At 47.2% G+C, this 487,587-nt stretch overlaps 45 protein-coding genes and 3 long non-coding RNA genes across 85 annotated transcripts; 21 read left to right on the forward strand and 27 right to left on the reverse strand.

Moving 5' to 3' along the window:
- The first annotated feature begins 307 nt into the window (after window positions 1–307).
- On the forward strand, window positions 308–6,998 carry LOC127589577 (uncharacterized). Its single transcript, XM_052048791.1, has 3 exons — window positions 308–603; window positions 4,625–4,717; window positions 4,821–6,998. The coding sequence occupies exon 3, from the start codon at window positions 5,050–5,052 to the stop codon at window positions 6,763–6,765; it is 1,716 nt and encodes a 571-aa protein (XP_051904751.1). The 5' UTR covers window positions 308–603; window positions 4,625–4,717; window positions 4,821–5,049; the 3' UTR covers window positions 6,766–6,998.
- Window positions 6,999–17,608: 10,610 nt separating this feature from the next.
- On the forward strand, window positions 17,609–18,719 carry LOC127589614 (uncharacterized). Its single transcript, XR_007959451.1, has 2 exons — window positions 17,609–17,943; window positions 18,064–18,719. It is a non-coding gene; the product is annotated as an uncharacterized LOC127589614 (long non-coding RNA).
- A 1,248-nt stretch (window positions 18,720–19,967) lies between these two features.
- LOC127589570 (ral guanine nucleotide dissociation stimulator-like 1) lies at window positions 19,968–30,688 on the reverse strand. Its single transcript, XM_052048781.1, has 16 exons — window positions 30,365–30,688; window positions 28,102–28,385; window positions 27,769–27,813; window positions 27,398–27,597; window positions 27,200–27,339; window positions 26,812–27,027; window positions 26,636–26,739; window positions 26,229–26,313; window positions 24,173–24,259; window positions 24,038–24,070; window positions 23,842–23,963; window positions 23,526–23,615; window positions 23,326–23,455; window positions 22,517–22,840; window positions 22,215–22,329; window positions 19,968–21,243 (listed from the first exon to the last, which is right to left on the reverse strand). Exons 1-16 carry the CDS (start codon window positions 30,386–30,388, stop codon window positions 21,104–21,106), a joined length of 2,139 nt encoding a protein of 712 aa, XP_051904741.1. The 5' UTR covers window positions 30,389–30,688; the 3' UTR covers window positions 19,968–21,103.
- Window positions 30,689–33,675: 2,987 nt separating this feature from the next.
- On the reverse strand, window positions 33,676–47,927 carry LOC127589567 (choline transporter-like protein 2). Of its 4 annotated transcripts, none has more exons than XM_052048779.1 (22): window positions 47,739–47,926; window positions 42,608–42,656; window positions 42,436–42,509; window positions 42,267–42,351; window positions 41,272–41,356; window positions 41,039–41,152; window positions 40,883–40,943; window positions 40,459–40,582; window positions 40,272–40,355; window positions 40,074–40,186; window positions 38,755–38,886; window positions 38,328–38,427; window positions 38,130–38,222; window positions 37,962–38,046; window positions 37,500–37,762; window positions 37,327–37,421; window positions 36,508–36,611; window positions 36,367–36,440; window positions 36,206–36,276; window positions 35,973–36,061; window positions 35,730–35,814; window positions 33,676–34,363 (listed from the first exon to the last, which is right to left on the reverse strand). In XM_052048779.1, exons 1-22 carry the CDS (start codon window positions 47,764–47,766, stop codon window positions 34,257–34,259), a joined length of 2,115 nt encoding a protein of 704 aa, XP_051904739.1. In that variant the 5' UTR covers window positions 47,767–47,926; the 3' UTR covers window positions 33,676–34,256. The 4 variants fall into 4 exon arrangements, with proteins under 4 accessions (XP_051904739.1, XP_051904738.1, XP_051904737.1 ...); XM_052048778.1 differs by lacking the exon at window positions 47,739–47,926 and adding an exon at window positions 44,129–44,458; XM_052048777.1 differs by lacking the exon at window positions 33,676–34,363 and adding an exon at window positions 34,501–35,246 and having other exon boundaries at window positions 47,739–47,927.
- On the forward strand, window positions 46,279–47,600 carry LOC127589613 (uncharacterized). Its single transcript, XR_007959450.1, has 3 exons — window positions 46,279–46,329; window positions 47,110–47,197; window positions 47,273–47,600. It is a non-coding gene; the product is annotated as an uncharacterized LOC127589613 (long non-coding RNA).
- Window positions 47,928–49,177: 1,250 nt separating the features above from the next.
- On the forward strand, window positions 49,178–54,027 carry LOC127589585 (glutaryl-CoA dehydrogenase, mitochondrial-like). Of its 2 annotated transcripts, none has more exons than XM_052048806.1 (12): window positions 49,178–49,347; window positions 49,827–49,944; window positions 50,410–50,433; window positions 50,525–50,665; window positions 50,930–50,992; window positions 51,196–51,366; window positions 51,509–51,638; window positions 52,463–52,679; window positions 52,822–52,925; window positions 53,006–53,131; window positions 53,305–53,465; window positions 53,567–54,027. In XM_052048806.1, exons 2-12 carry the CDS (start codon window positions 49,845–49,847, stop codon window positions 53,638–53,640), a joined length of 1,311 nt encoding a protein of 436 aa, XP_051904766.1. In that variant the 5' UTR covers window positions 49,178–49,347; window positions 49,827–49,844; the 3' UTR covers window positions 53,641–54,027. The 2 variants fall into 2 exon arrangements, with proteins under 2 accessions (XP_051904766.1, XP_051904767.1); XM_052048807.1 differs by lacking the exon at window positions 49,178–49,347 and adding an exon at window positions 49,402–49,443.
- A 2,929-nt stretch (window positions 54,028–56,956) lies between these two features.
- On the reverse strand, window positions 56,957–62,429 carry farsa (phenylalanyl-tRNA synthetase subunit alpha). Its single transcript, XM_052048794.1, has 13 exons — window positions 62,243–62,429; window positions 61,348–61,485; window positions 61,025–61,123; window positions 60,791–60,909; window positions 60,456–60,548; window positions 59,930–60,058; window positions 59,136–59,251; window positions 58,930–59,014; window positions 58,638–58,737; window positions 57,840–58,008; window positions 57,676–57,753; window positions 57,356–57,470; window positions 56,957–57,146 (listed from the first exon to the last, which is right to left on the reverse strand). The coding sequence occupies exons 1-13, from the start codon at window positions 62,387–62,389 to the stop codon at window positions 57,041–57,043; spliced, it is 1,494 nt and encodes a 497-aa protein (XP_051904754.1). The 5' UTR covers window positions 62,390–62,429; the 3' UTR covers window positions 56,957–57,040.
- A 526-nt stretch (window positions 62,430–62,955) lies between these two features.
- Window positions 62,956–72,426, reverse strand: ilf3b (interleukin enhancer binding factor 3b). 2 transcript variants are annotated; one of them, XM_052048772.1, is made up of 18 exons: window positions 72,267–72,426; window positions 71,359–71,402; window positions 71,066–71,277; window positions 70,810–70,984; window positions 70,564–70,711; window positions 68,941–69,032; window positions 67,891–67,986; window positions 67,571–67,682; window positions 67,383–67,480; window positions 67,204–67,312; window positions 66,979–67,092; window positions 66,585–66,790; window positions 66,180–66,359; window positions 65,749–66,030; window positions 65,532–65,652; window positions 65,392–65,436; window positions 63,821–64,231; window positions 62,956–63,734 (listed from the first exon to the last, which is right to left on the reverse strand). In XM_052048772.1, exons 2-18 carry the CDS (start codon window positions 71,359–71,361, stop codon window positions 63,613–63,615), a joined length of 2,526 nt encoding a protein of 841 aa, XP_051904732.1. In that variant the 5' UTR covers window positions 71,362–71,402; window positions 72,267–72,426; the 3' UTR covers window positions 62,956–63,612. The 2 variants fall into 2 exon arrangements, with proteins under 2 accessions (XP_051904732.1, XP_051904733.1); XM_052048773.1 differs by lacking the exons at window positions 62,956–63,734; window positions 63,821–64,231 and adding an exon at window positions 64,889–64,967.
- Window positions 72,427–72,906: 480 nt separating this feature from the next.
- Window positions 72,907–76,332, reverse strand: LOC127589591 (prostaglandin E2 receptor EP1 subtype-like). The gene is made up of 3 exons (XM_052048814.1): window positions 75,923–76,332; window positions 73,947–74,873; window positions 72,907–73,720 (listed from the first exon to the last, which is right to left on the reverse strand). Exons 2-3 carry the CDS (start codon window positions 74,823–74,825, stop codon window positions 73,445–73,447), a joined length of 1,155 nt encoding a protein of 384 aa, XP_051904774.1. The 5' UTR covers window positions 74,826–74,873; window positions 75,923–76,332; the 3' UTR covers window positions 72,907–73,444.
- Window positions 76,333–86,149: 9,817 nt separating this feature from the next.
- On the reverse strand, window positions 86,150–104,803 carry wizb (WIZ zinc finger b). 5 transcript variants are annotated; one of them, XM_052048754.1, is made up of 18 exons: window positions 104,501–104,803; window positions 103,782–103,954; window positions 102,274–102,457; window positions 101,966–102,041; window positions 100,884–101,032; window positions 99,515–100,810; window positions 99,024–99,449; window positions 98,487–98,900; window positions 94,813–94,938; window positions 94,046–94,561; window positions 93,664–93,959; window positions 93,528–93,570; window positions 92,968–93,450; window positions 92,357–92,893; window positions 92,043–92,254; window positions 90,947–91,256; window positions 90,132–90,297; window positions 86,150–89,799 (listed from the first exon to the last, which is right to left on the reverse strand). In XM_052048754.1, the coding sequence occupies exons 2-18, from the start codon at window positions 103,890–103,892 to the stop codon at window positions 89,475–89,477; spliced, it is 5,670 nt and encodes a 1,889-aa protein (XP_051904714.1). In that variant the 5' UTR covers window positions 103,893–103,954; window positions 104,501–104,803; the 3' UTR covers window positions 86,150–89,474. The 5 variants fall into 5 exon arrangements, with proteins under 5 accessions (XP_051904714.1, XP_051904712.1, XP_051904713.1 ...); XM_052048752.1 differs by having other exon boundaries at window positions 93,528–93,959; window positions 103,782–103,949; XM_052048753.1 differs by having other exon boundaries at window positions 92,989–93,450; window positions 93,528–93,959.
- Window positions 104,804–105,337: 534 nt separating this feature from the next.
- Window positions 105,338–107,921, forward strand: trappc5 (trafficking protein particle complex subunit 5). The gene is made up of 3 exons (XM_052048835.1): window positions 105,338–105,645; window positions 106,320–106,592; window positions 106,786–107,921. The coding sequence occupies exons 1-3, from the start codon at window positions 105,592–105,594 to the stop codon at window positions 107,080–107,082; spliced, it is 624 nt and encodes a 207-aa protein (XP_051904795.1). The 5' UTR covers window positions 105,338–105,591; the 3' UTR covers window positions 107,083–107,921.
- A 646-nt stretch (window positions 107,922–108,567) lies between these two features.
- On the forward strand, window positions 108,568–115,266 carry LOC127589575 (mucolipin-1-like). 3 transcript variants are annotated; one of them, XM_052048787.1, is made up of 13 exons: window positions 108,568–108,818; window positions 109,460–109,692; window positions 109,967–110,128; window positions 110,846–111,002; window positions 111,379–111,460; window positions 111,550–111,646; window positions 111,931–112,030; window positions 112,127–112,233; window positions 113,194–113,343; window positions 113,449–113,781; window positions 113,901–114,107; window positions 114,207–114,337; window positions 114,556–115,266. In XM_052048787.1, coding segments are annotated over exons 1-13 (1,797 nt in total). In that variant the 5' UTR covers window positions 108,568–108,781; the 3' UTR covers window positions 114,557–115,266. The 3 variants fall into 3 exon arrangements, with proteins under 3 accessions (XP_051904747.1, XP_051904746.1, XP_051904748.1); XM_052048788.1 differs by lacking the exon at window positions 114,556–115,266 and having other exon boundaries at window positions 108,570–108,818; window positions 113,449–113,550; window positions 113,659–113,781; window positions 114,207–114,341; XM_052048786.1 differs by lacking the exon at window positions 114,556–115,266 and having other exon boundaries at window positions 114,207–114,341.
- Window positions 115,267–119,787: 4,521 nt separating this feature from the next.
- prr36b (proline rich 36b) lies at window positions 119,788–139,545 on the forward strand. 2 transcript variants are annotated; one of them, XM_052048763.1, is made up of 6 exons: window positions 119,788–120,104; window positions 124,362–124,561; window positions 129,279–129,951; window positions 130,251–130,329; window positions 134,063–134,283; window positions 134,886–139,545. In XM_052048763.1, exons 3-6 carry the CDS (start codon window positions 129,348–129,350, stop codon window positions 138,554–138,556), a joined length of 4,575 nt encoding a protein of 1,524 aa, XP_051904723.1. In that variant the 5' UTR covers window positions 119,788–120,104; window positions 124,362–124,561; window positions 129,279–129,347; the 3' UTR covers window positions 138,557–139,545. The 2 variants fall into 2 exon arrangements, with proteins under 2 accessions (XP_051904723.1, XP_051904722.1); XM_052048762.1 differs by lacking the exon at window positions 124,362–124,561.
- A 7,433-nt stretch (window positions 139,546–146,978) lies between these two features.
- On the forward strand, window positions 146,979–163,589 carry pkn1b (protein kinase N1b). Of its 3 annotated transcripts, none has more exons than XM_052048770.1 (22): window positions 146,979–147,392; window positions 154,726–155,026; window positions 155,322–155,467; window positions 155,551–155,671; window positions 156,251–156,399; window positions 156,474–156,687; window positions 156,913–157,107; window positions 157,405–157,514; window positions 157,665–157,808; window positions 157,980–158,055; window positions 158,145–158,286; window positions 158,523–158,597; window positions 159,371–159,454; window positions 159,812–159,884; window positions 160,433–160,524; window positions 160,630–160,806; window positions 161,119–161,181; window positions 161,268–161,344; window positions 161,450–161,592; window positions 162,362–162,469; window positions 162,615–162,695; window positions 162,766–163,589. In XM_052048770.1, exons 1-22 carry the CDS (start codon window positions 147,372–147,374, stop codon window positions 162,967–162,969), a joined length of 2,796 nt encoding a protein of 931 aa, XP_051904730.1. In that variant the 5' UTR covers window positions 146,979–147,371; the 3' UTR covers window positions 162,970–163,589. The 3 variants fall into 3 exon arrangements, with proteins under 3 accessions (XP_051904730.1, XP_051904729.1, XP_051904728.1); XM_052048769.1 differs by lacking the exon at window positions 146,979–147,392 and adding an exon at window positions 153,612–154,065 and having other exon boundaries at window positions 158,523–158,598; window positions 159,375–159,454; XM_052048768.1 differs by lacking the exon at window positions 146,979–147,392 and adding an exon at window positions 153,612–154,065.
- A 104-nt stretch (window positions 163,590–163,693) lies between these two features.
- On the forward strand, window positions 163,694–169,902 carry engl (endoglin, like). Its single transcript, XM_052049881.1, has 15 exons — window positions 163,694–164,333; window positions 164,429–164,623; window positions 164,718–164,890; window positions 165,144–165,287; window positions 165,419–165,593; window positions 166,165–166,336; window positions 166,445–166,589; window positions 166,809–167,001; window positions 167,317–167,474; window positions 167,641–167,796; window positions 168,160–168,243; window positions 168,628–168,789; window positions 168,887–169,384; window positions 169,523–169,670; window positions 169,742–169,902. Exons 2-15 carry the CDS (start codon window positions 164,542–164,544, stop codon window positions 169,900–169,902), a joined length of 2,451 nt encoding a protein of 816 aa, XP_051905841.1. The 5' UTR covers window positions 163,694–164,333; window positions 164,429–164,541.
- Window positions 169,903–171,433: 1,531 nt separating this feature from the next.
- Window positions 171,434–173,232, reverse strand: LOC127589596 (zinc finger protein Gfi-1-like). Of its 2 annotated transcripts, XM_052048821.1 has the most exons (5): window positions 172,804–173,232; window positions 172,548–172,720; window positions 172,009–172,137; window positions 171,767–171,937; window positions 171,434–171,685 (listed from the first exon to the last, which is right to left on the reverse strand). In XM_052048821.1, the coding sequence occupies exons 1-5, from the start codon at window positions 173,030–173,032 to the stop codon at window positions 171,494–171,496; spliced, it is 894 nt and encodes a 297-aa protein (XP_051904781.1). In that variant the 5' UTR covers window positions 173,033–173,232; the 3' UTR covers window positions 171,434–171,493. The 2 variants fall into 2 exon arrangements, with proteins under 2 accessions (XP_051904781.1, XP_051904780.1); XM_052048820.1 differs by having other exon boundaries at window positions 171,434–171,937.
- A 1,281-nt stretch (window positions 173,233–174,513) lies between these two features.
- On the forward strand, window positions 174,514–175,740 carry LOC127589615 (uncharacterized). The gene is made up of 2 exons (XR_007959453.1): window positions 174,514–174,808; window positions 174,986–175,740. It is a non-coding gene; the product is annotated as an uncharacterized LOC127589615 (long non-coding RNA).
- Window positions 175,741–176,460: 720 nt separating this feature from the next.
- On the forward strand, window positions 176,461–181,372 carry mcm5 (minichromosome maintenance complex component 5). The gene is made up of 16 exons (XM_052048780.1): window positions 176,461–176,754; window positions 177,294–177,420; window positions 177,514–177,642; window positions 177,729–177,901; window positions 177,989–178,147; window positions 178,266–178,435; window positions 178,539–178,710; window positions 178,790–178,901; window positions 179,251–179,394; window positions 179,605–179,670; window positions 179,795–179,971; window positions 180,059–180,171; window positions 180,258–180,386; window positions 180,505–180,647; window positions 180,726–180,853; window positions 181,070–181,372. The coding sequence occupies exons 1-16, from the start codon at window positions 176,585–176,587 to the stop codon at window positions 181,169–181,171; spliced, it is 2,214 nt and encodes a 737-aa protein (XP_051904740.1). The 5' UTR covers window positions 176,461–176,584; the 3' UTR covers window positions 181,172–181,372.
- Window positions 181,373–181,653: 281 nt separating this feature from the next.
- On the reverse strand, window positions 181,654–183,377 carry hmox1a (heme oxygenase 1a). The gene is made up of 6 exons (XM_052048829.1): window positions 183,220–183,377; window positions 183,091–183,140; window positions 182,904–183,015; window positions 182,483–182,698; window positions 182,122–182,394; window positions 181,654–182,003 (listed from the first exon to the last, which is right to left on the reverse strand). Exons 2-6 carry the CDS (start codon window positions 183,138–183,140, stop codon window positions 181,854–181,856), a joined length of 801 nt encoding a protein of 266 aa, XP_051904789.1. The 5' UTR covers window positions 183,220–183,377; the 3' UTR covers window positions 181,654–181,853.
- Window positions 183,378–184,027: 650 nt separating this feature from the next.
- foxred2 (FAD-dependent oxidoreductase domain containing 2) lies at window positions 184,028–188,835 on the forward strand. The gene is made up of 10 exons (XM_052048784.1): window positions 184,028–184,197; window positions 184,985–185,202; window positions 185,280–185,585; window positions 185,671–185,922; window positions 186,106–186,420; window positions 186,680–186,846; window positions 186,957–187,122; window positions 187,342–187,568; window positions 187,682–187,852; window positions 188,044–188,835. Exons 2-10 carry the CDS (start codon window positions 184,988–184,990, stop codon window positions 188,271–188,273), a joined length of 2,049 nt encoding a protein of 682 aa, XP_051904744.1. The 5' UTR covers window positions 184,028–184,197; window positions 184,985–184,987; the 3' UTR covers window positions 188,274–188,835.
- Window positions 188,836–189,036: 201 nt separating this feature from the next.
- Window positions 189,037–192,713, forward strand: ankrd54 (ankyrin repeat domain 54). The gene is made up of 8 exons (XM_052048823.1): window positions 189,037–189,651; window positions 190,055–190,102; window positions 190,200–190,298; window positions 190,435–190,506; window positions 190,720–190,767; window positions 190,962–191,086; window positions 191,331–191,438; window positions 191,557–192,713. Exons 1-8 carry the CDS (start codon window positions 189,294–189,296, stop codon window positions 191,629–191,631), a joined length of 933 nt encoding a protein of 310 aa, XP_051904783.1. The 5' UTR covers window positions 189,037–189,293; the 3' UTR covers window positions 191,632–192,713.
- A 115-nt stretch (window positions 192,714–192,828) lies between these two features.
- hmgxb4a (HMG box domain containing 4a) lies at window positions 192,829–197,304 on the forward strand. 2 transcript variants are annotated; one of them, XM_052048789.1, is made up of 13 exons: window positions 192,829–192,932; window positions 193,505–193,606; window positions 193,681–193,829; window positions 193,926–194,001; window positions 194,136–194,726; window positions 194,927–195,130; window positions 195,238–195,407; window positions 195,484–195,565; window positions 195,642–195,706; window positions 196,121–196,217; window positions 196,326–196,480; window positions 196,604–196,726; window positions 196,826–197,304. In XM_052048789.1, the coding sequence occupies exons 2-13, from the start codon at window positions 193,570–193,572 to the stop codon at window positions 196,868–196,870; spliced, it is 1,794 nt and encodes a 597-aa protein (XP_051904749.1). In that variant the 5' UTR covers window positions 192,829–192,932; window positions 193,505–193,569; the 3' UTR covers window positions 196,871–197,304. The 2 variants fall into 2 exon arrangements, with proteins under 2 accessions (XP_051904749.1, XP_051904750.1); XM_052048790.1 differs by having other exon boundaries at window positions 193,693–193,829.
- A 545-nt stretch (window positions 197,305–197,849) lies between these two features.
- On the forward strand, window positions 197,850–199,953 carry si:dkeyp-69e1.8 (uncharacterized protein LOC100001340 homolog). Its single transcript, XM_052048818.1, has 3 exons — window positions 197,850–198,013; window positions 198,235–198,383; window positions 198,903–199,953. Exons 1-3 carry the CDS (start codon window positions 197,989–197,991, stop codon window positions 199,758–199,760), a joined length of 1,032 nt encoding a protein of 343 aa, XP_051904778.1. The 5' UTR covers window positions 197,850–197,988; the 3' UTR covers window positions 199,761–199,953.
- A 19,658-nt stretch (window positions 199,954–219,611) lies between these two features.
- Window positions 219,612–221,363, reverse strand: foxd7 (forkhead box D7). The gene has a single exon (XM_052048822.1). The coding sequence runs from the start codon at window positions 220,767–220,769 to the stop codon at window positions 219,810–219,812; it is 960 nt and encodes a 319-aa protein (XP_051904782.1). The 5' UTR covers window positions 220,770–221,363; the 3' UTR covers window positions 219,612–219,809.
- A 22,384-nt stretch (window positions 221,364–243,747) lies between these two features.
- On the forward strand, window positions 243,748–247,444 carry s1pr5a (sphingosine-1-phosphate receptor 5a). The gene is made up of 2 exons (XM_052048809.1): window positions 243,748–243,986; window positions 244,602–247,444. The coding sequence occupies exon 2, from the start codon at window positions 244,847–244,849 to the stop codon at window positions 246,050–246,052; it is 1,206 nt and encodes a 401-aa protein (XP_051904769.1). The 5' UTR covers window positions 243,748–243,986; window positions 244,602–244,846; the 3' UTR covers window positions 246,053–247,444.
- A 485-nt stretch (window positions 247,445–247,929) lies between these two features.
- Window positions 247,930–250,140, reverse strand: spc24 (SPC24 component of NDC80 kinetochore complex). Its single transcript, XM_052048836.1, has 6 exons — window positions 250,041–250,140; window positions 249,325–249,494; window positions 248,946–249,087; window positions 248,669–248,773; window positions 248,460–248,536; window positions 247,930–248,386 (listed from the first exon to the last, which is right to left on the reverse strand). The coding sequence occupies exons 2-6, from the start codon at window positions 249,482–249,484 to the stop codon at window positions 248,280–248,282; spliced, it is 591 nt and encodes a 196-aa protein (XP_051904796.1). The 5' UTR covers window positions 249,485–249,494; window positions 250,041–250,140; the 3' UTR covers window positions 247,930–248,279.
- Window positions 250,141–250,654: 514 nt separating this feature from the next.
- Window positions 250,655–256,620, reverse strand: kri1 (KRI1 homolog). The gene is made up of 18 exons (XM_052048775.1): window positions 256,435–256,620; window positions 256,232–256,308; window positions 256,051–256,150; window positions 255,846–255,945; window positions 255,655–255,712; window positions 255,534–255,583; window positions 255,310–255,412; window positions 254,943–255,020; window positions 254,424–254,542; window positions 254,101–254,329; window positions 253,850–254,020; window positions 253,507–253,582; window positions 253,219–253,325; window positions 252,774–252,924; window positions 252,567–252,697; window positions 252,018–252,082; window positions 251,342–251,437; window positions 250,655–251,258 (listed from the first exon to the last, which is right to left on the reverse strand). Exons 1-18 carry the CDS (start codon window positions 256,517–256,519, stop codon window positions 250,769–250,771), a joined length of 2,286 nt encoding a protein of 761 aa, XP_051904735.1. The 5' UTR covers window positions 256,520–256,620; the 3' UTR covers window positions 250,655–250,768.
- Window positions 256,621–258,997: 2,377 nt separating this feature from the next.
- Window positions 258,998–268,476, reverse strand: ldlra (low density lipoprotein receptor a). Its single transcript, XM_052048771.1, has 18 exons — window positions 268,240–268,476; window positions 265,689–265,817; window positions 265,086–265,208; window positions 264,591–264,971; window positions 264,373–264,495; window positions 264,168–264,290; window positions 263,937–264,056; window positions 263,724–263,849; window positions 263,445–263,616; window positions 262,507–262,734; window positions 262,305–262,423; window positions 262,074–262,213; window positions 261,514–261,655; window positions 261,107–261,250; window positions 260,763–261,010; window positions 260,517–260,595; window positions 260,273–260,436; window positions 258,998–260,147 (listed from the first exon to the last, which is right to left on the reverse strand). Exons 1-18 carry the CDS (start codon window positions 268,292–268,294, stop codon window positions 260,091–260,093), a joined length of 2,673 nt encoding a protein of 890 aa, XP_051904731.1. The 5' UTR covers window positions 268,295–268,476; the 3' UTR covers window positions 258,998–260,090.
- Window positions 268,477–269,678: 1,202 nt separating this feature from the next.
- smarca4a (SWI/SNF related, matrix associated, actin dependent regulator of chromatin, subfamily a, member 4a) lies at window positions 269,679–286,100 on the reverse strand. 4 transcript variants are annotated; one of them, XM_052048761.1, is made up of 34 exons: window positions 285,965–286,100; window positions 284,015–284,278; window positions 283,487–283,619; window positions 282,237–282,689; window positions 281,932–282,030; window positions 281,150–281,405; window positions 280,900–281,026; window positions 280,605–280,778; window positions 280,220–280,393; window positions 279,956–280,123; window positions 279,818–279,868; window positions 279,413–279,543; window positions 279,225–279,288; window positions 279,029–279,138; window positions 278,564–278,711; window positions 278,315–278,478; window positions 277,828–277,894; window positions 277,595–277,705; window positions 277,271–277,513; window positions 276,930–277,043; window positions 276,569–276,676; window positions 276,367–276,453; window positions 276,209–276,255; window positions 275,934–276,100; window positions 275,592–275,755; window positions 275,002–275,229; window positions 274,392–274,469; window positions 274,085–274,303; window positions 273,736–273,998; window positions 273,555–273,660; window positions 273,379–273,480; window positions 273,110–273,242; window positions 272,888–273,027; window positions 269,679–270,390 (listed from the first exon to the last, which is right to left on the reverse strand). In XM_052048761.1, exons 2-34 carry the CDS (start codon window positions 284,234–284,236, stop codon window positions 270,358–270,360), a joined length of 4,884 nt encoding a protein of 1,627 aa, XP_051904721.1. In that variant the 5' UTR covers window positions 284,237–284,278; window positions 285,965–286,100; the 3' UTR covers window positions 269,679–270,357. The 4 variants fall into 4 exon arrangements, with proteins under 4 accessions (XP_051904721.1, XP_051904720.1, XP_051904719.1 ...); XM_052048760.1 differs by having other exon boundaries at window positions 273,555–273,663; XM_052048759.1 differs by having other exon boundaries at window positions 274,963–275,229.
- Window positions 284,562–486,597, forward strand: ntn1b (netrin 1b). The gene is made up of 8 exons (XM_052048785.1): window positions 284,562–284,573; window positions 458,341–458,512; window positions 458,595–459,637; window positions 469,807–469,995; window positions 473,113–473,262; window positions 475,460–475,513; window positions 479,032–479,106; window positions 484,305–486,597. The coding sequence occupies exons 3-8, from the start codon at window positions 458,623–458,625 to the stop codon at window positions 484,625–484,627; spliced, it is 1,806 nt and encodes a 601-aa protein (XP_051904745.1). The 5' UTR covers window positions 284,562–284,573; window positions 458,341–458,512; window positions 458,595–458,622; the 3' UTR covers window positions 484,628–486,597.
- LOC127589583 (cysteine protease atg4da-like) lies at window positions 286,238–290,761 on the reverse strand. Of its 2 annotated transcripts, none has more exons than XM_052048803.1 (11): window positions 290,616–290,761; window positions 289,738–289,984; window positions 289,562–289,645; window positions 289,286–289,426; window positions 288,648–288,948; window positions 288,487–288,551; window positions 288,229–288,377; window positions 287,949–288,027; window positions 287,790–287,866; window positions 287,399–287,518; window positions 286,238–287,285 (listed from the first exon to the last, which is right to left on the reverse strand). In XM_052048803.1, the coding sequence occupies exons 2-11, from the start codon at window positions 289,925–289,927 to the stop codon at window positions 287,112–287,114; spliced, it is 1,380 nt and encodes a 459-aa protein (XP_051904763.1). In that variant the 5' UTR covers window positions 289,928–289,984; window positions 290,616–290,761; the 3' UTR covers window positions 286,238–287,111. The 2 variants fall into 2 exon arrangements, with proteins under 2 accessions (XP_051904763.1, XP_051904762.1); XM_052048802.1 differs by having other exon boundaries at window positions 289,286–289,459.
- On the reverse strand, window positions 292,778–312,658 carry LOC127589556 (microtubule-associated serine/threonine-protein kinase 1-like). Of its 2 annotated transcripts, none has more exons than XM_052048757.1 (27): window positions 311,943–312,658; window positions 308,385–308,413; window positions 304,822–304,916; window positions 304,272–304,347; window positions 303,420–303,492; window positions 302,320–302,480; window positions 302,109–302,184; window positions 301,825–302,034; window positions 300,816–300,917; window positions 300,404–300,536; window positions 299,914–299,981; window positions 299,541–299,617; window positions 299,238–299,446; window positions 298,979–299,117; window positions 298,747–298,879; window positions 298,362–298,527; window positions 298,130–298,231; window positions 297,726–297,848; window positions 297,527–297,636; window positions 297,271–297,431; window positions 296,864–297,123; window positions 296,604–296,786; window positions 296,303–296,532; window positions 295,491–295,613; window positions 295,284–295,417; window positions 294,996–295,186; window positions 292,778–294,750 (listed from the first exon to the last, which is right to left on the reverse strand). In XM_052048757.1, the coding sequence occupies exons 1-27, from the start codon at window positions 311,979–311,981 to the stop codon at window positions 293,096–293,098; spliced, it is 5,058 nt and encodes a 1,685-aa protein (XP_051904717.1). In that variant the 5' UTR covers window positions 311,982–312,658; the 3' UTR covers window positions 292,778–293,095. The 2 variants fall into 2 exon arrangements, with proteins under 2 accessions (XP_051904717.1, XP_051904716.1); XM_052048756.1 differs by having other exon boundaries at window positions 308,385–308,416.
- rtbdn (retbindin) lies at window positions 317,381–320,035 on the forward strand. Its single transcript, XM_052048828.1, has 6 exons — window positions 317,381–317,562; window positions 318,360–318,521; window positions 318,629–318,728; window positions 318,872–319,000; window positions 319,146–319,242; window positions 319,413–320,035. Exons 2-6 carry the CDS (start codon window positions 318,362–318,364, stop codon window positions 319,752–319,754), a joined length of 828 nt encoding a protein of 275 aa, XP_051904788.1. The 5' UTR covers window positions 317,381–317,562; window positions 318,360–318,361; the 3' UTR covers window positions 319,755–320,035.
- junbb (JunB proto-oncogene, AP-1 transcription factor subunit b) lies at window positions 322,635–324,371 on the reverse strand. Its single transcript, XM_052048819.1, has one exon. It carries the CDS (start codon window positions 324,075–324,077, stop codon window positions 323,091–323,093), a length of 987 nt encoding a protein of 328 aa, XP_051904779.1. The 5' UTR covers window positions 324,078–324,371; the 3' UTR covers window positions 322,635–323,090.
- Window positions 352,948–363,336, forward strand: LOC127589571 (protein Hook homolog 2-like). 2 transcript variants are annotated; one of them, XM_052048783.1, is made up of 23 exons: window positions 352,948–353,194; window positions 353,980–354,062; window positions 354,421–354,493; window positions 354,577–354,627; window positions 354,818–354,950; window positions 355,187–355,254; window positions 355,491–355,556; window positions 355,629–355,709; window positions 356,665–356,831; window positions 356,967–357,107; window positions 357,854–358,055; window positions 358,196–358,306; window positions 358,620–358,707; window positions 359,024–359,090; window positions 359,219–359,356; window positions 359,897–359,984; window positions 360,468–360,473; window positions 360,647–360,681; window positions 360,765–360,847; window positions 360,959–361,062; window positions 361,399–361,506; window positions 361,663–361,734; window positions 361,816–363,336. In XM_052048783.1, the coding sequence occupies exons 1-23, from the start codon at window positions 353,150–353,152 to the stop codon at window positions 361,942–361,944; spliced, it is 2,139 nt and encodes a 712-aa protein (XP_051904743.1). In that variant the 5' UTR covers window positions 352,948–353,149; the 3' UTR covers window positions 361,945–363,336. The 2 variants fall into 2 exon arrangements, with proteins under 2 accessions (XP_051904743.1, XP_051904742.1); XM_052048782.1 differs by lacking the exon at window positions 360,468–360,473 and having other exon boundaries at window positions 352,949–353,194.
- On the forward strand, window positions 363,639–365,596 carry trir (telomerase RNA component interacting RNase). Its single transcript, XM_052048840.1, has 3 exons — window positions 363,639–364,367; window positions 364,811–364,882; window positions 365,283–365,596. The coding sequence occupies exons 1-3, from the start codon at window positions 364,104–364,106 to the stop codon at window positions 365,388–365,390; spliced, it is 444 nt and encodes a 147-aa protein (XP_051904800.1). The 5' UTR covers window positions 363,639–364,103; the 3' UTR covers window positions 365,391–365,596.
- ubn2b (ubinuclein 2b) lies at window positions 365,708–373,872 on the reverse strand. Of its 4 annotated transcripts, none has more exons than XM_052048765.1 (17): window positions 373,184–373,872; window positions 372,697–372,828; window positions 372,129–372,230; window positions 371,826–371,951; window positions 371,645–371,748; window positions 371,013–371,499; window positions 370,849–370,919; window positions 370,349–370,478; window positions 369,968–370,074; window positions 369,725–369,835; window positions 369,261–369,401; window positions 369,093–369,143; window positions 368,974–369,016; window positions 367,336–368,733; window positions 367,052–367,250; window positions 366,436–366,501; window positions 365,708–366,248 (listed from the first exon to the last, which is right to left on the reverse strand). In XM_052048765.1, exons 1-17 carry the CDS (start codon window positions 373,496–373,498, stop codon window positions 366,202–366,204), a joined length of 3,630 nt encoding a protein of 1,209 aa, XP_051904725.1. In that variant the 5' UTR covers window positions 373,499–373,872; the 3' UTR covers window positions 365,708–366,201. The 4 variants fall into 4 exon arrangements, with proteins under 4 accessions (XP_051904725.1, XP_051904724.1, XP_051904726.1 ...); XM_052048764.1 differs by having other exon boundaries at window positions 371,645–371,751; window positions 373,184–373,869; XM_052048766.1 differs by having other exon boundaries at window positions 367,052–367,237; window positions 367,332–368,733; window positions 371,645–371,751; window positions 373,184–373,858.
- On the reverse strand, window positions 374,555–376,870 carry rpsa (ribosomal protein SA). Its single transcript, XM_052048824.1, has 8 exons — window positions 376,703–376,870; window positions 376,071–376,242; window positions 375,865–375,983; window positions 375,351–375,596; window positions 375,148–375,276; window positions 374,910–375,069; window positions 374,779–374,817; window positions 374,555–374,697 (listed from the first exon to the last, which is right to left on the reverse strand). Exons 2-8 carry the CDS (start codon window positions 376,201–376,203, stop codon window positions 374,603–374,605), a joined length of 921 nt encoding a protein of 306 aa, XP_051904784.1. The 5' UTR covers window positions 376,204–376,242; window positions 376,703–376,870; the 3' UTR covers window positions 374,555–374,602.
- Window positions 377,872–381,542, reverse strand: LOC127589601 (mitochondrial glycine transporter A-like). Of its 3 annotated transcripts, none has more exons than XM_052048827.1 (8): window positions 381,330–381,542; window positions 380,444–380,544; window positions 380,117–380,241; window positions 379,923–380,007; window positions 379,661–379,840; window positions 379,385–379,553; window positions 378,974–379,134; window positions 377,872–378,392 (listed from the first exon to the last, which is right to left on the reverse strand). In XM_052048827.1, the coding sequence occupies exons 2-8, from the start codon at window positions 380,456–380,458 to the stop codon at window positions 378,270–378,272; spliced, it is 858 nt and encodes a 285-aa protein (XP_051904787.1). In that variant the 5' UTR covers window positions 380,459–380,544; window positions 381,330–381,542; the 3' UTR covers window positions 377,872–378,269. The 3 variants fall into 3 exon arrangements, with proteins under 3 accessions (XP_051904787.1, XP_051904786.1, XP_051904785.1); XM_052048826.1 differs by having other exon boundaries at window positions 380,444–380,612; XM_052048825.1 differs by having other exon boundaries at window positions 380,444–380,675; window positions 381,312–381,542.
- On the reverse strand, window positions 382,378–404,990 carry LOC127589553 (myosin-9-like). Of its 2 annotated transcripts, XM_052048749.1 has the most exons (41): window positions 404,686–404,990; window positions 397,759–398,090; window positions 396,487–396,643; window positions 395,945–395,972; window positions 395,724–395,817; window positions 395,275–395,295; window positions 394,077–394,169; window positions 393,941–394,004; window positions 393,719–393,817; window positions 393,438–393,581; window positions 393,257–393,352; window positions 392,823–393,094; window positions 392,586–392,759; window positions 392,331–392,504; window positions 392,080–392,194; window positions 390,527–390,714; window positions 390,331–390,452; window positions 390,178–390,247; window positions 389,933–390,093; window positions 389,716–389,824; window positions 389,496–389,627; window positions 389,190–389,396; window positions 388,953–389,090; window positions 388,747–388,870; window positions 388,485–388,656; window positions 388,087–388,299; window positions 387,655–387,799; window positions 387,354–387,560; window positions 387,065–387,169; window positions 386,803–386,955; window positions 386,344–386,592; window positions 386,049–386,261; window positions 385,749–385,961; window positions 385,499–385,660; window positions 385,281–385,409; window positions 385,108–385,196; window positions 384,889–385,012; window positions 384,601–384,809; window positions 384,413–384,521; window positions 384,114–384,286; window positions 382,378–383,822 (listed from the first exon to the last, which is right to left on the reverse strand). In XM_052048749.1, the coding sequence occupies exons 2-41, from the start codon at window positions 398,083–398,085 to the stop codon at window positions 383,714–383,716; spliced, it is 5,883 nt and encodes a 1,960-aa protein (XP_051904709.1). In that variant the 5' UTR covers window positions 398,086–398,090; window positions 404,686–404,990; the 3' UTR covers window positions 382,378–383,713. The 2 variants fall into 2 exon arrangements, with proteins under 2 accessions (XP_051904709.1, XP_051904710.1); XM_052048750.1 differs by lacking the exon at window positions 395,275–395,295.
- Window positions 410,705–412,760, reverse strand: txn2 (thioredoxin 2). The gene is made up of 4 exons (XM_052048839.1): window positions 412,625–412,760; window positions 411,504–411,781; window positions 411,090–411,213; window positions 410,705–410,848 (listed from the first exon to the last, which is right to left on the reverse strand). The coding sequence occupies exons 2-4, from the start codon at window positions 411,779–411,781 to the stop codon at window positions 410,732–410,734; spliced, it is 519 nt and encodes a 172-aa protein (XP_051904799.1). The 5' UTR covers window positions 412,625–412,760; the 3' UTR covers window positions 410,705–410,731.
- On the forward strand, window positions 416,328–421,022 carry si:ch211-106h11.3 (CCN family member 1). Its single transcript, XM_052048813.1, has 5 exons — window positions 416,328–416,564; window positions 417,616–417,832; window positions 418,392–418,817; window positions 419,299–419,465; window positions 420,667–421,022. The coding sequence occupies exons 1-5, from the start codon at window positions 416,514–416,516 to the stop codon at window positions 420,970–420,972; spliced, it is 1,167 nt and encodes a 388-aa protein (XP_051904773.1). The 5' UTR covers window positions 416,328–416,513; the 3' UTR covers window positions 420,973–421,022.
- On the reverse strand, window positions 423,958–428,073 carry LOC127589586 (ATP-dependent RNA helicase DDX39A). Its single transcript, XM_052048808.1, has 10 exons — window positions 427,966–428,073; window positions 427,043–427,259; window positions 426,814–426,941; window positions 426,422–426,698; window positions 426,234–426,352; window positions 426,018–426,149; window positions 425,705–425,814; window positions 425,380–425,524; window positions 424,566–424,713; window positions 423,958–424,186 (listed from the first exon to the last, which is right to left on the reverse strand). The coding sequence occupies exons 2-10, from the start codon at window positions 427,248–427,250 to the stop codon at window positions 424,170–424,172; spliced, it is 1,284 nt and encodes a 427-aa protein (XP_051904768.1). The 5' UTR covers window positions 427,251–427,259; window positions 427,966–428,073; the 3' UTR covers window positions 423,958–424,169.
- gcat (glycine C-acetyltransferase) lies at window positions 428,646–432,409 on the reverse strand. 2 transcript variants are annotated; one of them, XM_052048804.1, is made up of 9 exons: window positions 432,140–432,409; window positions 431,418–431,548; window positions 431,049–431,150; window positions 430,825–430,971; window positions 430,365–430,519; window positions 430,029–430,111; window positions 429,316–429,487; window positions 429,076–429,197; window positions 428,646–428,969 (listed from the first exon to the last, which is right to left on the reverse strand). In XM_052048804.1, the coding sequence occupies exons 1-9, from the start codon at window positions 432,357–432,359 to the stop codon at window positions 428,818–428,820; spliced, it is 1,284 nt and encodes a 427-aa protein (XP_051904764.1). In that variant the 5' UTR covers window positions 432,360–432,409; the 3' UTR covers window positions 428,646–428,817. The 2 variants fall into 2 exon arrangements, with proteins under 2 accessions (XP_051904764.1, XP_051904765.1); XM_052048805.1 differs by lacking the exon at window positions 432,140–432,409 and adding an exon at window positions 431,750–432,107.
- tom1 (target of myb1 membrane trafficking protein) lies at window positions 433,355–438,796 on the reverse strand. Of its 7 annotated transcripts, none has more exons than XM_052048796.1 (16): window positions 438,621–438,796; window positions 437,589–437,673; window positions 437,428–437,506; window positions 437,191–437,340; window positions 436,964–437,098; window positions 436,735–436,869; window positions 436,468–436,584; window positions 436,139–436,269; window positions 435,930–435,972; window positions 435,728–435,851; window positions 435,519–435,588; window positions 435,332–435,416; window positions 434,785–434,850; window positions 434,346–434,408; window positions 434,111–434,150; window positions 433,355–434,002 (listed from the first exon to the last, which is right to left on the reverse strand). In XM_052048796.1, exons 1-16 carry the CDS (start codon window positions 438,670–438,672, stop codon window positions 433,908–433,910), a joined length of 1,470 nt encoding a protein of 489 aa, XP_051904756.1. In that variant the 5' UTR covers window positions 438,673–438,796; the 3' UTR covers window positions 433,355–433,907. The 7 variants fall into 7 exon arrangements, with proteins under 7 accessions (XP_051904756.1, XP_051904755.1, XP_051904757.1 ...); XM_052048795.1 differs by having other exon boundaries at window positions 436,139–436,272; window positions 438,621–438,795; XM_052048797.1 differs by having other exon boundaries at window positions 435,332–435,401; window positions 436,139–436,272; window positions 438,621–438,794.
- On the reverse strand, window positions 441,356–446,341 carry LOC127589609 (bMERB domain-containing protein 1-like). Of its 2 annotated transcripts, none has more exons than XM_052048838.1 (6): window positions 445,886–446,341; window positions 444,422–444,536; window positions 444,093–444,166; window positions 442,860–442,974; window positions 441,997–442,067; window positions 441,356–441,896 (listed from the first exon to the last, which is right to left on the reverse strand). In XM_052048838.1, exons 1-6 carry the CDS (start codon window positions 445,908–445,910, stop codon window positions 441,778–441,780), a joined length of 519 nt encoding a protein of 172 aa, XP_051904798.1. In that variant the 5' UTR covers window positions 445,911–446,341; the 3' UTR covers window positions 441,356–441,777. The 2 variants fall into 2 exon arrangements, with proteins under 2 accessions (XP_051904798.1, XP_051904797.1); XM_052048837.1 differs by having other exon boundaries at window positions 444,422–444,539.
- On the reverse strand, window positions 447,582–450,202 carry mfsd6l (major facilitator superfamily domain containing 6-like). Of its 2 annotated transcripts, none has more exons than XM_052048792.1 (2): window positions 450,098–450,202; window positions 447,582–449,466 (listed from the first exon to the last, which is right to left on the reverse strand). In XM_052048792.1, the coding sequence occupies exon 2, from the start codon at window positions 449,423–449,425 to the stop codon at window positions 447,740–447,742; it is 1,686 nt and encodes a 561-aa protein (XP_051904752.1). In that variant the 5' UTR covers window positions 449,426–449,466; window positions 450,098–450,202; the 3' UTR covers window positions 447,582–447,739. The 2 variants fall into 2 exon arrangements, with proteins under 2 accessions (XP_051904752.1, XP_051904753.1); XM_052048793.1 differs by lacking the exon at window positions 450,098–450,202 and adding an exon at window positions 449,858–450,057.
- Window positions 450,476–458,343, reverse strand: LOC127589565 (phosphoinositide 3-kinase regulatory subunit 5-like). Its single transcript, XM_052048774.1, has 17 exons — window positions 457,292–458,343; window positions 456,636–456,736; window positions 456,480–456,548; window positions 456,254–456,392; window positions 456,019–456,088; window positions 455,747–455,924; window positions 455,495–455,663; window positions 455,070–455,138; window positions 454,235–454,980; window positions 454,006–454,128; window positions 452,570–452,701; window positions 452,279–452,372; window positions 452,119–452,195; window positions 451,639–451,732; window positions 451,469–451,551; window positions 451,270–451,388; window positions 450,476–451,024 (listed from the first exon to the last, which is right to left on the reverse strand). Exons 1-17 carry the CDS (start codon window positions 457,389–457,391, stop codon window positions 450,880–450,882), a joined length of 2,508 nt encoding a protein of 835 aa, XP_051904734.1. The 5' UTR covers window positions 457,392–458,343; the 3' UTR covers window positions 450,476–450,879.
- Window positions 486,598–487,587: the final 990 nt, after the last annotated feature.

Below are 487,587 nucleotides of genomic sequence, written 5' to 3' on the forward strand. Positions count from 1 at the left end.
GGGGTTTTCGCAGCTGGTTCTTGCTGGAGTCACCCGAAGTCATGTTTGGAAGGGTTGTTCAAAACAAACACTTTTGCGGCTGCGTCTTGCGCGCGCGTCGGCATCCATTGCCGCAATCGCTCCGCCTTTTCTGATTCGCGGCCCGATTTGACATCCTCAGTCAGTCCTGGACCGACAGCGTTTGACGTCCGTAGCCGCGCCCCCTCCATCATCCCGGCCCCGCCCCCCTCCGGTTCCCTTCTGCAATGGGATTCGAAGGCGCGGGGTAGAAGGGGAGGGGGCGGAACTCGGAGAGAAACAAAAAACGTGACTAGGCACCCAAAGCGTCCTGTTATGCAACAACTGACCTACTAACATACATTTAGACGCCGAGAGAGAAGGGCAAAATTGGGAGAGGGAGGAATCGGAGCAAACATGACACGAGCAAGCCACTGAGATCGACATCCACTGTGCTCGCGCGCCTCCTTTGAGAACGCGCACTGAACGGAGAAGCTGGAGTTGTTTGGCAAAATTGGCGGAGGGCCGAGCGTTTTGGACGATGAGACGACATCAGACAACACGCCGATCGGTGCCCGCTGTGGATTCTGTCGCGCAAGCCACTGAGTGAGTTTGTTGGCGATTTTCGGTTATTTTCTCGAGCTCAACGACTGGTTCGTCACATTAAAAGGGACCTTGGGAGCAATTCTGGTGGTCAACGATGTGAGGGTCTTCACGTGAGAGAAAAGACCGGACGACAACATTATTTTACAATAAGTCCGTCATTCATCATTTGGATCCTTGATCAGCTCCGTTTCGTCTCTACACTCGCATCCACAGCACACGTGGTTTGGTAGCGTGCATATAATTACACGACTATTCCGGGAATAACATGAATACATTATTATTATTATTATTATTGTCGCCGTTATTATCGCAATTATCACAATGACCGCGATTATTATTAGCATGCTTGCGATCATCATTCCACCCTTCACTCTTGCTCTCCTTCAAGATGTGTTGGATGTTGGCGACCTATTTGGACGAGTTGTGGGTTAGTAGGCTAGTCGGCGCAGACGAGCGGAGCGCCGGGCTCGGCGGACACACTTTTGCGCGTCACGTGTAGCCGCTTCGCTTCTTTGGAAAGGTTAACGCGGCTGTGCGCTCCTCCGGCTTAACCCTTCAGTCCCCGCCCAAGAAGCCGCAAAACACAAACCGAGAAGAGGCGAAGTCAGACGCGATCGAGCCGCGAGGTGCCTCGTGGTGACGTCAGGATCGTGATATTTCTCATTAAAACGGGAGCCCCCCTCCCTCGCCCCCTTCATTATATAGACAGATAGAAGACTGGTGGGGTTAACCGGCGTTGGGTGACTGCAACTGCTGCAAGGTGAGGTGGGGAACATGTGGATCAAATGTGGGTCAGACGAGGGTCATTGATCACATTGAGCACATTTGCAGCGTTTATTTGCGTAGTGATTGTTGATTTTGGATGCGTTGTAGCCCAACTCGGGATCCAGCTAAATATGCACGAGTGTGATTTGAAGACAGTACAACAAAGAAGGCACGCCGCCGGTCCAAGTACAACCACGACCACTCATGATGGGCAAACAACAACTATACTGTTTCATTCCGTTTTAAGATTAAAAATGGAGTCGAACAGATTAAAAACAGTGGGCAAAGCTATTACGTGAGCTCATCGATCCAAACCAATTTCTAGAAATCGGGTTATTACGCAATCAGGGGAAACCGTCGGTGTGTGGCGTGTGGGGCGGCGTACAGCGGGTCTCCGCGCCGGCTATAAATGTAGGTCACAACACTCCCTGTGGGAGGTGAGGCACAAAAACCAAAGGCCTGGTCGTGCACCGCTGTCACAAGTCCAAACTTTGACTAAAAGTCGACTGTAAGGACACTGAACCCCATTTTGGACGTTGTTTAGTTATTCACGTTATGAGAAGAGGCCACTTCACAAAGTATGAGACAAGTGGATTGTCTGGTTTTCGGGGGCACATGTGAGATGATAACATGTGTGGCGCTTTGTTATTGCGTTGCGGTTGTTGCTGCAAGCGCAGGCGAATTACAGCGTTTAGTAGGCCAAGGGAGCACATGTGAGCGGCCAAACACATGGACTGAGTCACTCGGCTTTTTCTTTTTTTTTTTTTTTTTCCTTTTCCAGTGAGAGAGGCCTGATACGGCCGCGTGTTCTTGGAACAAGGATCCAGTTTCGATAGGGCTCCACCTTGCTGGCAGGCTTTTTCTTGAGCCCCCGCCCCCATCCCTCCATGTTTTTTTTTTAAGTGGACAAAGTCTGCACCCAGATTTGGAATTCACACCGACCCCACTTGTGGCATCACCCCCACAACTTTACGTCACGTGCCATATAGCGACCCCCCCCCCCCCCCTCCTTAGGACGAAGGGGACTGTTTCATCATTCCCCTTCTTTTGAGCCATGTGCCTTTTATTTTTGGGCCGGCTCCTATTTCCTGAAATGCTCGGCGGCAACACGTGTCGGGGGGGGGAACGAACTCAATACACTGTTTCCAGTGAGCGATGCCACATTTAGAGTCTTGCAGTTTTAGGGCTCGGTGGTTTGCGTTGAACGAGCGCAACTTGGATGTTTTTATCATTCCACAAGTGCCAGAGAGAGAGTCGGCGATGACACGTGACGTGTTCGAGAAATTTCAAGGAGCGATCTAGGTCACGGCCACGTACAGTACTTAGATCAGGAGATCAGGTTTGCCTGCTGGAGCCTAATCTCTCTTGATAGAGTTGAGTCATAAATGCCAGTTACTCATGCGAGTTAAATTGCTGCATTCATTTGCCAGGTCAAAAAAGTTAAAAAAAAAAAAAAAAAAGAAAAAGGGCGAGTGAGAGAAAAGCAAAGGAGGAGCGTGAGCTGCAACTCAGACGAGTAACCAACGGGGCTCACCTAATAAGGGCGATGGGGGGGGGGTGCTGATGAATCATCTGCTTTTGATCACGTCACCCTATGTTGATTGTTGGGGCTTTGACATCGGATGTGACCCCCCCACATACTTTTTGTCAATGGTGACACGTTCCTTGCGTCAATGCAATCTCTACGTTGTTGCAGTCACTCCCGGTATCAAGCGGCCATCTCATCCTTTGTTGCACTTTGATTCATTTCTTTGTCTGCTTCCTCCTCTCCACCATGCTGCAATTTTACACATTCTCTCTCTCTTTTTTTTTTTTTTTCTCATGTCTCCCATCCCGTTTTTGTCTTTTGATCTCCGGCTGCTCTCTCAGTGGTTGCATCTCGCTGCAGTTCTGCTGACCTAGATTCTGTACAGTGGAGGCAAAACGGACTTTCTGGGTCAGTGGGGCAACCTGTGCGAAACGTGTTTCTTTTCCCAAATCGGCCTCACCGAGCACATAACCGGTTTTGTCCTCGTCCGGCTTTGAAGTTGAACAATGATTCTTTGAAACGGCAGAAAATATGCCCAAGCGCATGATGTTAACGTTTCGGCACGTTGTATACTTGTAGCGTTACATCATCACGGGGTCGCTTTATTTGGGGGAAAATGACAATATAAGAGATACATACTGTACGTTTAGTTCGTATCATGCCACTGCTTTTAAGACGGTCTAATAGGAAAACAATGTCACCGAGAAGAGCAGATGTGGATTAATACCTACGGCGGCCCTTAAACTTGATCGGGTGTTACACGAATACTCCTTCCCGTCGACTTAAGTCAACACATGTGCAAAAGTTCATCGTTCACCGATTTCCCCTCCGCGGACGGACGGGCAGCTTGGTCTTTTGTGTTTCATCTGTGACGCAGACGTCATGAAAACACAGACCGCCTTCATGTTGTAGCAAATGTGATCAAGCGTTGTCAGACCTGCTTCCGACCCTCATTCTTTCTTTCAAAGGGGCCCTTGACCTATATTTATCAATAATTCCCAGCTCACTTCCCCCCCCCCCAAACACACACACACACACTTAGGCCTGAACATGTCATGCCTCTGTCTCATTTTTTTCCTTGACCTGCACTGGCTGGTTGCCTTTGTCTGCCTTATCTGCTCTCCCCGCATCACTGATTCGTCACGGAGTTGTTTTGGTGAAGAATGCTGCCACATTCCTCTGAGGCTGAATGCACAGGGGGTGGTATGGGGGAGAGGGGGGGGCTGTTTTCAAAAGTGTTTACACATGGGGGAATTCTCACTGGAAAAGGCAAGCGGGGCTGCTCCTGCCTCATCCACAAAGACCCCCCCGGAACGACCTTTGACCCACTTATACCTTGAATTTGAACGTCCAGCCTCTGATGCAGTGCTTTGCCGCCGGCATATCCCAAAAAGCTCACGTGAGTGACGAGATAAAAACGGGACCCTAAGCCTCGCGGTGAACCCGGTGACCACATGACATCATCGGCTAAGGGTTAAGGGTCATCGGTTTGCCGACATTGCGGATCAATAGCGGAGCACAGAGGTCAGACGGTATCGTTAGACCTCCTCTGGTTGGTTGCCATGGGACCCGACATGCAAAATGCTAACATGGCTTTTGTCACCGCGCGCACGCAACGGAAAAAACGGGGACGGGGGATCGAAGACGATCTCATTTTGGCTCTTGGATGCAAATCTGTCAGCGGTTGCGCAAAATGATCGTGTCTTTTGTTTGTTTTGATGTCTTCAGCTTTTAATCTCGACGCCGACGAGAGAGATCAGAGAAGGCGGGAAAACGAGCAAGAGGCGCCAAGAGGCTGACGGACTCGCGTGCAGATCTGGGGTAGGTACGACGTTTCCCGATTTACTCAATTCTGGAAAACAAAAGAAAAAAAAACACGATCCACCTGCAAGTAAATAACACATTTTCTTGGATTCAATTCCAGCTTCAGCGTCTCAGTCAGGAATTGGAGCTCGAGTAGCAACAAGTCGATCAATGAGGCGGCGAGCTGCTCTTTTTGGCTCATTTGGACACTTGATCCGCCTCCGGTCTGAGCCGCACTTCCAGTAACTTGACCCGTCGAGATCTTCGAAAGGGTCGAGCGACGTCCCCTTTATCTGCGACCCGTTGTTTTGGTTCAGTCTCCCGTTCAAACTGGATCCTACCGGACAAGAATGGAAAATCTGACTTCAGTCCTCCAAAACTCCGGAAGTAGCATCACCTGCCTGGAGACCTTCGCCGGCTATGAGGAGTCCATGCCGTCTCTCCAAGGGACGCCGCCTCGCATAGGCCGGATCCTCAAACCCAAAGGCAACATGAGCTGCAGGCGAAAACGCGAATTCATTTCCGATGAGAAGAAAGACGCCTCCTACTGGGAGAAACGCCGCAAGAACAACGAGGCGGCCAAGCGCTCGCGCGAGAAGCGGCGTCTCAACGACATGGTCTTGGAGAACCGGGTCATCGCGCTGAACGACGAAAACGTCAGGCTCAAGACGGAGCTGCTGCAGTTGAAGCTGCGCTTCGGCCTGATAAGCACCGCCTCGTACATCGAAAAGAGCCAACAGATCGAGGGAAGCGACGGCGCGGGAAACGGAGGCTCCTCCTCCTCGTCGTCCTCTCAGTACTACTCCAGCGGCTACTCCAGCGGCTCGCAGGTGATGATGAACTCGGATTCCTCCGAAACCGAGCAGTGCGGCCTCGGCGAGGGCCACAGGCAGATGGCCAAGTACTCGCCCCGCGGTTCCCTGTCCGACCTGTCGGACGGCTCCTCCAGAGACAGCCCGGAGCCCGTTCCCTTTGAGATCAAGCAAGAAGGCGACGGGCTGGAGATGGACATCGCCGACGGCACCGCCAGCACCCAGATCATGTTCAACATCCATCCGGGTCTGGCCTCGGTTCCCACTCATCACCAGCTCCGGCAGAATTCGCAGGAGACGGAGGCGGCCTATCAGGAGCAGCATCGTCACCAGCAACCACCCCGCCAGGAGTCCGTTTCCTCCGTCGGCGGCCAGGTGGCCCCTCATCCGCCGGCCGCCCAGAGGAGCGTCATTCTCTTTTGTCCCGTCGACAGCTTGACACGGAGCCAAGATAGCGACGCAGGCCGACGGCCGCGGGCCTTCGCGGAGACCTGCGCCGAGCCTCTCGCTGAGGGGATGAAACAGCCCGGGAGGAAAACGCCGGACTCGGCCCTGTACGAGCTCTCGGGCAGCCTCCATGAAGACGGACAAGGACGAGGCTACACGACTTGCCCGTCTCCCCAGCAGGGCTCTCGTTTGCCCAGAGAGTTTATCCACAAACACGTGGAGGAAGTCATCCAATGCCGTCTGTACGGCCAGCAGCCTCCTCCTTCGTACCTCAGCCCCCAAGACGAGGAACCGCCCATTCTGAGCTTTGAGGGCGACTTCCCCAACGATGCTTTTTACCAAGGCCGATCAAGCTCCTCGGGCAAAGACACGTCATCCAGCGACGGAGATCCGCGGAGCTCCGACAAGGAGGCCTCCACGGACGAGGACGAGTCCCCGTCCTCGTCCTGCTCCGACAACTACAACGGCCGACTTCTCAACGGCGTCCGCGAGCCCGCCTCGCCTCAACACTCATCGCAGAGCCGGGACCCCCGCGGGGAGGTCAAGGCCACGGCGTTGCCCCACAAACTCAGGCTCAAACATCGGGCCATGAGCTCCGGAGGGCCTTGCGAGTCCCCGACGACGCCCCCCTCGGCCACGCCGCCCCCGCTCCCCCAGCACCCGTACTTATCCCTCTCGCCGCAACGGAGCGTTCACAGAGAGAACCCGTCCGAGGCCGTGAAATCGGTATTGGAAGGAGGGGACGGCGCGAGGAAACATCAGGGCAAAAAGGAGACGGCTGGACGACGGAATAAGAGACGAGATTAGGTGACTTTGGACACGGCGAAGCATCCACCATTTTCTTTCTCCTCTCCGTAATGCCTTCTTCGCCTCCGATCAGCCCTCCGATGCCCTCGGCGCCTATTTTACACCCCCTAACCTCAAAAGTCACCCAAAAGGCCGGACTTTGTGACTTGCAGGACTGTATCATACTTGTATATGTTGTACAGATGTGTCATTTCGTACATTCTCTCCATACCAACAGAAGCACTTTTTTTTTTTTTTAAAACAAAAATGAGATGAGAGGGGGAATGGAACTCCGCCCTTTTCTCTTCAGCTGCCATTCGTTTCACAAATGTAAAACAATCGATCTCTGTCAATTGGCCGCATAGCTGACTGCAGACCAGCGCGCGGGGGGGGCTGTTTTTTCTGCCTTCATTCAAACGCAAGACGAGCATCCTCTCGGGGGGGACGTTCCCTTGACCAAAGAAACCGTCAGCCCCCTTGGATACAAAAATTTGAGTTCCATGCCTCTTCCCAGACCCTACCTCGATGATCCCTATTCTCTCCCCGAGTTTGCAAAAGATCAGCATCACCTTTATTTTCTCAGCACTTATTTTGTACAGGACTGTGATATATGAATATATGTATCTATTCTAAATCTCTATTTTACCATAAATTGAATACAAAAACGACAAAGGATTTGGAAACGAGCGTCCCTCGAGGAATCAGAATGAAACGACCGTACAATGATAAACTCTTGATTGTTAAGCTTTCACATAATCACATTTTAATGAGCCGTTTACACCGGAAAAAAAATTAAGGGGGGGGGGGGGTGGTGTCCGGTTTGGAGAGCCAGCAGCACTGAATGGAGAACGTTTTTTTTTTCTTCGCCTACAACCAGCCTTGAAATATGTGTTGGATCTCACTAACCGCAGTCTTATGGATTAGCGCATTAGCAAGCGTGTATCTGTTGTCACTGGCCCAATGTATTTATTTCCCTCCCCTCCGCTTGCCCGACACTGTATAAAAAAAAAAGCCCACATGAACATAGACATAAGTTGTACAGATAAGAAGGAAGCGAGATCCACCGCGGTCTCGACTTGGAACTGTGATGTCGGCGTTTGACGCGTGGGGGGTTCGAGTCGACGACGTGCCGAGTTGTACAAACGCGCTAACTGTGCTCCCATCGTCACCAAAGCAGCTGTAATGAGCAACCATGAACATCGGGGTTACAACTTGGCCAAAGAACGGGTTGCCTCATCCAAATTTCGATGAACGCAATTTCCGTGAGCCACCCGCCTCCGATATCCGGTTCTCAATGTAGCGCTAGCGCTCGAGTGAGTATGCGTGTAGCCTGCGCGGGGTCCAAGTGAAACGGAAGTATATGTACCATGTGTGGCTTTTTGACACTCGTGTATAAATGTAAAGTTCCCTCACCCCTTGAACAAGGCTGCCATGTTTATCTCATCGGTTTTGTATCTTTTTTTTTTCTCCGCACACTCTTCCTTTTGACATGAAACATGGACGGAACAACACTAATGGAGATGGGAGCATTTCAAGATGGAAAAAGGAATATTAAAAAAAAAAAAGAAGAAGAAGAAGGTTAAACCAATCGAATGTCTTAACGTTATTTTTATTTTGTTCCATTCGTAAAAAAACATTTCTATTATCTCTGGAAAAATCTCCAAAACGACAGCTGTAAAGCCATCCTTCACCCGAGATGATGAATGAGAAATATAATCGTGGTGACCGTTGTGCAGAGAAATAAAAAGGCTTGTGTTGGTACCGAGTGGCACTTTGCGTTTTCTGTTATCGCGATTAGCCGTTTTCCTCTTTCCGATCAGCGCTAACCCCCGAATGACTTGAACAGGTCCCCCCCCCCCCCCCCCCAAAAAAAAAACATTTTGAGTAGTCGTAACTTGGAGCGGAGCAGGTGACAAGCAAAACAACTGAAGAGGGGGAGTCATGCCGGTGGGATGTGCGCAAAGATGGGCAGCGCCCGAGTGAGCCTCTTGGCTCCAGGCTGCCAACGTCCAAATGCAGAACCCCCCCCCCCCCCCCCCCCACTCACCCCAACTTAAAAATAAAGATATTTCTTGTTATGATCACTCACATACAGGATTGAATGTATCATCTTGAAGAATAGGAGATTATTGATATTCAAGAGTTGATGCGTTCATCCATCGTTGACATGAATAGAATGAAAGAAGACAAACCCAAGTAGCTAAAGTTTTTTTACCCCCCCCCCCCTTCAATATGTTCTCACTTTTTCATGTGCCAAAACAAAGTCAGGATGATGGCAAAAAAAAGGGAGGGGCTGCTGAGGGAAGAAGGAAGAGAGAGCAGAATCCAGAAAGGTGGGTGGGGGAGTGCCCACTACCTCCATCTAAGCATGCAAACAAAGCACCTTTTGGAGGCTGACGCATCAGTGCCCTTCACGGTGCTTCCGGTCACATTCGACAAAGCGCAGGTGCGCACGCAAACGTATGCACGGCTATGTAAAAAAAAAAAAAAAACGGATCTGATCCCGGTGACATTTTCGGCGTGGAGCGAGATTTTGTCGCATCCTCCGCTTTCCCGACTCGAGATGAACCGCGCAGGAGCTCGCACAAACAGGTCAGGAGGAAAGTAGGTCAGTGTGCGCGCAAAGGGAGAAGAGAGGTGAGGACGAGTTCGTGAGAGAGCGCGCGCTGGACAAATGCTCGAGGACGCAGGTTGGGGGGCCCATCCCCCCCCCCTGCGTCATTCACATCGACGTCCTGCGGCAGAGATGCTCCTGGTCAACGGAGCAGAAAACGTGAATCTCACGTTACCTGCACCGGAACAGGGAGCGCTGTGGCCCACATATAACCATTGCCCCCCCACCCTCCACCGTAACACGCCCCGTGTTGCTACCAACTTCACACCCACTCACTCTGCCTCTCTCGGGTGAGGCATGCACACGCTCTCACATGGACACGTGAGAGCGCAGGAGCCCTCGTTGACCTGCAGCCTCGAACTTCTTTTGAAAGTGATGTAAGAGGAACCTGCGTGTCTTATGAAATCATACCCCCCCCTCCACACCCCCACTCACCCACCCACAACAAAAGTGTGCTAACATATTATGAAAGACGTTTAAAAACGTCTTTGGGTGTGAAAGAGTTCATAGTGTGCTCTTCGGTACCTGAAATTATTAGATTCGAGAAAACGTGTTTGTCACAGATTAGCATCAGCTAACAAGTGAATCGGTGTTTGTTTCCGATAGTCGGCAAGACACACTCTACTCTGCCCTCCACAATAAAACAGGACACACACACACACATACACACACACACACACACACACACACACACACACACCCGATGTTTTTTTTCCCCTCGAAAGATGAGAAGAAGCCGCCAAAGACATGCATGGATCAGCAGTAGCAGACAGTCAAGATTATTTGAATGACTGGTGGCGGAGGCCTAGAGGGCACAAAGAGCCAGTGGGAAACATGGAGTGCGAACAAAGAGACGACTGTGTCTTTCAACCCCCGTGGGCTTCCTTCCTCTTAGGCCACAAGACCATTGGCTAACTGCAGCCTTCAGGGGAGGGAGGGGGGGGGGGGGAACAACACATCAATTTGCTAAGCGTGCAGCTCCATCCCAACACTGACTCGCACAGACACACCTGCACACCCCCCCCCCCCCGTCCCCCAACAATGGCAAATGGATGGCACCACCATGTGACACACTTCTAAGGAGGACATGTCAGGACACAAGCTAGGAAAGGAGTCCTGCGAAGGCCACAACGCATGCATTGTCTCTCTGGTATTTTTTTTTGGGGGGGGGGGCTTCACTCAAAGTCAAGAACGAGCAGATAACGTCAATAAATCATCCACCTGTGCATCCATATTCAACCGTATTCTTTATCCTCCTCGGTGATACAGTCCGTTAATGGAGTCCATCCCAGCTCGTTTCAGGCAAAAGCCGATCGACACGCTGGCCTGATCGGTTGTCAATAATCATAGTAAGAAATCAATGTTTGGGAGGGGGGGGGGGGGTTCCAGTCTCCAATCACAGGACCCATACTGTAAATCGGGGGTGTCCAGATGTTTTCGTTTGAGGGCCGCCTGCAGAAAAATGGCCCGCACTTTACGATTGAAATGCGATAAAAGCCAGTCAAGAAAGCAAGCAGACCGTCTTTGTTTTGTCTCCTTCACGTCATGAGGCAAATAGGTGAAGTTTTTGGGGGTGGCCAACTGCCCTCAAGCTCACGGAGTAGAACCGGCTCTGCACCCGGCGGCAGCCCAATCTCCACATTCACAAGCAAAAAGAAAAAGAACAAACTGTCGTCAGGTGACCATTTTTCACTTGCTTGAGGATCCTGAATGTGACGTCTTCATAAATCAGAGGAAGAAATGATTTAAAAACCGAATTCTCTCGATTCTCGACAGTGTTTTGAAGATAAGCCGTGTTCTTCTTTTCATCAGAAATGGTTTATTTGTATCTTCTAATATAGAGAAAAGTTCGACAGTCCACCCTCCCATCTCACTCTGCCCACATTCACCTTTTTTTTTAAACTAACTTCATGGCACATGTCAAATGTCATTTTGAGGGGTAGGGGGGCACAGTGTTCGTGCTAAATCTTGCCTTTTTTTTTTTAACGGTGTGATTTGTTCAACTTGGCAACATCTACTGGAGTGAATACTTCCAGCGGAGACGGGAGAGACTCGTTGTGTAGGTTGGAAGGCATGTTGAAGACATTACACAATCGCATTGCCGCTGCCCTGAACTTGAAGTTGAGTAACATCGCTGCTTGTGTTAGCCTGAGATGAGGGCTGGGCGAGGGTGGAATGTTTGTTTTGATTCCAATCGGGTCCTCGGAAAGTGTAACGTGCGTGAATGAGTGTGTCTGCGACTTGCCAGTGTTTTTGTTTTCAATTCCTCATCCGCGGCTGAAAATGAGGTCAGCGGTCACGTGTGGCGCGTTTTTAGCCGGAGCGGAGACACGAAAGACATCTCGCAAAGATGTTTTGAAAAGCGGTCGTTCGTTTGGCTGACGGCGCCATGGAAAAAAGGGCCTCAATCGCTCGAGCCTCGTCACCTTTTCGAGGGAAAGACGCACCGTTCCGTGGAAAAGGACTTGATTTCCCCGAGCTCTGTGGAAATGCCATTGGCTCACGTGGCTCTTAGTGTTGACTTTGGAAGCGCTCCAGCCGCAGCGACCTTGTGGAAAGTGGCAGTCGTACGTCTTATTGGTGCATACAGTGCGCGGGGGGGCTATCGATAAGGTGTTAAGAATGCGGCGGGTGCGGCGGGCCAAACGTATCAACGAGCAACGCTTGCGTCGCGATGACGTGTCGGTTTGAAAATCACCGCTCGCAAATTTTTTTTTTCGCAAATCTGTCCCTAGCCACAGTCACCGTTTCAAACATGTTTGCTTGGCGACATTTTTTTTTTTTTAATGGATTTCTCCGATTAATTTGTTGCTATGGGATATCCGAAGAGCGATTCTGGAGTTTGTCGGGCACTTTGTGACAAATTTTCTTTGCAGCTGAACACTCAGGATGCCTGTGAAGCTACGACAGTCGTTTCGTTGTCGTGCCTGCAAATTAACGACGCTAATCGCAACATTTCACATTGCGACAGTCTGTGAGCTGTCACGTGGCACCAAATCAAGCGCGCTGGAAGTTGCGGGCAAAAATGTAGGTCAGCTCCTCCCAATTTCTTCAGTAAGGCCCCAGATTTTGGATTTCAGTTGTCCACAGTCACTTTTACCCCCCCCCCCCACCCTCGATCAAACAGCTGTTTGTGGGGTCACAGGGAGAGGGGGGGGGGTGTGATGGGCGTTCCTCATTGAGGCCAAACAAGGCTGCAACCATGGAGGCCAAATGTTCAAATATGCCCCCCTCCACCCCCTAATGGGGCTACATCCCCTGGAATACCTCCTCCCCTTCCATTTTCTTTTTTTTTCCTCCACGCTGATGTACTTTAGAGGAAATGTGCTGCGAGCTCCAAGAATCCTGACCATATACAGAGCCGGCCGGATGACAAAAGAGCAGACTCGACGGCGGTCACGTGTCCCGCGTGGCTTCCATTCCGACAGCCCGACGGCAGGAATGTCATGTCGCGCCAGCCGTTTTCAATCAACAGGTTGTGTTTTCGCCAGTGTTAGCGTAGCGTCGTTACAGAAACAAGGGGGCCTTTTAAGGAGGCGTTAACAAAAAAAAAAGGGGGGGGGGTGTGGGGGGGATTGGGGCGTGGTCGGCAATCTAAGAGACATGAAATGAGCAGAAACACAGGGAGGAATCAATGATGGCATGAGTTTTATTTTCTCCCCAGACTGGAATGTAAAGGCTGATAGGAAGCGGGTTGGGGGGGCGGGGGGGGGGGGCGCTGGCAGCAGCTGAGTGCGCGACTGTGGGCGGGTGGATGACTACAGCCTTCCATTGTGGAGGGAGGGCACTTGGGCCTGGGTCACATGTTGGCCCAAATGCACTTTCTAACCAGTGATGTTGTGGTTTTCGCGATTTTTTTTTATTTTTTATTTTTGTCACCGCAGATGAATGCATGAATATTTGTCATGTGTGAAGGTTATTTGGTGGCTATTTTTGGGGGGCATATGTGAAAGGTTTTTCAGGTAAGGTTTTTGTATGTGAGGGATTCTTGTTGGAGTGAGTGAGAGGTATTTTAGTCAATATTTTGGTGGGGGGGGGGGGGGGGAGTTTTGATGGTGAACGTGAGATGGTGTTTCTATTTATACGCAGTTTTGGGCCTACATGGCAGTTGACGTCATCAAACCTGCGTGATCTGTTGCACCGGCACCTTTTGATTGAACCCGTGAAAGGATAAGAAAGACGCTGACCGTAAAACAAAAGGTTGCGCCCATCATCACGGCGCCAGGGGAATTCTCACCAACAGTCGGTGTCCAAAGATGCGAGGACATTCTTTTCTTTTCTAGATCAAATAAACCCGCCATGCAACTTCGGGAGCCAATAAACCGTTGAGAACATTTGTGGCAAAGGCTAATTTGTTGCCAGTGTATCGAGGTAAAGTCACAAAACGCCAACTCACTACTTTTGGACCTAACCGGATACATAAGTGACCCTGATATTCAAGAGTACTTGTTATTCTATTTTATTTGGACATAAATAGGACGCTTGAGTCACCAGCGAAAGAAGTTCCATGGAGCCCACGCGTCGAAACGCAGCATTAGGATTTTTAATTGAAGAAGTTAAATGCAACCGTGGGCAGCCCGGTAGTCCAGTGGTTAGCACGTGGGCTTCACAGTGCAGAGGTACCGGGTTCGATTCCAGCTCCGGCCTCCCTGTGTGGAGTTTGCATGTTCTCCCCGGGCCTGCGTGGCTTTTCTCCGGGTGCTCCGGTTTCCTCCCACATTCCAAAAATATGCATGGCAGGCTGATTGAACACTCTAAATTGTCCCTAGGTGTGAGTGTGAGTGCGAATGGTTGTTCGTTTCTGTGTGCCCTGCGATTGGCTGGCAACCGATTCAGGGTGTCCCCCGCCTACTGCCCAGAGACGGCTGGAATGGGCTCCAGCACCCCCCGCGACCCTAGTGAGGATCAAGCGGTACGGAAGATGAATGAATGAATGAATGAATGCAACCGTTTTTGTCCATCTCAGCGGGCGGCCATTTTGACACCTGCAGTCGACCGAAAATGACATCGTAGTTGCCGTTCCGAGAAGGTGCTTAAGTCAGCATAGCACCACGTTTCCCTTGAGCAACAGGGAGACAGAAACTGAACTTGCTGCAACTTGACCAACAACGCTCTCTCACACACACACACACACACACACACAATGTTATGATCCCCGACGCTTCTGGGAAAGAAACACGGAACGCGCGTGTGCTTTTGTGCCATGTGAGTCGCTGGTTAAGTAGGTCAGTCAGTAAGTCAGGAGTGGCAGCAAAGCAGTGCACAAACACAGGCTAACTCCATTACCTCATACTATGGATTAGTGTCAACAGGCCCTTCCATCTGTTTCGAACAGGCCCGCTTCAAGTGACTGTAAGCGGAGCGGCCTCCGGACTTGGGTTCTGGTCCGTTTAGGCCCGGACATTGTCATTCACAAAGCACTCCGCGAGCCAGACCTTCTATTTGCTCACAAAGAGACGCACGTGCGGTGAAGTGCGGGGCTGTGAAAGAGAACACAAAAGCCCAGATACTATATTGCGTTTTATGAATGGCAAAGGGGGGGGGATACTCCGGTTTTGCCTTTCACTGCGCCTCGCTGTCACAGACAGATCAACAAAGATTTCTTTGTAAGTTATCAATGAGAAATTTTGGACGAACGAAGTGACGAGAGATGATTTGCCTCTTGGTGATAATGTCACGGCCCCCCTCGCGGGGGGAATCGGCCACGCGCACGGACGTGTGACAAAGTGCGTCTATAGTGGGCCAGTAAGACCACACCCGTGTTGAGATTGTAGCGCAAACAGCCGCTATACAAAAAGGCGGACTTGGCGTTGTTTACGCAGGGGCCACAATATGGAGGAAAATACGGTCATGACTGTACTGGGCCCATATTTGTCATGTGGGCCCCCCCCCCTGCCCCCCTCACATGTTGCAGCTTCAGATCCGATCCCAACTAGCTTTCAGCTAGCTATCCTTGATGCACTGGAGTTGAAAGCATATTTGTGCGCGCATCCGAAACAACCCTCTAAGTGGCACACAAAATATGAAACTGGAGCAGACGGAAAAAGGATTTCTCAGTAATGCCCCCCCCCTCCCCTGCCACACACACACACACACGGCCCCTCCTCCCGCTCGCCACTCAATCCTTCCTCCTCTAATCCAAACACCTGAAGGGGGAGGAAGGAGGGGGGAGCTGCAGGCCCCATGTGAGTTGTTGCTCACATGCAGTCGGAGCACAACGTGTTACTGTAACACCTTCCCTCGGCCCCAAATTGACGGTTACATAAAGCGCGGCGTCACAGACGGGAGGGGGGGGGGGCGCAACACTGGAAATGGAGCATTTACAAACCGCGCCTGTTGTTCGCGTTTGCCGTGTTAATATAAAGTGATCTTTAATGTTGTTGGACGGATGGGGAAGGGCGGGGGGTGGGGAGGGCTGACCCTATGTTATCTTTTTATTGGGAAGAAACTTAACCAGCGTAGCTTACGAACAGATGCACATTGGTTACCGCGGCTACAAGGAAATTTTACTTCATTGAAGGTGAACTTTACAATGAGCCTTTTTGTACTCGTTTAATAAGCCAATAAAGATGATTCCGATTCTCTTTTTAAGGGGCCATGTTGTGTTAAATTGACTTTTTTCATGAATTGCTCGCCCATCAAATGTGAAATTCCACAATGAAGTCTCCGAGGCGCTTAGCATAAGTCCGTAAGATGGCAGTTCATGGACTGATGCATCAGTGTACGTGTCATAATACCTTCTGCACGCCGTGGCGCTGAACCGTGATTGGACCGTCTCGGCTTGGCAAAAATCCTCCGTTTTCCACAAGGAAGCACCGTCGCGTCAAACCCAAAAGGCAAGCACAGGTACAAGGGTTAGCAAAGACGGATAGCATGAGGGAACACGGTTAAGTTTTGGATTTATGCCCAGAGCGCGTGCCGCGTTTCGATCCAGAAAGTTTGACGAAAACAAGGCTAAGGCAGATAAACACCCACGCATTCGATGCACGCCCGTCATAAGAGGTGACTTGAAGTCGGGATTTTGCTCACAAGGACTTGGGAAAAACTAGTCTCTCAACACTCGCTCATGACCACAAAAAAAAAAAAAACAAGGAGATACTCGAATGGTTGAATCTTCATTGAAACGTGTTGAAAAGGAGCCATTTGAGGGCATAGGGCTCGTTTAATTATTGGAAAACTACTAACGAGGTCGTGTGAGCCTGTCAGCAATTCTCCATTTTTTCTGTGACCTCCTTCCAGTTTCTCAGCCGTAAACCTTTCGAGGAAGCGCTCCTCGAAGGAACTTGTGGCTTTCCATCGGTTACTAATCAGTCATCTTTTTTAATTTTTGAAATCTTCAGCTCAACCCATAAAATAATCGGGTTGAGCTCGGGCAAAACTTCAACATCTAAAAAGAGTTCTAAAACCGAGGCGGCCGCAGTGACGAGTGAAAGGAACAAAGTGAACCTGCGTGGGATAAAAATAAATCGCATTGTTGAATGTTGACTGGAAACAAGGTTAAAAAAAAAAGAGAGAGAAATGCTATGAGGAAGCACTAGAATATATTATCGCTAACATTGTTTGCGCAGCAGGAGGCAGAGCCAAGGTGGGTTCTGCGTAAAAGCCGGGGGGGGGGGGGTGCTCCAGAGGAAGGGTGAAGCGCAGCACGTGAAGGCTGGGAGTGTGTTGTCGAAGAGCCATGTGCTGAGGCCAAGCGTGTGAGTGACACAGGCCGTTTACGTCACGCTATGACTCACGCTGGGGGAGGCTCACTCTTTCACTTGCCACACACACACACACACACAGAGTATAAATTCAACCTTAAAGATAATATGTGCAATCCTGCCTACTTGTCTAAAATAAGTTGACAAGTTCAGTGCTTAACTCTTTTAAAAAAAAAAAAAACGTATGCAGGCACACACGCATCAGTTTGAATGTACACACAAATGTCCAATTTCATCATTAAGGTGGGGACTCACTTACACCCCTTCCTGCCAATACCCAGTTGTGGGTTCCGAATCGCACGGGTGCAACCATTCATGTTCCTACACAAGTGTGAGGTTTGCGTGCGTGTCTGCTGAGGGAACGCGATTCAAATTCAAGCCCTGTTTAATTTTTCATTGTGTGCGAGGAGTACACGTGCATGTGTTTGAACAGCGGCGTGACCTTCAGCTTCCTCTTCTAGGAATGGGGAAGAAGGTTGCGTTTATCAATTGTGTGCAGATGCAAACAGAGCGCCGACCTGGTTTCAAGGCACATTCTGCAGCCGGCGGGCGCGAGGGAAACGTATAGGCGGGATTCAAAACAAAGCATTAAAAAAAACGTACAACACCAACAACACACACACACACAGGAACTCATCTGGCCGTTGACGGTAAAAAGAGCCGAAGAGGTGAAGTGGAGGCCAGCTGAATGTCTTCAGTTTTACAAGAGTGGAAAGAGATGTGACAATAGCGTTGCCCAACGCATTGCAGGTGGCGTCGTTACGAGGACAAGGGTGACGCAGCAAACAGCTACCCCGCAACCAAGAACTCCCAACTCGGACGCCGTCTTGCCCCTGCATGACATCCACTTACGTGCAAACAAAAGTCCAAGGCGGAACTCGGGTATAATCTTACAAGACTATCCTATTGAGTTAATAAGGCACAAAGGACCAGGTGGGAAGTTGTTTTGAGAATGCACACAACGTAAACTCACAGATCCCTGACTTTTGATGACATTTTCAGGTCGGCAGAGGTGAGCAGCATTGATTTTACTGACAAGCCAAACGCCATGTCTCATTAATCATCAGAGACCTGCGTGAGGGATTTCCTTGACAAATCCAGATAAGACCCATCAAGTTTTGTCTATGGGGCACACTACACCGAAGGTAAAGAGGGCGTCGCGGATGCAACCGCTAGTTTGCACAAATGGCTGAACCTCACATACATAAATAATACATGAGTGCAGTGTTCTGTTTCTCCGGAGGAAATGCTGACCTGGGCACCCCAATCGAATAACACCCACATGTGGAAAACTCTGTTCCGCTGCTGAGTAGAAAGGAAAAAAAAAAGTAATACCAGAGCATACTATGGGACGGAAGTTTATTGCGTTCACTTTTGTCATATTTTTTGTTGCTGTTGTTTTTCAAAGTATTTTTTTGGATCGGTTTTTCAGAAGTAACAAATAACCCAAGCAGCAAGATTTTTGCCCAGAGAAAACCCACACAAGCAAACTCCACACAGGAAGCCCAGATTGGAACACTTAAATGAACTGAGATCCGGAAGGCAGACAAGCTAATGACTCAGCTACCACACCACTTGTATCTGAAGTATTTTTTTTCTCTACTTTGACCTTTCACCCCTGTATGACATGCGGTAGCCCAACTGGCATACCAGAAGGGGGGGAAAAACCAAACATTTGGTCCTACGGGTAAGGTTGCAAGACAGTGGATGACACATCTCTATTTAGCACAGAAGTTAAGTTTCATTGCGTGTTTTTAGGCCGTAGGTGGCACTTGCGATGGAAAATGGTTAAATATAAAGACCGTCCTCCTAGTTATGTGCCAAATTGTCTTACGAGAGAGCACAACCAGCGAGGGCTTGCCGTATACGTTCGAGTCCATCCAAACAAAAGCAACTTCATATTTGTGCGCATAGCTAAAGTGATGCCTTCCTAAACGTAGGGACGCATCAGCTAACGTTGAATTGCGTTTCCACATCACAAAGGCGCCCGAGTTGGAGCGGTGACTGCAACCAAGATGCATTCCGCCTCCTGGCGGCGACTCGATAGCAGTACAGCCGCTTCCCACTAGTTTGCAAGTGGGTCAAATGCAACCTTTTACCACCACCTAGTGGCCGTTTTTCTTAAAGGGAGTCTTGTGCAGTACTTTCCACTGTCATTATTCTGTATTTTGTATCCAAACGAAACCTTAATAGGTTGGTATATCTATAAAGGGCTTTTAAAACGTAACCGAGAGCCCCAAAACTTGATGTAACTTGAATGTATCGCCCCTCAGGGTTCTCAATAGAAGAGGAAGGTAGCAGAGGCAGATGTAAATGCATTTATTTATGTTTTTCCCACAATTCGTACTATTAAAACAAGCTACACGAAAGGATAGAAGTTTGCAAATGGTGGTTCAGCCTAAATCCTCGTACAGCCACTCAGAAATAAAACACCATTTTAAAATGGATTGAACATTCTCACCTCATCAATAGTCAACACGTTCGGGGGGTTCTGTGCTGCTACAGGCTATTACAGACGTTTGCTTTATTCAAATTCTTTCATCTCTTGGCTACAGATGATCAATTTGCAATCGGGACAACAACCATTTCTCGCGCATTTCAATCGGGACGACCAGAAAACTCCTTGGACGTCAGCCGGCTGCATACCTGGCGAGAACAAACGCTAGTTTGAGGAAATCTCGCGGGATTTGGTAAAGTAGGCTAGCACCTGTATGCTCCCTGTGGGGGATCCTGGGTCCTAGTGTCCCACAGGTTACACCTAACCATTTCGTCCATTTGGTACGAATTGTTCACAGACGCGGAGATTTGTGTTTGATCCAATTTGTTTGTGTGTGCAAACCAAATGTACTTGTAATAGCTGGGGGGGGGGGGGGGGGGGTCTTTCTGGCAAAAGAGAAAGAAGCAACTTTTTGACACTCAGATTAATCCTTTAATTAGCAGTTTAACGAACTGATAAGAGCACATGACGAAAGCATCAAACCCGTTTTAAGAACTTTCATAACTGACCAAAGGCCATTTGGGGTGGATGTTCAAGAGTTAACTAAAAGATTACAAAGTAAAAATTACACAGCATAGATTGCAGGTTTTTTGGAAACATTTTTTCTTGTTTTACAGAGTTGACATGGTCTTGTATTGTGAAAAATGTTTTTGAATTCAAACTGTATCAAATAGTGTTTCTTTGTACCACTTCTGTTATGTCACACTTGTGAGCGAGCACCGTGACCCATCTCACTGGGTGTTTACTGTCAGCGTCAAGCAAAGTTATTGAAATGAGAACATGTACGAGTTGTCTTCCAGCATGAGGCAACATATGTGAGCAGCAGCTTCATTCAGGGGACACATTACTGAACCACTTACATTAAATATTTTTTAAACAATCTGTGAAAGATTTTAAATCATCTCAACATCATTAGAAAACCGTAACATTTAATATTAGGTGTCGGGTTTTAAATTGGCTACCAGTGAAAGTACGCAGACAACGTGAATCCACAGCAATCAGAATGGGACTGACGTGAACAACAGTGAGATTAAAACACCAACCAAGGAAAGAGAAGAGACAAAACACGGAAAAAAATGTTCCTCTCCAAAGTCTCTCTTGCTGTCACGGTTACCAGGCTGCGGAATGCAAACCTTCCGGCCAGGGGGCGGGCGGGGGGGGCTGTCATCCAAATGTGCCGAATGTCTCTGCAACAGCAGGTGCAGTGAAACTGGCCAAGGAACATGGTGCTGCCGGGTCAATACAGTACACCGCCACCCACTTGCCAGCTGGCTCAGGCGCGGTGGCATGAGCGCAACTCGCCTCCAGAGGATCACAAAACTTCACACATTTCTTCAGACATCTGAACCCCACACAGCACATCAGGTATTTGAAACCGGAGTCCCCACTGCAGTGAGAATTATTCATAAAGTGCCTCTCCCTGCCCCCATCTTTGCTACCGTCAGAGCTTCTTCACATGTTCTCGTCTTTGTTACCAGCAAAAGAGGATCAAGAAACTTTTCTCTTTTGCAACTGTTAAGAGTTCCCCAAGTCGCTTTTGTGGTCCTATTTTGTGTAGCGTCCAAGACTTGACGTGGCTCTCAGTGGTTTCTTGTGGCCTTTTTGCAGGCGACGCAGGACAAAATCAAAGTTTGCCGTGGTGCACATGGCGTAGAAGACGTTGGCTTTGTCTGGTATGAGCAACTCTGCAGACAGACGAAGAATACGTCATAACGAGTTACTGACGGACAAAATGTGGCGATGACAAGCACCGGACGCTTCATATGGTACAACGGTGCAGTCGCAAAACTTCCAATACATGTGGGAGACAATCGGAGTACCCGGAGAAAACCCACGCGGGCCCGGGGAGACCATGCAAACTATACACAGGAACGCTGGAGCCGGGATCGAACCCACAACCTCTGCACTTATTGCACTAGATTGTTGAGACTGTCTTAAAAGGGAAGTCAAGCCAAAAATTTTGCTGACAATAATATGTTCCATGCAACAGCCAATCCCGGTTCAGCTTCGGAAACCAGGTGAGCCATAATTGGCCGTTACCGGAGCAACTATGCCAGGTATGTCCAAAGTCCGGCCCGCGGGCCACATGCGGCCCGCGGTCGAATTTCATCCGGCCCTCGGCCCCCGTCATAAAATCAGTAGGTTGGGCGCAATGGAACACGTGTTGCATTGACTGAGGTCTCGTCGACTGGTGAGTGATGTTTCATAGAGTACTGCTTCCCTCTAGTGGCTAAACGAGTAATAGCATTCACTAAATGAGTAATAGCATTTAGACACTAGAGGGCATCACTCACGAGTTAACAAGACATCGCTCCGTGTTTATATTGACTGATAGGTCATATTTCAAATTCCTGTTTCAAAGGAACCAAAAGAAATTCTGAAGATTGTTGAAATTAAAATAAAAATGGAAACGTGAAACAGACTGGCTTACTCAAATTTGTTGAACAATATTGTTGTTCAATGTAAAGAATGTCAGCCAAGGTCAGCCCCCCGACATTTTACCACATAAAATCTGGCCCCTTTGGCAAAAAGTTTGGACACCCCTGAACTATGCGGTCATTTTCAGTCAACAAAATGAAGCAAAACGCAGAGAAGAGAACATTACTATGACGAACATTTTTCAGTTGACTCTGAAATAGCAGTTTGGTGTTCTGACCTCTCTCCTGCGAGATGACCTGAGCCAGAGTGAAATCCTGCCAGTTTAAGTGATCCAGGTGATGTTTGTCTAAAACCCGCTGAATCACATGTGCCGTTTTGTCCTGGCTGGTCAACTATGGAAACACACGCAACAAAAAGTTCAATGGAAGACTGTCCTGACTCCTCACGTGGACGTGAAATGTCAACCATGGACACCCCCCCCCCCCTCCATTATACATATTCGGGATTTCACATAAGCATATTCACATTCACTGGTGGGGGAACGCTCCGTGAATCATTGTGAAGCTTCCGAAAACTCACCAAGACACTTTTGTACATGTTGCCAGTGTTGTGGCCCAGATCCACGCTGACCCTCACGATGCAGGAATCGGCGCTTTGGCGGTTGTAGACGGGCAGAGAGGTCATGGACACGGAACGTTTGTGCTGGGGGGCCGCCAAGGGCCGAGTAGTCACACGGGAAGCCGCCGAGGAGCAGAGGGAGTCCGAGGACGAGCCCGAGGGAGTTTGGCAGTCCGGAGACGAGGCCGTCGAGGAGCACGGAGAGGACGATGAAGAGGAGGAGGAGGAGGAGGAGGAAGATGAAGAGAAGACCTCGGACACATTGCCGCTAGAACTGTGGAAGGACTGAGCAAAGTTTCACGCGTTATTAGACACTTGTCTAGACCTTCTTCAAAACAAAAGACACAAGTAACAGCAAGAGGAGCGCCGTCAAAATAATAGTCAAGGAAAATCGTTTTGACTTCAAAATGTGTCCCGTGAAACCAAGACGCCAAGGACAAAATAGAATTGCAACTCGGCTAATGTAAACAAATTGGAACCTGACCCAACGGATATGCGAGAGCAGCTCCGGGCAGGATATGCCCCTGGGGGGGCCGCATTGGGCCCGCCCCCGGTCTCACAGTAACCGTGAAGTCAAATGTCAAATATACTCTACGCTTCTTTGATTTTCAAAGTTGTGCTTTGATTTAACATTGAATAATTCACACGACGCTGGTCACTTCATTAGGTACACCCAAGATTTCCAGTAACTAAGAATTGTGATTGTTTGCCCACAGAACTTGAACGATATCACGTTTATTTTCTCTTGAGAAAAAGAGTGCGCTTTTTACCTGCAGTCTGATGGAACAGGCCGAGTTTGGAGAGGAAAGATCTTCCAACTCAGAACCGCTGGATCCCGAAGATGAAACGCTGATCTGGTCTGCCGGCAGCTTTTTGGATCCGTCGCCCATCGTCAAGAGACTGAGGAAAAAAAATTTTTTATGCCATCGTAAAGGGCTCGGCGGGCCTCATACTTTTGCATGATACTCACGAGGAAAGTTTCTTAGTGAGCGTTCTGTGGCTCCAAGTGGTTGGCGAACACACATCCGCCGGAGGCTCCAACTGTCTTGAAAGTTCATGACTGTAAAAAAAAAACAAAACCAAAAATATATATATATATATATATATATATATATATATATATATTTTTTTTTTTCAACAGTTGGAGCCATAAACATTTTCCACAACTTGTCGGCAAATGACGACATGCAGATTCATGACGAGCAGCCGCACAAGCCTCTCCTCTCGCGAGCGACGGCGTCGCTGATGCAATTTGCTGCGGAAAAACAAAATGTCTTCCGTTGTACCTTTCTTGGTCGCTGAGCAGTTTCTGTCCCCGCATCCAGGCAGCAATCGTGGGGTGATGAGGCAGGTGGAACTGAGTACAGGACGCTTGCAGATCACGGATTTGTGACAGAACCTCAAATTCCTGCAGGAACAGACGTCTTTCAGAGAAAAAAAAAAAAAAAAGACTCCTCGAACAAGAAAAGAAAAGAAACTCACCCTCCTCCTCTTCTCAAAGTTGATGAGTCCAGCCTGTCGAAACATTCATCATATGAATAAAACAAACGTGTACGACTTCCTTCATTTGAGGCAGTGCAAAAAAAAAAAAAAAAAAAATGTCGGGGATACACATACCTCCACGGTGTCCGGCAGGGCCGTGTCGAGCATGGTGAGGACGGTCAGGTAGGTGCCCAGGTAAGGCACCGCTCCGCCCGACGTATTCTGCATGGAAACAAACGCCGCTTTAAATTGGACCGCGCGTGTCCTACTTTCATTCAAGGTTTATTGCTCGGCGCGCCGGCTCGTGTTTCAGCCCCCCCCCCCCCCTCCCGGAGCCCGCGGAGATGACTCATAAAGCACTCTGCTGGAGTCTATGATTACCCCCGGCCGTTCATCCTGCCGGAATTGCGGCCGCATGAAACTTGTTTAGCGCATGGCGGGGGGGCCAAAGATAGTTTGGGGTCGAGGCAGCACACGCAGATGTCAAATCATCGAGCAGCATCGTAGCAGAGGATGCGTCATCTTGAAAGCTGGTGAGCGCATCCTGTAGTGCATGATTTAATCGACATTTCCAAAAAACTCTAAATCGGGCGTGTCCAAAGTCCGGCCCGCGGGCCAAATCCGGCCCGCGGTCGAATTTCATCCGGCCCTCGGCCCCCGTCATAAAATCAGTGCCGTCTGGCCCGCAGTTTGGGCGCAATGGAACACGTGTTGCATTGACTGAGGTCTCGTCGACTGGTGAGTGATGTTTCATAGAGTACTGCTTCCCTCTAGTGGCTAAATGAGTAATAGCATTCACTAAATGAGTAATAGCATTTAGACACTAGGGGGCATCACTCACGAGTTAACAAGACATCACTCCGTATTTATATCGACTGATATGTCATATTTCAAATTCCTGTTTCAAATGAACCAAAAGAAATTCTGAAGATTGTTGAAATTAAAATAAAAATGGAAATGTGAAACAGATTGGCTTACTAAAATTTGTTGAACAATATTGTTGTTCAATGTAAAGAATGTCAGCCAAGGTCGGCCCCCCCGACATTTTCCCACATAAAATCTGGCCCCATTGGCAAAAAGTTTGGACACCCCTGCTCTAAATGGTCTAAGTAGTTCTCGCTCCCTCCCCCCGGGGCTTTGATGTCTGCATATGAAAGCTTTGGGATATTTTGGGAGAAACATTAGGAGGTGACTGGGGAGCCACTTGAATTTGAGGTCGACAAACCGAGCCGTTAGTCGATGCTTGCAACGTACGAGCCAAGGAGAAAATTCCGCTTGACAGCGTCAGCGCTCGGCTGCAAACGCGAGAGAAGAGCTTTTTGGTACACATTAACCTCGAGAGGACGTTTCGTTGTTTTTTTCCACTGGGGAGGAAGTCCGAGTTGAACATTTTCATTGCGGCGCATAAGTGGGAGTGCGCAACAGTGACCTCGGTGATCTCCACACGTCCGAGGCCACTTGGATTGCCTGAAGGAGACGACAGGGGACAAAACGAGCCAAACGCTCCAATTTTTTTCCCGCCCAGTCGATATTTTCCATCAACGCAAACTGAAAATGTGACTTTTCATCATAACTAGAAGTGAATAATCAATCTTTACCAAGTGCCAGCCATTCATTTGCCATACGGCACCACCTGCAGGTGGCTCCGTTGTACTGAATGCACATTGTGCGTTTTTTTTTTTTTTTTTTCAAGGAATGCGAGTGCCAAAACTCTACGGATTTACTCGGGTGAACATTAACTTTATAAAAATGTCGGCAGGTCACAAAGGTTGTTCCCGTCGAACAATAGCAGGGCAGTGTCACAATATTGAGCGTGCTGACAAGAACATTTCACTATGTGCAGTTTTTGTAGTCGTGCCAATATGAAGTGTTTGCGACGCGATTCATCAGCTCTCGCCCGCTCCTACGATCCGCTTGAATTCTCATTATTCGTACTATTTACTTGCCGCTGTGTTGTTTTTTTTTTTTTAACCCTGTCGTGGAATAACTTTAACTCATTCACTCCCAAAGACGTTTTTAAACGTCTTTTCAGACTTGGTCCAGAATTGGCTAGTACTGACTTAACTAATAAGGGCTTAAACGATATGAGGGGTGTGGGGGGCGGGGGGCAAATGCCAATTCAGATGACGGGATGTAATTTGTTTGTGAGAAAGGGTGAATTTGTTTGTGGTTTTTCCATTTTAGGTCTCACCTCCACCAGGAGCTCCCTGTTGGCCAGAAGACCGTTTTCATCAGGAAAGGTTTCACAGAGGTTATCAAACGTAGCCATGCTGTCCCTGCAGAAACAACGAGATGGGTGGGGCGGGGGAGAGGGGGGGGTGTCATGGTCCATTTCATGATGAGCTAGAGTTCAGAGCACACGGGCGTTATGTCAGCGAGAAAACGCGATTAAGGTTTGGCTTTTATGATCCGTGGCGTTTTACGAGCGCGGCGCAACGCTGTAGAATGTGACCCACATCCAAGCGCGTTTGCTGACGGTTGCCCTTGATGACGGTTCACTGCCTTTTGTTAAAAGACAATTACGGTGGAGAGCGTGACATAAAAGATAGGGCCTGCGGATGGTTGCCTTTCGGGGGGGAATGGAACATGGACTTTTACCTGCTAACCGCAGCCCAGGTCTTTCTCAGTCTGTAGACCGCATTGGACTGAAGGGCGGACAGAATGGCCTTGACGGAGGAAAAGTTCTTCAAACGCTGACAGTCCTGCAGACGAATACAAATGCTCTCCGCCGGCCGTACTTTGGAGATGGCGCGGGAAGCATCGGCGGCACTCACGAGCGCCACGCGGATCCACTTCTCCACCATCTGAGCTCGTTGCGCTGGCGTCGCGCCTGAGGCGGGGCGGCGTAGCAGGGATACGATGACCAGGTTGGTCACGCGGTTAAACTGCGCCACGGTGGCCCTGATGGTGGGGGACATGTTCTCCTTCTTGTCTCTCTGTGACCAGATGCAGCCCAAACACTGGTAAGGAGCCACTTTGGAAAATAAAGCCTGGGAAGCAAAGACGAAAGCCTTTAGGAATCGACATAAAAACGGCAAGCGTGCTTTGAAAGTCCTCAAAAGGTGGATGCAAATGTGGCAAAGGTCTTTTGATTGCACACTTTTCGGAGAGAAGCGGCGTTTTGCTGCAATCGACAAATGGTGATGCTCTCCGCGCACTTACAGAGTCCACGCGGGTGAGTTCCTCTGCGATGGCTCTTGCTGAGAAATCCCCAATGTCACCTTCATCTTGGGAGTGTTCACATCCTGAATCCTCGTCACCTGAAAGTCGCTCCTGCGCTTGGCTCACACGGGTCGCAGATTCTGCCGAATTAGAAGGCGCATTAAAAAAAAAAAAAGATGGACTAAGATGGAGGCGCACCTTCATTCCGGAACCTGCGAAGCAATTTTTCAGTTTGCCCGGCCAGCGAACAGAAGTTGGGCTGACGGTGGAGTCGCTCGTGCACGGCGGAGCTGATCCTCAGGTGATCCAAAAGAAGTTGCAGCCCGGAGTGCAGCGGAGGATCCCTCAAGTCCTCGCTGTATTCATCCAACCAGGTCTGGACGAAGGCCAACAGAGGACTGGGGAGGCAGGCGGAGGGAAAAATCATGAGCGCCTTCACATTGCGTAAGACTGAAAGGCTAATGCTAACGTGCATTTGTGAAAAAATAGAACGTTTGCCAAATTGTGGCAAAGGAGCTTCCGACCTGATGCCAACGATATGCAAAAAAAAACTAAAGACATCCACCTACCCCGGGTTACATTCGCCGTTTTCAAATTCTGCTGCTGCAGCGTCTCTGCGGGAGGACACGAGGGAAGACAAATTGTATTGTATTGTATTGTAAAAAATATAATTGCATATATTTTTTTCCTAATCCTGCACTTGAATCCTAATCAATAACACTCTCAGCCTCCCGGGACACAATCATTGTTGTTTTGTGAGCCTTTGCGTCGCGGGCACTTTGGCAGGCATCGCGTTGACTTCATTTTGCCTAAAACTGGCAACACTGTGTCATTGGGTATCGATGTATCATGAGACATAAGTGGACGGCAAAATAAAAAAAATTTTAAAAAAGTGATTGTACCTTTGGAAGATGAGCTCCAAGAGCTTAGCCGTGCTGGTGAAGGTTCTGTAAGTGGAGAGGAAGATCCTGCCGTAGTCCTGTTCCGGACAGTCGGCATCCAGGAGGTGATTGACGAGCATTTGCAGACGCGCGGCCTTCAGACGCCGCACTTTGTTGGTGCGGTACTGGACAAACGCGCCCGATGGATTGGTGCCGCAGGGCGAGGAGGGGACGGGGACGCGGTGCAGCGTGATCCCGTAAACGGCACCGTCCTCCGATTCTTCACCCCACTCCTGCACCGGGTTCTGTGGATCGCGGTCTTTTGTGAGATATCATTGACTGCCACGGATTGCTGCCATCTTAGCGATAATAATATCACAAAGACACACAAACGCTACGACAACACAACGTTTTAGAACTGGACGACACGGGGGGGGGGGGGGGGTCGATCATGATATCGTCCATTTTATATCACGATAAACCACAATAGATTTTCTGGTATTCTCTTAACAAATTGATGATTGTGCATTTTCTGCATGATGATTTTAAAATCCTGTCCTGTTTGTTCCTTTTAGGGATGGAATTTTTTTGGGGAAAAAAATCTGATTCTGTTATTTATTGACAAAATACACGACACAATAATCGATGATTAAAGTTGGTGGTGCGTTGTAGATCGATTTCATATCGGCTTTCGAGACAAGGCAAGTGCTCGAGTGTTGATTCCAAAGTTCGGAATTGGCAAGAATCATTTGGAGGTGGAAGCAAATGTTTATGGACAAATACCGGATTAGTCAAATTTCTGGCATCTCATAACACAAAGAAAAAGAACACCAAAATAATGTCGAAATGTCAGTGGGATACAATACGGTGCAAATGTCTTTGGCCAAAATTAAATACGCACTTTCAGAAAAGCGTACAAATCAGAAAAAGAAGACATCATGATTGTAGAGAAGGTTTTCAGCATTTTCATCTCATAGTTTATGAACAATCCCAATAAGTCGTGAGCGCGATTCTTCGGCACGTCCTCCGCCATAAGCGCAAGACCCAAAGCGCTGACATTTTTCATCCTGAATAGAGATTGACGACGGAAACAGCCGACGGTGAGGCGCCAATTGGGAACTACTCTTTTGGATTCATCAAATAAAGCGCTTATTTACGTGATGGCACTCTTAGCTTATAATTTCATGTGAACAACTACCATGTCTTGTATGTCTTTACCTTCTCATTATGTGGCTGGAATAAAAAAAAAAAAAAGGCCCTTGAGACAAGACACCACAACTCGAAAATACAAGATGTATGACAGAGAAACATACTTGGGGGCAAGTTGCATCATCTGAGGTTTTCACCTTTCGCAGGGGGTGCCAATTAATCGCGAAAAGTGAGGGATTGCTCAATCGCCACGCAAAAACTGACAAAAAGTTGAGAAGAAATGCTCTCTCTCTTTCTCACGCACAGAAGCAGCCATTGTGTGTTGTAGAAACTATTGTCGTTGTTTGGCTGCCAAACACATGAAACATTGTGCGCCATTTGTACCCACCGTCAGATATCACCAAGCACAACCGTACGTCAAAATGGAAATGAAATGCGATACATTAACTGGAATAAGCAATCATTGCGGCCACTGTCTCGCACGCCGGGCATTCCCATCATCATTTCGCCAAAAAGGGGCTCATTTACAGACTTCAAGCAGTTTGCACCTTTTGCATGGCCAAAGAAGATGCATATGCATATGGGGTGTGTTGAAAAAGTTCCTAAAGTGAACCGATTTTCAACCCAAACGTTTGTGCGTTCCCCTTCAACGTGGGACAGACAATCAACCAAAACATCTCCAAAGTGATCCTGTGACACTTGAGGATTTGTGGCGGGACAACTCGAGCGTTCCACAGTTTCTGGCTGGGAAGAACATTGCCACACTTGCAGTCACCTGACCTGGCCCCGTGTGATTTCTTTTCCCCCCCAGAAGGTCAATGAGAGTCATCAGGAGGAACCGTTTTGAAGAGGTGGATGACATCAAGACGGCCATGAGGATGAAGCTGAAGAGGGCGTCGAAAGAATGCTTCCAAGAGCGTTTGAAGGAGTGACAGAAAACTGGGAAAGTGTGCTTCACTCGGGAGTGGGCTGAGAGGGCTTACTTTTAGGGTGAAACTTGACGTTTGGGTTTGAAATATGTCAAATACACCCAGCTCACTGATTCCTATTAGCAATGTAACAAGTGGCCGCCATCTTCAAACCTGATCTCAACACATCAAATGCTAACTCCATGACAATAAACAACATATCTTACCATTGTCAGCTCCCATCTTCCCATCTCGCTTCGTTTCTTACGGGGAACGACTTTCCATCTTCTCTGGACTTGAAATTAACTTCCAGTTGGCGAGACGGTCCCTTTTAGGGCTGCATGTCGGTTGCAGTCAAACTTGCACAAATTGCCGGACGGATTTACATTACCGCGTTTGATTAAACTTATAAATACAGTACGTTAGTGAATAGTTGGAAAGTGTCGCCTACATTATACGGACGAATATAAGAAAAAGCCAAGTGGGGGCGCTTTTGGTGTGCCTGGCACAGAGACCGTCCTGAAGAAACTGGGAACACAGATTGGTAACACCGGTGCCACCCGCTGCTTTTTTATACAGTGGGAGGGGCCAAAATGGTGGAGAGGCGGGGCGCGCCCCGCTCGCCAGCCAATCGTTTCCGCTTGTCAGCTTCCGGTTACACCTACTCCCTAATCACAGCACTCAAGTAGTGTACTTTTTAAATGCCGTTTAGTGGACTTTATACAAGTTTGCACATAAGTTTGGTGTGGTTCTCAAATGAGTACCAGAAGTATTTTGTTTGGTACTCGTTTTGTTCCACACCCCCTTTCCCCGCCCTGCAAAACCCCCTGGTTCAACTCGGAGAAAACCAGCGCTTTTACTACCAACCACCGCTGTAAACCAGCACACTATTATTTTGTCCATTTTTTGTTTGGTGTTGGGAAGCAGCACAGGATGGTCAATACGTGAACTGTCATTTCCTTCAGTCTCAGTTTACCTTAATCAAAAAGGAACATTTCATTATGGAAAAAAAGTACAGCGCTTCCTGATTTCAACACGTTAGTTATAGATTACATTTTCAAAGAGTTCTATCAATGTTTCTCCTCCACGTTGTTCACTCTGAGCGGACATGAAGCACCCAGACAGGTTTACGATGCCGCATACTGATCATTGCTTCAACTTGGAAGTCAGAGGTTACACGAGCGACGGCTACACAAGACAGGCCTGCCATTTTGAGCGTCAACTCAAAACAGAGCACATTTTATTTCATCTTGGAAACTACTGACAAGTAACTAAATGAACCACATTCTAACTTGACATGGCCCAACTTTCTAATGAAGACCATGTTTGTGTCCTGCGTTTTTAGGAAACAAAATCAACACATGACTATTATATCACAATATGTTTTTGAACGCTATCTCTCAGAGATAATGAACACCATGCGCTCAACTGCCGAGCTCGGTTTTTTAGTTTAGTCTGTCCTAAAGAGTTCATTGTGAATCCACGGTAAACCATCGACATTTCGTCAGAGTTTGGGACACGAGCCGTCCCGACGTGGACTCGTTCGAGTCGCTGTTTTGATGACCTGTGAATTGATTTCAGACGCGATGACTTGACAGACGTGTTTTTTGTTGATTAGATTTTTTTTTGTTTGCTAAAAGATAAGACACAAAAGAGATCAGATGTTGGTTCTTAATAATGTACATTAGAGTTAAAAATAGGTCATAAATATGGTTTTCAAGTCAATGCTATTGATAAACAGGAAATGGGTGTTGGTATGGTTTGAATCAAAAATAAGTTACAAACAATACATGGTATGAATATGGTTTTATAAACCGATCCAACTGTTTTTTTTAATCCGTTTCTCCTCACGAGGGTCGCGGGGCGTGCAGGTGCCCATCACAAGGTGTCTTCGGGCAGTTCGCCCTGAACTGGTTGCCAGACAATCGCAGGGCACGCATAAGCAAACAACCGTGATTATATAATCGATGATTATAAGTTATAAGTTGTGTTCTGTAGAGATGTGCACGACTTGACTTGAAAGTTGAGACTTGAAATTTACTTGAGACTTGTGACTGGGTTTTGCATTTGTGGATTTGTGGAATTCAAAGCCCTCAGAGAACGATCTGCACAGAGGTTGCACTGTTGTCAAGGAATGCAGACAAACATTTCTTTATCGACACAAGAGGCCAGATAGGCGACTTGTTACACAGTATTTGCAATCATATGACTCGGTGTCAAATCATGCATCGTCGGGGGCGTCCATAAAGGCTTTCTAAAACGTTTGCTGCAATCGCAACATAAAACACGAGGTTCAAGGAAGAAAATGCCTTTCATATGTCAAATGAATATCGAGATCTTTGAGACCAATTATAGCAATTCGATTTCTGAAGATTCGGAAGTTCAAAGTGTAAAGACTTCTGGGAGCATTCCACTTTGTAGTTTGGAGTCCCTTGAAATAAAAAAAAATATTTTGCACTTCAATTGATCATCATACGACCTACTGAAAGGAGAACGTAAACATCCTTCACCCTTAAGAAGAACATCCATAAATTCTTTTCTGTGATGTTTTGCCGAGACGACAGATGGGATGGCGAACGCAGAAACAGTCGTCAACGGTTTGACCAGAATGACCGATAGTCCACCAATGTTGCATGCGTTTCCCCTGAAATTTATGGCACTTGAAACGGAGATCTCATCGCCTTCACGATTGACCTTTGATATTTCAATATTTGGCGTGGATACATAATCACTCGTCTCTCACGCACGTGCTGTTTCTCATCAAGGGCCCCGCTGCGGCTGCTCGGGTGTTCTCCATGGAGACCGGAGTGCGCGCCAACCCCCGACTGGCCGGCAGGCTTTATTAATCACTCGAGAGCGATGACGCACAATTGCTGAATAAACAACCTTTTGTGAGGCGCCTCCTGAATTATCAGTAGGAGTGCCGATCCAAATGAAGTTGTATATCTTGCAGCACACATCCCGCTCGTAAATGGTTGAGGACCTGAGATGACCTCGACAATGTTCAGTATGAGACTATGCTTCTGCAAATGTGAAAATATTTGAAGGCTTTTTAGCATCTTAACCAGTCATGCCAATAATTATGGCGGGCTGTGTGCGTTTTTTTAATTTACTGCCATAGAAAGGGAAGGCAAACAAACGTCCGCGTGCATTCTCGGTCATCAACCAGCTAAAAGCAAACAAAGTTGGAAAGGCAACACCTCGGCATCACTGGGAATTTGCGAGCCCGATTGCAGGTGCCGTATAATACCGAGACATTCTGAAACACGGCCGCCGTTATTTTGGCGTTTCATGGAAATTGCTTTTGAGCAGGTTGCCATGATTTCAGCAACTTTTGTTGAACGTCGGACAAAGTTCAACAAAAGTGATTTGAGGACCGAAACTAAATCCTTAAGGACTGTTGAGTGGACTACAATGAAAGCAGTTATCATGCTGCGCACCATCGCTAAGGGTTCGAACGCGTGCCGTCTTCTGTGCTTGTCAATATTTACGGCCCGCGTGTCAACTTTCTCGTATACAGTACTGACGACTACAGATATGAAATATACAAAACGTGTTTACTTTTATTTCCAAAAAAATATTTGCAATTCGAACCATACACAAAAATGGTCATTAAAAAGTGACATTAAACGCAGTACAAAATATAGCTTCAGCCCATCAGATGTGACACGCAGTGCGTACGCAGCCTCACGTTGGTCAGACAATGGCTTTGGAGTTTAAAACAACCCCCCCCCCCAAAAAAAAACCACACACACACACAACAAACCATGCACGATTATACATTTCAACAAAAAAAAAAAGCTTTAAATCTTACCTTCATGTAAATACACATGCACTGGGGCTTTATTTGCCCCCCAAAAAGTACGAATATGGATGTTTATTGCACTGCAAATATACAAGATAAGCTTAGACGTTAAAGTCCGGAAAGCCGCATAATAAATAAATATGTGATGTACTGCACGTCTCTGAATTCCTTAAACGCAAATCCTCTTTGAGACTGATCGTGGAAACATCCAAATGTGGTTATCACCTCAGGCTTCCGAGAAGCTTTCTTGTGCTCTGTGATGATTAGATCTGCTAGCGATCGCGCCACATGAACGCGAGCAGGGAGGAGACGCGCTACTGAGCCGCCGCGTTCTTGTTCTTCTTGTTCAGGACTTTGCGGAGGCTCTCGGGCATGAGGTACGGCCTCTCGGGACTGCCATCGTTCCTCTCAAGATCCTCCACTAAAGAGAGAAAAAGAGGAACAAAAACAAAAAAAGTTCACTTTGACGTGATTAGCATTGTTTGACTTGGGCTTTATCATTAAAAAAAAGTCTCCAAGTCTACTTGAAAAGATCACATTTGAGCTTCGAATCCCGAATCTCGTTTCCATGAGTTGCGTTTTATTATATCAAGTACATTGAGCAAACATGTCAAAAGTTGGGATGCGTCGCCGTCCAAACTAGGCAAGACTCGCAGTAAAAACGGAAGGCAAGGCAAATCATGCTTCTAGGTCATTCGGTGTTAGCGCACATCAATTACTTTCGAGCTTCTAACTCTCAATTTTTTTACATTCTAAGATGCATTCAGATGATCAGTCAATTCGAAAAAGTAGGCACATAAGTGGTGTCAATCAAATGGCTACTGGCCGGCAGCACAAATACATTACAGCCAAATCACAAGCCCCGCCCCCCTAAACTTTTTCCATTGCGTTTAACACTGCGGGAAAACGGTAAGACATTTCACACATGTCGTTTGGAGACGTGTCAACAGTACCGGTATTCAGCTGTCTTAAGATGAAGACTTGGGTGCTCATTAAACTTCCCTGTTTTGGATACTTGCCACTTCTGAGCATGCCTGCGAGACGTAAGGCTAAAAAAAAACCCACAAAAAAAAACCAACCATCTCCTTCGTTTCAAAATCAAAGCTAAGTGTCCTTGTCCAAATTCCTGTCTATGAACGATGCGGCCTCCTCCTTAAAGTGTTTCTCTCCACCGAGTTCTTCATCCGGAAGCGGAGCAGAAGACGGTGGACCTTCCGCCTTGTTCTTCCAGAGAATCTCACGGAGAGTTGCGGACATGTAATAAGGCCTCACGGTGGAACCATCGTTCCGCTCCAGGTCTTCACCTTCATTTGCGTGTCAATGTGTGCCACGCGTTCATGAATTGGGTGAGACGTTGAGTTATGAAGTCGAGGTGAGAGGAAAAGGGGTTAAAATTGGCAGGGAGGAAAAGAGGATGGGAGTGCGTTGAGGAGGAGGGGAAGAGACAAAAAGAGAAAGTCAAATAGCAGACAAGCAAGCAAGCAAGCAAAAAGTCACCACAAATCCCTTGTTTGGAAAAATACTTTTTGTTTTTTTTTGTGGGGAAGACTTAGTAAGCCACAGAATGAAATGGTAGTTTCATTAATTGCGTTGTTTTTAACACACCCATTTAGCATGCGGACAGTCCCACACCAAAAGCAAAGCAATAGCTCCCAAGGACCAAGTTCTGGTCAAGGTGAACGTCTCAAAAGCATTTGGTTTTCTGTTCAAGATGTAGTAGTTGCAAAACTTTTTTTGTGCGTTTCATGCAGCACATGATAAGGGACCGGTGAGGAGGTTCTACTCACAGAAGCAGAGGAAAAGTGTGTCCACGCACATGGCGTACACACTGAAGAATCCGTGGGCAATGAGATAGGAGCCAACCACCACAGTCTAGTAAGGACACAAGCATCATTTATTAAAATTAAATAAAATAAAAAAATCAGCAATAATAGACAACATTGTGAGAAAGCTCCGGCTTCATAATGTGATGATTATGTAATGATCAAGTGTTTATTTTTTATTTTTTGTTTCTAAAATTGACGACTCACCAGGATTGGCACCCAGTAGTAGTGGAGATGCGGGGCGGTGTTCTCAAAGGCCTTCACTCTCCCAGAGAAGAAGAAAAAGGCAAAGACCCCTGGAGCAGGACACAAGCAAGTTTAGCACTCCAACCGCCGGAAGTGTGTCACAAGATCAAAGAGCTCCGATTTGGGGGAGGTTAAATTAAAAGCGATGCAATTGGCGTGTGTATTTGCAGAGCCTCAGGATGACAAACACTCACCCACGAGTCCAACGACGAGCAGTTTGCCCAAAAACAAAAGGAAATCTGTCACTTTGTCCAGCACCGCCACCCTAAAGAAATACAGTTTGGTATTTTTAGAATCACAAACGACTTTGAACTCGATTTAAAAATAGAAGAACAAAAAAAAAAAAAGGATGCACCTTATCATATTCCTCATGAGCAGGAAGAAGGCGTCTCTGGCAGACGTGCAGAAGTTTTTGCCGTATATCGCCACCTAGTGGCCAAATGTGGGAAACGCGCGTTTTATTCGAAAGCCGTTTGGACCAATCCGCACAACTCACCATAATGTAGGCGTTTCTGTTTAAGAACTTGATGCATTTCTCCAAGCACCAAAAGCAGCACTTGAGACAGCACATGAGGAATCTGGTACACTTATTGTGGGCTCCTGGAAGGGAAAATAAGAGTCCGGTCTCAAGCTGTGCCAAGAACATGGTGGAATGTGGGTCTTTTCTCCTTTCGTGCATATTGACAGTGCCATGCAATCGCCTTGTTTTTTTGTTGTTGTTGACGCAGAGTCAAACCTCAAAATGAATTCATTTTGCTCCCAATTGGTGGGAAAGACGCACAGATGCACTATGGGTCGTAACCGAAAGAACGAGATCCCGGATACAAGCGGCCGAAATGAGTTTTCTCCGCAGGGTGTTCGGGCTCTCCCTTAGAGATAAGGTGAGAAGCTCGGTCATCCGGGAGGGGCTCAGAGTCGAGCCGCTTCTCCTCCACATCGAGAGGAGCCAGAAGAGGTGGCTTGGGCATCTGATTCGGATGCCTCCTGAGCGCCTCCCCGGTGAGGTGTTCCGGGCATGTCCCACTGGGAGGAGACCCCGGGGAAGACCCAGGACACGCTGGAGAGACTATGTCACCCAGCTGACCTGGGAACGCCTCGGGATCCCCCGGGGAGAGATGGACGAAGTAGCTAGGGAGAGGGAGGTCTGGGCTTCCCTGCTAAAGCTGTTGCCCCCGCGACCTGGCCCCGGATAAGCGGTAGATGATGGATGGATGGATGGATGGATGCACAGTGAACAAAAATCAATGTGATGCGCCCCAGTGCACTTCTCCGGTCTACGTCGTACTAAAATGTCGACAACAAGTGAGCGACCGACCTTTAAGTTTATGGTCCAGATACTCCAGCAGAACTCGAATGATCTGAATGATTGAAAGGATGAGGGAGCCAAACGCCAGGGTTCCTGTGTGATACCTAAAACAATACAAAAGTTATGCAAGCCGCAGGTGGTCAAAGTCAAGCAAAGGAAAAAAAAAACACACACACACACACCTGAGAGATCTGCCAAGAGAAGAAAATATGGGGAAGGAAGGCATGTCGTCTGGCTTGACAAAAGCCCAGTAGTAAGAGGCAAAGGCCCCCGCCAAAGTCATCTGCCCCAGCGCCGTGACAAAGTTGGCACACCAAAAGAAGAGAAAGACGTTGTAGAACTGCAAGCCAATCAGGTATTTGTGGTAAACCGTCTCGCCGCCGTAGAAGGCAAAAAGGCACTCCGAGTCCGGGCACTGCGCCTTCATGGCTGTGGTCGTGTAGTTCTGCGCACACACAAGCATCCAATCAAACATGTTTGGATTCATTGATCCACGTAAAAAAAAGATGAAGTTGCAACATTTTACAAGCGAGCTGACGATAAGACGGGGGAAAAAAAAGCGAGATGCTTGAAAACTTCATTCTCAAATTCACACACACACACACAGGGAAAAAATAAATACGATAAATAAATCAACAACTCACAGCTGGATCGCAGGTTTTCCTCGAGTGCTCGCACGCGCTGTCGTTGAACACTTTGTAGATCGGTTCGTTGGAAGTAGACAGGAAACTGAACAGTTCAGGCAAAGACAACCATTGCGAAGAGGATTAATTGTTAGGCCAATGGAGGAGGGGGGGGGATAAAAAGGATACACAGCGGTGGTGGCCCAGTAGGCGATGACGATAGCCAGCAGCAGAAAAGTGAACAGCGGGTAGAGGAGAGAACACATCACATGTCCAATGGCCCTGCGAACGAACACGACATGATCATCGCTTGGACTCTCTCAGCCCGAGATGATGATGAACTTGAGCTTTATAGGCTGGCAGCGCTTCAAAAGGCTTATGGCCTACTTGCTGGCTTCTTTGATGAGCGCGATGGCAATTAAAATCCTTTTCCTGAGGAAGATGAGTAGAAGGATGATGATCACTTCCACTATGGCGAGAATGATCACTGAAAGGAAGAAAAAGAAGAGCGCAGGTGAGAAATGGCAGGATTGGAGGCCGCCCGCCGCGGCGGCGGATTTCGGCTCTCCGAGGTCCCCTTTGAAATGGTAAACGTGGCAATCGTGTGACATAATACAATGCGGAGTCTCTGCTGCCGCATAATTAAGAGCCTGGCCCTTGACGACGGCCGTCTCCTGAAAATAGAAGGCGCCCGCTGGCAAGAGCTTATGGCGCGTACACTAAACCAAATGGGAGAGGGCTTGGATGAATGAAAGAGCCCCCCACCCCCCCACCCCGCACCACACCTGTCTGGCACACTTCTTGCTGAACTTACTGAAGGCCAGCCAGGTCTGTCGGATCTGAAGGTAGACTGTGAAATCTGTCTGAAAGCCAAGATCCTGCAGGGTCACGTCAGCTCCAGGCGTATCTTTGAGGGCGGCGTACTCCATGTAGCAGTGGAAGATGCCTGAAATACATACACGGCGTCTCAAAGAACCAAAATCAAGCACCTTTGTGGTCATTTTTGATTGACATTTTCTTTTTCAGGATTTTTTTCAAACATTCATAATTAAAAAAATTTTTTTTTTAAAGTCCGCACAAATCAGTGTTGTTTACTATGCGTGCTAGTGTGTGCGCGCACTCTGCTCAAGCGTGGAAGGTCCACTTGGGGCACGTGCACGCAGGTGAGTGTTTGTGTGTTGCTGAGAGAAAGGGAGAGTTATAAGAACAAAAGCAGGTCTCTCCATCCTTAATTGTCTAAAGAACCTTAATTGACGAATCATAAACACGTCTACTGTACACCTGAGGGATCGCTGGCCTGTGTGTGTGTGTGTTAGTGCGCTCTGATCAAGCGCAAAGGCCCACGTGGGGCAATTTTTTTATATTCTTGTTCTTGATTTTACTGCTTGGTGCTTTCTACCGCCTTTACTACCGATTTGTCTTACTGTTTATTGTGTATGTTAAATCGCTCCATGTATGCAGCGATGGCTGTTTGAAAGTGCTCCAGAAATACTCTTGACTTGATATTCATTCATTCATTCATTCATCTTCCGAGCCGCTTGATCCTCACTAGGGTCGCGGGGGGGTGCTGGAGCCTATCCCGGCTGTCTTCGGGCAGTAGGCGGGGGACACCCTGAATCGGTTGTCCAGCCAATCGCAGGGCACACAGAGACGAACAACCATTCGCACTCACACTCACACCTAGGGACAATTTAGAGTGTTCAATCAGCCTGCCACGCATGTTTTTGGAATGTGGGAGGAAACCGGAGCACCCGGAGAAAACCCACGCAGGCCTGGGGAGAACATGCAAACTCCACACAGGGAGGCCGGAGCTGGAATCGAACCCGGTACCTCTGCACTGTGAAGCCCACGTGCTAACCACTGGACTAACGGGCCGCCGACTTGATATACAGTATATGTTAATTGGTCGCTACTTCATGGATTCTCGCTTATCGCCGGTGGTTTTGGTGGGAGGAGCGTCTGACCAGACTGACTGGCCATCACCGGACGGGCGGACTGGGCCGGTCTGAAATAATAATGAGTGATGTTCTTTCTCCCCACTGTCATTTTGTTACTGTATCAACACAATCGCGCGTCTGTCTGTATGGAGTCGATTCATCAACGGATGGGGATGAACGGTCTGTGAAGACTTACCGTATCCGATGACTATTATCACCAAGGCTACCATGATCCAGACCATGATGCCTGCCAGGAAGCGCAGGAGAACGATGAAGATCAGGCTGAGGACCGTGGCAAGAACCAAACCTCTGGAGAGAAGAGTGACCACGTTGAGCAGGAAAGGGAAAGAAGCCAACCAATCGGCGCTTTGCGCAATTTTCAAAGGCGTCTTACATCAGGATCCAGTACCAAGACTGCGTGTAATCCTCAAAGATTTTCATCACCACCTGGCGAGCTTCAATAACCACGGTAGCATTCCTGGAAGGGGGGGGGTGCAGATTATTGGAATAATTTAAAGCGGAAGATCATATTTTTGAGCGTATATATTTCAGCAAAGGATGGCGGATTCTCCAGCACTCACTTCACGCCGTCGACAAGATCCTTGGCGTCTCTCATCTTTCCAGTTCCATCGTCAAAGTGAGAGCTGTTTCCTACCGTTATCATTCCTCCTTTTTTACCCAAAGCTGGGAAGCACCTACGGGTGACTGAAACAAAATTGAACGGGGTGAGGGGGGGAGAATAAATTAAGTTTGTCACATACTTATGCAAAAACGCATGACATCATTCATGTACGCATTTTCATGAGAATGAGTCAAGCGAGAACCTGCAACTTCACACGGCAATGCATTTGGCAATACCGCCACCAGATTTGCAAAGTTTGAGGAAGTGATCCATAAAGTGGGGGGGGGAATATCCACTTTCAATATTTCTGATACATGCGACTGGGAAAATGTTTTCAGAAGAAAAAAAAAATGTGCCAAAAGATGCACACAGAGTCAACTCACAAGGCTTGCTGGGGGTCAGCATGGCAGGACAGAGACCCAACTTGAGGATTTCGGTGACAGCCTGTAACGATGTTCAAAGTGGTCAGGCAGTGCGGGAGGGGGGGGGGGGGGGGGAGATGCGCATGAAACAGAGATGAGCACAAGTTAAACCCCCACCATGGAGTTGGTCACGCCTTCCTTGCAGAAGGACTTGTAGTAGTCAAAGTCTTTTCTGTTGCTGTAAGCTTTGATCAACGTCATGAACTTCTCGGGGCACTTCTCCACACACATCTAAGAGGAGGAAAGAAGAGCGGCGGCGTCCGGTGAAAACACTGGGGGCTCAAAAGTATAAACGCGAGCGTGTTTACTGACAAAAGCGGCGGAGTGGCACAACAAATCGAGAAACAAACCTGTGTGGTGGGACACTGGAACTCCAGCAGCACCATGGGGCTGGCACACTTCATAATGTTGAAGTAGAACAACAGCGGCTTCTTCCTGAGAAAGGCGCAGCAAAATTATGCACGCAAATTTGCGATGCTGTCGTACCGCTAAATCAGGCATGTCCAAAGTCCGGCCCGCGGGCCAAATCCGGCCCGCGGTCGAATTTCATCCGGCCCTCGGCCCCTGTCATAAAATCAGTGCCGTCTGGCCCGCAGGTTGGGCGCAATGGAACACGTGTTGCATTGACTGAGGTCTCGTCGACTGGTGAGTGATGTTTCATAGAGTACTGCTTCCCTCTAGTGGCTAAATGAGTAATAGCATTCACTAAATGAGTAATAGCATTTAGACACTAGGGGGCATCACTCACGAGTTAACAAGACATCACTCCGTGTTTATATTGACTGATATGTCATATTTCAAATTCCTGTTTCAAATGAACCAAAAGAAATTCTGAAGATTGTTGAAATTCAAATAAAAATGGAAATGTGAAACAGACTGGCTTACTAAAATTTCTTGAACAATATTGTTGTTCAATGTAAAGAATGTCAGCCAAGGTCGGCCCCCCCCGACATTTTACCACATAAAATCTGGCCCCCTTGGCAAAAAGTTTGGACACCCCTGCGCTAAATGAAAACAAATTGTCAACGCTCTCTTTTGATTTGAGCAGAATCGTACGCTCCCTCATGTGGATCGACATCGAAACATAATTTCCACAACGCAACGCTATAAAAAGGAAGGCTTGCGGTTGTCAGACCGCAACGATGTGATCTGCGGCCGTTTTGAGCCGTCTCACAAAAGGCGGCCATTTTGCCAGAGTCGCTCAGGGGCGGGGGGGTCAGGACCAGTCAGCGCTCACCTGTTTTCCCGAGTGCGCTCATGTGACAATTGGCAAGAGGGGTGTGATCGCGCGTTGCCTCAGCCTAGGCTGTCATGATAACTTGGATGCGGGGGGGGGGGGACTCACTCGAGAGGGGTTCCGGCCTGCCCGCAGAACTGGCCTCGGCTGTCCGTGGGATAGATCACCTTCCTGGGGTCACCCTGCGACCAAGCTGAATAAAAAAAAAAAACACATCGCCACCTTATACGTTTGACTTCACGGGGGGGAAAAATCTGCCAGGCTGCCTTTTCCTTACCGAGTATTCCCACTCCGATATAACATAAAATGGCGATAATGAAGAGGATGCAGCACACAATGTCCGTGCAGCCCCTGGAGACAAAAAGCATATTTGAGAGGATTTTGGGAAACAAAACAAAACAAAACGATTCATCCAACTTGTGAGAAAAACCTCATCGTTCCCCTCTCACCTCTTCTGGAGTGGGCCTTTGAATGTGGGGTCATACTTGCGGGGCTCGCCTGTTTAACAGAGGGGGGGACTTTATTCAACAATGTCACCAAAAACTCCTTGGAATCAAATTCACACGCAAAAAAAAAAAAAAAAAAAAGGAAACCAATTCAGGGTGGGCGCAGCAGTACGCTCCAGCTTTTCCTCCATGCCCCCCCCCCCCCCACCAAAGGCAGACAACATGCTTGGCAACCCAGAAAATTCCTCCTTGGTGACTCACTGGCATGAGCCAAAGCAGAGATACAATCGCTTCATCCTTTTTGTCCGAATGCGTTTTAGGAGTTGACTCCAAAGTCAAGCGCGTTACAATCGCGCGTACGAGATGTGCCGAAGGCACGCATGACTGTTTCGAAGTCATTCATTCATTCATTCATCTTCCGAACCGCTTGATCCTCACTAGGGTCGCGGGGGGTGCTGGAGCCCATCCCAGCTGTCTCCGGGCAGTGGACGGGGGACACCCTGAATCGGTTGCCAGCCAATCGCAGGGCACACAGAGACGAACAACCATTCGCACCCACACTCACACCTCGGGACAATTTAGAGCGTCCAATCAGCCTGCCACGCATGTTTTTGGAATGTTGGAGGAAACCGGAGCACCCGGAGAAAAGCCACGCAGGCCCAGGGAAGAACATGCAAACTCCACACAGGGAGGCCGGAGCTGGAATCGAACCCGGTACCTCTGCACTGTGAAGCCCACGTGCTAACCACTGGACTACCGGGCCGAAGTGCTCTTGACAAAAGGTTTCGGCTGTTTACATTTGCCAATTGCCCGAGATTGAACGAAACCGGATTCAACAACGGCGCCAATTTGCCAATCCAATTTCAAAATCACGACCCAAGTTCAAGGAGAAGACTATTTTTGACACGTCTCGGTTTCATATTTGCCAACAGAGGAGGCGGGGTTTTAACCGGCGCATGAAGAGAACTGCATTTGTGGCAAGGCGATGAGATCAGAACATCTTGAAAACGAGAGTTGATTGATATTTCGGACTGCCGTCGAGACAAGCGACAGCAGCCTTTGCATCTCAATTGCGGATGCTTTTAAGGGGGACGAAGCATTTACGTGGAGCGGCTCTTAAGAGAAACCACTTCCTGAAACATTGCGAGTGCTTCTTGTCGTCAGCGCATGCGAGCATGTCACAGTTTTGCTTTCAGACGAAACTCTTCAAAGTTCCGAGCAGCCTAGGTTGGACCCAATCCGCAGCTCTCGGTACAGTTTGAAAGCGGTTTTGAAATGGTAGCGTTGAGTTCGTCGGTGGTGGAACATGAAGTTGTTCCAAGTGAAAGAAAGCAAAACAAAAGGGTGAGGCTCTCCCTTCCTCCTGTTCACACCTGGATAATCAGCGGCAAGGCCGTAACACAAAGCGGACATGTCGTTAGGCCCGACCCCACCGTTGAAGCACTGCCACACAATTCGTTTTCAAAGACAGACAGACGGAAAAACATGCTGGGAAGAGAAGGCAAAACGCCAGCCGGAAGTTACCATGTTTTCCATAATATTGGCCTTCCTCTGGCATCTTGAAATTCCTTCCTGAGGCTAATGTTGAAATGTGCAGACAAGCCCTTGTGACTTTCCCTTCCAAGGACGCTTATCTGTCGCTTTCTTTCCACGGGTGTCGTTCCTTTCAGAAAGGCGAGGACGGGTAAGGCCCCCGCGTGGGTTGAAACCAGTCTAACCTGTCCTCGTTAGCCTGGGCCCGTCGACAGCGCGCTACCTTCCTCTCGCCCCCCTTTCCCTTCCCCACCTTGTTTATCCTGAAACAAGTGTCTTTTCTCAATCAGTGTGCCACCTGTGCCTACCTCGAAAAAAAAAGAGCTCTCTCTCTCTCTCTCTCTCTGTCTCTCTCGCCCTCTCTCTCACTGGCTTCCTGTCGTTGGCCTCCAGAGATCAGAGGAGGCGAGTCAAACTCATCTGCGCAAAGTCTGGGAGGGACACGAGAGAAGCGTGCCCGTGCGAAAGAAGGGGTGGAAACTTTTGGTGCAGAAAAGCAGCAACGGAAAAAGAACAAGTTGAGCCGACGCGATGTGATGAGAAACACATGTTTTCTGAAAAACAGGGCAAATGGGGACTCCGCTGGTAGTTGGCGTCCTTTGGAGAATGGACTAAAAAGTAGTCCGTTTACTTTGCTTTGGAACATTTGGACACGCTCCTATGTTAAAATCTCAGTGTTTTGATATGCGTCTTTATTTGTGGGATATTGTGGAGCCCAATATCTGTAATCAGCCGTCAAGTCGACGGCGGATGAATTTGCGATTTGAACAAAGAGCCCACAGTGTGACTAAATGCCCAAATGCATGTTTAGAACAGACGATGACATCACGGAACATGACTGTATTCGTTTTGTTTTGGTGAGCAATTGACCGGCACATGGATGGACCGGTTCAAAAATGGCCTTCGCTGCAGCGCCAACCCCACTCATGGAGCACCATAGTCCTGAATCAAATAAAAACAATAAAAGAAAAAAAAAATAAGGGTTCGATTGGCATGTGTAAAGGCACATTTAAGGGGATGCAGAGTGGCGGCTCTGATAACAGTTTTAATCTGCTAAAAGGCGCTCCACGGGAAGCTAATCCATTTCCACATTTTGAAGCTAAACATCTTGTAAAGAAGTATAAAGTGTGGACTCAAGACCAATGGGAACAAAAAAAAAAACATGTGGTTCAGATCTTAGTGCCAACTGTGCCTGCCTGCCTGCATGGGCCGGGTCATGATCTATCTATAGTTCTCAATGTAAAGCATACCCCGCTATCTAAAATTAAGCTTTGCCTGACTAGCCTGTACTCGTTTTTATAATTGGGTGCACATTCTTCTCTCTAGTTATCTTTGGGTCCAGTGTTGGCTGGCCAGGGGTCAAAATGTCTGGTCCCTTTGACCAGAATAAGACATTAAAGTGTTGTCTAGGATAGATGGACTGAACATCTCAAGTCGTCTTCCTATCTTATCGTCAATGTCTCGTAAAATCAATCAAATTCCAAGAAAAGTCAAATCTGTCCAACTGTATTTTGAAAGTCATATCAAGAAGAGATACGGCCTGTTGGAAAAAACAAAACAAAACAAACTACTCGTACTTGAACATGTAAATTACTGACCTTAACAGCGTATATTTGTCATGCTTAGCCAGAAACTCAGTTAGCAAAGTCGCGTGATCCTGTCTGGGTTGTTAAGACGAGGACCCGGCGGGTTAGAATGGAAACAGGTGGCTACACCTCTGGAGACATCCTTGGTTGTTTGTGATCAGTGGGTAAAAAACAAAAAAAACAAAAAAAAGATGATACCAAAGAGTCAAAGAATTAAGCGCAAATCTGCTGCACGTGAAAGCTTTTAACAAACGGTCAGGAAGAATTTGAATCATGTTTCAAAGCACTCTTCTAAATATGGCTTCTAATTACAGCTCATGTCTTCGAAGCAGCGCATGGCTGCTTCAGTTCCTGACATTATGGTGTGTGTGTGTTTTACAACTGAAATGACTCCATCATGTGAAGCCCGGAACCAATAAACGGCTTTCCTCAGTGGCAAGTTCCGGATTTGCATCTCTATTAGACCGCATCATGTTTCCATCTTATAGAGCTCGCTTTGTAATGTCTTTGTTACATCTCAGTGTTCTATGTTCAGAACTTCATAGTGAAAACTCAAAAGCTCAGCCACTGGCATGCGAGCAAGCGTTGCTGAATACACTTGACAAGGTTTGTATGGTATCTTTTCACTTTAAGCGCAGACCAAAACAATCCTTGTAACGTTCAAAACAAACTCAAGACGCACTCTAACCCCAACCGGCCGCCATAACGATGCAACCGCAGCGTAAAACGATGAGCTTGCTAAGCTACCAAACCACATTTTTGGAAGAAATGAAATGAGAAATGAAACTGAGAGAAGTCGACCAAGTTTAGAAACCAATCAAGCGAGTCGCACCAGAGAACGTGACCTTTAAGCATGAAGGCGCCCTTGTTTTTCATTTGTTCTTTGAATTTGTAGACAAATACATATTTTTAGATCGGATGGGGTGTAGCAGGGAAACAAAACCGGATGATGCATATCAGCGAATTGTTCCAAAATGCTGTTAACACAACCCATATCCAAACTGAGGACTTGGAAACTACAGGTTTCCCTAGTTATTGCGTACTATGAAAATAAGATAAGATATCCTTTATTCGTCCCACACTGGGGAAATTTACAGTGTCAATGTAATCATCAGTCATCACAGCGGGCACGCATCGTGTTGCAACATGTGACTTTAGAAGATGAATCGAAACAATGACTCTTCCCAGGAATTTGCAGCCAAGTCACCGTTGACAATTATGTCACTCCCCAATGTGTCAGTGAGCACAAATAACGCATATCTGAATCCTTGATACAACCCTGTGTATTTATTTTCGTCATTAAATAAAACATTAAACGATTGTGGGCATATATTATGTAAAAATAAAAAAAACACGACACAACATGAATCTCTTACTTTTTTGCAGCTATGTGGTACCACACAGCCCTGGAGTGGAAGGTATAATTACAGCAGAACAACACAAGAACTGGAACAAAGGCGCAGGGAACAGCTCGGTGGGGGGAAATGTAAAAATTATCCCATTGTTGAAGCTATTTTTTTTAATAAACTGTGCTGCACTCTTTCCAAAGCTAGACGGCAGCTAAGTTGCCTGCCATACCAATGTGAGGAATGTGGCAGCAACTGGACAAGCGAAAGGATATTGTTTTAGGACACCGAGCCGGCGCCCCACAACACGGATGGGAACACCACCAGCTCAATTTAAAACTCTCTATTCTTGCATTTGATTGTGAACGATGTGTATGTACTGTTAAAGAGTAGTAGCTAAGTTCCAAGCCTGGAAGTGTTTTTTACTATCATTGTATTTATACAAACGCAGGATGGCACGAGTGAAAGTGGTCCGACGTTGCCAGCTAGCTCGTAGAAGTAATAATCAAACACATGGCATGAAATTCCATTAAACGCGTAGATTTAATTACCTTGTTTTTAAGAATAACGCAATTGAAGGGTGGCTATGTTTGGAGGAGCTGATGTAAAGTGGTTTTCCTGCTGGCGAATGCGGAACATCTAAGCAGCGCATAAAAATAATGAAGTTACCGTATTTGGTTTTCTCTTCCAGTTCCATGGTATCTGGATGTTTCTCTTCACACAATACGGCTCATAGACGACGACTTGAGTGTATTTCCAGCCTTGGGAGTGGTTATTGTCACGGACCTCTGTTCATTTGAACACAGGGTAAAAGTCCGCTCCAAAATCTTGACTGCCCTACTACCGTTTACAGGGGTAGTTCTCCGAGAAGAATGCTGACCAATCACAACACAGTGTGAGCTTGATTGGCGTGACACTCGGCCAATAAATAACAGAAATCGGGACCTAATGTTGTTTTGCTTCTTCCTAACAGTACCGTTAAGTGGCAGAAGCAGAAATGGATGGAGCTACTGTTCCATGGCTGTCATTTCCCCCCTTATTCTCGTTCACGTTCTTAATAATTCCTATTTGATGTCATCACAATCGCGCATGGCGAAACGGCGGTTGAGCATCACCAGAAATGAGATGTATTTTAATTGTAGATGCTCAGAAATCAGCTGTAATCTGACACCAAAAATGGCCACACCCTCAAAGGGGTGACAAAGCTTGTATTTTATTGACCCATAAAGCACCAAGCAACATTAATTATACATACAAACTATTCATTTGTAATGTAGACGCAGGACTACCATTGCCTGCCTTTACTCGTCTGTACTATTGAGTCACGACAGCTTGCAGAGGGAGAAGAGCTATGCAGTTGCCCAATTTCAACAGCTTTGTGACAACCACAGTGAATACAATTTAAAATTGTGAGTGTAATGTATTATGAGCAGTGAGTTGGTAAAAGATTAGCAGCTAACTGGTGAGTAGTCCAGGGTGTATCCCATTGCTTCCTCAATGGTCGCGAGGATGGGCTGCAACTCACCCTTGACATGAAAGATGAGAAGCAGTGGAAAATCAAGGGATGGACAGTTCAAAAAACAACTGTGATCTTTCAAGTGTTACATTTTGTTACATTATAGAGTCTACAATGTAACACTTGAAGGATCACTGTTGTTTTTGTCTATAATATAGACCATGTAAAGTAAATTGAGACGTAAAATGTCACGTGTTCCATAAAGCAATTGGTTACAGCTGCAGCTGTTGTGAAAACCGCTTCAGACTGCCACTAAATTGGGTCATTATACTCCTAAAATTTGAGGAAGTGCAAGTAGTTTTCTATTTTTGTGCCTGTATGACCAGCAAATATGCTGATTTTCCCAAAATGTTTCGAATCATATCTGTTGTTGACATACAGTGTGCGTCCCTGAAATTTCAGGTCATGGGTCACTGTGCTTCGAGTAAAAAAAAACGAAATCTGTCACAGACTTTCCTTTCCTGTTAGTATCACGCCCCTGCTAATAGACCAACCACGATAAGCTGTTGGCATTGACGTGGCAAAGCTCATATAACGGATGCACCAAAAACACTTTTTTCATTATTATTTGTCAGTCACGCATTATTGGAGGATTCTTAAACCCAACACCAAAGCAGCGAGCTCATTTTATGAAAAAAAAGACTTGTAAACAAGTTTAGCCTCGACAATATGTGACGTCTGTGCGTGATGACGTCACTCGTCGCGCTGTCAAACCAAGACCGAAAAGTGGATTAAGGACAAACGATTTTCTTCTAAAGACAGGTATATTAATACAAAACCGAAGTCACTGCATATTTTACTTAGCTTTTAGACAACTAAGAATACAAACAGTATGCGTCTCTCTTGTTGACAACCAAGGTAGGAGCTAGCGTCGTTAGCCGCTTGCAACAATCTCAGTACAGTACGCTAGCCGTGTTAGCCGAACTTTTTCAATTCAATTGTATTTATAGAGGACTTTCGAACAGCCATTGCTGCATACAAAGTCCTGTACATGGAACAATTTAACATATACAATAAACAGTAAAACAATTCGGTAACAACGTGTTTCATTTGGACGTTCCATTTAATAATATGGTTATAATGGCATCTGGCTGCACCAGTCTTGTAATTATCAATGTATTTATTATTCACCCGTAGCCTTGATCGACACAGCTAACCGGGGTGTAAACACACATTTCATAATGCACCTTGGAGTTCTTTTGCTTGTTTCATATCACAGACTAATTATTCCAACTTCCTAGATTTTGAATCACTATATCATGGCACTAAGGAACGCGTGTCGCCTCTTGGCTCAACCTCAGCGATGTGCCCTCCTTTCTTTCGCTCGAGCTCAAGGGACTGCAGTACCTGTTAGGAGGGGTAAGTCATCGTCGAGATAGTAAACACTATGCACACACTGTTCACCAGGGAACTTGCTGTACCGACAAACAAATATGCACCCTCACTTTCACACATATGGACAATTTGCTACCCTAACATTCATCTTTTTCTGGAATTTAGAAGAAAAACACAGTGGCCAGAGGAGAAACACACAGGCACCCACACCAGAACCCTGATCTTGTGGGTCAGATGTGAATGTCGCTGATACAACAGTACAGTGGCCGCAATAACTGCCAATATAGAGAAAAAGTCGAGGCCCAAGCGATAACGAAAAACGAAATTTGCAAAATGATAAGAAGAAACCATTTAAGTGTGTTTTTTTCCCTTTATTATGTAGAGAAAGTTTGACTTGAACAATGTGTCTGTGTACCAGTATCTGCATTCTTTCTCAACCACCATACCAGTAACTTTTTTGGGGTGATTTCTTTTTTTCCTCACATGCAGAGAAGATTGAAAAGACCAAAGCAAGTACGTGGAAACATTTTTGGATTTTTTTTTTTGTAGATGGGATAAAAATATATGTTGTAACAATTGGTGAATTCCTTTTAAATGCTAACAGCTAAAGTCCAGTTCAACTGGCGCGATGCTCTGGACCTGGAGGGGCTGCTGACGGAGGAGGAGGTCATGATCAGAGACTCTTTTAGAACCTACTGCCAAGACAAACTGATGCCACGCATCATTTTAGCAAACAGAAATGAAGGTAAAACACAGGCACTATGTAGTCCTTGAGTGTTTTATATCTCAGTGACGAACTCTATGATAGTCATTGCCATGAGATGGACTCGTTATCTTCATTTGACCAAGACATCTCTGTTTTATAATTCGTTTATCTTCTGGTGTATTTAGTTGAACTGGAATTTTGGACTTGGTCAAATATAGAATCGTGAACACGCACACACACAGTGATATATACAGTATCTTTTGCAGTGTAAAACATACACCACATGTGTGATTTTTCTCTCAGTGTTCCACAGAGAAATAGTGTCCGAGATGGGGGAGATGGGCGTCCTTGGTCCAACCATCAAAGGTTAGAGTGAATACACAATCTCCTTTTGCGGACGTGAACATAAGAGACCCGCACACTTGCTCAGTGAAGCATTTTACTTTTTTGTCGGGCAGCCATTCTCAAAAATACGAAAACGTTGCCCGACATGAACCGAATCTGATTTGATTCCATTTGAATCTGTTAAATCAGCATGATTTGTTTCCTATCCCATCCACGATGGAAAGGTTACGGCTGTGCGGGGACAAGCTACGTGGCCTACGGTCTGATCGCCCGAGAAGTCGAAAGCGTGGACAGCGGCTACCGTTCGGTCATGAGCGTGCAGTCGTCGCTGGTCATGCATCCCATCAATGCGTATGGCACCGAGGAGCAGAAGCAGAAGTATCTGCCCAAGCTGGGTAAGACCAAGTAGAGTAATAAGCAACAAATTAGCTGCAAGATGAAGAATTACTGGTTCTCGCTATCGAGGAATTAGCCCATCTATGCTGCTGCACGCTGAATCGACATTGACAAAAATGCTGCCCGTTTTTCCATGTTGAGCTCGTGGAGAGATCCTAGGTTGCTTTGGCCTGACGGAGCCAAACCATGGCAGCGACCCGAGCAGCATGGAGACCAGAGCGAAGTACAACCCGTCCAGCCGCACCTACTCCCTCACTGGCTCCAAGACGTGGTGAGTGCTAGCTACCACAATGTGGAGATCAAACTAGAGAGATTTTTTTGGAGCAAATATGCCTGTGGCATAGTGCAGTATCTCAATATTTCAGGGCGTGCGGCTTGTAAAAGACTCAACTTTGGTCATCCAGAGACTTTGAAGTGACTGTTTACTTTTGAAAATCATGAAACAAGTAATCACAGGAAGTGCTCCAAGCAGAAAAGCCTGAGACGGGTTGTGCCAAGTTCAAAGTCTAAACTGGTCTTGTGACCGTAAAATTCCATTTGTATGAAACATTGTATCATGTCTGATCTTTTTGCCTGCTTTAAATTAACAACGAGAAGTCACCCCTGCCGTTGTTGAATAGTCTAATGCTACCAAATATCCACTTGGTGGCAGCATTTACACGTGAATTCGTGTCTGAAACTGCGACGGTTTCATGAAATGACGCAGTAACAGACGTTATCCATTTGTCACACGTTACCTACTCATGTGTAATACCTGTACATAAGTGGGTCTAAAATATACATATTCACGTCAGTGTTTATGTACATTTACCTCGCATTCAATTCGATTTTGCATTCCAATCTCGATGGAGGCTCTTTTTCGTGCGGTGATGGCATGCTTCTCACCGTGCTTGACTGAGTTTTCCTCCGTTACTGCACCTTCTTCACACAAAAAAAAGGTCAGCGATGTGTCAGCGACACGAATGAGGACACTTGCAGTTCATCTTCAAATCAAAATCGGCATTCTTTTACCTGGTGGCTAATGAGGGTGGATACAAGATATGTTGATGGAAGCCAACGTGCATTAGTGTCATTCTAAGCTGCTCCCATCTTCAGGATCACCAACTCCCCGGTGGCGGACATCGCGGTGGTGTGGGCAAAATGCGATGACGGGAAGATTCGCGGCTTCATCCTGGAGCGAGGCATGAAAGGCTTCTCCACTCCCAAGATCGAGGGCAAGTTCTCCCTGAGAGCGTCCGCCACTGGCATGATCGTCATGGATGAGGTGGAGGTTCCGGAGGAGAACCTGCTTCCCAACGCGTCTGGCCTCGGGGTGAGTCGAGGGATCCCGTTCTTGTACCGCCTCGCTAAGACACGAGTTCGCAATGGTCGCCACCTGGAGCCCCTGCTTTCCTCTTGTTGTAAAGTCCTGACCCACCCGAATATTTGACGTGAATTTGCGCCAATGCTTCCAGGGTCCATTTGGCTGCTTGAACAACGCTCGTTACGGCATTGCGTGGGGGGCCCTGGGGGCCGCAGAGTTCTGTTTCCACGCAGCTCGTCAGTACACGCTTGACAGGTCAGAGGAGTCTTTTCTCATGTCTAGTTTTGCCAATTCAGGTGCCGCCGCCATCACTGTGTTCTCGTTCTCTCATCCAGGATCCAGTTTGGCGTGCCGCTCGCACGCAATCAGCTCATGCAGAAAAAGATGGCCGACATGTTGACGGAGATCACCATCGGCCTGCAGTCCTGTCTGCAGTTGGGAAGACTCATCGATGAGAAAAAGTAAGAACAATTGGGGACAGGCTGAGCGGTGGAGCGAGTTGCCAAGCTGTGAAGCTCCGGTTCAAGAACCCCTGGACTAATTTGGGAATTATTTTGGGATGCATTTAATGGTCACACTTTGAATTGAATACTTTCGAGCACGACTGAACCAAGCATGCCGGTCTGTCGAGCAGGGCTGCCCCCGAGATGATCTCCATGCTGAAGAGGAACAGCTGCGGCAAAGCCCTGGACATTGCCCGACAGGCCAGAGACATGCTGGGAGGAAACGGCATCGCAGACGAGTACCACGTCATCCGCCACGTCATGAACCTGGAAGCCGTCAACACATATGAAGGTGTGTACTTGGGGATCGTTTCAGAGCGGTTGGAAACAATCGACGGCGGGATACTAATGGGCGGCTGATAAATGAAAGACGACCGTCTTCCCCACCCTCAGGTACGCATGATATCCACGCGTTGATCTTGGGCCGAGCCATCACCGGGCTGCAGTCCTTCACCGTGGACAAATAAGACGCCAATTCCGATTGCCGCCAAATGGGAGTCTGCTTACTGTACGCATCACTTCTGTAATATGACTGTGTGGACGACGGAGATATTTTTGAAATTTGAGTGACCGCTTGTTTTCCTCTGATTTTTGTTTGCACAAAATGACCGCACCAGGAGGCTTTCATGTCGACATCAGATTTGCTTTACGTTACTGATCGGAGACGCGGTAATTGAGCTCTCCAATTAGCAACTTCTGAAGTAGAACCGTGATCAATGGTTCTCCAAGACATGATTGATGATGATGATGCAGCATTTCACTGGTTCCCCCCCCCCCGAGATGATCGTGACTGTACGGTTTGCTCAAGGTCAAGTTTGCCGCAGCGATTTTCAATAAAAAAGTATTTTGTGGTTCATATTTGTCAAATGTCACCTTGTGTGTATTTTGTTGTACGAGGACATGACAAAAGACCCTCAAGCAGTTGTGTTTTCAATACGTGCTTCATTTGAGGGTCTTTATGCAAAAGCCATTTCATACATTTGCACATGTAGAGGCGTGGCATCACTTTTCACAAGTTCAGGCCCTCCTGTGGAGTTTTCTCCGGGTAATCCTGCTTCCTCCCACTTTTTTTTTTAGATTAATTAAAGGTTCTAAATGGTGCCGAGCAGCTGTAGTTTAGCCCCCCAGCCCCATCCCAAAAAAAAGGAATGCTGCTCAGTGGTTCTTGGAGGGAATTGCTCAAAAAGCAGCACTCGGAAGAACCTTGCGCGCATGAGACGACGCCTGAATAGTTCCCAAGCCAGCGGCTCGTGGCTAACTCGAGGGAATTAAGGGCGACATAAGGCCGTGCTGAGCAGGGGGCGTGTTGACGACACGACGACAGAGCTGATCATTCACCGTCTCCGCTGGCTGAGAAACCGTCAACCTGCAGCTCCCCGGGGGACATGCATGGAGTTGCCGTTGCGACAGAATGCGTTTTTGTTTTTTTTGTCTCGTCAGATCGCGACAGCTCTTTTGTCCTTGCGGATTCCGCTTCATGAACAGCAACTTGAAATATTCTGGGGGACTTCACATGGAACTTTTATCGGCGTTTGAGTGACAAAGCCATCAGACTAGAAACATCTTCTTCCCACAACCATGAGCAGATATAATTTCCCCATGTGGAACTCCACGGACGACGCCAACGCCTCCCCGTTTTCCTTGGAGGAGCCCCTGTTCAAGCAGTACAAGCCTGTGACCAAGGAGCTGATCCCCCTGCCCAAGGCGCTGCTCTACCTGCTCATGGCGGCTCTGGTGGTGGTCGGCGTGGCGTACGCCATTATCGGACATCTCATTAAGGATCTGGCCATGGATATCGCAGGTATGTTACCTATTCAAACCACTATGACCAGAATTTCGCAAATCTCTACTAATTGGGGGGGGGGGGGGGTGTCTCCTGAGAAGCGATGGTTTTACACATCAATGTTTCGTTGTTTTAATAACTTTGCTAGTTTTGTTACTGTGCAGGGCGGCCCGGTAGTCCAGTGGTTAGCACGTGGGCTTCACAGTGCAGAGGTACCGGGTTCGATTCCAGCTCCGGCCTCCCTGTGTGGAGTTTGCATGTTCTCCCCGGGCCTGCGTGGGTTTTCTCCGGGTGCTCCGGTTTCCTCCCACATTCCAAAAATATGCATGGCAGGCTGATTGAACACTCCAAATTGTCCCTAAGTGTGAGTGCAAATGGTTGTTTGTCTTTGTGTGCCCTGCGATTGGCTGGCAACCGATTCAGGGTGTCCCCCGCCTACTCCCCGGAGACGGCTGGAATGGGCTCCAGCACCCCCCGCGACCCTAGTGAGGATCAAGCGGTACGGAAGATGAATGAATGAATGAATGAATGTTACTGTGCACCTGGAGACGACTTACATTGACATAAAAAAAAAATCAAGACACATTTGTCACTGAACAGAAATGACAATGAATGACTAAAACTTGAGAATTTAAATATTCTCAAAACAACGATCTGCATTTGTCTTTACGTACAGCACGAGTGCCATGCCCTCTTCCACTTGATGTACTCTAACTGATATGAACTCGTGATCTCTAATGTTCAGATTGCATGTTGGGCCCACTTGGCAATGAGGACAAGGACCAGGACCACAACTCACAAGGCCTGGCCACCCACCCGCCACCACACCCGTTTGCCCACAACGCCTTCCACGTGTGGGACCAGGACGACGTGGTCATCCCTCTGCCACTGGACGACGGTCCCGAGACCAGCCCGCTGTTGCTGGCCACCATTCCCTACATGCCCTCTTTCTTCCCGCTCCTCCACAGTCCGACGAGTCAGAACTCTCCCGCGTTCCAAGAACAGGGAGATCAGAATGCGCATTGAGGATGATGATTGTGGCAAGCCTCGGGAAGACGCTGAGCCACTTTACACAAAGCCTCGTATATGCACACCGGGAGATCAGACGGCACGTGCGCTTGTCTTTTAAATCTGCAAAGGTTTCTGGGAATAATGCGATGCTCAAGATTTGGCAAGGACTTGGGGGGGGGGGGGGAACATGAGCAGAGAGACAGTCAAGGAGAGGAAAAGGACAAAAAGGATTAGAGAAGATCATCAGATCATTTCTGTGTGCCTGAGTTTCCAAGAGAAGAGGTTGAAAATGGCACACAGTATGGGTTCAAATTAAGATAAGATAAGATAAGATATCCTTTTTAATTGTCCGCCATTTCATGTCTTTGTACAGTCCAACCTCGTTTCAACGCCCCCAGTTTACGTTTTCACAGCAACAATGTTCACAATTCACATCCTTCATTTTCCATTTGTAACTTTGTGAGTAGTGTATTGAGGTTAATATTGTCGGCGTCATATTTTACGAGTCCCCGCACTTTGTTTGTTACTCTACTGGCCAGACTTGAACGTATATCGCGCCGACCGCAGAAGTCGGTCCGCCCGTCAGCCAGGCGGCCATTCAAACTTTTAAAGCGATCAGTTGGCCGTCGTACATACTTGACTACGATGCTATTTCAAGTCGCTGGGGGATTAACCGTAAGACTTAAGGAGTTCCAGGGAGTCCACTTGTACACAACAAGACTTAATCCCGGAGCCCGCACGGAAAACACTTTGGAGGTTTCCCCGAAGCACAAACCGATACGAACAAAAGAATTGGGACGGCAACTATTATGAACAAGAGATGCGCTCCACACTGGGAAGGCTTGCTACAAGATTTTGGTGCGTTTGGACAATGTTTATTATTCAAAAGGAACCTGCACAGTTGAGTTGAGTCTGGCAACGTGGAATGCCGTCGGTTCCGAGACTTTTGCATTCTCGTGCAGACACAAAAGCCTGTCACCCGATTTTAAAAATTGCCATCAAAATAGAATTGTATTCCGTTGCGGCAACAGTGACAAAGTGAGTCCAAAATGGAAAAGAGGTCAGTACCAAACTCAGGAGTCCAGTCGACAAATGGGGCTGTCGTAAACCATCTGCAGGTTGACCTTGTGTCCCACCAGCTCTCTGATGTTGTTGATGCCGTATTTAATCATGGTGGGTCTGCGGGACAAACGAGAAGGCTGAGTGAGCAAGAGTTCGCGGAAGAAGAGGGGGGAGTCACCAAATATGGATTGCGAGGAGACTCCCCCCCCCCCCACCCCCACCGCCCATGATCATCAGCAATTGTACCAAATCATTCTCAATCCCTCTTGAGGTTACAATTAAGAAAACAAACATGTCAGCAACGAATGCTTCATGGATCCGTTTACCTTTCCAAAGACAGCCCCCACGCAATAACGGACACGTCCTCGGGGAGACCCATCGGCAGCAGCATCTCTGGTCTGAAGACACCAGAGTTCCCCACTTCCACCCACTTTTTTAGTCCTGTACGTGCGGAGAAACATCATATGGCAGCCATCGGCCGGAGTACCATTTCTTCACATAAATAAGCAGCAATGCTCTCTTTTGGTTTACTCAACATAAATTAAATTTTTTTTTTTTTAAACTACGACAACTCAAAATATCGCTGCCGTGCTCATTTTTTTCGGAGCAGCGGTGATAGTTGGCCAAGAGATGGAAGGAGGAATACCTTCATGGTAACTGAACACCTCCATGCTGGGCTCTGTGTAGGGGTTGTAGGCAGGCTTGAAACGTAGCTTTGTAATTCCTAAAAAAAAATAAAATATGAAAGAGTGTGAGAAAATTCTGCATTTTTTTTTGGGCTCCATTTGTCCTCCATCTGTACATTCAAACCTAGTTTGGTGAAGAACTGATGCAGGACACCCATGAGGTCCCCCAGGGTGAGCCCGTAGTCGGCCACCACACCCTCGATTTGGTGGAACTCAGCCAGGTGGGTTGCGTCTAATGTCTCATTCCTGAAGACCCGGTCGATGGAGAAGTATTTGACGGGGGTGAACTTCTCCTGGTGAAGAACAGGCACAGTGAGTCCTACATGTCACGACATTGGCCATGTGAGCCAAGAGCATGGCCGAGATGCTACTTATGGACTCTGTACTTGTCAGTGCTTTCCAGGAAGTGTTTTGAGCCTGGAGGAGTGCAAGGGTTGCCCCAGTTTAGCTGCCAAGAGCTTTAGCGAGGTCAGTCGGACGCATGGCATGGGATGCCCGCAGATTAAAGTCTGGCTGCACTGGAGCAAAGGCCGTCTCTAAATTTGTGTCACACAGAAATGTGCAGACACCCTATAAAAAGTTCTCCAAGGGGGGAGCCAACCCCAAAATGTCCTTTACCATACGATCTATACAGCCCTACTCGTCTAAACACAGCATTGCGATCAATATCGCGTTTCGCGGCAAAATCCACCGGTTATGAGCCGGAAGCCATTTTGCTACTTGGCGTCAACTGAAAATGACATCACAGTTGCTGGGGGCGTTGGTATCGACCAATCCTGGCTCACCTGACGTCTGAAGCTGAGCCACTGGTCATTACCGGCGCCCTTGAGCAGCTGTGATGTCATTTTCAGTCGATAGCCAGCGGCAAAATGGCCGCCGACTTTCAAAGCGTTTTTTGGCTGCCTTGCACGTGGCAACTTACTTGTTGTGCAAGTTTATACAGCATGCGTGCGCTGACTGCTGTAGTGTGCGTGCGGAGGATATTCTTCTGGGCCTCCTCAATCTTCCAGTCGCATTTGTACCTGAGGGTTAGCAAAAGTTCTCCGTGGGGATACAACTATATATATTTTTTAAATTCACTTTCTTGACAGAAAACATTTACACATGGCATGCATGTGTTTTCAATCATTTAAGATGGTTCCTGTCACTCAGGAATGTCTTATTTGGAACACTAAAATGCTTATCTTACGGACGTCACGTAGCGATTATCTCACCCTTGCGAACCAAAGCCGCCCCCCGAGTGGACCCTCTTCACTCTCTCCAAGTAGTCCTGCGGTAAGTCGAGGGCGAGAGCAGGGTCTGAAAGTTCGGGAGTACAAATTAGCCTTGATGCAAAAATGAAGTGTGAAAGTTGACTTGCGGGAGGGAATATCCGAAACACGGGGGGGGGGGGGGGGGGTGGGGGGGGGGGGTGTCGCACCGGACAGGAAGAAGGTGTCATGCTGGTCTCGGGCCGGGTGCTGCTGCGGCTGAAAAAGGGAGTCAAAGTTCCAGAAAGAGCTCTCGATGAAGTTGTTGGTTGGCATCTCGGTGAAACTGGAGACAAAAAGGTGTTGGACATGCCAGCGTTTGAGACGTCATCTCACATTCGCTTAACTCAGGGGTGTCCAAACTTTTTGCCAAGGGGGCCAGATTTTATGTGGTAAAATGTCGGGGGGCCGACCTTGGCTGACATTCTTTACATTGAACAACAATATTGTTCAACAAATTTTAGTAAGCCAGTCTGTTTCACATTTCCATTTTTATTTTAATTTCAACAATCTGAAGAATTTCTTTTGGTTCATTTGAAACAGGAATTTGAAATATGACTTATCAGTCGGTATAAACACGGAGTGATGTCTTGTTAACTCGTGAGTGATCCCCCTCTAGTGTCTAAATGCTATTACTCATTTAGCCACTAGAGGGAAGCAGTACTCTATGAAACATCACTCACCAGTCTACGAGACCTCAGTCAATGCAACACGTGTTCCATTGCGCCCAACCTGCGGGCCAGACGGCACTGATTTTATGACGGGGGCCGAGGGCCGGATGAAATTCGACCGCGGGCCGGACTTTGGGCCTGGCTTAACTCATTAAATCCCAATGACGTGTCAATGCTTTTAAGGGGTGGGGTCGGGCAATCTTCCACCATGACTCGGGAGAGGAATTGACGAACGTATCAAGGAGGTAGCGAAGGCGCCTATGTGAAAACGAAATCAAGATGGCGGAACTCACCCCATCTCCAAGAAGATCTGTCTGAACTGCGTTCGCACTTTCATCAGCGGATGCAGGTGGCCGCAGTCCGGGGCCACGCCCATCGCATCAAAGTTGTACGGTTTGAAATTCTTCTCTTTCCAACTGCCGCTGCGATGCGAAAACGGGCGTCAGGTTAAGAAATTGGGCAACCGTCGACACGTTAGCATATGCTTTGAGGAACAAAAACACGCAACGCGTCGTCTTTATCACAACTAAGTCTGAAACATTTGGCACAATTTTACGACAACGTAGAGATTGTGGGTTGCGCAGGCTACCGTAATGTTGTTGTATATGACGCTTAATTTAGATCGCCGATTTATGAACAGACTATAAATCCATTAAGCTCATTTCAGCCTTTGAAGCGTCCTCCCTTTCAGACAAAGCCGCCATCTTGGAAAGAGGCGTTCATTTCTCCGCGTCCTCTGTCGGAAAGCCCGCACACCGTCACCGGACGGACAGATGAGACAAAAACGAAAGTTTTGCTCACAACAGAATCCCGACTTACGTGGCAATCATCTCAGGTGTGAGCTCCGTCTCCTGTTTGGTGACGGTGGTGCTGAAGGAGTTGCCTTTCGTGATCCAGTAGGACTTCACCGTCCTGAACACAGGGATACAACCAAATCTATTTCGTCTCAACTCACAACTTAAGAGTTGTGATACGCACTCGAGTGGACAAAAACGCATTTATCCTACTACAAATTATTTTTTTCAAATATTTCATATGTGACATTTGAAATATAAAAGAGGTTCTCGAATTTAAGAACTCAATCAGCACCAAGTGTATCCTCATGCAGACTTTGTCTTCCGCTGGCACACGAAAATATTCCATCCACAACTTACACCTCAGTGAGAAGTTTTCGCTTTTTCAGCTCATTCTTTTCTTTCTCGTCCAAGTTGGAAGAGAAGCCTTTCTGGACAAGCAGAAGCTTTTCTCGCACCTGGTCATCGATGTTCTCCACCTGTGGACCAAAAAATAAAAAATAAAACAAATTAAGACATCTTGTCAGACAGATGAGTGTCAAACATGGAAAAGCTGCTGTGCGCAATTATATTCCCTGTAAAAGACGTACATACAGTTCTGAATATCCTCGGCCCGCCTTCATGCCCTTTGTCCAAACGGATCCACTTGTTGGACATGGCCTTGCTGAAGCCAATCTTTCCAAAGGACACTTTCTACACGCATAGAAAGAAAAAATGTTCACACTGGGAAATATCACTGCACATTTTTGCACTTTTCAACCGCGGACTATTTAAAGGGGAACTCAAGTCAACATATTTTCTTTATGTCTTCACAGTTTAGATTAGTGGGAGAACAGAGAATCTAATATTGGAAAGGTTCCCCCCCCCCTTGAGAAGCTAAATAAACAATTATAAGAGTTAGCCTCTGTCAGCCTTACCATGAGGTCACTTTGGGTCAGACCCTCGAGCGGGATGGCGTCGAAGACCCGAGCTTCCTGGCTGCCTTGCTCAGCGATCTCCTTGCCCTCCTCTGTCAGTTCCCAGTGTTTAGAGGAGCGGAGCTCAGCTGAGATTATCTGAGGGCCAGACAACATATAATCTGTTTTTTTCTAATTTATTGGGAGATTTCGGTTAAGTAGCAGGGGTCGCGGCAGCCAATCATCCTCTTCTGTTACTCCATCTTCTGCTCCAACTCCAGCAAGTGATGGTTTCTGCAAGTCTTTCCTCCCCATATAAGATAAGATATCCTTTATTCGTCCCACACTGGGACCATCCCCTCTTAGGTATTCCCCTTTGCTTACAACCTGGCAGTGCCTTTTCCAGGACCCTTGTTCCACTACCACTGCACAGGTTGAAATAATCTCAAACCGGCTTCTCTAGCTTTGAGGAAAGCATTCGGACGGTAGCATTAGAAGAATAGATATCATTAGACCATCAAAAGTGCAAGAATGTTGACAGTCTTGTCATGTTAAATTATGATATTTATTACACACTCAGCTTTTTGATGAATCAATATCAGTTTATCTTCCTTACGAGGACGTGATGTTCCTCTTGAGGATTACAATTTTATCTCGTTTTCTCATTACTAGTGCTGCTGCTACGACTACTTCTACTACTATGTAGGGTTAAAAAAGACTGCATTTACAATAAATGGTTAGGTGCCTGTATACTTTTTTTAAGGCGGTATAAAAATATAAGCCATAATACACAGAGCACATGAAACTAGTCAGACAACTCTCGCATCTCTCGTCTTTACTCTCATTGCATCAGTCACATTGCAAATGTTGACGTGACAGCATGACTTCCGCTGCAATTCAAGCCACGAAAACTCACTTCGCCGAGACACTGTAGACTCTTCACAGCGCCCACGATGACCTGGTGGTCCACTCCGAGGCTGCAAGCCACATTTAGGCTTTCCACGCCGTCTTGCGCCTTCTCAATACGCTGAAGTAGCGTCTCCAACACACGCGCGTCCGCCATAGCCGGTCGCCACTGAGCTCTAAAGGAACCGGAAATGACGTCACAGCGAGTACAGTAGATGTTGGAAGGTGTTCATTGTAAAGTGATCACCTTGCAAAATATTTTGTTATCTGTTTAACTTATAAAGTTAGAGGAAAGTAAGTAGATCGTAGACGAGTAAACAATTCATTGAAAGTGTGGGGTTTTTTTTGGGGCTATCACCGGTTAAACGGAAAGCTGAATCATCTAGAACAGGGGTCTCAAACTCAGGTCTGGAGGGTCGCTGTCCTGCATGTTTTCCAAGTCTCCCTGTTGCAACACACCTGATTCAAATTATCAGATCATCAGCAAGCTCTGCAGAAGCCTGACGTTGAACCTGTTCATTTGAATCAGGTGTGTTGCAACAGAGACCTGAAAAACGTGCAGGACAGCGGCCCTCCAGGACCTGTATTTGAGACCCCTGATCTAGAATCTTAACACTAAAAGCAGTGGTGTGTGAGTCTATACAAGTGTACACACAAACACACACACTTAACGTCTGGCGCTCAGACTTGTGGATTGTATTCGTCTTCAAAAAACAAATCTCGTCAATAAGCATTTGTATTTATTTTTGACATTTGTTTTAGAGTGGCCTCAGTGATCTTGTAAATTACCTATCTAGGTTCACAATTTACAACTGACATTTTTTCTCAAAACCTACTTTACAAGAATCTTTGTAAATCCCACCAAAAGTGGTTATATCAAAACTTAACATAAACAACCAATTTTTTTTCCCAATACAAAGACACAGTTACATACATTGACAAGAAAAAATATCCACAAAATCAAAAGCGACTTAAAGAACAAACGTGTGTATTTTCCATCCAACTCCTCAAAATATAACACTAGTAACATTAAAAAAGGCAAAAAATAAAAGCAAGTGTATCTACAAGTTTGGGTAAGTTACATGCAAAGTTGTCATGGAACATAAAAGCAAAGTTTGCGCCACACGTGAGGGCTGTAGCATGAATTTTTTTTCTCTGTGATTTTATAAATTAAAAAAAAAGTATTGAGATTATCAACCCTTCGAAACAGACCACCAAACATAGCTACAACACAGACTGAACATATGCACATAGTCAACATAGAGGAAGGAGGAAATTGAGCAAAGGTGAGCCATCAATCAATCACATTCTTCTTCGGAGGTTAGAGGTAAAGATGCAGCGGACGATGGCGAGCTGATGTTCCACACGAGCAACTCAGTCTTATCTATACTGGTAATTTCCGCTGGTATCTCCCTTGTTGTAGCTTCCAGGACTGTGGTAGGTGTTGAAACCGTGGTTTTCTCCGGCACCCTGCGAGTTGTAATTGGACTGGCTGTTGAAACCTTCCCAGGGAAAAGCGCAACAGGTCAACTCAAATACAAAAAAAAATAATAATAAATAAAAAGTATTGGTCGTTAATTTTCCTCACCATCATAACTGTAATCCTGGTTTCCTCCAGCACCACCAGTCACCTGACTCGGGTAGGCGGTGCTGTAAGGGTATCCACTTGCACCTCCCTGGTGAAAATTCTTCTTTGTCTGACCATAGCCCTGGCCATATTGGTTGTAGTTGCCGTGTCCGGAAGCATTGCTGGCCTGGTAGCTCCCTGAAGATGCACTGTTCGTACCTGAGACACCCTGAAAAGATGACTTCCCGCCCCTTGTCGGGGGTTTCTTTTTGGGCATTTTAGCAGCAGTGGTGGTATTATATGCTCCATCACCATCATAGTATGAGCCATATGAGCTTTGTGCCGATCCCAGAGCTGAACTGGCCAGAGAACCGCATGAAGGGCCGCCTGACAGCCCGCCACCTGCATTTGCACCACCATTGTTGTAGTAATCTGAGAAATAACAGCACGGCAGAGTTTTTAATCATGCAGCTGGCAACATACAGAAATTAAATCACACCATGTAAAAATACAGAAATGAAGGACAAAACCATTTTTTTTAAAAACATGTATTTTGTATCTGGAAACATTTATGGTAAAACCACTCTTGCAAAAGGAACATCGTGGATTCAGTACACTCATGACTTAACTGTCCTCGAAAGACCACATTTATTTCTCCTTCCAAGTGTTATCAGTGTGGATGTCAGAAATGAGCGTGCACTATTTAAAACTGTTCTTTTGTGTTGTGGAGTCAGCAATAGGGAAACAGAAATTAAAGGCTGCCAGTGCCTTAAATGAAATGTGTTGTTCATCTCCCACAGTGCTACACTGTATTATGAAGCCCTTTGTCCAATCACACACACACAAAAAAAGGGGGGCAGGGGCCATCTTCTAAAATAAATCCACCATGTTGACATCCAGGTATCTGATACATCCATGCAAGCATGTATGCAGAGGCAGCTCATCTTGCCCAGGCTGCAAGTGGCCTGGCAAAATACGGTTATCGTTGTTACAATTCCAGGGTTGCGGTCGTGGAGTTGAAGGGAGTTTCTGGACGCAGCCGGAGGGAACACAACTGTGAATTTTTATCTTCTCAACTATATTTTTGCCTTTTTGTTTTTGTTTTTTTTACTGAGGAGGATCTATTTCTGAAAATCTTGGTAGCCATAGATGTCTGAGACAAAGTCACCTAAAGAGCGAGACAAGGCAGAGAAGGGGGGAAATATCAAAATTAGTTTTGCATATTGGGAATTTGCTCTGCCTCAAAAGCAGCAGTCAATTGGATTCATTGGACCAAATTGCATTCAAAGTGACTGATTGCAGTTTTTTTTTCAAGATTTCCCTCCTCCTGTCACTCTCAGGAAGGCCAGTCCACAGAACGAGCTGCCAAAAATGAGAGGGTTTTTTTTGGGGGGGGGGGGGGCTCCAAATATCAAATTAAGACCCGTGGCTTGAAACTTTAAAATTCAAAAACCACTGATTTGGGATTCTCAAAAAAAAGTTCACCGCAGACTGGTAAGATTTCTGCTGATACTTTGATTTCTCACATGGTAACAGTGACAATTGAAAAACAAGAAAAGAAAAAGACAGGAACATAAGATAGGAATACTTACTGTATCCAGACATTGAGTTGCTGCCATAACCATATGTCCCGAAGCCTGTCGAACAACAGATCATGAGTCAATTTGGTCCAACGAGGGGGACAAAATAATATTACGAATAAAAATATATATTTTTTAAATATGTTAATTACCCCCGCCAGGGCCCCCTCCGTTATTGTACCCCCTGCCCCTTCCACGACCTCTTCCTCTGCCTCTGGCCCTGGGCATAGCGACATCGCCAGGAGGTCCCATCATGCCATAGCCTTCGTTGTTCTGAGAGAGAGATCATCAACAAGATTTCAATTTGCACCGATGGCCAAAGAGTGCTTCAAGGATGGAGATCAACATTCTTTTTCTCCGAGTGCTCACCATTGGGGGCCCCTTTTTCTTTTTAGCCACTTCGGTCACAGAGCCCTCGGGAAAGAGCTGCTCCAAAGCCGCCAGTGCTGCGTACGCCTTGGCCACTTTCTTGTTGGATCCAGTCCCCTCGAACTTCTGCCCATCGATCTCGACCTCCATGACGAAGCGCTTGTCATGGCTGCCGCCGGTCTCCGAGATGAGCTCGTATTTTAGGCCGCGGCGCTTCTCGTTCAGCTCCATGACTGGGTTCTTGCCGTGTTTGGTTAGGATCGGTCCCTGTTGGCGGGTGGTCTGAGATGAAAGGGATGGGGTCATTTGGTGAGAACAGAACGTGCATCTTAATTACCGTTTCATGCAGAGATAAATAAATACATAAATACATGGGGGGCGGGGGTGGAAACATGTGTGTGCACCACCACATTTGTACATGAGGTCTTTACCTCCGCAGCATCGGTGGAATGTGTGCCGACTGGTCCTGTGAGCACAGGAGGAACTTCAACGGCTGTAATGACTGGTTTTACATCTGGCACTGTGACGGGAACTGGGATTTCTTCAGTTTTCACAGGCTCTGGAGGAGTTTTGATTTCCACTCCCGTGGGTAAGCCCATGTCTTGCAGTGCCTAAAGTAGACGAAAAACAAGGTAGTGCACTTTAGGACAAAAAAAGAATTCAGTGGAGCTTGGAGTGGCACTTTCCATTTTTCACATTTAAAATAGTCATAGATGGAATTTCCTGGTGTAAACAATTTGCAAACAGGTGATTTTTTTTCTCCCCAAACAGGAACACGATTCATAAAAGGCTCACGTCAATTTACCCTAAAACAAGCATGTCCCGAGCCAACTCACCTTGACGGCCACATGCAGCTTGGCGGTCCGTTTGGACGGGCCCGAAGCTTCAAAAGTCTTGCCATCAACTTCTACAGCCATAGTGAAGACGGGCACATGAACGGGGCCGGTCTGGGATATCAGTTTGTAATGGAGACCCGGCTTCAGCTGGTTGAGTCGCATCAACGCATTCATAGCCTGGGGTGGCTCGGACTTATCCTCTGCAGCTGGTGGGCATAAATACAATGACAGATTTCTTGTAAAACATGTCCGTAAAGACTCAAGTGACAGCATGTTGAAAAGTTCAAACAAGGAGAATACCAACGTGTAGTTTTATTCAAATCGACTCACGACTGCAAAATAAATTCCGAGAAAACTTAGACGACATCACGGAGATGTAGTCAAGGCCACTTACATTTCTTTTGCAGTTTTTTCTTTTTCTTATTGGGACTCTTGTCTTCAATTCCCTCCTCTTCCTCGATGGGCCGTTTCATCGGCGGGGCGTATGCGGAACTGGGCGGGATTTGCACTGCTCACATAATTGTGGAGGTGTGAGGGGGGTGGGATCGACATGGTATTGCACTCTGATTACAAAACGAACAAAAGAATCCTCTTACTCTTGGGGATTTAGATTGTTTACCGATATAATCGATTGGAGGTCCCGGAGTTTTCTTGGGTATCTTGGAAGGAAGCGGATCCATTCCAAGCACTTTGTGAAGCTGTCCAAAGGCCGACAGCCTTAAGGCATGCTAGCAACACAAGGGAAGGTCAACTCTTCCGTGGGGCGAAGATGCTCGTCCCGCAGGGCAATCAACTTACTTGTGCGCTCAACGTGATGTCTTCTCTCTGCTGGGAGTTCAAGTGACATATCGCATCTGTGGGCTCCTTCTCACATGGATCGGCGATTCCAGCTCCATCTGCAGGACACGAGAAACCGCATGGAACCGCCTTTGCCGGATTGAAAACAAGCCGAGTGGTACAATCGGGTTGTGTCAACACTAACGTACCTGGCATCAGGATTCCTGAAGCCAGACATTCCAAGACTCGACGCAGTGCTTCTCCTGCCATCATGGGGCGGTTTCCGGTGCCAATGGCTTTCTCGCAGATCAGCTCGAGTGGCTACAAATCATACGAGAGGACAATTTTTAACCATATCTAGTAACATCATACCCGTTAAAAAAACTGTCAACACCGCTCAGAATCAGCCTCAAACTAATCCTAAAGGGCATTACAGGGAAACCCATTTGATTGACAACAACCGCCTTCAATGTAAAACCACAACTTGCAGGGGAAAACAAGAGTACAACAAATGGAGAACACCACTCACCCAGCCACTGAGTGGAGTCCATTTTGGGATGCGGACACACAAGTCCCTTAGAACCCGAATGACGATAACACAGGAGCGCAATCCGTTGGCTCTGGCCTGAGGACACAATAGCGGAGGGGGGCGGGGGGTGACAAGCAAATTGAGTCAAATGGGAGTGATGACAGATGGAATAAAATAAAAAAAGCCATTTTATATATATTGAAATTAGGTTTTAAAAATGAAGCCGCACAGGCTATGACACCTCGGCGTATTCATTGTGGAAATATTTTAAGTTGAAATGACTCAGGTTTGAGTGATAAGTCAACTGACAATGGGACTAAGAGCACTGTGATCCAAGCATAAAACGTTCAAATCACGATCAGGCGTCAACAAACATGGCTTCAACATAAAAAAAATTAAAATAATCCAAGCTTTCAATGAGACCCGCGAGTGAACCACATTAATGGAAAGATTGCATGTTGTCATTTGGGTCATGTTATCATCAGTGGAAGTTGGTGGGGAAAACACACACACACACACACACTAGAACACCACTCAAGGTGCAATATTCCTGATGGATTTGTAGCAGACTGCAACATAAACAGAGCAGGGGTAGATGAAGCTAGCTACAACGGCTGCAGTAACGAAGCGCTGATTTGTTAAAATAACCAAAAGACTAGACAATAGCATCATATTCTACACTCAAACAAAAAACGCTTTCGACTTGCACGTCTACTAACCTTAAGATGGGAATGATTGGAATATTGCACCTGAATACCCGGTTAGTTGTATTTTGGCCGACGTGAGCGTGGCTTTGAAGAGAAATGAATGCTGACAAATAAACAGCTTGCGAGCTTAAAAAGAGAACTGAAATAACCTTGCAGCCGAACAAGGAACTAACTTGAGAGCATTGTGATGGCAGAGGTTTCAAGTAATCACGACAAAAGTGATTAAGCATTATAATATAAGAGCCATTCGAGATAAATACAAAGGTCAAATGAAAGACAGAAAGACATCAATCAAACTTGAAACGACTTCTGTTTTAGAGACAAATAAAGACAAGATCCAAACCTGAAACCACTTAGCGTGGCGAAGAGACGCCAAGGCAGTTATGCATTTCTGCCTGTCCAGAGCATCCGGGGGATCGTTGACTGATAGCGTTTCTATTGGCAGGTGGAATAAGAAGACAAGGTACAGTTTGACCAAGGGGAGTTCTGTCATCCGGCCGGGGGAACACAGGCAGCTTTCCCAAACCACAGGGAGAAGAGGTAAGGGGAGGGGGGGTCTCCTCCGCTGGAGAACCACCAAATGCTAGGAACCTCCCATTTCGTATGGCGTTGCATGTTACCGCAGGGACAAAATCCACTTCAAATCAACTGGCACCATTAACGTGATTAAAGTTGCCATTTGGAAATGTAAACGTGTTTGCGGAGGTTGCATCTCCATGGTCGCATCAGTGTTGCGCTTTTGTTCCCCCCCCCACCCCCTTGAGATTGACAGGAGGTAGAGCCCCTCCCCTTTGCCTCAATACCGGGTACGCTGCACTTTGCCCCTTCCGAGACAGAGAGCGGCCAGTTGGTCAAAGGTCCAGCGTCCCTAAAATTGACAAACTAGAAGGCTTGACAAAGAGAATCAGAATTGGAACCACAGGTACATGTTATCAGGTACACAAAAGGTGGGTATCAAAACAAGTCTGCACTGCAGCAAAACTGATGGCTTGCAAAGACCCAAACTGGGGGGTCCCCATCAGCACAGGGTTGCAGATCAGGCCATGGTTTAGCACCTCGCAAATTCTTCATCCTCATTTCCACCAAGCAGTGACGATTCATTCCGTACGGTGTGCAATTTTACCGTTTTCATTTCAAGCATGAGTTCTGCTATTTTTGTTTTGGTGGTTTTTTTAAAACTAAAAATATCGGTAAGACTACCGTTAATGCACCGGATTGATAAGCAGCATCGTAAAGTGTGGTTAATGATAAAAGCTGATCGATATCCATCCCTATTTCAAGCTTGATCAGAGTTTAGCTAATCCGAACCGCACTAAAGTGAAAATGACCGCTTGGTGGAAACGTGGCATTATTTGACGTTTAATTAAGGCTATGGAGAGATTTACCAACGAACGCTTGCCGCTGCCTAACTGCAATTGAAAATTCTGTAAAGTATTGGGGGCTGGGGGGCATCAATATTGAATATGGGTTTTCTTGTCCTTATCTGCAACCTGCGGAGAAAAACTACAGTCAAAAGCCCACCGCTGGGTTAGCCAAGCAAGGACACTTTCACGATACCTTGTGCTACTCATTTTTGCTGCAATGCAAACCGTTCATCAATGATAAAAACACATGCAAACAAAGTGGTCTCTTTTGTGTTGGTTGAAATTCTCAGTAAGCCTTCATTTCTCGAGTGACCTTGATCATAATGAGGGAAGACAAATTCTTGTCTTCAGCACACAGGAAAGCTACCTGCCCTATACTGTATATTGGGCCATCAAAAATGTATAATTACATCACATGGAACTATGAGAGTGTCTACAGAGCTATAAGTATAGCGCAGTTTCATTATGTGACAGTGGATTCTTGTCCCCTAGCTCCATTGAAGGCCCAATAAACAATATCTATCCTGTCTGCATGGCCTCCCGACTGGAGGTGTAGGGGTGCCATAAAAAGAAAAGACAAACGCAGTCTTTTTGGGCCTTACCACCGGCAGCAGCCCTCTCCATCTCCTCACGAACTAACGGGGACGTCAAATGAATGGTGAGGGTGAGTGGGGGCTCCTTTGTGTTCTTGATGACGATGCAGGCCTTTTTGATGTCTTGACTCACGTCATACTGATCTTCGGTGACAACCTGCAGGAGGAGGATGAAATAGTTATGAAACACGTCTGCCATAAAAGGGCGTTTATTATTTCTGTATGTTGTGCGAACAAATTGAGCTCTGCTCCCACCTTCAGTTGCGCATCCAAGTTGTCAGCCACTTTCTTTAACAAAGTGTTGGTTGGCTTCTCCCTGCAGAGGAGCACCAGCTCAAGGTCCAGATCTCCCTTCAAGAGAAGGCCCTTGGCCACAAGGCCTACTCTCATCACGCCGCGAAGGGTGCGTGTGACTTGTTCTTTGTGCTCACTGCAACGTGAAAAAGATGAGCGTAAGTAGAGGCAAGAACTGTTCAGATTTTTTGTTTCAATTAAATCAGAGAACACTCACCTCTCTTTATCAGCATCTACACCATCACCATCACATTTCTCTTGTTTATCCAGCCAGTCTGAGACTGCCTTGAGCGCTCGTTCTGTGTGGGATACCATGTTTTGCACATTCTCCAGTTCCTCCTGAGAAGGGTAGATGGCAGAATGCCTGGCCATGACATGGCGGTCATCATGCAAGAAAACACGTAAGGAACGATGTCGTAATGGAGGGGCCTGCGAGTGAAAAGGAGCAGAGGTGTGGTTATGTACAAGACAAAGTTGTGAGTCATTTCAGGAATCTGAATCTGCGATTACCATCCTAGTTTCAGACACGAATTTAGGAGTGCTGGGTACGTTGTCTGCAGAGAGCGGGAAAACACAAAACGTCAACAGTATTCTTCAACAACATGTTGTTGCGAAATTCGCTTATTAAATGCATCGGTGAACCGTGTGGAACTTTTGTTGAGCAAGGAAACTGTAGTTCATAGTGATGTCAAAAAAGTTCGATGAGGCTGATCTTAAGCCGTTTCTAAAAAAAAACACTCGCGCATAACACCGGTTATTGTTGCCAATTCAAGCCACAAACCGCGTGGCATAAGGTGCACGGGAGACAAATTAATGTTGTCCCCATACAATCATATGTACAATTTCTGGATTTTAAATATTGTAATCGACTACCCGACATTGCACTCAGCGGTAACAAACCCTTGTTACAACCCACAGTGGCTGAATCGTGTAACAATACATCGAGCACATTTACACGTTATTGCGTTTCGCGTACGACGGAAAATAAAACATTTGAAGGAGCGTGGATAAAGACCAACTTCATTTTGCGTTTAAAAAAGGAGACGCCATTTTAATTCAGCCACAGTGATGGCGGAGGCCGCTAACGTTCGGCCGCTAAGGTTCGGTCGCCCACCCTCAGAACACAACTCGCTCTCTTCGATGTTCTCAGAGTCACAACGGTAACGAACATGTACACCGAGGGAATCGTTCTGACGTAAACGCGCAGACGTAGTTATTCTCATGAAGACATCAAAAACCGGACATGCACGAGAAAATGGCACCCAAACATACGATTCTTCAATGAGCATGCTAGCTTAGCTTGATCGACGCGGGACTTTGATTTCGCGAGAGAACCTGTTCAATCGGAGGACGACATTACAGTGTTCATCAGGTGTTTCAAATGGTATGCAAACGTTTACATTTCTCATCTTACTCACCTCGGTACAAGATAGTTTCCTCTGCACACAAGTCTGTTGCAGCAGGAAGATCGTCGTCGATTTGGTCACACCCACTATTTTTTTTTGATTGGGTTGTTGGTTTTCTCCGGCCAATGGGAAAAATAAAACGCTTTCATGTGCCTGTGGCGTCATGTTCGAACCGCTTACGTCATTATTACGCGTCGAGAATGCGTAGCGTCAGTCTTTTTTTCTGGTAAACCGACAAAATATTGAATGACTTATTATACGTCAACGTACACACTACGCATAATTTTTTTAGACTAAACGTAAACAAAAACAGGAAATCACTATTACATAACTAAAGTAAACATGATTATTAATTTTGAAGATGCAAAGTCCAGGTAACTCGAAATGGAGTCCATACGAGAAATTGTGCAGTGACAATTTCTCCGCCTATTTCATCCGTAATTTCATTGTTATTGGAGGCTGAAGTACAAGATGGGCTGTGGCATTTCTTTTTCACTTGGTGGTGGGCTGGATCTGCACTTTTGTGAAGATCCTCACCCAAATTCAATGGGCTTTTCTTACCAAATGTTTACCCGCTCCCAATTGTATCTGTCTCATTGTATACTGGCACAAAAATACTCACCCGTTCCTTTGAAACTCAAATTCTTACGAGTCCAATAAATATTCATTTTTATTTCATCCTGTCAATTTTAAGAATTTCACAAGACAAGCATAAACGCATTCATGCCACTGTCGTACACCAAACAAACATACATTTTTCCCCCACACATTCACGTCTTCAAAATGAGGTAAAATTAAAGTGTTTTGCTTTTGTCGTTGAGCATTTCATTTAACATGTTTACAATTCACATTATTTTCATATTATCATTTTCATTCAGACTTTGTGGAGTAGTCTTCTCATTTGTGACACATGGTCTACTTCAACAAATAATCTTGAATTTGATTTTGTTCTCACAGAGGACAAGCGCCAACGCAAACATGTTGATTTTACATTCACAAAGTAGAAAAAAAAACCCTGTCCAGTTTGTTACAGATTAGGTCCTTTTTCACCTTAGCGGGCTAAAACAAACAAAAACAAGCATGCATCATGAGTTGTTTTCTTTTTTTAAGCCATTTGGAGTATCAAGCCTTAACCAAGACGAACAGGCCAAGGGTTGATGTTAAATAGCAGATGGCACGATGTCACTCTCTTAAACCTTAACATTGTTTTTTTCGGAGTTCTGAAAGGAGCTGACATCCCAGCGGAAAGAGCGAAGCATGCTTCCCCTCAAACTGGCTTGCCTCTTAGTAATCCTGTAGATCTTCTTGAGGATGGCACGCCGCAGCAAGATGTAGACCCACGGGTCCAGGATTTGGTTACACGTAGCCATCCTGACACCCATTACCATTAAGGCCCTGTAAGTGTCCCTGTCGGGGGGGGCGAGGGAGCCGCTGTAGGACCGGGTGGCTGACATCAGTCCAACGACCTACAGACAATTTATGACACAATTTGAGGCCCGTATGGTGCCATCTAATACGGATATTACTAATATTGTTAGCCTTATTAGCAATGTGAGTAAATTGAGACTGTATCTAGAACTTTTATAATAATATATGTATATATTTTTTTAAATAGTACAAAATATCTCCCTAGGTTCACTAAAGGTCGAGAATCACAGAATTTTCCACTCTTCAGATGTGGCTGCAACTCACCAGCAGAGGGCTCCAGCAGATGCACGAGGCGACCATGATGCCGAGCAGCTGGACGACCATCTCGGTGTCGTGGGACCGGGCCGAGGTGCGCTGGGAGCTGGACTTCTTCCTTAGCCTTGCTCTGACGAGGGTGATCCCGCTGATGGTGTTACACACTAAGGCTATGGCAAGTGAGCTTATTGCCAGTCCAGAGAACAGTGTCACAAAGGCCAGATCTGAGGCTCCGGTGCCCTCCATCACCCTGATGAAGCACCACGTGCCCGGGTACTGATAAGTGTAGGCTCCCAACTTGAAAAAGGGCAGCAGGGCGACACTTAATGCCAACAGCCAGATGAGAGCTAATGTCATCTTCGTCCGTGCGTTTGTGACCAAACGAGCGTGCAGCAGAGGCCTGGAGACGCCCAAGCATCGCTCAGCGGCCATAGCGCAGCCGAGGAAGAGGGGGCACAGGCCGAAGAACACCATGCAACACCCCAAAAACAGACACTGGACATCTGGATCAGTTAGGAGATCTCCTCGAGAGGTAGAGGGTGGGTCAGCCAGGTTGGCAATCCCTTCCGAGTATCTTCTTAGCACCAAGGCCCCGTTGATGACGTGGCCAGCCAGATCAGTCGCCACCAAAGAGCTGGCAAAGAGAAGAAAGGTGGCCTTCGACCTGCGCCGAAAGCGGGCGTAGGCTTTGGCAAGAATAATAAGCGCCACAATGTTGAACACAATTCCAAGCGTCATGGTGATGCCGGCAGCTGTCGGATTAATTTGCGGCCGGGTGGAATTACGGAACACGGGTCCCACTTCTTGCTTATGCACAATCGCGCTGTCATTCGAGGGGGGCGGAGAGGCAAAAATGCCCGAGGCGTTGTGACGCTGCATTGCCAACATTTGTCCCGATCTTCAGGTCTGATGTCGTTCTTTAAGGCTGAGAAGGTTCTGAGGGGAAAAAGACAGCATTAGCACGCTGAAAGGATTCATAGGGGAGCGCTCGGCAGAGCGGAACCCTTCACCAAGGTTCAACTGGTGGCAAATGTGAGCTTGCTGTGTCGTTGTGTGTGAGGTGTGCCGAAAAACATTGCGGCAAGTGGCAGTTTCTTATAATCTGCATTGTGTGCTCTGACAAGAACAAAGAGTTAAATGACAAAGGCAAAACAAAACACAATTTCCTTGATTTTCTGCTTGAGGCAAATGACATTGGGCTTATGCGGGAAGGATTCGCCTGTTTTCATTTTGGAGGCGGGTGGTCACTCTATCATAAAAAATGACATTAATTGTCCACTTCCAAATTTGGACCACAATGAATATTTTTTTTTTCCGTTTTTGTCCTGATAACTAAATAACTCACATTGTTGGTACAAAACCCGAATGCCAGTCAATGCAGTAGCTGTTGCCTCAATGACTCGATGCTTGGCAGAAGTAATAAAAGGGGATATCAAAACACCAAGCTCCACTTTGTCTCCCATTATGCCAACAATGTTGTCATCTGAACATGTTCTGACAGTTTAAGTAGTTCCCCCCCCCCCTCTACAAATATAGTTGCAGACCGATTTTCCATTGATGTCATGAATGGGAGCAGATCAAAACAAGGCAGGAATGTGTGAGGCCAACAAGATTTGCCAGTAAATGAGAATAAAGTGCAATTAAATGCATCGCCACAGCCGAGTCATGCTCATCAAGACACACACATTCTTTTTTAAGGACATATGTGGAGACTCGGTTGTCAGAGATTTTTTTTTTTTAACTGAGGGAGTTATATCTGTATGTTTGTAGGTACTTTATTATGTCCCCTTTTCCAATAGATTTGAAGTGAAGCCTTCTAATTAAACATTTTTTGACACTCACACACATAATTTTTTTTTTAATTGTAACACAATTGTCTTTTTCAGGGTGACATTAATTGTCTGACACTGGTAGCGCATGTTGTGAGACAATAAATTTTATACCCTTGATGGATAATATTGAAAAAGGTGACAAAGTGATCTTACCTTTATTACAGTGGGAAATCCATAAAATCCCAGATTGCATTCACTTTGACAGGGATTCATTGTCGTTATCCCAAATGGAAATACTGTATCCAGGTTTCGGAGCTTTCCAAAGATCTTCTTTGGTAATTCCTCACATTGTGGCTCCGTGCAGATTCCTGTTGGAGCAAGCAGCCTTCCCGTGACATTGCACAAGCGCGACCTGTTTTGTCGGACTGGTAGGCTGGCTGCTTTTATTTGCGGGAGCTGCAAAAGCCAGCATCACCTCTGGGTGTCTCACTTGGGAGGAAAAACAAATGACGTCCTTGCAGGAGAGACAAGACTTGTTGGAGCACACACACTCCCACTCCTATAATAGGCATGAAATTGGCACCAAAAAAAAAGGACAGATTTTTACTCTCAGTTGTCAAGTTAAACAGTAAGTAAAGGACAAAGTATTGTACAACAATCAAATCTCAAGCATTTTGGTTGCAACCTTTTCAGGAGTTGATCATTCACCCAAGGTTATCTGGATTCAGCTCTCTCGTACTCCTTAAAAAAAAGGACAAATGGATAGACTTCACGTGGTATAAATAGGTCGGAGTATCTTTAGCTGAACCCGCATCAAATACTTGCTTTTACGATGACGGTCTTTGCCAAAGACAACTGCTGATAATTCTGAGGAAGAAAATTACCCCCTTTGCTGTCTGTTCTAACTGAACAACCGCAACAGTTTGATGAACAGATTCTTATCCACGCGAGCTGGTACATTTTCCACTTCCATTGCCGGTATTTCTACATTGGTCCGCGGTGACCAGAATTCTGATTAACGATCAACTTCCCACAAAGGTCGGTCAGACCACAGTTGAAGCTGATGCTGAGGACATCAGGATCTAATGTGCTCATAAAGGAGACATTTGTGAGAAATATTGCACATGAATTTTTTTTTTGGACAACTTGGAACGCTATAAATCCAATTCTGATCACAGTACCGTGAGCACAGAATAAAATGATAGGATACGATAGAGAGAAAAGGTATAAGGAAAGAAGCAGGCTTTTTTGGACACTGATATGAAATAGGCCCCTCAATTCATCTTTATTTTTAATTACCGGTAATCTGTCTAATACAGTGGGGCGGGGGGCCGGGGTATTTTTCGTTCACAAACACAGAAAATTGGGCTGACCGTGCAAGTGATTTTAGCTTGTCTGTGTATATCTGTTGCTGTACACACAGACAAAAAAAGAAAAACCCGCATGCCGATACATATTATAATCGACCAAAATATTAAAACGACCATATGGATTTTCTGACCCTCGTGAAGCTATAATAGCTCATACCGGGTTCACTTGAAAACCTGCAACGCTTGCCGAGGGCCAAAACCAACATGGTAACCTCATAGTTGTCGGTATTACTTTTAACGCATTTAGAAAAAGCATCTTGCCGTGTTTCAGTACATTGCTGTGTGTAGATATGGTATGCAGTCATTGAAATTACACGTGGAGTGGAGGGCGTTCCCCTCCAGAGGCGCACCTGTCGCGACAACCGTACCGACAACCCTCTGTCGTATTTTTCTATTTCTTAACTCAACTGTATTCATAGAGGAAGACAACAATCTAACCTTGTAAAGAAGCGAGATAGACAAGTGATCACGATCAATCCAAAACAACAGATGCGTGTTTGTGGTTAGGGGGAAAAAAAAAACATGCAATCGAAGTCGAGGAAACTAAAACGAGATTACTTGCATCTTTTATCATCAATGTTGATCGCGGCTTCACCCACCGCTGTGGTTTCCTGCACGTACATGGCGTGCCATGTACTGAGAAGACTACAGATGAAGAGTCTTGATGAGGCGCACGGGGAGTTGATTTCAACACTCGGGGATCTTCACATGGACCTTGAAAGGACACGTTGACCGCAGCTTCGTGAGAATTTACAGCGCACAACATCAACACAGACCTCACAAAACACACTCGGGACAGTTGGTCCAGCTGGAGGATGTTTCTGTTGTCGCTCTGCGGGACGCGTCTCTCGGTGATGACCCTGTTTTCATTGAATCCTTTGAAAACTGGACTTCCGCCAATCTACTTTCAAGTAGCTTCACAAGTCGCCTTTGGAATCAGCAGGGGGACTTTTCAATGCCGGAAGAAGCTCTACAATCGTTTTGGAGGAATTGCACCAAAGCATCTGAACCTTGAGCACTTTGAAGATATTTTATCCATGTCCGTCTTTGGAGAGCGACACGGCTACAATTTAGGACAGATTCTTTCACGGTGTCCGTCACTCAACTCTGCACATTGAAGGTCTTGTCCACAGTGTACAAGTCGCTTTTTGCTGCAGCTCAGCTGTGACGGCAAGTGAGGTCAAAAGGTACAGAAAATGGATGGATGTGTCTTTCTGACATGACCAAGTATGGTGTGTCACACACAGGGGGGGGGAATCCCACTAAAAAACCCTAACAGATTCATGTGACCTGCGGTCTGCTTTCCATCACTCATACTGACTTTGCTGATATAATCTCCACTTGTCCAGGATCAGCATTTGCTCACATTATCATTCCGGTCTTTCACTTCATGCGGCTAACGGCTCAATTGGGGAGACACGTTCTCGTCCAGTTGCGACACAGTAAGTCCAACGAAAAACACATTTGGCTACCGTCGACTCCAACCAACCAACCAACGCGCGGCCGTTTGACGGACGACAGCACGCTTCAGACATCTTTTCCTTATTTACGCTCAAGATTGAGAACAGATTTGATGTCTTTGCATTTCAAGCCAATTTCAAAGTGAAATGCCGTTAAAGTCGCCCGCGGGTGAAAACAAAACAAGAATTATTTTTGGGGAGGGTGAATAAGAACACTTCATTCCCAAGATGAAGCCATTTGGGTCAAGACCCGCCAACATTTATCCAGCACTGGCCAGGAAAGGCTTTTGCACAGAAATGCACATATAGTAGCAGATCCACAGGATCAGCAGCCCGTATCTTGTTTATACCGAGAGTTGTTTGGAACGAGCACAGAAACGGTGTCATCATCATATTTAGTGCCGAGTCGGGACAGAGAGGTGCTTGTTTGCTGTTTGCACCCACGGTAGGCTCCAAAACAAAACATGAGGCGAGAAGATGAGTCAATTCCAACTGCATTTCTCAATATTTATATTTCATGTATAATGTGTATAGATGAGTGTATACACACACACACACACCGGCCAAAATGTCCTCACTTCGTCAAAATGTCCTCACTCTGTTGGTTAAAAACTCATGCCGGTCCTCACAATGTCGTAAGTACAAGAACACCTATACACACGTTGTATAAACTGATCCGCTGAAGCTATTTGAAAAAAAAAAATTCTAAAGACAAATTAAATAACTTGGCCTTGAGAGGTCATTTGGGAAAAAAAATCGCGTCTGCCCTTCAAATATGAGAAGCTAATCCATTCCTTCGAAAAAACCCTTCACGTATTCAGAGGACACGTACTTGACGTCTGAAAGTGACGACGAGGCCAAGAGCACCCAAAAGTGGTTCAGAGACAAAAACACGATGACGACAACGGTCATTCGGCGCGCAGACGAAGGGGAGAAGCTTTTTCCTCCTGCGCCAAGTGAGAGTTGCTGTCCAGAGCTTTGCTCCCATTTTCCTCTCTCTCACCACCTGAACTCAGAATCAGAATCCTCTTTATTGGACAAGTATGTAGAACACGCAAGGAATTTGTCTCCGGAAGTACGGGGCTACTCAAGTCAAGAAGGCCCCGGAAAGAGCAGATGAAAGTGAAAACGTATTTTGATGACATGACCTAAAAGTCAGTTGTGGCGCCAGCAATATGAAGTCAGACTTGGATTTGGCTCGCAGACACGCAGGAAACTTCAAATACAAGAATTCTCCCTTCATGGCCCTTCAAGTCTCCGGTTGGAAATGCTGAGGTGCAGTCGCTTGTTCAGCAAACAATTTGGGACAAATTGTGGACATTTTGGCAAATAAACCGAGAGCAGGGTGACTCTTACAAATTTCGGGTGAGGATTCGATGATTTCTCCGTCTTATGCTGATTCATGATTCAAACAAGTTTATTGTTGTTGTGGTTGGAATGAATGTCAAAACAGAGCGTTTAGGTGAATTTTTTTTTTTATGGGGACCCCAGAGAGATAATTTGACAAACCGCCTTGGATACAGAAACAAAAACAAACATGGACGAGTGCATTCCTCAGTCTGATAAGATCACTTTTGAGTTCTTTTTACCTCTTTTGGCGAGCTCTCAAGTTTGAATTTGAGTGATGAAAAATATCTCCTTGTAAATATGAGACTTGGAAATTGATGGTGTCAGTCAATACATACTAGCGGTACATTTGATTGAGAAGCATGTACAGTCCATGCACCATTTTAGTTTGTACATTTGAAAATAAAGTAAGAATCGACATCATAATAATAATAATAATTAAATGATGTGAAGGAAAATTGTAAATAGTACTGCGATTTATCCATTTTGTGTTCATATTGCATTTAATTGAAAGATGTTTGTTGTTTTTTTTTCTCTTTCTTCTTTCCACATACATTCTTGCTGCTGGAGACTGTAAATTTCCCCAGTGTGGGACGAATAAAGGATATCTTATCTTATCTTATCTTAGAGTCGTCACTTTGAACCATCGAGTCACCACTTTGTCGGAGCAACCTTCGCTTAGCCCTTGACACTTTATAAAATTGGTGGCCCTGTCGTGACGCTCGTTGTGCGAGTGAGCTGCGAGGGGGGGGGGGTCTGGGGGCACCTTCAGGTCGAATAATATTTGTCTTAAACCAAGGGGGAGCAAAACAGACGATGAAAAGCGTCATTGTCTGAGAGCGTTCAGAATTGCGCCCAAGTCCTCGGTGTCCCGTTGACTTCAACTCGGTTTACTTTCCGCAACGTGGAACAAGACGTCAGTCAGTCGGGAACTCGCTTCCAAGATGTGCGGGCAGATAAACAAGGGAGGGTCAGAGTTGGAGTAATCGCTCAACACATCTTTTTTCTTCGCTCTCTTTTGGGCTTGACAAGCGTGCAGACAAAATCGCACTGCTTCAGCTTCAGCATTTGGGCAGAGAAGTTACACTTACATAGCACATGGCTTGAAATGCCGAAAAGCTTTTCACCCCGTGGAGGAATGATGATGGGAACGAATCCAAAATGAGGCAGTAGGTCAAAGGTCGAATCTGTTGTGTCTGAGTTCGACATTCTGCTACTGTGTGAAAACAAACTTATGGCAATCAAAAGCATCCGTGACGGATCCATTAGGTGATGTCATGTGCTATTCCAGGCCAGCCTTTCCGCCGTATGAGGAGGGGGAGGAGCCTCGGCAACCCACAGGAAGTCAACAGGCAGCTAAATACACTTCATGCGGTCTTACAATGCAGTTGGCAAGAGCAACAACAAAAAAAATATTTCTCTATCCTTTAGAAGCTCGAATGACCTCACCCTGATGTCCAAAAGAGGCCTTTGCGCAAATCAGAGAAGGAGGTGTAATGCGGGAAGCAAAGATAGAAAGTTCAAGATGAATCATTTGGCTGCGTGAATAAACGTCCATATGTGGACACGGGTCTTAATCTTTCAACTATTTGTTTTCTAACTGAGGACGTCAGATCCCCTAACAGGGATAATAATCCTCACAGAGTTGATTCCAATGATTGATGATTGACTGTTATGTTAAGTATAATCGATGCTATGCTAAGTTGCCTAGCAGATGCTAACAGCACGTTATATTATTATTATGATTATTATTATGAATGGTGCAGGGGCTCTTGAATTAACGTCGACGCAAGCAACATTTGGAAACTTCACAATGACGTAGCTCCTATTTGGCTCTTTGGCGGTGGAAAACCAAACACCTTCTTCACAAGAACTTGTTACGCACCAACTAAAGCACGAGCACAGGTTTTTTTTTTGTTTTGTTTTTCTTTTGCATGCTTGTAAATCTTTTCTAGTTCTGTCGCGGGCCCTTACAACACACACACCACTTCGTTTTCCCTTCTGGATACACTCACAACATTCCATTTGTTTCACCCTTCTCATCGCTTAACGAAGTGATCAATATGAAAAAAAAACCTCTCAGCACGACACCGATTGAAAACTGAACTACATCCACAATGCTAAATATATGGTTCAATTAATTTAGCAGGGAAGTGGGAAGCATTTTGAGTGTGTGTGAAAATGTCCGGCTTATTTCTTTCCTTGAAATTGACTTTGGTAAGATAAGATTTCCTACAAATTTCTTCTTAGTAACTGTCAAATTCAGCTCGTCGATGACAGCGTTGGCGGTCTTTGCGCATTCCTCACGCGACAGCGAACATGTGCAGTGACTCAGAGTTCCAAGCAAGCCGTTGAAACGTTGCAGCCGGTCGTGGGAATGAGTGACATTTACCGCCATTAGAGCCATTAAAAAGTTGGCGAGCAGGCACTAATGCGTTTCCGCCTACAGGAATCAAGATCCCCGGGATCGTTAACGGCGGTCAATCAGGACCGCGGCCAAATGCTGACCACACCAACAACCTTTGCTTAAATGTTCCACCTGAAACCGGCGCTGCGAGCTAACACGGCACAACTCCTTTCGTATTGAAGTCGATTTTTTTTTTCAGGTATCTGTAGTTGAGGATGTATTTTTCAGAACGTGAAGCAGGAGCATCCTTCCCAATCTACCGTCTATTCTTAATGCATTTATGGAGTCACTCCGCTCGGTCCATTAGATGCAACAGCTCAATGGTTTCATGTGAGCCGTTCTTCTCTGAGAGCAAAGTTTATTGGGCTCCAATTATGAAGATCATCGACAATTAATCTGATATTTTATTCGATTTGACTTGTCATGGGGCGGTTATACTGCAATGTTAGGATTCAAATGAAATCTATACAAAAGAAAAAAAAACAGTTTCCGTGTCAGGATGCATGGCTGCCGTGTCATGTATACGGACAAATCGCTGATGCAAGGTAACAGGCAGGACAGCGGCCCTCCGCCACCGACTTTGGACACCCCTGTTCTAGTGTATTCTTTCTCTTATCTTGGAAGAACACGGAAACATGTAAATACTGTCATTTTAAAATGGGACGGATTTCACGTAAGGATGGAACATTTCCTGTCCCGTCTTACTTTCTGATTGGAAAGTGTGTACGGCTTCCATTTTCAGCCCACTCGCATGCTGCTGGAGCCTGCGAATGATAAACGAGGTCCCCGGAGCTTTCACATTAATATCACAGTTGGATCCTTTGGCCATTTCTGTTCAGTGTCTCAGTCCTTCTTGACTCAGAGGGGAAAGCAGGCGATACGGATAGACAAACGATAAGGCCGACGTGCGCGGGAAACACAAAAAATAAACTTCTTCAGAAGTGAAGCCTCCCTTTAATTCCACACCGACTGCTCCGGATTTGGAAAAGGAGACGATTCGCGATGATTTAAAGGGAACTACGCTATAGTTCTCGTCAAACACAACACTCTTTTTTTTCCCCCAGTAAAGACCACCTGTGATCTGTGTGACCAACAGGAATCCGGCACGGAGCAATAATCCCCGTTTTAGAGATTGGCTCAAAAGTTCTTCTTGGGTGGTTTGCTTGTAAAACTTTTTAAACAAACAATAGCTTTAATTGGGAGGGGTCACGTGACAGCGGCCGATCTAAACTTCAAGGAATAGGAAACACTTCCTGCTTTGCTTCTTATCCAAATTTGCAGCTTCCAAGCACCAATATCAAGAAGGAAATCGGATTGCATCAAGATGAAGGACATTTTGGAAGGTCCTGGGGTACGTATAACCTGATATCGATAAGCGGATCGAAATAGTGCACTGTGACGCACACTTGAGTGATTAGGCCGAATTATTTGGGGGATTTTGAATGACGTGCGGGACAAAGAGAGGGTCAAAAAGTGAGATGGGGGCAACCATGATGTTTTGTTTTTTTTGCTTCAACCCGTGTTGGGCCTTTTAAGCTTCCATTTTTTTATTATGCCACCCTCAAACGAACAAATTTGGACACCCCCCGTGTTAGATTGTGTAACAATGTCCTTCTAGAAAAACGACAATAAAGATGAAAAAAGAAAAGCCAACAATCAATGTAATACGTCACCTCTAGTACAACTTCTCCCAGAGAGCTCCAATCATCGACGGCCACCAAATTGCTTTCCTGAAGGTCTCACGCAATAAGAATTGATCTCGCAGGAGCGACGCGAGCCTTTGGATAAAGGCAGCCGATGTCATTAAATAGGAGGTCAAGTCATGAAGATGGGTCGGGGTCACGTCCGCTCGGCTCCTCGCTGAGCCATTGAGTAAACGGCTTTAAATGATGCCCCTCGGAGCGTGGGGCGATCGATATTCTGAGTAATAACGGTGCATCACGTTACGCTGCGCCTTGCGTAAGGCCCTCTTACGGATGAGCCGATTGCATTCTCTCAATTCTCGGGAGGGTTTTCGGCTCTTTCAGCTAAGAGGTTTGGTTTACCAACATCAATAGAGTTTTCCAGACGAGAAGCAAACAACAGACGGTTATGGATTGTCACCAAAAAAAAAACAAAAACAAAACACTGCCGATATTGTATGTCAACTGACAGCTGAAGTGTTCCTCCAGAAGAAATGTCTCGCAACAAACGAGTCACTGATTGCATTTTGGAAATGCGATTTCTATTATTACACAAGTACGCGTTTGTGCTATGATATCATTTGGAATGCAAAAAATATAGCTATTAATAACAACAGCAATGTTTTTTTTTGGGTGGGGAGGTTGCATCTGAAACCCCCCCAAAAAGAATACTGTCCTCTAAATGTAAAACTGAGCAGTCATGATCATAATATCAAAAAGGAACATATCGCCTTTGCGGAAAAAATAAAATAAAAATGTAAATACCTCCAGGAGATGTGATTTTTCCCAAGTAGTTTGTCATGAAAGCGTTTGGCGCGGTTGAAACACGGAATGTGGTCGGAAGCGCGCTACCTTAAAATTTTTTTTTTTTTTTTAAATCCCACCCTTTCAGTTTGAGCTGCCAAAAAGCTTGCTGTTATTTCTATAAATAGAAATCGGCGCGCGTCTGCCACCATTTAATGGCCTCTGATTAACCCCAAACAAAGATGTTGCGGTTGGCCTTTCATGATTTTCATGTTTTGGCTTCAAAATCAAAGCCTGAAGGTACATGTTGTTGCATGTCCTAAACAGCCAGCGCTTCCTTGAAGTTGCCTCACTGTCGCCGTCGGCATCGTCGCTCTCTCGACAGCCTCCCAGACTACTTTTCTTCTCACATTTTCAACTTTTTTTTTTTAGGTGAATGTGTCATATTACTTCCACTTCAGGGCGACTGTTTTCTTTGATCGAAAGTAGATTTAATGCTTTGGACTTGTGTTTGTTGCTTTTCCCTGTCCGATACCTTTGAACAATCTAAGCTCTTTGCAGATCATGGCTTGTGCTGTAAAATGTGACTATTAATAATAAAAATTAAAAAAAATATTAAAAAAGCCCGCTAGAACATTTGAACTCGATTTGGGGTCAATCAGGGGAGCTTCGGATGTTGGCAGGTGCGTGCCGAATCCCATTTAAAAGAGTTTGAATGTAATTAATGACTACTGAACACAGCCAGTCATAAGGTGGTGCACCTCAGCCCCACCGATTAATTGTACATTATACACATTTACACATTACAACATAAGACAAAGACATTCAAACACTCCCCACTCACAAAAACAAAACTTTGTCCTAAAAAGCTGCACATTTTTCTCACTTTTATAAATCTAAACAAATACTAAAGGACAAATGAATGTGAAACAATCAAAGATTTTTTTTCTTTCATTCATTTTTTCTTTTTGGTGTAAGCACCAAATGTTTGCCAAATGTCTCAAACAGAGTTGACCCCCCCCCAACCGAATGATCTCCTAGGTCACATTAATGGTGGCAAAATGATTTATTTTAGCACAATCATCTGGCATTTGGCCAAGGGTGTGTAGACTTTTTTTAATATCAACTGTACACAACCAAGTGCCAGCCAACACAAGAGCTGTGCCTTAAATTTGCTAAATGAATGTCAAAGTGTGATTATTTGGAAGTATTGTGGCCGTTGATATGACGCCTTCCATATTTATCTGTAATGTTCCTTCCCCGGAGTGATAATGTACCATTCCTCTGCCCTACACACAAGTTGAAAAGTTGCAATAGAACACAGACAATATTCTGCCGCCCCCTAGTGTCCCACAGAGCCCCCCCACCCCAGCTCCCTGCCCCTAAAAACATTTGATTCAAAGACGTGCTATGAAAAAGTCCAACATTCATTTTCTGAAACGGAAATCACATTTATTGTTTGGTTCTGGAGTTGATTCACCTAAAACTGTACAGAACAGCTCTTTTCTCTCCCAAACATCTTTTTGTCTGCTGCTGTCATATCCACCGTATTATAGCGCGTGTGCAACACACACACACAGACACACAACAACAACACACACACACAACAATCCACACGCGCACGCATACACGCACACACACACTTTTTTAAGGGGGAACACTAAGGCTCATTAAGTGACGCAAGAGTGCAAAGTAGTCCCGTTGAAAAGCTTCCGAGGCTGCTTTGATCCACTGTCAACTCGCCTTCAATCACCCAAGTTCCGTCGCAACATTCTGAGCAGCGCCAAAAGTGTCCGCGACTTGGCGATGAAAAATGTAGAAATGTTCTAATATTCACTTTGCAGGACTGCAAGTACAGAAAATGCACAGAGAAATAAAATACATAGAATCAGGTTGAAATTAAATCACAATAAAGGAATTCAGATCACTTCTTGTTTTTTCCAACTACGTGGCTAATATACTGAACAAAAAGAAAAAAAAACCCCGAAACGCAACACTTGTTTTTGCTCATCTTTTTCACGATCTGAGATCTTTTGCTATGTGGGCAAAAGGCTCGTTTCGCTCACTATGGGTCGCAAATGGATTTCAACGTGTCGGTGAGAACTTGTACTTTGCCAAAGTGAGCCACACGCACATCCAGAACCTGGCCAACACATAAACTCATAAAAACAGGACCAAAGCTAAGTCGAACGCAACATTTTGCTGAGCTTAATTGACTCGAGAATTGTCCTTTTCTTTGCTTTGGTGTATTGTTTCATAGTCTTTTATCTCGGACGCCAATTTGCTAGCTAACAGCCTTGCATTGCACTGACGGAGGCTCGTTCATTCAAAGCATATCTAAGAAGCACAAGGACACAACAGTTTCTCGCGACGTTGCTTTTCACTTTGACGAGCTCCCGCTTGTATTAAAAGCGTATCGGTCAAGATTGGCCTCGGTGTGCGTTTTATTCCATGAAATCCTTGGATGGCGTCATAAACAAACGACGACGGTAAGGTTGGCTCACTGCAAGTATCAAGCACTTGAGCGCTACAAAAGATTATTTCGTTTTGTTTTTTTTTTAACGATACCTGGAGCGAAATTGATCTTTTGCACACGTCGAAAAAGTCTACGATCGATGGGGGGCAAAAACAAAAGTGTTGCGTTCACATTTGTGTAGAACTGCTAAGAGCTCCTACTAATGTCGACAGCTACATGGAGTTATATAGTGTGCGTCTATATTCCGTACACAGGGGAGGGGGGAACGTTGAAAGCAAACGGTCGTGTCAGCCTAGTTTACGCTTCGGTTTTGCGTCGATATGAACGCACCGAAGAACCGCTGAAGGAGCGCAGCCCCAGCGTTGCGCCATTTTCTGTTTGGACCGCCAGCCGAGAGTCCTCCAGAGCCCCCCGGCTTGGAATGACGTTTGGTTTCTGTTCATTTTTTTTTGCCCGGAATTGTCTCCTGTTCACGCCAATAATCCCCATGGCGGGCGTCTCACTCGGAGGCCGCGTGCTGTCCTTGCGACGAAAAAGCGCAAGGCCGCTCGTAAAGTAGGATTGCGGGCCGCCGCTGCTCAGTCCATTATTCGGCGAGTAGCCAACGCTCGCTCCATCATCAGGTCCAACGTAAACAGCTTTTACAGAGGCAAGGCGAGGAAGTAAACAGACTCTTTGGCACACCCAGACGCCAATGCACATCCTGCACGTCCCGATCCCGCGACGTAAGTCACAAAGATGTCCTATCGAGCCTCTTTTTTTTTTTTTTCTCCCTTCTTTCGAAACTAAAGCACATTTGTACAAATGTATGTACACCAACCGGCCACTGCATTCTAACCAGCCGCATGATCTAAAGAGAGCCAACGCAAAAAAAAAAAAAAAAGTTTCTATTGAAACATCAGGATGGCGTGAGGTTACCAATATATTTATTATTGCAATTGTAGTTGGTCGTCAACAACTGTACTACACGGTAACTGCGTTTTTCCGAATATTTGGGTAACCCTCGGTGCGCTACATGAGAGTCAACGTATTCCAAACAGCGCTCCTCGTTCCAATTTGCTTTGACAACTACCACCGCAAGATTTACAAAGAGAGAGAGAGTGTCGTTCCAGACCAAGCGGGACACCAAGCGTCATTGCAAAGGCAAGAATCTTTGATGTCTTGGATCTCAGTAGATTGTGCAAAGTGTCCTGCGCCTCACGACAAATGCAAAAAAGTGCACAGTTGACCAAACAATCCAACGTTCTACTTAAGTCGTATCATGAGCTAGCTTACCACATTCAGGTGCATCGGAAATAAATAATTTTTTGGGTTATGTTTTAAAAATTAAAAAAAAAAAAAAAAAAAAAGGCAGGATGCCGATGGTAACACTGTGCATGGAAGGTTAATTGTAAAAACATCAATGTCCTTTTTTTTTGTTTGTTTTTGAAGGCCCCGAAATCAACAGAGGGATAATTAAAAAAAAAAAAAAAAAAAAAATCTGCACAGCAGCAGTGGAATATCAGTGGTATCACACGGGGCAAGTTTTCGATTGCTAAACGTGTAGAAATAAAAGGAATGAAACAAGTGCTTTATGCTACATTCAAGCAACATTGATATTTGGGGGGGGGGGGGTCGGTATTCGATTAATTCCCCTTTTTTGGGGGGGGTGTGCTTCCACTTGTTGCTCCTTACACCAGTCACAATTTCATCCAATCCAATCCTTTTCATAAGTGCTCAGTGTCTTATGTCCAAAGTGCCGTGTTCTGTTTTTTTTTTTTTTTAACACTAAGTGTCGACGTGTGTTTAAAGTCTCCGTCGCAAGACTGCCTGCGGGAAGGAAATCTCTTCCGGTTTCAGTCAGGACCAATGCCGCCAGGCACGCTCTCATGGAGAACGTGCTGGGAGAAATGGGGGACGGACCGGAGCGTGATGGGAGGGGGTGCTAAAGCCTTTCAGCCCCCCCCCCCCTCCCGATAAACAGGTGCCGGGGGTACGGCAATGGTCCACGTCAACATTCAATAAAAACAAGGCGGAACAATAGTTCACCTCCGCGGATCACCTTGGCCGCAATCGGCCTTCGGTCGAGAGGGCTTCGTTCCCATGGTAACAAGACTTTGTTTCAAAAAGCTGCTTCAAAAAGGTGCTTGGGGCACTGCGAGGCTCTTTGGCCTTCACCAATTGTTGAAAGGGAGCGATTCTCTTGACGGGGAAGAGACAGATGGACTGGAAGGAATGAAATGGCAGGAAAGGAAAGAAAAGAGGGCAAGCAAGGCCTAGCGAGGCGGAGAGGGAGGAGCTTACACCACCTGGGCGGGCAGGGCAACAACGGGAGCCGGGCGGAGCGATTCCTCCGAGATTTTGACGAGTTCCGCCGGAGGCTCGGGCGAGCGGCCGTCGGCGGCGACGGAGCGAGTCACGGCGAGGGAGGTGAGGGAGGTGGTTGAGGAGGTGCCGGGGGCCGAAGCCTGCCGGACGGCGGTCGGCGTGTCCGTCGCGACCTGAACGCCGTCCGCTTTGGCTTCGACGGGCCGGCTGTAGTTCATCTTGAGGATGTGTTGCTGGAGGTGCCTGATCCAGTCCTCTTGCACCGAGAGCGGACCGTGAAACTCCACCTCGCAGAATCTGATGGGGGGGGGGGGATAGCGGTGACAACCGCGACGGCTCAACGGGCCGGCTAATTTCAGCCAATCGCTAATAAATCGACATCGCGTCTTACGCGCGGCTCCTGTGGAGCAAAAGTTTGGGATTTTTCAATGTAGTTTGACTTTTTTTTTAATGTCGTTTTTGTAGATGGGGTTTGTTCGGTTTCATGAATTATGATTTATCAAATATATTTTGCGTTAGCTCGCTTAACAAAAAATTTCAAGCAGGAGGCGGAGCCAAAATCTCCCCAATGCCTGCCGCGACGGCTTGAAGCCTCGGCGATAAGATTCCACGACAAAGACTTGACTCACCGGCACTTCAGGGTGTAGAACTTGCCCGCCAGCTTGACCAGGGGGTAGGCGGGTGGCTTTGGCACTAAAGCGGGGACTGTGCTTGTGCGCGGGGGCTTTGCCGGGCCGCTGTCCCTCTCGGTTCCCTCGATGCAAGACGGGTGCTTCGGCGGCCGACGTTCGAAACCTTCCGAGAGGGGGGATAATGATCGATCATTCATTCATTCATTCATTCATCTTCCGAGCCGCTTGATCCTCACTAGGGTCGCGGGGGGTGCTGGAGCCTATCCCAGCTGTCTTCGGGCAGTGGGCGGGGGACACCCCGAAACGGTTGCCAGCCAATCGCAGGGCACACAGAGACGAACAACCATTCGCACTCACACCCACACCTAGGGACAATTTAGAGCGTCCAATCAGCCTGCCATGCATGTTTTTTGGAATGTGGGAGGAAACCGGAGCACCCGGAGAAAACCCACGCAGGCCCGGGGAGAACATGCAAACTTCACACAGGGAGGCCGGAGCTGGAATCGAACCCGGTACCTCTGCACTGTGAAGCCGACGTGCTAACCGCTGGACTACCGGGCCGCCCGGATAATGATCATGATTATGGTTATTTCTTATTATTGTGAGATGATCAATTCTTTTCTTACGTCACGGCGACAACAGTTGTACAGTAACGTGCCGTTTTGAAGATGTTTGATGAATGGCGGCGTCAAGCTTCGAGGTCATTAGACCTTACATTCGATCCAATTGACAAGTGCCACAGACTTGCAGCCAAAAAAAAGGGGACCACGCGCTCAAAGGCACAATGGAAATGGAATCAAACCCTTCCGTACCTCTGGGTAGGCGAACATTGAGTTCGCTGCGAGCCACCTGCGCTTGAAGTGGAAGGCTACCGACAAGCTGCGAGGGTCTGGGACCGCCGCTGGGAGGCCTGACGTGAGAAGCCCGAAGGTCGGGACCCGCTTGGTCTTCCCGAGCCTTGTGGGGGCCCGGGACCAGCTCGCGGCTCAGCGGGCGCACCAGGTTCACCGCCAAAGCCGAAGACCATTGGGAGGATGATGAAGAGGAGGAAGAGGAGGCCTTATGCGAGAAGGGGGGGCTATGATCGGAATCCGTGGACGCGGGGAGCGGGGAGCTGCTCTTCTGCAAGGCAACCAGGGAAAAAGTCAGTCCTTCGGCGGTTTATGGACAAGACACAGTGACCCCCCCCCCCCCCACACACACACACATTTTGGTGAAATAAAAACTATGTTGGCCAAAGGTAAACAACACAGCCAGCTTCCTTTCTTTTTTTTTTTTTTTGGATCTAAAAAAAGAAGCAGGCGCGCAAACTATTTTTAGCAGCCAAAACAACCCCAGGCCACGAGATTGACAATCGATGTTCAAACGATTGATTTTTTTATCGGAGGACGAGGGGGCCCCTCATCCGAAAAAAAAATTCGGGTTCAAATACTTGTGCGTATTCCTTCATTCCGTTGGCCGAACTGATTTCTCATTGTTGCCGTGAGAGTGACAATTCCGTTTTCTTCCATTCATGTCAGTTCTGTCGGAAACAATGTGCCGATTCCTGCGCAATCTATCGGAAACGCAAATGACACCCGCAAGGTCATCCAACATCACAGCTCGGGGCGAAATGTGCGAGAGTGACGCAAATGCACCGAGAAACTTAAATCAGAAGGGAATAAAAAACATTTTTTTCAATGGGCAACAAACGATAATTCATCTGAAGATGAAACCAAAGCGGCGAGGCCGCCCTGGTTGCTATGGCAACTATTGAGTCAATAGCTGACTGGCGCTGGCGCGGCGACGCCCGCGAGACGTAAAGACCCCCGAATCTCGTCATCGAAGCCGATGGGCGACGCGTCTCGAGTGAAACCCGTCAAACCGCCAGCTGTCGGGGTGGGGGGGGGGGGGGGTGCCTCCACTTACTCTCTTGGAGGCGGGGCGGTTACTCTGCATGTAGCTCCGGTGCATTTCCAACACCTTCTGCGGCCTGCTGCGAATCCAGGCGCTCAGCGTCTCGATGGGGGAGCCGTTGACGCACCACTCGGTCACGCCAAACTGCCGCAGGTGGGCTCGCGCGTGGCTGGCCAGCGCCTTGCGGTTCTCAAAGTAGAAGCCGCACAGCTCGCAGCTCGGATCTGATGACACAGAAGAAGAGGACGGGGGGGTCCTTGACGCTTCGCAACGAGTCGCCGCCGCTGGCGGTTTTGAAAAGCGGGATGCAAAATTGGATCACTCACCCTTCCGGGCGTACTTGTCGGGGGAAGGCTTTTTTTTCAAAGGGAAGTCGCGCGGCAGCGGCGAGAACGTCTGGCGTAGATGCGACGCCGCCCGGGAAGGGTCCGGCGACTCGGATTCTTCGGGTTGTTTTCCTAGCGGGGAGATCCTGACGATCTTCGGTAAGCCGGGGGTGTCGAAGGGGCCTTGCTTGGAAAGCCTGGACCCCGACGAAGGCGCACTAAGGGGGGGTGGATAGAGCTTGGCCGACTGGTAGCCGGATATAAACAACCCCCCTGAAGTTTTGGTTGCGTTGGCCCACGAGGGACTTTTCACCCCCTCCTTCGTCTCCCCCTCGGACCGAGAGGAGGCGCTTAAGCCCCTCTTGTGCATAAAGACCCTCAGGGTGTCGATGGGCGACCCGTTGACCGTCCACTCGGTAATGCCCATTTGGCGCAGGTGCGATCGGGCGTGGCTGGAGAGGCCTTTTCGGTTCTCAAAATACTCGCCGCAGAATTCGCAGCGAATATCTCTTGTCGGCTCCGCCTCTCGAGACGTAGCTGCACAGAGCGAGAGAGAGTAAGAGTGTGTTCGGTATGAACCTTTGCAAAACGCTTCCGTGATAAAAACGTACCCAGGTTGAGAGGGAACGCACCGTCGGGGGGGACGCCGCGCCAGCCGCAGCGGAGCGAATCGGCGGAAAGGCCGCCGGCTTCCGGGGTCGTGACCTCCAGCTGCACGGGTTCAGGCTTCAGCTTGAGAATCAGCCCGCTCGAGGACATCAGTGGAGCCGAATTCGATTTGGAAGCGTGCGGCGGCGGCGGCGAGGCGAAGGGGTGTCGGCTAAGGACGGTGGACGGTGAGGAGCGGGTCGAGAGCGGGGAAGCGGGGGACCCGGGAGAAGACGGAGGCGGGGTTTTGCCAGACTTGAAAGGACGTGCGCAAGGCAAGCCCCGTCTGGAGATGATTTCCCTCAGCGTGTCGATGGGCGACCCGTTGACCGACCACTCGGTAATGCCCATTTGCCGCAAGTGGGAGCGGGCGTGGCTGGACAGCCCTTTACGGTTCTCAAAATATTCCCCGCAGAATTCGCAGCCTATTTCCTTTGCGGGCTCACCTGAGGGAAAAAAGAAGATGGCGTCGGCTCATGGATTCGTGCAACGGAAAACAAAAAAAAACAAAAAAAAGACTCACTGTGTGGGAGGCTCACGATGTCGCCGCCGCCCAGGCGGAAGACCTGCACGGAAGATGATTTCAGACGCTTGGGAGGCGGGCCGAAGGATGACGGAGAGGTAGCTTTGGAGGTGGTCCCGCCTCCCGCCGTCGTCACCTTATACAGTACGGATGGAGAGGAGGAAGGCAGCGTGGCCTTCTTTGGGGGGGAAAGCGTGCCGGGAACGCTTTGCCGGGATTCCCCGTCCGGCTGCAATTCGCCGGCTTTGTGCTTGAAGTCCTCCGAGTCCATCAGCTGATTGAGGAGGGCGATGGGCGAGCCTTTGGATTCCGAGTACTCCACGCCGAAGTGGCGCAAGTGAGCCCTGGCGTGGCTGGACAAGCCTTTGCGAGTCTCAAACCAGGCACCGCACAGCTGGCAAACGATGTCCTTGCTAGGCTCCACTTCCAGGGCTGCGCGTTGGGAAAAAAACGCAACGTCAATCGCGAAACCGCCTTCGGGGGGGGGGGGGGGGGGGTTGACTGGTCAATCAACTTACCGAGGTTGAGAGGAGCGTCGTTTTCATGCGGGGCCCAGATGGGTTTGGATGGTGAGATGGCGGCAGAGGTCAAGAGGTTAGGGGTCAAGCCTTTCGCGACCCCGGTCTTGTGCTCGGCGAAGCGCAAGGGCGAAGACGCCGGCAGCAAAGAGGAAATCGGCGCTTTCCTCACCACCGAAGTCGGAGAGCTCGCGGGAGAAGGCGCGAGCGCCGAACGGGAAGCGGATGGCGTCGCTTGCGCTGCTTCGGGCAAAACGGAAAGTGGCATGGCGTCGCGGTCCGAGTCTTCGCCTTCCTCGTGACCTTTGTCCTCGGGGGTCTCCGAGTCGAGCAGAGAGGAACTCTTGGCCGAGTGAGGCTCGGGCTCACGGGAGCTTATTTGGCCGTCCGGGTGACGCTCCTTGGCGGTTTGACAGAACAGGTCGATGGATGCCTGCAAGTGAGAGCTGGCGTGGTCGGACATCTGCCGCCTGCTCTCAAATTGAGCGCCGCACAATTCACACTTGAAGTCAGCAACTGCAAGAGAGAGCGCGGCGTCCGTCAGTTACCCCAGCGAGCGAAAAAAAAAAAAAAAACAAAGAGCGTTGAATCCTCTCGCTCCAGGTCTAACTTTGCAATTTTAGAATTCGGACAGCAATAGTAGCGATATCAAATGTTGCCAAATTGATATTTTGTGCAAAATAAACTGTCGGCTTTGGATGACCTTCAAAAACATACTTGTACCCTTTTGGGCCGTTCTTGCAACATAAAAAGTGTTTCTGTGGCACCTTTGGTGCATTCATCTTCGCCTGCTGAGAGGCAATCCTGGTCCACGTTGCGCAGGCGTGTTTTCTTCGGGCTGGAGCCGACAGCCAAGTGCTCAGGCTCAACTTCTTCTTCGGCCTCTCCGTCACCTGCAATAGAACACAATCCTCAAAGTCGACATTTTTGTCGATTTCTGGTGCATTCTGAGGTATGCCAGCATTTGCAAAGATCTGAAAGTGCAGTGAAGAGGACATCTATGGGACTGCATGCAGTTTTATTCTTCTTGTTCAACATCAAGGTGCTGGGGCTGATCAAAAAGCTGCTCGATCCTGGCCGACAGCCCCGCCGAGCCAGCGACATATGAAGCAAAAACAGGAAGTCGTCATCGCGCAAAAGAAAAGCAGTCACACAACACCAGGCATGCTTGAAGAGAACCAATGTTCTGCTCAATCACGAGACCGAGTGGCTCGGCGATTTTCGTAATTATATGACAAGTAATGTGAAAAGAATGAACCTAATTACACCTTTGGCACTGGTTGTTTATTGTCTATCAATTTTAATAACAGTGCTTGATTTATTTGAGGGCAGCGCCGTGTGGTTGACACACCCACGTCGTAATTCCATACCTGTCAACTTTTTGGAGCGCCAACCTGTATAAACTACCCATAAAAATCCTTATAAAGACCAAAAAAATCCTTAGAATAAAGCATTTAATAACGGCAGAAAAAAAACCACGAAATTTTCAATGATATTTATTGTTGATCTCCATAATACAATGTCTGGTTAATGTCTAATCATCGTTCTACTTAGTGGCATTACTGTGCCAACCTGTATAAACTACCAAAGAAATCCTTATGAAGACCAAAAAAATCCTTATAACAAAGCATTTAATAACGGCAGGAAAAAAACCCACGAAATTTTCAATGATATTTATTGTAGATCTCCATAATACAACGTCTGCTTAATGTCTAATCATCATTCTACTTAGATGAGAGTTCAGAGTTGCATTCCTGCCTTACTTTTTGCACCAACTCCAAATGATTTGGAAACCCGGAAATTTTCAGAATCCGTATGATTTGTGCGATACGGCCATATACGTAAGCTTCACCACAAAATCCGTATGAACTATGGCTAAACCGTATGAGTTGACAGGTATGTAATTCTGAGGTGAGGTGATTTCCCGCCTGCATGGTTCGGTTCGTCGAAGAATCGAAATTGTCCTTCGGTGTGAATGTGAACGGTTGTTTGTCTTGGCTCTACTGATCTTTGCCGGACATTTCTGCTGCATGTTGGCTTTGTTGTTGTCGTCAAATAAATGATGACTGTGAAGTATGTGATGCGTCATTATTCAACTGTCTTAGAACCTGATAGGGACCCCAAAAAAGTCCTGATACTAGAGATAAAACGCCGTATTTTGATGGTGACGACAATATAATTCCAGTGTGTGTAAAGTGCACGAATGAATGATACCACGGGAAGAAAACAAAGCGCAACCTTGGCAGCGCATTTTTTTTTTTTAAATCGCAGCTCACAATGACATTTCATGCATAGACATCACGCAGTGACAAAAAAAACGGTGCAAAAAGCAAAGCCGATAGCCGAAATATGGACGGTCTCCTGCAGTTGGGCATTTTCTGCGACAAAAGGGGGGGAATCAAAAGAGACGTGGAGACAGACAAAGCTTTTGGTCTGGTGGGCGGGCCGCTCATCCCTCGACTGTAATGGAGCGGCGATGTGACACCTCGGGGTGCTAGACGAACCCGTTTACCTTCCGGCGCGGAGCAAAGTCAACCTCTCGGTCCGCTCCGGATCGCCTCAACTAAAGTCAAAACTTCCACCGGGGCTCGCGGTCCGAGTAAGATCCCGCATAAGGTTTGTTGAGTGCACTCAAGTTAACATCGTGACGTCGGTGCGATCGCTCCGGGATCCAAGATGCTTCCACGCAATGGAATGGCAAGCACACCCCTCTTCAGAAAATCAAAGCCAAGTAAAATGGCGAGGATTGTGATTTAGGTCTGATCGATAAAGACTGAGCGTATCCGACTGTGAGCGACGACCCATCAGCGATCGCAATCGGTCCTCGTAATTAGTCACGCCCGTAAGTAATGACCCGATTTAACGCGCTTTGGCGTGCGCGTTACCTGCGAGGGAGACGCGCATTTTATTTAGCCGACACTTATAATGGCTCGGGGCTGCCCGCGACGCGACTCGAGATGCGGCCCGGGTCGCGCCGCCACGCACCGCCGCCGCGGGGAACCGAGACCACGCGCGGAGTCGACAGCCGGCCGCTACTCACCGGTCCGCGACCGCGGCGCATCGGAGCCGGACGGCTTTTCCGCTATTGTTTGGGTCCGCGGGGAGGTGGAAGCAGCCATTTTGGCCCCATATGCACCGCTCAAGCTAAGGCGTGACCAATCGAGAGGAGGCGGAGGTTGCGACGAACGCACCGAGTCGAGTGCCACAACCAACGGGCATCGGGAGGCTGACTTTCTCACCGCACTCCTTCGGTCTCCCTCACCTTCTCTGCCCATACTCGCGCGCGCGCGCGCGCTTTGGACAGACACCCCCGTTTTGATTCAGCATTCAAAGTGTCACATTTCCCACTGCTTCATTCATCAGTCATTCAAATCCTTCGATAGGATCCATTTTCAGCATGACGTCTCTGATCCACTGGAGAAAGGACACTTTGATCCTCTCCTCTTTCATCTAGAACTGCTTCAGACAACAAAGTGTATGCAGAAAATTGGTGAAGATTGAACGACTGTCTGTGTCCTATGTGTTGTCTTGTGTTATTTTTGTTATTTTGACTTCAAAATGGCGCCGCGAAAGTGGCTGCCTTTCCAGCAGCTCCTTTATTTTGTTGTTCTACTTCTTACTTTCATAACTTTGCTGCTGTGAATTGGGAATTTCTCCATTGTGAGACTAATAAAGGTTTTTCTTATCTTATCTTATGCTTATGTTCCAATATTGCACTTTTGACACCCCCCGCCCCCCACATCCAGTCACTATGGCTCCAATCTGTGCGATTTTTTTGCATTTAGGCTGGCTGTATTCGTATTTGCCACATATCCAATTTTAATCCGATTCTTATACATATTTCGAAAAGAAAACCGGTCAGCTTGGCTGTCAAGAGGCCAAGGGCAAACTATGAAGGAACGGCGGTCAAAACTGGTTGTTTAGGACAAGTTGCAGCCACGTCCCGTCTTCCTTGGATTAGCGCACTGTGGGTTAAGGTGCCAACACCCGAAGCCTTATCTTCCAAAGGAAGAAGAAAAAAAAAAACACCCCCTTGATATTTCCAACAACGCTCCAATGAAACCAAGGTTGAACTTTTTATCTCTAATTCCAAAAGATATGTTGAGCGCAAACAAAACACTTCATATCGCCAAAGGAACATAAGCACGAGCGAAGCGCGGTGGTGACGGCGGCGGGCTTTCTCTTCAGCTCAAAGCGGGGCCTTCTTCGTGTGGGCGGGAATAATCAACGGTTCCAAATATCAATCGGTGATAGAAGAAAACTCAGGATTCTACTAACACAAAACAAGAAAAACCCCATAAAAGTCTACGAGAAGAGCTCAACATTTTTCTTATCCAATTAAAGGTTTTCTTTAATCGACCACTTGGAGGCGCTGCTCCGAAGATTTGCTCATCGACCGACCGCACTTTGGCCTACAACGAATTCAAACCATCAAACATACCTTCTTTGACAGCATCCTCCGCTTTCAAAGGTCCAGCAGGTCCAGACGAGAAAGAAACAGGAGAAAGGGCATCCATCTTCGTCTCGCTCATCTCACCCTCCAGCTTGACCTCAATGACCCCATCCTCGTCGTCCTCATCATCTTCTTCTTCTTCTTCTTCTTCTTCTTCTTCATCATCCTCTTCTTGAACAGAGACGGGGCTGCGCGGGGGAGCTGTGGGGATGACGAGGTCCGGTCTGCTGGAGAACAATTTTCGCAAGATGTGGATCGGCGAGACGGTAACATCCCAGTTGGTGATGCCAAAGTCTCGCAGGTGCGCCCGGGCGTGGCTCGACAGGCCGGCGCGGGTGTCAAAGCCGGCGCTGCAGAACTCGCAGTGCATCACGCTGAACGTGGATGGATCAAAATTAGCCACTGCGGAGTGAAAAAAAGACAAAGAATTGTAGGAAGTCTCTTATTTCGGTTCCGGACCCAGACCAAAAAAACGGTCTGGGTGACTTTCAGAATTGACGGTCACATTTTAACAAAGACGCTGACCTTTTTTCTTTTTCTTCTGATAGGAAAAGCGCTTCTCGATAGCATTGACCTCCGCCGGGGATATGAAGTGGCGCACGTCGTAGCTGACCCCCACCCGGTTCAGGTGACCCCTCACGTGATTGGCCAGGCCGATGCCGTTATGGAATCGATCGGGGCAGTAGGGGCATTTCCTCTCCACGCTCCTCAGAGAGCCCGAGAGCTCATCGATGTCATCTTCCGCATCTTCAGAGATGTCCCCGGACAGGAAACGTCGCCAGCCTTCGTCATTGTCGTCGCTCTCAATTTCGACAGGGGGCGCTGTAATCCTGTTGCTTCTCCTTAAAACAAAAGCCCTTGTGTCAGTCTCCCCTTCCGGCTCATCCTTCTCCTTCAAACTAGTCCTCATCTCGGGAGACACGGCGGCGCTTCGCTGCTCCGGAGACTCATCTGTATAAAAAGAGAACATAAAACGGGTACGTTTCAGGCTGGAAATATGTCGCGCGGTGCCTCACCTGGCTCAGATGGCGCTCTCGTGCGTCCTTTCGCCACAACCTCCTCAGGGTGGATCTCGGGGCTCTCATGCCGGTCTCCCTCACAGCCGGGAAACTCGTCTTCATTTGTCCTGGCTCTCCGACCGAACCTCCTGTTCTTATGACATCCGAGGACCAGCCGGGTGGCCGCAACATTCTCGGAGGCGCTAATTCCCTGGCGGCCTTTGGTTTGACACGAGCTGGGCGGGGCTACAGCGATGGAGTCGGAGTCCAATATGGAGTTTGAAACGGGCTCATAAGACCAACGAGATTCCCCCGGCGCTCCGTCGCGAATGGAATCCGGTCCGGAGCGGGCCCGTTTCCGCTGTCTCTTTGTTCCGGCTTGAGATGAACACGATGGGGGGTCGGGGGAAGAGGAGCTGGACTTGAAAAGTAACGGTTTTCTCATGTGGGTCTTGGTGTGATTGGCCAGCGCCTGGGAGGTTCTTGTGCTGAAGTTACAATGGGTGCAAACAAAGCGGCGGCGGTACAAAACAGTCCGGGGCTGGAACGCGGCTCCTAAAGAACCCGCAGGACTTTGAGCTGCGTTTGATTGAGGAGGACGGGTGTCCGACACCTCGCCGGGAACCGGACCCGGACTCGTATTTTGCGTCATGGCCTCAGACTGCGCTCTTTCTTTTGCCTTCTCGTTTTCATTCAGTTTCTCGATTTCCGCCAGGATCTTGGCACGCGACTCCTGGTGCCTTTTCTGATGCTCGGCTAACCCGCCAGAATCGGGGAGGTCCCATCCGCACTCGGTACACTCAAAATGTTGGGAGCCTTCTTGACTCGTTTGCCGGTGCTCAATCACGTGCTCCTTCAGGTGGACCCGCTTGTTGAAGTATATGCTACATTCCACGCAGGTGAAAATATCTGCGCCGCCGCGCTCCAAACGGCAGTCTTTGCGCTCGTCTCCTTTTCCTTCGCCGTCTCCGATCACGATTGGCTCTTCCGCCGACCCCTTCCCCGAATCATCGATATGGTACGATCCTCCACTTTGACTCGGAGGTGCCGCCAATTTGGCATGTATCGATCGTCGGGGACTCCCGCCCGCTCGCGTGGCGGCCTCGGGGGATGTGTGCTGTAAGGTGGCGCTGAAGGGCCCGAGCGGGACTCTCTTCTGCCTGCAGTTCTGGAAGCGAGTAGCGTCAGGGTCAGAGTCTCCCACGAAGACGTGTACATCCCTCTCAAGATCCTTGACGTCGTTTCCCTCTTCCTCATCCCCCATTTGGCAAGCATCCTTTGGTTTGATTCTACCGAGGAGGACCTCACCTCCTACTGTGAAGCAAAAGTTGCGAATGAGAACGTCTTTTCGAAACGACTATTTTTGCTCGGCCACGCGGGTACTTACATTCCGTTGGGCCGAGCTGAGATGTATTTGGTTCTTCTGTTCTTGTGCTTTCTTGATTTTCCTCGCGCAACTCCCCAGAGACGCACAGACCAGACTCTTGCTCCGAGTGCTGCAATTTTTCTGCTTTTTTGTCGTCCTCGCCATCAACTCTGGACAGCGCCCAAAAAAAGAAAAAAAAAGATATCCATACATATATCAAGATATTTGATGTAAAAATACTGCTACATGTGCAGTACACTGTATATGCATAGAGAATACACACAAATTGTACATTATATATATAAATATACGGGGCGGCCCGGTAGTCCAGTGGTTAGCACGTGGGCTTCACAGTGCAGAGGTACCGGGTTCGATTCCAGCTCCGGCCTCCCTGTGTGGAGTTTGCATGTTCTCCCCGGGCCTGCGTGGGTTTTCTCCGGGTGCTCCGGTTTCCTCCCACATTCCAAAAACATGCGTGGCAGGCTGATTGAACATTCTAAATTGTCCCGAGGTGTGAGTGTGAGTGTGAATGGTTGTTCGTTTCTGTGTGCCCTGTGATTGGCTGGCAACCAATTAGGGCGTCCCCCGCCTACTGCCCGGAGACAGCTGGGATAGGCTCCATCACCCCCCCGCGACCCTAGTGAGGATCAAGCGGTTAGGAAGATGAATGAATGAATATACTGTATAAATATACACACAAACAATACTGTATACTAGATACAAAGTCACACGAATGCTTTACATGCATGACTCCAATAAAGGAGTCGCTTTTCGGTACAAACAGCGGAAGCGTTGGATGTCATTGAAGTCATGCCACCAAAATTCCGCCTTTGGGACGTACCAAGTGAGTCAAGACAACGCGTATATAAACTTCTTCTGTTTTGTTGCGTCAAAGGCAACGTCGCTGCCCAGACGAGCATTCATACGTGGCAGCAGATGCCGATTTCGGGAAGTCGGTTGGCCGTGAACATCACGAAGGCTTCGTGCGGAACTTTCACTTTCTGCTCTGATGGGGCCGTTTTGCAAAATCTTTGCATTAAAAATCAAATTTTAAAAAATAGGCTTTAGTTTGTAAGAGTACACCACAGCACCACCTTCCTCACCTGGCTCCAGAGGAAGGAGATCCTGGGCTGTGAGCAGCCAGACCTTGAGGGTTAGAAAAATGCCGCCGCTCCTCCTCTGACATAGAACAGCACACACAAACCACAGAAACAATCACTTCACAGCCAAACAGTGAAAAATCGACAGTCAAAAACGACATTGTCGTCAAAGCGGATTACACAGAGAGAACCGAGAGACTTCTCCAAACAGACGGAATCACATTTAAAACGATAAGACGACGACAATGACTGAATTTGCTCGGCTTGACTAGCACGTTTCAAAACTTAAAATATGCAAAGCGATGCGTTACCATCTCGGGTTTCTTTCTCGTCCCAGCTCAGGGAGGAGGAAAAGGCCGAGGACCCGAATCTCCTCTGTGCTGGGTCTGCGCTGTGCTCAGAGCGCTCGGTCTGCTCGGGAGGCGCATCCCCATCGTGACCTTGTGAGCCTTCAGTCGACGTCGGGGCGTCGCTCACGTCGGAAGAACGTGAAGACTAGTGGCAAGAATTACAAAAAAAAAAACATTTTTATAATGCTCACCGTATTAGAGTTAAGAATGGAAACCAAAAAAAAAAGTGCATTTTTCAGATGTCGATTGTGATTGTTGTGACTGACTGGCAAACAGCCCAGGGTGTGAGCCACCTTTGACTCCAAGTTAGTTGGGATGAACGGGGGTAGGCGGTATAGAAAACGGATGGATTACATCAAAAATGTAATATGTAAAAAAAAAAAAAAAAAGTCACACATTTCATCATTTTCTCAACATCTGTGCCGAGGGGCGCAACCAGTTTTCTACTAGTGTCACTGAAAAAATATATATTTGTTGAATTGACTCCATTTTATGGGCGGCCCAGTAGTCCAGTGGTTAGCACGTGGGCTTCACAGTGCAGAGGTACCGGGTTCGATTCCAGCTCCGGCCTCCCTGTGTGGAGTTTGCATGTTCTCGCCGGGCCTGCGTGGGTTTTCTACGGGTGCTCCGGTTTCCTCCCACATTCCAAAAACATGCATGGCAGGCTGATTGAACACTCTAAATTGTCCCTAGGTGTGAGTGTGAGTGCGAATGGTTGTTTGTCTGTGTGTGCCCTGCGATTGGCTGGCAACCGATTCAGGGTGTCCCCCGCCTACTGCCCGGAGACAGCTGGGATAGGCTCCAACACCCCCCGCGACCCTAGTGAGGATCAAGCGGTTAGGAAGATGAATGAATGAATGACTCCATTTTATGATTGCATGAAAATAAAAATCATCAAGTAGACTGTATATATATATCCACTTAAAATGTATCAGGATCTTTATTTTGTGCAGTCAATGGACAAAATACAAAATAAAATGGAGTAAATTCAACAAAGCGGTTTTTTTTCCCAGTCTATAGGAATATTTTTTTTTTCCACTGGGCTATGGGGTAGAAAAGATCGTGCTTTAGAGGTTCCGTCAAGCAACTAAAAAATATGTCACCCAACAAGGAACAGTAATGCTCTGTTGATCCACGGCGCCAATGCTAACGTCTTCACCAATAGTCCAACAGCACGTTTGTTGTTTTTAGTACTCGTCGACTACTGTCAATAGAAACAGGTTTGGAACCGGGGCAGAAGTAACTCATCTGTAACACATCTGAACTCCTGTGAGGCAGATGTGCTACCCACTAGTTGACCATGCTACCCAAATGTTATTCGGGTATTGTTGCAACAGCTCCTATTGTCTTTCAGGAAACATTCATAATAAAATCACATGATATTGATTTTGTATGTGTGATTCATAACATCGCAGATGACATTTCCTCCACCTTAAACGACAGCAGTGATGGTGACGTGAAGGCTTTACCTGCTGTAAGGTGCAGTTAAGGAAGGCCGGGGTGACTGGATTTTGTGCGGAGTTCAAAGGTGGGGGCACATCGCTGGTCCCTGGGGTCTGGGGTTGCCCTTCCGGCTCCATTGTCCCCTCCCAGAGAACAGTGTGGAGAACAGAACAGCCTACATTGTGCACCCCCTCCTTGTCTTGTGAAAACATCCAAAGAGGGGTGGGGGGTGGGGGGTGGAGAATGCGATAAGTTAGGTTTTCTGCTTTCTACATTCATCCATTCATTGCTCAACGCCGATTGCATACATCTGCATGACAAAACTGCAGTCGGTGTGTTCAAACGGCGATGTCACACAACGCAAACGATTGCGGAGTTGCAGAATGTTCATGTTTTAGCTGTCCTCAGTAGATCCCCCACCGGCTGCAGCTGTATAGGCCCGTCTGACCCATTTTCACGATACGTCTGCTCTTTTAAACGAGAGACAAGGTGCCCGAATGCTTACAGAAAGATGTGGCGTTTATTTCCAGGCCCGCGTCCTTTCTGTGCCTTTTAGGTCAGTGAGGAAATAACCGAGACGTTCAAAAGGTGCAGCGGCTGGGGCTTGCGTTAGCCCACTGGAAGTACGTGGCCGGTGTTGTTGATCGGTCATTGTCAGGTCAGTCTAAGCTCGGCGATGCGATGCACGGTGCCTTTTAAAAGCACGAAGTCACATCGGCAACAATTTCACCCGGAAAATACTCACTGATGTCGCCTTGGTGTGCGGATCCAGGGGAAGGAGTCGCAGCCTAAGCTTCGCTCGTCATAGTTGAGGACCGAGCAAGAAGCTTGACGCCCCGGAGACGATGCTCGCTACAAGCCCCCACCCCGGCTGCTTACATGGGCGAATGTGCTCTTTAAGTGGTACACGAAACTCTTTGGTGATGTTTTGCATGGCTCCCTGACAGGCATTCGGCACAGGACTCCATGTTATTAGATTTGCAGGCACGCCACGGCGGCGGCGGCGGCGGCGTACGTAACGTCGACTGGGAGGTGACAAGAAGTTGAAGTCGCCCTGCAGCAGCAAGTTTATTTTCACTTTGAAAGGTTTTTACTCGGACATTCCGCGTACGACAATGATTACTGGATGCGTATTTTGTAAATCCACCTTTGAAAAAAATATATATGTATATAACGTGTAATAATAGTGGTTTAGTGTGTCTAGTAAGGTAGTTTATACACCTAAGTGGATACATTACAAATGTCATTGACATTGAAGATTAGAATCTCCATTTAGATTGTAGTTCAGTGCAATTGTAGATGTTATAATTTGTCAGTTGGCATTGGTTTGGTTTACTTAGACGCTGTTAAAAAAAGGCTCACTTGTATTTTAGTCAATGGAAATCTAATAGCAGGTGTATCCAGTTTTAAAATTTGACACCATCATTAAATACATTTAATATTGGAACGTAATGCTCAATGAAGAAGTTTGAATTAGTCCTTTAGCGTACCCTAGTGGCCGTCCCGGAATTGGGTTTGTTATCAAGGACTGTAAAATTATTGAATTAGGCTAATTCACGCTCACGCTTTTAGTATTTAATAAAACTGGCTTTCGATAATGCAACATGATATATAGTATTCTTATCGTCACTTTACTGCCATCCATTTTTAAAATTAATATGCGTCGTTTGGTTCTGGTTTATACAGTCGAATGGGGCCTCCATTCAAACGTCACCGTATACTTTGTGTTTGGATGGATTTGGTGGAGTGTTGTTCAGTAATGTACGATATTTGTTTTGATGCTTCAGTCTTAATCCGGAACTGTAGGTGGCGGTATAAAGTTTATCATTGCCTGAAATGTCACGTGACAAGCGGGACGAAGAAGGCAGCTTCCACAGCCAGCATAATACGGTTAGTTTGGCTTACAAACTATTGCTCAAATACATTGACACATTCACTTTCACCTCCACCACATACAGTCAAGTATGAGTAAATAACATACATTTGGGTTTCCACTCCCGCAAAAAAATGGTTATGCCTTTTCTTCTTATGAAACGAACGCTAGCTAGTTAGCTAACACCCAGCTGGTAGCGTTCTACTGAACTATTACAATATAACTATATGTATAAAACGCAGCTAATGTGTTATGGAAAATCGAAGTAAAACCGCAGTGGGATGGACATTATTATAACGCGAAAGGATTCTCAAATAATCACATTTTTACCCCAAGCTAAATTTTAATTTCTCATTATTGTATTTCGTAACAGTAGCGTTCAAACGTTAATGACAGTGATGAAACCTGAAAATGATCCAAAGCATCTCACCATTGTGAGGCTTCAAACGGGATCGCGGATCGGTATAGAAGGGGGATGTCTTTGAAAATTGCAGGGTTAAAAAAAAACCCTCCCTCAAACATTGCACAATTGTAAGAGTGGTGAGGTCAAATTACGTTCACCTATAAATGTTCATCTTCAAATTTCACCTGATTTTTTTTCTGAGCAGTGTTTGTGTTTAAAATAACATTTTCCATTTAGACATTGCAGATCCTTATAACATAATCCTAACCATAAATCTGTGTTTCTCAGAAAATGGACACCCGGTTCACTCGAGGGAAATCTACCATCTTGGAGCGCCCCTTGACTAGACCCAAGACCGAAGTCAGCGTCAGTGCGTTTGCATTACTGTTCTCAGAGATGGTCCAGTACTGTCAGAGTCGAGTGTACTCAGTTTCGGAACTTCAGACACGTCTGGCTGACATGGGCCAGAGTGTTGGAGCTGGCATGCTGGATGTGCTGGTGCTGAGGGAGAAGAATGGCAAGAGGGAAACAAAAGTGCTCAACATGCTGCTCTTCATCAAGGTTTGTACCTTCAAACAATTCCAAAACTTGCGTGATGGGAAGCAACCAAGTGCACATCTAAGTACATTTTTTTTCTGCTGTCTTTACGTCACTTGAATATTTTTCTGCTGACTTCTACTCCTTAAAACTTAAAAATCTGAATTATGTTTTTGAGAGTGCATTGAAGTTTATTTGTGCACTCTTTTCATTGTAGGTGAATGTATGGAAGTCTTTGTTTGGGAAAGAGGCTGACAAACTGGAGCAGGCCAATGATGATGACAAGACTTACTACATCATCGAAAAGGAGCCCCTCATCAATGCTTACATCTCTGTGCCCAAAGAGAACAGTAGCTTAAACTGTGCTGCCTTCACCGCTGGCATCGTGGAGGCCATCCTCACACACAGTGGCTTCCCCGCCAAGGTCACTGCCCACTGGCACAAGGGCACCACGCTTATGATCAAGTTTAACGAGTCGGTCATAGTCCGGGACAAGGCTTTAGATGGCAGATAAGGACAGCAGGAGAAAACCAGGGAGGGTGTTTATGTTTATCAATGCAGGATAACCACAAACAAATGAATTCTGCACAGTCTGGCAGTTACTTCTTTATTTCGGAGTAACTGCGAGATTAATTCCCGTTTTACTTTGTGACTGTACAAGAGACTGTGTAGCCTGTTTCCCACTGGTCATCTAAGATGACATTTTCCCAGCTCGCCGTCCCATGTGTTGAGGTGCCAATGTTGGACGCGAGTTGAAGCGGACCAGAGTTTTTGTATCGGAGGCGTAACTGAGGTGGAACACTGCTCGCTAGCCACCAGAGCTTGAACCTTTAATGCCGGCAACTCATTGTGTACACGTCTTTGTTGGAAGCACCCGCTGTTGTCACAACCGATGTATACAACATGGGTATGGAATGACACCCACCGCATGTCCTGTTTCAACCAGTTTTGCCTGAGACGCACAGGCTAATAAACCCCCCGGCTCTACGGTTTCGCCTGATTCGCTGATTTAGACAGAGTGCAACGTGAAAATGGCTTGGAGGGTGCACGGACAACATCATAAACAGAAAATATGCATTTTGGTTTTCTAAGTCTTCATCATGTCCTATTGTACATTATGAAGTAGCACTTAATGGGGGAAATTCCGCTTTGTACCATATACGATTACTCTTGTTTCTATTGTTTCAACACTGTGTTGTATTTGTCAATATTATGTAAATATGTGGAGGTATTTCATTGAAGCAGCGTATTTACTGTACAGTACTTGATGAAGGCCCTGTCCAATCGCTTACGGCTCACACAATTAAATACAATATTCCTCTTGAAGAAAGTAAAGACAGGTGTTGTCATCGAGCTCCTCTCCTTCAAATCATTCCATTTTGATGGCAAATGTGCTTCTCCTTAGAATATATCAACAGAACGTGTGAAAATGCGGTCGCCTAAATGAGAAGATGAGACGAAGGCATGACCTCATGTCTCTTTACTCTCCACGCAAAACAAACTATTGACACAGCAAGCAACTCAGATCTTCATCCTTTCAAGTCTATAATCCCTCTGAACCGAGAAACGTGTCTAAAAAAAATGACCTCGGCGGTTTGAATCATTCGCCATCTTCTGACGCCACGCTTACTTTTACCGAGCTACGAGGAAGACCTGTTGTTTCAACACGGACATGGCTCCGTTGTTGACACACCACGAAACGTTTGTTAAAAGCGCGGATACGAGATGAACTGCGGTCATCCCCATCATGAGTTGAGTCATTTCTGCGATGCAATTACAGACGAGAGACAATGAGAGCAGGCTCTGAAAGGAATACTTTTATAGTGCCAGATTTGTGTGAATTATGTTTAATAATTTTGAGTGTGTTGAAAGCATGTCAGGTAGATATTTCATGTTGAAGATCTCCATAACATGCTAAAAATACCGGATGATACATATTTTCCTTTGTGTGGGCATGAGACAACGTACGCATTGCGTCATCGCCGGTGCTATTGACAGCAGTCACGTGACGAAGTCACGTGGCATACAGGAAGTTGAGCGATGTTTCCCATTCTAGCGCTTGTCCGTACATTGCGACGCGCAGCCGCATAATGACTCTCCTTTGTTTACACGAGACCCGAAAAATAGAAATTATGAAAACGATTACCCGCCTGGTGAAGTTACTGAGGTAATATCCAGCCTTTTGTTTCCCGTGTGACCGTCCAAACGTCCCCATGGCATCATCGAGGTGCGCTCAGGAGCTTTCTTCAGGTTGGTTGAAAACAACGTCCTCTTCTGCTTGCATTCAATTAGGGATATCGATGCTTTCTGAAATGGGACTATATTTCACATGTTTGTTACTGTTTATTGAGCAAGTCATTATTTGCACGGGTAAATCCATTCATTTTTTTCAATGTATTCGGTAACGTGGGGTGCAAAAGGATCATGAATCGAGATGTTTCTCTTGCAAAACACTCATCGAGAGTATGAAGGAACATACGTGTTTTTGTCCACGTGAAGAGACCTAGATGATTTGATGGTCACCCAAAAATGTGTGGAAAAATATTGGCATGGCACCCAATCAGTAAAGCTTTCTTTTGGATTAGTGACTGCAGAAACTCAATAGGAGGCAGGAACAAACCAGAACATTGACAGAAACTGAACTGACAACTTTCGAGAAGCGTGACTGACATGGCAAGCCAAACTAATGACCCATTATTCTAGCACAATACTGGCACAGGATCCAGAACATTAATTCCAATTGAGTTACAGCAGAGTAGTGAAACTATAAACAAAGCACAACAGAAATCTTCCCTCATAAATTTAGTTTGAAATGTGATCTCTTAAGGACTATAACATTGCTCAATATCCTGGTAAGAATAAGGATGTCATTTCTTTCTCTTCTGTCACAGAGAAGGACAGGCTCCTCTCATCCATGAGTCTCAGTTATGGGTCTCAGGACCTTCTTGGGGTTACATCAACGAGCTCTGATCTCCACCAGCAACTGGAAGAGGAAGAGGAAGAAGCCCTGAGGAGGAAGCTCAAATATTTCTTCATGAGCCCTTGTGACAAGTACCATGCCAAGGGACGCAAACCATTCAAGTTGGGCCTACAACTGCTCAAAATCATCATTGTCACAGTGCAGGTAAAGCAATAAAAAAAATCTTTAAATCCTCCCTACAAACCCCTGGAAGTGACCACCGGATGATTACTCTCATATGTAGTTATTATTCTTTTTGGGGGGGGTCACGTCGGGGGCTGCTGAAAAAAATGGACGCCGGGCCGCAAATGGCCCGCTGGGCGTAGTTTGGACACCCCTTGGATTAGAACAGATTGAACACTGCAGTATGTGTCCATATTCCGCACCGTAGATTTCACCCTTTTGTTCAGTATTTTACTGCTCTCTCCCTGTCTCTCAGTTGGTGCTGTTTGGGCTGAGCAACCAGATGGTTGTGACCTTTAAAGAGGAAAACACGGCGGCATTCAAACATCTCTTCCTGAAAGATTACCAGGACGACACTCCTCAGGCTGTTCACGTGCAGAAAGAGCTGCACAGCCACATCGACTTTGCCGTCGAGCAGGTAGCGTATCAAGTTAGTCACTACACTGCTTTGGCCACTCCATCGAAAAGCCACCCCTCCCACCCCCAAAATGTGAAGTTCTGATTGTATCCTTCTTTCTTTAATTAGACAATTGAGACAAATATATAGCGACCTGTTTGAAGGGTTTAAAACAGGGGTGTCCAAACTTTTTGCCAAGGGGGCCAGATTTTATGTGGTAAAATGTCGGGGGCCGACCTTGGCTGACATTCTTTACATTGAACAACAATATTGTTCAACAAATTTTAGTAAGCCAGTCTGTTTCACATTTCCATTTTTATTTGAATTTCAACAATCTTCAGAATTTCTTTTGGTTCATTTGAAAGAGGAATTTGAAATATGACATATCAGTCAATATAAACACGGAGTGATGTCTTGTTAACTCGTGAGTGATGCCCTCTAGTGTCTAAATGCTATGACTCATTTAGTGAATGCTATTACTCATTTAGCCACTAGAGGGAAGCAGTACTCTATGAAACATCACTCACCAGTCTACGAGACCTCAGTCAATGCAACACGTGTTCCATTGCGCCCAACCTGCGGGCCAGACGGCACTGATTTTATGACAGGGGCCGAGGGCCGGATGAAATTCAACCGCGGGCCGGATTTGGCCCGCGGGCCGGATTTTGGACATGCCTGGTTTAAAATGAACATTTGCGTTTGCAATGTTGACACTTGTCATTTCCCTGCCCCTTTTAGTATCTAGCTCTGCCTCAGATCTCACTGGGAAAATATGCCTACGTGCAAGGCGTGGGCTTCAACGGAAGTGCACTCTCACTCTGCCAGAGGCACTACAAGAGGGGCACCATCGTCCCCGTCAATGACACTTTTGACATCGATCCTCATGTTGTCACCGGTAGGATGGCCGTCATTGTTCTTAGTTTATACTTCAACATATCGTGTGTGTGTGTGTGCCCGTCCACCATCCATTTGTCAGCATCCGGCGAAATGACCAAAAATAATACGAATGTTTTTGGTTTTGTGTCCACCTTTGAGTCAATATTTCATGCACTATTAAATCCTGCTGCTCATCCGGCAGACAAAGAGCTTGTGATTGGCTGACAAATCCCGTGAAGTGCACTCAAAATGCTCAGTCGGTACTCTCTGCTTTGAAGGAAGTGGAAAAGTGGATATTATATGTCACCTGATGTGCAAACAGAAACCGTTTGGAGTATTTCCGCGCGTGATGATATTTTGTTCCCCTACGTCTGCTTTCTGCTTCCTTTTTCCAGACTGCATCGGACTGGATCCGCCGAGCTTCGGTTCCGCTCCTGGAAAGAGTGACTACAAAAACTTCACTCTCAATTTTTACAAGTTAGATTTCTATACCGGCGCAATCAAAGCTTAACGCGTCTCGTAATGGACGTTGGCGTCTCAATGATGATGTGTTTATTGACCTCCAGGCTGATCAATGTAACGATTGACTTCCAGCTGAAGGCCATCAACATTCAGACCATCATCAATAATGAGATACCAAACTGCTACACCTTTGCTATCACGGTGAGCTATTTGTCTTCTTTTGAACCAAATGTGTGGCCTTTCTCACAGACTGCGCGATTCAAAAGAAATGTTCATGCTAGCTTTAGCATTTAAGCGAGATTCATGATCACAACCGAATGGAAAAATGTGATCACGAAAACCCGGATAGGATAACGGTGGAGTCCTATTTCTGTTTCATGTGTTCAATATGTGATATGGTACATGAAGTTTGGCTTTTGGTAATATTGAAACACAGAGAGTTTAGTACTGTATTATTATTGGAGTGTTTTTGAATGCGCTGCTAGATTCTCATGGATAACCGAGCTCACAGCGGCAAAATGAAGATCAGTTTACAGAACCGGGCCTCCATAAAGGAATGTAAGGACCCCAACGTTTCCGGACATGGTGAGTACCTTCAAGTAAAGGAAAATTTTTTTTCCCCCCATCTTGAACCTCCTCAAAAATCCTTTGGCCCACATTATTTCTCTCGGCACCTGTCAGCGGAGAACTACGCCCGAGAGTTCTTTGACGTGTTGGTTGCCCTGGTTTGTCTGCTTTCTCTGCTTCTGTGTGGCCGCTCCATCCTCAGAGGTGTCCTTCTGCAACACGTAAGAAACCAAAACCTTTGCGTCTCTTTGTCTCATTATATTTTGGAGACATTCAAACAGGTCGAGGACACTGTTGACTTCTGTCAAGAGTCGACGCACCTTCGTCAATGGAGAGAAAATGATGCATCGCATCTGCGTTTTGTGTTAATTGAGTCGAGGCCAGGCTAGCTCTTTATTTTAGGCCACCAGTCTCGAACGCCGGTCTTAAGATGGGCAGCGATTTGAAATTGGACCGGCAAATTGGTGCCGTTGTGAAATCAAGTTTCTCTCATCTTTGGCAGCAGTTGAGTTGAGAAGGCCAGTTTAGAGATTTGAACTGATAAATACATCTGTAGGCAGCTCGGGAGTCCAGTGGTTAGCACGTCGGCTTCACAGTGCAGAGGTACCGGGTTCGATTCCAGCTCCGGCCTCCCTGTGTGGAGTTTGCATGTTCTCCCCGGGCTTGCGTGGGTTTTCTCCGGGTGCTCCGGTTTCCTCCCACGTTCCAAAAACATGCGTGGCAGGCCTAAATTGTCCCTAGGTGTGAGTGTGAGTGCGAATGGTTGTTCGTCTCTGTGTGCCCTGCGATTGGCTGGCAACCGATTCAGGGTGTCCCCCGCCTACTGCCCGGAGATAGGCTCCAGCACGCTCTGCGACCCGAGTGAGGATAAAGCGGCTCGGATGAATGAATGAATGAAATACATCTGTGAGACAAACAAATGCGGTTTCTTGGTGCGCGGTGTTTATTCAGTCATATCCCCGAACAAGCAAACCTCAGAGGTAGAATAACAGCACCGCGTTTACCCTGGAAAAAAAACAAAAGTGAACTAGCCATGTATCTTTTTTTTTTTTTTTTTTTTTTGTATCGGTCTATCACGTGAAAACGTTTAAGGTTGTAATTTGACCAAAATGTTGAAATGCTCAGATTTCTGAATGCTAACGCTAGTCAGCGTGTCCACTATACAAACATTATCTTGTCAGGAATACGCCCAGTTTTTCCAGACCAGACTTGGCCGCGGCGTAAGCTGGGGAGACCGACTGGAGTTTGTCAACGGCTGGTATATTCTGCTCATTGTCAGCGACATGTTTACCATCATCGGCAGCTTCATCAAAATTGGAATTGAATCCAAGGTCGGAATACATTCGCACGTCCTTTTATCGCTATTGTGACCCCGCTTCTTCGTCGTCTTGATTAATACTCATTCGTTCGTGACTTGTGTCTCCGTTTTGATGAAGAATTTGTCATCGTACGATTCGTGCGCAATCCTGCTGGGAACGTCCACGCTGTTGGTGTGGGTGGGAGTCATTCGTTATCTCAGCTTCTTTCAGAAATACAACGTAAGGACACGTTCACACCCCCAAAACGTCACTCGCCACGCGTTTTGCCGTATCTCTCCACCTGAAGGAATAGGAATCCTTTCCTCCCTTTTCTGTTTTTCACCCCAGATCTTGATTGTGACGCTCAGAGCCGCCTTCCCTAATGTCATCCGCTTCTGTTGCTGTGCGGCGGCCATATATTTGGGATACTGCTTCTGCGGGTGGATTGTCCTGGGGCCGTATCATACCAAGGTAGCTAGCGTAACGCTACACGCGCGCACGCCGTGAAACATTCTGTCTTGAAGCACATGTCAGAATATTCGTAATTGAAGCGCGTTTCCTTTTTACGAACGTCTCCTCCGCATGAGCAGTTTCGCTCCTTGCCCATGGTATCGGAGTGCCTCTTTTCTCTGATCAACGGAGACGACATGTTTGTGACCTTCGCTGAGATGGAGCAGACCGGCACGCTGGTGTGGATCTTCAGCCAGGTCTACCTTTACACCTTCATCTCCCTCTTCATCTACATGGTGTTGTCGCTCTTCATCGCGCTCATCACCGGAGCCTACGACACCATTATGGTAACGGTCGAGTCAATTCCCGAGACAAAACGGTTCAGGCGACGCGAATCAAAGATCAAAATGTGGCAGCCGAAAGAGGATTTCCTTTATTTTCAACAGGCCCAAACGCAGGAACAGGTACGGGTCAGCGATCTTCACACGTTCATCGCCGAGTGCACAGACACGCCCAGCTCTGGCAAGTTCCGCGGTCCCGAGGGGTCGTCGTGCTCCTTTTTCTGCTGCTGCGATTGGTAAGGAAGGGGGGGGGGGGGGGGGGGGGGAGACTTGTTTTTTTTTTTTTTCATCGGAATGTGTGTGTCCAGATCTCTGATTTGAAGTGCTAATCACGTCCCTTTTTTAATTTAGACTTGAGAAGTTAGCTTCGATTCAGGGCCAATTGTTGATTCAGTGAACTGCACCGTATCTTGGCCGCGTTTCCACCTGACTTGAGCCGCACTCCTTTTTGCAGAATTCTGAGCAGGGAGGATGATGATGATGATGATGATGATGATGATGATGACGCCTGTGCAGAGAAGCGACTGACCTTGAACCACGCTGTCCTCTGTCCCGCTGATGTTCAGATGTCGCACTCCATATCCCGCTGTTACAGTAGCACTTTCAAACACAGAAACTCGGGCCGATTTGGCTTTTGTTCTGCGGGAATAATTCCTCGCCAGCTAGCTTTTCGTCACCGATGAACTAAAGCTGTTATTTTATCTTTCCTTTTACACTCGTTTTAAGATTTTGTTTTCGGTGTCTTCTAAATCTTATTATATGTACACGCACGTAGAATATACTGTCCATCGTGTACTGTATGTTAAATGCCTTCTGTAACATTTACAGTCAAGGCTGTTGCTTCATGTTCTCTTCCACCGCCCCCCACCCCCCCTCTTTGTTCTTGTTCTCCCTTGGCTGAAAATTTTTGATGGCTGCACGCGCAAGGACGAGCCCTGCAGCCAGCCGCTGATTCATCAATATGTATGAACTGTAAAAAGACTGCACACCAGTGCACAGAGCCTTTCTGACTATTTGCTTCCAAAGTGCTGTGTGCAGGTGGTGAATCCCCTGCAGGAAAAGACAACTGTCAGATTCCCCCCCCCCCCCCCCCACCCCTTCCAATGGACATTTTGCTAAGCCTAACATTTTAGACTAGGTTCATGTGATTTTTATTTTTTTAAAATATGGGAGTCCTGCAATGTCTGTAGGCTGCCATTGTAGCCGTTTGAGAAAGGCTAATTGCTCATTTTATCTGATTTGAGGGCATATGTACAAATCGCTCGTTCTTAAGCCGTTGTCAAAGGGAACCATTTTTGAAGCTGGCTTAAATGAAATGCTAATGTCATTACAGTTTGCCGCGTGAAGGGCACCGTTCAATGAATACGGTCGCTCTCTACCGAGAAGGTAAAAGGGAAATGAATGAATTTTCCTCTCTCTTGAGTCCCTTTAGAGTCACGCCACTTTGGAGTTGTGAAACTTTATGTGCACTCATTTGTACTTTAGGATGACTGATGGACAGTTTGACATGCTAAAATACCTCTCATAGGAACGAAGGAGCGCACTGGGTTACGTAGCATTGTTTACAGTTGGTAATGCATGCCTTCCGACGCCTCGAGGAACTTCATTTAATGCTACTTGAATATACGGGTGAAACGTGTAGTCGGGTGCTTCTCTGCTCTGTGAAGAAGGCCTTTGTACAGTTCATCTGTGGCATTGTTTATATTTATTGAATTTTCTTTTTAAAGATGTTGGCTTCCACGCATCGGGGAATTAAATGAACCTCGGTGAAAAAGGATACAGAATAGTCTCACGGTGTCAAGTTCTTGTTTCTACGTGTGGTATTTTCGACTCCTGACTTAGTGTCAGCGGTTGTTTAAAAAAAAAAAAAAGAAGGCATTGGATCACTTGTGTGTTGGACCAAGGTTGCAATTGTGTCTGTCTCGGATGTCATGAAAATGGATTCTTCACACTGCATGTTTTCATGCGGGAAAATTGAGAACCTGGAAATTATTTGTGGCATGGGGCCAGTTAGTGTTCCGTGCTTGAATAAGCGAGGGGGCGCCCCCTATAGGTACGATAAGTAATTGCATTTTGGTATATTTTCATATATTGATCTTGGTACCTGGGCGGCCCGGTAGTCCAGTGGTTAGCACGTGGGCTTCACAGTGCAGAGGTACCGGGTTCGATTCCAGCTCCGGCCTCCCTGTGTGGAGTTTGCATGTTCTCCCCGGGCCTGCGTGGGTTTTCTCCGGGTGCTCCGGTTTCCTCCCACATTCCAAAAACATGCGTGGCAGGCTGATTGGACGCTCTAAATTGTCGCCAGGTGTGATTGTGAGTGCGAATGGTTGTTCGTCTCTGTGTGCCCTGCGATTGGCTGGCAACCGATTCAGGGTGTCCCCCGCCTACTGCCCGAAGACAGCTGGGATAGGCTCCAGCACCCCCCCCCCCCCCCCGCTACCCTAGTGAGGATCAAGCGGCTCGGAAGATGAATGAATGAATGAATGAAAGGATCTTGGTACCCAATCGAAGAGGTCGAGCAGATTTTTTTTTTTTGCTTGAGCTACACTGCCACCCTCCTTAATGGCTACCAGGCCCTTTTTGTTTTGTCAGTGTGTGCCACCACTAGAGGGAGCATGCTGGCTCAGTCTGGAGCAGGCAGCCAGCCAGTCACTCATTAGACATGTAATAGATCAAGAAACTAAAGGGATGAGACATTAAGAAGAGCTTCCTGCCCGTGTAAAACACAAATGCTTGCATTAGATGTCTGCGCGCTGTACGGACATACCATTTGCTCTTCATCTACGTGACTGTTTTTCCTATGCCATTATCATCAACTACCCCTGAGGTTGTGCTGCAGCCAAAGAAAATTGCATCTCAGCGAAGACGCAAATCACCAATGGATGAAATTGAAAGAGTTATAGGCGATACAGTATGGCGCGCACTCACTCCTTGGAGTGCAGCCCAGTGGCGTGGCTGTCCAACTTCCTCAGTACACGCATGCATTATTTAAAAGATGAAGCACTTACAATCAGGTAGACGGGAACCGGCCAACCTGCTCTGGACAGCCTCAATGTCCCTAAGAGGAAAGCCTCAGTTGGGTTAAATGCTGCTATGGCAACCGAGACACAGATTCAAGAGAGGCTGTGCATTGTACTGTACTTAATTATGATAGCTCGTTAGATATAAAGCATCTGCATGGTCAATTACAGTACTATGCCTCGACAAAGACCCGCAAGGCAGGATTATCTTTTGTCGTGGCGGAATTTTTTTTGATGCCGTTTTGCATTGGAACGTAACAAGATGTTTAGGTGTATCGACTCTACCGTTCGTCGAAACATTTTGCCCGTCATCACGTAGAAGGATTTGCCACGCCGGCACCGTTTGCTCTTTGGGGAGTTGATGATGTGAAGCTGCAGCTGCGTACACTAATCTGCCCATTTTCTATCACGCATTCCATTTGGAGCATGATACTCATCACATAGCGATAAAGGCATCACCTTGCCAAATAAGAACACTTGAAAAGAGAGCGACTACGGCAAAAGATGTCCATGTGCGACGTGAAGACTGTGTCGAATGACTTGTGAGTTGTTTCCTTCTGTGCTTTGGTCGACTTTGGCAGTGGAGATGACGCCTTTTTGCTGTTTTCTTTCAGCCTGCAGGTGCTCTAGTGCAGGAAGCAATATGACAATCCTTGTAAATAACATCCCCCCGCCCCCATGCGTTTGCCAGATAGCCTCTTTGTGTTGTTGTTCAGCAGCTGGACAGTACATGGTCAGGTCAAAACAACGAGATAAATAACACGGAAGCTATGGAGTCGGGTACACAGCCCGGCCTTTTCCTGTCTCCATTGCTGCATGCAACTGCTTGTGAGGGGGGGTGGGGGGGGGGACAACTTCCCCTCTTTGTTGGGCTTCTGTGGGCCATGCCAATACGTCCCATCAGCATCAAGCAACCGTGCATTCGGAGCTTCCCGGAATCCCCACCCTCTTCAGGGTTTCCTTTGCCTCTCTATAAGCACCCCTTCCCGTGTACGATATGATCAGCTGTTTTCCAAAAAGCCATAGGATGTCATTTGAATGGGTCCATTCATTGTTAAAAGCAAGTTAAGCGTAGCTAAACAGCAGATACTGCCCAAAAGCTTTCTAATTGCTATGATGCACTCGCCTCGAACATGATGGAGAGTAGTCTGAGGTTCACGGACAGCCGAAGAACCGAAAGAAAACATTGCATGAACATCTATAAAGGACTTTCAGAGAGCCCAACAAAGTGTCAGAAATTAGCTTCACACGTTGGAAGCTTCGCAGTTGATCACGCTGAAAAAGAATAGAATTGCAAATTGATGTGTAGACGAGGCGCGGGACACCGGTTTCTGCTGTACTTTGGTAACCGAGCGTGCCTTCTTTGTGACGTGATGATGGAGCGTATTCTTGCACATCCTGTTCATCATCTCAAAATGTCAGAGTTTGGTACAGCTTCAGAGTAAAACTTCTCATTCTGGACACAAAAGCATGGCCGCCCATCCATAGTAGAGAAGGACACAAAAGCCTGGCTCATCCCGCCTGGCTGGGAGCTGAGCAACAGCACAGCAGACAGTCAGACAGGCGGCATGCCCGCCCGGTCTATGATGAAAAGCCCCATTTTGATGAAGAAACAAAAGCGTGTCAGCTGTGAAACAAAGCCCGCCAGTGTCTAATTATACACAAGTTGACCAAAACACGGGTGCTCCTTCTATTGATTTTGCCACCACTAATACCGCTCTGTTTGCTTTGGCTGATTGGGTCAACAGGTGTTCCACGTTTCGAGTCGGGGATGCCACGTTACCTTCAATTTCCACACAAAATGGATTTATTGCACTTACATATGAAGATTTGGCGAGTTTTATCATTCCCATTCCTTATATGGGAAAAAGACGAGGAAGACTCGAAATATAATACATGCCACAAACAGGTTTATAGACAGATAACAATCTTGCAATGCAGCGTGAAAGGCGTGGGTGTTTGTCTCTGGTCTCTGTGCATGCGGGCGTGCGTGTGTGGGTGTGTGCACGCATTCATCCGTGAAGAAAGGAAGAAAAGGTTTTGGAGAGAAAGGGGATCTTGGGGGGCCTAGAAGGAGGGAACAAACTAAGAGAAACTCTGGCAAGAGATAGGGTGACTTGCGAGAGATGACATCATCTGCAATTTGAATAATCCCTCAGATAGGGAGGTGATTGGCTGTGTTTAGAAAAAGCAGTTGTCCCCCTGCTATTCGCTATTCACGCCTTTCAATTTCGGCGTGGCGCGCTGTCTGTTGAATGATGCCTTCAGGGGATATTCGTAATATTCTCTTCTCGGTGGGTTGTCATTATCTTGTTGCAATCCTTTACATTACATCAGTTGTTTTCAATTGTGAAATCAAACAAGTGAGTGCCATTTTGATTGACTCGATGCAAATTGTTACTAAAAATAAACTAACAACGACAGCAACAAAAAAAACCCACTTTCGTCAGACTGTATTCTGAGAACGTGGAGCATAATTCCACGGTGCCTTTCAATGTGTATATGTAACACAACAATAAATGGGTGCAGCTGCTGGTAAAGAAAAGAAATGTTTAATCTATGACTAGAACAAGCCGCGTCTTTCGCTCGTCGTTTGGTGAATTGTCAGTTTTCCGACGTTCAAGTAGCATTTGAAGGCATTCCTCGCCTTCGCCTGTCCATCCATCGCTTCAGCGGTCTGTGAGCGTGTGTGTGTGTGCGCGCGCGCGCTTAATGAAGCGTCACTCGGTGTCTTTCTTCCTCCCAGCGAACACAAGCATCACTTGGGAGAAAAAAAACGGCGCTTGAGACCAAGAAGTTTCTTATTTAGAATCTCGACTTGAAGTCATAGCCTCCGCTCTACGAGTCTTCCCTTTTCCCCGCCTGCGCCTCATCTTCACTTTCTCTTTGAGGACCCGGCGCGATCGAGGACCCAGTCGGCGCGAACCGGCTAACACAGGGCGTAGCTGGGGAGGATTTTGCTAGCTCGCCGCTGCACTGACCGGTAAGCGCGACATTGAAATTGAGCAAACACACTAGCGTAGATTCGTTTCTCGTTTGGCTCATTGACGTCGATTTTAACCAGACATCGCTTACTTGAACGCCCTTTCGGCTCTAAGAACGGGCGTCTCGCATTATTGTCTTTGCCGTCGGTAAAAGCCCGCTACTCAACAGTTTGTCTGAATCGTGACATGTCATGATGAAAATGTCAGTATTTTTCTTGATGAATATGTATTCCTACGTGTGTCTATATGCTATTCATAGGCTAGTTTACATTCGGAATGGATGGAAACCGGTCGGTGGGGCGGTGGCAGGCAGCGTGGAAGCTGGAATAGCCCGCCACCGCACCGGTGAAAGTATGCTAAATCAGATGTACGGTCTAGCTTTTGCCAAATGATCAGCCTTTTTTTAGATTGTGTGCTCTTACATTCCACATCAAGATTTATCGGTGTTTTTCCATTCACCCCCGCTTCCTCATCTCCCCCTTCCCCATGTGGCGGATGCCCATTGTTCTGGGGGTGCTGGGTGAGTACGGAGAAATGTTCGTGTGTCATTTCGAGAGGGAAATGACAATCCTGTTTTTTTTACGGCAAAAATAAAAATCAACTTTTTACGCGCATTCGCTCAAGGGCACTTAAAGCCCGGTCGATGAATAATTCACCTTGGAGACACTTGTTAAGGGCTGAAATGTATCCAAGAAAGGGGTGGCTAGCACTTATTAGGCTGGCATGTTATCAGGGCTGATTAATGTCACCCCGAAAAGTGATCAGCTATTGTGCTTGAGGAGTTATGGCTGTCGGGGCTGAGAGCTGCTCCTTAACACACTCACTTGGTGAGTGAGCGCAACAAGGCACATTACACCCCCCCACTCCCCCAACCTGAACAATGGGGCGGAGAGATGGCTGCCTTACCAAAAGCATTTAACAACAGGCAATCATCAGAAAATATTACTGACCATTCCATAATGCTGTCATTTTCCCTTTGAGGTGATGGAGACGTTTAGTGGCCACAATGGGCGTGGATGGCTGTTGGTGTGATGTTGAGGTATTGGCATCAATCAAAGTAAAAGGCATCTTAGCTTGACTAATAAAAGCACTTTCAAGGTTCAGCCACAAAGGGCTTGGAGACACTCCACGACTCTTAAATCGGAGGTGGGAAACGACATCGTCTTGTCCGCCCCCATGGATGAGAGAACGGCTGACTCACAGTGTTGGTCGGTGGCGTGGCAGGGAAATGGAGGACGGAGAAGGCAGGGCACACAGACCGCAGCCTAATGCAATCACATGGAATTGAATGAAGATGCCCTTAGAAGCCATGCTTTACGTTTATTAGATTCTTTCATTTGGTTTGGGGGGGATAAATGGGTTCAAAAGGATCAAATTGGATTGAAAAGAAAATACCGGTAATATAAATATTCCCACCTAAACCTGTAAACAACAGTCTGACCAGCGACGACTGTCTGTCCTAGAGACCTGGCTTTTGTGAATTTTTCCGCCATGATTTGAGATTCAACTGATTCGCGTTACGGAACAAATTCAATTTGTATCTCGTCAAATGACATCTTTTTGGCCAAGGATATTTTATGACTTCCTTCGTGTAGTTCAGACTTGATTGTAGTAATTGTATAGCTCCTCCGGTATCGCCGGTGTATGTTTACCAGCCTGCGTCGCTGCTTCCCTTGTCACCAACAGATGTGCAGTTGTGCACCCTGTTGAGAAGAATTGTAACAGGGTTGAAAGAGTCTGTAATTGTAAGGAGGGGAAAATAAGCCCCCCCGGTGACACTCAAATGGGCGTAGGCCTTCAGCGCAGTTGAACAGTCCTCATTTGCGTAGGCAGCAAAATGTACAACTTTGTAGATATCTATGCAGATACCAATATTGGCGGAAAAATGAACAAAAAATGTCATAAAGTGGAGAAATAAAAATTCACGTCGCTGCAAATTCATCTGGGTTGGATCGCACTCAAAATAGAAGGGGGCGGGGGGAAGTTTCATGAAAATCTGTGCAAATTCTGCTTAGTACCTACAAGAAACGAATAAATAATTGAAAGATTTTACAGAGGTTAGTGAGGTGACTTGACAAAATGATAAAGGGCAAATTAAAAAAATGAATGATGTCCAAAAAAACCCGACACGGGCCATTATTTTTAGCTCAATAACGATCTTGTCATTTTCGTAAAGAAGCTTGTGTTTTTGGGGCGTTTGGAATTTAATGAGCCGTTTTGCTCCCAGCTGGCCTCTCAAGCCAAGAGGGGAGATGTTTGTTCTTTGTCGCATTAATAGACTTGTGAGTCAGCCCGCCCTTTGCCTCAGGACTGGTGTTGGCTGAATGTGTGACTCACAATGAAATCCCCCCGCAGTTCTCGAAATCTCAATTGTGACAAGGGCAAGCCTGTGCCTCTGGTCGTCCGTCTTTTTTTTTCATCCAGAACTCGTGATCCCTGCCCTGGGCGTCGTCAAATGTTATGCTGGAGCTCCGAGTTTAGCCACGGTAACAACAACGGCAACAAAGCCGGAGCTTCAGCAAGACGATGATTCAATGGGCGGAAATGTCTGATTCTCCCAAACTGTTTCTGACGGGCTACGCCAAACCGGCAGCTGCAATAATTCGCTACGTTTGGATATTCTGAATGCCATTCGTGGGTGGACGACGGGCAACAATCCCTTTTTTTCTGTCACATTTGGCTGCTATGAATACATAAATGAAAAATAATGCCACAAGAGTTGCAGGAAGTTTGTCAGTTGATGACGTTCCACCGGCTCTTGCGCACATTGCTATCTCCGTTGTCAAGTCGCCGGTCTGGTCGAGCGGCTATCGTGCCGCGTTTATGTCCGATGTTTTTGACCCGACTGCTTGCAACGGCATGTGGCTCGGTCCAAGAGTAGTTTAGAGATGAATCGTTGCAAGCTGAACACGCGGTCGCTTTCGTCGAGAGTTGTCCTCCCTCTGGTGAGCGCGGTGTGTCTGGTCGACTCTTCACGTTGTTTGTCTTCCCCCCGCAAAGGATCAGATTCCATCTGGAACGTGTCTTGTTCCATTTCAAACGGGTCATAATCCTCTTATGGACACAGTTGTTCCACTTAGACTTGGCCCGGTGTGCGTCCGTGTGCTGTGCAAAAAGGCAGAGTGCCGAAGCCTCATGGGTGCATTTCTGCCACCCTGTCCAGATGCTTTGGTCTTACCTCTTCCGTCGTACGTGTGTGTGTGTGTGTGTGTGGGAGAGATTCTGTTCTATCTTGTGTCAGCGATCCAAGCCACCAGCTGGTCCCGGGCTTGGCTGATCTCATTTACCCCCAGAGAGAAGCCTGTTTGTGGGCAGACAGCCCATTATGGAGCTGATCCACAAGCTCTTCAAGTTACAAATTAGCCCGGGTTTTGCCTGTTGCTGGATTCTCTCGATACAATGCGCCGACTTAAAAAGTGTCCCTGCCATTTTCCTTATCTCCAAGGGGAAAGGTTAAAAGCATCAGAGGAACACCTGCCCACTAATGCACTTTGTCTACGGAGCTGCTGGCCAGACTCCCCCACCCGCTTTCTCTCGTGGGATTCAATATCCACACCGTTAAGCTCTGAACTGTCCCTGAAAGTCTCGGTAGGCGGCGGGCGCCGGCCAGGCTGTAATCGGGGCCGACGTGGCCGCAGCCTCGTTTGTGGCCGCTCGCCGGGGACTGTGTCTCGCTCGAGCCTCTTTTGTTGAGCGTCTGACTGAGCCCGAACCTCTCGGCCACCGCGGCATTGTGTTATTTCTGGGCCACGGCGAGTTCACAACTATCAAAACGTGTCCCCCCCCCCCCTTACGTCATCCGTGTCCCCATCGGCACTCTTTACCCCTTTTGCCCCGGCACTGTTTTGAGGATAGTTGAGGGCGACTGTACAAGATCGGCATCTCTCTTTGTCCGGGGGTTAACGCGCTCTGTCGTGTGTTAATCTGCCCGTCCCCTAGGGGGCGCACATCTCTCTTTCAGTGCGACGGCAACAAGGGAATAACTGCGTTTGACAGGTTGGATTGTTTATCCAGGAGACTCCGTTCAAAATCTACCCGCCAAACATAATGAGCGACATTTGCTAGATATATGTACGAACATCTTCCAAATGTGTCGATTTGACGTCGCGCGACATCTCACCTTATCGAAAAGCATTCAAGGGCATCTTGGGAGTGAAAGTCCAGTGAGTCCTGAGGATTAGCACCAGCCTTTCTAATCGCTCCAACCGTATCTGTGAACCAGGGTGCCTGTCACGCAACCTGCTGCTCTCTTTCAGACGTTTGAAGTAAACAAGGAGACGCCACGCCGCTTGTTGTTCCTCACGGCGATGCTTTTGAGCTCATCCAAGGTCTCCGCACTTTCCCAGACTGTGAACGTACTGCAAAGTGATTGACCGTCCATGACTTCAGTTGGCGGTGACAATTAGGGCAGGAGACTTGCAACCGTGTTTCTTCTGAACTCGCCAGTCTGTGCAAGGTTAGTGTGTGTTTCATTTTTTTTTGATGTGGAGTTTAGGTATAATTTGCCATGCGATGTCATGTAATGGGGACGAGGGGGGGTGGGGGGGATCTCGTCCTGAAGCTCTCTGCTCGCTCAGCCCTCCTACTGACAATTCGGAGCAGCCTGCTTTGTTTGGAATGTGTGTGAGGGACAGAGGCGGTTTCCTGACCTCAAGTCGGGGGTGTTTGGAGAATGTTTATGCTCTGATAAGTGTTCCGTTGATGCAGGCAGCTCAGTATCTTTCATGCTCGCCATTTCGCCACAACCGATCCTTCCACGGATCTATTTTTTGGAAGATTGTCGTAAAAGTCGTCACGCATAGTGCACCTTTAGTGAGTTTATTAACCGGCATAGGTAGTTGGCCGCGTCTGCGGTTGTGTTTGGCTGGCAATTGAATGGACAATCTCCGGCCCCATGCCAGGATGTGGCGTCTCGATTCTGACATTCACCCCCCTTATCCGCCCCCCCTGCGAGGGGCTGAATCCGACTTTGTTGCACTCCCCTCAAAGAGGAATGACTTTCCTTGTAAAGAGACAGTGCAGACGCACAGAGCCGCACACACGGGTGAGGCCTCTTGAATCAGCCTCTTGGCCCGTTTGCGTTTTTTTGCTCTAAGCAAGCCAACAGTCTATTATTCATGACACTGTGAAAAGTCGGAACGGGCAACAAAGCTTCAAAATTTCAAGCACATTTGCCGTGACGATCTTTTTGACAATACGCAAAATAATTTTTGAACCATATATTTGTGACGGGTGCTTCGAAACGTCTGCGCTTTTATTGCACGCGATATTGATTTTCCCAATCGAAATGTAAACAAAGTGCAAATGTGGTGTCGATTTCGCAATATTTCAACACCCGAGAAAATACGGCGGTAAATTCATACACGCTGCGATAGGGCACGCCGCCGGTTGGGAAGTGTTCTGATTCACATTTTGAATGATTCGGAAAGTGTGTGATATATATATTGTGAGCATTTAAAATTCCAAATACGATCAAACTGGAAGTAAAAACACAAATGACACAAATAGTGCATTTGTTGCGCAGACGTTTGCTACGGCTTTGCTTTACAAACGCGACCATTGTTGTGTCATGCTTTTAAACAGGTCAGACATGAAACGCCGCAGCTGAGCATCTTGTGTTGGCTGAGCGCGAGATAAAAACACATCAATTACAGGGTCAAAGGTCACCAAACGCTCATTAACCATGTCCCCCCACCCCAAAACAGACCTCAGCACGCATGTTCCCGCTGGCCGTCTTATTGATGAAACCTTTTTCATTGGGTCATTGTCCGAAATAATTCCATCAAGCTTTAACAGTGGATGTAAATAATCAGCACATGGTGGTTTTTTTGGTGTGTGTGATATAAAAAAAATTGGGAAGGTTAAACTTAAAAACTTTTACCCACCAATCTTATCGCGCTATGAAAGTGACTCATGCCCTGTGCGCCATGTTTTTTTTAAGAGAGAGGAAGAGAGAGGAAAAGTGTCCGCAGGTTTGCGGACACTTTTCATCTCCGCGATACATTGAGCAAAAAGCCGCATCAGCAACATCACGTACTTTCTTTTGCATCTTTTCTGCCATCTTGCCGACGCCACCCCCACCGTTGCTTCTTCCTTCCCCCACAATCCCTCTCTTTGATGACTATTTGGAGTAGGCCCCGGGGATAGAAGGCGGCCCACAGAATGCATTTGTGTGCGTGTACACAGTTGTGCGTTGTGAAAGGCAGGGTTGGATTTCTACTCACACAATTCATACTTGCCCACGGACGGCCGGTTGGACAAAGTGAGGCGACGAGAGGGCTCGTGCTTTGTTTTCGCCTTTTTTTTTTTACCCCGAGGAAGCATCTCTCCACTTTCCGACCTGCAAAGTTTAAGTGCAGATGCGGGCGGATACGTGCTGCAGTCGGAGAGCAAAATGGATGCAACTCTCGCTCACAAAAAGTCAACCTCGGCTTGCGTTCAGATTTGGCCAGCCTTTTACAATTCGCTCAAAGCATCCATGCTGTCTTTCTCGTAAAACATGCCTCGTTGGTCCTTTTCTCACATAAGTCGGGCATGTCGAGCGAAGGTGATTCAATATGCTGATGACCTGATTATTCAACAACTGTGTGTTTGTGTCTAGACATCCAGAAAAGCTTCGGTCCCTATGCAGAGCTGGATGGCTTCCAGTTATTGACGGTGCCTACTGAAGCACTCTACACACACACACACACACACACACACACACACACGTGTTTTGTTGATGACCCAGCGCAGGTATTAGGAAGGGATGATCTCGCCTTGCGTTGCTGCCTTGCTCACGATTAGCTTAGGTTGAGCGCTAACTAAGTGCAGCCATGACGACGTAAGTAAACATCGGGTGCCCTGAAAATACAAAACCAAAATCACTACCCGAAGGTGTCGAAACGATCATTCCCACGCTTGCAATTCCAGTTCTATTCAAATCTGGAATGACATTTTTGGGTTTGGTTCTTCAGCATTTGGGTGGGTGGCTTTCCGTGTCTGTGGCTCATCGTTGAGGCTCGCCAGAAATTTATTGTGGGAGGCTATTCGGAGGCCCCGCGCGAGTATTTATGACAAGGCCGCGCACACCCGGGCAAAATGACTGCAGAAGCAATTCTGAAGAAATAAGACGACTTGAGAGGAGAAGGCGACGTTTTATTCTTTACTGCTCCGTGTTTTCTTCTGCTTTTCTCTCGCCAAAACAGGGAAGAAAACAATTTAGGAAGTCGTCACTCCAGATATTATTGCACGTGAGTCATTTGTGAGCGCGCATGCGCACGTGTGGTCAGGATAATGCAACCGTTGACAGGAGCTGCCGAGGTGCCTGGTTTCACGACTCGGAATTCCAATCGCAGACAGACTTTTTTTTTTTTTTTTTTTTTAAATCAAGTTTCATCCAGAAGGCCACGCTGAGATTCCAAACCAGACTGTGAGCAAGATTTGCTTGCCCGTTTCCAAGCTTCCTCAGTTCACAGTCGGAAATGAGTCGTTCGTTTGGAAGCATATCATGAGCACATCTCGTCTCACTTCTGAACCTTCGACTTGGACTTTCCGTTGAAGTTGGAATGTTTTGCAAAACACAAGTAAAAGCAGAATAGAATGACTTGCAAATTCTTTTCAACCTAGATTCAATTGTCTCAACTACAAAGACGAGACATTTCATGTATGAACTTGTGAATGTTATACATTTATGGATTTTTATCAGCGCGGCGTTTATGATGGTAGCGGTGAGGGGGGGTGTGGGGGGGGAGTGACTGATGTGACTTTCACAAGCAGTGATGGCTCATCTGTCTCACAGAAGTGTTGTGACTTGTCAATCTGTGTGTGAATCCAGATTCCCCCCCCCCCGCGAAATCAGTCGGTTGTTCATAAATATTTAGTTTTACTTCAACTGTTTCCCGTTGTGGCTCTTCGTCTGGTGCTTGGATTTGGTTTTTAGCTCCGATCCAAGCGATCTTGGTGGGGAGAGTCTGTCCAATTTTATTTTCTCTTAAGTTCCATTTCCTCACACCAGCTGATTTGTAACCTTCCCATTCAAATTTATTGCTTTGACGGCATTGAAAATGCCCCCGCGATGAAGGGCTGGGCACATGGAACTTCTCTCGCAGACATCCCCTTTCTTATTTCTCAACTTCTCAGGTTGTGATTGAAGTGGAGATGACTTTGCACGCTGTAGTTGGGATTCCGTTTTTTTTTTTTTTTTTCCCCCCTCTCCCCTTCTGACCTTGCTCAGCTGCTGCGGCCATCTGTGCAAAGCCAAAATGGGTGGTGTGAGAAGGCTTGTTGTGGTGGTGGCGGCGGGGGTGGTCAGGAAAATGGGGTAGGAGGCAAAATGCAAAATGTAAAAGTGAAGTTTGCTACACGAGTCTGCTAATTACATGGTACTTAGTTTGGAACGTGCGTAAGGGGCGACTGACGAAGGACAGAGAGAAAAAAGTATGAGGCACCGGGATGATGATGATGATGTGACGCTTTCCCGAAATAGGACGCTGACTTTGAACCACGCAAGTTGAGGTCAGTGGAAAGTAGGATGACGAAACATGTCTGGATTTTAGAGTTAGGCTAACAAATACCATCCCGTCATGAGCTCTTTCTTTCTTTTTTTTTCCTCCTCTTTGTTTCTCTTTCCCACCCGCCTCTTTGTTCCCATGCTCCCCAGGCCAAACATCCTCCTGGGGTTGGCCTCAGCTTTTGCCTTCATGGTTGCCTCACGACCAAAAGCCAAGTCCGCGTCCCCCGTTTGGAAATGTTTCCTGCTCGCCTTCCCACCTCGTGACTTCCGTTCCCTCAGAGCGCAACCCACCCCAGTGTATAGCGGCTCATGAAACGAAATGAAAAACAGTCGTGACATTGATGCTGACAATATATGACAGCTTTTATCACAGACGCTTGCCCTTTATCTGCCCTCATATGCTTCACATCCTGTCGCTTGTCCTCAGTTGTTCGCGCGACTCCCGATTTATTGGCCCACTTACGCTCAGCGCAGACTTTTCTTACCCCATCATTTTGTGTGGACAAGCATTATTGGCTGATATAAAGTGTGAATTGTTGGCGAGAAATGGGCTACTCTTCGTGGACGAAGCGTGCATTACAGCTATGAGTGCGCCAGAGCTTCGTCTTCTTCTTTTAAGCTAGTCTGGTCTTGCTGTTTTTAAACTAACCCCCTCCCACCACCCTGTTTGTCTCTGCAGACTGAGACCTGCGTCCAGATCTTGGGCAATCCGATTAGACCTGGACAGACCACTTCTCTAGAAGAGGAGATGAAACCAGATGGGGTTATTACTGCAGCACTGGAGCCAATGGAAACTTTAGAATCGAATCCAGTCAATGAGTTATGCCCGGTCACGGGGCAGCAGCCCAGTCAGGGAGCGGCGGAGGAAGCGGCCCAGCGACCCAAAGATGCGGTTCCGCCCGGGCCGGAAAAGCCCAAGGAATCCTCATCTGCCAAGACCAGTAACAAAATCTCGGGGGACCCCAAAGCCAAGACCGCGACCAAGACCGCGCAGAAAACAAAACCCAGCGCGACCAACGTGACGAAGAGCGCACCCGGCTCGCGGCTCAGCACGACCTCGGCTGGCCGCCTATCCAATGGCTTGTCCAAGCCTCAGAGCAACGGCGTGACAAAGAAGACCGCGCCTGCCCTTGAGAAAAAGAGCACTCCGACCTCCGCGGCACCCAAGAAACCAACGGCCGGCGTCCCGGCCCCTCGGAACACGGCCAAAGTAACCGAAAGAAAAACGGCATCGTCTGCCACTCAAGGTGCAAAGTCTGCCGTGGGAGCCGCGGCCATTAAGAAGGCGACGACGTCCGCAACGGTGAACGGCGTTAAAACCGGCGCGGCCGCCGCTGCGAAAAAGCCCCCAGGTTGGTAAAAACCTCACACGTGAAACCATTTTCCGTCAAGATGTAGAATACGGCTGACGTTTTTTTGCACAACGGGCTGCAAATGGAAAATGCGACGCATTCACACACACACGAGATGGATTCAGTACACAAATTAGGCATGCAAGAGTGAGCGCCGCATTTGCCCTTAATCCTGATGACAGATGAAAAGAAATGTGTCTGACCTACATCGCGTACTGTACCGTACATTGTTCTTCACCCTCCTCATAATCTCTCCTCTGTTGTCACCTTCCCATTTTCGCTACGTTCCTGCGCTACAGCTCCGAAGCCTGCCACCGCAACTTCCACAAAGTCCACCACTGCACTCAAGACCGATAAGCCTCCCCTTTCCAAGACCAGGTCGGTATGACGTGATATGAATGTCAGCTAAAAGCCGCATAGACGGTCTATATAGGTGAGCTCTTGCTCCTGCCTGATTTAAAGTGGCACAAACACCGGGTTTCTTTTTCTTGATGGAAGTGGGGCTCGGGTGATCTATCTCTGAGTGTCTTCTGTATAGACGTGCAGCTCAAGCCTTCATGGTGGGAGCCGAATGTCACTGCCCAGCATATGCTCATCAGCCAGTGTGCTACTCTGTCATGTAACGGAATGAAAGGGAGATGGGAGTGCAGCGACATGTGTTACGTGCGCAGGAGTCTGCTTTCCCCGCAGATACCGCACAGCGAAGCCAAACAAAAAATGGCAGCGTACATGCCTGGCTCAGTGCGTCGTATCCCGGTTTTCGTGCATATTGGATGGAGAGGGAGCCAAAGAAGTCACCGGTGGAGGAAAGCGGCGGTTCCGATGTACCGTACGTGTGGCTGAGAAAAATACGAGCCTCTGAGTACATTCAAGGATACAACAAGGGCATTGCCTCGATCTCGAACGTAAGGGGCGGGCAACCCGGGCCCAAGTTGGTTTCAGTCCTGCTTTTATTTTGCTGCCATCCGCTCGGCCGCCCGTGCTCTCATTAGTCAGGGTCGTTTTTTTCTCATTGATGGTCCCTCTGGGATAGTAAATGTTTGCAGCCAATTTAATTGAGCCCATCTAACAAATTGCCGCCGATGTCATGGTCTGACAGTAAATGCGTGCGGTCGTCAGCTTACTTGGGCCCCGACGCCGTAAATCAGCGGTCCTGCTTTGGGTGCGGCCGATGACTGAGCAAGGCGGCGTTGGGTTGCCCGGATTTGAACCAGGGCCAACCGCAGACCTTATTAGCAAATGGGGAGAGTGGTAAGCGATGGGAGGGGGAAATGGAAAAGAGCGTTGTGGGGGTGGGGGGGGGGGTTCATTCTCATGACCAATATGAGACCTTTTTCCCCCGCTGTCGGTCCGTTCAAATCAACCTTTTCAATTTTTGGCGCCGCTGCTCATGAAGAAAGCCAATCGCGGTTCTTACTTACATTTGACCGTGAACTCTTTGACCCGAACCGCGTGAGATTGTCTCAAGCCTAATAGCTCCGGCAGGGATTAGTTTAGCTTTGCGACTTACCAAGTGCTGTTGGGCCAACAAGAGGACAACACATCGCAACAAGTTTAAGGACATCTTGTTGAATAATGCACTCACTCCTTTTATCTTTTGTTGTCATGCTAATGTATGGCACGGCTTGCATGTCGGCTTGTTTGTGCCCTTCGGGCGGGGAGGGGGGGGGGCACTCCTGTTGTCAACGGCGGCGGCGCGCTCGCAATGTTTACCAGCGTGACCGAGTTTAACCACCCGTCGCCATTGTTTCGTCAGGACACCTGCAGAGAAATGGAAGCGGAGGGAAAACAACAGTCATGATCTCATTTGGAGGGCCGGGATCATTTTGACAATAAAATCCCCAAAGTGCCCTCATTCGCATGATTGCATCTTGCGCGAAGCTTCAGGGTGAAGATCCCGCCTCGATATTTCTGCTTCCAAATGATCATCGATTCATTTCTTTTTAATATGACAGCAATGTTGTTAGGAGCCGCGGGTTTTGTCCGTTGCCTTCGCCGCGGGGAAAATGTCTGCGCGCTCGCTTCGCTCCTTTTGATGCGGAATTCCTTTCTTCAAATCTTAAACTAGCTGGTGGCCGAAGGGGGAACAAATCAGCCCCCAGCGGGCGGCCGTGTTCTCCCACAGCTCACCTTTTTTTTTTTTTTCTTTTCAGCTGCAATAATTGAGTACATTTGTATTTGCGACAGAGCTAGCGTTCTCATTACTCCTCAAGCAAACTTCTTGCTTGCTTCTCGCGGTGTGCCCGTAGCAACCGGCCGCATGAGTCATCTGATTTTGCATCTGCGGTGCCTTTGTGGGATCCCAGTTTAACATTTACTCAAGCTCGAATGCACTGTGGTGAAAATGAAGGAAGCAAAGTAACAGCTGTTCTTTTTTTTTTTTGAATTTCATATACTGAGGCCGAGTGACCTCCTTTCAGAACGACGTCAGGCCTTCTGTGTCATTCAGCTGAAAGCAAGCGTGATCACAGAACGAATGGGAGCCTAAAATCGTGAAATGATCAATGGAGCTCCGTTTTCCGTTGCCAAACATTGGGGAAACATAATCGCAAAATAGATTTCGGTCGGAAATACTGTCACAGATTTTTCAGCTTGTGCTCAATGCTCCGTTTCATTCGCAGGAACAAGGCACAGAGATAACGTCATCAGTGGAATATTTCCCCCGTCCACACGCCTGCTCTTATTTCTCTTTCAGTCAACTGGTTCTTCTCCAGCGTTCTCGAAAGTGGCCGTGCCATTTCAGATGATCCCTTTTCCTTTGAGGAGCCAGTCGATCATGAGCACTGGCCTTGAATATTCTGCCTGCAAAAATCCCTCATCAGGCGTCGAAATAGCTGATTTGTATTGCCAATCAATGACTTTATTTGAGGGAGTAAAGCGCTGCGGCGATTTTGCAAGTGAATGCCGGGGACCTGAAACAAGGCTTTTAGACTTCCGGATGGGTCTTATTTTTTTGCAAGGGTCTGATGTTGGCCTGCTTTTCGACTTTTTAAACCACCCCAAATAAAACACGAACGGCACGGCAAACTCATCTCATTGAAAATTCAAATACATTTGAAAGAGTTTATATCATTGAGTATCCGTTTTTTTTTTCTTGTCGCAACGATTTAGTGAGGGGGGGGGGGGGGAAATCAGCGTGTAAATTTCAAAACACAACATTGTGCTTCTACTACATCCCGGTTTCGGGACTGCCGATTGATTCCGGTCTTATTTCGTGTCTCCAAAACCTTGTTCCAGTGCACAGTGCTTGCACTGAGAAGTTTTTCCATTTCATTTATTTATTTCCGAATCCATTCACTATGAAAGATTAACGTGGCCCCAGCCATCTTCCTTTTTTCCCCACTGTTCTCGTTCTGTCAGCGGTAACTCAAGTCTTAATTTAGAAAGCGGCGGTTAGTGTAGCATGTACCCATGACGACGGCGCACCATCGCCTTGTCAGGGCGACTCGATGTAGGTTACTTTGCTCAGACCCGGCACGCAGTCCGCTTCGGGGCCAAGCAGGCAAGCCAAGCATGCAGGCTGATGCGTAACTGCCTCACGTGTCACTTCAACATGGGATGAATATCCTGTCCAGAGACCGAGGGGAGGGTAGATGCCTCTCTGGGGTACATCGTCATTCACTTCCTGTCCCACTTAATGATTCCTCACGAACTTGTAGTTGAGAGAGAAGAGAGGAGAGTATTTACAAAATGCCTAAGTGAGCTCGATGCACTGAACTGAGTTGAGAAGGAGACGAGGAGGTTTATTTACTTCTGTAAGTCCCGCAGAGAGTAGTTTTCGGGTTAAGATCAATTTCCTTAAACTGCTTACGCAAGGATTGGGGCTGATGCCACATCTGTGTCGGATAAGGTCATTTTACGGTCGCCGCTAAATCAACGCTAATCTAATCAAACTAATTATAGTCTAGCCATCGCCTCTGAGGTGGAAAGTTTTTACCATTGTTGTTTTCTGGAATTGCACTTTTCCTATTTTCACAGTTTCTTCAGCGTTCCCGTTTCACTTGCAGTGAAACATCGTTAAAGATTCCCTTCTGACCCCAGTCTGAAACACATTGGATCCATGTTCCTCACCTCTATGCTACTTACATATTTCACTTTTTTTTTTCTGCAGACCCTCAACCGGCACAACCGCATCCCGTCCTACCACAGGCTCAACTCGACCGCCCTCCACCATCGCAACCAAGAGCCCCGCCGCCACATCCAAACCAGCCACCCCGAAAACCTCCGCTACCGGTGCCAACAGTGTTGCAACCAAATCGGCCTCATCTACTCCCTCTGCTGTCAAAACTCCTGCATCTCAAACATCTCGAAACACAACCCCTGCAAAAAAAGGTACGCTGCACTCAAAAGTACAATCTGTAAACTGCATCCGCTTTGAACCAGTTCAGAGCACGTAGGCTTCAGCACCCCATGACCTGGTACAAGAAAAGGGATGGATTTTTTTTCTTCCCTATTTGTTGTTCCTTTTTATGTGGTGGTATTTTCATTATACATATATATATTATATTGTATTATTGTAATATTATCTGTGGGGGGCGGCCCGGTAGACCAATGGTTAGCACGTGGGCTTCACAGTGCAGAGGTACCGGGTTCGATTCCAGCTCCGGCCTCCCTGTGTGGAGTTTGCATGTTCTCCCCGGGCCTGCGTGGGTTTTCTCCGGGTGCTCCGGTTTCCTCCCACGTTCCAAAAATATGCATGGCAGGCTGATTGAACACTCTAAATTGTCCCTAGGTGTGAGTGTGAATGTGAATGGTTGTTCGTCTCTGTGTGCCCTGCGATTGGCTGGCAACCGATTCAGGGTGTCCCCCGCCTACTGCCCGGAGACAGCTGGGATAGGCTCCAGCACCCCCCCGCGACCCTAGTGAGGATCAAGCGATTAGGAAGATGAATGAATGAATGAATTATCTGTGGGTTGTTTTTTTTTCCCCACTAGATGTTACCAAATCTGCCACCCCGGCAGCCAAAAAGTCTGCAGACTCTCCACTCAGCCGACCCTCTGCAACTCTGAAATCAACAAGATCCGAGGCGCCTAAACCAGCTTCAAAATCGGACAGTCTAGCCAAAAAGCCATCTGTAAGTAAAGTTGCAGACGCAAAGGCACCGAACCGTTCCAAAACACAAGAGAATAAGTCCACACCTTCCAAGGATGTCGCCAAGACACCGGCCTCCAAAACCGTGGCGAGCAAGAATACTAGCGCCAAGAAGACTGTGGGCAGCAGCACCCCAACGCCTGTGAAACGTGGACCCAAAGCAGAAGAAGCTGCTGAAACTGGAGGGGAAATTGCTGCTGCTGTTGCTGCTGCTGCAGCAATAGCGAGTGCGGCAGCTACCATTGTAGGGTCAAATGAGTCCCAATCACCTGCAGAGGTGGCCTTGGTGGCATCTCAAAGCGCAACTGCAGAGCAAATGCCTCCTACGATCCCGTCAGCCTTTGCGGTACAAGGGATCATTTCAGAGCCCACTCTGGAGCCGTCAACAGAACAAGCATATGAACAAACACCGGAAATTCAACAAGAAAAAATACCAGAACCAAGGCAAGAACCCATACGAGAAACTGCAGGAGAACCCATGAGAGAGCCATCACCAGAGCCCATACCAGAGCCAACACCAGAATTTATCAGAGAACCCACACCAGAATTTATACGAGAACCCTCTCCGGTGCCTGTCAGAGAACAAACACCAGAGATGGTATTGCAACCTACACCAGAATTTATACGAGAACCTACACCGGAACCTATTCTACAACCATCAGCAGAATCCATTCGAGAACCTACACCACAGCCTGTCCGAGAACTAACGCCAGAATCCCAACGAGAACAATCACCAGAACCTCTCAGAGACTCGTCACCGGAGCCTATGGGAGAGTTTACACCGGATGCTGTTCGAGAACCAACACCAGAACATGCGCTCGAGATCACACCACAGCCCCTCCGAGCGCTCACACCAGAACCCGAACGAGATTCAAGTCCAGAACTTCTGCAAGAAATAACTTCAGATCCCACTCCAGAGCCGTCACCAGAACAAGCAAGTGCACTAACACCAGAAATTCAACAAGAAATCGAACCGGAAACGAGGCGGGAAGCCACCCCGGAACCCTTGCGAGAACCGACGCCGGAAGTCCTTCAGGATCTCCCACCGGAACCAGTACAAGATGCAAACGTTGAAAGCCTTCTTGAATCAGAACCCGAGCCCCTGCGAGAGTTGACACCAGAGCCTGTGGAAGAACAACCTCAGCTTCATGCATGCCAAATGTCTCCCGAGGTCCCTGAGGAAACATTCCGTCAGCCCACAGAGGAGCCACGCCAGGGAGCCGCGTTCAGTCACGATTTTCAACAGCCAGCACAAAATGACCCTTTCAAATTTGATCAGTCTGCAAGTGACTCGGTTCCTTCCCTAGGAACTACAGTCATGTCTCCTCCCTGTTCGCCACCGGTCCCTGTTTCTCAGATCAGAGAATTTCAGGATCCCTCCGATCTGCTGAGCATGCACATCCGACCGGATGTGGACCAGACCCTGGAGCCACGTGATATTGACCCCCAGGTGCCTCACGGTATGATGAGCTTCCCGACGGGGGAGCGCAATGACCAGGACGATGAATGGCAGACGAGGAGAGATGAAGAAGATGAGGAAGAGAATCTGATGACTTCCGCTGCTCCTTCCGCAGAGGCCTTCTATGCGATGGCGCAGCCTCCGTTTTTGGGTGCCTCGACCGTGGAGGATTTTACTTCCGGGCACACGCCGTCGCCCCATGAAAAGGAAGTTGCGGCGGGAAAGGCGGATGAAGAAATAAATGAAGACGAGGAGGATGAAGATGAAGAAGATGAGGAGCAGAGGAGGTTGGGCCATCATCTCTCCTCCATGATCACTGATACGAGCACGTCTCAGCCCTCGGAGGAGTTCCAGATCAGACCTTCGGCTTTCGGCGCGTCTGCCGGCTGGCACTGCGACGACTTGCTGTCGGGGATGGACTCGGAGGATGTCAGCAGTTGCACCAGCAGCCGACAGCAGGGCATTTCCGACTTCAGCAGCACCCAGCACACGGCCATACTGGAAGGTACTCAGAGCTCGGACGCCTTGATCGACTCCAGCCTCCGTGGCTCCGAAGGTGACGGTAACTTCATGGGCTCTCCCAATGTGGAAACCTTAGCCAATGAAGAAGACGACGAAGAGGACGAACGTGTGGATGACATGGATTTAAGTTCGGAGAGAGCGGAGGAACATCATCACGTGTTCCGGCAGCGAGAACAAGATGAGGACGAAGAGGATGAAGATGTCGAAATGCACAGTGACGGAGTCGCGGAAAGCTGCGAGAACGCAGAAGACGACGACTTTCACCAGGAGGCGCGTTTAGACAACCTCAATCGCGGCCATTCGCCATCCGTTCTCCCACCTACCACCTCCTGGGGTCAGACCAACCCTTTTTCCGATACCTGGGCTCAGCCTCAGCCGGCTTCCTTGCGCTCCGTCTCCTCCCCCAGCCCGATCTCGGATCACGGCGCGGGAGAGTCCGAAAGCCCCACGCAGTCCCCTGCCCGAACCGGTTGGGACAGCAGCAGCTCCCCTTTTTTGGCTCCTCTCTCGGGGCAAGACTCTGAGCGACAGCGGTCCCTACATGGGCCGGACGCCTCCGTCCCTGAAGATACTCCAAATACGCTTGCTCCCGCCGCTGTCGGCCTGTCCCAGTCTAGCGGTCTGAGTGGCACAGCACCGGCCGCCCGCAGCGGCAGCGAGACGAGCACGCCGGAAGAACTACGGGACTACGACAGCAGTTCGGGGGTGGAATCCCGCTCGGACAAACAGCACACTCCGGTTCCTGCGTCACTCCAGCCTGACCTGGAGCAGGATCTGGGGATTCACCTGGAGAAAGGCGACGGAGAAGAGGAAGAGGCGGAGACGCTGCCGGCCGATGAGGTCCTGGGAACGGGACCCCCAACCGCTCCGGCATCCGCCCCGTCGTCGCCTACTACCTCCGTCGATGAGGCCAGCGACACAGAGGGGGAGATGCAGATGAATGAAGCCGATGCGCCCGCGACCGCGGATGAAAGCGCTGCATTCGAAAGCCCGACCCTGACGTGCAATTTGTCCGCTCTGGATGAGGATGAGGAGGTCAGAGAAACGGCAGCAGGAGAGGGTGAGGAGGACGAAGGCGAGACCACCCCCCAGTCGGCAAATTCCGTGGCGTCCTACGGCTTCGACTGCACCACGTCCAACTCGAACGCCCACTCCACGGCCGAGAGCTGCGGAAAGAGCCCCGGCATCTTCTCCCTGGAAAATGAGGAGCAGCTACCGGAGGAGGCCAAGGACCCGTCACTCATCAAGGAGCTGACCTCGCCGCCTCCCGCCGCCGCCGCCCAGGCCGAGGACCTCCTGGGCCGACCTGTGGACCTGATGCCCTTGAATTTTCCGGAAGATAAGCAGCCCGGTCTGGATGAGCGCCACTACATGCTCGGGGGTGAGCTGACCGCACAGCACCTCCAGGAGGTGGATCCGTTGGAGGCAAGTCTCCACCGCGGGCCTGTGGAATCCGCAAATACGGATGAGAACCAGCCATCCTACTACTCCACCATATGTGATAAGACTGATTATCTGGAAGGTAATGTATAAGCCCCTCGCAAGTACTCCCCCGCCCCTGCCCCTGGAATGCACCTTTTCCCCGCAACCTTCCCCCCCTTTACCTAGTGTTTGTCTTCGCTCCAGTTGGGTTAGATAGCTTAGAAGAAAACAAAAGGAGAGCAAGATATTAGGAAGATGAAAATGTTGACTGTAGCGATTTTGAAATGAAGGCTCCTTCACTGTTACGGCCACGCTTTTAAGTCTACGGCTGCAACTTAGCCAATGTGCAAGAACTAAGATCATTTTCTAGTCGAATGTTCGGTTGAAGGGTACGGACGCATTGATCCAACGTGACTGAACTTTTAAACGAAAACGACAACAAAAACAGAAGGAACCAATGGGACTGTATTTATCCTGCTGTTTTTACCTATCAAATGTCAATGTTTTTGTTTTTTTGTTTGTTTCCGTCTACCCCGAACCTCCCGATTTTGTGTATATACCCTCAGCGTTCAGCAGCACCGTAGTGATATTTGCGTGCGCCGCGCTCTTTAAGATTTGGTTTTTTTGTTCCGTCCATATCAAGGCTAGTTTATTAACGCTTTTTACAGATGTGTCAAGGTAGGTATGGAAGTCGTAGATTGCCGTTGATTAAGGTTGACCTTTTTAACCGTGTCCGGTTCTTTTGTTTGCATAGATTGCTGACGCGTAGAACACGCAGTTGCCGACAGTATTTCTGGCTTTGGATTTTCAGTGGCTCGATGACAAACCGCAGCTAGCGCATCCGTCGTGTCACCGAAAAGGCGAACTAGTCTGTTGTTTATGATTCGACCCTGAATTGCTCATCATCTCTCTCGCAGCTTCACACCCATAGTGGACGCTTGGTTAACTCTTCCAACGATATATTGCATGTTTACCTAGCAAAAAAGACCGTGTAACACTATCTGATACCGTTCAAGGAATTCTGCTCTCAATCTCTTCATAAATTAATAGTTCACACGAGGTTGTCTTTCAAAATTCCATTAAAACATCATTGCAAGGCATTGTTCCCGTTTCTTTTTTTTTTTTTTTTTTTTTCCTCTGTCTTCCAGCAAATGACGACCCTTGTGTTTCAGTCACTGCGTATTTGTTTGTCAGCACGTTATTTATTTTCCCATGGCACAAACAGGAAGTGATGCAAAATGGAATTTTGTCAAATGAAAGAATGCAGAGGTTACCCTTCCTCCAAGCATGTTCATGCCTTTTTGACATGACCTGTCAACGCCGACATCACATTCAGACCTCATCTCTGGCGGGGTGGCGCTCACTCGTTAGGTGCTCTGTGGAGCTTTCCAAACGGGTTGGCAACGTGGACAATTTTGCCACCTTCTGGTTCAACGTACTTTTTCCGTGGGGCAAGTCACTGGCGGGGTTGCTTTTGGTTTGATAGTCGCACGCAAAAGCTCCTCTTTTGGGCACCAGCTGGACACTAGATTTTGTTATTCGGCAAAACTATTCCGCCCTCAGCTTTTTGAAGATCCAAACTCCAAGAAAACCACTCTCATGACTGATTTAATGGCCTCAGTAAAAATCTTTTTTTTTTTTTTCCATGGAACAGAAACATTTGGTACTCTTGGAGTGCAATTTTAAAAAAACTAAATAAAAGAAAGAAAAATTGCAAAACAGGAAATAGGCTTGGCACGGTTTGTCCACGTTTAGAAAAGAACAAAAATGAAAAAAAAAATTTTAAAAAAAAGATCCACATCCTCACAGCAAGGACACGTCGTCTTCATGCTTTTGTGTCGTTAGCTCGCACCAAGAAATTTCCCCCCCTGGCGCAAGCCCACACGGATGCCTCTGAAAGTTGCTGTCGCCATTCATGCCTTTTCCCGTGCCTTGCGCACTCCCGCCCCCGACACTCCGGAGCCATTTGTAAACTGACATAGAGAGCATGTGCCTACTGTCTACTGTCTACTGTACCCGTGTACCTGTGTACCCGTGTCCTGTCCTAGTCAAGCCTCTGCGTCCGCTTCTGAGTCTTAGTAAGCCGCTGGTGAAAACAAATCAGGGAGACGATCACTGGCCAGTCGGTAAACTGGAGCCATCGGGTTTTACCGAGGTGCCTTTTAGCAACACGATGGCATTTTTTTTTTTAAACAAGAATCAACTCGCTGAAAATTGCGGTATTTTTGAGGTACTATATTTGACCTTGGCGGCCCGGTAGTCCAGTGGTTAGCACGTGGGCTTCACAGTGCAGAGGTACCGGGTTCGATTCCAGCTCCGGCCTCCCTGTGTGGAGTTTGCATGTTCTCCCCGGGCCTGCGTGGGTTTTCTCCGGGTGCTCCGGTTTCCTCCCACATTCCAAAAACGTGCGTGGCAGGCTGATTGAACACTCTAAATTGTCCTTAGGTGTGAGTGTGAGTGCGAATGGTTGTTTGTTTCTGTGTGCCCTGCGATTGGTTGGCAACCGATTCAGGGTGTCCCCCGCCTACTGCCTGAAGACGGCTGGGATGGGCTCCAGAACCCCCTGCGACCCTAGTGAGGATCAAGCGGTACGGAAGATGAATGAATGAATGAATATATTTGACCTGCACATGATTGTAAATATGCCGAAAATGACTCGAGCACGACTTTCACCGATGCTCATCACCATTCGATATTTTTAAAAGTACACATTTCCATTGCTGGCTGATTTTGTCTCCCCTCTTGTGTATTGCGTCGCGTGTGCAGGGAATGACTGCTGCGCCGTGTGATAACGAAGACTGAGACAAGTGCCGGCATTTCCGTTGGCTGCCCACGTTATCATGCGGCCGCAGTCACTCCTGCCTGTCAAGTCGTGTCAAACGCCAAAATGCCCTGCAAATATTCATGCGATTTATGATTATTATTATTATTGGGCTTTGATACCTTTTTACTGTCCACAGTCTCGGTTGCTACCGTTTTATTTATCTATTTTTTTTTACAGGGTGTTAAATTCACCAAATTCATCCCGAGGCTTTCTTTTGTCCACTGCGCAATAAAACATTATGCTCAAAGCAAGTAGACGACAATAAACGCGGAAATACTTTTTGGTTGATATGTTGCGTTTGGACGGGTTACCGGCGCACCCGCGGTCTTGAATGTGACTTTCCTTTGAGTTGGTTGCACCTTCACCCCGTCAGATTTCTCCTGAACCCACCACCTCCTTGTCCTTGTGGTTGTGCCACCCGTTCAATTTCTGCATGCATCTGACGGATGCGCAAAGTGACACTGAATGTCTCACAGGAGACGAGAAGAGAGATGAAGCGGACGACCGGCCGCGTACGCGCTCCCTGGAAGACCGCCGCAACCGGAACCATTCCGCCGCGCTTCCCGTAGCCAACGGTCACTATCTGGCACTGGTTCCGGGCAACAGGAGGCCCATCGACCCATCCGTGGCGGCGCAGTTTGCCCAAATCGAACAACCTTTAACCGGCTACGATGACGCGTGCGCTTTGCGTGGGGAGCAATTGCGGAGGCTGCGGCAGCACCAGGAGAAGCTTCGGGAAATGCAGCATCGCCAGGAACAGGAGAGGCAGAAGAGGCAGTGGTTGGAGGAGGAGCGGCTGCGGCTTGAGCAGCAGAAGCAGTTGGAGAAGCAGCGGAGGGAACTTCTCCAACTGCAGCTCCAACAGCAGCAGCAGGAGCACCGCCAGCGCAGGCAGGTCCTGCAGTGGCAACTGGAGCTGGAGCAGCAGTACCGCATGCAGCAGAAGCAGATCCAGCAGCAGCAGCAGCAGCTGAGAAGGAGCCCGACCGGAGTCACGCTCTCGCCCTCTTCGGGTTTGTGCACCATCTACGAAGCCATGGAAACCAGCGACGAGGACGAGGACGCCGGCGTTGAGCAGAACGGGAACGCGCAAGGGAGGCGGAGGATGCGAGACCACCAGAGGCAGCTGTGTCCGTTGCCTGCGCACCAAGCCGAGTGGAACCAAAAGGTGGACATTGTTCAGCAGCTGATCAACCAAACGCTGATGTTGTCCGGAAACGGAGGCTGTCCGCCTCTCCTCCTCCTACCCGTGGGGACAGGTGGAACCTTGAATCGCCTGGACAGCAGCCAGTGGCCCAAACTGCTGCGGCAGTTCAGTCCTCCCGCTGCTACCGTCACATCGGTCAGCAGCTACTCCCCGGATGACCAGGGGGCCTCCTCACCTGGAGACTGGACTGTGGTGGAGGTGGAGACTCAGCACTAGTCACCCAACAAACAAGGACGCGTAAGACAAAAGAAAAGTTTGCTCTTTTGCAACATACTCATTGGGAAGTTAGGTGGCGAGATTTCAGACGCTCTTATCACAATCCGTTCAAATCACGGTGAACAAATCCATTTTTTCCCCCCCTTAAACCAACAAGCATTTCACAATATAATATAAAATGTAAATTATAAAAGCAGACGAAAGTTGTCCCCGTTTGCAGCTGCAAAAAGTCAACGTCAGGAGAACATAGGCGGGCCTGAAATAAAATACTTCATTCGTCTGTCAACAAAATAATATACCACCATCTAGTAGTTGACAGTGGAATTACACCCAAAATAAGACAGTGACTGTACAAAATAAGAGTGACAGTGCGCACAAAAAAAGGAAAATGGCAGGTTCGCGACCCCAAAAATAAACATGGGGCGATTTACTGCAGCATACTTGGCATGTGTCGGCTTATTGTGGTTGCACAAAATATATACAGAACTAGATCTGGGGCGCGGGGGGGGGGGGACAAACTAAATGGTCAACTCAGTATAATAATTAAGCAATGAGATATGGAATCGTACATAACGTTCAAGAAATGTTTTCCTCTCCGAGTGGCTGATCTGAAATCGGCGAGACGAGCTGCCGATAAAATGCGACGGCAACATTAGCTATCGTCATGATTACGATCAGATGACACACCCGACGTGTTTAAATAATGTCTTTCAAGTTTCTGAACTTTCATTTGCGGTTTGGGTCACGGCATGTTTAGCTCCTGCCCATGTGTTTATCCGGTTACAATTGAACCTTTGTCTTGTTGTTTTTTTTAATATAATAGTCGACGCAGCCTGAGCATTGACAATTTTGATCAGGAATCGGTCATATGAGCGCAAGGATTTATATTTAGCACCCTTTTATTTTAGATTGCGCAGCCCTTATCCAGCCACGCGTATCACGGCCTGTTAAGTAGGACCAGAGCGCGCTTCCTTGCTCGACTCGTCTTCAATTCAAAGCAACCGCTTTGTGTTTACAATGATGTGGCACGGGAACAACACTCCTCCTGCGAGTGCGTGGTTGCGTACATGCCTCTTAAGCGATGACAAATTGCACTTGTTTTACTTTCATTTGCATGCGAGTTCAAGTGTCCGTACAGGTAAGTGTCCGTTGTGTTTATTGATGTTTGTGGTGGGCCACCAAACCCTCAAAAAAATACAGTGCTATGAAACAGACCATTGTATTCATCAAATAGGATTATTTCCAGTCTGGAAAAAGCTTTGGGCACACTCAACAGAACGCAGTCACTGAATGTTGCTGTGACTTCATCGGACAACCGGGATTTCACGCACCCATCAGTCAGGGAGGACTGAAGCGGGCGTGGGAGAGAAGAAGGCCCTCCTTGTCTCTGTCGTTGAGAGAGGAGGGGACTGCAATGGGCGGCCGAGGGCCTTGCGAGGGTGTTGGGAGACGGGGCGGGGGCGTTCCGGGGTGCAGTTGTTGTCATCCCTCGCAAATTCCAAAGCCGTCGCCTCATTTCCCGGGTCGGCCAGCATTCAGGGAGTCGCCAAGGTTACCGATGATGTCATGCTGAGGGAAGAAGGCTTTATTTGGGATGAGACAATGCACCGTTTTGGGCAGGCAGCTGGTGAGCTTGGGAGGGGGGAATCTTTAATCCCGAAAGGACATTATGCTCAGACGTTATTTATTTTTCTAAATGTATGCTGTTCGTGTATTTCACTGTGTGTACTTCAATGTGCAGGCTAGATCGCATATTTTATTATACGTAATATCAGTTAGTCATAATACATTATGATACAGTTGGTGTAAAAAAAATAATAATTCCATGCACCCCTGTTCAAATGCCATGCTTTTGTTAAATGTCAAAACTTTTTCCACCGTTAATGTGTCTATTGATTTTTTTTTCTATTTAATTTTACAGGTTAGAGGTCACATTAACGGAGGTAATAATATTAAAAATATTTATCTTGAGCATCTTTTTTTTTATATTACAGAAACAGGGGCGTGTAGACATTTATCAACCATTTTCAGGTCGGAAGGTAGGCTGAACCTGATAGTACATATGATATAAACAACAGCGCCATCTAAAGGTTGGGCAAGACATTCACCGAATGCAAATTTGTACTTCGTAATTGTTGTGGCGTACTTGATGCAGTATCGATGTAATGGACTGCTCATTGAGGAGTTTGATGAATCCTACTTGATATGACTTTTCAAAGCAGCATGTCCAAAATATAGGTTGTAGTTTTCTACACAATTTAACAATTTATACAGCAAGTATCTATACAAGTTATACAATAAGGAAGCCGCATTTTTTTATATCTGCCATTATGTATGGCGTCTTAAATGCACAATAAACCCTACTCGATAGTTTTATAAATCATTTTCTACGTGGGTAACACAAAATATCTTCTGTAAAATAAGATTTCTAAGACAATCAGTAAATGTTGCTGATTGATTCATCCAAAGTTTGAACCAAAACATTCCAACTCCGACGAGTGATGGAGCACAGGCATGTCCAGCTCCGGGTCTGGAGGGCCGCTGTCCTGCCTGTTTTCCAGCTCTCACGACTGCAACACACCTGATTCGGATGATCAGCTTCATCAGGCAGCTCTGAAACAGCATTAGAACGTCCCTGATGATTTGAAGCCGGTGTGTTGCTCTTGGGAGAGCTGGAAAACGGGCAGGACAGCAGCCCTGGAGGACCGACTTTGGACACTCCTGATGCAGCACAACCAACATAAATAATGCATGTTTCATTTAAATTATACGGTTTATAGTGCCTCAATTTCCCTGTTTTTTCTTGACATGTTTAGTGTCTTTGTGATGTTGATGTATTCGCGTGAAACGTCACTGTTGAAAGTGAAAATTATGTTTTATGTGCAATTTCGATTTTATTTTTTAAACCGCACAACTACTTCCGGTGTTCCATTTGCCACCTCGCTTTTATGTGCAAAACTGAGAAGACCTTTGTTCCTATCATGAATAAAGTGGGGTGATATCTGTCAAATGTTTAATGCACTCCAAACTTATTAAATATAAATCGTGCTTTTTACATTCAAGAATGTGGATGTGAGCGTGAATGGGTGTTTTTGCCAATCTGTACCGCAATTGTTTGGCAACCAATCCAGGGTGAGCCTTGGCTCTTGCCCAAAATCAGCTGGGACAGATTTGAGGACAAGCAGTATAGAAAATGGATCGCTAGATTCGAGCCGACCCTACACACCGATGCCAGCCCATGACTATTAAATCAGGTACATCAGGTACAGACATTAAATCATTTCGTCATGCCCATATTCGATTGACACTGTCAGAATGACCCGAAAGTGGAACCGCATTGCATCGTACATTGTGCTGTATGTTTCCTCAAATGCTATTTGAAACGTAAACCTTTAGCACGACGCAGAACTGTTCCACACCACTGACACTACAACCACATTCGAAGTCATTGTCCAATAGCGCCAAATATGATGGCCAATGAATGTATTCAACGATGAAGCATACAGCTGCTAGCGCCTTGCTGTGGTTTCCGCTTGTCAATGTCAACAGGTCCGGATGAAGCACACTCGAGTGCTGGACTGCATCAAGCTTTCATTAATAGCTTTGGCTATCGCGCGTGGGAATGTGCTACACTTTCAAAATAAGACATCCTTTGGCCTAATAAACAAGGAATGAGGCATTTTTTAATTTCCTTGCCGTTGGTTTGAGTCAATCTGGGATGACTTTCAGGCGAGAGGTGAGCTACACCCTGGACTGGTCGCCAGCCATTCTCACTTCTTTAAAATAATGGTAATGTCTTTCTTCACAACTTATTAAAGGTACAGTAAACCCTAAATCTTGACTGTGATCCTATTATTAAAGCTACTAAGGTTGTGTACAATGTGTCATAGCAGATTACTGTACAATGAGGGCCATCGGCGTCAAACACATATTGGTTTCACACACCACTAGAACCATTTGTGGAGTTTAAGGATCTTTTTGTAAACATTCATCTTTACTTTTTAGTTTTGTACTCAAATTACAACCTGTACTTTTGTTTTTACTTTTCAGAAGGGGTTGAAATCGTACTTCTGCTTTTACCAGTATATATACATTTTACAATGGCACTATTTTTGTACACTACAGTACTTCTACTCAAGTAGGTGAGGACTTTTCAACGGCTGCTCCTTAGCATCGACACACATGGACCGTCCTAGCCGTATTTTGAAAGGTCAAACCGGAAGTGCTGTTTTCCTTTCCCTCCTTTAAGTGACTTGATGCCCGTTTCGCCCTCCCCAGGGCTCCCGTCTTGTTAGGAGCGCGCTGACGGTGGCGACATCGTCCCGGCGACGGTCGCGAAGTGGAGCGGAGCGTGGCGGTAACTCCGGCGGCAACCCCTTCCGCGTCCGACCCGCAGAGGATGAGCGGCCAGCCGCCTCAACGAGCCTCGCTCACACCAGCCCAGGACGCCGTGCAACTGCGCGATGCGGCTCGGGGTGCGACGAGGAGGCGAGCGTCTTCTCTCTCCTCTCCGCTCAAAGCATCTCCCGGCCGGGTTCACGTTGACACTTTCTCCGAGTAGTTTTTCGTCACCGTTGTCGACCACGGCGCACCCGACGTTCGGCCCCTTTCTCGGGAAGTGCACCATGATCTGATCTTGAAAGCGAAGCGGGCGGTTAATAGGAGTCACCTGGAAGCACATGATGGCCAACGAGCTGCAAGTAAGTTCATGACTTTCTGACGCCTTTGTTGCACGTATGCAAAACACTTTCGCGTGCATGTTTACGACATGAACCGATTACTTAGCGTTTGACGTTCTTTAGAATGAATATCTTGAAATTGGAGAAGGGGGGGAAACCTTGGACTCCCACAATGCCTGCCGTGAGTCATTGGAAGGTGTCGTGCAGTCGTTCCCGTGTGTCAGGTTACAGTTCTCCCGGTGTCAATCCAACGCAGGATGGGGTACAGGGAAATGATCAAGGTCAGCTGTGGTTCTGGCCCATCCAGGCAGCGCACCCAGGCACATTCCGACTGTTTGGGGAATTCTCTCAATCCCGTCCTGTCATTTGGGTGAGCGGCTTTCCAATTTGGGCTGAGACATCCCTAATTTCACTATTGTCCATTTTGGTGTAGCTTATATGTACCGGAGTGCGTTCATGGTATCATCTAAATGTGGGTCGGGTCCCGTGGAGGTCACCCAATGTCTTGGCCGTTGTTTGCAACACATGAACTTCTCACACAGGCCGAGACCAGAAGTGCAGCGCGACTCTTTTCTCTCGGTTTGATTTGCTCGCGGCCTGTTTATCTTTTTTGGCCCTCCTCCTCCTCCTCCGTCAGACGACTTGAGGGGTGTAAATGGAGCCCGGCGGTGGTGCGCCCAGCTGATAATGTAACGTTGGCTTTGGGGAAGCTGCCGTCTGCAGGCTCCCTCATGAATTGTTTATTTCTTTTGGGGTTTGGAGCGTAAGAGCACGGGGAGAGCGAATCCCGCCGCTCGCCGCCCGGCTCTTTCCCGGGTGGAGAGGAGCGGCCAAATGACTTTTGTATCGATCATCCGGCAGGAGGGAGGCGGCGGCTTCTTCCATTTTCTTTAATGTCCTCGGAGGGCTCCTTCGTCCGACTCGGCTGATCGTCTCCCTTGTGTTGTGAGACGGCGCTCGCGACCTCGTCTCTCCTTCTGCCGCAAGAAGATTTGACAAATTCCGTTCGGTACCAAACGGCAAGACTGACTTCAACGGGCTGTAAATAGTGTTGGTGCTCCTTCACAGTCAACAGTCATTTTGACACGTGCGTGTGTGCGGTTTACACGCCTCACAACCAACCTGTGAGGGGAGTCCAAACTGGTAGACCAAAGGACCTCGGTTCAAATGAGCTCCGCTTAAGGGACCATCTTTAAGCCGAGGTCTGCAAACGTGATTTTAGGCCATTAGGGTGGTCTGAAAACACAATCTCTCCGTCACCATTTTTGACCGTACTTGATCTTTTTATTGGAAACGGCACACGCCCCTCCCGTCGCGGACCTGTGCCCGAATAGAAAAGTATCTGTCGCAGAGTCCGGCTCGAGATGACCTTTGAGGTTGGCCGATGATAGCCCGTGGTGTGACCGGAGTAAGTAGAAGCTCGCCCGGAGAGACACCGAGTATGATTGACCCGCTTGCGGTTACCCCCCCCCCCCCCCCGATGCATTTGAGATGAGTTCTCCCGCGACCGTTCGGGGGTCATGCGATCTATTCTGTTTGTTGTGCTACAATAGCGCTGTCGGCTCGAAGAGGAGTGCAGACCCGAGGCTCAATCCTTGACGACGTTGGGGGCCAAAACGGCATTGGGGGGGGGGGGTATTCTAGCCTGTTGGCAAGGCTCGGATATTCACTATATCTATATAATAGTCGGGCGGCCCGGTAGTCCAGTGGTTAGCACGTGGGCTTCACAGTGCAGAGGTACCGGGTTCGATTCCAGCTGCGGCCTCCCTGTGTGGAGTTTGCATGTTCTCCCCGGGCCTGCGTGGCTTTTCTCCGGGTGCTCCGGTTTCCTCCCACATTCCAAAAACATGCGTGGCAGGCTGATTGGACGCTCTAAATTGTCCCGAGGTGTGAGTGTGAGTGCGAATGGTTGTTTGTTTCTGTGTGCCCTGCGATTGGCTGGCAACCGGTTCAGGGTGTCCCCCGCCTACTGCCCGAAGACAGCTGGGATCGGCTCCAGCACCCCCCGCGACCCTAGTGAGGATCAAGCGGCCCGGAAGATGAATGAATGAATATATAATAGTCGCAGCGTAGCACAAATGTAACCTAAACTTCCGCCATTGTTGTCATGCGCCATTTTTGGAGACGGTGGAGGAGGAGCCGGGCGCCATTTTGTGTGTGTGTGTGCTTTAATCCACCAACAAACAATGCTTGGGGAAACTTTGAGAGGAGTAACTTAACCCTTATATTATGTTGAAAAAAAATCACATTGATTTTGTTGTGGGTCATTTTGACCCGCACTGTAAAAATCCACACAAAATAGTCAAAAAACAGGTTACACCAGTAACAACTTTGTTTAAGATGATGTAAACATTCAGATAAGAGACAGACAACAGATTTTTAATCCCAAAAGTATATTTAAGAACTGTTTAGTTAAAGTTTTTCCATGTCACGCTTCTTTTTTTCATTTAACTTTTTCTGAGATTTTCAGTGTTTTATAATAATAATAATAATAATAATAATAATACATTTTATTTGTGGGCGCCTTTCTAGAAACTCAAGGACACCTTACAACAAGCAGTTAAAATCACGAGTACAATGTTAAAAAACTACATCAAATAAGATAAGAAAAAATACAACAAAATAAATAAATAAAACAATGGCTTTATGGTCTGAGTGAATAGGCTTGTCGAAACAGATGTGTTTTGAGGCGGGATTTGAAATGAGTTAATGAGGCTGTATTACGAAGGTCAGCGGGGAGTGAGTTCCATAGCTGGGGAGCAGAGCGACTGAAGGCTCTATTTCCCATGGTGACGAGGCGAGCAGGGGGGACAGAGAGGAGGACAGAGGTGGAGGAACGAAGAGAGCGGACAGGCGTAGGAATATGGATGAGGTCAGATAGGTATGGAGGGGCTAGGTCATGAATGGATTTGAATGTGAGTAGCAGGATTTTATATTGAATGCGGTGTAAAATGGGAAGCCAGTGGAGATGTTGGAGGACAGGAGTAATATGGTTTATGTATGGCGTGAGTGTGATAATGCGGGCGGCTGAATTTTGGACCAGCTGAAGCTTATGGAGGGTTTTTTGAGGGAGACCAAACAGAAGGGAATTACAGTAATCGAGTCGCGAGGTGACGAGGGTGTGTACAAGTATAGCAGTGGACTGAGGAGTGAGAGAAGAGCGGAGCCGGTGGATGTTTCGAAGATGATAATATGCAGAACGAGTGATGTGGTTGATATGTGAGGTGAAGGAGAGGGTGCTATCAAGGATGACACCCAGACTCTTGACCTGAGGGGAGGGGGAGATGGAAGAGCTTTCGAAGGTAATGGAGAAATTGTTTATTTTGTTTAGATTGGATTTAGTGCCAATAAGGAGGAATCTACAAAGTAATCTATAAAGTAATACTTTATCTACAAAGTATTGCCCTGGCAGTTGTATGTGTGCTGTCAGATTGTCAAATCCCCTTTTGGTGGAATTGTAATCCAGGATCATTTGTGGCTTCATGTCTTCTCTTGTGTTCAGAGATGCATCAGTTTGCATTGTGCCCATTACAAGAACATTTTTGTTTTTCTTTGTGCAATATGACACAACTGCTGCTTTCTCAGTGAAAACAAATACTGAGGAATGCAGAGGTCTGCCCTGCATCTTCAGAATTTCACCGGGAATTTTTATCTTATTATTTCTTCTGACTGTTGCCAACATAGTCAGCTTTCTCCCCTGAACTTCATCTCCAAGGCCGTAATATTGTAAAGAAGTGACTTTGCAATCCTTCACTCATCTTCAGAACCACACGCATCATCTGAATCTTCTCAGATGCTCCTCCAGGTAGCTTTCCAGTATGCACTTGCATATTCCATACAAAACTGGATATTGCATCACAGGCTGCCCACATTTTGATGCCATACGTGCCAGAAAGATTCTGTGTCTCTGAAATGTCTTCCTCTGCATCACTATCCCAGTTCAAACTCTGTGATGAAGCTTATTCAGCTGTAAATTTTCTGGAGAATCATTTTTGTATGTTGGTCATAGAAATGACATGAGAAGAGTGACGAGTCAAATGAGAGAAAGTTCCTGCTCTACACATACCTGGCTGGGTATCTGGAAGTCACTGAGCAGTCAAAACAAAGTACTGTTCATCAATTAGACATGTTTCTTTTGGATCTGAAAAGCTACTTACCCATATTAAAGTATCTGGGTCAAAATGACCCCAACATCATATTTGTATGCAAACTGTGCACAGACATCCCACTACACATCAGAGTGTCCAGATTTTACACACCAGTTCATGACCCTAGATGAGGAAAAGTCACTAAATTTCATGAAGAAAAAGAAAGGATATCCACTGTTTTGGTCACCACAAAAATTGAAACGGGTCAAATTGACCCTTATCATAATATAAGGGTTAAGGCGGATAGACGGCATTCAATGAATAGGATACGGTGTTGTCTGCACAGGGAAAGTCCAGACGGGAGCAAGTCCGACACCGTTTGTGGTTGTTTGGACTCCTTTGATAACATCTTTTAGGCTGCTGCCGTGCGCTTCATTCGGACTGTGTGAGTGTTTATAGTTAGCACCTTCCCGATACCTACCTGGCAATTTAGCAGTCGATTTCGATTCCACCCCTCAGCCGCAGTCCTGAGCTGTGTCGGTCATGACGCAAAGAAGGCCTTCCCATATACCAGGGGTGTCCAGACTCTCTCTGGGTCTGGACACCCCCGTTTGTTTTTTCCCTCTTGTCTGTCTTTCGAAACGTTTTATAGGGATCGCCTCTGTCAGGTTGAAGCGATGGTTCTGTTGTTGCCTGGATACAGTAAAAACCCTTTCAAATGATATTTGCTTACAAATCTGTGATGGAGCGGGAACAAAAAGCTGCGATTTCCATTTAGCTCAGGGGTGGGCAATTATTTTTTTGCATAGGGCCACATGAGAACCAGAAAATATTATGGAGGGCCGGATCAAAAGGGTGAACTCAATTCGACATAATATTAATTGGATTTCTTGATTTGAAAAGCAGTATTTTGCATTTCTTGGCACGTTTTTCCGACTTTAAGAGTACGTTATTCCGTCGTATCGAACGGGATTTGCTTGACTTGGCGCTACTGCCGGGCTCCCGTATCGTCTCCCCCTTGCTCCCAATGCTCTGCAACTTCAAGTAACTGTGCCACCTAGAATCATTACAAGTCCAAATGAAATGAATGCAGTCATTGACGTCGAACCTTAATTGTGTGCCAAGCTTCGGCGGGCCGGATTAAAAAGACAAACGGGCCAGATTTGGCCCGCGGGCCGCAGTTTGCCCACCTCTGAAGCTTGACTGCAGTGTCTTTTGCACTTAAGATTTCTCCGACCCCTTCCCCCAGGTTAAGCATGTGCACTCGAGAACTTTTCCCAGAGAGGATTTTTGGCGGGCTTATTGCGCCCAAACAGAGGAACTTTTTGTTGCAGCCGAGTTCACGATGGACAAAGCCGGCAGCACCAACGTAAGCGTTTGCTGAAGTCTTCTGTACAAAGATGCCGCTCAGGTTGCTGTTGGCGTACATGCGCATCATTCAAACACACGCGAGCGCTTTTTCACTCGAATGCATGTGAGGCGCATGGCGGCATAGCGCGCCCTTTCAGCCAAAGTTGCACAACATGAAAAATCAAAAGGAGATTGCGCAACCTCATTTCTTCGGCAATAAGAGGGGATTGTAGGGGTTAGCGGGCAACCCGTGCAGTCCAAGGTACATTGTGTAAGCTCATTCCTAGTGGACCAGAGAGCAAATCATAATTCCAGCTTGCCAGGGTTATGTTTGTTTGCTTATGCATCCGTGAGCCACATGCACACAGCAACTGTAGGGTTTTTTTTGTTGTTTTTTTTTGTTTTTTTCCTTTACTTAGCTTGGCTCAGTTGTCAGCAGGCCACCGGCAGAATTGTGGCCACTCACGGTGCACCTATTTTTGGCAACTATTGATGCCTGCAAAAAAACAAAAAACAAAAAACAAACGCTGAAATGTCAAGTCCTTGGACTGACTTGGATTCAAAGGTCAGCAAAAAGGTTTTGGCCTTTTTACCCTTTCTGGGGTTTCCACGTTTTACACGGCTCTGCTCATGAATGTGAGTAAATGGCGTGTTCTGTGCAGATCACTTACGAATGTAGCAGCAAGACGACTTCATTAAAAAAAAAAAAATGATCTCATGAATTTTTTTTTTGTACTGGAGTACATTTTTTTTAGAGATGGGAACAATTGGTTTAATATGAGCGCAACAGATCAAACAATGCTGCCTCTCTGCTTTGGGTCGTAACAGGAAGCTGGCTGGCTGCGAGCTCTCCCACTTGCACAACCACCGGTGCTTGCATATACTCAAATGTGTGTGTGTGTGTGTGTGTGTGTGTGTGCAGCAAATGCATGACTCCTCCATGAGCAGAACAGGAAGCGACCAAGTCTGCACTGTTCTCTCTCTCTCTCTCTCGTCTCCTCCAGCTTGTTCACTTGCTCTGGAGTTGGACAGGCTTTTGAGCGTAAATCCAGTCTGGATTTTGAGAGGCTCGTATTAGTGGCGTAGGCCGCGTGAGTGTTGGGTGGGGAAGTGAGTGAGGAGAGGGGGGTGGGGGGGCGGGGGGTGAGTAAAGCCAGAGGCCAAACATGGCTAGCGAGGATGCAATAGAGGACCATATGAGGGATCAACCTGCGGATGACCTCGTACACGGCGAGCAGAGTGACGCAGAGCATTCGGTAGGCGACTCTTCAGCTCAAATCAACATGGCCGCCTTGGCGTCGAGCGTGGCCTTGGCTTTTCTGCTGCTTCCTCTTTCACATTTTGGAAATCTGAATCACTCGTGTTACTCTTGTCGCCGCTCTGCCGCTCACCTTTGTTTCGGCCCCTTCTGTGGAAGTCGCATTGTGACGAGCAAGAGTTGGGTGGCCGCATGGCAGACACTCAATGACCTCAACATTTGCCACACTTGCGCAACACACGGTGGCTCCATCAGATTTCGACAAAAAGTCCCGTTCGGATTGTCATTTGTGTGCAACTTGCCACGAACGTTTTGGAGGTTTTCTTCCGAGACCGTCCCGTTGAAACATTTGGAGCCGTTACCAGCCAATTCTGGACAAAGTCTGAAAAGACGTATAAAAACGTCTTTGGGAGTGAGTGAGTTCAATGCATTCTCGGCGGGGGGGGGGGAGGGGGGTCTGCGTCACTGTCAGGTCGATTGGCGGGGTCGCCGCGGGGTCATCGTGCTCCACCCAAAGGAAGACTCGCAGTGATCAGCTTGACCACACAAGCCCACGCGTGGCGCGCCGACTCGCCGTCGCTTTCCAGTGACGGCGTCGCTTGTGGTTGGGTTGCGTTGGTGAAACGGAGTCAGGTTGGGCCCGCGTTTCTGATTTCAGAGCGATCCGGGCGGGCCGTCGGTACTGCGGCAACTCGGCTTGGACCAGAACTCGGACCTCTCGGACTCGGGCGTGCAGCGACGCCTGGATGAGCACCGGGAGAGGATCCGCAGGGAGATCCGCAAAGAGCTGAAGATCAAAGAGGGAGCCGAGAACCTCCGGCGTGCCACCACCGTCAAGAGAAATGCCCAGCAGGTGGACTCGCAGCTGCGCAGTTCCAAACGCAAGCTGGAGTGCCTCCGCGCTCAGCTGCAGGAGCTCGATGCGCTCATTGTGGTCAAGAGTCACAACGAGAACCAAGGTACGCGTTCTGCTAGTGGGGGGGGGTTCGTAACTCAACGGCCGTTCAATCAGCGGCGCGTCTTGTCCGAAAAATGCCACGATTTTTGAATTTTTCAATTTTTTTCAAATTTCAAGCCAAGTGTCTGAGGTCACTCACTAAGCCACGCCCCCTTGTTGTCATTTTGTCTTCTGGTGGTGAGCCTTAGCCAAAGCAGCCGCCGTCTTGGGCTCAGGAGGTTGCGTTTATGTTCAAAAAAGCCACTCGACAATGCGCATCGGCTGACCCTAACCCCGCTCTACCGCTCCTCTTCCAGATGCCGCCACGTCTCCGGGCTCGCTCAGTCGCCCGTCTGCCAACCAGCAGCGCATTGCTGCGTTGGAGCGTCAGCTAAACATCGAGTTGAAGGTCAAACAGGGGGCAGAAAACATGATCCCCATTTATGCCAACGGCGCTACCAAGGTGCTTCCACCAGCGAATCCGCCCTTCGTTTTCTCCGCATGGCGCCTTTCTTCGTATTTTTAAAAAAATTAATTTTCTTGCAGGACAAGAAGCTTCTCCAGACGGCCCAGCAGATGCTGCAGGACAGCAAGACCAAGATTGACATCATCCGCATGCAGATCCGAAAGGCCATGCAGGCCACGGAGCAATCGGAGGACAGCCAATGTATGCCCTCGTTTATTTATTTAGTATTATTATTTTTTATTTTTTTTCATCCTCGCTCGAATTTCGGGTGCCCACCTGTCACGCTGCATATTTCATGATGCCGGCAGTCACCGATCGATTCTTTCTTCAGAAGCTCACGGCGCCCGCTCAAACGCACCCCGCACATCGACGCCACGTGCACGCGCGCTGTCCATTACAGCCCTGCTTCGAGACTTATTGATGTTCCTGCCCCCCCCCCCCCTGGTCCCCCCCCACCCCACTCCCTTGATGTTGGCCAACAACTAAGAGCTCGGCCTCATTTAGTTAGCAGAGGTTAGAGACAAAGAAGGTTGGCTCCGGCCGGACAACGGGGAGTCAGGATGGGGGGGGGGGGGAGGCGGAGTCACAACGACACCACTTCAAGGGGCCGCGTGTGTTCACGAGCTCGATCGATGTTGGCGTTTTCATACGCGCACGTGCTCGCACTTCCTTCCTCGCCGCGAGGATGGCAAGGAGTATGTCGCACTTAATTCGTCACGGAAACGAATGAAGTCATGTCATTGGTTTTGCAAACGCGCGTGCGCGGCGCGCGCATGCTAGGTAAAGCCGACCCGTGCGGGGTGGAGTTGCGCGTGGAGGAGCTGTGGCATCATTACCGCGTGGAGCACGCCATGGCGGAAGGAGCGAAGAACATGCTGCGATTGCTGGGCGCCGCGGGCAAGGTCCAAGACAAAAAGGCCATAGCGGAGGTCAGCGTCGAAGCGACGCCAAGCCAGGTGCCGCTCGGTCCGCCGTCAACGCTTGCTCTGTCCCGCCCCCGCAGGCGCAATGCGGTCTGAGTGAGTCGTCGCAGCGTCTGGACCTGCTCAGGTGCTCTCTGGAGCAGCGGCTGCTGGAGCTCCCGGAGGACCACCCCAAGGCTTGTCTGATCAAGGAGGAGCTAGCGTTGGCTTCCTCTTCGGCGTTTAGCAGCCGCCAAAGCACACCTTATGTCCACAACCAGTACAGCACCCTGAGTAAACCGTCGCCTCTCACAGGTAGACACCGAGGGCCCCCGATGAGCGCTTGTCATGAGATTATTGAGCAAATCGGGATTTCGGATCGTTTTTTGGAATAGTACGGTCTGCAAAAGGGGCAGGAGGGGGAAAAAAAGAGGGGGGAAGCGGTAGCAAAACAGGCCAAAATGAATTAAAAAAAACCAAACAGACTGCCTTCCCCTGTTCGACATTGCCACCTCATTGATACGTGACCTCGTTGTGCAGGAACTCTTCAAGTTCATCTTCTGGGATGCGTAGGGCTGCCAGAAGTGGTCCCAGGCCGAAGCAGAGGGACCCCCGCGCTCCTTCCCGCTTACTCTCCGGGAGATGGACGCTCCTCCTTCAAACTGAGCGGCCTCTACAGCCGCAGCAGCAGCAGCATGAGCCTCAAGATCCCCGGCAAGAACGATGAGCTATCCGGTACGTTATCTTATTTGATCGTAGAAGTGGGGGGGGGGGGGGGGGTTGGAACTGAAGTTGAAAACGAGTAGTGTAAAAATGCTTTTCAAATGGGAAAAAAAACAACAAACTCGGGTGCACCTCAGACCAGAAAATAGGTGGACAGGATTGGTCCTGGTTGCAGGCAAATCAGGTCCTCGCGCTCGCTGCAAACCCATCGAGTGCAGTCGCGATCAAATCGACTTGAAGAAACTTTTGTTTCATGTCGATAACTTGAGAAGAATCAAACGACGTCTCTCGTTTGTGTGCGCACGAAAGCGGAAGTGAGTGCCGTGCTGAAGCTGGAGAACACGGTTGTGGGTCAGACCGCTTGGAGAACGTTTGGGGATCAGACGTGGGACCAAAGCTTCACCGTGGAGCTGGAGAGGGTGAGAGTCCGAAAACGCAAAATCTTCCCGGTATGCCGCTTGTGCGCAACGTCTGCGCCAATTCCGGAGTTGTTAATGAGGAGCAATTTGCTTTGCCGGGAGTTCTATCGAAGAGGGAGCTTGCATTGTTTTTGTTTTCTGTGGGACTAGTCCAGGGAGTTGGAGATCGCCGTGTACTGGCGAGATTACCGCTCCCTGTGCGCTCTCAAGTACCTGAAGCTGGAAGAGTTTTTGGATAACCAAAGGCACCGAGTCAAGCTTGATCTGGAGCCGCAGGGCCTGCTCCTGGCGGAGGTAGTCACGCGCACAATTCACTCATTCACTCCCAAAGACGGTTTTAAACGTCTTTTCAGACTTGGTCCAGAATCGCTTGGTACCGAATGAGTTAACAGACATCATGGATATGGCCAAAAGGAGACATTTTTTGGGGGGGGGCGTGACAATGTTTGACCTTTTGGGTTACAGGTCACCTTTTTCAATCCGGTCATCGAGAAAGGACGAAGACTCCAGAGACAAAAGAACGTCTTTTCCAAACAGCACGGTACGCTTCAGAGGGTCAAACTTTGCTAAGCGTACCTAAAAAAAAACTGCATCCGGTCTCTCTTTTGCAATCGACGTGCTCCGTCTCAGGTAAAGCCTTCCTGCGCGCCCGCCAGATGAACGTGGACATCGGCACGTGGGTTCGCCTGCTGCGCAACGCCATCCCCAGCGGAAGCAACCCGCCCGCGTACGCGGCCGCTTTCTCCGGCGACGCTCTCTCGCGCGGCTCCGGGTAAGCTCATCTGTCCCGCGACGCTAACATTCATTCGAAATTAGCCTGCGTTGTTTTGCGATTCGCCGATCTCGAAAGTCCAATTTGTTGAACGTTCCAAGTCCGTATCAAGTGCGAATGCTTTCGGATGAACCGTTCAATGTTTCACCTTTGAATCGATGAATTTCAAATGTTTTTTCACCTTTCTTCAGCGGAAAACGCTAAAACTCCGCCATTTGGCGCCGTTGTGTTTGCAGAGAAATTTCTGTCGAAAAACTAAATCTGGACACAGAATCTCCCCTCAAAGGCCACATGGGAGACTTTTCCACCGCGGTGAGTGAGTACGAACGCCCCCCACCCCCACCCTGTCTTCACATTATGTTCTCCTCTCTCGGGTCCGAAACATTTGGCGACGGAAGCTGAAGAGCCGTCCGGCGAGAACGCAAAATTGTGAGGAATTAGAGAAAAAGAACAAAGGCCAAATTCCAAATTGGTGGACAGTTGGGAGGGGCTTTAAATTGGATGGAGGGGGGGGCTTTGATGCCAGGAAGGCCAAAGCTGCGACACTTGACTGGTCTGATGAATGCGAATTTTTCCAACTGCAAACAGTAACTTAAAAAAAAAAAAACAGGTCACAGATTTCGATGAGCAGAGGGAGAGTTGGAGCGGGAAAAGGCTTGCGGCAGATGGCATGTTCATCAGAGGTCGGAGTATTAAGGGATTCATTACTGAATTTTTGAGAGAACTAGTTAGCGTGGAGGGACGAGGGGAGGAGCCTGGCTGAGGGGAGGAGCCAGCCGGCCGCGTACATCGCAGTGCAAGTGGATGCGAGATGAGCGTTGGCGTGTTTATCAGCCTCCTGCAGTGCTTGTCGCAGATGTCGGATCGGGGACGTCCAAATTGTTTTCTCCCGAGGGTCGCACAAAGAGCACCTTTGATTTGCCTCACGTTCTAAAAGCGGCCCATCGCTATCGGGAAAGATGGGATGCGCCATGTCAATTGTTGGTTTTTGAAAAAGCCCCCCCGTTGTCAAATCATCTGCCGTGTATGTGCATTTTGTTCCCGTTGTCTCCTGTCCTCTTCACTCCGTGGCGCTCCCATCGCGGCAGACGGCGGTCATCGAGCCCCCTTCCGTGCCGGATGTTCCTGACCGCCCGGCCAGATCGCAGGCTCGGAACTCCTTGCCCAGGTGCCAAAAAACACACGCGCTCTCCGTCGACGTCCCCATCAACCCTTTGCACTTCCTTTTGCAATATGGTCGACGCCGCATGACACCAGAACCCCCCCACCCACCACCTCCCACGCCCCCGCTGCACACAATATGTCTCCTGAATCAACATAAATTGTCTTTCTTACAAATTCCAGCATGCTAAAATGGTATTTCTTTTCCACGCCATTTTGAAATTGTGGATATTGCAAACTGCTCTGCCCCCATTTAGATCATTCATGGATGTGTTTGGAGTATGACAGAAAATGCATCATATGCGCTGCGTTACATGCCCAACATATAATCTGCGTGTAATCTCTCTCTCTCTCCCTCTCTCAGAGCAAGCAGAGGCCCCGTTTGCTTGCAGGATTTCAAGCTGATGGCGGTGCTGGGCAGGGGGCACTTTGGCAAGGTATTAACGTGCCGTGCAAGGTTTCGTTCCATGATGGACAGACGCCCTTAAGCTCTTTTCAAAACTATCAATCAGATTTTTTTTTTTTTTTTTTTGCTGGTGCTGAATAGCAAAACATTTGAAATATGAGACCAAAGCAAATGACATATATTGGCCTGAGTTTGTGCTGCCCCCTTGTGGTCATTTGTCAATTGACCTCCGAGTGCGAATGACTGCTCGTAGTTTGCTGGCGCTGCGATGAAATGATGGCTTGATTTTCCAAAACGTCGATTGAATGTTTTGATCATCAATTAGTTGTTGAGTCATCAATTGCTCGTAATGTTCAATATCAGTGAAGACCGCTTCACGAGCATGCGAAACCGCCTCCCCTCAGACAGACGCTTGGGTGACCTTTGACATTTTGAACATTAGAACCAAAAGTCCACCCCTTGACTTTTCGTGAAGCCATCAATCATTTACGCATCGATCCAATTTTGGCGACGACTGCCAATTCATATTTTCTCAGCTCTGAATGTACTTTTTTTGGGGGGGGGGGGGGGGTTCTGCAGGTGTTGTTGTCGGAATACAAGCAGACAGGCGACCTGTACGCCATCAAAGCCCTGAAGAAAGGAGACATCATCACGCGGGACGAAGTGGAAAGGTAAAGACCGACCACCCCCCCCCCTCTCTGTCGCCATGTGGTCTAATATCCGTCCCGCCTGGAGTCTCACCTTCGGTCCGTCTCCCCCCGCTTGTCTCGCTTCAGCCTGATGTGCGAGAAGCGCATCTTTGAAACGGTCAACGGCTCCCGGCATCCCTTCCTGGTCAACCTGTTTGCGTGTTTCCAGACGCCAGAACACGTGTGTTTTGTCATGGAGTACACCGCCGGAGGAGACCTCATGATGCACATCCATACCGACGTCTTTTCAGAGCCGCGCGCCGTGTGAGTTCAATCGGTCACCCGCAATGCGATGTAACATGGCAAACGCAACCGTCTAACCGTCTACAACAACCAATCAACAAATGGCCATCCAAACGATCCCTTTTTTTTTTTTAAGGCATTTCAGTGTAGCATGATCTGCTCGTTTTGTTTTGTGTGTTCTGGGAAATACGGTGGGATGGAACAACATCGATACAAAAATAAGACACCAGAGTTGAGATTTGACACGTTGCTTGCTGAGTTCAGGCAATAAAAAAAAAAATTTAAAGTGACGAAGCTGCGCCTTGGTTGAAATTTGTCCACCTTGACCGTCAGGTTCTACTCTGCTTGCGTTGTCTTGGGTCTGCAGTTTCTTCACGACCAGAAGATTGTTTATCGGTGAGTCTCGTTCTTCCCAAAAGACAGCGAAACATGCGTTCGCTTGATATGAACTGCTTTTTATTTTTATTTTTTTTCCTTCTCAGAGATCTCAAGTTGGACAACCTGCTGCTTGACGTTGATGGTTATGTCAAAATTGCCGACTTCGGTCTGTGTAAAGAAGGTGAATCCTTCCGGCATCCACCCCTTACTATACACATTCGATTTTTTTTTTTGGGGAGGGGGTATTACTTGTAACCAAATGCCCCCCCTCCTACCCCATACGCAGGCATGGGTTATGGGGACAGGACCAGCACCTTTTGCGGGACGCCTGAGTTTTTGGCCCCAGAAGTACTGACGGACACGTCGTACACGCGAGCGGTCGACTGGTGGGGCCTCGGGGTGCTCGTCTACGAGATGTTGGTCGGAGAGGTGAGAGGCGGCTCGGAACGCTCGCCGCCTTTTCAAATCACTCTCTCGGGGCAAAAGTATTTGGTTCTGCGGGTGACTGTTGTTTGTTGGAGATGCACTGCGAAGGTGTCAAAAAGGAGTTTGTGTGAATAATTAAAGAAACGAGAAACGATAACACGGGTCACGTTGGCATCTTTGAAGGAGAGACATTGCCAGTTGTTTGATTCTTTTTTTTTTCGCGTCACAATCTTGTTGAAAGCACTCAGTTCTCATTGTGCGTGGTTGTTTCCATGACAACCAGGACTGACGCAACAGCATTGAAAGGAAACTCGGAAGATTCATTGTTGTCGACTTTGGCACTCCCCGAAAGTGACCGGGGGGAGGGGGGAGGGGGGGGGTTGTTGATGGTTATTTGAAACGTCTGACGACACCCTCCGCCACATGAGACGTTCGCCTTTTCGCAGACTGCAAAGTGACGCTTGCGTGAATCTGCTACCATTTATTTCTTGATTTAAAAAAAATTTTTTTTTTAGGGGACCCCGCCAAATAAAAAGCGAAAAACATTGCGGTTAATTGTAAATTGAGGGACGCCGAGCTCTTGCATGGCCGCAAATTACATTTGAATTTGAACAGTTGCACTGCCCCTGCGACCCTAGTGGGTTGGGAAGATGAATGAATGAATGAATGAATGAATGAATGGAAAAAGTTTGCAGCGCTCTATAGTCCAGAGAAGACGGCAACAAGCTCACGTGATTCCAAAGTCAAATAACGCGCACGCCTTCTTTTTCAGTCCCCCTTCCCAGGTGACGATGAGGAGGAGGTTTTTGACAGCATCGTGAATGACGAAGTGCGCTACCCGCGCTTTCTCTCCAATGAGGCCATCGGCATTATGAGACGGGTAAGCTTTGGACTCCCCAGCTTCTCGTCATCAATTTGGGGTCCGGATAGGCGGCGATCGGCACGATTATGGAAAATGGAGGATGCGTATATGTTGATCATGTGATATTGTTTGTTGAATTTTTCTTTTTTGTCTGCGCCGCAAGCTCCTGAGAAGGAATCCTGAGAGGAGGCTGGGCTCCGGAGAAAAAGATGCGGAGGATGTGAAAAAACAGCCTTTCTTCAGAGTGAGTCGCAAGTACAAATGCAAATGGTTCTTTTCAAACGACGTTCTCTGACGACGCCGTCGCCGTTTAGGAGATGGACTGGGAGGCTCTCCTTCTTCGGAAAGTCTCGCCGCCTTTTGTGCCGTCCATCAAGGGAAAAGAGGACGTCAGCAACTTTGATGTGGAGTTTACAGCCGAGGCGCCGACCCTCACGCCGCCGCGCGAGCGACGCAGCCTTTCCCGAAAGGAGCAGGACTATTTTAAGGATTTTGACTACGCGTCTGACCTCTGCTAGGGTCCACAGAGTAGCGGACGGCCACTGCCGGCCTCGGACTCGAGGAGGTGAGGAGGGATGGGATGGTTAGCTGCAGGAACTCGTGAGATGAACAACTGCTTTGCATCCGTGTGTGAACGGGGGGGGGGGGGGGGGGGGGGACTGTGACCTGCTGACCTTTTGGACAATCTGGAGGGGCTTTTCGCGGAAATCGTTCATGATCATCCAGATGATGTAGCGATGGAGTTGACACGGTCCCGCTGTGTGCAGTGTCTGGAGTCGCCATCATTGTCGGCAAAATGCTCAACGAGCCAAAAAGTATCAATCGGAAGGAAGCTGGTTATCCTCACGACAGGTTGTGGTCTCGCATTTTGTGTTTTTATCGAGGCTGTGTCTCAGACTGACTCGCGCTCGGCCAGTCATGAATGTAACGCCATCGCCGTCGATCATGCGCTGCTTCAAAATGAACACTGGGGGGCGCCAAATGAGCGAAAGTCAGTTTACTGTCAAGTCGAATTGTTTTTTTGTTGAGTGTGTAAAAAAAAAAATAGAGGCATTTGTAATACTTTGTCTTATCCTGCTGTAAAAGATGTGTTGTCAACGTTGTTTGAGTTTCATTAAATTACTTTCATCCACTTTCACATCGTAATCTCCGTATTTGAAGATTGCAAGGCGCTGATTTTCGTCCCGACAGCTTCACACTCGGCTGCAAAGCGCTCGAGGGAAGGTTGGAGATCACAAAAAGCAGAGCCCGGATCAAATCTCCGTGATCAAGTGCGGATGACGTAGGAGGTGTCATGCATGCCAATAAGACACCGGAAATGGCGTGACGGCATACAGATTTGCCTCGGTTGGCCATATTGAAGGAAAGGGCGGGCCAGATCTGACCTTTGGGCCTTGAGTTTGATGCCTAGGAACCATCAGATAAGTATATTTTAGTGAAACTGGCGCAAAGTCCTCAATGCATGATGGCAACTTGACAAAGGATGGATAGAGAATGAATTGAACAATTCAACAAAAATGCTACGCATGTATTTCTTGAATTGAAATGTCTTATTTCATGGTCAGCGAAGCATTCAAAATATCTGCGTGTGCGCGTCGCCGCCCCCTTCCTCGACCGTAGATGCCCACAGTGTCCCCTCGTACTCCCCTCACAGATATTTCCCACAAGTAGCACCTCGGCTGCAAAGATGCATTGAAGCGGCCCACAGGTGAGTGTTGTCGCCGGTGCAGGATTTGGAGGGTGCGTGTGAGTGCGTGCTTGTGTGTTTAGGAAGCGAGTGAGCGAGTGAGTGGGCTGGGTGGGGACGTCACGAGCTGTGGACACCAGTCTTTGCAAAAACGAGCGAGGCAGCAGCTGCAGCGGCTCCGTCCGTGCCAGGTGAGTTCAGCTTTTGGGTCATGACTAGAAAGTAGCTTGGGTGGAATTGAAAAAAATAATCACAAAACTTGTGTGCTATTGCTACCGATAGGTTTGAAGTGGAAATAAATGAAGTGACTGCAAGGCTGTTTGGAAGGTCATTCCGAGAATATGTTTGGACTCCTCATGATGAATGTTTGAGGGCAGTCTTTTCGTGATCTAAAACTTGACGCATGAGGTACGCGATGCCTTCGTTGGCAGCAATGAGATGGACTGTTTTTTATGCATTGCTGCTCTTCTTGAGGAGACAGGCAGGTACGTTGCCTTTCGACGGGCTTATTTTCATCCCCCAAGTATGCACGCGGCATTTCAACACCTCCTCTAATGGATCCGCCCGTCACCCCCACAGCGTCCGGTAAAGAGAAACAGTGTTCTGTGGCTCCAGTGGGGGCGCTCCACCCAGTTGAGGCCCTGCTGGAGAAGTTTGAGGCGGGCCCGGGCTGTGCCGCCAGAGAGAGTGGGAACAAGGAGACGCATGTCATCGCGGTGGGGAGAGGAACCGGCGGCACGGGTGACAACATGGTGATTAGCACGCATCGTACACGGGTAGAACTTGGTACGAAAGTCACAATGGCATCAAAGGGACCCACATCCCAAAATCCTTCAAAAAAAAAAACATTCCTTCTACTCCAAAGTGATGCAACACTGTCATCTACAGGGATATTTTAGTCATTACAATAGGTTTATAAATCTGAATATCTCAGACGATCTTGCATGCCTCCCTTTTGAAAAATGTCCTTCAGCAATATAGAACTGCGGCCCTTTTCCTTCACAGGTCACAATATTATTGAAGCCGTTGTCTCTAAGTCTGAGCAAGTCAGCGTCGAGAAAAATTTACTTACTCCTCAGCTCCAAGCAACCAATCAGCTGGAGGCTGGAAGCTGAGAGACTGCCCCCTGATCTCCCTGTCATCGTCAAGGCAAGTGCAGCCGAGCTCAAGATGTTTCCGTTCCAAACACCTGCACTCTGTGTTTTTTTTCTTGTATAAGGAAGCGTGTACAACCACATTGATGACATTCACTTAATTGTGTCTTCGGCTCCTTCTTTTAGGTGTCCTCAAACTCCAGCGTACAGTCCCAAACTCTAAGTTTGCTCGTCCGGCCACTTCAGTGGCTCCCTTTCCGCCCGCGTGCGCTATACCGTTGGGCTCTGAAACACCACGGTAACCTGTCGTCTTTGACACACGTTACCCATGGAAACCGAGTCTATGTCCGTCTTGGAGAGGGTGAGCCACTGCCGGAACAACCGTTGAATTCTGCTGTCAAATTGGGCATCCAAAAAAAGAGAAAAGCCACACACAAATGTATAATTGCCGAAAGAACTACCGTTAGCTTATGCTAACATTCACTGGAAACCGCCGTGGACATGCTAACCATTAGCATCAATAGGTGTACTTTTGAACCTGCTCATCGTTAACGGCTAGTTTTTTTTTAAACCTTTATTGAACAAGTCAGAATACAATTCTCAGAAAACAAAACGAACGTGCTACCAATACATACATATTACAAACGTTTAAACAAAAAAGAAGAAAAATAATAATAATTTTTAAAAAAAGAAAAGAATGAAGCCAGCAGCATCTTACGGAGTCGCTTACGGCCGTTGTCAAACTTCTTCTTCATGTGTGACTGCATGACTAAATTATACTGCCCCCCAGTGGCCAAGGTGGCGCATCAGAAGGAGTGGTGGCGCTTGTGGTAACGCAAAGTTATTTGGAAATCTTGTAATGACGCAAAAGAAGTTTTAAATACAGCACATTCAGCGAAATCCATCTTTTTTTTCCCATCTGCCCTTTGCAGATCTGACTCAGCCTCCTGTCTGCCAGCTGAAGTCAATGTTCGTCTCCAACAACTACATGACTTCGGACCTGCAACCGCAGGAAGTGCACGGCTGCGGCCGTTCGGCAGCAAGTCGAAACGACCCCGAGGTTCACGTCATCAAACTCCATTCCGCAGGCTCGGGACTCTGCGGGTGAGTCTTCTCCATCGGATGCCGCCGTCAAGTTCTTCCTTGCGTTCCCCAAAACGGGAGGATGCGCCGTGTGATGCCACCGAGCGCATTTCAAGATGTCTGCTCCAGCTCACTGCAGGTGGAGGTGATCGTCTCCCTGGTGGCCCCGTCGGCCAATTCTTGGAGGCGAAAGGTGGTGCTGATTCTGAGCAGTTCGGTGCCGGTCAACTGGGCCATCGTTGCTCACGACGTCCGGGGTCATATCTTGATTCACGTGAGGGTGCAATTTCTCAATTTGATTTTATTCCAAGGGAAGATGGAAAATGCTTCTTCTCCATTTTTTTGCCTTGGAACTGTGATGAGTGCTCAGCTAATTTTATCCACCCGAATCAAATCGAATCTCTTTTTTGAATGACATCCTATGAGGCCCGCTGGTGCTTTTTCAACAGCTCGCCATTTTGCGCACATGTGTGTGTGTGTATCTTTTGTGCAGTCTTCTAACAGTGTTTCCCCTCCCTACCCTCCTGAGCCTGAACTGAGTCTGACGACCACACTCATCCCTGACCTGTCCACCATACCGGACCTGCTTGCGTGGGCCAAAAAGAACGGCTACCGCAACGTGACCTCTTACACCGAAGCCGATCAGGCCAATCGCTTTGTCATCCAGCTGGTCGAGACCAAGGCAGGTCAGGACTGCGTTTTTTTTTTTTTTTCCATTTTCCATTCCATTTATCCTCACAAGGGCCACGGGTATGCCTGACCCAAAGTATGCGCTTGCATGCTTTTCTTGGGGAGCTCCGGCATTTCAAAAGCATTTTAGGTTCTTTGAAGACTATCGGCGAAAATGATGCAAAATTTTCCACTTTGCATCATTTTACAAGCCTTACCGTGTCACTTCCGACCCCAAATGATCCAAGCTCCAAATTCCTGATTCCGCAACCGGTTTGTATGTTGCATTGTACGCATGTGCATATTTACTCGTGTTTTGGATACGGTTGTAGCGATGAAGGCCATTGCCGAGAGGCCCGCGTGGGCTGAGGAGCGCCAGCTGAGAGAGTGGCTCACTGGCGGAGGGAGAGCCCGCCGGGGCCGAGACGGTTTCGCAGTGCAGTGTGAAGACGGACGCCTCAGCGTGGCAGTGGACCAACGCATCCTACAGGTCTTCCGTGCAAAGCTTCTCACAGTGGGCCCTGCGAGCGTTCCCCTTGGGGGTCTGCGAAATGCAGTCCTTTGCATCGTTTGACGAATTGAACGGACGTACTCCTTGGCTTCTTTATTTTGTACTGAAGCGCCAAAAAAAAAAATGCGACCTTTAATTCTTTCAGAGTTTGCCTGTGCCTGTTTGGGCTGTAACGTTGCGAGACCCGACATGCCAGGCTCAGTCCAACGGGAGTCATTTCCTGTTAGTGTTCCCTGTCATTTCCTGTGGGACTGAGGGACAACTCCTGGGACAGACTCGAGGGGTGCAGTACAAAAACACGGTGAGGTTCACAAAACACGCAGATGAGGAAATGATTGCAATCCACCATTTACAGGGCCCCTTAATCGACCCCGAATAAAGTTCAGCTGTTCTAACAGAATTTTACGACCTTTTTCGTAGACGCTTGGCAACCTTGCGCTATCTCTGACGAGTAACATCAAGGGTGGAAAAAAGTTTTGAAATGATTTCGATTGGTTTAAATAAATGTTTAAAACGTTGCCATTTGAACAGGGGTGTGTTGACTTTTCATTTCCTCCATATTTGCCGGCGGCGTCTCGACGCGACGGCACTATGTCGCGATGGCAGCCGTCGTTGGCTCGTATCGTGCAAGCTTATTGCTCTCCTCTCATCATTTCTTGTTTAGGTGATTTTATGGAAAGAGCAGCCTGCCACCGCGCTGTCAAACAATGAGACTGATTGGATCTCCAGAAGTTCACTCGGAGTCCACGTAAGAAAAGCGCAGATTGAGATTTTTGGTTAGGCAATAGGGAGCACTGAAGTGGACGCACACCTACCAGATCAGGAGCAAGCATCTTTTGACACTACATTTAGCACTAAAATGCAAGAAGAATGCAATGCTCAAAAACACCAATTTTATTTCTTTTTTATAAATAAATAATTTACTTTATATATATGTAATAACATAATTATAATTTATAGAATTTAATATATAATTTAATCATGTAATAAGTAATTTTGTTTTTAATATAATTTTGATGGAGTCCAAGAAGTGCGTCTGTCTGTCTTCTTTTGCTAGTTCAGCTGTTTGGACATGGCGGCCAGCGCGCCTCAACTCGTTCCTGGCGATGATGATGATGTCGATCCTTCTCAGGCGCCCTGGGTTCCGGTTCCTGATCCTGGACCGTTGCACTTTTCCTCACCCAGACTCAAATCGGGGCCTTTGCTTCTCCTGAAGCTTTTCGTCACGGAGAGCTACAAACGGCGACGCGTTGGACCCTGCGTCATCGCTGCTGACCAGCGTGTTTATGTCGAGGTGTCTCGTTTGAGTTTCCATTTTCTTTTTGTAGTTTTTTCTCCAAAATGTAACAAATGTTTCTACATCATCATCCATTTTTTTTTTTCCACTGCAGATTTCTGCCAAGGGGGCCTCCATCGACATCGCCGAGGTGAAGTCATGTGTCGTCTCCCCTCTGTCAGACCCCAAAAGCTCTCCGTTCTGGGCTGTCATACGCAACAACTGTCTCGCCGACCCCTCGCTTACCTTTCCGCGTGCAAAAGTGGAGCGGGAGACCGAAGATGCTGATGAGCAGGAGGAAGAGCCGGAAGACGGACTCGATGATAAAAAAGGTTCCGAGGAGATCAGCGATGAGGATGACGGCATCTCCGTTGACAAGAAAGGCAAGGGGAGAGAAGACCACCCCTCGCGGAAGGACGCAGTGATAAGGCCGCTACGATTTAGTTTCGTCCTGCGACCGGTTTACAACGTCTCCATGCAGTTTCTCCACTGCAGCCTTCGCCTCTGCGTGTCCGACAAGACGACAAGGGAGCCCACAAAGAAGAGAGTCGGAAAAGAATGTCCGGATGGTAAACGTATCCCTCCGCTTTTGTCGAGGACCCTCGGACAGCAGGTACGCAACAACCAGATATGACGCCAAATCATTTGTGGATCAAAGCGCATTTAGTGAAACATCCATTTGCCTGTTGTTCTATTTTTTTTGGCTTGTCAATGATGAATACGGATTTCTTCTTGGCTCCCCAAACCGCAGTGCGAGATTCGAAACCTGTCCCGGCCCATGGTGGTCACTCAGCCGGTGAGCTCGCTGGCGCGTAAAGCGCCGAAGACTTCCACGGTCCTACGAACCAAGAGACTGAGTGTCTCTCCTCAGGCCATTCCTGCCTCACCACAACAAAGAAGTGAGTGCGTCTTTGAGCACATATCGAGCCGGCAATTCTTCATTTTAAAGCCTAACCGAGGACATCCGTAGGTTCTTCATTGCAGACGGGTCCGCTGATTGGAATCGCCTTGGCAGCCTTTGTATTGGGGGTCGGTTTGATGGCGGGGCTGTGGTACGTCTGCAGTCCCACAGGTAATGCCATCAACACAACTGCCACATGTGTAATCAGCAGCAGGCCAGACAATGAGTAATAAGTAAAATATGAAAAAAAAAAACGTTATTGAATTTTGGGGATTGGAAACAAACTGACAATATCTCATCTCAGTGGTGTTGAAAAAAAAATGGCAAAGAAACACAAAGTCGCCACACGTGATTTGCACTTTGCGGGCCACATCAATAATGTCAGCGGCCAGATCTGGCCCCCGGGGCCATGTGTTTTGACACCCGTGCTTCATACAGTTATTATGATTCAGGTCGATTGCAACATGGATGCATCTGTGTATATTCTATTTACTAAATGGGCCAGAGTACCAAACAGATTGTCAAAACTTTGCCATCAACGGTTACAGAAAATGTGTCACCATTGGTGAGCACCTGCAAAGTGTGAAGAACGTTTTTTTTTTGCAGCTGTTGTTGAATCAGTTTTTCCTCCAACAGAGGGAAGACATGGTAGGCTGAGATGAGTTCAGACAAAATACTCTGAAATTGCTGCCAAGGCAGAGCGTGACCAACATCCCTCCTGCTCATTCCGGACTTGTATAAATCCAGACTAGGTTTTTACAGCTGCTGCCTATTTAAAACTGGAGGTGTAACCACGCGGGATGATGTCTTTGCATCCTCAGAAAACGAACTGGAGGCCAAATCAAAGATGGCCTCCACCACCACCATTTTCCAATATCTGTGTTCAAGCGGGGAATAGCCGTGACTTTTAGCTATAGTCACGAGAAGATCTCTGGTTGCAGACTGGCTCGTGTTGAGGTGCTACCAAACTGCCATTCAGAGCATCCTGTGTCACCAAAGTGTGGCTTCGCTGTTTCGCGGATTGTTTTTTTTTGGGCAGCCATTTTCTTTTTACACACAGTGCCTTAAGTTCCGCTCCTGATTGTCGAAGGGCTGAACAGTCTCCACGCCTCGTCTCTGTACAGCTTGTCAAATTTACGTTTGCAACAAAAACAGGTTTTGATGGTTGGTTTAATTCAATATTGTACTATAAACAATATCGTATTGTGTCATTATCGTAAAAAAATAAAGCTGAGTGGAACTGTCGCAATTCCATCTTCATGGTTATACACTATTCATGAATGTGTGTAGGTTATTCTGCCCCCTGCTGTTATATTTGAGGGTTGCATTGAGTGGTGAATGCGAAGCCACGTCATTTTGAGCAAAGAGACGCAAGCGTAAGCTGCATTCGGCAAGGGGCTGCGATTTATTCTAATACTCCTAAATTCCCGTTTAGAAGGCTAAACGGTATGTGGCAATGACTAATGTGTGTGGGGGTCGGGGGGGGGGGGGTTTGCTGTTGAGATGTATTTAGGGATGTTGTACTTCATAGTTTTTCACCCCAAAATGGTGTTCATCAGCGACGGCCGTGTGGACAATAAAGGCTGTTGAACATTGGTCGACTCGTCGAGTCTTTCTAAACCATTACGAGCAGTCACGCTGACTACTTTACGGATTGATCGCGGATTCTTTTTTGGGACGCAACCGCAGCGATAAACGAGGGTTCACTGTACGTAAGCTTTATTGAAAACAAAATGAAATGAAAAGAACAACTGCATTTATTTATTTATTCTCGCTAAAACTTCCATAATCAGTCTTCTGCGTGGCACAGGTGCGAGGCAGTCAGTTTTGCGCGTATATGCTTCCATAGCCACACGGAGCCTCTTGGTGTCGCTGTAGGTCGACCCTGCGTTGGAAGTTGCGGCGACAGCGCGGGCAGCTGAACGGTCGGTGGCCGTCGTGTTTGCGAGTGTGAGTGATGAGGTTGGAGCTTTGGCTGAATCCTCGGCCGCACACCTTACACACGTGCGGTTTCTCACCTGAGCCCAGAAAAAGAGGGCGGGGCCCACTCAATTGGATATCCGACAGCCGTTGGCGACAACTACCGCACCGCACCTCACCTGTGTGGACGAACGTGTGTTTCTTCATGTCTGACTTCTGGTGGAACCTTTTGCCACAGTACTGGCACGGGTACGGCCTCGTGTCGGAGTGGATGAGCAGATGCGTGGACAGCGTCGACGAGCGCTTGAACATTTTTCCACATACCTTGCAGCCGAAGCTCCGTGCCTGTTTTGGGCGAGGGAACGCGTCACTTGTAACTTGACCGTTGACCATTCAAGGTGATCCGGGGACATTACCTTGGTTCTGCCGAAGCTGTCGATTGCGGCGAAAGTCATCGAGGACATGTCGGGGGCTTGGGACCTCATCAATGGGACAGGAAAGCCGGCGCCGACGTGAGCTCGCAGATCGTCGGACCGCGAAAGAGACTGAAGGATAAAGACGGGTCGTCGTGAATCAGGGGCTCAATGAGCATTTTCACCTTGAGTGCTTGCTTCTTCGGTACCGATTTAAGTGAATGGCGAGCAAATAACGGAAACTCGCGTACACGCGTCGGCACGGATCGCGCGAATGATATAATCGATGATGATTTAACAAGGGAGGAAACGTCAATATTGAGACTTGTTTCTGCAAACGTCTGCAAGCGCTCAAATTTTTCAACATCGCCAAAATACGAGAGGCGCCCGCTGAGTGCGAAATACGGCGCGATGCAGTTCAACGGCAACTTTCCTCAAAAGCGCTTCCTGACCTCGCTGGTTTCGAATTGAACGTTTAGCCGTGCGCGATCGGTGCGCTAGTTGTTTCTTTTCCGACTGTCACTGAATGGGAGGCAAAGTACCTTTTCGCAGAGCGGACAGTGGCTGAGTGGAGTTCCGAGGTCCGTATGCGATGCGCGACACAGGAGCGTGAAGACCAGCCGTTCCAGTTCTCGCTCTCTGTCCGACGTCTGGTGTCTTTCCGCTGACCGAGCAGAGTCCCGCACGCCGTGAGTATTCCTCTCGCCGGAGTTTGCTGGAGGAAGAAACCGCAAGTTGTTCTTTGAATGCAATTCACGAACGTCTCGACCGCGATAGAAAACCGATCCTTGGAGTTACCAGACGCGCAGGCCTCCTTTGGAAGACAGCGTTGACTCTGAAAAGACGTTCCCTCCCACGGGGGATCGCCCTCAGACGGGGACTCCTTCGGGAAATCGGCCCGCACGTCATCTTCGGTGTCCGCCGGCTGAACTCGATCAGCGTGAGATCGATCCCGCCGTCTGAAGAAGTCCTTGGGCGCACCAGCGGGGTGATTCCTTTTACCCCTCACAAGAAACGACCGCGGCATGGCACGATCGATCTGCACAAGTCAGGCGAGTCATCATCCGAGCGATCGTTAAAACACCTGCCGGCGCGCGTTCGTTTGAAATGCCAAAGTTTGAGGTTTCCAACGCAGCAGCCCCGCCACCTGCGCAAAACCTTCTCGACGACTTCCACAATCGCTGTGAACTGACGACAGCCTATTTGGACAGCCGGCAAAACGGCAAAGCTCATATTTGATAACGATTCTTGACGTGCGCAAATGGTCTTGTTGTCATTTGCAGTAGTGTACAACTGCCGTCAATCTTTAGATTATTTAAAAGCTTTTTGTTTTTTGTTTGTTTCCGGCAATGCCGTCTTATGAATAGCCAACAGTCAAAAATTGTTCCATGCCACTCATAGTTTTGCTCCCCTGCAAAAATGACGACAATAAAAAGAATAACTCTCTGCCGATGTGATTCTGACCGTAATGAAAACAAACTTTTACTGATGAAATGTAACACGACACAAATATTTCTGACATGATATCATTTATCAAGTCAAGTCAAGAGTATTTCTCGAGCACTTTCAAACAGCCATCGCTGCATACAAAGTGGAGCGATTTAACATGCACAATAAACAGTAAGACAAATCGGTAATAAAGGCGGTAGAAAGCACCAAGCAGTAAAATCAAGAACAAATCTAAGTCATGCTGAGTCGAACGCCAAATTCATCATCGTCTAACTCGGCAAAGCTTTGATATGAAAGTTATTTTCCGAATATATGCCCACCTATCACGGTAATATCATGTCGATAATCTTGATATTTCATAATGATGCCACAATCAGAAATGTATGAATATTCCAAACAAATTGAAATATCAGGTTGCAGTACAGAAAAAAAATTTTTTCTGTGGCAAAGTGCTGTCCTTACCTCTGACGCGCGCAGACGAATGTCAGTAACGTCCTCTTTTCTCCTACCCGAGGCACATCTGCTGGTGACACGCCAAAGGTTTGAACGCATCTTGAAAAGTTACAGGGTGAGAGAAACACCCTTGTTCCAAAACACCAAACAAAAATGGTTGCACGACGCGTCAACGACATTTTCCCCCTTCGCTTAGTCTTGGCAATGTTGCCACATTTGGATTTTCAAGTAGCACATTATGGGGGTGTGGGGGGACGGCGTCCATTTGTGAATTCACGTTAGGATAAAACGGATGGCCTTGAGTCACCTTATGATGCGGACGCACAAACTGTGGCTTGAACATCCCACCATCAAATTGAGTAATGAGATGAAAAAGCTCTGCACAGGTGAAGACGGGCTGGGGGGGGTGGGGGGGTTCTCATCCGTGGTACAATTTGGTCATGAATACAAAACTCAAGCTAATCTGGAAGCGTTCTGGGACATATTTTTTTTTTCTCATTGGGTTGCTGACTGGCAAAGTCGTATCACGTCAAATCTATGACTTCACTACCAGACTGTCATTTAAAAGTCTCAAAATAAAACAAACTCTGAATTCATTCAAACTCTGAATTCATTCAATCTTGACAAGTGAACCGTTTCTGTCCCCGGACTGATATCGAATCATTGAGGGCCAACTACAAGAAACCAAAACGGTCTTTCTAAGCATTATGGACTTTTTTTTCCTTTTTCTTTTTTGTACACATCTTCTGCGAGCAGGATAAGAAAGCGCTCGTCTGCCTTGATGTGCATGGAGAGAGGCACGTCGCAGGCCTGTGGTCGGTGTGGTGGGGGGCTCGTGAGTCTCTCCGAGGGGCTGGTTGGGGGAGCAGGCGAGAGGTGTGCAGGGAAGTGAGACGGGCTGGTGGGTTTGGTGGGTTTATGCCTCACTGGGGTTGGAGTGGGGGGTGAGGGGGGGGGGTTCAAATCTTGTGTTCTTCTTATGGTTGTGGCAAGCTGTCTTTCTAAGAACCAGAAAGATGGAGAGGATGGAAGAGAAAGAAACATGCCTACCATGACAGTATGTTGCTTTGTTTCACAGGCTGACTTTTTTTGGAGTGTTCCATCAACCTGCCATGCATGTTTTTGGAGAGGAAACCGGAATACCCGAAAAAAAAAAAAAAAAAAACACGCGGGCGCGGGGACATTCTGCAAACTCCACACAGGAAGGCCAAAGGCGGAATCGAACCCTGCGCTCTGCGTTGTGAGGCAGACATGCTAACCAGTCGTCCACCCGATTAATCTACGCTTAAACTCTAATGCGGCGTTACGCAACATTGTGATTCAAATTCAAATCTGGCTTCCTGTACCTTCTTATTTTCTGTCCAGGAGCTCCAACGCGTGCGTGACACCCGCTTTTGCTTAGTTAGATGCATCTGAATAGCTCAAATATTCAAGTTTGTATTTTACAGTCATGTGAAACCAAAACATTAAATGCATAAGTCTCTGTATTAAAATTGTGATCATTTTGATGGGGGGTCGGGGGGTTCCTCATGATAATTTCTTGAGAAAGTGAGTTCTGTTGTTTTTTTTTTTTTTTGTGAGGTGAAAGCTATAATGACCAAAGTAAGAACCATGAAAATGCGGGTGGTGGCCCTCTGTGGTTTCAGTTGCGGGACTGGTGTCAAAAAGTGTGATGCCACTTTCCCACAGCCGACAGCTTCTTTATCTCTCTCGAACACCAACACGCTACAGTTCTCGCACATTTGCAACTTTCTTCCACTTTGCCTTGTGATGATGGTTTATTTCAAGTCACGATGGCACAGTTGGCAACTTGATATTTTGGATTCAAAGAAATCGTCATTACGATAAGCGATAAACGACTGTGATGGTAAAACAGGATGTATAAACGACCCACAATATATTTCGAGCCATGGGAACGACAGGGTGTACGAGCTCTCAATATCACACGGTCACACACTCTGCCGGTGCCTCCCACTGAACAGGAAACAGAAATATTGCCGATACATTTTCTCTCACGGATGATGTCATTTTACAGTTTTAACAGATCTACACACACACACACACACACACAGGGAGAAATATGCAGATTATAACAGTTGAGATGGTTTCCATCAAATGATTTCAAAAGAATGTACGTTACATTATGTACTATGCGAAATAGTACAGTTGTACGTTACATTATGTACTATGCGAAATAGTACATACATTCAGTACATACCGTACGTGCTCTATTTGGACACTCAATTAGGTACATTTGTATAACCGCGAGACCAGTGGCTTAAAGTTTGAGTTGTTGGATGACTGTGTTTAAAATTATACATACATCTCTTCTCAAATTTGATAATGGATTTAGGGGTTTCAATTTGGGATTGAAAACTGCGTGCACACGACCTTCCCGGAAGGTTTGTCTCTCTTTTTCGCGCCACGCGCTGCTCCAGGCACCACCTCCGCAGTGATGTCACATCCGTATCAGCAAACTGACCAATAAAGTCAGGTCGAATTTCTTGTCAGCCAATGAGAGGCAAGAAAGACCGCTTCCTGTGCGATCGACTCGCGGGAAAACAGACAGGAAGAAGTTGAGTTTTGCCGCGAAAAGAGTGACCGGAACCATTGTTTGCAGAACTTTGACGGTCGTGCGATTTTTTTGTCTTAATTCGCAACCCGCGCTGCTTGAATCATGTCTGGCTTTGACGATCCTGGAATCTACTACAGCGACAGCTTCGGAGCGGGAGAACAAGGCCCAGATGAAGGTGGACAGAAGCGGATTCAGATCAAGAAACGATTCCGTGAATTTCTCCGACAGTTTAGAGTGGGAACCGACCGAACTGGCTTCACATATAAATACAGGTAGGTGGTCCACAATCGCATGAGTTCAATTCCACGTTTAAAGAGTGGATTGCAAAAAGTTCCGATGCTAGTTCCACACGAGGAGTATTTTTCAAAGGAAACGGTGATGTATGTTGAGACAAATGAACAGATGTGTCTAAGTACTCTCTACACAAATAGAAGTCCAGCTACTTACATTAAAAATAAAATTAAACTGAAATGAAAAAAAAACTCGCAGTAGATTACATTCATAATACAAACTACGAAATATATTTAAGTACACAATTAAACGTATTTTTATTGTTAGTCGCATGCAATGCCTGTTTTGATAACAAAAGGGGAAAAAATATCTTGAATAAAGCCAAAGATGGGGAATATCTTCGAGTTGAAGTTAAAAAATATTTACGGTATGTGCTCATCCCAGAGATTGAATCGGGTAAGGAACCATTCATTGCAATTCCTTACTGAATGATCTCCACTTGAATGAAACCTTACTGTCGCTTACTTTGTTACGGCTTTGTTGATCTTTTTTGAGCTCTTATTGTTTGTCTGCATTTTAGAGATGAGTTGAAAAGACACTACACCCTCGGGGAGTACTGCGTTGAGGTGGAGATGGAGGACCTTGCCAGCTTTGACGAGGATCTGTCCGATTGTCTGTACAAGCTTCCTTCAGACAATCTGCCTCTGGTAAAATGCCGTAATCAAACCTCGGCTATGTGGCTATAATGGGATGGATATGTATCGCGATTTTAATCTGTTAAAAATGACCGCAACGAACAGTTGGAGGAGGCCGCTAAGGAGGTCGCCGATGAGGTGACACGTCCACGTCCGGTCGGAGAAGAGACCGTGCAAGACATTCAAGTCATGCTGAAGAGCGACGCACATCACGCCTCTCTCCGCAGCCTTAAGGTCAAACAAATGCAAGCCAACCTTCTGGTTTGATTTCTTAAGGCGACTCTGTGGTTATTTCAACCGGTCAATTCTTTCCTTTGCAGTCCGAGCAGGTGTCTCGTCTGGTGAAAGTACATGGCATCATCATCTCGGCGACACCCGTGAAGGCCAAGGCCACCAAGGTGTGTCTGCAGTGTCGAAGCTGTCGTCACGTCATCAACAACATCTCTGTGCCTCCGGGCCTGCAGGGCTACGCTCTTCCTCGCAAGTGCAGCAAGTAAGTATGACTCGGGTGGGGGGGGGGATAACAACGGGCACACGCCGACGGTTTTATAAACGACTTGTCCACGTTCTCTTTCCACAGCACAAATAGCACCGCGAGACTGAAGTGCCCCATGGACCCCTATTTTATCATCCCGGATCGCTGCGTTTGCGTTGACTTTCAAACACTGCGACTGCAGGAGTCTCCGGATGCCGTACCGCACGGAGAAATGCCTCGGCACCTTCAGCTCTACTGTGACAGGTTAAATATGTTCTACCTCAATCTGGCAAAAAAGACATTTGAAGCATAGCATAGCGTTTTAATTGAATAGAATGATGTCAAAGTCACGGGGCAAACTCACAGTCCTTCCTTTTGCCAGATACCTGTGCGACCGGGTGGTCCCAGGGAACCGAGTGACCATCATGGGCATCTACTCTATCAAGAAGATGGCCGCTGTGAAGGCCAAAGGCAGAGAGAAGAGTGCCGGAGTGGGAATTCGTGCATCCTACCTGAGAGTGATCGGCATCCAAGTTGACACAGAAGGGGCAGGTAAAAAAAAAAAAGAAGAAGAGAGAGAGACACACAAATCTGAACCTGACCACTTTTGCTCTACAGGCCACAGCACAATGCTAAAGTGTTCTGTCCCCGGCAGGTCGTGGCGCTACTGGATCGGTGTCGCCACAGGAAGAGGAGGAGCTGCGGACGCTGGCTGCTTCTCCTGATGTTTACACCTCGCTGGCTCGCTCCGTTGCTCCCTCAATCTACGGCAGCGATGACCTCAAAAAGGCCATCACCTGTCTGTTGTTTGGAGGCTCGAGAAAGAGGTGAAATGACAAAAGGCGAGCAGAGCGCTTGGCATTTGTCGCTCACCCCGGCTTATAGGTGTTCATATCCTTTTTCTAGGCTGCCCGATGGTCTCACTCGTAGGGGAGACATCAACCTGCTCATGCTTGGAGATCCTGGTACCGCCAAGTCTCAGTTGCTCAAGTTTGTGGAGAGAAGCTCGCCCATTGGGGTAACGTTTTTTTTTTCTCTCAAAATTAACCCCGCCACTAGTAGTGGAAAAAATTATGAGACTCTGCCCCACCCAAAATGCTTGTACAGTATTTGTCACTTGCAATAGTTGAAAATAAAAATCCCTTCTTTTATTGAGGGTTTTGTCGCCCCCTTGTGGCGTTGAATATGTGAGTTTTTCAACAACTGACAGAATAGGCTGCAAAAAAAAAACATGAATAGGTGAATTTGCGATTGACAAGGCGAAGGATAACTGCACTCACGTTTGTACTGCATAATCATCAGCCCACATTTCCAAACCTCATGAATTAAATCGAGCGATTGTCAGCTCTTGTTTTGCGCACCTTCAGGTTTACACCTCAGGGAAAGGGAGCAGTGCCGCTGGTCTGACCGCCTCCGTTTTGAGGGACCCGGCTACGCGTGGCTTCATCATGGAGGGTGGCGCTATGGTTCTGGCTGATGGCGGCGTTGTCTGTATTGATGAGTTTGACAAGGTACGGTTCGTTAATGGGGCAAATAGCGTCTTTATGAAAAGCAAGTACTACTGTATATCCACAAACCCAATTCTTGCCCCATCGAAGCTACTCGGCGCATATAGGCAAAAAAAAAACGTTTAAAAAATGTTGCGCAACATCTGTAAGATTCAAGAGCAAAATCTTAATTGAGAATTTTAAAACAAACCCAAATTTGTCTTATTTTTGCAGATGCGAGAAGATGACAGAGTTGCCATCCACGAGGCCATGGAGCAGCAGACCATCTCCATCGCCAAGGTGATAGCTTGATTCGACTGAAGGCTAATACTTAGCACAAGATGGATTCCAGCTGCGGCGCTCTGCTGATGACGACGCGCCTCTCGCAAGTTAACGCTTGACCAAAATCGTCCGCTCTTGCCAGGCTGGCATCACCACCACTCTGAACTCTCGCTGCTCAGTGCTGGCCGCTGCCAATTCCGTGTTTGGCCGCTGGGATGACACCAAGGGGGAGGACAACATTGACTTCATGCCCACCATCTTGTCCCGATTCGACATGATCTTCATCATTAAAGACTTGCACGACCAGCAGAGGGACATGGTAATGGATGAGCCTTGTGTGTTTTCCTCGACGGTCGCATCCTTAAGTTTCCGGTTTGTCATTTTTTGCCCTCTTGATATTTTGCAGACACTGGCCCGTCACGTTATGAACGTTCATCTGAGTGCCCAGACGCAAACGGAAGGTGTTGAGGGTGAGATTCCGCTGGCCACCTTTAAGAAGTACATCGCCTTTGCCAGAGCGTAAGTCTCGCTTTCGCTTTCTTTCGTCATGACGGACATACTTTCCGCAAATAGGAATCGTTTTCGATCTGAAATTGCTCTTGCAGGAAATGTGGCCCTCGTCTGTCTGCCGCCGCGGCCGAGAAGTTGAAAAACAGATACGTGCTGATGAGGAGCGGCGCAAGGCAGCACGAGAGGGAAACGGACAAAAGAGCCTCCATCCCAATCACTGTCAGGTACTTAATCTCGGGTGCCATACAAATGTTGTATGTTTAAAAAGATGTTTCTGGAGCTGGTCCGCTTAATTTTGGCTGCCTTCAACGTCATTTTTTTTTGGTCTGGGCTATATTCCAGGCAACTGGAGGCTGTTGTGCGCATCGCCGAGTCGTTGGCCAAAATGAAACTGCAGGCCGTCGCCGGAGAAGAAGAAGTGGATGAGGCGCTGCGACTTTTCCAAGTTTCGACGCTGGATGCCGCGCTCTCGGGCAGCCTCTCGGGTGTGTTTTGAGTCACTACGTCATACCAGTTTTGCCTTGGTGTTTTTTTTATAAACATGATTCCATTCTGACACACAGGAGTGGAAGGTTTCACCACTCAAGAGGACCAGGAGATGCTTTCCCGCATTGAGAAGCAATTAAAGAGGCGCTTCGCCATCGGCTCCCAAGTGTCTGAGCACAGCATCATCCAAGACTTTGCCAAACAGGTCAGTCGGAAGGTGGAAAAGGACGCACACAAACACCCCGATGGCAAAGACTATCATCGCCTCCAGAGTGTATTTATCTTATTTTGTGCTTTGAATCGTCACAAAGCTGTAAATATTATCCTGAACTGATTTTTTTTAAATATATGTGAGAAGCATTTCAAATGTTTTTTTTGTCTTTTTTTTTTTTGGGGTGGTTCATTGTGATCCGCCATGCAGAAATATCCCGACCACGCCATCTACAAAGTTCTCCACCTGATGTTGCGGAGGGGTGAGCTTCAGCACCGTATGCAGAGAAAAGTCCTCTACAGAGTCAAATAGATGATTGTGCCACATCGAGTGCATGTTGATGTAAGTGCTTCCCCACATTTGCCTCTCATCATCATTTTGTTCAACTTTGGAGTCAAAGATGAAAATGTTTTTCCCCCCAACATGGATGTTTTTGTTGAACAAAAAAGAGGCGTTTGCCCCCGTAAAGAATTGAAATTCTGAAAATCATCAATAAAATGTTATCATAGCAAATTATTGTTGGATTTTTCGGAAGCAAACTGATTAACTGTATGTTGAATTGTAATTTGCCTTTTCGTACATTAAAGGGAAAAACTACCGATAGCGACGTGTATAAAGTTGGCGGGTCCGCCCCACAGTGCAGAGGTGCGGGGTTCGATTCTGGCATGATCATCTTTCCAAGCAAAATGGCTCCAAATGTCAAGTGTTCCACGTTTGGTGATTAGAGTTGAGCTCTGGAGTTTCCCCTCGGGGGGGTTGTGACGAGTGTCAAGCAGAAAAAAAACAGATGAATGTACTATCAACAAATCTGTTTCCTCTTTTAATGTTTGTTTCAACAAATACATCCGTATACTCTGGAATTAAAACAAAAAAGGACATACAGTCGTTGTTGTTCAATCAAATACAAGTGCGGACATTTTTAATAGCCATGGATCCAGTTGTCTTTTGTTTTTTATTAGTAAAGTGCTCTGGGTGCTTGCGGCGCTGGGTAAGACTACAAGAGATACATTCCCGTTCCAATCGTAGCCAACGTGACGCACAGTCCCACGGTGAAAGGCGTGAGCGGAGGAAATGGCAAAGCGGCGCGGTTGATCTTCGACGCTTCGGTTGCGACACACAAAAGCTTCTGCAAGTCATCAAAAACCTGTCGGGGAAACAAAACGCGTCAGCAGATTTACTCAAAACACTCTGCGTCGGTTCCTCTAAGGGTCCTTCTTGACATTGCCCCCCCCCCAACGAAACTCTTGGGATGAAATAGTCACCTGGGTGTTGAACTCAAATGCCCGAACCGCCTCCTCCAGCACAGCCGCCCTCTCCGCCTCGGTCAGCTCGATGGCGTTCATGCGACTCCTGTACAGCTGCTTGAAGCGATTAGCGCTGGTCACGCCCGGGAATGAGAAAAAGGAAAGCCCCTCCTTTCCTGTCAGTCGCAGGGATTTCTGGGTAATTTTTCCCAGCACTTGACCTCCTGACAGATCGCCAAGATATCGAGTGTAAGCGTGGGCCACCAGCAGCACCGGATTCTTTTGACCAATCTGCAGAAGAGAACGTGGCGTTGGGCAATTTGCCTCGTTGCAAATCCGTCGTGGGACCGACCGGCCGGCCGTTGCGTTTTGCGTTCACCTCTCGTAGCCTCTGCGTGTATCTGTGGGTGGCAGCCGGAACAATCACCTTCCCGCTCCAATCCGGGCCGAAAAAATGCTCCAAGTCGCTCTCCAGGTATTCCAGGCGAGCAAGTTCCTGTGGGAAGTAGATCGGTGCGACCGCCGGATGGCAACAATTCTTATCCAGTTCCTCTTCTAGCACCTTGTAGATCTCATGGAGGGAACACAGCAGGAGCTGACGGAGGCATCAGATGCTTGAATTTCACGTTGAGGTGAATAATAAATCTGGGTATCTCGTTTTGGATACATTTTTTTAGCAATGTGCATTCAGAGTTCTTTTTTTTTATGGCTCAAGAAACACTTACCGGTAACTAATATTTGTGGTCGTAGCCAAATCATACCGATGTATTATTAACTGAAGGAATTTGTGTGGAACCGACCTTGTACTGCGGCAGTGTGATCTGTCCCCTTTGGTAACTGAGCATCAGCTCGGTATTTTCAGCTCTCACGTGGTTTTCCTTTGTGGCTTCTTTAATCTGCTCGGACAAATCACTGTTGACGGCACAATCAATGATTTTAACTGCGTTCAGGACGGTGATGGCAATTTTCTTTTTCTGAGTGTCATACCTGCCCTCTTCCCACGTGTCATATTTCCTTGCACTTTTCTTGGTCTCCATCTACACGGGCGAGTACGCGTTTAATCAAATACAGCTCTACACCAACTATGATTCTATGAATAAATATACAGCATCTTACCTTATCGATGTCGGTGCTGCTCGAGGGACTTTAGAATCGAGGCTCTGACACTCGTTGCTTAGTGGGTTCCCCTTTGGCCTCACCGAGCCATCGCGTCTCATTTATACACGGGCATAATGTGCGGAAGGTGCTGAGACAGATGGGAAGTGCTACTGATGACTCGCATGACTCTGCTCGCTTGCGACATAACGTGACGTTGCAGATGTGAGGAGAAAAAATGACAAACCATGACACGGTAGAATTTCTCAGTTTTGGTTTTGGGATTTCAGCTGAACAAACAGGCCCCGTGGAGTGACCTTTGGAGAGCAACATGCTCAAAGCTAAAAGGGGGCACAAGGAACCCGAGTTTGAAACACTTCACAGCAGACTTCACAGTTGTTGTTGAAGTGATCATCAAATAGCTGCTGTCCAATAACAATGATGCAATGTATTATTTTTCGTTCACATTTTTATTCGCAAAATAACATTATTTTCTGTGATGAATATAAAATGTATCAAATGTAACCGTGCACAAATTGATTATTAGCTTAGAATTGTTTCAGAGTCCCTCCCTCGAAACGCCAAAGCGCCCGAGAAGACTTCAGCAGGCTCAAGCAATCCTTGATACTGGATCAGCGCTGGTCCCGCCCGTTTTTCCCGTCCACACTTTTTGAAAGGAAAATATAACAAATGCAATTATTTCATGGTACATGGGGGATGCTTGCTGACGAAATTACACGAACGCCCAATAAAGAAAGACGCATTGTTTTGGATTGATATTTGTGGAATGAAGGCTCTTCTAACCACGCCTCTTTGGGCGGGCAGACGCCCCCTGGTGGACAACATGGGCGGTGCTTGACGATTTTCAGGAGCGAGCACGTTCTCCCGCATTCATCCAGCGGTTGAAAAACAAAATACGGAATCATGTAGACATTCTCATAGGTTTTGATTCCCTCCCCACCGCCGATGTCACGTTCAAGGGATCGACTGCTCTAGAAGGTAATGCGGATTCGCTGTCCTTTTTGCTCGACCATTCGGTTCCGCTGCTTCAGCGGGAGATGGTAGTCGCTGTATCCGCGAGAGAGTGACATAACAGCGGCTGGAGAGTTCAAGGAGAGCCGGCGGATTCCTGTCCCGTTTCTCATGCGTATTATTGCACCTTGTACAATTTTAGACCGCTTCCTTCTCAATTTGCTCTGCCGCTGGGCTCAATGCAATAATCACCGAATACAGACTTTGTACTGAAATGTCCTGCAGTTCAGGATTCCTGGATAGTTTCTCATAAGGGCCCTCATGCCCAGGCATGCTAGGAATAAAACACAACGTTGCTACGAACTCTTTTGGAGATGGGCATCTTGCCATTGTTGACAGTCTTTTGTACCGGGCTGAAGTTACACTTGCTAATGGTGTGTCAGAATCAATTCGTGTTGTGTTAAAAAATAAATGAAGGAATTCAGAGGGTAATTTGGGTCACCATAGGAGTAACGAAACTATGGCCTGGGGATTATTTGTGGCCCGTTGTCCATTTTTAAGTACCCCTCTGCACATCCTGAAGTCCACATTTGACACAGCCCATGTTGTTTGCCAACACTTTATGACTTACTTTCTAGGCACTTATAAATAAAATGTATTATTATTATTATTACATTTGGTGGCCAGATAGGAGAAGAGAAGAAATGTTTTTTTTGCGAGGGTCTGTCGTGATATTATTGTATTGAGACGTTTGGGTATTATGCCATCCTGACTCAATGGTGTCATTCACACTTTTAAACCTCTTGGTCAACAGGTAATGGATTCCTGCCTTCTATGTTTGATCTTCTCCCTCGTCGCCGGTGTGACCGAATGCATTGAAGATGATCACCGGGTTAATGGCACTCACCATCATGACTATTGCATCCTTGGCGCCGGGCCTGCCGGACTGCAGATGGGCTACTTCCTCTCCAAAGCCAAAAGAGACCACATCATCTTGGAGAGAAACTCTGGACCTGGCAGTTTTTTTCACAAGTGGGTGGAGAAATCTTTGTCTCCTGATGTGTGTTGAAATGCATATCGTATTGAGCCTTTCTAATTTTCATGTCAAGATATCCCCGGCACAGAAAGCTCATCAGCATCAATAAGATCCACACCGGACGGCAGAACCGGGAGTTTAATCTTCGCCATGATTGGAACTCGTTGTTGAGTGATAAACCAGAGCTCCTGTTCCGGCAAGTCAGCGGGGACTTTTACCCGCCGGCTGATGCCTTCCCACGCTACCTGTCCATGTATGAGATGGAGCTGGGGCTGAGGGTCCAGTATAGTGTGGATATTCGAAGGATCAGGGCAGTGGTGGCATCCAGCGGAAGACGTTACGTCCTAACTGATCAACGTGCAAAGGAATACACGTGCAGGTGGGTTTACTTTTCACTGCCCTTGAAGGTCAAACTTTGCAAACAAAATAAACATAAGGCGGCGTTGCGCTTCTTTCCGTCTCAGCGTCCTTCTGGTTGCCACCGGTTTGTGGGTTCCTCAGGAGGTGGACTTTGTTGGTTCTGACCTGGTCGAGGGCTACGAATCCATCTCCACAAACTCTGAGGACTACAAGAACCAGGCTGTGCTGATTCTGGGCAAAGGGAACTCGGCTTTTGAAACGGCCCAGAGCATTTTGGGACATGCGAGTCGGGTTCACATGGTCAGTCGCAGTCCCGTTCGACTGGCCTGGCAAACGCATTACGTTGGAGATCTCAGGTACAATTAGGGATTTTTTTTTTTTACTCTAACTCGTGTAATTATTTGGAGTACTGCTTCTTACTTTAATTGAGTTCTGATTGTAAAGTGCTCTACGCTTCGGCTACGCTTGCCACCTCGGATAATGAATCTTTTTCTATCTGCCTCTTGTAACATGACCCGATATTTTGTTTGTGTTCTCAGAGCTGTGAATAATGAACTCCTAGACACATATCAGCTGAAGTCTCTCGATGGCTTGTTGGAAGCCAGCCTGGAGCGCATCGTGATCGTTCAACAAAAGGAAGACGACAGGAGGAAATCAAGCAAAGTCAACGAGAAGAAAGGACAGTTGTTTGTGACGATAAATAAGTACGTGCGAAACCAGTCGGGGAATAACAAATCCGATGTGACAGCTGAAGATCTGCTCGGGTATCACATTGACAATTTCTCCATGAGGAAACCTTACGATCGTGTGATCCGATGTCTTGGCTTCCGATTCAACTTCAGCATATTTGACAGGTACAAGTAATATACAGTTATTATTATGAGCATTTTTTTTGTATAGAACATATTTGACACTGCTATGTCTATTTTTTTTTACTGTGATTTAGCTTTCTTTGCGGACAAAAAAAGTTCATCCCTCTCAATCAATTTTAGCAAATGACATTTTTATTTGAATGTTCAGTTATGGGCCCGATGGGATCAATTATGTTGATGAGAAATTGATCGTTTGTTCTCTGCGACTTTACTGTGTCTCAAAATACAAACATCTCCACAGCTCTGCCTGTCCACCCAAGAGTAAAAATGCCAAAGGGAGGTTTCCACGGGTCACAGCCTGGTATGAAGGTCACGGCACTCCTGGTTTGTTTGTACTGGGAGCAGCCGCTCACTCCAGAGACTATCGCAAATCAGCCGGCGGTTTCGTTCATGGATTTCGCTACACAGGTTAGCATTCAGAAGCTATTGCTTCGCTAATTTGTTCGATGTTGACGGCTAATACTGTCGTACACTTGGCAACGTGAACTAGCGTTTACGTCATTCTGGTTGTGTTTCAGTGCGAGCTGTGCATCATTTGCTTGAGCAACGTTACCACAGAACACCGTGGCCAACGACACGATTGTCCACAACGCAGCTGCTCTCTGCCATTTTGAAGCGGGTGGGCGAGGCATCTGGGCCCTACCAGATGTTTGAGATACTAGGAGATGTGATATTGCTGAGAGGGTAAGTTGTATTTTAAGGTTTAATGGAATCCGCCACTGGTCATTTCAGTTTCTGCAGTTTGAGGTAGCCCAGGCATTAGAGTGGAAGATTTACTGCCTAATTCTGTAGTAGACAACACCGTGTTTCAACACTTGTTGATATGTTTCAACACTGTATTGCCCTTTTTTGTTAATGCCACCTTTTGTTTTGTTTTTCCTCTCTCTTTAAAATGACCGAAAGGTCTAATTGCCAGTATGTGGAGGAATTCCCACTGCAGGCCTTGCCTCAGTTCTCTTCTCTCTCGGGTCATGAGGTGTCCGAGCATGGACTGTTGATTCTAGTGATGCAATATGGGAAAAAGAAGATTGACTATTTGGGAGCAGGCAGGGCAGTCACGGACTGGAGCAAAGCTTGGAAATCCAACTTTCTACACCCAGTTTTATACTACTATGAAACACTTCCCACCGGTGAGTAAGACTCGGTGGCCATCAGGGCGGTGGTCCTTTCTTTGGTTCTGCTATTTAACAGGCAACATGTTGCATGGGAGTTGACTGGAAAATATACCCCTGTTGTACTCAAGATGAAGAGATGAAACGCCGTCCCCATGGGTGGCCTTTACCAAGGCCTAAGGCTATTCATCACATGGTTGAAGACTTCCTAACTGAGTGGGATGGCCCCATATCTCACATCCAGCCTTTGCGACGCTTCCTGGAACACTGCGTCAACACTGACCTTAGAGCCTTCTATGCAGGTAAAGCAGTCGAACCCGTCTGAACTTAACTGGGGTAGAAACATAGCGATAACCTTTAATTTGACCCCAATGTGCTCTGAAGATGCTCCAGGCCAACAATCTTATCAGCTGCTCAATATTTACAATCCTGTGGTCAAACCTTGCGGTCCAGATTGTGTCGCTCACTGTTGTTCTTTTCTTCCATCTTTCAGAATCATGTTTCCGCTTATCGCTCACCCACCGCATGCCTCCACTGTTCTGTCGCCAGGGATACTTGAAGCAGCAAGGCATTGCCCAGAAAAATAAAGGGATGCATTTTCATTTCACTCGCCCTGCGTCTGGTGAGCAGCATGCAGACGCATCAAGCGCCAGTGCTGCATTTCCTAACTACCTTGCGCAGGCTGGAGCCTCCGTGTCTTCAGGCCTAAAACTTGACTTATGACTGTTTCACTACCTCCACCTCATAAAAATCCAGATAACTTGGATTAGTTTTATCCCACGTGGTTGCTGGCCTTCATAAAACCAGGACCAACTCCATGATTACGCAAATGCTAAGAGTTGGCAAGGAATCAACACTGCGATGTATTAACCGAGGAAACAGCTCACCAAGCTTCAACTTTTTATTTTTATTTTTTTGTCAGTTACTTTCTAGTTCAACTGGGTACTAGACTGGATTTCTGGTTTGAGGTACTAGACTCTTCATTGTGAGAATTCTCATCACCTGTGGTGTGCTGTGTCGGTCATTTCCAAATGTTTGACACAGACACAATTGTCTCCGAGGGGAGAGGACCTGACCGTTGCAAATTCATGTGTTCGTCACAAAGTACAGTATGTTCACTACCTCTACAAGTATTTATAAATAAAAAAGGGAGCGGGGTACGTCGATATAACGTATTTGAAAGCATCACGAGTGAGTGCGGGTATTACTTCTTAAACGCAGTATGAACAGCACATTACATGATGTCATTTCACATCGAAATGTAAAATAAACGTGTTAAAAACAAGTAGAAATCGTTCGCACTATTCACATGACCCACAACCAGCTTTTAAATAGACGCAAGTCCGCACGCATTGCAGGAGTATCGGTGTGATGGGCTCATTATTTGCCTGTCCTCATTGGACGAGAACGAATGAACAAGATGGAAGGTGATTGGTTGGGGTTTGTCTCGTGGAGTTGTGGCTGTCCAATAGGCGTGCTTTATACTACTTTAGTGTGAAACGGAAAACGCGAAACAGGAGACATTTTGGTGTTGTGACGGGAATGCATTTGCTACTGAAATACTTTTCCAGTGAAGGAAACGTAGTGATGAGGAGTTAGTTTAATGTGTTGAACGACCGTAATATGGTACTTGTCCTCGGAGTAAATGAGACATCCACGTTTATGGCGACACTATTTTTACTCACGCAGCGATGTGCTAACAAGTGTAAACACGGCTTCCACATGTCATGAAAATAAGTAAGTATGGACGGGTGGGGCTCAGTCGTTGCGCCAGATAATGACCCTTCAAGCTCCGAGGGGGAATACATAGTCGAACCAGGTCCCGAACATGAGGCGACAGAAGGAGCACATCGGGGCGTCGTGGAGAGGATGGACGACGGGGCCACCGACGTCGGATTCGGATTAAGTGGGATAGGAGAAAGCAAAATGTTGTTGGGACAGAGAGACGACAGAGAACTTCGGTACTTGCACTTATTGTGGGAACCAGGACGAGCGGAGACTGCACCTGATGGCGGAAACAACAGGCTGGGGAAGATGACTGGAAGCAGGACTAGGAGGTGTCACCGAGCCACAAGGAACCCGATTGGGAAAGATGTGTATGGTACGACACTGTTTATATGAATAGTTGAGGCTGGCTATCTCTATAATTAGTTTAATCACAGCCAACCCTGGGGAAAAAAAGGACAACATTGGGCATGGTTCTAAATCAAATCAGTCAACAGTTATGCAATCTAATCTCAGATAATTAGCGAATGAAATGGCAACTACGTGTTACTAAAAATGTAAGTGGTTGCTGATAAAAATATAACGTATGCAGAATGAATTTTCAGTGAGGGACCCCTAAATTGCACCATGAGGCTGTAATGTGCATGTGAAAGGTTTCTCATATGTGCATCGAATTTAGATGGATTCTTTGTGCTTTGCCGTTCTGCAACGGGAGGTCAATACACCTGTCAAAAAGCAGAGTATTGAAATCCGTTGTACTCTGAATCTTTTCTTCACAGCCGTAAAGAGACTGAGGGACGCAGCAAACGGCAATGACATCGATACCGGTACGAATGAATATGAACGCGATGCATTAAAAACAACAACAAGATGAAAATTGATACAGAACAAGCTGGTTTGATCCGTAACGTTGTGTTATTCCAGTTCGGAAGCTCCTGCAGGAGGACATAGACCCATGTGCAGCAGATGACAAGGGAAGGACAGCCTTACATTTTTCTTCCTGCAATGGCAATGAAAGCATCGGTAAGTAAAATATGGCAACTTATTTGAAGCTATTGTTAGATTTCAATAATTTAGGATTTTTTTTCCCCATTCATTATTTAGATTAAAAGGACATAACTTCTAAATAATCAAGAAATGTCCCTGTTTCTGTCTGCAGTGCAATTACTGCTGAGCTACGGTGCTGACCCCAACCAACGTGACAGTCTGGGTAACACCCCACTCCATCTGGGTAAGAGAGAATAGGGACCTATTTCCCCACCTCTCGCTCAGCCTCAGCTGAGATCGGATCCAGCTGACCTCCAAACCTGATGAGATTAAGCAGTGTAGAATGGATGGACGATTGTTTTTTTTTAAAATATCGAATACAAAACAATGCTGTGGTCCATTTTTAAGCCTTCCATTTTCTGTTGCTTCATGCTCATTTTAACCTGTTTGTCTGCAGCGGCCTGTACAAACCATGTGCCTGTCATCACCACATTGCTAAGAGGAGGTAAGACAGTAGGACTCGTTCTATTAATGCTGTCCACCTTTTTCATTGATGATGTCATTTCTCTATATTTTTTAATTCTTCACGTATCCGTTGAACTTGTGTGTTTGAAACTTAAATTTGGTGGTTTTGATCTGGTGTTACTGAATATCAATGGGGTAACTGACAATTGTTGCCAACTGGTGTTTTCTGCAAAGGATCCCGCGTGGATGCACTTGATCGAGCAGGCCGGACTCCTCTGCATCTTGCACGCTCCAAACTTAACATTCTGCAGGATGGGGATTCTCGCAGTTTAGAAACCCTGAGAGGGGAAGTCACACAGGTAGAGAACATATAGTCTTGGTTCTTTCCAACATTTCTTTTTGTCAGAGAAGGCAGGTCAATGTCTCAGTCAAACCCCAAATGGACAAACTGCAAACATTTAAGATGAGATGGGGAGCTCTTTTGTGCTTGATTAGCTTACCTCTCGGGTATTTGAACTGGAATAAAGAATCTGAGTTGTCCAAACTTGAATTGATGTACTGGCGACGATGACGATTTATGCATGTGTTATTTTTGCCACTCAGATTATCCAAATGCTGAGAGAATATCTAAACCTAATGGGCCAAAGTGAAGCCAAAGAGAGACTGGAGCACATTTCCTCCCAGCTGCAACGCATGCGAACCAAAGAGGAAGTAAGACGTACATCCTAATAACATTACATATCATTGCATTTATAACATGTCATACAATTCCATCAATCAAATATCGTTGTTGTTTTTTTTTTTAAATCACATTGTCTCTTCTTTTTAGGTGGATGAGGTGACTGATTTACTAGCCAGCTTTACTTCACTCAGCCTTCAGAAACAGAATTTGGGAGGAAGGTAGAGGATAAAGAAACCGGATTCCCTGCTCCCTTTTCAAAGCAAGTCTCCGTTCCTCCATCTTGAACACTCATTGATGCCGCTGTTCAGTACCACTGTCGTGATTGTCAGTCAGAGATCCTACAAATCTGATGCAGATTTTTGTAACAAATTATTTGATGGAGGCAGGGGCACTTTCTTGGGACTACACTTTGAGTAATTTTATTTAATTTGTTTTTTTTAATGACCGAAGTCTGTGAACATCTGGGAGAAGGTAGTAGGTTCAAGAATCTGGAGTCTTGGGAAAATTATGATTCAAATGAACTTCAGAAAAGAATGTGTACTGCCTGTCAAAAAATTAGATATACTGTATATTCTTGTGTGTTTGAACAGTCTCAAAGCAGTCCATGTGCTGAATATATTTATTGGTCTTTGTGAAACAGTCTGACTGATGGCAAGCCTTATAAATTATCCAGCTACATTTCTTCGCCATCTGTCTTAGTCGTTCAAAACATTCCTCCCATTTTTATAGTTCATAAGCATCTTCACTGTGTTCGTCCAATCGTGTCTTGTTTTGGGGTATGAGGAAAAAAAGAAACTTGAGAATTGATACATTCATTTAAAGATGGTGTTGATCAAAGCTACCTCTATTGTGCCAAAAAGTAACAATTATTCATTTGCGGTTGGTGACAGTAAATTGCAGAAATGTTTTGATGGGATAGGACTTACCGCATTAAATCCCTGATTATTGGATCCATGTAATTCCAAGTGCATTTTATTTATTTGCCTTCAGCCAAACTGGACTTAACTATTCGACCTTAAAAGGCATCACAGAACACAACAGGCTGGACGGCAATGCACAACTTGAACACACACATCTGGTGGGGTATGATGCGTCTGTCTGTGCCTGCGTATCTTCGTCTTACTATTAGTCACGGTCTATATTTCTAAATGCGTAACCATTCTTACTCTTTCTCTTTTGGCTTCTTCATCAGCAGGATATTTTCCATTTGTATTGCATGTTAACGTTTAACTCGTGTAAAAAGTACAGTACTGCCAAAATGTATTTGTTTGATCAAATAAATGGACTCGCCTATGTGATTATAAGTGACTTTTGTATTTCATTCAATCAATTCCTGCTCATGTACATGTACAGTATTTATTAATTTTTTAAAAAGTATATTCGTGAACGTCCAATGATGTCATCCTGTTCCACCAAAGGCGATTGGCTGTAGAACACAAGCCCCGCCCCGGCACTCCGGCGTATTGTTGTTCGCCGGAATAAAGATGGCGACCTGGCCCGCGTAATTTGGAGACTCACTTGAGGTAATTCATTTTGACACAGAGACTTTCTCAGACCTTCTGCTAGTTTCGGAAACGGACACGAGGCCAATGTCGAAGGCGAAGCAATGAGAACAGTTGAATGCACGTGTGCATGATTGGAATCGTCGTTAAATGGACAGCGGCCTCGCTGTGTTGAAAGCACCGGGCTGTCGTGAGACGATCGTCCAGGAAAGACGAGCCCCCTCGCGGCATGGAGCGTTTCAGGGCCGGAAAGGCCAACGAAGCCGGGTGGTCAAGTTAATGGGAGAGGGGGTGTGTTTGTGGATCGTTACGAAAAGTAGGCGGGAAATCTTCAAGTTGTCACGATTTGTACTCTTTCATTGGTGAGAACGTGGTATCCTTCAAAACAACGCCAACTCGTCTCTTTTAGAATGCACGCCGGTGTTTGGCGGACTGTAAAATATAAGATCTATTAATGCAATTCATTATGTTTGCAACGTTGTGGGTGATGCAACGAAGTCGATAATAACACATATATTACACTTTGCGTTGTTGGTACCGGGCTCTACTTATTGAAACATGATCCTCTGACTTGCTTTTCGAATTCTATTTAGGCAGGTCCCCATCCTGTCTTCATGCTGCCTGGAACATCTTTGACGAGGAAATATACTGAGTGGCAATGGCTTTTGAAGAGATCAGGAACAAAGGAGAAATGGGTAATGACTCTTTTACATATGCAGAAAGATCCCATTAAAAAAGTGTTGATGTGAATATGTTTTGGAAATACCAGTTTCTGATTTAGACATTGGGATGGAGGGAGAGAGAGGTCTTGTCGCCGGTCGTAGCCAAAGGGAGAAGAGAAGGTCATACAAAGATCTTCTACGAGAGGAGGAGGAGATTGCAGCTCAGGTTCGCAAGTCTTCCAAAAAACGCCCAAAGGTGAATTTTTGTTCTACTTTACAGAGCTTGTGACCTATTTGATGAATGGTCCAGTACACTTTATTAACTTTTATGTTCTGTGTCATTTCCCATTAGGATTCAGAGCTCTTCATGCTGGGAGGTGACCCGCACAAAAAGAAGAAGAAATACAGTGATGACTACTATTACCGGGGTTAGTTCCAGTTGAGGAAGCACCAACTAATTGAGACATGTTACCTGTCAGAGTGGGCTCGATATTTGAGCGGGGGGGGGGGGGGGGGGGGGCAATATCTTCATATTGTTGACCTTTTGTGACTTTCTTATCAGAGCACGAAGGCCACCCCATCCACAAAAAGAAGCACAAATCACTCGAGCGCTCCCCGACGCTCTCTTCCCCTTCATCGTCCCACCCGGCAGATACAGCGATGGGTCTTCTGCAAGCCATCACCTCTCCCCTGGCCACGGGATCCGACCCCGGTTCCAATTTACACAAAAAGCCCTCCTATCCCTCCTTGTCCTCGCATTCCTCAAAAGACCGCAAGCGTGAGGGCGGCAGCGGCGGAAGCAAAGGCAGCCACTCGTTTTCCCATTCCCGCCCCATGTCGTCATCGTCGTCGTCGTCGTCGTCTTCCACCAAGAAGCACTCCTCGTCTTCCTCAAAGTCATCACTGTTCCACGGCGGCTCCATCAAAGAGGAGCCTTTAACATTACGGGAGGCCGACGGGCTGAAAATGAAAGTGATTATGTCACCGGAGAAGGAGGAAAACGAGGGCATCCCGATCACTCACCACTCATCCAAAGCGGGTGGAAAGAAAGAGCGGGATCGAGAGCGAACGCTGGTGTCCAAATCACCCAAGAAGAAGCTGCAGCACAGCCGAGATCCTCTTCCAGTCGTGGGGAAAGAGGTGGAAGTGGAAGGTAATTGCGCCTTCATTCTAAAAGACCGCCGCTCTATGGTCGCCGACACATAATTTGCCAGCATCAAGTTAACCTGGCACAATTAACTCAGATCCGTTTTTTTTTATTTTTTTTTTTTTACGAAAGGTTTGCATCTCTATGGATGCCATGCAAATGACTCCATTTGTAACTCAACATTCCGCGTTGTGCTTTGCGTCAAGGTCACTACGGAGGCGGGATGGGCGACGACAGCTCATCGTCGGGAGCCGAGCTGGAGGCCGGCGAGCTGGTGATCGACGATTCCTACACGCACCAGTCAAAAAAGAAGAAGAAGAGCAAGAAAAGCAAGAAGAAAAAGGACAAAGAGAAAGACAGGGCCAAGGATAAGAGTGGCAAGGACAAAAAGCACAGCAAAGGCTTTGGAGGTGCTGTAAAAAAAAAAAAAAAACTGTTTTCCTTCATGTCCGTTTCCCGACGTTGACTCCGCGTGACCCGAACTGGCGCATTTTAATCCCCGATTGTCGTTCTTCAGATTCATCGAAGGGCTACGGCACCTCCCATCCCACCGTCTCTCATAGCGCCGTGGGGCCGATGTATGCGATGGGCACGCCGGTCCACCAACAAGGCGGTGACGGGGCGATGGAGAAGAAGAAGAAGAAAGAGGAGAAAGATCGGGAGAAGCACGACAAGGATAAAGAGAAGGTCCGCCTGTGCAACTCACTTGAGAAAAAAAAAAAGCAAGTCACGTGAAACCCGCTCGCTTCTTGTGTTCCTTCAGCCCAAGAAGAAGAGTGCGTCGGCATACCAGGTGTTTTGCAAGGAGTACAGAGTCAACATAACGGCCGAGCAGCCGGGACTCGGTACGCCATTTGTCAAAAACGGTCCACCGATGCGTATGTTAAAAGTAAGAATGTGGGTGTGTTTCCCCCCCGACAGTTTTCGGTGAACTAAGCAAAAAGTTGGGAGAGGTCTGGAAGAGGATGCCGGAAAAAGACAAACTGGCGAGTAGTTCTTTTCATTTTTCTTGATTTTTATCCGATAGCGTTCTAGCCAGCGTTATCGGGGCGCGTTTTGGAATGTCATTTCCACAATCTGAAGGAATGGGTCGACGAATTTGTCGTTGGCATATGAGGGGAAAAAAATGCTTTCCGTGACGCTTGTTGGGAAAGAGAGAGATGCACCCGGCTGACTTTGACGAACGGGAAGGGGTTCATTTGTCGCTACGAACAAAACATTATTGCGCAATGCCTTAAAACCCAAGTTTCGTCTGCCTTGGCAATGATTTGCCTGACTTTGTCAGTGGTTTTGGTCAAAGACCACTTAGTGGGTGCCAGTAATATTGACCGCAAGTCTAATGCCGAAAAGATGGAGCGACTCTTTGCGTCCTCACGGTTTCACGTCTTGCCCCGCTGCAGTTTTGGAGGCAGAAAGCGCAGTACCTGCAGCACAAACAGAACAAGGCCGAAGCGACCACAGTCAAACACAAAAGCTCAACTGAAAGCAAAAGCAAAGGTGCGTGTCTACGGTATCACTTAACTCTCAACCCTGCCCTGGAAATTGGGGGTGGAGCTTGGGGGGGGGGGGGGTTGTCAGTCTCATGAACATATGTTGTTTGCTTAGCCAAAGCTGGTGTGGTGTCACCCAACCGAGCACCGGCCACCGTGTCCCTTTCCCCCGCACGGGTGCCCGATGTGGATCCCATCGACGCAGCTGCTCACCTGCAGCTGCTCGGAGAGTCCTTATCCCTGATTGGCCACCGGCTCCAGGAAACAGAGGTGGGTTGCCACGCCAACAGCCATCTTGTAGCAGTGTGTACATTTCTTGAAGGTGCCAAAGTGCAAGTGACTATTAGTCTTGTGCGTGTGTGTGCGTTTTTTTTATTTTATTTTTTTTTTTAGGGCATGGTGGCAGTGTCTGGGAGCTTGTCAGTGCTTCTTGATTCCATCTTGTGCGCCCTGGGGCCTCTGACTTGTCTCACTGCTCAAATCCCACAGTTAAATGGATGTCCCCGAAATGTGCTGGTATAACATTAGAATACTAATATTTTTTTTTGGGGGGGGGGGTGATTTGGGTGTTATGCATTTTCTAACAAGGGTGTCTTTTTTTTTTTTGCTTGTCAGTCGAACACGTTGGACAACATTGCCTACATCATGCCTGGTCTGTGAGTGAAGGACGTCAAAAACGCTCAAAGAACTTTGCTGTGACAAGTCAAGGCCCTGAGCAGGGAGGGGGGGGCCTCTTTGGACTTCGTAGTTATGTTATAATTTGGCAAGTCTGAAAATATTTGTAGTCTCGACGCGTTTTAAAATGGTATGTTTCTAGACTTGATGAATTATAGTCATGTGTCCATTGATAGACTTTTAAAAGAAATATTTTATTGTTGATAGTTTCACCGTCTGATTTCATTGTTGTTGTACAGTACGGCTTTTTATAAATGTTCTCGATGCTGAATGCGTGTTTGTGTACAGTAATGTTTTTGCACATGTCTGTATTTTTTTATGGTTTGTTCAGGAGCATCTGCAACCTTGTAGTCGTCTTCAACATTAGGAAAATATATTTAACATTTCATTCTTTAATAGAGTAAAGAAGAAAAAAATAATCCCCACTCTTGGCTGTTTTGTACCTGCGTTTGATCTCTTGCTCCGTCCTGCCCTCCGTGAACAAACCCCCCCCAAGATACTTAAAGTTCTCCAATTGGAGGGAAGATCTCATCTCCGACCCGGCCGGCGAGGGCACTCCACTCCACTCTTCTCCGACTGAGGAGCAAAGCCATCGATGGGGAATATCTTGCTTTTCCAACCCCGTTTCATCATCATCATCATCATCATCATCATCATCATCATCATCACTAATGGATCACATTCCACCATGTCTTTTGTGGCCTCTGCTTTTCTTCTGTCTTGAAGGTCTCAGATCAGTTAAGATTGTTGTCACTTCATCCGCAGAAGTCGAAAAAGTGCTCGCTCAATCGGACCAAGTAGTCAAAAGTGCATCTTATCTGTTTTCAAAGTCGGGGGGTAAAAGTGACAAACAAATGGTCAGTAAATGAAATGCTCATGTAAAGTACAGCAATCTGAAAAATCCACTTTAGGAGAGTAACCCTGAATTATTTTGTCCCTGGCGACTTCCCACTAACCGAGTCCCCGTATCAGCAGCCACCGTAGTCGGCGCTGCGCCCCCACGCTGCAACCCAGTCGAGCGTCAGAAGGCGAGTCATCGTGCAGGAACGAGGAAACGCCCTCCACCCCGATTTCTCGCCAAATACGACAGCGAACCGGTCGTCATGTCTGCTTCTGGTGATCAAACAGGTCGGTTTGCTTCGGCGACGAACAAAAAACATGACATTGGATGCTAGAAAAGTTTGGATAATGCCTTAAAAATAAACGCAATGGGCGCTGGTGACGCGGATAGAATTTTCACAACTATATATACTGCATCGACATGTATTTTGCCCGTAATAAAATCGGAGTGGTTATTTTTTTTCATCACATGTATGCAACGCCCAACGTGCATCTCGCTTGCTGCGCAGAGTTGAGGCTGGTCGTGCTGGGCCGCAGCTCGACCGGAGGGCGGTCAGCGGTTTGCGACATCCTGGGCCTGCAAGACCACCGTCAGGGAAAAGAAGAAATTTCCACAGAGGAGTGCAGGAAAGACAGAATAGAAGCCGCCGGCAGACAGGTACGACCAAGACACATTTGCAGACTTTAGTTGGACTGGACAGTCTCTCCTTTGTAAGAAGCCTGACAGTTGCTGTTACGCAGATTTTGGGTCATTTCGGAAATTGAAGGACATTTTACGTCCCGCCTATCCAATTTTAAATAATCCACACTCAAAATAGCAAACCATGCAGTTTCTGAATTAAAAAACCCTTGACATTTTTCTAACATACCAAAAAAGTGAGGAGAACCCCCTAAAATGCAACCGGAGTACCCGGAGAAAACCCACGCAGGCACGGTGAGCACAAGGAAGGCTGGAGCCGGAATCGAACTCTGCACCTCTACACTGTGAAGCGGACGTGCCAACAGGCCATGTAACAACCACACCAGTGAAGACATTGTTACATTCACATCTCTGTGAGAGTGTCAACTAACTGCAATCATTGTACCCACAATACTCCCCCCCCCCACCCCGAAAAAAAAGCACATCAAAACAACAATGACCTTGGTCCCGTCCTCCTTGACTTTGTTTTAACTTCAGGTACTGGTTGTCTCCAGTCCCGATTGGTTCAGTTCAGACTGCAACCCAGAGGACAGAAGAAGACACATCTCCTCCTTGATGACTTTGTCCAGCCTGGGACCGCATGCCTTCTTGTTGTGCGTGCCTGTGAACCAGCCGGCGGATGGCGAAAGCAAAGCGCTCGATGTCCTGGAGAATCTGTTAGGCCCCTCGGTGGTCAGCGCAAACACCATCATCCTCTTCACCAACATGGACGAGCTCGAGGAGGACGAGAACCTGGAGGATTACCTCGGCACGTGGCGCAAGGACCTCCGTACGCTCCTGGAAAGATGCGGCGGTCGATATCACACCCTGGAGATCCGGGCCGGAAAACCGGAGGAGAGCGAAGCCGTTGAGGAGCTGCTCCAGAAAATTGAGCGGGTGGTCAAAGAGAGCGAGGATCAGTACTTTAGCTGCCCTCTGTATCAGGAAGTTAGTGAACAAGTGAGGAAGAAGCAGCTGGAAATCGTGAGACGCAGGAGGGAAGAAGAAGCACACGCTGACCCTTCTTCAATCGCACACTCGGAGGTGACTGATGACGACATGGAAGCAGTCCTGGAAGAGGCCGAAAGAAGCATCGGAGTCCTGAATTTGGACTTGGATCATGTTTTTTACTCTTCCAGGATCTCGCCTGCCTCTCCCGCCGCCTCTTCTCTCCGAGTTTTGTGGGAGAAACTGGTGGGATGGTTGAAGTGGCTGCCCACTCTGGTGAGAAGGGAGGCCTTGCTTGGAGCTCTGGTCGGGCTCTTTGTTGGTGGGCCCGTTGGAGGCATTGTGGGGGCCACCGTGGGCTCAGTTGCGACAGAAGTGGGCAGGAGGAAAGCGCAGAAAGCAAAATAATCCTGATCGTACGAGTTGGACGCTGCGTCTTTTGTGTCTTTTCGTTTGCACTTTAGAATCTCTTCAGTGTGCCGCTAAGCTAACCGGCTCACGTGACCTGCTGCAGTGTGGAAAGCAGCTTCTCAATAACACACCACATGTCATTGCTTCTTTAGCGGTGATGAAAGCAATTAATAAAAGCAGTTTACTTTGCCGTGTTCGAGTTGAAAGCTCACAAACCAAAAATGGAAACGTTTTGTTTTTTTGAGACCTCGAGAACTCCATCACAATGAATAACTGTGATTCAAATGCGATCATATCGTTGGCAGACGGCAGTTTGATCGCCAAAGACGATTCGGAATTCGTCGCCTGAGGTTTGAATGTCGCGTCCTCTCTTTTCCGGAGCTGTGACGTCACAGAAGACAAACAAATTAGTGGCTACTGTGGCGTGTGGTCGTGTGTTCGGCCGCTCCGCAACGTGCTTCGGCGCTTCAACAGATACGTGACCAGTGGCTGCAAAAGTCAATCGGCAGGGACGAAAGTGTGCTCGCGCTGATCATTTTCAACCGGCGTTGCTTGAGCAAACATTTGGCAGCGCGCCCCCCCCCCCCCCCCCCCCCCCCCCCAAGCCAACGAGGTTTCCTTCGGCAAACGGCGACTTCCACACTCGAACAGCGGCAGGAAGACCCCCCCGGTCGTCGTCGTGCATCCGAGAAGCGGCACAGACAAGAGGTGAGCAGTTCATGGCGTGCACCGACGACACCTGAAAATGGCGACGATGAATTTGTTTGTTTTATTGTTTATTGAACATAAAACATATACAGTAATAATTTGACAGAAAATAAGGTAGATAAAAAAAGTAAAAAGAAATAAATCAGTCTTCATTCAACACAGTTATTATGTAAAGTAAAAAGTTATTATGTAAGTAAAAAACTTATCTAGTCCTACCCCGTTATGTGTTTATATCTACTAAATCATTTTTATATCAATCAGAAAAGAAAAAGTAAGAAGAAGTCTCCATTAAGGCTCATACTTTACCCTTAACCGTGATATTTTCGCAACTTTTGGTTTGTATCGGGATTATATACATCCTCACACTGGCACTCTTGCACCGACGACACGTGAAAATGGCGACGATGAATTGCGCAAATGAAATGCAAAGAAACAAAACTACCGTCGTGCAATGTTTGCCGATTGTTTCTGCACGGTAAGGCCTTTCTTTTCATTTAATTGCATTCAACTTTGTTGAGCATCGAGTTAATTTTCCGAATATCTTTTTTTAGACATGTTGGCAGATAAAAATGATTTTTTTATGACTTCTGAAATGAGTCTGAAACGAGTCTTAATAATAATTCCAATGCGCTCCGCTCACAATCCTCCACGCGGTGGCGACATCCTCTTTTCCAAAGTCTCGAAAACGCTCGCTGGCCAAAATACAGTCGGAGTCGTGCGCAGTCTAAAAAAAACCTCAAAACGCAAGATCTCTACAACGTAAATAAACGACTTTGGATTGCAGCCTTTAGAGAAACGATGTGCTTATATTGTTGTATACTGAGAGTGTCATCTGTTTCTGATGCAGTATTTATATTTGCTGATTTGCTTTAATAAGGTCAGCAAAAACCTATTCGGAACACCGTCGCATTCTGGTGAAGACCTTATGAATTGCTCATTTCTCCGTTTTCAACAACGCTTGTCCTCTTTAGGGTAGCGGATAAATTGGAGGGTGGGTTACATGAGACCGTTTGCCAACTATTCATATTTGTATTAACATGTAAACCAGGGATGGGCAACTGGCAGCAGTGTCAAGGGGATTGGGTTAAAATACATTATTATTATAATTATTATTAATGATTTGAACCGCTTTATCGTCACACGGGACGCAGGGAGTTGCCGTAGCCTCTCCCAGCTGGCTTTGGGCAGTAGGCGGGGGACACCCTGAACTGGTTGCCAGGCCACACGTAGGCCTACGACCATTTGCGCTCACAATCACACCGAGGGACATGCGTAGTACTTCAATAATATCCACATTTTGAATGAGTTTATTTTTGTCAAATAATTTACAACATTAGTTCTTGCATGTATAATGTTGGTTTCTTGTGCAGCAGTTTTATGCAATCCTTGAGTTTGGATTTTTATGCAGGACATCCATAGTACATCACTTATATTCCTTTTTTTTAATTTGTGAGAAAAAAATACAAAATGAGTTCTTGCACTTTGAGCCATTTCAAAATATTGAAGACTATTGTAACGTTTGACAAAATATTTTTGTCTTTCATCCTGCATTTGTCCAAATAGTTCATTTCAACGCATAGCGGCACGCTCGGAACAAATGAGACGTCAAGTCGTTGACTGGGCCGTTGTCCCTTGCAGCCACCAGTTGCTATTGAGTAAATCTGTCTGTTCTTATTTTTTTTTCTCGCCAAGTCACCCGAATAAGCCATCATAGAAAAAAAAAAAAAACGGCCACTACCCGGCAAGCTACACACTGAGCTGCCTGCTTCCCCATCGTGGAGCGCGCCTGGCCGATTAGATGGCATCCGGACTTGGCCCAACATTTTTTCATTCTGTCTTTTTGTCTCTTTCATCCTGATTCTCTTTTTTTTTCTCTTTATAGTCTTTCTTTCTTGATTGTTTTTATGGAAACAGAAAGAATGTACCAGTAACCTGACCCACATTACAGACAGGCTTCCGGCCTTCGCGTTGTATCACCCAAAACGGGTGTGGATGCAGTTTTTCTTGCTAAACCGCATCTAAAGTTCCTTCTGAGCAACACAAGTGCACTTGAATGTTTGATTTTATTGCTCAGCAGTTTTGTGCTGACCTTGAATGGAAATTTTGATGCGAGAGAGCCCCAAGTTCCGAGTGTGCAAGCGCCACATGAGCAAATGAGGCGTAATTGGTTGTCACCTGAGCCCTGAGCAACTGCGAGGTCATTTTTAATCGTCAGCAAGTGGCAAACAGCCCCCCTCCCCCCCGGCCCTCCCCTTGAGATGAAACAATTCGTATTGCACGAACACAATATGAATCAGGAGGCCGTGTTTGTAGAGTCGGCGACGCATGTTTACCGTTAGCAGGAAATCAGCGGCGGGTGAACGGTGTCTAAAGATGGCTGCGGCGGCGGAGGGATTTACGCTCGATACTTTCCACCGAGAACTACTGATGCAATGGGAAGCGTCTGTGCCAGACGTTCCTCCTGACACAATGGCAGGTTCTGACTTCTACAATGATGTAATTGATACTCTGCTAAAACCATCAGCCGTGGCCCATCCTTACATCTCTCGTTCCCGTTCGGTCGGAGGCTCTTCCCCGGGAACGGCTAGGCGTTTCCGAATGCGGGTGGTCCGGCCTTGTGGGAGGAAGGGAGCGAGGGAGAGTGAGGGAGAATTAGCCCTGCTCTCATGTTTCCCAAAGAGAGAGGGAGGGAAGAGAGGGAGGGTTGGGGGGGGAGAAAAAAAATCTGACATGAGGAAGAGAGAGTTGAGTTAGAAGGAGCGAGAGAGTCAAAGCTTTGCGACTCCACATCTGTCTTCCAGATGTGACCGCCGCAGTTGTCTGAAACTGGCGGCGATGGTGGTGGCGGCGGGGAGTTAAAAAGTAGAGGAAAATTGGTGCTAAACAGTTTTTTATTGTCGGGGATTACGCATGCAGAAGAGCGGACAGCGTGCGGGATCGTCGCTCGGCATACGTCGCCGTTGTCTTCATGAAACGGCAAATGGAAGAGCACGCCAAAGCCCTCGGAGCCAGTGTATATAGTAGAACACCTGTCCAAATATACTCCGTCTTAGAGGACGCGCAGCAGGCATATAAGACGGGGAGGGGGGTGGGGGGGGGCATTATGACATGAATGTACGAACTTATCAATATTTGGGTTATGCTTGAAGATAAATAATGGCACGTCTGATCACGTGTTGCGTTCACATTTCAACGTCCCCGTTTTCGCGACATTCATTTTCCAATTGCCGATTTTGCTCAGTCGTCGAGCGGCCTTTCTTATTTTTTTTTTTCCACATGAATGTATTTGACTTAAGTACAGAGTGGGACTAGTTTTGCCACCTCTGGGGAGCAGACATGGTGGTCAGCGTTGATGCTCAAAGATCAGACTTCATAGAAAAAAAAGGGGGGGCGTGGGGAGGACACGGAGAGTTGATTTGTGTCCGTGTGAATACGCAAAAAGCAAAATCTTGAACAAACACGAGAGGGAATCGCCCAGTGAGCCATCGTTAACACACCGGCTGGAAGTTTTGCTCCTCTCCCTCGGTGCGTAAATGTTGTTGGAAGGGTCCTTTGCGGTCCCTCGTTGGATTTAGGGGGGGGGCCAGGCAGTCCGTCACGTGAGAGTCGTCGGAGGCGGCGATATTTTTCTGTTATCATCGCACCCTACGGCCTCGCAAAGACGGCGAGCCAAAGGAAAACAAACAAGACGACACACTTTTTCCTGCCGCTCGCTCTCCCGGCTGCTGATTTACGCCGAAATAACACGCGATGATTCAACGCTGGCACACGAGGTTCGCTCAAAGTCGACGATCCGCCGCTCCAAGGAAAACATTCCAAATGGTTTACTCATACAGTAAATACGTTTGCTTAACAAATCTCATAACTTCACTTTAGCGCTGGAAGGATAAAGTGTCATCATAATCGTAATGACGAGGCCGCAATAACACGAGATAAAGCCGCGCCGTCCTTTGAGATTCAACACAAAGAGCCCCCCCCCCTCAACAAAGGTAATAATGCGCAGATGTGTCAACGGAACAATATATTTCTTAGCGGGGGGATGGGGGGGGGGTTGTTTGCGGTAAGAATGGTAGCGGTCAAGCTCAGCAGCCCAAAATATCGTTTGAGAAATGCCCCCATCGACATAACGCGCCGCAGGCCTCACGAAACCGATGCACAGCTACGCGGCGAAATCTCTTCCAAAAAAAATCAACCGTCACTCGGCAAGCTGTATGCCACTCGCACTTTTCCTCATCTCAAGACGTGCTTAATTATTAGTCTTCACGTTGTGGTCATAAATCACTTCCGTTGATGGATTCTTGATCATCCACCGAGCCCGGTAGAAAAGTGATCCTGAGCATTTTTCAGTTTGTACGGATTGTTTTTTAACGCAACATCGGATGAATGCAAATCGTATATCTCATTAAAAAAAAAAAATCCCCAAAACAGTATTTATCGTTGAATTTCAAAACGAGACGGCACCCTATATGGGGAAAAAAAAAACACTTTGAAAACCAGAACTGACCGGCGCCACCTGCGTCCGAAAAGGGACGTTGATCCTCGCGAGTGAGCGTTTGGACATTTGGGGCTAGCTGCAAGTGTGTCGCTCTCCTTCCTCTCTCTGGGTGTGCTCACTCCGAGCCCTCTCATCTTTTTCCCATTAGTGCTCTTTTTATGTTCCTTCCGAGCGTGTGTGTGTGTGTGTGTGCGCACATGTCCAGCTAAACTTAATTTAGTATTTCTTTAATTGAAAGTTATTAAAAACTCCCAATAACGTATAATTCCTCCTCTTCCTGTATATGTATTTTTATTTTACAGAATGACGCGCGTTGTTTTTCAGGTTGGCTGGCCCGGCAACCTTTGAGCTCTTTATTGGTCGAACCACAGTGGTGGTGGTGGTGGGGGGGTGGGTGGGGGTAGTTATACAAGAAGTGCATTTTCGTGTACAATGATGCCGCCGTGCTAGAAATCGCTTTCAAGCTAGCGTTGAGACTTCAAATTCGGATGGTAGTCAAGAGCAATTTTCCGAACTCGCGGGGGGTGCCGGAGCCCATCCCAGCCGTCTCCGGGCAGTAGGCGGGGGACACCCTGAATCGGTTGCCAGCCAATCGCAGGGCACACAGAAACGAACAACCACTCGCACTCACACTCACACCTCGGGACAATTTAGAGTGTTCAATCAGCCTGCCATGCATATTTTTGGAATGTGGGAGGAAACCGGAGCACCCGGAGAAAAGCCACGCAGGCCCGGGGAGAACATGCAAACTCCACACAGGGAGGCCGGAGCCGGGATCGAACCCACGACCTCTGCACTGTGAAGCCCACGTGCTAACCACTGGTCTACCGGGCCGCCTCAATAGCAATTATTGAATACAATTCTAAAATGTCTCATTGGCTGCTTGAGGGGCCTTTGCAAATTGTGTTGCCGTATGTAGCAAAATAATCCTTACAGTTTGTGAGCACCATTTGCCGTGAATATTTTGGGATGATGACCAATTCTGAGCTCAATTGTGAACAAATCATTTCATGCAGTAGAACCCCCCCTCCCTCCCACCTCCCAATAATTTACATATGTTTAATGGTGCAAATTTTGTTGTGGAGCGCCACTGCAGGGGTCTGCGTGTCTGCCGGCAGCTATGATGACCCTGAAAATGCTTGATAAAAAGCAATCTCCCGGTCTCGATCTTTTATCACCGTTTCGATCCGTGCAGACGGCATCGTTTGTCTGCCCGAGAGGGATTCCGAATCCTCTGGTGGGTGTTTGATCGCAAAGGCCCGAGATAAGATGCATCCGCTGTGAGACATCTCTGAATGTTCTACTGACGTATTTGTCCTTCTTGATTTCCCGCCGCTGGCCCAAAGCTTGTCGTTTATTTTATTTTATTTTTTTCGTAATCCGGCCAGAGGCTTCGAGGAGTCTGATGATGATGTTTGTGTCGGCGGTGTGAGAAGACAACTTACTGTACTTGCGGAGCGGAGAGCCGTTGAGGAATCATGTGGTCCGCATAAAGCGATGTGCTGTTGCTTGTAAGTGGGTGCGAGGATGGGGGGGGGGTGTGGGGGGGGGGGGGGGGGCGAGCCTTTTGAAGCCGTGAGAGTCCTCTTCTCTGTAAAGGATACCAGTGTGCGGTTAAGTCGCAGGCTTGTCCTCAGCGCACGCACACATGCTACCCTTCAGGAGTATTACCGGGCTTTGAGGGGATGTGATTGTATTATTCCTGTTGTAACACTCGCTTAATTCGAGGCACATTTGACCCTCGCCTATGTACCCCCCCCCCCCCCCCCCCCCCCGCGCTCACCACATGAATGCGGGCGCCGCGTTCGCCTGCGCCGCGCACGTCAACTGTCACTCCGCTTCATGCGCCGTCATGTAACCGATGCGGGGCTCTTGCCAATGTCGTAGGAAATCGGAGGGGGCTTAATTGAGAGCCGCGGGGGAACGCCGCTGGAGACGGCCCAGACGTGTCTCGCGTAGATCCCGCGTCAACCTGGAATTGTTTTCGCCAAGCCGCAATCCCGCTCGTCCGGCGCCGGCAAAAGACCGAGATCTGAGCCGCGCCGCCACACGGGGTCGTCTTGAAACGGGAGCCGATCGGGAGGCGCTTTACGGTTTCGCTCTGACCGCCAAAGCCCGAGCGCCTCGAAACAAGACCGGTAGCCGTCCGGCTCTCATCGCGGCAACACGAGCGCCCGCTCTCTGCCAAACGCGTCATCGCCATTCGTCATATCTCCTCAAACCCGAAGCGCAGGCTCCACTCGCACTCGACCTTGAGCTAACGAGCTTTGCCGGCAAATCCGTTCCGAGGACGGCCCGCGGCAGACGAGCAGATTGCAGGGGAAGCGGCGCTTGCGGTGGGGCTTGACTTTGGGGGTCCAGCGAAGGAAACGCCAGGCCCTTCCTTGGGTGCCGCCGGGATCCCCCGTGGCTCCCGCCGCCTACGCAAACCCTTCAATCTGCGATGGAAATGAAAGACGGTCTGGCGGACAGGGGATGGGCCTCGGATTTGTTTTGCGGTCCCTTTGAAAGCCTCGGAGCCTTGCGGCGGGGAGGAAAAGGGAAACGCGACCAGAGGGATACGATGAAGTCAATGTGGGAATGATCAAACGTTTTTTTTTTGTTTTGTTTTGGTGCTATTGCATACTTTTTCGGGAGGGGTGAGGGGGGGTCAAATATTATATCTGTCAAATAAATGGAATTGCCACTGTGCTCAAAGTCGTCAATGTCGAGAAGAAAAATGGCAGATGTTTCCGGGCACTCTTGCGGACGTCGCACGAATGCTGATCAAAGCGCATGTCCGATCCCTCCCGTGACATGTTCGTACACAAATGTGTTTCAGTTTGTGCATGGTTTGCGCCCAGGCGTGAGGACCAGAGGGGGGAGGGAGGGCGTGGGGGGGGGGGGCACAAGTGTGTTACAGACAAATCGTGAGAGAAGCCGGCGCATTGCGGTGGCTTTCATGTGCGCTTGGAGCCTGATCCTCTGCAATAGATATGAGGTGGAAAAAAAAAGGGGGGGGGGGGGGAGAGAGATCATGGGACAAATGTCTCATCCAACCACTACGGCGGAAGAGCGCACGGGCCTGGCGCGGTCGGCTCTCTAATTCGGAAATGGCTTGCACACGCACTCCTCCGTGGACGCAAACGATTGAGATGCCAATCACAAAGAAGCGATGGAGTGGAAAGAAGGCGCTCCGACAGCCGCCCGGCCCATTAAAAGGAAACAAAACAGCCCCCCCCCCCTTGCCACATCTGAATCTTGTCCTGCTCTCTTTTTCGCAAGAAACTGAAGTTGATCAGATTCGTTCACCAATCTGCTGCCCATATGTCCGACGCCACTCTCGGATGGAGAACTCCGGCGCGTACTTTGGACTCGCGTGTACGGTTGAGCCTCCGCCGTTTAAAGCCCCCGCTCGTCGCGATTGAAGCCGTTTGGTACGCATTGCAAGTTGTAAAACAATTTCCAAAGAGGCCTGGTTTAAGTGGTGAGGGCCGTGAGTACCCTCCAGTGGCTCTACCGGTAAAACCTTAAACCATGAAAAAAAAAAAATGGCGATTGCGAAAATTGGCTTCCCTGCAGTTCACAACAAAGAAATAAGAGTTGAAAGAATGTGGTGTCCCCCAACTTGCAGATATAAGGAACGACAACGACAAGAACTTGCTTAGTTAGTTGTGCGAGCTAACATCATTCCTATAAATGTCACTCACTTATTTACAAGATATTCCCCAAAAACATGCATGACATGTTACTTACAGTGTAATTAACCGACATCAGCTGGATCGGATCCACGTCACCTGCGACCCGAACGACGGCGAAAAAAAAAAATCCCGATACAAAACCTCTGGCCAAAATATTTTGTCATTGCAGCAAATTGGAGTCGTTCAGCAACGCGGAAGAGGTTGCGGTCAAACTTTGAAGCTTCCGCAGTGCATCATTTATTTTGTGCTCTTTTTTTTTTTTCCCCCCAAGATGACTTCATTTTGCAGCCCCCATGCCAGACCTCGCTCACAGCCAACATGCGAATCCATCGTCGATCATCACTGAAATATCACAGGCTCACAAGCACCCGGGATTTGAAAAACCGTTGCGCGGATTCACACGAGTCCAACTAATAATTAACGGATGCGATGACTCAACGTGTTTTTTTTTTTTTTCTGAGGAGACCGTCATGTTGATTTAACGAGGAAGCTTAAGACGACGGCCGCGCTGCGCCGTTGCATGTCGATCGTGACCATGACACATTAAGTATTAAGACCTCCACCCTTACTTGCTCTCTGTTGGAGCAGGGTGGTCCAGCTCCGTCTTAAGTGTGTGTGTGTGTGTGTGTGTGTGTGTGTGTGTGCGTGCGTGTGTGTGTGTGTACTGTCACGGCACCATTTCACCCTTAGAAAGTTTCTCCATACTAAATGTGCGACACGCATAAGTCGATCGCAGACACCACAAGGATGCCATTGACACTGACTTCCATCCCTTCCAAACTCTCACAACCCCCCCCCCCCCCCCGCCCCACCACCCCTTTCTTGGCCTTCATCACCCTCCCACGTTGTCCAGGCTGCGGCGGCCCTGGCCACAGGGGCCGAGAATGCGGTTCAGGTGCAGGACTCTGCTGTTTCCAATTATCAGGGTATAAATTAGCGTAGCGCTCCCCTGTCTTCTCTCCAAACATTGCTGTCTCTTCATCCTTGTCGACCCTCCTGCGTTCCACTCCGGCGTCGACCTCCCCTTCATTATCGTGGTGATACGTGCATTTTTTTTGGGGGGGGGGGGCTTTATGGCTCTGGCTGCTAACCCCGCGCAACTCTCCAAACGCTGCGTTCGGCTCCGTCGATGTCCGTCGGGTAGAAAACTCTCAAGTCTCGAGGCGCATCCTTGTGGAACGCCGCCTCTGGCTTTACGCTTCGTCTGGTCACTTGTAAGACGGGAGTGAAAATGCAGCAACGGCGTTTACAGATGAGATTTCAGCGGGATTCACTTACAAGCGGAGTCACTGTTTTGTTGCCCCCCCCCCCCCCTTGTTTGTGCGTGTTTTCCTCCACAGGTCACTCTGTAAAAGAGTGAGCTATTTTTCCAGGGTGGAGAGATCAGCGGCAATGTAGCCAAGTAGGACCTGAGGTCACCCTGGCACTGAAAGTTCACATCTGTCCAAATAAATCCTCCACTGTGCCCAAAGCAGTAAAAACACTCGCGCTCAAGCACTGTCCACCCACACAACCCGAAACGCAAGAAACGCTGCCGTGTGACGGCTTGACTGAAGATGACCTAATTAAGGCAATTTCAACACCGCTCTATTTGTATTCCTCAAAAAAAAATTGTTTTTTGATTATTCCAAATTAACGTTGCGTGCAGTTAAAACTGATCCGAATGTATAAACCGCTGCAGGGAACAATTTGGGAAAATGCATGGCTAGTTCATAAAAAAACAAACAAAATCAATATGAAAACCATTTTAAATGAATTGGAACGTTGGGGGGGGGGGGGGGGAGTAAATCTAAAACCACTTCATTGTGATAATTCCATCCATCGAATATAAAATGAGTATTCTAAGAGATAAATGCCGTCATTATAAATCCCCGTGGATTTATAATGATAAATTATAATAAATTATAATAAACAAACAAACCACAATATCAAATGTAAATGGTTCCGTTAAAAAAAAAAAAAAAAAGTATGGAAACGTGACTCAAACCCTTTAGAGCAGTGTCAGCGAGAACCAAACGTGTTGAAATATTTCTACCTTTTATCGAGTTTGAGGACCAAAGTTAAACTATTTTTTTTTAAAAAAAGGTAAAATGAAATAGTTGATTTCAATTTTAATCTCTGTAATGCCCTTCTGCACACCTAACAAAAAAAAAAAAACAGGACGTGAATAGCACCAAGATAATATTTCACCTTGCACCCCCCCATCCCCCCGCACCCTCCCCCAACACATTCCTGACTTTGGCACCTGTCATTGGCGTGTTTTTTATTTGGCCTTTTTTACAAGCTTGAGGCCGCCGTTGCAAAGGACACGCCACACGCGGGAGAGAAATTTACAGAGCGTGTCCTCCCCAGGCCGCGCGGCGTTCGCGGGGATCAAGTACTCCCAGGGTACCGTGCGTGGGAACGCATCTCTATTACCTCCAGCACCTCTGATGGGAGCCCCACCAGAGCTGCCGCCACCTTTTTACCGAGGTCTCCACCTCAGAGTGCCCTCGGAGCGGCGCTTTATGGCTCCCTGTTGGAAACCTCAAAGGAGAGAGGGGGGGGGGTTCAAAATCACGTTTTTTTTTTTTTTTTTGAAAGTCGGCTTCAACAAGGACGGGTGACGGAGGCGCTTGAAACGCCAGCTGCAACATTAGCCCAAATGTTGCTGCGTTTACTGCAGCCTCTGACCTTGGGCTGCCTGGAACTTGTTAGAGACGAGCTAAAAAGCTCCAGCCTCCACCCCGAGCCCCTTCCTCTGCAGGAGTCCCGAAGACAAACACGCGCCTTTCACTTCTTCCCTCCATTCAGCCCCCCGCACCCGCTTCACCACCCTTCGCACTCCTCTCCGTGGCTTCCTCCCTCCATCCAGATGTTTGGCCCGACAGCAGCAGCAGCAGCAGCAGCCAGCGGACGCAAACGACTCGAGGCCATGCAGTCGAGATCTCCAGCCTGGACTGGAATGCTGACCCCTCCATCCATCTCCATCGGCGGAGATGCGTTTGTTTGACTTGAGATGCGATGGTGTTGTTTCTTCCCCGCACCTGCGTCTTCCTCTGAACTATTCCCCCCCCCCCGCCCCCACCACCTCAAGGCCTCTCTCCTATTTTGACCCTCGGGACTCTCGCTGATCGATTGCTTTAGTTTGGAGTCGTACCAATCCTGCCGCCGCGACTCATGTTTTCCGTTCTCCTGTAGTGTTGCTTTACGGCCAAAAGGTTGAGGGGAAGGTCTTTTTCAAGCGAGGCATTTTAATCCGGTCGACTCGTGAAGTGAAACAGGCTCGATCTTTGCCCGCTATCCACCGTCACTCGCGCTGTGATTGACTGCCGGGCCGCGGGGAGAATCGCGTGGCTGTCGGAGGCGACGCTTGAAGAATTCCCATCGAATAATCAAGCGCCCCCGGGCCGGGTGTCGCGCGATGCTAATCCCTGCTTTTTGAATACATGCTGCAGCGAAGCCGCTCTCCCGAGTCCTACCCGGCAACGTAGCCGTTAGCCCGTTAGCCGTCGGTTGCGTCCTCATCGGCCTTCCTTTTCAAAGACGGCGGGCTGGAAGCCCCCCCTCAAGATGTTCCAGAGAACTGACAACAAGCATGTTTATTTACTGACTTCATTTGACATACGGGGGCAGGGGCGGGGAAAAGCCCTTTACGGCTCCCTCGAGTGATGGCGGTTCATGTCGAACTGTTCATCGCTCGCGGATGTTCTTTCGCTTAAAAGAAGAAAAAAAACAAAAAACAAAACAGTTCTTGAATATTTAAACACTCGGGTAATGATGTGCTGCGGTACGAGTGAAAAAACATGTGGCACCAAAACACTTTCGACTGATCCCCCCTCACCCCCCCTAAAAAAAAAAAGAATGAGCACCTCTTAAGGTCTTCATGTTGACAGCAATCACTCAACGCGCAACCTCCTCCGCCCGGAGAGAATAAACTTCCAGATGCTCTGCAACACATTTTTAGTTTGTTTTGGTGCATTTAATCAACAGGAAAAAAAAAATGCCGACTAGATGACCTTAAACAGGTCAATTTACATTTGACAGGTGGACGATAATTGTGTGCTTTGGTATTCATTCATTCATTCATCTTCCTAACCGCTTGATCCTCACTAGGGTCGCGGGGGGTGCTGGAGCCTATCCCAGCCGTCTCCGGGCAGTAGGCGGGGGACACCCTGAATCGGTTGCCAGCCAATCGCAGGGCACACAGAGACGAACAACCATTCGCGCTCACACTCACACCTCGGGACAATTTAGAGTGTTCAATCAGCCTGCCATGCATGTTTTTGGAATGTGGGAGGAAACCGGAGCACCCGGAGAAAACCCACGCAGGCCCGGGGAGAACATGCAAACTCCACACAGGGAGGCTGGAGCTGGAATCGAACCTGGTACCTCTGCACTGTGAAGCCCACGTGCTAACCACTGGATACCGGGCCGCCTGCTTTGGTATTCTTTGGCTTTTTTTTTGTGATCCTCGCCTCAGAAAACATTTTTATGAACGGCCTTAATATATCCATTCACACATCCGATCTTCAATCCGCTTCTCCTGCCGGGGGGTCTCGGGCGTCCAGCAGCCTCTTTTCCATCCGTCTTTGAGCAGCAGGCGGCGTACGCCCACAAACTGCTTGCTAGCCGCTCGCAGGGCACACAAACAAACGTTCACAATCACACCTTCAGTCAATTTAGTTCAGTTAACCTACCATGTGCGCCCCCCCCCACACACATTTTCTCAAGTAGTGGCCATTTGGTGTTTATTTAAATGGGCACAACTCATCTGGCTGTTGATTTATTTGAACGGAGGCCTTCAACCGAGGAAATGTGTGTCGAGTTGCGGAAAGAGACTTGAAGCGGCTCGCGACATCAACTATGAAGTGCGAGCGCTGGAGACCATTCAGCTCCCACAAGGCGCAATCGACAACTCGCCGCTGGGAGCCTGAATCATACAGTCGTGATGACAAAAAAAAATGGATCCTTTTACTTTTCCGAACGCCGGACTTGCGTACGATTTGCTCACGCACCAGCTTTGTGTCATTCATTCACAAATGTTCCATTCAGGAGGCAATCCGAACGCGGATTAAGCGATGCGATATTTTGGCTGGGATCGTCCGATGAGATGCGAGATGATAAAACCACTTGCGCTGACTGCAGGCTGTCAATCCTTTTCATTCCGAGGCCGGTCAAGTTTTGTGCACGCCTTCCGGTGCTTTTGGCTAATTGAATTTGGGCCCGCCGCCTCTCCGGCCTCTCTGCGCGTCGTTATTCCGGCTGGCTTGCGCAGCACGCCTTCAACACAGCAGCTTTTTCAAATTTGAGGCTAGCGTCGCTCGGCCAAAAGCCACAAATTACCCCCCTCTAGCAGCAGAGAATTAGGAACAATTTTGCGTTGGCTATAAAAAAATAAAAAAAAGTGGGGGGGCAGAGTGAGGGGAAAATATAGCTTCCATCAAGGGACCACCAAGAGAGGCGACACGGCATGAAGAGGCCGCCTGTTTGGGTGGCAGGGCGGTGCCTTCCATCAATCCTATCGTATCGCATCGACGTGGAGCGGCGCGAGCGTCGTCAAACACTCCAATTTGTGGATTTATGTTGCCGTTGCTGGGTGCTGGGACTCGTGCTCGCTTCACAGACCGCCCCCCACACCCCCTCCTCAGTATGCATTTCCGTTGCGACTTGGTTACAGCATAGCCGCAAGTGACATGAGGTGACAATCTGGAATTTCATTCGGTCTTTCAACCTTGGGGGGCGGCGGGGGCGGGGGGGTGGGGGGGGGGTGGCAATCAAGATTTCCCTCCACGCCGCGGTTGGTCCTTCAATCTGAACATTCGCTCATTTTCTTGTTCCTTACAAAGCCTGAGGTTTGGCAAGGCCACCTCATCGACGGAAGCGCCATTGAGCCGATCCGTGTTTTTCCCATTCGGCCGCGCCTTCAGCTGCGCCGCTATTAAAGCCGCCGCGGCGTACGTTGTTGGCGTGGGGGTGGGGGGCGGGGGGGGGGCGAATGTGGCAGTGGCGAGATAATGTGCAGACACGGAGAGAGAAAGGGGAAATTTTGTTGTGAAATGGCAGTTTTCGAATAACCCCTCCAACACCCCCCCCCCCCCCCCCCCCCCCCCCCCCGATCTCCGTGACCATGACTAATGCGGCAGGTAGACCACTCCGTCTTCCTTTTGAGATCGGTCAGACGCCGGCCGGGGTTGGCGACTCCCATTAGGGCGTCCGCGGGCGGCCATCGCAAACACTGTAGCGGTGGCGGCGTGGTTGTGCTCTGACCTCTCTCTGACACGTGTTGATTGTGCTTCCTGCTCCGCTTTTGATTAAATGACGGAGCTGAACTCTTTGTTTGTGGGGCTAATGGCTCCCATTTAGAGAACAAAGTGGTGGTTGAGGGGGGGGGGGGGCCGCGGTGCGGGTGACATCATGCTACCGCTGCCTTTGATCAGGTGAAGGTCGGGAGGCAAATGGTCCTTCCTTGCCTGCCGTCGCTGGAAAGGCTTTTCGGGCCTGCCGGCACCGAGGAAGCGCTTGTCGACGGATGAAACGTAACCCGGAAAACTTTATTCGTTTGGATTTTTACGACCCGAGCGGTTTGAGGCAGTGATCCCAAAGTGCGGCGCCGGTGGGACGGCCATCTTCACTTTCGGCTTCGTCTTGAGTCGGTAAAGAATCGGGCTTCCTTTGGTTGTGATCGGGCCAGTGGCTCCAGGAATTTTTTTTTTTTTTCACTTTAAAGAAGTCCAAAGTTGATTTTTGCACAATCTTTATTATCGTCGTCCATCTGCACCGTCAACTCGCTTCTTGATATCTACGCCGCACTTTTTGCTTTTTTCGACTTTATTGTGAGTCTAAAAGTAAAAAAATGAATAAGATCATCATCATCATCATCAGGACACGCCTTTCGATTCCAAAGAAGGCGCCGGTTTGAAGTCTCGCGTTGCTACAACAACAGCAGTCAATAGTCACGGCAGCGCCGCTTTTGAGTTTTCCGCAGGAGATTGGAGCGTTTCTAAAGAAGACGATCTACGCGCGGTACAACCTTGAATGCAGTTTGTGTTTACTGGAGCGACGCATTTCCTTTGTTGGATTGGCTCGCACGCGCAAACCGCAGGTTGAGGCTCGGAATATAATGTCTAAAAGAGCTTTAGTTGGAAATGATTGAATTAGACTGCCGAGCAAGTATTTCAAGATGTCGCCGACAAACGATTCTTTTCCAATGAAGTGCGTCTTTGCATTTCACCAGACCGTTGACTTGCTTTTTTTTGCTTAACTCTTTGCTTGTCGTTTTTTTCCCCCGCACACTTGCTTCCTTTATTGGCTTTTATTGTCCCCGCCGAGCCCGCTCTCAGATCTCCCCCCTCCCCCCCCCCCTCTCTCCCTCCACTCTCGAGTTGCTCCCACTCCCTCTGAGCGCGTGGCTGAGGTGTGAGATCATTCTCCTTCTGGGTGGCTTTCCTGTTATATGTCACTGTCATGTGGTGGCACTGACACTTGAAGGGGTGGGGGGCGGGGGGGGGGTCCCTTTTCCAAAAACACACCGCACGCCGCTTCGCCAGCCCGAGCACAATCAATTCCCGGGCACGAGGCTGCGTCGGGGTACCCCGGCAGAATCGTGTGTTTTAATGGACTTGGCACATTGCTGAAAGAAGGAGAGCAGAGAAGGGGGCGGGGGGGGGGCGGGGTGGGGGGGGGAGTGGGATTCTAATTGAATAACTCCTCAGAGAATGGCTCAAGCGATTTTCCTCTGGCAACTGGGAGTCGTGTGGAAGTCGAGCTTGCATCTGCCCCCGCGGAAACGCGAAGGATTTGTTGACGGTCACTGCAAAGCCTCAACACTCCTTTTGCATTCACCAAATTCTGATTGGACCGACCGACTTGACGAAACACGAAACCAAATGTCAATGTGGCGGCGGCGGCTCGACACATTTCAACCCCTCTGAAACAATACAGGCACAATGTTTTTCTTACGCTGGGCCCAAAACTGCAGGGGAAATCCCACAATGCATCACGCCCCCCCCCCCCCCCTCGGCTCAAAAAATGTGGAAGCGTCGAAGAGGGAAGCCGCCGGCGGCGGTGGCGGCGGCGAATGCTCCGCCAATGAGTTTATTTTGTCTGTTTGGCTTGGCAAAGGCGGCGGCCTGGCATGGCCGCGCTGCTCGCCGTGAATGGGACTGCGCCGACTCGCTCGTCTTTCGCGAACGGGCCTGCACGTCAGAAATGTGAGCCTTCACGTGGAAGCGTGCTCGTGCCGCCATCTGACTTCTTCTTCTTCTTGTTATTATTCGAAAATAATCCGATTTGATCACAAGTGTTATTGAAACAACCCCCCCCCCCCCCCGATGAGTCTGAATTATGCCAAAGGCAATTGCTGTTGCTTTGACGCCATCTAACAAGCCATGCCGTGACCATGCTCCATAAGCCAAAAGCTGAGCTGCACTGTTTTTGTTGACACACGAGGCAACCATAATAATCTTAACATCAAATGACATACGTTTTTGGTTATTAACATCGGTACGGCTGTTTCTTGTAAAACTGTTCAGCGTTCATGGATCACATAAAATGACTTTACGGTGCCACGTCTGGTTTGAGTTTGACGTCTGGTTCTCTGTCCTATAATAATAATATGATATATGGTGTTAATGTCTAATTGCGTTGTACGCCTCCAGAGACAGACCTTGATAATAACATAAAATGAACATGCCATAAATTCTTCTTCTATTGTAACGCGGTCTTATTTTCCGACATATCTTCCTCGACAGCAGATTACACTGACAAGTGGCCACCCAATAAAAACTAGGGCCAACCCGTAGTGCTCTTGGAGTTGTTTCTAATATAATAATCTAATATTTAGTTGACTGAGTAGCCTCTAATAAAAGTCTCTCAACACGGCTAGCGACAAGTCCCACCAGAAAGCTTTCTTTCCCCCCACTACAAAAAAAAGAAAAATAATTAAACATCATTCTCTCTGAAGTTGTAAACCATCTCAAACTACGGTCAAATGAATCACTTGTTTATTAGGGTTCATGCATCTCTTGGTCATAGCTACAATGGCAGCACACCTAAGATCAAAACTATTTAAAACACCGTGACATGCTCTCCCCCCCCCCCTCAACAAAAAGAAAAGAAAGACAACGTCTCAATGCAAATATGTTTGGACCCTACTCCTGACACGCACGCACACACGCACAAGGCTCGTGTGTCGCGCTTGCTTATTTTATCAGGTGCGGCGGGCTTTCTCCTTCCCTCCCCTCCCCGACAACATGACTCCCATTCCCCTCCCCAGCTGCCTATCAGTCATCGCGACGGTGTTCGAGTCGCCTCTTTCTCTTTTCATCTCATCGTTGCTGGGGGGAAAAAAAAGCAATTTCGTCTTTGACTCGCTGGTGTTCCGATCAGCTGATCACTTGAGCGGTCCCCGACGCCTGATGATGACGTTGTGTTGAACGACGTTGCTTCCGGGGTTCGTGTTTGACAAGTTGGGGTTCTGACTAGAAATACAGCAAAATCCTAATTGAGACCTTCGAAACAATATTTGGCGTTGGATTTATGAGGCCTTAAAGTTGTAATCAGCAACATTTGGGCGACAGAAGTGGTTGATGTTAATCTAATAACGGATGCAAACTAACCACAGTTCTTCATTGGCTGTCAGGCATTCGTAGGCCTCATAGAGTATTAGATATTTGGAAATGACGTAAAGAAAGAAATCCCACAAGCATTAAAAAGATTGGATTAACCCTCAATTTCAAATAGTGGTGGAAAACAGCAGCGCTGGCAGAGATATGGGGCCTCGTAAAAGAAAAAAAATATCCCTTTGGGCCCCTGCCACGTAAAATTCGGAATCGGAATTTTTCGAATCGCTACCGAGTTCAATGCAAAAAAATAAATGGATAAACGGGGGATTGAACAGGAAATGAGAATAGAAGAATCTTCTTTTGTTCAAAATTCCCCATCGGGTATTAATCTTCTCTTATTTGTTGCGGCTCCTCACAGTATTCCAAATTCTGCTTAATTTGTTTCTACACGTCTGATGTCAAGTGTGAATAATTTGCCCTGTCCACGAGGTTCTGGTGACGATCCGTCTAAACTGTCGAGCATTAAATAAATATTCCAGTGCTCCAGAATCTCTGTTTATTTGCCTGTCGTGTTCAGCGTAACTCTGCACGATGCATGGACTTATCTCGACTAAAATAATAAATGACCTCATCAGAATGTACACAATACCTGCGTGTACACACGAGAAGAAAATGTGCGATTATTTACATGGAACGCACTTTCTCATTTGAGAATGTGTCCCTTGGTTGAATGCTGCCGCGTTCCACCAAATGACGAGATTGATATTTCGTTTTTGATTGCATTATACGTTGTATAAAATTATGGAGCAGTTTTATAGTTGTTGCTTTATTGCTGTTTGTGTCTAATTTCTATTTGATTTGGTTACGTTTTCATATGAAATGAGGGATCAAGGCAACAATTGTGCGTTTATAAAAAAAAAATGTACCTCATTGAATCCTGCACTCATCATTGCTTTTTACAAAGCGCCGTTTTTGACGGTAACTGTCCGTTGACATCATTAAAAAATTTGCATGATCACAAAAGAGCAAAACCTTGAACTCTTTTACGTACGTTCGAGATGCTTTTTTGTGCTCTGCCGTGCCGATCGTTACGGATGAAATTCTGTTTTCATCTGTGAAGCAACTTTTTTAATCATCGTGTGCGTGTTGCTAAACCCCGAGAGCTCAGACGTCGAAATGATCTTTATTTAACCTTTCAAGCACAGCTTCGTTTCAGTTTTAACACTTTTGTTAGTTGTCTTAATGTTCACATCTCACATGCGTTGATTAAGTTTTTAACGTCTGCCCCCCCCCCCATGCATCATTTCATCCCTGTGGCCCAATTCGTTAATTTTGTTGACAGTAGAACACATTTAAAGGTGATTCCTTGCAAAAAAAAAGACAATAAATAAATAAATAAAAGAGAATTCGCTGTTTGGGTTCCTTTTTTATTTATTTCCAGGAAAACCTGTCGTTTAGACATTCGATTGATCACCGTTTAAGAAATGAAGACTGTATCATGTATGTACAAGCGTAAAAAAATAAAACATTTTATGATGGAAACGGCCTTTTTTAATTTTTATTATTATTTTTTTTACCTGAGAAAAAGTAAACGGTCCGTAAGCGCAGCCGACGCGGTTTATTCATTGTCACGGTCGCCGACGCGTTTGGCGGCCAGCTGACTGTGCAACTTGTGATACTCCTGCTGTAAGGTGACCAAGTGAGGCGAGGAGGACACGGCCGGGTGGAAAAGCGCCGGGGATGCGAAAGCTGCTGCGGGCGTCATCGGGGCGGAGTAGGCGGTGCAGTGCGCCGCCGAGAAGGCTTCCATGCCCGGCTGCGACTGCAGGAAGGCCTTGGCTGTGACGGCGCTCCGGGAGAAGAAGCTGGAAAGAGCCGGTAGGATGCTGCTGACCGGCGGGATGGCCGCGCGGTGATGATGGTGGTGGTGGTGGTGATGTTGTTGCATGTAGGGGTACAGCTCCAGGGCGGGGAGCTGCAGGGCGGGCGTCCCCAGCCCGTAGTGTCCGTGGGGGAAGGCGTGCGGGGCGCCGGGCTCCGCGCGGTGGTGCTGGTGCTGGTGCTCCTTGTAGCGGAAATGTTGCCGCTTGAAGCGCTTCCTCCTGCGCAAAAAGCTGCCGTTCTCGAACATGTCGGAGGAGTTGGGGTCCAGGGTCCAGTAGTTGCCCTTGCCGGGGTTCCCGGGCTCTCTGGGCATCTTGATGAAGCAGTCGTTGAGGGACAAGTTGTGGCGGATCGAGTTCTGCCAAGCGGGGAACTTCTCGCGGTAATAAGCGAAGCGGTGGCTGATGAAGTCGCAGATCTCGCTGAGGGTCAGGCGCTTTTTCGGACTCTGCAGGATGGCCATGGTGATGAGGGCGATGTACGAGTACGGGGGCTTCACCGACACGGGACCTTTGGTTTTAGCGGGGCTCGCTTGCGGAGGGCTGCACGAGTCCGAGTCCCGCTCCTCCCCGGGAGGTGTCGCGGCGTCCGCGGCGCCGCGCTCCACCTCGAGGGGCTCCCCCGCGTTATCTCGGAGTCCTTCTCCCACCACGTCGATTACGAGATCCTCCATGATATCCGAGCCCAATGTCATAGTAAATGTCCACCCGCAAACAGATGGCAACCGAGTGACCGCTCCTGGGGGAGGTTGGGGGGGGGGGGGGTAGAAAAAAAAACCAACCTACTCGAGAGGTCCAATTTTTACGCACGACTCATCTCCATTCACAAAAAGGAGCGCCCGAAAAGGAGAGCACGGCCATCACCGGCTGTGATCTCGTCGAAAAAACCACCAACTCCCAAATTATTCCAAACGTTTAGCTTCCGAAAGCAGAGCGTAAAGGTGCGCAAATATGCGTGCGCCCTCTGAAGGTGTCCGGCATCATCTGTAGTCTGCTGGTTCTCCGACGCGTAGGTCGAGCGGTGGAGATGATGTCACGCTTCAGCCCGAGAAAAAAACGATTCTGACCAATGAAAAGGGCGCGATGGGAAAACAAGGATTGCCTGGACCAGTGAAAAAAAAAAAAAAAACACTCTCATCAGTTGTCCATCCTCGCCAAGTGGATGTTCGCGTCACTGGTCCATTCAGAAAAACAGCCCAAAGCAAGAATGGGTTTATTTTTTCAATCCCGTAGTGGCATCAAAAACACATTTTGTTTTCGTGCATCGCCCCCCCCCCCTCCCCCCAACCCCAGCCTTAATCACGTTCTTCCTAAACCGACTTGGGACAATTCGTGTCTTATGGTTCCAATATGGTGTTAAGATGCTGTTTAATATTTTCGCTTCCCCGAACTTAAATTAAAATACCGACTAAAAAAAATCATGCACGTGAATTATATAATGCTGTATAAATGAGGCTCCAGTACATTTTTTTTCAGCATTTGCATCGCCATGGTTTTCACGAGGCAATATAAAAACGGTTACGTGGAAGTGATCAGAAAAAGAAATATTGTTTAAAAAAACGTTACATTTGCATCTGTAAACAAGTAGCGCCTCGTCGGTACGCGAACTTTCCGTCTTGCTTGGTTTTAATCACCTAAAAGCTGAATTTCAAAAGCTACAAACGTCATTTGATATCACGCCGTGTTTGAAGTGAACGAGAAATTTCTTCCGTTTGATTTTCACTGCGTGGGATTTGAAGGCTTGCGAATTTTTTTTTTTTTTTTTGACGCAACAGCGTCAAAAAATTGAGAGAAAAGTGGGAGATTTGCACCAACTCTGACATGAAAGGGCGCCCGGGAGAGGAGGACGCTTTTTTGGGGGCTGTTGTTAGGAGGCCTCTGGTTGTTTGGATTGAATGTTGGAAGCCCTTTGTTGGGGATTCTCACATTTCCTGCCTCTAATCGTATTAATACTCCAGGGTAAAAAAAAAAAAAAAAAAAAGCCACCGGGTCCGGACTGGGTGGGCTATTTGAGACCAGTAAAGCTGTAGATGATTTCCAAAATTCATCACGCATGTCTGCAGATTGGAAACAGACCCCCGAGACTGCAGTTTTCGACTTTGAATAAGGAAAAGCAGCGGACCCCCCCCAAACAAAAAAATCCGATGCATCGGTGCGCATCCCCAACAACGTGACACCAAAATTGCCAATGTCACTTTGCCCTCCTTATTTCATCCTGATCGTTTTCCACTTCATTTCTCAATGAAATTGATTTTTTTTAACCCCCCCCCCCCCCCCCACCGTATTCAACATCTGCAGTGTTGCGTGCCGGCGTAACACGATTTGGCCCGGCACGAAGGTCGCACTGGATGAGAAGGAAGCTCGGCTTCACCGCGGGGATCGCGGACAGCAAAAACGTGATGGATGCTTTATGGGCCACTTCGCTTGAAATGTTTTTCTTACCTCGGTGAAAACTTTGAGTCCGTCCGCGACATTTTGGTCAGTGGGAAAAAAAAGAGCGCATACATCATCCTAGGTCAGACGTTGAAGTGCAAAGATCTTGGTCTTTTCACACACACACACACACATACACACGGTCCCCCGTCCAATCTTTGCGGTTCTCCGGGTAATGCTGGATCAAGCACAGTGTGATCACATCACTGTTAAAAATCTAAAAAAAATGGGGCTAATGTCTCACTTTCTCCCCGTGGGCATCTTCTGTCCTTTCAGCATCAATTGGACATCCAAATCCAATCTTCAACATCAAATCGATATTAAATGAATGTCACGTGCCCGCTGGGCTCGATCGAATTCTGAAACCAATTTTAATTTTTTTTTGCAAATCCTTCACACCGATGACGTTTACTTTGAATTTAAATCTCCAATAACTCCTCATTTTGGCCGATCGGTCGCCTTCCGTCAATCTTTTGAACCGCCGCGCTTCCTGGCAAACAAAAACAGTGACACCTATTGGCGAAAAATAAAAAAAGGCTGCAGTCTCTTTTGGAGCCGTTATGGCACCGAACAAAACAAAAACTTAATAACATACAGACATGAAAAGATCTTTGTAGTCATGTTTTATTCTGAACAGATGAAGTAGAACACGGCGCCCCCCCTCCCCGCAAGTTTCACCTCATTGAGCTTCAATTCCAGTGATGACGATGATGGTGATGAAGATGCTCGAAGAAAAATTTCAGCCGCGAAACACGACCGGAGAGCGCCGTTTCTCTCTGCGGCATAACAATTGTATTTTGCAAAACACAGCCGTGGCTTTCAAAGCCTCGAACTTTAGGCCTTTTCAAATTTACCCCTTGAACGTGTCCTCGTGTCAACAACTGACATTTATTCCATTGAGCCGTTTCGGTAAAATGATTAATTAACGACGATGAAGATATCTTTGGGCAGCACGGTGGTCAACTAGCGCATCGGCCTCACATTCTGGCTCCGGCCCTCCTGTCTGGAGTTTGCATGTTCTCCCCGGGCCTGCGTGGGTTTTCTCCAGGTACTCCGGTTTCCTCCCGCATTCCAAAATCATGCATGGCAGGCTGATTGAACACTCCAAATTTGTCCCTCGGTGTGAGAGTGAGCGGGGTTGTTTGCTTGTCTCTGTGTGCCCTGCGATTGGCTGGCGACCGGTTCAGGGTGTCCCGGGCGTACTGCCCGGACACGGCTGGGATGGGCTCCAGCACGCCCGCGATCCTCATGAGGATTAAGCGGATTAGAAAATGGATGGATGGGCCAGTGACGGGCAGAACAAATGTTCTTCCAGTAACGGAAGAACATTTTCACTTGGTGGTGTGCCGTGATAGATTTTTTTCTAAATATACATGATGTTTTTTTTTCTCGGATATAATGTGCAACAAAGCTGTCTGTCTGAATGTGTCGGACTGAGCGTTTTTATATTTGTTAGGAAAGGAGTTTTCCATTGCAAGTGTGTTTTTTTTTCTTCTTGCCGTTGGATGTGTCTCGGGTGGATGCTCAAGATTGACTGACAGTCTTCTGGATATTCGCTAGAGGGCGCTCTAAGACCTGAAAATGTAGTCTTGTTTTTTTTTCTTCTGATGTTGACACACACGCACACACACACGCACACGCATTTTCACACGCGCACTTTCAATTGTTTTGAGCCAACGGTTACTAAACGCGCCATTTTTTCCCCTCTTGTGTCTACACTTGAGAATTTGTAAACATATCATCAAATGAACATTTCCAGCAAATTGGGGAAGTTTAGACTCGGCTGGATGATGATTCATGATACAAAACCTCGGTTATGTTATTTCCTGGACATAAACAAGGCCAATGAATAATAAATAATAGAATGTTGGACCTTTCACAGCAATCGCCACCCATGCGGGACACATGAGGTCACGACTAAAACTTTCCATTTGGTGTTTTCTGGTCACCGTAGCCCCAGATGGTTCATTTTTCCTCCCGGCGTCATTTTTTGACAGGAAGGGCATGATGCGGCGATTTTATTTTGTCATGTACTTGCTGCGTTTGAACGATACAAAAAAATGAACATAGTCTCACGCGCACGCACCAATTTTTGTCCAGGTGTAACATTTGCTCCAGCTGTTGGCGCGACATGGAGAAAAAAAAAAAAGGAGGAATAAATCATTCCCTTGACATCTGACGCCAAGTGTTGTGGGCACATGTTTGACCCTCACCTCTTGGACCAACTGGTGCCCTGAATACACTGAGGTCGTGACCCCCGCCGTCTCTGGTGTGTATTTAGAGGTCGGACCGCTCCTCTCGGAGACGGGTTTTCTCTCACCGCGGCCTCCCTCGTGATCCATCATGGCTCCGTGAGCACAAGAGGGAGTCAGGCAGAAATCGTTAATTTTTTTTCTTGAGACCTGAAAACCATTTTTTCACGCGGGCACCACTTTGGACGAGTGCTTAGCGCCGCTCTTTTAGGGTCCACAGGTCGTGGATTTTGAATTTGGCCTTCCCGCGCCAACTTTGTATCATTTTCCCCCATGCGAATCGAAGCCACGCAAAGGCGGAGATTCAACCTTAGTGGAGGTCAAAGTTGATCCTGAGCTTAATGGCGGCAATTAGTCGACTCCTTTGAATTCTTCAAGCGGACATTTGCACGGGTACAGCACACGATTTAAAGCGAGCTCGCGGCCCCTTTACGTTGACTTTGATGTCAAAAAGTTTATGACGTCAAAATCGATGAATGGAACTTCTCACACACACACACACACACACACTTGGTGGCAGCAGGCCAGCTGATCCTCGTAACGCGTTCAGCTGTGACGTTGAACACATTTCGCACGTGATCCCCTGTGGACAAGGGCAACGCTGACGGCGACATTCCTCCACACAAAAACATACCACGGCAAAGCCACCTGCTCTTTCCTTTTCCAATTCTGCGCCGGCTCCGTTGTCCGAGAGCCAACTGCCGTCCTCGTAGCCAGAATTAAACCGAGGAAACCTGCAGATGGCAACCGGGTCGCTTGAATTAGACGGTGGGGTGGGAATTGTGTCTTCAAAGCTGCAACACTGGTTTTTCTCGGTGATGTCTAGACTTTCATTCATTCATTCATCTTCCTAACCGCTTGATCCTCACTAGGGGTGGTGCTGGAGCCCATCCCAGCCGTCTCCGGGCAGTAGGCGGGGGACACCCTCAATCGGTCGCCAGCCAATCGCAGGGCACACATAGACGAACAACCATCCACGCTCACACTCACACCTAGGGACAATTTAGAGTGTTCAATCAGCCTGCCATGCATATTTTTGGAATGTGGGAGGAAACCGGAGCACCCGGAGAAAACCCACGCAGGCCCGGGGAGAACATGCAAACTCCACACAGGGATGCCTGAGCTGGAATCGAACCCGGTACCTCTGCACTGTGAAGCCGACGTGCTCACCACTGGACTACCGGGCCGCCCATGTCTCGACTTCTTTTTTTTAAAATTTGGGTGTACTGCGGCCGTTTCCTCCCCATAGGCACCGCGAGATGACGTTTGAGACCAGCTTTAATGCTGCTCTGCGGTGAATTTACGACAACCCTAATGTACTCTCGTCAAAGTTGCTTTTACAGAAGAAGGTTGCATCGTGACACTCAAACAGACACGAGCGCGTACGGTTGTCAAGCCCGCTTTGAACGCGGTAAAAAAAAATAAAAATAAAATCCGAAAACCGTAGTAGCCACAAATCTGCATTCATGTAATGCACAAAGCAATCGGGAATTTGCTTTCTGCCCCGTATATATCATATAATATCTTGTAGCCTATCTGTTTTCAACATCTTTAGTATTAAAGGAGGGCGGCCCGGTAGTCCAGTGGTTAGCACGTCGGCTTCACAGTGCAGAGGTACCGGGTTCGATTCCAGCTCCGGCCTCCCTGTGTGCAGTTTGCATGTTCTCCCCGGGCCTGCGTGGGTTTTCTCCGGGTGCTCCGGTTTCCTCCCACATTCCAAAAACATGCGTGGCAGGCTGATTGAACACTCTAAATTGTCCCTCGGTATGAGTGTGAGGGTGAATGGTTGTTTGTCTCTGTGTGCCCTGCGATTGGCTGGCAACCGATTCAGGGTGTCCCCCGCCTACTGCCCGGAGACGGCTGGGATGGGCTCCAGCACCCCGTGCGACCCTAGTGAGGATCAAGCGGTACGGAAGATGAATGAATGAATGAATAGTATTAAAGGTTCCAGCAAATCAAAACGCCTCACTCTTAAATATAGAGTACATTGTCAAACATTTACACAGGATTTCCCGTGTCGCCGTGTCATGCATCGAAAAAGCCGCAAATCATTTCGAGTGAGAAAGAAAAGCAGCGGGTACGTGCGCGTTGGGGTGCTTCGCGTGTCATCGTGGTGACGTTAGCCGGTGGTGCAAACTTTTAAAAACCCGCCAGACATGAAAAGCATGGCCTCTTTCACGACCGCCCCGCCCGAGGCCACGCGTCGAGCCGTCGTTCACACTCAAAACGTCACCTCCGTCAGATACTGCGGCAAAAAAAAAAAAAGCAAAACAGGTTCTAACGCGTTGGCACGTTGGCTCAGCGTCGATACCTCGGGGCCAATTTTCAACCGTCATTTGCACAATGAACAAACGTGGCCAGTCAGCGCGGCCTATTGAAAGGAGGCTTTCGCGAAATAATGCTTGGCTATTGACGCCTGTGTGGGAAAATGATGAACTCAAGTCATGCAAAGGACCGAAAAGGCATTCCAGCGATGAGTCGTACGAGTACGGGGCAACGATGTCGCCGCTTATTGTTATCTATTTGACTTGGCGAGCGCAGCCAAGAACAACATCGGTGAAAGGAAAGAACCTTTGGGTGTCTTTCCCAGCTGTGAAAGCATCTGCTGCGCAAACAGTTTCACTATTTTCCTTCCAGATCCGCTCGATTAAAATCGAGTTAACCTCGTTCACCAGTCCAAATACTGCAACGGATAAAATGACAAGCGCCCCCCCCACCCCTTGAGCGCCTCAGGATGGAGATCATTTCAACGGCACCCGTCCAAAGACGTCGTCATGGTTTGCAGCTATAGAAGCGCAAAATTGAGTTGGATGTTTTTTTGATCAATAATGCCTGGAAACCTGGAAAATTGATTTTGGGTGGGGGGGGGGGGATTTTTTTCATGGTGGGAGGCCATTCAGTTTTTTTTTTTCAGACCTTTGTCGCAGCGGCCCATTTTATGTGCGCGCCATGCCGATGTGTGCCGGGGTGTGACATTTTAATCCCTCGGTGTACGGGGATTGGCAACCTTATCCGGCACATGTGATGGCAGGACAATGAAGACATTGAACGGCGTGCCGATCCGTTCGAAATGGGCCCGCCTTCGACTGGCTTTTGACACGATGCCGGCCGGCGCCGATGCTGCGTTCGCGTCGTTTGACGACTTCACGTTTGTTGACTATTACCGAGCCGCAAAGAAATGGAGCTTCCTGCCGCTTTCTGCGCTTGGCAGCGATTCTTTCTTTTGTGAAAACCGCGATTATGTATTTATTTATGTGACAAAGGCCAGAAGTTCTTACTTTCTTTCTTCTTTTGTAGTTTGGGATTTAATGTGAGGAGTCAGGGCGGCCCGGTAGACCAGTGGTTAGCACGTGGGCTTCACAGTGCAGAGGTACCGGGTTCGATTCCAGCTCCGGCCTCCCTGTGTGGAGTTTGCATGTTCTCCCCGGGCCTGCGTGGGTTTTCTCCGGGTGCTCCGGTTTCCTCCCACATTCCAAAAACATGCGTGGCAGGCTGATTGAACACTCTAAATTGTCCCTAGGTGTGAATGTGAGCGTGGTTGGTTGTTCGTCTCTGTGTGCCCTGCGATTGGCTGGCAACCGATTTAGGGTGTCCCCCGCCAACTGCCCGAAGACAGCTGGGATAGGCTCCAGTACCCCCCGCGACCCTAGTGAGGATCAAGCGGTTAGGAAGATGAATGTGAGGAGTCATGTGAGAGGAAACCTCCAAGTTCAAAAACCCCCCCAAATGTATTTTAAATGCGAACGACTGTAAGTCACCGAGGTCAAGCCAATCGGTTTTGCTCGGACCGCACGTATGTGACGTTTCAATCTCGCCGCTCAATTAAAAGTCGTCAGTTTGTCATTCACGGGACTCAAATTCTCGCAACTTTGCAGGAATCTGTGCGTCTGTGTTGCGTCAGGCGTTGACTCTGAAGCCACGCGTCCATTGATGTGGACTCAAAAATGGATACGGGCTTTCAAACGGTGAGCTAACAGTTGCGTTAACAATCGTAATTGTTTTACAAGGGGATACATTTCTGTAAAACAACAACAAAAAAGTACAATCTATTGCCTAAGACAATAATGTCTTCGGACTTGCTTGAGAATGGCACCGATGTGACCCGGTGACCCAACTCTGGATTCGACATGTGGACTAAATCCCGGAGCAGCCAGGGCGATCGTTCAACCAGAACAGAAGACCGTGAATGAAAGTAAGCTACTTATGCGGACCGCTTGACTAACACAACTAATCAAAGAGAAAAAGCAAAAGGTTGCGGCAGTCTAACGTCGACCAGGGAAGTGGATTTGAGCACAGACAGATGACCAAGACAGACGGCGGTGATATCAAACGATTGGACCTAAATGACTCCAGACCTGAACGAAAATGGAAACGAAACAAAGCATGCAGAGTCCTTCAAAATTCTTTCAATCAGAGTCTAGTACGAAAGGAGGGTGGGTCCGTGACCTCCCTCCTACGCGCGACCACGGCAGAGGGAGGTGCCCCCTTTGAAACCAACCCCCGAAGCATCTGTGCAGAAGATGCCGGATTCACAGCCCCCAACCGCCCATCAAGCTCAATATGACAAATCTCCCAGGCCGCGACGCTTGACGCTTCTTCTCCATGACGTCGCAAACATCACGTGATAGCGAGCCCCCGGGACATCTGAACGTTCAGCGTTTTTGCAAAGAAGAGTTAGAGAGCCAATGTTCCCAAGCGGTGATGTCTTGGGAAACAAAAGCTCTGAAAAACAAAGGGGAACCGAGATAGACCCAGTGTGGCACCCCTTTTTTTTTTTTTTTTTTTTTTCCATGCATGCCACCCGACATGAAAACCACACAGCCCGGCGGCCCGCCTTGCGTCTGTATTACATCTTTTGAGAACGCTTTTCCGAACACGGAAATGACGGCGTCGCTACTAGCGGTGTGCTTAGCTCACCCCACTTCTGTAAACACAAGAGAGCTTTTTAAATCGCGGCGTGGCTACGACGCGCCGTCATTGCAGCTTTGAAGATTTCTCGTGTTCGTTACGGACGGTGACTTTCTTTGCACACATAAGTCGCCGTATACTTTCAAAAGTTGAAGAATTCGACTACTCGCTCTCAACGTTGACGTCGTACACTTGCAGCGGCCTTGCATCTCCACCATGGCACATTCGATCGGTATTACGAGTTTGTGCTAGCGTTTGGAGTCAAGTTGACAAAGATCCATCTGGCAGGTTTTCAAATTTAAGTGCCGTTCTGACCTGTGCTCCTCGAGTCTTCTGAGTGCGGGGTGGGGTGGGGGGGGGGTCGGCTTTCCCTTAGGACAATGTGAGGATGTGAGTTTTCGATGACAAGTTGCGATAACGGTCCCTGCGTACGGGAGGGGTCTGCATGAGCCTTCCCCCTTTTTCCGAAGGATGTCGCCAACGTCGTTTCGGATCATTTGACCTTTTTCAAAGTGCGGAGTGGAGATCATCTAGAAAACGCCAGCTCACTATTTGATTGAAGAATCCACGCGGGGGACGCTAGTGGCATTACTGCGTGCCTCAGACTGCAATGGAGACTTGGAGCGTCGTTACTATCCCGGCTGGACGGGAAACCTTCACGATGTTTAACATTTACCACCAAATGACGTGACTCGTTTGCCATCACGACGACAGTAAGATCATTTGGGGGTAATCCATCCCTCGTCCGCAGGGCTGAGCGGCACTTCCAGTACGTACCTGCCCTTTTTCCTGCCTAATCGCGGGAAATCGGCTCATCGGCGGCCCATGTGTTTCCTGAAGTGCTTTTTAGTGATGCGCGCACACACACAGATCTTCCTGGGGGAGTTTTATCTGCTCCCAAAGTCCGCATCAAGGCCAGTCAGTGACTGTCTTTGGAACAATGGGCTCAGAAATCTCACTCTCTGCTTAACTCCGAACCCCCCCCCCCCAAAAAAAAACCCAGGTAGTCATTTAGATATCTCTATCAGTCTGTCTAGACATGCAGGGCATGTCACCGGTATCAGCGGCTGAAACAATGCAGCGCTAATTGTGAGTCGAGGCTTTGAGCTTATCAACAAACACACAAGGAACCGAGCATTGTGTCGTGAAGGCGGATTTCGAGGCCAGCGGCTTGCTCGTGTTTTATAGCCGAACCGTGCGTCTTCCGCATTCGTTTATTGAGAATAAAGCAGCAATTAAACTTGATATCATCTGTTAGTAGAGAGCCTCATGCAGATCATTTCTTAAGGTACACGCCAAGCTCCGGCAAGGGGGGCTGGAGCAAGTCTGTTCCGCTTCAGGCAGGTAGACCGCAACGGCGCAGAATTGAAAAGAGCATAAGAGGAGCCGCTTCGATTGGCTGTGAGTCAAGTCGGCTGTGTTCGGTCCCACAACGGCGCAAACCCCCATTCCTAGCCACAGCCGTCAGCGGAAAGTGCCAAAAGAAAGAAAATTGCAGCCATGTGCTCGGTTGGACTTTTTAATATTTGTACGATCACGTGAAACTGTTTCGACCGTTAAAAACTTGCCAGCAGTGATCTTGTAGACAAGATACTCAACAATCTTAACACACGTATATGTTTATGCTCATCATGGTTGACTTTGGCTAATCATACATCCATCCATCCATTTTCCGAACCGCTTGATACTCACTAGGGTCGCGGGGGGTGCTGGAGCCTATCCCAGCTGTCTCTGGGCAGTAGGCGGGGGACACCCTGAAAAGGTTGCCAGCCAATCGCAGGACACACAGAGACGAACAACCAACCACGCTCACATTCACACCTTGGGACAATTTAGAGTGTCCAATCAGCCTGCCACGCATGTTTTTGGAATGTGGGAGGAAACCGGAGCACCCGGAGAAAACCCACGCAGGCCCGGGGAGAACATGCAAACTCCAAACAGGGAGGCCGGAGGTGGAATTGAACCCGGTACCTCTGCACTGTGAGGTCGACGTTCTAACCACTGGACTACCGGGCCGCCGCTAATCATACAAATAAACTTTTTTCGTTTTATTTTATTTGTATTTTTGAAATCGTTTTCAATAACCCTAACTAGTATTTTTAAATGATGTGGTAGAAAGTACGGGGGGGTCGGGCACAAATTTCCCACAGAAAGGCCAGCATTTATTATGCAGCATGCAACATAAGACTGTCCTGCTTCCTCTGTGAGGAGCCTTTAGGGATGAAAAAACCGTCAAGAAACAGCTCCGTCTGTGCCTCCCCTTCGCAGACGGAGCAAAGCTTGTCAATAATAACTTCCTGTGAAAATGCTTCGCAAGAAGTGCTACAACTTCCTTTCTTCCCCTTCTCGTCTTTCATCTCGGCTCTGAAGAATTCCACTGGGCATTGTGCAAAATTACACCGGTTGTAATCGGTGCAGCCGTTTTGGCAGAAACGGGGGGGGGGTTCGAGAACATGCGTGCATTCACTTCCCGGCCCTTGATGTGGCTCCGCAAAATCGAATGAGATGAACCGCTTACAATAATGTTGCCGTTTGTGTGGCTGCAGGTGTTGGAATATTTTGGCACTCATGCTAAGTGCACATATTCAAAGTACAACCACAATAACAAATCTATTGTTCCACTGAATTAGCTCGAAGGTTTTTTGTTTTGATTTTTTTTTTTTTTGGGTGAAGAGGAAAAAAAAACGACCCTAAATTGACAAGATGAACGTCACGGCGCTTCCTACGCCGTGTGTCAAATCAAAACTGCGCCTCATTTGCATTTGTTTTGGATCTCATTCCCGGAAGCCCCGATTCAGCGGTGGGGTGGGGAGCAGCGTCTGCCAAAGTGATTTCAATTCCCGTTTTCCCAGGAAAAGCGTGCGGCGTATGTTTCGCGGCCTCAGCCGTGGAATTCTTTCACACAATGAAAAGCAAACATGACGGGGGGCCCCCTGTGGTGAAATCGAAAGGCATTCCGACAACAGGAAATGTCCTGAGACATATTTATGTTCATATCGCGGCTTCATGGAGGAAATTAAATCGTTGCGAGAAAGTGAGGAATAGAATAAACGAGAGTTTAAAAGCACTTTTCGTTTGATCAAAGAGGACAGAAAACAGCTTGCGCGTGCGTATTCATTCCTTCTTATATTTCCCACACGAAGATTTGAATTACACGATCGTCTTTTCACCCCCCACCCCCCCCCCCCCTCACTGTGAAGCTTTGCTGTTGTTTGTTGCTTTTCGCCACCCACTCAGAAAGTGGTCGGTGGCTCCCTGTCATTACGCAAAACCGGTTCGCAATGGCATCTTCTGTCCCGTGTCGCGCACCGATCCAAATCCGAGTTTGCCTTCCGTGCCGACCCATCAAAGGCTCTTGACAATGCACATTTTTAGTTTATGAGCCCAAGTCTGTAATTCTGGTGGCTTTTTCAGAGCGGGCGCCTTGTACTCGCGTGACCTTTTGCGACTGCATATATGACGTCATTGTTGTTCGCCGGAACGTCGATATGCAAAATGCACGAAGTTAGCGGGCACATTTTCAAGACGGTTGCGAGCAAAAGGGCAGAACAAGCGCGAAGTACACGCTGAGGTGTGATGTTTTGCGGTGTCGCGAGGAAAACCACCTGCTCCACCCAAAAAGCATTTTTATTTTCATCGGAAACGAACTTAGCGACACATGATGTGGAAATGATCCAATCAAAGCGTTGTTTCGTGTTGATGAGCTCCCGCTCTGCCTAATGTAGCCTAAACCAATCAACCATTCATCTTTTTTTTTTTTTTTTTAATTGGGCACAGACAAATAACAACAAACAAGAGTCCAAGTTGCCTCTTTGTTTTTTGTGGTTGTCCTGGTTCACGCTGCCCCCCCCCCCCACCGCCCGTCCCCTCCCATTTCTCATTCCGCTGATCATTTGGCATTCACGCTCACATGGGCAGCATTGTCCGCGTTCAATGCGCCAACGGTGCCAACGCCGAGTGACTCAGTGGCAACCATTGTTTGCCCGGAGCTGAAAACGGCGTGCCAAGTGCCTGCTCCGCGTAAGCACGTAAGCTCCGGCAGCACTTTTGATTACAACTGATATGGACGATATGTTTTGCCACACACGTGTGGACATATAAACACCCCACATGTGTATTCGTAAGCTCCAAGTTTTCCCCTTCAGAGTGCCCCCCCACCACCTCTCCCCACTTGATCATCCTTTTCTGCCCCGCCGCATTGGCAATCCTGGCGGCATTCTTCTGGCATCTCCCGCAGTTTCATTGTCAGTGGCAAAAAGGGTCCCCTTGATGACCCACTTGAGCTTGGGAACAAAATGGCGCCTAGCCGGGTCGGCTGAAGAGAGATGCTGCTCCGGCGCAGCAAAGTTCTTCCTGGCCGGGAAGTGGTGGATGCGAAGGGCATTCTGAGCAGGGGCTCGTTGTCATGGCGACGTGACCCATCCAGTCTCGACAATCTCTTCTTGCGCGACGAACGGCACCGGCGTGATTTTCACGTCGGATGAAAGAGCGTCTTTGGCTGCGGCGTTTTGTCTCCGGGTCAGCCTCAAAATCGGTGACTCATTAGCTTAGCAGGTCTGGTCTCATCGTCACTCTGCTCAACGGGAAAAGGTCTTTGGATGCAGAGATTTGAAACTCTGGCTGGTTAGGGGGGGGGGGGGGTTACAGTAAAGGGGAAAACTCCGGCCTTGTAATTTGGGTTGGTTTTGTGACCAATCCTGGAATTTTTCAGACGCGCGTCATATAGGGAGCAAATAGCAAACCCGAGTGGGTGAAATATTTCGTGAGCGGGACAAAAAGATGAAGAGTTCACGGGGTGGGGGTCGGGTGGGGGGGGGGACAAAAAGCCGACTGTGGGAGAATGGCGACCGATGACCTCGGCACTTCATCCCGATTCCTCCTCAGTATTCGCCGCCTCAATGGACTCCCGACATATGTCATCCAGACGTCGCTCTTTGCTGCTGTCTCTTGTCAAGCCCGATAGTTTAATCCTAACAACGCACACATGGCAGCGGGGGGGGGGGGGGGGGGGGGCTCCCTGGAAGCGGCGACGTCTTTACGGCTGGCGCAATTCAAAAGGAGGGAGAAAAGGAACTCGGCTGCCTCCTGGTTCTGGCTCACTTCAAGCATCTGCCTTCAGGTTTTCCAGCAAAAATCCTTTTCAACAAAAAAAACGGTGCATCAGATGTCGAAAAAACCTCAAAACCTGCAATTATCTCTCTGGTTATCGGGGGGGGGAATACGTGTATAAACGTGTGACTCAATCGAGAGGGAGAAAGAAGAGAGGAGAAGGAATGAGGGGATAATTGGACGCAATGGATGCAAGACGAGGACAGCGGTGGCGTTTGCAATGAACATCGGGCGAAAAAAACAAACAAAGAATCTCAGCAGGCTAATCACGATGGCAACGGCAACCATATGTTCAAACAAATGACCTTTCCCTCCACTGACACATCTTTCCGTTCCCGTCTGACAGCTCGTCAAAATAAACACCCGGGCGGACGCCGCTTCTCGAGAAATGTCAACAAATATGGAATCGAGGAGGCTTACTCGGTGCTGCAGAGCGTACGAATGAGGTCGCTTTTGGCTCGCTCGGAGCAGGAAAAATGAATCCAAAGCTCCGAGGCCTAAAGACTCAAACTCCTGTTTCGGGTTTTAGGGTCAAAAAGGTCACACGGCTTCACGTCCAAGCAACACAAAGCACAAGGGAGTCGTGTCCGGCGTGTCCCCTTCCACCGTCTTCGGTGTTTGGACACCCCCTTATCGGGCTTGGACGCACTTGGATCAGGAACAGGGATCCAACACCTGTTCCTCATTGATTTTCATCATCTCCTGTCTTTTGTCGAGAGCAGCTGGAGGTGTCCGACGAAACATTTTTTTTCAACGTGCATTTTTTTTTGTGTTGGGCGGGGGCGGGGGGGTTGTAGGCACTGCTAGATGAGAGAAACTAACTTCCAGTTGCGACACAGGTCCATGAAATGAGGGCGCTCAGTACTTAGTTCAAGTGTGTGACCAACAGGTGGCAGTGTAGGGCTCCCCCTGCAGCTGCGCACCTGTTGGTCATTATGCAATCGGTGCTTTAAAAGGCCTCGCGGGCCAACCGCTCAGTGTCGGGTCGTTGTTTGCTTGCAACTGTCATGTTTGTTTCTGTCATGGTTCTGTTCCTGTTTGTTTTTTGCGATGGCTTCTTCTGATGTTTGTCAGTTGCTCAAACCAAATCGCAGTTAGTCACCGTGAATCAAGTTCAACGAGTCGGCTCGTGCCTGTGTGAGCACGCACGCACGCACGCACGCGGCCTCATTAAGTGCGCACATGGCCGCCCGCCGGCGCGCGCACGTGAAGCTAAGTTGGCTTTCTAATGGCTTCCAGAGCGCGAGCGTGTGCGGGCCAATCAAAGCGCAAACCCGACAAAACGTTGAGTAATTGACTGGCTGGATCGTCTGGGTTATCGACACCGCCAGTGCCAAAGACAAACGACCCGTTCCGCCGGTTATCCTTACGAGGATCAGACGTTGGCACGCATTTCTCGTCACTTTGTGTTGATGTTGTATGCCTCGGTCACAGGAAATGACATATGGGGGGGTGGGGGGGGCGGGAATCTGAGCAAGCAAACACATCTTCAAATGATTAGTGATTCCAAAACCACGCAGCCGGAGAGGAAGAGGCAAGCAACCCATTAATTAGAAAAAAAAGAAAATCCTGACGTCATATATCTTAAAAATAAGCCACTGAAGCTTCGCATCAAGATGTTTTCTCGATGGGCCCCGTCTTCTCTTTCTTTCTTCTCTTCCTTTTGTTGACATGGGAAACATTCAAAAATAGCCAAGAGCGCAGAACCATGCCTGTGGCTTTGACATAAGTGCAGGATCGGCTCGGTTGCCGGGCTGCTGGGAATGAGCCCGAGCGGCTGCCAGGGGGGCAGTTTCCCCTGCGCGGGCCCACGACGCACTCACGGGGGCATTCACGCTCACACTGGAGAGGGGGCTTCTGGGAGCCCCCCCCCGCCCCCCGGTGGAACGGCATACAATGCGCTTTGGAAAAACAGAGCTTCGACAGAACATTGGGCCATGAGAAAGAGGAAGTCTCCAATTTGCATAGCTTCTCTTCTTTTTAACACATTGCTCTCCTTTCAGCGGAAAACGCTGCCCGCATACAATGTCAAAAGTAGTAAGAAGAAGAAAAAAAAGGGATTTGCACACATGCAGCTGTGTGGCATCCCAGAATACATCGCAAACGGTCACGGGAAATGAGTTCACCGCAGTCTTTGTCGAATGCTGCCAAGTTTAATGCTGGGATAACATGCGGGCCATGTGCAAGACCCGAGAGACTCACTCCTGGACATCCAGCGTTGGATTTACAGTCGGAGTGAGTCCACGCGAGTTTGCCTTCGCTCGCTCTATTCGCACAGCTGTTGGTCTCAACTGTATGCATCACATCAGGGGGGGGGGGGGGGGGAGTACAAATCAATGTCCGTGCATGTGGGAGGTGGCAAAGCTGACTGGGAAGCATTCTCAGCTTACGTTTTCAATCAAAGCAGAATTTTGCCGTCATCAAAGTCGAATGCACTTTCTGCCCATGTGATGGATTCTTGTTCGTTTTTGCTCGAACCCAAAGTGCACCCTGGAAACGGTTCCAGGGTGCACTTTGGGTAGCGGAGGTAGCGTCGTCTGTTCAAAGGAGGACGGCCTCCCCAAATCTGCTTTTGTTTTCGGAACTTATCGGCCTGCCCGTGTTTAGCGGCGTCATTCTCACTAAAAGTCTTCCTGATATGTTTTCAGTCCCCGGGGTGCTGCATTTTCCCAAAGTCAGGCTGCAGAATTTCTTGGACTTCAAGTCTGCGTGGCCACGATGCCTGCGAAATGAAAAGAAGGCACTTTGCAGAAATCTCCCCGATCTCTCTCTCTCTCTCTCTGCTTCTCCTGACCCTCTGCCCTCCCCCACCACACAGCCTTTGTCCCTGCTCGAATCTCCCCCCTTTTTTTTCCCTTTTGGCCTTTTCGCTCATCCAAACGTGCTGCTGTATGAACAAAAATGTGCTTTCATCCAAAAAAAACAACTGTGCAAATGTCAATCTGACGCTTAAGCTCGGGAGAAAAATGTGACCCCGACGTGACACCTTGCATGCCTACAAACTGTAACTAACGCTCTATTCTGGCCTTATCAGACAGCGTAGGGGGGGTGGGGGGCAGCATTAGAACGACCCTGCTGCTTTCGAGCTGGCTGATGAGCCGATCATCTGAACCAGGTGCGTTGCAGCCGGGAGAGATGGAAAACAGGCAGGACGGCGGCCCACAAGGACCGACTTTGGGCACCCTCTGGATCAGTTCCTGCTTGTATTACAAGTGTGTTGAGCAATATTGGCCTATGAGTGCATCTTATTTCAATGTGTAGGTGTGTTGGAGGAGGGCGGCGACATCTAAAATCTCCAGGACAGCCCCCCCCCCACCCCCCGAGGACTGGAGTTGCCCACCCCTGTTGTAAGTGAACGCCACTCCACGGAAAATGTTGCCACTGGTATGTATCAAAGTAAAAGCTCCTGAAAAACCACAGCATTAAATTTTTTTGTGTAGTAAACACACACACACACACACAAACACACACACACACAAAGACAGAATGCAGCATTGCGGTCGAGTTTGTTTTGATCGGCAGCAAAGAGTATTAATTGGCACGACTGACGAAAGTCTTCATCTTCATCTGACATCTATGTGTACTGCATGCATATGATAGAATTTCCAGTGGTTTTTGCATACGTTTCCATCCGTACTTCAAGTCTATAATTTCCGTGTCCACACTAAAGGAATGCTTCTACGGTAGATTTTATTGCACGCTATGCAAGAAGAACTCCGTATGTGCCCTATGAATGAATGCCCGATGCGCTGAAATCAATGTTTAGATTTGACAAAAGAGGATCGCGCGGTTTGCTGCTTGAGCTCAAGCGACTCGCCAGCTTGGTGGGGTGAGAACTTTGAAGAGAACATTGGACGTAAGGATGTTTGTGTATGCATGTAGACACAAATGCCTCTCATGAAAATGTTCCCAAGAGGAAGCCACTTCCTGTGTTTTTAAGTTGCCCGAAAAATCCCCAATAACTTTAGGAACAAGCTCCTCTCACCTCTTTTTAAAAGTGTACTCGAGGATTGATTGATTTATACATTAACTCATCGATTTATTTGATATAGGGAGAAAAATTAAAAAATACACAATGATCTGTTTTTCCATGACAGAGATTCCGGCTTAAAAGTGTCAACTCTTTTCGCCGATATCAACGGTATCGGCGAACGTTAGCAGGCAGACCGATGGAGTCGGAGAACGTGTGCAGCGTAGCACTACAAAAACAACGCCGTGTGCAAAAGTAAGGCTATACAAGGCATTTTTGGCCAAAAAAAAACTACCATGTATAGTACGGCGTTTTTAGCCGAAAAAAAGGACCATGTATAGTAAGGCGTTTTTAGCCGAAAAAAACGACCATGTATAGTAAGGCATTTTTAGCCGAAAAAAACGACCATGTTTAGTAAGGCGTTTTTAGCGGGGAAAAAATGACCATGTATAGTAAGGCGTTTTTAGACAAAAAAACGACCATGTTTAGTAAGGCGTTTTTAGCGGGGAAAAAATGACCATGTATAGTAAGGCGTTTTTAGCCGAAAAAAACGACCTTGTATAGTAAGGCGTTTTTAGACAAAAAAACGACCATGTTTAGTAAGGCGTTTTTAGCCGAAAAAAACGACCTTGTATAGTAAGGCGTTTTTAGACAAAAAAACGACCATGTTTAGTAAGGCGTTTTTAGCGGGGAAAAAATGACCATGTATAGTAAGGCGTTTTTAGCCGAAAAAAACGACCTTGTATAGTAAGGCGTTTTTAGCCGAAAAAAACGACCTTGTATAGTAAGGCGTTTTTAGACAAAAAAACGACCATGTTTAGTAAGGCGTTTTTAGCGGGGAAAAAATGACCATGTATAGTAAGGCGTTTTTAGCCGAAAAAAACGACCTTGTATAGTAAGGCGTTTTTAGACAAAAAAACGACCATGTATAGTAAGGCGGTTTTAGCCGAAAAAAACGACCATGTTTAGTAAGGCGTTTTTAGCCCAACAAAAACGACCATGTATAGTAAGGCGTTTTTAGCCGAAAAAAAAACGACCATGTATAGTAAGGCATTTTTTGCTGAAAAAAAACGACCATGTATAGTAAGGCGTTTCTAGACGAAAAAAAACGACCATGTATAGTAAGGCGTTTTTAGCCGAAAAAAGCGACCATGTATAGTAAGGCGTTTTTAGCCGAAAACAACAACCATGTATAGTAAGCCGTTTTTAGCCAAAAAAAATGACCATGTATATAGTAAGGCGTTTTTAGCCGAAAAAAACGACCATGTATAGTAAGGCATTTTTTGCCGAAAAAAACGACCATGTATAGTAAGGCGTTTTTTGCTGAAAAAAACGACCATGTATAGTAAGGCATTTTTTGCCGAAAAAAACGACCATGTATAGTAAGGCGTTTTTAGCCCAACAAAAACGACCATGTATAGTAAGGCGTTTTTTGCTGAAAAAAACGACCATGTATAGTAAGGCGTTTTTAGCCGAAAAAAACGACCATGTATAGTAAGGCATTTTTTGCCGAAAAAAACGACCATGTATAGTAAGGCGTTTTTAGCCGAAAAAAACGACCATGTATAGTAAGGCGTTTTTTGCTGAAAAAAACGACCATGTATAGTAAGGCATTTTTTGCCGAAAAAAACGACCATGTATAGTAAGGCGTTTTTAGCCCAACAAAAACGACCATGTATAGTAAGGCGTTTTTTGCTGAAAAAAACGACCATGTATAGTAAGGCGTTTTTAGCCGAAAAAAACGACCATGTATAGTAAGGCATTTTTTGCCGAAAAAAACGACCATGTATAGTAAGGCGTTTTTAGCCGAAAAAAACGACCATGTATAGTAAGGCGTTTTTTGCTGAAAAAAACGACCATGTATAGTAAGGCATTTTTTGCCAAAAAAAACGACCATGTTTAGTAAGGCGTTTTTAGCGGGGAAAAAATGACCATGTATAGTAAGGCATTTTTAGCGGAAAAACATACATGGTACTATACTATACATGGTCGTTGTTTTGTCTAAAAACACCTTACTATACATGGTCGTTTTTTTCGGCAAAAACGGCTTGCTATAAATGGTCGTTTTTTTTTTGGCTAAAAACGCCTTACTGTACATAGTCGTTTTTTTCCGGCTAAAAACGCCTTACTATACATGGTCGTTTTTTTCCGCTAAAAACGGCTCACTATACATGGTCGTTTTTTTTCGGCAAAAACGGCTTGCTATACATGGTTGTTTTTTTCGGCTAAAAACGCCTTACTATACTTGAGCTGTTTTTTTTTGGCTAAAAACGCCTTACTATACATGGTCGTTTTTTTCAGCTGAAAACGCCTTACTATACTTGAGCTGTTTTTTTTGGCTAAAAACGCCTTACTATACATAGTCGTTTTTTTCCGGCTAAAAACGCCTTACTATACATGGTTGTTTTTTTCGGCTAAAAACGCCTTATTGTACATGGTCGTTTTTGTTGGGCTAAAAACGCCTTACTATACATGGTCGTTTTTTTTCGGGAAAAACGGCTTGCTATACATGGTTGTTTTTTTCGTCTAAAAACGCCTTACTATACATGGTCGTTTTTTTTCAGCAAAAAATGCCTTACTATACATGGTCGGTTTTTTTTCGGCTGAAAACGCCTTACTATACTTGAGCTGTTTTTGTTGGCTAAAAACGCCTTACTATACATGGTCGTTTTTTTTCGGCTAAAAACGCCTTACTATACATGGTCGTTTTTTTCGGCCAAAAACGCCTTATTATACATGGTCGTTTTTGTTGGGCTAAAAATGCCTTACTATACATGGTCGTATTTTTAGCCGAAAAATGTCTTACCAATCATCGTTGTTTCTTTCGACCCAAAACACCTTATGAAATATGGTCGGGTTTTGGGGGCTAAAAATGCCTTACGAGACATGGTCCGAATTGAGCCGCTTTTCCTCCGCTTCGACAGGAGACAGATGAGATGGCTCGGGCAGATGATTCGAACACCTCACTGATGAGGTGTTCCGCGCGTGTCACATCGGCAGGGGACGCGGGGGTGATCCAGGACATGCTGGAGAGATAATGTCTCCCAGTTGGCCTGGGAATGTCTTGAGATCCCCTGGAAAGAGCTGGAAGAAGTGGCTGGGGAGGGGGAAGTCTCGGCTTCCCTGCTCAGGCTGTCGTCCCCGGGACTCGAGCGGGAGAGAATGGACGGAACATTGATCGACCGGAGGGTTGTTTTTGTGGCACTGACTTCCTTACGAATGAATAAAAACCCTTTTTCAACTTTATTCTTGTGTAAAAGTACATTTCATAATAAGCGCACTTCCTCACTGACCAAAACATTCAAGTCATCAGCATAAAAAGCCTGCAAGTGACACGACCGCTTTTCAAAGAGTCCAAATTGGGTTCAAATAAAGTGTGAACACTTTCAATTGTGATCACATGAAAGTGAAGGCTGTGTGTGTGTGTGTGTGTGTTGAGGTGTGAACCTCATTTTCAGGTGTGACCTTGCATTGCAGGTGTGACCACTAACACCTTGGAGCAAAAGCAAAAAAAAAAAAAAAACAACGTAAAAAAAACACCCACCCCCAAAATACCCCCGCCCCTCAATCATTTTGCAGCAACCGGCTTCCTTTCTGCAAGCTCGCTGACGTCACAGGAAATAAATCACCCGCAGCCAGCAGTGTTGGAAAGAACATGTGAATACAGAGACCAGCTCACCCACCCCCCCACCCCCGGGTGGACTGGGTGTGTCCTTTTTGCTCCGGGGTTGTTTGTGGCCTGAGTGCCAAAGCAGTCGTGACGGAGCAGATCCCAACTGTGGGAACCAAAATGGCCAAAGCGGCCGGTGCCCCTGCCGCGTCTTTGTGTGTTAACTAATCAGAGGCCCCACAAGGGGGGGGGGGCTTGTCACTGCAACACGGCAGGGGGGGTCAAATGCCATCCTGCTAACAAGCCATACGAAGAGCATTTTAAGCTGGTTATCACTTGGCCCCCCCCCCCCCCCCCCGCTGATGAGGAAAGGCAGAACGACAGGAGTGAAGCCAGCCTTAAAGAGGCGATACGGACGAGGAGCAGGTGTTATTTTAAGAAGAGACACCGAAAATGTTGGAGAAGACATTTCACGAGGCCCAAAAATAGAAGAGAAAACAAATACGCGGGTGTGGAAACGGGTCGCTGTCTGGACTTGAATGACAACACGTCATTTCTGCGGTGACGCATTCCTTCCACTCGTGCAGGAGTCAAATCCCACCCATGACCTCATGCGCCTTTCTCACAAGGATATCCCTCTCTTTTCGAGGCACAATGAGGCAGCTTCCTGTTTTGAGAAGCCACACTGCAGCTCTGGCTTCACGCTGGCCCTCCACTTACGTAACGCCCTCGTCCTTTGCGGGCCCGTTGACACCGACGCCGGTGACATTGGATGACCTTCGGTCGAAATCGCAGGGAAGTATTACAGGAAACAATGCATTGGTTGGCCAGCATTTTGGTATACCTGAACAATCAGGGAACACCGAGCCTGTTTATCGTGGGGGGGGGGTGGTGGGGGTCATTCCAAACACCCCCTGTGCTATGGAAAATTAGCACCCCAAATTTGCCCTGAAATGTCAAACTTGCAGATGAGCGACATGAAGCTGCAAACATTGCGGTCACTTGGTTCAAAGTCGACCCGTCCTGAGTTACGACACGCACGCTGCGATGACAACATCGAAGAATCCGTCGCAGAGCCTTCAACCTGCTCTCGGACGAGGCTCATCCCTTTCGTCATGCGCCTGTATAAGAAAAGATAAGATAAGAAAACCTTTATTAGTCTCGCAATGGAGTAATTCCCAACTCACAGCAGCAAAAGTTATGAAAGGAAGAAGTAGAACAACAAAATACAAGTCAAAAAATAACCTATGACCGTTAAAATGCATCGCACTTGTTGCATCTGTCTTCATTAGTATTCAATTTAGTTGTCAGCATTGCAAACATCAAACGGTTGTCAGTCGCCCTACCTGGGGCGAAATGTATGACGCCACTAAATGCATTTCGTCAAGAGGGATGTGATGGCGTCATTCTTGCCCGGCTTCCACTTCGCCTGAGGCCAAACTCAAAAACAACTCGTACAAGGGTCAAGGCGGGGAAGGAGAGGGACGAGCGAAGCGCGGAACAGCCCATTCAGCGCGGACTGCTGGCCGGGGTCGCGTCATTCCCACTCGCGTCGCTGTCGTGCGAGGACCTCGTCGCAATCTTCCTCCGCTGCTACTTTTTTTCCCTTTTTCCTGCCCGATTTGTACAGGTGCGTGAAAACTTGACCAAACTTCGATTCGACTTTGCGATGTGTCATTTGTTGAGACGCGCTTATTTATGCAAAGTCAACTCGCTCGATCTTGGGTTTATTTTTTTGTTTTTTACTCAGCCGTTCTTATTCGGAATAGTAAAAGTTCCGAATTACGTCGTGCCGTACTCTAGTTTTGTTCGCGATAGCACGCGCGCACACACGGGCTGTGTTTAAATAACAAATGAGCCATTTTGAATCATGCGTGATTACTTTGATGTATTTTAATACAAGATGCGCGTATTCGTTTTGTTCAACTTTATGTGATTCCAGCAATTCGGTATAGTTTAAATAATGACAAAACTGCTCCAAAACCATAATCTTTCGAATTGATGATGTCTTATTTGTATATTGCGCTCATTTTATGCTATTTTTCATTCACGTTCAGACCGCTTTCACCCGCAACTTGGATGCTTTCGCCAGTTGTTAATTTATTGCTGTGGTTAGCCGTCACTTTCACATTCTGGTGGCTTTTCCCATCGTGATTATTATTTAGTGTTCTTCGGATGAGATCGTTCAAATGCTTTCTTTCTCAAACGCTCATTTGCTCTTTTGTACCTTTCTTGACGCGTGCAGACTGGCTCGCGTCGCCCCCTTGTGTCCAGTCCAGGAACTGAAAGATGTGATCCAAGCCCAAAGCGCAGGAAATCCTTTGTGACGGCATCAAAAGGAAACACTCGCGTGCCACTTTTCCCTCAAGCGTTTTAAAATTCTTTCCAAAGAGGAACGCAATGTACCGCCAGAGGACTCGCCGACTCCGCATCTGAGGATTTAATATCGAGAACTTGAGCTCAACGGGCCTCGAAGTAAGAGCGGCGGCCATGTCGACGGACTCGTTCCACGCCGACTACGGCGTAGCGGCTCCATCCGAGATGGGCGTCTCCACGTCGGCGGGAAACCTGCTTCGGATGTTTCGGGAGTACCAGAGTAACGCGGTCATCCTGGAGCACTACAACTTCACAGGCAAGCTGAAAGAGAACAAATACAAGGAAGGACTCAAGCCGGAGGCCATCGCCTTTCTGCTGGTGTGCCTGCTCATCGTGTTGGAAAACGCCGTGGTGCTGGTGGCCATTTGGAAGAACAAAAAGTTCCACCTGCCCATGTACTACCTCCTGGGCAACCTGACTCTCTCCGACCTGCTGGCGGGGTTCGCCTACATGGTCAACCTGATGACATCCGGCGCCAAGACCTTGCACATGACGCCAGCGTTGTGGTTCCTCCGGGAAGGGGGCGTGTTCATCATGCTGGCGGCGTCCGTCGTCAGCCTGCTGGCCATCGCCATCGAGCGCCACGTCACCATGGTGAGGATGAAGCCGTACCAGGGCGACAAGCAGGGCCGCATGTTCGCTCTGATCGGAGCCAGCTGGGTGCTGTCCGTGCTGCTGGGCGTCCTGCCCGTCCTGGGTTGGAACTGCATGGGTCGCCTGGACCAGTGCTCCACCGTGCTGCCGCTCTACGCCAAGAGTTACATTCTCTTCTGCGTCACCGTCTTCATGGGCGTCCTCATGTCCATCGTGGTCCTCTACGTGCGCATCTTCCGCATCGTCAAGTCCAACACGCAGCGGCTGGGCTCGGGCCCGCAGAGGAAAGGCCTGTCGCGCAAGTCGCAGAAGTACATGGCCCTGCTCAAGACCGTCACCATCGTGCTGGGGGTCTTCATCGCCTGCTGGCTGCCCCTCTTCATCCTGCTCTTGCTCGACTTCTTCTGCCCGACCAAACGCTGCCACGTGCTCTTCAAGGCCGACTATTTCCTGGGCATCGCCATGCTCAACTCCCTCCTCAATCCCATCATCTACACGCTGACCAGCAAGGACATGAGGAGGGCCATCCTGCGGCTGCTCTGCAGTCGCTGCCTTCTCACCAAAGACGGGCAGGTGAAGAAGATCGGCGTGCCCTTCCTGGAGTGCAGCACCAGCAGGACGGACGCCGCTTCTCACAGGCTGGAGGGGCTGGAGAACACCGTGTCTTCCGGCAATTTGACACCTTCCACCATCAAGGCCATCTTGCCCAAACTGTCCAAGACTTGACGCGGACTTTGTATGCGAGCGAGGGCGAGGACAAACATGACCACTGACTGGGGGGGGTGGGGGGGGGGTGCACGTGATCACCCCGAACCACGTCCAGAGTTACGGGAACGGGATTGCACTCGAACGGGGGGGGGTAGGGGGGTTGGTGAAACATACCTTTGATTTTTGTCGCCGGTCTCTTACTGAATGCAGTTGCGCATCCCCGCCACCAGAGGCGACGGTGAATTCATATTCACAAGGACGGAATTCAAACGGTCGCCATCGGGAATTTTGGGAGCACTCCAGGCGGAGATCGTCGCGCTTCTGGGCTGGTTGCACGGCTCAGCTCAGCTCAGCTCACCACAGTACGGTTTACGGCGACGGCGTTTCCGCTGCACTTCGTGCCGGCCTATTGGCAAAAAACTGGATCGGCTCGGTTAATAGCATGACATCGCATCCGCAAACAAAAATGTGGCGTTTTCCCGTTCGTTTATGACATGGAGCTCTTTATTGCAAGAACAGTTGACTTGTGTTCTTCCTTTTGTCACATGAATGGCGACTTAACTTTTTAGGCAGCACACCCTCATAGAGGGAGGCAAATTCCGGGAGCCCGATTCCGCCGCCAGTAACGTAATCCCGTTGTCAGCAACTGTTAACGCTTGAGAAAAGGTCCCGAATGCCATTTCATCTCACCGCTGTTTACTTTTGAACAAAAACCGAAATGGAAGAGTTCAACATTGTGCAGATGTTTCACATAAATTACAGCCAATTACGCCGCCCATCCAAGAGAGCGGAACCCAAAGCCGGAGCATGAGATTTACCCGTATCTCCACGCCTCGTGTGGCAGATAATGATACGTTGCTGCAAACTGGGAGCATCCACACCCAATCTTTGCAGCCAAAAACCATCTCAATTTGGTCAGGAGAAACGCAGGGTAGCGTAACCCCCCCCCCCCCCCCCCCTCCCTCCCCCTCCTCCTCGCCACAGCCGACGACAGAGACCGGGCAGCCTCTTGGTTGGGTTTCAGCTTTGGGGGTCCCTCAAAACGGCACAGCAGTATTCTGTGGCCGAAGAGCCTTTCGAATTTTGTTTGCGAAAAAAGTTCAAGTTCACGACTTAAATGGACCGCCCCCCTCTCAACCGTCACCCCCCGCCCCCTTTGCAAAAGGACATTAATGTCCAACGCAACAACAATCTGCACTGCATTTCATCGTAGCAACAGATATGTGAGCTTTTCTTTTTTCTTTTTTTTTAGCTTGCGGATGTGTAAAGAGAAACCATATTTGGTGGTTCGATCTTGTGTAAATATGTAGCTCGCCCTTGAGTTGATCATAACTGTTTTTAATGTCAATGTCCTAAGTTATGTCCATTTCTATGTGTGCACTGAATAAAGTATTTGTATTGATATTTGTACATGTTGGCAGAGTGAATTGAGTCCAGATTTGTTTTTTGAAGTGAGCTAAAATTGCACTTTTGTAAAAACATACATTCATGCTATCCTAAAAACCTATTTGGAAAGAGTAAAAATATTCTATATGAAATAAAAATATAAATGTGAAAAATATTTGAGGGGAAGAAAAGGATTATGCAAATACAGTGGCTCCTCCCCCCCTACTGGCATTTTGAAGTGGAATACAACAGAGGGGGAACAATAACGTAACTGTACAATACACTTTTTTAAAAATTGTAACTCATTTAAAATTGTGTACAATATTTATAGTTTTGGGGAGAACACGCCGCAGAACTAACTACGTGATCCTATTTTCTGACTTTGGTCATGTGATATTGCAAAATGAGCAACTATGAGGTCATTTTCAGTCGACGGCAAGTATGAAAATGGCTGCCCCCTCAGGTGGATTAAAAAAAAAAGAATAATAAATTGATATTTTGGACAACAATTGAACGTTTGCTTTTACTGGAGTAGCACTGGATGCTTTTCTTGAAGTGGCTGAGCAATGAAAGTATCACAAGGAAGAGCATTACTGGCTCGAGAACAAAATAAGAATGAGTCTATTCACTTTTTTATAAAGGTTTAGTTGCACAATAAAGTTTGTACAACAGTAAGTAGGCAAGTACAAACAATGATCAATTACAGAACTACGATACCAATAAACTGCATAGCGGTATTACAAAGCATAGCGACATCTAGTGGTACATCAAGACACCAGATTTTAGTTTCACTATGCGTGCCATTGTTGTATGGGAAGGACAAACGTTGCTCACTGATGAGTTGCACCAATGCATTCGTTTACCATTCATCGCTTACAAAGTTCCATAACTGGTCGGCAATTTCCCTCTGAGATTTCACTTTGGTGTCGATACTGATGGGAGTTGCCACATCTGGACCATAATGCACTGCAAGCAGCGAAACTTGAATTAAATAATGCTCACAGACACACACTTCAATTCCCTGACCACAAAACAGTACCTGCTTTAAGGGTGTGAGGCTCTGTATCATATTCCCACTTGATCCTGGTTATGAGATGGTTCAGCCTTACAACATATCTGTTCATGAAGAAAAAAAAATACAATGAGACAAAATCTTATGTAACACAACTACTGGGAGAGAATGAATGCAGTAAGCGAAGTGAGGATGGGCTACATCGCCACAGCAATGTCTGAAAAGTGGACACTCACATTGCAGATGGGATGATCTCAGTGGTGTCTTCGTCCACCTCATTTTGTAAAGCCGCGAGCTCCTTTTCCGAGCTCCTTAGCCGTTCCAACTCGCTCTGCAGAAATCTGAAGTAGGGGTTAAGGTCAGGGTGCTGACTGGAAAAAAAACACTAGTCAGATGAATTGTCGATGATCTCATAGTTTTTCGTCCCAGCGGTAGCCTGAAATTAGGTGGAATGGGGGTCGCCTCCAAATTTAAATATTGTATGCGGTAAAAACAGGCCATGTTAAAGGATACTGTAAGTCTGAGTCCAGCAATTGACTCTTGGCCGTGAATTTTCTCAGCTGATCCTCCAAGCTCTCCAGTTCTTTCTCCTGTAGCTGCTTCTCCTTTGTGTCAGTAAACCGGTGGACCAAACTTTCCTCTTGCTGAACCACATCTGAGAGTGAAGAGTAATTGTCATAAAGAGTTGCCCCCAAAACTGTCTGAGGGATGAAGTGGACAAGCAAAACGGGTGCATGCCGACTCCAGTCAGATATACAAAGGAAGATATTTGGTTGCGGGAGAAAGAAGCTGGGGTCCGCTGTGTGGTACGAATCTGAAGTTGGCCATTAAGAGCAGTTAGACCCATAAGTAAAAAGACAGCAAAGTCATTGCAATTTGAATAAATCCATACCTTTGAAAATCTGTGTCACAGTCCCTCTTGTCGCCATGTCTCGATCAAAAAAGGCTTGCTGTTCGTTTCTCATTCGAGTTAGCGTCTCGGGTTGACTGCTGGTCAGGTCCAGCAGCGTATCCAGAGACTCCTGAAAGTCTTGAAATTTATCCATTAGCATTTTGATGACACTGGGCAGAGGGAAGGAAAGCAGCCTTATTAGTGGTGGGAAGTAACCATGCACAACTACTTTTGCTATTGTACTTACGTACGCTTGTAGCTAATTTATTTTTATGATAACTATTAATTACGACGACGACACGGCGTAAGGAACACAAATGAGCTTGATAAAAAATGTCCATAAACTGCAACCTCAAACGTTTGTAAGCCATTTTGTCACGTCACTACAGATATACAACTTTCAAACAGACAACATCGCTGGTAAATAAAAAGCACACTCAATGAAAGGAGTGTCTGCATCGACGTGGATAATCTTTGCGGCAATACTTTTTAACTACGGTTAAAAAAAAAGACACAAAGATTAAGATATCCTTTACTTGTCGCGCAATGGGGAAATTACAATCAGGATTCAGAAAGGAAAACGCTGTGTACTATGAGGGGGGGAAACGATACAAAATACGATACAAAACACTAACGCAACATCCCCGGATTTATGTATGACTTGTGAAAATGGTAATTTAAGAAATATTGTAGAGTAAAATGACCAGAATACCAACCGTGCTGCTCCTTTTTCTTGATTCAAATAATAAGCGCCCGCGAGTTTTTTTCTTCTTTATTGCGCCCTGGTCAAAGTTGGACGGCCTGGTGTTTTGATACCGCCCCCTACTGCACAGGAGTGAGCAGGCGCGTGATGCATGTTATCGTAATACATCTTTATTTATGTTACGCTTTCACACCAATACGAAAAGATGAAATGCAATCAAGTGTTCCTCCCTCAACTACAAAGACGAGCGGCTCATACATATTTGTCAAGGATTGAAGTACTATAAGTTTCTATTGCAGATTGTGGGCCACTACCAGGATCAGACCTCACCACCTCTCGGGATGAGCTAGCAAAAAAAAATTTACTCCCTCATTTGTTTCCTTTTATTGGTAACTCATGTATTACTTGTTCCGGTTTTCTACTTCTAGCCCCAGTTAAGCACCTCCAGCACTTTGATATTGTTAAATATATTGATCAATGAATTTCTCAGTCAAGCCCCCCCCCCCCACCCCACTCTTTCAGCTCGGGGAGAGAAAGGGGAAAAAAATGGAACCATCTCTGCTCTTAAACTCAGACCACTGGAGAACAAACTCTGATTTCCTTCAAGTGTCACAATTTGAAAGAATATTCCACATTGCATTGCTCTTTTATTAACGAAGGTGACGTCAAAGTGGAAAAGTAAATGTCGACACATTTGCACCGCGAAATGTAGGCTACTGCTGCAGTTTCCTTTTTAGCCTATTAGCATTGTTTCTGTTTCTGCTTCTCTTTCTGCGCTTTGTCTTTATCTTTCCGTTTTTGCCTTCCAAGCTGTCTGAAGAACAGTCTCTTCGGGTTCAAACCGTACGCCTTCAGTCTCTGTTTGCTAAACTCCTGACCTCCAATTTTCACTCCGGCCGATCCCGGTTTGCCGCGTGCCCCCGATTGCTTCGGCTTCTTCTTGGCCAATTTGGTCTCAGCTTCATCTTTAACCTGAACCTCTTCTTCATTGGCAGGAATTGGCTTGGGTTCCTCTTCTTGTCGTTTGATCTTTTTCTTGAGAAACTCCTCCTCCGGTTCCTCTGCGTCAGACCCGAACTGCCGAAGAGGTTGGGCGGTCTCATCCGACGTGTCCATCAGAGAGGCTGTGCCACTGTCCTCGGCTTCTCTGTTATGCCTTTCAGCGTTTTTCACGCGATCGCGTCGCTTCTTTCCCATCGTGGGTTTTGCATGTGCCACCTCGGTATCTTTTCTGGAGATTCAAAGGAGATCGTGATGTAAGCAATGTGAGCAGCCACATGTGAGGGTAGAAAAGGAGCGCCGTGTTCAACTCACTCAGAAAACAAAGAAACCAATATTTCTTTTTTCTTCTTAAAATTCCGTGATTTTATTGTGTAGTTCCTCAAATCATTTCTCTCCTCCTGGTCAGATCTGGGGTTAAAGAAAAAGAAGCAGAAAGATACTAAGAGCTATGAATGAAATTGCGCGGTGAAACCATCGTGGCCTGCCAGGCCACAATACTACCAGAAAAGCACTGACCACAGTCTTAATTCATATTTTTGCTCCATGAAATTAGACCAATTTTGTGCCAAGTGTCTTTTCACTTTATTTTGTAGCGTTTCCACTTGGCTCCACTGCTTCCACTACGTTCGATTTATTGCTGAATCAAATTTCAGGTTCTATGGGCTGCCACGTCAACCGAATCTGCCGCGCATCTTCGCCATCAGTGGCGTCGGCCAATGTACGCTAACTTGCGCGACATTAGCAATGAGGCCTTTGGTGTTGCTGTGCTCTGGCTGCTCAGAGCAAAAATACATCTGCCGTGAGCCGCGCATCTTCAATCGCTACACTCCTGCAAAGTATGATGTATTTCATTGAAATGTATGTTTGTCATATTTTGGATAATATCGGACTATGAACTGCTCAAGAGGACATACAAAGGTGGTATTAAGACGTGTCCGCCGAAGAATCGGGTAGCAAATTCGTGGCTTGTCGCTGTAAGGCGCAGTACCTGAACATGCAGGTCTTCCTCAGAGAGCACCATCGATTGAGATCCTTATCATCAGCACTCAAGATCTGTGGAATTTAGAGAGCCCATCAACAAGTCTCGCCAAAGAAAGCTTTTGTGATTTGCGTCGTCGGGGCGGCTCGGCCGTCTGCTCAGAGAGAAGATTACAGTTGCTAATCATTCCCCCGGTCAGAGCGCTCCCCCTTCGAGGAGGCAATACCAGGTCATCGGCAAAGGCTCATCACTGCAGCACATTGTAAGCGACTCCCATTAAGGCACGAATTTGGAAAAAGGTCAGCACGAGAGTGGGCGTGGACTCCGATTCGATGCCGATTGCGACGCCGTCGATCTCGCTCGTGGACAATCTCATTCCTCCACGTCATTGAATCAATCAAAAAACTTTTGTCTCATCCGTATTTGAACGAGTCTTTTGGGACCGTGTGCGGTGTTGAAATCAGGTTCGACATGGAGTCCCTCAACTCGGCCACTGCAAAGACAGAGAGAGGTCCGCACTCGACCGTATCGTTGCCGAGTGCAGAAGTGTATGCGTACCTCATCGGTGGAGAGACCAAAGTCATTGGGCAGGACCTCCCTGTAACGAAACCTGCACGGGAGGTCGTCGATGATGTCCTCGTAGTCCAGTTTGTAGTATTCATCCAGGTACTGCTCAAAGCTCTTCTCCTCTGAAATACGACGGGTACTCATTTAGATGAGCGCAGCATTAAAAGGCGTGGCATGCTGGAAAGACGGACAGCTTACGAGGATCGAACACCGGCTTGGTTTTTGTGACCAGTTCTGCAAAGTGAGACTTCTTTTTCTTCTTGCCCATTTGAGGGATATCCGCCTTCTTCAATTTCTTCCTCTCCTTTTTAGACACGCTGCGCCGGCTGGGGTCATAGTCGGCATCCATCTGTTTCAACGCGTGGACAGATGAGTCACCGATTTCTAGTCGACTTCTGACCGAAGCCTCGCTCGCAGACTGGCCATTAAAGACGACCGCTACGACGCGTGCAAATACTACCATTGCGCATTTGAACTATTTCTGTTCTCAGACTTTGTCCAAATGAGAAAACCGATTGTGATGGTGTAAGCGCATTGGATTGTAAATTTGATTTCTGATGAAGGCCACTCTGGGCCCCCCGAGTCCTGCTCCAAGCTAGCAAATCCTAGATGAGGGTTCTGGTGAGCCAAGATCAAAACCTACAATGAAATCCTGGTCATCACAGTGCGGCTCTGCGGCATCATAGCCCGCCTCGTCTTCGTACGCGTCTTCTCGCCCTTCTCCCGTCCATTTGTCCCAGTTCCAGTGCTCTGTTAATACGAAGACACGTCTTAAGCCATCAAGCAACACTTGAGATTCCCCCCCAATTTTTTTTTTTTTAATTTGAACGATTAATAAGGAGTAACACATTAGCCAACGGAAATGAAGAGACCTCTTGATTTTGCACCAGACCGCTACCTACTCTTCAAATGGTTGATGAAGAGACTTTACCCTCAAGTTGATTGTCGTCTTCAAACTGAGGCTTCTCCTCTTCTTGCTCTTCGTAGTAATTATCCCCGAAGAATTTCTGCAAATAAGAGAACCAGCCGCGAGGTTACCCACATGCGCGGCTTCGACCCGATGCTTTCAAATAGGACGCGACAGGGGGCTCAGCTGGTTTTGACTCAACATTTGGAATTGTGATGACGACTCTGTGACTGAAATTTAATGGAATGGATTTAAAATGGACGCCATCACATCTACGAGCCAAGAAGACGTGTAACGGTGTCATGGCCGAGAAACAACGGTTCCAAATATCCAGCACGTGCCTCCCTTTGTGTGATTGTGCACCGACCTGCATGAGCCGGTCATGATGTTGTGGATCAAAGTCTCCGTCCAGATCAGCCTGACTAAAAGCCAGATCGTCATTGCCAGTAAGCGCCTGAAGAGTCTTCAGCTTCTCCACAATCTCGTTTCGCTTCAAGTTCTTCAGTTGCTTCAGCTGCTCCCGTTTCTGCTGTTTCTCCTAACGAAAGGAGCAGAAAACGAGGAGGGACGCAGCGTTCATCCAACAGCTCCGACCTTGCGGTGCTACTTTTGACATACCATATTCTTCCTTAATTTCACTTCCTCCCTTTTGCGTTTTCTGCGCTCGTCTTTGGAGCGCACCGAGGTGGCAATGTTGCGAGGGTAGGTCTTGATCTGATGAGCATCGGGCTCCTCGAAACGGAAGTTGTAGCTCCGCTCGAAGCTCTGCTGTTGCTCCAAGAACGTCTCGCCTTCCTCTTCAGAGTCGTCCACATCGTCCTGAACCACTTCGTCGTAAGTCGGGATCCTCCAAAACGAAAAAAAGTTGCATCTGTGTGATTGTTCATGTATATTTTCACAGAGTGAGCTGGAGTTGACCCCAGCTGACACACGCACGCTACCTCTCGTCATCATCGTCGTCGTCATCATCATCTTTGTAGCGTTTGTTTAGAACATAGTCTCGGAGGAAACATTCCTTCTCATCCAGTTGCGGGTCGTTCCAGTAGTCTCGTAGATATTTCTGTCACAACATCATCAAACCAGTTAATTCATGCCATTGTAACATCTGGGCTGGATGACTGTCCGGCACTTTACTTTGGAGTCGGCCAATCCTCCGTTAAGAGTCTTCAGTTGGTCATCTGGTCAGTCATTATTTTAGATCGGCGTGTAGCGCTTTGCACACAGTGGTGCTCTCCAAATACAGTTGAGTACATCCTTTTCCTATCATTTTTATGTTTCTTGCGCCATCATTACTTAGATCCACGGTTTGAGGTGGAAAATGATTAGTGTGGCCACTTAGACTGAACTGACTAGAATCGGACGAGATGTGGCTTCGTATATGACCTTGGTGGACGTGTACGTCCGGAAACCAGATTGCTGTAAGCCCGAACGAGATAAACAGCAGTCATCGATTCACTCACCATGTCCTTGACCTCTTCAGGTAGGTCCAAATCACCTTGACCTTTGAGCCACTCCACATAGTCTGCCTCCTCTTTATCCTAAAAACATATGGAAAATTATTGATTTAACGCCATGCAAATGGGGCACACACATTGAGCTATTGACTGGTTTTTTTTTAGGTGGTACTTGGTGTCAAAATTTGACAACCGCCGCCCTTTCTGTTAATGATAGAATGAACATTATATATACCTGATTTTGTACATTTAAAAAAAAATCATTCGAAAGTTAAGTGTGGCGGTGGCTGCTTGAGGGAATTGCAAAGTCATTTGTCGTATTATGTCCTGGACGGAGCTTCACGGTCCAGCTGCTGGCATTCTCTGTTCTGACCTTTTCTTCCTGTGTCTTCATCCTCCGAGTTAGCAGCTGAGACACTCCTCCTTCCCCACTGTCGTCATCATCGTCATCGCTGTCTTGGATGAACTTTTGGAAACTGAAAGAAATCGTTGGGATAGGGTTTATGTTTACCTTATATTTTAGTTGTTATGACATAAGGTTGTTTAAAAAGTGCCTTTGACTTGATTTTTATTTAAACATCAAAAGGTTTGGGTTACCTTGCTTTTAACTGGTTCTGCTCTTGAATGTAGCTTGGGGAAGAGGCCCTCTAAGAAAGGAAAAGAACAATTAAAAAAACACGTCCAAAATACTTGACAACAGTCTTAGTTCAACACCCACTTCTCGTCTTTTGGCTGCCTCCTCCTCATCACTGTCACTCTCCTCGTCGTCATATTTTCTGAAGAACAAAATGCATTGCAATTAAAGAAGTGCGGACAACAACCGAAGAAACTTCATGCAACTACTTTCTGCAACTCCAACAACTGCAGGACACTTCTACATTGATCACATCGATTAAAGCTCTTACATACCCTTCCTTCTCCAGTATGACTTTACGTTCGTAGTCCTTCAGGTACATGGGCTTCACTTTTGACTTGGAGGTTGACGGTTTCACATCGGTGCTGGGTGCATCTGAGAGAGAGAAACAAATCGTTTAGTCAAGGGTTAAGTCACGGAGGTTGTCAAAGCAACGAAAGGGGGAAGGAAAAAAATGGAAATCAGCCTCAAATTGATCACCTGAGTAGAATTTCGCATCCTTCTGATAGATCTTCGGGTCTTTCTTCTTCAAAAGTGACAACGTCCTGTAAAAGTCCCGTTCAACCTCTGGATCCAACTCCTGCAGAGCGTCGAACACAATGAATGACACCGATGGACTTAACTCTTATTGACAAATCGACGAGGGGAAAGCGATGCTCACCACTTCGCTGCAATCCGAACTGGATTCGGAGGAATCGGAGTCATCGTCCAATTCTCGGTCTCCATATCGATCTTTTACTGCACACCAACACATAAAATAAAAGTCTAAAGACAGCACAGCCTCGGACAATAGTAAACCAGTTAGCTTCTTTCCACGTTAGCACACGAATGTTTTGAGCACAGTTTGCTAACATGAACACTTACGCCTCTGCAGCTCTTCCTTCTGTCTGTAAGTGTCATATTTCTTCGCGAATTCGGTGTTAATTCTGAAACCTTCTTCGTCAGACATGGTACTGTCTGGCTGTCGAACGTGTCCATAAACCAGAAGCTAGTTAACCTAGCATCACATTTGACGCGCGTGTGCACTGGGGTATCACGTGATTTCCGGTGCACGTACCTCAGTTGTCCACTAGGGGGTGCACAAATACTGAAGTGGTGTTGTGTGCGCTGTATGGAATCTTCCATCTATCCATTTTATCCATCCGTGTATCCACAAAAGAGTGACAGGCATGGAGAAACAACAATTAGCGCTCACAATCACACCAATGGCCAATTTGGAATGCCCAATAAAAATAAACCTACCATGCACGTTTTTGGAATGTGGGATTTTTTTTTTTGCACTTCTTCTCATAACTGTATGTTTTTGCTAGATATAAGATATATACGTCTGTCTAATCTGGAGAATCAGTTGTTCTATCTGACATACATTTAAATGGCACATAGCGAGGGGTCACTGTACTTGACAGGATATTCCGGTCATTAAGTGAAAGTATTTTTTTCCCCCTGTTTCACCGGAATAATAGGGCGCTGACATTTAACCGTGTGCAGCCCAATTAATGATTAATAACGTCAAGGGATCAAATGCAACATTTGTTTGAAAAACAGCGGATGTCTGCCGTCACTGCCAAGAAAAACAAACGTTACCTCCAGACCAAGAGTCTGTTTTTGAGTTTAGTCAAGGTGGGCTATGGCTCACGATGACGTTTGCCTGTAACCGGCTGCCACGGTGGGGTTGTTGTTGCTTCTAGAAATGTCATGGCGTTCTTACCCTCACACCCCATTTAGGTTATCAGGCTCTTTGCTTCGCTTCACGCTCGGCCTTGAACATTGCACATGACAACAGCAGAGCGGAGAGTCACTGAGCTGCGCGCTGCCCTTCTCATTGCAATGGTTGCAATTGCGCTCAGCTTTGCGACTACAGCTCTGTGAAGGTCAAAGGTGTTATTTGACTTTAATTTAATCATACTCAAAACATAAAGCATAAAGTGGACATTTGTTCAATATTAGTGTTCCAAATCAAAAGCAAAAGCAAATGCCAGTGTACCTAATGCACCTGTTTGCCAGTGACTAAAGTAAGAAATGAAACTTCTTGAAGGATTGTCAAAATAAAAACAAATCAAAGAAAAACCTTGCTTGATTACTGCATAAAATCCAGATAAAATCGTCTGCGGGTGAATGAATTGCACATATTTACAGTAACTTGACAACCAACACTCAACACGAAAGCGCTAATATCGATTAACGCTTAAAATGACGGCCAATTAATATGACTCCATTTAGAAAGTCTCGCCAAGGCCCCAGTTTGTGACACCCTGGCCACCCCACCAAAATATTTCTGGCTCCTCCCCTGCCCAATTCCGTACACACAGAGAGACAGTAACTTCCACAATAAACCCATATGGACCACCCCAAAAAACAAAGGGTGGGGGGAGGGGCGCCCACCACAGTAGTGGTGCAAAGGGCCTAGGGAAGAGGGGGAGGATAAACCAAGAAGAAACAGAAGGGGCCCCCCGCCCCCCCCCCCCCAAACTGGTAGCCGGAAACGGCACGTGAGATGGGCTGCTTGGTACTCCCGCAGATGTGGGAACCCCCCCCCCCCCCCTCCAGTCTACATTATCTTTCTTTTTTTTAATTCCACGTGGCAAACCTTGCTAACTAACAAATGATAATACAACAAATAAATCAAATCAGGATACACCTCATCTTGACGATTCTTTTTCCTGAGAATGAAATAACCCGAACGAATGAGAATATTCCCAGGCAGTCAAAACATGCTGCCTGGACATCCTTCACTTTTGAACGTGAACCACGTCGACGTGTTTCCACAATGTGGGTGGATTTTCAAGAAACCCGAAATTCCTTGGGTTTCAACTTGCAGCGAGCGTCATATTTTTGCTTTCTCAGAAAAGGGTCTTCCTTTCCGAGAACTACCGTGAACCCTCCCCGAACGCAGAGCACAAAACAACACGTCACGTTTTCAATCACCCAGCTGTTCAAGTGTGCAGTATGTTGCTGCGCATCCAAAGTACACACTGTCTCAAAACTGTCTGGCGCAACTTAAACAATGTGGCGCGCCAAGAAAACAATGTTGTCAAATGTATAGATATCTAAAAAGACGTTTCCACGTTCTGATGTCCATATACAATATTTACTTTTCGTTGTGAAATCAGCTCTGCTAACTATATATTGCATGGGTCATTTCAGAAGGGGAGGACATTTTCTGTTGTGCTTGACCACACCCATTTTAAATACAGCAATAGTAGTAATTGTGCTCATTGCGCGGTACCTTCTCCCGAGTTGTGAATCTAAAAAACCAGCGGTGCGACTTCGGAAAGAGCGTATCATGTGAAACTGGCAAAACAATGCCACTTGCCGTTAACTTACACGGTGAACGGCAAATCACGACCGTAGTTATCTGTGAGTTACAAAGAGCCGAAACCTTCATCCTGTGCCTGCCAGAGACAAAGTCAAGAGTCCAGAGAGGATCTGTAATAAATAGAGCTATTTATTTATATACAGCAAATGTTGACAACAAAGGCTGCAGCACAGGTACCTACTCAAAACAGAGCAAATATTTACATTTATGAACACCCTATTTACACACACTTAAACGACACTGGTAGTGGGGTGGATGTAGGAAAAAAAAATCGACATGTATGTACATCTCACAATTCAATTCAAGATTGGCTACCTTCCACCTGAGAGTCCAAGAGTAGCTAACATCTATTGTGTACTGGTATTGGTGTACTATTTCAAGGCACAAACCGGCGTGCGGCATTTATTGAGGGACTTACTCTCAATCAACACTGAGGTGATTTCTGGTCTCGTAATCATAGATAAAGACCATCCGAAAACTCTTCGAGGCAAAGTAATCAGCACTAAAATGCTCACAGATTTCGACTGCAATGAAACAGCATGAAACAATAATCTTGTTTCTGATTCACAAAGATTCACGAAACAGTACACTTAGAAATGAACGATTTTGGTACGCTTCAAGTGGTAACCTTGATCATAAAGTGCAAAATATGCATCGATTTAGGAGCTTAAAGAGTCGTTTCAATCTCTAGCTAGGTGTAAGATAACACGTCACATGCCTAGTCCTGCCATAATATTCATGAACGGGCTGTAAAATCATCTCCAATCGTTAACGGGATTGATTAAAAACTATTCCGGCATTAACAGTTTTGGGGTTTTTTTTTGGTTGAAATAGCATTGTTAAGGAAGCGTACGCTTTATTAAAAACATTTGAATCAGACGGACAGCCGAAGCTCTTTCCAACGCACCCCGTTTCCAATGTTCCATTTTCCATTGGCCACTTACAAGCAACACTTTTAGAAGGCAAACTTCATGATAAAGACCAGAAAATAGTGACAAGGCCTTCGTTACGACGAACCGTTGGGAAGCTAACTGCTGCCGCCACCTTGCCGGTGAACAAAGTGTACATCGCGGGATTCCCCTCCGTTGCTTTGCAACGCCATTAATCGACTCAAACATGAATTTCCTCGAGATTTCGTTGCTGTGGATATCGTTTTGCCATCGCGCCTCTTTGAATTCCATCCCGTACGCCATGTGAGGTTAAGCTAGCTTTCTTTGAAGGCCGGGTTGTCCGCCTCTTCATCAAGGCACACCGCCTGTTTCTGATAAGACAAAAAAAGAAATAAATACAATGAGAAATCATTACAAGTAGCGCATGGGGAATACGTTTCAACAACAGAAAACAAAGCCGTGTCAATAAGTTACGAAAACAGCCCGATGGACTTACTTTTGGGTACGAATAGCCCTCCGAGTCATGGTTCCCCCAAATGTGCACTTGGTCCTCTGTGGTTTTTTGATAGACGGGGTTGTCAAAGTGGATTGTGTTGGTGCTCTTCAGCTTGTAGTTCTTCCATAGCAGTACGCCAGCGAAAGCCAGAATACAAACGATCGCTACACAAAGAGAACCCGAGTGAAGTTCGGTACAACGTAGCCGCTTATGGATATCGGGGTCTGCGACCAAATCCACTCACCCACAGGGAGGACAATGTGCAAAACAGTTGGGCTCCCGGAAGAGGTCGTAGGTCGCACCGAAGCAAATTCCTGGTGAATGTCTGAAGATGAAAAGCACATACGGCAATCGGAAAATCACGCATCCGTTTTCAGAAGACTATTGAGAAGTGATTGCATCCTGCAGAGCAGGAAATCGGAGCGCAAATTTATTTACTTTGCTTTCAGCAACTTCAACTGTCAATCCAATGCGACGATCCCTTTTGGAGGCGTTTACCTGTGACCGGAGTGCGTGTGGTGGTCCGGTAGGCTTTTGGTTTCGTCGGCTGCGGTGAAGTGCTCTGAAATTCCCGCGCGGTGGTTCCGACCAGAGTTCTCGTGGTGCCGGTCACTGGCTTGATCATGCGTCTCGTGCTCGTGATGGGAGCGATGGAGGTGTGGGACTCGAGCGGGGCCGCCGGTCGTTGGCTGGCGGTCGGAATCCGAGGAGGCACGCGAGCCGCAGGTGTTGACGCCGCTGATTGAATTTGACCAACGAGAGGAAGAGTCAATGATTGGGCGGAATACGCTCATCAAAGTTGGATTGAGGTCGGAGCTTTGGTCCTTGACGTACCTGCTACGCATCTCCTCATATCGCTTGCGAGCGTCATGTTATCGGGACAGACGCATGTGTATTTGGGGGGGTGTCTGCCCACTTGCGGTGCTCCGAGGCACATGAATTCACAGCCGCTATCGTGCACCCGACACCAGTCAATCCCTGCAAAATCGGCAGGCGCTGAGATTATAATGAGGATAACAAATACCCATGTCGTATTTTTTATTTTTTTTCCCCAACATAGTCGAGCTGAGCAAAATTTTGATGGTGAAATCTGACACATCCATCGAGTTGAAATCGTTTTCCGTCCACTTTCCTTTGCAAACATTTACAGAAGCCAAGGCTTTCACGCGAGCAGCCGATGCTGACGACGAACAGATCAAAACAAAACGGATCGACCCGTCATGGCAAAAGCCATCACGTACCGGCAGGCTGCTTCAGGTTATGGTAGAGAATAACGTCTTCCGGAGATGAAAGGTGCTCGGCCACCGGAACGATGTCTTGGCCGGTCAATCTATTAGCACTGAAGATGGCACTGCTACCGACGTCTGTCCAGAACACTCTTTCCTGAAGCGCACAAAGACCAGAAGATATTAATTAATTAAATAATATTTAAAAATAATTAAAAATTAAAATTAAAAGTCTTTAATTAATTAATATTTAAAAATAATTAAAAACTAATTTGTAACATTCTTTTAATTAATTAATTAATATTTAAAAATAATTAACAATTAATTTTAAAAATTATTTTAATTAATATATTAAAAACAATAATCTTAAAAAGTATTTTAATTAATTAATTAATTAATTAATTTAAAATAATTCAAAAAATATTTTAATTAATTAATTAATTATCCGTTTTAATTAATTAAGTAATTAATTTTAAAGGCGAATTAATTAATTAGTTAATTAATCGCTTAATTAATTCATTTATTAATTTACTAAGATATTTGAAGGCAATTTCCATCCGGTGGGGACTGAGCACCTCAAAGAGGGTGAGTGCCAACGGGTGGCTGAGCTTGCGTTCATCCATAATGAGGGTGTGCCGCCGCCCACCCTGCACGTCGATGCTGGAGAGGGTGTGTAACTTGGAGTCCACCCAGTAGAGCCGCTGGTTCAACAGGTCTGGGGAAAAGTCGAGGGCAAACGGGTCAGTCGGTCATGACTCAAAACGGCGGAGGAGGAAACGCAGAGAAAGCGGAAGCATCGGCCGTACCGAGCGTCACTCCGTTGGGCCACACGATGCCGTCGGTAACCAGAGCCAAGCGGTCACCCCCGTTCAGACCGCCCTTTTCGATTTTAGCGGGATTGCCCCAGTCGGTCCAGTAAACAAAGCTGGAACGGACAAATGGCACGCACGCGTGATTCGCAAGTCGCGACGGTGAAATGAGAATCGTCCGTCAAAGGCGCCGGCTTACTTGCTGTAGGGGTCGACGGCGATTGCTCTGGGTTTGGATAAGCCTTGGGAAAAGAGAGTCTTACGACGTTCGCCGTCAGCGGTTACCACGGAGACGGTTCTGCGAATGCTGTCGGTCCAATACAGGTTGCGATGGATCCAGTCGAAGGCGATGCCCTCGGGCGCCTCCACGTCATCGGAAACCACGACTGTGTGACGAGCAGAGTGCGCCGCTGAATCCGTTCGTGTTCTGGGAGCAAAGTACAGAAATTCAAAGCAAACGTTTTACGTGGAGAAATGGACGAAGGCTATCAACCACTGTAAGAAAAGCTTTGATATCAAGTGGATGCGGTCGCGGACGTCAACAGAACATACAGAACGCTTTGTACGGGAAGCGTGTTTTCTGGGCTACAAGTTTGCTGGGCTGTGCGTTCGCGGACCAAAAGTCCGCTTGGCCCGCCGATACTCGTCAGCCGTCTCCAACATGCCAACCAAGGCTTGCTAGGAGTCCTTCTTCAGCTCGACCAAAGAAAGACCCTTACGGCTGTGACCAACAACAGGCAGCGACCAAATCGTCATGACTCTGGTTGGCACAGAATATGGCCCACTCTGCCTCTATGCCCCCCCCCCCCATCTTTCCTGGGACGTGGCCCAAGTTCTGCCAGAGGTGAGAAGCGAAACTCTTCCTGACAGCGGACTTCAGCAAGAGATTATGGAGAATATGAAGTCCTTTGAGACTCACGTTTGGCCAATAGGGTTCTTTTTCTGGACCCTACCAGGGGGGGGCACAAAGCCCCCCTGAGAGCTTCACTTTTTCCATTTCAAACCTTCGTTTGTCAAAAGATATTCTTCACATGTATTTAATATTAGAAAGAAGAAACGGACGTCTTAGGTTAACGTGACCCCGACCCGGCTGGGTCAACTTCCATGACAAACAATAAGAAATCAAATCTCGCTCACCTGTAGATCTTCTTTTGGGAGATATCTGACCAGTAGATTTCTTCGGTGGCCATGTTCATATCCAGAGCCACAACGTTCTTTAGGCGAGGAAGGACCTGCACGTACTCGCTTTTGTCCAAGGTCATTTTTCTGACCTCGTGGCGATTGGTGAAGAAAAGGTAGGCAATTGTACCTGCGGGTTTAAAGCGTTGCTTCTACCGTCAATATCCAGAGAGAGAGAGAGAGAACACCCAGAGATGGGTTTTTTTCCCCCTTTTTCTTAATATTCATTTATTTTACCGATGGCCTTGCAGTCTTTGCTTGACGGGTCAACTTGGTAACCGTCTTCACACTCGCATTTGTAACTGCCCATCTGGTTGACGCAGATTTGGCCGCAGGCGTCCGGGTCGGCGCACTCGTCGATATCTGATGAAAAAAACGAAGAGTGTGGTGACATTTTTGTTGTTAGTTTCGGTGGCGGGGCATCGCACCTTTTGCTTTTTTTTTTTTTACCTTCACATTGATTCTTGTTGGCCAGTTGATACCCGACGGGACAAAGGCACTCAAAACCAATTTTCAGGTTGTTGCAGACGTGAGAGCAGCCGCCGTTGTTGACGAGACATTCGTTGAGGCCTGAAGACAGAAAAGCTTTACAATCGTTGTTTTTTTTTTTTTTTTTGAGGACATCACAGGTCAACTCCATCCCGATTGCTGCCGGTTACGAACGCCGATCCGAGTACTCGCCGCATTCCCTCAGGGGCTCATCCGACCAGTCCCTGCAGTGCCGCTCCTTATCGCAGACCTTATCCATGCCGATACACTCCCCGCTGCCGCACTTAAATCCGGTCGCGTCGTCACACTCGGTGGCTGCCCGCACAATGATGACATCAGCGAGTGGGAAAGTTAACGCGTAATCCAAAGCGGCCGCGAGGGGAGAGTCGCTTCCTACCGTTGACGCACCCCCGTTCGTCGCTCGCGTCCCCGCAGTCATTGCGGGAGTCGCATTGGCGGCTCCCGTGAATGCAGGCGCCGTCGTCGCATTGAAATTCGTCCGGACGGCAGGTGGGACGGACTACGGGGACGCAATCAGACAAGCCTCGGGTTGACGTGGCAGTTTGGAAGCCATTTAAAAAAAAAAGCATTCGAAGCAAACCGTCACACACATACCGCAGTCGGCTTCATCGGATCCATCCAGGCAGTCGGCTTCTCCGTCGCACCTCCAGTTCCTGTGAACGCACTTGCCATTGCTGCAGCGGAATTCCAGGGAAGAGCAGCGGTGAGTCGGAGAAGAGGTCGGCGCCGCCGTACCGCAGTAGCGGGGCCACTCATCCGAGCCGTCCGCGCAGTCGGCATCCCCGTCGCAGAGCCACGCCCGCGGGAGGCAGACGCTGTTATTGCACTGAAAAGAAGCGCCGCCGCACGTCGCCGGCGGACACGAGGCCTCGTCGCTGCCGTCGCTGCAGTCGGCTTCCTCGTCGCAGACGAAGGAGCCGGACACGCACTGGCCGTTGGCGCAGCGGAATTCCGTGGCCGTGCAGTTTTTGGCTTCTAAGGGGCGACGAAACGCAGAAATGGAGACCATCGACGGGCGAGAACCAGCAACTTCCACTCTGCGGTGTGTGAAGATTATTTATCCGTCTCTACTTGAAGCGGATTCCTTACGGCAGCGCTCTTCATCAGCTCCGTTCGCACAGTCCGCTTTGCCGTCACAGCGCCACGTGTTTGGTATGCACTGGTGCAAACGGTCGCTGCAACTGAAGTCTGTTGGGCGACATGTTTTGGCCACTGGAAGACACACACACACACACACACACACACACACATAAACAACAAGATTGTGTGTGAGATTTTGTAAATATTCATTCATTCATCTTCCGAGCCGCTTGATCCTCACTAGGGTCGCGGGGGGTGCTGGAGCCTATCCCAGCCGTCTCCGGGCAGTAGGCGGGGGACACCCTGAACCGCTTGCCAGCCAATCGCAGGGCACACAGAGACGAACAACCATCCACGATCACATTCACACATAGGGACAATTTAGAGTGTTCAATCAGCCTGCCACGCATATTTTTGGAATGTGGGAGGAAACCGGAGCACCCGGAGAAAACCCACGCAGGCCCGGGGAGAACATGCAAACTCCACACAGGGAGGCCGGAGCTGGAATCGAACCCGGTACCTCTGCACTGTGAAGCCCACGTGCTAACCACTGGACTACCGGGCCGCCCATTTTGTAAATAATCCCAAACAATTTTTTTGTTCCATACTTACAGCAATAATTAGGAAGCTCGTCCGTGCCGTCTCCGCAGTCATCCGCGCCATCGCACACCCACCTGACGGTGATGCATCTCCCGTTCTCGCACGGGAACTGGCTGCTTCCGCATGTCGTCAGTGCGCCCGCTATCAGCAGTTTCAGAGGATTCAAAAAGACAAAAGAATATATTGTTTTCTCGAGCGCGAGGTCATCTGCGCCAAAATGAGTCATCTGATGAGAACAAGGGCTGCCCCACTAACCTCCATTGAGAATGGAGCCGCTGAACCGAAAGAATCAAACCAACTGTTCGGTTGCGTCGCACAGATGATTTATGAAAAGACAAAGTGCAAGCCGTGGAGGGCTTGAAACCTGAGACACCTGTTTCAGTCAGAGCTTCACAGTGAACCCCCCCGTGCCCACCACCGAAATACTAATACTATACAAAACATGAAATAAACATTATCGATAGTCGATTATTCATTCATTCATTTCATTCATTCATCTTCCGTACCGCTTGATCCTCACTAGGGTCGTGGGGGGTGCCGGAGCCTATCCCAGCTGTCTCGGGGCAGTAGGCAGGGGACACCCTGAACCGGTTGCCAGCCAATCGCAGGGCACACAGAAACGAACAACCATTCGCACTCACACTCACACTCACACCTAGGGACAATTTAGAGTGTTCAATCAGCCTGCCACACATGTTTTTGGAATGTGGGAGGAAACCGGAGCACCCGGAGAAAACCCACGCAGGCCCGGGGAGAACATGCAAACTCCACACAGCTGGAATCGAACCTGGTACCTCTGCACTGTGAAGCCCACGTGCTAACCACTGGACTACCGGGCCGCCCACAGTCGATTATTATTATTATTATTATTTTGCATGTTTGTGCCACATTCAACGGAAACGTGACCTGAAAGAATTTGACTTTTTATTGCTATGGATAAGTTTCCGAGCTGAAAAAAATCACAAAACCAACATCTGGTGCATTTGGCTGTGCCGGAAGTCTCCGCCGGTGTGGAAAAGTCCGTAGGCTTAAGTTCTTAAGCACTTCACCGTGAAATCGAGTATCTGTGAAGCTACTGGAAGGGATTTTCGGTATGAAAGTGTTGAAGCTTAAAGGTGGTTAAGACTGTGGTTCACGTCCCCCCCCATCTCGCTTCTGCCTCTGTTTTTACACTTTCCAAGTGCCTCAAGATCCCAATCGCAGTTGATTTCCCTCGACATTATTATTTTTTTTTAACATGGAAAATCACAGCACAGGGGAAAGAAGCTTCAGGCTTATTTGGGGCAAATAAGGTGTACAAAGTTTTGTTTCCAAATGCCAGGAGTACAAGTAAACAGTCGACTGAAAAATAAACACTCAAGTCAAGTACTGTACAGACACCCGGAAGATCCATTTTAGGAGAGTAACAGAGTACAGCGCAATAGCACATTTTTTATCCGCTGAGCTTAAAGTTCAGAACCTTGAAAGACAACATTGACTCATGGCTGGCATTATTGACCGGGAAAGAATCAATATTGGGAGAAGAAATGCACTGCCAAATGTTACTGCGTTTACCGGGAATTGATTGCTTATGAGAAACAGTTAGCACACTCTGAGGACTTTTCCGGGCCAGGGAAACAAATGCAGATTTTAAAAAAAATGACACAAGGATTTAACTCACTTAGCATACTTAGCTTTTTTTTCATCTATTATCTTTTTAATTGAAACCCAAGCTTTCGGGTGGAAGTGAACTGGATGAGACGGCGCTGGACTGAATAGGCCGCCAGTTTGAACATGTTCTACAAGTCACGATTTCCCCCAACCGTCGTACTGGGTGGGAACAGGTCTGACAATGTCTGACCAAAACTGAAACCGTTTTTGTATCGGTGGGTGAGCTGGAGGAATTCCATTCATATGCACAATTTGAAGGCTAAAAAGAAAAAAGAAAAAAAGAAAGGCATGGGAGGGTCGGGCTTGGAGATGGAGCGGGAAGAAGCCAAGCAGTCTTCGAGTTGCAACATGTTGAACTAATGCAAGACGCATCTCCTCAACCGCATCCAAATCATCCCACGATGGATTTCAAGAGTTCAACAAAAGGCAAGCGGAGTCCAATTCCACTTTATGAACGACCGTCTACTGTCCTCAGCCGCTCTCAGAAGCTGATTGGTTGGAGGACCTGCTGCATCTTGAATGCCATCAAATGAAAAAGTAGACCGCAAAAAAAAAACAGTGGGGGGGGGGGGGAGGAGTGATGCTTGACAAGCATTCCGCTATATATAATATTCATAAATTTGAGAGATTGGGGATATCTTCTTCACATTGGCGTTAAAAGAGTGGGAAAGATTTGACCTACATTCTCGGGGAAATACATTTAGCACAACCCCCCCATCCCCCATACACTCAACACCACCTCTTCATCTTACACACCCGGTACTGTCAGAAGAGTGGGCAACTTAAATCCACAGACACTGGATATCACAGGCCCATATCATACATATTTTAAATATTAACATAGAGAAGATTTTTTTTTAGGTGTGAAAATTTGCCAGAAAAAAATTAATAAGCGCAATGAATTGGAACTTACTTGTTTGAACTTGGGAGTAGATGAGCAACGTCAACAGCACACAGGGCAGTTCCATGGCTTTGCACGCACACTGCAGGATGCCCCCAAAGGCTTCTTTTTGACTCACGCTAATTCTCCTCTAGAATTTCAACAGGCCAACGGGAGGTGACGCGTGATGCTGCTGACGAAAGCGATGGCCTTGCACTCTGCAATATTTGACAACGGGAGACCCATTTCAAGCTGGCCCACCGAGTGGGTGGGACCGACGGGGTCCGGGGGGCGCGGTTAGGAAGGCGGGATTTGAAGTGGTGTGATTTGGGAGCCACCGCAGACTCAACAATCCGGAGGCGGAGCTCTGCTTGGAGATCATTTTTTACTATAAGTAACTTTAACCCCATATGCAGAAGGCTCACGTGCGCACGTGGCACATGGAAACATCGGAGGGGCTCCCCCGCCCCCCCACCTCTGAAAGTTGAACTTTGAACCTTGTGCAATACATCCTTGACATCGGTGCAGGGCAGCGGTTTTTAATAAATAAAAGCCCATTGTAATGTGCCTCAAGAAGATGAGGTCAAATCAAAGATTCTGTGAGCTGGACGAACACCAAAACCGAAATGCAGGCCATCAGAGCCAAGCGAGGAAATGCAAATTGTTCGAAAGAAAGAATGCAGTGGTGTGCTCACTGCAGAAGACAACTGGATACTCGCAGAATTCCATCGTTAACCCCCCCCCCCTTTATAGCATTGAGTTTTCAAGTTTTACAACTACATCTATGTAACCTGTATCTCACATTGCTTGCCATCGGAAGTGATCGATGAATTAGATGCACGTCGGCAGCAAGGGAGAAGAGGTTGCGCCTAGTCGATGGCATTTTTACAAATAAACACAATCGCAGATATTTCACAAAAGCATTAAACAGAACTTTGCAGATCCAGAGAGACAAGAGTCAAACGAAATCCTTTTTGAGAAACGACGTGCGAAGGGTCTTTTCCTGTCCTTCTTGAAACGATTTCCGGTTCTTCCGGTCCGTTCGCTCCCATGTCACACAGTCGCTTTCAAACGGGGCTGTTGACACACATCGAACAATCTTATCTGCCTCCCTTTTCCCTGAAGGTTAATTCGGGTCATGCGCGATACTCTTCGGTGAACAACTTCACGCAACCTGTAGACGATGCAACCACGTGTAACAGAAGTCTACTCAACTCGACTGCATTTATAGAGCACTTTCAAACAGCCATCGCTGCATACACGGTGCTGTACACGGAGCAACTAACATACAGCACTAAAGCAACAAATCCGTAACAAAGTTAGATCATCAAGATCTTAAAAAAAACATTTGCACAGAGTATTTCCATGCTGTTACTACAAAAAGTGGACGACGGCATCAACGTAACGAGCCTCCAAGAGCAATTATGCTAGTAGGCCACCTAGCGGTCAGATTAAAAACGCAACCTGCATAATTATTACGAGAATCCTTTATTGTACTTTTTGGAATCCAGTGACACCGACACGAGAAAACGGTCCCGTTCCCTCCCTCCCTCCCTGTTTACATACCTGAGAGGGAGGGGCTGCGGATGGGCCGTACCATGATCCCGCTTGCAGTCTTAAATTACACAAAGATAATAACAAAGACACATCCAGGTGCATTTCCACCGACGCGCAACATGCATTCAAAATGGGATGTTTGAGGGAATACAGTGACTCTTGGCTAACTTCTCAAAACGATGACAAACTAATGACCTAAAAAAAAAAACCTGCTCTCAATATGGCCCACAACCAGTCTATGCCTCAGGATCTGTCAATCTTCCATTTGAGAGCAACAACGACAAAAAAGCGACAAAACAAGAAAGACACACTACTGATCATAAGAAAGGATGTTTAAATATGGAAGTAGGTAAATTCATATTCACTTTTTTTTTTGCTTTTGAATCAATGACACAATTTAATGAGGATACAACAGGTCTCACTTATTAAAAGAAAAAAAAAATCTGACTAAGTGAAACTAGGCTTTCCCACTGCACGTCTGCCTCCCTGTGGTACCTAAAGAAAAATATCTAAGTTCCAATCCAGTAGATCCGTGGAGCGTTGGTCCTCTTAGGAGTGTTTCAGGATCCTAAGTCCTCATCGGCCAGGATGCCATCAGTCCTCTTCGCTGCCGCTGGCCGAATGCTCCTGAAACAATCACAAATGGGCGTTTTACTGACCAGATGAAGAAAAAAAAAAAAAACAAAACAGAAATGCTTCAATACAAACGTCTTCATCAATTGACCCTGGAAAAAAAATATACATGTAAACATCCGAGGTATCTGATCACCACCTGGTGGTGAGTAGGCTCCGATGGTGGGGGAAGATGCCGGTCCGTCCTGGCAGACCCAAACGTATAGTGAGGGTTTGTTGGGAGCGTCTGGCGGAATCCCCTGTCAGAAGGAGTTTCAACTCCCACCTCCGACAGAGCTTTTCCCATGTTCCGGGGGAGACGGGGGACATTGAGTCCGAGTGGACCATGTTCCGTGCCTCTATTGTTGAGGCGGCCAATCTGAGTTGTGGCCGTAAGGTGGTTGGTGCCTGTCGTGGCGGCAATCCTCGTACTCGCTGGTGGACACCAGCAGTAAGGGATGCCGTCAAGCTGAAGAAGGAGTCCTATCGAGCCTTTATGGCCTGTGGGACCCCAGAGGCAGCTGACGGGTATCGACTGGCCAAGCGGACCGCGGCTTCGGTGGTCGCCGAGGCAAAAACCCGAGCGTGGGAAGAGTTCGGTGAGGCCATGGAAGCCGACTTCCGGACGGCTTCGAGGAAATTCTGGTCCACCATCCGACGTCTCAGGAGGGGGAAGCAGTGCACCACTAACACTGTGTACAGTGGGGATGGGGCGCTGCTGACTTCGACTCGGGACGTTGTGAACCGGTGGGCAGAGTACTTCGAAGACCTCCTCAACTCCACCAACACGCCTTCCTTTGAGGAAGCAGAGCCTGGGGACTCTGAGGTGGGCTCTCCTATCTCTGTGGTTGAAGTCACCGATGTGGTTAAAAAGCTCCTCGGTGGCAAGGCCCCAGGGGTGGATGAGATCCGCCCGGAGTTCCTCAAGGCTCTGGATGTTGTGGGGCTGTCCTGGTTGACACGCCTCTACAACATCGCGTGGTCAACAGGGAGAGTGCCTCTGGATTGGCAGACCGGGGTGGTAGTCCCTCTTTTTAAAAAGGGGGACCGGAGGGTGTGTTCCAACTACAGAGGGATCACACTCCTCAGCCTCCCTGGTAAGGTCTATTCAGGGGTGCTGGAGAGGAGGGTCCGTCAGGAAGTCGAGCCTCAGATTGAGGAGGAGCAATGTGGTTTTCGTCCCGGCCGTGGAACAGTGGACCAGCTCTACACCCTTAGCAGGGTCCTTGAGGGTATGTGGGAATTCGCCCAACCAGTCTACATGTGTTTTGTGGACTTGGAGAAGGCGTTTGACCGTGTCCCTCGGGGAGTTCTGTGGGGGGTGCTTCGTGGGTATGGCGTACCGAACCCCCTGATACGGGCTGTTCGGTCACTATACCACCGATGTCAGAGTTTGGTTCGCATTGCCGGCAGTAAGTCAGAACCGTTTCCAGTGGGGGTAGGACTCCGCCAAGGCTGCCCTTTGTCGCCGATTCTGTTCATAACCTTTATGGACAGAATTTCTAGGCGCAGCCGAAGCGTTGAGGGAGTCTGTTTTGGGGGCCTCAGTATTACATCCCTGCTTTTTGCAGATGATGTGGTGCTGTTGGCTCCTTCAAACGGGGCTCTACAACTCTCACTGGAGCGTTTCGCAGCCGAGTGTGAAGCGGTTGGGATGAAAATCAGCACCTCCAAATCTGAAACCATGGTCCTCAGTCGGAAAAGGGTGGATTGCCCCCTCCGGGTCGGGGAGGAGATATTACCCCAAGTGGAGGAGTTTAAGTATCTTGGGGTCTTGTTCACGAGTGAGGGCAGGAGGGAGCGAGAGATCGACAGGCGGATCGGTGCAGCGTCTGCTGTGATGCGGACGTTGTATCGGTCTGTCGTGGTAAAGAAGGAGCTGAGCCAAAGGGCGAAGCTCTCAATTTACCGGTCGATCTACGTCCCAACCCTCATCTATGGCCACGAGCTATGGGTCGTGACCGAAAGAACGAGATCCCGGATACAAGCGGCCGAAATGAGTTTTCTCCGCAGGGTGTCCGGGCTCTCCCTTAGAGATAAGGTGAGAAGCTCGGTCATCCGGGAGGGGCTCAGAGTCGAGCCGCTTCTCCTCCACATCGAGAGGAGCCAGATGAGGTGGCTTGGGCATCTGATTCGGATGCCTCCTGAGCGCCTCCCCGGTGAGGTGTTCCGGTCATGTCCCACCGGGAGGAGACCCCGAGGAAGACCCAGGACACGCTGGAGAGACTACGTCACCCAGCTGGCTTGGGAACGCCTCGGAATCCCCCGGGGAGAGCTGGAAGAAGTAGCTAGGGAGAGGGAAGTCTGGGCTTCCCTGCTAAAGCTGTTGCCCCCGCGACCCGGCCCCGGATAAGCGGTAGATGATGGATGGATGGATGGATGGATAAACATCCGACCACAGCCGGACATTGTAAAACACCGTACTGAATTTTTCGACGCGCTACATAAATGAGAGGCCGACCGTTTGGTTCTCGCAAGTGGTACGTTGCATTTGGAGATGAACCTCGCTCACCTCTTCCTGTTCGTCCTCACTGTCGTCGTCGCTCACCACGGGTTTAGCTCGCACGCCACGGCCCCTCCGTCGTTGTCCTTTCCCACCGCGGTCCCCCTTTTCTTTCCGGCTCAGTTTGATCTTGACCTTCACAGAACGGGCTGAGACGGAACACGCAGCTTGACGTGACCTCCCAACATTTCGAAACACCATTTTGTACAAATACACATTTCTGATACTTACATTCAGACTCAGAACCTTCGTCAAGGTCCTCCTCTTCTTCTTCGCTCTCCTCTCCTTCACTGTCTTCCTCCTTCTCAATCTTCTGTCTCACGCTGGTGAATACTGATTGAAGCACAATCGAGTCTTCGAAGATCTGATGGTTTAAAAAAAAAGTGGAAAAGTTAGCCCTGGACCCGTGAATTTAAAATTTGAAAAGCCTGCAAGGCAGGGCCACCCGTGAGTCGAGGCATCAGCATATTTGTAAACAGGAGAACCAAGGTGACACCAACCAGAGATCCCTCCAGGTTAAAAGTCTGAGCGTTCTGACACAGCAGCATCACATCCCTCTCGAGGTCATTCAAGCTGCGGTACTTATGGCTGCGGATCCTCTCCTGGTAGACGCAGCGGCGCAAGTCAGATGTGGATTGGCATGAGAAAACCAACGAAAAACATCAAGAGCGCATACCTTGATCTTCCGGAAATCGACTGGTTTGCGGATGAGCTCATAGTACTCGGGAAGCTCCTTGCGGGAAGGCAGCTGGATGAAGACCTCGCTCAGTTGTCGTCCATTACTACTGAGAGGAGAGGAAAATGCACAATTAGTTATGACAACAAAGGATCACCAATCCAAAAATAAACAAGCTCACCCGTCCTTGTATTTGATGACGGCATCGACTATCTTCTTCATCTTCTTGGTGAGCGATGGAGGGTTAGGAGAGAGTTTCTCCGCCGGCGGCCGCCCGCGTTTCTTTGCCTTCTTCACCTCGTCGTCCTTGTCGCGGCCCCGGCCCCCGCTGGAGCTCGGTGTGGTGGGCCCGCCGTCATGGTCGCGGTCTCGCTTGCGCTTTCTTGTTGTCTTTTTATGGCGCACTTCCTCCTCGATGTCTTCCAGATTACCCTCTTCTATGGCCTTTTGAAAAGAAAAGACGGGAGAGTTGAGCCACGACAAAAGCTCGGCGGCTGTTGTTTGAAAGACCCGCTTCCATTGGGACATACCTTCAACCACTGTTTCTCGGTGAGCGAGTCGCTATAGTCCACCTCCTTACGTTGGCGGGAACCTCGGCCAAACATTTTCTCCTCTTCTTCTTCGCAGGTAAGCCTCTCGACCTCGGCGTCATCTTTCAAAATCCAGCCGGGGAGATCGTCCTCCTCCATCAGACGAGGTTTTCTCTTGGGGTTGCGTGCGTCCTCGCGGCGTCTGTCCAGATCCATGCGCTGAATGCAACGGTAACGCAGATGGTTAAGCGGACTTGGATTATTCAATGAGAATCGATTTTGTGATTGAAAGTAGGGTGAGATTAACCATGAACTGGTCAAACTCTTCTTCACTTCTGGCAATCATCTGGTTGACTGTCTCATCATCAGGCACTTCGTCTTCCTCCTGCAGAGAGAGGAGACAGTGAGAGTGAGACGGGGGGGGCACCTGGTAGAATATTGGGGTAGCTCAGAGCCACTTGTCTTTCACTTGACGCTTTCTTCAGCAAAGCAGCCCAAAAAAAAAAAAAATCCTCAAATGTCTGTTGTATGAAGTAAGCGTAGACAACTGCATGTTGTAGTTTTTGAGCAAATTAAAGTAATTGCAATACCTACAGTTATTTTTTTTTAATAACAAAGAAACAAACAAAAATTGTCAAGCAGAAAGATTGGAGGGAAAAAAGTAGAAGCGTTACGTGGACTTTTGACATGCATTTTCGATAAAGAAGCAGAAATATACAAGAGAAAAAGGAAGAGTGCGGATAATAGACGAAATCCTGAGAAAAGAGGAAGAGAAACAACAGGAAGGAAAAAACTAAGGAGAGAATGAAGTTGTGGGAACCAGCGCACAGGCAGATGTGGGTGGGTGGGCAACGTGGCAACGTTCAGATCGCACCCACCCACGCCCCCCTAGTGCGGCAGCCTCCACGAGCCCCGACCTCGTCCTGTTCCTCGTGCTCCAGAATGGCCTGTAAAAAGGCCCGACGCTCACAGCCCGAAGACTTCTGGTCAAACATGCCCGCCTGGATGACCTTCTGGTCAACATTCAGTTTGTACTTGGCTGCCGCCAGAATCTTCTCCTCCACGCTGTTGACGGTGCAGAGCCGAAGGACGCGCACCTCATTCTGCTGACCGATACGATGGGCCCTGTCCTGAGCTTGCAAGTCCTGTCAAGACAAATGGAAAAGCAGAAGCGGGTTTCTACGGTGTCGTGAAAAGGCATTTGCGCACATATTGAGCGCCTTGAGAAGTTCCCAAACATCAAATCGATTTACATACTTCAAAATCACAAACAGCAAGTTTCTTAAGGGACACAAAATCCTATCTGGTCCTATGTAAAGAAGTAAATCTGCCATCATTGGCAGCAATAATTGAAAACCAGCGTTCAGCAAAGCAGTGCCACGCTATCACACTGGCACAAAAGAGGAATCGGGAAGGGCGTCTGTACTTTTGCCCAGCATTGGACGCGTTGAAGAACAACTCAAAAACTTTCCAGTCACAGATCAGGATCGTTCGCAAGCCAACAAACCTGATGGGGGTTCCAGTCACTGTCAAAGATCACAACGGTGTCAGCGGACTGCAGGTTGAGACCCAAGCCCCCTGCTCGGGTGCTGAGCAGAAACACAAAGTACTCAGAAGCTGGGTCGTTGAAAGTTTTCAACAGCATCCCACGATCCTCCGCCTTTGTGGTACCTGTGAGGACATTAAACAATGTTGATACATCGTAGGTGACTGCTCTTACCAAATACCATATTCTCGGTTTCAAGTTGGGGCAACGCGGTGGGAAAATGGCCAGCATATCCGCCTCACAGTGGGTCACAACAGGTTTGTTGACTTCTAGCTAAGCTATACGAAATGGGTTGTGACCCACCATCTAGACGCAGGTACTTGAAGTTGCGGTAGGCAAAGTAGTCTTCCATGATGGTCATCAGTGAGGTCATTTGACAGAAGAGCAGCACTTTGTGGTCGGTGGCCCTCAGCTTGGGCAGGATACGATCCAGGAGCTCAAATTTCCCGGAGGAGCGGTACAAGTCAGGACTGCACAGACAGAAGAAGAACATGATCAGCAAGAATGAGACGGTGTGGATGAAATATTTTTTCTAAAGGCGCACGGGCAGGTAAAACTTCACCTCATGCTATACCTACCCACTCACGATTCCGCCCGAATAACCCAGATGCTCAGAGAAAGACTCCTGCAAAAACACGTCATCTAGTGTTTTATTCATTTCATTTCCTCCTTTGATCCTTTGAATTAAATTGATTCCCAATCTCCCACACCAATTTCAACCCCGCAAAAATCGTACCTCAATGTGTTGGAACATGTAGGGGTGATTGCAAATTTTTCTCAGCTGCATAATGGTGTTCATCAGAGTCTTTGTGCCACCCTTACCCTGGGGGGAAACAACGGGGCATACATCGGTCAATGGACTCTTCCCGCCACCACCTAACAATTTCTGCAATGAATGTTTCCCACTATTATATTTAGAATGACATTCTTTTCTTTACCTTCTTGTCTTTCTCTGATCCATCGGTGAGCAAGACCCCCTTCGCCTGCATGTGTCGATACAACACTCTCTGAAGGGCCGACATGTCACATTTGATCACATACTCCACCTAGCAAACAACACAAAAGGGCCACTGTTAAATCAGGGAACTTCCAACTTTGGTGCCTGAGAGAGAGCCAACGAGAAATGCTTTTATGATCGTTTCAAACACTGTGTGGGTGGCAAAACGTTGATGGACTCAAGAGCCAAATGGAATACAATACAATACATGCTGATTTATATAGCGCTTTCACAACAGCGGCAGCTGTAACAAAGCGCTTTACAAAACAGTTAACATAAAGGCAATGATAAATGAGGCAAACCTTCTCTGGCAGCTGGGCCTCAACCTCCTTTTTGAGCCGGCGGAGTAAGAAGGGCCGAAGCACCTTGTGTAGACGCCGAATAATGAGAATGGTCTCTTCTTCATTGAGGTCAACCTTGAGGGGCAGAGGGGGGTGTGGGGAAGGGAGGATGATGAGATGTATTTAAAAACAACTAGATGTGGCTTCGGTGGCTATCGAAGGATCATATGGATCCATCAAGCCTCTTTGTTGACAAACGCCGTCAAGGCCATTGGAGACAGCCGCTGGCCCGGATGGCGTGTCAGTTTGAGTGCTTTTCTCCATTTCCCGCCAACTCTGACAATCCTATGAATGATGCTCACTTTCTCTCCAGTCATAGCGAACGGGGCGTTGAACCATTGTTCAAAAGTGCTGCAGCTCTTGAAAATGGTGGGCAGGAGGAAGTTAAGCAGGGCCCAGAGCTCAGGGAGCTTGTTCTGCAGAGGAGTGCCCGTGAGCAGCAAGCGCCGCGGGGCCAGGTAGTGCGTGTTCAACACCTGGGTCAGCTTACAGTGGTGGTTCTTCATACGATGGCCCTCGTCCACAATCATATACTTCCAACGAAGCTTTTGGGGGACAGTGCGGGAATGTGATTAATCAAGCCGATATTCAAAGCTCGTGGCGATGACTCGACTCTGAACACGTACCTTTGCTAGCACCTGCTTATCTTTGATGATGTACTCGTATGTGGTGAGCAGCACATTGAATTTGCCACTGCGCAGGATGGGAACGAATGCGCGGCGAGCAATTGGTGAGCCCTGAAAAACATTTTGCAGAATAAATTCCCAATTTTTGCTATCCCAGATAAACAGATCATTTTTTCACACAGAGTGTGATTCGTGTCAGATTTGGAGCGTGATATAATCATTGAAAAACTCACCTTGTAGGAAACTTTCACAACAGATGGCGCCCACTTATCAAACTCATACACCCAGTTTGACAGTGTTCTATGAAGAAATATGGAAATTTGGATTAGGAACGATGCTGACTCCTTCTGAGGTGTATTCAAATAGATTCGACAAACACGAGCGCGCTTCGTCGAAACAAAAATTCACAACAGTCACGGAAATAAACAAACCCAAACATGTATTGAACAGAGGAAAATCTGACTTTGTTTTATGGTTTGATGCCTTGGCGTTACTTCAAAAGGAAACAAGAAAACCAGCCTGACAAAAATTAAGATTATCCAGGATTCAGAACTGGTGCAGAATCAGTAGCATTTTGTTTCATCTGCCCAAAGGAGATCCTCCCAAAAGCTTTGTAGCTTCAATATTCATTTCAGTGATCTTTTGGTTTTTCTTTTTAATCGGCTTCGTGTGTAAATACATATCGTGAGAGTGATCAACGACGGCAATTTCTAGACTCACGAGAGTGGCACGATGATGAGGAAAGGCCCGTTAATGCGCTTGTATTCCATGAGGTAGGTAATCAGGGCAATGGTCTGGATAGTTTTTCCCAGACCCATCTCATCAGCCAGGATGCCATTTAAGTTGTTGTTGTAAAGTGACACGAGCCACTCTAGCCCTTTGATCTAGATGGAACGGGTAAATTAGGCTTAACTCGGTCAATGAAAGAAATTAGCTCATTGTTTTTTTTTCCACCACTTGACTATGTACCTGGTATTGTTTGAGCTGACCGTTGACCAACAGTGATGACTGCCTGTCCACTTTCTCAGTGACTGCATGAGCCACAGCGTAGTAGGACTGCAGGCCTCGGTTGAACGATGCACTTCCGTACTCATCATCCACGTCCTGCTTGGCATGCCTGGGGCAAATAAAAACAATATGAGTCGCATGGTAGAAACACCCCCCCCCCCCCAAAATGTCACATTTGAATTAAAAGAAAATGGTGTCAACAGGTAGTAGAGATGTTTGGGACAGAGACTGCATCTGGAAAAGTACAGCAATTAAAAAAAACAAACCCAAAAAACGTTTTTTGAATGGCAGTTGGTTTAGTTTCGGCCTTCAATAATTAGCCAGAGTCGGGCACCCGTCACAGCCGGATTAAGAAAGGCTAACAGACATTTGATTCGGTCGCCTATTGTAAAAGAGGCATTTCCAAGGGGAATGATGGCGTCTTACTCGATGATGTGCCGAACATCCACTTCGGACACGTCTTCGCTATCTGGGTCTGGGATCTTCTTTTTCTCCTCATTCTGAGCTGCGGAAGCGTGAGGTTTCTCATCCTCGTCCTTCGCACAAAAGTGTTGGATAGGGTCAAGGAGAGCAACGCAGCACCTTTCTGCTCTGGTTAGGAAGAATAACTTGGGTTGCGTACCTCATCTTCCTCCTCCTCTTCAGAGCCACTGTCTTCGCTGTCTGAACGCGGTGCTACTTCATACCTACAAAAAGCCGTATTACTCAAGGGAATTGCCCATTCTGCCCATTGTGACGACGTACAATTACGCAGAATACAGTTGTGCTTCTGAATTTGTGGGTGAGAGAGCCTCCAGGCATTCCACTCACCCAGGGTTCATTTCAAGCCAGGTTTCCAGCTGACCAGCCTTAGGCGCATCAACACCAGTCAGGATTTTCCCGCTGTCCACATGGATGACCTTCACTGGGAGGTCACTCATTTGACTGGTCTCATCCAATGGCTGGGGGAAAAGACAAAAGTAACGTGGTTGTACGAATGCAATCTGCAACTTATAACTCAACCGATCTTAGGACAGGATTTATTGGAATATTTTGGTGCTTGGACGCCTGTGAACACGGATCGTCTTGAACTCGTTTGTTGAACCATGAATCAAGGAGGCACGTGCAGCAAAAAGGGGTTGTCATAAACCTCACCACATTTAAAATCGAGAGGCTTTAAACTATGACTCATTGCTATTTCCAGGACAGATTTCACTCTTCAATGTCCGATCTCACCTCTCCATCGGGTCCAAGAGCAGCGGCGCCGCCCTCTGCAGGCTCTGGCTTCTGAAACCATTCAAAAAAGGTACAAGACAATGATTAACACTTTAAACAAAAACATGTTGTCTTACATGATGCTGCATATACAATCACCTTCTTTTTCTTCTTCTTTTTCTTTTCTTTGAGAGCTTGTGCAGCTTTGTGAGCTCGCACCAGCTCCGTGAGGTTGGCCACATATTCATCCGTCTGCTGCAATAGGTAGGCCAGACGCTTATCTTTCTTCTGGTCAATAAGTTTACGATACCCCTCCTCATCTTCGGCCTGATGGAGGAAAACGTACGGCGATGGACTGGGTGAATGCATTCACTGGAGAAGAGTATTTATTTGTGTGAAAAAGATTTTTGAGGGACATCTCACCATCAGCCTCCGCATTCTCTCCTTTTCAATGCGCTCATTCTCCTTCTTTTGCTCACGCTCAGTGTTTGCGTGATAGGTGGCGATCGCTTTGGTGGCCTTTTGGATCTTTGCTGTGATGGATCGATGGTACTCCTTAAAGTCCTTAGCGTGCTGCAGGATGCTGTTGAGGTATTCCTATGAATGGTAGACAAGACCGCAAACTTTGTTTTAATTGCGTATTCTGTCGCCAATCCTTTAAAATGTTTGAGAAGAAGCCACGTGCAAAGCAGACATCAGTGGATGAATAGCACCTAAAGACGGTCATTAACAGGAAAACCCTCCACCGGTCTTTAAAAAAAAAAAAACTATTTTCCTTAACTCGCAAGGGTGACCTCACACAGCATACCTGGTGTTTTTGTCTACGTTTCCGTTCTTGTTCAATCTTTTGTTGTTTTTCAAGCTTCTCTGTGATACGGGCCTCACGTAAAGACTGGCGCTTGCTGCGCTTGTAGGCCTTGGCATTAAGAGCAGTTTCCAGAGCGGTGTCGCGACGCATGCAGACCACCACCTCTTGGCGTAGCTGAAAGAGAGGAAAAAAAAAAGCCAAAACATTTCGATGCGCAATAAAAACAGAAATATGAACGTGGATTTAGCTTTCAGTCATGTGGGTTCTCACAAATTGAGGTTGTCAGCATGTATACCTGTCTCTGAAAGTTAAGCAGCCTCAGGGCTTTGAGCTCAATTGTCGCTTTGGTCCGTAGGTCACCAGCAAGGGAACCTGGTAGGTTCTCCAGTTCCTGAATACGGTGAGCAATACGGGCTTGTAGCCTGCACAACAAGGAGCGTAAACACCATTCGGAATGTGTAGGGAGAGCAAATACTGAATTTCTGAATGTGATGAGAACTCGTCACAAAGAAACACTGAGCTGTACGGAGACCGACTCTTTTCACCTGTACTCCCTCTCCTGGAGGATTTCCACTGGGTCCAGCCCTCTGGGTTTTTGGATGGGGGTAATGCGATTCTGTTTCTGGTGAAGCATCATGGGAGGGGGCTGTGCAGGCTGACCCGGAGACTGCGTCTGAGGGGGCATTACTGGCGAGGCAGCGGGTGGCACAGAGGGAGGAGCAGGAGACGGTCTGCCCGTGGGCTGAGGAGGAATCAACTTCTGAGGAGGATTGGACGGAGCGGCAGCATTCACCATTGGTCCTATAAGTGGGGGGACCAGAGAGGATATGCGGGACGAGGTTTAAACACAAACTAGATTGCTTTAATAGGTCAGTGTGATGAACGCGCCCCACGCCTCAACATTTACAACCGTTGGTCTAAGCACTGGTTGCATTTTCATTTGAGGCCCTTGATCAACAAGCTGTTGAATTATACTTGACAATGCACTCTATGCAAGACAGCTCATTCGGTAAAAATGACATCATTTATGCTAACTTGATTTCAGCAGACAGAGTATATTTTAAAGCGCTTGATGCTTTCGTTATTCGTTAGACGAGCATGCCCCCAGACCCTAAATGCGGAAATAATGTGTGAATAGAGTCCATTACTGTGAGAATTTGTGGCTGTGGTGCTTGCAGTTGGCGGTTAGCTACCACAAACATCATGCCCAACATTAGCAAATTTGTCAAGCAATCATGTGTGCACCGCTTATTAGAAATTAGCAAATTGTTGTTTAAACCATACAAAAAAAATAGGTAGATAGGTCCGTGCAGGGGACAAACTGTACCTTCGGGCCATGACTTAGGAGGTCCATTGGCAGGCTGGCCTTGCAGGCCTGGGGGAACTCCTGCAGGTCCAGGCGGTGGCATATTGGGACCAACCATACCTGAAAGCACACAAGTCTTTATATACTTCCACATTTGATTTCATCATTCTCAACAAGGATAACAGGAGACCTCCAGGTAGGTCCGATTACCTGTGTCAGACCGGTCAAAAATGTGAATGTTCATTTATAACAAAAATGCTTTTATATACACAGCATATCGCAACAAATAAATCCTAAAATGTTTCTCGCATCTTTCCTCTGCTCACCGTGAGGTCTGTTGTAGTTGGCCTGAGCTGGTCCTGGCCCTGGCCCGCCTACAGGGCCGGCAGAAGTGGCCATGTTGGGCATGGGCTGTTGCTGCATCCCTGGCATGGGCCTCTTTCCTTGCACGGCCATCTGCAAGTGGTCCGGCAAGGGCTGACTGCGTGCCAGCATCTTGTAGGCCATAATCTGAGCCCTGAGTTGGTGTAACTGGTTCTGGTTGAAAGGCGTAGGTCCTGCAGTACCCGTTGGTCCACCGACAGCACCACCTGGTCCACCTGGACCTGGAGGACCTCCACGGTTTGTCTGTCCCATTCCCTGATTCGGGTCCCCCGTACTCTCCATTGGGCCAGGCCCTGGACCAGATGGCCCACCAGGCATCATGGAGCCAGACGGAGGACCATTAGCTGGGACCGGGCTTGGTGCATGCTCTGAGCCACCCAATGGAGAGGGATAACCTTGGGAGCAAGAACGCAGGGATTAGATTCACTTTCAAGTAGCTTTTTTTCCCCACAAACACGGGTTGAATATGTTTGAGAGCTCAACTCAGAGCGCTACTGAGAGCTGCGTGAGAAGACACGACATTCAGAAGAAAAAGTTCGACTGGATTGTTAAAATAGCAAAACCAAGTAAAGCAGTGGAGCTGACTAAAACTGATGCACTTCCTTTGTTTTGCAAATTACAAGGCGTTATTTTGTAAGATTTTGCTCTAAAGAGCCATTTCATATTAGACATAAATATTCATTCATTTACAATTCACTTTTTAGTCCTTTTTCAATCTTCCTTTAGTAACTGCCATTTTGGTTGCATGAAAATGGAAGCCGGCTCCCTGGTTGTCTTCACGCAAGTTATCCTCTCATGCTGCCAAATTTACAACACAAGAGGAAAAACCGGCTAGATGTGTTCTTGATGTCTCCCTCCTCACTCATCTTTGCTTTTATTGTCTGGATGACTGGCTGGTCTGTTATAACAAAGTGGTGTTCAGGAATAAACTTCATAAAAAAATGAAAAATAAAAAATGTTCCCATCTAATCTCCGGTTCTGCCAATTGTAAACTGGATGAATTTATTTTGATTTTTTTTTACCAAATACTCCAAATTGTCCCTAGGTGTGAGCGCAGATGGTTGTTTGTCTGTGTGTGCCCTGCGATTAGCTGGCAACTGGTTCAGGATGTCCCCCGCCTACTACCCGAAGACGGCTGGGGTAGCCTCCAGAACCCTTGTGAGGATAAGCGGAGTGAAACCTGGATGGATACCTTGGGAATGTTGGTCCATGGGGCTCGGAGGAGGTCCCATCCCACTGTGCCCTGCTGGTCTCATGCCCATGCCCTTCATTTGACCGTAGCGAGGGTCGTCGGGCAAGCCCTTCTCGTGCATGGCATCCATTGACTGAATTACAGGTACACAGTTATTACACAATGGACTAAAAAGACTGACTCATTTGTTCTAACTGTATTGTGGTCAATGTATCTTAATAAGATATCCTTTATTTGTCCCACACTGGGGAAATTTACAATATAATAATAATAATAGCAATATTTCATAGGAATTAATTAACTACAAACCCATAAGTAAGCAAGTAAAATAATGCAATAAAGAATATGTTATTGACTAATCCAACCATTTATCAATGTATTCAACATCCACAAACTTTAATCTGGGATGAATGCGAAATGGCAAAGGATTATTGGCATGAGACTGCCTTACAAGTCATCTTTTTTTTTAATACTGACTGAAGATTTATAATAAAAAAAGGAATTGATCATGCAAAATAATTTATGTACTTTGTGCATCTGGTGCATGTTTTCCTGAGGATATCCTGAGGGTCCCTGTGGAGGGTGCGGGTGTCCAGATCCAGGAGGTCCTGGACTGGGCCCCATCATACTATGAGCAGAGCCAGGGGAAGGACCTGGACTGGGGCCCATCATACCACCTGGAGATAGCCCTGGGCCTGGGGAGGGACCGGGCCGAGGTGTCCCTCCCATTGGGGGGTCAGGAGTGGCCATCTCTCAGGGGAGAGTGGGAATGTGAGGCAGCAACAAGGACCCCTGTAAAGAATGGCAAAGTCAAAAAAAAAAGAAAAAGTGTGCGTCTTAAGCATCCATTAAAAATGCAGTTGTAGTCTTTCAATAATGACACGACAGGGTTCTCAAAGCTTAAGGCAAATAAGATAAGAAAACCTTTATCAGTCTCGCAATGGAGAAATTCCCGATTCACAGCAGCAAAGTTATGAAAGGAAGATGTAGAACAACAAAATATAGGAGCTGCTGGAAAGGCAGCCACTCACGCTGCGCCATTTTAAAGTCAAAATAACACAACACAACATAAGGGACACAGACAGTCGTGCAATCTTCACCACTTTTCTGCATACACTTTGTTGTCTGAAGCAGTTATAGATGAAAGAGGAGATGATCAAATGAGATTCAGTTCATTTTTATTTCCAATGAAATCAAGTTTTGTAACCAACTTCTCAATGTGCCCAATTTACCATGTTCTTCAAAGTGGCTCGAGTCCATAAATGACATGCGCCTGCTGTTAAGAGTCACGATTAAATTGACCACCGTTTTGTTGGTTGTGTGATTTGTGACATTAACACGAGAGACATTTGGTCAATTATAATTTTAAAGAATCTTTTCAGTATGACATTTGAGATTATTTACAAATATAAAATCCCAGTCTTTTTCAGGCATTATTTGTCAATTCTTTTTGTATGTGAAACACTAAAAACTCGAAACAAATGTAAAGGCACATTTCACAGGACTGAACTTTTTCTATGTCAAAAAGTCAGATGCAATGCACTGTTCACAGACGTCTGTACTTGTACACCAGGAGGCAATTGGCCCATCAAAAATAAATATTCTAAAACATAACACACACAGCTCATACTCCAAAGTAATAAGACATTCTCGCAACCTAAGAAAACGGTGTTATTATTTGATACGTATCTTACATAGTAGGTCAAAACCCCCTTTGAACAAGTGTCAGTTCGGCTTCGGCGCAACTGAGCGACAGTTAAGAAGTTACACCTGAAACAGATAAATTCATTTTTTAACGACTTAGTAGTTCCGTGTCTATCCTTAAACACTTATAAATGTTCCGGTCGATATTCATCTCAAAATTATAGTCATAATATTTGGGTATGCTCACGTCATCAAGGCCTCGCTTGTTTCATTGTTAACGTTACGTTGTGTCGGTTCACAGAATTGTTCGTCTACAACACTCTTTTTATTTTTAAGCGTTCTAACAATACAACAATTAACGTCTCATTCAACCGCGCTTTCGACGATTCCTTCCCAGACATTACTATGCGCGGCAAACACAAAACAAAATATTGAGAAAACAACTCAAGTTATTTGATGACGGGAGCTAACAAGCTAGCGGGTTAGCCGAGTTAGCCTAGCCGGCCATGCTTTTTCAGGCCAATTAAGACAGAAAAATAGAGGACGAGTTGTTGGTTTAAAAGCAGCGGCGGGCCAAAGTTTGCCGCATCCCTCGTCGCTTTCGATGATTGATCCAAAGCGCCTCCCCCGTAACCTCGTCTCTGCTCCGCTCACAACACATTTCCAAATATAATTTTCATTCATTGCTCGCAGTCGCGCCACCGCCGGTTTAACTGCGGTGACTGTCTTTTCGCAAACATAACCAGTACTACAAACACAAATCCATCTTGGAACGCTCTTGTCGTTCACTACCGTCACTCCCTCAATCTAACAACCACGTCGAATCGAACTTACGCGAACGATGAACAGCGGTGTTTAAAATCTTGCCGGTCACAAAGTCTCTTGGTTTTTCCTCCCTGCCAGAAAACAAAGAGCGACCTACCCAGACGTTTTTTTCCCTCACCCCCCTCCCGGCTGAGTCAAATGGAACTGCCTGTACGGCTCAACAGCGCCCCCTTCCAGCGCCTCTCACTCCCTTTGGGCCCCGTGATGGCAGCAACGCACGCTCGGAATAACTTTTACTTTCTTTACGGGGGGGGGGGGGGGGGGGTAGAGCAAAGAAACGACTATTTTCAGCAAATTTATTTCAAATCCTTCCTTGTGTAAAACTGTACAGTACAGTGCACCACAGAGTAGAATAAAAATGTATACAGATAAAAATGTAATCCAAATATGCATAGATCACAGAGCTTGTATTTGTTTTTCCTGAGGTCAGTTCCCCCAGTCTAAAACACGTAATCTGCTACATCTTCGAAAATATTGCCTTTTTTTTCTCATCTGATGTCACATGTTCAGAAGCCTTTTTTCCTCCTTCATTCAAGAAAGCAAGTCACATGCTTGTCCAACAGCGAAAAGCTATATTTGTAGCAATAACGCTTCCGACCAGCTGTTGTTCATTATTGCTAGTTCAGTACTCATTTATTACTGTTGAATACAGTATTAGGAAAATAAAACATTGCCCTGAGAGCAATATTAAGTTTCACCGTGTGTAACAATAATTATAACAGTAAAATAATGTGTAGTGTCAATGTTTAAAGGGGAAGTGCAGTCAATTTTTTTCTTAATGCTATGTTCTCTGCACTCTCCAGTCTAAACCCTGTGTTCTGATTAATATTGCAGATTAATATTAGGCAGAAAAATCCACCCATTTTTATCCATCTCTGGCCTGGTCCCCTAACAACCAGTCACACTCATATTCATACCCAGAATGTGCATACGGTATCTGGGTACGATATTTCAGAGTCTTCAATTAACCTAAGATATTTTTGGAACAGGCGAGGAAGTCAAAGTATGAACTCCACACAGGGCGGACGGAGATTTGAACCCAAACTTCAGAACTGGAAGGCAGATGTGTTAACCACAAACCCACCATGATGCTCTCAGTTTGGGGTTTTACTTGAGCATCCCCCCCCCCCCCCCGCAACCCTTTTCTGATGTTCGCTTACAATAGAACAAACTCATCCATGCTGTCACTAGTATCGACCCCCCTCAGCTCGGTCTTCCTCTGGATATAAGTGATGTTAGTGGCTGGGCTCTTGTGTTCCTCCTCCTCCACTCGACGATGACCTTTGGCAAACACAAACACGGGGTACATCTCCGCAGATGTGGAGACAGCCTGGGGGGGGGGGGGGTTGGGTGAGACAGCAGTCACAAAGGTACAAGATGAGTGCTAATCAAAATGCTGGCAATGAATCAAGTTGGATGTAGATTTTGCACATTTCCACCAACCTCGTCGACAACTTTGCACAGCATTTCAAAGTCCTTTTGGCCTTTTGCATAGAATCCAATGGTGCAGCTGGGATCCATGCGAGAGAAAGGCATTTTCCGTGGATATTTACAGTGAAATGACTGGAACATGAGGAGACGAAAACAAACAACCTGTGAATTTTTCCCTCCTTACCGCAGTACTGCACAAAAAAGTCTCAGGCCAACGCTAGCTTAGGTGTGTGTGTGTCTGTTTTTTTTCACATGGATCACTTTGAGATAGTATGACATTGTTGAGGATTGGTTAGCACGTCCGCGTCTTGTGTATGATGATCCATGCATGGCCAAAAAGCCAATCTAATGGTGGTGACTGAAGAAAAGCAGAAAAACGAAGAGCGGCAGTATTCCTGAATACCTCGAGAGGAAAGTTGCCCTTGGTTATATCCACCGTGGGTTGACAGTAATGAGGGTCCAAGTACAACAGATGGTCATCTTCAACAAAGCAGAAAGTCTTCAAGAAAAACACGTTCATACGGCTAAGCCAAGAGAACACGTGGAACCCAACCTACTGTACCTTGGAAACCAACAAAGTAGAGAGAGCGCTTTGGTTTGCCCCCGATGATACCAATGCAGTATTCTAAGGTGAGGATTTTCTGTTGAGAAAAACAGTGCCAAAATCATGGCAATGCCAGATTGCCTCCTCACCAACAAATATCGCTAATCTCAACACCATTTAGCAGTGTCACCATCTCACTACCGCTACTTATAGTTTTGCCGCATTGGAGAACAATCCAGACTGTATTTTTACCGGTTACAACAATCAAACAGCGGACGGCCACCGTATATCACACTACCTTGACGCTCGTGATATAGGCAGAGTTGAGTTCCTGTCCTCCAAGCCGCACGGGCACCAAGAGGATGACGGCCCTCCAAGGCTGAAGAGATGCAGCAGAGCTCCCGGAAAGACGCCGTCTGCACAACTCTTTCACATCATCTTTGTAGACTGATCAAAACAAGAGCATTACAAAAAAAATACAATAAAATTTCCCAACACTGTGCAAAACTGTGCGTAACGGTATCAACTATTTTCCAGAATAGAATAAAGTACTAACTGGTACAATCTTGTGCAACATAGATGGCAAGATTGGGAAGGTCAGCTGATGCTTCTGCAGCTTTCCTAAAACAAAAAAATAAGAGATTTCTTTTTTGAATGATGACACGATGTACTGTAAGGTAGCTCGGGATAGGATATACAAATTGACTAATTACTGACCGCAGAATATGTGCCACAATTGAGGGGCCATACCAGTCCCCTGCTTTCTTCCCCAAACCTTTGCCGAACTCCACCAGCTGATGTATCCCAAAAGGAGCCGAGGGGTGATCTGCAAACCACGAGACAACCTTCCTGTGTGTGGATTCCATGCATCTGTCCAGGAGGGAACCCAAACTCAGCTTTCGTGCACTCTTTCTGAGCCCTCCGGAGTTCTGCATACACGCGGCTCGGGCGTCGGGGCGTATCTCTGGGAGATCCATATCATCTTTGAACATATGATGGCTCACAGAACATGTCAAGCCTGGAAAAGATAAACGCTGGTTTAGGGGACTTGTATAGAAGTGCATGAGGCATTTCAGAAAAGGTTGCGGCAAAAGCGATATTTGAAACCCAAAGTGTATTTCACAATTTACTATCTCCGGGAAACCTCATATAAATATAATATCCTTTACATTCAGCATTGTGTATTAAAATACATTTTTAATGTATTGCCATGCCGAGAATTGTTTGATTGCTAATAATTCTACACTATTTGTCTTCTTTTTTTGAAAAAAATTTTGCCACGTCCTTGCAAGCCACTCGCATGCAAACTCTTCAATGCAAGCTTCATAATATAACATTTTGTGCTGGTGTGTCACCTTGTGGCATCAGGTGTAAAAGCAGGCCTCGCGCCAACAACATCTGCCCTGTGCGGAGAAGACACCCCCAGCCACTGTCCGTGGTCAGGGAGCAGCCTTTCAATTGAGGGAAACCTCGTCTGTATGTCAACCACAGGAGAGCTGCAAAGGAGTGGTGGAAACACTCCTTCTCTCCTGACGACGTGGTAATAAGACATTAACTTGTATCTTATCTTATAAAGCCATGAGGCATCACGCTTAAATTATCCGCTCGAATTGGCAGACCTGAAACCTCACCTGGATGGCTGAGCTGATATGACTTTCCAAACATCATCACAGGAGAGCTCTTGTTCAAATTTGATTTCTGCTTGAAGGACCAGCCTAATAAATGAGATAGAAGACTTTCAAGAGACCAAATCAGGAAGAAACCATCACATTTGTAGCGGTAATTTAGTCTGGTAGATATAACAAACCATATTTGACACTATTCCATGCTGAGACCAACTTAGATTTGAGTTTGCCTCTTTCCTCTGGGTCTTCTCTGCAGGCTCCTTCTTGGGGGGGAGAAACGGCCGAGGAAGAAGGAAGGAAGAGCCAGTCGTCCATATATTCATCTGCAGGAGACTGGCTCTCGGAGTAAACTGAAAAGGCACTCGGGTTCATAACCTTCAGATGTCAACAACACTGGCCATGAGGGAGCACTCCTTACATCCAGAGCAGCTACATGCAGATGAAGAACAAACACAACAAAGCGCAATTGTCATTGACCATTGAAGAGGTTACTCCTCCGAAATTGAAGACGTGTATTTACGCATCAAATTTGATAACTAGCTTTGATAGTTAGGAGAGGAAAACCGTGTGACTGCATCCTGTGACTCGAGGAATTTCAGATATTTACTGCCTGCAAAAGAGCGGCTGGTGGTTATTCTTCTGCCACAGGCAGCACCAATGATATGACGGGGCACAGTTTATGTTAGTTACAAAAAGTAAAAGTCAATGTCAGAAGAAAAAATATCATCACGTTGTCGCTGTAAATAAACTATTAATATATTCATCCTCAAATAAGATAAACACGAATCTCTGTATGTTTTTAACGTTTTAATTTTGTTGGATTTATTCGGTTTTAAAACATTTTTATGTGGAAAAAAATGTTCACTAAAAATACCTGACCTACACGCGTCGAGTACGATTAGCTACAAAATATCACCTAATTATGTATGTTTTCAAACATGTTTTTTTATTACAGTACCGGCGAACATTCCCTTCAGGTTCGTAACGCAAACTCGCAAATAAAATGCACTATATTGCTAGCAAATGAGATTGTTGTTTTTAACCTTCTTTCATATATTACCTTTCTGGAAACTTTAACGACCCAAAAAAATCAATGAAGGTCTGAGAGGTGTATATTTGACAGTACAGTACACAGCAAATGGAGCCATCAGCTTCTACTTCCTTGTTTATGCTGCGAGCGGACTAACTGCAATTTGATTGGCTGATGCTGAGCCAATGGTCTCTCTTCTTACATCCTCACTTCATCCTCGTCTGTTTACGGCAGACCAAGTTGGCATCTCAAAGAAAGCAAATGAATTGTCATTTCTTTTATTTTTATTAGGGTTTTTTTTTTTCAACACAGGAACTTAAAATACACATCCTCTTGGTCATACATAAAAAAGAGCCCCATAGGATGGATCGATTGTGGGGCCGTATAATGGACAGACCACGAAACAAGACAACGTACACGTATACTGTACATTTACGGAAATCTAAATGCAAAATTTTGCCTATTTTAATTGGATGTTTTACAAGCGTTGCAACTTGTATCAATTTCCAACACGTTGCCAGCAAAGCAAACAATTGTGTCTAAAGTTGTTGTTTCTTTTAATATTTGGAATACAATTAAGTTCCTCCTATGTCGTTGGCTACAACTCCACTCCTATGTAACTAAGAATGACTTTTGAAACGTAAACAGATATATTTAGATGCATGAATACATTTGAATTCATGAACAATAATATAAAAACGGTTTGTTAACGCTTGACAATATTCGACAAAAATAAAGTGCAACTCATGACATACACAAACATTTGTTGAACGCGATACACAAGTGATTTCCACTCTTAACTCCCACACAGCACAGTGCATGAAATAAAAAGTCATAATCCTATATGAAATTTAAAAATAACATTTTAAATAAACATCTTCACTGATATCAGAATTGTCAGCCTTTGTGTCAAGTCATCCACAAGATGGCAGCATAAATAAAATACAGTCAATACATTTTACATGACGCAAGAACAGATTGAAAATGTACCTGGAGGAGAAAGTACGTCTCTTTAAAAATTAACACACTCAAGTCCTATCATGACACTATAAACTGTAACGTTAACATTGCACAAGAGGGGTTTTAAAGGTGACGTTTTGATTTCAAGAGACCAGGGTGGAGAAACAAACACTACGATCGTGGACTTTATCTTGAAAGGGGGGCAAATTACATCTGTGCCAGACTATGCTAAATAATGAAAATTAAACGTGCACGTTCTCTTTTTATAATCGCAACAGAACTTCTTCAGACTTTTGTGACCGGACACAATAAGGTTTGGTTTCCACTTGGCATTGTGGCAATGCATGCGTCGTAGAAGACTTTCCTGCAATTCTTTAAATTGCAGGAATGCTCAGGACGAAGCGCTAGTCGGACATTCAGGGTGAATATTTATCCTTACCGCTTGCATAGGAAAATATTGTAAGTACAGTACTCACTAAAACACAGTTTTGTGTTGTATTCAGATGAAAACTGCCCAGAACACATGACATGCATTAGTTATCACGTAGCCTAAAGTAAAACGAGCGGGACGCCGGTATTTTAGTTGAACTGTAAACAAAAGAAATGCAAACACCACAGCATTCTTCCACAATAAAAGATGAAATACAAAATGTATCATATATCAGCAACAAAAAAACGTATGCGTATTCAATCAACATGTAAGTGCTAGTTTATGACCATTTAGTCCTAAATAACACGATTAACATACAATGAATTCACACACAACTGCGATTGCACACGTCAAATGGGACAACTTTGAAAGCGAAATCAAGTTGGCTTGGCTTATTGCAACGACTTCTTTTTTTTTCACCTGGACTCATGCACGACGACAATGTAAACTGAGTACCGGTCATCCTGGACACCTGAAGTGGCATTATTAGCACATTGCATAGTGTCCCTGTGCCGACTCATCTGATACGTTATCCCGCTGGATTTTCAGCCCTTTAACCGATCAGACCGGAAGTCAGCTTCTTTTGAAAGCAAGTTTGGTATTTTGGTCCAGGCGCTATTCGGCTAGTCGTATTTGTTTCTGTTATTTTTATGAGACTGACTGTGTTTTAAACATTCTGCTCACTAAACTAATCCAAACAAATTGAAAATGGAATGCCATTTGCACGTTCAGATGGATGCAAAGTTGTGAACTACCTCATGGTCTTCAGTATGTTTTTTTTTTTTTTGGAGGGGGTGTGTGGTAAATTCCATCTGCTTTTTGAATTTCTTATGTTTCCATGTACAACATGCAAAGTTTTTAAAAAATATATATATCTACAGCACATTGTGACAAAGACATCCACAGGCCTATAATACACAACAGTGCGCACACATTTTCGAACAGTGAATGATGCATCTTTTTTTTTCTTTCCTCCCATTATGTTCAACGTTTCAATTGCAGTTTATTTCTCTTCAGGCGTTTACGTTAAGATTAAAAAGGTGTTAATTTAGATGATATGTTTGGATGCTTCTACAGTAAAAGGCAATGCATTGGAGGCTCGGCTTCTTCTGCTTCTTGATCACGAATGATGCTTTGAGCCGCGATTGTTTCCTTTATCCATCTGGAGAGCGCCCCCAGCAGGTGTTGTTGGAGCGCCGCGGCGTGCGGCCGCATTAGAAGCCTCCGCTTTTCCCGCTGGACTGCCTCGCTTTTCCTCGCTTGACTTAGAGGCGTCTTTGACCTTGGAAGAGTCTTGTAAGCCTCCTTTCATAGGCCCAAGTACCGTTTTGGCGACGCTTGTGAGTTGCGTGACAAAGCTGCCTCGATCGCCAGGAGACGTGGCGCGCGGCTTGCCGGAACAGGATGAGGATGCGTTAGAAGAAGGGGAGATGGCGTTTTCTTCCAACACCTCCAGGTGCGCCTTATCCTCCTTGGCTCCCCGATAGCTCTTTGATGCTCTTTCCACTTTGGCGCCGATGGCAACAGGTACATTTGTTACCCCGTGGAGCCGCACCGGGGCCGGAAGGGGAGGCGCGGGACCTTTAATCCTGGTCATCTCCGTTTTTTTATCACCACGACCGCCTTCTTTTTCAACGGACTCGGTGGCCTTACGAGGTTTGGTTGACTCCGTCGTCGATCCTTTGCGACAGCAACCTTTGTCTGCACCCGCGACGGATTTGGTTTTGTCTTCGGCGTTCCCTAAAGTTTGACTCGAAGAGACCGTTTCCGCGTGAGAATCCTTCGGCTTTCTCTCTTGCGGTTGGAGGCACTTAGTTGACCCTGGAGTGGAGACTTTCTCACAAGGTTTGCTCCGAGAGACGGTACCCTCAGAAGTCACGGCGTTTGCCTTTTCAGGTTTGAGCCCCTGTTTCGGCTTGGTCTCGGCGGGGGACGCGGCTGCCGCTGCCACCGCTACGAAAGAGATGGTCTCGATTACAGCTGAACCCCGTTGAGCCCCAGAGATGGAGAATGTCGTGTTCGGGTCAACTGTGGATTGACTTTTTGTTGTTTTGGGCTCAGGACTGGACCTTAGAAGATCACAGGCCGTGGTTTGAGTATCTTTCTCCGTTACCGGCACCATTGCGTCACGGCTGAGTGGCGATTCCTGCCTGCCCAGTCTTCTAACGGGCTTCAAAGTATTGCTTTCCCCTCCGGGAGGTGGAGAAGGGGACGGGGACGAAGAGGATGAGGGAGAAGGCGGGGCGGGTCCATTCTCGCCCTCCATTTCAAGCAGACTCTGTAGGCTGTGTTCACAGTGGAAGGATTCTCTTCTGTAGTCCCCGTGCGTCACCTCCAGACTGTGCTTGCGTAGGCACGCGCCCGCCGTCAGAGGGGAAGGCGACGACGACGATGAGGAGGACGAAGGCGGAACGGGCCCCCCGAGCTTCTCCGCCGATTGCACTCGCTGCAGGAGCGGCGATCTGGGTGGCTCGGCACTCTTGGGACGAGGACGGGCGACGGGTGGCGAGGAGTGCAGCTTGACGGGGAACGTTTGCGTGGTGTTGGAGCTGCCTACCGTGTGGCCGCTCAGGGGCGGGGGAGAAGACGTGGTGGGGGAGGGGGTGTGGGCTAAAGGCGATAAGGGAATGTTGCCGGCGGATTTGCAGCGAGCTGAGCGGTACTGGCGGTGAAGTTTGGGCGATAAGCCATGGAGAGAGCTGGGCCTCATGTGGTGCGAAGTGGCTGGGGAGTTTGGGGTGCTTGATGCAGGGGAGCTGCTCTGCGAGGAAGTGCCTAGGGAGAGGGAGGCACATCGTCGGGATCACTGGAGACAATCGGTATTTAAAAGGCTTTTCCAGACAACCCCCCCCCCCCCATGACAAGAAGACAAGCGTGAAGATGACACGATCAGCATCTTGCTTTGGCATTTACAGTACCGTACCAATATTTACCATTCCGACTCTCTTAAATATCCTTGTTTGCATTCCAAACGTAACGATTAGCAATGGAAACTAGCGCTCGTGATTAGCCTCACTAACCCATGTACGCAGACTCCAGAGTGCTGGATCGATAACTCTGAGTGGGTGAGCGGGCGCAGAAGCTGTGGGTGGGAGACGCGGGTAGACTGTCCCCAGATGAGAGCGAGCGATTCAAAGAGGAGAGGCTTCGACTGGTGTGCAGCAAATTGGACTGCTTGGTGATTTTTCGGAACAGGGAGCTGCGCTTCTTACTGTCACATAACCAAAATGGAAAAACAGAACTTGTGTGACTGCAGACAAGCTAAAAAAAAAGTGTCAATCATTTCGTGCACGTTTTCCTGAACTCACTCTTGACCCTCTTTGGCTGCCGGTCTCTTGCTGCGGCGTGCCATTTTGCATTTATAGCTGCTCTTGCGTGCGGGGCCCACTTTTATGGAGGTGTTCTCAAAGGGAGTCGTCGTAACGGTCACCTTGTTTCCACTCTGAAGATTCAAGAACACTCGTGTTCATATACGAGCACGTTTGGAGTCGTGCGGATAGATGACTCCATCTCACCTTCAGGATGAGCTCCACCACCTCTGTATGGACCAGACCGTGAACCGACTCTCCGTTTACATGAGTGATGAGATCACCGGCGCTCAGTCCGGCCTCTTGGGCGGGGCCTCCGTCCTCCACATGCTGATATAAATAGAACATTGACTTCATAAAAGGAATCTTTTCCGTTTTGCCTGAAAAGATGACTTAAGAAAAATAAGAATAATAAAAATAATAATTGAAAAAAATATGAATTAAGCAGGGCGGCCCGGTAGTCCAGTGGTTAGCATGTCGGCTTCACAGTGCAGAGGTACCGGGTTCGATTCCAGCTCCGGCCTCCCTGTGTGGAGTTTGCATGTTCTCCACGGGTCTGCGTGGGTTTTCTCCGGGTGCTCCGGTTTCCTCCCACATTCCAAAAACATGCGTTTGAACGCTCTAAATTGTCCCTAGGTGTGAGTGTGAGCGTGAATGGTTGTTCGTCTCTGTGTGCCCTGCGATTGGCTGGCAACCGATTCAGGGTGTCCCCCGCCTACTGCCCGGAGACAGCTGGGATAGGCTCCAGCACCCCCCGCGACCCAAGTGAGGATCAAGCGATTCGGAAGATGAATGAATGAATTAAGCAGCAGTTGCAAGCCGACTGCTGCTTAATTCATATTTTGCAAACACAATATTAATCTGAAGGCCCCATTTAGACTAGTAGAGGCACATTGAACATATTATTGTAAAAAAAAAAAAAGTTTTTGGTTGACTTCCCCTTTAAAGCATATGCATAATGGCTGTCGACACCCTGGGCTGGTCCCATCGGGAACTGGCGGCACGTCTCGCTTACTCACCCAGACCATATGGTGTACGCTGTAGACGTCACTGTCTCCGATGTAGACTCGTATCGCTCGGAGAGTGAAGCCATACTTCTTCCCAGAGCGATGGATGGTGATTGGGGAATGCAGGACATTTACGACGGGACAGTAATCTCGACTGGGTGAGGAGTCTCGAGAGGAGGGGTTGGACGAGAGCGAGCGAGGAGACATCGGGCTGGCTAGGGGGGAGGCGCCGTGTTGCTCCACTGAAGGGGGAGGAGAATTGAGTAAGACGCGATAGATCCAAAACGTTTCGGGTGCAGAACCGATGTCTTACCTGCTGGAATGATGACGGACAAAGCTGTTGCGGAAGCAGATTTGATCACTTTATGTCCTGGTCGAGAGTTGCGTTTCTCTCCCTCGGCTGAAAGCTGCTGGTGCCGAACTCTCCGCAGCACCAAGTCCGTGGTGGCCCCTCGAGGCCCTTGGGGCTCCGGAAGCCCCAGAACGGCAGCGCCGGCTGGTAAACAAAACGCGAGAGTGTCGCAGAAACATTTCGGGTCATACTTTAAATGAACCGTGATGGGCTTTTCTGACCTGCGGGTGCGAATCCATTGCTTTCCTTGAGGAACGTCCTCAGATCCCCTTGCGAGGAGATGGCGCCCATGGCTCCTTCCAGGGAGGTGCCCCTGACCTTCACTGGAAGCTGGCCCCGAGAAAGGGACTGTTCAGAATCGACCTCAAGGGGTGAAGCCAAGCGGTGCGTGTCCATGAGGGCAGAGAAGCGCCTTCGGGCCCCAGATGGAGGACTGTAGTCACTCTCGGTGAAGGAGGACTCTGAGCAGGACAAACGCTTCCTGTAAGAAAAAAAAAAAACAAAAGTTTATTAAAAGCTTTTGGTCAATATGCTTATTGTTAAGTCGTCAAGAATTGTAGCTTAGCGGGAAGATCGAGCTATTCTTCTTCTCTTCTTTTTGTCGCTCTTTGTAGAATTTGGAACTCACATCTCAGGTGATCCAGTCCTCCAGTTCTTGTCCCGGAGTGCAAAACTCCCCAGGCTTTCTCTCTTGGCCATTCGATCCTCTCTTGGAACTTTGTGCTCCCTTAAAGTTACACTTGGGGCTTTATGCTCCAGCTGGGACAGATGCTCCATACTGCTGTACACCTTCATTGAACAAACCACACGATAACGTGAATTGCTGGACGTGCAGAGCTCAACATTGGTTGCACATCAAGAGAAGGTTTCGAAGCAGGTCTGACCTTACTAAAGCGGGGCGAGCACGAAGAAAAGCGATGTAACTCCACCGGCTCATCGTCATTGGTATCGTCCTCATCGTAGGAATGCACATGGTGGTAGCGCTCGGACCGTGCTGATGCCGGGGGGGGGGGGGGAGATAAAGCAACGATATTTCTCAGAGTAGTTTGACGTCAGGCTCTGAAGTCGCAGCGGGAGACTTACTGTCAAAATAACTGGTGTCCTCCTCCGACTCCAGGTGAGGGATGAACTCGGCCTTTTGTCTCAGCAAGCTGTTCCAGTTCACCTCTGTGAAGAAGGCGTGCTGCTTCACTTCAAAAGCACCCCCTATTGGGCAAAGATTGGGGGGGGGGGGGGGAGAAAAGCACATATGCATGTTTTTGGGATGTGGGAGCAAACCAGAGTACCCGGAGAAAACCCACACAGGCACGAGACGGGGAGAACACAGCAAACTCCACACAGGAAGGCCGAAGCCGGAATTGAACCCTGCACCTCTGCACTGATAAGTGGTCGTTTAAAAAAATGATGTACATATAGTTGAACAACTTTTTTTTTTCTTTTTGAATGCAGTTTAAACCTGCGCCAGAATGGAACACTAACTTACTGACCTGTTCCGAGTCGAACAAGTGGATTCGTCTGTAAAAGAGAGGCGATGAGATGTTGGGCGTCAAGAGGGAGCGCCTCATCTCCTTCAGGCCAGACAATGTCATCTACGGGGGTGGGGGGGGGGGGGCATCACAAGTCACCCAAAATTTGCAAAAGAGCTCAGACAACGGGAATAAGCTAAATATTGTGCAACTGCGCACGCATACATTTAAAATGCGGCTTTGACGGACTCACCGGTTATCACCTGCCCAAATAGCTCCTCCGGAGTGTCTCCAAAAAAAGGCACGCACCCGACCAAGAACTCATACAAGATGATACCCATAGCCCACCAGTCCACGGGCTTTCCGTAACCTTGACGAAGAATGACCTCGGGCGCAATATACTCCGGGGTTCCACACACCTACGGTCAAAGCCACGTTTGACAGCGTTAGCGGGATTGAACCTGTCACCGCAGGAGCGTCGTGAAAGAGGTCAAAACTGAGGGTTGAACGTAAGCCAGAATGCGGCACGTCTACACGCTCATCTCGACACATCAAAATGTGAAGTAGCGGAGAGAATATATGCATACATTTAAGGTTTCTATCTGCGGAACAGCTCCGATTGTTGTGTGCTCTCCCACCTGCTTATCCAAGAACTCACGGGTGTCCTTTTCGATGTGTCCTTCGTACAGGTTGGTCGTCAGACTCATCAGACCCATTTTGGACAGGCCAAAGTCCGTAAGCTTGATGTGGCCCATTGACGTTATGAGAAGGCTGAGCAGGAGATCGATATCGTGAATTGTGATGATCGGAAAACCTTATTTTCAAAGATGTCATTTTAATAGTTACTTGAAATTTAGGAGAGCGGCTTACTTGTCCGGCTTGAGGTCGCGGTGCACAATGCCGTAGTTGTGTAAGTATTCGAGCGCAAGGACGGTTTCAGCAAAGTACATTCGAGCCATTTCCACCGGAAGAGCCCCGATGTTCTTCAGCAGAGTGGCACAGTCTCCTCCTGGCGGCGGAATTCAAAACTTGTTCAGTCGGTCACCAATATGAGCAATGAAAATGACAAACCATGACCGGACAGTATTCCCCCCCCCCTCCCCTCCCCCAGGTAATTACATTTTCTCACCTTCGACATACTCCATGACCATGCACAGGTGCCGACGGGTCTCAAAGGAACAGAACATGGAGACCACAAAGGGGTTCTCGGCAAATGTGAGGATGTCTCTCTCCACAAAGGCCTGTTGGATCTGGTTCCTCAGGATCAGGTTTTGCTTGTTAATTTTCTTCATGGCAAAACGCTGACGCGTCTCCAGGTGTCGGACCAGATATACGGCACTGACGGAAACCAAAACAAAAAACCGGCATTCACTATTTTCAATTCGTAGCCATTACTGGTCATCGTCGCGAGTGAAGCCGCCGCTCTACTTACCCGTATGCTCCGTGGCTAATGAGCTTGATGGTCTGGAAGTCTGCTTCACCTGGTGGTTTCATTGCTTTAATCTTCCCCTTTGGATAACAGATTACAGAGTCGATAATTGCCGAGCAACATAGCGATTCAAATACACATGATCGTCCTTCATCGCGAAGTTGCTTGGGAAGGAAACGGAGCAAACCAGGAACAGGAAGCGTGAAACCAAGGTTGGGACAAAACACTGGAGACGAAGTGGTTAGGGAATGGTTGATGTTTTAGCTGTTGAGTGTAAAGGTTATGATTCACGTAAGAAATACATCGGAAAAAAAGTGCATCAAATGAAATGTGGTCAGTGGACTCGACACACGTAGAGTCCATGGATAAAGCTCACCTCTGCCGAGTCATCGGTTTCAGGTGTTAGAGGTCCTTCGCTGTCATAACTATCAAGGTTTACCATATCTGACAACAACAAAAAAAACATATCAAATCAGACAACATACTGTCTTGCACACAGGTGGACAAAAATATTGGGTCACGAAAAGCCAACAGTTTTAGAATACATTGTTCTAAAAGAGTACCAAAAGGTCTCACCTAGTTATCCCTTGATAAGCTAAAATATGGTCTTAGTCATTATTATTATTATTATTTTAAATGTAAGCTATTTTTACTTGCAGCCTGATGGTGTGCAAAGATTCACATCAACCCACCGGAGATCTTTGGCAGGCAGGAACTATAGCTGATGCTGTGAGCCAGGCCCAATCATCCAACATCAAAATGAAATGGAACATATCGAAGTTGATGTGATCAGATTTTTGCTGGGATGACATTTTTAGGCGACCCAATACTTTTGCCTTAAGCGAGTTCCCGCCTTGCCCCCTCACCTTCAAACGGATCTCTGGTGAGTCCTAGCTGGCTGACGATGTAACGAGGGATGTCGGTTTTCACCAGGTGACCTTCCTTGGCGACATCTTCCGCGGCCTCCAGCAGATGGTAAAACTCCTCCGGGTTGAATTCCTGGGTGGTGCCAATGTAACACCACGAATGACGACAGCGCAAGAAAATCACTTGGATGGACGGATGGCTGGAAGACACCTCAGTGACACTTAAAACCACGTTTCATCTTTGCAGGGTTGTATCTTGCAAAAGAACGATGACAGTACAGACCGGGTCATTCGTGGACATTTAGGATTCGGACGGCCTTGAGCTGCATTGAACTTTTAAGTTCATGCAACGTCCCAGCCAACCTCAGTGGAATCAGGGTTTGTTGAAACATACGAGTGAGAATCTTCTTACCAGACACTCCAAGAGCCGAGCGGGTCGGGATATGATGATGAGAAGCTTTTTCACCAACTCCGTGACAAAAGCCACCTCTGAGCTCTCTGAACGTTCAAAGGCCTGCCATTTCAACACAGACAAAAAGCCACAAATTGAAAGATGGAGACCGATAGAATCGCTCCGCTTCCCTTGGGTGATCAGAGCGATGCATCCGAGCGTTCCAAATGTACATCGGCCTCCATTTATCATTGATCGCACCTTCTTCATGTTGACAAGTCAGACTGCAAATGAATGAAAATGTTTTTAGAAATTAATTAATTTCTAAAAATTAATTAATTAATTAATCGTAGTACTGTTGCTCTCCGCAGGGGAAATGATTCCAGACATTTTTGTTGCACGCATTGTGCAGATCCACTGCACAGAAACGCACATTCATTCATTCATTCATCTTCCGAACCGCTTGATCCTCACTAGGGTCGCGGGGGGTGCTGGAGCCCATCCCAGCTGTCTCCGGGCAGTAGGCGGGGGACACCCTGAATCGGTTGCCAGCCAATCGCAGGGCACACAGAGACGAACAACCATTCGCACTTACACTCACACCTAGGGACAATTTAGAGTGTTCAATCAGCCTGCCATGCATGTTTTTGGAATGTGGGAGGAAACCGGAGCACCCGGAGAAAACCCACGCAGGCCCGGGGAGAACATGCAAACTCCACACAGGGAGGTCGGAGCTGGAATCAAACCCGGTACCTCTGCACTGTGAAGCCGACGTGCTAACCACTGGACTACCGGGCCGCCAGAAACGCACAGGCAAGGGAAAATGGGGTTGCGGAGATGCAGAATGGTATCGCCCACGTTTGCGGTTGAAAGATTTTAGTGCCTTGCTGAAGGGTACCAGGCACGCATAATGACACATAATGATGCATTTCGCTCGAGCGGCTGCTTGCATTTCTGCTCCAAATGATGAAGCGAGTTGGTCATTGGGATGAGTTGCACTCCTCCTATTGTCTTGTTGACTTGCACCTACATCATGGAGTAGCTTCTCCAGGTTTTCCTGCAGCTCGAAAAAGTAGACGGATGTGATGAGTCCCTCGCAGGATTTCGTCAGGCAGTCCCTTGAGAGCTCAGCGATCTGGTGGTGGATGAAGCTGAGAACCCCGTCGGCTAGCGGGAGAACATTTTCAGGAGCGTAAGCGTGGATGAACTCGGCAAGCCTCCCTTCCATCTGCGCAGTAGCCTGGTGGAACGAAACGGCGTCAGGCCCGAGGCTCATTTGGCATCTGCTATGCACTTTGGCAAGGGGAGTCTCACCTTTGGAAAGCGCTCCTTGTACACGTGGTTCATCATGACGATCTCGTTATCGTAGCAGGAAGACGAGCGTCCCGGGCTGCAAGGAGTTATCACAGAAGTAACAAGTGGAATCCCCCCCCCCTTCAAATAGCATGTCGGCACATTGATTCAACTTTGTAGGGGCAATCCCGCGCAAGTGTGTTTTCCGCGACATCACGACGGCGCTGCTGACCTGAGACTGCGGGAGCGCGGGCGCATATGCGGAGACGAGCGTCCGCCATCGTCATCCGTGATGCTCTCCGTGCTGCCAAAGTGCTTGGATAAGAAGTGGAGCTCATCCATGGTGGGCTGGAACGGCAGCTGGTGCAGCCGCTCATGAGAGGAGCTGGACGACTGGAGAATAGTGCGACGGGGGAGGAAGGGGGGGGGAGAGCCGAGGGCGGAGGGGGAACAGGAAGCGCATGGTGAAGAGGGGGGGTGGGGGGGGGCAATGTTGAATGTTGAGGAGGAAGGGCAACAAGAATTGGGTTGATCGGGGAAAAGAAACAGTCCGAGAGGATGTGTGGCAGCAAACAAAACAAGACTTTGAATACGCGCAGCAGAACAATGAGACTTTGGCCCCTCTCCATTTGCCAAGCCAACGATTTCCTGGTTTTGTCACGTGGAACTCAGAGTCCCGTGTCACGACTTACGGTCCCTCCGTATATTACGGCACAATTCTACACGGCTGTCAAACGACAACAATACAAGGTGAAATGAACGCTTCTTTGCTCATGGGAATGAAAAGTGGCATCTTTGTGGAAGGGAAAATATTCGGCATGGGATTTTCCTACGTTGGGCACATATTGGGCCGCCGGGGAATGCCTTTCTGAGCACACCGCTTTGTTCCACGGAACAAACAAAGCGGGCCGCGTCTCAAATGAGCTCCTGCCCTCCGAGCTAACCACTCCCCGCTCTCCTCCTGCACTTTCCTCCAATCGCGGTCCGATGGCAAGAGGCCTCCCAAGTCTTTGACGCAAACTTCCGCAATACATTACAATACAATACATGCTGATTTATAAACGGTGGCGACAGCACAGCTAAATAGGAAGAAGCAATTCCATTTAGTGGGGAAGGTGCTGATCCAGGGATTGAGAGGTCTTCAACAGTTTCCTTATTTTGCAGCCAATAATTTATTCATGTTGACAACAAAATATATACCGGTATATATTTTGAAGGTAATTGATCATTGAACGGGTCAAGACTGGACGGATGTCATTCCAAGCGCTCACTGAGTCATTGCGCCTCCTTCACTGGAACGGAGGAGGACTATTTTCAATCCGAGTGACTTACTGTTGAGCTGGGAGTGTTGGTGCCATAACCAGACGAGGGCAAAGATGCTAAAGACCAACGTCGTCCGTCGGCCCTGTTGAGAAAACAAATGCAAAAACACTTGTAGGCCATTTTATACATCCATCCATTTGCCGAACTGCTTGATCTTCACTAGGGTCGCGGGGGGTGCTGGAGCCTATCCCAGCCGTCTTCGGGCAGTAGGCGAGGGACACCCTGAACTGGTTGCCAGCCAATCACAGGGCACACACAGACAAACAACCATCCACGCCCACACTCACACCTAGGGACAATTTAGAGCGTCCAATCAGCATGCATGTTTTTGCAATGTGGGAGGAAACCGGAGCACCCGGAGAAAAGCCACGCAGGCCCGGGGAGAACGTGCAAACTCCACACAGGGAGGCCGCAGCTGGAATCGAACCCGGCACCTCTGCACTGTGAAGCCAACGTGCAAACCACTGGACTACCGGTGCGCCTTTGTACATCCATGCAAATTCTATTTCGCATGTGAGACAAGCTCCATTTCCAACGCTTGTACTTGACGCCATTCTTCATTTGCTGAGCAGTTTTCTTTTTTGGAGAGGTTCTGTTTTGTTTTTTCTTACTTCCCTTGGGGGCGGGGGGGCACAATGAGCCAGCTGAATGTAACGGCTCAGCCCAGTCACACATGAGTCAGCCTGTTAGGCTTCCCGCCATGTGTAAAGACCTCACGCCACAACACTTCCTGGATTTTTTTCATCGGGTGCGTACTTGTTATCGCTGTTGCCTCCCATCCTTCTCCACTCACACTCAGTCCCTCCACACATCAAAAACGAGTACGCGTGACACTTGATACATTCAAGTATGTCGAGTGACCTTCTGGAGGAGGCGAAGGAGAAGTGCGCGGGGGTGCTCGGAGAGAAGTTTCTCGGGCTGTCCAGTGGACTACTTCCTGCGGGGACAAAGAGGCACAAATAGGAAAAGTCAACAATCGGTACGCCCGTCAAAGCAATTTTGACACTCTGGAGGAGGTGGGCAACAGAAGGATGCTAACTAAGCTAAAGGCTATGATGGACAGTCCCTCCCACCCTCTCCAGCCCGCCCTGACAGCACTAGGTAGCTCCTTCAGCCAGAGGCCGTTACACCCGCGCTGTAAAAAGGAGAGATACCGACGCTCGTTTCTACTGACTGCTGAATAAAAATAACAATAATGAAAATAATAATAATAATAACTAAATGATGTGATGCGTGTGATGTGAAAAACAATTGTAAACAGCACTGCGATTTATCCATTTTGTATTTATATTGCACTTAATTGAACTGTGTTTGTTTTTTCTTCTTTCTACCCACATTCCTGTAAATTTTCCCCAGCGTGGGACAAATAAAGGATATCTTAAGTGCGGCGTGCGAGTGCTACGGTGCTTACCGAGGTGTCCGGGGAGAGGCAGAGGGGAGTGTGGGCGAGGCAGAGTGGGGGAGGTGGTGGTCAAGATGAGGCTTTTCCTGTTGCTTGTTCGACAGCTACAAATACAAAAGAGAAATGGAGACATAGCGCGTGTTACATGAACGCCGTTGATGTACCCCACAAGATGCCATCTGCACTCCCCGCAGTTGCACCCCCGGAGCCGGTCCACAAACAAAGCAAAATGGCTCCTTTATTGAATGGATACCAACACATTGCTATTTATCATTGAACAAATCATCCCGATGCTATAATATTGCGCAAAGGAAGAAAAAAAATGGCTATGAAAACTCAACTTTCCATGTATGGGCTGCAATGCGGAGATGCAACGTAGATCGAGCTCCAACACGGAAAAAATGTTTTGTATATTCAAATACTGCATCCAGCGACTACCGCTGGCCTTCACTTCCATCATTTGTGTGCTTGCAAATGAAGCGCACCGAAAAAGTCGGAGCAAGCTTTCACCCGCAAAGCAACATGAGGTAACACCTTGCAAAATCTACCCGAAATGGAATGACATTTAGTCGGATCCGGCCGAGCAGTGTCGCCGGAACCGAATGTGCGTGTGGCAATTCTGCGCAAATGTGCCATATGGCACTTTGTGAACTGGGTGGATGCCATTCGAGCGCAACACTGACGCAGCAATTTCCTCGAACCCTGGGGATGCTCAAGTGAAGCTTCACAAAACTCCTGCGCGCACAGATTGACCCGAACGCCACAGAGAACAAAGGAAAGTCGTGGGACTTTTTTTTTTGGGGGGGTGGGGGGGTGGAATGGATTCTCAGTGCTGTGATAAACGAATAGAAAACATGATTGGACACAACACGAACTGGCATGGGCTGAATTGACCTCAGGCAAGTCCATAAAGCAAAACGCAAACTGCCCGTTTGTGATGCGGATTTCAAAGCGATGCTCAGAGTCCTTTGGTGGTCGCTGAAGATCAAGCGAGGGCACGAGGCGGCGAGGCACTCAGTGAAATGAGACCGGAGAACGCAGGCGGCCAACGAGGACGCGTGACGATCGACAAACAGAAAGTAGTGGATATCACGGTCGGGGGGTGGGGGGGGATTAGCTGCTTATAAATCCCGAGCTGACAGCTATTTAACAAGAAGTGCGGCCTCTCCGGGAGGAACGTGGGGACCATGGAAAAGGGGTCGAGGGTCATGTGATATAAAAGAGGGGTAAAAAAGAGGGTAAAAGCTGCAAGCAGAACTCTGCCAATCATCTGCCAAGCCCCTGAAAAGATGACCGGGAGAAAGGTGTCACATGCAATGACCTTTACGATGACCTCTATACCTCCGTTCCTTCTTGGATCGACCTTCTGTCCTCAAAAAGCTGAGAAATAGCAACAACCGAGAGGGGGCTTCATTGTCAAGCACTCAAATATTCTACTCGGCCTGAGGTCTTACACTACAGCCGTTTGAGGAACCATCCTCAAACGTGTTCTCCAGTTGGTTAGCGAGAGAAGGTACACGAGGGAACGGATCAAAGATACTAGTTCCGCGGCTGCGAGAGGAAAGATGAGAAGAGGGCCCTGAAGATTTCCGAATGGGAGAAGCGGCACCTTGTTGCAAAGAATTCTGGGATCCTCCCGAGGAAAAAGCAGCACTTGACAAGAGAGAGCTTGTCCACTTTGATCGAGGGAACGGCCTCCCGGTGGTTTGCCCGTCGTGGCTGAGTGAAGTCGAATGGCTCGTTTTTGTTACAAGGGCACACAAATGAGCAAGCGGAATTCACAGAACGCCGGTTCTTGTCTTTGACCGCATATAAAGACCCGCAGTTAACAAGGCTGCGCTTCAAAATGTTTTGACATTATAGTGTTTAACATTGTTGTACTTTACTGTATTAATTGAGTTGCAGACATACGCGGCGATGGTGCGTCACTAGATAAATACGCGATTCATTTCCATACCGTATTGTACACGTCGTAGCTACCGATTGGTCGTGTCCCTCGAGGTTCGACCGTAATCGTTATTTGAAACATACGTTACCGTTGGACCGATTCGCTTCTGGCCCCGCATGAATGTGAATGACTCAAAGAAGGACTCGGGAGAGCAAATTAAAGTGGCAGGAGCGAACAAAGGATGCAAGAGTGAGATGGTAAAAGCCAGCATGCGTGTCATACAACCACGGCAGGCTACGCGCTAATGGGAGAGCAGACACGGATATCACCCGAGGGCCCTTCGCTCTATCTCAGCCTTTCCATTCTTTGCCTCTTGCGTAACCTTCCACTTCATTTTTCCACCCTCTGTGCATTCATCACCCTTTGACTTCTCTCTCGTTGTGTGTGCACATATCTTGATGTCTTATAGGCAGTGAGAACTTGATGATTGATTTTTTTCAGATCATTTGCTCTCTGCCCACAATAAAATCAAATGAAGCCAATCCCCCAATAGTGCCACTGCCGGGGGGGATTAATGTCATCTCAGATTTTTCACCCTGTTGATATCATCGTGATAAAATACTGGAAAAGGGTTCATGATTTATAATGTTTGGGTGCCCGAATTTGCAAGAAATCCGCAAATGACAGAGTGGTTCAACAATCTCAAAACAGCTTCCTGGTCCGCGTCGCTCCGCAGCTCCCCTCGCAACACAAAAACACTCGTCGTACGGTGTTAAGTGGCCACTTAATTATGCCTTTTAACCCCACTTTAAAAAGGGTGCTCATAAAAGGTCACGGCTGACAGAGCAATGACGCAGGTTAGCATACAACCTGCCCGAGCAGAGCGCCATCCGCTTCCTGTCTTTGCCTCGTCGTCCTTTTAGTGTGTCGGAACACGTTGTGGGAGCAGCTGATTGCGACGGGAGCCGTCAGAATGCAGCAGGTCTCCCGCTGCGCCGGGGAGCTTCAACTCCATTTAAAAGTGCACTCGTGTGTGTGTGTGTGTGTTTGCGGAAAATCAAGGCAGGAGAGGAAAATGAAGAGGCAGCAAAGGATTATGGGTAATTTTCCCAAGCTAAGGTTGTGTCATTTATGACGCTTCTGTTTTCGTCCGCTTCCACTTGCGTGCACTTGCAGATGAGTTAAAAGCTTTTACTTCAGGCAATGGAAACTAGGAATGAATGAATGAATGAATGAATGAATGATGCAGAGAGCAAACAGAGATCCAAAGTCCATGCGGACTGTTGCGTAACAGGTTGAAGAGACATAGATTTTGCTGAAGGGCAAAGCTGGTAAGAATGTGTATTATTTATTCTCAAAGTGGCTCCGCGGGGGTTGACCCATGAATGGACGCAGGAGCCAAGGAGCTTGTCTATAATGTATGGTGGCTGTTGATATTCTGCGTGGGGGGGGGGGACGAAGCCCAGCCTGCATTCAAATCAAAGGCCGTCGCAAAATGCAGGTCGATGTGAGATGTAGCGACCGAAAAAAGGGAGCACTTGCATTCAGCACCACGGACAGCAACCAGATGCTGACAGACACCCCGAGCGTCACTCCACCACAACCTTCCAAACCGCCAACACCGCTGAGCTTCCTTTAAGAAGCGACAAGAGCAAATATGGAAGAAGTGAAGGTAAACACTCACCTGCTGCTCTTGCGAGGCAGCGGCAAATCCTTCTGGAAGAAACACAAACACGATTAAAAAAAAAAAAAAAGAGATCAGGTAGGGGAAAATCCACAATATCTGTGCAGGTCAATTCTGTCCTGGTTTCCGATGAGAAGCATCGCGCAACATGTTAGCGTCAGATGAAATGAGTGCAACGGCGGCTTCACGCCTTCCTCCGTCATATAGAGGTTGACATCGAAAAGTCGCCGTTCGCCAGGTAGCGGCTAACTGGCAGCCACGGAATGGACTATGTACATTGTTTGGGAGTCACGTCACACCAGGACGGTCTTACTTCGGTGAGCCATATAGAATGAGCAAAAAAACAAAACAAAACAAAACATTCAATCATTGATCAAGGGAATAGAGCAGACTGCGGTTATTTCGATGCTTTTGTGTCAATCAAACCTGTGAGCATCTGCCCACTGCCCCTCTGAGGGAATAACAAGTTGGCACATTAAACAAGGTGCAGCTGTCTATAGGCCGTGGTTTTCCACTTCAGGAACTCGAAGGGAAATTGAGGTCAGCCCGCATTTATTGAATGCGGTTGCCTCTGTGGGCGCATTTTTCTCTGTCTTTTTGGCAAGAAAAATAAGCACCTGCTACCAGACGGGGCAGCGTTACGGTTGCTCCACGCTTACACTGTGAGTGCCTCCGCTCGTTTGAGGATGCTGCCGATGAAAAAGTGACAAAGTCCAAACCGAGAGTGCCAACTGTGAGCTCTACAATCAAATCCTCACGCAAACGTGGCCTTAATTAGCCTACTAAAAATTCAGCGAAATTAATTCGCCGTCGCTTCCGCCTCCTTACTGTCACCTTGGATTTCCTTTCTCACCCTTAATTATATATCTCAAATCCATTTCAATTTGCAAACGGGCCAGAAAGCCACAACTCATTTGCTAATTCCAATCAAAGAAGCTCGTCTTTGCTCATAATGTCGAGTGACCGGATTTTTCCGTTTCAACCCCTTTCATAAGCCCAACCAACGTACAAAACGGAGCGATTTTAGGCCTCGATCCTTAACGCACGCAACCTTGCTTGAAACAAATGAGATCCGCTTGATAGAGCGTGGGAAGTATTTTTCTTCGGCGGTAGGACTGCTGCCTCGCAAATGCCTTTTTGGTTATTGCCTGGTTGTCGCCGACAAATTTGGTTTTACAACATGTTTGCATGTGGCTTTTCGAGACGTCAAAGCATGTTTGTTGACTTTGACAATGAATAACCTCGTTTATGAGTAAGCCCTTGGCACTTATACAAGTAGAATTGTGCGCACTCCGAGGGCAGGTTCTCAAGATTCTTGATGTGTCATTGGAAAAGTCACTCAACACCCTGGGAGCAAAAAATGTCAATATTTTTAAAGAATAAACTACTATGCAAACAGACTTGACTATACCAGGTTAGCACATCCGCCGACGGGTGATTGGCCCCCAAAAATGTGCAAGATCAACATTGCGGCACGGGTGAGATCAAACGTCTCAACATTTAGACGGCAAACGTCTCCAAATGAATGTAAGCGCTGTGCGAGTTGCATCTGTTCTACTACGCAACGGGTCAAAATGACAAAAGTCACACAACACCCGCGGCGTAATACTCGGAGGCTATCGCTTCTCAGAAATACGTTAAATAAAACTGACAGCACATCTCTAGTTTGCGTTTCAGATTGAATTCAACTGTGGCCTGTCCTAATGGTTGAGTCACACTGAAACCGGCACGGCGAGACGCGGTCTAAATTCACATCCGGCATTTTGAGGCCATGCATCACGGATGTGCGACCCCTGCCCCCTAATTGCAGGGGAGTGGGATGTGTCGCCATATGGCGTGCAAAGAAATGCGTGTATGTGAAAGACAAAGACACGGCACGACAGTTGGGTTGATGAGACCCGAGGGAACGACTGACAAGGCAGCCAATTATATCTCAACGTGGCATTTCTCACTGCACGCACGGGCGCCACAAGAGTCGGCCATACACGCGTTTCTCTTATACATGCAGAAATATGCCAGACAACCATCGTGTCGCCTACCAATGGCTTTTGTGAGCCTGACAGTATGATGCTAGATTGCCCTTGAGCTCGTTCTACATCATGACGGCGCAGCCAGGAGCTCGGTCGTGGGGATGATGATACAAAAAAAAAAAAACATCAGCACCCTTCCTCTACTAATCCCTCCTTGATACCTTTCTCCTCTCTCTATCCTCTCTCGCTTGGAATAAGGGTCAATTTGCCGCTAACTAGCTTTAACGTAGGATCATCTAGCGTTTGCTAGCAATGCTAATTTGCTGCTACCCGAATGAATAAATGGAAATACATGTCAACAGAAAAGCACAAGAGGCTGCAAACCGCCCGGCGGGCTGCTCATCTCTGCTCAGTACACTTGACTGAATCATGCAGAGATTGGGGGTGGGGTGGGGGTGGGGGGGTTGTATGACCCATGATTAAGCAGGAAGCTTCAAATCGGATAAGCGCAGTGGTTTGAATCAGCACGCATGGGGTACAATTCATTTGCAACATTTCATCAAGCACGTTCTTTGGCCTACATAAGCTCTTCTAGTCATATCCGTGATCCTACGAGGGCAGGAGAACCTCACCGCAGCAATGATGGAGGGGGGGGGGGGGAAACATATTTTGATCAATCCCATTGACAGTTCAACAGCTATAAACAAGCAACTAGAAACAACGAGGTAAGTCAAATTTCTTGCTCCCTTTTCTGTTTCTTTTCTTTTTCTTTTTTGTCTCGGTCAATGAACTCCTGTTCACACAGACCGCAAAGATATTGTCCCACATTGTTCTTATTTGAACACACAGTTTGCTTGTGACGTTGTACGTACATTCTCGATGCTGATTGGCTATCGCTGACGCGACGCTGCCAAACAAGAAGAAAGAAAGATCTGACGGTCCTAAAATAGTGGTGGCCGACTGTAATAATTTGTTTACTAAAGCATTAGAACAAAAACTCAAACTGTAAATCGAGAGATGACGAAAACTGGCTGACTGTCCTAAAAATGCGGTGACAAATTGTAATTTAGCGAGTTGAGTTAAAATAACCATGACGGAGTGAAGGTGGCCCGACTGCTGGCGAATGTCAAATGACAGACCGGCAACATTCACCGACAGGCCCTCCTCTGTCAATTAGTCAACATTAAGAAACGACACTGCAGGACCTTCAATTCTATTTTTTCTAGAGTGTGCTGTGCTGTATGATGGAAATCAATTTTGACTAGTACACATTTGTATTATTAACGATACACATTTGATCATACTATTTATAATTATAGTTGACATTAGTTACAGCTGTATAGTACGATGTACTATAAATGTATTGTTTTAATAACGCTTGGAAAATGCATTGTAGAACAATGACAATTATCGCCCATAAAAATACAAAAAATATTGATGGGGATAAAAGTTTAGCTAATGGCGCAGCACACGGAAACAAAAGTGCAATTGTATATGCATTTGTGTTATAAAAAAATACGAATGCGATTTCGGGTCAATCCGTATTGAGGATCACGTCACGGAGAGGCGATGTCCAGCGTGAGCTCACCTGCAGCCTCCGGCGTCGTATAATGCCCGAGTCATCCATGTCTTCATCAAGTGCAAGGGCAATAAAAAAGAACGAGCTCGCTCCGTTCTACGTTCGGACCGAACGGCACTTCAGCTTCCAGCCGAACGGCACCGCAACAGCAGCAGGAAAGTCCTGAGCTGAGGGGTCCGGTGTCACGTCGAGGAGGAGCACGTCGTGACACAAATAGCGAGCGGCCCCATTGTGTCTGCTCCTAATTCGTGTCAATAAAAACAAGCCGCCAAGCGGAAGCTCACTCTTGACAGTTGTTGTCCGGGCATCCTTGACAACCCGCCAGAGGTTTGTCCGTCTGGATTCGGTTGCGGAGGGAGTTGTGACTCCTATTTAGGAGCTCCAACCTGATCTTGACTCGTCCTGCTGTGTCCCAACAGCGCCCGCGAGAAACGCGAGCTTCTTTTCACGCGAGAATTGCCACTTTTGGAAAGCCCAACTGGGCCAAACGCCTGCTTGACGTCTCACGGGAGGACCGCAGCCCAGAGTCGCTTTCTCAAGCCGGAGCTCCTCGTTCGGTCGGCGCACACTTAACTCTCCTTTCGAGAAAACGCCGTTTCTTCTTCAGTCGTCCATCTTCGCTCTCAGCAAGACTGGGCAAGCAGAAGCAGCAGCAACGCGATATTTGTGTGACTCCTTTCTGGGATTCCCTGTCGCCCCTCCTCTTCCCCCCTCTGCCCGAACGCCTCGCGCTCTCCTGACGTCATTGGAGCTTCACGCAACGCGCACAATGATGCGTCATCACACGTCCCGGTTTTGGTTCATATTGGCTGCACGGCAAACGGTCTCAAATAGCAACATTCAGCACCAGAGATAGTGACACATGACTGATTGATTGATTGATAGATAGATAGATAGATAGATAGATAGATAGATAGATAGATAGATAGATAGATAGATAGATAGATAGATAGATAGATAGATAGATAGATAGATAGATAGATAGATAGATAGATAGATAGATAGATAGATAGATAGATAGATAGATAGATAGATAGATAGATAGATCCACGCTCACAGCTAATTTCAAGTGTTCTATTAACTTGTCACGCATGTGATTGGATTGTGGGAGGAAACTGGAACACCCGGAGAAAACCCACTCGGGCACGGGCAAAACATGCAAACTCCATACAGGAAGGTCGAAGTCGGACTCGAACCCTGCACCTCTAGCCAACGTGCCAACCAGGCGTGTCTTTGCTGTATAATAACAAAACATCAAATGGATTCTACTATCACAACCTGTCTGCTGTGACAGTGGTTATTACAAACAACAAAGTAAGGGAGTGTTGGCATTAAACAAATTAATTAATAATAATTAAAAAAAAAATCTGTGATTCCATAAAAGCTAACTTGGGCTGAGTGAAAGATTTGACGATGAGTAAATGAACCTTCAATTTGACAGAATGTGCTCAGAGATGTAGCCAGGAAAAAAAAATATCCAGAAAGCAGGCTGTCTGTCGTGTGTCGGATTAAATGGAGCGATGGCGGCCATCTGGTTAGCAGTGAAGGAGCCAGACCATCTCTGTGTTGACATTAGGGCTTTGTTTTGTGGCCTGTCGGCAAGCTGTGCAAACCCCAACTCACCTTGGCGGCATCATTGGCGCTGGCTGCCTCGCAGCGACACAAAACCTTGTTGCCTCCGAGTTCCATCAAAACCTCCAAACCCCGTGCTTGGGCTACACTCCAAGAGGATGCGTAGTGAACAAATGAGGCTACGCTTCAGTGCTGTCGCACCGGAGGCGTAAGAGGGCCAAGCGCAGGGCTCGAAGTAATGAATTGCTTGTGCTAAGCAGTTTCTCAACACAGAAGCGACGATGGCACTGTCATATCTGCTTACGTAATGATCGGGTAATCCTTTGCGGCTTCGGAGAGTGACAAGTGCTCAGCTTTGTTGACGTCCTTTTTTTTTTTTTAATCATTTTTCTCAACTTAACCCTCCTTGTGGTTGGTGATGGTATTACAACAGGACTGTGGCGCTGCAGGCCGTAGGGGAAAAAAATGCAGCGTCATTCTGTCAGGGTGTTTGTTGTCATCCATATTTGACATCACAGTTTCACTGGGAGGCTGTCAGAGTAATCATTCCGAGTTTGCATCCACCCCCGCTCATTTTGAGAGCAGGACAACACACGACGGCGAGTAAAATATGAATACCAAGTAACTACAGACACGGAAGAAAGCTTGAGGTGCCGACAGCGTCTTACGGAGCGATCTGAGCTTATAGACTGGAAGACATTCGGCCTACATGACATCATAAAGGAGCAACGCATAAAAGAAAGGCAGCAACTGCAGAGCAATTGATAAAGGAACAAGCAGTCACAACAGCTGCTTTGTTTTTACAGTTCAAGTGTTTTGAAGCAGGGCCTTTCAAGCATGAAGGTATTTTGCTGCCGCCTCTGAATGGCATTAGTCGATTTGTGAAGGAAGCAGAGAGGAGACCCCAAAAAAATGACAGCTTTTGTTGTATTATTCTTTTTTTTTCTATGCCAAAGCTGCGGGGGGACAAACAGTCAATAAAGAGACAGAGAACAAAGGCTAAAATGTTCTGAGAGAAGAAGGGCTTGGAAGCCCGGGGCCTAAGCGTGTGCGTGTGTGTGTGCGCACGAGTGTTTTAGTCTTTGGTATGAATGGTAATTGGATGCAGCCTCAAAGCAAACTTGGCAAGAACCGACCGCTAGATGAATAGACCTTGAAACGCACACGCAACGAAGCCTCTTACAATGACGCCGAGTGCTGCAAAAGTACACAACAACGTCACCAAAGTGGCTAACCGCTGCGGCTATCACCTGCACTTGAAATGTCGCAAAATGTCGTTTCGGAAACGGTGATGGGATCCGTTGGGTGCGACTTCAATAGGAAACTTCCTTCACCATCCACCTTCCATCAGTGCAAAAATACAAATCTCTTGTGTGCCTGACAACTGATATTGGAACATGTAATATTGCTATTAAAAAATCTAATTAAAAAAAATGATATTTTCATATATCAAATTCTACTCCAACAAAAAGTCATGAATTGGACAGTCTGACAATCTTGATTTGAAGCACCTTAAATAAATATTTAAAGTATTTCTTATAGTGCTGCTGGTGCTTTGCATGCAATGACGCAGAGTAACCACCGGGAGGAGAACTTGAACAATTTTAGTTTTCGTCAACGGCTAGTCCCTTTCCACTCCCAGTGGTTTTAATATTTGGTGTGCGACGTCGAAGCGTGTTTTTCGTCACCAGGACTTTTCATGTATTGATAGTTGTATTGTTCGTTTAAATTGAGCAGATTGGATTTTCTCGCAGCAATGTATTTCTTAGGAGGCCAAAAGACGCATCATTACTTCCACTCGGCATGTACTGAGCAGACTGTACGTGCCTGCGGTCAGGTCAGCCTCCAGTCAAAGTCAAGTCAGCCGCGACCAGTTCTGAGTGGCCCAAAGTCAGATACGATAGGCTCTAGTCAGGATCAGCGCTACAGAGAACGGCTGGATGGAGAGTCTATCCAGCGCATTAGGTCTTAATCGGTGTCACGGGTGAGCTGAAGCCGATCCCTTTTGACTCCTGGTTGCCTGGCCGCTCAATTACAGGGCACATATCGGCAGACGACAAGAAACAATTTGGAGTCTTCAATTAACCTAACATACAAGTTTGGGGAATTTGGGAGGAGGAGGCCGCGACGCTATTTGAAGGACGCCCCCATGCGTGAAACACAGTTAGCTGATGCATTGTATGTTCAGAGTCGTGAAAATTCGACATCAGCCTTGGAGGTCTGCGTCCTCCTCTGCACTGTGAGGTCGACGCGCCAACCACTGGCTCACCGGGTGGCTCACCGAGTGGCAACGTGTGCCAGCCGAGGGCCAGGCGGAGGCTCCAACACAGGCCGTGATCCAACTCTGCTAACTAAGAACGACAGTCCGGGTACACAAGCAGCAGCGCCGGCCTGCTTTGTCCTCCCTCTCTCCATTCCCTGAATAGCTCTCGCACAAAGGATATCGTTATTTCTCCTCTAATTACCAGATGGTGAACTGTTTGTCTGTCCCACCCGCTCCTCTGCTCTGACCCCCCCCCCCCCCCCCCCGAAATAACGTCCTCTGTTGTGCTGACCCCGCGCGCAGTTACGAAACAGTCTGCTGGGCCAGAGTGATCCCTCCATTCCGATTCTGCTCTTCCACTGAACTCGATGTGATAAACTGGAAAGCACTTCTCCCCCCCCACCCCCCGAGACCACTTTGTTGTCTAATCTCTTTAGGATTTAATGGGATTGGACTGATCATTTTCATGTTAGTCTACGACAAGGAATTGAAACATGATAGCGTGGTCATGGGTAAAAGCAAAACATTGAATAAAAATTTCGCTCAATTGTCATCCAGTAATCCCGTGGGGGGGGGGGGGGTGAAGAGATGTAAAACGTCTCTCAGCCGCATTTGAAAGTGGCTTCCAGTCAAGTATCTTTTAAAATATATATACATATGGAAATGTTCTGCCTCATATTTGAGGGCTCCGTAGTCATTTCATCGCTTTTTTCTCGCCACTGCTGTTGTGTTGCTTTAATCCGCAAGGTCCGAGGCACGTCTCCCGTTTCCCAATCTTTGGTTTTAGGCGGCCTATGTAGGCCACAAGATGCTCTCCATCTGCTCCTCTGCGGCCAAAAGCTTTAGGGAGGAAAGAGGAGCTGCAACGGGGGGATTACCGTGGCACACCGGCTCCAAGTGGAGGTGAGATTAAAACCCACGAGCGTGAACACACACAAGCAGTGGGGGAAAAAAAACAAACACGCCACATTTGCGGTGTTTCGATTATGCGTGTTCTCAAAATGCAAAAGATAGGCGAGTATCTTTTGTGAGATGACACTTTTGGGCCGCAGGCTTCGTCGATCGCCCGTGTGCATCATGAGTCATTATGTCGCACTGTATTCGGGCGCAGGTGGTAAAAATAAACCCATCCTGTTTATAGGTTTACGTGAACTCCCGACGCTAGCCGGAAGGCTTTTGGAACTCGCCGCGTCCTGGCGGCGAGGTCACTTTGCTTAGTTCGACAGAGATTTGCGCTCTCAGTCCTCAGCTTAGCATCCAGTATTAAATCTCATATACTTCCACGAAGCAAAAAAAAAGCCACGGCCTCAGTGGACAAAAAGAATGCAAGACCAGTGTGACTCAGCACCACTTGCTCATGATGGCAGTGGGATTTGCGTTTGGTCTTAAAATCAATTGGTCAAGAAATCTAATTGCTCGGAAGAAGTGGTGCTGAAATAAGACTGTCAACAGGGGGGGGGGGCGCAGGGGGGGGATTTCGTCTTCATTGGGAGATTAACAAGGGAGGGAGTCTAGCCTTTTCTCTGCCACTTGTGCACAAGTGGAGGGGAGGGGGGGGGGGAGAGAGAGAGAGAAAGCCAAACAGAATGGTGGGGGGGGGAGGTCGCCGAATGGATGGGAGTGAAATGTCCTTCATATAAACCAGACTTAAACTGGCAGCACAAAGCCCCAGCCGGCACGAGAGCAAAGGGATAAGAGCATCTTTCTCCGCAAAACGTTTGTTAGGGGGGGAAAAAAAAAGAACAACAACTTGGGATCTATTCCAGTGGAACATAAATTCCGACAACAAAACAGGTAAACATAGCTACGTTTATTCTATTTATTTTATTTTTTTGCAAATACACTTGTTGCTCTCGAAACACCAAAGATCACGTGATGATTTTGAGACTCTGTTCATATGTTAGGAGAGGAAAAAACATGAAAAATGTGGCTAATTAAAATTCAGTGGTACATTCTGTTCGTGTTGAGAGTGTTTCTGATGTTTCATCGGTAAAGAGTTTTTTTTTCAACTAAAAAGTTGATCTCTATTTTTGTCTTGAAAAGTGTGTGATTAGGGGTCGTTGGGCATATTTGAAAAAAAAACATGGCATTTTTGTGTCCAATTTGTAGTGGCATAGATCAGCATTATTATCGTTATTATTATTATGGTCATGATCAAACGTTACAATATCACTGGAGGGGGGAAAAAAAAAAGAACTTTCCTGAATTCTTTTATATGGATCCGACAACCAAGTCATTTGAAATCTTTGTCTGTGGCTGATGACGGTGTCCGAGTCCCAACTCATTAGGCTCACCGCCCTGCTACTAGGTCACCACAGGCGGAGCGAGCGCACGGCCCGCTGGACGTCTCAGACGCTCGACCTGGGCCGACAACGGGGGCCAGCTTGTAGGGAAATTAACGACACAATTATTTCAATGTTTAGCTGGGGAGAGAGAATCAAATGCATTTCAGTGCGCATTGCGGTATATGTTCCGGAACCAACATTTTTCAAAACATATACAGTATACACACGCTGTCTACATATATGTATAAAATAAAATACACGGAGTATGAGGTACTCTCCAACTCACCGAGCTCCTTGTGATTCTAGACATGAGGGTCCTTTTGCGTACTCTTCTGTTGATATGCGCATCTTGGACAACTGTGCCGATAGTCGGAATCAGCTCGGAGGGGGTGTGCCTTCAAGATGGCGAGCACAAGGCCACGCCCAGCCCGGAACCTCACCTGAGGGAGTGTACGCTCTACGCAGACAGTGAGTTGACTGCCCGCCCGCCCGTTCGCCTCATATTGGAAGCACTGCGGGTTGAGACGTCAATGGCAGCTGGACTGACTGACGGATGCGTGTCCTCTGATTGACAGACAGTTGCTGCACCCAGGAAGACATCCGGGATATCTCCCATTCTCCTTCTGCCAGCAATCAGAATGAACCTTGGGACAAGTGTGGGCCGCTGAGTCCTATGTAAGCTTTCGCCCAGAAATCAACCAAAATACGACTCGATTGTGTTTAGGCAGAGCAGCCAAGGGCCTTGTTGGCCACTGAGCCAAAATGAATCCTAATATGTCTCATGATGTGACCGACGACCGTTCCTGCTCTCCGCTTAGGTGTGAAGGCTTCCTGAAGCGCGTGTCATGTTTCTACCGCTGCTCGCCACATGCCGCCCGCTGGCCTCACCCGCATCGCCGCTCCTACATCCAGGCTGCGCCTCTCTGCCACAGCTTCTGTCGGGATTGGTGAGACTGACGAGCGAAACGGCAACAGCCGTATGACGCGATATCCGAAATCCGTTTTCAGACCCTGCGCGCCGCGCCTCTGGATGTACGAGGCGATCACAAGTGGCGAATTGTTGGATGCATTTTTAAAAAAAATTTTCTGCAGGTTTGACGCCTGCAAAACAGACCTGACGTGTGCTCGTAATTGGGCCACAGACCCCAGAGGACACAATTGCACGGGAAGCTGCGTTCACTATCATCAGGTATGCGAGTGGGCATGTGTGTTTCCAAGCAGTTACGTTTACTTTTGAGCTTGAACACCAAAATGGGCTCCATCTGTAGTTCTGGTGCTTGAAACTGGCGCTTAATATGATTATAGGTTTAAAAACATAAAATGCACCTTCATCTGCATGTCCCCTTTCTTCTTGTTCAGATGTATCAACACGGCAGAGATCTGTGTGAAAGCCTGTGGGGCGACGCCTTCACGGCAGTCGAAGATGCATCCCAGGAGGTTGCAGATGCCGGAGCGAACGACGGCCGCGCTCGCCCGTGCGGCTGCCTGACCCTCAGCGCTTCGGATGAGGACGTGATCTCGGCACTGCGGGCCCGCCAGGACGCCCGGGAGGAGCTTGATACCACCAAAACCGGGCTGCCTCCGTATATGTCCCCCTGTCAGAGCAGGCCGCCCCCGCGGACCATGAGAAAGGGGAATTCTGTCCTGCGCAAACGTTCCGTCATCGTGGACGACGGGGAGGGAAGTGGAAGTGGCCTGTAGACAATCAAGTTCAGTTCCACGCTTAGTACCAGGATGTAGTGTTAATGCTCAGAATTCAAATACGCTCCGAAATTCCAAATACACGCACGCGCGAGATATTATTCTGCTAGCTTGGTCCTTAATGTCCTGTGGTTTGATTATATTCTGATTACTATATGTAGCTCAATTTCGAGGTAACGTTAGATGTAAAGTTTTTTTTTTTGGAAGCGAAAGTCCCCTCAAATTGGTGTTTGTGTAATTTTCGTATATGTTCTCAATAAAGAAAAGTTTCTGAAAGGCAATTTATATTTGCGATGGGCTTCATCATTCAATTTATCTCAAACCTTTAGCTACAACCCTCCTGTCAAATAAATTGAAGCGTTTGACGGGGAAGAACAAAATGGCGTCAGCCGTGATAACTTCGACTCGTTCTACATCAACTCGGGCAGAAATGCAACGATTGTGTGTTCATCTTTAACATGGAATAAGAATGGTGAGTCCAAAATGAATTGCTGGCACTTGTCATCAGGACATTTCAGAATGTTTATAAACAACAGTTTCAGGTGGCAGAATGCACTGACTACTTCTGAGCAGAATGAAAAAGATGACAAAAACATGTTTTGAGAAAAGTTAGCTGCAAGTTAATAAAGATAAGCGCGATCGTTACAGAAAAAAAGCCAATTTCACCGTAAATGCCATGAGACGTGTGTATTTTAGGTCCAACCTGCTGTTCCACGGGGAAGCCATTTTTTTTACTGTCCTGTACTTCGACCCTTATATGGGGTTTGCACTTTTACAACATCTCCACTAGATGGCAGTGTACCCCTTCAAAAAGGTTTCATTCACTTCATGAAAATGCAGAGGACTGGCCTGTTTTTTTCTAATCGACAATACAGTGCAAATAATACGACTTTAATTTTCAGACGTTTCAAATATCTCCTGGTTCGGAGCCAATACTATACTGTGTGGCTGTGTTTAACCACACTCGTCAGGACTACAGCCCCATCTTACTCTCAACCGACAGAAGATAAAATGGTGGAGTAGAGCTTCGAAAGCGACACACTACCGACGATGTCATTTGAACAGTCAAATAGACCCTGACCAGGCGCAATATCTGCCCTCTGATTACAATGTGTCGTTGTACGTGGAACGGTGTTGTGTTTGGTAGTGCAGATGGCAACAACCCGGTCTGCGTGTCTGTGGGAGGAGAAGGGGGACTCGCGGAGAGGAAACTAAACCCACCCGAAGCTTTTCAGACGTCACTGTTCGCATCACAGATGTTCCCACACACGATCGGTGTGGGTTGCGGGCCGAGGCGTGCGGAGCACCAGTGAAGCTTTAATGGGCTTGTTTTTTTGGTTTTTTTTTTCCTTTTCACTGCGCATTATTATCACGTCAGCTCGTCTTGTGCGTAAATTGAGCCTCCGCCGCTGAGGCGGTGACACCCGAGGCTTGTTTTTTTTTTTTTCGAGTGGGAGATGACAGCGCGATAGTTTCTGATCGCAATCAATGTGCTCGAGGCGACCTATTTACGCCTAATAGTGTGACACATTCGGTCAGAGTGTTTGGACCCACTTCCTTTGCATGTTTTTCTATTGTGACGAAAATGGGAAAATCATCTCGAAAAAAGAGAAGTTGCGTGGGCGGTCTGTTCCGCGCGCGGGCGCGACCAAATACAAGGGGCACGTTATTGATGGGAATGCAATATTTTGATCTGTTCCATAACCTTCCTCTTCAAAATAATAATCATGATTTCAGGAAGAACTTTTTGTGTTGTGCCGTGTCGTGTACACTATTTTTAACTATTACATACCCGCTTTTCTTCCATAGACTGTTTAAAGAGGCAGAAATACCCCTCCGGTTTTCCTGGGGTCAATTTATGCGCTCAACTTCTCCTGGCCAACTGTCGCCGAAGCTGTTTTCATAGACCTTTTTGGTTTCAGTCATGAACAATACTATAGCAGATAACTCGTTGAGGGTCTCTGTTATTCTTATCCTAATTTATTCCAAGACGCTTGTCTGTGCGTATTAGTCATCCACGGGACTTCCCCCGCCCCTTCACCTAATCTTCCTTTGAGCCCCATATTTTATTTCTTTTCTTTTTCGCCGCGCATATTTGTGCACTGATGCGTACACCCTCTTTGTCGTCCTTGGCTGCTCGCGCTTTGCCAAGAATCCACGCAGATGCTCCATGTAGGATCCCGACGCCCACTCGTGCCTGATGCCCTGCCAAGCGGTGAGACGTTTTCAAGAGCCCCGGCATTCCTAAAAGTCACTGTCACTCCCCCCCCCCCCCATCTGCACTAAATTATATACCGCTGACCCCAAAAAGGGGGTTGACAACGGTGTCAAAAGCCCAAATTTTCCTCTTGAATACGGAATCATGAGCCTTTGGTATGGTTTCCTCTTTGCTTGTGTCGTGCTATGATGAATACAAAAATATTTATTTATTTAACTATCTATCTGGGGAGGGGGGGTCTGTCTCCTATTCAAATGGATAGAAATGGTACTCTTTAAAGAAGAAGTGCCCAAGTCCAAGTCCGTTTTCCGCATTTGTCCAACCGGATTTGGACAAGCCTACTTTTGAGATAGTTTCAATATTTGAATGTTGGTTGTCCTCAAATGGCAGCCTATACGTGCAATTTCATTAGCGGTACGCAGAAGACACTCATTCAAAACGCTGCTAACCATCAAGTTGCCCACATTGAACACCAAACAAACCTTTTTTATTGCGCTCCCTTTACAGTAATTGTGTGGACTTTTTCTGTGGCGACAAGTTACGGGCATTATTTCTCAACTTTAAAGGTCAAGGACATCAATGCAGTACACATTGAGGGTCTCGCGCGGTGACCTTTTCCCTCACGGCGCTCATGAAAAGAGAACAACAACACAACGCCATCGTGTTTTTGAGACGCTTTACTTAAATACACATCACACATTAAAAAAAAAGAAGGACATTGTAAACATTGGACAAGGTTAGTTTGCCTGGGTCAACCGGGACAAACAACAATAATTTACATAAAGAATATATGCAGCATTTGGTGACAATACCGTCAGTGGCAAATATACAAAGACATATTGATAACCGATTTCTGCCGTTGAGTCAACTATAATAAGGGCATCTTCTCTCAGTGTTTGCCCATTTCCAATGCTGCACTGATGAAGTGTTGAATGGTTCTTTGAGGGTGTCCAGCATCCGTCAGTACCATTTCAATCAGTCTTTTGCACAACATAGTTGTCTACAAATCCCCCCGTCCCCACCCGCTGCCTCGCGTTGTTGAGGTGCTATATGCACAGCATGACTCCAGTGTTATCACCTTAAAGTCACTTTTTTTTTCTAAAAAGTAGTCTTTGTGTTTAAAATGCCTCCATCTTGCTCGTGAGCATCAGCTGACAGCCGCTGCTCACGTGGGTCAGAACCTTCTGTTTGAGCTGGGCCACCTGGTCCCGGAGCACCGAGGCTGTGTTGGACAGGCCCGCGTTGTCGCTCTTCAGACCTTTCACCTTCTCCTCCAGGCGAGCGATGCGCTCCAATTTGCGCCGCCGGCACTTGGTCGCCGCCAGTCGGTTCCTCAGCCTCTTGCGCTCCGCCTTGATCCTCTCCTGGGTCTCCAGGTCGATGGGAGACATAGGGGGCGAGCCGTCGCTACTCAGGAGGTCCGGCACGGTTTGCGGTTCCTCTTTGAGAGCGACGAGCCGCTGCGGATGAAGTCCGGAGCCCGGGTGGTGGGGGTTCTGGAAAGCGGGGTGCGCGGAGGTCTGCGGGTGGTTCTGCTGGTGGGGCGGCAAGTAGCTGATGGTGGCCGTGGGGTAGCTGGAGGAGGACGAAGAGAGGCCGCCGTTCGGGCAGTAGGCGTTCAGCGTGGTGTAGATGGGCGGTTCGGGTTGCAGTCCTGAGCCGAACACGCCGGGAGCCGCCGGCGAGCATGAGGTAACTCCGCTGGCGCCGAGGGAGGACGCCGAATGAGGCATTTGGTTCATCTTGTGCAGCTCATCCAAGGCTTTGACGAAGCCCTCGGCGAAGCCCTCCTGCTCATCCGTGATGCCCCGATTGTAGAAGTACTGCCCCGGGGTCGGGGTGGTGATCACCCCGTTACTGTTTTGGATGATGAGCCTCTCGAGCTCTGGGGATGCGAGCTTCAGGGTCCCAACGTCCTGCTGACCCCCCTGGTACGGGTCTGTGTCGGCCCTCAGGTGCGATTTCAGGTTGCGATAGGGCTCTGTCAAGTTCAAATTCATATTCTGCTTTAGCAGCTTGTAGTCGTGCATGGCGGCGTCTGAGTGGCCGTAAGCCGACAGAAAAGAGTCATCATGATAAAAAGGCTGTTCCATCTTTGTTGACATAAAGTCGGGAAAGTAAGCTTACCGGCCGCTTATTGAAACCGTCTCAACAAATGTCAAGAGTCAGCAGCGAACGAGCATCAATTCGTCTTGTCAACAGTGCCCCGACATCAGAAACTACCGCGTCAACGGAAAAATGAGTGAAAGTCCCACAAATCAAGGCAAAAGCGCTCCCCTGAGTCTGAGTGATGAGTTCTTCGCGCACCCGATAAGTCCCCTACGAAAAAACTTGCGGACTCCTGTGAGAAAGCGTGTGCGTCGCTGCGTGCGAAGGTGTGTCCGGTCGGCTGCGTCGAGCGGTTTTATATAGGCATGGACGCACGCTTGCTGCCAGGGTACTGCTGCGTTCTGATTGGTCGGGCTCTCCACAGACCACGCCTTTACGAGTGACGCAGATGCCGGGAAGAAACGACTGTAAATAAGGCTGTAGGCAAAGACAGCGCTCGGCGTCGGTTTCTGAAGGCACTTTCGTCATAAATACAGACCCTTTACCTTATTTATAACTTTAACCGATTAGTTGTTTAATACAGCTCATTTGACACACAAACTGGCGTTGGAATGATACATAATTCAATTTGAGTTTTAATTCTTGTCACAAACACACACTAATATAAAATAAAATCACGCGTGACGCTGTTTTTTTTTTTTAGGTCAGGATGACCTGTTTTGTTGTTTAATTGACACAAATTATTTGAATGTTCACTAAATTTAAGAGGGAGTTATCCGTGGAAATGGTTCAGCCTCTTGTGGAGGAAGTCCTCGTTCCTAATATGGGCATGACTGACGTAGTAGTTCCCCTCCGGGAGAACCGGGAACCCACTCCCTCTTGGACTGCATTCCTGCTTTTGTGCCATCCATGTGCTACTCAGGAATGGACTTTCTTGATCCGCAGGGAGGGAAAAAGCCTCGGATATCATTTGTGTTTACTGAGGGAGATAAATACAATCGTTTAAAACGACAGCATTGGCTGCATTATTACATAATTGTGATTATGATTTGGGAATTTAGATCAACTTTGCAATGAAGTTAATGTGGATTGAATGCCAGCCCAGACGCGTTGTTATCAATGTATTTTTGGGAAATTGTCTGATTTTTGAGTGCGTCAGTAAATAGTTAACAATGATGTGTGTATAACAAATGTTAATCGGTGTGTGTGTTGTGTTCTGTCTCTGCGTATATACATTATATATATCGTCCAGTTTTCACAGGTCATATGTGTCTTTTGAGGATCCTTGTGAAGAAATATAGTAGGCACTGTATTTGGTTTTATCTGGCGTTCATAGCCAGACACACCAGTGAGCTGTCTCATGAGCTGAGAGTGATGAAAGGCCTCCAATGAGTCTGAGCTAAAATGACGAAACCACAGCCGCTGGTCTTTTGGGCTCAGGGACTCTTCCAAGTGCATCCTCCCACTGTTGACTTAACTTTCTTTCTTGAGGAAAGCTATGGAGGCTTGCCCCCCTTTCTTTATTTCCCTTTGATTGAAAATGACCTCCAAAAGCTTCACAGTGTGGCTTTGTAAATCGTTTTTGCTGGGGCTAGTAGTTTCTGATTGTTTTGTTTAGAATAACAGAAATTTAATTTATTTTATTTTCATAAATATGTAAAAAAAATTATTCTCTGTATTCTTTACGTCACATTATTTCCACTTAGTTGAGTATGTTATTTTAAATAACATTGAAAGCCACTCGATAAATAACTAATTTATTATGGTAGAATTTTTAACCAATCATATTTCAGATAGCTTGTGTTGCCAGGTAAACTTGCTCGGGGCTTTCAGATGAAACAGAGCAAGCCTCTGTGCGCTGTAAAAGAACGGGCACAGTCAGCTTGCAATAGCCAATCAGATCACGAGTCTGTGTACCAGAGCCAGCTAGAGGGTTTACGTCGAGACTGGACATGCGCGTTCGGTGATTGGATGAGCGCCTGCTAGAGGGAGCTGTTGCTGCACTTTGACCCAAAATGGCCGAAGGAAAAGACGTTGATCTGGTTGCAGGACTACTTTCCACACAATTTTCAAGACGGACCTTCCACTGGATTTACCATTTTAAGTAGTTTTACCAAGGCAGCAAGGAAACATCAGAGCACGTCTGGACACTTACAAGCTACGGTGCGTTTAAAAACGTTTGGGGACACTCGGGTAGATCTGCAGCTCAGTGAACAGGCACTACACTGGTGAGTAAATTAATTCTATTTTACATTTCTTCTTGTTATTTTATTTCGTTAGTATTCATGGTAACGAAATAAAATGACAAAGATACAAAAATGTATCAAATAAATCAGCTCACTTGCAATTTATAACGGCGCGTTGTAGTCAGCTTCGTGCACTAAAATTCGTTCAATCTCAGCTGCTCAACATTTTCAGTTATTTGCTGTTGTCTAGCCTATTCTCAAAATGCAAATGATCTGTTCATTTTATGTTCAAAGAATAGTTTGTTTTGTTATCGTGTGGTTGGTGTCTTATATGAAACTGCGACATTGCGCAATTTATTGGGAAGACTTGTTTAAGATCACACAACGTAATTCGGTTGGCATTTTATTTAGTATTTTTAAATCATCTGTTTACTTTTGAGTATATCTGTACATTGAGTTTCCTGCTCTTAATTGTGAATGCATACTTGATGGTTTGAAATGCTCCTGAAATTAAGTGCTGCTTGACGAGCCTATATTGTGTTAATATACAGTATGTGGCAGTCAGACAGACCGTTATTGTGTTTAGACCTGGTATGAGTGCTCCCAAGAAAACAGAGGTCAACAAAATCGCACAGCAAGTTTGAAAGCTGAAGCCTGCCTTTTTTTTCCTCTTTTTTTTTTTTTTACATGCTTGATAATAGCGATGCGAAGAAATTGTCTGCTATTCACCAAGACTGTTTTAACTCTATTCCTCCTTGCCAGTCTCCATGGGAATATGGATAAACAGAGAAAAACAACAGACTTCCTGGCAGTGTTGTGCATCTACTTTGCCACCTCCCTTATAAATGCTATTCTCCGCGCAGCTGTTCGTTTCAGCCGCTGCTCCACTCCGCTGGGGTTGAGGTTTTTATTCAGCGTTGCGGCCGAGGTTGACCGCAGTCCCCAGTGACATTTTGGCAAGGTACATTTTATGGTCCAGAGTGGTGAGTGTTTACGGGAAGACTCATGCAGTGGCATCTTGCCATCATGCTAAATGTTAGTCCAAAACACTCCTGCTACCCAAGTCGTGTGAGAGAGAGGAGAAAAAAAAAAGAGGCAGATGTATACAACGTGTGTTATGGATTTGTGACTAAGACTGTTGATGTCCAGAAACAACACGGCCGTGCTTGAAATTCATGTCTAAACTTTAACATGTGGCGTTTCGTTGGAACACTTCACTTATCAGGTTCCAGCGTTTGTGAAAACAAAAATGCGTCTGACGTCTTAGTCACGTCTTGATTAGTCACATCTCGCTTTTAGACTGTTTGGATTTAGACGCTCCGTACGCACAAGTATAGAAAACGCTCCGAGTTCTGCTTTCTTTGTCTGCAGACGAGGTTTGTTGCTCCGCCGGGATTTTGTGTTGATGTCTTTTTTGTTTGTGCGTGTTTGGATGGGGGGTGTGGGGGGTGTATTCAAAAGGGTTCAAGGCAAGATGAGCTGCTTGGCAACAGATTTGGTCGTAATAGCGCCGATCACATGGATGACTGCCAAAAACAATGGAATGTTACCTGGGCCTATTCCTGTGTGAGCCCCGAGGTTGGAAAGAAGCCTTCATACGCTCCGATTGATCAAACTGTACTTGGACTGTACGTGACCTCGAAAAGGCACATGACTTTGGGTGGAATATTCTTCACTGTTATCTTCACCACATGCTCAAATCCGCTAAGAGGGAGGAGAAAACCACTGATTTATTCAAAGGATTAACAGGAAACGCATCCCTTTTGTCTCGCCGATTTCATTTCTCATCAGCGGGCTCCGCATTTACGTGCGACTCCCCAAAAAAGAAGGCCTGAGGATCACAAAGCAGATATCCTGTACGTTTACAGACAAAATGTATTTTGCAAAAGTGTCGTTGAGCAGTTGAACAGGGGGCGCCGCATGAGGACTAAAAATGGAATCCGGCGCTCCAGTTCGAGCCTCGCGCGACGCTTTTGCATACCGTCGGGCCAGCCTCAATTCAAAGTCAATTCAGCTGCCACGATGCCAACTTCAAAATAAAAGGAACACGTTGATATCCATCTACAGTGTTCCTTGTTTCGCTTCTATTTTTAACTTGACCTTCGGAGCGTGTTACATAGTAGCTTACGAACAACCGTTGTGGCTGATCGCTAATGACAACATTCGCTGCGAGGCGGCGGCGGAACGCCTCGGAGGAAGCGTTATCTCCGTGTTGCTGGAGCACACTGTCGATGCTCCATCAAAATGCGTTGTATGTTCTTACCCGAAAGTGGTCCAGAAAAGAACGGATGGCAAATGGCTGCCCGGGATAAGTGTGCTAAGCTAGCTAGCTGATGGCAGTTTTAATAAGCTGCAATGGTGTGGCCTTGGTATTTGTCGTCATAATAAGGAAATAAAAATAGTGCATTCAGTGATCTCTACAACGTAACGATAAACCTCAGCTGTCCGCTGCCGGATGGAAACTTTCAACGGCGGTTAGCACAAGCGGACGCCGATTGGAAGACCTGAAGCCAGGACCGCTCGGTCATTCTGACCATGCACATTTTTACCTTCCTCATTCCTCCTTGGCACCAATTCCTGCAAAATGGCAGTTGCTTTCTTTGCCCTCACGGATTCCGCCTTCACAACGAAGGCGCTTGTGCTGGAGATTGAGCTCTCCTCACCTCCTCCACTCAAACTGTCCCATTGTGCGCCTCGCCACCTCTGCACAACTCGTCTTTTGTCCGAGGCGGGCGGCAGTGCGCCCGTCGTCGGCGTCTTCGCAACGCTGAGTCCTTTCCCTTCATCGAGAAGACTCCGTCCATGTGACTCAGAGCTGCGCAGGCACGACCGAGGCCAGACAGAGGTCAAAGCTCCAAGCTTCCACGCCTCACTTCTCGGTCTCCCCCCCCCCCCCCTCCCCCCTCCTGACCTTGGCAACTCCAGCAAACAGCCACTCAGCAGAAAAGAGCCGCGGCTTCTGGAGGCTGCAAGCGGGTGGGCGAGGGGAAAGAGAAAGAGGCGCTCAGTCTTGACGAGGTTTGTTTGCAAAGTGCCCTCTTGACGGAAAGGCCGACGCCTACATTTAGACATAATGGGGCCTCTGAAGCGTGCGCTGTGTTGGTGAGTCGCCTTTGTGAAGACGGTCACTTTATTGCCCGCTCTATTAATAGAGTGATCCATCATCATTGACATCATCGCGCCACATGATGCTGCGGCCGTATGCCGTATGAAGCCCAAAACCGCAGGCCGTCGAATCTGTCAAAGGTCAGCCACCCAAAACCTCAGTCACTCCTCATGTGGCATTAATTTGAAGGTTTAAGTTCACGAGGTCTCCCATCCGACATGCTCGGCTGACTTCAAGTCCGGCGTGTTTTGGTAGCACGTGATAGCGACAATATGCTTATTTTTGGCTTCGCAATCCGCCTCGGTATTTCACGGAATGGAAATTAACGGCGGGCTAATTAGCCCCCCCCCGATATTTCCCATCGCACTGTCATCGCCGCAAGGTTTTGTTTCATTTTAAACGGAACAGAATTATGATATAGTCATACAATCAGTGAATGCGGTCCACTAGAGACGCCGAAATAGAATAATATCGGCATGAAAAAAGAGACGCAGAGCGAGTCGGCGAGTGTGCCGCTACAACTGTGTCCAAATGAGCTGTTAAAAATTTGCATCCGTGACTAATCAAATCATATGCAGTCACATTTTGGTTCAAGCAGATTTTATTTCTTGATTTTTTTTTTAAATGTCGGGATCTTCCCAGAAAAACATGAAGGGCTGGAACAAACTGTTGATATTCTCGGTCCGTGAAACACGTTCACGATACTCTGCTAGCTTCTCAATAACTAGCGTGAGCCTGAAAAGTCCAATCAATCCAGAAGAAGCGACTCTTTCTCTTCCATGTCAAAGTATTTCAGTTTATTCCTTCCCCTTGTCCTTTCATTCGTGGGTGATCAAGAACCTGCGGAGCAGGTTGAAGTGATTCATCAAGAATGTTCGAGGGCATTTAGCTTCGGGTTGGCACGAGAAAACGGCTGCGTGATGCACATCTATTCTGAGTTTCACATTGGCTCTGCTCATAAATTTGTCCTCTTTTCTGTGTATTTTGCCGGCAAATGAAATTGGCCTTGGATTCCTCCGATCTGCACACGTTTGATCCCGCTCCACGTGCCAAGGAACTCTGGGAAGTTTGCTCTTCTCAGTTATGGCTTGGCTCAGTCGCAGAACCAAAGCCGCCGTGTGTTTCGTGTGGTTTCATTGTGTGCCATATGGTCAAAAATGGGTTTGGGCTTTCATTAAAAAGGGAAGTCAACACCAAAATGTTCTTGAAAGGGACACGTTCTACGCAGGCCCGCTGGTCTAAACGCGACACTCTGATTCCTGTTGCGTACGTGGAATACGAGTCAAACGGCAAAATCTGCTTGTTTTTGTCTATCCCGCGGCGGCCATTTTGCCTCTTTCTGTCGACTGAAAATGGCACCCGAGTTGCTCAGGGCTCGGATAACAACCTTACGCCACACACGGTGGCATTTTTCTGCCACAGAGACAGAAAATCATGTGAAAACGGCACAGAGAAATCAATGGATTCAAGTCAGGAATGCTGAGCGAGGCCCCTCTTAAGATGGCCGCTTCGAAGATTCATCATCACTTTGAGAATATGGCATGAAAAAAGCAAGTCCGAGTCCCCGTTCGTTGCATCTGGTAACTTGCAAATAATGTTGTTGACATTGCTTCCATCGGTTTGGATGTTCAAACAACGGCCACAACTTTGGCAACACACGGTTGTTGTCGGTAACAATCTAGTTAGCGACAACAACGGTTTAACAACAGGTGTCACACCTTTCAGATGTTCCGCCCAACACTGAAATTCAACAAGTGCTGTGGCCGGTGCACTCGACATTAATTTCATTTCATGTTAGAACAACTTGAAGATGAACAGGAGGAGCAAATTCCAACTGGAGAAATACGAGCAGCTAATAGTGTCGAAAAAAAATGAGTTTTGCTAACACCTCTTTGCTGGTCTCAGTCCAACCTGCAATCGAAAGGCTCACTTTTGTAGGGGAAGGAACTCTTTTAATTGGATGCAATTGGACACCCGATGAGGTGTCAGGTGCGTGTGTGAAAGGTGAACAAGGCAACCATATCCTCTTTTTAATTATTCTGGATGAGTCATGTTAATGCGGCTATTGTCCTGACAGCTAAAGCGTCATGCTAAAAACACTTCTGACAGTGTCACAAATTATTTTCTTGTCCTTTATTGTCTCTGGTGTGTTTCATCTCATTGTCTGGTGTACTTCCTCGGTTTCTGTGGCTGGTCGTTGTCCAAAATAACATTTGCGAAACACGAGAATATGGCCGCATGAGTGAAGCACGTTAGGGAATCCACCGTCCCTTAACCTCACGCCGGGATGGATATGAATGAAGCGGCAAGACCTTTCAAAGAGTGGCATCCTGATTTGCATAAAAAGTAGAAAGTCTGAGCCTGTCTGGAAAACAAAACACGTTCATTGTGGAGCTCATGTGTTCAAATCCATCCGATGTTTTGCTGTTTTCAATCAAAAGGTGCGGCGTCAGCAGTTTCTGTCATGATTTAAAAAAAAAACAAATCTCCGATTCTTTTTGGTTGGTGCCTGCAATTGTAGCTGAGCCCCAGGGGAGCCTCGGCGTGATCCCTCGCCAAGTGCCATGCCCAATGCTTAGAACCTTGTGCGTCTTAAACAAGCCTAGACACGAACGCCCTGGAGCAAATCATTGCCTGTAAAAATCAACTCGCCAACAAACACAGCACACCACCCGCTGCTTATCTACACAAAACGTTTTTGCTCCCTTGCTGGCGTATATGTAAATGCACTTTTTGCACAAATATCTCACAACCTTTCCTGCTGACAGACTGTTTTTTTATTTTTTATTTTGGTTTGTTTGTTTTTTTTACATCAGCTGACAATTTTTGTTGATCTGCCCTGCTCTTGGAATGTCAAAGCAAGCATGTTTTGCGGGGCGCAGGCAAGCAGACAAACCACAGGCAGTAACTCTATTAGCAATCGTAGCTGCTTACGAAGTACACTAATTAGCACGCTAGATGAGCAAAGTGGTGTGTATTGGTGAAGTACCGGTTCTGGTCGAGTCTCATGTTTTGTTTCTGAACCACTACGGTGCCTCCAAGGAAGTATTTATAGTAGCCTTGACACTAGAATGCATCTGGGAGTGATAGCGAGGACAATAGAGACTTCAAAGTTGGAAGGTGATTGGCTCAACTTGGGCAAAATGCAGCCCTCAAAGGAAAATGCTTGGGCGCCCCCGTAGCTGGACCTTGCCAGGGTCTCTTATGAGTCAAGTCTTTGCCCTTGTTTACAGGTTTTCTGGTCACACCAGAGTTCTTGACTTTTTTGTAAAATAGGCTGGCTTCTTGTTACTGGCGGCATGACAACTTGTGCACATGCTGCACTACTAACTGTAAGTGATCAGACCACAGTGACAAAATACTACAACTGTGACTTTAGCTCTAATTTGCGGTGGATGAAAAGCGGTGTTGTGTTCTTGTGGTTCAAGAACAAACAACATCTCTCCCCCCCTGTCACCTCTCAGTCTGAAAGTTTGGACTTACTCATCTTCACGGCGCCTGTTAAACCGTTCGGCGGTTTGTCATTCCTCATCCTCGTCCGTCATTAAAAAAAAAAAAAAACAATTCTCACGCTACAGCTTCACATATTTGCCACTTGTGATCTCAAGAGTGCAAGGTTTTTGTAGTGCATGTTAAATGTTTTATTTTTTTTTTTGCCCCCGCCGCATGTTTCGCGGGAAAGTGCAAGGACAGAAATAGCGAAACGTGGCCTGGCGGCTATGGAGGCTCGCATCCGTAATGACCCCAGCCTTGTGATTGAAGAGGCCTCTCAAAAGCAGAGCAGGTGGATGTGTAGGTGGTGCGCCGCCGGCACTCTCACTCTGTAGACACGCAAACATGCATCATTGCAAATACTCTACGTGTTCCTTTGCATGCTTTCACACTGTTTACACGCACAAATGAAAGAGCGAATTTCTACCTTTAGGGGCTCCAATGGCAGGTCATGTAGAGAGAGACACACACACACACACACACACAGTATATGTATATCGGTGCATTCAGAGTCTGACAGTCTAAAGTGGCTTCTTTAACAAGATCTGCAGTCACCAAAACACGGCTCTGTCAACTTTCACTTCTGCCGTGAGTAATACCAAAAGACAACACTGAGTAAGACTACGATCCATTCATGCGGCCTTTGGCTTGGGCACTGCATTCACTTTGGGGCCCGTATTTCGTTTTGGAATGGCTGACGCTTATTTGCAGTGAGTTTGCTTCATCAGCATCCTAATTTGAGAGTAAAACACCAAACTCTGCCTTTGCAACTGACTGTAGTCCTCAGGAGGACTGTCGCATCACTTAAACGCGTGCGTGCGTGCGTGTGTTTGACCGCCTTTGATGGTGCAAGTTACCTCTGCCAAGCTCATGAGTGCTCCAGAACTGACTCAGAAACACTTTGGTGCTGCTGATTACACAAACACATGGTTGCAGGTGGAAAAGTCATTTGGAGGTTATTAAACGAGGGCTTGACTAAGTACTTTAGTTTCTTTTTTTTTTGCTTACTGACGGCAAAGTTCTATCCAGTTGATTGCGGGCCCACGAGCAGATGTGTCTTTTCTGCCGAGTGGCGTGAAAGCGCGCACGCCAATGCGTTTTCCTCTTTCTCCGCGTCAATCTTAACAGACTGCACACGCACTCGCACACTCTCGACTTATGGGAACAGTTCACAAATGTCAGCAGCGGGGGTCACGCCCCCCCACCCCCACCCCCCGTCTTCATTATGAACAACGGCAAAGTCTGTTTCATCAAAACCGCACCTTAAAAATACCTTCGGAGACGGGGGAGGATAAGTCGTCTGTACAAGATAAATACTCTCACCTTGCAGTTCAACACAACAACACTTGAGAGTCTAAAATGAAGAAAAGAAATTGTCCAGTTTGTAACACGTACGCCGATTTTGCGCTTGACGCTTTGTTACATGCGGTTTATAAAAACTCTACACACCCCTGTTGAAATTCAAAGTTTTTGTGATGTAAAACAATGAGATCAAATTAGAGCTGCTTTTTAAATGTCACGATTAATGTCCAACTTTTTAAGAATATATCTATTTTCATAAGTGGAATTAAAAATGAGCGACTGAAAAAAATGTGATTGCACAAGTGTGCACACCCTCCTATAAGTGGAGAAATGGCTGTGAGCAGAATGAACCAATCGCATTCAAACTTCTGTGGAAGTGGAAGTGAGCATACACTCGCCAAAGTTCCTCTGATCAACCGCAAATAAATTCTCATATTTTAGTAGGCTTTTTTACATTCCAACCATTTTTTTAAAAAATGATTCCTGTTTTGAACTGTCCATACAAATTCCCTCCACCTCAGTCGATAGACACGTCTTTTTTTTTTCCAAAGTAGTAATTCAACATCTGAATGGCTTCAACAGAAGAAACCACACCTCGTGGACGGCTGGGCCCGAATCCTGACCTCAACTCGATTGTGATGCCGTGGCATGACGTCAAGGCCACAATTCCCACCAGACTTTGTTAGGAATATCGCTGAACCGGAACAGTTTTCAAATTCCTCTCGACCGTTGTGTAGCCACTCCAGGAAACGTTTCATTGAGGTCGCTGTTGCTAAGCAGGCTCAAACCGGTTATTAAATCCAAAGCTCCGCGTACCTTTTCCACTCCACAGTGGGATGTTTACATTTCGACAGTGTTTAGACTCTGAGCTACATTGTCGCCGCAGCTGCGGGAACAAATCTTCTTCATCTTTATTTTCTCTTCTTCTTATGTGACCTCCCTCTGTGCATCCATCTTTACAGCACGCACCTGCGGTCGAATTCTCCCTCGATAAGTAAAGCCACCTTCGCCCGAGTTCTAATCAGAGGCACCGTATGCATGCAAGCACAGCATGGGGCGGCGTTTGAGAGAGAGACGCCTGCGTGAGTACGGCCACTTCCAGCAGCCTGTTGAAAAGCATGTGTACCCAGCAGGTGCCTCCTCTGCCCTCTTCGCGGTATCGCGCTCCTTTTGCTCCACGTGTACATCCGCCCACTTGTCTCCGCGAGAGGCAAACGCCTCAGCCACTCGCCCACATGTGCGAATCAATCAAACGGGATTACAGGGGAGCCTGACATCCCGGGGCAAATCAGCTGCGGGATCAAGACTTAATTACATTGCGTGACTTTTTTTTTTTTTTTTTACATAGCTCGGCGCTCTCATTGATGAGTGTGTCGTGGAGTCATAAAACACGTCTCAAAGCCCCGCTCGCTTTTCGGCAACGGGGGAGGAAGTGGTATTGAATCTTGAACACCGTCGGTGTTGATTTGCCAACGCGTCCCATTCAGCCGCCGCTCACTGCGGCACGTCTCAAACCAGCACGTTGCTTCCTTCCTTTCAGACGTTTTACATTCGGATGCTGAGGGCTAGGTGGAGGATGCTCATCAATTGGGGGAGGTATTTCTGTTGCTGTTTCACTTCTACTCGACTCGCTTTGCTCATGAGATGCAAATGAAAATTCTCATAAAAGTTCATCGACTTTGCCCAGTTCAGCCTTTCCAACTTTGTAACTGGAGTGCACTTGTGAAATTACTGTCGCGTGTCGCGGCAAATGTTCGCGGTGTTATTTCCAGGGATAGTGTTTCAAAGGATAGGCATGACGCTGATTCTTTACTGCCGTGAAACGCTTTACTGTTTCAAGACACTTCACTTGGTATCGGGGACTGACATTGAGGTCAAAGGTCAGCACATATTGTTTTTTTTGTCTGTTATCGCGGGGAGAACGCCATTTTTAAGGCAAGCACCGGAAAAGGATTCACACACGATTAGTGACACTGATGCATTGGAATGTACATTGAACACGACATCTGTTTGGAAAATGCCCCGTGATGATATTTGATGAAAGTTTCGATACATTTCTTGCACGGGAGTTAATGAGAGATGGCGGCGAAATCACAAACTTATGTTATGTAACAAAATCTGCAGACATCTGTTCAAAATCATTTTCAGACTGTACAACTCAATTGAAGTGTGTGTGTGTGCGGGGGGGGGGGGGGGGGAAGAATCATTTTTAAGAGAGGAAGTAAACACAAGCAAGTCAAATAATGTGGTTGCACAAACGTACACGCCACAATATGGGATGTGGTTGTTTTCAGAATGAACCGATTTCATTCCGACTCACGTTTATTTGGTGGTCGGCATAGAAATTAAGCCGGAAATCACTTTCGGGTGGTCTAGTAGGCTTTTTTCCCCTTGGAGGTTTTGTCCGAACACCAACTGCTCTTTTGAACTTTTCATCATTTCCTCCAGCTCGTCCGGCGGCTTCTGTTCCCAAAATCAGTTTCTCATTGAAAGGCAAAGGCAGTCGAAAATTGGCGGGTGAAGGAACAAAGACAAACACAGCCGGGCCACGCCGGCAAGTCGGCAGGCACCCAAAGAGGGGGAAGGCGAACAGGAAGGATACACTCCACAATGGCGATGTCTGGCGTTGGCGATGGTGAAACTCGGGAAGAATGCTGCGCTACGAAAGCAAACGGGCGCCACGCGGTTCGGGCGCCACAGAATAGAATACTTGACATTGTTTCCATTGAAGTCGTCTTCATTTTTCCATCAGGGCGAGACCTAAAAGACAACGTCTGACATTCCACAAGCAGCCACGGTTAAAACGGAAGAAAAGGTCACGTTTGTTTGTTTGTTTTTTGTGTTTGTTTTGTTTTGTTTTCTCCCAAAGGGCTCCCGCGTTAAAGGTGATCGCATTGCCGGCTGATAAAACCAGAGGGCTTTTTCCGCGAGTGTCTATTGCCAGTGCCTTGCCATTTGTCTCGCAATGCATCATGGGAGAAAGATGAGTGGGCGTACGCGCAGCAGCACTGGAAATAGCAGTCGGCTCCTAAATGCTGCGTTTAAAACAATCAATAGCCACTCTGCTTCCGAACGGCGAGAACGAGCGCGATGCGTCTGCGCGCCGGCGAGATGGGAGCCCTGATGCGGCAGGGGTGAATGTGCGTGAGCGTGTGTGCGGGGGCCGCGGGGGCCACCCTGTGATCGTCTCTTTGGCAGCTTCGGTGCTGAGGAGCTCTTTGGGTTGCTGAAGAGGCCTCACAGAATACAAACACACACACACACTCTAAAGTCTTATGAGAGCTGACAGGCTTTTTCTTGTGTGTACTCAGGGTGGGGGGGTCAGAGTGGCATAGCCCACATGCATCTCCCGCGCCACGCAAACATCAACGCACACATACACGGCCATGTGCGTGTGTGCATATTCACACTACGACTCGGCCTATCTCCCTACTCACCACCACCACTACCCCCCCATCGCCCGCCCCCCTCCCAGTGTTTGATGTGGTCTTTGGAGAACCATCTTAAAAGAAATTCCAGCTTTTGAAGTCGCTCCGCACTTTTCGTCGGCTGGGTTCCTCTTTCATCTTCAGTCGGGAACAAGATACGCACTTGCCCCACTTGAGCTATTTAGCATGTGTCCAACGTGGGAATTTGAGACGTTTATCACGCAGGGGGCTATTGTTCCCCGTAAGATGCGGCCACGCACTCATCTCTTGCCAAGACGCGCCGGCCAGCTTTCAACGACGGAGTGCTTCTCGCAAACAAATGCCCCCCCTCCCCCCCAGAAGAGTTTTGAATTCCGGGCGTTTATTCACATTATTTTCAATGCGAGCGACACAAAGAATGATCTGATACGCTCGCACAAATGCAGGTATGTGTGCTGTCATGGCCGCTGACTGTTTGCTTACTCGAGCATGCATTCGCGATGTGAAGACTATTGACTTGGATAATCCCCTTTACACAAACTCAAGCAGGTACGGTAAAGGTGAGGATGAAAAACAGCCATTGCGTAACCGACGCTTGTTCAAAATGGATGCATGAGGCGGCCATAAACGTGAGTGAAAATATTCACCAGGTCGCTACAAATGCAACATTCAAACGTGGGAGAAAAAGGCTTTATTCTGGAGTTTTTAAACTTCCACGTTCTTCCAGCCCCCTCTTCAGAGCTACTCACGAAACGAATGAGTGTAGACTAAATTCATGCGGCGGTCTGATTTGGTTTCAGCAATTTGCCGTTTTTATCTCTTGATTATTGTGTTTTTCTGAACAGGTTAACGCACGTTCCGCAAAAACGACGGGAGAAAATAAACATTGAACAAATAGACGGCGATGTTTGTATAAGGTGCTGGTGGGAAAAAAAAAAAAAGGTGGCTGACAAGCTGCAGAACAGGTCGCTTTGTACAATCAACACGCCGGGGTCTATTTTCATAGACTAGCGCACGTGGGCAAAAACTGGCGCATCTGGATTTTCACGCCGGGGCAAGTCGAGTTGACTGCGTTTGGTATTTTGGCCGAGCAAGCGCCAGGGCGTTTTCTGTCACGTGCCCCCTGGCTCACCTGACAACTTGGGATTGAAAATTTGACTCAACTTTAGACCAGCTCGGAGCAGGTGGTGCAACGTGATTTTTTGTGTGGGTTTGATCCGGGCACGGGCAGACCATATTCTGCACTTCACCGAGATATGCCGTGGTCGTCATCATATTTCACACACTCCCACTAATGATCGGGGTTGGTAGGCCGTCTCCAAATGGTCACTTTGGCAGTGGGATCTGTGATCACCCTTGGCTGCATTACCCGCAAGGGGACATCTTGGAGTTCCTTATAAATGTACTCTTTGTGTGTGTTTGTGTGTGTGTGTGTGTGTGTGTCGATCTCCAGCATCGTCTGTTTCTTCCAGCGCATGTGTCTGCAATAAATCCCTTTCCAGAGCCGGGTCGCCCAAGGTAAATTTGGCCTAAAGCCACCAGTGGTAACGATCACCTTCACAAAATATCAAACTCCAGCTGTCTCTTCTGCCGAGAAGAGAGAAAGAACATGACGTTCACGTCTTGTGCACATCTCCTGATCTAGACGCAGCTCAAAATAGAAATATTTCACTTCCTTTGGTAGTATAATTAGACCTGGTCAGAGAAATAATCCGGGAAAAAAGTTTGTAATGATCCGGTTCTTGCTAATATCTTTGAAAGAGGTGAGAAATGCGGCGTGCGGTGGCGTGTTAAAAAGATTCATCATCACCGCGTAAAGTGTTTGTGTGTAAAAGACGCCTCCTGACTGCTCGTATTGGTTGATCTTTCTAAAAAGACGACAATAGTTCACGGCTTCCTGACTTTGCGGTTTGTGACGCACTTGAGCAACAGCGATCGGTCACTGACGTGCGATGTAGATTTGATGACTCCACTTTGGAAAACGGTGTTGAAATTCCCTGAACTTTGTCAAGATTCATTGTAAATTTGCCGCACGATGACATCACAGAAAACAAAACAACCTTGGTGTGGCGACAGGTGAACAAATTCAAATGATAAATCCGGTATGGTCATAGTTTGTGGGAAGACACGTCAAGCTTATAGGAAAGGCTGATATAAAGATCCGCCGTTCTTGGTTGAGCGCAGATGTTCACGTGGCGCAAGCGAAGTGTGACTCTGGACATTAATAGCCAGGCAAGAGACGGCTTGTCTCAGATTGTGAAATACCCAATGGTGAATATAGCGCCATCATTTGGAAGTGACAACGCACGATGACCAGGACCTTTAAGATGGAATTGTGGAATGCTTCATGGCCTTTTTTTTTTAAACCATATTGATTATTTTTCTGGTCATAATGTGACTTATTTTTTTGACACAGGCATCCATGTGCAAAAAGATGATGGGAGTTTAAAAAAAAAAAACGTTTTTGCTCATTTTCACTTCCCCCATTGCAACGAATTGACTCGGGGCTGTCATGATTTTCATGATGGTAGTCGTAGGACCCCAGAAAGCAGGGAGGAGCAGGGTGGATTGACCAAAATGTATTGAACAAAAAATACATACAACGGAAAAAAAAAAAAACACAATGTCAAAGTACTCAAAAAATGCCTGTAAATCACAAGTATCAAACCAAACTATAACAGGAAACAAAACATGACAGGAGAACACGTATGCTCACATACTCACAGCTCACAATGACCCAACAAAGACTGACAGAAACCCAGGGAACGAAATACGAGCTAAGTGACGAGACAACGAGAAGCACCACAAATTTTGCGAGGACACATGTGGAAAAGGGGGGACGAATCACAGCAATTCTGATCATCTAAACTGCTGTGCTACTTTCAAATGTGAGGTTTCTTATGCGGACTGAACAGATAGCTAGCTAGCTAGCTAGCTAGCGATCTGTTCTTTCTAGCTAGCTAGCTAGCGATCTGTTCTTTCTAGCTAGCTAGCTAGCTAGCTAGAAAGAAAGAAAGAAAGATAGATGAAATTCATACGCAACCATTTTCTTTCTCATCCCAGAATCTTTGTGTTTTTCATGATCCAACTCCATTTTGCCCATGCAAGCTCACCACTGCGTGTTGTTTGTAAATCTCACGACTTCGCAACACATCGAGGCGGCATTCTTTCTAAATCTATTCTGAAAAAAATGTGGGGCAGTGACCAGGGAAATCAGATCATCGTCGCCTTCCTTTTGGAAGAATAATGGAAATTTACAATGGCAGGAATGGGCGAGTGGCCAAAAAGGAGGGAAAAATCCAGAAAGTGTGTGACTGTGTTCTTGGAAGCAGTATTGTGTTCACGACCCGGGGGAGAAGAAGTCCTTCATATTTTATACCCTTGCATTGCCAAAGGTAATGTGATAAGATGATGTGAAGAATAGATGGGGGGGGGGGGGGGGGGGGGGGGGGGAAGAAAAAAATACATGACATTTTTGAATGTACCAACCTGGGCGATGTGATCCCACGCAGTGGCTCATTGTTCTTTTGTGTTTTTGCTTGCACTGTAAGCAGTTAAAGCGGCTTATGATTGATTTTGCGGTTGTTTTCCTAAATTTCCTGTGTCACAATGTATTCTTGGATAAACATACATTTTCGAACTTAATTACCGTAACAAAGAGGAGAAATAGGGACGAGAGATGCTGAAGGAGGCGTAGGGGGCGTGTGAGGAAGTGGATGAAGAGGAGGGCGATCTGGAAGGGTTGCCAGGACGCCGAAGCTCATCTGTCATTCTGTGCGTCAGTCCACCTATTCCCAGACTCGCACGCAGACGCCAGTTCTTGCGCAAATGAGCGTGTACGGGCACACGGACGTAGAGGCGCACGCACGCATTCGCAATCCGTGGGTTTTCCTGCAAACCTACGCCGGCTGTTCCTCGCAGCCTAATTAGCTTCCACCGACACAACAATCCACTTCCCCGCAGATTTTTCTCCCATTTCATTCCCTCGCTCATGTGCGTGCCGCACTGTCGTACTTGGGACTGGTTCCCTGGCAACAACTGCTTCCTGTTTGTCTTTTATTGCCGGCGAGTAAGGGCAAGGTTGGAGACGGCATCTTCAGCTCACTCATGACAATAAAGTGAGCCTTCGGGTGGCCAGAAGGCTCACTTGGAGGATTGCCGTGTTGCACCGAAGAAACTTATATCTAATGTATAAGGCGCCGTTTCTGTTTTGTCGTTCACAAGGGCTTTCTTTGTTCTTCACCAAACTCACAAGGCTTGAATTGGCTACGCGCCATTGATTTTCCGTCCGGCCTCGGCTTCGCAATTACTTGCAATTCCCCCCATTAGACGGGTCTTTGGTTTTCATGTCGGTTACAATTACCGCGTCATGTAATGACAATAATGTCGTCTTCGCGGCCACAGCTAGAAACGAATAAGACGGGGAGGATAAAACTGTCAAAGCGGATTAAAAGGCTGACATGTTCGTCAGACGAGGTGAACCCCCCCCCCCCCCCTCTACTTTTGCCTGTACGAGACGTTTGTTCTCTGACCAAGTAGGCGCTTCCTCATGTGGACCGACGGGACCACACAGGTGTCAGACCTCCCGGGTGATGCTTATCAGACCTCCGCGGACGCTGCGCGGCAAGGGAAGAGCTAAATGGCGAGACAAAAGGAGCGATGGCTGAGTAAGAGGGAGCGTTTAATGCGCGTGAGGAGCGTGTGAGCGATGTCCCCACATTGACTCGGTATGTGTGTGAAGGTGGCCCTTTGGCAGATGGACATCGAATTTTTACACAGAACTTTCGGAAAAAATTTGTCGGGTCAGTTTTTGTTTTCTGTTTTTTAAAAGAACAAAAAAGACTTCATCTTCCCTTCCTTGCAACATTTCTAAGGTCAAAAGTGTTCAGGATTTGCCCGTATGGATATTAGCTTCCCCCTCTGACAATCCGGTGACACATTCCCCTCTTTCTTTCCCCTTCTTTCCTGTGAATCAGCCAGGTTTTAACTGCTTCCAGATCTGCGCCTCTTCCTCTCTCATACCCCCCCCCCCCCCCCCCCCCCCGACTCTGATTTGCCGCCGCGACGTTTCGGTTTTGGAAAGCTTTCAAAGTGGACGTGGAAACGGACAACTTCAGCCGGTGAGTCAGCTAACAAGGTGCTCCTTTGAATAAAAACCGCAAGCCGAGGCGCCGACGTGTGGCGGATTTTGTTTTTTTTTCGTAAATGGCGGCAGCGTTGGCTGGGTTTTACTTCACGTTTGAACGGAAGGCCTTTGATGAGCATATCGGTTGATGTGTGTTCACAAAACGTCGACAAAGTAAGGAAACCGCTTTTAGCGCGACGCTCGCGCGTTTGTGTTCATTTGCGCGCGGAAAGAGAAACACAGACCGGGTATCGAACATCTCTGCGTCTGCGTCTGCGCCGCTTCCGCGCCGTTGCCGTACAGCGCGCGCTTGATGACATGTCCATGGCAAGCCAACTACAACTGTTTTGATTCGTCAGCCCTTAGTCACCGGTAGCGACCGCATGGCAGCTCCGTGCGCACAAGGGGGCCTTTAAGACGGCCGCCCTTCAATGCTGTGAGGTCACCGCGGTCAAACGGAGGCGAGGAGCGACACCCCCACTTTTGCCGCGCGCTGTTGTTTACAGCTGCTGACGCCACTCCTTGAGGAATCTGGTTATTAGGGAGCCAGAGAGGCTTTGAGCCTGGAGCTACTAAATGACTCCCAACAGAGGGTGGCGAGGTGTTATTGTGTGTGAATCGCCGGGGGAAAGTCCCGCGGCACAAAAAAAAATGATGCCGGCGATCACATCGTGGGACAAAAGGTCTTATCGGGCCAATGAGCGGTTACACAGAAGTGATACGATCAAATAGGATTAAAGCCGATCCATTTGAACCTGCAGACGCACAAGAAGAAAGCAAAGATCAGAACGGAGATTTTGTTTTTTTTAAAATGCTGTCTAAACGCTTGTCTTGTTATCTCCTCAGGGTTTGAAAGAAAAGATTCTCTGCGAGTGAGTAAGCAAAGGCAGCTGCGGATGGTGACAGCCATGCGGACAGCTGGGACGGCGGCTGAATCGCTCAATAACGTCCAACGCGAGACCCCCATCGAGACTCCAGCGCGCCCATTGAAGCCCATGGCGGGGCCCGGTCTACCGTGAAGGTATTCAAGCGCCATGCCAAAAAGTGGGGGGGGGCCGCGGCAGAAAAGAAAAAGTGATGAGTCACCAAACTTCCCAAAACCCCCCCAACCCTCCCCTTCGTCGTTTACGGGAAACAAAATGCATGTTTTTTTTTTTGTTCCCCCCCCCCCTCCCCTCTCCTCTCCTGCGCTCCCTTTGCGGTGCTCAGGCATTCATCTTCTTGACATGCTGTCGGGTCACAGCCAGGGTTAATAGGTGTGTCGGTGAGCTTGTTTCATCCGTCCCCGTGGGAGGGGGGGGGGGGCTGCTCCGCCGAACGCATTTCAACTATGTGAAGCAGACAAGTTTGTCAGCGCTGCGCGGGAGCGCTTGCCAATAGTTATCGCCGGCTCGGGAAACAGACGAGCCTTTGTTCTAAAGCATTCCCCCCCAAAAATGTATACAAGTTCGGCTCGGATTAATCAACAGCAGAAAAATTCATATCATCTTGTTGCAGAGATGCCGATGCAGATGCAACTTTCTTTGCTCCCGCCTGTGTGTGTGTGTAAGGTAATTGTTCCGCTGATACAAGTGCACAAAAATAAATTTCCACTGCACTGGTGTTGGTTGGGGCGGCCCGGTAGTCCAGTGGTTAGCACGTGGGCTTCACAGTGCAGAGGTACCGGGTTCGATTCCAACTCCGGCCTCCCTGTGTGGAGTTTGTATGTTCTCCCCGGGCCTGCGTGGGTTTTCTCCGGGTGCTCCGGTTTCCTCCCACATTCCAAAAACATGCGTGGCAGGCTGATTGAAACACTCTAAATTGTCCCTAGGTGTGAATCTGAGTACGAATGGTTGTTCGTCTCTGTGTGCCCTGCGATTGGCTGGCAACCGATTCAGGGTGTCCCCCGCCTACTGCCCGGAGACGGCTGGGATGGGCTCCAGCACCCCCCGCGACCCTAGTGAGGATCAAGCGGCTCGGAAGATGAATGAATGAATGAATGGTGTTGGTTGACCCAGCATCAGCCAATTTTTGTTCTTTTTTTTCCTGAAAAGTGTGCCCTGAAATGGAATTTTTAATCATCTCTGACATTGTCCTCCCTTGAACAAAATTTGGTGCACTTTGGTGTGTGTGTGTGTGTGTGTGTGTGTGGTTGATGCCACCACTGGCAATTCTGAAAGGCTGGCGCAAATTACATTTACACGGCAACATGGAGAAGCTGAAGCCTGATTGGACGATAAAAGAACGCGTTCCATCTGCTCGGCCATGACACATGCTATGAGATGATGCTAACAGACTCTTGGAAATCGATTCCAAGCATTTCCTGAAGGTTGGTGGCATGCTTCTGATGGTCTTCAGGCCAGTTAAGCCAGAGCGGCGCTTCAGGCAGCTTTGGGAGGAATCCAAAATGACCCAACGAGCGTTGAAAAGTTCGTGGGAGTTTTTTTTTTTTGGTTTCAACGCGCTTGTAAACCTACGTGACAGCTCCCTTTCAACCTTTCATAATGGCCCTTTATGCACTCCCCTGTAATTATCTCTCGAACCGCCGCCGCTATCGTGACTTGTGATCTTTTTGCGCGCCGCTTCAAAGGCCTTTCCGTCGTAGACTCGTCTTCTCCGTCGGCGCTCGGATTCTGCAAAAAAGGAGCCATCAAAGTCGTCACGAGCCAGCTCAACTTTTGCACCGATTGATGACGTGTGAGGTCAGCGGCTTTCACACCCTTCAAGTCAGGCGACTGCGTCTCACGGCCGGGCCAGTCAGCGGCACATCATGGAGCGTCCGAGCCGACGGGACATGATTTCACCTGAAAGGTGAAGATCCGTCGTGACGGATGATTGTCTGAACGATGATTGTCAGTCTCACTTTGGACACCCTCGTGCGTGTCGTTGCTGACGGTGACGGCGCAAAACAAGTGAACGTCGAGCATCTACTTCTGATCCGCTTCCACTTTGATTTGGCAAAAGTTACAAGGGAGGCGTCAAAGTTACCCTTTGACCCTAACTCGGTTGTTCCAATTAGCCTCACTCTAATTCAGCCTAACTTGTATTTCATCCTCTTGAAAGGAGAAGCGCACGGCAACGGGAGCCTTACCGTATTTTATCGTTGTTTTTTTAAAAAAAATCATTGTAAAATACTGCCTAAATATTCATCCGTAGCACGTAAATGAACGGTTCAAACATTATATTCTGTCAGGACGCTTTCAGCGCCGCTCAACGACCGGGTGTGAATGTAATGGCGGCGGCGGTCCGAGGGGCTGCGGGCCGGCGGCCGAGCACCTGCCAACCTGCCGCAAACGCCCGCCATGTCGCATTCATGCGAGCGCATGAATAATGTAGCCATGGTGAATGTTTGGAGAAAAGCACCAATTCAATCTTAGTAGACGATTAAATGGCAGAATTCATATCTAAGATGGCGTGTGTTGTAAAAATACCACCGTTGTAAGCCAAAATGCACGAGTATACTGTTCAAATAAATTCCGTAATTTTTTGGGGGGGGGGTTTCTATGCTATGCAGATGTACAACGGCCGATTCTTTAACTTTCTTTTGACCCAGATAACGTGAATGCTGAAAAGAGAAGTCCACTTTTCTACTGCAAGGCTTTCCCTGACAAATACGATTATACTCCAACATTTCATTCCTTTTTTTTATTTATTTTTTGTGTGAGGAGAGGAACATCTCTGCGCTTGGACGCATCATCCGTGCCTCGCGTGCCCAAGCTGCTGTACCGTGATGTGAATAAGGCGGGACAAAGCGCAAGCCTCCTCCCTCGCCCCCTCCCCCGCCCTCCCCGCCGTCTCCCCTCTTTCGAAGCGGATCAGAGGCGAAGAGGCCGGCACATCAGCGCAATTACACTGCGGGCCCACACGGACGCGTTGATTGCAGCGGACAGGTCCGGCAAACAGTAGCCCGTGTGGCGCTGAGTCAGGTGGAGTGTCACTTGGAGTGAAGGCCTCAGTCAGGCCACACACTTGTTGACAAGGTTGCTCTCTGGCTTCAAAGCTCGCTTGTGTAATCCAAGCAGTTAGGAAAGGACTCGGAGATCGGGGGCGAGGTCAGCTGAAAGACACTCGACAAGGGACTGGAGGCTGAAGATTGTTTGGGTGTGTTTGCCAAGAGTGTGCAGACCTAAGGATAAGGGGAAGTTGTGCAAGGCTGAAGGTGTGGTTGCTTGCCTGCCTGCCTGCTTTTTTTTTTTTTTTTTTTTTGGTATGCGCTAACAACTCCTTCGAATCTGGTTTCACGCCCAGCAAAACGGTCAAAAGGGCTGCTTTGCTAATAATTGTTAGTAGCCTGGCGGCCCGGTAGTCCAGTGGTTAGCACGTTGGCTTCACAATGCAGAGGTACCGGGTTCGATTCCAGCTCCGGCCTCCCTGTGTGGAGTTTGCATGTTCTCCCCGGGCCTGCGTGGGTTTTCTCCGGGTGCTCCGGTTTCCTCCCACATTCCAAAAAAACATGCGTGGCAGGCTGATTGAACACTCTAAATTGTCCCCAGGTGTGAGTGTGAGCGTGAATGGTTGTTCGTCTCTGTGTGCCCTGCGATTGGCTGGCAACTGATTCAGGATGCCCCCCCGCCTACTGCCCGGAGACAGCTCCAGCACCCCCCGCGACCCTAGTGAGGATCAAGCGGTTCGGAAGATGAATGAATGAATGTAAGTAGCCTATACATGCTACATGCAACCCTCTGCTTGTCCAGAACCCAGCATCCCCCCCCCTCCTGCCCCCCAGCATATTCCCAAAAATAAAACTCAAAGCGGCAACCACTATAGCCAAACTAATGGACCGCTGTCGTTTATTTACAGGGATAAAGAGGCCATGTCATTTGCACAAACTCTGAGCGTGGCCCCCAGCAGCATGACTAGCGCTCTGAGTTCTGTTCTGCATGGAACAAATCGGTAAAAGGAGGAATTCTGTCGAAGGGCGTGTGTGTGTGAGAAACACGTCTAAAAGAGCAAATAGGGTGGAGGAGTGCGGGCCTGTCTCGTGTTGAAGAGCTGCGCTATTGTTGCGCGGCAGATGATGGTGGTGAGCGCGTGAGGCGTGTTGGCGTGTTCTTGAACATGTGCGAGGAGCGACGTGTGCTAACCTCTTATTAATTCTGTTTGGTAAGGAATGTTTTCACAAGCAGCCGCACCATTACCTGCTGCTGTCTTTTAGCTCACGAAGCGATGGAGATCGAGACGATGCAGTTTAGGGGCTAAAATAACACAATTCTAGAGGTTAGGGTTTAGGGATAGGGTTCGATTTAAGCGGCACGTTGTTGTGTCAACTTTTATTGAGTAGAAAGCCAATTTTCACAACAGCAAAACTTTAAATACTTTGTTCAATTGCCCAACTGAACATTTTATGCAAGTTTCTCCGCCCATCCGTGTTGTGTACCGCTCGTCCTCATTAGGCTCGTGGATGGGTTGAGTTGGATCGCATCCCAGCAGAGTTTTGCAGCAGGCTTAACGCCTTGGACCGGCGTCCAGTTCCCGACAGAGCATTGTCGTGTTCAGCCGTCACAATGATTGCCCATCTTTGCATACCGTTCAGAGCAAAGTTTTGCCGATCCACCGTGGCATTCCCTCTACTATCTCACGTTTCAGTCTGGCTATTTTTAGATGTAGCGCACAAGCAACGAGCAACGAGCAACGATCCGGCTTCGCTGTCATACGCTTGTCAAGACCGTGACCGGCACCATGATCGATTTGGATCACCTTTCGGGCTAGCTTGCCGGTTGCTATTGCGAACTTGGGAGACAATAGAGGCGAGTCTCACGTTGCACGCAGGACGGGTGCACCTGATACTCTCGAGGTGATTGGCCCTCATCGCATGGGCTCGCGGAGGGACCGTCCCTGAGAAGCGGCGCTTGTTACCAAGCCGCTGTGACTCATTCATGCTGGCCATGTGCAGCCTGTTTATGTGTGTGAGAGAGAGAGAGAGAGAGAGGGAGAGGCTTGGAAACAGAAACCGAGAGGTACACGGGGACACGCAGCAGATGAATCGAAAACAACAACATCGTAAGCCCATTCGAGTCGAAGGTCCCTGTGTTCAATCTCTCCCCTCCATCTTCAAAATTCGGCTCGATGACAAGTGACATGGCTTTGACGCCTGCTTGTGTTGAGTCATATTAAAATGTAAATGAGTCAGTGGGGGCATCCATCTAGCACATTACGTAACATTGTCAAACTGCTGCGTTTAAGTGACTTTTTTTTTTCCCAGGTACTCGAAGCACTTTTACAAGGTGCCCGCATTCACACGATACTGATGGCACTCAACGGAAGTAACCAGAGTTCATTCAGACATAGATGACGCTACAAGAGGAGCTACTGAGTTTCAGAAGTCTGCGTCGGGACACTGAAAAAAAAAACTGACGGGCAGAGGCCTGCACGATTCAGCTGCAATTTTTCTTCTTCTTTCTTTTTGCTGCTTAATAATGGAAATGGTCAAGTCTGTCCACATATAATGTCTCAGGGGAGCTCCAAACTTTTTCCACTGAGGGCCACTTACAGAAAAACGGAAGGAAGACTATAGATGGTATAATTTGTCGGTAAAATTGTTATAAATACACCTCTACCATTGTGATGTGAAAGAAAACAAAAGAGAAATGTTTTCTTGGTCTGCCACAGCAAAAGATTTGAAATGTATTCATTTGCCTGAAAAAAAAAAAATACAGTATATTAATAAATGAGAGCGCCACTGCCACCTATTGTAGTGGATGTGCAATTGGATTTTGTTGTTGCACAGCAACCGACCCCAGTATCACACGAGGGGGAATTTTAGTGGGACCGTTCCACAAAATATGACATTGTTTCATTCGACCCGTGGCGTTTAATCTCGTCTTTTTGCCAACTTTGTGTTTTGACTGTTCCGGGTGGTTTCACCATCATGGCTGTCTAAAGCCTCACTCTTGTCAGAGTGCTTGTTATTGTTGGTACAAACCATCACCGGGCATCATGTGGACAGACAAACCGTTACGAATCGCACCAATTCAATAGAAAAAAATAAATAAATAAAAAAGAAAAAATATCGATGGCTTGAATTTGAAAGCTAGACAACATTTCAGTGCTTCCAGTTTGTCCCGACACGCTGTTACAAGATGAACCCTTGCGTGCCAACTTCCTGGGGCGAGAGTATTATTAACTACCTGGACCAGACATACCGTGCTTGTTAAAAGTGCGGTTTGTCGGGGAGGGATGGGCCAGTTGATAAGGCGGGTCGATATATAAATCTCTCCTTCTTGACAGCGTGTACCTGTGAGTGAGGTCACGTCTACAATTGCGGTTTGTCATTAGACTCTCGGTGTGATTTTCCGTTCATCTCTGTCTCTGTGGTTCTGTTGTTTTCTTCTCCTTTGTATCACCTGAGAAAAGCTGCAAGGGGAAGTCAACCGCTGCCAGCATTCCAACACATTCCAGTTCCAAATGTCTGGGCACAGCCACACATCCTCGGCATTCTTTCATTTAAAGGCGCAGTGTCGCTTTTAGCCACACTTCATTTATTCGCATGTGGGGGGAGCGGGTTTTTTTTCTTCTTTTGTATGTTTTTTTTTTTTCAACCGTTTGTCTTTTAACCCCGGAGAACCCAAGAACCTTTTTCTTCTTTGGAAAATGATGATTTATACATTAAATGAGTGCAATATGTTCCCTGAACACCAAAATATATGTTTTTTTTTTCAAATAGTCAATGCTTTAATCCTAATTTAGGATAAGGGCCAAATCTGACCTTTTGGGATTTAAGGGCAGAATTTATAGGGGCCAAATTTCACCCCGTGGGTTCTCCAGGGTTAAAGGCGGTTCGAATTAAAAGCAGAGAGGGGGGCCGGGGAATGTTAAAACTGATTGAAGAGGCGGCTTTATCAAATAATTACTCCATTCGGAATCCAATATTGAAATTTACTTTGAAGCTTTATTGGGGAATTTCATTTCTTTGGCTATAGGAATATTCTGTACTTCTCACTGACTTACATTTTTGCTACGTTAACAATTATTTTAACCCTTTAAAAGAAATGTTCACATTTGTCCTTGTTTCATAAGGCCAAAGAAAAAAAAAAGACATTTTACGGGCATACGACATGGAAGAGGAAGTGAAAGACAGCTTTACCACAGAACTGACGCAACATAAAATGTCAACTCTTTATTTATTTGTCAAACCATATCAATAAATAATAAATACAAATGTTATGATTTTAGGATGTTCTATTCTTTACGCACAAAAAAAAAAAAAAGGAAGCGCGCCTTGTTTTTCCAGACCGGTAACCCGCAAGCCTAAAAAAGTAAATCATTACTCAATCTTAGCTTCTGACCCTCCCACCTCCACCCTTCATTCCCCCCCCCCCCCCCCCCCCCCCCCCAGAGATGCAAGTGCGTCAGCGTGAGGTTGGAAAAGAGGAGAAGTAAAGCCTTTTGACTTTCAGGAAGGAAACATCTGGGGAATAAGGAAAGAGAGAACGGGTGAAAAGAGGAATTAACGTGGAGGAAGAGGGGCCGGCCAAAAATAGTCAGCCAGAGCCGGAGCTTTGCCTTGCCAGAGCCCCCACCGTACCTCGTGCCACTCATGTGTTAGTCAATCTGACCTCTCCTTTGGGGGCTGACTAACTTCTCTTCCAAAGCGCCCCCCCAAGTCAAGAAACTGGCTTCCTCCCAGCCATCTCACTCGGGTCCTGAGTGGCCTGACCCAACTCCTTGTTTTCTGTAATGCACATAACAAAAATGGAAGTGTAGCGGCTCCCGTAAGGTGGCTTTTAGAAAACGGCCGAGGGTTTGAATTGAGTGTGTTTGGCGCAGTCTTGCTGTGCGATCAATTTGGTGTCCTCTCTTGTATTCCTAAAGTTCGTTACCTTAAATGACCCAGAGTCGTGCAAGACGAATCAGTCTGAATTCAAATCCCAGACCACAACCACTGTGCGCTCAATGGCGGCGGGTTGTCAACACGTGCACTTTACGTTTCCTGGGTCCGACATTCTAGTAATGAGTCATTTTTATCCTTAAGGTCTGTGGTGTTTATAATATTTGTAAATATAGAAGTGAGCTAAAGTCCATTTTCATAACTGACATGGACTTTCAAATGGGGGAATGGGGAGGGGCAGGCAAGGCAAGGGATAGAGAAGTGAGGCAATCAACCCTTAAGCACTCATGATGACCACTTTTACAACTACCACACAGGCCGATGAAAATATTGCACCCCCCCGCAAAACCTTGCACATACTGGGCAACCACCTACACCCTTTTTTTTTTGTGTGATTTTGCATAGGCAGTCAAAGATAAAATGAGCATTACTCGGGTTCAGCAACAAGTCAAAAAATCAGGACGTTGATTGAGACAAACCTGGTAAAGGCAGTCTTGAAGGAGAAGGTTTGATAATTAAAAAAAAAAAGAGAGAGAATTCAGGATTGTCTACAAAGTGGAAATCGTGGGAATCATTTCTCTGTGTGATTAATCCCTGTTTGATGACAAATAAGGAAACCAGAAGGAGGCATTTACAATACCAAGGAAGAGGGAGTGTGTGTACGTGTGTGACGGCATGTTAGTTCGTATTCAAAGGCAGGGGAAAGACACACAGGCCTCTGACCAGAACCCGGTGACATTTGTCCCTGCATAATCACAACTTTACATTTAGATGTCACTACAGTTTTCATGAAAATCCCTATCATGTTCTATTTATTTATTTATTGATGAAGAAGAAAAAAAACAGTGTTCAAAATATTCACAGGTTAATTTCCCATTTCAAATTTTTAGAAATGAAACACCATTCCGACTGTTAGTCAAAGAACTACTTATTTGTGATTTATTAAAGCTCATATTTACCGCTGGAGCTGTTTGCCAAGACACTTCTCACCATTTTTTTAATGATAGGTATGAAGCAGCCTCTTGTGCACTAAACTTTATTATAAGGCCATTGGTCAACTAGAGCCATCCAGTGGTGCTTTTGGGAACTCGTAAAATACAATACGCCTTCGAAACACTGTTGCTGTGCGATCAATTTTGTGTGTGAATGTACGTGTGTGAGTGTATGTATGTATAAAGTGGAACACACACACACACACCACAGATATACATATATATTGAATTGAATACAACTTTATTGTCGAATGTGCTGTACGAATGTGTAACATACAGCACCGATGAAATTTCTTCCCTCACAAAATGAAACAACTATATATACGCGTGTGTGTGTGTGTGTGTGTGTGTGTAATTAATGTATTTATTTTTTTAAAATCGAAATAGTTCCGAAACTTTACGTGAAGTGCGTTGTTGTCAGTGTTCTTGTCACATTGAGCCCCTTCATTTCAGCCAAGCTGACCCGTAAGCGAATCCGTTTCCATAGAAACGCTCTAAATACGGAAGCTCGCTCGGCCGGCTGGAGGTGAGACAGACGAGCGGAGGGGGGAGACAGCAGGCAACAAGGCGGCCATGGCAGCCTGAATGACGTGGAAAGTGTTCGGAGTCCCAAAGTAACTTTGGCAGCAAGTGTTAGACGCACCTTTTCGCTCACACACAACAGTCGAACCTTTCACGGGTAACAAAACAAAACACACACAAAAAAAGCAGTATGAGCCTGGACAAAGCCGAGCTGTGTGATTCACTTCTAACATGGGTAAGTTCGACTTTAGCCGCGTCGCATTGCTAATTGCTAACAGGTGAATGGGACGACGGTGGCTAATTAAACTTTGGAGCCTATGGAACGTTGTTTGTGAAAAAAAAATATCACCAAAAAACGAGATGATCGAAGTGGCCATGGCGTAGACAGGTGAAGTGGAGCGTGCGTAAGCTAGCGAGCGACGCTAACCTGCACGGCTAACTCGCGCTAACAACCTGTTTACTTTGCCGACTAGCTTTGCCTACCTCAGCTGCAGCGTCGGCGAAGTAACATGTTCTGAAAACAGAAGTACGGGCCAAGTTGTGATTCTTGAGTGTTACCTCGTAACGTTTCAATCAAAATATACACCCGTCTGCTAAATTTATCAAGTTGCGTATAATTGAGCGTGGCACCTTCGGTATCTGGAAAATGCACCCAAGGATGAACCAGACTTGTGAAAGTCCAAAATTCTATTCCTCATATATCTTGGTTGATTTATTTTGACCTTTCTCAAGGTGTTACACAAAGAAGCGATGTGTTTCAGGCGTGTGCCTAATTAACTCGAATGATTTGAAGAAAGTGATGGGGGGGGGGGGACTATGTAAAAAAAAAAACACCATCAAAAACCGAGGACCCTGTTTTTTTTGATGACCCGCCTATCCGTTGAAAAGCTCTGATTTAAACCAACGGAATGGTGTACACGTGTTAACCATTTATCTTTGACATTTTGGTCGTAAAATGTGTGGCAGTGTTTTGAATGTACGGCGTAATTATTGTAACATCTTCTGTGGCACTGTTCTCAGTTGCAGACATTTCAGGTGCCATCATGCAACAGCAAGCAAGACCTAACAAGTGGAGCGGCCATCGCACATGTGCTGAACACAATGTAAGAATATTTATGTCATTTAGCGAAACGCACATCATGAGCTATAAGGAAAGGCCGCTGGGGGGCTAATGAGACATGTTTAGGTCTTTGTTGTGACTCTGAAAATATTTTTTCCTCTGAATCACTCGTAGCACTCCTCGCCAAAACACACAAAAAGGCAAAAGTCTCTTGTGGGGTTAATAATGGTCGCAGCTTTCAACAACGTTCTCAGATTTGCTGAAGCCCTGCATGAAATTACACATGACGCTTGAAAATGTCGATGAGGTTCCGCTGCATCAAGCAAGTCTTAGCGCTGTTCTGGCATTGACGGGACAAGAGTTGTGATGTCACGTGTTTTCTCCTCTGCCCTGGTGATCAGAGACCCCTCTTGGTTTAATGAAACCTGGCTGGCTCGGATCAAAGAGGAAAGCGGCGACAACTGGCGCCTCAAGGCAACGAATGACAAATTCTTGACAATGACGTCTTTTCTCGATTGTTGAAATGATTAAGCCCGCTCATGTTTTTCCTCCTGTAGGTCAGCAACTTGAAAAAGATTCTCAAGAGCATGCTGGAATATTACCACGACGTAAGGAAAAAAATTGATGAAACATTTTATTTGCTCATCAATCAACTGTTGGGGCAAAAGTGTTGCCATCTCAGTTTGCTCTGCGGTGCGAGGTCACGGCTGGGATGAAAAAGGGCCTTCTCTAAAGTGTTGACACAAAGTTTGTTGGCCAGTTTGAAGCTTTGTGATATCTTCTGATCCGCAACAACAGGTACTGGGTCACCAGGTGTCGGAAGAGCATTTGCCCGACGTGAGCCTCATCGGTGAGATGGGCGACGTCACCGAGTTGGGCAAACTGGTGCAGCTCGTCTTGGGCTGCGCCGTCAGCTGTGAGAAGAAACAAGGTAATTTTGATTTTCAACACCGTTGGCGTCGTCGTGGCGCAAGCCGAGCGGTTAATTTGCGAACAATTTGCCTCTGACGCTTTGTAAAGGGCATCAAAATGCCGAGGTCATGCAAGCTAAGCTGCTTCAAGTCTTGGGCAAAATAAGCGGCGCGAGTTTTCTTCTCAGTCGGGTATTTGTCGCTAATCTGTTTTTTTTTTTTGGCTGCATGCAATCTCTTGTTTGTCGAAACCCAGAGCAAATCCAGCAGATAATGACACTTGAGGAATCTGTCCAGCATGTCGTCATGACGGCCATTCAGGAGGTAAGCTGCCTGAGATCCGCATCGGACATGCTTTTAAGTCCTTTTTTGTCAATTGACAATTAACAAATCCGTCTTAATCATCAGAGACGCAACTACATGCCACAAAGCATTTTGCACTTTCACAAAACCTCAGTCTGACCGTGTCTGTATATTTCTCTATCGACATTTTGGTCGCTGTATTTAATAGGCTGCGGGCAGAATACGTGTTGCGTTGACTCGGCTCGTTTTGTCCGTAGCTTCTATCACGAGAGCCCTCATCCGAAGCAGGAAGTCCAGAGACCTATGGAGACTTTGACTACCAGGTGAAACAAACCATCAGTGTCCTTCAAATTGCACCGCACGTGCGAGGCGTCTTTACTTTTTCGTGTTTGCAGTCCAGGAAGTATTACTTTCTAAGTGAGGAGGCGGATGAAAAGGAGGACTTTCGTCAGCGCTGTCGAGACCTGGAACATCAGGTTAGTTTACGATGTCTTGTTAAAAATAAAAACAGGCAAACATCAAGAATTGTGTGGGGGTCGGGGGGCACGCCGGCGCTTGTTGATTAGAGCGTCTGAGTTAGTTTTCTTTTGATTGGATGTTATGTAACCCTGGCTTGTTTTGGGGGGGGGTTTCTTTTTTTTATTTTGTATTAATTTTCTCTCACACACACACACACACTTACACACACACAGTTGCATAACATCAAGCTAAAAGTGACACGTCGGCTTTGGATGAAGCTGCGGCACACTCAAATTTCCACGGCTTTCGGCCCACCTGTTTTGTTTACTTGCGGAGCCCACCCTTCGGCGATTAGTCACTCGTTGTTTTGGAAAATGTATTTGCTGTCGGTGGTCCTGTGCTAAAGCGTGCGATCTGTCCTTGAAAGCGCCGCCGCGTAGGTTCCGAGGATTCCGGCAGGTAAGTGGCCACTCCCCCCAACCTCTTTTGAATACCGCATTGCTAGCTAGCTTGTCTAACCCCCAAACGGCCTCCTCGCCTCTTTTCACAGCTACATTTTGAAACGATACTCTCCGCCGCGTACTTTTTTTCTCAGTCAAACGCATTTTTTTCCCCCCCACTGACCTCAGAACAGTATGCGCTCCTTGCACATTTCTGTCGCTTGACCCGAAGGCGAAAGTGAACAACGTCACCATTGAGACGCTTCCATCCGCCTGGGAACATTTTATACCGGCTGACTTAAGTCTTGAGGAGTAGGCATGTAAAATGGGAACATGGCATGCGTATGCACAAGAAGCCGCCACTTTATTTTCTCTGACTCCGTCATGTGCTTGCACCCACAAGAATGCCCGTCTTCCGTCTTCACGCTTAACAACGATCGGTCCCATTTTAAATGCATATTCTTGAATGGGCGCCTTTTTCTCGCTGTGTTTCTCTTAAGGTTTTTTTTTTCCCTCCTATTTTTCTCCACAGCTGTCCGTGGCTCTGGAGGAAAAATTGTCGCTCCAAACGGAGACCCGTTCCTTGAAAGAGAAGCTGAGCCGCTGCGACTCGCTGGACATCTCCGGTAGCGCCATCACCGGCAAGAAGCTGCTGCTGCTGCAGAGTCAAATGGAGCAGCTCCAAGATGAGAACTACAGGTCAAAAGTCCCAACACACTTGTGACCAGATGCATCTCCTGACATGGCGCTTTTGTTGATGTCTTTGACTGTCATCAAAGTGGAGCGTGCCAGGGCGCTCATGTACGCAAAAAAAAAAATCTTTTCACGCGTCAGACTGGAGAGCAGCCGCGATGACTTGCGCGTGCGCGCGGACATGCTGGAGCGCGAGCTGGCCAACGTGCAGCAAAGGAACGACGATTTGACCGGCCTGGCGCAAGAAGCGCAAGCCCTCAAAGATGAGATGGATATTCTCCGGTAAGACCGCTTACGTTTCCACATACCCCCCCTCCCCCTCCTTTCCATTTCACCTTTTGCGCATGTTCACACGGCGCAAGTTTGGTAGACTTAAAAGATGAAAGCAAAAGCTGCGCGAGTCACTCCGTGGCTGTTCACGCCGTGCGACTCTTGGTTAAGAAGGGGAAAATTTCGCCAAGTCGTGGCAGCATCGTCGACGGGCTTCGGGATGCGGCGGTGCGCCGAAAGGGAATTGTGACGGCGGCGGTACAAACAAACCTGAGTCGCGTTATTTACTCGAGTTTGCATACACAATTAGTCAGCTGCCTTGTGCACACGGCGCACCTTTATTGGAGTTCCGCCCACACTTTCGTGGTGCGTTTGGTGCCGATGACGACGTTTGCGGCAATGATCACATTTTTTTTTTTCCTCATTGATATTTTTTTTTTGTTGCTGCACTTTTTCACCCACAACTCCCCTTTGACGTGTGAAATGACGCGTGGAAACACAATTGAACGCGGCAATACACGTGATTCGCGCAAAGCTCCATTATCATCTTCCACTCGCAGAAACAACTCCCACGCTGCCCACGCACAGACGTCCGTCCGTTCACCTCCTCACTCTTGACATCTGTGTTGATAGAAGACGTTTCATGCGTCGATGCCGCTTTTGCGTCAGAGCGTCTCCCCGATCGGGAGCCAATCACGGGAACGATGGCACGTATCCTAGGGGGGAAATGTCTCGTCTTTTTTCCGCCGCCCCCTCAGGCACTCCTCCGACCGGGTGAACCAGCTGGAAACCTTGGTGGAGACTTACAAGAGGAAGCTGGAAGATCTGGGCGACCTGCGCAGACAAGTGCGCCTCCTGGAGGAGCGCAACACCGTGTACATGCAGCGCACCTGCGAGTTGGAGGAGGAGCTACGCAAGGCCAACGTCTTTCGCGCTCAGATGGACACGTACAAGAAACAGGCAAGCGCCGGAGGAGGCGGAGAGACGAAGCGCGGCCGGACTCTTTCTGTCTCGACATCAAAAGTGCTATTAAACGCAGTCAGGAGCCGTGCTTCAGTTCCGTCGCGAGTCTCTTGCTCACGCGGCCCTCTGACTTGCAGGCTCGCGAGCTTGACGCCAAGCACCAGGCCGAGGCCATGAAAGCTGAGAAGTGGCAGTTTGAGTACAAGAACCTTCACGACAAATATGATGCGCTCCAGAAAGAGAAAGAAGTCAGTCAAGTCGCTCACGTGGAAAAGTTGCGTCACAAACGCCATTCCCATGAACTTGAATGAAATCGGAACGCAATGATTCGCAAATCATGTTCAAGCCTCTATTTAATTGCGTACATGTCAAATAATCATTCGCTCTAAACGTTATGGCTGCAACGCATCCCACAAACGGTTGGTTGAACGTGATTTGCGAATCGGAGGATTCTGTTTTGAGTCCGACGCAACGGCCCGAGTTCGTTGGAATCGGGTTTGTCCGGCATGACGAATAGAAACGTTCTCCGTTGCCCAAAGTCGAGACATTTTTGTTTTTAAGCGCCTGATGACCCAGAGAGACGCCCTTCGGGAGACAAATGATGAGCTGAGGTGTGCGCAGGTCCAGCAGAAGTGTCTCAGCGACGCAGGTGAGCCGAACGCGGGTGCCGTTGCCTGGCGGTCAGTGCTGAAGAAAATGAATTGCCTAAAAAAAAAATTTTTTTTTTTAATGGCAACCTGACAAAACTCAATTTCCTAAAAAAAAAAAAAAAAAAATGGCAATCTGCCAAAACCTCAGCAGTTGTGAATTAAAAATCGACATTCGGCAACCGTCGGTCGGGGCTCGGCTCGTTTTCATGCACCGTTTGTGTTTGGACAGCCTACACGGCGGCACTTGTTGGAATGAAAATATCCCCAAAATCGGTTGCGAAAGCTTTCTTCTGCAACCGACTAATCTCTCCACAGGAGGCCTGCGCGACAACGGGGCCACGGTGGGAAACCTGGCCGCAGAAATCATGCCCGCTGAGCTCAAGTGTGTATTAAGGTTGATGTGCACAGGCTGTCAGGGGGCCGGCCGGGGGGGGTGAACGACCCCCCACCCGCCCAATCATCATCTTGATTCACCTCTTGCTCGCTTTCTTGTCCTCACGTTGGTTCCAGGGAGACAATGGTGCGCTTGCAGAGTGAAAACAAGATGCTGTGCGTCCAGGAGGAAACCTACAGGCAGAAAGTAGCCGAGGTGCACGCCGAGCTCGAGGGGGCTCGGCGCAGCAACAACACCCTGGAAAGCCAAAACAGGTCGGTGACAGCCCGCCATCGGCGACCTACGTAGCGAGCAGAACTCCACTCCTACCCGCCGGGTGCCGCCATCTTGTGTGTGTTCCTTGACATTCAGATGGGGTGTTTGGCGGATGGGTAGGAGTGATATCTGCCTAAATGTCAACTGGCCCTCTGGACTTGTGTGCTCAGCTGAGTCGTGTGGGCCGCGCTGGAGGACAGACGGCAGAAAGCCAGATTGTCTCTTGTCTGTGCGCGCGAAAATGTGTTTATATGCCTGCGGGCATGTGGACATGTGGGTGGACTGAGTGTGTGTGCGTAGCCAGGCAACACCAGGCCCAGGGTGTGGGAAGCTTCTTCGGGAACAGGAGAGAGAGGAGTGCAGCGCGGGCATGCTCAGTCGAGCGCAGGGCCCGGCGGCACGCAGATGCACAAGGATCATCGCTTCTCGCTCTACTTGTCTTCCTCCCACCCGTTTAACTTTGATGTTTCATCCCTCTCTTCTTGACCTGCTCTTCAACAATCCTGCCATTGTTCTGCCCCCCCCCCCCCACCCCGCAGGCTGCAACACCAGCAGATCTCCGAGCTGCGTTCGCAGGTGGAGGAGCTCCAGAAAGCTCTTCAAGAGCAGGACAGCAAGACGGAGGATGTGAGTGCTTGTCGATTCCCCCCCCCCATCCACTTCAGCCACTTGCCAATCCCTCACATTGACATACACAGACCCCCCCCCCCCCCCCCGGCCCCCTGCTATTTCTATGAACCATATTTGGCACCCTCAATTGATGGATGAATCCCACTCTGTACCTTGTCATGATAAATTACAATCTGCAATTATAAAGAAAAAGGCTTTTAAAAATTGGCCCGCAACTGGGGGTGAGCCCTGCCCCCAAAGTCTGCAAGCGATTGGCAAATTGTCACAACAAGGGCGACTCCACTTCATTGGGCCTGAGGAAAAAAAAAAAAAAAAGATTGCTGGTGAGAGTTGCAATCTTTTTTACTTTGACGTGTGTCACGTGTGGGAGTTGAAGCCGTGTTTGCTGTGTTAACGCCTGCCCTTCTGTCTGTCTGTCTGTCTGTCTGTCTTGTCCTGTCACTACCCGCCTGCCCCACCGAACAACCGTGCCAAAATCAGGCTATCGTAAGTACGGCCCACCCTCTGTCCAAATGGCCTGTGATTCAACCCTTGGGCAGCTTGACTTTGGAGTGTTGTTGTTGTTGTGTGTGTGTGTGTGTGTGTGTGTGTGTGTGTGTGTGTGTCCCGTTTGAGAAAGTGTTGGAGTTGAATGTGTTTTCCTTGTTTTCTTTATATAGTCCTCCTTGCTGAAGAAGAAGCTGGAAGAACATTTGTAAGTCCTCCCAGTAGTGTTCAACACTGTTGATATTCTATTTTTTAGAAGAAAAAAAAAGTTCATGTAAGATTTCATTGCAGGGAGAAGCTCCACGAAGCTCACACGGACCTCCAAAAGAAAAGAGAAGTCATTGATGACCTGGAGCCCCGGGCGGACAGCAACAGTTGAGTCTCTCTTTGTGGAATTGCTTCAGTTGGAGATGATACAGGAAATGCTCACCCCCCCCCCCCCCCCCCCACACTCCTTCTTGCATTTTTACCCTCGTGTCTCCCAGTGGCAAAGAAGATCGATGAACTGCAGGAGATCCTGCGAAAGAAGGACGAGGACATGAAACAGATGGAGCAGCGATACAAGCGCTACATGGACAAGGCCAGAACGGTTTGGAACTTTTTTTTTCATTGGATCCTTGATTTAACAAACGACCTGCTTGATGAACAATATTGTTTACAAACAAAATTTGGAAAGGAAATTAAAAAAAAACAGAAGCTTGCTAACAATGCTGTTATTAGGAAGCCCAGTTGTGCTCTCTTTCCCTTCTCTGTCTCAACAGTCCTACATGCCGTTTGGCACTGCATGACGTAACAGTTGCCCAAAAGAATTTCCTTTGGGCTTGCCGACGGCGTCACGGAACAGTTTGAAATTCGTGACCTGAGGTTTCACGTCTGAGGTCTTTCCAACCCGCTTTTCATTTTGTGTGTGTGTGTGTGCCGATAGGTGATCGAGACCCTGGATCCAAAGCAACAGCCTGTGACTGTGACTCCGGACATTCAGGCCTTGAAGAACCAGCTGACGGAGAAAGAGAGAAAAATCCATCACCTGGAGGTACAGAGTTTTAGGACGGGTGGATTTGTGCTGCTTAACTCGTCATCCAAACACTCAGTATTAAATCTGAATGTCATGTTTGGACTAGCGGAGCTGCATAGTACATAATGTAAGGGAAATTTTTGACTGTGCATGTGTGTGTGTTCCTGGGCTCAGCGTGATTTTGAGAAGAGTCGATCCAGACATGACGCGGAAGAGAAACTCATCATTAGCGCTTGGTACAACATGGTAAGAGGTCTTCACATAGTGTGTGTTTTTCACATCGGGAGAGGGGAAATTGAATGTTCGACCAGCCTGGCCTCCTTTCAGGGAATGGCCTTGCATCAGAGAGTGACGGTTGAGCGGCTGAGCTCGCCCAACCAGGCCATGTCCTTCCTGGCCCAGCAGAGGATGGCCACCAATGCCAGGAGAGGCCTCACCCGGCCCCAACCAAGATGAGGCTTGGAAGGAAACCCTCCGGAGAGGTGCCTCCGCTGCACTCCTTGTTGTCTCCGTGCCTTTTGCAGCTTTGCCGCTCATGCGTGCCCTCTGGTGGCTTAACGTGGTACCGTCATGATTTCCGGAGATGCGACTGTTTAGTATCTCATGTGGAAAGAGCAAAAACTGGAACACTGCGACCTTGGTGCTTGAGGAAAAAAAAAAAAGACTGTCTCGCCTTTAGGTGACTTTTATTTGATTTTTTTTTTTAGAACAGTATATAATCGCTTTTTAAAAACCTTTTAAAATGTATTTTAAGCCACTCTTCATGACGGTAGTGTTAAGATGTGGGAGATGAGAGAATGACTTCAGAGGTCCATTAAACTCAAGTAGTGCATAGTGAGGACACGAGGAACTGAGGAAGAATAGAAATGTGGCCTCGGACCACCCGTCCTACGGTAGGCGCTAAGCAACACTGAGATACCTCCATTTATACACTGTACAACCAATTGAACTTTTTTTCTTCCGGCTCCTTTTTATGTCAATGGGCTTAAGCTGTGCAAGAGAAGATGTCCTATCTTCAGTCTTGTTTTCACTTGAATGACATTCTCCTTAGAACTCTCGTATGACCGACCACAAGCACTTTCCCTGAGCAGTGCGTTTGTGGAGTGCCTTCACTAAGACCGAATCCTTCCTGTGTGCTTAAAACTTAAGCATGGGGTGCTCACAAACCACGAACATGGAATCCTTCCTCCTTTTGTTATCTTTTTCTTAAGGTGTTGGTTGAGTAGCATGACCCACTTTGTTTGTTTCCAATGATGAGCTTTATTTGCATGCGACTTTTTTTCCTTCCCATTTGAAGCAGGGTCCTGGGTTGTTGGTCAAACCTAAATGCACGCACCACTTTAGAATCTACAGAAATGTGAATGTAGGCCACTGAAGGCCTCCTAATGCATGACTATTACACAATGTGATCGACATGTCGCAACACTAAAAACTACGGAATGCTCATTTGGAGTTTGTCTGTTCACAAGAAAACGGAGTATATACACTGTAGCCTTCGAAAGATGACACGTTTATCATCACTGCTTATTTTCTACAGATGAGCTCATTTGAGCGTGTAATAATAATAATACAGTGCATCCCATGTCAAAGCTGCTGCTTTGTGTCTTGTCCTTCATCTCTGTCAACATATGCTGTTGTCTCCAGCCCGACATTTGTGTGCACATTTTTGTGGTTCATAACTAAGTTTGTTAGGTGTCTGTTGCCCAATTATTGGGATGACTCTTAGAGTTGGTCACACAGATGATGGTGTACTGCACGTCTCACAAGAGGGATCAGGCAAGCTGAACATTTGGTAGTCTATGTCCTTTCTACTTTTGCACTACAAATAAATGGGAGTTTATGATCGAATATGTCAAGTGGTGATTTGTGCTTGATTACAGTGATTCATATTTTTGAAGAGTGAAGCTCGTGATTGGTTTGGTTTTCATCCCTGTTCAAAAATGTCTGCGGGAGAAAACGATATTTTAAAATCATGCATGCAAACATGATAATGTTCAATTTTTAATGTGTGTTTTGGGTACTTACATATACCTTGTATTTTTGATTGATGTATGACAAAGTCAAATAATGACATTGGCAATTATATTCGTCTCACATTATTTACATCTCACGGCAGTAAAATAGCAAGTTCGACTTCCTGTACGGCAGTTGGAACCACGCCCACGACGTGTCGTCACTGGTAACCTAAACATGGCCGACGGCGAGCGATGAGCTTAGTGAAAAGCTAGATCAAAACACTGGCCCACTCTACACATTCGACGAGCCTGGACGCGGGTATTTAACGCTTGCGAGGTCCAACGTTCAATTTTGTCAACGTAAAGCGTCACCAACCGAAATAGGTGCTCTTTTATTCGAAGGTAGAGTCGACCAGACGGCGTTAGCAACATTAGCTTTCGAACCAACTGCTGCTTTTGTGTTTTTTTCCCCCTCTTAAGTGGCTTACGTCGATTGTTTCTGACTTCTTTTTTTCGGAAGGGATACGTTGTTTTCGTTTTTAAGGGACGCCGTCGAGCCAAACCACACACAACCAAGCCATATAAAGCGGAGCAGCCCGACGTCTAACTGGAGGTCCCCGGCAACTCCCGAACACCGAGACACCGCCGCAGTCCCTAAACATGGAACAAAGGCGCCGACAGGGGAAATCGCACCCCGCCGACGGCGGTAGCAGCAGCAGCAGCGGCGGGGACTCGGATGGCGGCTGCCCCTCGTCCCCGTCCGCGGGCCAACAAGAAGTCCCGTCTTCTTCGGGCAACGCGTTCGCCAACGACGGCAGCTTCATGGAGATGTTCAAGAAGAAGATGGAGGAGGAGATGAGGAAAAAGGCGCAGGGGGCAGATGGAGAGCAAGGACATACGAAGCCCCCTCCGGTCACCAGCTTTGTAAGGGGTTTGGCAGATAGCACATCCAAACTGACAGCCATTGTCATAGAAATAGCTTATTGGTCAACTCACAAGCAGTTAGGGTGAACTTTCAGGATCAACTAAAAATGCATGATAACCTTAACAGGTGAACATGTTTAATCTTTTCAATGCATGTGATACTTCCTGTTCAGCTTCTTCCCGAGTACTGAACAGTTGGACACATGCATTAAAAAGGTTCTCGAGAAGGTCAAGTGAAGCTTCACCCAAAAGCCCAGCATCTTAACTTTTTTTTGTGAGGATTGTATCATCAACACTATTAGATGGGTTAAGTTGGGGAATGTTCTCCACAGATGAGGCTGGTGGTTGGGCAGCAGACAATGTAGACCCGCTCTGGTGTACTCTCCTTCGTTGCCAAGGCAAGGCCTCCTGTAACGCTGTCAGTCTTCTATGCCCTAACCCAGGTGGGGAAGCGCAGAGGAGGTGTGTTCCTTAAGACCGGCATGGTTGCCAAGAAGCAGAAACAGGACACAGAGGTATGGTCAAATACAAAAGATGGTGTGTTTCAGGTAACATGAAATTTAAGCATAGAGTCGGTAGGTAGGCCAAAGTTTTTTTTTTCCCCCATCAAAAATTAAAACAAAATAACCATAAAACGTAAAACAAGGATACATTGATACATTACTCCGCCGTCCTTCTGTTGACAGACGAGAGGGCAAACGACATGAATATCGCAATAGTTTGCACCGACGTAAACCCTCTACGCAAAAATGTAAAGGGTTGTTTGAAAAAAAAAACTTTACGGTCGGCATTTTTGACGTAGAAGGCATTAGTCGGTCACGTTACCGGAAACACACAATTTTTTTTTCTCCGCCGAAGGAGAAGGATCAGAGTGTGACCTGAACCGGTTTTGACGTGCCGCGTCTTTTCCCGCAGACGACGCCCGGCAAGAGTGATGCTTGGTCAAAGTACATGGCGGAGGTGAAAAAGTACAAAGCGCACCAGTGCGGCGATGACGATAAGACCAGGCCATTGGTCAAGTAGACGTGGATCCCGCAAAAAAGACCTTTGCCTTTCTTCCATCTTTTGTTTCCCTCAAGTTTTCCTTTTTGTCTTTTTTTTTTTCTTCTCGGTTTCATTTGACGCTTTTCACGTTCTCCTCAATGCTTTGAAAGCTTTGCATCCGTAATTGACCGTTTAGTTCTTTTGGATGATGTTAAGGCTTGATAAAAATCGACACTGCCTATTCATTGTGGTGTCATGTTTACTTTGTTCCAAAGCACGTAAGTTGTTGCAAGGTCAAATGCGTCAATCCATCTTTGAGACAAACACACACACAGCATCCAATAGTCATGAGCATGTGAAGAGTAGGACTTTTAATTAAAAGGTTTCAGTACTGTACAGAATGGAACTCATTGAAGAATTCAATAGAAAAAGTGTTCAGCTTGGGGAATTGGAAAAAGCTGCAAGTCAGCGATGTGCTTTTTTTTTTTCTTACAAAAGTCAGCGATCCTTTCATTATGGTTTAAAAAGAGCACAGTGTAGACACTGACCATGCATCAGAGAGGGAAGCATACAAAAGGCACACTGTTCATCTTCTATCAACATATACACACACAGGCGGCCACACACACACACACACACACACACACACACACAGACACAAACGCACGGTGCAACAGACAGACCCACACAAGTGCCTTCTCCCTGTCCACAGTGATATAGGTCTGTCTTGTAAACATCGACAAGTTGTATTTGTCGTTTTGTTTTGCTGTCAAGGATGTAAAAGTGATCCAAATGGTTTTGTTTTTCCTTTGAAAATTCATTCCTGAAAAGTGGTCTGCCCCGACTGCTATCATAGAGTCTTCCTCTTGGCGTCTGCACTCTGGCTTTGGCTGACATCTGTACAGAAACAAGAAAGTTGTTTTGTTAATCACAAGCGCCAGTATTTAGGGAAATGTCTTCGATGGCAACATACATACAAGGGTGGTGGGGAGAGAGGGGGGGCGGACAGGATGAGCAGAGCACATTGAAAGACAGGAAAGGAGAAACGGTGGAAAGGTGGAGGGGAGGGAGGCTCACATTTTACCTGAGAAAGCGAGCTGCAAATGAGGCAGAGCAACCTGAGACCCCGACTGGAGACTCTTATATAGATCTGAGGAGAGACAGGACGGGGGGCGCAGAGGAAGGGGAAAGGGGGTGTGAAAAGGAGGGCACAAGGAAACGGAAAGGTAAGAAGAACGGAAAAAAGGCAGATATGGGGACTGTGACCAACACAACAATGATGACGGCAGAAATCAGCACACAAGAACAGACGGGAGGGAGGTTGAAGCAAACAAAATGGATGCATGGCAAACAAAGAGCGGCTCCGTTCGCAATCATTCACATATTTCACACTCCATCGTCACGAGAAGGTCATTTTTGTATCGTGCTCAATAGATTAACCAGAAGAGCCGTTTTACAGCCGTGCCACACGCAAAGTTCCATGTAAACATCACGTGACTTGGCGTTTGTCGACATATATAGCTCAGTAGTTGTGATATTGAAGAAACTTTTTGTGGTTATGCTATTTTAAGTTTCCCGCATGTTTTTTTAAAGTTTCAGTGAGACCTCCTGCTAATCAATGCAATCAAGCTGACCCAGTTTTTTTTTCAAACCCCCAAAAGTTGGCATTTCAACAGGGGTGTGTAGACTTTTGAACTCACTCTGAGTCAAGGAAGAGAAGGATGCATTGCTACTCGCCGCAGCGCTAGCGGGCGGCGCGCTGGAGCCTCCGGCGCTCAAGTTGAGCAGCGGGGGGAACTGGAAGGGAAGCGACACGGGAACCAGACTCCCCAGCATCCCGAAGCCGAGAGGAAGAGACGAGGCGGAGCCCAGTAGACCGCTGCTGCCTGCTGATGACACCTGAGCCAAAAAAGTAAAAAGGAGAAAATCAGCAACAGTTTGCGTTTTAAATGTGGGGGGGTGGGCGGGTCGTGAGAGCACCTACCTGAGGCAGCTGAGGAGTGGCCGACGACAACGGGACGGACGTCACCGCTTTGGCCCCCTGAGACGTCGTCACCCCGCCCGACCTCTGGCGCTGGGCCGTGTTGGTGGAGGGCGCCGTCGGGGGGGCGGCACTTCCTGAATGTTTGCTTATGGATGACGTGCTGATAAGGCTACTGTTGGCTGTGCTGCTGATGACTGGAGTCTTCTGGTTGGCGGGGGGAGCGTAGCCACCCGCACCCGCCTTGGCCGCCCCGGCCTGGGCACCTGAGAAGGGCGGGCGGAAACCCGCGGGGCTTTTGGAAGAGAACTGCTGCATGGCGGGTGTCGCCTGGGACCTGGGGGCCGGGGAGGGGGCGGGCGAACACGAGGCGCCGGCGACCGAGTTGAGGGCGCGGGAGGAGGCGGCGACGGCCGAGCCCAGGCTGCGGGACGGGGCGGCGACGCCCTGGGCGGGGCCGACCGAAGCCGGGCCGCGAGACGGGCTGGCGACGGCCGAGTTGAGGGTGCGGGGGGTGAGTTTGACCACCGGCGTGACGCCGGTGTGACCGGATTTGGTGAGAGTGGCGTGCATCGGGGTGATGAAGCCCGACGGTTGCGTGGTTTGAACTCCCGGGTGAGCGGCGGGCACGGCGGAGGTTTTGCTCTGCAGGGCGAGGGGCGGGCGCGTCGCCAGGAAGCTTTTGGGGCTCATGTGCGCGGACGACGGGTGGGCTGTCGGCTGTCGAGACGCAGGCGCCGTCATGACGACGGGGTCGCTGCTGTTGACTCCTTTATTATTGCCGCATTTGAGGAGGCCCGAAGCGGGAGCGGGAACCGCCATCTTTGATCCCGGAGGCATGAGGGGCGACGCGGTGGGCGGGGGGCGGGCTTTCGGCGCCGACGCAGATGAGTTGACTTTCGGCACGGCGACGCCGACGGGTCTCTGAGCGCTTAACGGCGAGTGTCTGTGCGCCTGCCCCGGGCCCTTCACGACGCCCGCGGCGTCCGCCCGGATTGACGACGCGGGCGAAAAGGTGACCGGGGGCGGGCGAGACGACGGGGCGGAGGGCGACGGGGAGGAGAACGCGTGGCGAGGGTTGCCGGCGCCGGGCGCGCCGACCGAGTTCTTTTTCTGCTGCTGTTGGACGAGGGCCGAGACGTGGGGGGAGGCGGGGTTGGCGACGCCTTTGGGTCTATCCGGGGAGGGAGGGGCGTCGCCGTGCGCCAGGCCTTTGGCGGCGTTGCCGAGGATCATCAGCGCCTGGGAGATGGAGTCCAGGGACGGAACCGCCAGGTCGCCGTCGAGGGAATCCAGGCAGATGGGCTCCGACGGGGGTTGAGACGCTCGCTTAGCAACCTGGCCGGCGAGGGACGCGACGACGCCCGCTGAGGGCGGGGTCCGCTGAAGCCACGCTGCCTCCTGACAAAACAAAGATTCCACGTCATCACATTGTTTGTCGCGTAAACGACAAACCCGCAATCGGGGAATCGCGGATGGTGGATGTTCGCTCTGATCAGATCTGTACGATCACTATCAGATATTTTTAGAGTTGGCGATTCCATCGATAAGTCAGATTTTTTTATGCTAAAATCAATTTCAAAATCAATCACGTGGCACTCATTCACACAAGAAGGAGTTTGTCATACAAACAAGCGTCACCTTTGGCTTGACCTTTGGTGCGGAGGGAATCTTTTTCTTTGCTCTGGAAGGAAGGCGTCAAAAATCAGTGCGATTGGTCGCTTGGCGGTCAAACGCTTTCCAAGCGTCGCTTTACTCACGTGTAGCCGGTCAGATGGCCATGAGCCATGATGCTCTCTTTAAACAGGATCCTAGTTCCAAAAACAACAACGACGACAAAAAAAGGGATTGGCCGCTGAACGTTCAATAGCAAGTCAGGGGGAAGAGGGGGGGGGGGGAGAATAAAAAAAAAAAAAAGAAAACCAGACCTGCCCTGCATCCACCCTTTGGGCCAAAGAGGTTTCACTTCCGTCTCCATGAAAGCTTTGAGGTAATCTTCGGGAGAAGCGTTCTTGCCCTCCAGCTCATAGCAGCTCAGCTTCACCCGTACCAAGTTGCATAGCAACAACCTGAGCGAAAAAAAAAAAAAGACGAGCACACTATTCAGTTGCGAGCCAAAGAGTTGGCGCAAAACCTTTCCCTCACCGTGGGAAACCGTGACAGGGAACCCAGAGAACCAAAGGAAGATTCTTTTTGTTTTTTCGTGTGCCCTGCGCGCGACTTGCAATTCGTCAGACGCGCACGTCACACATCTCGTGCCTTCCAACGCACGCCAAATGCATCTTTTGCGTGCTTCCATCAGCCCCCCCTCCCCCGGTCTGCTTCATGCCGTAGCGCGCCTTTTTGTACGTTTCCCTCTCCGCCGCCTGGTGAGTGTCGCGCAGACACGCACCTGAGTTTGTCATCCCAGACAAACTTCTTGCGAGGCCCCATCACCCTCTTGCCCGGCTTCTCCTCGTCGTCGTCTTCCGAAGCGTTTTTCTCTCCCTCCTCGCAGTGCTGTCTGTCGGGAGTGGCGAGCAAGTTAAGCGGTACGTCGGCGACTACGCAAATGAGGACCCCCGAGGGGGAGCGACGACGGACGGCGCCAAAGCGGGGGAGCGGGCAAAACCCGACCAATGGGAAGGACGCTTACTTTGCCACCTTGGCGATGCAGTCCATGTTGTATCGAGCAATTTGCTCCGGCATCACGCTGCACACGGCCAGCTTCAGCTTGAGCAGCGGCGTACGGAGACGGTCGTCCTGGGCAAAAAAGGGGGGAGCGGCCGCGCCGTCAGCGAGCTCATTTGATGCGGGGGGGGGGGGGGGCAACATTCGCCGCTTCATCGAGAGCCTGCTCGCAGGCGCTCGTCACCTTCGGAAGCGCTTGCGAGGCAGCGGGAACCGACTTAGTACGGGCTGCCTTCACCTCATAAATAGTTTTTTTTTGGGGGGGGGGGGTAGGGGGGGCGTTACATAAAAGGCATTTCCGAATCCACTTAAAGGAAGACTTGATGATGGCAATCTCGCCGCCTACCTGGATGTTGAGGCTCAATTTCTTAAGCCGCTTGAGCAGACCTTCTTTGTTGCACGGAACAAAGGCCTCCAAGTGAGAGTACACGGCCGAACGAACGTCCGCCGGTTGCTCCTGAACCTGCAAATCGATACTGGCGCGCACACACAAAGATGGAGGTCGCTCCAGTGGCCAAAACAGAAAAAAAAAATGCTGCAGCTGCCTATTTTTTAGTTCAAACGCTGTTCGAGAATGATTTGCAAAGCAAACTATACAATTAACTCACTTAGATTAAATTAATCTAATTAACTGAGATAAATTAACTAAAAGGCAGCACATGGTTGCAGCTTTTAGCCAAACAGGCGAATGGTGGCGTTCTCGCCATCTTGTCTATTTCTTATGTCGCCGGAACGTTTGGTTGTTCCGGAAGCGCCAATTGTCTCTTGCTGTTCTGTACTCGTCGTGTTCACTAAAGAGAACTCCCCAAATGGTTTGAGGAAAATCAAAAGCTAAACGCCACTCACTCGAGGAGGATATTATTCATGTCCATGGTGAAGAACTTCTTGCGGCCTTCTTCGTCAAACTGACGGGACGCCTGTGACGGGAAACAAGGATGAGACCGACTCCCGGCCGTGTCCCGTCTGCCTTCTCCGCGACAACATAGCAAGCGAGATGGCGGCCGTCGTACCGCTCTGAGGTCTTCGATGCGCTTTAAGAGGGGCCCCGGGAGACCGGCGGGCAGCGACGGAGGGCTCATCGTATTCCCCTGCGACATTCGGCCGGCGCCCGCCTTATGGCCCGAGGAGCCGTTCTCGCCCCGAGTAGGACTGCAGGACTGCGGAGAGTCCAGCATCCCAAAGTCCAGATCGCCCATCATGTCCTGCAACACGTCATTGTTGGCCGAGCCCAGCAGCGACATCACGGCCGGGTCGGACGTCAGGTCGGTCACGTTGCAGTCGTTGCCGCCGCCGCCGGCCTTCGGTTGGCTGTTGACGAGCGAAGGGTTCGCAGCGGGCGCTTTGGCTTGGGGGCGCGGCACAGCGGCGCCGGCCGCGGTCCTCTTTCGCATCTCTTCCTTCTCCCTGGTGAAGCGCCGCAACATGTTGGCCAGGTGGAGGGAATCTTTCATCAGCTTCTTCCTCTTCTTCTTTTCTGGCCGATTCAAGGACGACACTCTGTCGGAGGGGGAAAAAAAGTAACGCGAGAAGATCACAACTCGTACGTCCAACCAATCGGAGCGCCGCGATGGTTTTGTCAGCCGCCGAGTGGCAGTTGCAACCGGTTTATCAAATTCTAGAAGCTAAAAAGTGAACACCTTACCCGGGCTTTGGTACTTTATTTTTCCTGGGTTTCTTCTCCTCCAAAACGGCTCCATCCGGCTTCTTCCTGCGCTTCTTAATCACCCGCTCTTCTCCATCTTTCATCTTCTAGTGGACGGACGGGATGGCGGTTGGAACGATCACGCGAGTTGAAAGACGAGAGAGAGATGCAAAGAAGGTACCTTGACGTGATTATTCTCCGTATCGTCTCCTTCGGAGTCAGATGCAGCTCGGAACTGCAAAGTGCCGGTGTTGATGTAAAAGCCGCCGTGTTTGGTGGTCAGAGAGGCCGGAACCAGCTCATCATACTGCGCCAAAAGGAAACATTTGTGATACGACAACACGGTTTTCACACAACTATTTTCAAATCATGATGGGCACTTGGCCCTATTTTGACCAATATAAATTCATAATAGGAACGGATTGAGACCAGGGGGACCCCCCCTCGCCCCCCACCGCCCAACCCGATGAAGTGAAATACTCACGGCTTCTGAATTGTCAATGAAGGGGTCGCTCTCGTCATACCCGTAACCAATATCAATGAGATCCTGCATCCTGTCTTTTTTCTTCTTCTTGGAGGCGCCACCCTGCAAACAATGCACAAAAGTACGAACACGCCAAGATCAGACACGTTTGCTTACCGACACTATCCAAGAATTTGCTGGCCAATTAATCGATTTGATCAATTAATTTGAGTTTTACAGTACTTGTCACTGGAAGGATTGTTTTGGCATACGGTTGAGAAAAAAGGACATTATTCCAAGAGGAAGCATTTCTATTCACATTACCCATAAGGGAAAATATATATATATATATATTTGTGTACTTTTTATGGATGTTCATGCAAAAAAAAAAGTTTCAAAGGTTGTTCGAGTCAAGGAGAAAGCAAATCCCACAAGAGGGAATACAAAAAGGAAAGTAAAGCTTATTTTGGATGTCACTGTCATTTCGTTTGTCTGTACGCAATTACAAAATGCGGGTGGGGGGGAGAAATCCCAACTGTATTTTGAGGCCATATCGCCCAGCTCTATCAAGAACTATGACAAAACTCACATATTTGCTTTCAAATTTCATAGCCAACTCTTCAACCTCCCGTCTCTCCCTCTCATCATCAGCGAGGGGGTCGTTGGGGTCCAGGGGGGGTGCGAGTCCTTTTGGGGCAGTTGAAGCTGCTGAAAGTTGTACCTACAATTAAAAGTCAAAATGGGGTAACATGGTAATTACAGAGTCACTAGTAATTGCAACTGATTTCATTTGTCACTTGCTGGAAAGATGTGTTATTTATTTATCGATCCAAAGACAGAAGCAATATTGGGGCATGTCAAGTCCATTTGATTTGAAGTCCTTAAATTGCGAAAATAGGTGCTTATGGCGTGTTTACTGTGCATATTCTGTAAAGTAACTGATGGCAAACCGTTTCATATAGTCACGTTTGCTACCGTAAAGAACTTTTGGAAGACAATATTGGATTTTTAATCGGGTCAAGTGCACCCACCAGTGGAGGACCCCCTTGCTCACGTCATTGTACGCTGAGGCTCACCTGAGAGGAGCGTGAAGGCGTCGGGACCACCAGCTCGCCGTAGTTGAACTCGGCGGAACCACGTTCACTCGGCTCGGAGAGAGAGAGGTTGAGCCGGACGGTGGGTTTCGCCTCCTCGGGCTCGACGACATCACCTTGCACGGTGCCAAACAGACCCGCGCCACCTTCTGAGCCGACCACACTTCCACCACCGTCTCTGCCCAAAGTCATGGCCTCATCCTCGCGGCGGCGTTTCTTGCTCAACTCCGGGGTCGACGGAGCGGATGTGTTGAACGACGAGAGTGTGACGAAGGGAACTTTCCTCGGTTCGGCCATTTGTTCCCAGAAATGGAGCCAAGCTCCCCCGCGGGTGGTCGGCTAACGCCGGAGAGAGTCGCCAACTATTCGGCTAGCTGGTTCCTCTGTTAGCTAGCTTCCGTTGGATAACTGTTACAGGCGACACAATTACTAGAATTTCCTCAAAGTCCGTAATGAATCCATGTAGTGTCGTTCCCGGCGTAGCCCTCGTCACCTACGAGGGACTTTAAGAGTTACAAAGTGCAGTTTTGCGTGATCCCATGAAACTGGTGCTTAGCTACAGAAAGGTTTCTGTAGTAGCCATCTTGATCATTATTATCATTATTCCCTGGTTGGGCGTGCTGAGAGCGGAAGTCGAGGAGGAAAGGAAAGAGTGTTCGCCCAATCGCAGAGTCGGAACCGCCCTGGGACACGCCCACCCGGCTGTCGAGCGCGAATGTGGAGGTGGTGATTGTTCTGCACAGGCGGGATGCAGTGCACAGCCGCTCCGAATTTCTCTGGTACTTTTACACAATGAAGACAAAAAATACTCCGGAATACTATATTCAAGCAGTGCTCTAAATGCCCATAACAACTGAAGCGTGCTCTACGTGACGGCTGTTGTCATAGTCATTCACGTCTTTGGTCACACGCGTCAGTCGTCGAAATTCTGTTCAAGTAGAAAGCCATTTGGAGAAGTTGCTATCGGTTTAACCCCGCCCCCCCAAAAAAAATTAATCATTGTGCCAACTTTCAATCTACTACCCACTTCGAAGAGATCGCAGATTATCAGATATTACTGTCCTTCAGATAATTTTACGTTTTAAATAAATGGCCCAATAATTGGACTGCAGCACCACCTGTTCAATTTCTAGTGGTGGGTCTAAGGAATGTCATGTCGCGAGTAACATAAGCATCCTTCAGGTCCCATGAGTTCATCGTTGCGATGGTGCTGCTGTATCTGTTGTCCATTTAACAATTTACACTTCTACCCTCACCTGGAGAATTCTGTTAATTTGCATAATTTTGTAACATTTCAAAAGACATTCACAGCTTTGGGACGGTCACAGAAAGTAAAAACCGACAACTGAGAAAACTGGTGTGAAACACTTTATTTCCCACCATGGTCACTTTTGTTTGTTTTTAAGACCAATCAGAAGTGGCACCACCCCAGTCAGAGGCCTGGGCAGTGGGAGCAGTGGACCAGTCCTCGGTGGCAGGCTGATTACTCCAGTCCTCTGCAAGTGGGAGGAAAAAAATAAAGAAACCATCCAAAATGTAAAACGTTTTTATGCATTTCAAAAGACAACTCAACTCACCTGAAAAGACTTCAGTGGGCTTTACAGCTGCTGGAGCACCTGCGTAATGAACGGGGGGAGGAGAAAAATAACCCTCAGTACTTAAGACTGGAGTAGCAGCACTGAAAGGGGTGAGACTGAATCAATCCTACCTGCTGGGAACTGCTGAATGGGCACAGATGGCACAGCAACGCCCTCAGACCAGTCAGCAACCTCAGGCTGGGCAAACTCTGCTGCAGGTGCAGTCCATTCCCCTTGGAACTCCTCCTTCCCAACAGCCTTCTCGGCAGCAGCCTGTTCCTCCTTCTCGATCTACATTTGTAAGCACCTCATTAGTCGGTTTTTGGAATTCTGCTGTCAAGATACCCTCTGGGGCGGAATAATACTTACCTCTTCAGGATCTCTGTAGAAGTACAGATCAGGCATGACTTCCCATGGGTGCTCTCTGGAAATGGTGCCCCTCATCCGGAGAACCTCCCGGGCCAACATCCACCACATCAGACCCACAGAGTGGTGACCCTGAAAACAGACAAATTAGAAAACAAGCTCCTCCATGAAACTAAGCCGTAGAGTTATTTGATTCTATGGCTCACCTTGTTGTTACAGGGGATGGCAATGTCCACATATCGAAGAGGGGAGTCGGTGTTGCACAGAGCAATGGAGGGGATGTTCACGTAGGAGGCCTCCGTCAGTGGCTGGTGATCAGCACGAGGATCTGTCACGATCAGGAGGCGGGGCTCCCTGAAAGCTGCCTGGATCTGATTGGTGAATGTACCTGGGGTGAAACGGCCATGGAAGGTGGTGGAACCAGTGGCAGAGGCAAACTTCAACACTGCTCGCTGAAGAGAAAACAAAAAGTTGTCAATTCTAGCATAGGAGTAATTTCATCTCGTTTTTTGAAAGCTTGTGTACACTGTGGCTCAGGGCTATCAAACCACAATCCCGGAACGTCAGTCCTCAATGGTTTACGTGAAAACCCGTCCATAATTACTTTTGCACACTTCCGACACCTGAACACCGACAACGGTGTCCGGCTTTAATAGTGTGCATTTTCACATTACAATATTGTGTCGTAGGAGAAAACGGGGCACTAAGAACTCAAATAACCTGTCCAGTGTTCCTGGAGGAGATGACACAAACATCTGCTGGGTTTTCAATGGCAACAATGGCTCTTGCTGCCAGCAGAAGCTTCTCCCAGGTCTTTCTCAGGTTAATGATGTAGACACCTTAAATGAAAGCAAACAAATTTACAATATATTCCGAAATATGTACAGAAAATGAGAAATTAGACATTAATATGCATCTACACATACCATCGCTTTTTCTCTTATAGACATACTGCTCCATCTGGAAGTCCAAGTTGGTACCTCCCAGGTGGGTTCCTGCAGCCAGGAATTTCAGCACATCTTCCTCCTTCATTTGAAGGACATCCAGACTTCCGGACATCGTGACCACTTTCCCGGAGTTACGAGTGAGGTGGGAGAGCTGTGGAATAGAAGAAATCAGCATATTGGAAGAAAAGCCACAAAGGCCTAATTTTCTGATCGTGCAACTTCCAATATTCTACGGCTATAGTAATATCAACATTGAAATATTAAGTCGCTACTCTTTTAAAACAGCGGACGTTCATTGTAAACGCCACATTTATACACAACGTCACCATCTACATAGTTATTAATTAAATTAAAATAAAGTTAAGTTTTTCACGGCGGCGGTGTGTAGTCGAGCCGATCTGAAAGCATGGAGAGAGCGCGTGTCACAAGCTAGTTAGTTAGCTAGCTTCAAATGTTAGCATAACTCGCTAAGGCGTTTCAAGACGACGTCAGAGTGAAATGTCTAGTTTTTAACGTCACTGGAGGAGATTAAGATAGCAATAAAGGGATTACTTAGTTCTCAGGAGACATTTCAAGGTTAAACATTCTAAATATCCGTCTAAGGAACTCACCACGAAACAACGCCGTATGGAAGGCTAACCACACGATGGCAAAAGAGGCCGCTGACAGGAAATGACGTCTTATATATAGTACTTTTCCAAGCTTGTGATTGGTTGGTTCCGTTCCACAGAGTTTGCTGTAGTTCTGACGTCTCATCGACAGATGGCAGTGGTAGACGATGATCCGGGGGGGGGTGGCATGTGTCGGATGGTCATCCCATATTAAGACAAGATGGAAAGACCATATTAAGACAATGCTGAGACGCTGACTTCTCAGTCAAAGTCTGACCTGTGTGGCAAGTGTATTTATTTGCCCAAGATAAAGAGTTCCAGTCAACATGACCATCGAATGAACAAAATGTCCTTGGTTTAAAGTTGAGAAATGAAGCCATTGAAACGTGTGAGTGACCCAAATAATTGTAATGGTGTATCTTCTGCGCAGAGATTTAACACAAAAAAGGATTTGTGTCAATGATTACGGTACAGTCGTTTGCCCAGTGGTGTCAAAGCAAAGATCAGGTTGGATTGTTTTTCCCCTGAGAGCAAAGGAAAATAAGACTTAAAGTGGGTGTTTAATGCATAGCCTCTAATTTTGTTTTATCTTCAGTTGTTGTTTTTCTTAATCAATACTACTATAAAAAAAGGTTGCAAAATAGTATACTGATCAATTAAGGAGAGCTGATCAAGCCATACGGCTGAATGTGACTATCAAGAATTCTCTTGACTAATTAAGGACATCACTAATCTCCTGTCGTTCTTTTCATTGAGGTTTTCAATCACTCTCTTATTTCAAATGTCTACAGTACCTCAAACTTTATCAGTTATTTTGTAATAGTTAATGAATTAAGACAGCATGCTTAATACACATCATTAAACGTGTGGTTTAATTGCAAAACCTCCGCTGTGGGAAGTATAGTTGAGCACCAGAGCGCTTTGCGTGCTTCATCAAGTGACACTTGGTTTTGTAAACCAAGATTAAGACCGAATATGTCATGTCGCACTGATGTCAGGTCCAGAATTCAGCACACCCTATGACATAACTGCCATATCCGAGGTCACCTTTCAGGTCTTGATGTTTGGTAGTCTCCTTCAGTTTAATCATTGACAGGGTCCAAGAGCAGTTTAAGAAGCACACATCGCTGTCGACGTTAAAGAAAATTTGCTTTATTGTCTTGTAAAAATATAAATACATAAAAGGAACACTCAATTCAATCATTATTGTGATAAAGGACTATAAAACGTCACAGTAAATGAAAACAAAAGACCATATTGTGTTGTGTTAGAGAAGTCAAAGCCATTTCTCCCCAATCTCATCATGCATGGCTTACTGTCGGCAGTCTGGGCCTACACCTGACAAACACAACTCGGAACTTCTAAAATGTGACCAGTCTGCCATAACACCTGAAGAACACATTGTCAACCTTTGACCGGCTTTTGCGTCATGCACAATTCCACCATTGAGGAAAAGAAATCCCGGTGACATGAGGCGCAAACTGCACAGGAGGCACTTTTCCTCTTCTCTTTTTGTCACTTGACCTTATCTCTTTGTCATCCACCGCCTTCGCCTTGACTTTCCTTTTCACGATTTCAGTCCAAGGTATGCCATCATCTGCTCGTAAACGGTCCACGCCATGGCGGCCATCATGGTCCTCCTGAGAGAGCGCGGCAACGCCCCTCTTAAGAAACCCTCAAGTCCATGTTCCTGGTTGAGAAGATAAAATATAAGAAGGTGTCATTCATGAGAAATATTTTTTAAACCTTTCAAATTCACCCCACCCAAAAAAAACCCCATTGATAAAATGGGTAATAAAATTTATATATATATAAAAAATAAAAACGTCCATAAAATTGGGGGGGAGGGAATTATGGGGGAAAAAAAGGGAAATCTGCTCTTCTTGTGTTTTCTAACAGTTATCACATTTTGTGTGGTTGGCTGAGATCCAGCTGAACGTGGCTCATTGCAGAGTAAATGTTGACATAGTTTCGTCATATTCATGCGTGTACTGTAGTTTGGATGTTTCCAAGGCTAACGCGTCAACTCCGTCGTAGTGACACAACAATGGACACAAAAAACTGGTTCGCGCAAGTGATGTCAAGTCAAGTCAAGTCAAGAGTATTTCTGGAGCACTTTCAAACAGCCATCGCTGCATACAAAGTGCTGTACATGGAGCGATTTAACATACACAATAAACAGTAAGACGAATCGGTAATAAAGGCGGTAGAAAGCACCAAGCAGTAAAATCAAGAACAAATCTAAGTCATGCTGAGTCGATGTCCACCTACCACGTAGATGTATCTGACAGCGTCAACCGTGCTCAAGCGGGGGTTCACTTGGACCAGTGTTTTGACCACGTCGGCAGGCTGAGTGATGAGCGAGGCCGACACCCCTGCCAGGACCCCACAGCTGAAGTTAGCCAGGGGGGCGAACGCAGACACGCCGAGCTCTTAAATGAAGAGAAACAGTGGAGATGAGTCAGCAAAACAGGCATCCACACGTTTGCCGTTTCCCTGTCGTCAGAGAGAATAGAATTCTTGTTCAAGTCACACAAGGCACTGCACACCTTTCAAAGAACATCTGAGGAAAGCCCTCCCCCCCCAGAAAGTGGTACAGAGATGTTATTTTCATAGTCGGCAATTCAAAACACACACACAGGTGCAATCTGTCCTGATGGGTTTTTTTCTCTCTTCACATACCATTGGGCAAATTGGTCTTCATCTGGCTGTAGAGCATCACGTAGATTCCAGAGAAAGGAACATCTCGGAGCAGAGTGGCCATCAGGCCAGAGTACAGCGCAGCGGGGCCTTCGGTCCGACACACACTGCGCAAAGCCCCGGTGACGCTCGCATAACGGTACCTGCCACACTGAAGCCAAAACACAAATACCGTTTGAGTGGAACTTAACCGGTTGAGGCGTGACGTACAATTTCGAATCGTTGAAGAAATGCTCTCGTTCTGCTGAGCTTTCCTACTTCATATCGCGTTTTGATGACTGTCACGGGCAACATGAGGACCCCGGCCACTGTCCTGGCTCCGCCTCCCAGCAGCACAGCCCCCAAGGCCCCCGGGTTCTTCTCCTGGAAGAAGTGCTGCTTCAGTGAGCAGTAAGTGCTAAAGTAGAGCCCCACCCCGGGGATGGTCCTCATGAAGGACTGGCCGAACGACAAAACACGAGAGAGTTGAGTGAGCGGCATTTAAGAATTCACACGCGCGCTCGAGCGTTGCCATTCTCACCGGCGAAACTCCCTTCCACAGTCCCAGCAGCCTCTCTGTCCGCACTACGTTCAGGAACACTCTCATCATCCCGACACGGCTAGAACTGAAAGAATTACATTCAGATAAGTGGTTCAAATTAAATCCGCCTCCATCCAGTCAAGTGAGTATTTTTAGACAAGCGTCGCATGTGTGTGCGCTTGTTACCACCTTACCCGGGCTGCATTTTGTTCTGCAACGTTTGCAGTCGTGTTTTGACCAGGTCGAGTGGCTGGAAAAGTAGTGTGGAGCAAGTTCCGCTGAAAGCGCCGCACATGAAAGCTTTGATGGCTGGGTGAGCCTAAAAACGTTGGAGGAGAGATGGCGTTTATACGCACCCACGGATGAAAGTGGTGGTTGAAGATTTGGATTTCATGCGTCCATTCTCTAAACTCCACTCTAAAACTCTCACTGGCCACAACAATCACTACAATCTAGTTCACATCCAAGAGAAACATTTCAAGTGCACAACAAAAGATGGAAGTGAACGTTTAAAAACCTACCAGTGACAGTTCCATAGTTCTGCAGGGACTGGAGGGGGTTGACAAAAATCTCTGCCCTTTTTTTTTTTTTTTTAGCCTTCACTCGACAGACACTCCTCTTCCTGGCAAGAAGAAACACTGCTATGTTCCAGAACAGGCTGTTTGCGCTCACTCCACTCAACCAATTTGGCTGATGATGCAAGCCGATGTTGACCCATGCAGGTGATAATGGCACATGATCAGGCTGTTTGTGCTTCAAAACTACACAAATAATGAGACACGAATCACAAGACCAACAATGTGTTTTTTCCTGTTTTGTTGGCAAGCTGCTGACTTGACACACAGCTACTCATTAACAAAACAAGAGTCACGAATTGGGTTCTTACTCCATGTCCCTCTGTTGTGTGATTGGACAGGACCGGTACAAGCTTGAAACATCCCAATCTAAGTGACCCCAAAAGTTCAACTAACACAAATCGTTTAAGATTGAATAAAGACCTGCTGTTTGGATGTCATTCGATTATTGAGGTCATGTGTCATGTGACGTAACAGTTCAGGTTGGATACAATTAGATAGATTTGATAACGATTGATTAGTGACATTGCGGTGGACATTATAGTACAATGCCTCTCTATTCTGCCACAACATTTTTTATCTATCCCCATAGGAAACTCAGTCCTCATAGCCGAATACCGCACAATGACAGAAGACACTTCACGAATATGAAAAACAACACATTTCCAAATTAAAAAGTAACAGAGAAAAATATTTACAACGTACAAAAATGGACACTAATTATCCACCTAATAAGTAAACTGGGCAACATAATCAAACAGCATAATACATAACACGCAAAGATGGATATTCTAATCACGAAAGCAAAGAAAACACGCTGTCTAATTCATACCTTCCTTGTCAAGTTGTCTCTGGTTGTGTCGCAGTTTGGCTTTCCCTTTTTGCCTTTGGACTAAATTGTTTCACCAACAGTGATAATGAAACCCAAGACCGACCTTGGTATCTGTAATAACGAAACTTTAAGGCTGAAATTGAAACGTCGGGGGCTGGGCAATGACTTTAGACGCTCTCTCGATGAACACCAGAGTGCCTTCGGAATGCAAAAGTGTTCCGTGTAACTAGCCGGTTCTTGAGGACGCGATTGGTTGTTACAAGACTGCCGCGCCCTTTCACGAAAACGTCGTTTTTATTGGCTCTCCCATTGTTACGTCACTGGGCGTCAGGACGCTCGTGTGGAGTTGGGATAACCATTTTCTACTTTAAAATTCTTTATATACTGTATTTTTTTTTAATTGTTGTAAAGTGTGCATTTGGATTTCCTGATCTTTTTGTTTCATGTATTTTTGGGGATAGTATAATAGCAATAAAAGCCCGAAGGTCTCAGATGAGGAGCCAGGCCGGCCTAACGGAGATGACCCATCGTCATTTCCTAGCAACGTTGTACCATTGTATCTTTTAAAACAATACCGAGATTTATACAAATGAAGTTCTATATATTGATCTTTATGCTTTTCCTACCCATTTAAATGAGTTTTAAAAAGTTTGTTTCCATCTTATCCCATTGATCTGGTTTCATTCTTTGCCTTGCGATGTGAATTTGTTGAAGCTGTTTATTAACGTGTATATGTCGAGTCAATATTTACACTAAATTATAGCATTCCCTTTCAAAACATGAATTTACCTCTAATCGGGTTTAATGGTCGAGTCAGATTTCAAAGCAACTTGTTTCACGTTCGCGTTAAAGATTCGAAGGACAAGAAGTAACAAGAATTCGACAGTATTTTGCCATGTAACATTTTAGCCTCCAAAAGCTAAACTAAATACTTGACTGACATCTGCTGGCGATACAATGTATGATCTGGTATCGCAGCAGTAAAAACCAAACGTTGGGTCAAGGAGAAGTGCTCTCAAGGGGTGTGAAGTACAGCAAACTTAAGACATTCCCATTTTTAAAGCCTCTTTATTTGTAATACCAAATACCAAGATAGTCACAACATTGTTTCAATTCTTGAGGTGCGGATAAACATGACAAAAATGAGATGCGGTTTTTGTTACACTTCAGTTTGGATTTAATTTGTTTTTAAGTGCATACAAGTAATTCATCTGAGCGGTGATTTGAGTATAAAATATTCTTCTCACTTCCCAGCAGTGTGAGCAAGCCAAAGCCACCCTTGAGCAGAGCGTGTGAGGGCTTTAGGTCTGCAAAAAGATGCCGTCTATGCTGAATCTTTTCTGCCATTTTGAGTAAAGTGTACACAGGCTACAATGATCAAATATGTCCTTAGATCCCAGTAGGATGACTTGTTCAACCCTTGTGACTTTGCCAACCCACTCCTCCCTCAAAAAGCTGTGTCCTGAGAATACAGTGTGTGCCCTTAGAAATAAACGACTCAATTTGAACTTTACCCTGAACAAGAACGAAGACAACAGCAACAACACATAAGATTAATAAACATCATGGGGCTTTGGGTAAAGCAGTTCAGCTGCATTTACGCTCTCAGTGTTTTGAAGTTCTTTGCATGTACTATTCAAAGATGCGCAGGTTGTCGTCAACGTTTAAGACATCTTGGATTTTGTTATTTTTTTAAAAAGTGGTTGCGAATGGATAGGCCACGTGTCTCATCATATCAGTGCAAAAATTACCGAATTTTAGCACAGCCACAATCAAATGCCTTCACTACATTTCACCGGGTCAATAAGTTTCCAATTGTCTCATCTTCCATGAAATGTGGGTATATATACAGTATATCAAATGATTAAACTCAAAAGCAGAGTCACATGTCGACAGTTACATTGGTGCAATAGATTCGAGCATAGAAATCTTCATCGTAAGGCAAAAGCGCAAGCAAGAGCCATAAACGTGTAGCACTTCCATTCTTAGTCATAGAAGAAAAAAAAAACTTGAACATAAAATACAAATCTATAGATTGAGATATTACTTTGGTCCCCTTCCAGTAATCAGTCTTCATTTAAGTTTCCTTCTTTCCATTTACTCATTTTTCAATTAGAAAAATAGATCCTACATCAGGGCTTTTATTAGTTTGAATGTTTCCTTATAAAAATATGTTCTTTATTCACTTTTCCCAGAAAAAGAACCATTAGTCAAAAGGAGAAAAAAAAAATGGCCCAAAATGGGTTTGCATGGTGATTCTCCGAGTTTACTTTTAACTGTATGCATCTGTAATGCAAAGATGTTCACGGTTAAATTGATCGCCGATCAGTACGCTAACAGTATGCCTCGTGTGCATTTGGGGGTCGTCTAATCAAGCGGCGGTTTTATTCGGGTTTGGGCTCGGGGGTCTCGCTTTTGGGCTCAGCATCATCATCACTTTCCACGCCAGTGCGGGTCACAATTCGACGCATGGTGAAAGGGAGGTCGCCACGTCTGTCAAGGAGCAAAAAAAAAGGGAAATACGTAAGCACGACTATTTATAGTTTATTCAATTCACCAAAACGGTAGAAATTCATCACCATCAACTTCAAAAGAAAAGAACGTTTTTGTGACAATGCTCTTAACCAAACAACATTTTTCAAACTGCATTGAAACGAATAAGGAAAACGCCATTTTAGCCCAGGTAGGAATCTCCAGTCATGTGACAAAGCGTGTAAAATGTGAACGTGATCCAGCCGGCGTTGGGACAAAACGATATTCGCTGCCGGCGGCCTCCCAGCTCACCTCAACTTGCTCTTGAGGCTGGACACTTCCCGGTTCATCGACTCCGCCGATTCAGTGGCGTCCTCCAACTCCCTCTGCAGTTTCCTTCGGTTTGCGTTGGCCCTCTGAGCCTCTTCTTCGGCCTCCTCCAGCTGACGTTTCAGCTGCTTCATGCGAGAGTTCAATTTGTCCGACTAGAAGACAAATGAGTGCAAAATAAATACGTAAATAGAAAAGTTGCGATCGAGGGTGCTATTTAACGATGCAAAACAAAGATTTCTTGCTGAAGCCCAACGCCGGCTAAGCTGACAGAAACCGACCTGGTCTTTGTACTGCTCCGTGTTGCGTCTCTCATCCTCCACCTGCAGAACAACCTCTTTCAGTTTCTTCTCCGTGCGTCTCACAAGCTTGGAGGCACTTTGCCGCTCCCTGAGTGAAACGAGAACGCCGTTCAGACTGGAGACGCGTCGCGCCGTGACCACGCCCTCTCTCCTGCCGCGACTTTCACCTGGTCTCAATGTCCAGCTGCTCTTCCAGCTGAGCGATCTTGGCCTCCAAGGCGGTCATATTGGCCTTGTATTTGGACTTGACGGTTCCCTCCAGCTCCTGCAGTTTGAGCTTCAGCTCCTTGTTCTGACGCTCCATCTGGGAACGGGCCCCTTCGACGCGCTGTGAGGCACTGCGCTCCGCAGCCAGCTCGACAGTCATCTGCTCCGTCTAGAGTGGTTCGGGAGGGGGGTCAGCGAGACGGTCTCCACAAACCTGTTGCTCCCAGCGGAGGACCCGACATCCAGACCTGAAGCATTGCTTTCTTCATCCTGTCATTCATCAGCTCAGTGTTGCACTGCTCCTCCTCCACCTCCTCCTCCAGCTGAGCGATGCGAGCCTCCAGACGTCTGCGCTCTTCCGCGACTTGAACACTACGAACGGGAAGTAGCGGAAAGGTTGACGGAGAAGCAGATTTGGGCTGCGCGCATCCGTAAAAGACGGAACGTGATTTTCAGAGATGTCGTACTTCTTGGCGGCCTGGTTATTTATCTCATCCTGCAGCTCGTCTCTCTCTAGCTGAGCCTGTCTCTTGGCACGCTCCGCGGCGGCCACCTCCTGCAGGGAGGACGCATACAAGATTGCGTTTAAGCTACGGCTATGCAACGTCGAAAACAAAGAATAAAAATTGCGAATACGGACCTCCTGCATCTGGAGCATCTCGGCTTCCATGCTCTTTAACTTCTTCTCGGTCTCCTTACTCTGGGCGAGGATATCCTCTCTGGACAAACGGGTGTCATCCAGTTCCCTGATGAGTTCTTTCATTTGGGCCTGAGGAGCATCCAACATTTTGTGGTTTCAACACACAGCCGAGCGGACGGTGCGAGGGCATCTCGAGGCATATTCCAACCGGGACTCACTTGGAGTTTCTTCAGCTGTTTGAGCGCTTCCTCCCGGTTCTTGTTGGCCATGTCAATGCCGGCCTCCAGCTCCTTCAGGTCCAGCTCCAGTTTCTTGCGTGAAGCCACGGCGGCCGAACGCTGCTTCCGCTCATCCTCGAGCTCCATTTCCATCTCGCGGACCTGGAGCGAGTACACGTGTCGCGTAATGTATGGGGAGGACATTTCCAAAGATGTCCACATCCCAAATAAAGGTGGCTTTTATTGATACCTGCTTGACCAGAGACCTCTTCTTTTCTTCACCCATCTCGTCGCGTCCCGCCAGGTCTCGCTCAAACTGAGCCTTCATGGCCTGCATGTTGACCTCCAGACGCAGCTTGGCGTCCTCGGTGGCCTGCAGCTCGTCCTCCAGCTCCTCCAGCTGCGTCTTCATCTCCTCCAGCTGCTGGTCCATTGCTCGTTTGGATTTCTCCAGCTCGTGAACCTGCGGTACAATTACGATTTGTGGTGAGTAGAAGAAAAACTAATAGGGTGAAACAACAACAACAACATGGGCGAAAACAAAACCTACGTTCTTTCCAACATCATCCTTCGATGACACCAGATCCTCCATTTCGGCCCGCAGGAGTTTGTTGTTGCGGTCCAGATCGTCCTTCAGATCGAGCAGGGCTTCCAGCTCACGGGTCAAAGACAAGGCACGAGTCTCTTTCTCGCGGGCCTCCGCTTCGGCACGATCTCGCTCCTCTGCGTAGCGGGCAGATATGTTCTTTTCTTCTGCCAGCATCTGGACAGAGAACGAGGTCGGTGGTTTCTCAAGCACAAGCATCACAATGATCTTCGCAACATGAAAAAACAAACAAGCTCACCTGGTCAAACTTCTTTTGCTTTTTCTCCAAGTTGGAGACAATTTGTCGGAGGTGGTCCTGATCGACCAGCAAGTCGTCCAACTCCTGCTGGAGGCGCGTCTTGGTTTTGTCCATTTTGTCGTAGGCCGAGCATTTCTCCTCCAGGCGCTGGCACGTTGCTTCGAGGTCTCGTTGCAGCCTCTTCTTTCCTTCCTCAGCACTCTCCAAACAAGTGGAATCCTGCTCAAGCTTCTTCTTGAATTCTGAAAGCTAATAGCCAGAAGGGACGCAAGATTGCATTTTGACCATGTAGCACATTAAATCTCCCAAAACCAGGCAGCCAAGCCGGTCCAAATGAAATTTGATTCGTTAACGTCCGCCATTTCTGTCCGTTGAGACGCGATTGGTGCGCCGATGCAGGTCGGGAGAAGCATTTTTGACTCTCTCTTCTTCACACCGTCGTCTTGTGTTGTTGCGTACCTGAGCTTGGGCCATTTGAAGCTGCTTTTCCACATTTCTTTTGGCTTCTTCCTCCTCCTCCAGCTGCTCTCTCAAGCTATTCTGCTCATCCTCCAGCTGACGCAGGCGCGTGCCCATTGAGAGTTTTTGCCGTGTCTCCTCCTGGAGCACTTCCTGTTGTAAACGTACAAAATTCATGATCGCCAGTGTCCTACAAATCTCATTTTTGGGGGGGGGGGGGTTAAAAATCAAATTAGCATGCGTTACATGCTAGGGAGTGTACCTGGACATCCTGGAACTGAGACTCAAGTGTAGAGTGGTCTTTGGTTGCCTTAATAGACTTTGATTCCACGTCACTCAGCAGAGCATTGACATTTTCCAGTTCTGCCTGTTGACGGTCACAAACAAGTGAGTGGAGAGACCATTTCGGGCATATTGTTCAACTTGATGGAACATGTAGGTTTTTTTTTTTTCGGAAAAAGTGTACAATATACAGAAAGCACTAAAGTCTAGCTTAACGTGCATCAGCGCAAATAAGGGAATTGTGGGGGGAATAAATCCGTCCAGTGTACCTGCATTTTTGCGGATTTCTCGGTGAGCTCCAACCTTTGACGCTCACTCTCGGAAAATTTGAGCTGCAACTCTTGAACTTGCGCTTCGGCCTTCTTCCTGCGATGCTCGGAATCTCCTTTACCCTGCAGCAAGCTCTGCAGCTCGATGGTCAGCTCGTTCCTCTCCGATTCCAGAGCCTGCTTGGTCTTCTCCACCGACACTTTGTTCTGCAAGACGAGTCGATTGAATGCAGCGACAAACCGCTGGTAATGTGATATACCTTTGCCCCCCCCCCCAAAAAAAGTGAAATTGTTCCGATACCCGCTTTGCCTGCTCCAGCTGCTCATTTAATTCATCAAAGGCTTGACTGTGCTTCTGTCTCATGTCAACCATCTGCTGCTCGTGGACTCTGGCCTCATCTTCCAGAGCCCTTTTCAGCTGTGCCACTTCCGTCTCACGCTTGGTCCTGGGCACGAAGAGCAAAAGTTACATTTCAAAACAAACCGTTAAGTCATGTCGCACCGAGAACAATAAACTCAAATTTTCGAGCACCGGTCAAGGGACCCCAAGGCCACAATAATAAACGGACACGGCCAATTTACGCGGAGTCCTTCAATTCGAAAAGGAAGCTAAATGCCCAAACAGAATCAAAAGGCTTCTCCCCCCTCCCACGCCAGAGGTGCAGGAATGTGTCTGAAGGACAGCCACCGAATGCTCAGAGTTGCCCTCAACTCGCTTGATCAGCATGACTACCTGAGTTCTTGCTGCGCAGCGGTCGAGTCCAGCGTGTCCTCCAGCTCAGTCTTGAGAGCCTCGAGTTCTTCGCCAATGTCCCGACGGTGTTTCTCAGCTTTGGCCCGCATCTGGCGCTCCATCTCTAAATCATCCTGGAGCTCCGATATCTGAGCATCCATCTCTCGGATCTTCTTCTGAGCCATATTCTTCTGCGCCGCTTCCTCCTCAATCCTAAAATGTGAAGTGCAACATTTTATGTCGATAGGCATCCACCGTTGCTTCAGTATTCCGACATGCTCAACATTGAACACATTTTAATTCAGACTCGAATATCGAAATGATATTTATTCGAGTCACCACAAAAAAGATAAACCGGCAGAGTGTTAAAAACTATGAGCCGTGTCATCAATAAGCACCTGGCTAGTGCGGCCTGGAGCTCTTCCTCCTTTTTGGCTAACTGGGCACGAAGCTCAGCAATCTGGGCCTGCAGCTCGGAAATTTGGTCGTGTACATCAGTGAAGTCGCCCTCGAGCTTGCGTCGGTTCTTTTCCAGCTCCTGCCGCTGCTTCTCCTCCCTGCGCAGTCGATCTGAGAGCAAGTCAAAACCGAGTTTGTAAAAAAAAAAAAAAGAAATATTTACCGGTAACCACCAACTGTAGCTAAGATGTGCCAGCCTACCCTCGAGGTCTGTGATCATAGCCTCGTGTTTAGTCTTCAGTTTTTGGAGGCTCTTTGACTTCTCCTCCTCTTCTGCAAGGTTGGTAGTGAACTCAGAGATTCTGTCCTCCATCATTTTCTTCTCCTGAATTCACAAGCAAGTTTTCCCCGCCCCCCCATTAGATTAATTAACAAACAAATACACACGCACAAACGCGAACACACACCTTGTTAAGTTTGGCATTCTGATCATCTAGGACCATGACATCCTCTTCAAACTTCTTCATTTTGGCCTCCATGGTGACCTTCTCCAGTTGCAGCTTCTGTCTGGCTGCCTCTTCTTCATCCAGCTGTTGCTCCAAGTCCTATTTCCAAACGGATAAGAATACGGCACTTCACACGTCAGCTCCACTGCACGCTTTCTGAATATAGGATGTCAAGTCAGGGGGGAGGGGGGGGCTCACCGAAATATTTTGCTGCATCTTCTTTTTTTCCGACATCAGGTGAGAAGCACGCTCTTCCTCCTCCTCCACACGGGCTTCCAGGTCATGGAGGATCTCCTCCAGTTCCTGCTTCCTGGCTGCCAGGCGAGCTCTCATCTCTTCGGCCTCAGCACAGAGTTCCGTTTCGGCTTGAAGCTGTTCCTGCAGGGCCATCTTCTCAGCACTCAGCTACACACACAAAAAAAAGAGTGAGCACAGCATTATCTTTCGCCGGTCACGCTTTTCCTCACCAATTACAAAACATGTTTCTGGATTCTTTGGTTGCACCTGCTGATGTTGGTCCTCCAAATCCTGGAGCTGTTGTTGCGTATAGATTTGTTTCTCCCTCACTTTGGTCAGTTCGTCATCCTTTGCCTGCATCTCCTCTTCCTGTCTGCTTACTTGAAGCAAGGGCTTCACCTGAGGAGGTGTTTTGTTGTTGACGTGTATATATTTTTTTTAATTCATGAAAAGAATAGCCAAAAATAATAATAATCGGACATATTACCTTGGTGAAAAGCCTCCACCACTGCCAGTTTCTGAGTTTGAGATAAGCAGCACAATTTCTCTGGATCACCTTCATTGCAGTCAGCTGCTGTTGCCGCCTTGCAAAAGCTCTGCAAATAATTTATTCCACAAAATGGACTTAATCGGCAGACATTTTGATTAAATGGTAGATGCAAGATACAGTGCCAACAGTTAAAACTGAGCGCCTTTTGTCCTACCTGCGGGCCAAAACGCCTCTGCACCACGCCTGGAAAGTAATAATAATGTCTGTGATTTTCATGTCCCTCTCCTCCTCCAGGTGAGCAAGAACTCCAGCTCTGAAGAAAACTTTACTTTGGCCAATACGGTAAAGATTCGGATCGAGCTCCAAACTTTTGATCTGACGGGAAAAGAAGAACATTCATGTCTTGTCAGGGAGTGCTCACTGTGTGTGTGTGTGAGGGGGGGGGGGGGGGGGGCTTACCATAAGCACACAGGCCTGCTTTCCATCCATGAAGCCTTTGGGAATGGCATTTGGAGTGAGGATTTCATACCTGGGAGGAGAACCAAGAATATTGGGTATCTCGTGTCACAGACTGGACTAGAACTGACAATTGTGGTCTCAACATTTGGGTACCTCTGTCTGAACTCCTGGAAGACAATTCGGTTGGGGAAGCCTTGTCTGCAGATACGGATCCCCTCCAGAACACCATTACATCTGAGCTGGTCAAGAACCAGTTGAGGATCCAGTTTTCCTGCCTGTTCGAGTGAAACGAGGGTCGTCGGCAAACTGACTATGCACGATGGCTTCCATGTTTGTGTTTCTACGATACCTTTTTCTCGTGGTTCGGGATGATGCAGCGGACAAAGTTTGGATTTGTGTTCCTCAGAGTGGCCATGAGTTTGGACAGTTGCTCTTTGTAGAGCTGACCCACGGTGCGGAACATGCCCTTCCGCGTCTTGAAAGCTCCGGGCATCTCTGACATACCGGAGACCTTATCTAGTCCGACTATGCGGTCCACTAAAGAGAGGGCAAAAGTCAAAACACATCAAGTAATGACTCAAAAGGGCTCAATTTAATAAAAAAAGGTGAACGGTGACCAGCGCAAATGTCAACAAATGCATGACCAAAAAAAAAAAAAAACGTCCACTTCCTCTCGGTAGACAACCACCCAGAGAAAGTAGAGAACTGGCAACAACACCACACAATAGATGGGATGCAAACTGAAAACAAGGGGGAAGCACAATCCAGTGAAGTGTAAAAAGATTACAATCACAGAAAAAAAACACAGGGAGGGCAAAACAGTGCAGTGGGTGAATGTCAACTGTTCACACGGTAGTTTGATGTGAAAACTACGTGTGGGACTTTAGTTGATGTTTATGTGCATTGGAAAAGTGACAAACTCATTATAGTGGACATTTATTTTTGTGACGGACCCAACAAAAGGATAGAAACACCAAACCCATGCAGCGTGTACCCATTTCTGCAGTAACCATGACCACCACCAGGAGTTCCATACAACACTATTAACATGGGAGAGGGAAAGGGAAAGTTCAATCATGGAGTGGAAAGTTGAAAAGCAGGAAAGCACAGAAAAAAGCTTGAACATTTCGTTGACGTTACTTCAACATAGGCTTTCGGGTAAGAAAATGGAGCAAACAAAGCACTTCATAATTATGTGCCAGACATAAGGATTGGTATGAAAAGACATGGCACAGGGGGAAGAAAAAAAAAAAAGAAGCCTCGTCACCTGAGTCCGAGTGCAGTATAGGAAAGCGCTGATAAAAATAGGCTCTCTGGGAATTCTTTACCTCTGAGAGCCAGCAAAGTCATTTGGGTAAAAATGTAACATACAAAACGGAGCCAAACGGGGGGTTTTTGAAGGAACAGATTTGAAGAAAAAGGGGGTGGGGTGGGGGGGGCAAAGGTACGCACACCAGACAATAAAGAGAAAGAAAGCAATGTGAAATGAAAACGGACAAGGAGCCAGAATTAAACATTGCCGACAGCCAGCACTTTGGCGCCGTTAAAGCAGAGAAACATGAGCTGATGGATGGGCTTTGTTTTGGGGGGGGGGGGGGGGGACAAATATTGAGCAAACTTTCCCTTGTTTAGCATTACTTGTATTAGTTGCTATAATTGTGATCGATAAATAAGTGCCTATTGGTAGCTTTGTTATTGATAGATACAGCAGGTAAAAATCTAGATTGCACAACTTATTTTTACACCAACAGTTTGTCTAGTAATTTTTTGTGGGCTACTTAAAATGATGAATATCTGGCCGTTGTCTCAGGAGGCCCGATATCTGGAAGATGACCGGCCAAGTTGTGTCAAAGTATCAACTGTCTGTTGGGTGGGATAAAAAAAAATAATTTCTTGACTTACCGTCCTTCCAGAGTTCAGAGACAAATTTGTCAGTTGACTGGTTGAGCAGTGTGGCAACATTGTCATTCAAAGGGTCCATGTTCTTCATCAGCCACTCATCCGCTTTATAGTCAACCTGATATGTAAAAGGAGACCGATTTGTAAATACTGGAAAAAACCAAAACAAAACGAGTACGAAAAGGTATTGACAGCAAGCACCGACGACGACGACTAAAGAAGGAAAAACCGACTCGACCTCTCTGCCTGCTCACCTTGCCAGCGTAATGGATAATGCAGAAATCGGCTTCATCCTTCAGTTTCTTTGGCTTAAAGAACTTGGGGTGGGTGCCCTGCTCCTGAAGCACCTTCTCAACAAAGCTCTTGTCTGTAGCTTTGGGAAACCAGCACTCCTCGTCCAGCAGAGCGAGAATACCAGGAGGGCTGGCCTGCACACGATAGGAGGGGGGGGGGGGGTGATGATGCTTCATATATTCTATGAACTAAAAAATAAATAAAAAAATACTTACAGGTTTCTCAATGAGTTCGATGCAAGGCTGCAAGTCGAGGCCAAAGTCGATGAAGCTCCACTCGATGCCCTCCCTCTGGTACTCTTCCTGCTCCAGGATGAACATGGTGTGGTTGAAGAGCTGCTGCAGCTTCTCGTTGGTGTAGTTGATACACAATTGCTCGAATGAGTTCAGCTGGAAGAGAAAAAAAAATGCTCAAATTGTTGCCACGATTTTGACCGGCATGCTTCGTCTTACCTCAAAGATCTCAAAGCCAGCAATGTCCAAGATGCCAATAAAGGAGGCTCCTTGTCTCTTGGTTTTGTCCAGGGCTTTGTTGATCCTCATAACCAACCAGCGGAACATCCTCTCGTAGGTGGCTTTAGCCAAGGCCTCCACCGCAAATTCCGCTTGCTCCTGAGTCTGGGCCTTTTGGACATAGTCGCGACCCACTTTGATCCTTGGTGATAAGATGGCCCTGGTGAAGTCCATGACATTCATCCCCATGAGGTGGCAGACCTTCTGAGCGGCTGGGGGAGGCGAAGTGAAGATTCAAAAGAAGAGCAGAAAAAAAAACAACAATTAAACATACAGTCAAATGACAATCCATCGTCAAACAATTTTAGGCCTCTAAAAATAGCTAATCTATTATCAGAGAGTGACTAAATGAAGTATAAAAATGTAGGATGTACCTGTATTGTCAGGCATGGACGCCTGGTCAGTGTGCCGCTCCTTCTTGAAAGTCATGTTTCCCAACTGCAGCACAGAAGCCACGACCTTCAGCATACCTACGTAGCCACGCACAAAATATACCGTAAACAACTCAATAAGACGAGACCGGTGATCTGAAAGGGTTTTGCTAACGGGCTTTACCGATCTGCTCCTCCTCCGGAATACTCATAATCCTCATAGCATCCATGGTCTCTGCAAAAAGGTCTTTGTCCTGTTGTCCCGGAATGGTCACATTGCCGTTGGAAAGGAAACGGTAGTTGTTGTAATTTTCAAGTAGGAGCTCACCTAAAAAAAAAAAAAGGGGGGGGGGGCGGGGGGTTGGGGAGATCATAAGGAGACCTAGAAACTCGCCGTTTGGCAAATTGCGCATCTTGTTGTGATCGAGGGTGTTTGAGGGAGGGGGGCAGGGGGGGGGGGCATACCACGTAATTTGTCTCCAGCTCCAGTGAGCATGTAGTAAAAGATGTGGAATGTTCGCTCATCCTTGGCCTGACGGATGGCGCGCGACTTCTCCAGCAAATCTAACAATCGGTGCGTTAAGGACAATGTTTCAGGTGCAGACACGAAACCAAACTGACTCATGCACACACATTTGGGTAATAAAAAAAAAATTAAAAGTTTGAATGAGAGGGAAATAAGGATACACGTTTCAATATTTGCACCAACAATGTAGCCGTTGACATCAAAGTTGATCCTGATGAATTTCCCCTACCGATGAAACAAGACGATTATTAAAATCCGTCACATTTTATAAAACGAACCCGATTTCTAGGGGCTTACAAATCTGGAGGAGTTGTCATTTTTTACAGTCTTGGCATTTCCAAATGCCTCCAGGATAGGGTTTGCCTGCAGAAGCTGCTTCTCCAGCTCGCCCTAGTGAGAAATAAAAGAGCAAGGACAGTAGATTACATGATAAAAATTGACAAAAATGAAATGAGAACATTTTTTACCTTGTTATGAACAACCTGTACAGGGTCACCGTTTGCATTATTAAAACTGGAAATTTCATCACTTCATCTACTTTTAAGTGGCATTGCCTTATACAGCTCCAAATTAAAAGCATACATCATGTGCATACTGTATTTCTACATCTTCACTTTTGATACTCGTTTCATGAGGAACTTTGTCTGCACTAAAAACGTGTGAGAAAAGTCAATTGGGACGCCATACACACATATAGAAACGAAGCCACACCCTGAGAACCTCATCCAGCCATCACCAGAATGGAAAGATCCAGAAATAAAAAAACAGATATTCCACACCCTTCCACCCCCCCACAAAAATAAATAAAATCGCTAACATTACTTATGCTCCGTTACATATTAAAATGCCCCTGCAAAAAAATGAAACTGATTTCAAACAGTGACACTAAAATTTCAACTAAAGTAATGACGGTTTGCTCATTTCAATCTGTACAGGCTCTCCTATTGTATTACATAAATTTAACAAGGTTTTTTTTTAAATTAATCTGCGGGTTATGTTACAGACAAAAGCGTTTTACATCACATGACAGACGCTGCTAAGTAATTAAATGTATGGGCTGGAAAGTAGATCCGGGACAAAGAGAGAACGAAAGAGGCCACAGAAATCCTGGAAAATTCAGCCAGACAAAAATTCAGCTCTCAGCTCCCCGCATGAAGGCCAGAAATCAGAGTTATTTCCTTCATCAGGCTTCCCCCCCCCCCGCCCCACACCTATCCTACAATTGTCTGGCTGAATTTTTTTTTCCTCCACAGGAACACGTACAGCTTTTACTAATCTCACAACAAACTTCCTTCGGACTTGCGTTCAGCTTCATAAGTAACCTCTTCCCTTCCCCGAATCCGCAACAACAATTCACACAGCAAAGTGCTCCAGTAAGGGGGCGGGGGGGGGAGCCGCAGGATGGGCAAGAGGACGTGGAGGATGGACGGCGATGACAGAAGCAGGTGGGGAGGAAGAACGAATAAAAAGGGAGAGCGAGAGAGAGTTAACTCACATGTGACAGGCTCGAGCTGCTCTGTTGATGGGAAGAGAGAAATATGACAACCTCAAAAAAAAACGGCATGATGCGACACTATTCTGGTTTTGCCTACACCCCCCCCCCCCCCCCCCCCCCCCCGGGTCACATTCTGCGGCGTGCATCAAAAGCCTGGCGGGCTAACGAAGGCTTTCCAATGCGGCCAGATGTCTTTCTCGACCTCGATGGTTTGTACTTCTCACGTGAGACGCGGCAAAGTCACAAAAACACATCAGCAACGCGAAGGACGGTATAAAACATCTGGTCTGTATAGAGCGTTGAAGCGCCAAAAGCGTTTATTTCAGTCTCTGAATTGGCACAATTGTTTGTCAAACACGCTTTCCCCTCTTGGAAACGATGGAGCAACACGTTACATAACCCGTGAAGACAAACACACGTTGAGCAATAATTGTTTGAGGACGACTTACCTGATCTTTCTTGGTCTTGTGAGAGGAGGCCACATGAGCCAGATACTGGATGACCTTCTTGGTGTTCTCAGTCTTACCGGCACCAGACTCTCCTCTAAGAGCCAAAGAGAGAGAGAAAAAAAAAAAAGAATCAAAAGAGTCAAATTGAAATACGCAGCACAAATAAAGAGTCAAGGAATGCAGAAAAAAACGCATTTAGGTGTGAATGATTTGTAACTCACGTGCAGAGAATGGACTGGTCTTCACGATCTGCAAAAAAATAAAATAAAAAATTGAAAAAGCTTCATTCGGCAGTATCATACGTTATCGCCTGTGCCGCTGGTTTGTAGAACGGGAACACTCGGGCCACAAAACAGGAAATCCACATCCCCTTCTTGCAAGTAGAAAGAGCTGCTGCTGCTGTGCACGACAAAGCTAAGTACGAACTGTAAAACACGACGCGCGATGCGAGTGAGAGTGTCTGACAAGTTGCTCGCCAACGTAAATTTTTTTTTTTTATGATAAGAGGACCAAGTAAGCTCATCCCCACGGCCCCCCATCCCGCTATGTCGTCAGAAAATATACACTCGCTGCTTTCTGCTACTGACGGCAGAGGTGCAACCATTTTCTCGTCGCTGTAGCGTAACAGCGAGTCATGATAGCAGAAGCTTCCGGTTCGTAGTTCTTTGGGGGAACTACTACAAAATGTAGTCGCTTAAAATAAAATAAAACGTCACCGTGGCTTTTTTTTTTTTGTGATTCTTTCTTTGTGATGGTTACTTACCCTGCATCATGCTTCTGTAAGATATGTCAGTAATGGCATAGATATGGGGGGGCATTTCATGTTTCTTCTTTCCCTTGTACATATCGACGATCTCCTCGGAGTAGATGGGAAGGTTTTTGTAGGGATTAATGACGACACAGAAGAGCCCAGAGTAGGTCTGCGGAATGCAAAGGAAACGGTTAAAAACAGCTTTGGGGGGGAAAAAAAAAAAAAAAAAAAAAAAAAAATCTTTATTTTGCAATCCATCAGCATGGAGTGAAGCATTGATTCTTATCACACATTTATTTTAAAGGTTGGGGACAAGTTGGCTCATTTGCAGAAACATGTCATGTGCCTTCAGCACAGAGCGGAGAGGCTTTCCCATGAACTGCGCTTGGGTCCTCTCGGATATTATGTAACGTCAACCCCACCCAGCGACAAGTTCAAAAATCAAGGGCAAGTACTGAACTGAATTGCAGTGGCGACTAGCGACCGCTTACAAAAGTCAAATCTAAAGTAGACGCGGATCGTTTCGGATTCAAGAGCAACAAATGCAAAACAACACTTTAAAGCTACAATGCAACTTAGATTTTCTTCCGCATCCAAGTTTCTCCTCCTCGTTGGACCAGGACTGATTTTTCTTTTTTTTTTTTTTTTTTTGGTTTCCTGCCATTCCAAGTCCTCTTTATCAGTCATCCTTCCCTTCGGAACGCACGAGCTCTCCCGTGAGAGCCAAGCGAGCCCGAAGGCACTCCGACCAACTGGAGGCGCAAGCTCAAGAGGGAGCAAGGGAAGGAACGGCACCCGATGACCCGGCCAAACAAAGCAAATCATCCACAGCCCAGGACATGGCCGATAAACACAAATAATAAACATCAATTACGATGTCATTTGCATTCCATGCCCGCATATCAAACCCCGTTTCCTGTTTTCAGAGTCGAGAGACACGACATAGGACAGGAACTGTCAAGAGATGAAGATACACTAGTTTAAGATGGAGTTTCTTCCTGGAAATGGGCAGCTACAGTATATCTACTTCCCCCCCATCCCCCTCCACGCCCAGGAAGACAGAACAGCCATGCTAATCCAAAAATGCATTGTGTGTGGGGTTGAGGTCCGGGCTCTGAAGTGCTTTAACATTCCATGCCTTCATTAGACTTTGTGCCGGCGCACCCAAACTGTACCGCAAGAGTTCTAAGCATAGAATTGTCCCAAAATACGTGTAATTAACTAGTAATTAACTAGTGCGTCATGTGATGGATTCATTCAAACGTTTTGGCGCGTCAAACTCACGTATATGAGTCCCGAATAGTATCTCTCCTTCAGGTTGTGCAGCACGGAGGCCTCGTTCAGGCAGGTGAGCTCGGCCATGTCTTCCACCTTGCTAAACTTGGGCGGGTTCATCTTCTGGATGTCATCCTTGTTCACCCGGACCTTCTTCCCGGAGTCGGCCAGCTCTATCACGCACTCTTCGCCTCGCTCCTCCTTCAGGGAGCCCACCTCGAAGCCCAGGTCCTTCGAGGGAACCCATACGAGCTTCTTGGAGGCCCAGTCGGCCTGCGCCAGCGGGTTGTTGATCAGATTCCGGTCGGCGTACAGGTACATGCTCGGGTCTGCCATGGTAGCTGTTTCATCAAGAGATGGGGAGAGAAAGAGGGGGTAAGAAGATCATTGATATCGTCACACAACATAAGATGAAGGCGAGGTGAATGTGAATCTTTGCTCGCCTTTTTCTTTCACTTGCAATCTTGAAATAAGCTTTGAATGACTCGAAGAGGAAGGATCATCGTCAACCCGCGATATAAAAAAATTGCACGAAAGCAAAGAGACGCTTCAGAATGTCACAGCATGCGCAGTCCGGTTATCAATGGCGAGCGAAATAAATGCACATCCGAACCCGCATTTCATTCACCCTGAAAAGTTCATAAATAGCAGCCTGTTGACGGGGAGTGCTGCGGTTCAAAAGTCACTCGACGAGTATTACCAGTACAGAGAGAAAAGAAGGCTGTGTGCTTGAAGCAAGCAAAAAAAAAAAAAAAAAAAAAAAGGGCAACTAGTGCGAACAGTCTTTCGACACTTTCCCAAACAATGCCCCAGACTTTACTTTTGGGCCCGGTACAGCGTTTTTCAGAGTTGTTGCCGCTCTCCGACCCCGCCCGCTTGGCCAGAAGAGCCGCCTTGCAGCCAACTTTTGCACGATTATGCTCAAATGCAAAACACGCAATACAACACCGGAGGTCCCCGTGCGAGAAACGATGCTGATAATTCCGTCAAACAAGACTTGGCGCCAGATGTTTTGGGGGGGGCCAAGACTAACTTCACATTGCAAAATGCCTCAATGGGGAAACGTACCGCTGCCAAGTTCTCGTGTTCAACATCAGCAATGTAGAGATTGATTTCAAACGTCATTTTATTCAAATATAAAAAAAAAAAATTGGGGAGACCGTGTCTCGTGTCATTTCATGACGGACTGAATTTTGCATCGGACAGATCAACGTCACAACTGGCATGAACACTCCAAAATATTTGTACCCATCATCGCCCGCTCAGCAAAGGTGACAGCACCCCCCCCCCCGACGTGGTTCCAAAATGGGTCGTTTCCATTGAACGGGGCTCGCGCCCGTTCCGCCACATTAAGCCGGCTGCGTGAGAAAGAAAGCAGCGAGAGCATCATTCTTCTCATGACCCCGACCCCCCCCCCCCCCATCCTCCCATCAACTTCCCCAGGCCGCGGCTGAAATCCATCATCATTGCTCAAACCGCCTCCGAGTCCAACTCTCGTTGGACGCCCGCATCCTGTCAAACTACAGAGGCAAAACCGGCCAGGCCGTCGTTCTCTGTTGCTTCTGCACCCCTTTTTCTTTGCCGTTAGGACACACGCCTGTCTCTCTGTAAGACTAAACAGCCCCCCCCCAGCCCCCCCTCCTAGTCCACGGCACCAAGCACCCTCTCTGCTGTTTATCCAGTCTTTTCAGGGTCACATTCCTGCCATACTCGCCCTTTCAATCAGGGAGAGAAATTCCACAAATGTCTGCACTTTTTTCCTGCTGTGCCTCCTCGACTCAGACCGTTCGTATTTCGCCACGCGCGCATCAGGCCGTGGCTTCGACCGTCTCGTTATTACCTCACGGCCTCGCGAAGGCACACCCACGGTGAGACCGCGTGGGTCACGCGGACGTGAACATCCTTCCTCCTGTTGATTGTGTTTTTTGTTATTGTAAAGTGTCCTTGGGTGTCTTGAAAGGCGCTTATAAATAAAATTAGCTACTTTGACTCTTAAAAATGTACTCGGCACTATATAATTGGAACTAGGCAGTTTTTGTACATTTTTTTTTAAGTGATACTGCGTCGCCGTTTGGTGAAGATGAACTTTAAAAAAAGGAGTTGATCTAAAGTCTGCCTTTTGTTTAAACGTTTCAAATACACTAAATAAAGTTGCAGCCATTACATCGATTCAACATCTGCTGCATTGAAGGTGCTTGCAGCCTGAAAGATAAAAATGGCTCAAAAGAAAGCGACAAGAGCATCCCAATAAAATGTCAATGAAAATGGTGGTTCCCTTGGACTCATTTCCAGTGTTAAAAAAATTAAAAAATCTCCATGCACGCCTCCGAGAGTCATTCTGTTGATTTCCGACCGCACATGCTTGACACAGAAAATTCCGTGACACATTTCAAACGACATCTCAAGAGAGCGCCTTAAGACCAAAATAGCTGACGGCTAATTTGACCGGGGCTGCTCTACATTGAAAAAAAACCCGAGATTGGACCTTGCCTCCATGTGACATTGAGGGAGAACGGCAGCCAAAACGGTCCCTGAAAGCCACCCAAACATAATTGTCGGCTAAAGAAGATGGCTGCCTTCCTGCTGCACAGGATGCAGCAGCAAACTTTTTTTTTTTAGTCTTTTGCGAATTTCTCGTCCGTCATTCCCACTCGCATTTTCGCGAGATTAGAAGTGGTTCATAAGGTTACTTATTAACTGAATACATGCCATTTGGTGGGCACTCACTGAGCCAGAGCCCAACCACCAAAAAAAAAAAAAAAAAAAGTGGACAAGGTCTCCAACCTGATTGACGTGATAAAACATTAGCAGGCTCATGTTACTACGGTCAAATGAATGACAAACTACAAAAACAAGAACCAGAAGTCGCAGGAGGAAGTGAACTTTAGAAACCAAATTCAGATATGAGGCAGTATTTTCAAGAGCCATTCAAACAAAGCCGCAAGTGGAGAAAATAAGAGCGGCAAAATCAAAGAAAATGGCTGCCGAAAAAGAAACGCGTCCCAAATGGCTCGCCGAGAAAGCGGGTCAACGCGGGTCTGTCAACGGAAGCCATAGATCCCCATCAGACTCATTCCTTTCCGCCTCTGTGATTTCCTGAGTTACTGTAATAACCTGGGGGGGGGGCTTCGACCACAGAATGACCATGTACAGTCATACTTGCGAAAACTCCCATCCTGCACGGTTGCGTCGGATTGTCACGCAGATCGACGACACGACAAAAGCGTCCAAATCCGACCATCCCGTGGATCGTTTCGACACTGCGGGCTAATTTGTGATTCTCATTTATACATTCAAGCTCTACAACGTTTCCAGTTGGCACCCTGAAAATGAGACGGTGAGGGCCAAGCGGAAAAAAAAAATGGGCGCGATATGGAAACGAAGCGATTTGGCCATTTGTGGAAATTCATTGTATGGAGATTTTGCGGGCTCGGTGGCATTTTCTTGGGCACAACACACCAAACCACGAAGAGAAGTAACCGAAGACCTTGCTGGAAAACGACTTTGCTGCATAACATCTCCCCCCCCCCCATAACTTTCCACATTCCCCTGAAACCAAGACCACTTGAATGGTAAGCTGGCAAATGCCACCATCATCATGTCGAGTTTCCACCAAGCGGCGCTTGACGATGTAATTTCTCATCCTTCCATTTCACAGGGTGTAGAAAATAATCCCTCGCTGCTAGCGCACCACTTTCTGGCGCGCGTCGTCGGTGCCGCCGCACCCTGCACATCACTGAGAGGTCAACAGACAATTGGGTGACGAACAATAGTGCGAATACACGCAACGCAAGCGGGATTTCGAGGGGCTTTCCACCCATCCCACACCAAAATGGATCAAAATGTTTGATACTTTAGTCCCTGGAGGCAGAGCGTTGTCAGTATCATACGATTTTGTAGAAAGCGTAGGTATCAAATAGCGGACTGACAAAAAGGTGCACAGTGAGCATCTCCGCGCAGCACAACAAACTTGCGCAACACTTTACAGGAAGCGCCAAAAAAAAAAAATGTTCAAGGGCTTTAGGCTGCCGATTCCAATCACCAATGCACGAGATTGGCCGATATCGATACCGCACAAAAGAATGCAAAAGGGTGCTTTAGATGCACCTTTTTTTTTGAGAGCGAGGAATCTTCATCTGGTCTGGAGTTTCTAACCAGACCGCTTTATCCGCCTCCACCCTTTTGATTTATTGTTGTTTTGGACTTTGGCCTTATCAGTGGCGGCCTTTTTATCTTGGGCTACTCCCTACGAGTATGCGAAGAAGGCGAATAGATGATGGGACAGTGTGAGAAAAAATAAAATAAAAAACACATCTAATATGACCTCATCTTTATTCCACAAAGTGAAGCGTGTGGCCACAGTTCGTCTTTGCCGCTCATGCCGACGCTCGGCAGCATGGATTTAGTCAAGGCAAACATTTCCTGCTATTGTTCGTCTCTTTTTGAACCATTCAGGTGTGCATTATGTGGGGGAGGATAAAGGAAAAGAATGGGCTTGCCTGGAGGCAAAAACAATGCAAAAAAAACCAAAACATAAAGAGGAAGAAAGCCAAGAGTGAAGGAAACCGAAGAGGAGAAAGGACCAAGACAAGGAAACGCAAGTTCGAAATTGCCCAAGCGATGATCCGCAGGTAGGCATTTGCTGACACGATCGGTTTCTCTGCTCTATAAAATATAATCACAAGAACTTTTAGATTTAGTCCAACAAGAGTTCCAGATGTCCACGACACATGCATATATCAAAAGATGATCTACTCAAATCGGCCACTGTGCAAAATAGTAGCCTAGTGTATTTTGTGACTGCCAGCAAACGCCCGCATACAAAATGACTAAAGCCAAAGAGCCAAGTATTCTAAAATGCGACATGGCAGGATATCGTCAGACATAGCCGGGGTGTTCAACATACACATGGGTAAAAAAAAAAAAAAAAAAATCCAGCCACTGCAATGGCTTTTCCCCCCCTAGACCATCACTCGCCAAATCCCACGCATCAAAACGTCAAAGTGACGGGCTTCCAGCACAGGCAATTGCGAAAATCACAAGACAAACTGGTTTGGACTGGAGATCATTTGCATGAGCATTTTAGAAGTCACTACCTACACACCCAAACGTGCGTTCACTTACTTTTGACATGCACTCCGCCAAAGTGTTGAACTTGCCAAAAGCGCATTCGGGTGCGTTAATATGGGGTCTGACAAAGTCCCATAAAGTGGGGGACATACATCCAGACAATTGGGTCTAATTTGGGGATTTTCTATTTTTTTTTACATGCTAACAATAAAAGTTGGGAGAGGCTCCGAGTGATAAAGGTGTGGGTTGGGTGGGGTTTCTTCAGAAAATGGCCAAGGCTAACAATCATAAATGTCACACCTGGTCTAGTGATCTTACATGTGGGTGGTGAACACCGAGGTTGACAGCAGAGTCACAGACTCTGCAATCTTAACATGAAGTGGAACCATAGCCATTTTGGAAGTTATCCAAAGCTTTGCTCACAATTTGCTGCCATTGTGTTAACTCAAACGTTATGTCTGAAGATACGAATGGTCTTGGTGCTCGTATCAGTAAGTACTCAAAATGACAAAGCTACTGCTATTAGCCTGGGTGGGGCGATGATCTAGAATGTCCCGAGACCAGAACAATGACTCAATTATAATCTGTGTGTGCATTTTCAGCACTGTCAACTTGAAATGTACCATTTTTAATAAATGGATGGAAATGTAAAAAGAAAATGCAATTACAAAAAAAAATGTAATTGATTACGAACACTGTTAGTTGCGGGCCATTAATTAAATTACTCTACATGAGCAGTACATTAACTTCATATATATTGTTGTAGCGTCTCATTAAATTTCTTCTTAAAAATGAGAAAAATAGGTCAGTATATTAAAAAATGATTACGTGCATTTAACGTAAACATCCGTATACTTATTGGCGGATTTCACTATTGACTAACAATAATTGTTCTTGAAGTCGAAAATGTGACTTAACCTTCACTTGGAGGCGGAAAACGTGCATCTCAAAACACAAATTGGGCAAGGGCCGGCGTTTTCGACCGAATAAAAATGATACGGGTGTAAGCAATGACAATAATTAGGGCTTGATTGCATTTTAATAAAGAAACAAGAATATAATAATAGTCCATGAGGGCATGGACATTAGCGCTACGCTGCATAGAATTACGAAGCAGAAAACGTTATCCGTGCTATTTGGCATTTGCAACAAGAGGGGCATCTGCATGAGCATAATCAGTCCTCTTAACCTCGAGCCAAATAAACCAAAGTATAATGTATTCGTGCTGAATACATTAGGCAAAAGTTGTTAAAAAAAAAGAGCAAACAAATACAAGCGCACGGTCCCACATTCAGGTGACACGCTGGGGTGAAGTCGAGCTGGTCGTCCGGTGGATCATGTGACGTCACAGCCACCAGACAGACACGTTACTGACCACACGCTTCACCGAAGTCAAACCGCTAAATAATAGAGCACTTAATAATATACCCGACGGAGGGGACATGCCCTTAGTCTAAATACGCCGTCCGTTTTATTTCCATTCCAGTCGGTCTGAAAGTCTTGGCCGGCCAGCCAGCCAGCCGGCCGGCCTCATTCAAGCGAATCACTTCCTGCCTCTGCCCTTGTGGCTTTAGCTCGCGCCAGCTGCCACAACGCGGATGCAAAAAATGGCTTCTTACACGTCGTTTAGAACGATGCACGCATGTGAATATTTGAATTATTAAATTACATTTTGCATCCATGAGTTTGTTGGTTTATTTCGGTCGTTCTTAAGCAAAATCTGTTCCATCAAGTGCCACTCTTAAGCCAGCGGCGTAATGAACTAGCATTCCAAGCTTCCTGGTTCGTATGCTCGAGTGAATGACTAATGGTGGAGCACCGGCGCTAGAACACGAAGCGAAAAGTGATGAGGTTGTAAATTATTACCTGTTTAAAAGGTGCGGGACGCCTTCGTAATGGTAGCTCAGTCGGCGTCGACGAGATTCAAACTTTCTTTTATCCAGTCGACTGCTGCAGCTTCGCCGGGGGTTGAAGCTACACTACGAGCGGTCCTTTCCTCCCTCTTCCTCTGCTTTTTACAATCTTTTTTTCTTTCTTTCTTCAAACGCCTCTTCCTTCTGCCCTCCCTCTTCCACTTGCAGCTTACTCGCTCGCGCAACTTTAGTTGAGTAATTTGCCCACTGGGGTGCGGTCCAAGGCGAGGCGGGCACCGGCCATGTTGAATCCTCCCCTTTGGTTAACGGCTGTCGCTCATTGGCTCGCGTTACGCTCTGGACCAATCACGTCCTCTCAACATTCCGGTTGACAGCAGCTGGGCGGGGCAACCAACCAAGCTAAAAAGCCGAACTTGAAAAAAAACGGAGAGGAGGAAGGGGTCGAGATAAGGCGTGTTTAATGAGAAAGGTATGTGCATAGTAAGAATTGGTATGACCATATAAGTACCATTCACTCTCAAGAGGGGTCTGCATCGTCCAGATTCCCCGCCCCCCCATATGTGTCAACAGGGTCTGGTGTGACCTCAATCTTCAGTCAAAACAAGTACCTGTCACGAGTTCAGTCTGCTGTAGAAACCCTATGAATGTCCCGTACATCATCTATTCCACCTGCTTAGGACCACCTGTCATGTAAACAGGTTTGTGTCAGTCAAACAGGTGAGCCGACATGCATGCCCAGTCAGGTATACTCAACATGGGAACTGCTGCAGGCAATCAACCCGTTGATGTTAGGGAGGGAAATTACAGTCACACATCATAAGACTGTCTGACTTGATTGTGGTTTCTTTGTTCTCTTTCAAAACACCTGATAATTCAATGACTTGCATGCTTGCGCAGGTGGATCCATGTTAAAAGCAATCACGTTTGACAAATAACTGGAGAGAAAAAAAAAGCATTTGAATGTAATGGAAGAAAGTATTAAGAAATCAAGACAGTGCTGAAAGCAAATGTACAAAGATGAAAGGCACAATGCTTGTACGGTTTACGTTGACTGGAAGAGTTCAGTGTAAACTTGTTTACTAAGGATATTCTCCCGGGCCTAGACTGGGTCAAGTAGAACTGTTGGCCCAGTGCCAGTACAAATGCCACAACCAGCAGGGAGACATTAACGGTGGAAAAAAAAAAGAGTGTGCTTGCACATTGTGAAACAAGGATTAATGAATCGACACTTTTGATCTGTTGGGGATAATTAAAGCTACAGTTAAGGACATGTGAGAACTTGGATGAAAGCGGAATAAATGTGCAAAGGGAACTGCTTTTGAATAAACAAATTTTTTTTCTATCCCATTTTAGAGTTGAATCCAAATGCGAACCAGATGAAGATGTCGCAAGGTCCTGTGACGAACGACAAGTTTAGACCCGCATCGGTCAGAAAGTGCCATTTTGGAACACACAGCTACCGGTACTCCGATGCTATATTATTCAGTGACGTCATGTTTGAGGTGCAGCCTGAGGTATGACTGGCATTTCCTGCCCTATGCTGGAAAATCAAATTTCCTGAGTAATGTGTGATTTACGTTTTGCTCCGAGTCCTCATGGAGTGGAACGTATCGCTGTTTTCGTGTCTGTTGAGTTACGGAGCATCCCAATGTATGTTGAGCAGCACAACACTGAACATCTAGCATGACTCCACTGTGTGGAAACATCAATAAATCGCACTCTGCTCTTTGCTAGGGTGGGTGGGAAGTATTTGACATGTCAGCTGGTGGGGGTCAAAGGTTAGCTTGTTATATTGCTTGAGCTGGACCAGGCAGGGGAAAGGGACAAGTGAGGAGGAGTGGAAGAAAACATTTCTCAGCAGAATAAGCAACTCTGACATGGAAGCTAATTTGGAAATAAATAAATAAAACTAAAAGGACGAGGAAGGACGCAGAGACCTTAAAAAAAGTCTGGATAGAGTTACGATTTCCCAACGTGAAAGGAACCCAAAATTAAACACAACATGCACATTATTTGCACCAAACCTGATGAACATAATCTTCCCGAGCCCAGGTTCCGCCACATCCTTAAAAACGCCTCACAAATGTTTGCGTAATAGTGCTGACTGTCACAAGCGCTAATTTGTTGCACAACAGCACAATGGCCCAAAAACACAATAAGAAATCCTTCTGGGCACAGCCAGTAACACAGGATGGAGAAGAAGGCATTGGATGACCAAATATGGAGACGTGCATTTGACCTCACCGTTCCTCCTTTCCTCCTCCTCCTTTCCACTGTGACCCAGTCTCGCTTTTGGCTGCCCTCGGTTGTACTGGCAGCAGGGCGTGTCTGTCATTCAGGGTGTGTCAAGCTATTATATCCTGCAGTCAAGGGAGAAAGGGACCCATTCAGCCTAAACACTTTTGAGGGCTCGCATGTGGCCACTCTCTCTCCATAAAAATCACCGCATGTGTGCGCCGCCATTCAAGCGTCGGTGTGGCCAAGCGTCTTTTGGCTACGTCTATTCTCCAGGCATATCTTTGCCCAACTCATGCAGTGTGCAACATGTTTCTAATATTTACTTTATGCTCAGTGGTACTCGGGCCTTCGAGGGGAGTTTCATTCGACGTATTCCACTTTTTCGCAATCATCGAAAACCAGCGATATTATACAAAAATGCAAGCTGGCAGCATTTAACTGTGCCCTGTCATCTGCTGCGGTTCAGAATTGACAAAAACAGACGTTTAAAAAATAATATATATCAAAATCACCTCAGGCGAGATGGCTCATTAGTCAAAGTTGGCTTGGAACGATTGCTGCGTTGACCGACTCATCGGTGCATAGAAAAATGCTGATGTCATCAAGGAACAGCGAGCTGGCCCTCTAAGGACCAATTTTAAATCTGACAGGTGAAGGAAACGGTCTTATTGCTAATCGTTTAGATTACATTGGCTCTGCACGACTGATTCCGAAAGCCCGAGGCAGATTAGATGGACACGGCAGCGCAGAGGCTGAAAATTTGACTGGCCAAAAAAGTTGAAGATCCACATTCATTAAGCAGTAAGCGCCGTGACACGAAGGCGATAGACTGTTGGAAATAAACAAATATCATGCCGTGGAACAAATATTAGAATTCATGTTTTAAAGATCTGACACTGCTTCGGATAGTTCAACACCCTTGCAAACCACAACCGCCATAAATGAAAATTTGTGTCAATCCAAAGTGAGCTCTCCATCAAAACTTTGCAGACGTGCCCATGGGAACTCACGGGTTCGTGCAAAGTGGCAAACATAGCGTCAACGTGAGCCACGCCCGTCACCTTTAGCACCTGTCTGACCCAGATCCTCAAGATGTGCCCTCACGCCTGACCTACAATGACAGAAAATTCAACACACACGCAAGAAGGCGAGCCGGCCTTGCAAGCGCAATACCATTCATTCCTTTTGCTCATCTACCAAATCCACACGGATCCCATACAAACTGCTTACATTGGACCCCGCCCCACAAATGTTAACACGTCAAAGAAATAATTACGAGGCACCAGCGATCGTTTTTTTCCCTCCTTCACCATCTTCCTGTCCTTTGGTCATCTGTACACAGGAAGGAATGATAAGACGCATGTCGACTCGCAAAACTCAGTCCGGAATGTTGAGTGAAGGAAGTGTGGACAGCTTTTCAACCTTTTGTTGCAATGTCTCCTTGCTCGTTTAACATCTGCGGATATTAGAGAATAGAACCAATGTTAAAATTAACTCTTTTTTTTCTTTAGCATGGGAAAAAATATGGTCGAACCAGAAATAAGTGGTCAGAATGAAGTGCAGACCCCAGAGGTCAATGTTGTGTTTCAAATATAAATACAGCAATGAATTTACTGTAAACATGAAATAGTCGGGGGCCGAGCCAAGTTTTTGTCCCCCCCCCCCTCCTCTCCACAAAACACAAAACTTTGCCAACAATCACACACACACACGGAGGAGAAGAGGCAGTTGGCCAAGTGATTGTCGATTGTATTTCCATCAAACACGCCACAAGCATCAAGCGGTTCCGACTCCTGAGAAAGGCAAACAAATCGGAGGAGTCGTGGAAGAAGTCTGCAGCTCTGCCTTGTCTGCAGTTTGACCAGCAGCTCTCGCATGACTTTTTTTTTCGCCTTATATGGTCACAAGAGCGGGTTGAGTAACACGCGCGCACAGACAGGGGAGTCAGGATGGAGGTGTGGTCGACTGCGTTTGCCGGAAGAGGAGTAGAGTTACACGCTGTTCTTCAACCTTTGGAGCCTGTCGTCATTTCTGTTCTTCTCTCAGTCAGACATTAAGAGGATAACACATCCCGGCCGTGTGTGTGTGTGTGTTGGGTCCAAGTTGGTGAAAAGAGAGGCCGGCCATGTTTATACTGTTGGTAGATCATTAACGATGATGCTGTCATTGTGTTGTAGACATCCCAAAGCTATGGTAGGAATGTCTTTTGATCCAAGCGTGCAACAAGCATACATTTGGCCCCTTCATCGCTTTCTGGCCTATTTGCTTCCATCGTACATACTCATGTAATGCCGGTGGAATTCCCCTGATTAAATCCTCCCGCGGGTGCTACTGAATGGATCTTGCATGCACGCGTCCTCGCGGTGATCTCATCCAAGTACAAGCGTAATGATTGGCGTTTGAGAGGCACGCTGTCGACGGCTGGCCCGCGTTGAGGGCAATGACGAGACAAAAGAGTCAACCCAACTCGAGTTTGCACGTCCTTGTTTTCTGTTTTCTTTGGGACGGTGAGTCACCAACAGCTGAAACTACCACAAACAACGGGAGAGCGAGACGCCTCGTTTTTTTCAACCCGAAGCACTCGTTCAAAATCCAGGCTGTTAATGTTTTTCGGTGGCGTGTAAAGCAACCGCTGGGCCTCCGTATTGCAGCATCCATTGTTGATTGCTATTTAAAAAATGCCATTCATCGCCACAATGAACCCCAGTGGGGCTTATTCTGAATTTCTCGTACATTTCAAAACGCAAGGGTATGAAATTCCATCCACAAGCCCCGTCCACATTGTCTCTTCCTTCAATTGTTTTGTATCAGCAGCAGAGACGTGAAGTCATTCTGCCTTCCGAGGTTGTCACAGAGCCAATACGAGGCCTGTGGACACTTGGCACGAACCTTCCTGGTGCTGAAAGCTTTGCTGCGGACCGACAACCATTTAAGACATCACTCTCGATGTTGATGTCACATATCCAACGGCCCGATTCCACAAAATCATTTTGTCAAGGAGTACATGGATGTCTGCCTTTGGCCCCTACTTGACTAAATCGTTCTTTCAGACAAATCGGTAAATACCGTAGCCCATAGCTCACGCACGCATTGAATTGATTATAGAACCAAGTCAAATGCGAGACTTATTTTAAATTTCTTTATTCCTCCGTGCGATCGTGTCTGAAGTACAGCGTTCATTTCAGGAATAACAGACATCAAATCCGTTGCAATTGGTGCTTGTTGCAAGTTTCACAGTCAGGACCCAAAAGTGCACATCCACAAACGCACAACTTTTTCATCACATCACCAGGCATATTGGTGTCAAGCGATCAGTTGTGTGGTTTGGGCATGAGAAATGCTGCCCTCTCGTGGAAAGACGCAGAAACTACAGTTGACTTTGTAACATATCTCAGGTCTTAAGCTAAATCCACTTCACTACTACATCTCTCATAGTACGAAATATAAGAGTCGTACGGTGGCGTGTTTTCCCCTTGTATAGAAAACGGTTACACACGATACATCTCCTCGAAAGGTCTGACAAAAGTTGAGGGAGCTGTGACAGGTAGTGCTTACGAGACTCGCACGGCGTTGATTTCCAAAGTCAATGGTGGCCCACACCCATCACGAGAACAAGAAACAAGAGAAAGAGACGAGACGGTACGGGGCAAAAGGTAGTGAGCCTCGTGGTGGGCGTGAGCACGGACTCAGCTTGGGCTGGCGTCGAGGCTTTGCTGCTCAAGAGACTCGAAGTGGGCGGGGCAGAATCGTCGAAAGCAGTACTGCGACGGCGGTCAAGTGACAGGCCTGGCAACGCGGATTTATTTCCCGATGATCTTGCTGACAAACGAGTCCAGTTCATCGTCATCTTTGATGCCCACAAAATGGTCCACGACATCGCCTCCTCTCATCGCGATAACTGTTGGAACGGCAGACACCTGTGAGGGAAAACACAATCACACTGTCATGAGTCACCAATTAAAAAAAAAAAAAAACGGCATGAGAATAATGTAACAATTTTGCTGCAGAACACGACTTGACAGAACTCCCACTCCCAGTAATAAAGTTGTGGCTCGACAAACAAAACCACGGGTCACCGAGCCACACTTGACTTGAGGAGTGCGTTTGTTTTTAGAATTTTGATTCACAGGACCAGAGAAAACAAAGTGCCAATCTCACCCCGTATTCAATAGCCAGGTCTGTGTGATCGTCAATGTCGACTTTCGCCATGGCAACACGGCCTTTTTGTTTCGCAACAGCCTTCTCCAACCTTGGTCCAAGGATTTTACAAGGCCCACACCACCTGGAAGCACACAAAAACACTGCTGATGCTGCATTTGATCATTTACAACAACAGGTTGTCCTCCAAAGTACTGAAGATTTTTATCATAAAGTGTGAATTGGCAGTGACATTGTGTGTTGCTTCACATAAACTGCGATTACTGTTGCACAAGTTAAATTCTTTCTCAAGGTTGAATGTAAATGTAAATTACTGTGTTATTGGATAATTTTGTGTGCAACAAATTATTTTCTTATATTGTAGTTTTGAAAACAAACTTTTATTCAAATCAATCGCCACGGTGCATACTCAACTGTGCATGAAAGTCAATCAGTACTGGCAGTTGACTGTTGATGACCCTCTCTGTGAAATCCTCATTGTCCTGCACGTTGAAGGAGACTTGACGACAGGAGGCGTGAGGAAGACTGTGAGGCAGAGCGTGTGAAGGGGAGAGGAAGGAGACCCGGGCTGAGGAAGGCTGCAGGGAGGTGGAATAGGAAGTGGAGACCAAGGCGGCGGAAGATGCTGGGAGGCGGCGGATCTCTTTGGCAGAGAGCGTCCAAATCCTGCGCGCTAGCAGCCTATGAGCCATCTAAGCCGGAGACATAAGACAGAACAACAGAGGGTGAATGTTATTAATCCAAAGGCCTTATCGAGTACAACAAGAGTCAGTTGAGTCAGAGCAGAGTAGATTAAGAGCCCAGCCAAGACTCAAGGCATCATAGCCCTTTCGGTGAATCTTTGATTGCGAGGACAGGTGTGAATACACGCACCGCTCTTTCTTTTATATATTTATTTTGCCTCAGACGATGACCAGACCTCAATCCAACTCTTTACGTGTACTGTATTGTCAAAGACAAAGTAGATTCAAGATCATTTACTGTTGAAGATTCAATGATGCGACTTTTAATGTGTTCCAAAGCAATCACTTGTGTAATGCCATACATATTTAAATTACTATTCTCAATGTCTAGCCATTTCCTGAAACGGTCCATCCGCTTCTTCAACCACTCGCGCATGTGTTCGTTCGTGTGTAGTTAATTGAGAGCTGTCAAGTGGCGCGCGAGCTTAAGAAGCCATGTTTCGATGTTACTCAACACGCACAAGCGAAAAAGAAACGATAAGAGAGAACGCTCCGATTTACGGATGTTATGAGTATTACATGAGCAATTCTCTGCCATGATCCTCGAAATTGATTTTCCGGGGCCATTATATATTCGCTGTCTAACTATCGCGAATTTCTTCCTCCATTAGGAAACGTTACGTTCGACTTTGCCCTCTTCGCCCTCCTTCATGCCCAAAGCCTACCCGGTTTCCCCTTCAACTGGAAAATACAGCAAGAAAAATAAAAACGACACTTCTACCCTGGTTAACAGAAACACAACAAATGTCATATTCGCGTGAAAGCCTGCTCATAAAAGTGAAGTATTTGAACATTTTACCTTCGCGGTGACTGCGCTTGGTGTCAGGGACTCAAGTCGTACTTCCGGTGTAGGTTGTCTACGTTTTTAGGTCTCTCATTCACATGGCGTTTTCATTACTGCCGCTTAGTGGCCAATCGTAGAATTGCATAGATGGGTAATTCTGTCGAGTGGCTCCAAGTTCTCAACAAATGAAATCAACTTGACTTTTTGAGCACATAAAAAAAGTCCAGAGTGGAACAGTTTGAGTCAACAACTGTTCAATATTTACTATCAGTTCAGCCGAGCTACTATGTGACGATTCCAATTCCATTCATAACCCCCCCCCCCAAAAAAAAGCCTGTATCTCTTTGATTATTTGTATCATGTGTTTTGGTCCTTGCATGCTGCATTAAATCACGCTGCATAATTATAGTTATTGAATACAGCCCAAAGTTGTCACCTACTTATGATGTCGTGGCATTTTTTTTCCAATAGAGGACGCTGTCTGAGGAGGAGGTGTGGCTAGGGCAAGATGGGTTGAGTGTTTATTAGACTGTGGCAGTTGGGGTCTGAACAGAGGTTTGCTCTATGCGCTGGCCGAGGTGGGATCGGTGTGTCCAGGACCAGAACACATAAGCCTCAGTCTATCTCACCGCTGGCCTCACGTAGCCATCCTGCACATGTTTACCCTCAGACGCAGCCCAAACTGTTTGTGTGTGAGGCTCCTTTTTCAAGGTATCTCGCCCACTTCATCGGCCCCCCCTTTTTGCCAAATAAACATTGCACCAGAAATTGCAGGGATATCTGGGATTTTTTGAGGGTCCTACTGGAAAAGCCGGAGAGGGCTCGAACAAGGGTGCTTTCTGTGACACCTCGGAGGTGAGGGGATCGAGGAGGAGGGGGATTGTGACCTTACTTTGGGTGCTGTGTGGGGTGGACTCGCATCAGGAAGACACACGCTCACTCACGAGCAGGGACAGGTGACCCACTTTCCCCTGACCCCGTCGGGAGTGTGTGCAAAGGTTGACCCCGCCGGTCAAGCAACAGATGAAGTTCAAAGGTCAAGAAAAAATGACACCTGTCAACTGCAGCGCCCCGTCTCCTTTGCCTGACTTTACTTTTGCGCATATGTTCCGGTGTTTGGCAAGTCAACATTAAAGTTCCTGCTCTCGGTTTAAAAATAACTTTAGGTATTGAATCCTTTCTATGGGCTTGTTTTTTTTCTCTCCCATTTTTTCTGTTTTGGAACAGCGTGCACACGACATGGCTTCTTTCAGGTGATGTCACACGGTACTTTTACCACGGGAAAAGACGCAACATATTTGTGAGGTCACTCGATCGGGAAGATGAAAATTGAAGAAGAAAAACGTACGTAGGCTAACTCGTGGGGATAAGTGGATTAGAAAATGGATGAATTCCTCAGAGGTCCTCCGTGTTGAAAATGTGAAAGCAATATAAATATGTATTGTACAGTTCTTACATTCCGCCAAAGTGCGGTAGTAGCACCACTAGTGGCACTTGAAAGACTCAAATATAGTTCTGATGAATGTAACTGATTTGGAAACATCTACTGTATATCCTACTTCAGTGCAACGTTCGTGTTCAAAGTGCGCATAATGGTACAGTGACTTGCAATAATATTAATCAAATCCGAGAAGTCATGAGCTCGTCAAAACACACACCTGGCCTCTTTTCCGCCAGTACTTCACTCGACTGAGCATTTCTAGCTGCTCATATTTATTTGGCTTCTGGCATGTACTTCACACCGCTCACCTCCCTCAATGTCGACATCCTCCCATCATCTGACACGCAGCTTTGAAGCTTGTTTTCAAGGTTCGCTCACCGCGTCGCCCTGCCATTGCCCAACTTTTCCGACGACTTCTCATGAACTCCCCCTTCCACTGCGACCGTCGCTCCGCCTGATTGGTTAATAGCTCTGCCGAGAAGAGTTCTCTGTGAGTTCCCTAAAGCAAACTTGTGTCACTTTGTCCATTACAAGTTGTGAAGACTGCTGCCGGCTTAGAATCGAAAGGTCACCACCCCCCCCCCCTGCCCAAAGAAAAAAGGGAAAATGACTACATCTGGTGTGCGTGTTTGGAAATTTTGTATGTTTGTTCATTAGTGTGTGTGTGTGTGTGTGTGTGTGCGCGCGCTCTTGCGTTGTGAGCTTCATTTACTTTCACTACCTGCATTTTCTCTTGACGCATTGGGCTTGTTTACACGTTCCTGTTACATCACCTCCGAGCACTAAGAGAGAGAGACGGATTGTGTGGGAAGAGGATGGAGGCTTGGCCGTCGCACTCCATAGGCCTCTTTATGCGTGTGCTGCTAACAGCACGTAAAGGTACATGCTCAATACAAAGTTACGTGATCTAAAAATGAACATGAATATTTAGGTGAATAATATTTCACCTCTAATCATTTCAGAAGTTTTCTCACCAGGTTTCCTGAGTACTGTGAACGAGTGGTTCGCACCTAACAGGCTCACAGTTCGGAGGTTTTGGGTTCGAATTTCCCGCTCGGTTGACTGAAGGCTCGGCGGGTGAAGATGATTCTGATCATCAGTGCAAAATTTCCAAAACAATCAAACAAAAGACAAAATAATCTCATTTGGATCTGTAAATCAAGTACTGTACAGGGAAACAAACTTCCAAGCAGTATCGTGACGCTACTTTGAACCTGCGACTTTTGACTCACACATATTACACATGAGTTTAAAATCATGAAACTTTTGGGGGCACTCGTATTTGGAGATTCCACAAGTATTTTTGCTTTGGCTCTGTTTGCCGCCGTAGTTGAGAACGGTGTGAAATTTTACTCCTAGGCCTATACTGTAGTACTGCCCAAACATAATAGTAATAGTAATAAACGTAATAATAAGAATATTAACACTGACTGGATAGTTTTACTTTTATCATTTAACTGCCATGTAGATAAATCAACAAATCCTATTCAAGAATTTTTAGCTACAGGTTTGAATGCTAGTCACATACGAGAAGTTGACGTGAGTTTGTTTGCAGCAGGTGTGCACATAAATATTTCTTATACTGTAAATGTTTCATGTTTATACTGCAAGGATGAAGAAGGCGTGTGTGTATTTTCTTTGGGCAGAACGTACAGAATGTCTTCGGTCGACTTTTAGAGAAGCGGCAAAAGGAAAACATCAACAACGACACCGGTTCAGATGACGGAGTGTGTGGAGGTGTGTGTGCATCAATTAGCTGTAGGCTCAGGTGAAGCATACTTCCTGACAAGATGACAGCAAGATTATCCAGGCAGGTTCTCACCTTTTCATGGAAACCACTGACCAAATGAACGAGGAAAAAAATAATAAATTGGCGAGAGCGAGAGAGAGAGAGAAAGCCTGGAAACCCATGGGTAGGGGATGTGGAAAGGATTAAGACAGGATATCATGAGTCAATCGATTTGTATTTTTCTGACCAATGTACACAAGCTATATGGCATGTCATGTGACAAAAAGAGCATGTGGTCAAAATGGAGGCGTGTGTGAAAAGAGCAAAAATATTATTTCCACTTGATCATAAATAAATAAACACCTAAAGGCCGGGTCGTCTTTGGAATGTAGTAAATCTGAATTTTATGAATGACCGCATTCATGTATGGCCACGCCCCTTTTTAAGTCTCCTCTCGAGCCCGGACGCTCCACGGGAGCGCGCCTGCGTGCTAATTGGCTAGCAGAGCAGCAGTGGGCGCGGCTACTATAAAAAGCACCGCGCTCATATAAAAACCAGCCCCGAAACTTTGATCGATAACATTTAACAAGTGATGGAGGACGTTTCGTGACCGTCGAGCCAGTCGGATATAATCTTTTGTGGACGAGCGCTATTGTGGTGGAACCGGAAGAGGATTTATTCTGGAACAAGTGCCGCTCGTCGGCTTCTATGTGAATCAGCTGACAGCATGGGGATACTGCTGTTACTTGCTGTCATGCAAGCGGTGACTATCACTTTGGTGAGCGTTATTATTTTGTCACATTGACTTTCTTTGGACTGATATAATGAATTTGAGCTGCTAAAATAATCGTTTATGCATCGCCTGATTGTCGCATTAATGGGAAAACTGAGCCCGGACCCTGGAGGCTGCATGAAAAGTGGCCACTGTGTATTTATCTTCTGTTTGGGGCTAAGGGGAACTGCTTATTTACTAGGACAAAAAAAAAAAAAGATACTACCATTTTTTGGGGGATTAAAAAAAATCTGCCCGCTATGACACATGTCACTCAAAGCAGCAAGACAATTTTGTTTTGTTTAGCAAAGTGGATTGCCACATACACACACATACACTTTTGAATGTGATGTATGTAGGTATGTACATACTGTACATCCACAGATACACAGGTATGCATGTATTGGGGGGGGGGGGGGGAGTGGCATGGTGGATGACTGGTGAGCACATGAGCCTCACAGTGCAGAAGTCCAAGGTTTGATTCCGGCTGTGTGGAGCTTTTCCTGTTCTCCTCGTGCCTGCGTAGCTTTTCTCCGGGTACTCCGTTTTCCTCCCACATTGCAAATACATGGACGGCAGGCTAATGGAACACTGGAAATTGTCCCAAGGTGTGATTGTGACTGCTGGCAACCAGTTCAGGGTGTCCCCCCCCCCCCGCCTCCCCCCCCCGCCTCCTACCCGAAGACAGCTGGGATAGGCTCCAGCTCACCCGCGACCCCAGTGAGGATAAAGCGGATCGGAAAATGGATGGATGGAGAAGGTGCGAAACAAAAGATGTAGCGGCGGGGAGGCGGCGTAGGCGGTGGGGGCCTCGGGGGTCAGAGAACATCGCTTTCATCCACGAAAGCCGGGCAGAAGGCCACGGTGGGTTACAGATATCCCCGCGGGCCTCGGGACAGAGCCGGTTATTCAGCCGATGCTTAGCCTCGCACGCGTTGAGGAATTTCTATGATGTGTGTAACGTGAGTCCAACTATTGTCCCGGTGGGGTTCTAACGCCGCTCCCTCATTGCCTGCGAACCGCTTTGAAAACGAGCGCATGCCTTCCTTTCACCTAGGTGATCGCAGAGTGTCCGGCGGCGTGCGAGTGCGCGTCCGCGGCGCCGCCGTCCTGTCCCCCGGGCGTCAGTTACGTGCCGGACGGATGCGGCTGCTGCAAAGTGTGCGCCGCGCAGCTGAACCAGGACTGCCACGAAGGACGGCCCTGCGACCACCATAAAGGCCTGGAGTGCAACTACGGCAACGACGTCGGCCGTACCCACGGCATCTGCAGGGGTGCGTACCTAAGAAGCGCTTTGGACGGCCGCCGCCGAGAGCGGTTTGGGCTTCGGATAGAGGGCGCAGCTTGGCTCTTGCTTTGGGGTTGTGTAAGGTGGGATGTGTAACTTCAGGGAGGGGGAATCTTGCTCCCGAGCCAAACGGCTGGAGTTCGTCTTTGATAGCAGCTTGAGGTTTGAAGCCAGAGCCACCTTTGGAAAACAGAGCACCTTCATGCGCCGCACGCTGACAACCGGCCAAGTCTGGCTTTGATATAAGTCCTTCCAGTGTGTACACAAACAGTGCCATGAAACACACACACACAAGCACGCACAAAGTGGTATTTTTACATGTGGGTTTCAATTTGGGGGTGTTTCTATCTATATAAAAGGGGGTATCTGGGGTGTTGTATGGGGAGTGAAGGGGAACGAGTCAAAATTTTTTTCAGCTTCAGAAATTTGGAGGTAGTGTGTCGGTGTGTATCGGTGTGTGTCGGTGTGTGTCGGTCCTTTTTTTTTTTACATTTTTTATCCTGCTCTCTTGCGGAATATAATCCACTCCTCTTTCTCGCTTCTAGCAAAGGCAGAGGGCCGCTCCTGCGAATACAACGGGCGCATCTATCAAAACGGTGAGAATTTTCGAGCCGGCTGCAAGCACCAGTGCACCTGCATCGACGGGGCAGTGGGTTGCGTGCCCCTCTGCCCCGGCCACGTGCCCCTGGCGTCACCCGCCTGTCCGGCCCCACGCCTGGTCAAGGTGCCGGGCCAGTGCTGCCTCAGCGTCGACTGCCACAAGGGAACAAGCGCGGCGCCACCGTTGCACCGCCGACCTCCGCCGTACCCCTTCATCCCGTACCCGGCTTACCCTTACGCAAAGCCGTACGCAAAACCTTATCAGAAGCTCTACCACTACAAACCCCAAAACCGGATGGACACACTGGGAAACGAGCTCGTGGAGGTTGGCGGCAAATGGGACAAGCCGCGCGGCAACAAGCACCTGGCGGGTAAGTACCGGTTGTGTGGCCGAGCGCCGTCTGTTTCCCGTGCGCAGTAAAGCGTCGTGTTTGCGTTTCGGCCATTTTGGCCCTCGGATGCACAATTGGCCCCACTGTGAGCCTTTTGCTGTGTGTGTGTGTGTGTGTCGGCATTTACATGTGGCTTGTTTTCCACTAGCTCCCTGCACACCAGAAGTGCTCGCTCGCTCTCTCTCTTAGTCTCTCCCTCTCACATACACAGGTCTCACACAGCACATACCTCTGTCACCAAGCCTTCCCTCTCCGTAATCGCCCTCTCTATGCGTTAGTGTTGCCCGTTCACTGAATGAGGCCAGTGTGCTTTGCATCTCGCCTCTCCTTTTCCACTTCACTCCCGCTCTGCTGCGTCGACTCCTCATTTCATGTTCACAGATCTCCCGCGTGATCCCGCAAAGTCTCGGGTGGTTTTCGCATTTGTCCTTCACTCTCTGGCTTTCGTCCTCTCTCGTAGCGTGGAGGCAGTGCGCCGTCCAGACCACTTCCTGGTCCCAGTGTTCTCGCAGTTGCGGGATGGGCATTTCCTCTCGCGTTACCAACGACAACGCTCGCTGCAAGCTGATCAAGGAGAGCCGTCTGTGCAACATACGGCCCTGCAGCTCCATGGCGATCCCAGCCAAGGTGAGGAAGAAGGTTGGAATGGCGTTCTCGCGAGTTCAAATGATGTGCTGGGTTCGTTCAGGAGAGGGTTGCCCTCGAGGGATCGGATCACTATTAATATCATAGCGCGCAATCGGAATTCCTCCTTGTGTACTCAAAACAAGCAAACGGCGTTGTCTTAGGAACGGGGTGCTAGCTAAATACTACCAAACAATGTCAAATGCCCTTCAGTTGCTAACAGTTAGCATCACTAGTCGCGGTCGAAGAACCCTTCGGATATTTGAACACAAACGGTGGAGCAACATATGGAGACAGGTAATACTCAAGGACATATATTCCCCCCCCCGGTTGCGAAAATGACTATGATAGCATCTTACTGAGTCACTTCCGGCATTACCAACTGCAAAGCCCAACGCGCCTCTTTAGCCTCGCGAATGATTTTACTCGTGACACCATCAGTATGCAGTATAAAGCCCCACTAAAGACATCAAGTGTATTTTAGAGGACTTCACAACACTGAAAACTTTTCCCTCTTTGTTTGCGGCGCTTTGTCATCGGAGTTGCACTCAGCATCTCTTTGCTGTGTGATTTGAAGAGCACTTGAGTCACCCACTCGGTTGCTCCCTCACATTTCCCACACAAACGGCCGTCGGCAAACGCTCTGCCGATGCCAGGGGCCACTCAGGAGGCTGATGGATTGCCGCGCACCTGTTTCAGGCGGCGTTTGCAGAGCTGTTGTGGGTGTTAAGATATGCGCCGGCGTCAGTCGTCGCTTATCGCTGATGCGCTCTTAAACCAGGCGGTACGTTTTGACCTCCTCTTGTTTTCTCTGCCGCCCCCTGGCTTTCGTGCATTCACTTTCAAGTGTTCGAGTAACGAATTGTTTCGTAACACAACAGTATCTAGCTGTCTCGGGAACAATACTTTCTTGACGGCCTATCACGTTCATGGGGCGAGTGGGCGCTCTGGGGCCCCATCCCAACTGAATTGTGAGGATGAGGCTTGGGAAGAGTCACCCGCCATTCGCACACACCACTACAGGCCATTTAGTGCCGCTGAACTCGACAGCAATCTCGAAAAAGACACGAAGGGATCGTTGATCCTCCGTCTACGCCTCAAACAACACCCTTGACGTGAAGTATAAAGCTTTCAACTACCTTCTTTTAAATGTTTGGTTGCTGACCCCCCCTCTTCCTGCCTTTCACCTGGTGCCCTCTAACAGAAAGGAAGGAAGTGCTCCCGAACCCACAAGGCCCCCGAGCCGCACCGTCTGTCCTACGCCGGCTGCAGGAGCACTCGCCTGCACAGGCCCAACTACTGCGGAGTGTGCCGAGACGGCCGCTGCTGCTGGCCTCGTCGCACGCGCACCGCCGCCGTCACCTTCGCCTGCCCCGACGGCGAACGCTTCACCAGATCGGTCATGTTCATCCAGTCATGCAAGTGCAGCGACGAGTGTCACCATCTCAACGAGGCGGCCATGCCCCCGCAGCTATGGCTCTACGGAGACACACACAAGTTCATTGACTAGTGGGCTGACTAGCTTCCTCAGACCCTACATTCCTATTTAAAAACAAACAAACCCTGACATCACCAACCCAAACAGTCTCCCAGGCATGGGACTTCTCTTGTGAGAAGTGTGCCCCGCACACGCCATTTGAAGAAGGGTGTGTAGACTTTTGATGTCCGACTGTAGCTTCCATTCACCTCCTTTGTATATAGCTTTATTGACTGTGTTGATTGTGTTAAAAGAAATTAGTAATATGTTATGTCTTTTTTTTTTTGATTGCTGGTGATGGGTGCCTTTTGTTGGCTGAAGCACCTGCCCCCCCAAAAAAAATGTCTGTGCACGTGCCTGCAGTCCCCATTATATTGGGTGAAAAGTCACTCACTATTTTAAAATACTGAATCGAATTATTTATTCATGGATTTTTTTTCCCACGTTTGTTCTAAATTTAATTAGATTCTTTTTCTTGTCCCCTCTGTTTATTTTTAATGCAGCGTTTCCCCAACCATGATTGAAATGATCCCATAGAAAAGAAAAAAAAAAATCAATGGTCTTCCGAGATTTCAAACTGGGTAAGGACATCAGGGAGTAAATTGAGCCAAGACCAATGTGATATCATACAGTCTATATCGTACTTTTTATGACATTTCTGAATATATGATGGTGTTTGCCGTGAGATTATTTTTGAATCAAAATAGAATTCTTAATATCTACATCGGTTGAATAATGGCTGGGAAAACGGTGCACTCAAGAGCAACCGAATAAAATTCACAGATTAAATGATCGTATTAAGAAAAATGAAATCATACAGTATGTTGTTATGAATAATTTGTCAGTATCATCCAATAGCGAGTGACTTTTCAATCACCCTGTAGAACAGCTCTCCTAACTGTAGCCACGAGTAGATGCGAGCCGTGTGCTTACTGCCTGTCATCTTTTGCGAGTTTTTTTCCGAGGAGGACGGGAGGAATTTCGGAGAGATCTTCACCAGATCAGCTCTGCTTTAGTGTCGATTAAATTATGTTTTTTTTTTATGGCCTGGATGGGGAGTTTTGTTTCTCCAAGAACCCCCCCCCCCCCTACCAACCCCCTTGAACTCTGAGACTTTTGTTTGCCGGGGGACGCCATGTAAATAGCTGACACAAATACATAACTGTTGCCGTTTTGTTATTGTTGTTCATGCGACCCAAGTTATAAATGAAAGCGGCCTGGCGAGCCAAAAATGTGGAGGTGGAGAGTACTGGACCCAGAGGTTTTGGCGCGCACGTGGCCCGCGACCTCATTTGGTATTTATTCATTGGTATTTGTTACCGTGTTTCACACACAAGCGGCTGGCCGTTAGAGAAGGCGTCAAAAATTTGGAGCGACAAAAGAGCTGCGGTCTGTCAAGCCGTTGGAGGAGCGCTTCCACAGATTGAGATACTGTAGACGGATGACGAGGGTTACGATGAGGGGTGTGTGTGTTTGTGTGTACGCGTGTGTTAGGGGAGTGGTTGTGGGGGGTGTGGGAGATGAAACCTGATGGGTTGAGGTTTGAAACGCATGTCAGAGGTTGTTTACACAGCTGGACTCATGCCCTGCTTTGTCTGCTCAAAAAATGGAGGCATTTAGCAAGCAGCGTCAAAACAAGCCTGGGAATCTGGCGCCAGGGAGTCGACGACCCGATTCTGCGCAAATTACAATCCTGGCTTGGGGTGAGCAGCAAGGGCTAAATCCTCACTGGCCGGGTTGCAATAAAAATGAAAAAAAAAAAAACTCCTCCAAAAACTGTGCATAAACCTATCATTTGTGACGAGAGGGCGAAACTGCTGCCTGTGCCGAAAAGGGCCTGTCATCAAGCAACTATGCTTGGGAGGCTGAGTCAGGAACCCAAAGCGTTCGAAATGCTTCTAATGTGGAGTCGATGAAGGGACTGCTGTCAGAAGCGTGCTTTGGTTCTGTGCAGTCAAAAAGTTCATTTGCAAAAATAAACATTTTTGATTCATGTACCGATGGAGTAAAAGTCACACACTTTTGAATGCACGAGGGAGCATTTTTTAAAAATAGTTCTTCCTTTTTTTGCCATAGCAGATGATGGAAACTTTGTATTTTCCATACAAGCTTTCTTAGGCAAACGTCATGTTCCCTGTGCTGCATAGATGCCGTTGCTCTGGAAGTATACCTTTAGATTTGTTATTGGGACATACTCCAGCAAGAATGTCCAGGCTGTATATGGGCCAACCTTTTTTTTACCAGATGTGCCGACATAGTCCGTGTATATTTTAGCACTGAATTACGTCTGGTCTCGGAACCGTTACACGCATCTCGGTGCAAACGTCGAGGATTGTAACTCTCTGGGTGTACATTAGATTCCATCTGTAAGACAACAGCATGATTTTCATTGTATATTCCATTAAAGATTTCTCCAGTCAAATGTTGTTGGGAGCAAGACTGGCTCGCAGTGGCTTGAAAGGCATTTATTAGCAAACACTTCACTTCCGCAATTGGGTCTCACAAATGTTATTAGACCTGAAATAACTCATTGATCAGCTATTACCGGTACCTTATTTTAATAGTTGATATCAGGGGTTGATGGGTAGTCCATGGATCAGGTTTTTAACAACACTCATTCTGATGTTTGTGTATATATATATATACACATATATATACATACACACGCACTATATTTCCTAAAACATACCGCATATCATTATTTTACCATTTGTATAATGCACTCTGTATCAACAATAATAAATGACATCCAACGATGCATATAAATTGTTCCCCTTAGAAATGAATGTCATTGTGGCACTTCCCCTTCAAACAGAAGCAACTAAAGATCAGTCAGGAACACAGATGGTTTAAAAAAGCATGAGTATTATTAAGGGGTGCTTTGGTAGGGGATTCGGGGGTCTTTCCGCTGCAAAGGGTTCTCCAAGTTTGCCACATCAGAGTAATAGATCCTGTTTCCCGACAACAGGATTAATCTGAAGGCAATTAAAAATGACAAAAGACAAACAAACGTGAATCGGTCTATGATTATTTTTATACAAAGTTTACTTTCAATGAAGGGACCAAAAAAACAACTCATAAAAACACAAATAAAACCAATCATACACCAAGTCCTCAAAACTGACAATAAAGTTTGATGAGAGGCAATGAGCGGAGCATTAAAAAAAAAAGTACATCGAAGGCCAAGGACAGGACGAGATCCGCGGCGAGGCGATGTCTGCAAGGCTCATTCATCTGGACTGCTCAACTAAAAAGTGGGGAGGAAATTAAAAGAAAAAAAAAGGGTTGAGCATGTAAAAACTCCCACGGGGCAACAGCTGAAACTGCCAACTCCAACAGGTGAAAGACGTAAAAGCCATTTCCATTTAATGAGCTGTGTAGTTGCATAGCAGCAGCACCAACTGTTGTTGCCAAGTTGCCAAAACGACTAAATAACACCGATTATCTGTGGGCCGAATCTTGACACCAGACCCGGGGGGCTCACCGAGCAGTTGCGCGCAGGATAATTACAGGTGATTTACAGTCCAAGTGAATGGAATGCATCTACGTCTAACAAATCATTCCAGTGGGTCAGACCGCAGGGCTCAGCCTTCTTTCAGCCGCCATTAGAAAATGCCGGGACTTACTGTAAGAGGAGATGTCGATTTCGTCGGGCAGCTCGGCCACGTTGACCTCAAAACGGTCCTGCACGTCGTTCAGAGTCTTGGCGTCGCTCTCGTCCGACACAAAGGTTATAGCCAGACCTTTGGTGCCAAATCGACCGGCGCGGGCGACCTGGGGAAAATCAACAACTGCAGGCGGGGCCGCGTGTCCAACAAGCACCGAGCGGAACTCAAAGTCAACCCTATTGAGATTCTTCTACATGGGGTTGAGATCATTTTGGTCACTTGCAACTTTTGTCATGTGGGGTCCCTTCTCCCTACCCCAACACAATATGATTCAAATGATCAGCTCATCAAGAAGCCTGTTAACAACCCCAAACATTTGAATCTGGTATGTTGTGGAAGGGAGACATATGAAAGCAAGCAGGACAGAGGCCTCCAGGACCGGGTTAGGACACCCCTGGCTTTAAAGCGATGGCTTTTTATTTATTTTTTTTAGCACAAAGAGTGCAGCGATGCGGGCAGATAGACAAACTTAAAGGCGTATATTCTTTATCCCCACTGAAAAAAAACTAATATTACTGCAGTTTCCTGAGCAGTTGTGTCGGTCTCCTTTGTTCATGTGCATTTATTATACTGCCCCCTGGTGGTCGAGTCCACACACACACCGGAGCGGAACGGAACGTTTGGACAACTTGTAATTTTAGACTAAGACGAATGATGATGATGATGAGGCGGCCAGATCTGGGCACCGGAGTTTGGGTTCGAGATGATGCTTTTCATGCACGTGCGGCAATATCGTTCGACCATGACAAAAGGAAAGCTTTTGCATTCTTACCCTGTGTAAGTAAGTGTCTGAATCTTCTGGCATGTCATAGTTGAAAACGATATTGACTCGCTCGATGTCCATCCCTCGGCCGAAGAGGTTGGTAGCCACCAAAATGCGTCTTTGGAAGTCTTTGAATTGCTGATAGCGCGACAGTCTACAGAGGGGAGCAAAACATCGTCAGTCCGGCTGCCAGCGGCTTTACCAGAGCGCTTGCCTCTTTGAAAGACATTTTGTGTCCGGCTGACGGGTGCCACGAAATCACACAGCAGTGACACACTTGGGAGGTCGACGGAGAACAATTTATGAAAGAAGACGCGGGGGTGCCTCGCCTCACCTCTCCTCCTGAGCCATCCCCTTGTGGATGGCGATGGCAGGGAAATTCTGCTCCACCAGAAGCTGCGACAAGGCGATGCAGCGCTGGATTTTCTTGACAAAGATCACCACCTGGTGGTAGGACAGGGTATTCCAACAATTTGCCAGGCTCGCCAGTAAATAACAACATCAACCCTAGTGTGACCACCGCCATCGGAAACACCTAAAACTTAAGTTCTTGAGCGAGGTAAAGAACCCTATTCAGTTTTGAACTGAAAACAATCAAATAGTCTCCCTCGGAGAAGCTGCCGTTTGAAGAATAATATTGACCTCACCTGGTTAAACTCCAAGACATCGAGCAAGTCAAAGAGCTTGCGGTTCTTCTCACTGTCCTTCAACTTGCAGTAGTACTGCTGCAGGCCGTGCAGCGTCAGTTTGGTTTCGTCGTCGACAAACACCTCCATGGGCTGCGCAACCGACAAATAGGAAGTGGTCAAGCGCGGCACGAGGTGCAAAAAGCCGCGCGGCCGAGGCATTTCGCGTTCCCTTACGTCCTGCATGAATTTGCGACAGACCGGTCGGATCTCCTTGCTCAGCGTGGCACTAAACATCATGACCTGTTTCTCGTGGGGCGTGATTCTGAAGATGTCCTGGACGTCACACCGCATGTCTGCGGGGGACAGACGAGGCAAATTAATACGCACGTGTAAATCCCGACAAAGATTTCAATAGAACGTACCAAGATGCTCCAACATTTTGTCACACTCATCCAGGACAAAATGCTTGACGTTCTTCAGGCTGAGCGTTTTGTTGCGGACGAGAGCCAGGATGCGGCCCGGCGTTCCAACCACGATGTGGGGGCAGTTCTTTTTCAGCACGTCCTCGTCATTCTTGATGGGCAGCCCTCCGAAGAACACCACCGATTTGACCGCGGGCATGTACTTGGAGAAGCGCTCGTATTCTTTGCTGATCTGGAAGGCCAGCTCTCGCGTGTGGCACATGACTAACACTGCTACCTAGAGGAACACAGAAAGGATGTGATTTGATCAACTGATGCCACGGGGCAAAAAGGTGCACAACAAGGCTAGTCCATAAGACCCGAATAAAATCTCAACCCGCCAACATACTAACCTGTCCATCGACTGGTTCAAGCTGTTGAAGAGTGGCCAAAACAAACACGGCTGTCTTGCCCATACCCGATTTGGCTTGGCAAAGGATGTCCATGCCCAGGATGGCTTGTGGGATGCATTCGTGCTGGACTATATGAGACAGACTAAAACATTTAGATCTTCGCTTTCTATGAAAAGAAACGACACAATTCCGACAGCCCATCGGCCTCGGATCTTCAAAGCAGCATCACCTTCAGATGGATGTTCAAAGCCACAGTCAATGATGGCACGAAGTAACTCAGGTTTGAGCAAGAAGTCCCTGAAGCCCGAACTGTGGATTGAAACATAGGATCCCTTCACGTCCTTCTTGCCGGTGGGGGCTCCACCCTCGGGTGCTCTTTGAGGTTCATCGTCATCTTCGTAGTCGAGCAGCTCATTGTCGACATCGTTCTCAGACATCTTGTCGACCTGAAACCATCACATGAACATAAGAACTGGTCTAAGCAAGGTCTATCGTGGAGTCGTGCGAGTAGAGAGTCATTCAAGTCAACCCGTGGGTGATAATCTGATATTAGATTGGAGAAAGCACATGCTGATAATATCAAAGTGTGGAGCGCGTCAACTTGTCTAAACAGCGAGGACCCGATTGAGGAGGAATAAGTAGTTAGATGCGATATGCGCATGTACCTAATCGGTGATCCAAATCCTGGGTGATTTGAAACACAGGCGATTGAATTATGGGTCAAAATATAAACACCATTCTGAGGAACGCATCCGCAACTCTCTTGGTCCGGAATTTTAAAATCGCCGGTTGTCGAGCCCACCAGTCGGCGTTGTGCTGCATACAACGGTCGACGACGTGGCAAGAGAATTTGTTAAATCACACAGGACTGTGAGTTATGTTTGTAGCTAATTTGCAAGGTGACTTCAGACAAAGCCAAGCGGCAAATGCTGAGGCCACGCTTTGCGTCGTCTAGGGCGGCGAGTCTCAATAATGCTAGGCTACATTATGCTAAAGTGATCACTAGCACAATACAGGGCAGAGAAGAGTCGATCCATTCAGTTTTGGGTGCGTGTTCATTTACAGACTAATCATAAATGGACGAAAGTGGGAGAGCGGCGCCAAGGTTTCATAACTTTCATTCATTCGTGTCAACTACTGTAAAACTCCTACCTGCAGAGTAATCGACGCGCCTACAACAGTGAATCAAAAACCGCATGGGGAGGCCTCACAAGGTTATACCAGAAACCGGAAGTCCCGCCCAGCTCAAAATGCGCCCACATTAATGGTGGATTACAACGCTCGCAATAAAAACGAGTCAGCGATTGGACAATAGCAACATCAGTCTATCTCGTAGAAATAAGCAGGCTCACAGCAGCAGAAGACCATAGACGCAAATCTTGCACTCTGTGGCCCAATTCAGCAACTTTTCACACTTCCCGACCAACAGCCCCCCCCGGCAACACCCATTAAATTAAATAGGTAAAGGCAGAGTTCCACGTTTCTCCGTCTGCGATAATCCATGCGTGATTTCTAAATTTGACTCGGAGTCGTTTCGTTTTTAAATGATTCACCCAAATAAATCCTAATAACTGCAAATGGTCTGAGGGATTTTTGTCTTCATATGTCAACTTCTATACGCTTGCTGTGTACGGAAGCCACTCAAACAATTTCAAATAACTGGACAGGGAAGTAACCAGAAAGATTTCAAGTGGAACGTTTTGACGCCACAACAGTTTTTTTTAACATTGTTGATAAAACATCAAACTCAGATTGTCAAATTTTAGAAGTTTGATAAGTAATTAGTCTTGCATCATTAAAACACCCGAGTAAAGAAACCCAAAGTCAAAAGATTCAATGGCAAGCGTGAAGCGTTTTTTCACTTTATTTCACTCTCAGGCAGCTAACCCCAGCCTGAACAGGACACAAAGTTGCCAGAGAGAAATCATCGCCATTATTCGCATAGGCCATATCCGAAGGAGCACCTGTTTGGGTTGGTTCTCCAAGTACCGGTAGTCATTTCTTTCAGGAAATAACTCCATGCTTTCTGCCCGTCTGAATGAAGGCGTCGACACAGTGGTCAATGTCTTCATCTGTGTGCGCGGCTGAGATCTGAACGCGGATTCTGGCTTTGCCTTTCGGGACGACGGGGAAGGAAAATCCAATCACGTACACTCCTGTTGAGGAGAGTCAAATTGACCGATGACCAAATAATGGACATTTACTTTTGTTTTGATGCAGAGGAAAACAATAACCCAGGGTCAGACGTGACTCATGCCTCACCGAGCTTCAACATGTCATCTGCCATGAGAGAGGCAAGCCGTGCATCGCCCAGCATCACCGGACAGATCGGGTGAGCGGAACCCGAGATGGTGAAGCCGGCCTGTGTCATCTTGTTTCGGAACCTGTTATCGGAGAAAACATGAATGCGATTCAACATGCTTCACAAAATGAATAATCAACAGCATTATCATAACGCAGTATATCGGAAGAGCATGGTGCAGTCTAACGTCGCGTCCGTACCTCATGGTTTTTGCTGACATGCTCTGCGCAATCTCACTGGAGGCGAGGAGCAGCTCGACAGCCCGCGTGGCGCAGCCCACCACGGGTGGAGGAAGGGAGTTGGAGAAGAGGTACGGCCGAGACCGCTGCCTCAGGAGGTCAATGAGGGGCTTTGGTCCCACCGTGTAGCCGCCTGACGTGATAGCAAACATTATGTAATCATATTTTCTGCATTTTCAACTCCCAAGTTCTTGTGTTGAACACTTTCGGCATTCTGGCCACTTCTGATCATCTCTCTTCCTTTTTTTTATAACCATTTTAATTCTGTGAGTAGAAATAATAGTCACAAACTGCCATTCCTGGCCACTAACACAAGAGGTTATGCCACTGCTCCGAAAAAAATAAATAATAAAATTGTGACAAGTAAAAATGATCGCTACTGCTTATGACGGGCATCCAATTAGCGGCAATGACGGTTACGAATTAATCAAGTTGCACGCATTTGGTAAGAAAAAGTGATTGTGCAATTAAAATGGAATTTCAAGGGTTAAAAATGTACATTTTGCAATCATAACAAGAGGTGAAGTTAGCTAAACAAGTACGAGGAAAAACACAAAACTTAATTCACTAGAATGCTAAAAAAACGATGGACTTGTTGGACAAAAATGGTGACGGCAAGCTGAAAAGCTCGTCAAATCAAACAAGGCTCGAGATGTAAAAAGAGCCAAGCGTACCAGCTGCACCTCCCAGTGCTTTTCCCAGAGTGGAGTTTACAATATGAACTCGGCCCATTTCTCCCAGCAGCTCATCGGTTCCTCTGTAAATGGACATGAACTTAAGCTATAAAACAATTGTGAGCTTCACAATTTGCAAACAATCGAGGCAGCAGTTGCATCCGGGCCCGTTTCCTTGTTCAAAATTTTCGGCCGAGACCACTCGGGTTCTTTATGCAATAATTCAACTACTATGCCGGGTATTTATTCACAAACAAAAAGCGCTGCAGTTCCTTTGTCAATCGAAACGCACACGTCACAATCATTTTTTTCCCCAAAATAATACATTTGATTCACCTGCCACGCGGCCCAAGGAAACCCGTGGCGTGGCATTCATCGATGAACACCATCGCCCCGTATTGCTCAGCCAGGTCACAGATTCCGGTTAACGGAGCCACATCTCCATCCATTGAGAAGACCCCATCCGTCACCACCAGCCGCATACGACATGACTGAGAAATAGAAATGCTTGTACGTCATCGGACAAAAGATACTTAATGCTGAATTTCACCCATCTTGGGGTATCAATAACAATAGTCGTTTATAAGCATGGTTGTAGTTTGAAGTGTCGCTGAATTGCATTGCATTTCAGCAATCCCCTAAAATCTTATCAGTCGTGCACGCATTTGAATTTAAGCTAGGCGGACATAAGTACTGGGACACCTGACCATTCACCTCAAACTGCTTTACTCTTCTGGGAAGAGTCTTTTTTGTCAGTTCACTTTTCGGTGTGAGAACAGCAAGATTCCCCACACACCTGAGACTCCTCCAGTTTGCGCTCCAAATCACCGAGGTCCATGTGTTTGTAGCGCAATCTTTTTGCCCGGCACAGACGGATGCCATCAATAATGGAGGCGTGGTTAAGTTCATCCGACAACACAGCATCATCCGGGCCCAGCAGAACCTTGCACAGGAGTCATTCAAATGCTTTACACCACAAAGCCGGAAATCCTTTGCTGGAGACGATGCCGCATGACACACCTCAAATAGTCCAGCGTTGGCATCAAAACAACTGGCATAGAGGATGCAGTCCTCCCTCTCGTGAAACTCTGCCAACTTCTGCTCCAGGTTTCTGTGCAAATCCTGGAAAGCAGACATATTAGGGGAAAATAGACTTTTTCATTGCTTGCTTTAAATGCTGTCAGGTTGCTAAATAAAAAATAAAATACATGAATAACCTGTAACAACTGTAAATAGTACAGCCACCTTATACCAGTTGCATATATGCTTATGTTGTGTTTTGGATTTGATGTTTGGTTTGACACCATAGGCATGGCCAATGTTTTTTTTCCCCCCTGCATGCGTGTTGGTGCATTTATGCATTTTCTGTTTATTGGACACACAGTGTACCTGAGTACCGCAGATAAATCTGACTGAGCTCAATCCAGCGCCATACAATTTCAGCGCGTCAATCCCTGCTTGCACCACTTCCGGATGACTGGATAGTCCAAGATAGTTGTTGGCACAGAAGTTTAAAATGCCTGAGAGAATAAAGGGGAATCAGAAAAAAAAATCTGGTTATTTACCTTTTGGTCAAGAAGTTGAAAAGCCTAGCTGCATAATGTGACATCTGGAAAAAAAACACAATGCAAACATCTTCGAGACACACAAATGAAAGCTGACAAAAACAACAAGATGACGCATAAGAGGTGATTTCAATTACTTCTTTTTGTCATACTCACCATATTGCATCAAGGAGAATATTCAGATCACGTTTTATTGTATGTCTGTTGTTGCACACCACTCATGGAAACATCACACAAATGCAGGCTTGCAAGGAGGGGTGAGTCAAAGGAGCTTGTTCAAGTGCGCAGCAGTCAGGATGCAGACTAGTATTACTTCAATAACTAGTAGTAGTAGATTTTTGTACTGGCATGTCCAAAACAGACCAACAGTAATTTGCCATTCATTGTATATCTACCCTTCTACACCTAAATTGTTATATTGTAGTAGTTGTATACTATCGCTCGCCATTATTTTCCATGACTTATCTTCTTGTAGTTAAAAAATATGTCCCGCGATCTTTGGGCACCTTCTGAAAATCTTATGGGTCAAATGTTGTTTACACTCACTGCCACGGCTTCCCTCCACGTTGATGTGCGGTCCCTGCTTGGACGTGATCACCCTCTCGGCTTTCCAAGTCCCCGCCAAGCGAATAGACTCGAGCTCGCCGTTTAACACCGCTCTGGCTTCAGCAAGAGCCGCGTAGCTCCGATTTAAAACAGAAGCCGAGGGCCGCAGAACCCCCCGGAGAGGGTTCAATAAAGTCCAGCTAGCCTTGCCGAGAGACATGATCGTAAATGTGTGCGTTGTCGATTGTGAAACGTACCCGGAAGTTGGCTGCTGCAAAAGTGGGTGGTGTGCGCACACGTGATCAAAATGGACCAATCGCATTCGAGCTTGTGTTGAAACGAGGTAAGTTGTGATGTGGGGCACCAAGGCAGATGAGTTACTTCCGTATTGTTTTATACCCCGGGGTTTTCGTTACTTTTTATGACGACTTTAATACTGCGCTAGCATTGGTTATTGATAGATTATTGCATCGTTTACTAATTCGAACGGAATTATTGTGAACTGAGAACCCTTTAGAAAGTAAAAATGACCTGACAGGTTTTGACTGTAATGACAAGTTAAGGTCTATTTCAGCTACAAAACAAAGTAGCATAAATAGTCGACCAGAAAGTAGTTGAAAAAGAGGAATTTATCGATAGAGCACGACATGTATCCATGAGATATATCCAAATCAAGATTGGCTTTCAAATGAAACCTTGAAATCTGCCCAAACGTGAATCCAAAATGTAATATATTTAATCCGGTGCACAAGTCTTCCTTACGGCAGAGGGTTCTGGTTTGGAATCTCGATTTTGGATGTTGCAGAAGCTTCCTGCCATTCCAAACACATGCATGTTGGGTTCATTGAAGTCGCTGAATAAAATGTGTTCGGTTCCGGCTCCAGCCTTCCTATATGAGGTTTGCATGTACTCCCCGTGCCTTTGAGGGTTTTTCTTCGGGTACTCCGGTTTCCTCCCACATTCCAAAAACATGCATGTCAGGTTGATTGGGTGGTCCAAATTGTCCCTGGGTGTGATCGTGACCACAAACGGTTGTTTGTCTCTTAGTGCCCTGCAATTGGTTGGCAACCAGTTCAGGGTGCACACCGCCTATTGGCCGAAGCACAGCCACGACCCTTGTGAGGAGAAGCAGATTAGTAAATAGATGGATGGATGACTGAAATATCTCCAACATAGTACAATTTTTAAAGGTGGGTGATAACAGGAACAATTCTGGGTTGTTTATTTAATTGAACTCTGCATTTAAACTTAAAACATCTTGACAAAGAAATATTATGGAATTAAAAAAAAACCAATGTTACATCTGATATCAATATTAACCTGAAGCGAAGCCTCAAACTCTTCAAATGAGAAATTGCTGACATATAAGTTAAGAGTGTGCTACTTACACAAAGGCATTATCTGTAACTCATCATGAGATACCACAAATGAGAGTTCATAGCAATATAGTCCTCTATGTTGCAAAAGTTGTTTTAGTATCAATATTCCACGTTTCCTTCAATAGTAGGAATGTTCCCATAGAAATTGTGCAAACGTTTGCATTACCGCCACTTAGTTACATCAAGCAAAATGCTCTAGCCTTCATTCACTTGTTACCAGTTAAAACCCCAGTAAAGTAACTTAGCAGGATACACAGGAAGTAATTACAGACCGCAGTCCTCCATGCCCAAATGTGCCTTGGATACATAAAACCAAAATACATCTCCATCTGTCCCTTATGGCAGAGGTACTTTGTGAGAGTTGCGTGTGCGGCAGGTGGAAGTGCAGCTCAGGATTCGGAGTGGTTGGCGTCCTGGGAAGACTGTCGTACTGAAGGCAGACGCTCAGCTGCTTTGGCTCTTTGCGCCAAGAACCTGTCAAATTCTTCAGAAGAGGATAAGCATTATTAGCCAAAAAAAAAAAAGCCACACACAATCTACTACAGGAAAATAACGGAATGTCAAAAAGGGATGAGATTGAATCCTTGCTCACCTTCGCTTGTGACACCATCAGAGTCCTCGTTGTCATCGTACTGTATCACAAAAAGAAACCAAATGTGATTGTGCAAAGAAATTAAATACAATGCAACGTTACAATGATCCCTGTGAGCTGTATTCAAGATTCAAATGCAAAAAATATTCTGTGGCAATGGATACCTCCGCATTGAAGAGGCCTCGTTTCATTTTCATCTAAATGTACGGACGGTATTAGTCATCGTACTGCTCACCTCATCATCCAGCTCCAGCCATTTCTCAATATCCTCCATTACATTGGACTGCTTGATGGGAATCTTTAGAGAAGAAAAAAAAATATCAAAACAAAAGAATGACAGCGTCTCACCCCCTCAAAGAAAAACGATACAAAAAAACAAAACAAACACACACACAAAATGGCTACCCCAACGTGACACAAAGTAGAAACATTCTAAGGAAATGGAACATCAGGACAGAGCAAAGCAAATCTTTCCATGCGCCTTGCACACCCAGGGCAATTCAAATAATAATTCAAGTCTTTAACACTGACTAGCATGCAAACCAAATGGTTTATGGGGCTGCAAACGTGAACCACTGACCATAACAAAAGTGAACTGCAACCTCATGACAACAACAACAACGACTACTACTTCTACAAACCCCAGAAAAAAAAAAACCTGTACATGGACCCACCATTCCCCTTTTAATCATCCAGTCTAACTTTGGTGACGAGCTGTGGGAGGAGGCTGGGCTGCAATCCTTCGTTGCACAGATAGAGAATTCTTTCAAAGTAGTATCAAGTGATTTCAATCCATTTCTTGACACTAATGCTGACATTGTTAGAAGCATAATAACACGGCAAGAATGCACTGGCATATAAGACCGGGTGTTCCAAAATTTACAGATCAAGTCATAGTTTAATTATTAGCCAGTTCCCATTTGATGATGCGATTTGAATGCGTTGTTGTGATTTTTCAACGCTAGTTACTCAGAAATCAATATTTCAGTTTATGTCAGATTTTTGTTTATTGGAACAAGCATCTACTTTTTCCTCGGGGTCTCGTTTCCGGTATCCGCTACTAGTACAGCTCAGTCAGCAGTATTAACACAACATTTATTAACATAAAAGTAAAACCATGACAATGATTTACTGAGTTTGCTTCTCAAGTCAGAAAGCGAGCTACTTCTTACACGTAACATGAGCAATTTACACACAGAATCTTTTTTTTTTTTAACTTACCGCTTTAGAGTTTTGCACGGTGTCGTCCTGCGCTTGCGCAAGGCCATCCAGTCCAATGGCTGGATGCTCACTGAAACCAAATTCACTTGAACGTGAACATGAACTGTAAATTAGGCTCGTAATATATTCAAACACCCGGAGAAAAAAAAATCCGTCAAAAAAAAATTCTGTGTGTTATTTTCTATACCTTCCTCTTTGAGCTGAGCCATTCCCTTTCAGTAAAAATGCATCCACAACATCATCGCCTTCCCTTGTGTCTGTTGAAAGGACAACAAAAGCGTTTTGCGAGGTAAACGAAAAGTAGATGATAGTTTTGATCAAATTTGTAGAATGCTAAATTAGGTAAACCTCAACGAATATACAAACGAACGAAACAAGTGGCAGTCAAGAACTTACTGAGCCCTGCCATCTGGCTGGACAAAGTGTCCTCTTTCGATTGGCTGAGCAAGCCTCCATTTGGGACTGACGCAGCTGCTGATTGGCTCACATCGAGGTCCGTCAGGTTTACATAAGTGTGGCCCTGCAAATGCAAAAGAGACGCGTCAACATGAAAAACAAACAACTCCCCCCCCCAAAAAACACATAAAAGTGTGTCTACCTTTTGTGTTGCGTTTGGACAATTAGTTAACTGTCTTTCAAACCTGAAAAGAGCAACGAAGAGCAATAAGAAACTACCTCCATATGCGTTTGTAGGCGAGATGGACATCCTCTACTTGTTTACACGAAAAACAACAGGAATAATCTTTATCGTTATTGCCGTTGCCTCAAGATTGTATAGCGGGGGGGTAGGAGGGGGGGTCAGTTTACCTGTGATAGCGCGAGAAGGCGGTGTTCATCTCGTCGTTGGTAGCGAGTAACTCCTCAATCAACTTCTCCTCACTAAGCCTGGGGACAATCTTCACTATCCTGTCCTGCATTTCCTTACATACCGTGTACAACTGCTAATGACACAACCAAAGAGAGAGAGAATGTGTGGGTGGGGGGGTTGTGGTGGTGCAGATGTAGCACATGCGTCAAGTGCGAGATCAGTTAAGGGCAACGAGAAAAAGGGCGGGAGACGTATTCTCACTGGATAAAATGAAAGCAATAATATGCTTGGATTGATCATAACACCCCAACGGGTGCAATTTGTGTACCTCCAGCAGCTCCACGGCAGCTTGCTTTACCGTGACAGGATCCAGCTGACTCATCATATCGGACATCATGGTGAGGTTGGTCCGCACGACTCCCAGCTCTGCTTTTAGAGCCCCCACCTGGAGTCATAAGAGCTACTTAATAACTATAAATGCCCTTGATTCAAAGTAAATGGAGGTTCGTTGAAACGCCAACAACTCGTAAATTGGAGCACTTGTAAGTCAAGGAAAAGTCTTAATAGAACCCCTTAGTGCAGCAAAGACCATCACCTGGTTGGGAGTGAAGGCATCACTTCCATCTAGCGTCTGTTTTAGCTCAAGTGTCTGGGGTGGGGTTAGGGGAGGTTTGGAGGACAGCAGCACAGCGGGGACAGTAGCAACAGCAGGCCCGTTCCGAGACGAGGTCTGCTCAGCGAGGCACAGAAAGCACCCGAAAAGAAAGATTGACCAAAGATGAAAGGTGGCGTTTAAGAGCGAGTCGTGAAAAAAGTGGTTGTACCCTTTTGGGGGCTTGGACTGGTGGGTAGCCATCCAGTTCCGTCACAGGGAACTCAAGCCCTTTCCTGCGCAGGTCTTCATACACTGACACCACACCTGTCAGGTCGGGCGAGCTACGGAATGCGTCTGCCCACGCCTTGAAACGGTGACAACCACAAAATAACAAGAGGGTGGAATGTGTCAATACAAATTCAAAATAGCTCTTTTTTCCGTTTAGCAGCGGCCAACCTGTATGATGCCGAGCACTCTGTCGTGTACGATCAAAGGAGGGTTGTTTCTCGGGATGATGGAACGGACGAGAACCCCCTCGATAAAATCCCTTGTGGTCACCAGGATGTGAAACCTGTATCCACAGTTCTTCACGCAGGTTTCAAGCACCTGGAGCCAGAAAAAATGCATCTCATATCTGAGAAAACATCACAAGAACAAAAAGAGCCCATGGTGGAGGTGTGGCGATACACTCACGGTGAGTGCCAGCATGACCTCCTTAAAGTTCTTGTTCCCCACAATCCTTTTCTTTATGGCTCTAACTGCATCTTTGGGTCTGGAATGAGAGAATATTGACCTTTCAGATCCATGCAACCCTGAGCTCCTTTCTTAGAACACACACACACACAAAGACACACCCTTCTTCAGAGCTGTTAACCACATCGCAGATCTCCATGTTGAGAGACCAGTCTTCTGACGGCAGGCTCGAGTTGGTTGCAATCTCTGCGACAGACAAACCGACAGACAGCTAGATGTGCAGTGTAAATCGGTGTTTCTGTGCGATTTAATCTGTCCAAAGTCGGTTGCGGAGGGCCGCAGTCCTGCCTGTTTTCCAGCTCTCCCAGAGCTGGTTGATGAGCTGATCATCCGAATCAGGTGTGTTGCAGGCGGGAGAGCTGGGAAGCAGACAGGACAGTGGACCTCCAGGCCCGGTGCTGGACACGTCTGGTTTAGACCATATACAAAATTCACAGAGGAGCTGCAACAGCACCCTGTGGTACGGCAGTGCAAGCAAAATGCGCGACAGTATTTCAATTTTAAAAATAACAAAAACAGTTTGAAATCTGACATTCTTGTTTACCATAGCCGAGTCTTTTCAACACTACAAACAGTGAAATAATATGACTTTCAAATGTATCGAGTAACTATTAATATATCATGTGTAGTATTACATGATAATAATAAATACATTTTCAGTGGTCTTCCGGTTACTGGGAAAAAAAGCTTCAGACTAGCCACACAATAGTCACAATCATGTAAATACATTTCTTCCCCCCCCCCCCCCCCCCAACTGTACTATATTTGCATGAGTCAATGCAAATGCATGACGACTTGCCGCTGATTTAGGTCAGCAGGAAGTTTCAACCAATCTATTTACAACATGGCGACGTTTTGGACCCCGCCTATGTCTAACTATTGGCTGACAAACACGTCAATCAAGCATTACACCTCTTACTCGTCTGGCAGTATCAATAAACACTGAATGATGATTGAAATAATGGCGTGTTATACACCATAACTGTATGCTACATAGTGAGTGCATTTGAGACTAAATTATAAGCCAAATACAGGTGAATGTTCGCGAAGAATGACGAACGGAGATGCCGGGCTTGCTCGTCATTCGGTGATTACATTGAAACCATGCATGAGCGGCTGGAAAACAAGCTCACCGATCCGCTGTCCGACAGGCGTACTGAACGGGTTCCCCAGTAGAAACTCCATTGTGGAGGCAGCGAAGGCCCAGCAGAGCACCAAAGAACCGGACCGGGCAGGGAGCCGTACGCACCGGGCGGCCGAGCTCGCTGCTGCACCCCGCCTTCTAGCAGCACAAAGTGGGCCACTAGTTGAGCTGCGTCACGAATTTAAAGGGATAGCGTCATGGAATCATAACGCAGACGTCTACACTGGGGCTGCTTTTAGTGCTACTCATACGCCGACTTGCCTTTTAGAGGACAAATACTCTATCACCTAGTACCATAGAGACTCAAGATGTACAGTACATGTTTGTATTGACACTATCGCAATTAAGCACTGAACTAAATTATAATATTTGTTCCCCCAAATCATTCGAGTTCTTCCCCAACAGTCTATTCTCTTCGGTTTGTTGTGTTTGTCATGGTTGCACAGCTTCTAAAATGTTTATGGGGATTTCATTTTTTTCGACCAACCACATTTATGCTGCCATGTCACTGTAGCAACGGGAGCGGGCACAAGCTAGTGCTGATTGTCTCCTATTTTGGAGTACATCATCAAAGCTAAAGTGCCTCTCGCTTGTTATTGTGATGTACTACCGTCACAATACCTTAGCAGGCAGTAACTTTGATACATAATTTTCATCCGATTACTGGTCTGGCTGTAGTAGCACATTAGAGTAGGCTGTTTATTAGACTAACGGATTACTAGCATCACTGGAATGGGTCTGCAATACATCCCCTGTTGCATTATATATGAAGAGGTCATTTCATTTTTAATAGAATAATGGACGACAAGGGGTTAAAAGATTTGTTTGTTTGTTTTTTGTCACCCAACAGGTCGGTCTAGTCACTCAAGCGGCCTTGCCCTCAATGAGCATTCCTGTGACTCAGTGTCACAAGTCTAGTCTCAAGTCCCACACCATAGCGCAAATGACGCTCGGGTTAATGACTAGAGATATTCTTAAAACAAAAATTGTTGTAGAGCAGGGGTCACCAAACTTTTTGAGAGTGAGAGCTACTTCATGTGTCCTGATTGTGTGAAGGGCTACCAAATTGATACGCGTCTGAAATAACATTTGTACAAATTAAATTTAATAATATTAGAACATTAGCTAGCTAGACGTATACTGTAGCTAGCTAGTTAGATAGCTAAATAGGTAGCTATAGAATCTATAATACTGCCCATGTTTGCATTTTTAAATCATAATTTCTACGAGCAAATCACAATCCTAGCACTGGCGGGCTACTGGTGTGGTCCTCACGGGCTACCTGGTGCTCGCGGGCACCACGTTGGTGACCCCTGTTGTAGAGTATTTGATGCAGATCACCATTGGGACCAAATAAAAATCACTGGATAAAAGTGCAGCCTTGCATTCTTGGTAGGACTCTCCGATTGTGATTTCGGCTTCTTCAAGACTAAACTATGGATTAGTGACAGTACAGAGGTACAGTCAATGCTCTTTAAGGAAAAGCATTTAATTGGCGATGCTTGATGTCACGTTTCCAGGGACTCTTTTATGTCTCCGCAAGACAAGCCGCCTTCCCCGCTAGCGCCCAATTAAGAGTGTGTTGGCATGTCTATATATTCACACACAGTAGCCCACTAATTAGTCTTCAGATTAAATACAGCCGGGACCATTGCCTGTGCACGGGTCTGTTCATCCGCATCCACGTGTGACGGCCTTCCTTTGCCTGCCAAGGAGTAATGTCATATAATAAGAAGAGGGAGGGGGGGGGGCACTTTAGTGAACCACGCAGTTCATGCTATAGCCGTTTGTAGCCATGTGAACGACAATGAACTGTTTTATTCCTGTTGTCAGCGTATGATCCAGGATTTTAAAAAAAATGCTCCATTGGGATTTTGTTTAAATGATGATGCCGTGACATTCACTTAGCTTGAACCAGGAGAGCAGGAGGGGATGCTTCTTAAGACCACCCACTGTATGAGTCATCAAGGACTGCAGAGTGGGCGTCTGCATCAAGTTGTGGGGCAAAAGGAATACAACTGTTATGTTTCCATCTGGTTACGTTTGCTTTGGATTCCTCGTGTGAGCTTTTTTTTCCGCCACCTGTTCTCGTTATCGGTCTTCTTGGTGTGTAAGCAATTAGCTCCCTCAAGCCTTTGCGTCTTGTCCGGGTGTTTCTCGTTGTCTCGTCACTTATCTTGCATTTCGTTCCCTGAGTTTCTGTCAGTCTTTGTTGGGTCATGTTTTGTTTCCTGTTGTAGTTTGGTTTGATACTTGTGATTTCCAGGCATTTTTTTGGAGTACTGCGACTTAGTGTTGTTTTTTTTTCCCCGTTGTACTACTGTGTATTTTTTGTTCAATACATTTTGATCAATCCACCCTGCTCCTCCCTGCTTTTTGGGGGTCCTCCAACTACCACCACGCAGAACGTGACAACAAGTGAGGAGCGAGAACATCTCGCCACAGCGAACATGGTCAAGTCAAGTCAAGAGTATTTCTCGAGCACTTTCAAACAGCCATTGCTGCATAGAAAGTGCTGTACATGGAGCGATTTAACATGCACAATAAACAGCAAGACAAATCGGTAATAAAGGCGGTAGAAAGCACCAAACAGTAAAATCAAGAACAAATCTAATTCACGCTGAGTCCAACGCCAAAGGTCCTCAAATGCAGTGATCCAATTGCATGCTCGTGCGATATACGACGTAACATTCATCTTTCTGACACATAAGTCACGAAACGGGGTTTGAATGTACTTGAAACAAACGCCGATCTTTATTTTCTGCACAACACAAACTCTTTTTTGATACTCACTCTGTGTTACTGCAGTACCGTTAGGAAATCCAAAAAAATGAAAGTAAGGAGTCACACACAGCCTTAAGCTTGATAATAAGAGTGGCGGTAATTGCCCTGCCAAACAGCCACCGTATTACGAAAAGACTTCATTACGGTTCCCTCCTGTGGGTCACTTAATGAGATCACATTACAAATGGGACAATTAGGATCGTACAAAGGCTTGAAGGTCCAAAGATCTTTTCATGCAACATTAGGGTAGCATGTACACCAAACGTCTTTCTACTTTGAGGACGTATGCTCGCTCCCAAGAATTTTCCATCACTTCCAAATGCATACAAGGCGCAATGAAGCGAAGGCATGCGCGAGATGCGTTACATGATGGCGCACGTGACGCCGCAGCAGTCTTTCAGTAGCGCGAGTCCACTTTTCGAGATAAAGGGTGCTGGCGCGCGTGGAGCTTTGGACATCACCTTCTGGTCTTGCAGAGCGCCTGATATGAAAGGGAGGCGCATCGCTCAACGCTCAGTTCCACCAACTTGGCTAACGTCTTTAATATGATAAAGACATTGGGATGCTTGTGAGAAGCTCACCTTTGGTCCCTGGAGTGTTGTGGAGCTCGGGCTGCAAGAAGGCTGCCATTTCTCGGTCTTCTTCTCTCTCTCTGGTAAGAACAAATGTTTTGAATCCATGAAGTCGTCGGATCGTGTCGCATTTTGAGATCAACAACTGCTGAAACTTCAAAGGAAAAAAAAAAAAAGCAAGTGTTGCAAAACGGAGGTCCCCTTGCTGATCGAATCAAAACAAAAGCTTTCGGCGCTTGAAGTTTCCCTTCACTGACACGCAGCAGGCGGCCCGGTAGTCCAGTGGTTAGCACGTGGGCTTCACAGTGCAGAGGTACCGGGTTCGATTCCAGCTCCGGCCTCCCTGTGTGGAGTTTGCATGTTCTCCCCGGTGGGTTTTCTCCGGGTGCTCCGGTTTCCTCCCACATTCCAAAAATATGCGTGGCAGGCTGATTGAACACTCTAAATTGTCCCTAGGTGTGATTGTGAGCGTGGATGGTTGTTCGTCTATGTGTGCCCTGTGATTGGCTGGCAACCGATTCAGGGTGTCCCCCGCCTACTGCCCGGAGACGGCTGGGATAGGCTCCAGCACCCCCCGCGACCCTAGTGAGGATCAAGCGGTTAGGAAGATGAATGAATGAATGAATGAATGAATGACACGCAGCAGATGGAGACAATGCGGGCAAAGTGTAAAGCAAATTTCATCCTCACATTTTTTTTTTTAGTTCATTGCCGGTTGTAAATAGTCCATGTTTTTGCTATCAGTGATGGGATATTAGTTTCTTATTGTTTCGACACATAGCTCAACTTATTTTTCCCCACCAACAAAGGAGGGGCTGAAGCTTTGGAGGCTTAACCTGCGAGGTGCGGAGGCGCCGCGTGAAGAACCTCACCTGAGCCGCTCAAATTCCACATCATCTACAAGGAAGTCTCTGGTCTCCACCAGCTTGCCGATCTGCTGCAGCAGCTCCTCCTCCCTCATCCGATCCTCCTTGGACTTGTCTCGATCTGTTCAACCGTCAACCCCCCCCCCCACTAGAGTCATTTTCATGTCAAAAGTGACATTTCAAAGCATCACATATATTCCCCCTCCCCCCTCGAAATAACGACAACATGGTTTACTCCATAAAAAAAAAACCCACACTGCATTCCTCAGCAATGGTTATCGTCTTGGAAAATATTGTTTTGTATCCGTTTATACACTAAAGAAAATGTCTACAGTAAATATCAATCTTTTGGTTTTGCTCCCAAAAGATGGGAGGCTTTTTCTATGAAGAAACATGGCCTCTTTCTCCCTACGTCACCGTGTAGGATGTTAAGATGCCGCGATTTCACAGATTCTTTTTTGGAGGGTGGGGGGTACAGTCAATAAGTGTTTTGTTCTGTAGCTATATTGTGACATTGCCGTCTTCATCGAGGACGATTATGAATACGTTCAAGCCATCTCGTTATTTTTCGTCGATACACTCTCCATTGCGGTCCGTCTTTTTAGTTGCCACAGCAACGTTTCTCGTGGCTCTACATGTCATACAAACTTCATGGGGGAAGGCGGGGGGAATCATCATTCATTAGTGCATTTAGAAGGAAAAAAAAAGAAAAAGAAGAAGAGCCTTGAAAATTCATCAGTCGCTCTCTTTTTTTGTTTTTTTCCAGCTGAGCTTCAGTGCACACAGTCTCTTCAGAGGCCATCACCGATCTTCTTAACACATGGTTGTGCTTCCTGAGCACATGCTCTGAAAACATGTCTGGTAATTGCAAAAAAAAAAAAAAAAACATGGCAGAGTTGGTGGAGGCCAACAGATTTGAAAGATGGCTTCGGGGGCACGGCACATCCCGAACTGGAGAAGGTCATTTGCTGACCGAACCTTTTCAAACGCGACAGGCGTCTTATAAAATCATTTCTTCTTCATACTGTCCACGTATTTGTAACTGACCATGTTTATACTGTAGTACATGCTCATATTGTATTATACATCGTAGTTGGCGGCCATTTTAATGGTTACAACAAACTAGCATTCTAACATTGCCCATGTCCCTCGAGGTACGTTGTAACCCGGTTTTCGACCGTACATAATCGTGCGTTTCACAAGTGGCGCTCACTGGAGGTGGCTGCTGTTTGAAAGTACCTGGGACTGAAACCAGTTTCTGCAGCTCTCTCTTCAGCCTTGTGATTTCATTACACAACTGAAAGTCTTCCATCCTGCGTGTGGGGGAGAAAAAAAAGTGACTTTCCAAACAGCAGGATCAGTCCTCTTACAAATCACGCAGCTCCACTGTCATTCTTGAGTGTATTGTCTTAAAATCAATTTCCAATGTCTAATGAAGAGCTTGAGAAGGAACCGTTGGTGAAAATCATTTCAAAGGTACCGCAGATAGTTCACTGGCCCCAGCAAAATTGCTGGACATGCATCTTGACTTGTGTTTATTGATAATAATAAAAGATAACATCTCTTACATGTATCTCAACTCCGACTCTCGCCGCACGAGGACGTTTCGTAGTCGCTCAATTTTGAACAGCTCCCCTTCGATGTCCTCGAGTGCGATTGAGGAATCGGCCATGGAGATGACATCTTCTGACGGAAGATAAACGAGGCTATCACATACATTTCGTACATTCGTTTGGAAATATATTTATCCGATGTGCCTTATTAACACAACACAACACAACACAAAGTTTGGCTTCATGATTCTCCAGCACGGTAAAAATGTGATGGATTTGTATACTACCCATTAAAAAGTCAATTTTCCAACAAGCTGTCCCATTTAAAGGCAGACATGAACTGTAATCATGTTTGGAATGAAACACCTGCGCACGCGTTTATACTGGCGGCTCCACTAATTACAGGACTTCTGCAAGCTGTTAAGTCAGTTGGCTTGTCGAATGAAAATTGCGAGCCCGTTTAAACAATAATAGCAGTCTACGGGCATTATTGTGGCTAAACTCCATCCACCCGTTGTCTGTAGCACTTGTTCTCATCAGGGTATCTCAACTTTGGGCAAGAGCGGGTTGCTAGTCACTTGCAAGGCACATGTAAACAAACTGGAGTAACCAGCGAAAACATAAACCAGCACTATGGTTAAAGTTTTATGGAGTATTTACAGTTCAAGTGAGTATAATTGGATTAATTCCCTTTTTTTTTGTATTGGATCAAATTAAATGTCTGGGTGTCCCTAATATTGCGACGCAGGGAGAGTAGGTGTGGGTTAGTAATTATGACAAGTGACAAAATATGAAAATGTAAGAGACAAGTAGGAGAAAGTTGTCTCTGCACTTCAGTTCACGTGTTAGTTGAAGCCATCGTTTCGGTGTGACTGCACCAAGATCCCGAACCGGCCACCTCCTCCACGACAGCCTCCTACTCGTTTACTGCTCACCAAGAGCGATGAGTCACCCGGTCGAACTGAGATTTACTTTTAATTACCTGTGTTTGGCTGAAAGGACATTTCCACTCTTACATATCGAGTCACTGTTGATACCACGGCTACAACTCACCCAGACATTCACGTGGTGCTGCTGCAACTTCATTCATCAGCGGTCCCCAACCTTTTTGCGTGTGTGTGTCACGAATATCGAATCAATGTTCTGTCGAGCGTTCAGCCAAAGAATGTGTAGCAAATGTTATAACGCCTACAGTATGTTGTCCACGTCTTGTGAGGAAAATGAGCAGAAAAGAACGTAGCAAAACCTCTATGCGGTCTACAAAACAAACAAACGAAAACAGGACGACCTTTTGAAGCTAAAACGTTTGATTTCATTTGGGAGGAAAAACTCATACACGGAATGAAACAGTTTTCTGAATAGCGCGAAATTATTTGTAAGAATCTGCATGAATTGTGACGTATATTCCAAATGATCATGTGTAAAAAAAAAACAAAAAACGGGTTGTTTTAACCACTACACACATAACGCATGCATCACCTGGTTTCTCATTTGCTTCATCCATTTGCGCCTGGTCCAAAGTGTCGTCTCGTTCAGATGATGTCCGTTATTCCATGTTCGTCACCAGAAGTCCCCTTCAACAGTGCAGACCAGCACAAGATGCAACGAGGCACTCACCGGGCGGGAAATTGCGGGAGAGCTGCGCGTGGATGCTGAAGCCACACCAACGCTGAGGAATCTTGAGATGACCCACTGGATGCCGAGCACCACTAAGAGACGCCGCCTAGTGGCACGTGCGCGCAACGACAGGCCAGCGATGGGATATGCGCAACAACCATCAGCGAACTCCAAAAATGTACTGACCTCAAATGAATATTCTGTGTGACTTCTACATGATAATGATTAAATAGTCACAATGAGTACTCCCATGCAAAGGTGAGTTCGGCACCTGGGCCTTGAACGAGGACCTACCTGATTCATCAATACTGTATCGACTCACCAGAGATGCTGATAACACAACACGTGTCGACATTTTTTTTTACGAATGATTTTGATCAGAGATGCGAGTAAACTTTTCAGTTTCGGTACTTTTGATATTTAGTCCGGCAGACAAGGCCTGATCCTGAACATGAACGCCATTTAAAACGACGTGCTCACCGGTGGCAAGTCTGTGCCATTTCACAGATTGCAAAAAAAAAAGGAAAAGAATGGCGGTTACACCTGCTGTTTTATCAATCAACTGAGCTCTAACCACAACGGCATTAGCCCAACGGGGGTGGGCTCTCTCAACACAAATTTCCCCGATTGAATTCCGCTGCAAACAACATAATATGGAAGAGTTGATTTCATGCATCAGGTTCTTGAGGGGCCGCCCGGCGCCCATATGGGGAGCGATTGTGGTCGGGCATCTGTTGATATCCTTGAAGTGCCGCGCTCATTCGTCACAAGTACAAGAGGCAAAGGGGAAATGATTTGTTTTTGAACAAAGTGTTTTACTGTTCAACACAAAGACCGTACAGACCTTCCAAGTTCACCAGCAGTTAAACGGATGAGGCGGCAAGCGGCTGTGACGGAACACGAGTCCACAGTCGTTGAACCTCACCTTAAGTACACGTCTGCTATTTGCATTTTACTGAGCCGATTCAAAATGGAGCCTTCCTCGCCTTTTCTACAAACCTGCTGTGTTTGTCCAAAAAATGAGCGGCTTGTGTCAATTTACGCATTAACAACAGTTGATGCCTCTGCTCCATTTAAAAAAAAACACACAAAACAGACAATGCAAAGGAGTGAAAATGACTCAAGGTGGATCACTCAGCTAAAGGTAGTCAAATTTTTTTTTTGTGGTGATGCCATAATACAGACTATTGTGAAGCTCCGTTGTTTTGGCTTTCACACCCTCACCAAATCAACCAATTTTTTGGGCCTAACCTTTCCTCTCTTATTCACCGAAAAACTCATCTGTTTGGATTTGTGTGCTAAGGCCAAAACAATAAAAGCATTAGTGTCAAAAGGTGGTGGCCATCTTGTTACTTTCTTTAATTCTGTGTTTTGTTTCATAGTTGTGCTATTGGGCTGAAATACCGTGTTGGATTTTAATCAAAAAATGTATTTAGCCTGGTCACTTGTGTTTTCTTTTAGGAAAGCTGGTTGCACGTCTTACAAATTCTGTCAGGGTGTGTAAACGTATGAGCCCAACTGCACAGGCAATTGAAAACCTCTTTTTGGAGGAGGCATCAATTACTTGCAGATTTTCACAAAGCGCAGCAGAGAACGTGGTCCGGTCCGAATTCTTTTGTCCAAACCGGATGACGCTGTTCTGCGTTGTTCATTTTGCGTTGATACTTCACACTCGAGTGTTTGGTGCATTCGTTACCGGTGGTCACACTGTACAGACTAGCGGCTTAGCGTCCTTCCATAATTGTTGTTATTGCCGCCGTCGTCTTCCATCGCTTCATCCAGCCAGTCTCTTTCTTGGTCCGACTCCGAGTCGCTGGCCTCGCTGGTGTCTGCCGCCAAAAGACGAGAATAGTTGATCCTGTAGTGGCGGGGGGCGTTGCACTGGAGCAGAGGCAGACATATACACCACAGCATCATAGCCGCGGCCAACCCTCTGAACAGCCACTCCGGCCCGCACCAGCGAACCGCGAAGCCTCCGGCAAAACTTCCCAGTGCACTCCCCAAGTCTAAAGACAAGACGTCGTAGAGCCTCTTGACACTCCTCTCTGTTCCTGGCGTGGCAATGTCGTCGCTCTGCACCTTCACGGCCCACCAGAAGGCCCCGCAGCTGAAACAGCTCATGAGCTGAGCGGGTAGCACAGCCCACGGTCCCCACAGGAAAGAGTAATACAAACACTGCGACCCGAGAGTGGCCGCCCCCAGCGCCAGCACCCTGCCCGAGCCGAGCAGTCGAGTCAGTCGGACAGCCACCAACGGGAAGGCGGCCTGCGAGAGAGCCGCCAGACTGAGGGACACGCCCATGTGCAGCTCGGTGCTGCCGTGATCCTGCATCTGCCACAAGAGGAAGTTGTCCACGGCCGAGCGGGTCATCCCCGCCAGCAGGGCGGTGACGGCGCACAGCGCCGCGCGCCGGGAGCCGCGTACCAGCTCAACGGCCTTGAGCAGCCGGCTCACCCGGCCCTGCTGCTTGTTCAAGTATAGAGGGAGGAAAGCCGCAACGGGCAAGGCCAGCGCTGACACGCCGGCGTAGCAGAAGAAGTGCACGGCGCTCCTGGAGGTGCGTCCGATGATTAAACAGTTTAAGCGGCTGACCAGCAGCCCCGCTCCGCCGGCGCCGCACGCGGCTCCGAGTAAAGGCCATACCCCGGCGCTGCTGTAGCGGTCTGAAGCATCGGCAAAGTCCAGATAATCGTACAGGCCGTCGTCCGCCGTCCACTCGAGAGGGGCTGCCACCAGCTCCCATCCTGACACTGCGATGAGCACCAAGAAGAAGAGCTGATGTTGAACGTCCATCACCTTCAGGCTGGACAGAAAATCCAATTGGCCTTCCTCTTTATGATCCTCGGCGTCCCGTTTGCGTGGCGACTTCTTCTCCTTCACCGAGGCGAGAGTCGTCGGATGGAACTCAGTCGTGCTGTTGGTATCGTTTGCTCTTACCGCAGGAAGCTGTGAAGTTCTTCCTACTGCGGCAGATGTTCTGTTAGCAGGAAAGGCGACAGTAGACCAGGAGTCAGCTGTGCTGACTTTTTGGTGGGACTCCATGGGCGACGGAGTGCTTCTCAGACTCGACCCGTTGCAGGAGTTGATGTGTGTTTGGAGATCTACAGGCGGAAAAAGAACCACGACAAGGGCGGCCACAGCTGAACACACCACGGAGCCGATTATCACCGCTCGCCTCTTGTTATACATCTTGGCGAGCAAGCTGGCCAGGGGCCGCCACACCAGTGAAATAAGGTGCTTGGTGCCCATGATGATGCCCACCATCTCAGGAGCGAGGCCCAGCTGTCTGAAGTACAGCGTGAGGAAAGGGAGCAGGCAGGATTTGGCGCAGGAGTACACCAAGTGAAAGGCTCTCGCCAGAGCGAGGGTCTGCTTGACATTGATCTGCTTGGTCTTCTTCATGTTGGAGTTCCTGGGTGCTTGATTGGCTTCACATGGAGCAACTAAGGGACACACAGTCAGAGATATGTGTGAAAAAACATGCAGTCAAAAACAAAACCTTCCCTTGAACATAGTGATGGGATTTCTCACCCCTCCATATGGTGGAAAATGTACTATTTAATACTTATTTCCGGTATTAAATTCAAAAGTGACGTTCTTTGCATCGATAGTAGGCCTACTATACGTGAGCTTCACGTTTGGAATTGAAATACCGAAATAAATGACACTTTTCTTTTTCGCTGAGATTCACTCATTAATGAATGTATACATTTTCGCGATGTACAAATATGACCCGAAATACATTTATTTAAAGAGTGAAACAATTGGTGTCAATCAAAACGGATCATAGAGAGAATGTTTGACATTTGAAGACGTTTCTCCTCCAACGTGTACCTCATGAAATGTCCGTCGAGCGCGCGTACGTTTATCACCCAAACGCTTATTTCAAATCAAGTTTAAAAAAAACATCGCTGAAGCGAACAGTTTCATTTCGTGCTATCGAAAAGAAGAAGGAACTTGTCAGTCACTAACACCTGTCAGGCCGGATGCGCCAGTTCGAGACGTGGAGTTAGCGTCCACGTCATGTTACCCTCCGCTGCCTTCACATCATAAAATAAATCATGAAAGATGTACCTTTTTGTCTCTTCCCTGCTCGACGTCTTAAATCGTTTCGGGTACATCTTCTTCCATCCAAGAACTACTACTTCTTAGTCCCTCCACCTGTTCGGCAACGTTTACAGGACACCTGGACATTTTTTTTCGTAAGACTATAGCGACCCCTTCAGACGCGGATGTCTAAGGACAAACGTTTCATTTAGGGCTATAAAGTTTGGCATCCAAAAACTTTTGGTTGCCAATGACAACGTCTCACCATCACTCTTAAATGCACAAACTCTTTTGAGCATGCGTTTACATGGGAATATGTGAATACGCAACCTGTCCGTCCATTCTGTGTACCTGTCAAGGAAGTAAAGTTGTGCACCATCAGTGAATTTGCAATACCCAAGATCATTTCATTGAAAAATATTTTTTATTGTGTGTGTGTGCGAGACAAACTGTGCAAAACATAATGCCATAAACAGCTTAAAAACAAATACTCATAGATAACACACAAAAAAACCCCCCAATGAGCTCATCAGCTTTTTAAATACAGTACAGCGATTAAAAATACTGTACTATTATAAAGAGCACGTATCTTGAGGCGATGTTGAAGAAAGTTTTGACAATTGAGAATGACTAATAACAAAAATGACAATACCAACAAAATCCACATGCATCCACTCCATAATGTGTTGCAGAATAAACCTAAAACAGAACTGTGTAACAATGTTGCCCCCCCCCCCCCCCAATTCATCAGTTTTCATCTATTTTCTTTTTGTCGCCATTGTTGGTGGTCCATTCCAGTCAAGGTATTTTCAGGCATGCGAGGCAGAGAAAGAGATGAAGGGAAGGCAAAGCATGGAACAGTAAGATGGGTTGAGAGGCTGGACTTGGCCTGGTGAAGGTTTGTATTTCCAGTCTGAACTGCTTCCCGGTTTACAGCACAAAGACACTTCAAGCCTAAGGACCCAGACAATAATTGATGGTCATGTAAAGAAGTTGGAAATGAAACTCAACACATTTCAACGTCGCCCCTTGAACGGCAAGATGTCACAAGATGGTACGAAAATCCGACTTTTCTTGCTTTGGCTTTAGCGTGAAAACGGTTAATCTGTGATGTTTCATTTATTTATTTATTTTTGTAAATAAAAATAATATTGTAGCCTATAAAGCTTTTTTTTTTTTTTTGGTGTGCTTCGTAGTACCTAGTGACGCTTTGCAGAAACTTCCTCTCGTCTTGATCCAGACACACAGCAAATGTGGTCCCAGCTTTCCCACCGCTGACCTCAACTCTGTTGACGTTCACCTCCGATTTCAAGGAATTCTACCAGAGAGTTGTAAAGGGATTGGGTCAGCAATAAAATAAGACGTGTTATTTTCAATTATGTATAATAAAATGTTTACCTGGCTGCTGCTCTTTTTAGACTTGGGCCAGTGCTTTTTTGGGACTTCCGTCACTGAGAGCCATAAGCTTTCGGTTCTATACTCTTGATAGACACAATGCCAATGCATTTCAATATGTTAGATCGTTTGAAAATAAATGTTGAATAAAAGGAATAGATGAAATAGCAGACCTAAATGCTCAGCTTTGCTGAAGGCTTTGTAAATATTGACGGATGTGCAAAACATTTCTGCTTGGGTCCGTTGACTCCTTCCGCTGCAGGCCACCTGCAATCAATGAACGGAACTGGTTGAAAAATATAGTGACTCAACATTTAATTCTGTTCGTGCTAAGTGGCAATGTCCAGTTCAAAGTAGCCCCATTTTTTTTTTCCATCATTCAAAACAGTTGCCAGGTGTGTTAGTACATTTTGTCAAAGTGGCCTAAGGATCAACAATTGCACACTTTTCACCCTCTTTTTTGTTTTTGCTTGTTCCTTTTAAGCCTCGTTGTTGTTTTGAAGAGGCCGTCCTGTCGAATGCAAATGAGCCACAGCACAGACAGAAGATTTTGCCGTGCAATTTCACACTTGCCGGTTGGGTAGACACGCCAGACACCCAACTATATGTATAAAACCCATTACAATGTTTCATAATTTGCTCCATTTTAGCACCTTATTGTAGGCCACACTCAGCGTTAAGGGGACAGCCTCGCTCTCTTCCTCGATCCCAAACCTCTTGCTGGCAGCACCTGTGAGAACAATGCCATTCACATTTGACAAAGTGCTTGTCTGCTCTGTTTGTCAAGTGTATGTCTGCTTCGGTGTGACTCACCCATGGTTTTGACCGCTCTGGTTGCAGCCGTGTGTCCGAGCTCTACAGAATGAATAAATACTTCACTTCTCTTCTCTCCGCCAGCCAGGGTCAGCTGTGCAGACGAAATTAAATGAGAAAAAACACACTTTCCACATTGATGAACCTCTGAATCAATTAAGAGTTCAGGATTTCACCCAAAATACTTTGGACAATTATGATAATTGTTGGTCTGTGCAAGATACTGTACTGTGATTGGATGACCTCGGTGACCTTTTGATATGAACTCAGTGATTCTCACAGTGTACAAACCTCAGCTCGGTAGAGCTGCACCAGGACAGGTTGGTCTGCATGCCTACAGTAGTAAAGAATCAAGTCAGCCATCAAGGGAAGCTCCGTCTCCCGGCCGTTATTTTCGGAGACATTTTCTTCTTTCCATGCAGGCTGCAATACAGAAAACACCTCAATTGACTTAAAATATTATATAAGGTATTTCTAAAAGCGTAGTCCACTTGAACAACACATTTTTAATCCCCATAACAGGTGGTGGCAATAGATGGGTTTGAAGACCTTTATATTAGCGGTCCCCAACCAGCGGTCCGCAGACCGGTACCGGGCCGCTCAGAGGCAGACCTGCGACCTGTGAGCAAATTGACTCCACCAGACTTGACGTGACGTGAATCACGCATATTTCGCACATCACAGTTACATGTGCGAAATATGCCCGACTCGAGCCAATTGGAGTTCTCCTTTAAAGCTTGCATGGAAAGTTGAAATAAACAGAATCTGCCAATAAACGAAATAAGTACTAAAAAGAAAGTAAAAGTAAGCAACTGACCAAACGTACAGCTTTATACGCGCAGCTGACAGGCAGCCATGACTTCCGAAGATGAAGCGATTTTGACAAGAGAAGCTCCCGCCCTCGCGGTATCTCGGAAGCGACATGGACGAAGAAGCTTTTTTGTGTGGTATGTCGTCAAAGACAAGGTAATACAAGAAACCTGTTGAATCATTCGAACAAGTCGCAAAAATGCGACTTTGAACAGCCTGCCCTCGTAAACGTTAATAGTTTCGTCGCCATTATCTTGCCAGTACCCACCGAATGGAAGCAGCAATCAATCCCGCCATCTTTTGACCAGTCCCATATGCAAGTAGCAATGATGCTATTGCTAACGCCGTAACCGTTTACCTTATAAAACGTATTTATTATTCCTAATTGGTCCATTTCTTAGTTCACGGTGTTAATTTATTTTATTCTGCATTTGTTGTGGCGTACAATAACAAAGGAATTGAAAGGAATTGACGTGAATAAAATGTTGAATTACTCTATTATTGTCGTGGTTGTCGGTACCAGTGGTTTAAAACTGGCAATTTAAAAGGGATAACAAAAAAATCGTTGCCGCGAACAGTGTGTACTTGTCTCAACCGGTCACTTCGCTGTTTGATTTCTGCTACAGGTTTTGGTGGTGGCCATCTTTATGTTCGTGAAGCCTATAGCAAACACTGACTCAAAGGAATGAAGAACTGAAAGATTTGAAAAATGTCTGCTGACAAGTTAATACAATACATGCTGATTTATATGCGTGCCTAGTTCAAGGAGTGAGAAAGTAAGCAAGTGGTGTTGCTGTTTTTCGGTGAAAGTGAACAAATTGGCGCTGATCCATCATTTCTTACCCTTCAGGGCCATGTTTGGTGATCATCGAGTGAATGAATGAAGCAGACTGTGCTTATTTTTTCAATTTGATTACCTGACAAAGTACATCTGAAGAGAGACTGAGCAGACTGTGGACACTCCGATCATACCAGGGATCCATCATTCCCAACATCTGGGCTAAATCTGTGGTGCTGTCATCTCGGCAAATACCATTAGCCTGCCAACAAGATGTGAGGGGGGATTAATCAACGCTGAAAGACCAGACAACAAATGCACATCCCGCCAGTGGAAAGGAGTAAGAAGTTGTAAACAAGTGATCTCACCACAGAAGCAGCTTTAGTTGGATGTCCTGATGAGTATCTTTCTCTGGGATTTCCTGTAAATGTCCTTTTTGAGGGAACAAAGTAAAACTGCAACCGGCACATCTTGGTGAGTCTGGGACATTTTGCCTCTTTCTCCTGCAGGTCGCTGTAAGCCCTCGCCAGTCGTCCAGCCTCTCTGTCCCGACCGAAGACGAGGACTTGCACCAGAGTCTGCGCTGCGTCGGTTTCGATGCAGCTCAGGATGGGCCTTCTGCGGATGCAAAGATGCTTCTGGGGTGAAAGAGGCTCTTCACCGGTGAGAGGACAGGACACGGTAAATGAATCCAGAAGTTGATCTTGGTTGGATTGAGATTGTTTGAGCTGTGTCCCAAGACTGCGTGGGTTCTTGAAAAACAAGAAGTTCTCAATGCCTAGGAGGCTTTTGGATTTCTTCTTGGGCTTCTTTCTACGCTTTGACTCAATCTTTTGTCCCTCAGCTGTGCCCTTATGTCCTCCGACTTCAGCGAAGTCACTTTCCACAAATAATGAGTCACATGTTGCGGACACCGAAGAGCTGGAAGACGGAGAGTGACAGGACAACGAGTCCCTCGAAGAGGAAGGTGGTGTGTAGAGAGGACGGTTCTCCAAGCCCTGATCCGCTTTGCTGCTCTGCATGACTTCTTCCTTCACATCATCCTCATCTCTTGTGAGACATGCCAGAGAGGAATCCAGGTAGCATTCTTTCATAAGAATAGTATCGAGAAAATCTGGAATATGAAGAACACGGTTACGGGAGTTCACGAGATGTTCGAGATCAGTTCACATGTTTGTGTGGAGTCGTTCAAAAGGTCCTCACCAAAGTTGTCATTTTCCCAGTATCTGGTGTGACATTGGGGAAAGGGTAGCAGGAAGGTCTCAGCGAGCCCTAATGACACAGAAAAAAATGCTGAGATTGAGGAGCAGTGAGGTCTGAGGTTGGTCTTGGCAGGCAGGTCACTGCTGATAATTACCACTACTGGTGTTTATTTAATTCTCAACCGCCTGGAGTGTCTATAGATTATTAAAAAAAATACATATATATATATAACACTACTATACATAATTAAAAGAAGTCATTTGGACGGCACCCTGGTTTGTAAAATGGCGAACAGTGGTTCTGTCATCGCCATGGCAACTGTGATTCACCTACCTTAGTGGTCAATAGACTGCAGCGGTTTGGGCACCTGTCGATTTGTGATTGTGCACAAAGCTGTATAAAGTCTGCTCCGATACGTGACTTACCAGTATCCACGTAATCGTGTGCACTCGTGGGAAGAAGGCCTCGTCTGAGCCCATCAAGCGTCTGTACAAGACTCTCTCGGGCAGCGCTAAGATCTGCCGTGGAGGCTGCTGTCTCCATGCAGCAAGTTACCTTCTCCAGTAGCTGCTCCAGCTCAACCGGCTGTTTTCTCTATTGGAATGTCGGGACGTTTGTTTTAGGAAGACATACCCAGAAAGCCAGACATGTGAAAAGAAATAGAAGCTCATTGCCACCTGCAAGGCATCACGGAGTCCAAGCAGGTGGATTTTGGTGCCCAGAGCAGCTTGGAAGCTGTGCAAAATGAGGGTGATAGTGATGTCTCGCTTGGAGTGATGGCTTACGCTCAGCTGCTTGGAGACCGATTGGACCTCGGGCGGGACATCTTCATCTGGACTCACTAAGAGCACGATCCTGACCAACACCGACACCCATACGCACAAAGAAAGCAATAATTTCTTTATCCTACAGATGCATATTCAATCTTCAGGTGTCTGATTGAGCTTACGTGGTTTTAGAGTGTTGGTTCCTGGTGGCAATGCCGTGCTCCGTCTTTACCAGTCTTTGAAACGATATGCCTAAATCAAAAGTAGAGTCTGTAGGCGGGCGAAACCCTGAACTGGTTGCCAGCCAATTGCAGGGCAGGCGTAGACCAACAACCAATGGCGCTCACAATCACAATTTAGTGCGTTGTCAGTTGAACAAACGATGCTAAAAATCCCTTTGCACGTTTTAGGCTTCACCTGGTGCTCTGAGCTCACTGTAGATGATATTCAGCAGGCGTTGGCAGGCGGTGCAGTAAGGATCCGGCCAGGACAGGAAATGGTGGAAAAGCAGGTAAGCTTCCAACAGCACATTACAATCCGGGTGTAGGTAAGGTGTCTGAGGGGCAAGAAAATGTGAACGGATGATGATGATGTTAGACGGTGGGTTAAGTCCGGAGAGACCGCTTGAATGGCAAGCACTCACTTTTAAAAGTGTCGAGGAAAACAGGAGAGTAAGCGGCACCACCAATTCGTATCGACATTGCACAAGCACCTGCAAAAGACGGAGATTTAAAAATGCCGTCATCCCTCTGACTGCGCCGACCACGGTGGAAAAGGGTGTTGCCGGGTGAATTGTCACCTCCTTTGTTTTCTTGAGAATTGTCTGCAGAAGGAACGGGAAGTTGTGGGGATCTCTCATGACCAGTTCCTCCAAACACCAGCGGTTCATGCACAGACCGGCTGATCAGACAGACGAAAGCACGCATGCAACTTATTTCTCTTTCTGGGTTTCACTCTGATGACGGGGTGGGAAACATGTTCTCCGTTTTTTTTTTTTTTGGTTTTCTGTTTGTGTAGCTTGGGCGCCAGGATTGAACGCCTGCTGAGCAAATGAAGTAAGATGATGGCCAAAAAAGACGTCCCTCGAGCTTTTCAATCTTGTCTCTGTACATGGACTGACGCATAGCAAAGACTCAACAAAGCAGTCGCAATCATATTTCACAAGTAAGGGCGTGGAAAAGCTCAGAAGAGACTTGTTGAGCCCCAATCACCACAAGCGTGAGAGAAAATAGATGCATGAACATTTGAATCATATTCTGGAGAAATAGAGTGACTGACGTCATGACATCACGCAGACTAGTTCGGACCGAATCGGAATATGCCACTGCTGGTTGCAACCAAAAAAAAGAAAGGTAAAAAATTGCAAGTTTTCTGCTCACCAATATGACTTCACACCACTTTCATAACTATCTCGTTTTTCTTTGAGCCAATCCACGTTTTGCTGTCGGTTCCTACCATTCCAAAGTTGCTTGTCAGGAGTGTTTAATTCAAGGTCACAGAGGCAGCGTTCAAGGACATGCTGCAGGCGATCCTGCGTGCACGAGTTTTTTTCCATCGTCTCCAGTTGCGTTCACAGCAGCCACGGATAAGAAAAAAGGAGAAATGAAAAGAAGCAGTCTATTATTGTATTAAACAAAACCGATTATTGATCCCTCAGGATAAAAGATACGCTTGAGAGAATCGGATGCAGAACAACAAATGTCCAGTCTACACAATGCCGCCTCCCACTTCCTACTCACACCATTCGCTTACGGTCTGCCCGAGCTCAGAAGACTGGCCACAACTTCTTCATTTTCATTCAGAAATTTAGCAGCTGACGACCAATGTCATCTCCAAACTGCCACGGAAATGACTCTGCAAGTACGACTTCCTACTTGATACCTATTTTTCCCATAACAACATATCCGCCGAGGGGTGATAGAAATGATGGTTCAAATAAGAATGAAACCAGTCAAAATCGAATGCGACCAATTTTCTATTGGCCTCTCCGGAATGAGTTTGTTCCCGACTGATATTGCCCATTATTTCCGTACAGCGCCGCATCTATAATTAGAATACGACTGGAAATGGAATTGCTCTGAGACTCCTCCGGAAGTGTGACCTTTGGGACGTGGCCGCTCATATGGATGTTTCGATATTGTTTCACAGTGCCAGGGAAGCGTGACGAAATAATTTGCAATTACCAGACCGATGATTACGTTGAAGAAAACTGTACATCGGATTGATAGAACATTTTTGGGATATTATTTAAATGAATAGTTTAAAAAAAACAATGAATTAGTTATTGTGCTGAATGGGCTCAACGCGCACACTGAATGTAGTACGTCATTTCAACCACAAGATGACGCTGCCGCCCACCGGTGATTGCTCGATTGTCGATCCCGTCTCCCCTGGAGGAGTGAGAGGACCCCCCTTTTTTCTGCATCCCACCACAGATGGAATGGGGCAGACAGAGCCGAGGGTGGCCAGAGGTGTGACTGACTGTGGACACACACAGACAAGAGCGACTCGCAGCCGGCCGGCCTTTCACATCATCTCATTTTCTTCCGAGAGGAAAACACACGAGCTCAAGTTTGTGTGCGCGTAACTGAAAAGGTTATGATTGATATTTTTTAGGAGTTTTGCAGCACGCTAACCGGCTGAGTAGGTTTGACTTTTGTTAGGGCTCTTTTCCCGGTAAGAATATCTCCTATTCGTACTCGTGAATGTACTCGATTGTCATCTTTTCAAGTGCGCTGATGTTCTTTTCTCCTGCCAGGCCAAGTCCCCGCGCCGCACGGACTACAATGCGAAGGATTTTGGAGCTTTGGCTCACCTTAGTGACATTCTGCGCCCTGGGCGAGAGTGTTTTGGGGGGCTACGGGCTGAGCATGTTTGCCGCCCAGTCCTCCCCGCCGGACCCGTGCTACGACGAGAACGGGAATCCCCGAAGGTGCATCCCCGACTTTGTCAACTCAGCCTTCGGCAAGGACGTGCGAGTGTCGAGCACGTGCGGCTCCCCCGCGGCCAGATACTGCGTGGTGTCCGAGAAGGGGGACGACAGGACGCGAGACTGCCACACCTGCGACGCGGGGGACCCCAAGAAGTATCACCCGTCCGCTTACTTGACGGACCTGAACAACCCGCACAACCTCACCTGCTGGCAGTCGGAGAACTACGCGCAATATCCCCAGAACGTCACCGTCACCTTGTCCCTGGGCAAGAAGTTCGAGGTCACTTACGTGAGCCTGCAGTTTTGCTCCCCCAGGCCAGAATCCATGGCCATCTACAAGTCCATGGACTACGGCAAGTCCTGGGTGCCGTTCCAGTACTACTCGACCCAGTGCAAGAAGATGTACAACCGGCAGAACAAGGCGGTGATCACCAAGCAGAACGAGCAGGAGGCCATCTGCACCGACTCGCACACGGACATGCACCCCCTGACCGGGGGTCTCATTGCCTTTAGCACCCTGGACGGGAGACCCTCGGCGCACGACTTTGACAACTCGCCGGTGCTCCAGGACTGGGTGACGGCCACCGACATTAAGGTCATCTTCAGCCGGCTGCACACCTTCGGGGACGAGAACGAGGACGACTCCGAGTTGGCCCGGGACTCGTACTACTACGCCGTGTCGGACCTGCAGGTGGGCGGACGGTGCAAGTGCAACGGTCACGCGTCCAAGTGCGTCAAGGACAGAGAAGGTCAGCTGGTGTGCGAGTGCAAGCACAACACGGCGGGACCCGAGTGCGACAGGTGCAAACCTTTCCACTATGACCGACCCTGGCAGCGCGCCACGGCGAGGGAGGCCAACGAGTGTGTCGGTAGGCCAAAATCTTCTTTTATTATTATTTGCTTTCTCTTGTCATTACTTGAATCGGCTACTGTGGGATAACACCAATTGTCTAATTATGGTCAAACTCGCCCTTTACGCGCGGGAATTGCGCATTGACGGATGGAATCAAAGGTCTAGTTTTCCCAAAAGGAAAACCAAACCCGTTTTGGACATGCGTACATTTCAAATTAATTATACTAGCATCACAAAAACTATCTATCTATATATACATATATATCTATATATATATATTTAAATATATAAAATGACATACCTCATTGATTTTACTAACGATTAATTAAGGACACTCCTTCCATTTCTGCAGTGCAATCTCAACTCTGTCCACTGTACTTGCATGGGTTTTGTTATTATAATAATAATAATACTGATAATAATAATAATAATTTTCTGGGGGTACTCCGGCTTTCTCTCACATTCGCAAAACATGCATTTTAGGTGAAATGAAGACTCTTAATTGATCATGTGTGTGAACGTGAGTTTAAAAGATCAAAGATTGTTTTTTTTTTAAGTGTGTCCCGCGATTACATGGTGACCAAGGCGGCTTTTGCCCCGAGTTGGGATTGGCGTCCAGCTCACCAACAATGGTGGATAACGCAGAAAGCGCTTTAGAAAATGGACGGATGGATTTATATTGTTATTTAAAAATCAGTCGCCATAAAATAAAACACCTTAAAACCAGCTGATTAACACCATGATTAAACAGTATAATATTTAGCTTAACATAAAGTAATTCTATAACTTTGGCGACCATGTTGTTTCCCAAATATCCGCCCACTGATTGATGAGGATGCCCTTTTGTAAACTGCACCTCAAGAAAATTCCAGAGGAGAAAAGAATGCATCGGAAGTATTTTCAATAACAACAAGTGCGCCTTTAGCTTTCCAAACGCGTGATGCTGCTTTTGAGCATGTTCCCCAATCCTGCAGCCAGAAGGAAGCATTGCAGCTGCAGTGACAGACTTCAGGGGCGTGTTGTGTTTCCTTAAGAAGGTGCCAGTCCAGAATGGACCGACAATTAGGCCGCTTTTAGTGACATTTTATGGCACCGACAGAGCCGCCTTAAAAAGCCTGCGAGCAATTCAGAAAGGGAACACACTGGGAGGTCATTTGAATCCTGATTTAAGAGTTCAGTGCAAGTGAATGTATGGCGGTACTGTTTATTTTTTCAAGAAGAGCTAGGGGGTGCCTTCAGGGGGGGGGGGGGGGGGCGCAGGGGGCAGTATCAACAACTCACTGCCCCGAGCACCGTGAAGCAAAGCTGGAAAAGTAACAAGTTGTGACAATGCGTTGCTTTGCTCAACTAAACAGGACAAGTGAACAAGTTGTTCCCCTTGGCCTGCGCCTTTGGCCCCTTGCAAAGGCGGCATGTGAGGGTATTTTACTCAAACAAAAAGCTTGTTACGTGTGGCATCCATCTCGCCGTGTGTGGGAGGCGGCGGCGGCGGCGGCGGCGGCCTCCTTTCGCCATCACTCCTTGTTTTGCATGAGAGCAGTTGTCATCGGTTAAACACACACACGCCGAAAAATCCGAATGAGCACATCTTCCAAAGAGGAAATAATCAGGAAGGTCTGACACAAAGCATGGCAAGGAGACCTGAGGGTGGGACTGCTTCATTAAGGTCGGATGAACAGTAGCTATTCAGTCCTGAGCTTTCTCATTGCTGTAAAAGCAAGTGAAGAATACATTCGGGCTGCACAGCATATGGAAAAAATATCGGATATATTGCAAAGACGTGGGATAAATTAAACTTTCATATGGAATGGTATGCTTTGATGACTTTGGCCAGTCAGATGCAAGCTTAAATGTTCATCATCATCTAATAAGAAAACACTAGAAGTGCATTTTGACAGATGAAAAGGAAAAAAAAAAGTATATCTTTCATGGGATCATAAAAATGTTAATTTCTTCAGGACACATGCTAAATATCGCATTTATATTGATCTTGCGATATTCAAGACCCATATCACACATTGCATCTTTTTCCAGTATCGTGCAATACGAGTATACAGGATATGTAGTGAGCATAACGTTGGCTCCCTGCCCTTGCACCTCATCCAGTGAGATTCATCAATATTTATGATATTCATCAATATCATTTTTAAAAAAAACGTGTTCTTAGAAAAGAGGGTCGAAGTGGGATTTATGAAATATAGGTGCCATTTCTAATCAATCCACATGACTGAGTAACAATCATATTTCAAATCCTCCAGTATGCAATGTGCTTTATAAATTGTGAACTCCCCCTTGGATGGCAAGTGGCAGACAGAAAGCATCCAGAGGACGATTATTGTGTGTGGTTCTCATGTCGTTGAGAGAAAAGACATTTGATGACACGGGTCGTGTCTCGGGCAGCTGCTTCATATTCTCTCCATGTGCAGTGTAGCAGTGTCGTTGAAACGCCAGCGACCCCCCCCCCCCCACCCCCACCCCAACTGCCTGGCCTGACTGATGGGCTGCAAAGGCAACTGTGTGGGAAACTCTTGCTTGCCAAATGGATACTGCGAGTTGGAAACGATAGTTTTTAACATTCACGTGTGTAACTCTTGCCGTCGTAATACTTTGCAATTAGAGCCGATGAACAGGTGAGAATGAAGATGATGATGATGATGATATTGTTGCACTCTTGTCATCCCACCATGTGGACTTTTTCCCCCCAAAAATTCCAAAGCCAAATCATCAAAGCGGTGAATCAATCACGGATTGCGCAAATTCCTATTCAAACGTTATTGTCAACTGTTCCAAGAAATTTTGACCAAATATACGATTGCATCTTTTAAGAACAATTTTCGGAAGTCTTTTGTTTCTGGTGCACAATGGAAAGTCTGTTATGTCATGCATGCGTAAGATTGATGTGAAAGAACTTAGTAGGACTCAGGGCGACCCTCAACCCAATGTTAGCATTCTAAATATTCTTCTGGATGAACGGACAAAAAAATTAAAATAAATAAAATTGCAATTCCAAAACGCTCTTCTGTCCATACTACAGTTGCAAGAGTCGAGCACAAAGTAGATTAGGAAGGACTTGATTGTGTCAATTACCGCTTGGCTCTCATCCCGGCAGCTACACTGTTACTCCAATAGTTCTGGGGGCGGGGGGAGGGGGGGGGGGGGGGCAGCATGCTGAGAAAAATGTAACAATGTGGAGCCTTCTGAAGATGGATGTGGAGCGGCTTTGCCCATAAACCAAAGCAAAGAGTTTTTCAAATCAACAGCGTCACAGATTACAAGTCACGCTGTGAGTCTTGAAAGTCAAAACAACAAGAGCACCTTTTAAAAACATGCGCATTCTTTCTTTTACTCAACAAGCTTGTTGCATGACATCGGCTCGCCGAATTAAGAAACACCAGTTTGGACATGAAGCGAGGAGCCTCTTGAGGCCCCAAGACGCCATCGCCCACAAAACCGGTCTCTCCTTTTCAAAAAGACTTTCTCCAATTGTTTTCACAGTCATTTGAAGACGCGAGTTGTCTCGCTTGCCCCGTCTTTGTCGGCGGGACTGACCATTGGGACCACTGACACGCTTCTTGCGCTGCCCGCCTCCTGTTTGGGTCAACAGGTTTGGCCCCACCAAGCCCGCTCACCATCTGTCTCTCATTTGAGCTCCTCACCATTGGCTCATGTCACGATTGGAGCAAAAACATGAGGTCATAGATCTTTTGAGATGATTCTTCATTCGCACCCCTTTCTTCTTCTTCTTCTTCTTCTCCTTTTCTCCCTCGGGCACCGTGTACCAGCACCACGGGCACGGGCAACCACGACTATTAAATTTAATGTAAGAACATAACATTCACTCAGAGCCTGTTAGTTCGAACACAGAGAAGACGAGAACACAATCATAAAAAACAACTGCATGTGTTGCTATTGTGGTGCTTTGTTTGGTTGGGTCTCCATTAATGACGACAACAGTTGTTTCCCCTTTGGGTTTGAACGTTACAACTTTCAGATGTGCTGCGTAAATAGTTCGACCCAGAACAACAAATTTGTTTTAATGATAAAGTTTACGTGAGAATAGTAGTAATGTAGTGGTAGTGAAGAGGGGGGAAAAAAATGAGAGTATGTGTGTGTGTGGGGGGGGGAATCGATTCCAGGTGAAAGCGAGCATAAAACCTGCACTGGTTGATCGAAAACAGGTGCGAAGCAGGTTGGGGAACATTTCTTGGCCTCCCAATGGGTTTGAAAGTCACACACCCTTGAAAATCCCATCAGCAGCAGAGTGCCAGTTAGATGGACTGCCGAGTCTCAGTCATCTAAAACGTGCCGAAGCTTGACTGCCGCTCGGGGGTCTTGTAGTGGAAAAGTCAAACAATGTGGCCGGCGGCGGTTTTGTGAGTGGAAATGCAGCCAGCGGTGACCTTCGCATCACGGGAGGAACAGTCGTCGTCAAGCACCTTTGCTTTCTTTCCTGCTTTCAGCATGTGCATGTGTTCGGGGGTTGGCATCCAATGGTGAACAATATTTGCCTTGCTCGCCACGGCTACCGAGCAGATGGCTCACCGAGAAAGCAACATCCCGGCTTCGGTCTCACAGAAACAGACAACGCAAAGTGTCTATCTGAGACGGTTTCCTCTTTCAGGAAAACCTTAACTGCTGACGTCAACCCCGCCGAGGACCCCGTAGAACGTTTTGGTTGCGTTTGCTTTTATTTACACAGACATCGAGGCCCAATTTCTCATGATAGAGAGTAGGAGATAACGCCGGGTGTCTGGTTCCCTCTTTCGGCTCGCCACTGGGAAAAAGAATGACCTCAGACACAGCACAGAGACGATACATGGAGTGTCTGGGATGCGTTTCATGAAGTTTTTATGTCGTGGAGTGTCATGATTACATCTGGGGGTCCGCCACCCGTCAATTCTGAGAACGGGAGAAGACGTGACCGCGATGCCAGGCGAACTTTGAATACTTAACATGAGTAGGATGGCAATCGGTAGCAATTTGCGTCACGCTCACCAGGGTTGAAGCCTTCCTGAATGCAAATGATGAGCGGAACGCTTCCCGGTTGGTTCATGCGAGATGCTGATGCGCAACACGACGGGACCGTTTGGGATTTTCGTTTACGCGGGAATAGCTCTTCAAATTTCCACAATGAAAATCCCGTCTTCATTGTTAGATGATACTTATAAGTAAACACATCTGTTTTTCTCATTCCGATGACATCATCAGAGGAGACGGTATTTACTTACTGTTTCAAATTTTGGAATTCTCCCCTAACGAAGCCGTATGTGGAAAATAAGCGTCGTGGCTCAATGGTCGGGGTCAGCGGTTTCATGAGCAGCAGGGGGGGGGCTTCGTGCCGTAAACTACCTCATTGGGGTGGCCTTTTATTTTGTCGCTAATAACGTTGACGGGTCACCGCGAAGGTTGCCAGAAGCTGCTGTGATTCAGGAAGAACCAAGCCTTTTCCTCTTCAGCTTGTACCAACGTCCTGGAGGCCACCTAGCAACCGGCACAAACTTTGGGACCAAAGTGAACGGAGTACCTCTGTGATGTCGACTCAGTGTTTCCATCAAAACAATCGGCCACCATTAAGTCCGACTTTTTTCCTTCCTATCTGGAGAAAATGTGGCCGCCGCGTTCCGTCTGTCATCCTCTTTTAAGTCACATTTCAACTCCCACTCTGTTTTGAGGTGGTTGAGCGCACGGCACATACAATGTGTGAGCTCAGACAAAGTCTGCATATTCGAGTCCCGACTCACTTCCTGGTATGCGTCTAATCTTCCCCTCAATTTATCTTTCCATCCTCAATGCTCGCTGTCACTCACCGTTGGCCCCCGATTGAATATAAAACGGAAAAAAAAGGCAAAAGTCACCGTATAGGGTTAACGCACACACAGGAGACATTTTTGACACGGAGATCCGGCGGGTTTGAAGTTGATCCGAGGAGCAGGGAGCAGAAAAAGCATCACAAGCGTGCCACCACAATGTGGATTTTCATCTCGGCGTGATTTACAGCCCAGTGGCTTCCTACCTCCTTCTCCCCCTTTTCCTCGACACGGGGGAGTACGGCACGTGCCGGAGTGTTAAAATAACCTCCCCGCTCAGTGGGAAACGTGGACTAGAAAAGTCTCACCGACGCTTGGTGCAGCTTCAGTCCTGGGAGAAGAGCTCTCCTCGACCACAAGCAGCTTAACACTGCGCTCGGGGTTCGAGCTGCAGCTGTTGTGAGAGGAGCTTTATCAATAAATGTTTAAAAGGCTCTTCAGGTTAGCGGCGCTAGCCGAATGAAACGGTTACACCAGAAACCCAAATTTAAGGACAGAAACGGTAACAATTGTAATGGTGTCATTACAATTAGTAATGTGTCATTACAAAAAAAAACCCTGCAGAAAACTGCAGGTATCGATTAATCTATAGAATGGTTCCAATTGAAGCCGGCTGTTTGTTTCACCTTCTGGCAGGTCGTGACTATGCCCCACTAAGCTTAAACGGCTTTGCCTAATGGCGCACGGTGACATTTAATGTCACCAAATGATATCCACCGGCCGTTGACGTCGAGGCAGCGCATTCCACGTTCGCCGGGCAACAGGACCATTTACAAGCGCGCAAAAGGCATGGGGGCCTGCTTGATGGCTCTGCTAATTGATCCCCAGCAGGGATCGCAGAGCTTTTGCCAGTAAGGACGTGACATCACCGGTCAACGGAAAGCTTTGAGTTTGCCAGCATTCAGCGATGCGGCTTGAGTTGGTGGCCTCAAGTTGACCATCTCAAAGGATGTTTTTTGAAGCACACTTTGGAAACGCCACGGGGGAATTTCTTTGCAGTTGAGAAGTGGATCAGATGTTCAAAATGCGTTTTGTGTTTAATCCCACTTTTCCAATACCTCATGGACATTCCTGTACTTCCAGTTTGGGTGAAGGTTCATGTTCTCTTTTTGGTACATGATCTTAAACCCTTTGGATTGGCACATTTTATTATTTTTTGGCCTTTTATTTTGTTTCCGAGATACCAAGGTGACGGCGTTCACTCTTGACGAGGCAGCACTCTGAAGTCATTACGTAAACCTGCAATGTTTCTGGCCAAGATTGAAATCTAACATAGTTTTTCGTTTACTTCATTGTTTACATTTTTGCCCTCGGTCAAAATCGTCAAAATCGGTCCGATCTCTTGTAAAATGATTCATCATCTGGAGAGTGGGTTGTCCTCCCGCTCACCTACTGCGCAACATCCCAGCGGCTGCAGTCCTGTGTGATCGCAATTTTTATTTTTTTAGAAATCTGCCGTCTGGTGCTCAAAATGTCGCGACAGAAAGACCTGATGTGACATCATTGACCGTATACCTGACTACTGTTATATAAGCATTCTATCATCTCTATGTGACGCTCAGAAATGTTCAATGTCAAATCAGTGTTCAATGTCTCGGAATTGTACAGTGTTGTCAGGACTATATATCGTCAGAAGGCTCATAAGTCTTCTTGGGCTGGGAGCTCCGTCTGATTTAACCATCTGATCAAACTTCACTGGATTGTGCACGGTGAATAAATGGTTCCAGTAAAACAGAATTGCATTCTTACAAACACACTGCACACGTCAAAGATCATCATGTCAAGCCCCCCCGACCCTCTCCGCTCCCAATAATCATTCTCACATCTCTGGATGAAGTAAAAGAGGGAGTGTGGGGGGTGCCTCCACCAAAATGCGATATTTGTAATTCCTATCCAACATGCTGCACACCCACCCCAAGTGGCTCCTTCACTAAGCCTGATAGATGACCCTTGAACAGAAATAGAATGGAATAGCATCGCTCCAAGTGGGCCCTTTCCACCAAATAAAAGCAGAACTGTCGTCTAAATTCATCGTCGGAGGCGTAACATGAAAGCCGCACTCTTGTGCTAGCCGTCGAATGTGAAGCCCCGTTTGTTGTGGGGCTCTCCAATCCAGACTCGCCTGCGGCAGGTGAAGCTGCGTGATGCAGAGAGACTACATCATAAAACACACAAGAAACAGCTTTAGACCTCCCACGTGCTAAACAGCCAAATTCTGCTAGCTTACGGTTCACATGAAATGCTCAATGAAAGACCAACATTGAGGATCATTGCTGTTGCGGTAAATAAAAGCCTTCATAAAACTTTAACACACACGGAGTAGCATCGCATTTAGCAAAAGGGGATTAAAGGTGCATTTCAATAAAAATGTTCAACCAAACCATGCATAGTGCACGGGTGCAAACACAAGGCCCGGGGGCCAGATCTGGCCCATCACAACATTTTCTGTGGCCCGCAAAAGCAAATCAAAGACGTCAACTTTCATGATGCTTGCTAAAATCTCGACCAAAAATTCAAATTCTCATTTGTAATAAATAAGAGTGATACTGTAAGCATTTTCTTATTGCCAAAAACCCTTCATTACAGTAATTTAAAGGTGCTTCATAGGAAAATGCACTGTCATGCGTGTTTTTGAGCAAAAATGTAAACTGGGGCTACATTTTGACGGATGGAAAAATTCCGCAAAAACTCAAAGAAAACGAGGACATACAAAAAAAACGCGGTTCAACTGCATCTAATTTTAGATGGCACGTGCTCCGAGGTGGCATTGGTCTTATCGGCGTTCACGCTATTGTCACTGTTGGACAACTATTGTGGTGACTGCGTGAGTGAGACAGCACAGTGCTCTTTATAAGGGCCTGGGGACAGCTGTCAAGATAGCATTTATTAATCCCCTCACACCACTTGCATACATTTATTTAAAAAAATAATTATGGGTGACAGCCTTCCCATTTTAAAAAAAACTCAAACAAAAAAAAAACAAACAGAAATTAGAGCGACAACTAACAAGTCAGCCTTGTTTCCCCATACAAAATAATTAATTACTGTATACATCAATGCTTTTGAACTACTAACTCTCTCCTTTGATATGCAATCTCCGAGTATTCATTTTGATGAAACTGTAATACTTGCTTTCTTCAGTAGTGAAGGGCGCATTTCAATTGTTCTCCATGAAAAATATAGCCCCTCCCCACGCCCCTTCCCCGCTTCCACTTCCCTCTCACACACTTCCCTTAAGTGGAGATAACATCTGGGATAAGAAAGCGGTAAAAAGCAAAGAGGGAATGGGAGGAGGGAGCATGTATTTGCGTGTGTGTGTGTGTGTGTGTGTGTGTGCGCGTGTGAATTCTTAAAAATGTGTGTTCGATCAGCCTCAGGGAGGGAACCATTGGAGATAAGCTTGTGACAGCTGCCAAACACCTCTGTGTAAGACTGTGGTGCTGTGTGTGCATTAGTAATAGAACCCCCCCACCCCTTTTAAGGGGGGGCTTGTGCATGCATGAATCCCAGCCACCTGCCGGCTTGAGTCCCTTTTGGCAGGTGTGACTCGGTGTGTATGTGATTCAGAGCCCTGATGATTGTGGAGCATATGTGGCGGCGTTATCGAGAGCCAGCATCTCCAGGCAATAACATGAAGACGCTGATGGTGGAGATTCGTGGAAACATGAGCTTCACCTTATGTGAACAGCAAACACCGGATTTTGTCCGATAACAAAGTGAAAATCATGAAGAAAAAAAACATTGCGAAAACTTCACTGATGTATGTTGACAGTTGATGTTTAACTCATTTAGTACCAGCCAATTCTGGACCAAGTCTGAAAAGACGTTTAAAAACGTCTTTGGGAGTGAATGAGTTAGAGACCTGTCAAATACGAACCATTAAGTTAAAGATATGAGAAATCAAAAGAATTTGGTCCAGGCCTTGAATAACTGTACTCTTAAAAAAAACTTTTAATCGCAATCTATATATCTTTCATCGTGCTTTCATACTGATTATTTCAATACGTGAACCGTTGAAAAGAAAGGCAACGCGCGAATCAAAAAAATCGTCCTGATCACAAATCAACAAGTAGAAGAGTCTCAGATCTCTGTGAGAGGCGGATGTACCTTTTCCTGCCAGGGTTCAAAGGTTAAATTCACAAGCAGGTGGCAGACTCAAAGTGAGCCCGAAGCAGGACGTTCAGTCCACAGGCCGCATTATTCCCAAGGCCGGCCATCTGTTTCAATGACATCCTTCTGCCTCGCTCAGACAAAATCGCGTTGACCTCCAGTGTGACAAACTCGTATTTTCCAAAAAAACAAAGGGAGCTCTTTTTTTTACTTCTGTTGTATTCATGAACGTTCATTGCTCGTCTTTCTCTCGTCTCCCGCCCATCAGCCTGCCACTGCAACCTGCACGCTCGCCGCTGCCGCTTCAACATGGAGCTGTACAAGCTGTCGGGCCGCCGGAGCGGAGGCGTCTGCCTGAACTGTCGTCACAACACGGCGGGCCGCCATTGCCACTACTGCAAGGAAGGTTTCTACAGGGACATGAGCAAGTCCATCTCACACCGGAGAGCTTGCAAAGGTAAAAACTTGGTTGGAAAGTTTTGCATTTGTATCTCCAGAGGGTAGAAGAAAGGGGTGGGTGGGGGACGACCAAATGGCTCTTTTGAGTGTAAAAAGTTGCCGACCCCTCCATTCCATTTATTGACATTCTTTCCCACTTAAAATTGGTCCTTTGTTCTCTTAATGTGAAAAGTTTTGGTCATTTTTTTTCCAAAATTTGACCAAGGGTTACCACACAGATTCAAACTTATGCCTTTAAACAAGAATTTGGAAGTAACGTTTTTGTGGGAAATGCAGACTAAAAACATACAGAGTGTGTTTTCAGTGGTTGCTTGGCTCAAGACTTTCACAGTACATGCAAGGGAACACCTTGAATCATGTGTTGAAAAGTCAACATTGTCATAAAGGGGGCTTACGGAGTTGTCATGGAACATGAGTCACTCCAAAATTCCTGTAAAATTCCAGTCAAATAATCCCTTTGTTCACAGTTAGCGGGCAATACTACGCTGTCACGCTTGGCGTATTAAAGGAATTCTTTGGAAAGTTTGGAATAAAGCAGCCACCTGTCTCTGCACCGGTGAACTGACCCGCACCGCCGCAAAGCTATTTGGGGGTCCCCTGCGAATGACTGACAAGACAAACATAACAAACAGAAGGTGTGAGCGGATTCTGGAACAGGCTCACTAATCTCTTCGTGCGCGTGCATAAACCGACACAACACACCGACGCAGGTGCGGGCGCATACCTCCGGTCGAGGGCCAAGCGGCAGAGGATTATTGGCATGAGAGACAAAAAAAAAGGGGGGGCATCTTGCGCTGACCCAACCACTTCAGTCAACAGGACACTTCCTGTGACACGTGACTCTTGCAAAAGTCAGTTCTGTTGTTCTGTCGTTCTGCATCATCTCATCTTGATATATTTTGACTGAAATTAAAGGAAAAACCCAAGGCCCCGTGACCAGCGGGAGGGGGGTGGGGGGTCTCTTAAGTCCAAGCTTTCTTCTGAACACAGCAATGGGGTCGGTTTACTGCGTGCGGTAATGCGGCGTTCGAGCAAAGGTTTGATAGATCACCCACATTTGGAAATGGTCCTTCGCAGCATTGTTGGAGCCCGCCAGTCTAAACATTCGCACACATTGGAAGCGGCGTTAGATTCCGAGTGTTGAACCTGGCGTCGGGTTAATGCAGGAGAGGGTTCTCGCTCGGCCTGATGATGGAGTGACATCCATTGATGTGTGCAAAGTCTTTCTAAACAGCCGGATCAGTACCCGGACGAGCTGAGGCCGGCGTGCCCTTCGTCCCGTCGCCGGCCCCCGGGTGCTCGGGGGTCAAAGCCAAACAGCCCGATTGCCGCTTTTTCTCCTCGGGTGACCAAAACGGGCCAACCCGACATCCGTTAAAGAGCTTGTATTTATTGTTCAAATCAGCCCACCCTCCCGCTCTGCTGTTGTTGGACAGGAAATAGAAGCGGCGCGCCAACACGGCCCCGAGGAAGTCTACTTTTTATTCCCCCAATCGGCTACTCCCGCCTCACTTGACGTCTTACTTAAACTCGCTGGCGGCAATGCGCCTGATGGATGGCCGCTCGCCGGCAGAAATCTGGACACCAGAATCTCCAGTGGCGGCGTGGAACGTGTTCACGCGTCATTTCGTCGATGGGCAGCTTCACCCCTCATCGAGCAAAGCGTAAACGGGGCTCTTGGAGAATCACTTGAGTGGAGATTCTTTTTTTTTTCTTTTCCCGCTTGCCTCACATTTCTGGAAGTTGAAGCACAGAGGAGAGGAAATGAATCCATGTCACACTGCCCCGAGTCTATTTTTTGATATCACTTCTCCTGTTGGGGGTTGGGCGGAGCTGAAGCCACTCCCACTTGAATGACGGCAGTAGGCGGACACCACCCTTGACTGGTCGCCGGTCAATCCAAGGCCCCGCCCTGCATACATCGAAGTCATACGAGTGTACAACTAAACCGGAATGCTCACATTTCTGACATCGAAAAATCCCCTCCCCCTTTTATTCAAGGCCAAACAAAATTTACCGGACAGCAGTTTGGAATTGCGCACCCCACCCGCAATCGGGCCTAGTTTGACGCAGACTCTCCCTTTTCAATCAAAGTCAGCAAAGCGTTGGATTATCCCCAACTCCTTTCTTCAAAGAAACGATATAATACGACGTAATTCTCGTGACAATGTGACTTTTTTCTTGTAGTTGACGTACTTCTCATAATGTTGCGGTGGTAAGCTCTTCAAAAGCATCTGATAAGTCAAACTGCCAATGCCTCTCACGGTTCATACCGAGCAACACTTTGAGCGCTAATAAGAAAGCTCGGCCTGTACTTCAAGCGCTGTATCTCGGTCCTGTAATTGTTTGGCCGAGCGCGCGCATACTCACGGGGCAAATATCTCGCATTGAACGCGCAGTCTTCCCAGCTAACCGCTTAAGCGGACTTTGAAGTGTGTCCCGCTCAACCGTGAACGGGAAACATTATTCAGCCAGTGTGCGCGAGCGCGTCGTTGCCAAAAAAGCTGCGCAGTGGAAACTCAATCTGAAGAGCACGCAGCATGTCTGATCACAAACGTCTGCGCCCGGTCTGCTTCCAGACAGACTCCAACCTGCATACGTTTCGATCTTAACGCACAAGATGGAAGATGTGCCAAGCGTGTGAAATGCTCATCGGAATCACGGGTATTTGGATGACTGTCGATGTATGGAACACGTTGGGCCCTCTTCCAGCCAAGTGTGGTCTAACTGCGCGCATGGGAGGAGTCTTCTTTCCTTTTGGTATTTCTCATAGAAGTGCACCGGTAGAAACGGGCGTCTGCACCGTTGTGTGAGTAAACGCAGCCGACTTGATTCCCCTCCTATTGAAGCAGCTCCTCTTATTCCTTTTAAATTCGGCGCAGTAGAGAATAACAGTTAGATGGCACTCGCTGGAGTCCCCTCGGGGGCTCGGCGTGCGCAAAGTATGTTTAGAAAAACTACATGCAAGAAGATCAGCGCTTAGTGATGTGTAGAGGGTGTGTGTGTGACAACCAACACACACGCAGTTTGGTCGCAGTCTATGAAATCACGACTTGACTTGGCTTCACATCTCTCATGTTGTTTCCCGTCATGTCATCCGATTGGCTCCCTCCAGCCTGTGACTGCCATCCAGTCGGAGCAGCGGGGAAGACGTGTAACCAGACGACAGGCCAGTGCCCTTGCAAGGACGGAGTTGCGGGAATCACCTGCAACCGATGTGCCAAGGGATACCAGCAGAGTCGCTCTCCCATCGCCCCCTGCATCAGTAAGCGTTTCTCCCAACTGACACAAAGATGAATTTTCAATTCTACCTCAAACTTCAATTGGACCAGCTTTCTTAGTATTCGTGGCCTCGTGACCAATCAATGGAGCTGCTTCAATGATTGACGTTTTCTAATTCACGCTGCACCGTGCTGTGTGGCGGACGTGCTAACCAGTTTTCCTCCACACTCTAGCGAAGCAGCAGTTCAGATATGTAGAAACTGAAACCGCAACAGAACTGAGGAAAGAAAAACAAAAAAAAACGTTCTCAAACAACGTACTGAAAGATTGACTTCAGTACAGTAACAAAGTATTTGTACAGTACAGTCAGACGTACAAAAAAGCCACATTACAGTCAACGAATTAGTGGAGAATGATGTCATGTAATTATTTCTAAAACACCAGTCAGACACAAACATTTAACATGTCAGAGTAAAAGAGAACCGCTGATCACTTTGAATTAGCTTTGCCATACCTTATTTCGATCTTTTTTTGTTTTTTTTTAAATGATTTTGTGAGCTCACTCGTGCATGAAACAGGAATGAGGTAAATTATGAAGTGGTCATTTTACAAAATGAAAATTGTGTATTTATATACATCCATCCATCCATTAATTTTCTGATCTGTTTATCCTCACGAGGGTCGCGGGGGGTGCTGGAGCCTACCCCAGCCGTCTTCGGGCAGTAGGCGGGGGGGGGGGGGCACACCCTGAACCGGTTGCCAGCCCATCGCAGGGCACACAGAGACAAACAACCATTCACGCTCACATTCGCACCTAGCGACAATTTCGAGTGTTCAATCAGCCCGTCATACATGTTTTTGGAATGTGGAGTACCCGGAGAAAACCCACACAGGCCCAGGGAGAACAGTGGAGAAACGCCACACAGGGAAGTACGTGCTGAGCAAATTTGGGTTTGGATTTGAGCTCAGATCTTTTATGTGGAGTTTGCATGAAAAACATTGAAAACTAAACATGATAAAAAGAGAATTAAAACATCCAAACATTTCCTTCAAAATGCCCCACTCATTTAATTGTGAAGTAACATGGAAAACTCCTTTCACGTGCAACCGTTTACCATGGATAGCTGCAGTTTTCGAAAACCTTTCACCACTGCGCATTGTGGCGCAATGGTGATTTTTTTTTTTTTTTAATCGCTCACACTGAGGATTTATCACCCTCAAGAAGACGTCTGGTCTGCAGCAATAAATGTTGTATTGTGAATAAACCACAGCGGTTCATCTAGTCGCAAATATTTTTTCCGCTGAACAAAAGCCGTTTTTATTCTGATAACAGTTTGACAAATCAAAGTTGCTTTCCTTTTTCTTGAATGTTCCGTCCGATCTCAGGAGACGACTTGAAATGCTTGTGCAGGCTTGTTAGGACTCCCGTCACGTCTTGTTATTTTTATATCCGGTTCCATTATTCTGGATGGATATTTGGCTGTTTAAACCCCGGCCCGCATAAACAGGACCTTACTCACCTAATGTGGCCTTTTGTGCCTTCTGTATCATTAGCCTTCCGTTTTACGGTAAATCCCCAAAATGCGTCCAAAGAAATGATGGCTGATACCGTATAGCTATTGGCTGCATCTGCTGGCTGCCGACGGCAGGCCTTCTGTAACAGACACCAGCGTCACACTGAGATAGAGATCGCTGGTAGCTTATTTGATCAAAAAAAAGCATCTGACTGGTATTAATAGAGAAGTCGTGTCTGTAGCCACCGAAAATGGTGCCTAGGGCGCTTTACAGTCTTATCGTGAAGAAGGAAAACAGAACATACTTGGTTCTCCTGCAGCACTTTCAGCTCCGCTTTGGCTCTCAGCACCTCCAGCAAACCACAACGGCAACACTTGCACAAAACTCATCTTACACCAGATGCCGAGGCACGGCGTGTGTCCAAATCAGCTGTCGTTAAGAAGAAGACATCGCGCTCGGGCTCAAAGGTGTATGATTCAGGATAGAGGGCTCCGTCCTTTTAGCCACAATTACCCACAATGCACTTTCGTGTATGGCTTGTTTATAACAGCCCTCCAATATGGCCGCCGGTAGTGCATTGTGGGTAATTGCTAAAAGGACGGAGCCCTCTATATGTGACGTGTGGTCCAAGGCAGGAGAAAGAAAGTGTGCGCTCATGGAGCAAACGCGTGTGGATGATTCTCTTTCAATGACAATAAATGACCGGCTTCCTGTCTGTGCTGCAGAGATTCCAGTTGCATCACCGACGGCGACTTACAGCAGCTACGATGAGACATCAGGTCAGTAATGTGGCAAACAATCTGCTTGTGCATTTACATGCAAAAATCTGGATTGGGGTTGGAGGTGGGAGGGGGTGGGGGGCGTGTTAAGAGGGGGGAAAATAAGATGCTGTTATGACTATTTGGTTTTTGCCAGGTAGTGGCGTGCTTTCTACCTCCGTAATGCGATAAGACCAAAAAGCATTACTTTTTAAAAAATATATATTTTATAAGTGTTTCACTAAAGTTGCTCTGACACTTTTTACACCAAGTACCGCCTCAAAGTATCACCATACAGACCACAAACAAATTATAGTAACATAGTAGGCTCAAGTTTCGTCAAAAACCAGGCAATAATTTGAATCATAAAAAAATTTATTATTTTAAGCCACTGTCATATTGACCGTGGTTAAGTAATGATTCAATGAAAATGCTTTGCTTGTAAAAGTTTGATAAAAATGGTCCGTGACACGGACATGTTTGAGAATAAACAGTTCTAAAGGATAACATGAAAACATACGGCAAAGTTAAATACAACTGAACAGTACTTAATAATGTACTTTATTGGCTTAAAACAAGATCATGTAAGCCCTTGTGACACTACACACAGTTTGTGGGTGTGTGGTTTTTTTTTTGTTTTAATGCACTTAATTTAGTCATTCACGATGTGGGAAACCGCATTCGTGTTTTTCTATTTCATCCTCCATCTGCAACAACGTGGTCTCGCTTCCGACTATCAAGGTCCACCACTGATGCAAACTCCAGGCTCGAGAGAGACTTTATTATTATTTTTATTTTTTTCACAGCTCCCTGCGGCGTCATTGCCTGTATTCCAGGCCTGCGCTGCGACCCCCCCCCACCCCCACCCCCCGCGTTTTCAGCCTTAATCTGATTACATGCTTCATTTGCACCAGTTTGTATTTCAATCAAGGCTGACCGCGCTGCCAGCAAAGCCCAGCCTGATTTACTCGGACAAGAGTCGCCATGCGGTGACATGGGGCCATGTGCCACGGCAGTATTTACCCATCGCTTTAGTGTCTTTTTTTTTTTTTTTTTTTGTGGTCAGTATGTTCCTTTCATGGCTCATTAGGTTCAGACCCTCCCCGGACCCGTTGTCTTAGTTGTTTACAGTGTTGCCTGAATTAGTTTGACTGTGATATAAGATGGCCCGGAAGGTTTAGAGACTCTCTGGGGGCTCTACCCACGACCACAGCCCAGGACGATTGATATATTTTATTAAATAATTGACATAAAACAAATCGTAAATAACTTACCGGTAAATACCTAATATTTATTAAATATATCTAACAAAATAAGAATCAGAATTTCCTCTCCAGGTCGTAGGTGATGACCTGGGTTGTTGCGATCAATGGTTCTGACGGCGGGGTGAGTCATTTGTGACTCCCGGCGACAGTGAAAGCAGCAGAGACAGTGTAAAAGCTTGGATTCTTTGTCGACGCCACCCTCCAAATTAGAAGCCTTGTGGTCCCTCCGCGATGAGCGTGGCGCTGCCGCAGCGCCGCACAATGAGGGCGTTTGTCTTCCCAGCAGGAGATTGGACCTTAATGAGCGCCGCGGGTGTAATGGCTCGGAGTGTGCAGCCATTTCTCTGAGGGGGCGCAACGTCAGTGTTGCCTATCAAAGGGGGGTGGGGGGAATGAAGGCCCCCCCCCAGAGGCCTGCGGCAGATAGAGGCCCCAACCGCCTTCTCTCCTCTATTCGCATGGAAATTAGGCGGGCTTGATATGGACTAGTCAAATTCATTTACTTGGGGATTTCCGTTTTTTTTTTTTTTTTTTTCTGATCCCACCACCACCTGAGAAAGCAGCCAGGCATTTCACCCCAAAATGCTTCCTCAACATACATGAATTCCATCCTCATCCCACAAACCAAATGACTTTTTCTTTTATAAGAGGGCGGAGAGGGGCGCTTTTTTTCTTCCCCCATCATTACCCGGGCAACCTCATTCACACAGAGTAGAATGGAGAAGAAAGGGGACGACTGGACAGAGAGCTGGAAGAAATAATGAAGTTTGTCCATATTCAGGCGAGCTGAAAGGCCCCCCCCCCATCCCTCTCTCAACTGCTCCCTCCTTCCTGCTACCCCCCCCCCAAAAGGGAGCACGGGTCTCACTACTCGGAGAGAGTAAGAGTTACAGCAACACGAGTAGACGATCTGCTTCCAATTTGTGTCAGTCAGTGGAAAGTGGAGAGAACAAATGATTTCAATTTGAAGTTTTTAGCCCCTCACCACCAGCTCCCTCATTATGAGCCCGACCTGGCACGGTGACAAAAGCAGCAGTCATCTTTAAAGCCTGCCACTAAATGCCAAGTGCACATAAACTGGCGAATCTTCAGACATGAATTTAGACTTCGGGCCCCATTTTCGTTCCCGACGCAAGTCGAGCGCAAAACGTCGTCTAAGTGCGGATGCGAGGGCTTTTCTTTCTTTTGGGATTTTGCTCGACTTTGCACGGGTAGAATTGGGCGTTTGTGGCATGTTGCTCCGTTGATGGATGAAACGAGCCTTTTCCCGCCCCCAAAAGTCTTTATAATTGCATGTATGAAACCATAACTGGCGTAACTACATGAGTCGCAGCCGACATTTTCAGCCTCTTTCAATGTCGATGCACCTCTCGCGCCGACTGACAAATCCAACACAGCTGGCGGTGAGAGTTGAGATTTGTCGGCATGTGTGTCGGCGGAAATTTTGCCCAAACAAAAACATTCCTCTGCGATCCCCCATTCAAGTTTTGCACAGCAGGCAAGTTGTTTGATGCTTTGTTGTTGTTGTTGTTTTTTTAAAATGTGTTTATGGCCAACAGTCATCGTTACACAATACTACAATTAAATAAATATGTACTGTAAACAGTTAACTTGTCAAAGTAAAAAAAGAAAATCGATATCATTAGCGAAAATTACAAATCGGCTGTGATTGGCTGGTCACCAGATGACCCACGCGAACATAAGCGGTCATGAAAACGAAAGAAAGAGTGAATCTCAAATCGGTGATATTTTCTGTGAATAACAGTGGATAGGGTCCAAACAAACACATCTATCTTCAAAGAAGTCGATTTCCCAATGCCAAACCGCAAATATGCAGATGCGCTTTAATGGGAGCCGAGGGCACGCGAGTGAAAGTGTCGATGGCAATCAGAAGAGGATTTCTTCATATTTCACAGTGGGAGCCAATGGAGGTCCGCGCACCGCAACGGCAAGCCCAGGACGGCGTATTCCGTAACGATAAACATCCAGCGGCGTTGTGAAACAATCACACTTGAGAACGGGAGCTCTCAAGTGAACCCACTTTTTTTTTCCATGCTCATTAAATTTTGTGGCGCGCTTTTAAGAAGGCAAGAGCATTTTTTTTAAACAGCCTTCAAAAAAACACACCATCTGAAAAAAATCAATCAATCAAAACTGTCGTTTTCCCCTCCACTTTTTCATGAGCTGTCAACGACACAGCAGATGAGAATCCCTGTTCTCCGTGTGATTTTTGTACATTGTATGAATCAAAATGTGCCTTTCCCTTCATTCCAGATTGTGAATCCCACTGCAAAGCTTCCAAAGGGAAAATGAAGATCACCATGAAGAAGTACTGCAAGAAAGACTACGGTGAGTGAGCCCACTCTGCAAAAATGTGCCGCTGCGGACGCTAAATGTCTCAATTAATCAGAGGCGCGCAGCATCCGCGCCCTGGTGCAACTCCGCCGCTGATGACTTAAACAGTCGCAGGCGCTGCTGCGCGTTTCTCTTTTACCCACATCTTCATTTGCTGTGATGGAATCATCTGGTGGGTGTTCTGCTGTTCATCACTTTATGAGGACAAAAGTCTGTTTACACACTGACATCATGCTGACCTCTTGCAGTGTGGGGACCCAAAATCCGGTCCCCGTAAGGGGCGTCTGTCTGTATGTGTGTGTGTGTATGATCTGAGCCATTAATTTTTTTAAATGATTGATCGTCCTTACAAGCTTTGCCGTCGCATTCTTCTCAAATACGTGCGTCTTGTGCTTCTATATTCCAAATCCCATAACATTTACTCGCGCAGGTGCTATGCACTTGTGCGAAGATGTAAGAAGGTACTCGCTGTAAGTCGTGATCCCGCTCAGGCCCACGTCTGCCATGCAGAAACAAGAACGCATCCCCAAAGGTGCAAGACGGGCCAATAGCAAGAAAACGCGAGTCGGGAAAACAGCAGCCGCAGCGCAGCGAAATAATTCAGACGGACTGAAGTGGAGAAATCCCCGATGTTTTTTCAAATTCCGACAGATGCTTTTGGTTTTGAGGGTCCGAAGAAAATAGGATTCAAATGTATGGGAGCAGGTGTAATATTACCAATGATTTTTTTTTTTTTGGAATGACTTACATTACCGAAGTAATGCATGTGCTAAGAATAACTCAGACTTAAATGGAACTTTAGCTTTTGTTTGGCATGACTTCCCGCACATTAAAAAAAGTAAAATCAATGAACAATCCTTATTGAAATGCGGACGCAGCTTCCCCGCATAACGCATAACAAATCAGAATTTGGACTTGACACAAACAAATGGAGACATCTGAAAAAAAATCTGGGACCGTATCAAGAATGCATCCAAAATGATATGTCGGCCTCCGCCGATTTTTACCAGATGTTGCGAATCGAATAAGCTTTGACAATCAACATCCTTAACCAGAAGTTCTTTGTGGAGAGTGCGGTCGTCGCGCACAATTGTTTTGTTCCTTTCGCTAAGTATTTCATTTGATAGGATGACAAAATCATTGCTGAAAAGAATTATTGTCTGGAATTTAGGGAGATGGAAACCGGATTTCTTGGTTGTCACAGTCATAAAGCAAAAAAACCCCCCGCCGGTCACGAACTGGGAAAACGTTGCCTCGACTTGCGGGAAGATTTGGGAAGCGTGACTACCTCTCCTGTGAATCGGGGCTCACCCCCGGGGGGGCTGCTCCGGCTCCCTCCGGGTTCAACTCTTTCACGACTAAATCGTGTCCGAAACAGAGCGCAGATCCAATTTATTGGATTGGCAAAACCGGTTTTCATTTTGAAGCGAAATGAAAATAATTAATAGCAGAACTTGTCTTCTGACTGAGTTACTTTTAAGTGATCGGTAGAGTAACGCACTTATTTTTTTAAATCAAATCATCCATTCAATTTGTGAGTCTGCTGTCTACAATATCTTAAGACGGGACATTTTTGTTGGGGGGCAGACTCAAGCGGGTCAGACAATTTATGCTGGTTTTCTCTCAGAATTTGTTCGAGAAGGAGATCAATCCGTCCGAAGCACGCCGTGGTCGCTTTTGCGGACATCTTTGCTGAGCCTGCATTCCTTTTCTTTTGCCGTTAATTCATTTCTCAGGCCTGTCACCTCGCTTTTATTGGTCTCTCCCTGTTCTCCGGGCGGGGGGGTGGGGGGGGGGGGCGCAACCCCTGTGTGTGCGTGACCGCGGCGAACCCCCCAGGGGTCACGGGAAGGGGCCCTCTGTTTAAACACAGTTGTGCACTCTGCCGGCACCGAGCATTCCTTGGGGCGCAAACAGGTGTTAAATTAGGCAGCCGGTGACGGATTGCCACCGCCGAGAGAAAGAAATATGTTTTGTTGATTCAATTTTTGTTTTTCATCCCCGCCGTCGCTACGGAGACGGCGGACACAAAGGGATTATTTTCTGGCCTGACATCCTCCTCGGCACACACACGTTCCCTCCTCCCTCCTCGCGCCACCCGCAGAAGAATGAATCAAAGCTTCGTGTGTTTGCCGCCGCTCCGGGCCGGCGGTCAAAGGCGTGGAAGCCCCCGCCGCGACTCAAACGGGGGGGTCCCCGGCGGGTCTCTCGGCCGATAACCGGACGGGACGGGGGGGCTCCCGCTGTAATGAAGTGAGCTCGAATGTCACGAGCCCCTGCCTGTCGATGGCGCCCGGTGTCAAGCTGCAGCACACTGCCCCCGAAAGCCGTGGAACCCCGTGGGAGGTTCGGCCGCCGGCTCGTCTCCTTTGGCAGCCGTTGTGTGAGCGCAGCGGCGTTTCGCACTTATCGCTTCCTCTCACAACACCTCTTCTTTTCCATCTCCCGCTCCGTCGTCTCACCGCAGCGCCGCTATTTCACCACACGCTCTTTGACCCCGCCGCTGCCGAGCGAGGCTCTTTCGCCGGCGGCTATTTGGTTTAAAAGCAAGTGGCCGGACGTGTGGGGGGGGGGGGATTTTGTGTGCCTTTGGACACAAAGTGAGAATGTACTCGAGAGCGGGCGAGTGAAAGATACTAAGAGGGAAGCGAGGCTCGCTGCCTGGATGCCGCAGAGAAGAGGGCGATGTCTCCGCCGGGTTCTCACGCCGGCTAGTTGGATGGCGCTCTGGGAGCAGAACCCGGACAGCTCGCGAGGTTGGAACATATTCCGATTCTCCTGGAACTTATTCTGTGGCTGGGAAGACAAATAGTGGGCTCTCCTCCCTCCAACAACCCCCCCAACGCACCCTTTATGTGTCCGAATGGAGGAGAGGGCCGCGTTTGAATGGCAGGCCTGTGAGAGCTCACTCCACTCAGCCCAACAAACCTTCTTTCTTCTGATATTGTGCGCGGACACACACACACACACGCACACAAACACGTCCGCGGCGAAATGAACGAATAAAAGGCTTGCTACCAGATTCCCCCAAAAAGTGATTATATTCGACTGCGGATGTAAAGATATGGAAAGAAAACAGCTGTCTTTGTTGAAATGCATAATTTAATTCGAGTGGAAAATGAATGGAAATGCCATTCATCCATTCCGGCCTCTGCCACCAAAAAAAAATACAAAATAAAAAGGTTATAGGAAGGAAAAATCTAATATTGTCCGTAATAAAAACACAGATGAATAACATTGATAACGAATGAGGCGTTTTGTTCATTTTGATTGAACAACTACCTCTATAATATTTGTCATTTTACATCGAAGATAAACGAAAAATGATTGTTATAATATCTGTCTACATGTGGTGCCCCACCATTAGTCTTTGATTATCTGTTGCTTTTAAAACGACTATCACTGCTAACAATTAGCATGTCAAGGGGCGTTTGCATTGTTTGCTAGCATTAAGCTAAGCCGACTTTCCAAAGGCAAAACTATGTCAACGTCAAATGTATTGTAAAAACACAACTTGTATTTTTTGGGGGCCTGAAACGGTAATTTAGGATGGAAAAAGTTTTCCAAAGAGTGGCATTTCGGACGACAATTTCAGTGAGCGTAACCAAGCAAGCAAGTTGTTTTGATTGAAAACTTTCAGTTGGGTTTCAATAAAAGGCGCAACCGTTTTGGAAAACGTATTTCTTTTTGTGAAATGCAGGAAAGCCAAAGCTAAAACATGTCAACGTTTGTTGACTTTCCATGATTTGTGTTCGCCAAACATTGTTCCCTGGGCGTGTGGAACGCTCACGCTCGGGATAATGTCATCCCGTTCGCTCAATGGCGATGGGAACGTCTATCGTTGAATAATAGCAGATGCTGTTGGCTGTACTCTGAAAGCCGTTGTGACATTCCCGCTATGACGCCACGTGTTGACGAACACGGCAATCGCGGCATTACACGAAGTGTGGATCAAGGGCTAAGATAATTCTTCGCACCTGCGGCTGCTTGCCGCGAGTGACATCTTGAGCCGGTGTTGTCGAGATTAGAATCATTTGCACTATTTGAAATAAATGTGAATAACAACGCGCTCAAATCAAACCCAGATTGCAACGCATATCAAGGCCAGCTGAGCTCCGGAGATGCGTTTCTCTGGCGCCAATCAAAGTGATGTGAAAAAACAAAAACCTCCCAAATGTTCCGTAAGGCCCTGCCGCCAAAGGGCCTTTAATTCTTCTCTCATGTGCAGTTTCTCCGCCGTCGCCATTCTTGCCAAAATGCGTTTTGGCACTGCGGACCCGGAGGAAACCCTTCAGAGGCACACAAGCCACGCTGGGATTCAAAGGCCACACCTCAGAGCGGTGCTTCCCTCACCCAAATTTTTTTGTACTGAAAAGAAATATCTTCGACTAGTTCCATTCAAATCTACTCCTATTTTAATTTAATGATGAATTGGTGTGAAAGTTTTTAAAAAAACACACCAAAACTCAGTATTTTGAAAACACTGTCCAGTTTTGATAAGTGCTGTGTGAGGTGGACTCCACCAGGTGGTAGTCATGCCTAAATCGTGCTGCTCCATCGCCGGCTATCTTGAAATGTCTTGAATTCAAGGTAGAAGTACTTTTCTCGAAGCATATCCAGGTTTGATCACTTGTATTTATCGGTTTTTATCAAGACCAAAAGCCTTAAACTTAAAATACATCACGTGTTGCCAGGTACATCCTGATCAATATTTAAATGTCTGTACATTATTTATATGAATGTAAAATCTGTTCAACGCCATGAACAAATCATCAGTTCCATAGATGCCTTGGAGGTATGTAGACACGTTAGCCAAAAAAAGAGCCGGTTGGTGAACCCGCATCAAGTGGGGGAAACAGAGATGTCACAAAATGGCGGCAAACCACTACTTTTCTCTCAGACGTGTCTTTAGGCCATATAAAAGAAGCTCCTCTCCTCACTGAAACATAGTTCCTTGACACCAAGATGCCTCAAAATGGCCCCAAAGCAATACTTTTCTATTAAATGCAGTTTTGGCCCGAGGACGAGTCAGCAAATAGGTGAGTTTATCAAGTCAAGTTGGATTTAAATGACAGAGGATGCGTCTTCCCCAAGCATCTTTCACCGGGTAAATGCACGGGGGCCGCGTGATTTAAAAAGTCCACTTTCCATGTGATATCCCCTTGACGACATCTTGCGCTGTCCTCTCTCAGCTGTGCAGGTCCACGTGCTCAAAGGGGACAAGGCGGGCGAGTGGTGGAAGTTCACCGTCAACATCATATCGGTCTACAAACAAGGCGAGCATCGCATACGCCGCGGAGACCAGCTGCTGTGGGTGCGCGCCAAGGACGTCGCCTGCAAATGTCCCAAGATCAAACCCGGGAGGAAGTACTTGCTCATGGGCTCGGACGATGACGACTCCCCCGGGCAGAGCGGGGTGGTGGCGGACAAGGGGAGCCTGCTCGTCCCTTGGAAGGACCTGTGGGGGCGTCGCCTTCGGAAGTTCCAGCAGCGCGACAAGAGGGGAAAGTGCTAAAGAGAAAAAAAAAAGAAAAGGGAAAGGGAGGGAGAAGTTGGGGCCATTCTCCAGTGGGATGCAATGAAGAAGGGATGACAAACAAAACTGGAAGAATGATTTCTAGAGGGGTGACTGCCTGCTGCTGCTCTGAGTTGGGACAAAAGTTCATGAAAAAAAGTTTTTTTTTTGTGTTTTTTTGCGAAGGAGCTCATTACATGGTCATTCTGTTTCTGTTTGTTTGTTTGCAGGCTTTGCACCGAATGTTCAGGATGAGTTAGATCACAATCCGTCAAAATCCCCCTAGTCATCTGTGACGCCATTTTTTATCCAAACAATACCCTGAATTCGACGTGAATTGATTTTACCGTGAATTTTAAAAAAAAAAAGAGGTGTCCAGCATTTCTTAATCAAAAGTGTGAACGCGTTCGTCGAGGTGGTCAGCTTCTCAAATGTCGACGCTGTCGCAGGCCGGCTCAAAGTAACACGATGTTGTCGCGGTGACCTCTGCGTTAAGCGTGAGCTCATTTTGTGTGCATAAATAGACGATAGATAGATGTCATAACGTCAGTGTAGAATAGACACATCAACCCTGCACTTATTGATTAGTTGACTATTTTAGAACATATGAGATATGTTCATATTTTCTCAAGTGGCATCCAAAAGGGTAAACATTTCCTCTTTTGTGCCATTTCATGCAAAAAAAATATATATATACTGTATATGTATGCATCTGTATAGTTACATTTATGTGATATTAACTATTGGAAAGTGCCACTTGTACAGATAAATAATGCTTCTTTCCCTGATGAATTGTTAATGAATGTCCGCATGGCTTTTCTGGATGAGAACCCAACCATTTAACTTTATTAATACCTAACTTGTTTATTTGTGCTGTCACTCTAAATACACATTACCGTAACAAGATGGTGACATTTTTTATTCTGAGTAAGAAAGGTCGCCCCCCCCCCCGCCCTTCCCCCCTCCCCGGATCAGTAGTGCTATATATATATTCCACTCGACAATTGCTTTAACTCGGTGTTATTTGTTCCCGTGCACCGCCACACTCTTTATGCAGTAAATGAAATATGCGTTACTTTCTATAGATGTACAAAAAAAAACTACAGTGACCTGCTGAAAACCCGAAAGCTTGCTGAATGGCAAATGTGGCGTTTCACTTCAAATAAATAAGCGTCTTTAATAAAAAAAAATATGAGAATAACTGTGGGTGATTGATGGCTATCGGTTCCTTGTGATGAATCTTTGGTGCGATGGTGACACTTTCACGTGGAGTGATGAAGATCAAGTTGATCGACAATTTTTCCACCAGCTTGACAATTTCAATTATGTCATACGATGTCAGACACTAATATCGACAAATTACCCCCACCGGTGCTCCTCGGTTTCCCGATGCATCGTACTTGTATTTGACATTTCAAATATGCTCATCATGTCCACGCCACAATAAAAGCCAAGTGGTTTTGCAGAAAGGTACTCTTAACGCACCTCTGCCACCCCCGACTCCCCTTCGAGATCATATCGGAATTCATCATTTTATACAGTGACACGGTGACTAGCGGTGGCCGTTGAAAAGGTGGTGTTATGTCTTGTAATACTAATGTATTATGTTTATCAAAGGAATATATTTAATGATGTGTGAAACTTTGTGGGGGGGGGGTCGTGTTTTTTTTTTTTTGACTTTGCATTGATTTATAGATGGCTGTAATGAAAAGTATCGACGTGGTTGCCAGTTGAACGGCCTGATAGCAATGAAAATTAATTCATCAGAAATAAAGCTGCGTTAAAAAAAATAGATGAGCTCTGCTGATATCCGATTTTTCTTTTGTATTCCCCTTGCAATAGCAATCCTATGCAACCTATTGCATTTATTCAATATACATCCAATGATTTTGATTGAATAAAACACTTTCTGATTGGGCTCTAACATTTTGCTGGCTAAAATATAATAAATACTCACCATGCTTTAATCCGTTTTCAGACGCGGCTCATTTTTCCATCAGATACTTTGTGGCAGTCGTTCCGTTCCTGGAAGGGTCACGGTGGAGCCGCACCCGATCTCTTTGAGTCAGCGGTGGGGCTACGTATTGAATGGTCGGAACAGGGCACACACAGGTTTGTCAAATAAATACTCACAACTACAGTCAAACCTCGATTTTCAAACGTCTCCGTTCGCGACCAAAAATGTCGAGATTTTTATGCCTCGGATTACGAGCGATAATCGGTTCTCCACCAAACTGAGCGCATTTGAATGCACCACTTGACTCCTCTCGCCTTCCTTACACAAGGAAGTGACGCTTCCTCGTGGAGCGTCACTTCCTTGTCTACATTGTGAGCAGATGTGTTCAAAAAAGATTTTTTTTTTTTTTAAAGAGCGTGGTTTCGAGGTTTGTACAGCCGTCTGGAACGGATTATGGTCGAAAACTGAGGTATGACTGTATAGAGGAAATAGATAAAAACATATCTTAGTTAAATTACAAAAAGAACAGACAGTGCAAGAACAAGATTTGGGACAAATGTATGTTCCTCACTCTACATAAAGTAAATAGTGTGAAATCTCACCCTACGGGACTGTGGTGTAACAGATGATGCCTGGCAATGTCATTGTTCCGTATTCCACATGTAAAAGTTCAAGGATAAACCAAACACTAAAAATGAGGATTGTACGCTGACAGGAAACTTCAACCGCGTCCCGCTCAATGTATGGTTCAGACACTAAAAAGAGGAAGGAAGTAATGATGGTATCTAACATAAGGGTTGAGGCCCCTAGCAAGCCTAATCTAAGCTGCAGATGTTCCTGAAGATGGGGAGGCAACATCAGTCACTCGATTCATTGGGGGATTTTAAAACCAAATCCTACTTTGTGGACACGTTTCAAATGAGAGTTCATCGGAATTGACGGGGATGCTGAGATGCTCTTCCTGCACAATACACAAATGGGACCAACCTGTTCTATAGTCACC

Source organism: Hippocampus zosterae, chromosome 17 (assembly GCF_025434085.1).
Source record: "Hippocampus zosterae strain Florida chromosome 17, ASM2543408v3, whole genome shotgun sequence".
NCBI lineage: Eukaryota > Metazoa > Chordata > Actinopteri > Syngnathiformes > Syngnathidae > Hippocampus > Hippocampus zosterae.

What these genes read in the sequence shown, in the direction of transcription:
- LOC127589577 (XM_052048791.1), top strand. Translation starts at nt 5,050, where the DNA reads ATGGAAAATCTGACTTCAGTCCTCCAAAACTCCGGAAGTAGCATCACC.
- LOC127589570 (XM_052048781.1), bottom strand. Translation starts at nt 30,388, where the DNA reads ATGGGAAGATGGGAGCTGACAATG. An exon ending in TCGCAGGTTCCGGAATGAAG is followed by an intron (nt 27,340 to 27,397) that starts GTGCGCCTCCAT and finishes CTAATTCGGCAG; the next exon opens with AATCTGCGACCCGTGTGAGC. An exon ending in ACCTGGGCTGCGGTTAGCAG is followed by an intron (nt 26,314 to 26,635) that starts GTAAAAGTCCAT and finishes TTGTTTCTGCAG; the next exon opens with GGACAGCATGGCTACGTTTG.
- LOC127589567 (XM_052048776.1), bottom strand. Translation starts at nt 44,162, where the DNA reads ATGCCAGAGGAAGGCCAATATTATGGAAAACATG. An exon ending in AAAGGCCCACTCCAGAAGAG is followed by an intron (nt 42,510 to 42,607) that starts GTGAGAGGGGAA and finishes TTTTGTCTCCAG; the next exon opens with GGGCTGCACGGACATTGTGT. An exon ending in TCTTGGTACTGGATCCTGAT is followed by an intron (nt 40,187 to 40,271) that starts GTAAGACGCCTT and finishes TCTTCTCTCCAG; the next exon opens with AGGTTTGGTTCTTGCCACGG.
- LOC127589585 (XM_052048806.1), top strand. Translation starts at nt 49,845, where the DNA reads ATGGCACTAAGGAACGCGTGTCGCCTCTTGGCTCAACCTCAGCGATGT. An exon ending in TGCAGTACCTGTTAGGAGGG is followed by an intron (nt 49,945 to 50,409) that starts GTAAGTCATCGT and finishes CCTCACATGCAG; the next exon opens with AGAAGATTGAAAAGACCAAA. An exon ending in CCAACGCGTCTGGCCTCGGG is followed by an intron (nt 52,680 to 52,821) that starts GTGAGTCGAGGG and finishes CAATGCTTCCAG; the next exon opens with GGTCCATTTGGCTGCTTGAA.
- farsa (XM_052048794.1), bottom strand. Translation starts at nt 62,389, where the DNA reads ATGGCGGACGCGCGTGTGTTGGAGACGCTACTTCAGCGTATTGAGAAG. An exon ending in GTCTACAGTGTCTCGGCGAA is followed by an intron (nt 61,486 to 62,242) that starts GTGAGTTTTCGT and finishes TCTGGCCCTCAG; the next exon opens with ATAATCTCAGCTGAGCTCCG. An exon ending in ACACCTGAGATGATTGCCAC is followed by an intron (nt 60,059 to 60,455) that starts GTAAGTCGGGAT and finishes TTCGCATCGCAG; the next exon opens with CGGCAGTTGGAAAGAGAAGA.
- ilf3b (XM_052048772.1), bottom strand. An exon ending in GAAAAAACTGCAAAAGAAAT is followed by an intron (nt 66,791 to 66,978) that starts GTAAGTGGCCTT and finishes TATGCCCACCAG; the next exon opens with CTGCAGAGGATAAGTCCGAG. An exon ending in CAACTCAATGTCTGGATACA is followed by an intron (nt 64,232 to 65,391) that starts GTAAGTATTCCT and finishes GTTATTTCTCAG; the next exon opens with ATTACTACAACAATGGTGGT.
- LOC127589591 (XM_052048814.1), bottom strand. Translation starts at nt 74,825, where the DNA reads ATGTTGGCAATGCAGCGTCACAACGCCTCGGGCATTTTTGCCTCTCCG. An exon ending in TCTGCTGGAGCCCTCTGCTG is followed by an intron (nt 73,721 to 73,946) that starts GTGAGTTGCAGC and finishes AATTGTCTGTAG; the next exon opens with GTCGTTGGACTGATGTCAGC.
- wizb (XM_052048752.1), bottom strand. Translation starts at nt 103,892, where the DNA reads ATGGAGCCGGAAGGGCAACCCCAGACCCCAGGGACCAGCGATGTGCCC. An exon ending in TTAACTGCACCTTACAGCAG is followed by an intron (nt 102,458 to 103,781) that starts GTAAAGCCTTCA and finishes TCTTGCCACTAG; the next exon opens with TCTTCACGTTCTTCCGACGT. An exon ending in CATCGTGAGCCTCCCACACA is followed by an intron (nt 93,451 to 93,527) that starts GTGAGTCTTTTT and finishes TTTTTCCCTCAG; the next exon opens with GTGAGCCCGCAAAGGAAATA.
- trappc5 (XM_052048835.1), top strand. Translation starts at nt 105,592, where the DNA reads ATGTCACGTGACAAGCGGGACGAAGAAGGCAGCTTCCACAGCCAGCAT. An exon ending in TCCACAGCCAGCATAATACG is followed by an intron (nt 105,646 to 106,319) that starts GTTAGTTTGGCT and finishes TGTGTTTCTCAG; the next exon opens with AAAATGGACACCCGGTTCAC. An exon ending in ACATGCTGCTCTTCATCAAG is followed by an intron (nt 106,593 to 106,785) that starts GTTTGTACCTTC and finishes TTTTCATTGTAG; the next exon opens with GTGAATGTATGGAAGTCTTT.
- LOC127589575 (XM_052048786.1), top strand. Translation starts at nt 108,782, where the DNA reads ATGGCATCATCGAGGTGCGCTCAGGAGCTTTCTTCAG. An exon ending in CGATCCTCATGTTGTCACCG is followed by an intron (nt 111,003 to 111,378) that starts GTAGGATGGCCG and finishes TCCTTTTTCCAG; the next exon opens with ACTGCATCGGACTGGATCCG. An exon ending in GAGGTGTCCTTCTGCAACAC is followed by an intron (nt 112,234 to 113,193) that starts GTAAGAAACCAA and finishes TTATCTTGTCAG; the next exon opens with GAATACGCCCAGTTTTTCCA.
- prr36b (XM_052048763.1), top strand. Translation starts at nt 129,348, where the DNA reads ATGAAACCAGATGGGGTTATTACTGCAGCACTGGAGCCAATGGAAACT. An exon ending in CGCTGCGAAAAAGCCCCCAG is followed by an intron (nt 129,952 to 130,250) that starts GTTGGTAAAAAC and finishes CCTGCGCTACAG; the next exon opens with CTCCGAAGCCTGCCACCGCA. An exon ending in CACAACCCCTGCAAAAAAAG is followed by an intron (nt 134,284 to 134,885) that starts GTACGCTGCACT and finishes TTTCCCCACTAG; the next exon opens with ATGTTACCAAATCTGCCACC.
- pkn1b (XM_052048768.1), top strand. Translation starts at nt 153,976, where the DNA reads ATGGCTAGCGAGGATGCAATAGAGGACCATATGAGGGATCAACCTGCG. An exon ending in ATGCCAACGGCGCTACCAAG is followed by an intron (nt 155,468 to 155,550) that starts GTGCTTCCACCA and finishes ATTTTCTTGCAG; the next exon opens with GACAAGAAGCTTCTCCAGAC. An exon ending in CCATCGGCATTATGAGACGG is followed by an intron (nt 162,470 to 162,614) that starts GTAAGCTTTGGA and finishes CTGCGCCGCAAG; the next exon opens with CTCCTGAGAAGGAATCCTGA.
- engl (XM_052049881.1), top strand. Translation starts at nt 164,542, where the DNA reads ATGAGGTACGCGATGCCTTCGTTGGCAGCAATGAGATGGACTGTTTTT. An exon ending in GCTGGTCGAGACCAAGGCAG is followed by an intron (nt 167,002 to 167,316) that starts GTCAGGACTGCG and finishes ATACGGTTGTAG; the next exon opens with CGATGAAGGCCATTGCCGAG. An exon ending in CGAGGACCCTCGGACAGCAG is followed by an intron (nt 169,385 to 169,522) that starts GTACGCAACAAC and finishes CCCAAACCGCAG; the next exon opens with TGCGAGATTCGAAACCTGTC.
- LOC127589596 (XM_052048820.1), bottom strand. Translation starts at nt 173,032, where the DNA reads ATGCCGCGGTCGTTTCTTGTGAGGGGTAAAAGGAATCACCCCGCTGGT. An exon ending in ACTGTCCGCTCTGCGAAAAG is followed by an intron (nt 172,138 to 172,547) that starts GTACTTTGCCTC and finishes TTTATCCTTCAG; the next exon opens with TCTCTTTCGCGGTCCGACGA. An exon ending in ACAGCTTCGGCAGAACCAAG is followed by an intron (nt 171,938 to 172,008) that starts GTAATGTCCCCG and finishes CGCCCAAAACAG; the next exon opens with GCACGGAGCTTCGGCTGCAA.
- mcm5 (XM_052048780.1), top strand. Translation starts at nt 176,585, where the DNA reads ATGTCTGGCTTTGACGATCCTGGAATCTACTACAGCGACAGCTTCGGA. An exon ending in GGCTTCACATATAAATACAG is followed by an intron (nt 176,755 to 177,293) that starts GTAGGTGGTCCA and finishes TCTGCATTTTAG; the next exon opens with AGATGAGTTGAAAAGACACT. An exon ending in AGTTGACACAGAAGGGGCAG is followed by an intron (nt 178,436 to 178,538) that starts GTAAAAAAAAAA and finishes TGTCCCCGGCAG; the next exon opens with GTCGTGGCGCTACTGGATCG.
- hmox1a (XM_052048829.1), bottom strand. Translation starts at nt 183,140, where the DNA reads ATGGAGACCAAGAAAAGTGCAAGGAAATATGACACGTGGGAAGAGGGC. An exon ending in GACACGTGGGAAGAGGGCAG is followed by an intron (nt 183,016 to 183,090) that starts GTATGACACTCA and finishes TGCCGTCAACAG; the next exon opens with TGATTTGTCCGAGCAGATTA. An exon ending in ACACGCAGAGGCTACGAGAG is followed by an intron (nt 182,395 to 182,482) that starts GTGAACGCAAAA and finishes TCTCTTCTGCAG; the next exon opens with ATTGGTCAAAAGAATCCGGT.
- foxred2 (XM_052048784.1), top strand. Translation starts at nt 184,988, where the DNA reads ATGGATTCCTGCCTTCTATGTTTGATCTTCTCCCTCGTCGCCGGTGTG. An exon ending in CATTACGTTGGAGATCTCAG is followed by an intron (nt 185,923 to 186,105) that starts GTACAATTAGGG and finishes TTGTGTTCTCAG; the next exon opens with AGCTGTGAATAATGAACTCC. An exon ending in CCTTAGAGCCTTCTATGCAG is followed by an intron (nt 187,853 to 188,043) that starts GTAAAGCAGTCG and finishes TCCATCTTTCAG; the next exon opens with AATCATGTTTCCGCTTATCG.
- ankrd54 (XM_052048823.1), top strand. Translation starts at nt 189,294, where the DNA reads ATGGACGGGTGGGGCTCAGTCGTTGCGCCAGATAATGACCCTTCAAGC. An exon ending in GATTGGGAAAGATGTGTATG is followed by an intron (nt 189,652 to 190,054) that starts GTACGACACTGT and finishes TTTTCTTCACAG; the next exon opens with CCGTAAAGAGACTGAGGGAC. An exon ending in CGGCAATGACATCGATACCG is followed by an intron (nt 190,103 to 190,199) that starts GTACGAATGAAT and finishes GTGTTATTCCAG; the next exon opens with TTCGGAAGCTCCTGCAGGAG.
- hmgxb4a (XM_052048789.1), top strand. Translation starts at nt 193,570, where the DNA reads ATGGCTTTTGAAGAGATCAGGAACAAAGGAGAAATGG. An exon ending in GCACAGCAAAGGCTTTGGAG is followed by an intron (nt 195,131 to 195,237) that starts GTGCTGTAAAAA and finishes GTCGTTCTTCAG; the next exon opens with ATTCATCGAAGGGCTACGGC. An exon ending in ACGACAAGGATAAAGAGAAG is followed by an intron (nt 195,408 to 195,483) that starts GTCCGCCTGTGC and finishes GTGTTCCTTCAG; the next exon opens with CCCAAGAAGAAGAGTGCGTC.
- si:dkeyp-69e1.8 (XM_052048818.1), top strand. Translation starts at nt 197,989, where the DNA reads ATGTCTGCTTCTGGTGATCAAACAG. An exon ending in TGCTTCTGGTGATCAAACAG is followed by an intron (nt 198,014 to 198,234) that starts GTCGGTTTGCTT and finishes CTTGCTGCGCAG; the next exon opens with AGTTGAGGCTGGTCGTGCTG. An exon ending in TAGAAGCCGCCGGCAGACAG is followed by an intron (nt 198,384 to 198,902) that starts GTACGACCAAGA and finishes TTTTAACTTCAG; the next exon opens with GTACTGGTTGTCTCCAGTCC.
- foxd7 (XM_052048822.1), bottom strand. Translation starts at nt 220,769, where the DNA reads ATGACATTGGGCTCGGATATCATGGAGGATCTCGTAATCGACGTGGTG.
- s1pr5a (XM_052048809.1), top strand. Translation starts at nt 244,847, where the DNA reads ATGTCGACGGACTCGTTCCACGCCGACTACGGCGTAGCGGCTCCATCC.
- spc24 (XM_052048836.1), bottom strand. Translation starts at nt 249,484, where the DNA reads ATGCTAATGGATAAATTTCAAGACTTTCAGGAGTCTCTGGATACGCTG. An exon ending in TGTGACACAGATTTTCAAAG is followed by an intron (nt 249,088 to 249,324) that starts GTATGGATTTAT and finishes CTTCACTCTCAG; the next exon opens with ATGTGGTTCAGCAAGAGGAA. An exon ending in GAGATCATCCCATCTGCAAT is followed by an intron (nt 248,537 to 248,668) that starts GTGAGTGTCCAC and finishes CTTCATGAACAG; the next exon opens with ATATGTTGTAAGGCTGAACC.
- kri1 (XM_052048775.1), bottom strand. Translation starts at nt 256,519, where the DNA reads ATGTCTGACGAAGAAGGTTTCAGAATTAACACCGAATTCGCGAAGAAA. An exon ending in GTTCGGATTGCAGCGAAGTG is followed by an intron (nt 256,151 to 256,231) that starts GTGAGCATCGCT and finishes GACGCTCTGCAG; the next exon opens with GAGTTGGATCCAGAGGTTGA. An exon ending in AGACGACAATCAACTTGAGG is followed by an intron (nt 253,326 to 253,506) that starts GTAAAGTCTCTT and finishes TCGTATTAACAG; the next exon opens with AGCACTGGAACTGGGACAAA.
- ldlra (XM_052048771.1), bottom strand. Translation starts at nt 268,294, where the DNA reads ATGGAACTGCCCTGTGTGCTGTTGACGTTGCTCATCTACTCCCAAGTT. An exon ending in CTACTCCCAAGTTCAAACAA is followed by an intron (nt 265,818 to 268,239) that starts GTAAGTTCCAAT and finishes AACTGCTGATAG; the next exon opens with CGGGCGCACTGACGACATGC. An exon ending in GCACATTGTCCTCCCTGTGG is followed by an intron (nt 260,437 to 260,516) that starts GTGAGTGGATTT and finishes CTCTTTGTGTAG; the next exon opens with CGATCGTTTGTATTCTGGCT.
- smarca4a (XM_052048758.1), bottom strand. Translation starts at nt 284,236, where the DNA reads ATGGCCACTCCTGACCCCCCAATGGGAGGGACACCTCGGCCCGGTCCC. An exon ending in TGCTTAACTTTCAGAGACAG is followed by an intron (nt 280,779 to 280,899) that starts GTATACATGCTG and finishes CCTCTCTTTCAG; the next exon opens with CTACGCCAAGAGGTGGTGGT. An exon ending in GTCATCAAATACAAGGACGG is followed by an intron (nt 273,664 to 273,735) that starts GTGAGCTTGTTT and finishes CTCTCCTCTCAG; the next exon opens with TAGTAATGGACGACAACTGA.
- LOC127589583 (XM_052048802.1), bottom strand. Translation starts at nt 289,927, where the DNA reads ATGAACCCGAGTGCCTTTTCAGTTTACTCCGAGAGCCAGTCTCCTGCA. An exon ending in ATGGAATAGTGTCAAATATG is followed by an intron (nt 289,646 to 289,737) that starts GTTTGTTATATC and finishes CTCATTTATTAG; the next exon opens with GCTGGTCCTTCAAGCAGAAA. An exon ending in TGTTGCACAAGATTGTACCA is followed by an intron (nt 288,378 to 288,486) that starts GTTAGTACTTTA and finishes TGTTTTGATCAG; the next exon opens with TCTACAAAGATGATGTGAAA.
- LOC127589556 (XM_052048756.1), bottom strand. Translation starts at nt 311,981, where the DNA reads ATGGATGACTCGGGCATTATACGACGCCGGAGGCTGCAG. An exon ending in CTCGGCTCTTGGAGTGTCTG is followed by an intron (nt 300,537 to 300,815) that starts GTAAGAAGATTC and finishes GGCACCACCCAG; the next exon opens with GAATTCAACCCGGAGGAGTT. An exon ending in GCTCGCCCCGCTTTAGTAAG is followed by an intron (nt 297,432 to 297,526) that starts GTCAGACCTGCT and finishes TGTTCAATGAAG; the next exon opens with GTGTACAGCAGTATGGAGCA.
- rtbdn (XM_052048828.1), top strand. Translation starts at nt 318,362, where the DNA reads ATGAGGGTCCTTTTGCGTACTCTTCTGTTGATATGCGCATCTTGGACA. An exon ending in GTGTACGCTCTACGCAGACA is followed by an intron (nt 318,522 to 318,628) that starts GTGAGTTGACTG and finishes TCTGATTGACAG; the next exon opens with ACAGTTGCTGCACCCAGGAA. An exon ending in TGTGGGCCGCTGAGTCCTAT is followed by an intron (nt 318,729 to 318,871) that starts GTAAGCTTTCGC and finishes CTCTCCGCTTAG; the next exon opens with GTGTGAAGGCTTCCTGAAGC.
- junbb (XM_052048819.1), bottom strand. Translation starts at nt 324,077, where the DNA reads ATGTCAACAAAGATGGAACAGCCTTTTTATCATGATGACTCTTTTCTG.
- LOC127589571 (XM_052048783.1), top strand. Translation starts at nt 353,150, where the DNA reads ATGAGCCTGGACAAAGCCGAGCTGTGTGATTCACTTCTAACATGG. An exon ending in GTGATTCACTTCTAACATGG is followed by an intron (nt 353,195 to 353,979) that starts GTAAGTTCGACT and finishes CACTGTTCTCAG; the next exon opens with TTGCAGACATTTCAGGTGCC. An exon ending in GATGAGATGGATATTCTCCG is followed by an intron (nt 357,108 to 357,853) that starts GTAAGACCGCTT and finishes CCGCCCCCTCAG; the next exon opens with GCACTCCTCCGACCGGGTGA.
- trir (XM_052048840.1), top strand. Translation starts at nt 364,104, where the DNA reads ATGGAACAAAGGCGCCGACAGGGGAAATCGCACCCCGCCGACGGCGGT. An exon ending in CCCCTCCGGTCACCAGCTTT is followed by an intron (nt 364,368 to 364,810) that starts GTAAGGGGTTTG and finishes GCCCTAACCCAG; the next exon opens with GTGGGGAAGCGCAGAGGAGG. An exon ending in AGCAGAAACAGGACACAGAG is followed by an intron (nt 364,883 to 365,282) that starts GTATGGTCAAAT and finishes CTTTTCCCGCAG; the next exon opens with ACGACGCCCGGCAAGAGTGA.
- ubn2b (XM_052048764.1), bottom strand. Translation starts at nt 373,498, where the DNA reads ATGGCCGAACCGAGGAAAGTTCCCTTCGTCACACTCTCGTCGTTCAAC. An exon ending in AATTGAGCCTCAACATCCAG is followed by an intron (nt 370,075 to 370,348) that starts GTAGGCGGCGAG and finishes TTTTTTGCCCAG; the next exon opens with GACGACCGTCTCCGTACGCC. An exon ending in CCACTCCTCAGCTGCCTCAG is followed by an intron (nt 367,251 to 367,335) that starts GTAGGTGCTCTC and finishes TTTTTGGCTCAG; the next exon opens with GTGTCATCAGCAGGCAGCAG.
- rpsa (XM_052048824.1), bottom strand. Translation starts at nt 376,203, where the DNA reads ATGTCCGGAAGTCTGGATGTCCTTCAAATGAAGGAGGAAGATGTGCTG. An exon ending in CCATCCCCTGTAACAACAAG is followed by an intron (nt 375,277 to 375,350) that starts GTGAGCCATAGA and finishes GTCTGTTTTCAG; the next exon opens with GGTCACCACTCTGTGGGTCT. An exon ending in GCCCACTGAAGTCTTTTCAG is followed by an intron (nt 374,698 to 374,778) that starts GTGAGTTGAGTT and finishes TCCCACTTGCAG; the next exon opens with AGGACTGGAGTAATCAGCCT.
- LOC127589601 (XM_052048827.1), bottom strand. An exon ending in TCATCAAAACGCGATATGAA is followed by an intron (nt 379,554 to 379,660) that starts GTAGGAAAGCTC and finishes TTTTGGCTTCAG; the next exon opens with TGTGGCAGGTACCGTTATGC. An exon ending in GAAGACCAATTTGCCCAATG is followed by an intron (nt 379,135 to 379,384) that starts GTATGTGAAGAG and finishes TCTTCATTTAAG; the next exon opens with AGCTCGGCGTGTCTGCGTTC.
- LOC127589553 (XM_052048749.1), bottom strand. Translation starts at nt 398,085, where the DNA reads ATGGCAGACCCGAGCATGTACCTGTACGCCGACCGGAATCTGATCAAC. An exon ending in ACAAGACCAAGAAAGATCAG is followed by an intron (nt 395,296 to 395,723) that starts GTAAGTCGTCCT and finishes TCCCATCAACAG; the next exon opens with AGCAGCTCGAGCCTGTCACA. An exon ending in TATGATCACAGACCTCGAGG is followed by an intron (nt 388,657 to 388,746) that starts GTAGGCTGGCAC and finishes ACTTGCTCTCAG; the next exon opens with ATCGACTGCGCAGGGAGGAG.
- txn2 (XM_052048839.1), bottom strand. Translation starts at nt 411,781, where the DNA reads ATGGCTCATAGGCTGCTAGCGCGCAGGATTTGGACGCTCTCTGCCAAA. An exon ending in CTGATTGACTTTCATGCACA is followed by an intron (nt 411,214 to 411,503) that starts GTTGAGTATGCA and finishes GTGTGCTTCCAG; the next exon opens with GTGGTGTGGGCCTTGTAAAA. An exon ending in ACCTGGCTATTGAATACGGG is followed by an intron (nt 410,849 to 411,089) that starts GTGAGATTGGCA and finishes TTTCCCTCACAG; the next exon opens with GTGTCTGCCGTTCCAACAGT.
- si:ch211-106h11.3 (XM_052048813.1), top strand. Translation starts at nt 416,514, where the DNA reads ATGGGGATACTGCTGTTACTTGCTGTCATGCAAGCGGTGACTATCACT. An exon ending in AAGCGGTGACTATCACTTTG is followed by an intron (nt 416,565 to 417,615) that starts GTGAGCGTTATT and finishes CCTTTCACCTAG; the next exon opens with GTGATCGCAGAGTGTCCGGC. An exon ending in CCATGGCGATCCCAGCCAAG is followed by an intron (nt 419,466 to 420,666) that starts GTGAGGAAGAAG and finishes GCCCTCTAACAG; the next exon opens with AAAGGAAGGAAGTGCTCCCG.
- LOC127589586 (XM_052048808.1), bottom strand. Translation starts at nt 427,250, where the DNA reads ATGTCTGAGAACGATGTCGACAATGAGCTGCTCGACTACGAAGATGAC. An exon ending in CTTTGAACATCCATCTGAAG is followed by an intron (nt 426,942 to 427,042) that starts GTGATGCTGCTT and finishes TGTCTCATATAG; the next exon opens with TCCAGCACGAATGCATCCCA. An exon ending in GTCGCAAATTCATGCAGGAC is followed by an intron (nt 426,150 to 426,233) that starts GTAAGGGAACGC and finishes TCGGTTGCGCAG; the next exon opens with CCCATGGAGGTGTTTGTCGA.
- gcat (XM_052048804.1), bottom strand. Translation starts at nt 432,359, where the DNA reads ATGTCTCTCGGCAAGGCTAGCTGGACTTTATTGAACCCTCTCCGGGGG. An exon ending in ATGTCAGCAAAAACCATGAG is followed by an intron (nt 429,198 to 429,315) that starts GTACGGACGCGA and finishes CTCCGATAACAG; the next exon opens with GTTCCGAAACAAGATGACAC. An exon ending in AGATGACATGTTGAAGCTCG is followed by an intron (nt 428,970 to 429,075) that starts GTGAGGCATGAG and finishes TCTCCTCAACAG; the next exon opens with GAGTGTACGTGATTGGATTT.
- tom1 (XM_052048795.1), bottom strand. Translation starts at nt 438,672, where the DNA reads ATGGAGTTTCTACTGGGGAACCCGTTCAGTACGCCTGTCGGACAGCGG. An exon ending in GCCTTCTCGCGCTATCACAG is followed by an intron (nt 435,973 to 436,138) that starts GTAAACTGACCC and finishes TGCTCTTTTCAG; the next exon opens with GTTTGAAAGACAGTTAACTA. An exon ending in GGCTCAGCTCAAAGAGGAAG is followed by an intron (nt 435,417 to 435,518) that starts GTATAGAAAATA and finishes TTCACGTTCAAG; the next exon opens with TGAATTTGGTTTCAGTGAGC.
- LOC127589609 (XM_052048837.1), bottom strand. Translation starts at nt 445,910, where the DNA reads ATGGATGAAGCAAATGAGAAACCAG. An exon ending in GAAACTGGTTTCAGTCCCAG is followed by an intron (nt 442,975 to 444,092) that starts GTACTTTCAAAC and finishes ACGGTTGAACAG; the next exon opens with ATCGAGACAAGTCCAAGGAG. An exon ending in CAACACTCCAGGGACCAAAG is followed by an intron (nt 441,897 to 441,996) that starts GTGAGCTTCTCA and finishes CTTTCATATCAG; the next exon opens with GCGCTCTGCAAGACCAGAAG.
- mfsd6l (XM_052048792.1), bottom strand. Translation starts at nt 449,425, where the DNA reads ATGAAGAAGACCAAGCAGATCAATGTCAAGCAGACCCTCGCTCTGGCG.
- LOC127589565 (XM_052048774.1), bottom strand. Translation starts at nt 457,391, where the DNA reads ATGGAAAAAAACTCGTGCACGCAGGATCGCCTGCAGCATGTCCTTGAA. An exon ending in TGACAAGCAACTTTGGAATG is followed by an intron (nt 456,737 to 457,291) that starts GTAGGAACCGAC and finishes CTGTCTGATCAG; the next exon opens with CCGGTCTGTGCATGAACCGC. An exon ending in ACACGATTACGTGGATACTG is followed by an intron (nt 455,139 to 455,494) that starts GTAAGTCACGTA and finishes CTGTGTCATTAG; the next exon opens with GGCTCGCTGAGACCTTCCTG.
- ntn1b (XM_052048785.1), top strand. Translation starts at nt 458,623, where the DNA reads ATGCGAAGGATTTTGGAGCTTTGGCTCACCTTAGTGACATTCTGCGCC. An exon ending in GGAGGCCAACGAGTGTGTCG is followed by an intron (nt 459,638 to 469,806) that starts GTAGGCCAAAAT and finishes CCCGCCCATCAG; the next exon opens with CCTGCCACTGCAACCTGCAC. An exon ending in TCCCATCGCCCCCTGCATCA is followed by an intron (nt 473,263 to 475,459) that starts GTAAGCGTTTCT and finishes TCTGTGCTGCAG; the next exon opens with AGATTCCAGTTGCATCACCG.